General features: G+C 38.6%; 8 protein-coding genes and 1 long non-coding RNA gene across 11 annotated transcripts; 6 read left to right on the top strand and 3 right to left on the bottom strand.

Moving 5' to 3' along the window:
* Positions 1-18715: 18715 nt before the first annotated feature.
* On the top strand, positions 18716-68795 carry PRKX (protein kinase cAMP-dependent X-linked catalytic subunit). The gene is made up of 9 exons (XM_088521842.1): positions 18716-18905; positions 46057-46225; positions 50079-50342; positions 56565-56684; positions 61868-61963; positions 65466-65523; positions 66551-66628; positions 67784-67932; positions 68472-68795. The coding sequence occupies exons 1-8, from the start codon at positions 18716-18718 to the stop codon at positions 67907-67909; spliced, it is 1101 nt and encodes a 366-aa protein (XP_088377968.1). The 3' UTR covers positions 67910-67932; positions 68472-68795.
* A 127798-nt stretch (positions 68796-196593) lies between these two features.
* LOC148595246 (uncharacterized) lies at positions 196594-568482 on the top strand. Its single transcript, XR_015913209.1, has 3 exons — positions 196594-196607; positions 567624-567726; positions 568288-568482. It is a non-coding gene; the product is annotated as an uncharacterized LOC148595246 (long non-coding RNA).
* MXRA5 (matrix remodeling associated 5) lies at positions 214859-238896 on the top strand. The gene is made up of 8 exons (XM_088521856.1): positions 214859-215042; positions 218654-219094; positions 221384-221756; positions 224697-224826; positions 225153-225543; positions 228124-233097; positions 233654-234554; positions 236162-238896. The coding sequence occupies exons 1-8, from the start codon at positions 214859-214861 to the stop codon at positions 238071-238073; spliced, it is 9306 nt and encodes a 3101-aa protein (XP_088377982.1). The 3' UTR covers positions 238074-238896.
* Positions 344553-357127, top strand: LOC104572616 (arylsulfatase D). The gene is made up of 10 exons (XM_088521839.1): positions 344553-344598; positions 347169-347318; positions 347903-348024; positions 349456-349578; positions 352467-352890; positions 353627-353763; positions 354730-354864; positions 355484-355646; positions 355962-356083; positions 356731-357127. The coding sequence occupies exons 1-10, from the start codon at positions 344573-344575 to the stop codon at positions 357099-357101; spliced, it is 1773 nt and encodes a 590-aa protein (XP_088377965.1). The 5' UTR covers positions 344553-344572; the 3' UTR covers positions 357102-357127.
* On the top strand, positions 376479-384416 carry LOC148595247 (arylsulfatase D-like). Its single transcript, XM_088521854.1, is given in 7 exon segments — positions 376479-376569; positions 377432-377553; positions 378789-378911; positions 380542-380965; positions 381897-382033; positions 382247-382381; positions 384202-384416. Coding segments are annotated over 7 exon segments (1242 nt in total). The 5' UTR covers positions 376479-376483.
* On the top strand, positions 390548-410986 carry LOC104572617 (arylsulfatase D). Its single transcript, XM_010219778.2, has 10 exons — positions 390548-390609; positions 391688-391828; positions 392796-392917; positions 393810-393932; positions 395456-395879; positions 396955-397091; positions 398749-398883; positions 402800-402962; positions 403904-404025; positions 410616-410986. Exons 1-10 carry the CDS (start codon positions 390557-390559, stop codon positions 410984-410986), a joined length of 1791 nt encoding a protein of 596 aa, XP_010218080.2. The 5' UTR covers positions 390548-390556.
* GYG2 (glycogenin 2) lies at positions 418310-433429 on the bottom strand. Its single transcript, XM_010219774.2, has 9 exons — positions 433414-433429; positions 427665-427806; positions 426280-426454; positions 424718-424880; positions 424060-424186; positions 422986-423208; positions 422209-422349; positions 420428-420538; positions 418310-418542 (listed from the first exon to the last, which is right to left on the bottom strand). The coding sequence occupies exons 1-9, from the start codon at positions 433418-433420 to the stop codon at positions 418381-418383; spliced, it is 1251 nt and encodes a 416-aa protein (XP_010218076.2). The 5' UTR covers positions 433421-433429; the 3' UTR covers positions 418310-418380.
* XG (Xg glycoprotein (Xg blood group)) lies at positions 438126-452041 on the bottom strand. Its single transcript, XM_088521853.1, has 8 exons — positions 451912-452041; positions 446540-446665; positions 446079-446138; positions 442169-442204; positions 439988-440053; positions 439213-439269; positions 438554-438592; positions 438126-438303 (listed from the first exon to the last, which is right to left on the bottom strand). The coding sequence occupies exons 1-8, from the start codon at positions 452039-452041 to the stop codon at positions 438149-438151; spliced, it is 669 nt and encodes a 222-aa protein (XP_088377979.1). The 3' UTR covers positions 438126-438148.
* CD99 (CD99 molecule (Xg blood group)) lies at positions 461992-490000 on the bottom strand. Of its 3 annotated transcripts, none has more exons than XM_088521846.1 (11): positions 489920-490000; positions 471723-471758; positions 471368-471415; positions 470859-470891; positions 469716-469757; positions 468151-468192; positions 466825-466893; positions 465860-465901; positions 465175-465285; positions 464267-464323; positions 461992-462365 (listed from the first exon to the last, which is right to left on the bottom strand). In XM_088521846.1, exons 1-11 carry the CDS (start codon positions 489978-489980, stop codon positions 462340-462342), a joined length of 567 nt encoding a protein of 188 aa, XP_088377972.1. In that variant the 5' UTR covers positions 489981-490000; the 3' UTR covers positions 461992-462339. The 3 variants fall into 3 exon arrangements, with proteins under 3 accessions (XP_088377972.1, XP_088377973.1, XP_088377974.1); XM_088521847.1 differs by having other exon boundaries at positions 464267-464320; XM_088521848.1 differs by lacking the exon at positions 468151-468192.
* Positions 568483-576716: the final 8234 nt, after the last annotated feature.

Raw genomic sequence — 576716 nt, 5'->3', positions numbered from 1 at the left:
TCCCCCTTTTGTATTTGTGTAATTGGTTGTTTTGATCCCTAAGTGCTTTAATATGCATTTTTCTTTATTGAATTTCATCTTACTGACTTCAGATCATTTCTCCGACTTATTATACTCATTTAAATTCTCATCCTATCCTTCAAACAGCTGCCAACCTGTTCCAGTTCATTGTAATCCCATATTTTCTCAGATGTGTTCCAGAATTATTGAATTGAACCTTTTAAAGTCGGGATTGGATTTCCAGAATTTCCTTTTTGATATTGAATTTGCTTTTAATCTTTGAATCTTGATAGTGCTTAAAATTTAATTTTAAGCACTGGAATACTTCGAGGAACCAGATTTAATTTACTGGAAATTAATCCCTCATTCCCTATTCCTCCTCTCACTTCTTCTCACATCTAATGAAGGGTATGAGGAATGGCCTTCAACAATCCTCTGAGACCCGACCTGTTCTTCAGTGCAACTGATAGCTCATAGATTTCTGTCACTTTAATTCTATATGTAGTTTGCGATAATTTCATCTAGGATACCTTTAACCTACATAGAAATTATTTAATCTCTCTAACCTTATTCAGATCTGAACACCTATTTCCTTCTAAAAATTAATATGTGTGCAGAATTAAACTTCTATATTACAAAAGAAGAGCAGAAGGTGATGAAACTTCTTAGTTATACCAAACATTTCTCATTTTCTCCATTAAGTAATAAGCCTATACTTTCTTTTGTCTTACTATCATTTCTAATACATTTTAAAACCCTTTTACATTTGTTACTAGTCAACATTTTTAGTGCCTTAGGTTTCCAATTTTATCCCTACCTTTCTGCATTATTAATTCATTATCCTTTCCTCTACATTTTGTATGATCTCTTATTATCAAGATCTGCATCTTTCTGATACAGCTGTAATTGCTTTTTAGGCTATAGCAGGATTCGTAAACCCAATACGATGCCCAAGTTTTCAGTCTAGGCTTGGATGAGAGCTAAATGAGGAAAAGAAGCCTAGATGTATCCCCAACCTCAGTGCACTTATTTCTGTTTTCTTGAATTGAGATATTGAGGATGCAATTTGCTGTTGCATCCCTATTCACTTTCACGGAATTCCAGCTTTCTGTCTGGGTAGCTCTCCTTCTTCCCCCTTTATTTCTCGAAGAGATCCTGCCTACTAGCTCCTTGAATATGGTAAATCTGCTTTTCTGAAACATGCTTCTGTTTCTCCTGATCCTTTGCTTCCATCTGCCTAGAATTCCACATACATCAAGATCGCTTACATCAAGGTGTCTCTATCTTTGGATTTTCAGGCCTTCCTGTCCTGCTCATTAGAATCACATCTAAAATACCTAGTACTGTTTAGTCAAATAAAAATACTGCATCCATCTAGATTACTTGATGCTCCTTGTGAAAAGCAAAATTAGTCTTCTTCTAGCACAAAGTTAATTAAAATCATCTATTGCAACCCTACTATTTGGACGCATTATTTACCTACACAAAAATAGCCTCATCCACCTACTCCTCCTATTTGGCAGTTTATAGTAAATCCCTACCATTACAGCTACCTTATTCTTTTGCCCTTTGATCTTCACCCAATTATTCAACTTCACCGCCTCCTCCTGAACTTCAGAGCAGGTATGTGTACATTCTTGATCCACAGTGCAGCAGTTCCCTGTATTTTTCCTTCGGGATGGGTAGAGTTTCAACCTATATTTAAACTAGAAATGAGCATTGCGACTATTTCACATAAACACTGACTATATATCCTGAAGCCTCAAAACTTGTCTGGCTACTTTTTTTTCAGAGAAAACAAAAGATGATCTATTGTAGTGACCTGCATGTGTTCCAGCCCAAGAACAATGCAGACTAAAAGTGCATGTTAGAAGTTGGCTGAGAAGGGTTTCAAGCAGAAGAACATGAAAAAGCAGCATTTTATTAACACAACAAAATGTCGCACAACATAGCCACACAAGTAAACAAGAAAAATCTCTAACAGCCCTATAATTACCATGTAAATTGAGATTAATAATAGCAGAAATACTCATACCATGCTCTTCTAATCAACAAATAGTAGATTACAGGGTAGTTAGCTGGGAATTTATATATGATTATTACGCTCTAGATTACATGGTGGTAATTATGGTAGCAATCTAAACCCATGTTAATGACCATGGAATCATCTGGCCAAAAGCACATAAATTGAAGGTGTAACATGTCCTATAATTGCATATAAGATCAAACGTGTGCAGAAATATATATAAAAAAATCAGTAATCTAACCAAAATAATGAAAAATATCCAAAATATATGTATCAGTTTTCACTGCACTCCACTTTGGGGAAAAAAAATAGAAAACAAACAACAACAATAAAGCAAACAAACAAAAATACTTACTGCCAGAGCAGTAAGATCACATCTGAGCATAGGAGATTGTGGTGAGCTTAATGTTCAGTTAACTGCAGAGAGTAATGTTAGGTGAATCTTGGTCCTTTCAGATGAGAGCACATCCTTAAGAACCTGAATATAATGTGCATTAAGCCTGAAAATGTAAAAATAAAACTTTCAAGAATTTTATAATTAAACCACATTTGTTTTCTAAGGACATCAATAGAATGATTTTCTGAAGGGAACAAATGGCTCAAATGAATCTACCAGCAATGACTCAGCATTAGTGAAACTCAGAACATTAATTTAGGAATTAAATGGGAACTTACCACCTTAAAAGTAGACAGCTTTAAAAACAATTCTCTGATGAAATAACCATAAAGCACTATTTTAGTAATGCTTATTTTTCAACAATGATCATTTATTTCCTGAGAAAAACAGAAGAGTGGATAATTTCTGGTAATAGAAGAGAACATTTGCACAGCCACTGCCCTCTGTGCGCCGTGATATAGCAATGTTCACTTTCTACTGCAATCCAAAACAATAATACTTTTAAAAATCCATAGAGACTGTGGCACGGTCATGACGAGAGGAAGAGAGAGAGCTAAATGGAACAGAGCATATACACAGCAAAATGTAATTAGAAGAATGTGAAAGTTAAATGGTAAAAAGAGTTAAGTGTGGGAGAATTTCTCATTCTCATTCTCTAATTTCTCATTCTCATCTCTTCTAATGAGAAATAATAGGTAAGGAGTGTAGATCATACAGTTCAGCTGCCTAAACCAGCTTGACTTTTAAGTTCTAGTTATAAATGTTTCACCAAGATCAAAAGGCTTGTTCTCAGCTGAAGAATTTGACATAACATCCTTCACTCTCATATTAATAAGGACCTGGGAATGTGCTACAGAACATTCACTGTCCAGCACTGCTCAGCCCTATGCAAGATGCTCAGGAAGTCTTACACAGACTTATACAGAGGCTGAAATCTCCTTATCAATTAGCAGTTTTAATAAATCATGAAAAGAATTTATAGAACTGGGACATACGTCCTTTGATTTGTTTATCTTTCTTTACTCAGGAAAAAAAATACTTCTAAAACTGTAGAACCGACTATTTTTTCTGAAAATCAGACTGGGAGGAGACCTGGCAGGTACCATTCCTACTCCTGCAATACAAAAGACTGAAGGGTCTGCCTCTCTGCTACCATCCACTGTTCTTAAGTCTACACAGAAATGTCACAGGCTTAAAATTTCACAAAGAAGAGAAAAGAGTTACTGAGTATCCCATTTTCTGCAGTTAGTGAGGCAAGGATAAAAAACAGATGTTTTTTCTCATGCTCAAAAAGATTAGCAAGCCTGAGGCTATTTCTCTTTATTTTGTGCTAACGTTTTTAAACCTTCTCTGCAGAGCTTTTCTCCAGGGCCTCTGGCCGGGCAAAGCTTGGCAGTAAAGTGATTTCAGTACTCCTGTAAAGAGCACAGTGTGGCCAGGGGTGGAAATGGATACATTGACCTGTGAGACACAGTTAAAGCAGCAGACTTTATAATGACTTCTACCGTTTACAAGATTCTTTGTCAGCATGTTTCTCCTCTCCAGCTGAATTTTCCTTTCCACATAGTTCCCCCTGTTATTTTATTTAAGAAGCTCGAACAGTAGGGTCACAGCTGCAAGATCCAATAGAGTTAATGGATCCACCTGCTACAACAGGGAGGCATCTTTGCTGCTGCAGCCGTCATCATGCCAGGGTTAGAAAGTCCTGCCAGCGGAGTACTTGCCAGTTACTTCTGTATTTCCAAATTTTGGGAGAGGCTGAGTGAGGCTAGTGACTCTGCTGCACCCTACATTATGCTGTGAAACTTTCCCTTGATTTTATAATCCATATTAGGGAAATGCTGCTGTAGCTGCTACATTTACCTTACTCTCATCTGTCACCAACAGCAGCATCAATCAAGCAATTAATCACAGGGAATTTTTGTCAAACAGATTTCGAAAAGAATGAAGATCTCAGCTGATAAAAGTAAATATATGAGAATAATATGAGAAGAACAGAGAAGCAATACAGATAGCATATCTGCTAAGTAGTTCTTATCCCTTCAAAATAAGTAGAAATGAAATCATCAGGGGTAAATACATTTTAAAGGCACATATGCAAGACACACAAGCAAACAGAAGTAAGGTTTCAAAAGGTGAGATAAACAGCAGAAGACAAGACAATAGTGAGGAAGAATGAATGAAACATGACAGAAAATGTGGAATATTCTACATAAATGAAAAGTACATGGGACAGAGGGCAAGCACATGGACATCTAAACAACAAAAAATACAGAAAGCGCCAAAACAGACTGTTTGTATTCCTGAAATATAAAATAGATGAAAGATTGAAAAAAAATACAGAGAAATGGAAAAGTTAAATGTTTTACTAGGAGGAAGAACAAAACCTAAGAAACACAGGAAAGTGTAGATATCTTTTATGGTACTGTAGAGTCTGGTAGTCAAACTACTATCATAGATTTCACTTATTTTACATTATAAATGGTGAGATGTCATTACACAAGAAAGAAAAGTTTGTTAAAGACAGGAAAAGCAGATACATGAAATAATGGAAGAAAGAATGAAAAAATGTCAAAAATCAGTAAATATAATGGCACTCTAGTAAAAACTACTGAGAAATTCATGTGGCAGCCTGTTCAATGCTGGCAAAAATATGTATCAGAGGAAGATAGTAAAGAAGTACAAATGGTATAAAGTGATCCAAATTGACAAGATCTTGGATGGAATTTGCCTCTGATGAGCGATGGTAGTAATAAGATTACAAGAAGCCAAAGACATTAGAATGTGAAATTTTCAACTTATGGAGTATGTTATCAAGAACTACAGTTTAAGATACAGGTTTCACCATCTTTGTGTATTTTCTGACTATTTCCATTAATTTTGATAGACCAGACTATTTCTCAGGTTAAATAGCAAGACTTACAAGCAAAGGCATATAAAAATGCAAGCCTTTAAAAAAATAGTGGTCTTAGATGCAGCTTTAGACAGTGTGTAGGTTTAGAAAGGAACATAAGAATTGCCAATCTACTACATTCAGTATTAAGCCAATGAAAAGAAATAGTTTGAAAAAATGCATCTCAGAGGTCATCATGGGATGTGTGTTTCTTCAGCTGCAGAACCATTGTACATAGCCACATGCACTAAGCGTTTCCTTTTTCTTGGAGAAATATTTTTGTAGACGTGTGGTGATCCCTATCAAGGTTCCTTCAGTGTGCATTGATGTAGCTGGAAAAAAATATATATCTATTAGATCTATTTTCAGTCTGGTAACTTTGCCAATACAGGCTGGAGTTGGCACGGGTAGTTTTACAGTTGAGGGAGAAAGAGCCTGAGGGAAGAAGAAACGACCAGCTGAGGGCTGTTTAACTTGGCCTAAATCCCATTTTGCTCCAATGACTGAAGTGATAAGGCATCTCTTGGCATTTCCCTTTTGATTTTGTGCAATATTAATCTGTACATTGAAGGTAAAGTCATGGCTTTGCCCACTTTCCGCCTCCCCTTTCCTCCTCCCACCACCACCACCTCTCAGCCAAGAATGACACAGTTAATGACACTAGTTCCAGGTGCACTGGGCCCTGCTTCAGCACCCTGTCCAGTGTGGTTAGCCGTGGTGACCCTTCTTGTCACGTCTCTGACTGAGAGGTAATCCAGTCCTTCAGGGAAAACCAGGGAAACTTTTGCAGAGTATTGAAAATAAAACAGGCAATTCCTCCACATTCCCAGAAACCGAACTCATGATGTTTTGTTCAAAATATGAAGTGAGCTACCTAGAACAAATATACTTGCATTGTTTTAAAAATCTAAATGGTGAAAAAGCACAATTTTAGCAAAGATTTATAAAAGAGCAAAAGACATAGCCTGGCATTTTTTCTTTTCAATGCCTTTGAGAAAATGTGAAGCATAACTGTCATAGAGGCACTCAAGCAACAAATAAAAGTACCCGTAGGAAAAAAAAAGCTTCAAAATTCAAATCAAACATTGCTTAGGGGTCAAACATTTTTCTTCTTAACATAGCAATACACATTCTGACTTTAGCACTTACCTAATTTTCGAGTTTCCTGTGTCAAGTAGGTGAACTGCGCAGAAAATGTCTGATTTTCATTAGAATTAAAATGGATAAAACAGGAATACTGAAATAGATTGAAATAGACTGAGATAGGTGCCAAACTACTTACTTCATGTTTATGTTTACATGCTGCAAAAGCAAAAACTAAAAAAAAAAAGTTACTAATTTCTGGAAGCAACATATGAAATGCTCGTAAAACTTTTGATGTGAACATTTCCTCATTGTCTTATATGAAGATGTGTTGTGTAAGAATAAATAGGTACCAATAGAAATCTTCCTATCATATAGCAAGAGGTCTTCAGGGGCTTTAGAGGCCATAGAGTTTTCCTCATTTTAAAATAGTTCCCTGCTTAAAGTTAAGCAGAGCTGGCTACTTCAATGGGAGCACTTCTTTGAACAGAGTCAGACTTTCATCTCATGACAGGAATGATCTTTTCAGGATATTTATATCATTGCCATTTCTTTTTGAGAGATAGCATAATCATTTCCAATGACAACTAATGGTATTTCTGTATTATGGGAGAACCAAATTCTTTAGATGACAGATGTGCAGACATGTAGAAAATGTAGTAGTTTTTTAGAAGGCCTTACAGTCGATGATAACATGTCTCGTTAGTGAATTATTTGTGCACTGCAGTGTAGGTCTCATTTTTCAATAAATGATTTTTATATTTTCAGTAAACCACATAAATGTGCATTACTAGTATCACATTTCCTTTGCATCAATAGTTCGCTACTGATACTTTTGTTGTACTATGACACTAAAAGTTTAGCATATATTTGAAAAACAATTAATTGAGGTGCTAAGGGAATAGGTGAATGTCAAAGTTTGAGCTTACAGCATACCTGGAATGCAGCAGAATAAAAGAATGCAGCTTTTATTCCTCTCAAACCGTTATCCACACCAAGAAACTGCCAACGTGGCACTTTATTTTTACGAGATATTCATTTTCTGGGTGATTATTTCATGCTTTTAGATTAGCAGAAACCAATTTCACACCCAGTAAAATTAATGCTACATGTAAGAAAAGCATCTGTGTTGAATCTTCATTCTGCTGAATTGGCTTGATTTGGTACAAATGGTTCTTCGACACCTAGGCCTATAACTTAAATGGTTAGACCAAAAGTAGCTTTTCATTTCTGCTTTCACTCCAGTTAGGAAAAATGTTAAAATTAGTTTCAGTGTAGTAAGGGCCTTACTAATATGGGCCTAAGTTTTTGTTAGTTGACAAAGCACTTAAGCCTTTTTTTTTCCATTCTTGCTGATTTCAAATGATTTATAAGCTTAAACAAAAGAACACACCCATCGGCTTTCATGAAAGAAGGCCAGACTGAGAAATACATTTTAAACGGACTTACTTGAGAGAGCTGCAAGTTGTCACATTTGATTCCATTAAAATTCATTAAAGTTTTTATCCTCCTCAAACTCCCCAGATATAGCTAGAATTATATAAATATAATGTAAAAATTGTCAACCTTTGAAACGTTATCAAAAGTTTAAGCTTCTGTGTCAGAAAACTTCAAATGCTTATCAAAGTTATCACATTATGCTCAACATATAACTGATGATTTTTAAGAAATAAAAATAATTTATGTTGTAATGAATAAGACATGTAATACTTCTACAATCACCAAATAAACATTTTGAATGTTTTCAAATTATGTAATGGGAAACACTTCCCACTGAACAGTATCAGAAATAATATAACCATTCTTGCATTGCTTCTCAAATTCCAAAATGCTGTCTTATTTTGCTATCAAACATAAACAATGAATTCATTTTGACAGAACATCAGACTACGTTTTTGAGGAACTAGGCTATCTGTAGTGAAAAGAATATCTATTAAGCTCAGCTGCAGGTCTACTCCACATAACAGAGTAGAACAGGATATGAATAAACCCCAGAAAGCTTTTGGTGGTTCCATCTTCCAAGCGTGCTTTACCTTTATCTCCACTATCTGCATCATATCACTATCATAATATGATATCATAATGATTTCTGCAAATTCAGTTCTTGATTTCTTAGCTATTGAAAACTGCCTGCATGTCTTTGCCCAGATCATCACACACCCTACGTGACATCTGCGGGAGGTGTGGATGAGGCTAGCACACTCAGGAATAATGCTGACATATAAGGGTGCAGTGATCAGTAACTGTCCAGCCAACCTAAGGACCTTGTACTCGCTCAGAGATGCATCACTGGGGAAATACTTGTCATTATCAATACCCTAAAACTTAGACATTTACATTTATAGGGAAGACCTCCACTTCCCTGTCACTGTTCCTTTGTGAAATCCCCTCATCTCCTTTCATAATTTTCTTTTTGAGTTTGCATTGACAAAACGATGGTAATTTTCTTCTTTTTGATATTCCTCAAGTTCTAAATGTTCAGTCAGATTCTAAAAACTGAGGAAATCAGATAATTCATCTCAAGAGGACTTTCTCACTCACCCATTTATTTTAGGAGTTTATGTAACTAAAGCTTGCATGAACTACAGGCAGCACAGATGCTTTGACCAAAAAAAAAAAAAAAAATCTGTGCACCCATGTGCATTCATTGCACATCCCACACTTATGGGACTTAAAATGGACAGTCCTGGCCAGGAAAGTCATATAATTAGTCATGGTACATTCTGATCCAATTTCTCTCTTCAGCAGTTTCTACGGACTGGGCTTCTGGGAAGTCCCCAGTGAAATTGAAATCTGCCATTCCCCACCAGAAGTCCTGAGAGAAGCTGGAAAAAGAAACATTGCCAGTTCACTCCTTTGAGAGGGTGTCTCCAGGGCATGGAGATCCTCTACCGCACTTCTCTGCAGCTCCATCTGGAAGGGCTGTCCTGATTTCCACCATTCTGCTGGCCCTGCATTTTGCTCACATTTTCCAATAGGAACACATTCATCTGTATGTCTCTGCTATTTATAATTTACATTTGTCATTGCTCATATATTATGCTTTTCTATACTGAATTTGGGTACAATTTTAATTGAACTGAAATGTTTTAAAAGTAATTTGGCACAATTTTGTATTCATTTTCAAGTAATAACCTTTTCAGTTCCCTAAATGTCGTTAGAAGATAAAGACCTTGTTTTAAGCAAAGAAACTGTTTGACTGTGTGATGGAAGGGTGTGTAAAAAAAGATGCAGATAAGAAACCCACAGTATATAAACATAAGGAGAGCAGCTTCTTATAACATGAAAGCGGCACCACTGATAAAAGTAGTTAAGGCAGCAAAGTGTCCGAAAAATAACAGTCACAAAAGAGAGTAGCCAAACAAAACCTTATCCCCTTATCTCCACACTTCTAACTAGTTAAGGGCAGCCAGAGTTAAAAACAGAGTTAAAATATTTTTATTTTAAAATATATTTCAATGATTTGTTTACTGATTTTATGTATTACACATAAAAACAGATTATATAATTCTGAGTATCTTTCACGATTTATAACAAGAGAAAGAAGGAAAATAAAACTGTTCAAAATGTAAATGTTTTGATTAAATGCAAAATCTTTTGTAAGTACAGAAAGAAAGTTATTAAGTTTTTTCTCCTATAGTTCTGTCTCTCAAATCCTGTTTTTGTTGTTGTTGTTTGTTTTTTACTATTATTCCATTTCTACCTAATAGGTCAGAGGGACACTCTAGAACATCTGAAAGAAGCATAGCAACAAGAAGTAAATACATTAAAAAAAAAAGTGAGTTCAGACATATCAGGAAAAAAAAAAAAAGATTAGAGATGTATTATGTCATATATACAGAAACATTTTTTGCTATCTCATACCGATCATCGCCTCGGTCTACTGTACCCTTTTATGCATCTCTGCACCAGATCAAAAAGAAAAGCAGCTCAGTGTGACTGCTATGTTCCCTTCTCAAATATGGGGAAAAATGAATAAGCAGAATGTTCAAGGAAAATTGTGGACCAAAATGTTTGCTTTGTGTTTGGCTGCTGAATGGAGCAGATGGGGACTGAGAAATAACAAATCATTGCTGAAAACATAAACTCGCAATTTTCCCAAGAGGAAATGAATGAGAGTGCTCTCTTGCTCTGTGGCCTTCTGATTTGCAGTCAGCTCCATGATCTGAACCAATGGCCCACAGACTTCATGGCAAAATTCCTCTTGGTCTCAACAGCAGGGACCTTAATTTTCACGAGGTTTAAAACAGTGGCTAAACAACGACGTTTTAATATTGGGAATATGTCATTATTAATTAATTAATTGCAGCAGAAAAGCCAAGTAGGTTATGTAGGTTATATCTGATATGAGGTCTCTGCTACCACAGCAATGTTCCTGTGCCTGTGAGGAATAGGTGGGTGGAGAGAGAAAATCATTCATGGCAAAAAAAAAGGAAAAATATGTTGAGAAACTTTCCAGAATAGTGATGTAATCCTTGATAAAATAAATTTGTTAATAGTGCTATACCTGGCCTAAACATCAGTGGCTGTTCTGTGGAAGAACATCTTTCCTGTGAGGGTGACAGAGCCCTGGAACAGGCTGCCCAGAGAGGTTGTGGAGTCTCCTCCTCTGGAGATCTTCCAAACCCACCTGGATGCCACCCTGTGCCACGTGCTCTAGGTGTCCCTGCGTGTGCAGGGGGGTTGGACTAGATGATCTCTAGAGGTCCCTTCCATCCTCTGATTCTCTGATTCTGTGTGTGGGTGATTGATCTGATTGATTGATGATCATGATTGATCTGATTTGATTTCCAAATCTCGAAGCTGACAGATAATGTTTTCATTTATTTTTAGCTGACTTAAAGCACCTCTTCTTTCTCTGTGATATATTTTTTTTCTAATTCAAGCCATCATCTCCTTCATTCTCCTTGGACTTTGCGTTGACAAAAAGAAATTGCATTGACAAAATGTCAGTTGCATGCAGTTTACTGTTTCCTAAAATGCTGGTAACTTCAATTCCAGCTATCAGATTTCAGATTTAATTAAATAATCCTATTTTTTTATCAATCTAAAGTCTGTAAAATTGCATCAGTCTAAAACATGGATAAAAGAATGACTGTGCACGAAACCTTGGCTTTCTTAAAGATTTTCCCTCTGCGGAACTGTGAAAGAGCAGTCCACTTCAGGTGGCCAGAGAAAATATCCATCACTTAACAACAAAGACAGAAGCTGGAAACGAACTCAGCTCAAAGGCCAAAATGTAGCTGATAAATATAACAGTGAGTTATGTAACTAGGTATTTTGCAATATCAATGAACTAATGGTCTACTTACATGTTGTTGGGTTCATCTACATTCATACCTCGGTCTATCCCACATTCACTAACTTCTATTTCTGTTATGCTAGCTATTTTACAGAAGTTGAAACTACAAAAACGATATACAAGGAAAAATAAAGTGCACCAGAAATCGGCTAAATGTGACCACGAAGTGATGAATTTACGTAAAAATTACACTTCCTCGGGGGTGAATGTGAGCAGCTGATACAGTGTATGTGTTTAGACATGATCTAGGGTTTGCATAAATCTGCAAATAATCACATATTAACTTGGTTTGCAAAAATCTGTAAATAATCACATATTAACTTGACATTTCCAGAAAAATACTTTTTTTTGACGTTCATAATGAAAAGGGTGAGATGCTTGAGTATGTTTTTACTGTATATTTGAAAGTAAATTCATTCTCAATTTCTTTACTTGAAAAGTTTTATTTATGTTTTATGCTGACATTCTTAGAAGTACATAAGCACATGTATAACTTTAAGTAAGGTAAACTTTAAGCAGGTAAACTAAACCATGGTCATTAAAACACTGTATTTTGTGACTAGTCCCTTTGCGTTCTAGGAACTTGCTTAATACTAACAGTAATTAAGCAAGTGCTCCAATATTTTGTTAACAAGTCTGCAATGACTCTCATGCGTGGCTGAAATGAACTGTAAACAGAGAAATGAATCACAACTATATTATTCCACAAAATATATATTCCATTTGCTGAGCCAGAGTTTGCAAATAATACATAAAATTTATTTCCTATATAAGATTACAAGCATGAATTCTAAGAAATCTAAAATTTAATACCTAGTAGTGATCAGATTGCAGGAAGTTTTTCTACCTACTTTATCTCATGTTTCTATAACTAAATTAACTGACAGTGAAAAATAAAAGTGTAAATCAGGTCCGTTTTGAACATTAAAGTGGGAAGTATACCACTACGTTTAATGAATTTACAGAATAACACGGAACAGATTAAAAAGAGAACATATTTAAGAGCAGAAGGGATAAAAACATAATTATTATTTCTGGATTCTGCTGAAAATGTCTTTTTTTTGTTTTTGATTCCATCTCACTCTTAAAGATACAGTTACCAGGCATGCAAGCTTTTTGCTTTCCAGAAATAAATGCATACATCTACCCATGCAAAAAAAATATTTACAGTACTTTTGCATAGCATTTGAACAGTTTGAGGGACTGCAGTGTCATCTTCCTTTTCCAGATAAACTGCATAGATCTGCAGATATTTGCCTAAGCTTGCAGCAAGGACAGACCAAATATTGCTTACATGGTTTTAAGTGTGATAGGGCTAAGAGAGTCTGAACCTCTTGCCTGGTGCTTACTTGGGTTAAATATGTCTATATATTTCCTGATAGAGCGAGGCAGATTCTTCCAGAACACAGGAAATCCTGACAACTTAAATGAGCTGCTCCTCTCCTTGTGGTTTAAGACCTGCTTTGATGCCCCTGTGAAGTGATTTGCTCCTCCAGAGCACTGAATGATGTTCTGCATAAAAATCAGTCACAGGAAACACTACTTTGTCTGTAGGCAGTTACCTCTGTAGAGGATTGAGAGTGCTAATTTTTCTTTTGTGGCCAAATGGTGGAGGGAGTAAGCAGAAGAAAGTGAAGGATAAAATTGAGTAGACTTTGGTGGACTAGACTGAGTTGGTGGTCTGACAGATGTAAAGGTCCCTGAGACTAAGGGCATTTCAGAATAGGTTTTCGGAAATTCTCTTCAAGATTTTAGGTTCAGCACCCTCAAAGTTCAACCTAATTTAAACCTGAGTTGCTGCAATCCTAGTAACCCAGGCATTCCCACTCTTTCTAGCTAGCACAAAAGCTTGCATGCTACAATGGTTCCGGGAACTGATCTGGCTAATAGCCTAATCACTTTATTTTACAAATATATCCCTTAACTAATTCCTGAACCGGCTCATCAGGGAGCTGCCCAAATGCTAAATGCAAAAGCCAGGGCGTGGGTGGGACGGCTCAGCTGGGAGAGGGAGGAGGACAGAGTCGCAGCAGTCTGGATTTAGATCAGCTGGAAATGAACCACACCTATGAAGCCTGCCTAACTCGTGACAGGCGGAAAGCCTGGAGATATGATGGGCTCCTGAACCTGGTATCTCTCCTGCTTTGATGCCTACGACTAGAAGAAGATTTTGGCTGTTTCTCCTTCTTCACTTAAGTCCTTACTCGTGGGCATGAACATACCAACATGAAACTAAACAGAATTTGCTCTGTCTGCCCATTAGATTTGCGTGCCTTAGAAAAGACATTACACATAAGTCTCTGTAAGAGTCTTTCAACTTCTTTTTTTTTTTTGAAGTATTATGACTTATATTACCAAAACGGTTTGGCACAGAAACTCTACCTTTTGCTAATTGAGGACTCCTTGATGAGATGGTTTCATTCCCTGAGGTTGGCGTGGTTATTCTTTAGCAGAAGATATGTCTGATTGTTCTGCTTGACAATCCTGAATGTTACGAAACTCATGAAACGTCTGTCATACTACAAAAATCTCCTAAACCTCATACCAATTAATAATTTGGGATTTTATTATTTCTACAATCTCTCTGCAGAAGTATTCACCTCCTGCAAAATCTTGGTAAAATTTGTAATATACCACACACTTATCGGGCATGAATTATACTAATAAGTGTAACTTGTACTGTCCCTCAGACTACTAGAAAGAACTATATGTAATTTCTAAGATTTTTGCAGCATTCCAGAAACCAGTGGATCCACAACCTCATCTCAAGGGCACACTAAAAAAAAAAAAAGAATACAAAATACAGGAAAATATATCTTGCAGCTGCCCTTGGTAATTTCAATGAAGTAGATTGAAAGGAAAGCTCCTCTCATGCAATTAAGATAAAAAAAACTCTGGGTATCCCATTTGCTGTGTGATTGCTGAATGACACTATCTTGGGTGGTCAAAATGAGATGTACTAATATGAATATACAGAAACAGTTATCTAGGGAAAAGAATGACCAGAAAGAAGCCCTGGTATATTGCTGTTCCACTCTGTCTTCCGTCTGAAGAAAAGGCTGTTGTTTGTCTTTGAAATGGTGATCCAGCACACTGGAAAATACCAGTCACCAGTAAATACCAATCACATCTATAATAAACAATATTATTCCTCCAGCATTTTTTTTTCTAAAAAGCAACTGGCCAAAATGTAATTTTGCGAGGGGAGCAGTTTTGCGTGTATGTGAGATATGCTTTGAGAACGTTTCACAGAACGAGTTCCTCAGCAAACGCAGGCAAAGCAACATCTCATTTCCAGATCTCAATCTAGTTTTGGCAGAAGAGAGGCACAAACTTGCTCAGACTGGGCAGGAGCCTAGACACCGTGGTAACAGTGTTTCCGTGTTTGAACTGGATGAGTTAAGGCACTTCCGAAGCCAGGCATCAGCTCAGCAAAACTACAGAATCACAGGTTCGGATGTAGGCACGTGCATTATATTTTTGGTGCTTAAATAATTATTTGGATTTAGTCACGATTTTCACAATTAATTGAATGCTTTTAAAAGTATTAAAAACTATTGTGTTAACATACAAGTGTGATGGTTGATGAGTGGATAGACACATTTGCATAACATAGCATTGCTCATTATGCACACTGTCTGATTTCCATAGTATGGAGGAACTGCTTCAGGTAGGAGGAACAACTTCCCTCTTTTCTTTGTCACAGGCAGGGATTTCTTGTACAGAACAGAGCTTGTTAACTTCACAGAACTTGCATGGGCTTCTTTAGCAAAACAAAACAAATGAAAAGCACATACTGGTACTAATTATCTTTATTAGTTATTCTTCTCCCTAAGATTAGTCCCACATTTTTAAGAACTGAACATATGTGACAAAAGGAGAAGATATGGAACTATTTATTAGTAATAACCATCATTGAAGTACTTATTCACTTCCTCTCTACAGGTCTGGACAGGTTCTCTAAGTTGTTGTAGTAGTTCTACTATGATGGTGATGGTAAAGATAAGTTGTAGCAAGATTTGTGAGGAAATGAACGTATTGATAGGAAGAGGGGAGAAAAAGCAGATAATAATAATAATAAAGCAAGCTCTCAGATAAATGCAAGCCTGTTCAGAACAATGGAAAGATTTTTTTGTTTAGAGGCAGAGAGAAATCTAAATGACTGATTTCCTTCACAGAGAAACAGAAGACCAAGAGCCGAGTTCCTAAATCCATTTAAGCTTGACACAAATGTCACAATGTCGCCTCTAACTAACTGTCATCTCTGCTACCAACAGGTAGGTAGCCAGGTAGAAAAGACTGGAACCCTTTTCCATTAGTTTCTGATGGTTAACCAAAGGTCTCACGAGAGAAAGAGGGAATGGCGAGTAAGGTAGTGACCTCTGATCCAACGAATCACTGCGCTATCCATGTGGTTGCCACACCAGAGAAGGCAGACTGAGGGAAAAGAAATGAAAACCGGTATCTTATTGGCCCCACAAAGTTCTGTGCTTACAGAGGAATATAAGGAACCAAACACTTTTTGCAGCTGCAAGAGAAAAGAAAAACCTACTCAGATCAGAACTATAAATTGTCTACGTTAAGGAAGGCCGAGGATTAATCAAGAAGTACCTGTCACAAAATGATTGCAGATTATGCAAGACTACATACAAGAATACAATGAATTGTTGTAAAGAGTTAAAATGGGGCAAAAGCGAAAGACACTATAGAGAACTGAGCTGTAGACCCTTGTATGAAGTGTGAGCAAACTGGAAAGGTAGCTAAGTTTCATATTTATGACTGCAGCCAAGCAGCAAATACTGCTTCCAAATGTAACATGATTTAGGAATCAACCTCATTCTGAACCTCAATTTCTCCAAGAATAATGGCATTTTATTACAATAAATTTTTACAATATTGTGGAAAATAATCGGCACCTCAAGAGAAGTTCTAAGTAGGTCGTGCAGAAGTGGAAAAGCACCGTAATAATATGTTGACAGTCTAAATATAAACACTACAATTATATTGCTACAGCTACAACTAGCAAATGCCTCGGATGCCACTCTAGCAAGCTAGTTAGCACAGGGCTAACTTTAATCTTAAGAAAAGAGGCATTGAATTCAATGGAGCTAATCTTATCCTTACAAGCCTTCCTAAATCACAGCCTTTTTGAGTATATCCTGTCATATGTGTTGTGTGCTAGGCCATCAACTACTGAAGTGCAGCATTAGACTTTTTAAGAAGTTTTAAGTTCTTCAATACAAGCAATTTAACCACCCAAAAAGCAAAGTTTGTAGCACAAACGGAAACATGACATGAAAATAATCAGCATCTTCTGTAAAATATTTTCTGTCCTCTTTAACATCTGAACAGTGAATAATTTCTTATTTATAATGAAAAAATGATTTCAAGATGATCATATATTGATGCATTCTGATAGATTTAAGTTAAGGTACTCAGTCCTTAATAAAATAATGATCACAATTAGCTTGTACTTCTTCCTCAAAATCATCTCAATTTTCTGGCTAAAAAGTAATAGTTATGTATCTACATAGACTCAATTATTTTTAATGTATGAATGGCACGTTAATTTGATTTTCCAAATTGTTCCAAAGATGTTTCCGCTACTCACGAGAGGTTTATTGGCTTGTTTGTCTTTTCACCAAATGGCAACTGAATTTACAACCTGCTGGAATATTTACAATGTGCAATTTAAGAAACCTTCAAAATATGCCATTTGAAGCATGAATCACAGCAACTCTTGAGCACAACTCACAAAACATAATACAAAAGTAAATAAAATAGGATATTAAAGGAAAACAGAAGTTCAAAATTTGCATTACACTCCCAAGCCTCCACAAGTGAAATTTGAGATTCTATAGCAAAAGCGATATCCTCCTCCTGGATAGGCGATTCTTTCACAGGCTGACAGGAAGCAGAGATGACCGAGCAGTTTTCTGAGTTAGTCATAACCTATCGTGTCAACAAGCCAAAAGATAAAAATGCATAGTCCAGTCACCGAGTATCATGACTATAAATAGGACTGTAAGCATCTCTTAAAACTCAGGAAAGATGTATGTAAATTTGCAAGATACATAATTTATATATTTACACCCATTCCGTGTATGCACACCTCATTATTTCTCACCACTTTTGAATCCACTCCACAGAGCAGCCAACAGGCCTCATATTTCTACACTTTCGTGTTTGATGAAGGCGTGCGGGAGGTGCAGACTGCCACCGGTGTGGCTCCATTTACAGCCCACCTTTAGCGACACCTTCCTTGCTGCAGCACGGCATGGGCGCTGCGCCAGTGTGCAAAACCAGGCCAGAGCAAAGGCACGGAGAGTGTTTCCCTCCCGAGTTTGACACGGGCCCTGCCCGGTGACTTGTCCTGCCCGCCAGTTTTCCCCGTGTTGCTACAGAGACCGCAGCGGCATGGGGTGCTGCATGGGGTGCCCCACGGCCACCGCACCCGGCCACGGGGCGGGAGGGGCACGGGCACCCCCAGCCACCCCGGGAGACGTGGGCCGGCGCCGCGGGCGCCTCCGGGGCCGGGGTCCTGCGGGGGACGGGGCCGGGCCGGGGGCCGCCGCGGCCCCTCGCGCGGTAACGGCCGCCCGCGCGGTAGCGGGGGGCAGCGCCGCGGTAACGTCGGGGCGTCGCGGCCGAGGCGGCGCCCCCGCCGCTCCGCCCCGCCGCGCTCCTCCCCGCAGCAGCGGCCGCAGCGGCGGCGGCGGGCGGGCAGGCCCCGCCTCCCCGGGCCGCGTGTGGCGCCGCGGCGCGGGCTGCGCTCGCCATTGTGTGCGGGCGCGGCGGCTCCCGCGGCGAGCGGCGCCGCGATGCTCGAGGGCTGCGCGCCCGCTCCGAGGCGGCAGCAGGAAGGGGCTGCGGCGCCGCGGCGCGGCCCGCCCGCCTGCTGAGGGCTCGAGCTTCGCGTGGCCGCCGCCGCTCGCGCTCCTCCGGCGCGGCCCAGCCCGGCTCGGCTCGTCCCTCTCCATGCGCTGAGCGGCCGCGGGGCGCCCGCCCGGCTCCATGGACGCCTTCAGCGCCGCCAAGGCCAAGATGGGCGCGAAGAGCGGCGGCGAAGCGGCGGCAGCGGGGCTCCCCGCGCCCCAGCCCCATCCCGCCGCGCCGGCTCCCGGCCCCGCCGGCCCCGGCTCGCCCGCCGCGCCCGAGCCTGCCGCCTACCGGCTCGAGGACCTGGAGACCTTGGCCACCGTGGGTGAGTGCGCGGCGGGAACAAAGGGGCCGCTGCCCCCGCGCCCCCGCTTTGTGCTGCGGCCCCTTCCCTCCCTCCCTCCTTCCCTGCGGGCGCTGCTGGGCGGGGGCCTCGCGGCCGTTAACCGCCGGCAGGTGCCGCCCGCCCCCGGGACCCCCCCGCCCCGCCGAAAGGCGCCGTTGGGGCGGTGGCCGCCGCGGCTCCGCGCGCCGAGTTCGTGCCGTTCAGCGGGGCGGGGGAAGGCAGCGTTTCGGCTCCGCGCTTGTCTTGTTCTTTTTATTACTACTGTAATTTCCACGGCGAGGTCCTTCCGTGGGACTTGGCGTGCGCCCCAGCAGGGCATGAGCTCCTGCCGCGCTCTCGGCGCCGCCCCGCGGTTGCCCCGCGGCCCCCGGAGGTGGCGCGGGAGGCGCCTCGGCGGCTCCTCGGCGCTTGTGCCCTGAGCGACGGGCCGAGGGCGGCCGCTGTCGCCGTCTGTGCGCGCTGTGGAGCCGCGGCGGAGCGGCCGGTCACCGCGCGCGGCCCGTCCGCGGGGCAGCAGTCGCCGCCGCAGCGTCAGCGCCTGCCGCCGTGAGAAGCGCCGTGGTGCGCGCTGGCTGCGCTGCCGAGCGCCGCGCTCAGGCGCAGCTGCAGGGCCAGCCGGCAGGGCAGACGCGCTCCGCGAGAGCAGGTGGGCGTATTTAAAAACCCGCATCCGCGATGCCGCCCTGCGGACTGGTGCAAAGTGGCTTCGCGTAGGATCTCGGTAAAAGGCAAACTTACACCTCAGGCGTACCATCTTCCCCCTCCAGAAAATGCCTGTAGTGTGCAGAGTTGTGAAGTACGTGTGTGTATTTAATAAAACGACAGCTCCAGGGACGTGATGTTCACTGTGTGAACATTAGCTACCCAGTGTAGTACCTATCGGAGCCTTGCACTTGGAAGGGAGCGTGCATGCATAATTGGGAACACTTTTCCCCTTGGCTTGTAGGGTGTCTGTTCAGCCATTCAGATTTTTTTTTTTTTTTTTTACTTTTTTTTTTTATATTTATCTATGAAGTTATTTTTGGATAGATTTATTCCAGCAAGTGCTGTAAACTTCTGTTTCCCTCTGCAAGCTTGCTGTACTTAAGACGTCTCCAGTCTAGACGTTGTGATTTAAAGCCTTTCTTAGTTAAACTGATGGTTTATTTCTTTTGGTGTTCCATATTTTTTTCTTATGCTGTTGGAAGTTCATAAAATATGATTCATAGAGTATCTTGTGAAGTGCATTGCTTTTTAAAATAATGTTTCTCAGTTAAAATGCGAACGGGTCTTTTGCTGAGAAGTTTGGAGGGATCGTTGAAAGGGAGTTTGGAAGCTCCCTGGTCCTGCTTCTCCCCAGCAGTGGTGAATCCTGCTCATGGGATTGCCACTGTTTGCAGTGGACATGAGGGATTAGTCCTTCACATGCAGCTGCAGGAAAATACAATCCTTAAACAAAGGTCTAATTGTCGTGGAAATGTCCTTAAGGAATTGAAGAAATATTTTGGGTTGACACAAGGATTATTTCTGAGCAGTGTAGCTTTTCACAGTGTTCTTTAAGGTGCATTTTAGAGCTTGAGAGGGAGGAAGGTCATCATTCCACAAAGAATTCAAAGAGGAAATTCCTCCTAAGAAAGAGCCTGTTTGGTGTGCTGAGGAAGGGAGGACAAGATAAAGAGTAGACTGTCACCCATTAGGGCACTAACAAACTCCCCCTTTTCTCCCTGTATCCCCCAGTTTGATTTTTCTTTTTATAATTTTCTTTGCTATCTCTTAGTTAACTCCTCTTTGCATCTTTGAAATTGATTGTTGAGTAGAGAGAAACAGAAACAAAACACAGACCTTGAAGGTTGTAAAAATGTGCACAGATGCACACCAACAGCCTAAACAAAGAAGCTGAGGCGCTTTATTGTAAACAGGCTTTAAAATTGATTTATTGTATGCCTCTGCTCCTGTGTAGAAGGCTCTGAGGAGAGAACCGAGCTAGCTCCTCGCTGGAAAGCAGTACGGCTGCCTCAAAGTGATACTGAAACTGAACACATTTATACCTGCCTCTGAGTGGCAGAGTTTGTGCTCTCAAAGATGCAGGGCCTCACTGATGTAGACCTACAGTACATGCAGGTCTGGGCTAGTATCTCTGCAGGCTGTTGGGCAGCTCTGCACGCACCTCCTAATGTGCTACATCATCCTGCTTGCTTAAATATACTGCAACAGTGCAGCATACTCCAGAACACAGATATTTATTTTACCTTGAGAAGCTCATTTTGACTAGGTTTAAACCCTTTAAAATTAATTAAACATAGTTTATTTATATCACACGTACTGGAAGAGTATGTATGTTCACACTTTTTTTTTTTTTTTTTTTTTTTTAGCAAAGTTTTAACTAAATAATACCATAATCCACTTTTCTCACCTCTCTGTATGAGGAGATGAGATTAATGTACTGTCATCAGTTTTACTGCAGCAGTTTAGCCCTGTGTGCGGTTTGACTGCTGTGATAAGAATAGCCATTTTCTTCTGTTGTTCTGGAAAGCTGTGTGCTGCAGCTCAGATTTAGGGATATCTAAAGGGGAGGGGGCTGCCCAGAAATTACAGGGCAGGAAGTCGTGATACTAGGGTATGGGTGTGATAAAGGAGAGAGAAAATACAGCAGCAAGGGTGGTGCTTCAGCCTTCAGGATACATCTCTATACCAGAAACACTGGATCCAGGCTTAGACAGCCAGCACTGGTCTTGGGAACTACCTGCGGAGTTCAGTGCTTGTATAGCCGCAGTACGAGTAATGTTTGAGCTGACTAAATGGTGGTGCTTTAGATGTTTATAATCGCCATTAATGTTCTGAAGCCTCAGAGTGTTTATTCCTTTGTAACCTTTGAAGAGGCAGCACTTTTTTCTCCTCCCCGCCTAATTCATTTAAATGGCTAAAGATTAAGAGGCAGTACTAGCTAGTTTTTAAGGAATTTCATTGTTCTGGTTAGTGAATCTGACAGCTTTTTAGTTATTTGGTCCAAGAGGAGGACCTGAAAATCTAGTTTAGATCTGGTATTCCTCTCTTGAATTTTTGGAGGAATTTAGGTACCTACAAATGAGTCTTATAAAGTGAGCAGGTGAGAAGGCTCTAAACTTTTTTTTTTTTTTTTTTTTTTGACTATGGTCATACTTAAATTTATGTGCCTTCTCTTGGAAGGTGGAATAAAAGCTTGTCGGGTGAAAGAAAAAAAAAAGTTGGAGGTAGCCTCTTTGCATGTAGTAGCTACTGGTTTAGTTCACTGGTTCATCATCTAAGACAATTAAAAACTCCACGATAACCTTACTGCTATGGTGTGGGCTGGATTGAGAGTACTCTGCAGTTGGGAGTTCTGCCTGTTCTGTGAAGGCAGAAAGAGAGCAAAAGGGTGAAGAGTTTTAACATGGTGAGTAGGAGGGCATTTATCCCCCTAGCATGTCCCAAGCTTCCACCTTTGTTTTCTTTGTTTTGTTGCATTTTTTGCCGTTTCGCTAAAAAGAGTATAAGAAGAGACTATAACCAGATAGTGTCCTTATCTTTTATCTATAAAGGGGAAGGCCCTATGAGGTTAGGGGCTGGGGAAGGGGGACAGGATTTTGGTGCATTCTGATCTCGGGCACAAGCTGATCTTCAAGAGGAATAGCATTTCACTGGGAGAACTTCCCGAGAGCTTGAAGATGTGGATTTGAACCTATTGAGATGCATTCTTTTTGCTTGGTGCTCTAAACTAGGAGCTAAGTGTGATAGCTCTGGAGCTATTGAAAGTAACAAGTCTACTTCTGTTTTTGAATTAATTTTCTTTTCAAAGGGAGCTGAACCATAATGGCTTGCTCAGCATGCTCAGTTTCTTCAAACAAGCCAGAAATATCTCTATTGGGTTTAAGCAGTGTTCTGGTGTGCCAAGGTTGCAACAGTTCTGCACATGCATAGAAGCAAAAACTTAAATGTCTTGAGGTTGTGTTTTTTTTTTTTTTTTTTTTTTCCCCCCCAGTGGAATATACCAGCTAAAATTTCATCATCCATCCACCCAAGAGATGTGTTAGCAGGTGCTTCTTGCATCTTACATGCGAGTTTCAGCCTTTTGGAAATCTAGGCTGTGGAAGGGAGAGTTTGTGAATCCCGGTAGGTAGCTCCTGAATTCCAACAACTGTTGGCAATGGCGGTTTAATGAGAGCACCCTTAGTGTTCAGAGTAGTCATAGGGGCTGCAATTGAATGTTTAATTATCCTGAAACAAAGATACTGATTTTAGAGTTACTCTGTAGTGAAGAAGTAATTCGGAGAAACTAGAATAATAAGCACAAGGAAAACAGAAGAGGCTGCTTTCTTTTTGGAGAAGTAAGGTGGGAGAAGAAACCCTTTATTCCCAGATGAGATGTATAGCAATAAGGGAAAAAAAATAGGCCTGTAGGGACAAAAAAGATGACAAACTTACTTCTGTCCTTTCTCCTACTAGAGGTGTTTTCTGCCTCCCCCCCGAGTACTATTAATACCAAAACATACATTATAAATGTAAATCAGGTTTTTTACATTCATTAGATTGATGAAATATTTTAATAGTAAACATCATCTTCATTCGAATAGATTCTTTTAAATGACATTGGAAATGATCCTTTTAAATGACTGTTCCCAGGAAGTGCTTGAAACTAAACAAATGTAGAAAAAAAAAAAAAAGGGCAAACCAATATTTTAATTTCTCTGAGCAGGGGAAGAACTTAAGGTACATGGGAAAAATGAGAAGCAACACAGTTTTATAGACTTTCACTTGTCTTAACATGAACAGAATATGATAACCAAATGCGTTTCTAAATGACATTATGTGAGAGGAACAGTAGGTGCAAAAATGTAGTCCAAAGCTGTAAGAATGAATCTGCTTCTGTACAGGGCGTCACAGTAATATTTTCCCTGCATATAGTCCAAATCAAAAATTCTGCACCAGAATACTGAAGTTCTTTAATAGCTAAGAATGTCTTTTTTTTTTTAATCAGAAATCCTTTTTTTTTTTAAGCTCTTTAGAAGGAGTTTGAATTATTTATGCTTCTTAGCAAGTCTTATTTCGAATTTCACTGTTTAGCATCTTTCCTATTTAAAATATTATTCTGATGAGTCTGCGGGCATTTTTTCCTGCTTGTCATGTATCTTGATATTGAAATGATGAATAATGATCCATAATTTAACTTGGCATCATCCTTAAATAGCAGAAATTTTAGAAGAAAACACTGAATGTTGTGACTGCAGTGGTGGCGCGAATTCACCATTTATATTAGTACATCTTTGAGACTTCAGTCATCATACTAAATATAATACTAAATACTAAATAATACTACTAGTAATAATACTTGGATTTTCTCTCTCCTTCTGTGGAATGTAATTCTTACCTCATTTCTACCTTCCTCAAGATCATACTTGTCCTAAAATAAGTCTCTGCTATTGTACCTGATGTTCTACAGACAAAATGACCGAGAGTGTCAGCTTTATTCTGTTGTTTTTTCTGCAAGCCACTACTGATGCTAACTGAAGCAGCATAATATTTATAATGGAGAGGCAGCAACAGGTCCTCTCCAATTATATTCCTTTAGGCTGGAAAAATTGGTTTGAAGCAAATATGCTCTTACCTTTCAGAAAGAGAGGTCAGAAGGAGGAGAGAGCACATGAAAGAAGTCTGAGTATGTGAAAATTGAAAGTTCACATTTCTGCTTTTCCCTCTTCAATTTAAAACATCAGATGTTGAGGTAAATAGGCTTAGTGTTTGCCTGTTGCCTGTTTCTTTTTCTTTAATCTTGTTTAAGTATCTAAGTGATTGCAGAAGAAACTTCAGAATGCTTTCTCTAATGTTGTAGGCTTGATGGCATGTTATAGAATGAGTATCCTTTGACACTTTGATACTTATCAAGCAAGTCCTATAAATAACTCAGGGAAGCCCCAAAGTGTCTACTCTGATGCAAAGAATTAAAAAATCTGGAATCCAGCTGCTAATGTTATGGAAAAAGGAAACATGGAAATCCCCTTTCCACAAAATGAAGAACGCAACTGTCTTTCCCCTTCTCCCTGTGCACCACTTCCTCCCCCCCCCCCCCCAAAAAAAAAAAAAAAAAAAAAAAGGTTTGCTTAAATATAAGGTACCATTGAAAAAATATTCCATTATTCTACCAGGAACTGGTGTGTATCTGCCCAAAGTAAAAAAGATGGAAAACCTGAGGGTAAAAAAAAAAAAAAAGGTAGATATGAGTTAAATTAGTTTCTTCTCTCCAAGCATCCCTGCAAGGGTGGAAATTGGAATTTAAAATACTGATGATTGGCAACATACTTGAATATGCATGTCTGGACTCTGTCTGGTGGACCAAGAGAGTAGCTTTCTGGAGGTGAATGTCTTGCTCTGTTGGCTTTTACACTGCTGCAAATAAGGGAAATGAACTCAATGTTAAATTACACTTAATCCTGCTTTGGTCCATTTTAAAGGTCATTTATGATATATGAACTTCAGAAGCAGAAAATGTTGGTGGACTTTATGTACCAGGGCTGTTATGAGAAGCATAGACATATATACAGAACAAAGAATGAATTTTCATAACCTGAAAAATGGGGACTTTATCTTTACCCTGTTAGAGCTTGCCTGGGCATAAGCTGTACTTAACTAAATTAGGTTAAACAGTACAGTTCTCCTACTGTTGATGCTTATCAGTGTAAAATGATCTTCGGTCTTAGCTTGTTCTAAATAGGAATAGTTTGACATGGTGTCTTCCCTTGGTAAAGCATAATATACCTCTTCCCACATCTACACAGGTCTTGAGTTATTTTCAGTTATTTCAAAAATAATAAGTAAAATTTTGCTGAGTACTATGTGGTAGTATGCACCAAGGATATTCAGGTATTAAGGAGATATATTTCATTTTAATTCTCAAAATAAGAATATAATTTTGCTTTCCCAAAGGAAACATTTCAAGTGGACGAACAAACCTTTTTATTTTAAAGATGATATACAAGATTCTTTTAGGCTGTGTTCATTGTCTGTGCCTTGCACTAGAGCAGTCGATCACTTTTTTATATATATGTAGATCTATGATCTGTTTATATATATATATATATATATATATAAAATCAGAAGTGATTTGGGGGAGTATTTGAAAAAAATGTTACTTCTGAAACTTTTTTTAAAGGCTTGGAGGGACAGGATTTATATTTGTAATGTAGATTGAGTGCTTTTATGCTGCAACCATTTTTATTCTCAAGAAGTATTTCTGAGGATCATACAAATTCTTCACATTGGAAAGGCAATTTGAACTGGTATTCTGAAACCTGTAAAGTAGCATATTCCTGATTAGGATTAGCTCGAACCCCCTCTCCCCCTCCCCATACATTTTAAGCGCCACAATATTAGGAAACTCTGAATAGGGTGTTTTCACAATCCAGTTTAAGCAATTTAACTGCATCTACATGAGCTGAAACTTTTCCACTGAAAGACTAGATGATAACTGAAGCCGGAAAAACAGTGTTGGAAGCTGTAAGTTCAAGCATAGAAGTATTTTGAAAATGCTCTTCCGGACATACCTGCCGTGTAGGAAATTATAGCTGTCCTCTCTTGGCCTACCTACAGTAAATTTAAGCTGTCCAGTCTGGGCAGCAGTTGTATGGCCAAAGTGTCCTCTTTTTTTTTTTTTTTTTTAATCGGTAAAATAGGCTTGTGCGAGCTGATGGGTAATGCCCATGCCGAGAGATGCGTTAATATCTCTATACATCTTAAAGATAATTTGAGGATGCTTGTAAGAGTTTGTTTGCAGTGCAGCAGTTGTCTTCAGATGTATGCACTTCAAAATTCTTTCTTGGTGCATTTTGACAGCTACCCCATCCAGCCATAAGTTGCAGTTATTTCTGGCTTTTTTTTTTTTCCTGTGAGAACTGTCCATTTCGCTGCCTGCTTTCTTCACTCCAGACCCAACTTGGAGCAGTTGATAGCTGGTCCGTTAATTGATTGACAGAACTTTTGTTCATATGAGTTTTTTAATTTCTTCTCCAGGGAATCAGTTGGTCGGCTTCAATACACCACATCTCAGAGAAGTTACTAGTATGTAAGTTTAGTTATCTATAACTGAAATACATTAACATTAATAGAAAAAAACACATTGTTTCCATGTGCTCTTTCTCTCTCTTCAGCTATTGCAAAGTAATAATAAAAAGTCTAGAGAAATTTGTCATGCACTCTTCTCATTAAACAATTCTAATTTGCTCCTTTATTGCAGATTGTTTAAAATGGAGAAAAAAAAAAGAAAGTAATTGGTCTACTTTTCAGAATATATTTGCTAGCATTATATGTCAGCAGGTTACAGTTTCCAAACAGGCTAGCTTTTATGCAAAAATCCTCTTTGCTATTCTTTCTTTACTGGATATTAAGTGTGAAGACAAACTGCAGCTTTCTCTGTCGCAATGTAAAGCGATATTTGTAGAACTTGCACAACAAATTCTGCAACTTAAAGTAAAAGAATTAGAATATGGAAAAGTCATTGCTTGCTTTTTATCGGTCAGAGCATAGGGCTTCTTAATTGGCTGCCTTTAGCATTTAGCTGTTGTTTATTTCTACGAACTATTAATAAAAAAAATCTGCAACATGTAACAAAACTAGGTTTTTGTTTATTTTTAATTAGGATATGTATGACTCCCTTAGAGGACTCTTTCTGAGCTAGTTTTTCATGGGAGGATGCATACCTGGTATATGTTTACTTAATTCCACTGTTCAGCTTGCAAGAATTCAGGGATGTAATAACTTGTATTTTGCATTTGTGGGACTAAAGAGGAAAGGTTGCTCAAGACAAAAGAAATATTTAATTTAAACTATTACTAACAAGCATAACCCATCTTGCAGTTTTCCTTGTGTGTGCTTGTCATTGTTTTAAGCATATATTAAAAAGGACTAAAGCTGTTGATATAATGGATTGTTTTACTGGGAAAATGTGCCTATTTAGTCATTTGTATCCTGTAATACAAGAGGAGAACATGTACTGCTACTAATGTGTGATCTCCCCATCCCCCCGCATTGTTTTATGTGATTTTTTTTTTTTACAAGGGAGATAATGTTTTGTTACTTTTTTAGGGTGTCCTCTATGCGTGGTTATTTATTTAAGTGTTTTTTCGTTAAAATAAAGCTTGTTGAGCAGCATTCTTGGCATTTGCTTGAGTGTTGTTCTGTTTATATGGGAGAATGTGGGGGCTTTGAGCAATTTGACATGTTTAGAGTAATGACACTGGTGTTACTGTGGAGGTGTAGGGAGCTCCCTGGATTAAAGCAAGATGTCTACCAGTATCACTTTTTATGTCTGTCTGTCAGTAAATTAAATGCTCCAGAATTGTTAAGGTACATGTTGTGAGAGCTGTCCCTGTGTGGACTCTTCAAAACAGGCTGAACTGGTAGAAGATCTTTACTTTGCTGATACGGTAATTAGGATGCACTGTAATAGGTATATGGATGTTAAATATAAAACCGAGATGCATGGATGCTGATTATACAACTTGTGGTGATATAATAGCACACTGCTCTGGCCACCTACCCCAAAATGATGACATATTTCTTGTCTCAGACTTCTCCCTGGCTTGGTATTGTCTTCTTGCACTGCTTTGGGTACAGGAGGTGATAGTCTGTATGGTTTTATCACGTTATGTCCTTCTGGAAATGACTTTAGAGAGTGCATTTTAATATTTTGATTTGTTTCCACAGAGATCAAGGGGTAACTTTGCATCTCTGTCCCTGGAGAACTAACTAACAATGAGCACAGCTGCTGGTCAGTCCATTTCTAAACTGGGATTCTCATTGCCTCTCAGAATTATTTCAGAATGCATTTTGGTGTGCTGAGTATGAGGTCTGATGCCACTGAAATGCTCCAGATTCTTGTGAAGATCTATGAAGACTTCTGCATGGTAGATCTGTTTCAGCAACTTCTTGTCACACCCCTGAGGTGCTGTATATGGAAGTCCCGTTAGATTAATGGCATTTCTCCTCTTTCTTTTTTATTGACAAGTATGACTCTCACCTGGAAAGGGACCATCTATGTAGATTCAGTAATATATTTTGAAATAGTATCATTTGAGATACTTTTTCAAATGAACTGCATTTCTGAAAGCTTGAGTGTTGCAACTTAATTCAAATGTTTATGTATAAAAGCTCCCTGTTAGTAATTTACAGTGAGCAGATGTGATTAATTCAACCTCATTAGGGAAGTTTTTCCTTGCTAAAATTATTTCTGTAGTTTTTCTGTTAGAAAAAGCAGCTGGGAAGAAGCTGTGTGAAAGACAATACGTTCCATAAAACAGAGCCATTGGAAAACAAAGTAACTGAGGAAATCATGAGGGCTATCTAATGCTGAAGTTAATGCCAAATATTGTAATTGAAATGGAACTGTATTTCCTCTGGAAAAATCAAATCCATTTTGGGTGTCAACTGTGTATATTCCCTGATTTGTAAGCTGAGAAGTAGATGGCAAATCGGGGAACAGACACTATGCCTGTGAAAGTTGTCCCTATCAGATTTATCTATTTAAACTTATGTTTATCTTCAAAAACTGAAATACAAATCCTTTTTCTGCTGTAGCTAAATAACATTTTGCAACTGAGGATAGTGCCTTTTTTTTTTTCCTTCCCTCCTTTCCCTGGGAATTTGTGTGATGCATTGTTGTTCCTTTGTATATAAAATATACTATGTTCTTTGTTCTAAATATATAAATGAAAAATGTTTCTAGAATTATCTCATCTCTTATCTGTAACACTTGGTGTTTACTGTAAACCAAAGATTATTTTTATGGAGAGGAAGGTGTTTGACTTCTTTATGTTGTTTATTTTGAAGTTAAGTAGGCCTAAACTTTCAATGCTGCCAGTTGTGGGTTAGCAGACTGTAGCGTGATACAACATTTCTGGCTTGTGAGGCAAATTTGGAATAACGATGGGAAAGTAATCTTCTGGAAATCAATGATAATGCAATTTGAGTAGATCATGTGCATTCTGTGGTATAGTAATATTTGAACTCTGAAATCTGGAATATAGGATGCTTTCCAAAATACCTCTTAAAAGCGTAAAAACATAATCTTTTTCCACACAGAAATTGAGGATAGGATATTCGAGTAACTGGGATGTAATTCTATAAATGTGCAACCTGGCTGACATCAGAGGAGAATTGAGAAACAAGTCCAATGTTGTTTAGCAAGTATTTTTTAAAATATTCTTTTAACATGAAATATGTGTGACTTATTCTTCAGAGGATGTCTATTTTTGGTGAGCTTATTGTATGTGGTAGTATTAAGTAGAGAAGCAAAATTGTGAAATGAGATACTTGAAAAACAGTCTAGTCCCTACTTAGAAACCTGATGTATCAGAGGTTTTTTTTTTTTTTTTTTTTTTTTTTTCCCTGCCCCCTCCCCCCTTTTACTTTGGTGTAGCAATGTTACACCAATGTTACTCCCCTTAACAATCTTATTTTCTGTCAGTACTTGAAGTGAACCTATCTAACTTAAAACTGAAGCAGGATTTTTTTGCATAGTTCTCAGTTTAAATGAATGTGGACTGTGTTTGCTGTTTCTTGTTGCTTTTAAGGATTTTTTAATGTGTACCTTGGTAATAAAAGTCTGAAATAAAAATAATTTTATCTCTCTTTGAATCTTGATGTTAAAAGTTTAATTGCAAGTGACATGCTTTGAAATCATGTATTTAGAGATGAGGGTTCACACTTCTGTATTAAACTTAAATGTTGGTTAGTTTTATTGACTTTGTGTAGTTACTTGTATTTTAGTAAAGTGGTTACTTAGTGAGACTGAGGCTAGCAAACTAGGTGAATAGTTGTCAGGCAGTAACAGAGATTAATGTGTAGGTAAGGCATTATCTTTTTTCAAGATTATTTCCCCTTTTGAAAGTAAAACAGTGTAAATTTGGTGGGAGTAGCATTTAACTCCGGAAATCAAAATTAAACGTGATGGATCTTGAAACAAGAGAGTAAGGTCAAGGGGCTTATACTGTTTTGAGATACTCTTCCCTTTTGTTCCAGTAGGTCCCTTGCCTTTTTAGAGCAAAACAAGTAGAAAAGAAAATGGAACTATGGCTAAGAGCACAAGTGGGCATTCTGAATGAGTATATATAGAGAAATAGATTTTACAAGTGCTTCATTTGGTAGGAATATCTGAACTTGTACTGGTTGATAGTGCAGAATATGGGATGTCAGCAATTTTATGTTAATGCTTCACTCGGAAACCTGCCAGCTGTGGATTCACTGATAGCCAAAGCTGGGCAGTCCTGCATGGAATACTGCCAACTTATCTCTTATAATGAAGTATGTTGATAAATCATTCTCTAATCTTCATGTATTTTGGCATTTAAAGCATTTGTAGGAGGAAAAATGCTCCTTCATATAATCGCTGGATAGAACCTAATTGGTTTTCATTTTTGATAGAGATATTAGATTATTTGAGAACAAATACAACTCTGTTGCTTGACTTCCCTTGGTTCTCTGAAATGTTCTTGAAATAGGCAAATTAGGTAGTGATTGCAGTAACGCAAAAGATTTGGAAATGTTAGGGTACTTAGAGGGGGATGCAGAGAGAAGGGGACAAAATATTATTTGATTGCTTCAGAGGTTCTTCTGTAGCATAATTGCTTTATTTTTATAAACAAGATTAATCCTTTTTTTTTTTTTTTGCTAACTTTTGTTTACTTTGCAATAAAGTACATTTATTTCTAAGCGTGCTTATTTCTTCCAAAGGTTTTGCAGATAGTATATAGATCTCATTGTAAAGATCAAGGAACTCAGTAAATGACTAAAGGACAGTACAGAGAAAAATGTTTTATAGAGCCTACTTAAACATTGACTTACCAATATACAGCTAATGATAGTATTTAACTTTCTCTATTTTGTGTAAATCACTTTTTCTGATATCTCCCTAGGATGTATATATTGGATAGTGCAATGCTCATAGCCTCTTCCATCATGGATGTAGAAAGATTCCTTATAGGTGAAACAATTTCATCAGTCCCTGTCCTGTCTTCTGAGACCATTAATTTGTTCCTAGGAAACAAACTGAAACTCCTGAAACAAACTCCTGTTTGCTACATAGAATTGTAAATACCTCATAGACCAAATAATGCTTCATGCTTGGCATAATTAATCTTTTTTTCATGGGAGAGCTATGCCATTTATCTTTGCTGTAGAAAATTTAGAATGCTTCAGCTTTTGTAAAATGTGTTAAGAGGTAACACCTGTAGCTTTCAGTAATGAATGATTCGGGTTATATCTGAGGCAATGACCCTGTCCACGTAGATAGGTTTTGTGTTCACTTCTGAGTCTTTTATCTGCCTCTGCCTTCTGATTTTAGCACATGGTGCTGGTGCATCATTTCTTTAATACAATCTATAATTCAGTATTTAAGCTTAAAATGATTGTTTTTGAGAATGAGTAATTTGAAATACTTGAAATGTGTTACGTCAACTCTTGCTTACTAAGAGGTCTGCCTACTATCAATGATGCAATGATTCTTGAGAAACTTGAGTCCACAAAGCCTTTGTGCCGTGAGGACTACAGCTCGTGAAGTCAGCTAGCTGTAAGTCAATCTACCCTGTCAGTGTGGTTTTGAATGTGTTATTTACTGCGGTCTGTACTGTGTCCCGTGATCTTGGTTTTAAATATATCGGGCGAGGTTCAGATAATTAATTCTGACAGTTTATGGAAGAAAATTGAAAAGGGCCAAAGTGAGAAGGAGCCATGACAGTGAACAATAAAATAGATTAGGCTGTGTGTGTAAATACACACACTCACACTCAATCTGTGTGTGTTTTATCTCTCTATATGTACATATAGATGGTAGTGTATTCTGTGCTTTAGTTATGTACATGTACAAATATGTATATAAAACTAATGTGCAAGTATGCACATGGATGTATTTAAATATTTCTACAAAATTTGATGTAAGATGTATCAGGGAGGACTTTTCTTCTATAGCTTTGGTGAAACAACATATGGAATGTTTCGCTCTACTTTGGCAAAAACTGTTAAGCTGTCAAAGTTGGTGGTATTCATAGAATAAATAGCAGGGTGAATAAAGGACTTTATAATGTTGCCTGACACATGGTGTTTACTTCTTTATCTTATAGTTTCCACTTTCGTTAGATAATGTGCTTGACTTTTTTATGACTGTAGGATTAAATTATGACCATTAGGATTAAATTCTAGGAAAAAAATTGGCTGGTTTTTAATGCTGCATTTAGGTCCGTGTAACGTCATAAATATCCAACCTGTAAAAGTTAAACTTATGTGTTTATACACACAGAGGGGAAAGGATATAGTTAAGTAACACATGGATTGGTGAGTTTTAGATCTCAAGACCAAGTCCTGTTTGTAGTTGGGAATAGCCAGATATTTTTTACAGTCACAGCTTAAAGATGTGGTTTGGTCTCCCCTCTGCTGACCTCCCCTATCTCCGCCTTCAACTTAGGACAGAGAGCTGATCCTACATATTCAGCCAGTGTGCTTAACTAAACAGTTGTCGTGAAATGCAGTTTTTAAACACCTCAAATGACTTTTCTTTTGTCTGCACACAATTCACCACTGCACCACTTTCTGCTTAGTCGCCATCAGAGGTGTTTTTTTTTTTTTTTTTTTTTTTTTTTTTTTAGAGCAGCTACTAGTAATTAAACGAGATTTTTTTTGCTAGCTTTTTATGTTGATACTTGTTTGGGAAAACATTTATGGCTGGGAAAGTACATCTGTGTTATTGCCTGTTTGTGAATATTTCCCACCTGTGTTTCCAGATCTGTGGATTTTGTAGAGTATCTAATGCTAACTGTATTAAAGTAAGTGCTAAACAAAAGGAAAACCTGTACAGAAATAGTAAACAGACCACAACCATGCTCTAATATAGGCTGAAAAGCTTGTCCTTACTGGTGTAAAATTAAACATATTGTTATAACATAGCCTCTTCAACTCATTTTAGTATTAACTGTAGTGGCCTGTTAACCGCTTGATTTTCTGTCTTCCTCTACAGTTTGTTTTTTGAAAGTTGTGTCTAAGGTCAGGCTTGTTTCATGAAAGGAATTGCCTTTTGGTGGTTTGCGCGTGTTCTTTCATAATGTCTCAAATATTCTCATCTAGGATCATCTTTGTACTTTTAAATAATTGTCGTCATGTACACTCTCCTTTTAAAAGCTTGCTTGATGGTTGTTATGGAATTAATGAATATGCTGTTCATAGGTATAATATTAAAGGGAACTTTCACTGGATAGAGCCTGGCCAAAAATGTGTGCATATGTGCATGTGTAAAGTCAAGCTGGGAAGTTGGTTTCTAGCTGTGGAAGCTTGTGAGAATGCCTTTTTTTTTCTCCTTTTAAGAAACCAGATATTAATATACAAAAGGCATTCCAGTTGTTTTAGTCACACAGGCAGAACTGAAGTTACAAACAAACTGGAATTTCAAATGAGTTTAGATTTATGGTTTTTTTTCAGTACAAAAAAGAAACTATACAATACTAAGTAGTGTGACAAATTTTAGAACACTTTTTCAGCTGCAAGGTCAAAATGTTTACACTAAACATAGAACTGTTACATTAAGATGACATGTCCTTAATAATGCGAAGTACTAGTGGTAAAAATGTCTTCACTCTTTAATTTTATCAGTAAGGAACTTCCTTGGGTTGTTTGGAGATTTTTTTTCTGAAAAGTATTGCTGTTTGATTGCTCTTTAAGAAGAGAATATTGAGAGTAGGTTTTTGATATTTAAAATCTGTATTAGCACATTTCTTCAGTTCCTTGTCATATCATTTATTTGGATACTTAAGACTTTCTGTCATAATAGCTTGTTATGTGGGGAACATTAATAATGTCCATTCTTGTGCTAAACAACAGTGATTTCATCACCTTTCCTTGGAGAATATCACAGTATTTTTTGTATGGTATAGTATGAGTGAATCTAGGAGGGTAATGACACCTGAAGTAAATTCTGGATATGTAATGCATCTTTCTGCAGTCTCTCGAGAATATCTGATGATGCAGTTCTATGAATATAAACAAAGCCTCCCTTTGAGAAATACTTTGTCCCACTTGCAAATTGTCAGTGGTCTTATTAACCCTTAAACAAAATAAATCCATTTCCCGTTAGAGTTCGATTGAACCTTTTTTTAGAATAAGATTCCTCTTGGTTTGTTGTTTGATTTATTTTGTAAAACTTAGCTTAGTCAAGTTCCAGAGGCCTCGACACACCATGCACAGCTTCTAGACAGAAAGAAATTGAGTCATTTTCAAGGAGGGATTATTTTGCTATGTTTAAAACAAGTTATTCATGTACGTTATAATAAGTTGCTCAGTATAGCCTATGAAAATGAGCAGTTATTTTCTATTTTTATCTACAAACAGCTTAAGAAATAAGGTGAAGCATTAAAAATTCTTCTAAAGACCTTCTAAGACTTTTCTGTGCTGCATAAACTTGAATAGCATAATGTAAAATTTTGGTTATGTAGGTAAATGCTACCTAGCAAATTGAATATTGTTTGAGTTATAATTATTTGTAGAAACTGTAGCTCCTCTTTCTTGTTTTTAATGTCCTCTTAGTTAAGTTAGTTAGTCCTCTTTAACGTCGTTATAGTACTATTAAATGTTAGATGAGTTGACTTTTTTAATAGCATATTCATGATACTGGGAAGTTCCTGATGACAGTGTCAAATTGTATTTACCTGATGGTCAAGATTAGAGTTGTGTAGATCACTTAGCGTAGTTCTGCCTACAGATACCTTTGGTGAAAGAGATGAAAGAAAAAAATCAGTGAGATGCTAGCGCTGTAAAAAATAAAAAGGAAAAAATTCACAGGTATTTGCCATTTTATAGAACGAAGTGTGTTCCGTGTAAAGAGGCTTTCACTTGTCTTTTTTTTTTTTTCCTCTCAGTCTTCGACCTGTGTTCTTGAGGAACAGTTGGCTAGTCAATTACTGGGTCAGTTACTACAGGTTTAGTTAGTGTGCAATTTTTTATTTCTTTGCATTGTAAAAAGAGCTTTAAAGATCCTGCCAGGTCTTGCAACAGGTTGTGAATTTTGAGGACATATATTCATTTTATCTTGTTACATCCAACCATAAGGAAGACTAAAGGTTTTCTGCTATAATATTGTACCTTTGAAAAAAGAAAGTAGTCTATTTTCTTATTTTTCAATAATATGATACTTGAGACTGTATCATGAAGAATGAAGTTCCTGATGCTTTGGGGCCTCCTGCTAGTATTCACTGGCCCGTTTTCATCTTCAACAGGAATGTCAGTTGTTCATTTTCTTCATTTTCTTTCACTATTGTGAGTTAATCCCAGATCAGTGGAATTTTAGTAGAAATGAAAAGACTGGAGAAGGGTTAAATTTAAACTTATAAAAAAAAATCTGGGAAAGGTGGATACTGGCTGCCTCTAAACTTTAACCGTACAACTAGCTGGATAGACCTCGGTTCCTGATTTAAAACCAACCTTACCAGTTAATCTCAGTTCTTCTAACTGTTACACATATGGTTAGCTATAAGCAAGTGTGTTTCTGAACCAGGGCCCCCAATACTTCTTTCTGTGGTAATCTCAAGCGTTTTCCTATTCTTTGCCTGTTTAACTAATTCTTGGAATATTCAAGTAAAGAATTAAAAAGTATAAAATGCATTAAAATGAGGTCAGAGTCTCTGATGTGTCCTTATGCAGGGGCCTAGCTGATCTTCAACAAAATTCATTCTTCAATCTTGTACTTCAGAAGCATTTTAAATACACTTTTTCACGCAATGAATAGGTAATCTGTTTTAAAGTTATTTCATAATACATGTTCTGTGTGCTAGACCAACCCCGCTCCTTGATTCCTTCTGCTTTAGCACTGCTTTATTTGAAGATGGAAGTGAAATGTACTCGAAAGGACTGTATTGTAAGGAGTACCAGTCCCTCAAAGGCGTCTGTCCAATGCTGATGGAGGAGGAAATCAGTCAAGTACAAACAATGTGGCTTTTATTGCATTCATCCAGCAATAATAAACCTTTGTACTTTAGTAAGATTTTTTTTTCATTTGCTTTTTAAAAGGACATAGTCAAGGATATTAAGCCTCATACTTTCTTTGCATTATTATGAGTCCGACTTGCATCAGGCTGTTGTTTCTGAAACCTAAGGAAGATTTGCCGCAATTGAGTTTCAAGATTTAACTCAATAAGCAATTATGCTTATTATGTAAAAATATAGCAGTTTGTACAGACACAGGTTTCTGGATGGCAAAGGACAGTGGCTGAGAAGGTGTTAAATAGATGCTGCATTATCCCTGTGTGGCCTCTCAGACTCCAGAGGGAACTGCTTCACTCTTTGGACCCTTGGCTACCAGAGCCTGTAGCTCTGGTATTTTCGGGCTCCAAGTAACTGTAATGAGTAAAATAAATACTTTGTGGATTATTTCGTTCATAAGTGCTGTCCTATTAGTCATCCAAGTGTTCATTTTTACAAGGAAGGAGCATGTTTATGCATGTAGTTGCGTTTTGTATTTTGTTGGCTGTCCAACTTATTTAAAAAAAAATCTTTTTTTTTTTTTTTTTTTTCTGTACATCGTTTTAATTTCTTTCCACAAAGTAGTTCGGCAGCAACATATATTGAACATTAGTGTGTTTATAGCAACTGACACCTCAAAACTACTGAAACAAGCTAATAGGCACCTGGACTGTGGCGTATATTTCAGAGCTTTACAGAGTTCTAAACTTATAGGATTTTAGTGACTGTTCCTTTGTCAAAGGTGCTTGAAAAGATTCAAGTCTGTCCATAACCCAGTGACACAGCATAATGTCTTATTTTTCTGTTTTCATAACACTGTGCCAATAGGTTGTGTTTACTTGATGTTGGAGTTATCGCTTGGTGTAATTCTGTCTTCAGATACCTTTGGTGGTAAAATAGGAAAGAGTGAATGTTATTTGTTTATTTTATCTCACAACTACATGCTACCTTAATTAAAGAAGTTTATTTTTTTTCCAGTAACTTCTATGTCGCAAGATGCCGCACATACAGAGCTTTGCAGCCCATACAACTCTGAGTCTGATAACGTATCTATAATTGAGCAATGCAAGCCTTAAGAATGACAATGATTTACAGTAACGATTTCTGTTGTTTGCATTAGTTTTAGAGTTCTAAAAATACATCCAAGCTAAATAACTGTGGTGAATTTGAGTAAAGCATCTGGCCAAATGTGTTTTGAAAATGCTTCCTGTAAAGAAAGAGAGCGAAGGAGACAATAAAAGTGCAGAGAAATAATGTGAGAAAGCTTTATGCCCTCTTGAGTAAAGATTTGGTTAGGGAGTTAAACCAAGGTACCAAGCAGTTCATTGCAACTTAGTATAGTTACAGTTAGTTATATAGTCTATAGTTGCAGAGAGTTTTACCCTCTATCTTTCTTATTATCCTTTCTAGGGGAATCACTAGTATAAACACTTAGTATTGGAATAGAGCAAGTGGAAAAACAACAGTTTATCACTGATTTGTCTTACTGCACTGCCAGAAATAAACTGAAATTTTTGGTTTTTTTTGTATAAAATTTGAGGTGAATCACTTTTGTCTTAGATTGCTCTGTGATACCAAAGCTCTTGAAAATTTTGAACTTACTAGTAGTTTAAACTCAAGAAGTAGAAGGCAGATATTCACAGTAGCAGCCACAAAATTAAGTTGTATCCTGTAAAGAGAGATCAGGATTCATCATTTGGAGTATATAATATAGTTTTTCTGTCTTTATTAAAATCAAAATCAAGCTTGAAGCCTTAAATCAAAGATTTGATTCCTAGCATGGTACCAAACTACCCTTTTGCTTTTCTTATTCTTTCCACGAGTCTGGTTATTTTGTTGTTTATTCATGCACTATTTTGCTGGTGTGCTGTGTGGTAACAAACTTCTAATTAAGAATAGTAACACTTAGCCTAAACTTTTGTTCATTTGCTTTAAACTTCATTTTAAGGAAGCTGCATCATATTTTTTGTTAACATTATTTTTTATTTAAAATATTTAAAACTTTCTACTCTTCATATATAATAGCTAATATGGTAGAAATAGGAGCTAGGGTAGCTTTGAAAAGTCCTATTTTAAAATATGGTGGAGAAAATCTTCTCATATACACGTCTGTACCTGTCCTTTTCTATATAGATATGAGTTGCAGGTCACAGAGAGCACAGGAAGAGATATAGAAATGCCACTGAGGAATTAAGTCAGCAGGGAAATGTTAGCTTTATAAGAATTGCTCTGAAAACTGTGGGTGTTAGACATGAAGAGATAGGGGTGCACATGTATATCCAGTGTTTTAAGAGCTACTTAGAAATGAATAAGTGCATCTACAAATATCTGGTGAGTTTTCTTCAAAAATCCTTTTTTAAAAATTTTTATTTTATTTTTCTTCCCATCCACTTTGAAATACCAGGGACCAGTACAGAATAGGCATATTTTGGGCGAAGAGAAATCTGACACCCTAATAGTTGCAGTGTCTTTCATATCGACTCAGCAAATTATAAGCCAAAAATAATTTATCTGGAATTTAGAAAGAAACATTCCTCATGAATGTTCTGTTAAGTGGTACCTTCTGGACACCAGGAACCTGTCTCTGAGCTATAAGAAAAACAGGAAGCTTGACTGGATGCATCTTAATTGGCCTCGTGATTCTAATGATCTTAATTTCTAAAGGGTGTAATTCAGCAGGAATTAAATGGGTGGCTCAACCACAGAGCAACACATAACTGCCTGGCATTCTTTTCTGGCATATCAGATCTTGTGGGAAGTTGAATAGAAACTATACCAAATTCTAGGTTGTTAAATAAAGCTTTAGTGGTGTGTTGCTTTAGTCTTCGACTATACCAGGTAAGAAAAAAATGACTCATTTTCAAACTCCTCAGGACCTGGAAACCGCAAAGAGATAGAGAAATTTTACATGACAAGTTGGAGCTAGATCTTTGAGTCCAAATGCTAGACTGTAGTTAGAACATGCATCGCTACTTTCTTTCTAACTGGAATTGGGGTGGGATAAAGAATTAATGATATTGAGATTTCAGATGGAATAAAAGTTTGCCGAGGGTTGTCCAGCATTCAGACTGAAATATTGTGGCAATAATAATTCCAAGATGGGTAGTCTTAAACTATTTAAGTTATTTTAATCAGAGATGTAGGATAGCTGGAGGATCAACAAAAGCTTTGCAAAAAGTACTATACAGCAATTACTACTTGCTTGCAATAGTATGGGATGCACCATTGTATACAGAATGACAGTCATTCTATAAAGTAGTATTCTCTAAATTTGTTTATTTCTTTGGAGTGCTTTTTAGGTTTAGATCAGCACCGTCTAGAGTGGGGGAGAGGTACAAAAGCTGTTGCCTAGGACTTTAATTATTGATCCTCAGCTGTTTTTTGGAATGATGTAAGGATATTGAATTTGAGAAAGCTGAGCTGTAGTCTGCAAGGCTTTTTGAGTTGGTGATGAACTATAGGTTTTAAAAAGTAAAATTAAAAGAGCTTGAACATCGCTACTGTGATACCTAGAATCATCTTCCTTATTCTGCATTGCCTTGCTTGTATGCCAGCTACATCTTCTGTTGTAGACCCCATGTGGATTTACCCGTGTGAGTAAACATGTGGATTTTCCTCTAAACAAAGTGTGAGTTTTTACCTCTCTCAAAGGTAAAATTTTGGTTCCTTTTTGTAACTTTTGCTGAGCTGTTTCTGTATCAAAATTAACTTTTTTGTTCCCCTGCCCCTATATTGCTAGGCTGTTTAAGTTCCATCCCAAAACAGAGTTTAAATGGTGGACACTTAACATTTCATAGGGAGATTGCCATCTGATACAAGTTCAGCTAGTTAATCTCTAATATTAAACAGAATTAAGTCTCTGTTTTGTTTGTAGCTATAAAAAATGCTCGTGTGTGGCACAGTAGGAAGCATTTCTTCTAACTGCAAATAAAAGCAAATACATCTGATACTTTTTGTAGGCATCTGTGGAAGTCGGGGCCACCCCCTGGGGACTCAGAAAGCAACCCTCAGGGTCATGGATCTCACATGACCTAGTTTATTCTTCATTAAAACAGATGGTATCTATCTGAGTCGGGCAAACTTGGTTTCAGGAAAGAGCTGGGGATTAAAAGGATGGGAAGCTGGAGCAGCTGGACTTAATTAATAGGAGCAAATAAAGGGGCAAACTGAGCATTAAATTAGTCACCCGCATTAACAGTAAAAAGGTCACTACATGTCTAGTCATTCAATTATTTTTAGCTGATCAAAAGTTGTAGAATTGTGTATTTTGTTTTTTGTTTTGTTTTCTTGACATCAAAAGTATCTAGAACTGCATCAGTAATGTTCCCACATTCTTTATTCCTTTTTTCCAGGCTTCAAAGAGCAAAATCCTGGAAGCTGGCTTCGGTATTTCGGCATGATGTTAGGCAATCCAGCTTGCTCTGTGTGACTGAGAGAATGCCTTCCTTGCTTTTGATGATAGCTCACCCAAGCAGATTTTTCTGCAGCTTTTGACCTTCTCTTCATCCTTATGTATACTCAGTATGAGAAGGCTATCTAATTGAGAAAGTTGTTGGTATTCCTTTTAAGCTCTGCAACCATACTGAATTCACAAAGGGATCCAAAAAATTCATTATTTCTAGTGCAAACAGATCATACTGGATTAGTGGTTAGCATTTTGCATACTTACTCTGCTTGCCCTTTTGTTTCACAAAATCTTGTATTGTGATTTAGCACAGTTGTGGATAGCTCTGGCACTTGCTTTTGTTCCGGGTGGCCCGGAACCTCCATTTGCTGAATGCCTTAGCAGGGACAAATGAGCTATAAGTCCTCAGACCTTCCAGTAGTGGTGCTTTCCATTAAGATACCCTTTTTTGATGTGCAAATGTTTTTGCTCTGTTAGTCTGGCATTTATGCCTGTCGGGGGCCGTGGTGCTCATTGTTCCCCCTTTGGCAGGGTAGTGCTTAATAGGTCTCAGGCCTCCTCCAGGATGGTGCAAGATCACTGAAGTTCTTTTGAACTAAACAGGAAATGTCACTATGATATTCTGCAAGTCTATTACACCTTATTTCCTTTAATTACGTACAAGATAGGCAAAACCAGAATGCTTCTTATTTTCAGGTAATCCTACTGATCATTTACGTGTATGTCACAGAGGGTCTAATGTAACTGCCTCAAATAGGTGAGCTCTGAGGTGATCGGGGCAAAGCAATGAACAATTTTGTCGTGGAGATAAATAGAAACTGTTCTGTGACCTTAGTGTCCCTTTCCTGGAAGGCAAGAGGCAGTGGTGCTCTGACAGGAGACAACCTAGGAGCCCTCCTGCTTTCTCCCTCGGAGTCTTCTCTCAGTCTTGTGGGAGTGTGGTATCCCTCTTGCATAGTTCACTACTTCAGTTCGTTAGGCTGCTTCACCTGTGGATAGGTGCAAAATTGCAACCTAGTCACGATAATAAGGCACTTGCCTTGCTTTCAGATTTGTGTAAAAAGCAACTAGATTTTTCCATGACAGTGCTAAACAATAACAGGACCTTATGGCAGCTTTCTCTTTGCCCCTCACGGATTTGCAAGAAACAGCATTTTAAATATCTTTTTTTCAGAAATAGAAAAAAGCATAAGTGAAAAATCCAGAACTAAAGTTTAAAGTATGGTATCCTTGTATGCAAACTTTATCTAGTTGTCTGAAGGGAAAGTAGGAAAGTGGGTGTTTAAAAAAAAAAAAAAAAATGCTGAGCAATTAGCCCTGTAAGTACATGTGCAAAAGCATAAATTAAATCACATTTGCATACTTATATACAGCTGTTATTATTTTTCAGTGAGTTTCCCTGGCCCCAATTCTTGTTAATGGCCCCACATAGTTAACATTTTTCTGGGTTGAAAAAGTATGTAGTACCAGCATGATAGTTCTTTGCTTCTCTGTGAGTGAGAGGAGCTTGACTGAACAACTTAAACTGGATAAGTTAAACTTAAGTGTAAATTCCAGAACACAAGTATTATTTTCCTTTGGGGCTTTAAGAGATTGTATTTTTTGCCAAAAGTGAGGGAAGGGTGGGAGTTACATGTCTTGGTACTGTCACTACCTTCTGAGGTAGGCCTAATGCTTTTTCTGAGAAAACTTGAATGAGAGAAAATTGATGTATCAAGAAGTCAGTTGTTCTATTCTTGCAGTATTGAGTTAAAGCGGTTCCGTATTCTTGGAGTTAGGCTGAAGATGCTTGAAAGCAAGCTGCTTGCAATCGCTTAAACAATGAAACTGGTTAGGGAGGTTGTACATTTCTGCCTGTCTGTGTGGTCCTCTATTTTTCCCACAGGCCTTCTAGATTAGATGCTTGCTGCAATTCTGGAATAGCCTGTCAGGCTTTGCAGCTTCTGGCAGAATTTTTCTTTAAAGAGATTGTGTTTCTAAAGTTAGAACTATTAGCAAATCCATGGTAGGAACCTCCTTTGAAAATGGAAGGAGTACATTTGAGGTGGCTTTTTTTTTTTTTTTTTTTTTTAATCTCCGAGTGCCAATGTTTGTCATGCAAGACTAATGGCAGAATGAGAAAGAGTAACCTTTCCAAAAAAAAAAAAAAAAGTCTCTAGGACAGCTAGAGAATTTTTTGAAACATGAGCTCATTAAAGACCTGGGGTCAATTAGATAATGTGGTCACTTCTGACTTGCCTATTTAACTTGTCTGCGAAAGCGCTTTATTCGCACGAGTATCAAAATGCACATAAAAACACCATTTATTTGTGGGGCTGATAAGATTAATGTGCCTGGTTTCATGTTGGGGTGTTAGAAGGTAGTTAATTTTCAAGATAGTTTGCAGTTTCAGTAACCAATATGGCCATAGTTCCTGACAATATCTTTCTTGATAATTAGAACTTAAATTTGAGATCCTAATTCTGAAATAACTGTTCTTTTGTGCTTATTTCTTATGTTTTTTATTATACCTCTTAACCTGAAAGCATGATACTCTGATTATTTTGTTGGTACATTCAGCAGAGGTATAAAAAATCATTTTAACTCTTGAATAGGTGTTGGTTCTTGGCTTTTGTTTGTTTGTAATCAATGCTTTACCACTTAAGCCCACCCCCAGGAAAACAAAGTTGTTTATAGGTATAGTCATGTAGTGCAACTGCATTAAGGGGCTTAATTATGTGCTAAATTTCCCAGGGTAGCTTTTGTGAACATAACAAAAAGCTTCATCTGAGGCAGGTTTACAGTTTTTCCAGTTAAAGAACTGTAGCTTGGGTCTGAGAGTGTAAAAATTACTCTCTTAGAATCTTTAGTGCTTGGTCACAATACTCGGTGATTTTGAGAGCTGTATTGGTAATGTAACTGCAAATTCTACGAGTTAGAAAGTATTTCACTAGTTGAATTTATAACATTTTGCTTTTAGTAAATGTTATGCTTTTAAGCAGTATTGCAAATGGTTGGAAAGAGTTACTGTTAAATATAAGTTTTAAGTATGCAAATACATACAGTGAAAACAGCAACAAAAAAAACCCAAAAATCTTAAGCTTCCTGTTTCCTGAATGTACTAGAGGCAAAGCTCGTATTTCTGTGTGTCAGACTTGCTGTATTGCAGTGTATTTTTTTCCTCTCTCAAAGAAATTCTCACTCCTTCTTTCACATGTATACTCACCTCCTGCTCCTGCAATACGTTTTGGAAAATTGTCTCTTATTAGGTCGATCATAAGCAATCAATTGACCTGCCTGAAACAGGTCTGTTGACTTCCTTTCTCAGACAGAAAGAAAACGTGCAAAGAAGAGTAAAATTGTGAACCTCAGTGTAAGATTTTTACTTCTTTGGAAGGCGTTTCTTGACGAAAGTGGCTTTTAACAGATGTGGAAGTTCTTCTAGATGCCAAACATCCTTTAGAGTGAGACACATTTCTTGCAGAGAATAGACTTAAAAATATCTGGTGTGCTGTTTTAATGAATGAGGGAAAAACAATGAGCTACCACCCAAAGAGTTGAAATGTGTGTTTCTCTTTAAACATATAATATTGTGCTGCAGTAGAGACAGAAGTGTGGTCGAAACACAACAGTGTTATTTTTATTATGAAAAGAAAGCTAATAGTTCAGCTGTGTATAAATGTCTTGAGGCACGGTGCTGTAATGATGGTAACATTGAATAGAGAAATGCAAAATACGTGATTCAGAAAGCCTAATATATTTTTCAATATTTCTTGTTTTCCTTTGATGTTTTTAGTAGTTAAATGGAATACATGCTCTGAAAAAATAGGTGCCCAAAATTCTGTTTCCACATATTACAAAAATGCAGGATTACAAGCAGTCTCTCTCTTTTTTTTTTTTTTCTTTTTTTTCCTATTTTCTATTTTTTCTCCTCTCTCACTTTATCTTACTGAATCATTTTACTTCTCTGTGCACATTTAAGGGAATATTTTTTAACTTGAATATCTACAGACACCTGCAATTCTCAATCATTTAACCTTTGATAGATGAATATTTTGCTTTTCCCTGCCCCATTTTAATATATTCTGTAGTTTTGTGCTATATTACACTTTAAATGATGATATATGTATACTTTAAAAGTAATATGTGGACAATTAAAGTGTTCTTGTTGAATTCAATCTATTACAATTGAATATTAAATTCTTGATCATCTTTTTTTGTTTCCTTATATACATTCTCATTGTATGTGTGTATATAGACGCTCAGTGTTGCTTTTGAATGTGTGTTTCCCTTGCTCTAATTAAAATTAAAAGTGGATTCACAAAGTTTAGCAGAGGCTGTTTCCTTTTCTCTGTTATACTTCAGAGCAGTTTGGATTATAAATTTTACATTTTGGTTCTTTTTGATGTACTTCAGAAAAGCTTTGCTTACTCTTTATATTTTTGTTTTGTTTATATCCTTTATGTAATATCTCGCACCCTTTCTCATTGTGGATACTTTTCATACCTTTCTTCCTGAAGAACTTATTACTTGTAAGGAATGGCAGTGCCACAAAACCCTTACTTTTCCTAAATCATTTTCCGTAAACAAATCCCAAGAAAAAAAATCTATAGAGACAAGTTAAAAAAATACAATATTAATTAGAATAGTGTATAAGTTGTAATATCATGGGTTATAAATTGTTTTTTTTTTTGCTTGTTTGCTTTTTTTAATTTTATTTTAAGAAGGAAGTATGTGGTCAGTTGACACTTCTTCTCAACTTTTCAGGCACCGGCACATTTGGGCGTGTTCATCTGGTGAAGGAAAAAATGGCCAAACGTTACTTTGCACTGAAAGTAATGAGCATTCCAGACGTTATTCGACTGAAGCAAGAACAACATGTGCACAACGAAAAATCGGTCTTGAAGGAGGTCAATCACCCATTTTTGATCCGATTGTAAGTTTTACTTCTTTTTTTTTTTTTAATTCATTTGACTCTTACACAAAGTACAGTAAGACCAAAGTGGCACAGAAATTAATTGCAAGCCCTTATTTACTTAACCAGCATCAAGCATCCAGTTTTCGTTCCACAGTCTAGTTAAAATAGGCTTCAGACTAAAATATTATAGGAGAATCACGTGTTTGAAATCAAGCAATGTAGTTTAAATATTTAAGCAATAATTTATTATGAATCTTTTCTGCTGAAATAATCTACCTCCATTTTCACACAGCAGAAAAGGAATTTTCTTAGAAAAGGGAAAATACTAATGAGGAAATGTTAGAATTAGCTCATTGAAATAAACTCTAGTCATGTTTCTTAGTCTTAGAACAGCAAGAACATAAGTTTTTCTTCAGCCCATGAAAGAGTATTATCTTCAATCTAGATCATTATCTACATTATCTTTATTACCTATATCCTCTGTGAAGTGATAGCAAAATTGCCCTATCAGGCAGGCAATACTTGAGCCTTGAGGAGTGGTAGAGATGTTTAATATTGAAAGAACGATGGAAGATACCACTGTGTTTATAGTCCTATCAAAGAACATAGGGATTTTTTTTAATAGAGTGTTTTAATTTGATCCATTGTTTGTTTGTGTTCAATGCTTTTGTGATCTTTCTTACCTCAGCAACATTAGCCTTTTGAAGTGGGATGCTGGCTTAAAAAAAAGAGGGGGGAGGAGGCGAGCAGTGAGCGTGTGCCTACTCTTTGTTGGAATGTAAGCTTGTTCTTGTTGCATAAATTACTGGTATCTCGAGATTTTGTTGGCTTTCATTAGTCATGTACACTGTAAAGTTTAGGTAGTCAATATGGGTATATTCACTGTAGGTATCTAGAAGAAGTTAGAATTTGTTTTAAATATCTGACCTTTTTCATATGTTTTGCAAACTTTGCTTTCATGGACTCACTAAAAAGGTTGTATTGTGTTAAGTGAGAAGAGCACTTCATAATGTTGCTTTTTTCCTGTATTTGAGGTAAAGTGATATAATCTACTGATGAATGTTAACTGAATGTAGTTCATGAGTGATAGTTTAATATATTGGTAGGTCAATGATTCCAGTGATTCCTTTAATAAGGAGAGAAAGGAGCATCATTACCTGTTCAGATCTCCACCACAGCTCCTTCTGTGTACCTGAGTCTTTTGTGTACCTGAGTGAATAACTAAATGTCTTGATAACTGTGCAGTTAATAACTTCTGTTTATATTTTCTAGCTCATCAATAGAGCGCTATTGACCAAGAGTTCATTTTGCGCTTGCCTACTTTAATCAGTTTTACACAAAATTAGATAAAATTAGTTTCATTAATATACGAGGATAGTGCCGCATCTTCGCAAGGCCTAAAAGGTATGAGCGAAGCGATAGAGGAGGCAAAGGCATAAGAGTCTTCCCAAAGGTGGAAAAAGCCTTATAGACAGTGTTTTCTCCCTGGTACACTTGTTTTTTCCATCGCTGTGATTGTTGGGTTTCAGCAGACAGTCTGAAGTTGCACACCTGGCACAGCATCCGTACGAGGAGTGCTGGGGTATGTGGAGGCGGGTGCAGAAAAGCAGGATAGAAAGCATGCAAGTAATATCAATCTGGTTAGACTGGTTAAAATCTGGACAGAACAGGAGGAACAGGGTGTTTAATTTATATCTAGGTTATATCTGTGTGCATAAGGCTTTTATAAGTCTGTTCAGCAGAAGTGAGAATGGAGAAACCCAAGCCAAGTGCATGGGGCTTGGTGTATGTACAGGCAGCATAAACTAGCATTTATGGACCTGTTGCTGACCATATGACCAATGAAAGTATCTGCCTCTTTCTGACAGTCAAACCCAACATGTCCCGTTCCTCCTACTCCTTTTTTTTTTTTTTTTTTTTTTTTTCTCCCCTTCTTCTCCCAGGACACTTGTGAACTGGAATTAATTGTCAAAAAGGCTGAAAATATTTCTATAATGTATATAGAAGTCTTTGAAGTGTTATTTATGTGGTCTAGTTTTCTGTTTCCAGTTAATGTTGCCACTTTAAACAGAGACAATGTCTTCCTCCAGCTTGTAACACAATGAATATGTGCCACTGCAGCATAATACTCAATTTTTCGAACATTTTATAGTGGAGAATTTTAAAGTGATGCTGCACTTAAAAATAACTTACTTTTAGTTCATCTTCATTGTATTTTGTAAACACTTTTTTCCCTGGCTTTTAATGTTGTATTTGAGAAATGTCCCTCCTGGCTGTAGGGAGGTCCTGGGCCAGTCTTTCTGGGGATAGTGAAGTTATTAATCTACTACTCTTCTATTTTTTTTTTCTTTATTTTATGCTTATGCAATGCCTGATCAGTGGTCTCATAGGTGAACTTTACTGACATTTTCGTGTAAAGTATCATAACTGTCGGAGCAACAGTATGTATGGTATTGTATGTTTAAGATGTTTTCAAGAAAACAAGAAGTATTAAGAATAAATCATGTTGTGTTAGGCATATAAACTATAATATATGATTATATATTATGTGTAAATTATATATATTACATTATATTTATGGTTGGGCTTTCATCTTTCTTTGTTCCTTATGGTTGTAATTTTGCCTAACTTAAAATACTTCTCAGGATTGTTTTTTAAATAGTGAGTAAAGATACAAATAATAGCATTTAATTATGTTCAGGACTCTACAGTGGGGAAGTAGTTTCATAAAAAGCATGGGACAGAAGCCAGGACTATGCTTTCCTTATCATTTGAATCCTATGGGGAGTTGTATTTGATGTCTCCTTTCTATGACACTGCCCTCAGAGCCTGTAGGAGGAAAGAAAATCTTTCTTGAGCATGGGATTGGGAACTCAGTTTGCTGCTTATTTTCTTGAACTCCACAGCTTGATTAAGAACCAGATAATGAAGAAAATATTACAAGTATTTGATCTTTCCATTCTTGTGATAGTCTCTTGACAGTTATTAGGAACTGAAGTGACTTCTGTCCTTGTATAAGAGAAGTTGGAGGGGATGCAGTGTTCTTTATCTGCTGTCATAGTTCTAATGGTAGTTACTCATTTTTAAAAGAATAATGTATGTTCCAGATGCTATCAAATACAGATTTTCCTCTCAACTGTTGGGCTATATTCACGTCTGTGGTATGTGACTTGGTTAATGTGGGTAGCAAGAAAAGCGTTTTAGTTTTGGAGAATGTGGGAAAGAAGGTTCTTGTATACTGTGAGGAGGCTTCTGAAGCCTGCTTGGAATTACTTTGTGTTCCTTAGCTGCTTGGTTTTTTTGTTGTTGTTTTTTCCCTGCAGTCTAGTAATAAATGTAATGCAATAGTATTCCTTAAAGTAGATGTAACAGTCTGGGAATACACTTACCAAGAGGATAACCCCAAGATTCAGAAATCAATACTGCCCTGCTGTCATTTCCTCTTCAAAAAGATCAGTAACAGGGATTGTAGAAGAGCAGTGTAGTTTTACATTTAACTAGTAACTGGTCACTGTAGATTGAGATGATGTGCCTGTGTATTAAGACATAGATAAGCTAGGAGCAAGATAACTCTGTAGTGTCCTCTATTCAAACATATTGTTGTAAATAATCTTCACAAATGCAGGTTCTGCTCCCCTGTCCCCCATCATTTTGACAATATTTAGACGAATAAAAATGTGACATGAGAATTGCCTGGTATTAGCAGGATCCTAAATTATTGAGCGTTTGACAGAGAACAGTCTTACACAATATAAAGCAATCTTTCTAACAGTTAAGTTATTCAGAGAAAGAGAGATCAATTTAGGGAAACTTCTAAAGTAAATCAGAGAGATTACTTGTTTATTTACTAAAACAATGTTTTTTATTACAGATTTTGGACCTACCACGATGAACGTTTTCTATACATGTTAATGGAATATGTCCCAGGAGGAGAACTTTTCAGTTACCTACGCAACATGGGGCGCTTCAACAACAGCACAGGACTGTTTTACTCTACAGAAATAATTTGTGCAATAGAATACCTGCACTCCAAAGAAATAGTTTACAGAGACTTAAAACCTGAAAACATATTGCTGGACAAAGAAGGACATATCAAGCTTACAGATTTTGGATTTGCTAAAAAACTGGTGGATAGGTAAGTTTGGGGGGTTTTTTTAAGCTTTAAGAAACATAATTACAATTGGAAAATACAGTTTGACTTCATAGCTCATCATCTCACCTATGCCCATCATGACTCACACGTCAAATCCTTTAATACACAAGGTAAATGGTGTTTTTACCTGCTGTATTGAAAACAGCTTTACATTGTAGGTACAGCTAGAAGCAATATTAGAGGGAAGTTGTGGTAGAGAATTTTTTTGTGTGAATATTTTTGAGCATTGTTTTTCAGCATTTCTCATATTAGAAAAGTGAATTGAGTAAAGTAAAATGCTCAAATAGTGAGATGTGTGCATCCATATTAACATCCATGACAATGACATCAGTCTCCATACAGATTAAACTAGTGAATTCCTTATAACTGATTGGCTTTTTTCTGAGTTTTTTATATTTTTTTAGAGAGATTTTTTGAAAGGTAGGAGTCATTTTAAAAATAGATTGTGTAGTTTCACGAGCACATTGCTAAAATTAAATCGCAAAATCTAAAAAAAAAGAATCAAAATGCCAGATTCACCAAAAAATAATTTGACTGTGCAACTTGTAGAATACATTGGGGTTTTTGGTTTTACAGGTAATGCAAAGTTTTTCTCCTCTCATTTCTCTCCTCTCTCCATCTGAACTACTCTGCCAGGATTATAATAGATTTGTTTGAAGATACATAAGAACTGTTACTAGCATTGAAAATAAGGAGACCCTCGTCTGACATATTAGACAAAATCTGTGGTGAGGTTGGCATAGTGCTCTGGGGCGGCCTCCAGAGGAAGACGTTATCTGATCACTGTAGTTGGAGCAATATCAGAAGCTTGTCAGTTCTCACTGGAAAGATGCTCATTATCTCCACTTGTCCATTTCACCTTTTTGAAGTTTCTTTGGCTACCATTAAGTACCTGTAAGAAATCCTACAAAAGCAGTCTGAAATGCACATGGATTTGAGGGAGCCACTCCTATTGGATCCTAATACCTGTGTGTTTGATCAAAGTTGATTCCTACTGGGAAGGTTAGGTTTGTAAATGCTGGCAACTTTTTTTAAAAAAAATACATTTTTTATATAATTAGGATGACTTTTTGCAGAAAGAGGCAAAACTATTCTAAGGTATTTTCATACTGATTTTTATGTCTTTCTTTCGAATGTAGATACTGCCACTTAGTGGTTATTAATTTGAAGTTCTGTGCTCTTAAGGCACAACAGGAGTAGCCGTTCATCTTACAAGGGCATCATACAGTTTAAATCAAAGTGCATTTTTTCCATCTGAGAGATATGTCTGTAAAACAAAGTTAATTCAGAGTCATTTTAGGACATACAGCAAGTTCTCTACTATATTTTCTGTGTATTTTTCTTCCATGGGGACATTTGAACCATAGGAGTTAAATACTTCCTACTGAATTGAAGCACAGAATGTGGTACACACTTTAAACTGCTAGCAACTTCAGCTATAAATGTACAAGTGGTTATATAAAATGCAGAACACAAGGTAGAGGAATAAGGATTGCATGCATTTTATCAGTCAGAGCACAGGTTCTGATCTTTTTGGTGACTGCATGGTACTTTCCCTGGTAACAGTAGGTATCTTGACAACCGTGTGTTTTCTCATTGTAATAAGTAGTCAGCAGTTTATCCACTAGTACTCTTTAGTAAGCTGGTTTGTTTTATAGACTTTTTGATCTAAGGTTTGTATTTGATCTAAGATACAGTTGTTCGCATTCGTTTTATGTATGGCATATCGGCACACGTGCACATTATATGTATGTACATGTACTTTCTATATCTGGGTATGTGAATATATTCAGACCATTAGAATTGTGAAAATAAAATGCAAATTAGGTGAATTCTTCAAATGACTCTGAGGAACTTGCTAGTGAAGACTGAAATGGTGTTTTTTCAGGCAGCAGATGTGGCATGTGAAAAAAACTTACTCTACAGAAAGCCTCTGATAGCAAACCACATTCTTGATACATTTTCCATCCTACAAATTAATCTGTAGTTGCTTGAGACTCTGTGCACTTCTCTTCCCCTTGCCCTGTGTGAAAGGCTGGGGGCAAAGTGCTCCATGCCCTAGAGGGGGGAGCTGCCTCATTGCTGGTGTTCCCGCTGTGTGAAGCTGCCCCCTGCCTTCTCACTGGAAATAAAATGCTACATCCCAGGACATCCTGGATCTTAATCTCTTTTTTTTTTTTCTAGAGAAAGAAAAAGGAGAGGAGGTTTTCTTGTCTACTTATTTTCCTCATGAGGGTAAACAGAAAAACTTTTCTCCCTTTTCTGTCATAATTTTTCTCTTGCTTCAACTGCTGCTGCTTTATTCTTTCCACCTCCATATTATCCAACTGAAGACTTAACTTTTTCAATTTCTTGTAAGTACCTTCAACATACAGTAAGTGTGCCATCCCTTTAGGAAAAAAAGGGCAGTGTGAGGAAAAGGTGGAAAAGAGGTGGAGGAAGTAAATGACTGTCATCTGAAGTATATTGAATATATGGAATAACCATATATTCCATACTGCCTTTACATTTTTAGACCTTTCTTTTTTCTATCAAGCACATAGCACTTTTTCAAGTGTAATATATACATCTAAAATGTTTCTACTCCTTCCTACTTCTGTTTTTTTCCCCTTTCTTTTCCCTCTAGAATCTTTTGGAGAAAAGCACAAAGTTCATAGAATTTTACAGTTCTTCTGTACAGATTTTACTCAAAGTCTCTGGAAGTGTAAAGTTATAGAACTGTGATATTTAGAAGAAGGTTATTCTATTCGTGTTTAAATTATTTGGTTTAAAAATTCCAACAAAAAAGTTAAAAATATGAAAGTCTTCTAGATCCTTAAGAATATTTTACTTAGCTTTTTAAGTGATTAATCTTAAGGGTTTTTTGGATATTTCTGCATTGTTGCCTTGTGATTCCTGCTCATGATAATTCTGCACAGCAGACTTCAGAGAAAACAAAATGCAGAAAATCTTGTTTGTAAAGTGTATTGAATGTGAAAGCAAGAATATCCTGCAGAACAAACCTATGTGGGCTGGAACCAAAGCAATCTTCATTGAACATAGTTATGCAGAAATTTTCCAAAGAAGGCTTTAAAAAGGAGATTAGGATCTCAGGATCCTGTTTGAAGCTTGTCAGGTACAGAGGTAAATGCTAAGTACTGTAAAATATTGACATATGCTAATTGCCAAGTCTTTTAATTTATTTAGATGTTTATTATTATTAACAAGTTCTGCAAATATTATTTGATAGCTTATCTTTTTGAACAGTTGGTTCTCTTTTTTTTTTTTTTTTTCATTTCCATGTTAAAATACATATGGTTAAGCTTATCAACAGTTGCTTACTTATATTTCAGCTCTTATCTTAAAAATGCAGAGCAGTGGAATTATTGTAGCAGTTTAAAGGAAACACTCTGTTCTTATTTTTCTACTTTAAAATATACCTTCAGAAGGCTCTTCTAGAGGGTCAGATGATTATACAACAGTCATGAAATAATAATTAAAGTAATTAAGAGAACTTGATCTTTTTATAGACTTTACGTTATGTGCTTTCTTTACTGGTACAGCTAGGAACTTGAGAATATGCTGTCTTTTCCTTAATTTGTAGTTTTCCTTTCAACTGAACAAAAAAGATCTTGTCATTAACTTAGTAATTACATATCACTTTTGTTATGTTGAAGCGGCAAATAATCTTTTGAGTCCTGCAAGTTTTAGTCAAATACTAGACAGATTTTTGATTCAGTTGATTTTGATAAGTGATGAAAGAGTCCAAGGCTCTCTGCCCTTGCTGTGCTAGATTCTAGCTTTTAATGCAGTGGAGCTTGGGGGATAGAAGAACGACTGTTCTGGGGCGGTCCTGAAAAACGTCTGGCTTGTCAGCTGGCGCGAAGGTGCCTGTCTTACCTGCTTTATTTGCCTGGCCCTGCTTTCCAGATACTTCAGTAAAACAGGAAGATATTTCATTTCCAAGAATGTTTTTTTTTTTTTTTTTATTCACAGATTTAGCCATACAGAGAACTGTAGTGTAGCCTCCTAAATTTTATTTGCTTTAAAAGGTAGCAAGACTTTTTTGATACTTTTCTTTTTTTCCTTGATTACCTAGTCATGGTCCAGACAACTGCTAGATGGCAGCAGTGTTTAAAGCAGGGCTGTACATGGGCATTCCCTTGTATGTGCTTGATTTGGAAAATGAGTTCATATTTTCTAGCAATAAAATTATGCCTCCCATTCGTGTGCTGGAAATTGAAGAACTGTTCTTTACACTAATGAACATAATTTCAAAAGCTGTGGAGCATCTGGATGCACAGTGTGTCCATATCATTCAAACAGTTTAGGCCTGACTTTAATGCAGCAAAAGGTAAAGTGCTTCAGCTAAAGAAACTCGGTCATGTGCATCATACATCTTGTAAAGGGCTTGACTAAAGAGCCTCTCTTCCTTGATCTTAAGTATTTCATAAATCAAGGCTGAAACTTAATCTTTTTGATCAAATTCTTTGTTTCCAACAAAACATTTTCCTGAGATTGTGGAATTATTTAATGTGTTAAAAATGCTTTGATAGGCTGAGATGCTATAATATGGGTCTTGAATAGCCATGTCTGTATTGGATACTTGAGAAGAAGAAAATTTGTTCAGTGTTAGGGAAAACTAGAAGGTACTGAAGGGGATTGCAATTCATATTAATTCATTAGTTCAGAACTAAGTTATCAGTGTGATTTGCACTTTGGAGAAGATTCGTATCACACAACTCTGGCAATCTGTTTCTTTTGCAGTAAGTTAGAAATCAGTCGTTTAAACTACATAGAGATCATTAATTTCATTTTTTTTTTTTAATTTCTACCAAAACCTTTCTTAAGTTCCAATTTTTCTTTTTTATTCTGCTTTGTATTTTGTTCTCTCTCTAATCGTTCAGCACTTTTTCAAACTTCCATCCTCTGACTTGCTACCAGGAAAGAGTAATTCTATTTATTAACTGAAAGCACATTTGTGTCTGTAGACTGTGTTTCAAATCAGTCAAGAGAGTGAAGCTAGTCAAATTCAACACTCTTTTGTCAGGTATTTTTACACAGACAAGTTCATATTTTTATAATAACCAGAAACATGGTAGCATAGTATTGATTCACACACAGAATCACATAATGCTTAAGCTTGGAAGAGACCTCTAGAGATCATCTAGTCCAACCCCCCTTTTCTAGCCGGGACATCTAGAGCACAGGGCACAGGGCGGCATCCAGGCAGGTTTCTCCAGAGAAGGAGACTCCACAACCTCTCAGGGCAGCCTGTTCCAGGGCTCTGTCCCCCTCACAGGAAAGCAGTTCTTCCTCACAATGGAGGTGGAACTTCCTGTATTTCAACTTGTACCCATTACCCCTTGCCCTGTCACTGGCCACCACGAAGAAGAGCCTGGCCCCATCCTCCCTACAATCACCCCTTGGGTACTTCAGATGGTCATTTAGATATTTTAAACAGTAACTGCTCATCTTCAATTTGTTTCATAAAGTTATAGAATTTAAAGTATATATTTCAGTTAGCTAGCAATATAATACTTTGATAACCTGGGGTTTATAAAACATAAGATATAAATGAAAGCAAGACATTAGAAGTATGTCAAAAATAAGACATTATAACTTACCTCCTTTGCATTTGCTTATCTACAGTTTGTAAATATTTTAAATAATTAAAAATATAAAATGTTTACCTTTTAATAGATGTTATAAAGAAATCGCCGGATAATATTTCAATGCTATTTAAAAAAACATATTACTTAAATTGAGAAAGGAATCCTGTTCAAGGATTCTGGAATTACTGTTTTTTAAACTCCTACCTTTCCCACACTACCATTTTCATTTTTCTAAATAAAAATCTTTTCTGATGGAGATTCAGGTTTACAATAATCTCGTCTTTCGCTGGAGCCATCGGTAGTAGTTCTTAGACTTTGGGGAAAAGGTCTACAGCTTACAGGGTAAAACCCACTGTTGGCAATGGCAAAGCAATATATAGAATATATGGCCAGATGGGTAGAGCAGCATGCTAGCAGGTAGGAGAATCAGTGTCCTGATCCTGATCATGGCAGCCGTTGTTTCAGAGCTTATATAGATTTGTCTATTTATATATGTAATAAATATGCATAAATAGATGCATCTTCATCAACTTCTCTCCTTCCCCCCTTCTTCCTTATTCTGTGTTTTCATTTTCACTCCAGTCTGGTTTTGTTTCTTCCTCTCTCCCAGGACATGGACGCTCTGTGGTACCCCTGAATACCTTGCGCCAGAGGTCATACAAAGCAAAGGCCACGGAAGAGCTGTGGATTGGTGGGCTCTGGGAATTCTGATATTTGAGATGTTGTCAGGGTAAGTGATAGAAGTATTGACCAGTGTGTCACAGCAATACTGTATCAAAGCTGAGATTAGATTCTTTGCTGCTTCTTTTTATGATACTTTTAAGTAGATAGTTCAAATTTGCTAAGTTAAGTATAATACCGATGCATCTTTTTTCTGACTATCCTTGAAGAAAGGAGTATAGCTGTTTAAAGGGATATATATCACCATCATTACTTTTTCTCTCTTCTTTTTATTAAAGTATATTAGATGGTTATGATTTTCTTATTTATAGCTGCAGTTTTTCTAATATGTTGTGTAAATTTAGTTTTTTAAGTCTAAAGTTTTATATGTGAACCTGTGAGTTTTTGTTTTTACCTTGTAATTCTTTATTTTAAAATAGTCCAAGGTTTAAGTGCCCTATTCTGAAATCAGCGTGATGAAACACATTTGAAATATCTCTCAAACGTTAGTTTTACTACTGTGGAGTAATTTGATGGCAGTATCTTACTAGGAAAAAAAAGCCATTGCCACTGAAGAGAGACTTTCAGGTACTAACATAGTTAGTTAACTGTTTCTGAGTTTAGTTATTAGGGGGATCAAAGTAATTGCTTAAATGTTTCCTTTTAAAAAATCAGACTACTTCTATTAAAATAAGTAATTAGAATAGAGATAACATGAAATATTCTAAAAATAACTGTTTAAATAATTAATATTTGTGTTTTGAACATGTCATAGAATTGTAGAATCATTAAGGTTGGAAAGGACATGAATGCATTGTTTTAAATCTTAGTAAAATCTATTATTATTAAAAAAAAAAAATCAACCTCCCCAAACAAACAAAATTGATTTCCTAAAATACAATCACTATTCTATTTTGCCACTAAAGGTAGCTGCAGTAGAAAATGAACGTCAGCTTAATGCTTTCATAGCTTTCCTAAGAAACAGTAATTTCAATTAGTCAGTAGGGGTTTTAACAATGGTTAGACCTTGCCGCTTTTCAGTACCAGGCCATAGGTATGCTCTGTGCTTCCTCATTTTGCATGTGCACATATGTTTAGATTTCTTTTTTTTCTTCAAGGTCTCTCATTCTACATCTGCATAAAGTAAAGCCAGAACAAAAGCAACCTGGCAGAGATGCGTTCCTTTCTATATGTAATGCCATCAGCTCAGGATAACCTTTGTTACTCTTCTAGCGTTAAAGCAAGCCGCTCAGTGGACGGTCACTGTAGAGATCCCTTCCATAGTGTATATTTATATGCCCACACACTTGTTGTGAAGCAGCACGGATAATAGTCAAGTTTATCCCAGGACAGCATTGCTGCCGGCTGGGTGGTTCTTTCATTTCCAAGAGGCTTGTATATGCATTTGTTTTGAATCCCAAGGCAATTTCTGGACCAAAAACAAACAAACAAAAAACACTAGCAGTTTTGTACTGACCAAGCAGGCTTGGCTGACTGATCTGATAAGATGTGGTGGTGGTTTTTTTTTTTTTTTTTCTTTTGAGCAGCCTTCACTGATCTTTACAGAGGTCAGGCTTCTCCTTTCCTTCACTACTCCCTGAAAGAGTGAATGGCCAGGTTAGTCAAGGGAATCCTCCTTGGAGAGCTGAAGGGAGCCCAGGAGCTTTATATACTCTAAACTTTACGCCAGACATCAGGCAGACTGCAGACAGAAGCATCCAGAATTCTAGTACTAGTTCTAGTATAGAACTAGTATAGAATAGTAGTTCTAGAATTAATTACTTTCCACCTGTACCTGAGCAAATTAACTTTCTGACATACGACTCTGCGGGACCACGGTCTATCAGCTTTTTCTTGGGTCTAAGTGTAAGAGAAAATGGTTCTTTTTTTTTTTTTTTTTCCTTTCTTTCCTGCCTTAAAGAGGTTGATAGGAATCTCTCCACTAGAGCAGCGATGTCAGTATGTTAATTTTGAAAAATATGTTGAGACAAGGAACATCTCTACATAGGAATCAGTGAGATGCAAAGACTGCAGTACACTGAAGTATGATTGGTTTGTATCCTCCGAAAGAGGAAGTCTAGTAAAAAGGGAACAGCAGCAACCAAAGCAGGATCTTTTCTGTCGTGAGGGAAGAAGGTTCAAGTGATGAGATTTGAATCTCCCTCAGTTTAAATTACATTCTTAACCAGTAGAGAGAAGCCACGCATTTCTTAGAAGGCAAGTGAGATATTTGGCTTGATGGAGCCTTTGGATTTGGATTGACAGAGCAGCTATCATCAGCAAGGGGTTTCATAGTGGTGTCTACTACTGTATGATAGATATATCTGTTATATATCTATATGATAGAAGTATGTACATATACTTTTCATAATAGTTATATGCTTTATTCTATTCAAACCTGGGCAGTTTTTAGGCTCTGTTGGCTTTCTTTTGTTTTGGAGGGGGCTGTTTTGTACATATCGTTTTCTTTAAGCAGGCAGGTTACCGCACTTCTATCTCTAGAAGAGAATACACTTCTATCATTTTACTAACTTTATCACTGTTGTTGTTAGTATCACTTGTTTGAAATACTTGGCCTCACCAGCTAAACATGTTGCTTTTTATTTACTATCAAAGCTTCTAATGCAAAAACAAGAGATTTAAGAAAGAGGTAAATTACTTGAATGTGTGCCTAACTCCATGACTAAGTCTTTGTGAAGAAATGACTTATGACATTTGGTAGTTATTTCCTTAGGTAATTATCTGTGAACCCCCAATGCAATCAAAAAGAATAAGGAGTTGTGTTTAAGGAAATGGTCTGTCTAAAAGCAAACAAAATAAAACCATGCTTGCCTGTTCTATTTACTCTCTAACCTATTGGTATCTGTGGAGGTCCATGAAGTTCTAATTTTGCACATACTAAGTTTAAGACAAGGCCCCACTTATGTTCAAGATAAGAAAATATAGGAAGAGGGTGAATAGGGAGAACTTAATAAAAAGAAATCTTATGACAAAAACAGATTAATTATAATAGTCATGAAATTATTCTTCTTAAAAAATGGGGGTGGGGGGGGCTAAGCAGTCAATAGAAAGAGTTCAAAGACTGTTCTGTGGCTCTGATCACTTAGATCCATATTTTTCCCCTCAAAAAAAGGCATTTTTGAGTAACTGCATTAGGTTACAATCTGCCACAGAACAAAATGTACTTATTTAAGGTGTTAAATATGTTAGGTCATACAGTACTGTCATCAGACACATAGCCAAGTAAAAGTTTTTATTTAATGAGGGGGTCTGGATTTGTTTGTTTATTTGTTTGCATATTTTTGCTCTAGTAGTCACATGTGACCTATTTATTGGTCTGTCTGTTTAGGTAGGTAGTTGTTTCTATCTACAGTGTCATAATCTATGAGCTGTGAGTATTCACTTGAGGTTTGGCCACATTTCTTCTGTCTCTTATCTGCAACACCAATGTCAGTGCTGTTGTATACATCAGTTATCAAAAGGAATGGTTTGCAGATGTTGTTCCATACACAGAGACCTTTAGATTCTTTGCAGTTTGTGGGGGAAAAAAGGGCAGCTGTTTGTATTTGCCTTATTGATGGGAACATGTCCTGAAACTCAAAGGTTTTGTCTGTTGAATTATTTGGTAGCTTCCAGGACAAGACCTATGCTATCTTGCAAGTAGGGTCAAGTTTCAGTTTAGTTTGTCAGTAAGATTTCCAAACTGTGAGTTTTGTCTTGTGTGGGGTTTTTTGTTTGTGTTTGTTTGTTTTTAATATTACACATGCAGTCAGCATTATTTAACAGTTGTTCTGAAATTTGGCTTACTCCTTGACTGAATTTTGCAGTATTTTAAAGGAGATGCTAATCTACTTGGCAATCAGATGAATAGCAAAGGACTTAGTTCTTCTGAAAACGCTGATGTAGTGGGACTAGTGCATAGTGTTTGTTTCTTGAGTAAGCTCAAGTGAATAACAAAAAAAAAAAAAAAAAAAGTAGTAATGTGGAACAAACAAGTATTTTTGGGTCAGGCCTTGTTTCTATTGCTAGTGTTTCTCAAAGTTACCAACAGAGTATGTGTGTACACGCAAGTCAGTTCTCTTGGAGGGGGAAAAAAGTCTTTGAAAACTTTAGGGAGACGTGAAAATATTTTAGTTGTCAGAATATAGTAGTAATTTAATGTTATTACTATGGTCGATGATCAAAATCTTTATTCTGTACAAGATTTCGAGACAGAATCATTGTTAAGCAAGGTGCTTTGCTTACATTATGGAAGCCAAGTTGGGACTGAGATTAGTGAATACATAGTTACCCATTGTCCAAAAACTCTTTTCATGGGAACTTCTAGAAAGGGGACTGGGCAAGGGGACATTCTGAAAATTTCTTGGCACAGGATCTACGCTAATTAAACCTACAGTACTGATACACTAGTTACTTAAGGGGCAGAGTGGGAGTGTATTTCATACGCTAATAAAAGAAGCACAACAAAAAAATAGTCTCAGTTGTTACTGCGGATGTAACATAAGAAGCAGTCTGTCAACTGGCTCCTAACTTTATAGAGAACGTTTTAGAATAGTAAGCACAGAATTTTAGTTGAATTCTTAATTTGGTGATCATCTTAAAAATGATGAAACATTAGTCTCGTATCTGCCTCAATATGAAGGAACAGCAGCCATTTGAGAGACTTCTAAGGACTGAAAAATCTGTTGTCTTCAAACCTCTGTAACAAAGCCTACACCTACATTAAAGAAATACAATAAATAACGGAGCTTGATGCTATTTTCCTATGAGGGTCCTTTGATGCTTTGGGTGAAGAAGAGTAAGCAAGTGTAGGCTGCCAGCTACAGGAAAAGATTGAGAATGGTCGTTTTGTTTTGGAAAGTACTCCTTGGGCTTTACCGCTAAAGACTCAAAACTTCTGACTTTGTAATATTGATAGTTTGTTTCACAAATATGTTGTTACTGTTTTAATAAAAGAAATAGTTTTCCTGTAATACTTTAATTTCAATTACATTCTGAATGTACTATGTATAAAAATGTTTTCTGTTTTTGCAATAGCAGCCTCAGTATGGCTTGGTAACTAATGTTATTCTTCAAGTAGTATGTGGTTGACAGTGTTGCCCTACCAAAAAGAATTATGTAGCTCCTGATTTTTGTTGGCACTTAGTGTAGTGTAACACTGCTTCTACGTTGGTGTGGGTTTTTTTTTGTTGTTTTGTTTTTTTTTTTGCACATTCCTTTTCTAACCTCTAAAAATTTGCTGTATTAAAATAGGTTTCCTCCATTTTTTGATGACAATCCGTTTGGTATATATCAGAAGATTCTTGCTGGCAAAATAGATTTCCCAAGGCATTTGGATTTGTATGTGAAGTAAGTTATTGGCTCCCAAAGCTATCTTTTATATTCTACATACCTCCTGAGCACTGTTTTAAAATAATTTTCATAAATAGTTACCAGTTGCTGATTTTCTAGAACGTTGTGTTGAATACATTTTGGTTTACATTTAGTTTCAATGTTCAAGTAATTTTTAAAATGTATTTTCAGGTAGGGATATGGTTATAATATTCTAATCTCTTAATTTCTGCATATTTTTAAATACTAAATGCTTTGTAATGTATAACGCTCATTGATGCCAGGGCGTTGTGGGAGAAGGAAGAGAGGAGAACTACAAGCTGTTAATTCAACATGAATTAACATCAGGAGAGCAGGAAGAGGGCTTAGAGTGTGACAGAAAGATGAGCAGCTCAAAGTAGGTTGTTGTCACTAATCGCCTGTCTAAAATAGTGATAACATGTAAATGTTGGGGTGCCCTTAGTATGTGCACCCCTGTGTGAGTGTGATGTTCGTACTCATCGTTCACAACCAACACTGATCTGGGCTGTGTAGAGGATGCCTGATGCTAGGAAGTTTTCTCATTGTGGTAGTCAGCATGTAGATGTAGATCTTGATATTCAGTCTAGATGTGGTCATCAATGAATAGTAGTCAATATTAATCAACATGGTTGTTACTATAGCACTTTGCTAGGTTTTCTTTATACATCATCCAGATGTTTTTTTCAGTTTGTGTTTGGCAGTTCAGTCCCATTACATGCCTGCCTTTAAAAGAAATCTCAAGGTATTTGGACTAGGTTCTTCACCCTTTACAATGTGTTTTATGTTATCTCATGCACTTGCACGGCTTCAACTTCTTTCTGCAGAGAACTGTTAGCATAATGCATCTCTTACTTCAGCTTTCCTCCTCCTTTTAAAAAAAATGCAGAAATGGATTGTCTTTGACGTCTCTGCACCATTAACTTAAAGCATTTAGTAGGATTGTCTTGTCCTAATAAGCCTGCTTCTCCCCTCTTCCCTTTCCTTTTACTTCCATTCCTTCCATTTGTATCTCAGCAGGGTTGGGAAATATATTGGTTCCTATTTGTCACACACAGGCTATGTCTAAAGTTCTAATGTAATCCATTATTTAGCTGTACTCTGTCTGCTTTTAGACAGCCAGGTTGTTTTTCCCACTGTTACTATTGCACCCTGAGAAAGCTTTTCTGCCAAGATCTTCTACAGAAGCTGTTGGCTGAAAAAATTCTTCTCTCTTACCACCACCACCACCTCCCTGTTTTATTTTTTGAATTTTACCACTTTAGCTTTCTCTTCTATCATATGGCATCGTTGTCATATCTCGTAAGACTTCCTGTAACTTGTTTCTTCTGGCCTAAGCTAGCTTTTTCTCACATTGCTCTCTACTGTGTCCCTTCTGCTTTCATACAGTTTGATAGATGTTTTGTGCATTCTTTTATTCTGTGTATATGGAGTCCTTGGTACAGTTGACCATTAGATCAAATATCTTCTGAAGACCCACTTTTATCATGAAGATGATAATAAGTTAACAGCCTAGTAGTTGTGAAGTAGGGGGCACAGTTTTGCACTGCATCACTTCTGGTAAAACAAAGTATTAATTGATGTTCCACCTGTTTGTTTGGTCACTCATGAGTTTACTAGTTATTCCATTCTGTCACATTTTTCTTTCTTGCTGTGGTAAACTCTTCTTGGCAAAACCAGTTTTGTAAAGTACAAAATGTAATGTCAGTGTTACAGCCTAATGATACTGGTCTGGGAATGCCTTGATGTAGCAACATATCTATTGTAGAGCTTTTTAACATTATCATTTCTAAATTATACTTGTGAAACTCTGTAATAAATAAAAAATTGGTTAGTACTTGATGACACAATGGTTGGTTATTTTACTGAATGCAGCAGGTGTGTTCGTCAGGGATAACAAATGAGTAAGCTTGTCCTATAGCTGTGCAATTCCCAGATGAATTTTTAAAGCAAGCCAAGAATGACCTGTTGCATATTCTCCAGCTGTACAGGAAAAGCAAACTACAGAAATGAATTCTGCTCATATTGTCTGTGAATCCAGTTCTGGGTTTCTGGATTGCTTTTCAGCCCTACTGTCATTGAAAAATTTGATTATAACTATTGTAGTCTTCTCCAGAACAAGTAGTCTTCCCCATAAAGAAATGGGAGATATTTCTCTGAAGGTGACCATAAAAGGATTCAGTCACATGATTTAATCTAATCCAAACACTGATTGGATGGAATAATGAAGAGAGTTTAGAAAATTGCTTTCTGCTTTGACTGCCTTTTTTTTTTTTTTTTTTTTTGCCTTTTATCTGGCAATTGAATATTTTCCAGTTGAGTTTTAGAATTATGCCCCTGCCAAATACAACAGCTTTTCAAACAGTCCAACACATCCTGTCTCAGTTCATATATTCTTATATGTATACCTTTGTGATTTGTAGGGTACATGATGTGATATTTTTTTGGAGGGGGAGAATGGTAGGTGTTACAGTTTGGGGTAAGGAGGAGGCAGATGTGCCCCTTATGCTTGCCTTTCTTCTGTAAATCTGCTTTTTTCTGCCCCCCCCCCCCTTTTTTTTTCTTTTAAAACTTTCTGCATGTTTGAGTTTGAATTTGCCATATTTTTTAGTTCCCTAGAGTTTCATGCAGTACTGTATTTTTTTTTGTGTCCGTTTTAGGCTTTAGAAACTGGAAAGAGAGTTAAGCTTAATTTTTTTCTCTCCTTGGTGGTTTATGTGATGAGAATAAATTGATTTTGCTGCAAGTAAGCAGCAAAATAATCTTTGAAATAGAAAGTAACTACTTACGAAATGTGCAGCCAGATTTTTCTCTTAATCAGTATGTAATGTATTTAACTCAACAATATCTGTGGTGCTCATTAATTTCTACTGGAATTGTTTTGTGCCTGATGTTTCAAGTACTTGGTGATTGCAAATGAAGTTCTCTGTTGCTGAACTCACCTTCATCTTTTAAAATGTTAATATAGCTTCATGTAGAGTTGTTCAATGAACGAGCCTCAAAGGAGGATTTTTGTTTGCAATGAAATGTGAACTTTGTGAGAACTAACTTTAGGAAGATGAGTAGCTTTTAGGTGGTTTCTTTGAATGTTTAAAAATCATAGAACTTAAATATGAATTTTTAAAATAGAAGTGTTTTTATTTTGGTATGCTTTATGGTTAGGTTTTGCAAAATAGGTTTGAGATATTTTGAAATCTGAAAAGTCCAGCAAAATGCTAAGAAAAATATGGTACTGCAAAAGAGACAAGAGAGTTTTTGTCTTCTTTGCAGTGGAGCTTCTTGAAAGAGACTTGGAATAAATCTTCCTATTTCTTTTTAGACCAGGTTACCCCCTTTTTGCACTTTTTGTCATTTACCTATTTTGAAGTATGGAAAAATTGGGGAAATTATATGCAGTATTAGTTAGTCGAAAGGAAGTATGCTCACATTCTGTAACATTTGTATGGTGGCAAATGTAACTTGCTTTTGTTTAACATAACATATAATGTTTTGTTTATTGCAGAGACCTTATTAAGAAGCTTCTTGTGGTTGATAGGACAAGACGATTAGGAAATATGAAGGTCAGTATAAAATGCTGCATGTCATACAGAACAAGGCACAGTGTTGGAAGAAATCTATAGGAAAGATAGAGGAAAAACTCAAAAAGGTTTTGTTAATTTCTCAGCACTTACTTTGCTACCCTTCTAGCACAGTAAGTTAATCCTATATTCATTAACTTGCAGTGATGGTTACAGTATTACAGAAACCCACATTAGCTTTTTAATTCCTCAGGTGTTCAGACTGCCAAAATTTCCATATCACTGGACAGAGTAGGGTAGAGTTTTGGTAGTTTTGTTGATTTGCCTAAAGCACATTGCTGAAGAAGGTAAAGGATGAGCAGCTAGTTGCCCAGGCTCATTGACTGTATTGATACACATGTAGGATCTAGAATTGAGCATTTCTTAGCCATGTTTGACAACATCAGCCCTCGGTTATTCTCCTAATTAGTACAGGAATTGGAAAGCATAGCTGAATAAGAGACATTCTCTAAAACACTGGAGAAAACAGAAGTGAACAGAACTGCAGTGAGTAGATGAACTGTGTACAGCAGCGGTTTGGTTTGCTTTTCTTTGCTTGTCTTAGCTGCTTACCAGATCAATAGCCAAATTGAGAGATTAGAACGCTGCTTTGATTTTATGTTGACCTGATACAAAATTTTCCAAGTTTGTTATGTATTAAATAATTTTAGATCAAATTCATATTTCCATAAAAACTAATCAGTGTTTAACCTACAGTAAGATTTTCTATGGCCAAATGAATATTTCTGTAATTTTTTCTACAGAAAGCCTTTTCTTGATCCTCCTCATATCAAAAGTTGCTTTAAAAAAATTAAATTTCATGAGGATATTATTGCTGGAACTCAGGACATGGTGGGAAGTGACACCATAAAACTTACCGTGTAAAATCTTCTACTGCTTACCACCTGAGAGAAAATATAGGGTTAGATGGAACTTAGTCTGCCTTGATGCCACAGTTTTTGTAATAACATATGTGTTTTGGCATATATGCAGCTTCTTTTAAGAATAATTTTTCTCTTTTTCTTTAAAGAATGGAGCAGATGATGTGAAAAGACATCGATGGTTCAGGTCTATAGACTGGGACGCTGTACCTCAAAGAAAACTCAAGGTATACTCTGCAAAATATTATATAAGCCAATGCAACCAGAAATTATTGTTAAACTGCTGAGGATTTTTTGCTGACTATTTGTGCACATTCCTAATTATATATATAGATACATTTTGCCATTTTATGCAACAGAACTACAATATTTGAACATCTGTTTACATGATGCATTTGTTTTAAACAACTTTAAAAAACTGCTGTCCTTAGCTAACGTGCAGTGGATTTGTGTTGCATAATGCCGGGTTTAATTTGCGGTTCTTAGGATTTTGTAGATAAGTCTCGTGAAGTGATTGTTGTGTTTTTTTTCCCATTAAAAATCTGTGGGAATTATTTACTCTAGACTTAAAATTTTTGTTCCAACTTCAACTTGGATTAATGTTCTAATAAAATGTAAAGCATATGGCAGTAGGAGGAAGAGCGTGAAAGAAAAGGATTTGTGAATGTAATTAGATGAGGTCTGATGTTTGCAAAAGCTACCAATACCACAAGATGCTTATTAAAGTCCCTTGGAAGTGAAACTGTGAAAGTGTGGCATTTGAATGTCAGGTTTTTGAAAGTTCTTTTCATCCTTGTGAAGTCAGAATTTTTGCCTTTGAGCACTTTCTTTCCTGCTTGCATTTGTTGCCAGACTAGGGAAGAGCCTAGAATGTAGCGAGACGCACGCGCAATAGCTGGTTATTGCAACCTCTAAAAACAGTTGGTTTGAGAGAGGTGTGTGGGTTTCTCCCCACTTAGTTACAGAGATTTTACCCACGCTGCTACCAAGAGGACTCACTTTCCTTTAGGAGCAAGGGGCCTAATGCGCTTCGTTTTTTTGCTGTTTGCTTTTTGGCTGAAGGTGAGGGTGGGAGGGAGAAAGGAGAGCAAGTGGCAGACCATGCTATAACAGAGTGTGCTTGGAACTGTAATGAATTCTCTTGCAGATATCTCTTATTTGCATAGCAACTAGAATTAAGAGGACTAAATAAAATAGATATCTGTATTGTAAGTGTCTTTCAGGCTACAGACTTCTCTGGTGCGTTTTATCATCAGTGAAAGCTGTGAATGTTCATAAATATGTATCAGCTTCTAAATAAGTTCTTCACAAGATTTCTTCAATAATATGATGGAAAGTGACTGATGGAGAAACTATATTTTTGTTGTGTTTGTTCCGACTAGCCTCCTATAGTGCCGAAAGTATCCAATGATGGGGATACATCCAATTTTGAAGCTTATCCTGAAGATGACTGGAACAAAACACCTCCAGTACCCCCTAAAGATTTAGAAATTTTCAAGAATTTCTGAATGTGACATCCACACTGGACGAGGTATGGCCAGAAGTTCTCTTCATAACACTTCAGTTCTGTGAGTCAGAGATTTATGCAGAAATTACATATTCTGATTGATAAGACTGGTTAGTGCTTGAGTATAGCTTTTAGAAACGGTGTGAATTAGGTCAGAGTATGAAAACAGCATAAAGTAGAGGAAATGGTTGAAATAATATATTGTTAAATATCGTAAAGTTAGGTCTACTGGATGACAAAATTAATTTATATCCCAGGCTTTTCTTGTTCTACAAGAATCAAGAGCTCTCCATGTACAGGCATTTAAATCTTTCTGTCCTTAAAACTTTTAAGTAGTGTGTTAAAAGCGAAGAGCTGAACTGATTTGACAGATGAGCAAATGCGAATGCTCTTAATTGCAAAATGTTTATATTTAGAATCGAAACTTTAGCTAGAGGAAAAAAAGATCGTCAGAATAATTCTCTACCCTTTATTCTGTCTTTATTTCTTTTTTTAAATTTGACTTATATTTGTCGTTCAAGTTACCTGCTCTACATTGGCTTTTGTGTTCTTTGTTGTATTAGAAGCTGGAAAGAAACTGAAGTGCTAAAGCAAGTCTGAAGTAAAATGAGCTCCTACGTAAATGAAGACTTCTTTGATGTGGATGAGAATGTTACTGCATTCAGATATGCATACTAAATACTTGGAGTTGGAGGCAGACAAAACTCATTTTTAGCTGTAAACATTTGGCATTAGTTTAGGAAGTTATAATATTGATAGCCTGCTCTGTAGTAGGCTCACTAAAATGGAATATTTTAGATTTTTTTTTTTAACTTATGGTTTTGTTTAGTTTCCTGCTATTCCCAGATCCTTTTTGCGCAGTTATCTCAGACTTAATTTTATAAGTTTATACTAAACTTGTGTAATTAAAAGCACAAATTAGTATATATGTATATAATGAATACAGTACAACTAAAGCACAGGAACTGTGCAAAGATGTAAATTTTTGTACTTTGCAGAGTCTATGATTTTTATTTTTCAGATAATGTTTTTCAAGAAGTTCTCTAGGGATAAAAATATTAAAAGGATAAATGAGTTTTTCATCATCTTATATACATTTTATAATTCTTTGTAAAAATAAAAATAATTAAGTTTTAAAAAAGATTTGTACCTAAAATTTCCAATGCCTCACACTTGCAACCGTAGTACTTGAAAGCAGAAAGACAAGGACGTATTTTACTGTTGATTTAAGAAACATCTGACTGGCTAATCTGTGAAGGTCTGTTACAATGATGTCTTTTTACAAACCAGGATTCTGAGAAATGATGTGCTGTCTAAAATGAAATTCCTCATGTAAAGACTCTGAAAACATGTAATTCACTGCATGCTGGTGAAAGGGCTCGAGTAAGTTCCTTGGGTAGATCCTACAGGAGCTGTTCTCTCTGAGCTTACTGTCTTCTCCAAACTTAAAACGCGAGCCCGACATAGCAGCCTCCTGAAGCAGTTGTTGGATGTTTGACTGCTCAATATCAGGGAGAAGACACTGCGTATGTATTAGGCTGCTCAACGTTTAGAAATGTTCTGGAGTCTCTGCTGCCAGGAATTTCATATATACAGAGTTGAAACCTCAGTTGTAAGGAGCCCCTCTTGGATTCTATACTAGCAGCTTTCCATGTGGGGCTCCAGCAAATTGAGTACACTGTATTTAGGAAATATTTGCAATATTGCTTCCTTTTAAGTAGCACCAAATATCACTATGTGTGTATGTATGTATCTATGTATATGAATACATAAAGATGAAGGTAGATTGTATGCAAACCAGGATTTATTTCAGTTTTTTTTTTGTTTGTTTCTTTCATATTGTGATACTCATGCTAATATAGGAGACTGATTTTGAAGTGCTTTGATTTCAAAACACAAATGCATTCTTTTAGATGTTGTGGATTTTGATGACTTTTAGTGAAATTGTTACGTTTAGCCCTAATGTGTTCTTTCAAAAGCTCATGAGTTCATGAGTTTGCTGGACTCCTTCTTTGATTGCTCTATATAAAGCTCAAAATTATATAAGGAGATTGTATAGCTCCACAGACTGTTCTTTTGTTGTTGTTGTTTTAAAACACAATAAGAAATCCAGGCCAAAGATTTTTTTCCCTAAACTAAATTCAACATACCTAAAAAGTAGATATTCTGGTAATAACTAATAAAATTATGATGTCCGTAATCGTCTGACAAAGTTACAACTGAAGTCTCTTGGTAGAAAAGGTGCCTCCATTCTTGTTGCCAAGCTCTAACTAGTACAAAAGTGTAGGACAACAGTAAATGTACTTAGAGTTGCAATTTCTAGGCCATTAGATCTATCTCTATGAAAAAGTACAAATTTGTAAGAGATTGTATAATGGGTTTTGCATAACTGAAACTTCTGTTTCTGTTTGTGTGACAAAATCATGATGTTTCAAAGCTTCTGGAACATCAAAAAGTTATCTTGATAATGTTAAGCAAATGTCACAACTTAATGGGCTGAGCTACCACTCCCTGAAAACTGTATAAGAATATATAATAAAGTACAGGAAACACATAGGGAATGATTACTGTAACATGTCTGATACACTGTATTTATATTCTTAAATATTCCAAGTCAACTAGAAAAAAAATCTGAAGTAAGCAAAAATGCAACTTGCAATGTCTAAAGGGATCACATACAGTTCTACTTTTTAATGTGTAAGCTTACAGTATTTAATGGAATCCGAGTACTGCAAAAACAGTTTTCTTATTTAAAGATATATATACTGCAATAAGCAAGTATCCTAAATATCAAGTTCTTTTTAAAACCTGAACCGTGTTTAAGCCTTCAAAGCTAAATAAATGAAGTTACATTTGAATAAATGTGCCACGTTAGTGGTTAGAAGTTTTGACTGCTTGAACGACAGAAGATAGTGTGTTGTCTTTCTGTTTATGAATCTTATCCATTGCTGGCAGTGGATGCACAGACACTCATCATGATAGAGACTAAAGAAGCAAATAAAATCTTATCAATTATGCTGATCCACTGACTTTACATTGTTTCCACAGCCATGACTACATATACCTAACTACTGACCTCGTCAATATGCTTTCTAGTACAAAACTCCACATTTTTTTAAATTAAAATCCTTAACAGAAAAATGTTTGAAGCATAATTTTAAATGATCAGTTATTTTCTCTACAATGTTGAACTTAATGAGCTGTAATTATCCACCCATTTTATTTATTTGCACAAGTGAGTTTTATTTTAAGTCTTTGCTGGAACTTCATGGACCACTAATGTAGTTCTGCCTCTGTGCTAAATAAGGAGTTCCCAAAAATGCACTAAGGACTCTGGATCTCTCTTTTTTTAATTTTTTTTAAGGTATTCTCTGAAGTTTATTTTATTATGGTTGCTTCTGTTAACATGTATTTTTGCATATAGACTGTTGCATAGGGACTGTTTCCTGTCAGGAGCCCATGGGCCTTTCATATTTCTTCCGCTCTGGTGAACAAGAATGTTAAACATTAAAAAAACAATCTTTATTTTTGAGTTTTATATATATATATATTTTTAATTGCCCGATTTGAGATTTTAAGTGAAAAAATGTGCATTGTAAACACAATTGCCTTGTAACCAAATGGTAAAAATGCTTCATGATTTAAATGGAGAACATGCTGTAGATTTTTCCTGTAAATTAGCTTGATCAATGAATATGTGTGCTGCTGAGCTTTAACTAATGTGATCTTCCACTGTAGAAAAGTCATTGTTAATTGATCAAAATATAGGTACTCAACTATGTTTAAATGGATGAACAGGGATTTTGCAGTTTTGAAAGCAATTTAAGATAGGGCTGTCCTCAGCCCATCTGCTTGCCATTGAGAAGAGATGTGATGCAGTGCTTCCTATGCTATAGAGTTATTTTTCAGCTTTCAGCGACTGTAGCATGATTCCTTTTTGTACTGTACTGTGTACAGACTTCCCATGTTTTGCACTTTTCTATGGCAAACCTGACTGCTTTATAAATACTCTGTGTAGTAAGTAGTGCTAGTGGTAGCAGGCGTTGATGTACTACATAATCCGTTTGATCTGCTAGGCTTCCCAGGTTAACTTGGACTAATGTTATATGTTGCTGGTTGCTTGTTGTAGCTCACATGTATAAGTACTGTTCAAAGTTACAAAGTCAGCCCTCATTGCACAATGAAAATCACTGTGATCTGTATATAAACCCTAGTAAAATTTTATTGCTGTTTAATTTATGTAATATCTGTCAAATCTGGATTCATTTAATAAACCTTTATATCTTTTTAAATGTTTAAACCTAGTTTGCTTCCATTTTTGTTGGGAGGAGGTACAAGTTCTTCGTCCAAAATATTTTGAGTGGGAAATGAGAGCAGTGGGGAAAAAAGACGTTCCTTCTTTTCAGGAGTCAAATCTTTCCAGAAGAAGACACAGTAGTGGAGCGTATTTCAGTAACTGTTGGCACAGGAGATGCAGAAAGTGTGTTTTCCAGTTCATTTCAGGTAGTGCTCTCGTACCTAAGAAGTGTTAACTCGAACCTCTCATTAATGAGCCTGCGGTCATAACTGAGTCAACGTTTTCATGTTTCCATGACCTGAATCACTTTCTTTAAGCTTCATTTCTTTAAGCATCAAAAAACATGCTTACGATGTCAGGCACGCCTAGCTAAACCTTTATTTCATCTCATCAGGAATTTCCAGTCTACATTTATGAAAATGGATGCAACTGTTAAGTTTTAAATTGCTTCTCCCTGGTTAACTACGTCTTATTTCTTGCCCACTGGAGATGTCTACCTTGCAGAGATAATTATGTAGACACATGCTACACAGCATCCATATGGACACTGTGTTCATAGAGTTTGGTCTTGCTTGCTCAAAGTCTTGTTGTTTTGGATATTTTTTGTTTTGTTTTTAATAGAATTTAATACTTGCTTTCTGGCACTCCTATCTAGCTTTTGTGGCATTAATATTTTTCTTTCTCTTGTATACCACTGATACATATGTGCCTCAAAACATTACTAATGGAAAGTGGAGGAACCCTGCAATGAACACTGGAAAGCTTTTAAACATCCTGTAGACATGAATCAAAGGGAAAAAACAGCTCAGTTAAAACACCAAATTTTTAAATGTTGGTGAGCATCCAGAGTGTTTGTACCGAACTTGGTTTGGCAGCTTGTTCTTGCTCCAGCCTCTTGTGATGTCTTAGGGAGGGTGGGTTGTTTTTTTTAACCTGAGTACTGTAACATTTTTTGGCTGCATGCAGCCTTTTTTGGTTAAAATAAGTATTCCATGTATGCTTTCTCAGTAATGAAAGGCGGCAGGTAGCTCTCATTCTTTAATAATTTTTTTTTTTTTTGGGTCTTATGTACCAGCCCCAAACCTCTCAACTCCGTGCTTCCTCTGCTCTTTTTACTGGAAAACATTTAAACATTAAAGCAGTGTGTGACGAGAGCCCTCTGTGAAGCTCCCCACTATTGCTTTCCCTACACACAGTAACTTGGTGGCATCACTTCATTTTGTCCTCAATCTTATCTCTGTTCTGGTTCTTTTTCATGTGGCTGGCTTTATTTCTTTTTAACCTCATAAGTAATTCAGGGTTAGTTCAGTTATGATGTGAAATGGCTAAAAGCCAGTGTTGCTCTCACAATTCTGGTGTTTGTTTGTTTTCTTGACATGGAAAAATTCTGAACTGTGATGATGGAAAACCTCAGCTGTAAGTATGGGTGGAAAGGAGCCTTAAGGATACTTTCTAAGCAGGTTTACAGACTGGTGTGCAAAGGGAGATTTCTGTAATGGGAAGTGTATTGAACCCCTAAGCATGCAGGGTTGTTGTGATATCAGCAACATCACTTCGTCTTAATCTCCCTTGTGTTACCTGTTACCTGGTGGTGTTTGCCTGGGGAAGTTGGGAATTGCTACACCGGTGTGGCTGTTTTGGAGATTTTCTTTTTTTCCTCTGAGCATTTCAATTATTTCCCTACAGGCATTAAGATTTATGGGAAAAAAAAAAAAAAAAGATCAGACATTACTTTGTATATCCGTATCTCTAGCTTGCTGCTGTAAGTGATGTTTGAAGGAACCCGTCTTCCCCCCCAACCTTCAGGGACTGAAAAACCCATTTACTGCAGATTTTACTTGAGGCTTGGTATGCAGAATGTTTAGCACGTAAGTTTACATTCTGTTACCAGAGATTTAAAGAACCTCTTCAACTTACAAGTTTTCCTTAAAGCAAAAGTATACTTGTTAAAGCACACCATTTTAGATAGGCTAATTGTATGTCAAGGGAAGAAAAAAAAAAAAGTGTTTAAAAGAATCTTTTGAATCTTAAGGGCAGCTAATGACGGTCCTACCATTCTTGTAATTACCATGGCAAATGGGGAACTTGTTTAAAAAATAATCTCCTAGTGCCCTTTTCTTCTTCCTTTCTTTGCGAAACAACTGTGTCTGTTGATGTTTTAAAAACATAATGCAGCAATCTCAGTGATTAAAAGACATAGCTGTACTCTATTAATTTAAATCCTTAATTTTTCTTTCGAGAAAGGGATGGAATATAGAGTGTTTCCTTGATACTTTCTGTGATCTGATCTTAACTGCTCAATTAAAAGAAATTTTGAATCAATTTAGGCCCTTCTTCCAACTAGTAAATATTTTTACAAATTAGTTATAATACTTGTTTAAAAGCAAGTGGGGGTCCTAGGTCTTTCGAATATGATGAAACCTTCAAAATGGCACTTTTTTTCACTAGCAAGCCGTTGAGCATTTTTTCTTAAACTTTTTTCTGAGAGTTGATGATTAAATCATTTAGTGAGCAGTTTGTCCTAGGTGAAGCTTCTACCCATTTTAGTTGCACATTTTACAAATAAGGACCACTGGTAAGTTATCTTCTTTCATGTTAATAAAACTGAGCTGGAGATACATACCTAAAGTTTATTCTATATTAATGTGTTCTTTATCCAAGTATATTCAAAGTTATTTTTGTGTTATTGGCCTCTCTCTTACAGCATTTCTGAAGCCCTGAACTGCAGCACTCTCTTGCTGCTGCTGTTTCTGCTATCATCTCCATAAGTCAGACCATTAACTCAACTGATCTATGAGAAACGTTTCCCTGCTGTGATCTGAACTTTGGATCGAAAGCTCTCATTCTACTCGTTCGATGTGAACAGGAGTTTCCAATAATTGACTGTAGTTGAAGTGCTTATATTCTCTTTTTGCAGGTACTTGCTGTTGGAGAGCAAATATAGTTTTATTGTGCTATTAATTAACCCAGGGCTCAAATAGCATCTTTTGAACCCATTTTTAATTCAAGGACCCACAGTCCTTTTGACCCAGATAATGTACAACAAAACGTGATATCAGAAAGAAGGAAAGTTTTGTGGTGGATTATTTAAGTAGTGTTTAGGGTATGAGTTTGTTCTTTGATTTCACTGAGGCCATTGAGAAAGGGGAGTTTGGTTTTGTTTTGTTTTCCCCCCAGGAAGACAGTCGGCATATGTGTGGCTGTTACTCTGGTTTTCTTGCTGACCACTGGATTTGGGATGATGATGGATCTTTTGGATCACGAAAATGTCTGCAAAGTCTGTTTTATAGACGCCACAGATTCTCCCGGTAACTAACTCTTTTAAATATTACAAATATCATTTATACAGCTGGTGATGATTTACATGGAAAAGATGACAGGCTTGAAATTAATACATTAATTTGTTTAAAATTTAAATACTTTAATAAATTGACTTGGCAGCTAATTAAAGAAAAATTGTGAATTCAATTTAAGAATGAGATATTTTAAAATATTAAAACTTTTTATATAAAATATTTTAATATAGGAAGTCGAGTAATGTTACTCGAACAAACAGGAATCAGGAAGGTGGTCTGATTTTAATTCTTCATGCGGGGATTAAAAGTAAGTATTGAATGAAAGGAATAAAAAAGGATATTTGAACTCATTCTCTTCCACCCACTTGTCAAAAGTTATAAAAGAGGAAAAAAATGGTATGGTTTTTCAAACACAAGAAAACGCCTTGCAGCCAGGCTAAAACGTTGCGGGCATTTCTCAAACTGTGATCATGGAGAGTGATCCGTACCTTACCCTCTGTTTTGTACGGGACAAAAAGTCCTAGAGGGCTTGCAGGAAAGAGTCGGCGAGGTGAGGCATGGCAAAGGGGGTCACCCCCCAAAGGGGGTCCTTTAAATGCTTTTTATACAGCTTTAAAGGGCAAGTCTTTGATGGAAGTGTAAAACTTAACTTGTTCGCTTCCTGCCCTCACCCGCCCGTGCAGGGCTTACACAGACAGAAAAGGAGCAGATGAGATAGTGCTATTTTTTAATTTCCGTTCAAAATTATTAACTGTGTAAGTGCAAGATGTGTCATACCATATTTTTTAAGCAAAAAAGCATTAAAATATATTGCAGTAAGTTCTGTTTCGGTACAGTTTTCTTCCTGTGTAAATATTAAGCAAGAAAGATATCACTGGGACACTAAAAATTCCAATACAAGCAACCTGTTCTGGGGTTTGAACAGAGTGGGTGTGTATTTGTAGGTAACAAATTTAACAGCAGATGGGATTCATGGAGTAAGATGGTCTCAAATGAAAAATAAATGATCAGTCTGAGAAACAAAATCCCATTAATCTTATGGTGACATATAATTTACAAAAGACTTTATTCTCATTTCCAAGTATTAAATAAATTTCAGTCTTCAAAGGATTGATTATATTAGTCATTATCATTATCATTAAAAATAAACTAGACTTCCCTTGCCAGTGCCAAAATCACGAACAGTACTAAAAAACACTCTTCTCACAATTATTTAACTTTGTTATGAGTCTGGTTTCTGCCTTTTTTAATTTTGGCTTGACAGCAAAGATAGTGATTGATCTAATAAAGATACAAGTGACTGAATACCTCCTTGCTTCTACTGTTTTCATACACTGAGTGGAGGAGATTTTCTTCTACTACTTAGGATAATTCAGTCCATAACCTCTTTCCTGTGAATCTCTTTTGTTGATCTTGGATTGGTGTAGCTAAAAGCAGATTAAAAGGCAAAAACTGCAAGAAGGTTACAGAAGCAATCATTGACTTTTAGGACACATGTGGTCCAAAATTGTGGGGGTTTTGTTTGTTTGTTTCTGTTTGTTTCTGTTTGTTTTTTTTCTCTGCATAGGGTCATCGCATATGATATACTGAAAGGAACAATACAAACAAACTGAAAATTGGGTTTGAATTACAGTGAAGTTTCATATGTTGACAAAAAGTTGTTATATTTACGGTCTTCTTTTACCTAGTTCCCTTAAAAGACATCCACGGCTCTATTTTTGTGTTATTTGGAGTGCTTGTTTAAGCTTGTTTCCTTGAGGCCCTAAGGGTTATGTTCAGCAGAGTTCACTTCTGCTTCTTTTGTTGAAAGATGTGTGGTCCTTTTTCTTCCCAAATTAATTACAAGAGATAGTAATAAATTGTAGATTGAAACAACAGATTATTGTGAGTCATATTAAAGACTACAAGGAACAAACCAAAGCATATAAGATTGAAAGAAAAAAAAAGAGAGAGAAAAAAAATGTTATGCTAATGTCTTTAGAAAGATTTCTAGTAACTTGATTAAGCTACTAAAGCCCTAAAACAAGACTTTAAAATCTAAGGGTTCAGAATCAGAGAAAAATTCTCCTGTTAGGGTTACATGCTTAATGGGCCCATTGTATTTCAGTGTGAATAGGGGAAGTCAGTAAGTTGGGGAGTATGGAATTAGACTGCAAGAAGAGGGGTCTGGGTAAAGGAATAAATGAAACGGTAGATTCTCTCTAAACTTAGCAAATACAATTGCAAGAATGTGTAATAACACATACGTATTTGTGGTAAGAAGAGGGGAAAGCTGCATAGTGTTTGTCCTATTATCACTGCAGAAGACTTAAAGCAGTGGTCCTTTCATCTAGGTTTGTAACTTTGGAGGCTGGCAAAGGGACTATAAAAGCAAGATCTTTCATGTCCCTTTCCTTTGATACTCTTTTCTTACTTCTATATGAGTAAAAGCAAAACCAACTGAAAAAACTTTGCTAATCCTGAAGAAGTTGATTTAAGGCAGATGCTTCTAGGGATCAGCAGCATACATGAAACGAGGAGCATCTTAGGAACAGGGGAGGAAATGTGCTTGTTCTTGAAAATTTTTAATCTTGAAAATTTTCAATCTGAATCTTATGCTCTGTGCCTTATGGGACATTAAATGCACTCAGGTCAGCAAAAGTCAATATGGGTAAATTCATTTGAGGAGAGAAGGACATAGTTTTGACTTTTCCAAATCATTTTGTTCTTACTCCAAATGAATTTTTTTGAAATTGTCCCCAAAAGTTGTCAAGAAAATAACATATAAAATGCCAAATTAAAAAAAAAAATCCCCTTCTAAAAATCCAAAGCATCTTTACAGATTGAAATTATTTTGGGTGTTAAATTTTCCCTGTCAGCCACTAAATTAATGAATTCATTATTCTCACAACTTTAACTTCAGCAGAGTTGAAGTAATGAGCTAAGGAGTTTGTTCAGTTTCTCAAATATTTCTCAAATCCAGACAGAGACCTGTTTAACTTCTCCGGACTGAACAAAGGTCTGAGGTGGTGAAATGGGCTATACAGCAGATGTCTTGCATGGACACTATAGCTCAGAACAAGCAAGTCCTTCTGTTGCCATCTCTATCAATGGCTTTGTACTTTCCATTTAAGAAATATGATTTTATGTCAGCTAGCTTATGATAATAACAGTGCTACTGCATCCATTTCTATGTGTAGAACCAAGTTTCCAGTAGCTCACATATTTAGCTCAGAAGTGTGTTAAAGGACTATGCACTGAACCTCATTTCTGTGAAGTCTGGTAAGCCCAAGTGGCCTCTCTCTTAAGGGGGAGTGAAATCAGCAGAGGATGAAGCTCTTTGCAGCCTCAGGAGCAGCAGGCTGGCGTGCTGGCAGGTTGCAGTCTGCGCAGAGTTCAAAGAGCTACTGGATGCTGTTCAAAATATGCCTTTGCCAGATAAAGGCAGAAACTCCTTATTCTTTCTTTCTGTGGTGATGTGACAAGCTGGCAAATGATGAAATCTCTTGCAACATTTTTTCTTGCGTTTTCCACCAGATAGAGTTGTATGGGCGATTCATAAATTTTAAGGAGCTGCAGCTAACTTGAGCCTCAAAAGAGAAGGTATCATCACAAGAAAGGAAAAAAAAAATATTAAAAAAGCCCTTCGAGCAATCATGATTGCGAGTCTGATTGTGCTCAACTTACCAGCCAGCTCTTTTGTCTCATGCAGACAGAAATGTAGCATACAGCAAGATCTCTTGGAAGCCAAAAAGTTACCTTGGGCGGGAGAAGCATGCAAGGCAAAAATGGCAGCAGTTACTTGTGTGTTTTCCTGGGTTCTGTGACACAGAGATGTGTGACAGAGCTAACGACTTGTACCCGTCTGCACCCCCTGGGTTTCATGCGAGCACCTCAAATGTGTAACTAAATATTGCTCATGCAGACCTGCTTGTGTCAACAGAGCAATTCATTCCAAGATTTTGGCTTTTACCAACACAGAGAGTACATCTCCTTCTTCCTTAACTGAAAACTGTATCATGGGAATTGGCCTGGATCTAATTGAAAACAGAGAAAGATTGATGCCATTTCCAAGCGATGTCTTTCTTGTGATAGTTCATTGTACTTAGCAATTAGGTTAGTCTAATATATCTATAGTAATATCCTCTATTTCTGATTCCCCCTATTTTGAAATACCATTAAGTGAAAAAGAAAAATATTCCACAAGAAGTCAAAACACATTTGGCTGCTCTGGATCAATGGAGCATGAATTATTCTTGTGGTAACTGGAAGTTCTATAATAGTATATTCCAAATTGTTTTATTTATTTTTGAACAATAGAAAGTCATTCAAGTGTTTCAGCCAGGCTTAATTCCAAGCAGTCCCAAACTTGGAGGTAAATAATTCATTTTGAAATGAAGTACAGGAAAACAAAATAGTTTCCTGTTTGAATTGATGAGAGTTTGAACTCCTTTTTAGTTTACTTGGCAGGCGTTAATCCCCTATGAACTGTCTTTTTAGTTAAGGATCACAGTGTGTCCTCTTCTTATATGAAAACCATGAATTTATAATCCAGCATGTGTTGTAAAAAAGATTTTTTTTCTTTAAAAGTGAGCCACAGCACTGTTAAAAACATTTCAATGACTCAATACTACTGTGCACAGAAGCAATTTCCACTTTGAATTCACTGTGTTTTGAATGTACTATGCTTTGCATTCTAATACTATTAAATACAGCTTCAAAGGATAATATGTAGCCATTAAACACAGGAATGGAGTTTGCACTGGCTTCTGGAGTGGTTGGGTGCTCACCCTCCTTGGGCGTCAGGAATTCCTTTGAGACTTAAGTATGGATTTGGAGGCTCCAGGGTCTCAAGACCTGAGCTACAGTATTTTTTTACTGTAGCCTTGCAAGTCCGCCATGACCAATATATTATAACTGAAGTTACATTCTCTTGTGATATTTATATTTGCAAGTATTAGTGGTTCTGATAATGACAAATACTGTCATTGCAGTCAATGAGTGTGCTACCCATTACTCATGCAATATAGTCAGTATAGTGGGGAGGCAACTAATTCATTTTCAAAATAAAATTTTGTTTTCCATTTGTTTCTGCTGATATTTCCTAAAAGCTCTAGTCTAGAGTTGCAGTCACTGGCTTGCTCAGAGGAAAGCCATTCAAATGCTTAACTGAGTTATCATTAAGTGTTCATTATTAAGATAAATCAAGATAGTTCAAGTGGCCTTTAAGCCTGATCTAATGTTGATACACCCCACTATCCTTTTAGGTAATCTTTGTTCACTGGAGAACAGATTTGTCATCAAATTAGCAGCAATTGCAAACTAACTTTGTATTTGAACAAGCTTGGAAGTATTATTTCTTCTGAAAAGTTCCTAAGCACTTTGTAAAGATAACAAATGTCTTACGTCTGCGAGGCCGTATCTCTACAGCTAGTCATAGTGGAATAACATCATAATGCTCAATCTTCAGTTGAATGAATTAGTGTTCATTTGACTTACAAAATGGGCATCTTGAAGGGGAAAAATATGGTACTTTAACTAGCAGCAAAGACCTAGGAAGAAAGCAAACAAAGAAACTACCTCCAAGAAACAAAAATCCAAACCTATCAAAGAACCTAACTTTCTGGGTTTCACTTTAAGTAGTCTCCCAGAGAAGTAGCTGGGATATAAATTAAGGACAGTGATTCATAAGAATACTTCAACACATGATTTTTCAGACAAGAAAAAACCTTTACTAGTACAGGGAAATATTTCATATTCAGGCCCTATAAAGGTCCATTAAAAAAAAAATAAGTTCTGATTCAACAGACTGGAAATGCATCATTCTCATATATAATGACAGCGCAGTGTTCCAGTAAAGAGCTTGCATAAACCTTTTTCAGTCTGTTTTTTATCCAGCTCAGTACCCTACATACATCAAAGTGGTGGGTTGAAATTTACTTGAAGGCATATAGTATACTGAATTATTACACGTTGTCAAACATTATACTAAAGGAAGCCTGTCAGTATGAGTCTCATATTTCAACATGAAACAAAGGTTTGGTGCTTTCCAAACAGTTATCCCATATCTTTCATGAGCAGTCACGGTTCTGCAGTCAAATTAGTATTTAAAAAATTCTTTGATTATTTTCCCTCTGCAAGCATGTCAGCGTTAATGCAGCGTTGTGCAACTGGTTGCCAGATGAACCAGTGGGCCTTAATGCTTTCCAGTGTTCTCTGCAGTTGTATGCCTTTTGCAGTAACAACATGTAAAAGTATTGGAAGAAAGCAGATTAACTGGTACTGGAAAAGATAAAATTCTGTTTAGGATTCCCATGCAATGCCGTGCAGGGAGGAGTAAAAACACAGGGAGGTCAGAGTGCCTTTAAACTGTTAGTTGACATGGAGCAGTTACTTAGAGCTGTCAGTACCTGCTAACCACAAGCGCATACAGTCCAAAAAGACATTTTAATAGGTGCGCTTGTGGGGAAATCTTGAAGCTATGCAGTTGGAAAACCCACACACCCTTATGTCTCCTCTGTCTTTCAACAGACCATTTCTGTAACAGTAGCATAAATATGGAAGCCAAAATAAGGAGTGGCTTTTTTTTTTCCATTGTATTATAGTAAGATGAGAGTCTGCAAGCACAGACCAAGGGAAAAAAAAAAGACTTGTGGGGTAGAGTCTGTGGTCTGGGGTTTGCACAAAGATGTTAAATAGCAGCCAGAGATAGAAAACAGAACTTTGACAGCTAGCTGGTGGAAGAGAAGAGATCAGAAAGAGCAATGGGGTAGGAATGGGAAGCTGTCACAAGGCCAGAATGAATTAAAAAGGAATGAGGCTGAGAGGAGTTGAGAGGAGAAATTTAATTTGTCTCTTCTTGGATGAAAAAACAACCTATTTAGAAAGGAAAAATACACTTTAAGTGTTTTTATCATCTTGGTCCCTAAGAGTAGGTCTCTTTTTATGGCTTAGGTTGTTCTGCAGAAATCCCCTTCTCCTGAAGAATGCTGGGGAGAGGACAGATTCTTCCCGTTCCACCCAGCCTTACAGGGGTGATCCCGTTCATTTCAGCAGGCAGTTCTGTGCTTGCCCGCTGCTGCAATCAAGCACAGCAAATCTAATTGCTCTGCATGGCACTTCTGTTTTCTTTCTCTCCAAGACAAATATCTGAAATACCTGAACAACAGCTGTAGCAGAGCTGCTTCTCCTCCCCTTTCATTCCTCTCGCTTTTTGTAGATTTTAATTAATACTGTCTCGTGGATACCTTAACATATTACTGTAAGTTAGTGTTTATTTTCTTGGGTAAATAGATAGCTTTGTCTTATTCACAAGTGAGTGGCCACTCACTTTCTTGATGCTAAGTGATATAGGTACAAGGATCTTGGATGGTGCAATGAAAAAGTGTGAAGGATCTCATGGATTTGGAGTCTGATAAGGAGGTTAGGGCACCATCCTGAGTCACAGATTGGATAATACCTTCCTGCCCCTCTACTCAGCCCTGGTGAGGCCACATCTGGAGTACTGTGTCCAGTTCTGGGTCCCACAGTACAAGAGGGATGTGGAGCTGCTGGAGAGAGTCCAGTGCAGGGCTACAAGGAAGATCAGGGGCCTGGAACATCTGTCCTGTGAGGAGCTGGGGGAGGGCTGTCCCTGAGGTCTGAGGGAGCTGGGCCTGTTCAGCCTGGAGAAGAGAAGGCTGAGAGGGGACCTGATCAGTGTCTGTAAGTACCTCAAGGGAGGCAGTGAGGAGGATGGTGCTGGTCTCTTTTCACTGGTGGCCACTGAGAGAACTAGGGGTAATGGCCACAAACTGAAGCACTAAAAGTTCCACATGAACTTAAGGAAAAATTTCTTACCTGTGAGGCTGACGGACCACTGGAACAGGCTGCCCAGAGAGGTTGTGGAGTCTCCTTCTCTGGAGAACTTCAAAACCCGCTTGGACGCAGTCCTGTGCCATGTGCTTTAGGTGACCCTGCGTGTGCAGGGGGGGTTGGATTGGATGACCTCTAGAGGTCCCTTCCAACCTTAAGCTTTCTATGATTCTATGTACAAACACAGTGTATCTCGGAAGCAACGTCCTAACTCCAACATGCTTTCTCAACATCCTAGCTACTGGTTTGTGAACTCACACACATTATAACTTAACTCTCCTTCTGGTCCAGAGTCTGTAGGACAGAAGACCTTAGAAACACTCTGAGTATCTTTGTTTTCTACATTTCTTTCCTTTGTTTCCTGAGGAGCATTAGAGAAATAGTTACTTACAAAATCTTACAGCAAGCAGCAAAATAAAACGCAAGCAGCTCAAATAGTTAACGCTGTGGTGCCAAACCCTAACAGCCTGGCTTATTGCATTTCTCAATCCCGACCAGCCAAAATCCCACTGATCTTGGGAAGAGCCAGTACTCCTCAGAGAGCGAGCTTGTCTGCCTCTCTGCTGTTCCACATTTACCAAATTGCTTGGCAGGGGGGGCGAGACCCTGAGCAAGGAGGATACTAGCACAGAGCCCCTTTCCTCGCTCTCCGTGTATTTTTAATCCAAGCTAAGGACAGACAGCTGTGAGGTCAATATGAACCATAGACTCCAGGGGATATGTTGAATGATTTCTGTGCCCCTGGCATGATTATGAACACAGTGATGAACTATTAGCATTTATATGTAATATAGTCATGTTCCAGCTGCAAGACATAGGAATGTTGCAACTGCTAGAAATGAGGCTGGCCAAAACTGGTTCTATCCCTTATATTTTCTAGCTCTGAGGCTTATACTTGCATTGTATTACAGAGGCTTTGGCCAAACTCCTTTCTTCCCCAAGGAAGCTACACACAATTCCCTTACCCATCGCAAAATCCAAATCAGACTCCTTTCTTCCCCAAGGAAGCTACGCGCAACTCCCTTACCCATCACAAAGTCCAAATCAGACTCACATTTCTGGACAGTGAGCCAGATTTCTGGCCCCAGGCCCAGAAGCTTTGCCTGGCTGAAGAAGCATATAGCAACCTTGAAAATGCCCTAAAAATTAAAGATGAAGAGAGTGAGGAAAATGGCTTTTGCCCATCCTAAATGCTCTCAGAAATAACGGGAGATGGAAGTGCCAGAGTTGACCTGGGCTCCCAATAGTGCCAAGTTTAAAGGAAAGATACCTCTCTTTCTAGTCCTCAAATACCTAATCCATTGATTTAATCTGGTTTTCTCATAGAAGGAGAAATTTAGGGGCTGAAGGCTGAGATCATTCTCTGATAAAGCAAAAACATCTGTTAATCCTGAGTGCTGTCATGTCTGCATCCAGCAGCCAAGAAAACTTCATTTCTGCTCTGCATTATCACTAGGTGATACTTTGATCCGCAGGAAAAGTCTAGGGAAATCAGATTTATAGAGAACAGAGCTTTACTGGTGTGAAATGGAAGAATGGCAGCAAGGTCCCTTGGCATCCCAGGTCCCCTACTTCACTTACTTTGTTATCAAATTAGTTGTGTATGGCAAGCACAGCTCAGAGAGGAAAGAATTTCTGTTAAGTCACTAGCCAGGAAACAGGCCAGCAGAGGATGCAGATGGGAAACTCACATTTATTTTAAATTACAACATTTGGGGTTTTGGGTGTGTTTGATGATGCTGGCTGTTGATTGCATGGAAATTCTACGTGGTGAAAGAGAACATTTGAAATAAAATGAAGATCTCGATTCCTATTAAAAAAAAAGAATAAAGTTATTGTAATCCTATGTATAAGGGTTCAAACTGAGAGCTGGATATCTTGAGCAAATAAAAAAAATCCTAATTTAGAATGTCAGATGACCCTGAAGCAAATGGTAGAATCTGTAAAGATTCAGTAATCAGTATCATATCTTCCTATTCTTGATTATAAGAACCAAAGGCAAATATTTTCTTAAAATGAAGCCTGTTTTGATATTTCTTTTTTTTATATATCTCTCTTCCTGATTTTTTTTTCCTCTAAATGGCGTGAGGTGGTATTAATTTTTCTGGGACTCATGGTCTAGGACATTGATACTTCCCTGAATATCTCTAATCAGAAACATTCGTTATTGATGTCTGCATGTGTAGATATGGTTACCAAGAAAGTAGGCCATGGAGAAAGCATATAATCATTTATTTTGGCTAAGTGCTAGATACATGCTCTGAAAGGAAAACTGAAACATTTTGCAGTGAAGTCTCTGATAACCATCAAATCAGCAGTGAAGTAAGTAGGATTTTCTACCTAGTATTGCTATGGTTACATAATGTTACTCTTTCAAAATTCTTGAAATACATCTGTACAGAAGTGCAAACAACTGTGGATTCGGGAATGCAGAACACAGATATTATTCAGAAGAATAATAATCTGAAAGCTTTCCTTGCAATTTGCTTTAATTATGCAGCTGTGAGAAGCTCTGTAAAACATTTTAAGAATCAGCAAGAGAGAATTTAATTATATCATGCTGACAGTTCTTTTGCTCTCCATGCATAAAGTATTATGTGTTAAAATCCTTGATGTGATTAGTAGGAAATCGAGATTAATGTCTTGAGATACTGTAAGAGAAGTAAATGTGGGCACTGTTGGCTAAAAATGAAGCCTGATAAATTAGACAGCTATAATCCCTTTTTGGGAATGCCTAGGATAACGGAATATGGCACTTGGCTTTGGTAGTGAAAAAAGCCTTATGAAACAAAAACAAGACTCAGATGTTTGATTGTGTAAGGGTGACATCATATAGACATTGTCTTCCCCCATGTATCCTCGCCTCACACATTTTATGCAGACCATACTGCTGGGGGTTAGCTGAAAACAGCTGCATTGCCTCAGATATTCCAGATAGCTGCTTCTCAAAACAATCAGCTGATGAGCAGGGAACTTAGCTGTGACTAAGTCGTTTTTAGGAGATGTTTCATCTATTTGTCTCATTTTCAAAACTTTGCTTCTTTCAGGATCATCAAGTGCTAAATTCATGGAAGACAGCAAATGTTGATATTGATTGCATTATGTATTGTTGTTACTTTGTCCCTAACACATGATTTTACAGTCTAAATATGTGTGGTGGTCTCTTTTCTACTGTGTTAAACACAGACGGGACTGTTCTGTGATCATGGCTCTTGGATGTAAGTCAAGCACAAAATTAATAACAGTGCCACCCACGCAGGAATCTCAGTGTCCCAATATTAAAAATGACTGTCATGAGGGAAAGCTGATGTGCAGAAGGATAAAGTGACTTGGCAAGGGTCACTCAACTGACTATCTAAATTAAGCTTGCCGTGCAAAACTTCTGACCTCCACATGTCCTGACCTCCTTTTTTTCCTCTCCAACTGATCCCTGGGTCATACTGCATGACATAAAAACTCAGTGAAATACTGCATGGCTTCCATTCATATGTGTCTATGTTAAAATTAAATGGAAGAAATAGGGTGGTATTGAGTCACCAAAGACTTTTTGACAGCTATGATAACTTGTGTCAGTCTTTTAAGCATGCATTCCATAATGGTTAAGAACAACCCCTTCGGACATCCTTTCGCCTGTGTCAAAGGCAAGACTAGATTAGGAGATGTGATTCAGACTGCAAAGTCATGAAGACAAATCCACTTACAGACTAATTTAAAACATAACTCAAAAACATGAAGTAAACACAGCTGCTTTTTGTCTCATTTGAAGAAGAGCAATCAAAAACTTGTGGTAATTTCCTGATTTTATCTTTTGACTTTGTATATACTTGAATAGAAATACTATCAGGAACAACATTTAATACAGAATTTTTATTTTTCTTTAACAACAGTTAAGGCACATAGTTTCAGGACTCTTAAAGAGGACTCTTAAAGTTATTTTCTAATTTTCTTTCTTAACATGCTTCTGCCATTGTTTTTTGGCTATACGAAGTACTTCATTAGCTCCCTTATGGCATTCTACCTACAAAATTTTCTGCAAACCACATGAGGAAAATGTATATCATTTGGGGAAAAAAACGAAACTGACCTTACTGTGTTTCCTTGTGAAATGCTGCCAAAATCCATAAAAGTAATGATGATAAATATAAACTCAGAGTTTCTTAGCCAAGATTTTATAATGAAAAAGCATCAGATTCCACAGAGATTGCATTTGGCTGTGTAATTGCTTTGCAGAGACGCTGAAATAGAGCAGGTGGCTGAGAATAGAAATGCTTCGGTTTGCCTCATTTGGGTGTGTGTTTATACAGAGAAGTGCTCTTGATTTGGGTATATAAAAATGCACAAGAGGTCAAAGACACCTCTAGAGTTCGTATGCGAGGGTATAAAACTACAACATATCATAAACTAGAGCAAAAGAGTTTTTTTTTTTTTTTGAAAATATAAAGCTCTAGCCCTAAAACCAGAACATCCTTAGAAAATCCCAAAGTGCAAGAGTAGGTTTAGCCATTTCTATGTTTACCTCCTCAAAAGAACTATTCAGTCATTAAAGTCAACATGGTGATTAATGCATCCACACAAACCACTGCTTCTTTCCAGTATTTGCATGCCAGACATTTAAACCCAAATTAGCTGTTACGTTTGAGATTGTCTGCACAGGAAGAAAACAGGAGTTGTAGGCAGCAACCCACCAGTGACCTATCAGGTTTCACTGAAACTGTTGTGTGGGATTAAGCAGAGAGATTACAAAAAAATAGAATGGAAAATCTATGCATCTTTGTGCCCTGAGGCAATGTCTGATAGCTAATTCAAGCCTTCTTAGACGCATATATGCACTGTGGTATCGTCTGAGAACTGCGATCTTGCTGTCGAGCTGGAGTTCCAGAATTGCCTGGCTTTTGAAAGGCTGCAAGGATTTCTGATGTTAACGGCTCACTTGATAACTGCAGCTTTGATGAGTTCTGCATCATCTTGGTTTCACAGTAAATGTGTAGGTGGGGTGGATATTTCCAGGGGTGACGTCGCTCTGCCGTGTTTAGCAATAATCATGTAGCAGCAGAAAAAACAAAGCTGGGCTCTCCTGCCAGCCCCCTTCCCTTCATGCTGAAGGCAAAGCGCGTTATAAGCACTGCCTGTGCTTCTCACAACCTGGACACAATTTTAAGGATTTTCTTTTTTCACTATCTCACATTTTAGTCGCCCTTCAACCTCATCCCTTACAGTAAATGTTAGATATGAGAAAAAGCTGTGACACGAAGTTACAGCTAGTGGCAAGTCTAGAAATGAAGAACTATCATAGTCCCGGTAAGGGGCTCATTTGTTTTTATCGGTTTTATATTGCCAGGATAGCTTCATCTCCTTTGTTTTCCCTGTTTTCTCATTTATGTTCAACTGTCCTTGTAACTCACGCAGACTCCCACATCTCCTTATTTTCACTGTTTCTCTTTTTGACCATTTTGATGAGTTGTGAAACTGAATCAAAATCAAATGTCTGTCTTGAGGAAATGGCAGATGCTCTTTAATGGATTTTGGTTGTTGACCTCTGGATACGTTCATCAGTTTCCACTGCCTATTTAAAACAAACAGAAACACAACAACACACATCCTCCCCTTCACTCGCTTTTCTTTCTTTTTTTTTTTTTTTTTTAAGGTCATTTGGACTTGAAAGGCTGCAAGAAACTAGCTACAATGCAGGCAACTATAACTTCCATCTGCAACAACAATTTCCAGTAAAAAGTAACACATATTAAGAAGTTTCAATTTTTCATCTGATCACAGCAAAGATGGTGTGAATCAAAATTTTGCTTCTGGGGCTGTTTTGACCAGATCTATTTTCATATCAGAAAATGATAGGAATAGAGAGAAAAAAAATGGCTAGATCAGTCAGCACAACCCTCTTCCAGCATAGACATGTTCCCTACCACACATTTTCTCGTGTAAAGTCTAATTTTGAGTGTGGTTTCTACCACTTCCATACGGTGTCCTTTCATAGTAAAGCTGATCTCATTGTCAGGCAGTTTTTCCATATGTTCAAGTATTTGCTTCTCAGCTCTAACCTATTACTCCTAATAAACTCCCTCATACCATTTTTTAATAACCTCTCTTCTTACTACCTTCAATAATATGCAGATGATTATGTTTCCCTGTGGTCAGAAAGTTAATCAGTTTCCACATGCTGAACACATTAGTGCCTTCCAGGGTTTTCTGTGCAGAAGGACTGCTCTCCACGTCACAAGGATTTTCTGAAAGAGCCCAGTCCGTTACATGTGCAAACAATGGAGAGATGAGTCAGAGCTGCTGGATGTTGCACCAGGAGGGTCAGGGTGCTCTCTAGGGGACAGTAGGCCCAGGGAAGAAGGGAAGCACAGAGAGAGAGAGAGAAAGAAGGAAGGGAATCCATTCCCTTCTAGCACCTGGATGAGTCTGGGCATGGGGTGGCAGGGAAAAGAAATCAGATGCCAATTTCTAACATCACAGGTGTTGAGCACTTTGAAGAAACCACTCTGCACACCTCATCTTCTTCTGGCAGAAGTAGGAATAGTTGGAAGGAGAAAAGAGGGGCTCAGTAATCAGCATATCTGTATTTTATGGCAGAGTTGTCCCTCGTCACCCGTTGCCCTTGATGTTTAGGCTTCCAGCACCTCAAAGAGCTAAGCCTTCTTTACTATTTCATTCTTCTGGAGTGATTAGAATTGTAGACAAGTTTAATCTCATTAAGTTCCCATGCACTTTGCATGTTCTTACCATAAGGGAATTTACATCAAGTACTCATGAGAGTCTTAAAATGCTCCTTCAGCTGCTGTCTTACCTAATAGACATATAACTTCCACTGCCAAACCTATATAGGTACATCTGGTCCTTGACAGCAATAATCAATATGTTTCTGTTTCTGTTGTCAAGGGGACTGGTATTACAGATAGTTTTCTGAGTATTTGGACTAAAGAAGGTTCTGGCGAAAGTAGTAGAGTGTCTCCCAGGCCTCCCATATTTCAGTAGAGAGGACATTTTTCCAAGACTTGATTCAATTTCTTTTTTCTTGTCAAGATTTGAACCAACTTTACCTTCTCCCCACTAGATGTAGCACTGAGAAAAAACCTTTCCTGATCACTAATTAATGCTACTTACACTATATATAAAATGCTTTAATACTCAAGCAAGAGGGAATGGAACCCAGCTTGTCTCATTTTTTAGAAGGTCTTTAAGGTTGTCTTTCCTTATCACTTCCCAAGAAAATACTGTAACCACTGGTCAATTAGATTTCAGGACTTCTACTTCATTTTGCAGAAAATGATTTGTTTCAGGCAGCTAATTCCAAGAATTAGCTCCAAGAAAGAGTTTCTAGAGATGCTGAGGCTGTTCTGTTATTGGGACAAACAGTGATGTTTTTGCACAGCTTTTCAGTGCTGGCATTTATTATCAGGTATCTCGCTATCCAGGCCTCTCCTGCACTTAAGAGCCTGCAGATCAACCTGAGCATTAAATGGGAATGTGCTTTATTCGGGCTATGTATTTGACTTTGCAGCAAGACACAAAAGCTAAAATGAAGAGTATGTTTCATGCCTCCCAAATGAACGTCCTAAGCTACAGAGTCACACTCTCACTCTCTGCCTTCTCCTTCAGCGAATTTTGAATGATTTTATGCACAGCTTCAGTGGGAAGTCTATGGAGGGTTCTCACTTTGGTTAGCTGTGGCAGGTTTTGGGTCTGTGTGCTTCTACAAGTTGGGATTCATTCTGTCCAGAAATGAACAGAGTTTTCTTTCTTTCTTTTCTTCCTCTGTGGGCTGTGTTTAAATAAAGAATTGTGCCTGCACTCAGCTTTAGCAGCAGGTTCTGTTTTTTTAAGATTTTCCTTGCAGTAAAAGGCACTCAAGCACTGGAGAGCAGGATAAAGACACCCTTCTACTTAGTATTTTCCCGTAAATATCTTCTCCCTCAAGGGAGTGGAATTTTATTATTTGTTTTAGAATCTACTTAATTCTCCCCTTGTGCCACAGAGGGAGGCCTCAGTGCTTGGTCCTTTGTGGTGGATAGCAAAGCACCCAAGCACATCCAAACATGGATCCTGGGCATTCCCACTGAGTAGGCTGATTTACCTCAGGGAAACCAGTTTCATTTTTTTCAAGTGTATCAAATCTAGATTTATGTAAGAGAATATACAGAATATAAGCTTTATATCAGTATTCTTTATTTCCTAGTATAAGTGTTTCAAAAAAAAGAAAGCATCTGAGCTAAAACACAGCTTTAGGCCTTTTAATATGCATTTTGACAAATATTTGCTTTCTTGTTCACCAAATATTTTTATTTAAATGCCTATCATCTGTTCTGTGTTTTACATCACCATGACTCCTGGGTACAGACCATGTACTCTTTGTTTTCTGGAAGTTAAGAGCATAATTTTAGACAGTAATTATAGTAAAGGGATACATTAAGAAACATAATCAAGAGATAGTTGAAAAGGAATCTCTAGGTGATTTGTGTTAATACATTTCCATTCATGACATCTCCCTGTGGGTGATTTTTTTTTTGTAGCACAACAAGGAGTAAAATGAAAATAGAGTATAACCACTCACATTGTTTTGAAACATAATATGTGATTTCGAAAGAAACCAGTGTGGAATCACAAAGGAAATGACCTTACCAAAGAAGCTGAAGTATCTCCAGACTTAATCAACCTACTAGCATAATTAGGCCTCGTGTGTATTTTCTGCACTGCATCTTTAATACTGCATGTTAATCCAGAGGCTTTAATGTTAAGCTTAAAGAAATATTGAGCTACAAGTTGACATTAATTGGAGCTTGTCTTATCTGAGAGGACAATAAACTTACCCGTTTCAGGGGTACCGTGTATCAAAGCCTTAAGATAGGATTTAAATGCTCTGAGGGTGGAGGCAAGGTCTGGAAGTTATTCAGTGTAACCTGGGCTTCTTCTTTTCATTTAAGCTGAAGGCTGGGCTGTTCAGTCATGAATGAGAACAATAGTGGCTTTTAAAAGAATACAACTGGGAAGGTTGGCTTTTATTGGCAGTTTGTGTAAGGTCTGTGCTTCCAGATTGCTGTCAGATGCAAGTCTGGAGTGACTGAGGAGCTGGACCAGCTCTTTTGTGTTACATAAATGCAGATTTGGTCTTGCAGTGCGCAGACCATAGTGGCATCCACCCAGCAATAATCGAAGACAGACGGGAAAGAGAAGAGACTCTCCTCTAAAAAGGGCACTATAAAAACTGAATTATAAGCCAGAATGCACAGATTCCTTTTGGCTGCATGGAAAAGCCCACTGTTTCTCTGTTGTTGCAGTAAGGTTTTAATTAAACGTAAGTTCTGGTTATAAATTGCATGGCAGCTGCATCTGGATGGATTCTTAACACTTAAGTAAATGACTCAGAAGTATGGGTTTCCCAAGATTGCAGAAGGAAAATTTGGTATAATATTTTGTCTTGGATGATTTGAAGCTTCTGTAAAACCAAGAATTAAAAAGAAATGTTCAGCAATTCATTGAGTTTTGCTGACCAAAAATAAGGCTAAATCTGTTCAATCATTTAATGTCTTTCTTAATGGAAAGACACAAACGTGTAGGAAGGAACAAATAGTTCCCAGAATAAGGAAGCAAAAATCATTGGCCCAGTCAAAGAACATTCAGATGCACTACAGTAATATCCTGAAAAAAGAAGCCTGGCAGGCAGAATTGATAGTATTTTATTGTTATTTATATCATCATTGCCCCCAAGGGGACCCCATTTTGCTAAAGTTATTCAGGCCAGAGTGCTCGTGACCTGCTCTGCACTCACCTCTTCTTCCAAAATAACATTCTGCAAGTAGGACACCTAAAAACTTGAAATGCAAATTCAGCTAGACTGCTCCATGCCAGGTTTTTTAACAGAAGCCACTGTTATGAAGAAAATATAGTGGAGTAAAATAAAATAGAGAAGCAAAGGTAGTGCAGGGAAAGAAAATCCATCCAGAAAATGTTATTTCTAAACAGAGGGGATATTTAGAGGAAATCATGTGTTCTTTTGTGAATAGAAGGGATATTTAGATGATCTAAATGGGTTATAGGGTATTGTAAATTTTCTCATCTTGTCCTGGGACTTACAACTCAGTATTCAGTAAGCTGTTCTTTCTGGAGATGCTTTTCTCCCAAAGTAGGATTTTTTGTGCAGTAAATGCAGCAGTGGTACCTACGACAGTAATAACCACACCATATTCCAGATATACCTTCCCATCCTCACCACAGATGTGTACTGAACTATCTTTCTTTCTCCTAACATGGCATCTCTACCTCAGCACAAGATTCTGAGGCTCATACTTACCTTGTACCTTTCCTGTAAATGCAGCCATATGATGTTTCATTTTCTGCAAAAAGCAGGAGTATATCGCAGGCCACAAAGGTTCCTTTTGTCCCATTGGGTTGAACACATTAAATAGCATGAAGACATACAAAATACCTGTTCTTTATTGTACATTTTCTAAAATCTTAGCATATGCAGCATATTTGCCAGAGGAGGAGAAAAACCTGTGATTGTACTGCATTTGGTAAACAAAACAGCCTATTAAATGATTTTCTTGTTTCTTCATTTGAAAAACTTCAGATGATACTAAGTCCTCTTATTAATCACGTTTGTTTTCTGAGCAGCGCAGTTCCAAGTCCTGGTTAGACCCTGCTCTGCTGTGTGTCATGTAAACAGTCAATACGAAGATGGCCTCACCCTAGTCTCACCACACAGCCCACATTCATAATGGACAGATGAGCCAGCCTCTTGGAGGAAATGTGTAAACATGGAAAAAACGAAGGGAGAAAACAAATGAAATACACATAGGAGACCGATTCTCCGCAGGCATTAGGTTTGAGCCTTTGTTTGTCATTATTTATTATTCATGGACTCAGTTGTGGGTTGCAGACCAGTAATTTGTTTTGACATTTTTATAATTCGATTCCTGATGTTTGTCTGATCTTGGCTGAATGGAAGTCATGCAATGCATAAAAGCACTAAAAGACAGATCAGGATATCAGGAACAAGAAAAACAGGTCACATATATACCTTATAGCAAGATGTTTTTTGTTTTCTGTTTTTTTATTATTATTTTTTAATCATTGACTTCATTTGATCCTCTACATCTGTGGTCCAGCTACCATGTAGAATTATTTAACTTATTCCATCTTCAAGCTATGGGTGAGAAACAAAGAACCCAGTGTATCTGACACTGCCTAGGTACTTGCACAGGGTTCAGAAAAGCTGGGGTCTGGCTCTGACTGAGGCCTGCCAGCTGTACTGTATTATAAAGCAGTAATGTGTATCTTAGTCCGACCTGTGTGATGCTACTGCAGTATTATCTGTCAGTCATGGTAGTTCACCCATGTTTCCCTACATACGCCACTTAAAAATCCATGCAAAGGACGAATACTATTTTATAGACATTTCACTCTTTTTAAAACACTTTTGAATAAGGCAAAAATTAGAATAGGCTTTCTGACTGTTTAAGTTTTAGAGCATGTGAAGCCATCTGCATCTCATAATCCCACCCACTCCAAAAGAACAAAAGAGGTAATAGTTGCACTATTGTATACTGTTTTCTTTCCACAAAAGTTCTCCTGAGTTTCCTCCTAATCTAGTTTTTATTTCTTTATGCATTGCTGGCTCTAATAATTTGTTTCACACTGTCTCAGAATATACACATTACAGACATTCTGCTTAATTTGTTTAGTAACTCTCACATAATGCTTGCTTTAGGTACTTTTAATATTCTTTGAAAATCCCTGGCATTTCAGACATTATGATATTAAATATTCCCTTGCTTGACTATGCTTTCTGATTATGTGCATTATTTCTTTGAAATTTCCTAAATAAGCATGCAACTGTTCTTTTTGCATCAGTAATTATGGGAATGGATGAAATTGTCAACACAATTAAGAGAAAAAGTGAAGTTTTGATGGCATGGAACTAAAAAAGGAGACTGCCTAGGAAAAACTTCTGTTTAGGACCGTGAAGAAGAAAGGGAGGGGGAAAGATATAAACAAAAAGAGTGATAAAGGATAGATAAATTTAAGTCATTTTATCTTTCAGTAAAATAACAATAAACAACCAATTCATCCTGCCTTGACTCAAGGACTGTTGATGGCTTTAGAAAACATAATTAATATCAATATTCTTTCTTCAATTGCCTTCTTAATAGTGCAATTCTTTGGGAAAAACAAAACAGCAACAACAACAACAAAATTGTAACTCTTTGAGAACTTGTGTGCCTGAAATTTATGTGAGAGCTCCAGCAGGTCTCAGAACTTTCCCTAATATTTTTTCTTTTTTTCTTTTTAATTTTTTTTAAGGAAGTCTGTCATTAGCAAATGTCAAATGACAGTCCTAAGTTAGAGGAAGAAATGAGAAGAGTTAAATATCATAAAAATCTGAGTAAAAAGAGTTAGAAAGAAGGGCTAAAATCCTCCAACTCAGGTTACACTTTTTCCTGAGAATTGTACTTGGACTGAGGCTGTGGCTTCATTGACATGTTTCATAGGCCTGGTTCCCTGCTCCAGGGAATCTCTTGAATGTGTTGATATCGCTATATCTGAACGAAGGACAATTGTCAAGTACTAAACTGAGGAGAAAATTAGGAAATCATAAATGCTTTTGTGAGTAAGTGAACATTTTAACTTTTTACTGAGCACTGAATATGAAGATGCCTCAACTATATTGTTCTTTTTTTGACAGAAACAAAAAGAAACTCACTCTTCTTATGAAAAATATAAATACACTCAAAAAACTTCAGCCTCTGCCACTACAGTTAGGAATGGCTTGTAAGCCAATAAAAATGTAAAAAAATAAAAGTTCCCAATATAGATCAATATTTTATATGAATGTGGTTTTACTGCTTTCCAGTGCTTTAATAATTCAACACTCCCCCCCAGTAATAATGGACTAGGTTAAATCAGCATGGTGGCTCTCTTATATGATGTCAGAATTGCCACTGAGAGCAGTAAAGAACATCATAGTCTCAATGGATTCACTATAAAGGATGTCCTAACGAATTATCCCTCTCAGGTAACTGATTAGCAGATGAACATGGGAATGTAAAGGGGAAAGCAAAGGGAATTAACATATGATGATGTCCCTTGGTGGGATGTTGTTACTATGTTCTTGCATAATTTACATGAAGCCTCTCCAAAGAACTGTCTTTTAGTGGAATGCGATATACTACTCTACCTTTTGATCTCTCTTCCTTTAAATCTTGGAAATGCGAAGAGGAGATCCAAGGCCATAAGCAGAATAATAAATGGAATGAGAACCTCTATAATTCTCAAAATGCAGTGATTTTAATGTCGCTACTTCTGAGGCTTAGGGGGTTTGTTGATTTTCTAATACATTTTTCTGGAGAGTTATTTGAAGACCTTCCCCACAACATCTCTGAATTATTGTCTTGCAGTAGTCTTTCTCTTTTACTTCAAAACACATTCCCAGAAAAAGAAAGAAGCTTCATTACCCACTTGTAGCAGCTTTCTTAATTTTGAAGAAAAAGAAAATTTAAAACCTTTTAAAGGACAAACAAACAAAAAGCAATAATTGCCTTTCCTGTGAATTCAGATAGGAATGCAATTAATTTTTTTTTGAGAAATCAAGTAGGAACACCACACGAATAAGGAAGGAAGGAGGTTGCATCACTCAAGAAAAACTTAGGGAAGCCTAAAGAACATCGCCATTTGAACTCTGGTTGTTGAAATGTATCCATTGATCAGATTCTGTTATTTGAAGTGAGCTGGACTTCATTGAAGATACTGAAATGCTCCCAATTGAAGTCACTCAAAGTTATTGCTTCCTGAAACGTACACTTTTAGGAATGGAAAAAAACGAAGCACAAGCACTATCAAAGTTGATTAGACATGAGAGTTTTCTTCCACCCTCCTGAGGTACTCTGAAGGAAATATCTCGTTAAGACCATCACTATTGGGAAAAGCATAGTCAGGTCTTGATCATTGAGCGGTGGATGTAATAGGGTTTTGATTAACCATACAGGACCCCTTACTTCATATGGCTGCATGAAAACACACAGCCTTGAAAAGAGTGCAGTGTCCCTGTGACATGGGGACTTCCAGGGTCAGGTCAGTTCCAGCTCTGTCCCCATTCTTCTAGGTTTGTTTTGTTTCCTCTTACCTGTGCTTTTGCATTATTCAGGTTAACAGCAACAATTATTAGTTATTAGGATAACTAAGTATGTAGCGACCCCATGGCTTCCTTCCTTTTTCTTGAAAGCCCACCATGTTCTTACAGTACAGGCAGAAACACTGCTCTCCCCCCTGAATATGCCCACTGTCACCTCTGCTGAAGACATTTAAAATGGTGGGATTCAGGTTAGCTGTTCAAAGAAACACATAAATATGGGTGCTCTCTATGTGTAGACATTAAAGTTTCAGCTGCTCTTACTTCATCCACTGTAGTATGGATCAACATTACTGCTAGAGATCAACAGGATCTATATTGGTAACAGATTAAATAAGATTGTGCTGTTTTTATTTTTCATCAAGGAATACTGAACTTTTATACTTAACAAATGTGAGGCTAGGTAGATTTTGTGCAAGCCTTGCCATTTGGTGCTAACGTAGTTTATAATTATTTTTACAAAGACAGATGGTGAATGCGTATAGTCTCATCTTTTACAGTCTATGCCTCTTAGGATTTTTGTTGAGTTTTCTTCAACATTACTTTGGTACTTTGAAGAAGTGCTTTTATTCAAATGATTTGCTACAGTACACTAGAGACAGTTTATTGATTCTGAAAAATTAAGTGGTTTTGTTTGTTTGTTTGTTTTTGTTTTCTTAAGGACCAATATGTCAAAGTATATGGAGGAAGGGATAAAAGATATGGTTGTTGGAGTTTTTCCTTAAATCATTGCTGAAGGAAAGCGGAAGTAAACAAAAATAAATTGAGATCTGAACTTATCACTTCTTCTACCAGCATAAGACCACCAAGACAGTGAGAGAAAGCAGGTATGATTCACAGGCAGCACTACTGAGGGAAATAAATGTAAGGCCAAACTAGAGTATATGACTTGTATTGCTTGGTTTCCCACTAATTCTTCACAGACCAGAATCAAAGCCCTATAAGTCACAGAAGATGATAAGAGACAGAGCCACTGGTTGGAATTCATCCAGGGGACACAGTTATATATAACTGGATTTCAGTAGTAATCCTTTCCTGAAAATTGAGGATATAAAAACAGAAAGGTTTTCCCATTCCAGCACCCTTTTTGCCTTTTGTTTTTTTTGAATGTTTTAGAAATCTAAAGTTACCATCTTTCATTTGTTCTGGGTAGAGGTGTGTGAAGTATTGTATGCGCTATCAGCTGAAATTTTTAAGACATAGTTTAAACTTATATGAAGTATTTTAATAAAAAGATGTTTAGACAGAATTAAAAATGCAGAAGCCAATTTCCTACGGAAGTACGGATCCCAGCCTTGTTTTCCACACTGCTTGGCTGCTCTGCTCTTTTATTTTTATTTTTTTTTAAGTATTTGAACAATGAAATCTTTCACTTCCAAATAAGGGCGCAGATAGTTTTAAGTTATTTTAATATGACATTGTCTTATCCTGCTTGGCATGTGAACTGACTTTTGTTTCTTTTCTCGTAAATAAATGTATCCTGTAAAATGCTTATATAACCTCTTTTCTGTGTTGTTTGTGTTAGTGGGGTTATCTAGGTAGTATCCCAGGAGAAATAAGTAAAAACTGCAGGACACAAAGAGAGATTATTCCAAATAGGCTGATATCTATTATTAATTCACTGAAATGAGATAACTTTTTCAACAAAAAAACTTATAAACTTGATGCATAAATTTGTAAATAAAATTTATTACCTATTCTATGAAGATGGGAATCACAGAATCACAAAACGGTTAAGGTTGGAAGGGACCTCTAGGGATCATCTAGTCCAACACCCCTGCTCCAGCAGGGACACCTAGAGCACAGGGCACAGGGTGGCATCCAGGCAGGTTTGAAAGATCTCCAGAGGAGGAGACTCGACAACCTCTCTGGGCAACCTGTTCCAGGGCTCTGTCACCCTCACAGGGAAGCAGTTCCTCCTCACATGGAGATGGAACTTCCTGTGTTTCAATTTGTACCCATTACCCCTTGCCCTGTCACTGGCCACTACAGAGAAGAGCCTGGCCCCATCCTCCCTATAATCACCCCTCAGATGCTTAAGGTAGCCAAAATAATCGTAATTATTTCTACTTGTTTTCAATGTACAAAATCATATTATAAGTTTCCAGTATACATCTCTGTTTTTATACTCAGCTATATTTTTGATGAAGAAATTATAAACTTCAGGCACCAATAAGAGCTTCAATATCATGCTCAAGATTAAATAGGTCCTGAAAGAAAATGAAAAAAAAAAAAAAAAAAAAAAGGAAGAAGAAAGGAACATTCACCTCAGATGTGGAAACATAGTCACAGTTTCAAGCTGTAACACATTTTATTGGGGCATCATCAGTAGTTCATTGACTCTGACTGTGTCATATATTTTCAGGAAACTAGGCCTATTGTAAAGATGAAAGCAACAACAGGAACATTTCAATACATAAGTGCAGTTGAACTAGCTATCATCTTTGAAAGATCCCGGAGAACGGAAGAGGTGCTGAAGGACTGGAAGAAGGCCAATGTCACGCCTGTCTTCAAAAAAGGCAAGAAGGAGGACCCAGGCAACTACAGGCCAGTCAGCCTCACCTCCGTCCCTGGAAAAGTGGTGGAACTGCTCATGCTGGCCATTGTCTGCAGGCACATGGAGGACAAGAGCTCATGAGTAGTCAGCATGGATTCACCAAGGGGAAATCTTGCTTGACTAACCTGATAGCCTTCTATGGTGGAATGACCGGCTGGATAGATGAGGGGAGAGCGGTGGATGTCGTCTATCTATCTCGACTTCACCAAGGCTTTTGATACCGTCCCTGACAACATCCTCCCAGGCAAGCTCCGGAAGTGTGGGATAGATGAGTGCACAGTGAGGTGGATTAGGAACTGGCTGGATGGCAGGCCCAGAGGGTGGTGATCAGTGGTGCCGAGTCTAGTTGGAGGCCTGTAGCTAGTGGTGTCCCCCAGGGGTCAGTCCTTGGTCCAGTCCTGTTCAATTTATTCATCAATGACCTGGCTGAAGGCACAGAGTGCTCCCTCAGCAAGTTTGCTGATGATACAAAACTGGGAGGAGCAGCTGATACCCCAGAGGGCTGCTCTGCCATCCAGAGGGACCTGGACAGACTGGACAACTGGGCGGTGAAAAACCTCATGCAATTGAACAAGGCCAAGTGCAAGATCCTGCACCTGGGGAGGCCTGATTAGTCTGGAGAAGAGAACGCTGAGAGGAGATTTGATCAACATGTTCAAGTACCTGAGGGGTGAATGTAGGGAGGATGGGCTCAGGCTCTTCTTTGTGATGGCTGGTGACAGGATGAGGGGTAACAGGTGTAAGTTGAAACATGGGAAGTTCCATCTCCATGTGAGGAAGAACAACTTTACTATGAGGGTGACAGAGCTCTGGAACAGGCTGCCCAGAGAGATTGTGGAGTCTCCTTCTCTGGTGATCTTCAAAACCCACTTGGATGCCACCCTGTGCCACGTGCTCTAGGTGACCCTGCGTGTGCAGGGCGGGTTGGATTAGATGACCTCTAGAGGTCCCTTCCAACCTTAAACATTTTTTAACCTGGAAGGAAGTAGACTTTCCTTATCTGTACTGAATGGACTTTGACTTCTTAACTAGCTAACCAAGCAATTCTACTTCGGTACTCTTTTGAAAAGAGATCTCAGAAACCTTTTCATTGGGAAATACCTTGGTTGATTACCAGTTCAGATGGAATGTGAATGCATCAGAATTTTCTTCATAAAAGATATTATTTTCCAGGAATAAGAATTTTTGAAGACTGAAATTTTGTAATAGATTAATTAAAGAAATACCACAGGAATTCCACCCCCACCCATCATAAAAGACCGCAGAGTATCTTATCTAACTAGCTACAGCTGCTAAGATGTTTATCAGTAACCACAGTATTAGGAAGCAGTTTAAACGAAGTTTTAAAGAGATTCTGATTCATTTGCTGTTTGAAAGAAAACATATTTCTGAGAATTCTTGCTATGAATCTATGCAAGAACATAGAAAAACTAAGCACCATTTAATAAAGAATCAGTCAGGTGACTTTTTGTCTAGAAAGAAACATAGAGACAAAATAAGACTAAAAACAATTCAAGAGAAATGGATGAAGAAGATAGATGTGACAGACTTCATCTGTGCTATTTTGAAAGTAAGCTTTGGCTCTCTGGTCACTTAATTGACAGATTGAGATGGATGAGGCAAGCAAAAGAAAAAGAAATTAAAACATTTAAAACATCAAAAGGCTTATTTAAGTTCAGATGCATGCACTACAGATTTTATATATTTGTTGGAATTTATTAAGTTTTTTGAAAAAAAATAGAGAGTGTAGTGAAAGTGGATTATGTGCTATCTCTTGAAACAATGTTAAACAGAAACTGAAGCTTTTGGAAATACCAGAAGCAGCTGGTTTGATCTTAAATTGGAGAGTATAAATTTTCCTGGAAGACTTGAGTTTTCTGATGAATTATCTGTCTGGAAAAGATATCACCACTGACTTAGAAAAGTTAAGTGCTCTTTGTTTTTACAGTTATGGATACTTTCAAATGAAAACTTTGGTTAAATATGGAGGAACGGTAACATCCACTTAGCCAACGACTATGCAAGTCTTGCCAAGCAGCCTGAGCCTTAAAACTTCAGGGACTCCCATTCATATACATAACTGATATATGAAAGTTATGTGCCTACATCAAGTCCCCTTATAAAAACAAGACGAACTCATACAGATTTTTCTCAATAATATTGGCCTGTTGCGACAGTTCTTTCTGTGAGTCATTATTATGCAGCAGGTTAAGTTATCTGGCATTTGTCTGGGAAGTAAGAGAAAGCTCAAGATAGTGAGATGTAAAATTACTGCCTTATTGCTTCATCAATGCTGAGGCCAAAGCAATATTAAATTCAGCACATCTTTCTAGCATTTCTTTCTGTACAAATTTTAAGTGACCAAAACAATCATTCTCTGTTACTTCCCTGAATGTTGCTTTTCTATTTTTACAACTTCATTTTTCCAATTGCTTGTCTAGGAAGACAGTAAGTAGGAGTTAGTAGAAAAATAAAAAGACAAAAATTAAAAGATTGTTTTTTATTTTTCTGAAAAACAGATGACAGAAAAGAAGTCCAAATTGATATGACAGTACATATGGAGTTATAAAAACATGATCTACAAGTATAAAACAGTATATTAAAATGACACTATCATCTTTTTAATTGTTTAAGACTTGAGCTTTTGGTACCTGGCTTCTCCTGTAGTAAGTGAAGACATCACTAACCCCTGAAGCCCAGCAAAGAACTGAATGACTTACTTAGTTTTGTGTTGAAAGGAGTAACCTTAGAGAGGCTTTATTATGGATTCAAAATCTATAAGAAAAAAAAATGAAACAAAAAATCCAGATAGATATACTTTTCCATACATTTTAACTCTGTACTTTCTGTACAACTTTCAGAAGACTGACACAAGATTATGAGGGATCATTTTTTTCTGGGATAAACTAGACATATAGCAATATATGAGATGATAACTTTTTTTCTTTACAAAAAAAAAAGGGCAGGAGAAATCCATTCTTTTCATACAAAAGAATGTATTTTAAGATCTCTTCATATAAGAGAATAGATTTTTAAATCTAATTCTGTCCTATTACTCAATTTCTGAATAGAGGCTTTCTAGATATAAATGTTAGAAATATGTAAACTTAGAAACACCTCAAAAGAAAAAAAAAAGAGAGAGAGAGAGAGAGAAGAAAACACCAGATGCCAGGTGTAAGCAGATGTTACATTGTCTTTTTTGATGCTCTTCTTTGGTTTTAGGACTGAATTCAAACTTAACCATTAAAGAATTAAAGGAGGTTCAGTAAAAATCCTTTTCAGAGTTTACTGGTTCAAATCTCATCAGTAAACAAAGTGATTACTTTTGCAACTTGAGCTATATCTAGAATGAGTATAAAGCAGTTAAGGTAAACCACTAATAGGCAACTGGAATTTAAAGTATCTTTTTTCCCTTTATGACATGTTGGCTTACTGATTTCTTTTCCATGCGAGATTCAACTTTGGAGTTTCTGAACTAAGGAAAATTGCAGCAGCATAAACTATTCATTTATGTATTTCTTGTTTCTCTGTGTTATTTGTGATCTTCATGCCTTTCTCTCTCTCTCCTGCAAGTGTAATTGCACGGTTAACTGTCTCAAAGGCAAGAATGAGTTGTTTGACTTAATCACTGTATTTTAGATCTAAGACTTGTTTATTTGTGAACTTACTAGTTTTCCTTTTTATTGCCTTTCTGCTTCAGGTGCACCTAAACATTTTCACCTCAGCCTCTTGTAGTCAGTTCTAAACAAAACCATTTATTATTTTTACTCAACATCTTTCTGGATGAAGTCTTTTATTTGATGATCTCTTGAAGTCAGACAGAACTAAAACCTAGCAGAGGTCTAGCAAATCAGTATTTTGCAAGATGGTCTTCTGCATAAACTTTTAAGTAGTTCCAGCTGGCTCTTTGACTGTGTCTCTACGGAAAGGCAAAGGAGATGGACAGAGAACAGGCTTGAGATTTCTAGGATTTGTGCATGCTATTGGCGAGCACTTGGCTGTACCTGGATCTCAGATTCCCTGCTGCCTTTCATGCCTTCCAATAGTTATTTTAGCTAGTTCCCATGCTGAACTGCAGACCACGCGAATAACCTCATGATCTTTTGGAGCACTGTATTACAGCTGAAGAGCTTGTAGCTTTGAAGAACAAGTAAGGCAGATATGACGAGAACGAGATAGAAACAGCAGATCTTGCCTGGGGAGAGAGGTGTGAATATTTCTTTAAGTTTTCTACTTGCTTTTATTTTATGATACTTATGGCTGCAAGAGTGCGCACTGAAGATATTTGAGCCTGGCTTCTGGAAAGTGAACAAAGTGTCCTTTCAGTGCCCACAAAGTGGACTTTGATGAACCTGGTTTAAACAACAGGCTTAGTGGAAATCTGCAAAGAAACCTGAGGAATTTCACTTCTTACAGACAGGGGCATCTGTCAGCAAAAGCCAGAATTGTACGAACTCGTGAGTTAAGCAAGATTAAGCCTAGCAGTGCCTGGGTGAGATATATCCTAGAAAAAACAACAAGCTTAGACAGCTGATGTCACTTCTGCAGGAAGGCTTCTGTTCTGATCTCCTGTGTTGTTGTAGGGCCATCAGACATATTTGGCACTTCACACAGAAAGAGACTGTGAAGTAAAACAACAACAACAGGAACGACCAAAAAAACTTTGGCTGAACAGGAATAATTGCCTTACCTTCAAAAAAGCTGCTGTTGCATGGAAATATTTTTGAAATCCACAAAAATATTTCATATTTTTTGTGGTGTTTTTTGGAGAAGAAAAAAAAAAAGTGATTTTCATTGTTCTCAGCCAAACAGTGATAAAAAAGAGATTGTTACTGTGTTACTGTGCGGAGCTGTTGTGTAGCACAAACTGTGGCATATGAGTACCCAGCATTCATGAAGTCATTTTGAACTTTCAGGGTATAATATCTTAAGAGGGTTTTGTTTTCTTTTTTCTTTTCTTTTTAAATAACAGTACTGAGAGAGATTGGAGTAAGAACTGATTCCCTCTAAAGATCAGAAATAAAATTGTTTGAAAAAAATATTTCTTTTATTTTCTCAGTACTAGCACTCAGAAATGTCATATGTGAATAAAACATACAGTTGCTTAGGTTGCATGATGATGAACACATTGTAAAAAAAAAACAACAATTTTTGAGCAATTAAGTTATATTTTAAATCAAGTGTTTTATCCACCAGCATGTTTGAAATCCCAACTGTATACCTTAATTACAACAAAGGTAGATGTTAAATGAATATAAAATCTGCACACATGCAAACTCACATGCACAAACACACACACAGTTATAGATGTATAAATATATATACTTAAATACCTGTGTGTTCTTCCCAGATTGGATTCTAGTCCATTTAAATTAACTAATGACAAAACAGAGTTTCTTCTTAAGTTAAGTTCTAAAATTCCATCTTTAATCTATGGATGCTGGAATGACAATTTCATCAACACAATGCCCTAGAAGACCAGCTGCGATCTTGTCAAAGTGCTTTCCCTAGACTATTATATTTTTGAGGTTTGCTTTTGTGAAAAGTGGTCATTAACTGAGAACTACTGTAATTCACAAAGACTGTTCGCTGCAGACATTGCTGGCCCATGGCAGCAGGTCCTGTGAAACTGGCAGCAAAACAGTTTTCATAACCAGTGAAGCTGACAATGTGCAGTATGAGTTCATTTTACAACTTCAGTAATTGCTAAGGTGACAGATGGGCTCCATGGAGATAGGAATGGGCTCCATGGGAATTTCTGTGATTCAGGGTGGGCAACAGTGTTTGTTGCTCCCAAACCACCATTATTTGTATTACAGATAATTTAACACAGGCTATGATCTGCTGCTGGCTGGGTGGGCCATGGCACACACATACCCGAGACAAAATGTGTGTATTAAAAGTAGTGGAAATAGGATTGCCTTGGGAATGTACCAGGCACCAATTTTCTTACAATACTTGGTAAAGATTGATATATATATATATATATATATATATACACACATATATAAGTATGTATGTATGCTGTGTTGTAATGCAGCATAGGTGCTAATGATACTTGGAGAATATGACAAAGAAATAGCTAATAGAAAATCCCTCTAGAGATATTCCAAATAGGCAAGTTGGCCTGTGCTAGTTTGATTCTCCACTAACACACACCTGGTATAGTCATTATACCACTTGGGAGGAAGTTCACTGTGCTCCCACCGTGATTAAGTAGCTTTTGACACCTCCTGCATGTTCATTTTGCGTCATGGTTCCATTAGGTGGAAGGCAGTGAAGAAACCGGCTTAATGTTTCCATCTACTAGTAGCCTTACAGAAGACGTAACCTGATCCAGTGTTTTCAAGGAAAAAGGAAAATCCTCAGCTAGAATAGATAAACCATCACAATCTTCACTTAGACATTTATCTAAATGTTTTCTTTCATTTAATTGTTTGTTTTCTTCTTTCAAATATTTCAACTTTCTTGGTTGTCATGATTTTAGATGTGGAACAAACAATGGTTATGGGAGTAATGGAAATAATAGTGGGATAATGGGAATAATATTTATGGGAGTAGCTATTTTACAGAGCCTGATCACAGATTTGCCCACAGAAGGTGAGTAAATTGATCAAATGCTTTCTAAAGTTGTACTTTTAAAGCATAAAATAACTATGGAAAATGATTTGCCAAAGCACGCATGGAACTCCTTAGCATTTCAGATTTATGGGTCTGTGCTATTGTAGCAGCAGACACCTATAAGTGGACACTTGCACTGTACAGAACTCATGTGCAAACAGCCACACCCAGACACTTTGGAACGGGCTATTTTCCTAAGCAAGCTCACTAGAAATGATTGAATTTCCATTCAGAGATGCCAGAAACATTTTCCATGTCTCCTAAATACTGTAAAAGAGAGCAGTTTTGAGTTACGTGCCTCAGGATGCAGTAGAAATGTGTTTTCCCAGTAAGTTTCTGGATCTGAGCTTCTATCATATTAATTTCAATCTTTTATTTGGAAGACAAGAAGTTGTTAAAGGTATTAGCAGTGTTAATTTTATGTACAATATGTCTGAAACCTGCCTTCTTGTCTTCCTTAAAAAAAAAAAGGTGTTTTTTTTTTTCTATTTCTAAGTAGCTACATCAGGCACTGTGGTTACAACACTATTTTTTTTGAATGGTGACATAATTTCTCCGTATTTTTTTTTTTTCCTCCAAGTGTTCAAGAGACATTTGCCCGCTCGTGTTCTGGCGAGGTGAAAAGATGAACAGGCTGGTGACAAGAGCAGGGAGGCGGTATACCTGCACACAGGGCTCTGCAGTTTGTCAAGCCCACAGCACACTGCAGCGACCACCTTTTGGGCTATCAGTACGAGAAACAGCTGCTGGTGGGTTAACAACGGCCACCAAAGCCCTTTGGTGTCTCTCTCCCACAGACAAACCCATATACTCACATCTGGAGGATGTACTGGCTTTATATCCACTGTGAAAGATGCAGTCCTCCCACAACTACAAGGAACTACTTTTTCCTCCTTGGAAAATGTTTGTTGTTCCAAGCTGCACGAGTTGCCATTTGTTTCTTTTTTGTTGTTGTTGTTTTTCTAATGGTAGATATCCAGGCATTTGACACTAAAAATCCAAATTCATCCTATTCTTCCAATTTCCTTTTGCATTAAACAAATCCATGCCCTCTTTCTCTTCTTTTGTAAGAGTTTACCAAGCAAAACAGAACAAAACAAAACCAGACAACCCTTTGAAATAATGTGACATAAAATGAACCAATATGAAGCTCACTGCATAAATGAGACTACTCAACCCTCCTTTTATCAGTCTCTGAAGGTAAATGGCAGTCATGCTTCTTTTTCCTATGGCTTTTGAGGAAAAAAAAAAAAAGAAAAGAAGAGAAAGTTGAGACTGTTCTTCAGACAGGGTTGCAACCCTGGGTTGCAAGAGCAAGAGGCAAGGCAATTCCTACATGTGGTGCTTCAGTTAGAAGGATGACAAATACCACCATCTTTGGAAGAAGAAAGATGTCTGCCTGGGTGGGCAATGGAAATACTCTTCATCTGCCTTGTAAAAGCCAAACTGGACAACATATAAATAGCTGCATGTCACTGCAGGGAGGAAAGAACCACAGTTATTCAGGCAGAGGATCCAGCTCTCCCTTTGCTCATTTAATGTCCTAGTTAGGATGCTTGTGCTCTGCCCTGGGCATTGACGACTTTGCAATCAGGATGGCAAAATACCATGGGAAGGTCCATAACCATTAGCAAGTTTGGAAATTAGGATCTTTTTCTGCAGGTGGAATCCTGAAAAAGTGGAAGAGGAGTAGTGACAGCATCTGGATGCCTTCCAAGTTTGGCATTCTACAAATTCAGCAGGCCTATTGGGAGAATTTCTGAGGAGAAACCTAAGGATGCAAAAGGAGAATGGAAAAGCAATGGGTAGCAAACAGTACTGGAGGAATGATTATTTTTACTTCGTCAGCCAGGCAACACAGAAAAGCCATAGGAAAAACTATTTTCAGATCACACAAAGCATATTTTTTAAGTTGTTGTGTAAGCATCATAAATTTAGTATAAAACTTTTTTAAAAGGAAAAATGAAATATTGTAGTTCAAAAATACTGGAAAAGAGTGAAGACTTTTTCATTGATTTTATCTTGAGGAAATCACAGTATTTGCTATTTTCTGACCTAAGATGAACAAGAACTATCTTACACCATCTGAGAGAAAGTGCCTTGCCCTTGCTGCTTTTTTTTTCTGAGAAAGACTGATGAAAAATTGCTGGTAGGATTGAAAAAGAGCATGTTTCTTCTGGAGACTTTTTTTCTATTTTTCCAAAGGTGGTGTTCTCAAAAAAAAAAAAAAAAAAAAAAAAGATTAGACCAAATCACTGATTTTCAACCTTTTCCTCATTGCAGACCTGCAAGCTTTTCTGATGAGGCACTCTGCTTATAAAAGTGAATTTAAGTCCATGCATAACATGCTTTACTTCTCAAGACTATGGATTGCAGTTGAAAAACCACAGGCAAATTCAAATCTTTAAAGGAATATTTAGTGATTCAAACATAAGTGTAAAAAGGCAGCACAAAGAAGTGACAAATCATACCTCAAAGCTAATATGATTTACTTTCAGGCAGATGCTTCCTTTTGAATGAAAGAAAACTTCCACTGGGTAAAGTAAAAATAATACTTGGAGTTTCTCAGAATATTTATATAGAATTTGCCAAGTGCAGGAATTTGTGTGAGCTCTGGAGGATAGGAGAGTGAGAAGAAATAATTACACTTTGGCGAGTGAGCCAGTTAGGAGAAGATCGCCACCAGTCATGGCCTAAAATAACAAGCATGTATTAAAATCTGGAGGAAGTAGTTGATAGTAATAATAACTTTTCCTCAGCAAGCAGAGGTACATCCCACCTGGAAAAGACAAAAGTAAAACCTGTTGTCTGTTTTCTGACTAGCATCAGATCTGGGATGTCTGTAGAGCACAGTCATACGAAACTTGGATGAAGAAATTATTGGAGGTAGCATGCAGCTTTCTGAGATTATTCTGAAATGTATTATCGGACTTTGTAAACCCTAGATAAACTCCTGAGAATGTGAGCTTTTAGAAATATGTTGATTTGCCCATTTTCTGTAGACCAGGTATCACCAAAACAACTGAGAAAGTATTTTGCAACTTAACAAGAGCTGAAAGGAATTCCATATTCCATTCTATTCCATATTCCCTTACATAAGAGGATTGCCCAGTGGATCCACCTAATTTATGTTTGTTGTTTCACAGTTATTTGCAAATTTTAAAATATTATTGGAATAATTCCACTGTGTAATTAAATATTTAGCAATTTCTATGCTGCCACTCTGAAGTTGTGTGAATGGTTATTAGTACTGTAGTACTAGCACAGTAAGCAAAGATGATTTTGCCAGTCAAATATTTTGTATGAAAGTATTTCACACAGACTGTACTAACCCATTTCAGCTATAGCCAGACATCGGTATTTTAGGCAGATGATGGAACTTTCCTGACATACCAAATGTCTGCTGTAGTTGTGAAGCGCTCTGTCAGTTCAGGAAATATCACATAATTTTCAGCATTAATTGGATTTCATCAAGCTGCAGGAAGCAATAAGGAAACTCTTTTAAAACCTAGAAAGCAGGATTCAAGTTTCAATTAGCAATAAGAGTGTTCATCAACAAAATGGTTCTTTTTGGACAAAAATGTTCACAACTCAGTTTGTTCAATTGGTTTGTTCTTCATCATTGTAGTGACCATACAGCTCAGCTATGTTGTTTATTATCTTCTTGGGAATGTCTCAAGAACTTTCCTCAGCTAAAACAAACAAAAAAGGAGCTCTTGCAATGTAGTCTATATGTATACATTCTTCGTGTGGGGATCCCTGACAAAGGGAATATTCAGCATTAGGAGATGAGAGGAAGTGAAGGCAGCTTTCTGCAGCTGCTAATCACCAGTCCTAAACAGCACTAGGTCCAGGCCAAAGCACAGCTTAAGTCATGTCTTCATGGTTATCTCCAGAAAGAACTCACTGCCCAAAAGAGTGATGCAGAAGACTCTGCTTGGTGTCGTTTCCTTTGGAGCAGACAGTCCCCATATACACTCAATACAACTTGTCCTGAGTCTCTTCTCAACTACAAGGCACGGTGCCTTGTAATTCTAAAAGATATATTATTTCAGAATGCATGAAATACACAAGACTAGTATGGCAGACAGAGTGATACAACCAACTTGAAAATGTGATGCCAAGAAAGAAGGTATAACCTAGTTTCTATGAATTTATAGTGCTGGGCACTGCAAGACATGAGGGGAGGTGAATAACCATTTTTGTTGCCTTTACTTTTAACACATTATTTCTATCAGAGAAAGGGAGGAGACAATGGGGGACAATAATAGGCTGAACTGACCTTATTCATGCCCACAAAATCTCTTCCTCTTTCATTCAGGTCATGCTAGATGTCCAAATCCAGGTCATGCTTCCTCATGTAGGCCAGTTGTGCTGTAACATGTCCAGCACTGCTCATCCACCTGAGACAGCATAAAATCCTATTTATTTGGGCTGCCAGAAGGTGTTATAGAGTGGTTTGTGTCATTCAATACTACCAGATTAAAAAGAATGATCAATATTCAGAGAGAGGGAAAAGAGTATCTTTATTCCAGATGAATTATTTGTTGTTAGATTAGGATTACACAATGATGATTGTGATTACAGAGTGATGCATTAAGAAAATATCAATAGTTATTTTTCAGACTATCACAAAAGTAGGAATTTTGTGGGCATTTATTAATATATTCATAGATTATAACTGCCTCTCTCCATAGCGCACATCTGTAGACCTCAAATTCCTGAAAAAGAGTCATTTATTATTGTTAATAATGATTAAATTATTAAGTAGCAACTGAATTAATTGAATACATGGCCTAAGAAGATCTCTTTAGCAGATCAGATGAACTGCTCCCTGGAAGCATCCATTTTTCTCTCTTTATGATTACGGTCCCAGGAGGGTTCCATTCTTCAACATAATTCTTCAAAATAAGCTGCATTTTAAAATAAGGCCTAAATTTGTGCCTTCAAAGACAATCTCTATTTGATCTAGTGAATGAGTTAGTGTAAAATTAATAATCTTGGGACTGGACCGCTTCCAAACCACTAGTAAGCTGTGCTCTTAGCCAAATGACTGTTTCCTGGAAAGTGGTACAGATTCATCAGAAAAGACAGGAAACACTCCCACACTAGAGCAGAGCCTGGGGTTTAGTTCACTCATGTGAGAGCTGAGAAACATCAGTCTGAATCATCTCAGACAGAAGAAGAAATTGACAGTTGGTCTCCTACCTCCTTCTCTAAGGTCCTACATGTTACAGTGTCCAGTTGCAGTAAAAGGTAAAAGGGAGAAATTATGAGCAAAGAGATAGTTTCTGCTGTGTCTTGTAAAAAAAGACCATTTTGGCAAACATGCTCTCTGGAAAAAAAGCATCCCTGTCCAGGTAGGTGAACTAACACCTAGTTTACGGACACTGGCTCAATGTGTATTAGTTACTATTCTACTGTGGAGCATTGCAGGGCTCAGTGACTGTGGGTCTGCCCCAAAACACAACTGTAAAGATCACAAAAATTTGTGATATAAAAAATCTTAAACCTCCTACAAGCTCTAGATGAGGTTCTGCACTTTGCACTTGTGAGCACAGCACTAGCACTCTTCTTCCATTCAGCTACTGCTCTCTATATTACAATTAAACTAAAATGAAGGAATATCACATGGACATTTGCAGAACAGATGCTTTGGAACTAAAAACCTTAGTTATAAACCCAAGCTTCTCATTTTTTATAAGAATGTTCCAAGGGGGTTGAAAGAGTTTGATCCAAGGCTATCTCTGATTTATATATATTTTAAATAGCTAGATCTATATGTATCAACTACATTTTTTTTTGTTATTGGCACCTTTTCTTTCAGAAGATGAATCATGTATGGCACTTAGTTGCAGTTACAAATCTGCATGTTGCAGTTACAGATATACATAGCTAATAAATATCTTTTAGTTTATCACAATATGTTCAAAATAATCCTTCCCATCATGTATATTTAAAAACAAGGCAGCTATTATATTTTTGTCTGAATACTGGAGCCACTAGAGGCCACCATATACCTCCAAAAAAGGAGATATTCTTCCCAAAGGAAAATCCCTAAAACATATTCCACTTGTGCATAACTTATCTCACCTTTCTCATGTAATTTTTTTCACAGAACTTGCGAAGAAAAGTTTTGCTTCCAAATAGGTTACCTTTCCGTATTATTTATCACTGGCACCATAGGAGTACATGTGTAACGTAAATGTTGTTCACAGTCTGAAAGCTGAAAAATGTCTGGATCATTTGACAGCTCCGCTTCAGGAAAGGTACGTTCTCTGTGATATTTTCCCAGATAAAAAATAATTGTGTTCAACATTAGTTTTAAAATTTAAGAAAATAGCACAGGAATATATTTAAGAAAATAGCAAAGTATTTTGTATTTTCAAATAGCTACATTTTGAGACAAGACCATTATCACATGGAACCATTTATACCAAAGCTAGAGTGGAAGCTATAGTGCCTTACAATTCCTTTCATTGGAGTTAGCTTTTCATAAAAGATCTTTAGAAGTTTTGAGGAAAATGTTCTATTCAGTTACTCAGCTAACTACTTACAATACATGTAATTTCTGCAGGAAGTGTGGTAAAAGCTACATTTAGAGAGTTATCTTGTTTCGTTGGCTGCATGTAGTTTTCCACCTACGGCCCTTTTCTTTATCCACACATCCCAGCTGAATAGTAATTGAAAATACATAGCATCCTGTAAGATTGAGTCTTTTGTTAGTATAAGAGACAGGAAAACCCCAAAACTCTGGGGAAAAGAGCTTGTTTTAGCTATTTAGATTTACAATGTATGTATACAGTTAGTTAGATACTTGAGCAGATACTCCATCCATATATGTACTGATGATATAAATGATTTCACCCCCCATATAAATTTTCATAACTTAGTAGGAATCATAGTTATCTTCAGATTTGTTTATGTGCTTAAGATGGGAAATTTCTAATATCCGCTACTAGAATTCAGCTTCCAAATAAAGTCTTCTTTCTTTTTTTTTTTTAAATTGTTTCCCTTTTGGAAATTCTATAGAATATCATATCAGATATAGAATATCATTTTTTTTCTCCTCTGAGTGATTATAATTAGTGCAGTTAATCAGGCATGCTAGAAGTGTTGAAGATATCAGTTCATACCAATATTTATATTTAAAAAATGTGGGTGTTAATCCAAGCATTCACTGGAGTCATAATAAGTCTGAAGTGGGATCTTGCCCTTTTGAAGTTCTACCTTCTATACGTGAAATATTTTTTTTAGCTGTAAGAATCTTCTTTCCTCTGATTATTCCTTGACCACGTATTTAACTAGCTGAACTGCCTCTGCTGCTTTGCAAAACTGCATTTCTGGATCAGTTTAGACACAAAGAAGAGCTTAGTGGTGAAACTAATGATACTGACTGTAATCGTATGATTAATACTTGCATTATGTCTCAGTGTCACGCTACAGGCTTCTCCTTGGACTAACAGTGTGAGACAGTCAAAAAGTGTTAAATTTCATTTTTTATTATTTACTATCTTGTGCTTATTTGAGAACAACATAAAGCATGAATTTACTAAGAAACCTAAAAATCTAATGAATATGAAATCAGTTGTGAAGGCTTTGAAGTCACTAAAGACCTTCTCTATAATACTATGTCCTCATGCTCATAATCAGGCCAAATATAATCATCAAAAATAATGAAAATAAATATTACTTTTGAGTAAAGAGGGTGAGCCATGAGAAAGAGATCAAATGTTCTTGCATATTCTTCATTTTTGGAAAGGTCAAAACCTCAATGTAAGATGATAGCACAAGAATAAAGTATATTAAACTCTTTGCAAGTGGAGTAACCCAAGACAATTACAGACTGGTGAATTCTAGCATAAGATGTTGATTCTGTATTCTGTATGCTGATTAAGACATGGATCATGAGCAGTGGGCTAGCAGAATCCTTTATGATATACTACAGAGTAAAGTCTTCTCTTCAATAGAATGGTAATTATCGCATGGGGTGGTCTGGATTTTCAAAGGGAGCTAGTGGAAATCAGGCATAAAGCTCTTGAGAACATTCTGCTTGATTTAATTATGGCACTCCCTTAAGAGCTGTTGGAAGCATATTGGAAAGTGAATGAATGTAAGGGAAAATTTGAAGTTATGAGGAGAAAAGAGCTCAATGTAGGTCATTCCATTCATGTACTGGAAGTTGTGTTCTCATTCTTCCCTCCCAAGTACACAAGACAGTAACAATTTTGTGGCCATACATGATTTTTTTTCTCCAATTGCTAAACTATAAGAGACAATCAGCCACTCACTCGTAAGCACAGGTTGCTGCTAAATTTCAAGCTGAGCAATATCTCACTGTTCTTTGGAGAGAGTGCGTTAAGTAACAGTTAAGATTCATTTTATGCCTTTCTTGGGAGAAAATCACCTTCCTGAGCATAAAAACATTGTTAATTTACAGGACCATTGGGCATGGTATGTCAAGACACAAGACAATCCAAGACACAGTGGCCAGTTCTAAAACTGATTTTCTTTGTTTTTCACTGGTATTTTTGTTTCCAGTGCAAATGACTTTAATAACATATCTATATCCAACTTCATTTCTTAATGATTGTTGTGAAGTGTGTCAGTATTCATCTTTTAAAGGGATGAAAAATGTCTTATCATTGATTAGCTTTGTAAAATTTGTTTTTCATTTTTGTTTCAAACAAACTTATTCACACAATGTTGTCATTTTATGGCAGCTAATCTTGTTAGAGAATTTGGTGACATTTTGGCAACTGATTTTTTTCCGGGGAAAAATTAGAAGAATCAAAAGATTTCATTTCTGGCCCCTGTACTTCTGCATTTTCCAACCTGCATAGTGCTTCTATGTTTATTCATAATGCTTGTGTTTAAAAAACAGTGATAGTATGATTTTAGAAGTTTTTTAAAGAATATTGAAATTAAAATTGACTAGGGGATTAAGAAGCTCTTGGTTTGTCTTTGTGCAAAGAAAAAAACCATGAAGATTTCAAATGAGGCTAAAGTAGGGCTTCCTCACACTGCCCAGGTCAGGAAATAACTGAAATTTTTCTGACTTACATGTTCTTATTTAGAATTTTCCAAATGGCATCTTCCAGCTCATGATTTTTTGATTCAGTTACCTGCAGTCTGCTTTCTGAGAAGATCTTTTTCTTTGGATTTCACTTTGGATTCCTCCCACATGGGAATGTACAAATTCATAACTTTATGTCATGACTTTAACATGACTTTAACAGAGCTTAAAGTCAACATGGTGTTTATTTTTTCATCTGCAGAAGCTGCTCGCCTTACTTATATTTACCTCTATTACATTGTTTTCCACAACTGTCTTTCATTCTTACTACTCTGCTTTTACTTCTTTCAAGTTTTCTGGATCACTATTATATATTTCTAATTTTTCCTTTTTGGTAATCTATACAGATTTAGTTTAAGAATTAATGTATTGTTTTACTTCTCTGCCTCCAGCAGTGCTTCAGCACAGTGTTTCATGCCCTGGCTTCCCAGGCTGCCCTCTCCCATCTTCCCTTCATGCTGGACCATCAGGGCTGCTCCTGGTAGGCAAGATGACCCCCTGACCCAAGTTCAGCAAGCTGCAACTCCCTTTCGCACAATGTGTGCAAAATATTCCGCTTTCAGGCTTCCCAGAGGAAGTGACTGAATTATAATAATGGAGAGAAGGGAGAAAAAAACACAAGGTATTTCCACCTCTGCATATTTTAGTTGTAAGGAAGGACGTTCCTATATTAATAGGAAAGGATGCTGTGCTATTCTGAGATCTCAAAATAGGAAGAGGATAAACAATTAAATTTTTATTTCCATGTTTATAGATATGGGAGACTGTCTAATGTGCTCCTCTGGTCTGGCAATCTGATTAACAAAACCAACCTTCATTTTGAAGTTTTAAGTTGTATTTTGGGTTACAGTGAAGCATACACAAACCTTTCCTCAGATTCCATTACCTGTTCACTTGATGCTTCATCTCACGTCATACCCAATATCCTTGAAGAAAAAGGTGGTTTTGCCATTACTTCAGCAAAAATAGGTCAGAGCCTCAAGGCTGTTTGCTTGGAGGCTTCCAGTGAAGTTTCAGCCCAGCCATCAGCTTGAAGGCTACCTGTGGCCTGTCTGAAGGACAGCAATGGAGCATCTGGGTCTTCTGCAGAGCCCCTGAGGTGCTCCAGTCTCCGGTTCCCAGGCCTAGGAACTGAGGTACCCAGCTCTAGGCCTGTGTGGGTACAGATCCACAGCACTTAAAGCCACACAACAGGCATAGCTACGTTCTGTATGTACAGGTTAGGCATCAGCACTACCACCAGAGCACACAGCCACACAGCTCCAGTATACTAACAGGTGGAAACAACATGTAGATAGGCTCCATTTTGGGATAAGGCCAACAAGGTAACTATTTTGCTTTACATCTTGTTCTGCAGAGTAGATGCATCTGAGATGTAGGTCAGCTCTTCCATCTCGTTCTGTAAGGTAAAAAGTTCAACATTTTTCTCCTTTTTTCTTTTCATTCTGTCCTGCATAGATCAAAATTTGATTTTTCAGTTAAGTATCATTAATGACAGCCTAGAAACCAGATTTATTCAATTACTGTCAGAGAGGTATGCTATTACTTACACCTACTGTACTGTTAATGGAATAACCAACGTGAAAGAATCTGCTGACAAAAGACCAGCAGCTGGGAATAATCAGATACCACTGTCATATTCAAGCAGTAAGTAACACTACCTCTCCCAGGAGAAATAGGTACTGTGAAGTTATTTGATTCAGGAGAGCTAAAGTGCTTTAGCTTTTTCTATATTAAAAAGAAAGAAAATATAGGGTTCTTTCAAATGTCTACAAATCTCTGAGAAAGTTGTTACGAGATAGACAAGGGTAGGGTATCCTAACATACAAAGTGTGAAGGTAAGACAGCGAGACAAAGTACAAAATAAAGATATTGTAGATTTTTTTTATGTCCATTTGCATGGCTTTTCTTGATTCTAATCTCTTTTCTAGATAAAGTCACCTGCAAATGCATCTAACCAGAAAGGATTATGTTCATCATGATTGTAATGATTGCTTACAATGCCTATTTTATACTAATACATAAACTTATGTTGAAAAAAAAAATACTAAGATATTGCGTAGTGTTATACTAAGATAGTGTCCAATAAATAAGAACAGAAGACAAAAGATATGAGATAGCAAATAGAAAAAAATAGGCAAGTAGAGTTGTAATTACCTACATGTTTACCCATATCTTAATTTTTGGATCTCAAAATGAAGACTTGTTTTGAAGACTACTGGACTAATGCAACTCTGTTTATTGTCTGTCTATAAGGAGCTGTTGAAATGGTGTGATCCTATTTTCCCCTCAGGAAAGAATTGTGATTGCTGTAAATTTTAACTTACAAACAGAATGAAATACGTCCAACTATATACACTGGTCAGTGTCTACTGAAAGATTGCATAAATTATTATCAGATAGTTCACATCAAGTTTTTAATATAACAGTGCCATGGAATTTTTGTCCTCAGTCAAGTAAGTTTGGAACATTGTTAAACTGAATAAGTTTGAGGTTAAATAAAAAGGCATTCCCCCTGCTATTTTTGGTCTAGAGATGATTTTATGCTAATAAATTTTGCAAGTTGCATGTTATATCCAACCAGTGTTTGTTTTCCTTGGGTTAGGGTGACATTTTCTATTAATGCATTTATCAGCCCCAGCTACTAGTGTTAACCAGAAGGTGTACAAATTAGTTAAAGAAGATACATAAGGGCATGTAAATTACTCAGATGGGATCACAACAGGCATTAAATAATATAGAAAGAAGAGAATGAAGGTAATTTATGGAGGAAAGGTTTAGATTCTTCATTTGATCCATGCATGTAGCACATGTTGTGTATTTATATGATTAGCAAGGGTTGCAGTAATCTTAAACTTGCTGCCTTGGTTGTGACACCTACATCGTTACAATTTAATATATTCTCTGTGCTTCTTTAAACAACTCTCCCATTGTTAAGCTTCTCTCCACAGGCTGTAAACAAACTTACAAGACTACACACACTGTGCATTCAGTCTCTACAGATTGTTTTGTGTTTGCCAGAATATGAGCTACTTCCAGTGCACTGGAAGATTTTCCACCCTGGAAAACATTTAACTCTGAGTGCAGAATAAACAGGGTGAGAAAGAAAACCTATAAGCATTGTGAAAATTTCCACTAATAGGATTAAAAGCTCCTTGTAAATCTGACTGGGATGGTAATGATCATTTCATAAAAGACTGCATATCCAAAATTAGGAAAGTTATTTCTTTAATATATGTAACTGATTTGTGGCCTGTATGGAACACCATCCCTTCATATATACAGTAGATAGAAACCTACTGATCACAACAGGAGGAACTCTTCAATAGATGTCATCATCCTCTTTCACATTTAAAATGTCAAGGGTTTTTCCTGATTTCAGTTGCAAATATAACATTAAAGGTTTATGACTAACACCATCTTTCCCAAGCTCCAAAAACTGCAAGCCAGCAAGCAAACATTCTCAGTAACACTGAGAAAATTAAGGTGATATGGAAAACAAAGGAACACGTCCTGACCTATTTTCAGGATACACAACAGAAAGCTTGTCCTACAGCTTTTATTTCATTTGACATGAATGAATCCATCCAAAGCAACAGAACATCCTTCCTACTAATTTTCTATATTTGGTTTGAATAACTCATCCCATAAAAAAATCAACAATGTTAAGTCCTCATATCTGCAAATTTCAATTAGGAAAAGGACAGACATTACAGCTTTATATATGCAAAACAAGGAGAAACAAGTTCAAATGCTGTGGCAGTAGCATAATTGAACAGAATATTGATTTCTTTTCATTTGTGCACCCTGCTGATGAGAATAAATGACATCAGATATCAACTTCAATAGTACACAATGCATATTACAACATTATTACATAATGGAATTTCAAGGAGAACTAAAGAAAATTGTCAGTCAAGAGGCAATATGACTGTGCTCTTATCTGGGGATTGAAAATCCCAAATGGACTTAGTTTCAGGTTGAAAGCCATCATGTAACAAGACTTGAAGCACTAAAGGCTGAAGTGGTACCCGCTGCCCCCTCAAAAAAAAAGAAAAAAAAAAAGTGTGATCCACAGACAAATAGCACTAAAGTTGCCTGAAATCATTAAGCATTTTCCTCTTCAAATTGGCAATTTCCTTGTGGCTGTATTTCTGCTGCTGGAGCTATTCAGGGCTGTCCCAACCCATAGCGCCAGCCCACTATCTACTCCATCCTCCAGCTGAGGAGGCTGGCAGAGAGGCCGGTAATTTTGAGTGCTGCCTGGCTGTCCCAGCAAGCAATGGAGAAAGGGAAGCACTCTTCGTGCTTCAGTGCTATTGCTGTTGACTGCCTTTCTGTTTCCAACACAAGTCTGGATTCCCTCTGTGTTCCTGGAAACCATTCCTCTAATTTCACACCAAATAGTCATTGGACTTAAACAACCAAACACACAAACATTTTTTCATTTTTCTGACTCCCAGGTTTAGACCCTTGGTGCTAATCTATCTGTTCCCTCCCAAGACGTCCAAGACGTGACTTTTTCACTTCTTTGGCTGAGGAGGGGATTGAATCCTGTCCCACCACTTCCTAAGTAAGTAAGTGCTCCCATGAAGGGGCTGTTGTTAGAGTCACAGAGCACCACTTCTTTTAGTTGCTATATCTTGAGGGGAGGGGAAAAAAAGGGAAAGGAAAAAAAAACTTTCCATTTTCATTCTATAGAGCCAGTAGCATGAATCCTATCAGAACCCGAAAGATTTAACTCTGGGTTTTCAGTTCAGAGTGATGACAAAGCCACCTAAAAGCTAGTGGTAGGAATGGGTTATAACTCTAAGAGTTATATAACTAGGAAAATAACAAACAGCTTGATCTGGTTAGACAGAGAGAAAAAGGCAAGAAGAGGCCTACTGATTTTAAGCTCTACAGCTTTGCCGCAAAGTCTTGGAAGAAGATCCTGACCAGAGCTAAAACATATATGTAAACAGTGAGACTTAATAATACAAAGGTTCACAAACAGTGTCTGTTTGTGCTTAGTGACTAGCATCCCAGCAGAAATATAAAATTGGAAAATACTTGCAGAGGTCACATTCTAATTTATCCTTCTTGTTCTTAAGAATTAGCAGTATATATGTCTTATCTGGTTTTAAAGAAATGCAGTAACTGAAACAACACAACCTCCTCACAACTTTTATTCATTTTATTCAACATTCCGTCATTCCTAATGGACGAGCTAAATCTTCCTGTAGCTGAAATCCACGTCATCTTTCTTTTGCCCATGAACCCACTAAACAGATTTTTCCTTACCTTTTTATAGAGTAGTGTGAAATGCTTTTTACTTTCTTGTGGATGAATGTGAAAACATTTTTCCTTTCTTGTGGAGTAATATGATCTCCTCCCTCAATTTCCTGACCTTTAGTTAAAAGCAGGCTCAATGGACACATTTTCTAACCCCTTGATCGGTCTTACTGGTCCTCCTGAGGTGGCGTGTCTAAAACTGAATGCATTATTGCAGCTAAGGCCTTAACAATGCTTCATTAACTGAAGAATTACTTCACTTTTCTCAATTTTATCTATCACTGTATGCTGTGTGCCTGTCTTATAACATCATGACATAGTTGATTTAAGTTAATGCTCCAAAAATATGTCAAGATTATTTTATAAATAACTGCTAACTGTTTTATGGTCTATGTTTCTGCTGTTGTTATTCCTTCATGAGTGTAAAACCTTGTTTTTGATTTAATTGTGCTCTTTCTTTTCAAACAATTTATCTGGTCTGTCAAAATGAAATCCTAACCCTCTCTTAAGGGTAGATTTGTCATGTTACTCTCTCCTAGTATTATTTGTAAATTTTGGAAGGATCTCTGCTCCATCATCTAGATTCCCAAAGATATATCAACTAGAATCAGAACCAAAAATGAGCCATCATGCATGTTCTTCTGTTTTGCTGGATCTGAAGATATTGATATTTTTAGAAGCATGAAATAATTACAGCTTAAACTCTGAAAGGTAGGAAGTGTGAGGAATATTGCATTCCCAAGAAAAGTGAATTCTTTGAAAAGTCAGACATGGTATGGAGCCATACAAGGAGGAAGTTCTCTTAGGAATTCCTCACTGACCTTAAGTTAATGAGAAAACTATGTAGTTGTGGCACTTTGCCAGATTTAATTATCACAAAGCAGATGATAGCAACTGGAATTAAAGAACCAAAACTACAGAAAGGACTTCTGGAAGATCCAGACTTAAGCAAACACGAAGCTTATGTCAGTCAATATTTGTCTGCAAGAATCACTTAGGAGAGACTAGAAATATTGGAACGTAAAAAAGATGTGGGCACACAAGGTTGAGCATTGGAACAGGAAATTGGAAAAAAGATTCTATAAAGTAAAAATAGTTCAAACAGCAAGAATTCACAAAAGCAAAGTGCTTAAGGAACATGTTCAAGCAACATTCAGAATTTGAAAAATGATATAACAATGGCAAGAAATGAAACCACTTTAAAAGAATTTGCCAACTAGAGCAACAGAAGCTGAAACAGAAAAGAGTAAGTGCATGACTGAGGCATACAGGGAAGCACTGCAGCAAAGAAAAACTGCATAGAAAAACTTCTTGTCATTAATTTCCTATTTCTTCAGTTTATTCTATCAAAAGGTTAATTCTATCTTCTAAGCCTGATATCTGGGCTCTCTCTAGGTCAGGGGTAAAAAATAGACATCTCTATAAAGTAGAAGATCAAATAAACTTTAGCCTTACAATCTGTGAAATAGGCAAGTGACAAATAACAATTATTCCTATTAGACATTGTCAGATGACTGTAGAATTAAAAAAACTGTGTAGAAAGGGTGAAGAAATGTGAGTTTTTTTCAAGCATTTGAGTGAAGGAGTAGCAAAAGGTGGAAAAAGGTGCATAGATGTGTTGCTAAAGTGTACAGAGGAAGGTTCAAATGATGGTCAAAGATGTGATGGTCTGCCTAAAGCCTGGAAAAAAAGGTAACCGCAAGCTGAGAGGTGAAGAATTGCACAGTAAGTATCACAATATGTAGTTCACTAGCACTCTTTTCTGAACATCGAGCACTTGTCCCAACTGGAAAAGCTGTACAGTGCAAGCTGGAGCTTTGATAAGTCCCAGGATGGCGGTGCTCATGTCTAGAGACTCTAGCAAGTAGCAGCAAATGAAATAAACTTACAAATGTTCTGGAAGATCAATAAGAATGCACATTCCCCCCAGGAGCTTATGTAATTTCCTATTTGTGATTGCATGGTTGTCATCTATGCAGGAAGTTGCAGGACATGCATAACCCCTAACAGTTCCACCAGCTTGTAAAGCACAAAGCGGATAAACTCAGGTTGTTATACAGAGGGTGACCATCAGGCAGAGAAAGATCAAGACGGCTGATCTCATTGCAAAAAGCTGTTTCAACTTTAAGTCTTGTTTCAACTTTCTCTGTGTTTTTTTTTTTTAAGGAAGTTAAAAATCATATTGGCTGTTCACATAAGTAAACTATACTCTTTGTTTTGGCAAATTGTTCAACATCTAGCCAAAATCTCAATCTAGTTAAAGCTTGCATCAAGCTAACAAGCAGATCTACTGAGTCAGCACCTTAATGTCTGTATGAATTAAGTTTATTTTTTGTATTACACTGCCTAAAATCAATCTAAAATGTCAATTCAGTACACCTAAGCTCTAAAGTTTTCAGAAGTGCCTGCTCAGCTGCTGTGGACCCACCAAGGCTACTAGTGATGCTAAGGGAGTTGTCATAGTTCCATTCTGCAATTTGCCTTACCATTTAATACTAATATAGCTTTTATTGTATGTGAATGCTTTTTGTCTCTGTGTAGTTGAATTTATGCTGCTTATTTTTAAAATTAGGAAATCTTTGTTCTGTTCCAATGTACTGTTCTGGGGATTCCTTTCTAAAACACCAAATGAGTAAAAACAAATACAACAAAATCAGTAGGAGATTCTGCTAGGCTAGTAGAAAGCAATTCACTTGGAAACTGTTGGAAAGTTGTTACTTGTCATTTCTTATTTGATGAAGTGTATGCATGTTGAGGCAGAAAATTGCTCAGAAATCTTTCCATCATTTTAACATGAAATGGCATTGTGCATTTTAACATGTACAGTTTACACAGTATCTTCACAGAGGTGAAGGTAGTAGTCATTTTTCAATCATACATGAAAAGTTTGATGCAGTAGTTTTGGTTGCTTACTTTGGATGACTAATAACTGGAACCATTACACTTAATGCAGAGGAAGCAACATTTACTCCTGATTTGGGTCTTAAATATTATGTCTTTAAGGGCCTCCTTGAGTGATATCTTATTGGTATTGTCTTTTTTTGTTTGTCACAGTTGAAATAAATACACATATGTTGTGGAAAGTTCCTTGATATCAAAATAATTTGTTTAGAAAGTTACAGCATAGGGCTAAGTCATATAGCATTCTTTTTAGTTATGTGCCTCAAATCATATTTTATAAGAAGATTTAGACTGACTTCTAGGGTAATATCTTGCTCTGGTTACAGATGAATTAAAAAATATTTTTTGAAAAGTATTTTAGGAAATTGCATCTGGGCCTTCTTTCCATCCATAGATCTGTAAACTTTGGACTATTTTTTTCCCTCTGGATTTTCTAGGTTTTTTGAAATGAATTCCTCTCTCTCAAAATCTATTATATGTTTATTATACCAGTGTGTTCAAAATCGTGTCTTGACCCACCTTTTGCTGACCTTAGTTCAGCACTGTGACCCCATTTGTTAAATTTTGGCTGCTGTTGCGCATCAGGACCACAACACTGACTAGAAATCTGTTTTTCATTATCTATCCTAAGGGACTACTAATATCCAATTTCAGTGGATTTATACTGTATACTAATGAATTACTTCAAATAACACCATGTGCTAAATGTTAATGAATATTTGAATATAATGAATTTACATATTATATCTTTCCCTTGCTCAAAGTAGAAAAATATGTTTTTTGTTGTTGATGTTCAGGATGGAGCTTATAAAATATATTATGAATTTGTGGTATTACAGAAGAGTCTGAAATGCAAAATATTTATGAGTTATTTTCCTCACTCCAAAAGCTTTATGAGTTAGAGTGCTGTGATAGAAAAGGCCTGAAATGCCTAAATAATTAAGTTACTTGTTATCTGATGAGCTTCTTTTTCAGAGTAATACACAGTCATCTTTAAGGAGGGCCCTGGAAAAGTTTCTTATTTTGCCACTAAAGGCATCCTAGAAACAAAAATAATAATTAAATATTACATTGCACCCACATGACTTGAAGACAAATGCAGGTATTTGTAGGAGAGTGGTGACATTACAGAAAGTTGTGATCTTATTGTGCTTAATCATAATAGCTGGTTTGTCAGGAAACACAACTAACTTTAAAACAGTTACCTGTATTTCTGTTGCAAAGCAGAAATGCGAATCACAGAAAAAAATCTACAAAACCAACAGAAGAAAAAGGAGCTTGTATCCTTGGGAACAGGAATAAACCAACTGAAACTTCACAGAGCTGGAAAAGATTACATAGTAAGTAGAAATCTATTTGCTGTAGTTTATCTCTGAAGACATCTGGTCTTTCTTGTTTAATAAAGTCAGTGCTTTTTGAAACTATACAGCACACGTTCCTTAAGTTATCATTTTTGTTGGTGACTATTATATTAATTGCATATATGATTCAAAATTGGTTTTCTTCAATGGTATTTATCTTCAACATGCAGCATTTGCCATCTTTATGAATTCTTTGCAATCCACAATGACAGTGGTGGTCAGGATAGTTGATGAAGCCTGATATAGGTACATTCTCTTATTATGCCACTTATGCCCCACAGGAGTTGCTTGGGCACTCATGATTCTTCCTCCTGGACTCTGGACCACTAACAGTCATTTTTATTGACTGCCTCTCTCACATTCAGCCAGCATGTTGTGAAATATTCAGCTTGCTATAGCACTGTCTCGTAATACAAGGAGGAGCACCTACCTAATAGGCAAAACTCTCTTAAATAATGTTCAATCATATGATACCTAAATCTACAATCTTAGGGGAAAATTGTTAATATGGGAGAGAATGCAACCATGTGGTGACTGTGCTCACTTTTCTCACTGGTCTTTGTAGAGATGAGAGGTTGCTTCTCCATTTGCAGTCTCTCTCAGCATTTCCATGAGTGACTGGAAGTTGTTTCCTCATAGGACTCATATCTTCCTTTCAGATATTGTTTTGTCCGTAAGCTGGAAGGTATTTCAAAGCTTATCATGAAACAATAAATCCTGTTCAGCATGGATCAACAAGTATTTGTGTATCAGGATTTGGAGTTTTTGGTAGCCCTAACGAAATAAAGTTCTGCAGAGTTTAAACAACTCATCTGCACTTTGAAAGTTCCTGATAATATCATTTATGGGGCCGTCAGTTGATGATATGCACAATACATTGGAAATGGGGTATGCACATCAGTCTAAAAAAGAGGGAGTTGAATAAGGTCCTCCCAACATTTTTTTTTTTTGGCATTCCAGCCTAGAGCTACCTCAAATGAACAGAAACTATAAGGAAAAGACCCTGCAGAGCTCCACAAAGCAAGATCCCATCCTCGGCTTTTATTAGGTAAAGGAAAACTACACAGAAACCAAAATTGCTATTTCCAGTTATCATCCACAAAAGAACTATCTTCCTTCTCAGGAAGACTACAGATCAACATCCATGTTTATACTGAGTGAGATGAAAAACTTTAGGTCTAGCACTACCTTACACCAAAAAGATCTGGGTGGTATGTATTTATCTTTGGATTTGACAAGAGCCAGGTTGGTCCATATGCCAGATTGCATGAATACAGCAGGTGTGTTCATATGGTTTTCATCATTTGAAATCTGAAAATTATTGGGGCTTACCCTTCCTTTGGCATTGACTAATTTGAACTTCTAGCAAATTTTCTTATAAACAGCTTACCTGCAGCTGAGCCCTGAGCAGCACATGCTGGGTTTTAGTTTAATCTGGTGGTGTTATCATAAATTAAACAAAAGGCACTCCTAAACTGAAGTGAATTCATGTAGCAAAACATATAAAAAGTGTAATAAATAAGAATGTGTAAACATGGACAAATTTAAAAATTAAAATGCTTGGAAATATATTATTTTTAATAAAAATAAAGAAAAAAGGCAAATTGCTATTCACAGTGAGCAAAAATAAGGTTTGTACTCTGTCAAAAATCATTTGTGTTTGGTAGCTCTTTTTCAGAAAATGAATACTGTGCTTTTGTTTCTTATTTAATATCCATGCTCATTAATGCTATTCTAGCAGCTCATTGCCAAACAGAACGTTGGCCTTTTAATCACAAAAACAAAACCTAACTAGCCAAAAAAGTATCCTGATTTCCACTGTAACAAAGGCATTGTAGATATCACACGATATTGCTTAGTATTTAGCAGTTCAGAAATTAGAACTACCAAAAAGTATAGCCAAGGGCTGGGCTGGGTTTCATTTTTTTCCCTATTACTTTATGTTTGCTTTTTAAATATCACTCCAGATCATATGAGCAGTGAAGAAACTGCCTTCTTAATTTCATGAGGAGTACTGGGACTTGATTTATTTTTTACACAAATCAGGCAATGCTATATTAAGCTCTACAAGGTCAAATTCTTTAGATGGCAATATGTTAGAATTATAAATCACTGACATATAGGTCACTATATGGAACTGAACGGTTACTCCACATCAGAATATTGAATTTTTATTTATATAATTCTAGAATAAATTGCAATACAGACAAAGGTAATATTAACTTGTAGCAGTAATTTGTACTTGTATTCCCATTTTATCCTGTCATCTTCCCAAAGCTGCAGTAGATTTGAAAAAGGGGACAACAATACAAAGGAGTGCTTTTCCATCAGTGACAACGCACTTTAGCTTAAGCTCTATGGAAAATTTTTATTCTGTGAGGAGTTTAGGCTTTAAAGAGGAAAAATCCATGGAATCTTCTGTAAATTCATAGAATTGCTTTTTGGAAAGTAAGGCAGGAAAAGCAGAAAGCATGCTTATTGTTAACACACTTTCATATTTTGCTTATTTCTACTTAACTACTTATTGACAGATAATGGAGATCCATCAAAATATTTTTTCCATTAACTCCTACAGGTTATACATCAGCAATTAGGTAATGCATGTATTTAGTTTCTTACATATTTTTTAAATTATTACTTGAAACTTTTCATCCCAAAATCTGTGTAGCCTGCCAAGCTGCAACCCTGGTACATGTTTTGTTATGACATAGATCTGTGTCAAAGCAACCACGGTGTTTGCTGATTTGCAGGCACTATGTTTCGATGTTGACTTGGTTACAGTGCGTTGACTCATGTCTTAATTTCTCAAAACCTTAGATGGTCAAATAATACCGTATGTGAACCATTAAAAATGAGTATTGCCAGGCCTTGCTGAAGACGGTGAGCCACTAAAAAAAAAAAAAACTCCTTCAAGATTTTTCCTTCATCTCCAACTAAGTGCTGAAAAACTATATTACAGAGGTGCATCTCTTCATTGACACTAGGAAAAGATCCCCTTTGGCAGAACCGCACTGGGTAATACAGAAGAAGATACTATAAGCCAGGTACACTTCAAATAAGAAAGCTTGAGTCAGACAGGACTGATAGAGTTCGTTAAATCCTGGCAGCCTACCTGCTCAGGAGGAGGATCTCAAGCTTAAATTAGGACAGTGAGAACTGAGATGCATAGCATGTTATGAAACCACAAAGAAGGAACATTAAAAACATATTATTTTTCCAGTAATGGATGAGTTGTAAACGGTTAATATAAAAGAGAAAACAAATTTCACAGATATATTAAATTCCATTTTTGCCTCTTTCCGAGTATTTCTATAAGCCTGTATATTAGCATATAATTAAAATTTAAAAATATGCTTTGGTTGGGAAAAAATGGAATGTGTTGGGCATTCTTTTTGTCTTATTTTTATCATGAGCAAAGAGTTTTTTTTCAGATCTGTACATATCCTTATGCTATGAAAAACCTTAGAACTGAATCTCAGTCTTCTAAGTCTTATATATGAAATACACTACCATCTTTCTTGTTCTATGTCTTGGAAGACTTAGACAAATGGGGAGAATGGAAGGAAGGAGAGAAAAAAGCATTTGAGACACGATTCAGAAAGCTGTTTCCATATCTATCTTGGACTTACGCATCCATGCAAAGTGAATGAAAGATCATTATGCCTAAATACTGTAAGCTCTACGTCATCTACTAATGACGGATTTTGGGCACAGACAATCTATGCCTTATATCCATGATGGCCAGCAAAATCCTAACAGCACTATTCATATCAGACATAGTAATGTGTTCATTGGAGCTATATTGCCCCTGAAATTCCAAAGCAGTATGTCTAAGGCTGTGTGACATTGAAACAGATCTAATGAATTTCGTTGTTCCTCAACTGGTCCATGTGAAACCAGATTTAAAGATCTGATCCTAATTCTCATGGTGATGTCTCAGATCCAGAACATAGCTATTATTTGAACTCTTCCCGTTCATGTTAGGTTAGATCTTCGGTAAGAGAGGTCCACAAAAATTGGAGACCTAATGATCATTGTCTGTGCTTGTACTGAGTTGGATATCCTGTACTGACCTGACCAGTCAGATTCAGATCATGCGCTGACTACATGTCAGGAAAACACCTTGGTATGGGATATCTCTTTGCATTGCCATGTCTTCTTGGTATTTTCTTAGTAGAAAAAGACATCTTTTCCACCAGAGTCCTGCTCTAGGTGCACAGAAGGCAGAGTCTATGTAGACACTGTGTGAATCCAATGATTGTCTTTGCACACTCTGCAATTTGTGATATGTATCTGTACAAGTGACATAATTAGATTAATATTAAAATTGAAACAGGATGATAGACAATACTTTCCTCTCCTATGGGCCAGGGGAGGTGCTGAAAAAAAAAGCAATAGTGAATGAAAATCCTTTCCTGGTAAGACACAAAGCAGTAGGAGGAAATTCTCCATCTAGCTATCATATACGAAGAGGCATTTTCAAATCATGCTTTAAAGCAGAAATAGCAGTGCACTGTAAAGCTCAGGTCCAGAATTTTCTAAAAAGGGAGAAGCAATGGTACTCCAATTCCAAACTATCCCTACCTTTTCCATATGAATTTCTGTGTATTAGGATAATTTATCAAACTCTGTGGAGAACGAAGTTAAGTCTGTTTTTCTTCATTTGGCTTCTGAGTGTTTCTCAAATGGTGATCAAAACAAACTGTATCCTGCCCCTGTGGAAAATACATTTATACTCAAGATATGCAAAACAGGATATGACAAAATTCTGGAGAAAAAGTACAGCACCACTGATACATGAGGTTCTGGTATAAATCATCCCTCAGCTCTGGGATTCATGTTGGAAACAGCTCAGGAAGATGATTTCGTGCTTCTGAACTCTAAAGGAATAAGTAGGAAGGAGAACAAAAAAGCACTGATTTACTGTAAAGAAATGAAGTCATGTATTTGTGCTGAAGGAGTAAAGCCCTCATCAGGATCTGTAATTGCAAAGTACAATTTATTTTGGATTTATATCCAATAAGTGACAGAATTATGATATGAAGTTATTTTATCAGAACCTTCCAATTGGGTCATGTGCTAAAACTTCTTAGTTAATCAGCAAAAAAACTATGCTGTTTTATCTCCTTTTTCCCTTCAGCTGCTGTTTCTTAATATCTTCTGTTTTTTGTTTTTTTTTCTCTTTTAATTAGAGCATTCATTCATGCTTTTTTTGTTAAAGTAGCTTAAAACAGCATTATTTTTATCAAATCAACATTGAGATAAATGGAAGAGGTGTATAAAAATAAAAAAATAGGCAAATGGGACATAAGCTGCCTTTGACGAAACCATCTATGTGAGCTTATTTGTTTTTGATATAATGTATGCAATCCATAGTTCCTAATATGCTTTTCCCTACTCTTTGTAATATTTTATATAAATGCAATAATAAAAAAAGTTTTTCATCCTCTCTGCAATGAAGTATTCCCCACCACACAGAACATGGTAAATGTGACTAAAGTTGAAAGTTGTTTCACTTTGATGAATTAGCAGTGTTCTTAACCACCGGAAGACATCTATCTCAGCCATGCTGTGTAACAAAAAATTATACCATCATCTCCATCTATGTTTTTCAGCAATGTAGAAATCTATAAGTTTATTCTAAAGAGAAAAATGTAATTACCCTGTCTTTAAGGAGAGAGGGGTTAACTCCACAAAAAAGAAAGATCCTAAGAGTTAAACGGGTTAGAGATAAGTTCTTGGAATTGCACCTAAAAACATTCCACATTCTCAAGAGATGTGGTTAGGTGCCCCCAGAATGCCATTTTGAAGAGCTTGATAACAGCTGAGAGCTAACCCAGCTAACCTGACTACAGCTGGGTTTCTGCAGTCTGTCTTTGGACTCAGCTCTCTTTACTTTCGGCTACAACACGCATCTCTTTTTGACTTGTGATGCAGATTGCAGTCATCTACTGAGAGTGGATTTTCTCCTCTATTATATCTGAATTATTAAATAAGGCTGACTTATTTTTCTTAAATTCAGGTGGTGAATGCAAGAAGCTTAGTTATTCTGCTTCATTGCCCTTCTTTGCTTCAACTGTTCCAATCTCAGATTGGAATGCTCCTTCTTCTAGAAAAGTCCCCTTAAGTAAAAATTAGGTAAAAATTCAAGCTTCAAGATTTGTTTTCTGGATTGGATCGAACAGGGGTGACACACTGCTAAAAGCAATCATGACATAGCTCCTTTAATTATAGTGCTTGAGGTCCTGTTTTATGTTCCAGCAACTTTCACCAAATCAAGCACTGAGTAAAGGATCATAGTAATGGTGAAATTTCCTTTCAGGTGCAAAAGGTGCCAATAGTGGTAATTATACATATAATTGATACATTAAAAAAGGTAGGAAAAAACAATACTTTGCAAAAATGTATTAATTAAATAAGTTATAAGGGCCTGTCTTGTCACATAGCCACAATCACTTTATGAAGTTCTAAAATCTACAGTGTCTTATGATTAAACATATTTGCAAGAAAAGCAAGAGGATCCTGAGTACAAATTTTAATGAATTAATTTAAGAAAATATGTTAGCATCCCAAACTGACAAAGGCAGACTTTTCCACATGTTCAGCTTGACAGAAGTTGCTTTTATGGCCTCCTCAGCATTGCCCTCTCTCTTTCCTTGATGTGGGTGATTTCCCTTGCCACCCATTGATTTGGGTGGCAAGAGAACTCTTCTTCCTATCTTTGCATTTTCTTTTCTTATGCAAGACATTCCTTCCTCTGATTCTTGCAGTTTTTATTGATACAAAATCATAAAATGTGCTAAGAGAGCAGCATGCATTAACCCATTTACCCATTGAAATAATTTAATCTATGACACAGACTCCTCCATATGCTGTTCCTTAAAATATAAAATCCTATCCAAGCCATTTTAGAGCACCAATGGCAATGAAGTTAAATCCACACACTGGATGAAGGGAAGCTTATACGTAAAGGATGATATTAAAAACACTGGAAAAGATTCAGAGTAACAGAATGTGCGACTATAAGGCTTTATTACTCCTTTGTCATTAGGACACATAAGCACAGACAGCTGTAAGAGCCTTGCACCTGACGATACACATATTCTTAAAACATTTTTCATGAGCTTCCTCATTTATGGTTAGAAAAGCTGAGCTGAAAGGAGCCTTAGTGACTTTTCCAAATCACATTTTTGAGACAGATCTGTAGAAGCCCCATTTTCTTTATTTTCTTTATTTTTCAGACTTGGTTTGTTGTTATCATCTTTTGTTACTTAAGTCCCTCTTGTATCACAGGGAGACGTATAAATCCTTTCATAGTTTATAAACCAAAAGGAGAATCTTAATTCTTCCAGTCTGATCTCTTACATAAGAGAACAGATAGACAGAGAGACAGACAGACAGAGATAGAGGAAGGAGGAAAGGAAAGAAGGAAGGAAGGAAAAAGAAAGAGCAAGAAAGAACAAATTGTTGAAATTATTGCAGATACAGTGCATTATTTCTGTGGGAAAAAATCCTTTGGGAAAAAAATCTGTATATTCATAGTCAGAACATAAAGTTCTAAGTAAATAAACATATGTTCTAAGTAAATAAACATAATTTCATAGTACAAATGTCAAAAGTTATCTTCAGGGTTATTAAAAACATTTTACATCAGTTTACATCATTCTGGCACTGGTTGTATTCAAACCGATAGTCAGTAATAGAATAAAAGCATGCTACAGAAAAATTGAAATCAATGGACAATATATTTTGTATAGTCTATATTTTTTCTTTATATTAGTGAGAAGAAAATATGGGGAGCATTTTTTGTGTTATTTCAGTCTTTATCTTTAACATACTCTGTGTCTCCTCTTAGTTATTTAATCTTCCACTGTTAAAAGACAGAATGAAACAAATTAACTCATTAGTAAGACATTTAAGATGATTTATGTTCAGATTATGATTGTTAATTTTGGTTTGTAATTACCACTTGCAATTAAATAAGAAAAAAATCCCTTATTGTTTGGAGACTTTAGTTTTCTCTCTGTTTTGCACACCAGTCTTTACACCTTTCCAGCTCTGACTCCTGAGCCCTTGTTTATTCTTCTCAAGCTCCCCAGGGCACCCAGACATCCTGGCACTCTCCCACCCTCTTGGCCAAGCTCTCTCTGCTTTAACGCTTTCTGACCCGGAGTCCCTGCCTCAGCTCAGCTCCTCACATGCACCTTCATCAGACTTCTCAAGGTCAGTAGTGATTGAGCAAAGACTCAAAAACGATCAGAAATGTCCAGTGTGGATGGAAATGCATGAATGTGCAGAAAGAACTTGCTGTGGTGAAAGCTCAGTGCAGTATGGGCAGTTTCTTCCATTATAGGATGGTCTCTGCATCACCAAAAAACTTTCTAAATCCTCAGAGGAGATTTCATACTTATCCTGAGAAAAATGTACTAACCAGATCACTTTGGCAACTAGAGAATGAATAGCTGTTAAAAGTCTTAATTCAGCTCACAGCTGGAAGTCTCAGAACTATTTCTTGGTTTTCAGGTGTGCATATGCATTTCTAGTGGTTTTAGTCTGCAAAAGAGTATATCAATGCAAAAAAAAAAAAAAAGATTTTTGGTGTCAGCGGAAAAATCTAGCTTTCTTGTGAATCTATTCAGATTTTTTGCAAGCATGTGAATGTTTTGCAGATCTTGAATATGGCATGACTAGGGGTATATATTAAATCATGATATGTCAGCAGTCTCCAGCAGTCTTCTGTGTCCTGCTTCTGATTGGGAGGGTTGAGATGGAAGAACAAAAATGGAATCTGACTTCTAGTAATGTCTCTCACCTCAATGGAGGGTAGTATTTGATATACATATATTATATCCCACTTTTCCAGTTGATTCAGAGATATGTAATTTTGCATGTCTGAAAATAAGTTGTTATAAATAATTGAATTGGAAAGCTATGCTGTAGGAAGGAAATGTTCAAAAAGTGATAGAGCAAAATAAAGCAAGAAAACAATGTGATGATAGTAATTAAATTTAAAATAACACTTCTATCATACAATAATCTTGGACCTCCAATCTGATATACAACTGGAGGTTTTTTAAGACAAATGTTAGAGTGACCCAACCTACAGTTTCTTCAGCAAACTTGACAGTATAACAGCATCAGATGTTGAAGTGACAAGAATTGTAGGGTGCAATTTTCGCTAATAAGCATATTAGTGAACACATATAAGCAGCCAGCTTATATGACTACACTTGTCATAGGACCTTGTTATAACACCACAGTTTTAATGAACGTCAACAAATCTGCTCTTCAGTGCAACCCAACCCATCAATGTTAGTGGGAAAACTCTCATTGGCCTCTCTGGATCTGTAGCAGGCTCACACTATTAGGTTTATTGAGTATGTTTTTGCATCTCATTATTTCTAATTATTCACCAAATAGCTTCAGAGAATTCTGTCTACCTCCTCTGATATTGTTGAAAGCATTCATTACTCAAAAGCAAGCTGACTTTATAGGAGCATAACAAGTAATATTTCTATTCTTCAGTTTAAAAAATCCGATTCTAGCATGTTTTCCCTTTCACTAGCCTCAATTTTGCACAATGAGTTTAAATTTGAATATATACTGCAATACAATTTCAGCATTCACTTAAAAAAATGAGTTAACCAGTTATCCAATTTTCTAGACTTCTTATGTTAACTTTTTAATATAAACAAAAGGATGCGCTGCAGAAAATTTCAGCTCCTGGGTAGAGCTGGTATGTTAAATTATTGCATTTCATGCAGCTAGCAGAAGTTCAGTTGGGTAAGTAGGGCTCAATTCTTCAGTTCCCACCAGTGATGTTGAGTTGTCTGAACACCTAAGGTTTCCCTTTAGATCAGTAACTTGAAGGCTGTAAAAACTTTGTTCTTGCTATACTGGTCCTAAAAATCTTGGTACCAAGTAGTCACTCTAAAATGTGCTAGTGTTAGATACCTCTTACCATCTCTTTTCTCTAATACTCATTAACTTTCTTGCTTTTCTATTGAATGGTCTCTGTCACTAAAATCTCCTTAGAATTGCTCTCAGTCAGAATAATTTGGGAAAACAAAACAAAAATAAGTCTGTAACATCCTGTCTGCTTTTAATAGGGAGGGGCCCAGGTAAGAGTGGAGTGATTTCCTGACGGATTAAGGACTGCTTTGGTTACCTACTATATCCTTTGGTGAGACCTAGTCTAGATATCCCAAGTGCTGTGATTCCTCCAAGACCTGAAGTCACAGCTAGCTGCTCTGGAAGATCAGGGTTAGTCAAACACAAGTTATTGTCCTCATAAGAAGATAAAACAGGAAGTATGTGAAGCCCTCAAAGGAAGTCATATTAAGTGATTTAATGATCTGCTCTGAGTTTATGTGGATTTGTAAAAGTGGCCTGAAGGCCAACAGTGCTTTAATTACATTTTTGCCTATAGGTCTGTGTACTCATTAAACTCTGAACTATTTTTTTTTTCCATTTCTGTGCACTTCTCTGGAGCTAGTTAGCTAACTATTGAAATATGTTGTTCTTTTGAGTCCAGGCCTACCGATTCTCCATTACTTTCATCTTTCCTGAAAAGAAATCTTAATGTTCTTTTTATTTTTCTAAAATAACATTAATAATATCTAGAGTATAAAATATCTGTGCTCATCTGTAAATAATTATAATAATTATAGCTACTGGATTAACACTGTTTGAAAATAAAAACAGGAAAAAACAATCTCAGCAAAGTGAAGTTTTGGGGCCGTGCCTAGATAATCACTAATTCTGCCAAGAAAAGATGGAATATTTTGTTTTCAACACAGCAGAGGCCAAGCCAACTATTTTATAAGGTAACTTCACTTTTATGGAGAAATTATTTGAAACAGTGTCTATTTATAAAGAACAGAATAAGAGTTCACTACATCTGTAACAGAGGAATACAGAAAAAGTTTCAAGGAAAAACGTTCTCAGAGTTTTATGATGGGTCTCAGTTGGAGCCCTTTACTATGTACGCCTAGAAATAGCAGGCCCGAAAGAAGCCTATTTTGCCTATGGAGAAATAAAATTCATAAAATTTTAGCAGTCTAAGAACTCATTTTCTGAGAAACATTGCTATCAAATCACTGCCATAAAAGAGGTCAGTTTTCAAAACAAGAATATACTTCAAAAGCAAAAAAGAAAGTAATGGAAGCATAACTATATAACGACATTCTCTTTTATGTGTTCAGGTGTGCACATCTGATTTTGAAAGTGCTGTAGTAGAAAATTTTGGAGTAGATTTTAATCATTTGATTTCGTGCAGTTTCTAGTTTTTATAATTCTTCCACAATATTATACTACTATTTTTTTTTATAGCAGATATGCTTATATTTCCATGATATCAAAATCTTGGTTTTAAAATAGAACAAAGCTGTATTCAACATTTCATACAGCCACCACTGAAACATTATTCTGATTTCAGCAGTTGTAGAAATATCTGTAAGATCAGGCTTATTGTAGTTATTTGTATTTATATCATTTATGAGCATGTGCAGATTGGCAGTCACTGATGCATTGCACACTCAAGTTTTTCTGAAGATTTTCAAAGATTACTAGCAAATTCCTTTGACTAATGATTATTCTCCTGGATCTTAACCAGATATGAAAGAAGTCAAAATGAGCTAATAGATTGGCTATTTGAGCTTTTGCTTGGAGATCAAATTAAATGATTTTAAGCATGCAAATACAGACAGTTTTATTTATGTGTTGGGAATTTAGCAGCCTTGTTGTTGTTGTTATAGTTCAAAAGTTGTAAAACTAAGTTTTTAGTAGTTCCCATAATTACAAAAATAACTAGAGCTTCAAAAACGATAATTTCCTCAGATGTGCATTGTAGGCACAGCTTATGGCAGTTGCACTTTTAGGTTTTCTCTAACACAGAGAACTTCAAAAAAGAGTTAAAAAACACCGCAGAAAGTCTGGAGCTCATTCTGGGGCCTGCACTGTATGGTTGATTTGGTCATATGTGGCTTATGAACTCCTGGGAAAGCTTCTCAGGTTTGCTCCCTGTAGATATATATGACTGCATGCATGGAAACTGCATGCACTCCAAAGATCTCATGAGCTCCAGCAGAGCTCATTGGGTGAGTTTTGCTGTAAGTTCTGCACTGGACATAGCATTAACTGTACCGTGAGTTGTCCTGCTTCTGTCTGTGTCAGCTGCAATTTCAACAAAAATGTTGCCGAGAAAATTTTCCTTTGGTAAGGAATATGGCAGTTAGGTTGTTTTCTCTGTAGGGTGCTTGGGCCAAATAATTTCAGTAGAATCACACTTTGTAGCTACTTTATAACTACTATTTTCCAAAACAATAGCAATGAAGGCTAATTAGGACAGTTTTATAACAGAAGGTTTTTATGGTCCTGTTGAAAGTCCAGAGCAAAGAAGAGAATTTAATTTTCTTTGAACTTTTTATGGCATTCCAGAATGGGATTCCACCAAGTCACCACTTCCTTATTAAATGATTGCTGTGGCTGGCATATACTTTGGCCAGCTCAGATGGTAAAATAATAAACTGTGCCTATTATCTCTTTGTCAAAAGCATGAAAATATGCTTTTTTTTTTTTTTGGTATGTTTGTGACCAATTGTCTCTGATTGGTTTTCATCCTCATGATGCCTAAGCATGATTTTATACCTTTTATAGCTTGACTTTACTATTCTCATGTTAAAAAGCATTAATTTTCTCTGTTTTGACTTTATTTGGTTATTATCTACTCTATCAGAAAAGTTTCTTTTGTTTTTTTTTTTCCTTCTATTTGGTGCTGATTTACACATACATATGAAAGCCATTCTTGAGCTTGTGACTCATGGCATAAAGGCTGCAACTTCAGTGAATAACAGACACAAATATGAATAAGGAAAAAAAGAAGCTTATCCCTTACTGTAAAAGATGACTGTTCAAAAGACCTTAATTCCCAGTCAACATTTATTGACCCCATTTCTGGGAAAGGTTCCACCAAGCTACTCAGATGCTTGGCCTGAGCCATTAGTTTAATTTCCAGCAGTTTTGGTTATCTTCTCTTTGGAAACTTTGAAGCCCTGACAGCTTAATTTTAGAGCTCACTTCTTTTCTCTAATCTTTGTTTAAACAATGTATAAAACAATCCAGTTAGAAGTCCACAGATACTCACATTAGTATTATCTACTTGGATAATGCAACAATAAGAAGCTGCTTGGAATCCTTACTTCACACACAAGACCATCACAAGTTTGCTACCATGGCACATGAGTGAAAAGAAAGCAAGTAACAATGCAGTTAAACACAGTTAAATTTACACCAAATGTCAAAATAATGTATTTTTCCTGTTATTTTTAGGTCTTCTGTGGAACCCTTACCAGATTACTTGGGTTCCTCAACTTGCAAGACTGTTTGCATGTAGACATCACTCAGAGGTACTGCATGCTAATAAGGCAAGTAAAAGCTTATTAAGACATCTCTTTTTTCCATCCATAGTCATCTTGGAGTTTTCCTTCTTATTCAGTATTATTGGAGGAGCGGAGAGGGTCCAAATATGATGCATACATATGTGCCTATATGCACAAGGGGAGGGGAAGATGTGCAATATTTCAATTTTTCTGGTGCCATGCTTTTACAAACAGATGCTTACCATGTTTGCAAAAAGAAATGGAAAAAACAATCACCCATTATGTCTCTCAAACAACTTTAATATATATTTAAAACCATATTCATGCTCACATTTTTTCTATTATAACCATCTCTATTGTACTATTATGAATACACTTTTGTAAGCAATTCTGTTATTATGAGACCATACACACTGAAGAATGAAGTCTTTTGTGTCTAGTGATAGTTCACGAGTGGTTGATATGAGCTTAAGCTATTGAAAGTGTGGCAAACATCTTCCCACATGCCTGAAAACTCATTTGCAGAATTAAACAACGTAAGTTTTTCCTTCCTCTAATAAAGTAGCTTCAAGATATAACACAATTTATTTTCAGAAAGTATTTAGTGGAATCCTTATTTGACTAGTGAAAGTAATTCCACACAGAGAATTTGCAAGGCACACAGATGTTGTGAGACTGTTTCTTTTTGGTATCCAAATTTTTCATGCTAGACTGGAAACTTTCTAGGTACTGTCGCGTTTCTGTAAAAAGTAGGGTATTTTCACCTATGCTGAGTGCATTAAGATTGTGGTTGGTAACCTGCCTTGCATGAATGCTAGCTTCAACTATTACAAAAACTTTCACATTATCAAAGTGCAAATGAACATCAGTAGTAGAATAACTTGTCAGCAGTCATTGAGAAATTGTAGTATGACCATGCATGTCATGGATGTAGAACCATTTGTTCTGCATCTGAAGAATGAAATGCTATTAGTAGCATCAAAGTATCTTTTAATTTCTACTGTTAATATTCCACAGTGAAAGACAGCAGGAAATATTCAACGCATAGTATCATTTCGGAGAGCTGGCTAAGATGTAAGTCAGCTGCATCAGAAATCAATAGGTAAATCAAGAATGGATCATCTGGTAATTTTAAATAGTATCAGTCAAATACAAAAAGTAGTGAATACAGACAAAATACTTTTATGTCTCATGCATTATGAAACAGTCTAATTAATTATGTTCATGCACTGGTGAATAGTCAGATTTCTCAGCTCAAGTTCTTTGTGAAGCCAAGATCATTCCTGTAAATGTGGTCACTGAGTAACAGTTTCAGATGGATAAATCTTATAGGATATCAATAGATGTTGATGTTTACTTGAGATGTTTTTCAAAGGCTAATCACAAATAATTCAATAAATTGTTTTCAAAAACAAAATATAGATATTCTTTTCTTATATTTCTTATTTTTATTTCTTATATTTTATCCCATTCTGAATATTTAGAAGATATTGTTTTGATTACTAATTATGAGCAGAGTGATTCAAAAACTATGCATGAAGTACTGTAAGAAAGACCTGCTAAGAAATCTTTTAATTATCCACAAGAAATCTTTAAATTATGCACTGTGTATTAGTGCTGGGCGGGCATGTGCGTGTGCATCATGCATACCATACACCATGAATATTATGCCATAGTATGATACTAAACCTCCCCAAATGACTGTAGGAAAATTATGGAATTAAACAGGACTAGACTATTTTGTAGCATTTTATACCTTGTTCCATCTTCTTTTGCGCAAGCAAGCACAGCATTTGGCAAACTCACATGGAAACAAAGTTTAAAAATAACTGGTCTTTCTTCCTCACAGAAAAATAGACAGATGACTATTTGGGCCATCTATCAGAGTCTGCATTTTAACCTTTTTAATCAACCTTTTTTTTCTTTACGTAAGTCAGGCTTGTATGATCAGTATATAGATGTGCTTATGTATGGTTCTTATTCCTCATTATTGTTTATTCTTTGAATTCAGTGGTCCATTTCAGTCACATTTGGCCAATTCTTTGGGCATTAATAAAATTTCTGGAATAAACTTCTGTTTGTGCAGAAAGAACACTTTGTGTCTGAACCATAACGGAACTAAATTATTGGTGCTTAAAATCAAGAGTGCCATCAGTATGCTTTAAAGTTAAAAAGAAAATAGAAATTAGAGTTGCAGAAGAGCTGTGGTTTGGAAATTGCATGGATGACCAACATATTCCTGATGTACTTGGATAAAATAAACTGGAAAGATAGAGTGGACCATACTGACGTTAGAAACAAAATGAAGAAACATCTCAGTGTTTAACATCAATTTTGTGTTTATTGAAATTCCAGGATTAAATAGGAAAACTACAGTCAATTTTATGTTTGTTGGTTGCCTTGACGCAGTGGCAACGACAGCTGCATCACACCAAGAGAGATCAAAGGCACTGAAAGCAGAAAATGCTATAGTATAAAGGATGGTAAATTTGTCTAGATGCTATATAAAAAATCAGTAGAGTGAAAAGGAAAAAAAAGAGACCAACAAAAGATACAATCGATTATAATGAACCTTGAAACTAGAAGTCTGCCTTTATTTTGAAGGACTACCATGCTGAGGATGCAAATTCATACTCAAGCTCTCATAATCATACACTCTTTTTGCTATTATTTGTAGTCTGTGTACAATGTTGCACCGATAGTTTAAACAAAGATCTCATCTGCATGAGAAACACAACTGCACAATGTGCTTTTATAATGCACTTGTGGCTGAGTTTTGATTTCAGTAGGGGGAGATTGGATTGTCTCTTTTTTAACATAAAAATATGATTATTTAAATGAGACAGAACTACTGGTTCATTTTTGCAAAATTAAAGAAATTAAAGAATTTTTGATTGGTCAAAGCTTCATTCTATGTTTTTCAAAACTGTTCTTTCCTCTTGGCAAATGTATTCAATATTAGACCTTACTCAAAAAGCACTATATTTGAAAAAGATTGGATAACAGCAGCATGATCTGGTGGAGAATTAGGACAGTTACTCATCCATTAGCTCAGTGAGATGTGTTTTCTTCCAGTGTTATGACCAGTGTCATCCCTCCTTCCCCCTCTCTCTCTCCATTCCTTATTTAATTCCTCCCCTCCTTTCTTCTTTCCTTCCATCCTTCCCCTGTCTTTCCTTCTCTTCACTCTTTTTTTTTTTTAATGGAAAAGTGATAAAAATTAAAATGGTGTGAATGGGTCACTGCTGAAATGCTATAGATGGTTTCACTATTTACACTACATTGATTAATAGAGAGATTGAAGCAAATCAAATAAAAAAAAAAATGAAAGCCAATTTGACAGATAGGGAGAAAAACATGCCAATATTTTGAACATAACTGCAAAAGAAAGCACTTATAGCTAGCATAATTTGCTTAAGGAATCTTTTTCTGTGGTCCTTGAGTCTAAACCAATAGCTGTTTCCTCCCACTTGTGATATGGTTTAGCAAATGTGAGCTTCAGTGTTTTGAGTGAATACCTGATCTTTTATTTGCTTCAATTATGTCTCTTGATTGCCGGAATATTGCAAATATTTTTGCAAATATTGCAAAAAATATAGGTTTTGATATTGTATATTATAGTGATAATTGCACTTTGGATATCAGCACTAGCAGAGGATGATCTATTTCTTTGTTTTCTTCTAAAAGCTAATGTTCCATTTCCTTGAGTAAAATTTATTAAAAATAGACACTGACTTGTTTCAGCGTTTTCCAGTATTGCATGTGAAAGCTGTGAGAGAGTCATCATGCTGCTGTTTTAGGAGTTACTGCCGTTCAGCATTCTTCCTTGACCAACAGGCTGCCTTTGGTTTACATTTCTTAGAAATTTGTCATCATACCAACACACTTCACTCATTTGTCATATCAATATTCCTTTTCCATCCTATCAGTATTCCTTTTCCATCCTTCCATTCATCTATTAAAAAGCTGAAATTAAAGCCATATGGACCTCCTATATATTTTTTTCCACTGTCATAATTGTCACATTCTTCCTTCTGTGTTTTATTCGTTTGTATCTCTTCTCATGATGCTGTATCTTTCCTCTCTTAGGATACTGTACTAGCCACAACAGAAGGAAGAATTGGTAGCTCTCCCAAATTACTAAAATTTGGGTTGAAATACTATGTGGCACCTATACAAAACTGAGGGGTTCTTTCCCTGGAAGCCGACTTCAGTCACGAGCTGTTCCTTGCTTGGATGTGGGGCTTCACTGTGTTTTCAAGCAGGAAAATTCACAGAGCCTTTCATTCTTGGAAATGTAGACTGCGAAGAAATTTTCACCTCCTCCAAACTTCCAGAATAATATATATAAAATAAGTTTCTCATCTAGTTCAAGAATCAATAACATTATGAAGTTCTGTAATTAACCCCCGCCCTGCTTACTGCAACAATAATCTTCCTTTTTTCTCTTTCTTTCTACTGATAAATATCAGTTTCCTGGTTTACATGCACTGTGAAAAAATTTGGGAGCAGCTGTGGGGAGTCCAGTCCAGCAGCAGCTGGATTAGGGAATGAGTTGGCTGGAAACAGCTGTTTCACTCACTTGCGTCCAAATATACTCCCTTGATGTTTTTTAATGTTAAAGTTTAATTTAACAAAGTTGAATAAGATACTTGGCCCAACTGTAACCAGAAATCTGTCTTGAATTTCAAACAAGCATTAGTGAAACATTACGCGGTCCAGAAGCAAAGTGCAGACATGAAAGCCAGAGACATCACCTGTCCCTGGCAGAAAAGACCCCTTTTTGTCTCTGTTATCATTATCACTATTGTAAGAAAGTCTAGACTTGCCTTGTAGTATTAGAAGAAAACAATCTGTAATAATTTGTTGTTGTTGTTGTTGTTGTTTGCTTTAGTGATGGATAAAGATCTTCCCAGGTTTTCAGGGAAGTCACACACAGTCCTGTTCACCAAACTTTCAGGAAGACACTAGTAGTAACAGCTTGGATGAGAAAGAATTCACTGCTGGTGATGTGTGAATACAGTTTAATGTAAGCATTTAATGTTAGCAGTGATAATGTCTCATGGCAAAAATGCTACAAGTTGTCTGTTAAGATATTTTTATAGGCATGATCAGAAAACCCCATGGTGTTTATACTGTCTTGCTATTTATTCTTTCCTAAGGTGTATGAAGATTATCCCTTCATGCAAAATCTAGCCCCCCAGATTAAAAGCAGACAATGTTTCTTGCTGAACTTTCAACAACAAGTGGCCAAGACAGAGTGAAATGATCCTCTGTTGACTACTCAAACAGCAATGGGAAATCAAGCAACAACACTCAAATATAGTCAATTTTTATAGTATGTGTTTAGAAAAATTTTATTATCTTAAAATACTGTTCTTGTTGCCAACATTGGAAATTAACTACTGTATAAATATTTTAGGAGGAGCAAGATGAATATATCTTCCTTGAGAAGAATTTCTCAGCACTTACATTGCATTTTTTATTTTAATAAATAAAGATTGCATTGATTTAATAGCATTCATTAATGGCATTGATTTAAACTATTTGGAGGGTGGAAGATGAAAGCAAAATTAGTGCTATATGTAAACATTATAAAAACTGCTTTATGTCTTGTAAATTGAGTAAAACCATAACACTAATATAGTTTTATTGCCTTTTATTATTTTACGAACTGACAATACGGGAAAAATTTCTATTTTTCTCCACAAACTTCTAAGCCAAATTCCACTTTTCTCAGAAAACAGACCAATCAAACACAGCCTTTCTCTTGAGTATAGAAGTACATATAAAAGTAGTGTTGGAGTACAAAACATTCACTTCCTGGCAAAGATGTGAAATACTCATCCCTCAGACCAAAAGAGGATCACGTGCATTTGCTGTTCTATATTACCAAATAGCAGTTTTGACCAAAATATGACTGTGAAACTAATCATTGAATAGTTATATGCTATGATCTTCAGTCCTAAAAATCATACATGTCTGAGCTACATCTGAGTGTTTCTCAGGTCTTGATCTAGCTGTACAGTCCTCCCTTCTCTACTCCAGCTTCGGGCGAGACCTAGCAGTAATTAAGAGTTTGCACTAAATGCTCTAACATTCATGCAAATAAAACCCGCGAAAATGGTTCAAACAAGAAGCCTTGTAACACTCTCAACTTTTCCTAGTGTTTATAACACACTTGCATTTCAACAAAAAGCTGATACTACAGCACCACGAGCAATAGAAACTTAAAGCTCAGGTCTTTATACTGTTATATAAGAGGAAATGCGTGGACCATTCTCATGTCATATGCATGCCATTACCCTTGCAAAATTAATCGTCTGGTCTACCACATAAGGAAAAATATATTGAGTTTACCAGCCACTGCCATGTTCTGGAACAGGATCTTCCCCTTCTATTCAGTTCATTGATTTACTCTGCTTGGAAGCAGTCTTACGATTTCTGTTCCTTGCCACCCATCGCTTCTTGCAATCATTTCATCACATGCACCTCGTGCATTATTTTAGAGTACAGGTCTGGACTGCCCTGTCATAATACCTCTTTTGAGAGATTGCTGCTGCCTTCCTGTAAATACTACAGAGATGCCTCCTCCCCCAAATTCTTTGGCTCAGTTACAAGGTTCTTAATCCAGAAGAGACACAATCATAAATTAAAAGAGAAATAGTGTTTCAGAACAGTCTCAGTTTCATTTCACTCCTGAGGTAAAAACACACTCAATGAAGAAAGCAGAATTTTGTGCATAATATTCATGTAAATCTAACTGGCCATGAGACAGTGGCCAAGAGTCAAAACTAGAGTCTCAGTTCTAGAGACTTATACCTTGTTCTACATATCAAACACTATTTTTCACATTTTTATGTAAAGAGGGATGGAAATAAGAAAAGATTTTATGATTGTCTCATGTCTTCATTGTCTGGAACTATGAGGTAATTGAACACAAATATTTTTTATCAAATTTCTGGAAAATTGTTTCCCAATACGGTCATTATTTTTTTCTTTCTGAGATAAGACACTGCAACTTTTTAGAAAATTACCCAAGCTGTGGAAGATGCTGCAAGAGATCCAAAAGAGACAGAAGCTATGTAGTGCACAATACACTTTTATCATAAACTGCTTATGTATATCTTTCAGACTACCTTTATTTCAGGATTCAAAATTAATGTTTTCAGCATCACCTCCGGGGAGGGTAGGTGGCAGTAAATCTGTCATTTTATAAAATGAGCACAAATAAAACAAATATTCTAGATGATAGGAGATAGAGGACTTGTATATGCATTTAGTGAATGTTAACTTCCATCATCTTAGGAAGCTCAGAGATTTTTACACTTTTTTTTTTTTTTTATTTCCAACAATGTGGCCCAAATCTGGTACTGCCAAGGATTTATTCCAATGGATTTTTAGCTTAAGAGCTTTTTCTTCACTGATTGTTACAGTCTTCGATTTTCTTCTCTCTTTCTAGTGCTCCCCCGCTGGTCCCATATTGTTTAGTGAATGACTTCTTCCCCCACTCTAAATATAAGCCAGTATTCCTCCACTCTAAATATGAGCTTTTCTGTGTAAGAAAGAGAAGATGCAACTTGAATGAAAGGATGTGAAATGGCTAGGAACATAAGTCATATCAGATTTAATACTGTGTCCTATTCCGGAAATTCCGGAATACTGGAATGTGGTGTTAAAACATATCCTTTACCCAAGTGTCTCCTACAGTGACTCACTGTTAGGGTGCAAAAGTGCATTTATGTGTCTGTAAGCACTGCATATACAGCAGTTCATCCATTCAGGTGAAAAGCTTCAAACCTTTTGTTTTCACTGATTTCCCTTCTGCCCTCTGGGAAAGAAGCTAATGACTTTTTCCCCTTCCATAGTGAAAAGTTGGTTCAGCTCCAGTTAAAATTCGGGGTGGCAAAGTAACTTGCAGAATCAGCAGTTCCAGCAGCCTGCCCGGTGGGTTTTTGCTGAGCTGAAGTATTCTGCTTAAAAAAATAAATCATTGACTGCCACAGAAATGCTAGTGAGTGCTTTATTTGTCAGCTAAGATTCCTTTTTATTGGGTTTTACAAGATACCATGTGCATTTGATAGGGTTATAAATATTAACATTAAAATAAGTGTATTTCTCAGGCAACTTTTTGAACATAAAATATTGAAATTCATTCTGTGCTGTACCTCTAGGCTTGTAAATAACTTGTGCAGTTAGAAACACCATGAAAATGCCCTAAGATGTTTAAGAGATGATAAGAGAGAAAGAAAAAAGAAAAATGCCAATGTGACTGAAGGAAAATTAACCCAGAGTCTTTATAGGAGTACAAATTTACTAGCTTAATACAGAAATAATATATAATGTATTCCAATATGGGAATGATCTTTTGCTCTCAGCTACGCTGTAGGAATAAAGATAAGTTCTCACCTCACTTAGGACCTTATATATCCCATATCAAGTGGAATCCAGAATCCTGAAGGGCATATAAGTAGCAAAAAAATGTAGTGGGAAGACCTGTGATAGATCTATCCTTTAATTCAATGAGTCTAGTTTTCACTTGCCTCACATACTTCAATATTGTAGCCAAGCCCTCTTTCCTACTTATAGTCATTTCCTTTGTGAACATGGGTGGTAAAGGACTACACCACGCTGAGATTGAATGCATTCTTCAATGATTATATCGACTGGCTTTATAACCCTTTTGTGTTGTCAAAACCTCATAAGAAAAACACATAACATGAAGTGAAATATACCATTGCACAGGTGTAAACTCACAAGATTCAAGGAAAGCAGAATCAGGTCAGTTGTAACTAATAAACACTTTCAGGCCAGGAAATCTTGCAGATCATCATGTAACTGCTTAACATGTGGTTCTGCTCTGAAAAGTAACTATAAAATGTATTGTGGCTTTTTATTGCATTTCAGTGATACCATATTAAATTTGCTCAGCTTACAAATAAAAAGCATTTTTTTTAATAGACAGCTTCTCAAGCTGCATGTGAACACTTGAAGTCAATATTCCTTTCTTCTAATGCAGTACCCAAAATGAAGATCATGCAGATCCAACTTTACTTCACAGATACTTTTTTAAACTTACAGATTTCACTTCTCAAGGTATTAAAACATGTAACAGTTTATGAATATGCACTTAAGTGTTTTGAAAAAATTCATCTGACAAATTGTGCACAGTGGTTTCATATTGAATTTCTCATGAACCACTCTGATTATAAACTCTAGTCTAGGTTTTGTTCATGCTGAATTCTTCAGTGTTCTGTCCAGTCCAGTTCTGTAAAAATAGAAGCCAAGCAATTTTATCATTCATTTAAGATGTTATTTCTCATGTAAAATGGTCTTTTTCACTTTAATAATAGTATGTGGAAAATAGATCTTAGTATAGTGGTTAAAAATTTGTAATGAAGAGCACTTAATTATAAGGCTCACTTATTCCCTGGAGGGGCAAAGCTCCCATTGTTTAAGATATTGGTAAATTTGGATATTAGATCTTGTCTGAGTCAGGAGACAGTATGAATAATATATGTTCATGGCAATGGTTTTGCAGTGGTAAGGAAGCAGACCAGGTTTACACATGGGTTATTTCTCTGCTTATGCTTTGCATTGGCATCCTTTTCTGTATTCGAAGTTTGATTGATCTCCTAATTCAGAGGGCATTGCAGCCTCAGAGCCACAAGCGACTGTAATGATTTAACACACACATTCTTTTTGGTTGTCCTGAATTTTGTGCTTTAAAGGCAATCTGTTTCATTATTCATCCATGGTTCTTAGAAGAAGACGGTAATCTAGAGCAGATAAGTTTCTGACAACTGAGAAATTGCTGATTTGTTCTTATGTATACAGCATAATCTGTATATAGCAGACATATAGTGGAATGTCAGTCTAAATCTAAACAGTATTATTATAAATTAGTGAATATTTCTGGTATAATCTCTTTCTTTCTTTTTTTACTTCTTCTTTTTTCCCTTTTAAATACTGTCTGAAGGGTTTGATATTACAATAGGTAAGTGAATGTTGGGCCAGGGGCTCCCCTGGGGCTCCCTGGGGCCTGCATTGGGCAGGAGCTACTGGTGGGGATGGGGCCAGGACAGAGGAGTTTCAGACCATGGGTTGGACTGCGACAGAGCTGGAGCTGAAGATGATGGTGGCCCTGGGCTGGGCTGAGAGAGAGCCAGGGTTGGATAGGGAGGAGTCTAGAGCATGCATGTATATACATATTTATATATACATATAAATGTAGAGATACATGTTTAAATTTAATAAAAAACCTATTAAGTTACTCATTTAACATTAATTGAATATTAATGGGGGATATCTCCATTGAGGTATTCCCATGAAGAGATATCCTCATGAAGTCTAATCTTTGAAAAGAATAAATTAACAATAGCCCAAGTTTCACCAGTGCTGAAGTAGGAACCAATCCAGATGCTTCCCTGAGGATTCACAGTCATCTGAGGAATAGCAGAAAAAGGCTCTATATATAATTAATTCAGGCATTACCTTATTAACACAGATATAAAGATACCAAACCCAAAAGGGGCTCAGATACTGAGTGAAGGTCTAAGCACTGCAATACTTAGAACCCCAAACAAAAACTAAAGCCATAGTTATTCTATGTAGTATGTGTTTACTAGCTGAGGACATGCAAGAAGAGTTGGATCTCATAGGAGGCCTCACCATGTGTTTCATACTGATCTGGATGCTGCAGGGATGTTTCCCCAGGGCCATCACACTCATAGAATCATAGAATATAACCATAGAATGCTTAAGTTTGGAAGGGACCTCAGGAGGTCTTCTAGTCCAACCCCCCTGCACACGCAGGGTCACCTAGAGCACGTGGCACAGGACTGCGTCCAAGCGGGTTTTGAAGATTTCCAGAGAAGTAGACTCCACAACCTCTCTGTGCAGCCTGTTCCAGTGCTCTGTCACCCTCACTGTTAAGAATTTTTTCCTTAAGTTCCTGTGGAACTTTTGATGCTTTGGTTTCTGGCTGTTTCCTCTAGTTCTGTCAGTGGCCACCACTGAAAAGAGGCCAGCCCCATCCTTCTCACCATACTCACTCACCTACCTGCAGTTCTCCAGGAGGAAATCCTCAGGCAAAGAGGGTTCCAGCAGCTCTGGACTTCTCCAGGGCTCAGGGATCTGAACATAATGCAGATTCCTTGAACCACTTGATGTTTACAAATATGTTTAAGGCAGGCAGGTCTTCTCATTTACCAAAGTGGATATACTTCACTTTAAAAACAAAGGCTGCTGTTGTTCTCTTGAGACACTTCCCCTCCTCCCTTATCATAGCAAATTATTTGTAAAAGTTACTTGAATGTGGTGGAATGGATATGAAATCTCCCTCTGACTGAGGTGTAAACTTTCTCCTACTCCCAACTGCCACACTGTGAGTCACCCCATGAGGGAGTTCAGGCGGGCTCTCCGACTTAGTAAATCTGCTGAACAACCCAGCAGAGAAATCAGAAATTACTCATTTGGGAGGACACCAAAGAGTATCAATTCCCTTTGTCCATTAACTGCTTAGCACCAAAGGCATAAATCATCTTTAGAAGAGGGGAACGAGTTCAACTCTCCTCTCTCCAGTAAGTGCCCAATTCATTTATTTCAGATTAAATCCTCCTTGAGCTCTTTATCTCACCTTATCAAGCTTACACTGTTTTCTGCTCTCACAAGTGGAAAGAAGTGCTCTGACCCTAATAGCTTTAAATTGTATTGCAACAGAGGAGTGTGCTCCCTGGATTTTATCTTCTTCAGACAAAAGTTTGAGATGAACTCTGCTGTCACTAAATGTTCTGGGGCTGAGGGAGCAGTGAGGCCAGCAGGACCATGCTCTCCTGTGCTGCACAGCAACATTAGAGAAGCAGGAGCTTCCTCTTCAGTAGTTTTTAGAAGAGATTCATCCATTGCAATAGTCAGGGTATCGTCTAAATAGGCATATCCTGGCTATGCAAACAGGAGAGGCCTTTGAACAGCAGTCTTGTTTTTGGGGATCCTTCCATGAGCCTGGCAGAGAGATATCATCCCAGCTCAGCACTGCCAAACCTGAAGAACTCCTGAATAGACAAAGAAACAAAACTCTGGGTTTTTACGACTTACTTAAGGTAAAAATCAGCAGGCCCTATGGAGCATGTCTACTTTCAGGGTTTGTCAGAACAGATTTTGAGCACTGCAAATTTGGCTTTCAGTGCTGTTTTTAAGCACCTCTGTCTAGTGCTGTGTGCTTGCTAAGAAACTGTAGGCATTCCCATAAAAATGACAAAGAACAGACTCTCTTACGTTTTCTCCAGTTTTCTCCATCAGAGAATGACAGATAAGCACAGCTCCACTGAGCAAGTGAAGGATTCTGATTGTGATTCTCTCACCAACATGAACCATGAAAATAAAAATGGAAGCACAAAAATCAAAATGATTTGGGTTGGTGTACAAAACAGCACTGAAATGGCTAACATCTGTCAAAGTACATAAGCAAAATATAAACCTGTTGTGTGAGAAATGTGCCAATGAGATATAACTCATTATTTCTCACTGATCTGAACACTATCTTGAGAATGCGTATTTCTTATTTCTGATGTAGAAGCAGGTCACATTTATTAACAGATTAGTTCCTTAACCAAATTTGTTATACTAGCAAATTAGGACATGATTATGTTTTACTCTTGCCTATTTATGTTCTTTTTCTACTTCTCACTCTTTTTTTTATTTTATTTTTATTTCAAGGTTGCATAGACTGTGAAATTTTCAATCAATCATAGTTGTTGTGGAGTCCAGAGTATAAAAAGGTCCAGTTAGGATTAAACACATTTCTGGAAGAATCAAAAGCACTGAATGTGACTATGCATGTGCAATAACCATGGGAAGAATTGCTTTCTACTTGTTTCTTATGCTCTTCTCTAATTTAGCCTCTCCTGCTGACAAGATCCTGATCTGGACCCTTAATCTGAGTCGGTATAGCAGTTCTTATAAAGGGGAGTTGTTTATTCAATAGAGGGAAAGGAAACAAAATAGACAGTATTGATCATGGGTGACTTTCGTGTTAACAGTCTTCACTACTGTTTGCTAATTGCCTCCTGATATGAAATGAACTTAGAATTATGATTACAGAATCATAAATCAGAAAATCAGAAAAGTCTCAGCCTTGCTTATGATTTTCATCTTTTTGTACCTGTTCAAAATAAAAGACAATGCAAATTAAAATTATGGTTATTATTAACAAAATAATTATAGAAGGCAATCGCATCTGATGGCTCTTTGTGCTACACAAAGAACAGTTATCCAGTGTCTTGCAGTACTGGAAAGTGTATAGCGTTATTAAGCAGTGAAGATTTTGTTTTCACTAGTGAGGAGCTAGAAGATTTGAACCTCAGATACTGTCCACAGAAAAAAATGTCCTTCTAATCACACCAAGAAGCAGGTGATCAGCACCCCAAAGGCCATTTGTTTGGGAAAGAGGTGGAGACGGGAAGCAGAGAATAGCTGTTTGCCTGGCAGCAGGCTTAAGGCCAGAACAAGTAAACCTTGCAAAGAGGTGTTGTTTTTCCTTCAGCTGTTGTCATGCTTTCTTCTTTTGCTTTCATGGTTCTACATAAAAGGGAAGGAGAAGTAGGTCCCCATGGCTATAATCACTGGCTTACTGCTGGGAGATGATTAGAGGGTAAGTCAAGCTGACTCTGCAATTGGACAAGGGGAATGTGGAAAATTAGTAGCTGTATTTGTTGGCTCACCACAGTAGTTCACATTTCCTCACCTTTTCCTCAGCTTTTTATTTATTTATTTATTTATTTATTTTTAAGCACATGTGTAGTCTTGCAGTAGGAAACAACAGAAGAATATAAAGAAGTGGGTAAAAATATACAATAGGATATTGTCCTAAACAGTGTTCTTTATTTTATGTAGATTTCCCTGAGTTATAATACAACAGGGCTTTAATTTTTAAAACAACCTGTTTTATGTCAACACCACAGGAGTTGAGTTCAGTGCAATGAACCTTTTTCTAGCAAAAACTTCTATTATTTCAAAGAACATGTGTAAAATGCTCCACGTTGCATTTGTTGTTCAGTAGAACGTGTTCTAAATGACAAAGATCTGTAATAGGTACTTTTTAGAAATCATACTTATTTGACTTTATGTGGTGCAAAAATCCAAAGCATAGCAGAATCACCTCTTAAATGCAACCAGCATCGAGATGCATAAAGTAAGATCAAGACCTTTTTTGGGGGATGCACCCATATAGAATTTCCCTATTAGATGTAACTGTCATCTAAATGCTAAAGAATTTAGAAAAGACAGAAGGATAAGGGAAAGACAGAAATTAAGCCAGCTAAGCGATTTTCTCAAAATCAAGTCAACGTCAGAGGTGAAGAGGATCCTAAACCTCAGTCTCCAAGCCCAGCACTCCTCTTTACTACCCATTATTCCTAACTGTGGCTTTTATTTATCCATATACAAATACACTATTACTGGCAGAATTATCTTTATCAGTGAAACAGTTCTGTTTTCATTCCTATTGTACACATCAGAATTGCACACTTGACCATGAGCACCTGATTTCTGTCCAACTTTTTGTTATAACACAAGATTTGTACTCCAAGCACTTGGTGCCACCTAGTCTGAGTTTGATGAAAGAAGACTCTCTTCTATAAACATAAATACTCAGTAACATGTCAAGTCTGTGATTTCAAAAAAACAACAAAACAGAGCTTCCAATAGGTTATGAGAAAATGTTGTTGAGACTTTAACCAACACTAAGATATTTAATCTCTTTGTATATTACAAGTGTCTGAAAAATGTATTTCTTCAAGTTTATCTTTCTTTTCGATCTCCTATTATATTATAATCAAATCCACTATACAAATGTGATATAAAATCTGCAATTATAATGAAATCTTGGAAAACGTTGGAAGTGGTGTTGCCCAGAATGTCTCTGCACAATGTTCAAGTTTTTAGATAATGCAATAGCTGTACACAATAGGCTTTGAAAGGAGAGCTATTGAATGGCTTGGTTTAAATCTACTTTTCTTGGGACAATCTTTCTATAAAAAACAAGATGCAAAAAATACTTCAACCGTCTTTCTTATTTCCTAACAATTCCTCTCTTCTCTTTCTCTCCTTCCTGCATGATTACACCTCGTGTCTTTTTAGGCAAATATTGAAGTGTCAGAGATTTTGTGGTGATAAAATAAAGAAGGAAGTCATCAGGCAAACTGAGCTGGTACTTATAAATTCACTTAATGGCTATTTTACTCTCTAAAAAATGTGGGTTTAGGCATACCCCTAATATCTCTGAATTTGAATAAAATTTTCTGAATGCTGTAAAGTGAAAATTATTTAGGGAAAATGGCTAATCTCATTTTTTTCTTCTTCTCCACAAATTTCTAGATAATGTTTAGTGATTTATATGATAACAACTATTAAGTGATTAGTATTCTGATCTAGAATAACATATGTAATTAAAGACATATACTCAATAAGTATATGAAGTATTCTGGGATGACTTCTCAGTTTCTCTTGCTGATGCTATTCTGCTTAGTACTAAATTCCTAAAAACCTGCTGACCTGAGCAGAAGAATGGTTAGTCTCTCTCTACAAAATCAGAGAATGGTTAAAGTTGGAAGGGATCTCTAGAGTTCATCTAGTCCAAACCCCCTGCTCCAGCAACCCCCTAGAGCACGTGGCATAGGGTGGCATCCAGGTGGATTTGGAAGATCTCCAGAGAAAGAGACTCCACAACCTCTCTGGGCAGCCAGTTCCAGGGCTCTGTCACCCTCACAGGAAAGCAGTGCTTCCTCACATGGAGGTGGAACTTCCTGTGTTTCAAATTGTACCCATTACCCCTTCTCCTGTCACTGGCCACCATCAAGAAGAGTTTGGCCCCATTCTCCCTATATTTTCTCTCCAGGTACTTGTACATGTTGATCAAATCTCCTCTCAGGCTTCTCTTCTCTCAGCTAAACAGGCCCAGCTCACTAAGTCTTTCTTCATAAGATAGATGCTCCAGTGCCTTATCATCTTTGTCGATCTACTCTGGACCCTCTGGAGAAGCCCCATGTCCCTCTTGCACTGGGGAGCCCAGAACTGCACCCACTACTCCAGGTGCAGCCTCACCAGAGCTGAGTAGAGAGGCAGGATCACCTCCCGTGACCCACTGGCAACACTCCTCCTGATGCAGGCCAGGATCCCATCGGCCTTCTTGGCCACGAGGGCACATTGTTCACTCATGGTTAACTTGTTTTCAGCCAGGGCTCCCAAATCCCTCTCCGCAAAGCTGCTTTCCAGCAGCTCAACCCCTAATCTGTACTGGTGCCTGGGGTTATTCCTCCCCAGGTGCAGGACCCTGCACTTGTCCTTGCTGAACCTCATGAGGTTCCTCTCTGCCCAACTCTCCAATCTGTCTAGGTCTCTCTGAATGGCAGCACAGCCCTCAGGAGTGTTGGCCATTCTGTCCAGTTTGGTCTCATCTGCAAACTTGCGGAGGGGGCACTCCGTCCCCTGCAGGACACCACAACTAGATTTGGCCCCATTTATCACGACCCTACATGACCCCTCTACATGAACATTTAAATGCTTTGCCTGTATCTGATCCTTGCCTGAATTCCTTCCAGCTCCTCTGGTTAGTTACTGGGACTACTGGATTTCCTGCTTACTTTTAAAAGCTTAGAATAGGATATTTCAGGAAATCTAATGTCTGCAACATGAAATTTAGCACCTTGAGTCAGGCTTCTGGAACATCAGCTTTCCTCAGGCTGCTTCCTATGAGTTTTCCTAGATTTTTCTCTTCAGAAATTTTAGAATTTGCAGCATCGATCCCAATTCAGAATGGATTTTTTGTTTTTTTTCAAGTCAGAACTACATATAACTAGAAAATCTTCATTATGAAAGATTTTTCCCAAGTTACATGTTACTAGGAAGTGTGAGGATGAGCTATGTTGTAGTATTAACCTATACAGTAGATATTTTATGAATAGTTGAAATTTTGATCAGTGAAATTCTGATCATGGAAGACATTTTAAATTGCATAGCAATATCCATCTGTTTTTACCAAAAGGTGCCAAAGGTAATATGAAGATTTAGAAAATTCCTGTCAGGTTTCAAAAGAAGCATTTCCTTCAAGCTGGAGAAAAGAGATAGGAGGACTTGGGGAAAGTCTTAAAGACTTTTTGCAAAACACAGTACTGCAGAGAAACACTCATTATTTTAAACCCTTGACCTGACCTCAAAAAAAAAAAAAAAAAGATTTAAAAGGAGAGTAAATGCACATGTATTCGAACAGTGCAAAGCAAATTTAAACATCTGTCATGAGAACTGCTCAGGATATAAGTTATTTTTTGATCTTTCTAAGGACATATTGCCAAACAGTCATTATTGCTAAAATGTCAGCGACATTTGTGCCAAGTGTGGGGGAAGTGAAAGGAATGGAGTCTTTTGACTATAGCAATTTTTTTTTCCCCAAAAAATCTGTAAATGAACCAATGTTAACACTTTATTAAAATCTGGAAGACGATGTGGCTCTCCAATTTATCCTAGCTTCAAAGGGAATTTATGGCTATTCAGTACACATAATCTTATATAATCTCATCTGAATAAAAGAGAAAATATTCCATTAAATTAGAAATGCTATTAAATGATTTGAACAGCTTGCTGCATATTTAGCCATAATTGCTTGATCTTGATTTCCTCTCTCTCTCTATCCTCCTCTCTGAAGCAGTAATTTAGTGTTTGTGCAAAAAGAAAGAGAAAGAGGAAAATAATATTATAATTACAGGCAATAATCAGATTTCAGAAAATGGCTAGCTGTCCAGAGTTTATTCAGTGTAGTTATTTAGATATGCAAATAACTTAACCTTTCCATCTTACAGGAGAGACCTGGTGCCAGTATTTTTAAAATATTGCTTACTGGAATGATCTGCTAGTCCTATGCTACTGTACCTCTTCTCTGCTGGTGGTTACCAAGTAATTTGAATATACATTCTCACACATACAAGTAAGTGAACAGTAAAAGGGGGAATGGAGAGGAGTAAAATTGCTGTGTAAGCATTCAGAACTAGACTTTTTCTGTTTTTATTTAGTGACAAGTGAGAATGTGGCTGTCCGATGGCTTTTTTCAGAGCAGTTAGGCGATCCTTGCAGGATGCAGCCAATAGGTCTCTCTGCTGGCTGTAACAGTCATTGAATTGACTTAATGACTGGTATTTACTGTGGAAGTCCCTGGCAAAGGGACTTGAACAAGCAGTAGAAAATCTGACCAGCTTATCTCCAGCACAGTTGCAAGTGAAGTACTTTGTACTTATTTTTATGTTCCTTTTTTTAATAGTGATGCCATGAAGTCTCACAGGCAAATGAAATAAATGTGCAGGAAATAATACTGTATATGCTATCTCCTACGAGCTGATGATCTAAACAGAGAATACACATAGGGAATGCTTAAGTGAAGAAGATGTATCAGTCCTGTTTTACATATAGTCAGAGGAAGGAAAACACAGATTTTTTTTTTAAAGTTGTTCTGGACAAATACTTTATGTCAAAAACAGAATTGAATTCTACACATTAAAAAGCACTCAAAATCACAAGCCAGTATCTTAACTAAAAAAGTTTTTTTTTTCTTTTTCTCTCAAATATGAGTTTACAGGAACATGAGATCAAAATTATCTGCCACCTTACCAAATCCAATCTCTTTCTAATGAGAACAGTCATGACTATACTCATTTCTCCTGCTCCATACTAAAACTACTTCTATTTCTCAGCTTCACCACTTCTCCAGATATTTTCCTCCAGAATCTCATTACTTTGAGTAGGAACTTCTATTTCCCACATTAATATATCTGTTGCAAACTCTCACCTGTTAGTCTTATTAGCAACATTAGCTCTTGTTTTAAGTACTTTTCCACACCTGATCTTTATTGTCCATCCCTCAGTATTTATAAAAAATATTGCACTTTCAGGTCTTGTTTGTTTCAGACAAGAACTTCATTTGACTTTGTAGGTTTTTCCAAAACTTCTTTTGCTGCTCCTCCTTTCTTGCCTGGAATAAAGGTAGACTAGGCCACCTAAGACAAGAGCATTACTTTTAATTTTCATTTTTAAGGTGATTTCTCAGTGGTCGTGATCTATTTTAATACTGCAGATACACAGAGTCCTTAAAAGCATTTGATTAAAAAACAGAGGAATTCATAGCCCAAAAAAAAAAGTTTTAAAAAAGATAATTTGGGGTATGTAACTTTTTTTTTTTTCATAGAATTCTGGAAATCAATCATTTACTAAAACTTCAATGAATCTTATATATGATAGTATATATGATTAGTAAGAATAATTATTAATGATCATGTATTTCAGGAGTGTATAAAAGCACTGTTTATATCACTAGCTGACTGATATTTCAGATTACTTATCTTGTTCCTTGCATCTCTTTTTTCACAGATTTTGTCACAAAATATAGATTCCTGACTAATATTTCTATTAAAGAATGATGATCTGAAAATTCATGTATGTATCCTCTACATTTCCCAATGCGATGGAGGGCAAACTGGCCAGACTCATTCTTTCAGTCTGCCTGTAGGTTTTTGGAGTAAGTTCAGCTTTGCAGCTGTGCAATAAAAAAAAAAAAATCTCAGAAACTTGCTAGTATTAAAAAGAATGGGAGAAAAGATGGAATATAATAAGCAAATGAAGTAGTTGGTTCTAGTATTCATGCCTAGAAAGAACAATGCAAAATGTGTTTCTTCTCCCTCTTTTTCATTGTTTCAAATTAAAAAATGTCACCCCACCCAATTCTCGGCTACATTAGATTAAACAAAGCCTCGCATGATGATGGAACCAATAAACACAAAAGGCCAATGCTGCATTTAAGAGAAGATGAGTTAAGTCATAAACTCCTTCTGCTTTCCATTCTTAGTGCATGACCTAATCTTTTTTTTTTAACCTACATATTTGCATTAAAAGCAGTAAAAAAAAGAGAAAAATCTCAATAATAGCTGTTTGGAAAACATCTTTTGACTCCATGACACTTTCAAGATGCCTGAAACTTAATATCCCACAGGGGATGCTTAGTATAAAGTAAATAAACAATGTCCACTGTCGCTGAGATTTTTTTTTCTGACTAACTAAAGAAGTTGCAAACAGACTAAGGAGAGCAAAGGAAGAAAACAGCATCGAGAAAAGTGCCCCTAATGAGAGAGGGGCAAGTGAGCTGATACTTAGCCAACCTGAGCTACAAATTTAGCTGGGGACAGACCTTAGCAGCATTTCAGAAATCTTGCTGAGTTTTACCAGCGGTGACTTAATGTCAAAGCACTTTGTCTTCAGCTACTCTTGCAGCTACAGAGACTGTGAACTCCAACAGCAGCCCTTCTTACCACCTGTGCACCATACAAATTTCTCCTTGCAAACTGATTCTCGGGTGCTTGGGTGGAATAATTTGAAATGTAACAGGCTAAAGTTTTATTATTATTATTATTATTATTTTCACAGGCCCATTATGCTCTGTGCATCATAACACGATGTCCTTGACAAATGAGGAGAGTACAGCAGGAATTTATGTCTTCCTCTGAACCACAACTGCTAGAGACTTGTCACTAAAATGCATCCATTACACTGCAGAACTTCTGTACTGCCTCGTTCAGAGCAGGAAGCAAAGTTATTCCTGCGCGAGCTTCTCTGCTTGACACATGTCTTGCAGCACAAGAATGAAACATCCAAGTTTCTTTTGCAGAGTGCAATGTGGGAAGCAGATTGCTTTGTAGCAATGTGTGCAGCTTGGCACACCTAAGTTTATATCACATAAACATTTGTTCTTCACAGTCAAATTCATTTTAAGACATCAACATGACTGGTTGAACACATGTTATTGGAAGCATGCATATTATATGCTCAGATTTAAATGATGTTAGTACCTTCTCTTATGTGTTATCATTTTAATTTAAAGCTAAGCTTAGATGATGTTATACAGGTGTTGGGCCTGCTCTTCTTCTATCATTGTCTACATAGCTACCAATACCAACATCAGTTAGAAAATGCTCCTGTGTAGTCTTCCCTGTTCTTTGTCCAGGTGGCCCCTGAGGAACTGTAGCACTCTATTAACTTATTTCCCACTCCACTCCCCATGTAGACCCTCATAAAGTCTTATGTCGAGAGCAGGTTGCCACTATTTCAAAACCTTGCAGAAAAGTGAAAATAATAGAATGGATTCCAGTTTCTGGTTCCAGTTCTGATAGATCCTTTAGCTGAAGCACAAGTGCCCCATAGACCCTAACTCAGAAATGAAATGTTATATACATATATATATATATTCTTCCTTTAAATATAATTAACCATCTGAAAAAAAAGCTGTACTTTTAATATGACACTGAGAATATTAATACAGGCAAAAACAATGAGACTTTTATACCTATAAGTATTTTGAATGCCAGAGGAAACATGAATTTAATTTTAATTGAACTTACTTTGCAAGGACAGTACTTCTTGTTCTCTGTTACCTGCTGTTTCATTGTATGTCTGCTGGAAAGCTTTCAGGATTCATTTTCATTTCAGTCCACGGGTGTCATTTTTCGTTAAGTATGAAACAGACCGTTCCAAGTTTGTGTGAAGCGATAATTTGTCTGACCAACTGGTTTCCACATCTTTGCATTAAAAAAAAATGGAACTAGAGACTTCAATTCTATTTTGGGTTTGACACTTATTTTATAAAACCCAGCAGTACCAATTGGATTTACCAAAAAAGGTTTTCACCTGTTATCAGTAATTCTAGAAAAAGAAAGGGAAAAAAAAAAGAGAGAGAGAGAGAAAACACAAAATAGGGATGAATTACTAAGCAGATGCGGTGTAGGAAGAATGTAAAGTGTTTGGGGCTCTGCCGAGCGCCGGCTTCACAGCTGTTGCTCAGTCTACATGATTGCAGCTGTGATGCCCTCTTCCATGGCCCCTGACCACTGCCATTTATTCAGTCTCTTTGGATTCATGAGCCTTACATTTTGTTTGAACTGGGAGCTCAGACTTGACACGAGAGTCAGCATAGCCACCAATCTCATGGGGGATATGAGCTTGAGCCTTGATTTGTCTGAGGACAAAATTTGACTTGAGTTACCTCTTTCCTTGGCAAGCACTCTGTGTTTATATAAAAGGTGAACACGATTTTGTTCACCAGACACATTTTCAGAAAACAAGAGTGAGCCAAAGTAATGTTAGTATTTAAATTCTTTTGGGGAGGAAAGGCAAAGGGAAAGGAAAGGCCAGGAGAATAGTAACCCCAATTCCTAAACCTAAGAGAGTTCTGCAAATTCAGACATACTCTCTCCAATTCATGTTTAAAACACTTAGTTGCTTCCCTCGTCAGTCATATGGAAGAAGCCATGCCAGATACTAGGCTCTCCCAAAACTGAATGCAGACAGCTAGTTTCCATGCTCATGAGTAGGACACATCAGATTGGAGACTACTAAGGGCTATATTTATCTCAGTTTAAAGGAGAGGTCAAAAATTTGTCAAATGAATCATGGAACCAACAGTGACTTCTAGGTGAATGGCTTCTGTGTAACCCTCTGCAGCATAGGTGTAGACTTCACCAGGATTTAAAACTCATTTTATACCAATCAGATCTCGGTTGTAATCAAGGATATTAATGAATTTGTTTAAAAGTTATTCAGAAAGAAAATCTACTGTTCAAATGAAATACAGCAAACATCCTGGGAAGAGGTTGGATTATTTGCCTCATTATATGAGGAATGTTACTATGGTTCTTTGCATTCAAATTACAACTACTAGCAAGCAGCAGACAGAAAGGAGTCCAGGATGTGATTGTAGCACTCTGAACATAAACATATTCAGCAATTCATGTAAAGCTGTTTGTGATTTAGGATGTAATTATATGAGGAAAAGATATAAAACTGCAACAACATGATTTGTTTGAGGATACACATCTCTGTGTATCTTTCAACACATCGCGTAGTCTTATCAAAGCTGTAGATAATTCTAGCAAAAGGAAACAAGCATTGATGAAATATATTGGTTAAAGTTTTAATGCTTAAAGGTTTGAAGGCTTGAAACATATTTTACTGAGCTAATCTTTCCTCTTTTTATTGCAAATAGTTTTTTCATAGATATATTTCTATTTCATAGAAATAATACTGAATAATTTATCTCATATAATCCTGAAGTTTAGTCCTATCTTATTTATGATCTATTGTTAATTAATGTTAATTAACTGAAAAAAAAATCTATTTACCATGGAAGAAAAACACCAGATCTTTTCTTAGATCATAACCAAAAACAAATCTGATGTTTGTTTTGTCCTAGACCATTAAGAATTCAGTGAACATCTACCCGAACATGATTGTCACTCTGGGGCTATAAGGCAGCTGGGACTTCCAAGGTGGTACTGGTCAGAACAAAGACAGAGCTGTGTGAAGTTTTTACATAGTGTCTGGCTGCATTTTTCTGGATTCAAGCCAGTACTAATATCTGTCCTTACTTTCAGAAATACTAGATTCATGCATAGATTCTCAGACCCTATCTGCTTATTTGACAGGGATAATAGCTTAAACAGGATTTTCTCAGCTTCATCCAAGTTGGGTCAGAGCAGTTAATACTTCCCTTATTGGCTCTTTTCTAGTGATGTATTCCAATTTCTTGTTTTGAGTTTTGTTAATCTAAGCTTGGGTTTCAATCAAATATTGTTTTGTTATAAAGATGTATTTCTTCGTGGTAATGGATTAAATTCCCAAAGAAAACAAGGTTTAAGTATTTAATTTGAGTCAAGCAAAACATAGCTTTGATCCTAGAGTTCCTGCATTACAATCAAACAATGTAGCTATACCATAACAGTGCAAGATAGGAGGAAGAAAATCTCAGCTTGCTATCTTTCCTTCTCAGTGTCACACACCCATCTCTACAAAGTCACATAAGAACACACATGAATATATCTTTATTTTTGTATGAAGTTTCCATCCTGACGTCATTTTCTCTACCCCAGGTCTAGAAAGACTTTCTGTATTGTTTAATGCTGTTCACTAAGATACTAAGTTTCTAAATAAGATGCTAAATTTAGCCAAATAACTTGCTAATTCCTTGAAAAAGAGACAGTTTCATAATTTCAGTCCTACTGTAGATAATTTGGATTGCTAATGTAGCATCATCATTTAAATTCAATCAGCTGTGCATTTCACAATGCACATTCAGTGTTTTGTTCAGGTTCAAAGTTTTCAAACTAAACAGAATTATTATTATTATTACTACTATTATAGCTGTTCCAATGGAGGATGCAAAACAGAACTGTTCATAACATCCTGTTTTCACATACTCAGAACTCCTTGAAATATTTACAATGCAGCCTGAAGCTTTCTGTCCTAATATGATTTTCTTGGAAATGGATAGAAGTTGAAGAACCCATCACATTACTTTTAGTTCTTTTCCCCAAAGAAATCTGGTTAAAAAAAAGGCAGTTAGTTACATGAAGAGCAGAGGCAATGAGGCATGATTTCCTGTTGATTTCTCTTTAGTCTCACAGGATTTGCCTAAACAAAATATGGGTCAGACAGCCAGTCCTTTCTCTGCTGGTTTCATATGCACTCCAAAAGAAAAAAGGAAATCATGTCAGAAAAGAAGTTTTCTCACGTCTAATTAGGTGCAAGCTCCAATTTAATTTTTACCCCTATGTAGGGCATTCATAATAGACTTCCTCTTGTATATTCTCTATGGTATATGTAGCCTTGCAGCGTCATTGAAGTTATTCATTCATACAGTGTTCGCCTTTATCTGAATGCCTACTGGCATTCAGCAATTCAAGGTAGAATACAGTTTCCCAGATTTACAACTAGCTTTTAAATTTTCATCACTGGTAAAGCAATTCATGTTTCTAACATCTGCTGATAGTGACATTTTAGACACCTTTACGTGCTTACCTCTAGATGTTCTTCCAGAAGGAGTCTCCTTCTCTGGAGATCTTCCAAACCTGCCTGGATGCGTCCCTTTGCCACATGCTCTGATTGAGCAGTGGGGTTGGACTTAGATGGTCTCTAGAGGTCCCTTCCAACCTCAACCATACTGTAATTCTGTGTGATTTTTGACATAGGTGTACCATAGGTCCTTAACACAGTTAACAAAGTTTCTTTAACAAAGTTAACAAAGGTCCTTAACAAAGTTTCACATTTCCTGCAGTAAGATGACATCTGTTGCTGATATTAGACATCCCGATCATTCTCATAGTTAGAAGACATTCTCTTCCTAAAGAGAATGTCTTGATACCTACATAGTCATTTGGAAGTAGGGCTCCAGAAGAAAGCTATTCAGACATTTAACCTTATTAACAACAATTTCATCTGAAAGCCTTTAAAAGAAAATTATCACCTTTCATCACTGATCATCTGAAAAGCATAGTCGTATCTTTAGAAGGACTGTTTCCCCTTGTGCCTAAAATTATGGTGTAAAAGGAGACCATTGTCTCTTAGATTAGTAAGACACTAAGTATATGTAAGTATATCGAGGCCTTCTACCTTCATATTTGATTGACATTATAGAAATTACATTTATTTGTAGAGCTTTCAAATATAAACCTTTTTTATATATGAAATAGCTCAGAATATCAAGAAAACACAATTACATAAACACACAGAAGTACCTCATGTGTCACCAATGCCAGTCTATCACAGAAAAGAAATCATGTCTTTTTATCCTTTTCTTTAGACTATTCTTCAGTGAAGAATAAACTATTTAACTTCAGTGTTTCTACTGTGAGTCAGATCTAGACCCTCAGCCCACCCTCAGCAAAAAATTTCAGCTTTAAAGGACTCCTAATGTATATGTACCCATTTTCTCTTTTGCCAACATCGTTCTTTAGCTTAAATAGTTTCCTTTTCTCACTGAAGCATTTACCTCACTGACTTGGTTATTAAGCTAATTGTTTTCAAGCAAAACATGCCAAGTTCTTAGAGATACCTGTCAAGTAGATGCCATTCCCTGGTTTAGCACAATCACTCTGCTCTTTACCCATTTTATTTAAATTAATTTATACCTGAATTTAAATTACTGAAAGCAAGAATGCTTTATTTCACAAAATAATACGAAAAAATACCATCTAAAATATTAGCAATACTTCCCTATTCTTACTAGTATGCATCTTAGATTTCTCCTAGGATCTTTTCAGCTGTTTCTGTGGTCACATGACATTAGTGGTTTGGAACAGTTTTAGGATTGACAAAAGCAGAGATCTTTGCTTTTTTTCCCCAGCAAATAAGTTGCCTACTTATAGTATATTCATCAATAAGTGTTGAAATGATTAAATGACAAATAAATGAACAGTATGGATTCACCTTGGATGGCAATTTTTGAAAACTCAGTTTAACTTTACCATATAGTGAGCCAAAGATATCTCATAAGACTTCCAAGCTAAGGAGGAGTAATCCATAAAAGATGACAGATTCTGAAAAGAAGCTTGAGATGGTTGAGAAGATAAGAATAAATTATTATTTAGAAGATAAGATTTTGTACTTGTATATGGGCTCTACTTGCAAAAATTTCAGTCTATGGCCTTGGTAGACCTTGTGGTTTCTCCTTAACTCTGGATTTATGAAGCACAGCACAGAGCAAAAAAAAATCGTATTACCAGTGCTATATTCAATTAAGCATTTTCACAGGCTATCTGATTTTAGAAGGAGGAATTATACTTAGAAAAAATCAACACATTAATAAGCGCTTCTCTACTTTTTACACATATTTTGACTGTGGATTTTCACTGTCACAGGATTTCTACTGTAGTGCACTTAGAGGAAATAGACAATGCAAAAACCCTGAGGGCAGAGTGAGTATTAAAATCTAATTATTTGGGGACAGCCTGTTTTTAATTGCTTGCTAAGCACTTGGAAGAGGAAAGTGTGGCAGATATTTTCTTTTTAGTTAATGATGTGTTATTAAGACAAGAAAAAATATTTTAAAAATAAGATTTTTTTGCTCTGTTATACCAGAAAAATAAAACAATTGTCCTCATTTATTTCCGGCACCATTAGAACCACAACTAGCTTTACACAACTTTGTGTTTGTTTATGACTTCTGCCAAAAGCACAGAAGTAACTTTAAGCCTAGTCAATTAAAATCACCCACAACTGAAGGTAAAAACCGACTCTGCACTTCAGCCACATGTAACTTGGTGGATGTTAGTGTCATTCCTTTTGCTTGATAACTGTCCTTCTGCCCCCTAACATCTGAAAATCTTTACTCTGTCTGGACAGACCACCTCCATCTAAATAAGAAATGAGATGGGCAAAACTCAGGAAAGATGACAGTGCTGTGCTACCCTCAGCCATACCCATGTGAAGCTTGAATCATGTGGGCCCAAGAAAGTCATGCTCTTGCAGGACTTAGACGTTCATGGCAGTGTCCTGCTTGCATGAGGAGCTGTGAAAACCCACACCCACCAATAAAGAATAAAAGGCAGAAGATCAAGGGGAAAAAGAGAGATGGTGAAGAACACTAAACTTATCTTTCTAAGAAAAAATCTGCCCACCTTAGCTAGTATAACACTAGCTGAAACAATGCTTCTAAGAATCTCTATTTAAAAAAATCTTGTTTTCAGAGAAATGGGATTTTATATTCTCTATAAATATGAATATGAATATAGATAAACATTTCTGCATCCATATCAGTGCTTTCCTTCATAAGTTTCTCCTCCTAACTTAAATGACCAGAAGGATGACAAATTTTGACTGTCTGAGGAAAAGGAAGAAAGTGAAACAACATATTCTTTATAATTCCTTTCTTCATAATCAACTTCATACATTTAGTTAAGAATTAATTGTTTTTGGTTGCATAACACGGAAGCAGTTATTCTCTCCTGAATCACTTCATAAATGATGTTGAAAAGATTTGCAACTGTTTCCTTCACAATATAGCGTGGAGGTGAGCCTAGTAAAATTGAAGGCAGCTACTCTAAATAGTCCTAGTGTTCTTGGAGGTATCATGCTGTCTTTAAATGAGATGTTTAATCTCTAAAATTCAGGGAAGTCTATGGTGCTTGGCACTTCTTTTCACATTCTCAGCTGGATTTCTACTATAGGGATATATTAACTTGTCAGTTAGTCTATTCACTCAGAAGAAGAGTCAGGAAAAATGGTCTGAAAGGAATTACATTTTTCCCTGAGAGAAATACTGACTTTTACATCCATATTACAAGACAGTGAGCAGATATAAATACATTTTCCAAGACTTCTGATAATCAATATCTGTCTAAAGGATAAAGAATATAGTTAAAATTAAGATCCATCTTCACTTACTGGTGATGGGGGAAAAATTAATCTATTATAGTCAATATTTTATCTAATATAACTAATCTATCTAACATAGTATGCCATGACCGTACATATATGAAATATCTAGGATTTACACACCAGAAACATTTACATCAGTTGAAGGTGCTTTGGTGGGCCTATCTTTAAAAAAGTTTTAAATTAGTTTAGACAGAAATACCAAATCTGATATATAGAAAAGAAGAAACAAGTCCCAGAAAAAAAATAATAAATTCACTATCAAAATCATAAATTGCATCCAAAAAGTCTATATGCCAAGGTAATTTAACAGAGTCAAAAGGGTTGCTATAATTGTGACCAGAGAAATATCAACAGTATGAGAAAAACATTGGCCAGTGAAGAGTTTTAGAGTATGTGAAGTACAGTAATTGGACTCAGAAATAAATAAATGCTGTAAAAATAAAAACACGTTGTATATGCATCTGCTGGCCAGCTGTAGTGAGTAAATTAGGGCTTTTATTTGGGGCTGGGGGCAGGGGTATTGCTATAGGATGTTGAGATGAGAGTACTCAAAAGACACCTGCAGCATTGTTGTGGAACACCACACCACCACTGTGGCCAAAGAATGACCTCAGCATAGGACAAACAGCATGTGCAACATTTTTCTGCTCAAGACTATTTTGAACCATATATGTCAGCCTTGAGCAATGGAAGCATTGCTGCAGTCATTTTTAAACGAGGGAGTAACTGTGGTTTCAGAACTGGAACATTCGTTGATACAGTTTTACCTCTTAGTAGGTGCTATATTTTCTCCATTGATCTAAAAAAGGTTTTTGCTTACTATTCATGAAGTGGCAGGACAGGGAGAGTTAATCTCTTCTTCAAGATGAAGGATGTAGGCTATCAAAAAGTCAGAGAACACCAAGGTAACACATCTACCCTGTCAACAGCCCAGAAATGATTTTGCTTAAGTGTTATGATCACACAGCACAGACTGAGGACACTAAGAAGGTTTCAGCCCTCTCATCAGCAAAGTCTGGTGCAACATATTGAACTGGGATATCTGAATATCCATGAGGAGCCCCAATCTGTGAGTATACACTGGCGTCCTGTGCTTTCAGCATTGACCTTACCACATGTAGGAGTCTCTGCTCATGCATCTTCAGCCTTGTAAGTTCTGTGCTGGCTAATTGGGTCCTCCATAAGCCCTAGGCCTGGCTAATCCCTACCACTCCAGATTCAAGGCAAATCAGATCAGGCCTGTGCCCATTTTCTTACCCCACAGACAGTAAAACAGAATTGCCAGAGGCAGGCTTTTGTGTTGTATCGTCATAAGGCTGTGCTGCCTCACCACTCTACAGTTTGGATTGGGACTGCACCAACTGCTGTCTGTATCAGCTGTGGTCGTAGTGTCTCAGCATGACTCGATGAGTCACGCACAGTGTCAGGATGACGTGTTTGTATGGCCTCTGGTCAAGGAGTATGTTCCATTACAGCTATACACTATTTTTGCTGAGTAGCACAGACATCCACTCAACATGCTCTCTATCTGCCTCTGCTGGCAGCCAAATGTTGGGAACAAACTGGGACAACTTCCTCAGCGTGCTGTTCTGCAGGACATCAACAAGACTAAACTGACACTCATGCATCCACAGAGCAAATGGAAAGCAACTGATCAAAATATAATGTGAGAGATCCCAGGGAATACTCCTACATCATAATCCTGTTTTATTTTGAGTTAGAAATTCCAATTTTCAAAGTAGTATATGGTTTCAAAGAAAGCTTCCTCAGAAGATGGAAAATTTGGTAAATTAGCAGTAAAATCTAAGCTCAGAGGCGGAACCCTTTAAAATCAATAGGACAACAAAAAGTTCAGGAGTTAGTCAAGTGACATATGAATCATGTTGCAGAATGTGAGTCAGTTTGTAAATTCAATTACAAGGGCAGCTTTGATAATGATACTTTACTGTCTTGGAAAATGTGAAAAAGAAGAAGACAAAGAAGCAGAAAAAGAGGAAAAAGAAAAAGAAAAAGAAAAAAGAAAAAGAAAGAGAAAAAAAAGATTAGATCCAATAAAGCAAATCATGAAAGAAAAGACAATATTTAGTCTTCTGGAAAAAAAAAAAAAGTTTTGTTGATTTTTTTCCCTCTCTCTGAAGTTAGCTTTAGAAAGTATGCTTTCTGTCTACGTCTTATTTCAAATGAACTTTGTGCTTCAGAAATCTAGCAGCTGAGTCAGGACAAATGGAAAAAAGCACTACACATTGACAGCCTTTACAAACTGCTAAAAATTAATTTGAGTTGGCTCAAAACTTAGCTGGATACATTATTGAGAGCAGTTTTTGAATTATTGGAGCATTTGCAACAGGTCGTGTTTGTTTGTTTTTATTTCAATACTTGATTGAAATAAATAACTAACAGAGCAATGTGCATGGTCAAAGATCCAGAGCAGAGGTAAACTTTATGCTTCATAAATATTAGAAAAATATTGCAGTGTTGGGCTTTGTCTTGTATGATATGTTATATATTTTCTAGTTCTACAAGCAGGAAAGGGAAAGATGATTAATTGCTCATGAATATGACAAGCAAAAAAATGAGAAAAACTTTTAAAGTCTTAGACTTTCACAAATGTGAACCCAATTGAATAGATTTCTATTTTGCTAGTATAAAATAAAACCCTACATAGTTTTCACTAGAATCAAAAACAGTGGAACAAATTTGTGTACAGTTTTGGGTTTAAAAATATGTGGAACAAACAATCTCTTAGCATACTCAAATATATAATCATTGCTATGGAAAACAGGGCAAATGAATCTGGAATTATAAAGTAGCATATGAGGAAAAAGTACAGCTGAGTTAGTAATATCATTCTGGAGAGTCATTTCTTCTGCTAAGAGTTAGTTTTTCTCTCCAATATGTATGTCTGTCAGATTCCCTGAGATTTCCCTAGTGTTTTTGCTTATTTTACTTAACTGTATTGTTGCTCTTCTTCAGGGCCATCTGACCTCATTAAATGCTGTTTTCTGTCTCATAAATCACTTGCAAGAAGAAGAGGGTGAACTGTCTCTGATCTAGTTATTGTTGGCAGTCTTTCAGAAAGCACTCATCTATCCAAGTGGCATCACTGCATTCAGCTACCTCAACCTCCACTTCCCTTCCCCAAAGAAAACAAACATAGATGAGAATAAGAAACAAGCCATGAATTCCATTTGAAATTAAAACTGAATTCAAATAAGGAAATACCAATATTATTTTGCAAAGGAGTTATTTACTGGACACTTTATGCTTAAAAGGTTAATTAGTCACCTATAATCAAGGAGTTGATCTTTAGTCCAATTAAACTTTAGTCCAGCTAAACAACTAAATCAATATTGAGCCAACATAACAATGGTTAGTGTCCTATATATCTTTATACAGACTCTCTGCTCACCTGTGCTAGAGTCTTGATTCAATACACATTTTAGCTTAAGGAAGATAGGAAATCATAGCTTACTTGACCCGAACAAGCAGGATAACAGCTGCTATCAAGGGTAAAAATTGCTTGGCTTAGACTCTAACCAGACATAATGATGAAACTTGACCCAGCAAATGCTCTGGGGTAATATCTGTTTGCCAAAACTCTAACAAAGGATTTTAGGTAAGACAATATCTTCACAGTGGCTGTGAAGTGTTGAGTATTATATGAGCCTGGGATTGTCTAGACACTTTAAAGGAATAGTAAAATCACCTCTAATTGCATCAAAGTAAAACTGGGGGAAGGTGAACAGAAACTTCTGTGGCAAATCAGTGGTTAGGTTCAGAGAGACTGAGTTGCTGTGGTGCTCCTGTGTAATGTTGCAGCAAAAAGCAAAGAGCCGATCTATTCAGCTGCTCCTCAAAAAGACCTTTCTTATGCATGCAGACGAAAGTTGCTAAGTGCTGTTCTCTTTCAGTAAAGCATAGATGATTCCCAGGTTATTGGAGAGTCCTTGTGTCCAGATGGCTTTTAGAGCAGGTGTGACAATGTGTGCTGTAATTTGAAGAAATCAGATCAAATGCAATTGCAGACACGTTTACTGTCTGTTTCCACCAACCTATAGACTTGTGATACTTTGGAAACAAAATAAACCTTTCTAGCGTAGACACAACAAATTAAAAATGTGAAAAAAAATCTTTTGCTTAAGGAAAGGGTAAAAGCTATACTGGCAAAAGTACATTTTTGTTGGTATACCTGCTAGGCCTTTCTGCAGCATGGCTCCATTAGCAAAATATATCACTCAAGTAACAGACTGATGTAAGCCAGAAAATCTCCTAAGTCTAGACCAGTACTTAGCATTAGATTCCAAATACTTCAGGGAGGTGCTATGTGTTCGAATTAAAACCCTAATTGAAGGTGACTAAGTAATAATAATTACAATCATAATGTATCTATCCAGCATGAAAACCATGCATATTTTTTTGCATTGCCATCTCACTACAGCCAGGAAAACTGTCTGTGATATGCCTCCTCTGTGAAAGCTACTTGCAAATTATTTTTAAGAAATGAGCTGAAAGACATTACTGGAATAGCCCCAAAGTTGGAAACTTGGTCAGCCTTTCTTAACCTGTCACTCTAGAAGCACACATTAGGATGATGACGTGTTCATTAACCATGTGTGCAAAAGGTGAACAGAAAGCAGATAGCCAAGTTCTTTGTTCCATCAGGCAGTTCTGTGGAGCAGGGATTTCTGCCAGCAGCTGAAAGTTTTGTCCTTCAAGAATGTCATCCCTTGGTGTACAAGCTTCGCAGATAAAAAATTATTGTGCCTCTCCAGATGTGACCTTCCTTTCTCCACACCCGACAAAGGCAGCTGATAAAAGAACTGGATCACTCTTCCCTGTCATAAATTCCACAGAAAGAGTCTAGGGAAAAGGGAAATTCCATCAGTTTCTTTTCACTGAACTTTGTACAAATTCTTCTTTTCTTGTAGAATGACAGAGAATAAAGGAAAAAGCCAAGAAAAAAAAAAAAAAAAAAAAAACAGCTCAACATTAAGCAGAAGAGAAAAGGAATGAAGAATCTTCATTTTTCTAAATGGTTTTGAGAGGTAGGCCAGTGTTCTTTAAAATACACACACAAATCATCTCCTAAAGATGTAAAATTATTAATGGAAAAGTTTAATTATACAAGAAATTCAACAAGATCATTCAAGTCTGTGTCAGATTAACTGTATGGCAAAAATTATGGAAAATGTCTGCATGAAAAGAAAAATGGTAGAAGTTAGAAAAATGGGAAAAAGTTCTTATATGAATAAAATAATTTTGTTTCCTCCCTAAAAGAATAAATCAGAGTCAGTGTTCTAAACAATTTACAAAAGGATTTAGACAAGGATTTCAACAGAAAGTAACTTAAGTAACATGCTGATTAGAGGAAAACTATTAGAGAGAACATTCAAGATATTCAGGGTGTTTATCTTTTTCTCAAAATATCTCTTTTTCTTTAATAGAAGGAACTAAGTCTATCTCTGCAAATTGTGCAAGTTTTTAACACAGGATTGATTAGCTGACAAATCTAGATTGTGTCATATAAAATAGCTATCTTTCAGAAGAGCCAAATTCATCATAAAAGTACATCTATGAACACAGGTTTAACACTGTTTTAGATGTCAAAAATGAGCAAAGATTTGGGAAGCTACTTGAATGTTTGCAAATGAAAAATACTGATACTGGGGAGATGAGCAGCTTTCCTGACAAGGCACAATATGATCAATAGCTGAACAGTTAAGCTAGATAAATTGAGCTAAAAATAAGACTCATGTTCCTATCAAATTACAGAGAGAAATACCATTAACTCTTTGATCTGGTACTTTGTGATGAGATTAGCTCCTTAATAAATATAGTTTAATTTAACTCCCTGGAGAAATTCATAGTTAGTGTGGGTAGGAGATGTGCCTGGAAGATAGACCTTAGTCTCTGAGGATAGGTCTATGAAAACAATAAAAAAGCACCAAGGACCGTTCTCCAACCCATGCAGTCAACCTCTCTCCCCTTCCAGACTGCGATGGCTGCATTGAAATAACCTAGTAGGACTTGTCCCTGTGCCTGGGGAACACCTTAGCATCCCCTGGTGCACTGTAAACTGGCCAAAGTCACAGTGCGACCATATTCATGCTCACATGCCGTACTCAGGATCACTCTTTGGACCCAAGCAGTGTACCCGTAGACATAGATCATGTTTCTCTCTTTTTGATTCTCTCTTTCCTCCTCTAATAGAGGGAGGTCTCTGAATTGTTCTGCACATTTTCCTATCACTTCCTCCTCTTCTTTTAAACAATATTGATATGTTAGATCTCATGCCTAAAAATATCAGATTTCCTGCATGAATCATGAATAATTTTTTCCTCTCAGTGTGATTAGGTCCATCTTAAAATAGATTTTGTTGATAATTTTGTTTTTGATAATTTGTTTTCTCCTTGAAGATATTTGAGATTGACTAGAGGTTATATTTTTAAACAAATGGAAAATAGGCATTAAACAAGATGATAAGAAGAAGTAGAAGAAGAAATGTAATTTACGTATCTCAAAGGCTGACTTTATAAGTCATTCATTTTATCATCCTGAAATAGTGCTGTTTAAAATGTGAAAACAAATTCACATAGAAACTATTATAGTATATAGAACATACTGCTGAAAACAATTCTTTAAACTGAAGTGAAATTGTGAGGCATTACTACCAGACTTGACAACTCTATTCTTTGTTTTTGTGTACACATATGCATTTATTACTTCAAGCTATATAAAAGATAGGTAGCTGGAAGAGGATATATATAACCTTTCTCTGCTGTGACAAATTTATATTCTTTCTCTAAAATATAGTATATTGGCTATTTATGTTAAACTGTGATTTAGTAGTTTAAAGCTAAAAACTCTCCATTAATTTTTAGAAATACTCAAGTATAGCAGCAGGACAGATACTTTTCTCTTCACTCAGCAACATGAAATGAGAAAACCTTCTTTATAAAAGGCTATGCAGCAAAGAAGACAAAATGAACAATAATTTAACCGATAAATCAAAGTGAATTATTTCTAGCAACATTTGGCCTATTTTCCCACTCTCCAACTCAGAGAAAAGGAACTAAAAGTTTGAATCACAAATAAAATAACCATATAAATTTGTTTTATTTTTTGGATAGTCCTAGGATTAATGTCAACATTTGATAGAGATGCAGACCCACTTGATGCTAGACAAATAGCAGGTAAGTTTGTTAGCAGACCTAGCAAAGAGACATTAGAGAGACATTCAACTTCCAGTCTACCGGAAATTGAAATTGAGCAAATGAAGCTACTCCTCACTAACATTCCTCAGGGTTATTCAATCCCATTGTGGTTGTTCTTAATTTAAGAAAAATTGTTCATTTGAAGGATTTGAAGCAACATAAATTTTCCAGCAAGTCAAATTACAATTACCAGTGTTGATTTTTTTCGTTTATAAAGGGATGTTTAAAAACTGCAGGTGTTTATTAACATTTTCTAAGACTCTAATATCATGGTTTATCTCATGCATTACTGTTTTAGAATATATAATTCAGTCATGGCCAGCTAACCTGTGTTATTAATAAATCAATAAAATAATTCTGAATTGGTTTAAACTAAAAAAAAAAAAAAAGGTTAATACATTGCTTGGTTTTGCTGTTCTTGGGTCCATCAGTTAGGAACTGCTGCTTAGGTCAAGCTTATTGTTAATTAATGGGTTTCATTTTTTCCTTTTCCCACTGGTGTAAAACAGAAATGACAGTTGTGAAGTTAATGGAGTTGCAATTATTTGCATAAGATTAGAATCAGATCCAAAGGTGTTTGGCTTGTGTAAATCCCTCTATAAACTTCTGCCTGATTATTCAGAAATTATTTTAATCTTTACTAGTCTGACTGCGTACAAAGAGAGGAGCAGTAACACGAAGATGAAAAACTGAAACTGATCCTGAAGAATTTGCATAGGGCCAATCTACACAAGCTGTCTCCCTTGTAGAAGCCATAAACGCTTAAGAAACTGCTGGAGAAGATTTTCTTTCCTCTGGGCTACAAAATCATGAATGGGGTTTCAAAGAATAAAGTCAATACAATTTTGTTCACCTGTCAATGCCAATAGTTGCAGTTATGTCAAAGTGAAGCATTTTCTTTGCTGAAAGGCCAGTCTAAAGGTTCTTTGTATTCTCAGAAGTTCCACTAGGGAACACAAGACCAACGATAAGTAGGCCCTTGAGAAGCCACGGTAACACAACTCATTTAGGAGCAAGATGGGTTAAGCTCTTCCAAAGAAAGTCTGGACACATTCTCTTCCAAGACCAGCCCCATGCATCCCGATTTAAAATTGAAAGACTTTCTGAGAGCAGTTACTTGAACCCAAGGCTCATAGAGTTTCCACCAGCAAAGCTTTAGCAAGGAACCAAACCTGCTGATCTGCTTGTGTAGCAATATGCATGTTGACTGCACCTCTTTAACTTCCCTAGGGAGAAGAGGGCACAAATTCCATGTTAGTGAAATAACCATCTGTATTCACAACACTGTCCTGGTTAGAAAAGTATATTGGCTATTGATCTGGCATCATTTCTATGCTTCTTTCTTTTGAGTGTGCATTTGTTTCCTGACTCTCTACCGTGTGAGTGGCAGACTAGAAAGGAATGCACACTTACAATGTATTTGCATAATGTAACCAAAACCTTGCTTTTTGCAACTGTCAGCATTACAAAACATTGCCAGCATAATGCTCTTGTTTTAGCTCAACTAAATGTGTTGCTCAGTTCACCCCTTGCCAATCCCTATCCTCCCTAGAATGAAGGCAATACAGCTCATGCATCTGGCCTGTACCCACAAAGCCATCTAAAACATTTAAATGGAGCTGTAGCAAAAACAAACCCCTAGTTACTTTGATTCTCCCTCATATTCATTGCTGATCCTACATATTTAATCAAAAACAATCTTGCAGCTTCGTTTATTTTTACTATAGTCCTTTGAACATATTCTAAATTAAGGATTGTAAAATACTAAACCTATATGAAATATTTCTACTATGTATAGCAAAGCAAACAGCAAAGGCTAGATTTCTTTTTCTCCATGGGAGAAGCTGTTTGAAAAAAAAATCTTTTTAGAAAAACAGTTTTAATGCTGAACAGCTGCTATCTGTAGGTCAGTACACTTTTCCACTGACTTTTTTTTCCAATAAACATAACTTTCTTGATTAATAAGTGATGGATAGAAGGTCTCATGCCTTGCTGAGACTCAATCCATTTCAAGTGTTAAAAGAAGGTAATAAGTATTGCCCTGGTAAGAAGGTCTTATAATGGCTGTCAACAGGAAAATTAATATGTTGATGGTTGAAGAGGAGGGATATTAAAGAAAAGAAGGCCAGGTTACTCTTGTGACTAATATTCATACACAGCTACTCAGTGTAGATGTGATATAAGTTCAGTTTAGACATATTTTTGCATCAAATTCTGTAATATGACACATGTTCAAATTTAGTCAAAAGGTCAAACCACACTCTGTTACTTAATCTAGATGTGATTGGCACCAACACACTCAGAATTACCCTCTATGATGTATTAAAAACATAGTGACTTGGGTTACAAGAAGATGACTTCCGAGAAGAAGAAAAGACTGAAGAGAAAATGGCACTGCTTTCAGAGACAGCACGATGAAGTGGACCTCAGTGCACTATATGACAGGTTTCTTGTGGTAGCATCAGGTGTAAAGCAGCCCTTAATGAAACCTAGCAGAAAAAAAAAAAAAGGAAAATGACAAAGCTAAGGCACTATAAACAACTTCAAAGAAATTAAAATTACAAAAGCTGAGCTGAAAATAAAGAACAAACTACTTCGTCTGACTCAAGAGATACTTTAATGGGTTACTCTGCATAAAGGATGAAAAGAGATGTTAAAGGCTGAAGACCCTGGGAAGAGAAGCAGATGTCAGTGAAAAGCTCACATACTGGCAAAGATACAGAAAAAAAGATACTGAATAGGACCAATTCTTTCTTTCTTCCAGCAATGGGGGCAAATGGCTGGGGAACCTTATAGCTTCCTTTGTGTAGGCCTGTTATTCTTACCCCGTTATTTATTCTTTACTTTAATTGAAAGAGTAAAGAAAGTCTCTTCTTTATACTTTCTTCTAAATGCTCCATACCTTTGAAGAATAAATAGGCAACAGATTGTTTTGAAGATTTCTTTAGCTGGAAGCTGAGAATAAATACAGCTGAAGGCTCCAGAAGGGATACACCCCAGTACAGGTGCCAAAGCCACATTAGTGTTTTATCACTGACACAGCTTGGTGGAGAGACAGCAGGACTCCAAGGCACACTTCATCTCCAAGCTGTGACAAGGAGGCAAACAGCTGCCTTCTCCTGCTACATTCCCAAGATGGCTTTCTCTTCCCTGAAATAGATTGTTCTACTGGAAACTGCTGGTTTAAAAAGCAAACAATGAAAGCCTCTGGAATTAAGAAACGAGTGTTTTTGAAATGTTATGTTTTTCAAATAATTTTTACACGATCCTTTTATTGGTTTTCCTAATGTTTTCCAGTGACGTTTTGTTTTAAACAAATGTTTTACATTGTTTATCACTCTTAGCAATGACATGTTGCATAAGAATTGTGTTTCAAAAATGATTAAAAGGTTATGAAAATTCTCTCCACAGAAAATGGAAAGATTCTTTTGTATCACTGACTAATTTTCTTTAGTAGGGCTAAGTGCTAGTTGTATTTCTGTATTTTCATGCTTAACCTCACAGGGCTTTTCCCTCTTCCGTAGAAAGGCTGGGAGACAGTGTGAAGACATAGTTCTTTAACAAATGACCTGGAACTTACAGATCTCAGGAGGATTATTGCACCCTGATCCAAATCCCAGTTACTGGGAAAAATCAGCATTGTGAAAATCCTTGTGTTTTGTGCCTTACATAAGTATTTCTTCTTTCTTTCTTCAAACATATCTTTCATAAGATATGTTTGTAATGAAAATTATAGCCTTTGAGTTCAGTTATCCAGCAGTTTGGTAAGGCTACCTTTAGATTAAAGAATCAAGGAAATTTTCTACATGTTTGGTATTCAGCAGTTCCTTTCTTCCTGATTTCCACAAAAAGGAAACAGGAATATAGTACTGCTCGCAATTGCAATATGTTTAATTAGGTATCTGATCTGGATTCCTGTTCTAGGAGGTAGGTATGGAAGTAGTATGTGTTCAGATTAGTGCATTTATAACCATCAAGCCAATACAAATTATTTCTCCTTCATTAAATATCCAAATTATGTCTATTATTCCACTTTGTGCTATTTCTGCAAACATGTGGCTACACCAAATTATTATGTCTATTTAATAAATATCATAAAAACAAAATAATAAATAAGTACATAAAATATATTTGAATAACTATATAATATATAGTTTACATCATAAATATATTTATTTATCCACTTAAAATAATTAAATAAGAATATAATAATAATAAAAATATTGTAATAATAAATAAAGGCTGCCTTTCACTAAAACTATGAAAGGCTTTTGACTGCATTGATTTCTAAGCTAACCTAGAGCCATCTAGGAGGATTTGGAAAATATTCTACTTGAAGAAAAAAATGTGTTTTTTCCAGTTCCTTGTTACTGGCACACACTGTAGTATTAGTACTGCTCCCTGGAATATTAAGGTTTAGAAAGTTATGATTCACTTAGCCCCAGCAGATTTTTGTGTACAGTGCCGAGTTGTAACCTTTTGCTGTGAGGAATTTCCACCACTGCTGCTGTCACTCTTCCACCTCTCCTTTAAAATTTCAAGTTATCGTAGACTTTCTTTGTGACATCAGATATCTCCTGTGTAGTTTGTTTGTTTGTTTTTCTTTCTCTTAATCCAACATAACTTTTCTCATTTTCAGGTGTAAGCAGAAGTACTCTATAGTTGTAAGTATCTATATTTTTCATTAGTCATTGAGATGATGTATTTTGAATTTGCCAACACATTCATCGTATTCCATAAAAGCATCTTCCATAGGTTACTCATTTCTAGAAGAGATAAAAAGAGATGGACAATTTGGTCACTTGTTTGCATGTGAATTTTTTTTTTTTTTTGGTTAGAATTACGAGAGTAACCATCAAGAATCTCCACTGAATATAGCGGTATTAGAATAAGTCCTAACTCAGTATCAAGAGATAGGGAAAAATATGTGCATACTGCAAGTAATAACATGTCGAGCTGATCCCTCATAAGGTTAACATCTATTCTAAGCCAAGGCAATTTTTCTTAAACTATCAGAAGCCAGAAAATTGCTGGGATGAGATTTAAATGTAATAACTGAGCCTTGAGCGGCCATCCCCAAACACATGCATCATTTTCCATTCATCAAAGAGCAAAAACTTTTCCCAAATGTTAAAGCTAAAAGGGCGTGGGCAGAAGAATTGCCAGATAAAACGGGCTCTTTAGCTGCTTTGATTTAGCTATCAGTTTATGGTATAACTTCAAAGGATACATTTTAATGAGCATTTATGTGCTATTTGTTAAGCAGCAGGGTTGTAAAACTCAGGAGCCAGAGTTATGCAACCTGTGTCTGAAGTGATCCCAATGGGAGGGGTAGACACCAAAAAAGAAAGTTCCTACAGCATCAGACCAGTCAGCTCTGGCTTATCACAAACAGCAGCTTCCTGGTAGCTATTTCGCTTTTACGAGCCTACAGCAAGAAGTAAATTGCCTAAAAGTCATTTGAATTAATAAACCTGCAAGTTTTCATTTTGTTTGTAAATCCCACAGCCATCTCACCGCTATCTGACTAGTGTTCATGCAACACAGCCTTTTAAGGTTGCTTTGCAAACACTTCCTCCATTTTTTTCCTTCCTGACTGTTTTGCATGTGGACTATAATGGAGGAATGATAAAAATATATATCCTGGGTCAAGACTTCTGGATGAAACTCCATCAGTCCCGAGTGTTACACTAGGATGGATGAGGTCCTTTATTTTTACATCTGGAAACTAATATTATACTTTAAAAGATGTCTTACAACTCAGTGTACTAAAGAACTCGATATAGTGAGTCTTCTCAAAGCAGAACGAAGAATCAATATTGCCTTGGGAATATCAGTTGAACAGTTCCCGACAGCTGTCTGATCAAGGGTTCTAAGAATTAGCTGCATTAAAGTAGACAAATCTGGACTTAAAGTTTTCATATAAAATTGTTATTAAATGCAAGTGACCTATGAGACTCTGGGTTCTCAGTTCAGGATTTTGTTGTCTCTGAGACAACAATTAAAAAAAAATCCTTTTTGAAAAGTTCTGTTTCTTTTTTTCTCTTCTGCATCCTTGACCACTCAGAGACTTTCACGTTCCTATTTCCTGAGTGTTGTTCTTTATTTTCACTCCCAGCTGGTGAAAAAAGGGATATTTCTTCTGTTATTTCCCTTCTTAAAAGGGAACCCAAAAACTCATACCCAGCTAGTAGCTTCATTTCTTCTCTTTTCGTCTCTTCTTTATTCTCCTGCTTTTTCCCTGTTGACCTAACAACTCTTTTTTTCTCTCTCTCTTTTGCAATTAAATAATGTATTTCTCTATTCTCCCTTCAGTCTTACTCAGAGTTAGCTGCTCATCAGCATTACTCAGACATTGTGCTTTGGCATAGCATATTTCCATTTGCTATGGATTATCATTTATTTTTTCTACCCAGGTTTCTCTATGACCCTGTAGAGCACTGCCAGCACTGTTGAATTTCCTTCCTCATTCTTAGCAATAAACAGCCTTTATCTAAAAGCTAAATATCTAAAATAGACCATCCACCTAGGATTTTTTTATTCTGTACCTCTCTATGTCCATTTGATTTTACCTGTCTTTAACAATTACAGAAGACAGAAGCCTTCCAAAACGTTCCTCTCTCTTAACTGACTATAGAGAAAGCCTACATTTTTGATGATTCCTATCTAAATTAAGCTGAAATGACTACCAATCTAAATCAATATGAGAACATTTCCGACTAATTGGAGTTGAACCATTCATCTGATTGCCACAGAAGAGGTCATATGAAATTTATCTACCTAACTATAGCAAAGAAACTGCATCTATTCATTTGTAGCCTCCTATCCTTGAAAGTAGCGGTTAGTTTTTGTCATGGAAGCACTTTCAGAAACCGCCCAGGCCCAGACAGGTCAGAGATCCCTGAAATACTTTAAGTTGTGGTCTGTGCACATCCTACCCTGTTTGACAGTGAAAATTATCAGTAAGTGGATCAGGAGAAATGTAGAGACTACCATCTATACAAAGATGATTTCTTGAAGAACACAAGGATTGCTGAATTGTTGCTTGCATGCTTTCCAAACAGAGACTCTCAGTACTCAGGAGAAGGGGAACACAGCTTGTTGTGAGGTTGCTAGGTTTTCATTATTTTTTAATACTTTGTCTGATGCAAACCTACTTGAAATACTGGTTGAATTTAAATTGGGTTGGCTGTGAGCACTATAAAGTCATTTGAAATCTGGCTAAATGATTGTGAACTTGGAGCAATGATAAACAGCAGCACCCTGAATTGGAGAGAGGTCTTTAATAAAGATACATCTGCTTCTGTTGATCTTCTTCACTTATGATCCCAAAAGGAAGTGAAGATTAATAAGGCTTGCAGATGATAGTAATTTGCCTGGCATGTGCAGAAAATACCAGATAAAGGTGTACAAACACAAGCAGAAGATAATTACATGGGATCCAATTTGGAAAGATCTAATTATGGGATAAGAGGAAGGAGACATAAGACTTTATATATGTGTGTGTGTGCATGTATCTATAACTATATATAGATATCTAAATATATATATCTTCAATGTGAGGAAAAATGTAGGGAAAGATAATGCTGAGAAAAATCAAAGTGACTTCCAGGATGTCTTACTGAAGGAACAATTTTTTTGCACTAGATGAGCAGAGATATGAAGATAAAATAGTCCCTACCTGCCAGTCTGTACTGGACCTACATTTGTAATGTTCCAGTTTTGAGGAGAACAAAGCTAGAATGAAAAGACAAAGTTCAGGAAGGAGTGGGAAGAAATTTCATGACAACAGATAATTTTGAAAGTCTCTTTTAATCTTCCCTACCTGATGGATGGTGCTAAAAGAAGACATTTACTTTCTTATACTTCTGAAGTATAAAATTAATTATGCTCTTTTACAGTCTGTTCCTTAAGCACGAAGGTGACCATAAGTGATATATTGCCTTCTGATGTGTTTTTTGTAAGGTGGAACCTTGGAAAGATTTGCAAAGTCAGATTAATCCCTCACAACACTGCAAGGTCAGGAAGTCTCTACTGAAGTCTGCTTTTCTTTATTATTACTTTGCTGTGGCATAAAAAGAATCAGCACAATATAGGCTTTCTATTTCTCATAAAATATTCTGCAGTACAGCTTTTACCAATGAGCACTGAATTTTGCTGGCAATTTACTTAAATCACTGACATATCCTTGATTTTATTGGCTAGGTATATTTTTCATAAATAGCAACCACATACATGATCTTAAAGCAAGTCAAAATGACTGTTATACACTTTTATGCTTTTTGTTGCCTCTACAAATCTGTGTTTTATAAATTGGGAGGGAGAAGGGAGGACCTTTTTTAACATTCTGCAATCTTTCCAGAGATCTAAGTTTCCATATGTTGGTAACCATAAAAACAACTTTCCTATAGGTCATTTCTAAAAATTTTTAAGAGGGAAAAAATTGAATGTGACAAACCTGAACCTTTACTGAATTCAATTCTTTTTCTTTCAAAAACATTCACATTTGAAAACAGAAGAGTGTATTTTGGAACAAATCCAAAGATGTCAAAAATAGCAGCAGAAAGAACCCATAGACATTGGCAGAAAATTGTGACTGAATAATTTAAGAAGTACCTAATGACAAGATAAATGAGCAGTAGGATTTTCTAAAGTGCTATTATGAAAAAAAAATCAAAAATATAAAAAGCCTAGGGCTATGAAAGCAATATAATCTTTGTTTCTTCTAAATCTGGCACCTTATTTTTACACAGGCAGATTACTTTCTGGTATGAACTGGCTTAGATCCATTGAAATTTGAATTTTCAAACCTGACCACGCAATTTATATTCACAAAGAAGTCTCTTCACTTGACGGAAGTCCTGACGAACATGTGAACTCAATAGAAGAATACGAGGTTTTTGTTTAGAAATATTTGTTTGTCTGTATTTTCTTTTGTTTTTATTCTTTCTTTTGCTTCCTGAAGGCTCTCTGACTCAAAACATACACACTTAGGTACATTCACACTGCACATTTTTAATTGAGGTCAGAGCCCAGGGGCTGCTGCATTAACCCTCTGTTGATGTTTCCAAACTAGGATGCAGTCAGGCACCCCATTCTGCTAGAAGGTGGCTGGCACCCAGCTGCAACCGCCTGTGAATTGCATGAGCCCACCTCCACTTTTCCAGTGCCAAGGAAAACAGGGAAAATATAATAATAATGTGTGGGCGTGTGCAAGAGTCTCTGCCGAAACCACTGCTAGTGCTTTTCTTCCACTGCCTTTCAGGGCATAGGCAGTAGTCAACCACCTGTGGTTTAAATTAGCTTGTTTTCCACTGTTCTGGAAGAGAACAAAGAAGGGCTCCTGCAGCTTTTTCAGCTGAGGAGCACTGAGCAGAGCACAGGCACAGGCATGGCCATTTCAGCGCGGCTTCCTCCATGCTGCAGGTGGAAGAAATTTCAAGCTCCTCACAAGTTCAGAGGCAGAGTTAGGGAATAGGAAAACATGGACCATTTACTGATCATCAGACCGGGGTTCAAGCTATGACTTAGACATAAGCATGATCAATGGTGTGTATGTATTTTTATGCAGGCAGTATGTACAAGCTGATGTGAGAACTGAAGCAAATTACACATCGGTCTGTCATCACTGATTGGCCAAAACTTGTGATCCAACTTGTACAACACTTAGAAATATTTACAGACATCCTCATAAAATATTTTTCTCACTTTTCTTGTAATTTTGGACATCCTCAGAGGTATTAAATTATAGAAGAGCATTGGTTCTACTCAAGCAAGGAGACCTGACAGCTATATTAGCCTACTCTTTACAGCATTGTTTTTTTATCCTGTTTTGGCACACTATGTTGATTAAGGGGTGGGATCTTGAATAGATTCTTCAGCACATCCTTCTTTGTATGCAGACACCTTGAGGAAGTCTTTGGAAGTCTGTGTACATATGTATGTACGTACAAAGCTCATTTCAGAGCCAGACAATTTAGAATCCTCTTCACTTAAGTTGCAGTTGGGTTAAGCTCACCAATGTGCTGATATATACAGATAGATGATGAAATCCCTATGCAAGTATACATCCTGTCTGAATAACTTAATATTTTAACTGCACTCTACATAAATTCAGCACACAGGTTACTTAATATTTACACATTTAAATTATTTTTGTTTAGACAACACATCTTTATACTGTGCCAATCAAAGCAACTGCCAGCGACAGAGTCACTGTTCCAAGTATGGAATATAGTTTCAGCTGGAAAACAGTTTTAGGATAAAAAGTAATTTTTTTTTATTCTAAATTTTGCGTGTTTTTCTTACACACATCAGTGGTGCCACAAAGAAAAAGAAGTCCTTGAAAAGCAAACACTGGAATTTGTCATTAGGAAAAATGATTTGAGTCATTTCAAAAATATGTCTCAAATGGCTTCTATCCATGTCCACCTAACATGAGTTTCACGTCCTGCTGCTGATTTTATTTTGGCCTTTCTGTCAGCTTGCTCTCTGTGGAAACATGTACGTGTTATAAATTACCAAATGCCTCATCTGAAAACTCCAATAACTATCATCACACTGAAATTTCAAATTTTAAAATTGTTGCAGTGCTAGCCTAATTCTTCTTATTGATATTTTTACTATAGAGAGTTTAAGCAATCCAAAAGAAATCACTGGGCTGAATCTTTTTACATTAGTCATATTCCAGGGCAAAAGGGTGCATAGGTCAGGTGAGACTAACAAAGACATGCTGAAATAAGGTATGTATGCCAGGCACTGTTCTTCCATAGCTTCTCAGAGCTTTTGATCACAAAATAGCTCTTTCTAATTAATGGAAATAATAGAATCATGTCCTTATACATTTTCTGTCAATGTATTACTTATAAAAGTACTAAGTCTATGTATTTTGCAAATTACTGAAGTAGAAATAGCAACTGCCCAAAGAGAACTTTCTTCTCAGGCATGTTCAGATGACAGACAGCTTGGAAATACTACTTCAGCTCAGTGTATGAAGCCTAGACTACTGCAGTAAATCACAAAGAAAAATAGTAACAGAGAAACATCATAAAGCAGGCTAAGGACAGACAGAGGTATTAAGATAGCAGATTCTCTTGTTTTCTTCACTCTTTTTATAAACCTAGAGCAAAATTTTATACAGTAGACACTTTTCTATGTTTTTTTTTCTATTATTCGCTGTTCCTTTCACTTAGGACTGGCTAATGGATAACTGTAGATGAAAAGTTTCATCAGAACAGATTATGGATGAGTGATGGCTTTCGACACCCAGCCTCAGCAAATTTCCCAAGACAGTGTAATGGGGTGATCGGAGCAGGGGTAGTAATCTTTCTTTCCTGTGATAATTTGTATGTGTGAAAAGAGAGAATTCTGTTATTCGGGAATAATTATTATAGCCCTGGAGTTATATTTCACAAATTCCCTTCCTTTGCCTGTTTAAAACATACTTTGCTTATGAAGTATTGTGCCACTCATCTGGATGAATGAGAGTGTATAATAAAAAACTATTATTGTTCCTAGAAAAAGACTTATGTCCTATGCCTGTAATTTCAGTTGGTATTGAATATTTCCTGAACCATGTCATACCCAGGTTATGCCTCAAAACTGTTTTCTGAATCACTGAAAAGTACCAGACTGGAAAAAATTCATTTTTTTAACTGGCCAGCACTGACTTAATTCTTACTCACCAGGAGTCCATCTTGTCTTGATGCAACATCTATTTCCAGTCAAAAGACCACCAAAATTGCTGTTGCCAAGAAATGAAGACCAAATTTCACGGTATTGCATGAATTATTCTTCACCTTACTGTGCAGCATTTAGTGCAGTACATCCTGTTTTTTGTTTACAACACATTACTCTGATTAGTGCACTACTTCATTACATGTTGTGAATTTATTTAAGACTCAGTGGACCTGATTCACTATTTTATTGCCATTGTTTCAGCTACTTCAGCAAAGCAAACCTGCCATAAAGCTACCTTCTTAAATAATTAGTTAAGATATGTCTGTAGGAGTTTTTATATGAGCAAAATGATGGAAAATAGCAAAAGAGTTCTTGACTACAACTGGGCTCAGTTTCAGAGGCAATCTTCTTCCTATGCATTAAGACCTTATATGAATGCCATACAAAAAGGCAGAAAGAGAGAGATACTTCTAAGCCAGTAAGATCACCTGGACGAGGATTTTCTGTGAAATACTTAGTGACATAGCATTGTGACGTAGCATTGGAAGAACATTGTGACATAGCATTGTGATCCTAGTAAAATTCTCAGTGAATAAGAAAACACTTGTTTTGGTGACTATTTATCATCTGAAGGATTTACCTGGAATGTTTTTATTATTTGCAGATAGAAGATTTAATTACATGGAAATTTTGGGTTGTTTGCCTGTTTGTTTTGAGACGAAGAGACTTGCAACTTTTTATTTCTAATATCCAATTTGCACCTTAATTCTTCTCAACACCTTTTCTCCTAGTTCCTCTACAAAATTAGTTGTATTTTGTTGAGAAAACCTGAAATTACACTAAACAAATTCCCTGGGGTAAATATTTTATTCAACACTTTTTATGAGGCCAAGTCTCTCCCAAATGTTTTTGAGTATGTTATTGAAATATTCATAATCACGTTCATGTTTTCAGTTTTTGTTTCCCAGCATGTGAAGCATTGTTCATGCTGTCTCAAATGATGTCCACAGATGTGATTTCAGCACTGCTCTCATTTAGCCCAAGAACTTTGTCGTTCACAGGAAATGTATCCTGAAATTTCAGCCCTGACGTCAATGGGCAATCAAAAACGTATCCAATGTGTAGCTCTGTGAGGTATAATAAAATATAAACAATCTGTATCTACAACTAAGAGTGGGAAATTAGTTCAAAAGAAAAAAAAAAAAAAAAAAAGAATCTCTACTTTTTCCTCTCTTTAAAATACAGGTAACATATGAAAAGGTCTCTTGGAATTCTAAATATGTAATACTGCTGACTGTGTCTATGAAAGCTATCAGCAGCTCGGTGTCTTTTGGGATTTTCTGACATGCTTCATGCAAATGAACATGTGGCAACAACATGAAAGACAGAGCGTGAATTCTAGAGATGCTGTAAAACCACTGATGCACTTGGGCCCACCAAACTGACAGGCAGACTCCAAAGCTATAGGTTTTCATTTAATTAATTAGTTTCCCTTTTCCCCTGAACATAGTTATTGAAATCTCTTTTCTCTCTATGTAGCGAATATATTTTGTTGATGACATTGAGACAGATGGTCATCTGAATATCTACAAAACTGAGAAAATAGAGCAGAATAAAAGTAAATAAAAGTAAAACAAGCATGCTTTGTATGAAAGCAAAACAAGGCTTTTGTATTCACTGAGTATTGGAAATTGAAGAGTTATTCTTACAACTAAGTGAATCCCCATGTACATAAACTTGGCCTAGAAAAATTGTTTTCAGTTCCCAAAGATGCTGGCAAATAGCCACTAGGATTTCTGTCAGTCTTCTGTAGAAAATTCCAGAGAGTTCAATTAGAAGTGACTGCCAATGTCTTCTATGGAGCTAAACGATTACATTGCACCATAATTTTTATCAGCTGAAAGAATGGGACAATGTTGAGGGAACACCAACTATACATGAAGCTTTTAGTAGTGACTGTATATGATTAATTACTTTCCCTAAACACACGTCACCAACATAACTTCCTCATAGAACCAAGAAAGCAATATAACATTACTACTTTTTTCTCTATGTGTGAAAGCTCTTTTTAATCCAGCCTAATTGCACGAACAAATCTCATGCAAAATTGTGCCATTTAAATTATAAGCAGTAGACCACGTGACATTTAATAAAAAGAGATTTTTTTTTCCTTCTCAACAAGTCAACACAAACATTATCAGTTGATTTTAAGAAATATACAAAATTCTGATGATGCATATGTAAGAAAATAAATTGAACCAGTGGGGACAAGTCACACTGCTCAATGTTAGCCAGATGTTTAACATCTTTTCAGAACTGTGACTTTAAAAATTAACTGTATATTTTACTAAAACAAGCTCTTCAGTTTGATTCATCTTTCATTATGTTGGTGATATTCTCTTTGACTAGGGCCTACGTACATTATAAAGGAAAATTACAGCTAGTGGTCAAACATTAAAAGTTCAGAGCTTTTATATTTCTTTCTCTTGGTACCAAGACCTTATAGAAAATTTAATTAATTGACATCTAATTGCATTGGCTTCTAATGACATTTATGTTTTCATTTAAATAAGAGTAACTACTCTGAAAGATGATAGCAGCAAAAGAATAATGTTGTCGAGAAAGTTTTGCCTTTGAGGTTGAATGAAAGGCTGATTTTTTTTAAAGAGGATACTTTAAAACCATTCCTGAGTAGTCAGAAAACCGTAAAGTACCCAGCAATCCAAGTAATATATTAAGCAATTATTTCCAATTGTTTTAGTTATTAGCAGGCTGTATTGAAGTGATTTAAGGTATACTAACTTTATTAATTTCATTTCTACTTGGTTTATTTCTTGGTTTATTACTTTAAATGCCAGCAATCATTTCAATCAAAGAGAATATTCTTTCCTGTTTTTAAGCTAGTATTAATGATGGCACAATCTTGTCACTCAGAATATCAAGTTTCTCAGTGCTGTGGGATGGAAGCTTTCAAAACAGCATGTGAATGAAAATATGTAATTTTCAATAGAACATAAAGAGCCTAAGAACCACATTACAGTGGAGCCAAGATTTTGAAAGTGGAATTAAGCTCCTAAATGACTTGGTGGTTTCTTAATACTGTCTCTGCCACTTTCACTTACTTTCTTGTTCACATTAGAAGTTAATAGAAGGCTTTGGCTCCGGATTATGCAAGGTTTATTGGTTGCAATTCACTATTGCCATAACGGTGTGGGCACAAACTTCAGCTCAGTGGTGTGTTAACTGTATGGAAGATCATGTAAGTGCTTTCAATTTACAAAGAAAACGATACCAGGTACCAGTTATACATCAACAGTTATTAATTAAATTATTACATCACATTAAAGCATTACCTTATTAAAAGTAGTTATATATATATATATATAAAGCATTAAAAAGAATAAAGCTGTAGAAAAGCAACATATCATCTATTAGTTAATTGTTACACTTATGTTGTCATTTTGAGATCTGCTGTTCCTTTCTTTTTTTAAAAAAAATTAACAAGTTCAGAAATATTGGAAAGCTACAATGCAGTATAAGCCTACATCTCTGTGTCTTCATTGTCTCCCAACATTAGTGGTATTGTGACTTAATAACATTGGGTAACATTTAGCCCTCTTATAGTCCATGTTAGACTTCTCCCTTTTGGAGGGATCTCAGAAGAATCTTCTAATATTGCAATTAATTACTCTAAGTTTACACCAAAGGATTTTGTTTTAATCTGTATAAATGGATGTCTGGTATTTTGTTAAAATTAGCTGAGATGGAATAAACCAGGAAGAATTTTGCCTTTGTAAAACTTCAGACATTATGTTTTGTTTTTGTAAGTACAAAACCAGTCCTGGTTTTACATTGCCGGTCCAAAGGAAACAATGTGTAAAGAAGAGTGTTATTATACCAGGAAAAATATTAAACAAAATAATCTTGCTAGAGGATGCAGATTCATTGGAATAGAAGAGTTAATTTATCATAGAGATTCAACTTTCCATAGTGAATGTTGGAGTCATTTTGAATATTCTTCTAATTGAAAGACATATTCTGTTTATTGTCATGGGTAATAACTGAGGTGGAAATTTCAGAAACAGAGGGTACTAAATTTGGGCCAAACTTTGCCCTGGCTTCAAACTGAAAATGGATTTAGAGAAGACCACCATCTGTTTTCTGTTGACTAACCTAAAGAAACTAACCTATCCTCTGGGTAATTATCCTAAAAAAAATAAGTTTTAATAAATTCTTTTCTGAGGAATTTGTGACAAGCATGTCCTAGTCCTCAAATAAGAATTTGAAAAAGGGTAACAACACTTTCAAAAGGCAAAACTATTTCCATATTGTGGCTGGTAATCATTCTAGAGAAACTTTTTTAATGGTCTAAATAAAATTTGTCACTGACTTTTTTTTTTTTTAATTTCACTTGTAATCATAGAATCATAGAATCATAGAATGCTAAAGGTTGGAAGGGACCTCTAGAGGTCATCCAGTCCAACCCCCCTGCACACGCAGGGTCACCTAGAGCACGTGGCACAGAACTGCGTCCAAGCGAGTTTTGAAGATCTCCAGACAAGGAGACTCCACAACCTCTCTGGGCAGCCTGTTCCAGCACTCTGTCACCCTCAATGTGAATAAATGCTTAGGAACTTTTAAAGAGCTATAGGCAGATCGTTTTTTATTCCACTGGTGTTTGTAATCTGTTTCAGAATGAAAAATGAATTCCACCTACAAACTTGAAGTTAATCAGCTGTCTCCCTGCTGGGCATCATAAATGAAAGTACTTTCATATTTAGAAAACAAATCAAAACATGTTTCACATCTGGAGAGTGCAAATACAAAGAAAACAGTCATTAGAGCTAATAATAATCTTCTGGGTAAGAAATTTCTTGATGAGCGTGAGTAAGCTTGAAAGTTCACTATTTCAGAACTCAAAAGAACTAAGTGAGAAATGTGTGGAACCTTTCAATGCCTTCTTTCACTTGACATATTGGGGCACATAGTACTAACTCCTTCCTTCACAGGGCTGAACTTGCAGTTGACACAACACAGAAGGCCGCCAGCTTCATTGTTTTTTTTATTCTAACCTGAAGTTATTCAACAGCCAATCCAACTCACTCAAGGAGGCAGAGCAACCCTAGGAGATGTTCTGACTTAGGAGAAAACACAGCCAACACCCCAATTTCTATTCTCTCTTTCTTTGACACTTCTCCCCCTCCAGCATTATCAGCATCATCAATATGTTCCCTATAAAGGAAGCCAGTTCTGTAACTACAGGATTCCCTCTTCAGTGAGGAACCTCCTGGAGCCACAGTTACTGATGTGTCTTTGCAAAGATCACACAGAGTGATCTTTGGTAAATTTTGAATAATATATACTCACGGATACTTTGTAAAGCTGATGGATCACTAGGACATTCTGGTTCCTCACCCAACAAATCCACATTAAATATTATGTTTCTTACTTAACTTATATTTTCATAAGTACTTATGTTAATTTACATCTGTCTCTGATCTGGACCTGTGTGCCTTTAGCTGGTGGCTAAAAAGAGCATACTACCTTTTTTGCAGCCTTGCACTCTACTCTAAAGTTAATTCAGAGTTGACTAAAAGGAAGTGAGTGTCCTGCCAGTGATATTTTAAGTTTGAGGGTGTTCAGAATTTAAACCTAGACCTGGTTCCAGACTTCATAAATATCTTCTGTCCTCTTAATTGACTAAATCATAATCTTGGATCCAAAAACCCACAACGATTTTGTATTATCCCAAAGATCTTTTACTAAAGCATTATAAAACCAGATCTTGGTATATTTTGGCAAAAAGAATAAAGTGAAAATTCACCAGCGAATAATTTGTTGTGGGATAGAGCAAGCAGGATGCTGGCAGAAAAAGTCTTTAGAAATCCTGACATGCAAAATAGAATTTCTGTAGGAACAGGTGTGTGTGGGTGGAAAACTAGGTCAGACAATTTATTCTACTTCTGTTTACAATCACTACTGACAGGCATATGTCTCCCAGCAGACTGAGGGAGCCATATATTGTTCCTGTATTGGTCTGAGTCTCAGGACTGCTGCAGAATCAGCTATTGTTTCTATCACTTTAAGGTCATGCTTCATTTTTAGGCTTTGTTTCAGCCTTTTTTTTCTTTTTTTTTCAGACATAACTGAAAACACAAGTAAAATAGGAGAATTACAAGCTAGTGATTTCTGCACACTATTCTGCATGGAAAGCATGTGATGCCCTTACCTTTTTTTCCCCTTCCCATGAAGCTTTTATGCTCTTTCTTCTCCAGGGTGATCACCACGTTTGTAAAGAACATCCATATAATTTTCAATTCCTGCTTTTGAGGTTAATTGCCTAACAGCATGAGGGCAGGGAGGGCTGGGTACTTTTTTGTCCAGCGGCCCAGTACACCCTCAGAAAACCTGTGGATGATGCTAAAGTATGAGGAGTCCCTGACCTGCCAAATACTGGCATATATGCATTTTGGTCCTGGGACCGTGATAAACTTGAGGTCTAGGACAATAGAAACCTCATGAAGTTCACCAAGGAGAAGCAGCAAGTTCTGTATCTTGGACAGAATAGGTCCACCTGTCAGTCTAGCCTGGGACTGACTGGCAGAGCAGGACCTGATTTTTTTTGGTGAATGGGAGGTTTAAAACAGGCCCATGTGGTACTCTTACCAGACAGTAATAAAGCAAACCACAGCATTTGGAGAAGCATAGCCAGAAGATCATAGGAAGTTATGATTCTGTTTTTTTTTCAGTACTAGCAAGGCCATGCTTGAAATAATGCATCTCGGTTTTGTGCCTGTAAGTGGAGTGTGAACAAACCAAATAGATTCAAGATGGCCATGAGCAGGCTACCAGGGAGATCAAGGATTCTTCATCTTCAGAGCTCTGGTGAACTCATACAGACACAGCCATAGCTGATTTGATCAGCTATTGGCATTACTACTTCTTTTCATGGAGGTTGCACTTGTTGGCCTCCAAAGGTCCCTTCCTTTCTCTGATTATATGATCCTTTATTTGCTGATTAAGTGTGTGCCTGAGATTCAAGAGCTTCAATGACCTCAGGGTATTTGAGCACTCCTGTCTGTTTTATCTTTTTTTTTTTTTTCCCAATGAAGGGCTGCTAGCTGCTCTCCAAGCCTCCTTCCTGCTGAATTTGGGACAATATGTAATCCATTCGATAAGCACGGACACAGGAGGAGAAGAGAAATCAAGTGACACAGCCAGAGGGCATAAAAACTGAATCACAGTGCTGAGTTTTCACTTCCAAGACTCACTTGATAAAATACAAACACAGAGCCTGGAACAGGAATCTAAACCTATTGACCCATACTGCTACAGTTCAGAGTGTGAAAAATATAATTTAAGAAGTAAGAAACCATCTCTAAAATGCTACTCTGCTCAAGGAGAGCGCTGATGACAGATATATAATCAAATATATAATCAATGGAAGGGATGGTATTCTACATTTATAGGGGAAGATATGCTTTAATAATTTTTAATTGTGTATCTATAAGGATGGTGGATATTAAAAAGAATTTCTATTTGTGACAGATGCTAAGAGAGAGGAAGAGTAATGAATTGCAAAGCTTGACGGAAAGAGACTAAAAGGATTTCTAAGACTGAAGAAAAATTGAGAGGAAAAAAAAGTCCAGAGGAAAGGGGTCAGGGAAAGTAAGACAGAATGTCAGTGAGGAAAGTGAGATGTCCTTGGATCTGACAGATTCTTTGAAAGAGTAATCATTGTTCCTTGCAGAAAGAGAGGATGTGCACAGATAACTTTTTTTGATGGAAGCTAAGGTAGTGAGGCATGAAAAACCTCAAACAACACCCTGCCAGGCAAAATGCTTGACTCAAGCATGGCCGAGGAGAAGCAGCAGAGAATGAAGTTAGTGTTCAGTAATTCTACACGGTCATGAGATTTTTTCCAAAGGTGTTCAGCAGCACAAGAACAGAAGCAGAGAAAGAAAATGTTTGAAGACGAGCCAGCAATGAAGATTAGTGAAACAGACACTGTAAGGGAAGGGATGGGCAAAGAGACATGAGGTGGTGCCAAAGCAGAGCAAAAAAAGCTCCAAAACAACTTGACAAGCAAATCAGTGGAGGAAAGAACAAGAAGCAGAAGACAAACAGAGGCATTTAAGTCCTGGAGCACGCTCAGACACTGCCTGAACACTATTCCAGACCAATGACCTCAGGGTGGGTTCATTCCCCTGCTCAATCAGTCTTTAACTGTTCTGCTAAATCTGCCAGGACAGAGATCTGCTTTATTCTGAGGCACGGGGATGAAAATAGAGGAATACGCAGCAGAAGGTAGTACTCTGAAACTACCAATTTCTTTCATATAAATCACCGAAAGAGAGCTGGATTTGAAATGGCAATTTAAAATATAACTGAAGATCAGATACTGCTGCAACTACCGTGGAGTGTAAACATACTGAAGATATTTGTTAATCATCCTGCCTTGGAACTGCAAGCCCAGTCTCAGGCCCAGAACTCTGTGTTCCTGTAAAAACTAAGTATTGGGGCTAGTATCTCGGTAGTTTGATCATGCCCCCTTTATCCACTCCAGCTCATTAAAACCCCTTTAGCTCTACTTGTACTACACTCATATCAGCGATGTCAGATGCCATTGCCTTAGAGGTAAGATGTTCAGTATCCCATTACCAATCCCATGCATAACAGTACCAATGCATACCATAAAAGTATTAATTTAAAATAAATCATAGAAAAAAATGTTTAAAGATTTTTTCTTGTTTTTCAGTATGCTAATTATGACTACTATTGGCAATAAAAGCTAAACTCTAGAGCTCACCAAAACTTCCAAGCATCTCTCAAAGTTCAAAGCCAGCTTTCCAGAGCCATCTACTGCATATATTCATCTCACCACATTCCACCCAAAAGTGGAATCCAGTCGCTTTACCAAAAATGCTAATTTCAAGTGAAATTTATGTATATTTCTAAATATTAAGTTTTAACTGTCCACAACCACAAATTCCCAGATGGTAAGCAGTTGGGAAGAGGGAAAACTTGCAAGGCATGGAAAAAATGCTCTCTGGCTGAGCCAAAAAAAAATAAAATAAAATAAAAATTAAAGGAGCTGGCTTGCTTTTGCTATACTTCTTCCAAGACATGAAAAGAAGCCAATGAATGGCTGCTTGCCATTTGTCATAATCAACTTCAAATATGCCTCTTCGTTACCTTTTTTCTCATCTACCTTCTTTATTCCTCTTTATCATTGTATCTTCAGGAAAAAAATCTATTGCTTCTAAAGAAATATTATTGCAGAAAGATTTCCCATGGTTTAGTAAGTCATCAGAATATAAGTTTAGACCTAATTCAGGGCTCTGTCACAGAGGTGCAGCTCATACTGACATAAACATGATGGACTTGGTTCCTTTGTTTCAAAGGGACTAAACGCTCTGAACCACATTTAAAGACATTGTAACTGTCAAGTTACTGAAAACCAACTCTCTGCCATCAGTCATTATAATCACCAGTAGTATCAGAACTTCCAACGTTCTGATATGGTAAACTTACAAGACTCCTATAAAATATTTTTATATATTTATTTTAATTTTGATTCTCTTCAGATGCATAAATCTATTCAGGTGTATAAGCATACATGTCTAGAGCCATTCAAGACACCATTAAAAAACCTTACCTGGCCTCCAGGTGCAGTTCTAACAGGGCATTGGTCTCTTATGTATCTCATGTCATATACGCCAGGCCCTTCCGGGTGTCTCAGGTACCCAGTTGGCCTGGTACCCAGATATCTCAGTTGGCACAAGAGCCTTGCTCTCCATGGAGTTTTGAAAGCTATTAAGCTGAGCAGTGGTCAATGTCTTAACTTCCAGTTGCAAAGTCATGATAAGTAGCTATAAAAGATTGCAATCAAAGTCACAAAAAAGAAAAAAATCCTTTCCACCCCCTAGCTTTTATCTATAATATAATACTACAGGAATTTAGCTGTTGGGTGGTGGGAATCTTTTTATGTTTCTTGCAAGAACCCTTTTTTTTCCCGTTATTCCACTATGAAAAGTCAGTCTGATGAGCTCTTAAACAGTGCACTTTTCTTGTTTTAAAAAGGTTGAAATTAGTTAGACCAAAATCAAGCTTGTATAAGTGACACCTGGATCAGACACCTAGAATGTAGCAATGCAGAGCTCCAAAGGTCAAAATCAAAACTACTATATGAAAAAAATACTCCACAAAATTGTGTACAGGAACTTTTTAATAAGTACAATGTTACATGGAAACAGTAAAGGTCCTTCCAGCACTAGCAGCAAATGGATTGAATTCTGCATATGCCATTGTATAAACAGCATAAAGCTCCCTTTTCTCACCCTGTAGGGCAAAGGATATTGGATCTTAAGGTCATATTATCTCTATGCATTGAAAATTTATTACTAGTCCTGGGCCTGGGCCAGACATATATATATATTTTTGGGAAATCATTCATTTGGAAAGAAAAGAAGGAACAATATCCCTTGCAGGCTGAGGTTGTAGGGTTTTTTTTTCCTTTTTTTTTTTTCTTTTAATGAATAGCAGCTGTTCAAGTGTGTTCAGAAGGTAGAACACTGAATAAGCTCCAATACATGGGATTATTGGACAAGGGTCTGGGGACAAGTTAAAAGGGAATTATAAATACATATTTAGGTAACACAGTTCCCATTGTTGTCTGTAAGAGATTACGGCTCAGCATTTCCAAAAATCAGAAGGTGAGGTGCCCACGTATGAATTAGGGGTCAAACCTGAGGAACTGCACACAGTCTAGAGATAAGATAGGTAGCTCCTAAAAAAGTAATATGATTGTGTCAATCTGATCCTTTCTAATAGTAATTCTGGTACCATGACACTGTTCTTATGCATACACCCTTCCTTTGGGAAGGAAAAAGTACTATCAGATAGAAATTAATAGTGATTATGTGCTTACAAAGCTCCCCTTTTTATTCTGAAAAGCCTTCTAAAAATATTGAAGTGACAAGATGATGCCCAGGTTGGTCTAATAAAGCATATGTCACAACCTTCCTTTAAAGTGGAATGCATTCAATTGATGAAGATAACTCTTCTCAATGAATGAAAAGAAAAAAAAAAAGAAAACTGGCAAAGACATCTTATTAAGTCACATTATAGTAACACCAGTGCTCTTTCAAAGAGTTTAACCTAAACCTCTAAGGCAGCCATCTTTGGTGCTAATTATTGACTCCTGTGTACATGCACTAGTACCCTCTACTGGTCAGAAATGTGCCCTGATGCTCAGGAAGTCTGAGGAAACTGAGGCAAACCATTAACAGATACATAAATGATGAATACTTTTTTTTTTTTTTTTACTTTTCTTTCTTTCCCTCTGAATCCAAAGGTCATGGTCTCTATTTCAGCTATATGTGTGACCTCACTTGGTATGGTTTCTATCTATCTTACAGTTCATTAAAATCATATGTAAAAGCACAAGTTGTGGAATCAACAATAACCAGCACTGCTGGAAAAGACATAAAATATTGCACAACTAATTACAGGGAAAATAATTTCAGCATATATATAAAAAGCTCTTTGTTGCTGCAATTTGTTGTGCAGTGTGTGCAGGGAAGTCAGATGTGAACTGATTGGCAATGTCTTTCTTCGTGGGAAGGGAAGCTATATTTATTGTCCAGGGCTCTTAAAATTCCAAAATTCCAAAGCCACATTAATGGTGCTTTGGCAATAGTAAAATCAATTTGAGTTTAATTCCAGCTGAAGTATAAAATAATAGTAACAAAAACAATCCAAACAGAAAAAAAAAATATGGCAAAAGAAAACACAGCATACTCTTATAAGCACTGAATTTCAGAAAAGATAGATGTATCAATAAGCCGTATGAGGAGTTATTGTGCCCTTTGGGATAGTTTGTCAAAGTTGTAGCAAATCATATAATTATTCAATGCCACCAAAACGAAACAAAAACAAACAATATTTTTGATCTAACCTTCCATCTTAAGCATGCCTACTTATATATTTCCAAAAAGTTTCTTATGAAAATAGGTGATGAAAGTTAATTTCAGTAGTTTACTAAAATTACCAGATAAATAAAGCTATTCCAAACAAACGCAGTTTCCCAAGGATGGAAAAAGAAGAGAAGATTATTATCCTGGGACTTAAAAATTTCCATGCCGTTATTTCTGTTTTTACCACGGGATGCTGCACCTTAGTAGTATTTAATAGTTTGATATTGTACGGAGATGCTGCAGTTCTCTATGGCTGGAAGCCTCTAACAGAATGCACTGTGCTTTAGCAAGGGTACACGGAGGATGACACGGCTGGTCAGTGTTAGTGTGCCAGGGAGTTTGGCGGAGTTCATAACCAGAGCTGCAGCACAGGTCACTGAAGCCACCAGGTTCAGCTGGACCTAGTTAGGCTTGAACTCTAAAAAGCTTCTCGTAGTGCTGGGAGAGGCAGTGGCCATGCGTGTAGGCTGTGCTGTTACATTTTTTTTTTAAGTCTTCTTGTTTGGTGTTTATAGACTGTTATTTTGCATAAAGGGAATACATCCAGAAACTTCTCTGTTTATGGTTATTTTTATTGAGCAAAAGTTCTGTAATATACCAAAACCCCTGAAGAGGTTTTCTCTTTCATGCTTAAGCTTGGTTGCCCATGAACTTTCTCTCCCTTTGTTTTCGCACTTGGCCTTGTTACAAAGCTTCACAAACTTTATATACCAAGGAAACCCTTGAACAGTAACAATAAATTAAGAGACCAGACAATTTATTCTGAGTGCTTTTTATTCTAGTTGCAAAACGGGAAGAATATTCTTGCCAAAAGAAGAAAAAAAAGTTTTTTGTTTCTCGTGAAAAATGCTAAATTGTTCTAAGCATCTTTTCTTATCCAACTATAAATGGAAATCATCATAAGCAGTTTTTTTCCATCTAGTTCTCTAAGCAAGTAAGACTTACATAATCACCGTCTGTATGTCCATCTGACCAGCCCCTGCCTTTCTCTCTTCTCCTCCTCTCCCCTTATCTAGTAGATGAAGCTATGTAAGCTGAAGAAAAGCCCTCTTCTCACCTATTTCAGGATCGAGATACATCGAGAGAAGGTATATGAGATACAGAAATTCATGATTTGATCATCTTTTCCCTTTTGTCAACATACTTTAATGATTAGAAATGTTGATTTATTCACAAAATTCTACTCTAAGCTCTACGAAGCAAAGTGGAGATTGAACACAAACCCCTAGTGTCTAGATATAAGGTCGCTGAGCTATCTCTTCTTATCTTTCTTAGATATATTTGAAGGAATACTTTTTTCAGAAGTAAATAACAGACAAAATACAGGTAGAAAGGCATTTGGGAGGGCATTTCGTATAATCATCAATCCAATTGTAAGCCAAACATACTTTCTGGTTTCAAAAGCTATTAGCGATAGATATCGTATTCCATAGCCTGAAGCAATCTATCCTAATATAGATGTTATTTTATTCAAAAAAGAACCGAAGTCTTCTTCATTGACTTCATACAGTTTATAAATAAAAAAAAATGAATTCTGAGTTTTTGTTACTTTTCATATGGAATATCTTATGTCTTCAGTGCTTCTGCTTGGAGAGAGTAAAAACAGAAGTAGGACAAAAAAAACAGGTGACAAACTTTTTAATTCAAATTGGAGCATAAAATATCAGGTAAAAGGAAAGAGGGGAGCAAGAGTGTAGGGGAAATTCCCATACGTTGGAAGAAAAATCCAGGAAAATCTCTCTCAAGTGCTTGAAACTCTATGAGGTGCTGCCATTCTGAGCATTCTTTGTGTGTGAATTATTTGTAATGGCCTGTGTATTTCATAAATGCCTAAGAAAATTGTAATCTTAATTAGATCAAGACTGCAAAATGAGAATCGAGTTGCAGCTATAAATGCAGGGAAACACCTTCAGATACAGATCAGACTGTTGAGATGATTTATTTGACAGGTTATCTAACCTAAGCAAATATTGCTGTGTTACGAAAGTCATTTTTTTAAAAAATAAGGAGTTATTAATTACAGTTACCTTAGGGAAGATACGAGTGATATCATCTTTATACTCCTACACACTCTGCCCTTCTGTGAAAATATTTACACTGCCTGTTTGGTAGTCTTGCTTCACATGATATATGGGTACCATGTTGAAAATCACAGACTTTACACAAAATGTGAAATACCTATATAAATTTATACCTTCACATATGTAGGCATACATGCACATAGGGAGGAAAATAGGGAGAAAAAGAGAATGATGTTAATAACGCAAAAGCATCCAGCAGACAATTCAATGGAAACAACAGAAAATACTTTATACTGAGCTCTGAATAAATATACTCTTTCTTAAATATGAATAAATATTTCAGTTACTAAGATCTTAACTGGCCGTTCTGTATGAATGAATGTCCAGGCCCTGAAGAACAGTAAGAAAATCAAAAAGCCATTAAAGCTATTGTAAGTAAAAATAGTTCAGATTATATACAAGTGCAGTATTCCATTTAAATGCTATGCTATGGTTTGCACCGATCTTGCAAAGCCATATTGCAATGATTGCTTTTATTTTTCAAAGAACGTATTTTATTCACTCCTCATCAGGTAGTGATTTACAGGTGGTTATTTCTCAAAATTGTACCACTTTAGAAGCAATTATTTAGAAAAAAAAATGCTAAAAGGTGAGTCACTATTGCTTCTGGCAGTTATATTTCATCTGCAGGAACCAGCTAGCTAGTTTTAAAATGCAGTTGATCTGTGAATAACATACAATACAGCAGTGAGCTGAGAGACAGAGAATTCTTTTAGTCACATATTTAGGCTTGATCATCCCCTGTTTTAGTTAAGGCTCTAGCTGAAAATGATGATTTTCTTTATAAATTTCATACCAAATTATCCAGCCCAGTGCTGCATGTGTACAGAAACAAAGAACCCCTCAACCTGGTAGTTGCAATAAATTTATAAGTGAACAGCACACAAGGCAAATAAATCTAATAACATTTTTATTAGGTTCATGTGTTTTATGCCAGTTCTGGATAGTCCAAAAATCTTTATTACTTACAAAACGATGGAAAAGGTTGCGCCATGCTTTCTATTATAGGGCCTATTTTCAAGAGTTTATAACAAATTTTAAATGCAGTTTACATTTTGTTTAAATTTTGTTTACAAATTACCCTGTAGTTATGGACTACATATACATATATATACATATATAATAATCTTCAGGGCAAATGATAGGATTATTTTAAGACACTGTAAACGAAGTATCAATAATTTTAAGCACAGTGATTTCTAAGTTTGTACACATTTCCATAAAATGGCCAAAAATCTTCTACATATGATCTTCAATTAACTAAGTAATGATATTTGTACAATCAGCATGCCAAATAATCTGAGAATACTGTATTGCAGGAGGCCCCTGGCCCCTTTCCCTCTAGTTGCGTTAAAAAGCTATAGACCATCTCTGTAATGTGTCCTCTTGTTCAATGGAAATGTACCAAAGGGAATTAAGGTCAGGACTTTGAAAGAAGAGCAAGTAAAAGTGGAAAAAGCAAGTGGGCACATAGAGCATTTTCCTAGAGCTGCATTTTCTGCCTAGGAAAGAGATAAAAATAATACGAATGCTCCATTCTGACCAAGCAGTTTTGTTTGGGGAGTCCTGACTACGTAAAGCTAATTTGGGTCACAAATGCTATAACCTAGGGGGCATTTGCCCAGGCTGCCCAGTATTTCACATGGCTGTATAAACTTGGAAACTCTAACTGTGTTAGCATAATGCCTGAGTTAACATGTGTGCTGACTTTTAAATCCAAGCTACTTACGTTTTGCTTTCCAACAGCATGGGTGGAACAGATGCATAGCTGCCTCCAGCTGCTCATGCAGATAGGCTGTATGTGAAATAAATATACCTCACTGGGGAGGGAAGAAAGCAGAATACACTCTTTGCAGCAGAATGTGGCTGTAGCCAATTTGCTTTAATTGGCAGACCCGCATTTCAAAATAGTCACCTAGCCCAATGGTCACCAGGCCAATACAAATTTGGACGCTATGCTGAGACCAGAAGCCTCAAGACAGCCAGTGCTGCCTCAAGCCCAAAGCCCCGAGACACGATGCCACTAAAACCTGCTTCTCATTAAAACCACACAAAGTCTTGCATGATGCCCACTTCTCATATTCTCAAACAGATTAATGCAAATATTTCCCATTTTTCTTTACTCTGCCAAAAAAAAAAAAGTATCCTGGAGTTGATAAGGCTTAAGATCTGATCCTAACACAACCAATCTGGACTTTCTTCTTAGTCTTACTCTTCCTTCTAGGAAGACATTAGACAGAAATTTCACCACCATGTGCTTAATATAACTGAGTGAGATTAGAGGAATCTGGTGCATTCTGTTTTTCAATTTATTTTCACATTTTGCATTTGACAGTCCCTAGTTTTGCAGGTAATTACTGTCACTCTTATGTGGTGCTCCTTGTACCTAAGTATCAGCTAGAAAAGACATGGCACTAACAGTTGTGACTAAATTAAAAGCAAAGTAAATGGTGTGAACACCACTTCAGTATCTACAAAGGAAGAAGTGGGCAGATTTTCAAGGGTCTATCTAAATATATACCATGCAGCAGAGTAAAGGGGAAGGAGTAGGAGCAGTAGGAAGTGAAGGGGAAGACAGAAGCATGGGGCAAGGGAAGGGAAAAGAAGCAAAGGGGACATAGTCTATTCTTTAATTTTACCTCTATCAGCTATTCTGTTTTTTATTATTTTCCTGATTTCTCTAAAGTCTTCCATTTGTGGCAAATCATAGTATGTAGTTTTGACTCAGGATTGTTTACTATGAGTTTAATAGGGAAAAAGCCCTGATCCAAAGTTCACCAATGTTAGTATAGGCTTTTCCCAAGATTTCAGAAAGAGCGACACAGACTAAGAATAGAACGTCAGTCCTAAGCTACTTTCTCCAGCTTTGAAATCCCCCAATGTTTTAATATTTGGAACTTTTTTTTTAAAGAATCGATCATCTCCATAGCTGAGTTGGCAGTATTTTTGTGCACAGTTTAATTATGTTTATTTCAAACATAACCTTGACATACTTCTTCCCATCGATTTGTTGTAACACCTAAATTATCCAGTTAATTCTCTTCATATGAAATGCATTTCTATAATTGCACTGTATCCAGGAAAAAAAAAAGAAGGCAAATTCCTGACTGTGAATCTTACTTATGCCTGGAGAATTATGTTACTACCTTCACTGTGTACAGGACCAGCTCCTTATATTTTCCTATGTAATTACTGCATTTAAATTGGAAGTGTCTGTAAATGTGGTCTATAAAATTGTTCTGAGGGCATTTCAGGATGTTGTGTCACACTACTGCTTAGAAATTGGTGCAAAAGCTATACTGCAAAAGTAACAATGTCAGGAAATAGTAGCAATGTTTGCCTAATAAAATCCAGATTGTATCCTAAATAACTGCTTTTTCTCTGTGAGATTAGTCTTTCCTCACAAGCAAAATAAAAAAAAACACAAAGTGGCCTAACCGCAGTGCAATTCTTAAGAAAGTTATAACACATGGAGTTCATATATCTTGGAAGAAAGCAGTGTGTAATCCCGCATCCCTGTGTATCCAATCTAGATAATCTAACTCTCTAGCTGATCAAGGAATGACATCATAAATCTGTAAGTCGGTTGTTTGCTTTGTACATAATTAATTTCTAGTTTATTATCTCCTGATACTTGGGTGAAGAAACTATTTTACCAAAAGTGGATTTTAAGCAATTCCACTTACTGTTCTGTTACATTCCTCTATTCCTTTCTGTGGGGTAATTGCTTTTCCTTTCTTTATATCTTCCATTCAGTTCTATGTAGTTACAGAGACCAGTCTCGATCTAAAGTAGGGCATACGGACTAGGACATGCAGAGTGGCAGCTCACTTGTTTAAATGAAAAAGGAGTAGTTTGTTTTGCATATAATAGAGATTTTTGCCACAGGTAGCATCCCATTGCAACTAGACTGCAAGTTTTCATCTGTATGGTTAGATAAAAAGAAGTTTTGAGATTAAAGATACCCATGCCAGTGCCAAACACTTGCTATCTATTGATTTCCAAGCAATTGTCTCCGTGACACTCCATGAAATGGATGCTCGGCACTCCTAGGTTGCATTTAGGAAGAAGCAAGTCCTGGAAATCTCTGAGTTTAATAGTGTGTTGCATGGCTAGCCATTCCCAGACCCGGTTTACTCAAACCACAGCAAGAACTTGATCCAACACTAAGGTGCCAAGGATGTGTACGTCCCTTTCTGCCTGTACCCACCCCCTGGTCACCAGTGCACAAGAACACAACCTGAGTCTGTGCATGAATGTCTGTTTGCACTGTAAATCTTGCAGAGAAGGTCAGTCTGCATCTGAAAAGAAATTTTATAAATTTTACAGCCCAAGTTCTTCTGCTAGCAGAAGTATAAACCATGGAAGAAAGAATTCAAAATTCCAGCACCACATCACCCAACAGGAAACCCTCACAAAGTAGCTACATGACACACGTCAAAAGCTGATTCAGTTCTTCCACAGATTTAAACAAGGTTTAGTAAATACACAGTGATATCCTTGAACTCCATGATTCATCATACTCAGGTTATATTTGGGTTTCATTAAATTTATGGACTATTCATCTTTCCTATGTTGCTATTGCCTTGACCGAAAGCCTTAAATGTTAAAAAACCTCAACTGAACCTTTGACATTTGTCTTTTTCCTCTGTCTCTGTTTGTTTGAAAGGAGCTTCCTCTCCTACGCTTCCCCATTCCCTAATTTCCTCCCCGACAGCATACAGTTCCTAGAAACATGAATATGAACCTAACTGGAAAAAAAAAAATGAGTTAAAGGGAGCTGGCTGGACTGGATCCATCTGATCAATCGAATTACACAGATCTGTATTAAATGCCGAGTTTAATCACTGAGTACATTACATACATGACAGCACTAACAGTAAGCAACAGAAGAGAAAAAAAAAACACATAGGGAAGAGATCATTGAACACATACATCACAAGCATGGTTCTGTTGACAAGCTTAATCTTGCCAATTAGATCTGAACCATGTTTCTTTCTTGAAAGAGGAAAACATTACACAAAACAGAACATGGAAGCTACTCTGTCATAACAGCCACAAAGCCCTACTGAAAATGTAGAGACTGAAGTCGTAATTAAATTTTTGCTGACTTTAATGGGGACAAGATTTCACCAGCAAATCTTCAAGGATCTGTGGGAGTTAAAGGAAAAAAAAAGTGAAAAAACTCAAAACTTCTTGCATTCTAGTAATACATAACAGCACGCAGTGATGCCAGGCAGGTTTGTCTTTCTAAAAGGTAGTGTTTGTTGGATTCTGTAATGAGTACTGTTTAATATAAATGGGATTTACAATGCTTAATCTTAACTAAGGCTTTTTTTAAGGCTAATTTTCCAAATCTTAAACATATTCTTCTGTTTGGTGCCACAAAATATTTATTTTTAATTCATTTTTATAATTCACTTGACAGCATTAAATTCATTCTCCTAAACTGCAAGTTTTGGTTTTAATTTAGGATAGAGAGTCTACTAACAGGGACCCAACAGAGAAGTTTAAACTAAAGCTGACATAACGTGCAAACACTGGTTTTATAACAGCTGAATCATATCTGTTAAGCAAAAGATTGATACTTGAAATCTATCTATCTATCTATCTATCTATCTATCTATCTATCTATCTATCTATCTATCTATATTTCTGTCCCAACTTATTGTAAAGTAGGCTTATATTCCAAGTGGGCTGCCACAAACCTGGAGAACCTGGGAATCCTAATTGCTCTGAGAAGTCCCAGAACCAAAGAGCCTGGCACATTATCAAGAGAACTGCAAGAAGCCAGGAAGTCTGGGAAGATCAGGTCTCTCAAGACTTCCATGTTCTTGGCTCAGAAATATCCCTCCAGGTGGTCTGCTGATGATCCTGAAGTTTGGAGAGGAGGCTCTGCTAAGGAGCCACGGAGGGAGATTTTCATCTATCAGACATGTCTACATTCCTGCAAACAGTTTCAGCGAGTCAGCATTTTCCAATGAAGCAATAGTCCTTTTGTGCATTTCCAGGCTGTTCTGAATGCTTACACTACAACACAAAATCAACCAGACATTCCATGTCCTGCTCTCTATAGCTCTTATCCTGCTTTTCTATGCTCTTCTTTTCATTTCTGGAGTTAAAATCATAATAAAATGCACTCAAGTTGTATATGCTGTTTATTTTGTGTTTTGGTTGTCCACTATCTTTTTTACTGACACTTTAATTTTGCCTTTTTGTCTGAACAAGGCCTATAAACTTGTGCATTTCACCAAGTTTTACTACGTATCCTAAAAATGTCCAAGGTTTCAATGTCCTGTAATATACTACCTTCTTACTGTATCTATCTGGTTTGTATTCACGGTATTGTATTAGACTACCCACTACCCATCATAGTCTGATGATAGTCTAAGAGATGTTGAACCTTGGTTACAATTGGTTACAATTGGCACCTTGGTTACAAATAACACAGAAAAAGCAGAGTTGCTCAATGCCTTCTTTGCTTCGGTGTTTACCAAGGGCAGCCCTTTAGAGCCCCAGGCCCTAGAGACAAGAGAAGAAGCGGGTGGAGAGGAAGACTTGCCCTGGCTAGAGGAAGATTGGGTCAGAGAGCACCTAAGGAAACTCGATACCCAAAAATCCATGGGCCCTGATGGGATGCACCCCAGAGTGCTGCGTGAGCTGGCAGATGTCATAGCTAAGCTGCTCTCCATCATCTTTGAAAGATCCTGGAGAATGGGGGAGGTGCCGAAAGACTGGAAGAAGGCCAATGTCACGCCAGTCTTCAAAAAAGGCAAGAAGGAGGACCCAGGCAACTACAGGCCAGTCAGCCTCACCTCCGTCCCCGGAAAAGTGATGGAACGGCTCATACTGGCCGTTGTCTCTAGGCACATGGAGGACAAGAAGGTGCTCAAGAGTAGTCAGCATGGATTCACCAAGGGGAAATCTTGCCTGACTAACCTGATAGCCTTCTATGATGAAATGACCAGCTGGATAGACGAGGGGAGAGCGGTGGATGTCGTCTATCTCGACTTCACCAACTGGCTGGATGGCAGGGCCCAGAGAGTGGTGATCAGCGGTGCAGAGTCTAGTTGGAGGCCTGTGGCTAGTGGGGTCCCCCAGGGGTCAGTCCTTGGTCCAGTCCTGTTCAATTTATTCATCAATGACCTGGATGAAGGCACAGAGTGCTCCCTCAGCAAGTTTGCTGATGACACGAAACTGGGAGGAGTAGCCGATACCCCAGAGGGCTGTGCTGCCATCCAGAGGGACCTGGACAGACTGGACAACTGGGCGGTGAAAAACCTCATGCAATTCAACAAGGCCAAGTGCAAGGTTCTGCACCTGGGGAGGAATAACCCCAGACACCAGTACAGGCTGGGAACCGACCTTCTGTAGAGCAGCTCTGCAGAGAAAGACCTGGGTGTCATGGTGGATGATAAGTTGACCATGAGGCAGCAGTGTGCCCTCGTGGCCAAGAAGGCCAATGGAATCCTGGGCTGCATTAAGAGGAGCGTCTCCAGCAGGTCGAGGGAGGTGATCCTGCTCCTCTACTCAGCCCTGGTGAGGCCGCATCTGGAGTACTGTGTCCAGTTCTGGGCTCCACAGTACAAGAGGGATGTGGAGCTGCTGGAGAGAGTCCAGCGCAGGGCTACAAGGATGATCAGGGGCCTGGAACATCTGCCCTATGAGGAGAGGCTGAGGGAGCTGGGCCTGTTCAGCCTGGAGAAGAGAAGGCTGAGAGGGGATCTAATCAGTGTATATAAATACCTCAAGGGAGGGAGTGCAGAGGACGGTGCTGGTCTCTTTTCAGTGGTGGCCACTGATAGGACTAGAGGAAATGGCCGGAAACTGAAACATCAAAAATTCCATAGGAACTTAAGGAAAAATTTCTTAACAGTGAGGGTGACAGAGCACTGGAACAGGCTGCCCAGAGAGGTTGTGGAGTCTCCTTCTCTGGAGATCTTCAAAACCCGCTTGGATGCAGTCCTGTGCCACGTGCTCTAGGTGTCCCTGCGTATGCAGGGGGGTTGGACTAGATGATCTCTAGAGGTCCATTCCAACCCTAAGCATTCTATGATTCTATGATTCTATGAACTAAGCTAGCTAGCTAAAAGACCATATTCATTTCTTTGTCTATTCATTGGCCTGGCAAACACCTTGGATATGGGACATCTGTAAAACGGAAATATCAGAAACTTTGTAGAGAGCTTTGAGATTCATGGATGAAAACTAGTATAGAATTCAGCTTCATGATGAAAAACGTAATTATTATTATTTTTAAAATATATAAAAAAATCACTTTTTTAAATAACTACATTATTAGTTTTCATCCTGCGCTTCATGAAAATATCTAGATTCACATTTAGATTTAGATCTATCTAGGAGGTATCTAGATTATTCCTCTGAAATCTAATTATGAATAGTAAATATAGATTCAGCTAGTTAGCTTAAACTGCTTTCCAGCTCTCAAAGCCTCCGCTGGAACATTTTCAAGACTTCACAATTGAAAAAAAAAAAGGATTTGAAAGCTCTGAACTGAAGTAAGGAACATTAATGTGTTAACTAAATAGTTTCCTTCAGTCTCAGATACTTTACTAATTTAGAAAAGGTGGTTTAATACCAACAATATTAGACATTTTAGTCCTATTAAAACAAAGACAGCCATGAATGTAAAACTAGAAAACCATTTATGAAAGAAAAGCTACACTTTCAAACATTAAGCTAAAGCTCCTACTTCAAAACGTTGCGTGCCTGATATCAGAAAGGATGAAGACCGATGAATTTCATAGATCAAAGTGTAACTGAACCTTTGAAAATGGGATTTAGCATTCAGCTGAATACATAACTGAGATTTAAAAGTTTGGGTCAAATTATTTTAATTCATGCTGTCACCATGACACATCTAACTTAACACCATGTATTTTAATGAAAACAGGGTCTAGATGCCCAGCAAACTGCTGTGAGTTTTGACAGCCCTCCAAAGCTCTATCTTTCAGGAAAAAGGCAAAAATCAAGCTTACATAGATGGAATTTTCCCAAAGGCTGATCATGGCTCCCAAATAGTTCTTTCTGACACTGCCGTCTTCATGCTCTGACACCAGATGCACTCGAGCTGATTACCTTTGAGCAATAGTAGATAAAAAATCCAAGTCAACTAAGTCAGAAGTCAGTTAAAGGTCCTCAAGTTGATTTGTTTTTTAATAGGGAGAAATACCAAACAGAATCTTTTGAGACAGACTTTCACTTTTGAAGGAAGATTTTGAGTCTTTTTAAGGTTTATGAATTTTGAAAGTTGTAAGATGTCAGTAAGGATTGCGGCATAAGAGCCTAACTGAAACATAAAAAAAAAAAAGAATTTTTTGTTGTGTCAAGGAGAGACTTAAAACCAGTAAGTTTATTTATCCAATCAGCACATTGTGCAAATACACAAAGCAATTTATGGAAAGCAGTTTTTTATGATGTTTTGCCATTTGCACTATCATCGCTTCTTACCAGGGGCAGGAGCAAGAACTCAACATCTGATAGACAAAATGCCTTTCTGACTATCTACAAAATACATAATTCAGAATAATCAGGATTATCAGATTATCCCAGATCCCTGAAAGACAGTGCATTTTGTTTTGCTGCTTGTCTCAGTCAAACGGATTGGACAGCAGTAATGCCAACTACCCTCACCGCCAAAGCTAAGCAAGAATCTTTGATATAAAGGTCAAAAACCATCAGTTCTTTATCACTATTACCTTAAACATTGTATGAATCAGAAAGGAACAAGTTCTCACGAAAATCTTATAACAACATAAATCTCTTTAGTGTCAGAGATTCTTTATAGGGCCTTTATACCCTGGCAATTATACCAGGGATTTCTATACTTAATAGACATAGTCTATTAAGCGATCTTTCTTCATGGCCCATAGAGTCATTGGGCTTACAGTGAAACCATAGAGTATGTTAGTTCTTGCCTGCCATAGATGTAGCATCTAGTAGAAACATTCAATACAAAGACAAATAGGGCAACAAACGTTGGACAGATACAAACCCACATGACCAGCTGCAAGATTCTGCACTGTAAGATTCAGTTTCCAGAACTTAGATATCTGGGATACCACAGCATAACTCGGTAGCTCCAGCTGTCACTCCAGATGTTTTGGAATTTCCCGTTTGTCAGAGGTAACCAATCCCACACAAATGTCTCTGGGAACCTAGGTAGACTCAATGATGTTAGACCCTCTACTCCTAGACAACAGGTTCAGCATTCTCTACAGTAAGAACACCAGGATTGCAAGGCATAGAGAGGGACCAGCCATCTATAGACCATGCTTGACATAGACATTTCCCAGGCTAATAAAGGACATGCATGCCTAGGTTCTTCTCATTTAACTATAGATGCTACTATTTAACATTTACAGATCTTAGTGACTAAGAGCCATCTAGCCTTCCTTCATAGACAGTGGCAACAAAAAGACACCTTGAGGACCTGATTCCTCTCCCTTTAAGACAGATTTTTAGAACAGCTCCGACTTATGTCAGCAGTCTAGAAGCATCAGCTTCTTTATATTGGCTGCAAAGGAGTCTGGTTGATTAACGTATTCAGATGTAGGCATCGGTGCTATAAATGGCTTAAATTGGACTTCACAAATTCACTCGAATCCCAGTTTTGAGGGGAACTTGAGGCCTAAGAAACTAAAAAGACAGCTGTGTGCACCAACTTTATATAAAGGAAGATATTGCTCAGTCAGTAGTGCAGTTTTCCAATGCAACCATGTACTCCTCTGATACCCAAAACCCTTTAGAAGCACAGTTTTCTGCAAAGTAGGAAGAATAGACAGTGGTCCTTTATCTCCTGCTACTCCTATGAAGTTCCTACTTTCAGAATTGTTAATGAAGGAATTTTGCATTTGCTTTTATTCTATGACATGTGGAATCTTAGACTATGCATCTCTCCAGCCTTTGCCTTTAACAGTGCTGCATTTTGGGCTGATTAACTGCATTTGCCTATTTTGCTGTGCAGAATTGCTTGCTCTCTACATGCAGTGCACTCACAACTGTTTCACCTACTAGTTGTGACCAGAATACATTTTCTTCTAGATGCAAATTCAAGGGCCAAAAAAATCTTGCTGAGCCTCAGAATGGTAGCTTAAACACATTTTTCTATTATTTTGTCAGTTGCTATAGGTGATGAAATGTTGCAATACCAGAAAACTCCTTTCCTCCAGGTGCAACTTAGTGCGTGCCAGGAGGAAGCAGTTCAGCATGCCAAGTGAGCTTCGCCATCTCCCCAACTCACCTTATTCATCTACTGCCATGAAGAGGGACTCTAATTAAACAGATCTACCTTTATTGCCCGTGCAGATAATTCTGGACTCTTGACAAAGAGCCAGTGTAATGTCCCTGGATTGATTAAACTCTCCAATACATAAAGGATCTCGGGTAGAGTATTCAGTGAAATTTTCACACTCCTTGAGTGCCAGGAAAATTGTTCTTCCATGCAATCTTCAAGCAAGTTGACGCAAGAGAAGCCTGTTGGGATTGTCTCAGTTTATCTGCAACGAGCATTAAAAGACAAAAGACAATTCCCCTCCATAGCTGGAATGAACAATTTATAGTCACAATGCAGTTGGTATGTTTAAGGAAGTTGGATTCTCTTGTCTTTGTTTTCATTTGTTTACGTAAGCATTACAAGGCTGCAATTCACCCTTAGTACAAGCTTGTTATGAAGTAACTACATATGTATTATTTAGAAAAAAAGTCAAGTGACCATATCGGTCTTTTATGGCTTTTTTAAGATACAGATGATGCTATCATTCCACATCAGTGTGATAGCTTCCCCTTGCTACTCAACAGTATTTTAAAACATCTGAAAGCATTGATAAAACTTTTTGGGCATACGTGCAAGTTTAAAAAGCCACATTTAAAACAAACTAATAGTAAATGTCCCTTGACTGGGATTTTAGATGCCAAATTATATTCTGGAAGCATTTTTTACAACCAGATTCTGAACTTTGAAATAGGGGTTTATAACAGAAACAATCACAAAAGCAGGGCCAAATCCCTGCATCTGGATTTAATGGGAGCACCATAGGACTTGGATGTTCTGCATGTAAGTCTGTAAAAATAAATGTTAAAAACCTGAATAGCCTAGATCCAGGAGATGTAGAAGTCTATGAAGTATACATTTTTTCCTTGAAGGGGTAATAATAAACAAGAAATATGTGTATTTTTAAGGTTACTATATTTTCATCTTTTTTTTTTCAAAATTAATTTTTACATACATTAAGATGACACTTTAAACTCAAACTCTACCTCTGCAGTTAGATGTAAACCTACTCAGAAAAACGCCCTCTAAATCGACTTGAGGTACACTGTAGGAGAAAGCCTGGACTTTTGCCACATCTGCTTAGTGTATTATTATAATATTATTTAGGCCTTTCTAATGCCATCAGGAAGACAAGGCCTTTACGTGTCTGTGAGGTTGTGTAATGAAGGGGGTGAGAATACTGAATACCTGAACTCAGACTGCTCTTGCAACTGCCACATCTTGCATGCAAACATGTGGATCAGTAAAGTGGGATTAGGAAGCAAAGCGGCCATTCGCTTGCTCTTTGTGCCATGCTCATAGAAATAGTTTATGATCTGTACAAAGTAAATAGATTCTTGTGATGTGTGCTGCAGCAATACACAAACAGCACATTGCTAGGGGCTCTGATTTCCAATATTCTAGTCCACTGGATATTATTTAGCCTTTCATACCATGCAGGCTTACCTAATGCTGACCTAACAAAAAATTTTAAATTTATCAAGATATGGAAAAACATAATCTAAATTAATCTTACTTGCCCTGACACCGTGAATATTAGCAAAAAATATCTAGCTTTTTGCTTACATTCTGTGATGCTATTTACATAGCTCATGTGCAAGACAATTGTATCTGTTCATTCTATGAGGCTATATGTAAGGGAAACAAAAAAACTGTTCATTGCAAAAGACCTGTGGTCTCTAAGAATAACCACTGGTTTGGTCTCATTCAGTTCAGTTCTTGCCAAGGCATTAAGAAGCCCGTGGCCTATAGTAATCGTTATATACAGAGCAGTACATAGCTCATGAGTTCTCAGAGAGTCCTGCTTCAGCGTTTATGCTCATTAATTAGCTGGTGCCAATTACTCAAAACCTAGCTCAGTACGGCAGCACTCAGTGCTGCAGTAGGCAAACTCGGGGACAGCGCTTCTGGGCCTCTACTCTAGGATTTCAGGCTTGCCTTCAAGCATGGTAAATCCAATGATTCTGAAGTGATTCTCTGTTAGCCTTACATACCAAAATATGTGTGCAAGTACACCAAAAGGGATAGGGAAAGGACTTGTTTAAATCAAGGAGAGCATTTGCAAAAGCAGCCAAAATCGGGACCTGGAAAAAAAAATTCTAATTACCAGAGACTTAATATGCTGGAATAGTTCTCCAGTGAAATGAAGAGAGCAAAGAAGTCTAATTAGTTTTGCAAAGGACTTTCACAAATTTATGAAAAGGATCGTATGTCAGGACAGCATGTGCTAATAGGAGGCTGAGTTCAGTGGTGTAAGACTCACATGGGCAATGTGGAGCGCCTGCAGATTGCAGCGCATTTCAGGCATACCTCAGAAGGGTGCGCAGGGCACGGATCTTCAAGGGAAGACTACTAAGCGCTGAGCGTTTGGCTCCGTTTCATTGGCAAAAGCAACCTGTGCGGTTGAGCAGTTGATTGGCAGCCGACTTGCAAGGACAGGATTTGTTCTTCTATTTGAAATGTTGCTCTTCAGCATGACATGAACAACAGTGGTAGGGGAGATTAGGACTGGGGAACTGGAGAAACTTTTTGTGATTTGCGATGCCAAATAATACAGTAAAGCCACAGTCACCCCAGTGAAGTGAAATACCTACAGTGTTTATGGCAGACTGCCATACTTCTTACTTTTTTTCTTTTTTTAATATATAAATATCTTAATAATCTTGAATTTTGGGCTACAGAAAGAAAGCAAATGAAGTAGAGTTCTCACCACCTCTTTTATTTCAATAATAGTGCAATATTTTGTTTTGAAAAGAAGCAATTGTTTTCTTCCTTGGCTAATTCTTTATCTGACAATAAGTGCCTTTGTTATGTACATGTAGATTTAGCAAATAAAATGCCAGACAGCTGTTTCAACCCCCAGCATTATTACCCCCAGATAATATCAGCAATCTGATAGGATTATTTTGTGCCTGGCTTCTTCCTCTTCACACTATTTCACTGGGAAAATAGGAACAGAATGAAAGGGACAAAGAGGGCATAAAAACCAGAGGAAACAAAAGCCACGCACTGTAGACGTATCTCTCCAAATGTATCTCTCCACATGTATCTCTCACTGTAGATGACAATAGATTCCTGCATTCATCCTCCTCATTGTAGCACATTTTTAAATACTTCTACTTGTTAGTACTCTCAGCTGTCACATCATTTACTGCCCTTTCGGTTTGTCATTTGGAGCACAAAGGTAAAGCAGTGCAGCACCTCTCAGTATGACAAGAGGAATGAATTTGACCTCCATGCTTTCATAGAGATCAATATTCAGACGAGCAAGATGCAAGCGGGCTAGACTGAGTTCGTGGAAGGGGCAAAAAGTTTTGTGTAGCTGCATCAGGGTAGATAAACATTTGCTTGGCTTTCACTCCAAGGTCTCTAGATGTGAGTCAGTGCAGAGGTGTGTGCTGTTGTAGCACTACACTCAAGCAAGCAGACTGTGAAAAGGCAGACACAGTACCAAGCTAACAGTGCTACAAAATGCCAGCATCTGCAGTCCTGCTGCAGCCATCCATGCAGAGATGCCCAAAGGTGCTGGAAGAAATGATAAGGTCTGTGCAAGGCTTCGGTGGATCACTAGTAAGACCTGTAAGATCCCTTCCTTCCATTGCCTCTCTCTTCTGCAAACTCAGTGGGTCTTGGACTATAACTGATCTCCCTCCCACCCTGTTCTGCTTCTTACTAAGCACCACTTACTCAAATTAGCCAGTGACCTTGTCAGGCACTACAGTACTGTCAGAATGCAGCAGGGCCAGATGCTCCCTAAGGGGCATGAGCCAGGAGACGAGCATGATAACACATCACGCAGGGCTGGGGCCTTGCAGCCGCGGCACAGGCCTGTAACGCCCAACACAGAAGTTATGGCCAGCTTCACCAGGAGCCCATTGGGCAAGTCCAAGGTCATGGTGGGAAGTGAGCCTGGAGGTTGGGGTCTGCCTCTGCTGCATCCATGGCCCAGAATGGGCACAGCTGTGGCCAGAGGACCAGGACTCCTCTGGCACCGGGGAGGAGGGTGCCTGTGGCCCCAGGCCACGCTGAAATGGGGCTCCTGGGCTCTGCACAGTGGTCAGAAGAGGCCCTGGGAAAAGGAGGTCAGGACCGTTGACGCCTATTGGTGCTGCCAGGGCTGTGACAAATACAAACACATGAAATGTCAAAAACGAACAGAAGAAACACATGCAATGGCACTAAAGTCAGCATACCTTCCCAATAAAAATACCCAAGGTCTAAAGAGAAGTAGAGAACAAGTCATGACAGCACTCCAGTATTATTTCTACAAATTAACAGTTTGTTTTTCTGCATGAGAAATTGAATGCAGTCCATCACCTTTTTTAAAGACACCTAATTTTATTACTGGAATTTAAACAAGGTCCTAATTCATCTGCAATCTGTGGACATTTATTTTCTGTTCTCTGCTAGGTGATACAGAGGAGAGTTAATCTATTACCAGCTCCAGTGGAAGTTACTAAAAAACTGTGTTTTTTTCTTTTTTTTCCCCTGTATTTCAGTTATCTGGGTTCCATCATTCTGTTCCTTGGGAAGCAGCTGGGAAAGGCAAACCATCAGGTACATCCATCAGGAATACAGTGATGTCTGGTCTTCTCTTCTTTGACCTAGAGCAAATAAAACAATTCAGTTTCAAAGAGTCTGTTTTGTTCAAAAAAACCCACAGGCTCAGTGTTTTGCCTCCTTTCTCCGTAAGGCTGCTTAGCAGGAGAAACTAAGAGCCCTGCTCAGTCACTGTGAGAACAATGGTATGGGAGCAGAAGAGGGAAGGCTGAATTTTTAATCCTATCACTTCTATATCCAGGCACTTCTATATGTCAGTGGAAGTTGGGAAAGAAGTAGCTAAGAGATGAAAAAACAATTCCAAACAGGGAGGCCTAAAGGCAAGGTAAAGAGGTGAGTTGTCTGAAGGAGGTTGTAAGAGGAGAGCACTCCGTGCTCACGGAGGGCAGCGACATTACGGAACTGCAGCTACAAGGATAAAAATAGCAGAAAATGTATCTTTCCTCGAAGGTTCAGCGAATAAGGATTAATCGGTGAAGCATGAGGGAAAAAGATACTACCCCCCATGTAAGCGTGGCCACACAATCTTCCTCTTGCAAACTCTCAACCACAAGTTTCCAATAGTCTAAATCACTAAAGAGTAGGGCTTTCAGGAACCAGTGCCATTATCTCTCAGCTTAAAACCAAACAAAAAAAAAAACAAAAACCTTGATACTCAACTTCTCTCTATGTGGTGACACTGGTCTGTACCTATCTATAAGGGAACAAACTTTTATTACAGTTGCTTCTGTTATCTGCAGTCCTAACTCACTGTGGTGCTCAGATTTCTGGCTTTTTGAAAGCCCGCTAACTTCTTCTCATTTACAGTTATCAGTTTCTCTGTCCCTTTTCCTTTATCATTTGTGAGCTTCCATTTCTGCACTACCTTAACACCTGACTGATACATTTGTAAGACTATGACTTAAATGGATACCCCTTATTCTGAAAGTTAGGTTATATTAAAATCTGCATGATGGGAGTAATACTGCAGCTGCCTTCATGGATTCCGTTGCTACAAACGTGGTGATAACTTTCTTAAAATATAAAAGCAGAATTCATTCATGTAAGGGAAAAAGGCCCAAAGCCCCATCCTATTCTACCCTCACTCCACACATACAAACCAGGCTTCTGCAGGCCGCTACTGCCTTGAACTACAAACATCCTACTCACAAACTGCTACTCAACAGCTTGCTGAGCTCCTGCACGACGAACCCCCAGGCAGAAGAGCGTTCGGGCACACACACCTAAAGCTGCTGGGGAGGTCAAATCCTGCCACGTAGCAAAGGACAAAGAGCATCCGGAGGACCAGGTAGAGATCAATGCCTGTACACAGTACAAGGGAAGACAGGCACCTGACCTATCTTTATTCTCCTGTGTAATACAGTCAAAGAAATTGGCCTCAAATCTTAGCCCATCTTTTTGAAGTAAATCCCTTCTCAAATTTCAAACCCCAAGTTTATGGATACTGACATTTCTGAAGCAGTTTACAGCTTTAGGGAAGTGAGAAAAATAAATTTACTTTTTTTTTTTTTTTTTGGTAGCAGGCCACCTGTGAAGTTTTTTCATCCTAGCATTTATTCACAAGTCCTTTGTAAAATTATTGCTCATGACTTCAACTTGTGATTTAGATTCAGCAATATTGACTCTATTTGTACCTTTGTGACCTGCATGATCTGTCACCTATTGCCAGTCAACACAATTATTGTGAAAAAAAATCACAGAAAAAGTCTTCTGAGCAAAAGAAAGTTCCAAAAACAACAAAGCTGAAGTTCAGTGGTATAAACACAGGTCACATCACTGGTGTGCTCAACCTCTCACTGTAACACTGCAACATTGCATGAGAGAAAACTGGTGTCTAATTCAGAGGCACTACGGTAATGACCAGAAAGTGAAAATGAGAGTGATATATTACAAGAAGTGAAAAACAGCATTTTAGGGACTGTTTAAATGAATTCAGATTGAGTAGTAATAATAGTAGAATCACTCTTCACACTACTTTTAGGTTTTTCACTTAAAAACACTTTTTCAAAAGATAATGTCTATTCAGACAAAATAGCTCCTTCCTACTGTCATTACAGTCTATCAGATTAGGTATGGAGATGCCTTTAAACAGACAAAGGGCTCTCTGCTGCTTTATTCAGCCTGAGCTCAGTGAAGTCAGCTTCTTCTTGGCTGTACTTACACTGGCTGTAAACACTGTAATTTTACTGGGGTAGGTCAGGGGGATCAGATGATGCACCAGTAGAGACCAAATACTGCATGTTGTTGAACATCGTGGAAACTTTTTTTTGCGGTGCACTAGAACTCAAAAGAGTTCCACTCTTTGAGCTACTTTTTCAAAACTTGCCCAGCTTTCATTAGCTAAATGGCAAGGTTTTTCAAAACAAGCTCCATGGCTAACAGTGCGGTTATGAGTTCTTTTCCAAAACAATGTTTATGAGTGCATTTGGAAGATGCGACTTGGGCAGATTCAGATGCTGTCAACAGGTTATCCCTAAGCAGTTGCAGCACGATTCTTTTTCTCTTCTCTCACTTTTGATAATCACTCCAGTCACAGGTTCAGGACCAAAAAAATGGTTGATTAATTCAGGTGCTGATTCTGTGTATTTGTGATGGTACAGGCAGTCTTGATAGTACCGACATTCACTCAATTTACCTGACTTGGTGGAACTTTAAAGCTCCAAGACAAAGCTCGAGCGGATTGCAATGTTTTTGGACCATCTGAACAGGTTTCTGTGACTCTTCTGTGTCCTGAAAGGCTGAGTTCTTTGCTTTTCTAGCATAAATGGGGTAACTGCTATACTACCTAGAGAACAGAAAATACCTAAAATCACTGAGTGGAAGCAAATAGATGATGGAGCTGCAAATGGTCTTCCGTGGAAATCTGCGTGTTGCCTTCTCCCCTGGACCAGAATTAAGCTTGTTAATTAAAGAGGGAAATCGAGGAGGTGAGTTTTAACGATTTAATGCTTCCAGTTTTCCCCTAGTGGAACTGAAATCTTCTCCGGTGGATTTTGGAGGCAGCAAGCAATTCATGGCTGATCTACAGAGCATAAACCCAAGCGCATTTAGCTCGGCTGGGTTGCACACCTACCCCGTGCGTGCAAGCGGCGCCGCGGCACATTTCGAGGGGGAAGCTCCCGACCCCGCCGCCGGCTCCACGTCGCGGGCCGAGACGGGGACCGGCCTCCCCTCGCCGCGGCCCCCCCGGCGCCCACCTTCCCCGCCCAGGGGCCGCCCAGGGCGGCGCGGAGCCGCTCCGCCCGCCGCGGCCGTGCAGCGGGAGGCAGGCAGCGAGCGCCGCAGCCGCCCCCGTGCCCATGCGGCGCCCCCCGCCCCGCCTCGCCACTCCGCACGCACCGCACGGCGCCCGGGCTGGGGGCACGCGAAGAAGCGCGAGCGCCCGCAGGAAAGAGCAGTAGGTCGAGGTACTAACGTTGATAGCAATAATAGTAATAATAAAGGACGGCGCGCTGCCCAAGCTCCGCCGCGTCGCCTGCTGGCGGCAGCCACGGAGGCGGACTCCGCACGATGACAGGCGATGAGGAGCCCTAAGCCCGGGCCAGCCGCCCGCCGCCCGCCCGCAGCCGCCCGGCCATGGGGGCGGCGGGCAGCGCCTGCTGAGAGCCCCGCGCCCGCCTGCAGGTAAGCGGCCCTCCGCCGCCTCGGGGGCTGCCCTCGCGCCGCGCAGCGGGGCGGCTTCGCTCGCCGCTTTGTGAGGAGGGAAGCTGGTGCGGGCCGGGGGGGACACGGAGCCGCGGGGGGCGCCCCGGCCGCCAGCCCGCCCTCAGCGCGCTCGCCCTCCCGCAGCCACCGAGGGAAATTCTTCCGTAATGGGAAGCACATGCGAGTTCGGCGGAGAAAAAATAAATACTACTTAAAAAAAGAAAAAAAAAAGAGAGAGAGAAAATCCCCCAGCCCGCCCCTCAGCCGCGGGGGCACGGCGGGAGGGGCAGCACCGCCGGCCGCCTCGCGCAAACCTCCCCGCGAGGGCGGGCGCTCTAGCCCTCAGCGAGGCAGGTCTCCGCGGCCGAGCAGCGCAGCGGCACAGCCGGCCCCGCGCCGCCGGGCGCCCCAAGTAAGTTCGCCCCGTCCTTCCCTTCCCGTCGCGTCGCCCCCGTCCCCTCCGCGCACCTCGCGCGCACCCCCCGCCGCCCGTTGGGAGCCGCTCCCCAACGGCCGCCGCGGAGGGCGCGGCCGCGGCGCACGCCCATTGGCTGCCCGCGGCGCGCGGCGGCGCCGGGCACAGCCAATGGCGGGCGGCCGTTGGGGCCCGCGGCGGCGCCGCGCAGCGCCCGCCCGCCGCGCGGTAGAGGAGCCGCTTGCCGCGCGCCCGGCCTCTCCAAACGCTCCTAATTACTGCTCTGTTATTTCTGTATTTTTATTTTTCATTAGTGTTTTTTAAATTATTATTATACTTAAAAAGAGAGCATTCATTAAAGAGAGCATCAAGGGGAACGGCTTCTGAGTATTCTTAAAACAAATTCAGAGGTATTTTCCCTGTAAAGGGCAGTGGATGTCTCATTAACTCAACCGCAGATATTTGAGAAACCTCTTCAGGCCCGATGAGCCACTCTTTTGATCTGTAATGGTTTGCATATGATGTTAGAAAATAAAAAGTATGCGTCTTATTGCTAGCAGATCTGAGCAAAATTGACTTTTGTACTAAGGCTTAATATGTAATGGAATTAATAAGATCTGGTAGGAATGAAAGCCTTTCCCTGCTTGTCACACTGTTATACAACAGCGGCAGGACTAGTGTTCTGCTACTAATAACAGTTTGCATTCCTGTATGGCTTTAATCTGAGGAGCTCAAAATTCTCCTGGAGCAATAAGAATTTCAGACTCACTCGTCCAGAGTGAGTCTGTGCAGCCTCTAATTGGACATCTGCATAAACGATCATCCTGCTTTTCAGTGGTGATCAGTGCCCGAGGTCAGTGGCAGTTGCACTTTCCTGTCTGTTCCAGCACAGCGTGCTTCTTTGAGAGCCCCTTTGTGTCGAAGAGCCCAGTTTTATACATACAGCTGTGTGTCTGAGTATGAACGTGGGTGTGGAGACATGGCAAGATGAGAAATACAAGAGTTCATGTTTACATTTCCTGTGGGGGTCATGCTCACGCTTCTGATTCAGTGGTGTCTTTTTAGCAGTTCTGATCCTTCTCAGCGCTTGTTTGCCTGTGATTATGATGTGTGTGCCCAGCATCACACAGCTGGTGCATGCCAAGGGGTGACAAAACCCAGGTATATTGGCTGCCAATTCTTCCTTTCAGTCCTATTACCTCCCACCAGTGATACGGCTTCCCACGTAAATGGTGGAGGGGATTCATTCCTCCTCCTAATTTTACCCTCCTGAAAGTGTGTGTCCTGTCTAAACGTTAGGTGCCTAGGCTAGGAGAGCACCTCAGGAGGCTGGTTTGTACCATGTCTAGCTAGTTGAAACACAGACAGTTCCATCTCCATGTGAGGAAGCACTTCTTTACTGTGAGGGTGACAGAGCCCTGGAACAGGCTGCCCAGAGAGGCTGTGGAGTCTCCTTCTCCGGAGATCTTCCAAAGCCGCCTGGATGCCACCCTGTGCCACATGCTCTAGGTGTCCCTGCTGGAGCAGGGGGTTGGACTAGATGATCTCTAGAGGTCCCTTCCAACCTCAACCGTTCTGTGGTTCTGCGATAACCGAGAAAACTCGTGGGTTGGCTGTGGGTTCTCGTTGACTGCAGAGGGAGCCACGGCGTCTCGCTCGCACCGCGAGCTTCCCCTGGAGCTGGCCAACCTCCCGGTGAAGACGAGCGCACAGCGCGCACAGCAGCAGCGCCAAACTCACCACCACGGAGAAGGCAGCGCCGCGTGCTTGTCGATATTAAAAACACCGGTTTTGTCCCTTCTTTTCTCCCCCCACGGACGCAGGATGCGGGCCGCGGCGGCGCTCTCCGCGGTGCTGATGCTGGTGCTGGTGCTGGTGCCGGCGCGGGGCGCGCTCGCCTGCCCGCCGCCCTGCGCCTGCTACGTGCCCGCCGAGGTCCACTGCACCTTCCGCTCCCTGGCCACCGTGCCCGCCGCCATCGACCGGCTCGTGGAGAGGATCAACCTGGGGTGCGTACAGAGAGCCGCCTGTGCGCTTCTCGGGGAGGCTCGCGGAGGTGTTGGGCAGATGGTGCCCAGCTTTGTGTTCTATTATTCTTTCAATAATTTTATTGGAAAAAAAACTACTGTGAGATTTGTACTAAATGTTGCATGTGGTACCTGATATAGAAAAACGTGATAGGAATAGATTCTGTAGCATAGCCAGGTAGCATCTTAGAGCACATTGAGATAATGAGATAAAATTTAGCTATTGCACTGACATAAGAGCTGTTTTTTTTTTTCCCCAAGGAACTTAAGCTGAGTATAAGCAGGCACTTTTTTTAAGACAAATTTTCTTTTTTTAAAAAAAAAAAATCCCTTTTTTTGAGGAGAGAGAGCTCGGACTCCAGCTTACTTTCTTCCACTAGGATATTTCCAGCTTGTCTTCCACTAGGATATTTCCAGCTCGCATCTGTCTGCCAGGCTGAGAAGGCAGGGACAGCTTGTGCATTGCATACCACAAAGTGTGTAGGACCGTTGTAGGACATAGCACGGAAGGAGGGTCTCAGCTCTCTTCTACTTGATGTCAGAGCTGCCTCCTTCTTTGGTATAAACCCCCATGCAAAATTGCCTGTAAACTGTAAATGATCATGTTATGACTGATAATAGTGACTGTACTAGTGATTAAACTAGCTCAGCCTGGAGAAGAAAAGGCTGAGAGGAGACCTGGTCAGCGTCTGTAAGTACCTCAAGGGAGGCAGTGAGAAGGATGGTGCTGGCCTCTTTTCAGTGGTGACCACTGCTAGAACTAGGCGAAACAGCCAGAAACTAAAGCATCAAAAGTTCCATGGGAACTTAGGGAAAAGTTCTTACCAGTGAGGGTGACAGAGCGCTGGAACAGGCTGCCCAGAGAGGTTGTGGAGTCTCCTTCTCTGGAGATCTTCAAAACCCGCTTGGATGCCACCCTGTGCCACGTGCTCTAGGTGACCCTGCGTGTGCAGAGGGACTGAACTGGATGATCCCTAGAGGTCCCTTCCACCTTAAGCATTCTATGATTCTGTGAAACTACTCCTCTGTAGTTTAAACCATCTCTTATTTGTCAGTGCTCTATTCACCTAAAGCCTAATCTTATTCTCAAAATGCAGTTGTAATCAATGTATTTTTATCATAGAAGTCTGAATTCTCCTCCTATTTTGATGTCATCCAAGCAACTCAATGGAGTTATGCGTCAATGGAATGATGCATAATGGTGCAATTCCTTCAGTATGGAATGACTGTCCAATTAGGTCCCCTTTATGACATTCTGTAGTGCGAGGGATGTTCTCAATATTATTTCAGGTCATATGTTATCAGCATAATTATTAATAGTCCCCACTAAGGAGCTGAAATTATATGCACAAAGAAGCCTGAATCAATCTTAGCTAGACACATACAGCACCAAGGAGAGTAATTTCAGCAAGTTCATTTAAAAGTTGTTGCCAGAGAAGCTGCAAAGCAGAGTTGCCAAATTCTGTCCAAAGTGTGTTTGTCTCCAATTGACCTTACATGTCTCGTAGACCTTTGGTAGGAAAATAAAAATATTATAGAATATGCCCAGACATCCATGTCTTTGTTTCCCTCTGGATCACATTTCTTAAATAAATACTCTGTATCTACAAACCGTATCAAACTGCAACCCTCCCAGTTTTTTTCCCATATTGAAAAACATATTATCATTCACTTCTGCTTGCATCATCATGGTGTGCCAAATTATTTCTCTAAATTTCCCTCTGAGACGTTTTCTTCCCCGAGAAGAGACGCTGTTACCTATCCGATGATGCATGTCTTTCACTCTACAAAAAGACCTTTTAACATATTTCCACTTTCAAGCGATTAGGATACAGGTTTAGGATACGTAACTGGTCATACTTTATGAAAATTCTCTATTTAGCAAAGTTCATATGCTCTAGAAGACTACTGCTGAAATAGAGTTTTTAAATAAGATCTCAGATATTAGCACAGTAGAGTTTCAATAGGACTAAACATACAAAAAACAGCCTAAACTTTTACCAGTTATGAACCTTTACGTAGATGACAAGGAAAGGATTCCTCTATATTCAAAGTACTTTAGTGTCTCTGCCATTCTCTGTCTCTCCCCACTTTCTCTTTAGAAGGAAAAGTATTGAAAATGGGGGGGGGGGGGGGGGGCGGAGGGGAGAAGCTTTAAAATTAAATGCTTCATTTAAGGTCTTCATGCCCAGATTAGCTCATACATTTTATTTCGTGTCTGCCTGAGGAAACCCCAAATGTAGAACTAGGCAGCCAATCTTAAAGCTTCCATATTGGCAAATAAAACCTGATTTATTAGGCCAGCAAGTGAAATTGAATTGTTTTCAAAAAAGCAGATATTTCATATTACTTCTCTGACAAAAGTTTCCAGGCTCAAAGTATATTATTGGAAGGTCAGTTCTTGGATTTTGTCGTTAACTGGTATAGCTAATTACACATTATAACAGTAAGCTAGGCAAGTTATGGCTTTCTGTTTCTAGTGCTTTTTGGGACATGTCTATTTTTAATGTTCTCTTTGCAAATCTTTATTCATTTATTGTTAGATGCTGTTTTGGCAACACTGCAGCCCTTCTAGTTTGCCAGGCTCCATAGCATCATTTGTTGGCTGAAGGCCATTAATTTATTACCATTCCATAACCTGAGCTGCATGGAAAAACATACTGACAGCTCTTAGAACTTAAATGCTTATTTATTGCTCTTACTTTTAAATTATGATTAAAATGGCACAAATTGAGTTAAAAGAAATCTTAATGTAAACATGAACTAAGTATGCTTGGCCTTGTAAAAATGTTTCAGTAACTCTTGGCCCTTCAACAATGCACTAAGATCCGTCCATTTTTTCCTGAAAGTTAGACTATACTAGTTTTACATTTGTGGTCCATGACAGTCAGTGCATAAAATGTTGTGATTTTTTTTTTCCAGGTTTAACAGTATACAGTCTATATATGAAAACTCCTTTGCAGGACTCACAAAACTGGAATTGCTCATGATTCATGGAAATGACATTCAGAATATTCCTAATGGTGCTTTGAAAGATCTCGTGTCTCTACAGGTATGCTCAGATATTTCTAAATACCACAAATTACAGCTCCCATGAGTGACAGAAGACAGAAAATAAGTGTTTTATCGATTAAGGTATCTTTTTTTTTTCCCTCAAATATATTGGGAATATGTTATTATACATCCACATCATGCTTGATAATGTCAACTAATATTTAGCAACAATCTCATCTGTGATTTTTCTGTTAAAAAAGCTTGAGAGGAAAACTTCTGCATACTTTCTGTTGAAAAAGCTTGAGAGGAAAACTTCTGCATACTCATTATGATGTTTGGGTTTATATATAAAACCAGCTAATTTCATTTTATTCTCCTTTTTAGGTTTTCAAAATTAGTTACAATAAGTTGAAAGTCATAACAAGCCAAACCCTTCAAGGACTTTCAAGCTTGATGAGACTCCACATGGACCACAACAGAATTGAGTTCATTCATCCAAATGCTTTTAATGGATTAACTTCTCTAAGATTGGTCCATTTGGAAGGAAATCTGCTCCAGCAGCTTCACCCCAGCACATTTTCAACATTTATGGTCCTTGATTATTTCAAACTATCAACAGTAAGACATCTCTACCTGTCTGAAAATGCTATTAGTACCTTGCCTGAAGGGATGTTTCAAGGCATGCCACTGCTGGAAAATCTTTATCTTCATGGAAATCCATGGTCCTGTGACTGCGGTTTAAAGTGGTTCCTTGAATGGAATGAAGTTTCTGCAGGTAAGAGTGAAAATATCAATGCTTCTTCATCTTCTAATTTTCATGTCCTTTCTTTGTTCTTCATATTTGCGTAGCTTTGTAGTTTCTAGAGTTGCAGTGCTTATACAGTGTTTATGTGCACTATCGTGTTCCTTTACCGTCTAAAAAATACATGTATTTAAAAAGTAATGCAAAAAAGGAGTGATTATGTGTCAATAACGACAATTCAGTGTTCAACAACAAAGAATTGGTAATCACATTCAAGATGAAAAAGCTGTTAGTAAGGTTTGTAATTGGTAGTAGGAAGCTGTTAGTGTGCTCTTTTGCCCAACGGTACAGCTTCGGCAAAGGATTGGCAATTACCCTCAGTCAAAAAGCTTGTTAACAAAACACTCTCCTGGGAGGTGAGAGTAATTGATTTGAACATTTTGGGTTAAGGAGGGAATGGAAACCAGGTTTCCAGCTTCCTGGATGAGTCCTCTTTAAGACAGTTAAGTTTAAAGCTATTACGTAATATTTGGGCATCCTTCTTGTATGTCTGTGTTTTTTTTATTGACTGCAACTTTATTTTGTGGGGAAGCCAACTTGTTTTAAATATTCTTAGCAAACACCTACAATCCTGCCAGTTTTTCAGAGGAAGATATATCTTCATTCAGACTTAGATGTGAAATGAATTATCGCAGAGCTAAAGGCAGAGTTCTTTCTGGACATGTGCAGAAGCAAGCTATCGGACAAATAGTGACTTTTATGATGTCTCCAGATCAGTAGTTTACTAATGGGTTTGGGGGATGTCAGTTTTTGCTTTGCAAATCTCGTTCCACCAACACTCCATGTCAGGTAGGTGAGTGCTTACTGCAGTATTAAAAGAGAATTTCATTTAATCGTAACTGCAAATACCTCAGATGGTTCCCGAAGTCATAAAGCTTCTGTAGTGATTTGGAGTCCATGATGATCTTAGAGTACATAATTCATTGCAGTTTTGCGCTTTTAAGAGTGTGTGATTTTTTGATGTATATCATGTGTGTTCCTGATTGAACTGGTAGCTGAAGCATATAAATTTGACTTTAGCTATTTTACATGTTGATATTCTTATATATGCTTCTTGATCCAAATTAGTAGATGTATTAAAGGTTTTTAAGGTGCACTGTAAGTTAGAAGGGCGAAATATTTAATTAATATTCTTTTTCCTTTCACAGTGACGGTTTGCTGTCGTTTTTATTCAATTATGTTCCTCTTCTAAGCTACAACAGTGATTTTTGGATAGAGAAAGAAATTTATCCCCGTCATTTTCACATATGACAATATTTGTATCTTTATACTACTATAATCTTGGCTCCTTTGGAAATTCTGTTGCTCACAATGTGGAGTCATAAAAGTGCTGTTTTAGTGATCACTTAAAAATTCCTTCGACCAGTACAGTAACTGCTGGGTTGATTATGTGCCAGTTCTGTCATGAAAATTGCTTTCCTTGTCTTTGAAACATCGTGTTTCAGTCTGAAAATAATGGACTGGTTCAATTAAAAATTCCATTTCTAAAATCTTTTGATGAAAGTAGATTTGTCAAATGGACATACCATATATTTTTCAATTTAAAAAATGGCTATGCGATTTTGCCAGGTTTTCTTTTCCCCTTCTCCTACCATTTATATATTGTCCGCCTTTATATTGAAAGATCTTTCATTCCTCAGGAGCTATCAAGTGACACTTATATCTAGAAAATCTGTGGCACATTTTATTTACATTGTGTTTCCAAACTAAATTTGTAAGGCAATATTTGACATTACAGTAAGCAGAACAACATAAATAAATACGTCTGTTATTTTGCAGGCAAAAGTCTTTCTGGCATTAATAGGAGAAAGGAGTCAAGGGTATTGCTGCTTGTTGCTTTTTTTAAAAAAATATTTCCTGTTTTAGCACTCCCTCGCTGTTTTAGTTTTTTTATTTTATTACTACAGAGATTGGAAGTATTGTAGAGGTCAGGGGAAAAAAACGTGGCACTTCCATGTTCCACTGCAGGCAAATAGTTTATAAGAACAAGAACTAATCAGCGGATTTTGGCAGCTGCAGTGTTATGTTTTGTGTGTTTTCAGTACAGATGTTAAGATATAAACAGCCTGCTGGAGTGTTAATGAGCATGTCCAGCATTTCTTAGGTAAATGCTGCAGTTTTAAAAAATGAATGGACTCCTGTTCCATTTAAGGCCCACAACTTAGATGGGTAGGTTCTCATTATGCTTTTTTTTTTTTTTTTTCTGACGCAGTGTATATTTCCTGACCTTTTAAACCTTAAAACCACATTAGTTTCTAGGCATTTTCTTCAGAAACAGTGGATCTAATTTTACGAAGGAGCATTCAAACCTATCATTAAAGTTAGAGGAAACTGCTCACCCATTTTGAAAATCAGGTCCATTCAAGTGTGAAAACAAAAAAAATGCCAATTGAAAAACCTTGCAATGCCTTAAATGACAATTTAGAAACCTTGTCATATAGTTCCTGCAGTATAATGTTTTCCCTGTGCAGTCATTTGGCACGCTGAGAGTTCTATAACTCCTGTTATTCTGGTTAATTGGGGAGCTTATCTTTTTTCTTTTTTTTCTTACAGGTATTCTAAAATGCAAAAAGGACAAAGCCTACGAAGGGGGACAGCTCTGTCCTAAGTGCAGCAGCCCGAAACAGCTGCACAAAGAAGATATTCAAAATTTGAAAGATATTTCCTGTAGGAAACCTATCATTCAGTCCTCACTGAGACAGAATAGTAGCACTCAAGAAGAAGATAGTGACAATTACGAGCTCCCTCTGGAAGAGTTTCAGTCTTCTCCATGGAATATTACTTTGAATATGACCGATGAGCATGGCAATGTAGTGCACCTGAACTGTGAAATCAAGAAACCAACAGGCTCTACCAAAATTCAGTGGAGTCAAATCCAGACTCAAGAAATTGATATAAATGCTACAGTTTCACTGGATTTTGAATGTCCAATGAATCGAGAAAACTATGAAAAATTATGGAAACTTATAGCTTATTACAGTGAAGTACCTGTCAAACTAGAGAGGGAACTTATGCTCAGCAAAGAGCCTAAAGTGACCTACAGGTACAGGCAAGGCTCAGATTATGATGCTCTCTACTACACAGGTGTTAAAGCACAAATACTATCTGAACCGTCCTGGATAATGCAACCTCTCATAAATATCCAATTAAACAGACGCCAAAGTACAGGGAAAAAAGTGGTGCTATCTTTTTTTACTGAGTTTTCTCAGATGATTCATACCAAGGACATTAGGCAGCAGAGAAGCTGGGTAATGATAGAGCAAAATGCCAGCACAAGGGTGGCGCAGAGTGTGGTGGAAGGTTCAGACTGTCAGCTGAGCTGCAATGTGAAAGCATCTGAAAGCCCCTTCATTCAGTGGCTCTTTCCAGATGGGACTAAACTGCAGGCACCATTTAATCAAAAAGGCAGTAGGTTTTCCATTCTCAGTAGTGGCCAGCTAATAGTCAAAGGAGTGAGTTACACTGATGCTGGTCTGTATTACTGCATTGCCCAAGTGAGAGATGATGTGGACATCATGGCTTACAGACTGTTAGTACAACCACCATCTATTCAGCCAGCTGATACAGACGTAGTGAGAGTTGAAAAAAATGTTGGAGATCCAATAGTTTTGCCTTGCAGTGCGGCTGCCATTCCTGAGGCACAGTTGAGCTGGATTCTTCCAAACAGCCGTGTGCTTAATGATTTATCAAACTCATCAAAAGGATATATGTTGAACAATGGTACTTTGCTTATTCCAAAAAGCCATGTCAGTGACAGTGGCTATTACAGATGTGTGGCTGTCAATCTGCATGGATCAGATCAGTTTGCTATAAGGGTTATGGTAAACAAAATGGTGTCTGACAGGTCGTTTAGGAGGATAAAACTAAAAAAGCGCCCAAGTTCAAAAAGTTTAGCAAAAACAAGAGTGCGGGTAGTAGAGGATGGAGAGGGATCAGGAGCAGGAGGGGTGGATGATACCTCACAAAAAAAACACCATCTGAAAGACCGGGAAATATCCTTTAAACAAAGAAGTGACAAGGTGCCAGAGACTCAAGTTAAAAAGGGGAGGAAGGGCAGAAGGAAAATGAAGATCTGGAAAGGAACTGATAGAATCCAAGAAAGCAATGTTGCAGAAGGCCGAAGAGTATTTGAATCTCGAAGGAGAATTAATATGGCAAACAAGCAGATTAATCCACAGCATTGGGCTGACATTTTGGCAAAGGTCCGTGGGAAAAATCTTGCTAGAACAACAGCAACAGCCATTGCTTCAACGACGGCCCTGCCACCAGCCATGCAGAGAACAACCCCAGTCCCTCGCCCGGCAGCGAGCCCTCCTCCTGCTTCGGAGGCAGCCGCTGATGTGCTGGATTCTTCTGCTGATGCATCACCTCTGGGTGAAGATGAGCCGCCCTCAGACACCGTTGCCCACAGCACTAAAGCATTTTCAGCCCAATCCATATTAACAAAATCAGAAACAGAACCCTCCGCTGACCGTAGCACTTTGGAAACACCAGCAAGTAAATACCCTGTAGAAACCTCTATATCAGATCCATATTCTACTGCAGTATCTGTGTCTGTATCTGTGCAACCCCAAAGTCAACAGCAACTCGATGTCAAGACTGATTATTCACTTGTAGTCAAAGAAGATATCCATGCTCTCACTGAAGAACCTCTAATTAAACAGTTAGTAACTAACTTCCCTAATATCCCAAGCAGTTTACCCTCAGAAGAAAATGGAGCTACAACTGTACCTTATACATCAGAGGAAAATTCTGCTTTTGCTGAGCTACCACTTGATGCTACTGTCCTAGCTGAATCTCAGGCTCTAGATCTTCATAGCATCATGGAGACAGATGTGAAGATAGATGACGTGGACCGCCTGGGTACAGAGAACATAATGTTCACAACTTCCAAGTTGGACAGGATAATCTCAACAGATTTCAGAGCCACTACTATCATTTCTTCATCTGTTTCTCCATTCGTTACAAAAAGGAGCAATGACATGATACACCAGCACACAGAAGTATCCACAGGCCAGATAAAAACTGCAGAGTTAAATACAAATTATCATGCTGTCACATCCATCAGTGTCCAGAGCAAGAAAGATCCAGAGACAAGAGTAGAACATAGAAACCTACCTGGTCCAAAAACAGATCCTACATTCACTTGGACAAGTACTAATGCTCCTCATACAAAAGCAGATGGGATGCCAGTTGCTTCCATCGGCAAGTTGACCTCTGTGGCTACAACAACAGCTCCCTATAGAACAACGGCATCTTCTAACTTACTTGTTACTCCACATTCTAGAAAAAGGCCTTACGGGAGAAGGAGATTGAGGCCAAACAGAATCCGACAAAGACAAAGACCCCGTCCTGTTTTAACCACAGAGGGAATGCCTGTCATCCCAAGAACATCCGGAGTTGAAGGTATTACAAAAAGTGTCTCTGCAGCTGTTGATGGTGATCGTAAAACTGATGTCAAAATGCATACTAAAGAAAAGGAGCACTTGGAAGTTAGTCCTTTAGAAGTTACTGATCCAATTGTCTTAGAGAAGGTGACCAAAATCAGACAGGAGATCACAACTTCTTTTAGGCCTACTGCTTCTCCATCTGAAACAAAGCCTGTGATAGCTCCTACTGCTCCAGAAACCTTGGCACTTCCAGCCACTGCCCTTGCCACAACCTTATTCTCCTATGTTGAACATAACACAGTTCCTACAACAAAGTCAAATGAACAGCTGAAATCTGAGCAAAATAACGTACCAACATACCATTCATTAGACCATGTGTCTGAAGGAAAAGGCACTAAAGCAGATTATGAAGTTACAGATAGTAAGACAGAACAATCAAGGACGACAGCTTCTCCTGAGCATATGAGCACCTTAATAGTATCTGCAAAAGCTGATTACCCAGAATATAAAGAAGAATCTATTCTTTTTGACTCAGAAGTTGTGGCTAATGACATCACCACTGGAGCTTTCAAGCTGATATATCCCACAATGATAGACTTAAGCATTCCACTTGGGACAACAGAAGTTCTTGAGGACCCTTCAGTTTCACAAGAGCTGCAGAATCCTATAGTACCTTTAAAAACACCAGCAATAACTGAGCAACCTCAGCAACAGGAAATTCTGACTTTGTCCTCCTTTAGCACAACCAAAACGCAAACTTTTCCACTTAGAGAAACCAGTAAAAATGTTGCTATTCCTTCTCAAACTGAGACAAAAATATCTTTCCTGGATAAAACGGAGTCTGTATCACATGCATTTCATCATGATCTCATCATGCAGACAACTGAAAAGCCTCCAACTTCATCTGCTGCCTTTGACCCATTTACAAAACTTGCTACTCTTCCCCCATCCATTTCAAGCACTTCACATCCTTCTGTTTATTATAACAGCAAGGATAGTCATGCCTTCAATCAAGTGAAGTTTCCAGAGACACAGCAAGTTGAAACAGACAGTGGCAGAATGATGGTGAGCTCCAAACAGAATGCGTACCCTACTCCATCCTCTAGCCAAAACAGGATTAACATGCAGTCTAAAGAGGAGCCATTCCAAAAGACGCTTAGTAGCAGATCAAACAATAGTTTATTGCTAAATCCAAACCTTCCCCATTCACCAGCTGGAATGATACCAAGCCTAAACCAAAGACTGCCTGTGGTGCCTCCAAGGCATGTTCCAGCAAGAGGCACAGCGAAGCCTCCTTATATGATAACTCAAGGCTCGTTTCGTTATTTTATAACACACCAGCCGCTTCACTACACAAACAAACCAGAGATAACAGCATATGCTGCACATACTATCCAGGACAAAAAACACACTGCTTCTCAAATAGATGCGACAAGCACGACACCAGCCACTCCGTTTTACAGGACAAATCCACTCATTGCAAGCAAGTTTGGTAATCAAGGTCAGAACAGATACAATATTAATACATTTTTTTTTGGCAGTAACTACCTCCCAGATAACAGAGGTACAGTGGGGAGACAACCAAGTCCAGGGATCCCCTATCATCCCAGTTCCAGAACGGTGTTCCCTCTCAATAGAACAAAGATATTACCTCAGTTAGGAGTGCATCCTAAACCAGTGGTGCCCAGTCAACGAATCCCAGAAGATGCAAATGAGAAGAAAATTGTTCAGGTCTCACCTACCAGGATTACAGTGCAAAAAGCTGCAGCTATTGCAGTGCCTCCATTGCCACACACCACAACCACCACATCACCACTGGAGCCGCTTTTGAAGACTACCAGCTCAGTGTTTCTCTCTCAGCACACGAGGCAACCTATATCCACCACGGTTCAGCCTTTTAAAAGTATCCATAATCACCAGCAAAAAGCTCCATCTGTGCCTTATGTGAGAGGCATAATGCCACACAATTCCACCGTAATCCAATCTCCCAACAATTTCAAAACACTGGGAGAGAAACCTAAAATTACCACGAAAGGATCTCACAGCATATCCATCCTTGCTGAAACAGATGCTTTTATCCCTTGTGAAGCAGTAGGGGAACCCAAACCTTTTCTTACTTGGACAAAAGTCTCTACAGGTAAGACACTTACAAATGTGTTTTTCCGTGCAATTTTAAGGATACAAATACTTGGATTATCACATAGAAAGGCACTACTGTTGCAGGAGTAGTCCAAAACACTGGAATAACTCTGTTAATTTAAAATACTTTTTGTCTATATAATCTATTAGTGGCTAATCATTATAGATAAAAATAATGTTGTGGTATTTTTATAGTAAAAGAAAATGACTAGTATTTAATGCATCTGTTTTTTGTATATCAATTTGTACGTCTGTCTTCTTAAGCAAAAGGTGAAGGAAAATTATGCGAAGTTTTAATGGGAATCCCAAAGAACAAACATTCCCACACTGTGCAAGTTTGCAAGTTAGTATATTAGTTTTGCAATAAAATTAAACACCAATCTGAATAGTGCACAGTAACTGAAGGTATAATATGACTCATTTTAAATAGTAGTTGGTATTAAGTAGTTTTGTTCTAATAAATCTTCTATCAGCCTTTTTCAAAGCAGTGGTGTATGTCTTAAAAGCAAAAACATTGACATTCTGTTCCTTTTTTTCCCTCTCACCTTTCCTAGGTGCTCTAATGACAGCCAACACAAGATTACAAAGGTTTGAAGTCTTGAAAAATGGCACCTTGGTTATCCGAAATGCTCAGCTTCAAGATCGTGGGCAGTATTTGTGCACTGTTCAGAACCTGCATGGCATAGACAAAATGATTATTGTCCTTTCAGTCGTAGCCCACCAGCCTAAAATTCTCCTTTCCCGCTATCGAGATGTCACGGTATATTTTGGAGAGACTGTAGCAATGGAGTGTCAGGCTAGTGGGATTCCAAGCCCACACATTTCATGGATTTTCCCAGATAGGAGGATTTTGCAGAGAGCTACCACCACAGAAAGCAGGGTAATGCTCCATGAAAATCGAACCCTGTCTATCAAGCAAGCGTCCTTTTCAGACCGAGGAGTGTACAAGTGCGTAGCTAGCAACGCCGCAGGAGCTGACAGCGTTGCAGTGAGGCTCCACATTGCAGCCTTGCCCCCCATCATCCAGCAGGATAAACTGGAGAACATTTCCTTGCCCCAGGGTAGCAGTGTTAACATCCACTGCACTGCCAAAGCAGCGCCTTTTCCCAGCATCCGTTGGGTGCTCTTTGACGGCACGCAGATCCGACCGTCCCAGTTTGTCAATGGGAATTTATTTGTTTTCCCCAACGGGACTCTTTACATTCGCAACGTCTCTCCCAAGGACAGTGGGAGCTACGAGTGCGTCGCAGCGAACATGGTGGGAGCTGCCAGGAGAGTAGTGCAGCTCCACGTGAGGAAGCAAGCATCCAACGCCAAGATCACCGGGAGCTCTCCTCAGAAGACCGACGTAACGTACGGCAGCGTCCTGCGTCTGGACTGCAGCGCTTCTGGGGACCCCTGGCCTCGGATATTGTGGAGGCTGCCTTCCAAGAGGATGATTGATTCCTTGCACAGGTAAATTACTGTCACCTGAGGTGCTACAGCTAAGTTGTAGCTTTGATGAACGTAGAGAAAAGGCCATTCATATCTGTACAAGTTTCATTCTTAGCCTTAGTGGGTTTCTCAGTCCTTAAAGGAAGAATTTAAAATGGTACCAAAAGATTCCATACCATAACTTAACATCATTTGCCTGGAAACAATACTGCTTTTGAAAAGGCAGCTTCAGATTTAAAGGATTTAAAGGATTCAGATTTAAAATTGTCACTATATGTTTTGGTTTCTTTTTTCAGACAATCTGTAGCTGTCTGACAGTCCAGTGACAAAAGTTCAAATACACACCATTTGTGCTACTTCCTTCAATAACACCTCTTTTCATAATTAAAAATTCGCATGGCATTGCACAGGTACCTGCTTTTCCCCAAGAGAAATGGGATCATTAATCTCCATTGTACAGGTTATTGTACATTATCCCAGTGGGAATAAATCATCTTATTTTTTCTAAAGTAGCCCGGTCATTTAAATATTGTTGAATAAATAGATGCTATCTTGTAATAAATCATGTTCCATATGGATGCTTAAAAAAAAATCTGCCTAGTGTTTAAGAATAGCAATAGCTATCCTAAGTGTCTGTGCTGAAATTCAATTTCTGCTCTGTACAATAATCATTTGTCACTCTTTGAGCACTTTAGATAAGGAATGTGTTCACATTACTGTGCTCACTTAACAGCAGCTTTCTCAGTAGCTGAACACAGTCATAATTTTTGTCACACAGATAGAAAATATAATTAGGTAACCTGTAGATATCACAAAATCTATAATTTATTTTATACTTCGCTGATAACAACAAAATACGTTTGTCATTTTCTCCCTTGATCTTTATATGGATTGTTCTTCAAATACAACAGTTCTCTAATTTTGAGAAAAATCTGTGAGGCTTTGGAGTAACTGAATTTTTGTCACAGTGTGCCATTTCCATAGCAAAATGGAAAGGAACAGTAGCTTTCTGTCACTCTGAAAAATATTTTCTTCCAGATTTCATGACTAAGGTTTTGAAATCCTGAAATAACTGTGATAAGGTTTTCTAATACTGCTTATTTTTGAGTCAAAATTTTTCGCTGCTTTGAGTTTGTCCTGAATATATAAAATGCAGTACTTGAGGTCAGAGGCAATAGCTAATCGTAGTTTGTTTTAATTAAGGGCCTTGAAGTCTTGAATTAAGGAAAATCTCTCTGTAATTATAGTTTGTATAGGTTTGTGTACAGTAGGTCATTCAGAGATCCAAGGTTTGAATGTTACTAAATACTACAGAATGGTGGAGATTAGACGATACCTCTGGAGATCTATACGTGCAATGTGAATCAGAAGAGTCAAAAATAACACCATTAAAGTCTTTGAAGAGGGCTGCACATTGCTCTGTGGCACATGAGCAGAATTATTTTTCATTTACTTTGGATGGGGAATAGCTTGGACATTTCTGATCATCTAATTATCTAACTGTAGCTAATGGTTAATTTTTGTTCAGTACAGTGGGGTGGTTGTGGTTTTTTTTTTTCAGTTTTCACTGAATAATTAATTCCTAAAACCTGATTTTGCAGTTCATGTCCTGTTTTCTTTCCTCACAGTAGCTTGGAGACTAGAGTCAAAGTGTTCAGCAATGGGACTTTGGTTGTCCACTCAGTCACGGATAAAGATGCAGGAGACTATTTGTGCGTGGCCCGCAATAAAATTGGGGATGACTATGTGGTCCTCAAAGTGAATGTGATGATGAAACCAGCCAAAATAGAGCATAAAAATGAGAAAAACCATAAGGTCAAGTACGGAGGGGACCTGAAAGTTGACTGCGTAGCCACAGGTCTGCCGAATCCCGAGATCTCCTGGGGTCTACCGGATGGCAGCATGATTAATACCTTCATGCAGTCGGACGACAGTGGCAGCCGGACGAAGCGCTACGTCGTCTTCGACAACGGGACCCTGTATTTCAATGACGTCGGGCTGAGAGAGGAAGGGGACTACACGTGCTACGCTGAGAACCAGATCGGGAAGGACGAGATGAAAGTGCGCGTCAAAGTGGTGGCCGAGCCGGCCGCTATCAAGAACAAAACACACGTCGTTATCAACGTGCCCTATGGCGACGTTGTCACCGTCGCATGCGAAGCCAAAGGAGAGCCCACTCCCAAAGTGACCTGGCTCTCCCCCACAAACAGGCCCATTCCTGCCCTATCTGACAAATACCAGGTGTACAGGGATGGAACCCTCCTCATCCAAAAGGCTCAAAGATCTGACAGCGGCAACTACACTTGTGTTGTGCGCAACAGTGCTGGAGAAGATCGGAAAATAGTCTGGATCCAAGTTAACGTTCAGCCTCCCCGAATCAATGGGCATCTCAATGCAATAACATACGTGAGGGAGACTGCCATGAGGGACAGCCGGAAACTTATTGATTGTAAAGCTGAAGGCATCCCAGCTCCGCGGGTCTTGTGGTCTTTTCCAGAGGGGGTAATCCTGCCTGCTCCCTACTACGGGAACAGGATCACTGTGCATCGCAACGGTACGTTGGACATCAAAGGAGTGAGGCAGACGGATGCAGTGCAGCTCATATGCATTGGGCGGAATGAAGGGGGGGAAGCGAGGCTCATCGTGCAGCTCCTCATCGCAGACCACGTGGAGAAGCCTTCCTTCAGAGACCCCGTCAGTGAAAGGATCACTGCTATCGCCGGGCACAGCATCAATCTGAACTGCTCTGTCCAGGGGAACCCTGAGCCCAGCACAAGCTGGATCATCCCCAATGGCACTGAGATCCCCAGCGGCAGCCACCTGCACAGGTTTTACCACAAGAGGGATGGGATTTTGCACATCAGTGGTCTTTCCGCTGGGGACGCTGGGACTTACCGCTGCACGGCCAGAAACGCCGGAGGTTACCTGGAAAGGGTTGTCTTCCTGAAGGTGGGACTCAGGCCAGAAATCAGCAACCAGTACAACAACCTGGTGAGCATCATTAACGGGGAAACTCTGCAGCTCCACTGCATCACCCAGCCGAACCTGCGGGCACAGATCTCCTGGACGCTGCCCAACGGGATGGTCCTGGATGCTCCGCAGGCTGTGGGTCGCTTCTCCCTGCTGGAAAACGGCTCGCTGACAGTGCGCGAGGCTTCGGTGTTTGACAGGGGCTCCTACCTGTGCAAGGCGTCCACAGAGTATGGCACGTCCGTGATGAATGTGCCCGTCATCGTGATAGCCTATCCTCCCCGCATCACCAGTGAGCCAGCACCTGTCATCTACGCCCGCCCTGGAAATTCAGTGAAACTGAACTGCATGGCCATCGGGATTCCCAAGGCAGAAATAACGTGGGAGCTTCCAGACAAATCACATCTGACAACAGGAGCTCAGTCTCGTCTGTATGGAAACAAATTCCTCCACCCCCAGGGGTCATTAGTCATCCAGCAGTCTGCTCAAAGAGATGCGGGCTTCTATAAATGCACTGCTAAAAATATACTAGGCAGCGATTCGAAAACAACCTATGTGCACATATTCTGACACTAAAGCAAGTGCCTTTACCTGGATACTGATGTCCAAGTCACTGCCAAGCGAGTGCAACAAGGAAAGTACTGTTTGCAACAGAGCCAGGAAGGCTGAGGGCAGGAAAAAAAAAGAACACAATGGAATTCATTCTATTTTCATACAAAATGCATTGCTTTTGTACTCAACATGGTAGTACTTTCCTGCAGTAGAAGGAGGCAATAGATGTATTTAAACTGAGGGGGCTAGCTTGTTGGGACAGGTCTCTAAATGGTTAAAACAATGTTTTTTCATGCTATCCAATAGCACTCGAGACCTAAAATACTCTTCTTGTCAATAGTCCAAAGCTACCCCTGTTTTCACAAGCACCTTAAAAATGCCAAAGAAGTATTAACTATAATAAATGAGCTGCAATGATAGAAGTGCTTTAGTATTTTGTTGGAGAGACACAATTTTCTTTATCCCCTGCAGTGCTTTTACATAATCTAGCCTTATAGAGTATGATTACTAACTTTTCTGATCATTTTTCTATCAACTGTTCAAAATCAAAGACTAATTTAGTAAATAAGAGTAATCTATTTTTAATAAAAATAAATTCAGACATTAGTTACCGTAACATATGAACACACCTTTTCCAGTCACTAAGGATGCTTCAGTCAAATTCATGCATTACATATTTTATATATATTTTTAAATCAGACTATGAGACTAGAAAGATTAACAGTGAACTTGGTCTCATTTTATAAATTATTGGTCTTTACAAGACTCTGATACATTACAGTGTTTTATAATGATAAGGTCACTATACTGTACATTTTATAATAAAAAATATTTTCCAGAAGTTCTGTTTACTGTGTTTTTCATTTTGCTTTGAGAAGATAGGTTAGTCCAAACACTAGGTGTATGAAATTACCTGAGAAAACATGTTATACATACTTTTTTGTCTTACTAAACATGATTTTGTAATGAAGAACTTGACACTTTTGTTACATATATTTTAGGATACATTTACAAGTTTAATGATTTTCTTGAAGTCAAAAATGGTTTGCTTGATAGTATCTACATATCTTTATGCAATTTATCAAATACACTGATTAAATCATTACTACAAGAATCTGAATATGCCCATATTTTGAATAAACAGTTACAATAGTTATGAAAAAGTCTACTACCTAGAGATTCTCTGAGATATTCCTGAATTCTTACAGTTCTCACTACTTACACATTTTATGCTCATATTTTAGAAATATGACAAGAAAAAAAAAGCCTCATTTTGACCTCCTCTATTTATTGGTTGAAATGTAAGAGGAAGTAATGCAAAAAGTTATTTTGATGTTTCATTTTGTGAAAAATAAAAGCGTAATGATTTCCTCACCCAAGAAATTTCTGCAGTTTACGAGACTTGGGAAAACTGTATCCTCTCACAGAGAGCATGCTTGTTTTGCTTGAACCGAGCTGCTTGGAGGAGAAAGCATTTGAATAGTACAAGGACACCAAATCAAACCAGGAGGTTGCTGAAAAGAGAGAGGGGCAGGGAACATGTGATACAATATTTTATAAAATGTGTTTTAAAAGATCCAGTGCACGGTAAAAAGTTCTGTTCTTTAACATTATAAACAACCATCAACAATTAGGTCTTTGTTTCTCGTCTTATGTTGTAAGTCCTCGGACCCTACATCAGCAGATCCGTACTCAAGGTCAGGCATGTGTCTAGCTGTCTGGCAGGACTGGTGCTGCTGAGGAGGGCTGTGAATGAAGAAGGGGATCAAGCATCAAAGTTTTAACTCAATCATTCACACACTCTGTTTCTACTAGGGCTGTTTTCCATGAACAGGTCACAGATTTTACGTCTGTAGTTTCTGTACTTCATCGCATTGCTTTTGTAGTAGTTCTTGGAAAATCACAATATAAATTTTAGTAATAATACATCTTTTAAAAGGGTCTGCAGTCGGCATTTTAGCTTTGGAATAGAAATCAGTACTTTTATTTATTTGTTTGTCTAGTCTTCTGTTAACACACACATGAAATTAGAGATATTCTAATGCTGAATGACTTCTATATATCTCCATTAAACAGCAATTTTTTAAGTCAAATAAATATAATTCGAAATCAAATGTTTGCTATTTTGGAATCAAATGAAGCATCTTGCAATGTTTTATTCACCATCCAGAATTTTCACTAATGCCAGAGGTAATCCTAGAAGCACGCGAAATCAAAGATATGTCTCAAAATGTTTTCCTTATTCAGATAAAGACTTACATGCTTGTACAATTCACTGAAAATCAGATTTAACTTTTAAAATATTTTAATTCCCAAGGTGTTTGCCTTTACTTGTTTCATTAAAGCAGGCTATCAGTGAGAGGCCTGTAAGATACAGTTCTCTTCTAAAATAGATGTTAACTAAAGTTTAACAACACACGTTTCACTCAAGCACTGATTCATCATCTATCCCATCTTATTTTTATATTCTGGCCCTCATGTTTGCGTAGACACTGCTTGTCTGGGGTAGCCATCTTGAAGTCCTTTTTCAGAAAGAGAGAAGTTCAGTGGGAAACCAGGTCTGTCTCAGGACTGGGCTTCTTAGGCCTGATGCCACCGAGTCATTTGTCAAATGAAGGCAACCACAGGACGAGGAACTTAAATCATATTTTTTCCTTTATTTCCGTAGTTATCTGCAAGTGTTGTAAATCAATGATAAGTTCTCTTTAAGTGCACAGCACTTCATTAATTGGTTTGCAGAATTCTTCATTCATTTCTCAGACTGAGCAGGAGCCAAGCATTCAAACACAATGGGAACAGGCTCCTTCTCTGATTTTGAGAGGTGCTGGAAAAGAGATTGAGTGCTCTTGATGTAAGAAACTTTCACAGTTTTTACTCGATAAGTCAAAACAAGTCCTGGATAGTTTCTGTGGAAACGAAAACTTGTCATTCCTTACTCTCTGCTTTGAAAACAGAGCTAAAAGGTTTGTCTGACATCTTGTTTGGAGAAGTAGAGTAACAAGATGTTTCATTACAGCTCTGTAGATTACAAATGATCAGAGTTATATATACTTTTTTTTGCTTTGGCCTCCATAAAAAGAGGTTAATTGTGGCTGTATCTATAACACAGCTTACAGTTAAAAAGAAAAAAGGAGGTAGGAACATAGGGCAGAAAAGCAAAGAAACCCAAGTTAAAATACAGATATTCATGTAATCAAAATCTGATAAAATTCCTAATATAATGTATATAAAAATATATATATATCTACAATTCAGTTACACATTTTAGTTATTATCTTCAAAAGCTAGTAAAAGACAAGTGAGGCACAAGAGGGCTAAGAAAATGCTAAAACTAATCAAAGAAATATAAAACAGATTACCTCTGATAACAAGAAAGTGTTTAATTCATTACTAAGCAATCAATCTATGAACATGTGTAAGATAATACAGTGACAAGATGCCACGGCTCTGAAAGTTTCCGCAGCAAATCATATGATATTGTCACATCAATCTAGTCACTTTCTCATAAAGGTAATTGGCCTAGAGTATGAGAAGAAAGAGCTAGCAAGGTATATCTTACATTAGTAGAATTTTTTACATAGTCATACAGTGCAAACTGTAGAAATATGATCTACATTAATCTATTACTAAGTGAGAGGAGAAATGTTTTCAAAATATTTAAAGAGAAGTCATGAACTCACAGGGCGACATCAACTGAAACCATCAAATTTCTTCAGGGAATCAGTACTTTTCAATGTCATGACTGTCTTTCATCTATAATAAACAATGTGGTTAATGTAAAACTGAAAGAGTTTGAAGCAGAAAGGACAGAATTACTAATGATCTTTCTAGATGAGAAAAATGGTTGGAAATCAATGAATTTCATTCAGTAAAGACAACTGCAAGAATTATATTCAAAAGGGAGAAACTGAGTATAGGATAGGAAAAAAAGTAGTGAGGAAGCAGTAGGAAGAGCACAAGTTAATGCGATGCTGTTTGAAACACAGCACTGTCACTTTGAAATCTACTCACAGGTGGGCCGTGTGAAGCATAATAGAAATAATTATTCTCTTTCCAGCCAGGTCAAAATATAAGTAAACTATAAAGAATCCAGACTAGTTCAATAATTTCTTTAGGGAAGGTAACCTATTAGGGAAAATTAAAATAGTTTCTAATTTTTTTTCTATTCTAAACTATTCTAAAATATATATTTTTGACTAAACAAAGTCAAGTATTAAATATGGCAGCTAATCAAAGTTCATTGATGTTAGTTTGAGAAATAAAAGTGTTAACTTACACCAAGTGAGCTGTAGATTAGATAGTAAGACAACTTTGTAAGAATAAACACAGCACAGTATTATTTTCCTTAAGGAGATTGTGAAATTCCCAGCAGCAGCTAAAAACAGTTTAGTCAGATTTGTCAGCAACAGTCAAGGAGCTTGCTCAAGAAGGAGAGTAAATGGAAAAATCTTCTGGTTCCTTCCAGATTTATGTTTCTATTTTTTTTTTTTATGTAGAAGACTTTCAAAATGACTACAGTGAACATTAAACTTTACAGTGGGAAAAGCAAGACTTATTTGCCAATTTTTGTCCGTTTTTTTTTTACCTGTGCAGTCTTCATGTTAATCTGAGACCCGTTTAATACTTGATAGACATGGACTAGTAGAGCTGTTGACTTTGATCACATCCTGACAGTGGAAACCTGGTGGTAGGTTTTCTAGAAACATCTAAGTAGAACAGAAACAGGATTCCTTTGTCATTTAAAGATTTTAAATTACAAAGGCATTTGAATATTTATCTTACCTCTCTTGGATTTTTTTTTTCCTCACAAACAGAAATTATCTTTTCAAGTGTATATTAATACATTCTTCAGTGTAGCTAACTAACAAAAACGTGCCCAAAGCCCATACACACATAGGGGTTGTACCTTCATTCCCTTTCTTTTATTGTTCACAGCTCAGCTATGGTGTATTTTGAATGATGACATGTGGTGTAAGAGAACAATTAACACGTCGTATACCATCCCCCCCAAAAAGAAGTTTCCTGAAAAGGATAAATAATAAGACAGAAGTCATTGTATACAGTGGGGAGGGGGAAAAAAAGAAGAAAGTAGATCACGAATGATTACCTTGTGGCAGAAGCAGTGGTTTGTTAGGGCCGTCGCCATTTCTTGATCTAAAGGTGAAGATTGACTGGTGTACCCAAAAAGCTTGTGCAATTCTTCCAACTATTTCAGCTGACCAAAGAAAAGACGCTGCTTTTCCCTATCGGTCTTTTCTTGACAATTCAAACCAGCAACTTCACCACAGAACAAATAGCTTGCACACACATTAGTACATTTGGTAAATAACATAGCCAGAAGCTCAGCTATCATTAATTGGTATAATCAAATGACTTGGCCTAGCTGAAGGTCCACCCAGAATATTAATGGCGGCATTCATTATGTGAGCCATTGCTTTCTTCTCATTTAGGAGGCTGGCTTTTGTAAGAGATGAAAGAGGCAGCGTGATGGTACTTGAGAATATTCCTGTTCTTTTAAATCTCCAGCCCTCTTTCTTTTTTTCTTCTTGTAGTCAAGCTTTTATTTGCCAGAGAGGTAGACAGAATGGTTGAGGTTGGAAGGGACCTCTAGAGATCATGTTGTGCAACCCCCCTGCTTAAGCAGGGACACCTAGAGCACGTGGCACAGGGTCACATCCAGGCAGGTTTGGAAGATCTCCAGAGAAGGAGACTCCACAGCCTCTCTGGGCAGCCTGTTGCAGTAAAGAAGCTTTTGCTCATACGGAGATGGAACTACTTATGTTTTAATTTGTACCCATTACCCCTTGTCATGTCTCTGGTCACCACTGAAAAGTATTTGGCCCCATCTTCTTTGCATTCTCCCCTCAGGTGTTTGTACATATTGATCAGATCCCCTCTCAGTCTTCCCTTTTCCAGGCTAAACAGGCCCAGCTTTCTTATTCTTTCCTCATAAAACCTCTCATGAGTCTTCCTTTCCCATAGGCAAGCCTACTGTCACTCCTCATATGATGAGCATGATGCATCTTACACCTGAAGCAATGTGACAGGGAAGATGCCATGACATTGGACTACAGCTGTGTACCACCTACTGAGGGCTTCTCTGAATGTGGGGCCTCCATAAAGGGAAATATATGTTGGCAGTAGTACAGTAGTATGGCTTCTTCTGTGCTCCATGGCCCCATTCATCAAGCACAGCTGGCCACAATATCAAAGAATTCCCTCACTGCCCATGTCTGCTGTGCCAGATCACCAAGTGCGAAAGAAGCATAACTGTGTGAAGCCTCCCAGCTGCTGGGGCTGGAGATGGGAGCCAACAGTGCGAGCCTCGACAGGTGTGCGGTCGGAATGGCATGAGCTGGAGAGTCAGACTGTAAACTTAAAGAAATAAGTGATGTTGTTATGCCTAGTTACCTCCTGGGGTGCCCTGTATTACTCAAAACGCACCTGACATCATATGCATGTTCCACAAACAGCTGAATTAACCATACAACATGGGCTTCAGAGTCACCTTTACTCCAAACACATTAAAAGTTATAAAGCATTAAGTCTCTTACTCAAAACATTTTTTTTTCTTGGTTCTACCACCAATTCTCAATGACCTAAGCCACTGTACTCTCTCATACAAACAAGAACCCCTCTGTGCTTTTATGAACTGCTCTGAAAAATGAAAATAATAGAAAAAATAAACAATATTTTCATAGAAGTTTATTTAATAACCTGGAGGTGGGAATTGGAGAGATGCTTGGTAATCAAGGATGAAAAACTGTGTGAATCGTACAGAGTTAGCAAGCAAAAAGTCCTACTGGAGTCAGTAGGAAAGCACTTGGACCCCAAATGTTGTAAAAAAAAATCTTCAAAAGCTTAACAGTTTCTTGACAGATTTTTTTTTTTTTTTAATAGATAGTGTCCAGGAATTGTGAAGGAAATGGCAAGGCTGAATCTTCTTTTGAAATCAAAGGAATTGTGACAGTGATAGAAGATACAGGGCACCATAAGTAAAAAGGTGGTTGAGGTAGAGTAGTATTTTTCTAAAAAGCAAACACCTTGCTGATGTTTCTTCGCACTGTACAGAGTAGGCACTGGCCTCTGTGGTTGTTTTTGAAAATCCTGCTAGCCACTTCCCCTGGCTTTTGTCAAGTCTGCGTCTTTAGTATATTAAAAACCTTGAAAGAGCTGAACCTAAGTGACTTGCTGCATGTAATGTCCATGGTTTTGTAATAACGCTGGTACCTGAACCTGAGCATAACCTTGCTCGGACTACAGTAAAGTTTCCATGACAACCTTAACAATTGCAGTGCTTTTTATAACCAAGGGTACCCATTTGTAAGCCAGGTGTAGGTAGAGTAGTACTGGCCCCGAGTAGTTTGCTCAAAATATGAGGAACAGTCTTATCAAGTGGTCATATTACTATGCTATTTTACAGTGTCCGCAGAGGGTTTGTGCATATAAACAAATGTACATCATTACTAAAGATCAATAACAGTATGTTATCATAATACCTAATACTATAATGTAACCTACAAAATTGAAAGAATTAGTATTTATTTATAATCATGATTAGACCTCACATCTGTAACACAATGTGTTGTGTGTGTGAACATAAATATTGCTCACAATGCAGTCAGGCATGGTGGGGTGAACTGATATATTAGATTACTACTGCCAAATCCCATTTTGCTTTCTCCTGTTCCAAATGGGTATTTCCTCCACCTCCCTTATAACAACCATCTCTTGAGTTCATGGGACTTCTCTCTGAGCCACTTCAGCTCATAAATTTGCTAAAGAGTTAATTAGGGGAAAAAATATATGTATTTTTTGACTAGTTAGTGAGCCGAACAGGATCATCCATGAATGGTAACCAGTGAAAAGGAGGAGATGTCCCATGAGTGAGAAAGAAAGTCAAGGTGAGCTGAAGTGAGGGGAAGACAAAGCTCTTCTTCTGACTGCAGTGAATTGTTAAGCTGGATCTGCCACTTCATCTGATTTTACTCTGTAAAAAAGAAAAAATATATATCTTACATTATGGTGATATTTTTTATATTTATCTGATTTGTTCAAGATGTATAATTGCATATAGATATGTGATGCTCTCATGCAACATATATATGTGTATATTTATAACCCAATATTTATTCTTCTCAATAGCATGAAAGATATGTAGTTTAATAATAGCATGAAAGATATGTAGTTTAATAATAGCATGAAAGATATATAGTTTAATAAGTTGGTAAGAAGTAAGAGCTGGTAAGGAGGAAAACACTCAAACAAATTATCTTTTACAATAGTTTTCATTGTTTACTTGGTTGCACATTCTCCAGACTATAAGCATGGAATGCTTTGAATTGAATTTGTGGCAACTTTTAAGGACTGGAGGAATTTATACAGATTTTTCCCTGCATTCTGGAAGGATTGAAAACTTGCCTTTGCACAGACCATGTCCCAAATCTTCTCATAAACAGGCACAACAAAAGAAACATTAATTGACATCCTAGTCATCCCAATACATTGAACATGCAATTGAACAGCCATGAAGCTAACAATAATGAGAAAAGATGTGTTTCAATGAAATTCATTTCCCCGTTGTTAATGAGTATTTGAGTGCCCTGCAAAATATTATAAAGCCCATACTTACAACAAAGGCCCTCTTGGCCCTATAAACTTATTCTGTGTGTCATGTTATGCCATTATTCACAGTGTTTAGACTCATATACGTTGCCTCTTGCTGTGCTGAGGGCAAGTCATATAAGGGGTTAAATAGAGAGAAGACATGAATCGAGACCTTCATGTGGATACTTCAGCACCAAAATTACCTGCAATAAAACATTTAGGAGACTGAGATTTAAGTTTTCTTTGTTATGATCTTTTTTTGGTATTTTGTAGGCACTTGGGTTATGTGGTGCTAAGGCTTTAAAAAAATGTGTCCTCTTGTAGTTTCTTCTTACAGCATTCAGTTCCATTCTTAAACTGTTGGACAAAGCTTAAGAAAAAAATCAACTTATCCAATTTCGAAAAAAACTATTTTTAGAGTGAAAATAATCCGGTGATTCATACAACATAGGAGATTCCCAGTTCATTAAAAAAAAAAAAAGCAAATAAGAAACAGACTCTTCTTATATAATCACATGTCGAAAATGCCAAAAGCCACTATTAGCTAAGAGTATCCCAAGCCCAACCTTTTTTTGTGTGTTTAACTCCACTTAAAACAAGGCAATTCTTTCAAGTTAATCCATAATATACTCATATTTACTCATAATATACTCACAACACTATAATAAGAAAAATCACTTGGTCATGGTATTTTTACTCGGCAAAGGCTAGTTTGACCCATTCCCAATGGCAATTTTTTTTCATACTGGTTGAAGCCTTTCATCAGCCAAATTCAATTACTGAAGACCAGAGCTATGCTTCTTGATATGATGTGGGTTTCCACCAAATTGAGTAAAGACAAAATTAGTAGCAATTAGACATGTTGAAACAACCCTGAAATCAAAATGTATCCTAGAGTATTTTGTCATAGTGACAATGACCTATCTTACTACACATGTAGAATTCTACTGACGTTCATAAGCCTGCTTATAGAGCAAGGTATTATTCAACATGGATGGAAATGTGAAAATTTGGTCCTAACAGGAGAGCAACAAAGTGACTAAGGTCTGCCTCCCATTCACCAAGATCCAAGTGGATTGTGCCAACCTAATTTTAAAGCTGTTTTCTGAGCCAAAGTGCCACTAGAAAAAAATGATGGATGAGAGAAGCTGTTGCTCATGGCCAGTTTCTCGTAGTCTGAAACCATTAGTGGCTTATTCCAAAATTAATACCATAGCATGCTGCTCAGCAGGGCTAACATATTATGTCCTGCTCTCAGTCTTCATCCAGACCAAATGCCTATGTAGGTATGTCATGATTAACTCATGATAGCAGCTTGGATTATAAAATAAGGGCAACATTCTGCACTCACAATTATTTTCTTTGAATGTGCAGATCTTGGTTCTGTGCACATGTATTTATTTGACTGTCTCTCTTTCTTTAAATACTCTGATGTCTCTGATTTTATACATGTATTTACTCTGTATACATATAGAGAGATGCACATATGTACATATGTTTATATACACTCTGCCTCTTCCGTATGGCTAAATGATTAAGGTACTGTAGAAATCCACAAGAATTCAAAAGAGCAGTTTGTCCGAAATAATTTCACTTGATCAAAAAAAAAAAAAATCTCAAGCTATTTCAGGGAACATTTCTGATTATTTTGTGAATACCTGGTTATTCCAGTTTACTCAGTTGCCTTCCCTGGCAAAGAATTTTCTTCCAGCATATCTTCAAATAGTCTTTCTTTTTTTCCTCTCAACCAGCAAAACATGTTTTGGAAACCAATGGCCCAGCTGCAGAAACTAGAGTGAAGGAGCAAATTTTGCAATGCTTTAATCGTCTCGGGAATAGTCTCAACTGTGCAAGTCTTTTATCTTACATTCTGCCAGCATGATACAAGGAAAAGAAGATGTTGTCAGTAGCACTCTGCTGATCTTACTTTAATGAGATTTACAGTATGTAAAGAAAAGACTTTTTTAAGTCCTAGATTGACTGTCCTTTGCTTAGTAACAATACAAATGAGCTGGGGAGCACCACACTGAAAAGATTAAAGAACCAATGATGTACATTTAAAATATACATTTTTAGATGGTATTATTAACTAATTTATTAAAGATACTGATTATTTAAAAAGTATTTAATTTTTATTAGTTGTCTTCTGAGTTTCACTAAATTTCTCTTAAAAATGCAAAGCTCCTCAACAGGAATTTTCATGGTTGCCAAAATCTATATCTAGCACAGCAAGGCAGAAACACTGTCTGTTGAACTTAAGCATCTTTGGCTGGTGGTGGATATTTACACAGCACTTCCAATTCAACCTTTCCTCCAGCTTTTGTACTAATCTTCAAGGCATGCTGAGAAAGATAACAAGCAAGATAACAGGATACAACAGGCAAGACATGCAGAAGTCATCAAAAGAATTATTGCTGCCATAGGAGGTTGATGGAGAATAGAGGCAAGTGAATAAATACTGCTTTGTTTTATGTTGGTCTAATCCTATTGACTTTGGTGAGATTAAACAGATGAAAAAGGAAAGGAAAGATTTAGGCCTATCGTCTCAAACGATGCATAAACACGGAACACTTTCAAACCTTTACGACAACTCTGCAGTGAAAAAAATTAAGAGGCTGCAGAAACCTAAAGACTCTTAGACACAGGGTGTCAAGATATTTTTTATAGTAGGCTGAGCTCTTTTAAGATCATTATAGTGATGAGACCATCATCCTACTTACGGCTAAAACTAGTAGGAAACATAAAGTGTTCATTATGTTTGGCACCAATTTTTAAATCACAGGACAGTAGCTGGCAGATCTTTCTGAAAGAATAGTACATTAAAAATAAGCACTGAAAATGTTGAAATGAATTATAAGAAAAAGGGAACTGAGAGCACAAGGTCAATAAGACTACCACTGGAATCCATTGGTTTGTTTAAATCAGGTTAAAAGATACAGGTCTTTAACTTTGAAGATTTATCTGCATATCTGGTTCAAAAGAGAACTAGTTGTGTGTTAGTTCAACAAACTGCTTAAACTTGCTGGTGTCTGATAATTTTATTTACATGTCCTCATTATTTTAGAACAATAGTCACCCATTGAATCTTATTTCTATATTAGCAGTTCGAAGAATCTGAATGACTTGAAGTATGAAACTGTCAAATAAATAATCCAGGAACTGCAGCTTTGTTTTCTTTTCTTCTTTTTGCCAAATATGTTATATACATAGTAAGTAGTAAAGTCTAAATTAAAGTTGCCTGAATTTTTCCATTGAAAATCTCCATTTACAGATATTTATAGCTTTGCTAAACCAACTGTTTGGTCTGAAACTTTCCATTAGAAGCCCTTTGCTTCTGATTCTGGGTTTATGGTTTTATTTAGTTTCTTTATAATTCTTAAAGGGTTTTAACTGGAAATGGCTTGGCTGTTTCCAAAACTAAATTTAAGGAAATAATATCTGTTTTGCCAATACGATAAGCAGTTTCCAAGTATTTCATTGAACCATTTAGTGAAAACAATGATATTTGGAAGAGCATCATTCTGGGATCAAAGATCACATGTGTATGTGTTCTGTTTTGCTTTCTATTCTAAGCTGGTTCATTCTCATCCTAAATGATTGGTGTAAGACTAGCAAAAGGAATAGATTGGTTAATATGACTCTCACAAGAAAATGCTCAGTTCTCTGTGATACCCAAAAGAACCTAAATGTAAGTTGTCATATATGCAGATGATCTGTATCTTTCAGGGGAGGCCAGGCCTACTCAGAGAGTCCAACAAAACCTCAAGTTAAATTTTGTAAAGTTTTGATCTGCTTACTATGTATGTCTACATAAATAAATAATCATGGGAGTTCAAGATGAACCCATGTTACTACAGAAGTGTAATCTTTAAATTACCTGATTGAGATGAATATAGTTGTATTCAAAACGTGTTATATTACATTGCTGCTTAAGACGTGACAATATAAGAAAATAAACAAACAAAAACCTCAGTAAGCATAAGGATGAATAAATACCAGAAGACTGTAAACATCCTGAGAGTGTCACATATCTCCTAGGAATTAATATATATATGATTCAATAATTTTACTTATCACTGTTCAGTAAAACAGAATCTAATGTTGGAAGAAGAAATGGATGCTTCAGCTCTTCCAGAAGCATGTCGATTAAACTCCATATTGCTGTCTTTTAAAACTCTGGGCAGATGACGATAAGCCCAAGGAGTTTATTACATTTTTTCAGACATTTCAGAAATAATTATCTTGGCAGAACAGCTCCACTAGATGATGTTTCCTTTCAGGAAAATGCAACCAAATATACAGCAATTTAGTTCTAATCCCTTTTTCCTTCTGCCTGACAAATTTGATTTCCAGTGGGACTGAAGGCTTGGAAATGAAGTGAAACTGCTGGAGTGATCAAATTCCTACTACTTTATAATAAAATGTGCAATTAAAAAAGGAATATATTGACTGTGCCTAGACTTACCTGCAGTGGAAACCAATCTTGGTCTCCTGGTCATCCAGTTCAGACATCTTTCCGAGCATTTCAGGGGTCCTGCAAGCTCATTTCCTCATTACTTTCTACAGAAACTTGACTGTGGAGCACAAAGGTAGCTGACACACCAGTACCTTGGCTAGATATGGATACCGGCTGCTGGCAGGGCATGCATCCAGATCTAGGAATTTGAAAGGTTTAATAATACAAATAAATATGTTCCTTGTCAAACAGACTCACAAGGAAATATTGTTGCTTTAAAAGTGTTCCAGGTTCTTTCTTCTCTTTCAGTCTAAGATAGGGTATGCTTGGCTGACAGGCAAGCACAGTAGGATGGAAAAGATGTGCTTCAAAAGATTTAGTTTGCAAGGTGGTGACTACACCTATACCATACGTTTGGTTTCTCTTTTTTCAAATTTGTCTCCAGAGAAACTTAGTTAGAATTCAGCTGGTGTTCACTTACAGTTTTAAACATGAGAGTAGAAGTAACCTCAAACACTGTGGAGCATTCAGTGTGTAGTGTTCATCTTATAGGGATTCTTTCTTCCAGCATTGGGTAACATAGTCAAAATCAGGGTGTCCATACGTATCTCCTTGTCTTTTATTCTCTCTTTTCACTTTCAGATAATATCACAATGCTTCATATTGTTAATCTAAGTATGAGTTATTAAATAAAATGACTTTTAAAAGGTGTACATCCCGCAACCCAAGATCCTTTCAAATCTCACTTTCTTCAGCACTTGTACTCCAGGAATTAGGGTTTCCTGTGTCCCCCATTAAGTCAAACTACTGCGATGTTGGGATTCCTTATGACATATTTCCACTTTAGATATTCACTTGGATATCTTGGCCACCCATCAATGATTTTTGTTTGAATGGGGCAGATAACTATTGAATTTGAGGTTGCATTCTCACCAATTGCTTTAAAGATATAACAAAAATTATGACAAAAAGGCATATTGCTGACCAGGTTCTTAATGCAGGCAACCTTTTCTTTGTGGCATCCTCTGATACAGTTTAATACTCTTTGGGGTGCTTAAGTGTATTCAACGCATATACCAACACTGAAAAGATGCAAGCCACAGGCAGCCAGAAGCTGAAGTGACATAACTTTGCTCCCAAATTGTGGTCTCATTTGGATACCTAAAACAGCCTTTTGTTTACATTGCATAGCTTCCTGAACATTCATCATCCCAACAGTCCAGCCCTGCTGTCAGCAATTTTTAAGTATTTGTTATTTTACACACTATGGAATCCTCTGTGCTCATCACTCATTTATTTTCCACTGAAAGAATTCTTGGAGCTTTCATTTAAACTTGTTTTGATTTATCCTACTGTATCTGCTGAAACAGACATCATGTTAGGTAGCCAATGTTTTTACTTGCTGCTATAGACATGCTCTTGACATTATATGTCAAAATGATTGGTTTGGTTTTATAAAACTGTTTTTCTTTCCTATTTTCACAATGTAAGAAAGGTTTTTTAATAACAAATATATTGACATTGATACATTTTCTTCTGTTAGGAACCAGAATAGATAGTCACTACAGGATTTAAGATGCTACCACCAAGATACCTCTAAAAGAATCCTTGTTGCAGTTTCCTGTGATTTGTCTTCAGGCTCATTTTATGAAAATTTTTCAGGTTATTGTTCTTGAGAAAAAAATGTTTCAATTATTGACTCAGGCCCTGATCCAGAGAAGTACTTAATCGTTTGCATAACTTTAAGTAGGTGACTAAGAGACCATTGTCAAAGAGGGTACTGACATGCGTAAGTGCTTTGCTGGACTGGGGCCTTAGGCATCTTTCATGTCACCTGCCAGAACTGAGTTTAGCCCACTGGTTGTGATAGCCTTCTGCCTGAACTATCCTTTCCTGTCCCCCTCCTTCAAGCTTTTCTTGGCAGAAAGACAACTTTTTGGTTTTTAGCGCTCAGAGAAGAAAAAGGGATGCACTCCCCAGAACTAAGTTTTTGTATATCAATCTTTTCCCCTGTTCTGTGTCAGTTTTGTTATCATTTTGCTATTTGATCCAATAGTTTTAACAAGTTTGCTTCCTACTACTGCAAAATAAAGAAGCAGATTTGGTATTGCAAATCAGATGTTTTTATTTAAAAGACTGAGCACATATAAAATGAAACCAGGCAAAATAAGAGCCAACATAATTCTTTATGAACTGATACAACTTTTCGTATAAGGGCAGACATTCTCAAACTGCCAAATGGATCTACAGAAGAATTTAGTACAAGTCCTGACTGATATTTTATATGATTTCAGGGCTAGGCTGCAGCTGGGAGGATCAAAAAATTTATACTAAAATCCATATCCAACTAAAGTTTGAGACACTAGCTCTCCCTAATTGACTAAAATTCTGCTTTTAGGTTTACCCACAGAGAAATCAACCTGAACAATGCTATGCAGGTTCAACACAGTCCATCTCAATCCTAATCCCAAAAGGAAGCCTAACATGTTTTCTCTGAAGACAGACGTTCTGACAATTCCACATAAAGTTTTGTTTTGTTATGTTTTTCTTTTTAAAGATGATATTCTAGGATCTCTTCTCCATTCTCGTTCTCCCACTCCTGTTGGACACACAGGATGTCTGTAATTAATAGTTCCACAAAGGAAGCTTGTTGCTTTGCTTGTGGGATGTCACTTCCTTTTTCTTCCTAAAAAAAATAAAAATGAATAATAATAATCAAAACTGTATATTTCAGAAAGTTCTCTAATTCAGATTTTCTTGGGAAAGGTGATCCTGTGTTCCTCTGAAAACTATTCCATTTCAAATTAAGAAAACTAAGTATTTATGAAATCACTGCTAGACGGGATCCAAGTACAATACTATAATCTGTGACCACACTCCATTTATAGTTGGATTTTTGCCCCTGCTGTCTTATGGAAAAGCTCTTCCAGTATCTCACTTCTTTGTTGACTAGATGACTGCTAACCTCTGTTTTAAAACACACTCTTCATCAACTTATATACTATTTTCTCTTTTCAAGATTATCTTTTAAAAAATCTATGTTAAGGATGATTTGAAAATGCAAATTTGTCCATCTTCAGCTCTTTCTTTTGAAAGATCTTAGGCTCAAGTTTTCTTACAGGATCATATCCACAGATGGACCCTCTGTATTCTCCCAGAAGGGTGGACCTGAAATGCCAATTTCCCAGATATAAAGTGCCGAATTTTGCTGGGTCCATCCATGACGGAAATCCTGAAAGCATATTTTTTTCTTTCCATCTAGACAATCACAAATCCTTGTAGCTCAGCAACAGCTCAGTAATACAGACATTCTTGTCTTGGGTGCTACTGGCAGCTATGAGGCTGTTAACAAGCATCAATGATGTAAAGAAGCCACATGATCTAGGGAGCCATTTCATTCGGAAACACCTTTTGCATTAATGTTTCTTGAGTGAAATTTTGCATAACTTATGGTTCACAGGAATCCTAAGAAATGATTAATTAGATACAACCCAAAAAGAAATCAATTTTTGAAGAAAAAAAATCTCCCAAATCAGAAATCCTTTCTTATTCCCAAGTTTATTACTTTTCTCTCACTGATGTTTAATGGCCTAATGCATTTACAGAGAGCAGATTCTGCCTCTTAGTGTTTAATTCACCATACTGAACTAATTAGAGTAAACAAGTCTTCTTTTCTTTCTTCTTTTTTTTATGGCGTTTCTTAGGCTTTTTTTTTTATGCAGTGAGATTCCATTACCTTACTCATCCTGAGAACCTTTAATTTGAGAAATGAGGAAAAATAGGTTTACCTGATTTACTTATCTCTTTATAGAAACTCGGCCTGGTATACTCTCTTTACACTAGCTTTTTCATAAATCACTCTGAAATACATTTTCTCCTTTTGTGCTAGTCTGATTATTCTATCAAAAAAGAATATAAATTATTAAACAAGACTGATCCTAGCACTTATATCAGAAAATTCTGGTCAAACATTTACCTTTTTGATAAAGTCCTTTTTTTCATTTTAGATCTACTTCATAAATGGTGTACTATACACTTACATGTCTATCTTACCTCATAAGTACTATATGAGATAGTATCAGATATTTTGCTAGAGTTTATGGTCTATGGCATTTTTGTTTCCAGTAAACCAAGTGAGTATGTTAGCGTGCGATGACAAGTCTTTAGTAAAAAGTCATTCTGTGTTTAGAAAATATTATGTGCATTATCATATTTCTAATTACGTATTTATTCCGAATCCTTAAAGTTATTCTGGTGGAGGAAAACAGCTTGTTTCGCCCCTTTCTTCCTCCCTGTGCAGCACAGGGTTTGAGGTTGTTCTCTGAGGACACATTTCCACCTTTACCAAGAAGGATGCTCTAACCCATAACTCCAGACACCGCATGCAACACTATGCGATAGCACAACTCCAGACTTATGTGCAGTCATCAGTGAAGGTTATCCAGCCTCCCAACAGAGTTGCACTGAAGCTCACTGCTGCTTTTGAAAGAGGGAAAAAAGGGCATAAAAGACTGTTTCATGCTTTCAAGCATACTCGGTTATTTGAGCCCTTACCTTAGGGTAGCCCTGGCCTGAATAGGTTTAGAATTAATTACAGAGCAGCAGTGAAGCAGTGAAGAACTTCACTTGCATGCTCAGCTGCAGGACCTCTGTACTCCTGGCACCCACACAGTCCCCAAACAGACCATAAACTATTAAACTGCAACCAAACTTCGCAACTTGCATACACTTGGAAAGTGCATCGTGCAAAATGTCTTCAGAGGGACAATTCATTTACTACCTTAATAACACCAAACACTGCTATATTTCTCCCTCAGAAGGAGATATTACACAATCTTTCTCTATTTTCTGTGCACAGGAAAGATCTCTGAATATTACTCTTACAGTTAGCTCACAGATTAATAATTGGACCTAGGTATTTCTTACTTTCCCATTCCCATTTCCTGAAGTAAATGTCCTAACTTCTCTACTAACATCATTAATGAACCTGCTTTCCCTGGGACCTAACACATATGCAGTGAGACTCTGATTCAACGAGTATGTTTGGGTTACACACAAAGCCCTGACACAAAAGTAAGTGTGTCTAGGAGGTCCAAATTTATTCAGGCTAACTTTGCACTCACAGGCTTTAAGCTGGATCACGGATCATCTGCTCACCCACAGTTAGAGCATTGCTTTGCCAAAAACATGCAACCAGCATGAGCTCCTTATCATGTATTCTAGCTGGTTGACAGAATGTTGGCATGTTCTTGCAGCACGATCTGGATCACGTTTGTACTCATGGGTGATGCCAGGGGGTTCACACTGGGAAGCCCAGCCCCATCCATGCAGAAAGAAGCAGCTTCAACAGGAGGGAAGGAGAATTTGCTCCCTGTCCCTCAAATATAATAGCTCAATTCTGTAATCTTCCTAGAGTGGTTTGGCAGATTACATTTTTCTCTCTGTGTTTGTGGGAACCAGAAGATGTTACCTCCCAAAGAAGCACGACAGCAGCAATCAGCAGCTGGAAACAGCTGGCTTTCAGAAACGTCTCTGATCCACTGATGCTGGCTCTGATGAACGTCATTCAAAAGCTGCCTCTGTGATGCTTTTGTCCCCTATTCCTGGATTATTGGCCCTTCTCTATTTTATTAGTGTGTTTTCTCAGAACAAGGAATGTATGGACACAGATGAAATAAGTGAGAACGAGACATAAGTATTCCATGTGCTTTTCCTTCCACTCTGTTCTGTAAGGAAGGCTAGAAAGTTATATCTTTTATGTGCTTAAGCCTCTAATCACAAATGAAGGGTCAAGACGAACCCGGAGTGGAAACAGGATAGAGAGAAGTAATTAAGTTTCACAATAAGAGTGAGACTCAGAAAACTCAGCTGTCTTCATCAGCATCTGTTGGTCATTTGAGGAAAATCACCTAACTGGCTTTGGTACTTCTTTAGATTTGTAACATTCTCTTTATTACACAGAGATCCTAGTCACCTCATTCAGGCCTTCAATTCTGCTGCTCATGTCAAATTCAATTGTGGATGAAGTTCTGGCTGTCTGAAATAGTCATACCAAGAGAAGTAAAATTGTCTGCGGTTGTTCACAGAACTGAAATATATTTAACTTGCTTGACTACTCTACAACAATCACAAATCTTTGATGTATTATTATAAAATAATAACTTTTAATTTGTAGATTTTCTTGTCCTAGAAGCTATATTTTGCTCTGGAAAAATGAGAAAAATAAATCCTTCTCTTTTTTTATTAAAACATTTTGGACAAAAAGCTTTATAGATCTCTGTTTCCAGCATAAGTTGGGCCAAGTTTATATTGCATGTGTGTTTTTCTATTAGAGGAATTTAATTTTTCATATAAGTAAGTGCTTCACGTTTTTGAATTCACTAGATTATTTTTAAACTAATGCAGTGATTAAATAATTGCAGCTGATATAGGTTACACGTTTGTTATGTACAGGCAACTCCCTGCTTCCCTCACCAGAGCTAACAAAGTCACCTCATGTCATCTTTATCAGAGGGCAGAATGTCATACGGTGATGGTCCAGCCTGCTTGCCATCATTTTTATAGGGCCATAGTATAGGCTGCAGGTTTTCAACTGTCAATGTTTCAAGGCTAGATGAGGCACCCAGCACAGGAAAAGTGTTTAAGCAAGTATGAGACAGGCGTCTTCTCTCTTGTCCCTGCCAAGAGTAGTAGAAAACATTTTGTCTGTGTTGAGAGAAATGAGAGAGCAAAAGAGACAGACAGAAAGGCGTCTCAGAGACAATCCCACAAAAGATCATAACTAGCTACCCTGAGACACCCCCTGAAGAGCAGAGACAAAATTCCTTTATTAGTGACCAGAATTTAGATATATACCTCCTCTGTCTTGAGGAGTTTCATTTCTTTCTTGTCACATAGAAGTATGTTTTGTTTTGACCTCAGTGTAAATTTTCACCATCCTTACACACTCCTTTCTCCAAAACTATTGATTAATTCTTTTTCACTTGTTTGTTTGTTTGTTTTGTTAATGCTAAAGATTTTAAAACCTTTCTTAGTCAAATTCTGATCTCCATTATACCCATGCAATCCTTCTTACTCAAAAATATTACCTCATTTTGATTCTGTAAGTAAGTAAGTCAGGTACTACCATTTTACAACCTATTGAGTAATTCTGAAAGCTGGATGGAAAAAGCAATTAAACAATATGGCTCTAAAATACAAGAGAGAAATTATTTTGTTTGAGTCTTTGTTTTGTATACGAATGAACAGTTAATGGAACTGACATGGTGAAAAGCTTTAGCGTGTGGCATGCCAATCAAGTTAGCTCAACTAATCTTGCCCTTTTGTGAGTTATAACAAATTCTGAAGTGAAGCTGTAGTCCCAGGCAGTAGATCAAAAACTGTTATCCAGGCTCCCTGTGGAAATTAGGTTGGATCCAACCCAAGATAAGGCTCCAACTGTGCCTCCTTGTTCCTATCAAACAGGAAACTCAGTTAACCTAACCTAGCTGCAGAACTTTCATAGCTATATATAAAAAGCTTTCTCTTTGCAAAGAGACCAACTTTATTAATCAACCTTGGTAAGATTATATGAGCAATTTTCATGTTGTCTATCAAGTGACTACATCTTCTGCATAGCTGTAGTAATTTATAGAGAAGAAATACCTGAAGTGTAGTATGTGACTTACACGGTCAAGCACTCTGAAACACAGAACAGAGGTAGAGCTATTTTCCTGGCCAGACTAGTTGAGTTCTGGACTTCACTGAATTCTCTACCAGGAGAACAAGAGGAATTTTGTTTTCTCAGGAATGAAAGTAGCCACCAGAGATCAAAAACAACAAGAAAGAACAAGCAGTGGAACAGAATGCACTTCAAAAGGGAGAGTGAACAGAAAGCTCTCCTCTCTCAATGCCAGCCGAATGGTTTGAATTGAAAAGTCCTGTTTTTAATAGAACATTTACAAAACAGAGATCCTCCGTCTAAGTTTCCCTGGACAATCCCAGTTTTGGCCCCTGAGTCCAACCTGCAGGGTGGCAGACGTTTCATCTCCCGCTAGTGTTGTTATGCAATTCTAAAGAGTCAAGTTTTCACGCTAGTACATGTGGTATGTATGTTGTGAAAAAGAGATTAAAGTCTTTATTCACTAAACAACCAGAAAGCTTAAGTGCATTCTTTTGTTCTATCATGTAGATAGTTTGCTCTTAATGTGAGCATTATTACCCTAACATTGTATTAGGTCTCTCAAGGGACCTTCTATTTAAGGACCTGTTTAATTCACTATTTTGAGGGCTATAAAAAAGTGATTACTGCTATGGGTCATGTTTTAAATATACCTGATACCTGATTTAGTTAGTGTGCATGCTGGCAATTGAATTGATTGGACAGAGAAAAGAAAAATAACAACAATAATATATACACTCCACATTCTTTTATGAATAACAACAAAAAAAAGACTTTTAGCAGCTATTTAGGTAATCAAAATTAATGAATAGTTACTCTCTTTGTTGATATGTTTGAACATGCACTTTTGAATATAAGCATGTATCCCCCACAAATGACTGAAGTCCTTGATTATTGCTCTTTAAGTGTCATTCCACCAAATTTGGGCACTTTTCCTCAATTGGAAGAGCAAAATTCTAGTTCCTCCATCCATAGCAAATTTCAGTTGCTTGTTTGTTGGATTTTGGGACAAACCCATGACTTACTTACAAATTTGGAATCCACTGTCTGAAACAAGTTCATAGGAACAAAGTTTTCTCAGATTATTCACAAATGTTACTGAACAATGAAATTCTATGCACAGTTTGATACCACACCCAGCAACTAATTAGTCTGAAATGCTCTTAATATTTTTTACAATGTTTCACCACTTTTAATCCAACACATTGTGTTATTCCTTTGTTATGTATTTCTTTAATCCATGTGTTGTATAAAAATGGTTCATCTAAGAATTTTCCCTCTTTGAGCCATCTTTGTTTTTATTTTTTACTTCTGCCAAGTCTGGATATAAAAATAGCTTGAATTTGGTCAAAACAAATGGAAGGTGGACTAGAGCTCTGATTCTCAGACTAATAGGATAATTCAGGTTGGAAAAGAACCATAGATAGCTGAGCTAGATAGTCTCCTGACTATATTGGTTACTTTTCATTTCATCAAGCCATACGACAAAAGATACAAACATTTCCTGCACTTCATAGAGATAACAGCCTACTAACGTATTTTATAGATTATACCTCCCAAATTAACATTCATCATTTTAAATATATATATATAGTTTGCAAGTTTCTTTAATCAATATCTTGATGGTATCTATGTCAGATCAATTTCTCCCTCACCCACTCCTCTGCCCCTTTATTTTTTAAATAAAAGGTTAATATCAATATGGAAAAATAGCCTCAAGGTTTCCTGCAATGTCAATCAAGTGGTAGATTTATAAAATCTCTATGGAACACATGCTTCATTTCATGTTTCAGGTTATTTTTTATTGTTCCATCTCCTAGAAGATCAATATAAAAATATTAAAGATAAATTATTTCCAAATCATGAATGGCTAATGCAAATATACATAGAACAATGAAATCTCCTTTGCCTGCTCAAAACATCTTTAACATCATTAATTTTTTTTTTTTTATTTTATTTCCAGTATATCCACTTTTGACAGGACAAGTTCAAAACTGAGTAAACTCTCACTTACGTAAAGTGTAATACACAGCTATAGGCATAGCCGCTTGTGGTTATTTTCAGGAGGTTGATAAGACCTTTTGAAAACAATTTCAATCCCTGAAGAGAAATGATGAAATATTTTTATCCATGTTCAACAGCATGTTTCAATTAATTACTTCTGTACTCCTTTTATTATGTATGTTTTTTCAATGAATAAGCATTCATCCAAAGCCCAATACTGGAGAGAAGGTGATTAATAGGGAAATGTATTCCTTTTTCATTCTAGTTTTCTAAGCATGTATAAGGGCCAGATAGGTACTAAAAAGAAGATCCGAAGGGGCAGATCTGAAGCATAATCATATACTGCATACAGCATCTACCATAAAAAAGCACCCAGGCAAGGACTATGTTATGTGCCACGGAAGTAAAACTCTTCAACAACTACCAAGTCACAGAGCAGCATCGAAGCTCAGGTAGGTGACTGTAGCACTGATCATGTCAGTGCACATTCACAAATGATAATTTAAGATTATTGCCATCTTCTCCTCTTCTAGGAGAGTAGATAGGTTAGAAAGCTTTACTTCAAACCAGACACCTCAGCTATTCCTCTCAAGAAAATATATTACTCTGCCAAAAAGGAAGAAATGGTAACTGCTTCATCATTGAGCACGTGGAGATGCCAAGCAACTGCCTCCAAGACCTGGAAATCAGTTGTGAAACCTGCCCGCATGAGCATTGCGCTCTACTGAAAAAGGAAGAGGGGGAAGTGTTATGGCAGAGATGGCAGGCAATGGAGTAAGGAGACCTGTGTTTGAAGAATCCATATGTCTTAATGCGTGCCAAAGTGGTAAAGACAAATTATGTGTGACCACGATGAAAAAGAGACCAGAGATATGCACAAAATGTTCACGCAAGAGATCTGAAACATTCCTGAGCTTATTTTAACTCATATAAGCACTTTTCTACACATCCACAATGATTTTATCAATAATTTTCAACAGTAAAAGAAAAGCAGCACCAGCTTAAGAAGACAAGGATTTTGAGAGTGAATAGGACACTATTCCACCAAACAAAAACAGTGACATTTAAGAAACATGGATTCTTCTCTACTTAATTTACCCAAGCATTTGTGTCTGCAAATTAGCCTGAAAATTTTACAACTCAAAGGGTTTTAGGCGGATAGCGTTTTGGCTTTCCTTGCTTCCAACTGGTCTGGAAATACTGCCAGAAATATCATGGTAGTCTTGTGTTTCTGTTTCTACATTCAGTTTGATCCAGGAAGTACACCAGAAGACTATGAAAAACAGCTCAGTGAGTAGAGGCAGTACATAACATGCAAATGCGGACATGATAATTTTATTTAACATTCATATAAATGCTATCTTTTGAGGGAAGAAAAAATTCTTAATTCTTTTTTTCTCTTTTTGAGAAGATATGTTCAGAGCTAAGTAAAAGGAAATTTATTGTCTTATATAAAAAATGAGGGATCAGATGTGAAAGATAAATGAACACACAAGCATTCAGGAGTGCAAACTACAATTTTGTACTAAGCAGATATCCTGCAAACAATGCTAGAAGTAATGGCAATAGTAATAATAATAATAATACTAAGTTAAAACCTTGCTAAATGGTTTATCTGATTTAAGCCAAACTTATTCCTGTATATGTCTATAAGCAATCAAAGCAGAGATTATTTTTTCCAAAGACTAATAAAGACAATAGCAGAAAAATTCCCACCACAGCCTCTGGGTCAGAACCACTAATTGCTATAGTTTTGACCTGATATGCTAGCTGATTGATAGACTAAAGGCATAGTCATTATTTTCTTTTTTTTTTCCCTTAACTTCAAAAATAAGCCTTCAAAGTAAATGTTCTGTGTAATCAGTTTGCAAGTACTAATCAGATTGTACAGGAAAAAAAAGGTCAATTTCTAGTAAATTTCTTATTTGTGAGGAATTACATATATTACTATATGGTAATAACTGACATGGGAAACCAAATAACTTTTCAGGTTTATTAAAAAAAAAAGTATATATTCCAAGACGGAATAGTTAAACAAAAATTTAAAAGACCACATGCACAAAGCAGAAATATGCATATGTATTCCATTTACATGTCCAGGTATGTACATTCTCTACAAGGGACAGTGTTTTGGCTGTATCTTCTTCACAGATATCCATTACCTGATCCTCAGGTGTTGGATATCAGTCCACTGACTCCTTAATGGAGCTCTACTGCTTCTGTACGAGGTGAGACCAAGCACTGTAAGGCTAACTGTGACATGCAAGTAGATTGTTTAATGACTCTATTGTCAAACCAGTGGACGCATAAAATAAAGTGAAGTTAGTCTGGATCTTCAGCATTCCCTCCAGAGAGGTGTCTGTAAATAGTTACAAAACATCTATTTTAATTCTAAACCAAAGCAAAGCTGTAATTACAAAAAGAGAATGGGAAAATGCTAAAAATGTAATCAAATTGCTGTTCTAGGAGAAGCAGAAGTAACATTCTTTTAAACTAGTCTATAGAACTACACAGTGCATGTCAGTCTTTACTGCCTATACATAAAATAATGGGTGGCAGATGTGAAGCATGTAAACATCTGTAACTAACTTCCCCTTTGTACCAGATGAAGGAACTTAGATACGAGAGAGAGAGAGAGAGAGAGAGAGAAAGGAAATGACCCAGCATTAGATGGGAAAAAGGACTGTTCTCACTCCTAGGAAGACTAGTAGAACTGCCCACTGAGTTAAGGGAAAACAAACAACAAAACACCCTTTCTGATTCTACTAGCCTTCAATGAAGAAATCAAGTTCTAAAATATTCAGTGTTTGGGAGTTAAGGCAAGTGACTTTTAGTTAAATAGTGTGCTACAGATCCAGTGGCCAGCCTACCTCCTCAATGGTTTAGGGCCCAAGATGCACCTAGCACCCAATGCCTACACCCAGTCCATGAACCCCACTTGGTGGTCAGGACATAAAAGTTAGGTCCTGAAAAAGAAAGAGTTTATGTTCTTCAGTATTTTCTTCCTTCTGTGCTGGAGAAAGATTTGAAAACAGCTATGCACAGTGTAAGTAACATGGGCAGCTTTTTTATTGACGTCAAATAGGTGTTATGATGGAATTCATATTAGCAGGTCAGGTAATTAAAGGATTCACATAAAAATGTTATTATATTCCATCTTCTCATTACCTCTTAGGGTAAAACAGTCCTCCAGGGTCATGGGAAAAAATCTAGATATGAACTGCCTTAATGGCCTCAGGGTACTGGTTGAAAATCTATACAATCATGGGGATTTGTACTCTGTTTTCAACTTCAGATAGTCTTAAACTGAAAGTACCATGTTTGTTCTCTATCCAGCAGCAGTAAAACACATCAATAAACAAAAGCTCCATGGATAATCTCAACCATCTCATGTTAATTAACTGCTTTGTTGAATCTTTGAATTGTTTTCTGTACGTTACATGAATAATATTAATTATTTTTTAAAACTAGGTTACTGAATAATAGTCTATTTAAGGTGGATTGTCTGATAAACTTTAACAGAGTCTGCATTTTATTGAGAAAAAAAAACAAAAATTAATTGTCAAAATTACCAGAGTTCTGCTAGACATGAAGAAAAGAGAGTGGGTAAAAGCAGAAAGCTATTGAAAAATGCATTCTAACTTTTCCCTCATCTTCCATCTTTCAAAATCTTGTTCTGTGATAATTGCTGCACAGAGCAATCTCAATAAACTCTCTATATGACCTTCACAAGTGCATAAAATGATCTAGTGGTTAGTACAAGCAGTAGCACTGTGGAAAATCAGTTAGGATTTAAGTTAATCCACAGTATTACAACTTCTTACAATTCTGTACACTGTTCCCAGACTAAGCCTATTATTAGAGTATATCTGGCTTCAAAAAACAGGAAAACATAACATTCCATCAGCTTTTTTCATTATGGAAAACAGCTGAAAGATTATACATACATATATGAAGGGAGGAATGTTCCAATTTTGATGAAGTTTTCGAAAGGTAAAATTTAAATCTTTTTTTTTCAAAATTTCATTTTAGTGAAAAGAAAAAGAGCTCTTTTTCTTTCAGTCTTTTTGTACCAGACTTTTTAATCCACTGGAAAACAGTTATGAAAGGAAATATTTCAAATGTTTGTTCTAATACCAAAATAAGATCTTATGAGTATTTTAAAACTTTCATCGATAAACATTTTTTTAAAATCGATTAAGTAGTGGTGTTAAATGCTTTAATGGATTATTTGAATTTTGTTTTTAACTCACTCTGTTCTGTCCTCCAGATTCAAGAGTCCAGACATTCTACTTTAAAATGAAAGCTCTCATTTCCCTTGAATTTATTAATGCTGACCATTGCAAATTTTACTATATAGAAGTCTAAATGCTGTCATCTTCTGTGTTGAACATCATCTTAGCTTTACTGGGCCATGAATTTACATAAAAGTGTCTCAAAAGGCACTGTTAGCAGCTCTTTTTTTCCAAAACATTTCAGAAAATATGTTCTCTGACCAGACTCACCCCAACCAAATAGCCAAGCACCCATCTTCCTCTCCAGTCAATACTGAGAGTTTCTTCACAGTGGATCGTCACTGTGTTCAATTACCCTGGCAGAAGAATCACAGTGAGACAGGAAAGATTATCAGATTCTTCGCATCTGTGGTTCGACTGGGCATCTAAGTGAGCAGTAAAATTAAATGACTAGAATTTGTTAGGTAGCATGCTAGAGGCAATAGTCTCTGTATTCATTGGATGCAAAGAGGAAAGCATACACCTCGTCCACGTGCAAAAGACAAAATAAATTCATTGTAAGCTATTCTGAATGCACTAACAGTAATACTATATATCATTTGTAAGATATGAAAATCTAGGAGACACTTTGCCATAGTAAAAATAGAGGATTGAGAACTATTTTGCAGAAGAAGAGTATTTTAACAAGCAAGAAAAAAAAAGTGTCTTGGAAAGACCGTAAGACTCCAAATTTATTTTAGGCCCACTGACAGTAAACGAGATGAGAGGGTGAGTAATCAAAACATTTTTGATATTCATATAAAGTGCAGTTAAACAGGGTTATTTATAATAACAAAGAGAACAGCTGTGTTTCCCACATAAGCTGAGAGAAGGAAAAAATTGCACTGCTCAAAGTGCAAAGAGATTTCAGAAAAAATGAAGTTCTACTACACTGATCATGTAGCAAACTCTTGATCATTATTTGTCTTTATGACTTTTTTCTTAGTATTGGCTGTTTTGTTAGTGTTGTTAGTGTTTGATAGTGTTGACAGACTTGTTTGCGTGTGAGTGTTTTTGGCTGTTTGGTTTTACTTTTTATTGTAGGAGGAAGAAGAGGAGAGAAGGTGGAGGAGAGAGATAACAGAATATAGATCTGAATAGCTTAAAATCCTAAGCAGCAAAAAAAGGAGACTAAATTCTGACCATATGTTGGAGATAGCAAACACCTTCCCATCTGCTCTTCCATGTCTGAATGAAGTAGAAATGTGTAATAAAGGAAACATCTGGATTAGAAAATATAATTCCCAAATTAGATCACCACAAATCAGTAGTTAATGAAACACTAGGCTATCCTCAGCCTTGGAACAAATTATTCATTTCCAAATGAAATTGTGGGGTAATCTTTTTCTCATCTGAATGGAATGTTTTGCAACAATTTGTTTTATTTCCATTTATTCCCCTTACTATCTAAATTTTTAGTCCAGATTAAACTAGCCCAGTAAATGAATTTCATAGTACACTTCAGTGAGGTTCACTTGAACAATAATAGAGAATAAGAAAATTCCTGCCCTATTCTTTAGCACTTGGAAACTTTGAAAAGAACAGCACACTGCTTTGCATGAAAGGGAGTATTTCCAGCTAGGAAAAAATGTGTCAGAGCAGCCTTAATTCTCCGAGTTATTTCAAACAAGCACAGTTATTTCAAACAACCTGATTAAACAGAAACAGCAGAGACAGATTAAACAGATTACTGGAGCATCAGTTAAAAAGAAGAAGAAAAAAAAGAGTAACTGACTTAAATGCCACATGTAAAATACATGTAAATAGGTATTTTTCATTACAGTAGTCGCATTGGAACAGGCTCCCCAAGGACGTGGTGGAGCCAGCAGTCCTGACAGTGTTCAAGAAACATGTAGATGAGGCACTTCTTAGGGACGCTGGTCAGCAGGCATGGTGGTAATGGGTTTACTGTTGGACTCAATGATCTTGAAGGTCTTTTCCAAATAAATGATTCTGTAATTCTAGTATTATATATTCTTCATATCAGGTATGCACTTTAGTTGCTGATGATTTTTGAGCTTTTAATTATTCTTGAGTAGAATTTAAAATGTACTGAGAAAAAAAAAAGGTAGAATGCTAATAAATTTTCCATTAACAACAGGATGTCTCACTTTTGTGCATTCTTATAGAAAGATAAATAGTTTTACCACAGAAATCTTGCTATAGAAATGTTAGTCACCTCATCACATTGCATGGGTTTATTTTTGCCTGACTTCAGAGAGTTGCAAAAACTGTTCTAGTATTTATATAATCCAAAACACACCTCAAAAGGATTATGAACCACTCTCCCCTTTGCTTCTAGGGCTGGCGATCAGTAGTGCTCCGGGACCAAGCTCTCTGCCCCTCTAGCCTTAACAGTGAGTGACTGAGAAGAAATTTAAACCTTTAATGTCCAATTTTTTTCTTGATCGGGATCTCGGTTTACAAGAACAGAACCGAAAGAAAAAAAAAAAAAAAAAAAAAGACGATGGCAATCATAAGAGTTACCTTGGGAGGGCATAACTGAGTATTTGAGGGCTGAAGGCTGCTAGAATCTTTACTGAATTAGAGAAATAGTCAGTCTGTCACTGTAACTGAGAAGCTGTCACTTTAAAGACATAGAGGTAAGGCATCTTTTTTTTTTTTTCTGCTAAAACACACGTCATCTCAGATGCTATTGGGATGAAGTAGTTGGTATTAACCTCCGAAGAATTTCATATGTGAATTAATTACTGACACACTGAGGACTTTTGTTTATTTGTTTCTTTTTTAAGAATTGGAAAAGAACCGCAAATTAAATTGTGGCTGGAATGGTAAGAGGCCTTGTAAAAGTCGAGAGAAACATTAATGAGGTAGTTAATCAAGGAAAATACAAAAGGAGACTGTAAACAGCTTTAAAACAATATACACCAATATGTACAAATAGGTACATACACCTTTCCTTCCACTGTGAGTCTTCTATGAATTTTGACCTTGTAAAATCAAGTTTATACTGAGACTTTTTGGAATAAATGAAACACAGCTGATACTGGCTGTGATCTGTGGAATGAATTACTTCATAGTTAATGATTATGACATTAGCTTTTTCATCACATAGATCACAATATTCATGCTTAGTTGTATGTTTACATTATTCTTGTGTAGTAGGTAGAATGGCTTGATGAGAAGTAACATTAATTCCATGAATTAGTTTTTCTTTTCCTGATTTTTCTTTCTCTATCTTTACCCCATCTCTCTCTCTCTCTCCTTTCCTCCTTGCCTCTCTCCCTCTCTCCTTCTCATGCATTAGAAGATCAGCCATCTGATCAAGAGACTTATACTAGAGAAAAGTTCGTTCTTTAAAGAAATTCAGAGGCAGGGAACGTTTAGTGCAGAAGGCAGCTGAACAACAGTTCTTTTTTTGCTCTGAAAAGCCACTTTTGCATATTCTCATGAATATGCACTTGGTGTTTCCAATCAAGATCAAGGAGTGTTTCCTACTGTTTTGGGCTTGCATTAATTATTCTGCACATCTGTTCCTCCTAAACAGAAAGCACAGATGTGAATGCTTGTGCAAAAGGCAAAAGGGGCTGGTCTGCAAGTACTTTTGATGTGTACTTGCCCTACTCATGCAGGTAAAATACTTCTGTTTTCTCCATAACACTTCCTAAGCTAAAGGCAATAGGGCCCATGCTAGTCTGGTTGTCTTCCACCCTCTTGGAACACTGACCTCTGGGCTTCACATTTTTCTTATTACAACTGCATTCTCCAGTGGGTAATAACACAGATTACTTTCACTGAACTGTTACAAGGCCGCTTTCTAATCTCAGCACTGTAGTGAGCTGTGCTGTATATGATAAAAGCCTTCTCATAGCATTGCAATCAAGTCAGAATGACTTGGTACACAAAGGAAATGAGCAGAAACGTATGCCTTATGTAATGGTTTCAATTGTAATTAGTTTTCCATAGATTGGATTTCAGCCACAGTTCCATCATTTTCTCCATTTTGTTGAATCCCTGTTGACATCTCAATAACTTTCTTCCATCATAGACAGACACTTTACCCTGCCTGACTGGTGCAGTGATATTATTAGTTTTCAAGGGAGTTGCTGCATAGAAAAAGTGTGTGTACAGCTGATCACAAAAACAAATAAAAGGAATTTTGCTTCAGAAAACAAAGATGCATCAAAATCAATTTGTGTGCTGCTATATCAGCTAAATTCACCCAGAGGAGATTGAACGTTCAGAGCCAGTGGGGAACATTTTCCAGACCAGCAAGTGGCTTTGCAGCAGCATCACCCTCCTGCAATGAGAGCAGATGGATTTCAGTTCTCTCTTCTGCTTGATCTATACCAGAAACTTCAATTTACCTGAGTTATAAGGCACTGATTACACGACCACAGAAATTTCAAGTATTTTGGGGGTAAATGGATTTCTTACCTCTTTTCTCTTTTCCTACTTTCCTCCTTTCCTCTTCCATCAATTTCTAAAGATTCTTTCTTTTCCCATGTTGAAGATGAATAAAAAAGACATCAACACTGAGACATATTCAGCCTGATGAAGATGACTTCCTGTGCCACGTGCCGTAGGTATCCCTGCTTGAGCAGGGGGGTTGGACTAAAAAATGGTCCATTCCAACCTCAACCATTCTGTGACTCTGTAACACATCTTTTAAAGCAAAAGATCCAACCGTAAAGAGATCTATTTGTCAGCTTTGAAAGGCTAAAGATGTTCCTGCCAAGCATTTGACATGAAAATCTGAGGAAAGAAGATGGACTGATCTGAAACACTCCATATTCAACCCTTCTTTAATTTAAATTTCATTAATTCCATCATAGAGGCCCAAGTCAAAGCTTTAATATCTATGTCAGAAAGGCTGTTGGATCAGCCTCATTCAAGCTTCTTTACACTGTGCTCCACCAGAGGTTGAGCTGGTACCAAACCCAGCATGGTGGAGATCCTGCCACAGGCCCAGGCACAGCAGACTACACCAGACTGCACCGTACTCAAACTCGTTTGCTGACAGGCAGCATCATGTTATTGCAAAGCCATTTTAGGTACCTGAAATAGCTTGAGCACCTTATAGAATGCTTTCCATTATGGAGGTGAGCCATGATCCAAGAGCTTTATTAATTTTGCTTTCATTAAAAAAGAAGAAACATTGAGACTTCAAAGCCATAATGCCATCTGGCCCACAGAGAGAGGTGAAAAAAGAATCTGTTAACAATGTTACAGTTTCCTTGGTACAAAATAAATTGTAAAGAGCATTAGGAATAGACCACCTACACACCAAAATGGTGAATATTTACAGATCAACCAGATATTGCAGTATGACTGTGCTATAGTTTATAGGGGAGTAGCTACTCCTCATCTCTCAGTTAGTGCAATATTTCAACCAATTTTCAGTACTGTAATAAGTTTGATGTGTAAATTGTGTTTTGTGATTTCACATCAGCTCATTCTCAGAAATCTATTTTATTTGGCGATATTCTTGCTTTTTGAAAGCATTGGACAGTATCAGTTTGGCACAATGAAGGGGATGTTATTTTTGGCACAGCTCCTGTTACCAACAACAGGATGAGACACAGCTATGCAGCCAAGGGATTAAACAAATCAATTCCGCTTACGTTTGAATACCAGTCTTTTGTTTAGGATGTTTTCTTACTATTTTCAGTAGTGGAAAAAGCCACCATGTTCTTTTTTTAAGACAAAGAGTTCACAGGTTAGATTATAACCCCAAACCTACAGTAGGACTGCTGACTGTCATAGCTTATGAGATATTACATCATGCAAGATTTAAAGGCTAATAAAAGTCCTGGATTTTAAACTGATGAAAAATGGCTTGTGTATATGGCATGTTCAGAGGGAGCAGTCAGGCTCCTCACTCGTTGCCCTTCCTGTCAGTGTTTCCAGAGCCCACAGAAACAGCACAAAAAGCAAGGTTTTCTTTTCAGATGATCTCTGCCACTGGATTCAGTTGAAAAAAAGCCGTAATAATTCATCAAAGGAGAGGCAGCACCACGGAAAATGAACATCCCCCCTGTCAGATCTTGGGGGGCTTCCCTGTGCCTCTGAGCTGGCTTTCTGTAAGTGCTTCAGTGATGAAGGGAGCAAACAGTGTGAAAGCATCTGAGTCATGAGACCCGACCAGCCTGAAGTGCTCTGATAGCAATCTCACTTCCAGAAGGAAATTTCAGAATTAATTCTTCATGTAGTCTTCCTACGCAAACATCAAGACAGAGATCGCATGTTTATTTTTTTCTTTATGATTTCATTAAATCTGAGTTGTGAATAAAGTATAAAGGGCATCCCTGTAGCTGAAGAAATATTTTACTTTGTGCTCTGGAGTACTTGTTCATTTCCTTTCAGTTAGGTATACAAATTTAAAACACATGTTGCAAAGTCAAAGTAGGTAACTGAGAGATCATTTCATGCTTTTCAACATGAGTAGTGCTAACTGGATCGTGTTGTTTGCTTAAGGTACTACTTAAACCGCTAATATTAGCTGATTTATGACCAATAAAACCCTGTTTGCTTGCATATGAGAGTTATATAATAAAAAAGTGTTTTTTTCCACTGATAACGTCTGAGATGATCCAAAGAAATAAACCTATAAACATAAATATGGTGTCTTATGATTAAAATAAAATCTTTAAAGGCAGAGGCATAACTAATACAGGGTATTGGTTCCCACCATGCCAAGAATGAGTATGTTTATTTCTATCCTCCTCCTTGTTTTCTACTCAGATCTTTTTATTTCATTTTAATATTTTCTTTTTATTTATATATTTTTTTCTAAGTTCTGTCTCTAAATATGATTCAGCACATCTGTCATCTGCATATAAACAAGAAAGTCATCCAAGGGTCTTCCCAAGTTTCAGAGAAGAGTTATCTGATTTTTTGGAACTCACTAGTTCAAGACTAGGAATGTTAAATAGATGGCTTATTAATAGCAAAAATTTACAAATAAGTATACTTAATAATTTATTATATATGTTTTCTTTATACCTTCTTTTAAAATAAATGGCTATTATTATTTTTGTGACTGAAATATGTGTTGAAGATTTGGAAGGCAATAAATCAAAACTAGCAAGAACTCTTTAAGCTTAGGAGGGAGGTCAGGATGTACTGATTGAAACTGATGTCTTGTCAATGTGTCTTTAGTACATTCTAAAGTTAACTGCCCTTCAGATTTTACACGTGTGAGTTATCTCACTGAATGAAGTTGGAATAAACTTTGCAGAATCACAATTTGTATGTGTAAGGCATGTCTTGTCAGGTTGTCAAATATATGCACTTGTGACCAAACGCACATATACATTTTACATTCTCGTAATGCCTATTGCTTCCAGAGAGTTGCTTTGCATCGGTTCAAGCCAACTTTTGATCTTGTTTAGAGTGTTTTATATCAAAAACTCTGCACCTGTTTATTCTGTGTTTGAAGAATGTGGATTACTAGTTTTCTAACAGGGACCGTATTTTCTAACATTTTGAGAATTTCTTATAAGGACAATTGTTCTGTCTACATCTATAAGTAGACTTTGAAATAGAGCAACTGGGAGATATGAAAGATCACAAAATATGGCAAGGATTTTCTTTTTTTTATTATTTTTTGAACTTCGGATGGCTTCCAAGTCATTTCATTTCTCTGTGGTACATAGTAAGTTCAACACAGTCTTCTGTTATAGACAAATGAATCAACAAGAACTTTCAAAAGCTTCTTATTACTTGATTTGGATGGAGAGAGCATTGCTACTTTTAAATTAAAGTAGCTGGAGTTTTCTGGGGGTTTTTTGTTTTGTTTTGTTTTGTTTTGTTTTGTTTTTGTTTTTGTTTTTTAATGAACATTTATCTTGGATATCCCAATATAAAAAACACCTGCAGTCTACTGAGCAGAGTGGAATAAATGTTGTAGAATAAATGTGTCTCTGGTCTCTACATATATATAGACTTCAGTCTGAACTTTTGACTACATTTATTTTACTCTAAACAACTATAATATTAAGATAGAAGTCAATATCAAGGGATGCTAGTAAGTATATTTGGCTTACATGGAAAACAGTTTTCTGGGCCTTACCAAAATATCTAGCTTTTGGTCAAAATAGATATTGGGAAGAAAAGGTTAGGGAGAAAACCTTGGCTTCTAATTTACAATGTTCTTGTCCATCTAATTGGACAAGCTAAACAAAAGCTAAACAAAAAGAATTAAGGTGCCCATAGAGAGGGAAGTGCAAACAATATTTCCTATTGTGAACTTACTGAAAAGATATTTGCTACATTTCCAATCTGATTAAGTCCTTGGAGGTGCTTTAGTTGTTTGTTTTTAAAACAGATGTTGCGTAAACAGCTACATTTATCTTTTTGGACTATTTAGTGTTTTCTAGAGCAGGGAGATATGATAACTTCACTGCTAACACCCTGGAGTCTCTAAGAAATTTTAAATCTAACACATACCTCTGCTAATGTCAAATAAATATTTCAATTACTTGATTGCTTAAATGTGGCCCATGAATCTGCACAGAATGAACACTTCCATTTCTCAAAATGCCATGGAAAATGTTAAGATTCCCAAGTGTGAACATTGTAATCAAATCTATTTGAGAGCTTATTAAAATGTTATTAAAATGTCTCCTATGATTGATCAATGTTCACACTCTTGTAACTGAGTCATATATAAGTAAATAACTTATATACAACTTATTTCCTTTTTCAACAAGTATACAAACAAGTATTTCCAGTACCGAATATTCTTCAGTCTAAAAAATCTATATTTAAAAAAAAGAGTAAACCACAAGTGCAGAGTGTGATTACTAATTCTGTGAAGATAAATGATTTCCATATAAAATAATTCAATTACATAATATGATTTCAAGGCTCAGTGGAGACCTACAATAGTGAAAACTAAACAGAGGCATCAAAACAATTCAAATTTGACAGGTTGGTCACACCTGACACAAAAGCTAAACTGCAAGAGTACCTTGACCTATAAGTTGCTCTATAATCCACTTGATTTGTTTTCTATAAATTAAATTCATTTAAAGAAATGTAATATTTACTCATTTACATAGTTACATTTTAAAGGCTATATATTAAGAAGTTATTTTGAGAGATGGAAAAGATTGCCCACAAAACTTCCCTTCAGCTCAGTCTGCGTTTGATTAAATGGGAAAAACTTAGAAGAAGTAAGGCAGAAATTAGTATGTCACTCTACAATTTCATTGTAAGGCGGATTGTGTACCAACTTTCAAAATTTTAGGGATAAATGTGGCTCTGTTCTGTAATTTATGTACAGACCGTGTTGTTCCGGTGAGTAGGCAATTTCCTGTACAGCTTATATTGCAGTAAATAATAGAGGCTGTTAAGAAAAGCACAGGAAAGAAGGGTCATTCTCTTCCTTTCCTGTGTATTTTCTAGCAGGCCTTACATTGCATCCCAAGACGAGGAAAGACAGGGGGGAAAGACTGGGGGGAACTTGAAGCTTAGTAGAAAATCCTGAGAGACCCATACCTGAATGTTACTTTCCACTGAGCCTACCAAACACAGTTAAAAATGTAAGGACTTGGAAAAGTAAGAACACAGGTCAGATAAGAGATCTCTCTCTCTTTTAGGGAGGAAGACTGTCAGACTGGTCTGTAAAGATGCGTGATGGGGCTGTGTAAAGAATTTGGGCTTACCCTTCTCTGTGCAGTGCGTGGGCAGACAGAGCAGTGAAACGCATACGTACAAATTGTTTGAAAAGCCTTGTATTTTGCCATGCTTTGTTTTAATGAATAAACCTAAGATGCACAGAAAATAGGTATAGGAGGAAATTAAAGAGATCATTTATTCTATTCCTTGCCTGCAAGAAGGGTCATCTGTCGATAATATCATTCTCACCAGTTCCTGTCAAATCTGTTTGTTCATATGTACTTCTACCAGGAAAGACTTTACAAGCTCTCCAGGCAAATTATTCCACAGCATAATCACTGTGAAGGTTTTTCCTCTTGACCCATCTAGTCTCACTTGCTGCGATACAGACCCCTTATTTCTTGCAGGTAGTAGGTATAAAGGTGTCAGGGGAGAGGGTGGTCTTTTGTATTTCCTTTATATGTTGACAACTGTTAGCATGTTCCCCTCTTTTTTTTTTTTTCTTTTTCTTTTTCTTTTTCTTTTTCTTTTTCTTTTTCTTTTTCTTTTTCTTTTTCTTTTTCTTTTTCTTTTTCTTTTTTTTTTTTTTTGTTCCCAGGTAAGCAGTCCCTGTTCAGTGGTCCTCCTGAAGCCCTTCTTTTTCCAAATTCTGATCTTTGTCAGTTATCTGGCCTGTGTCAAATGATTCACATCCGTTATTAATTACAATACCCCAAAAAACACTTAGTGCTCCAGCTGGGACTTCAAGAGCTTTACGTAGACTAGAAGGACCATTTAATGGGTTGTGCAGACAATATGCCTCCTAGTGTGCCTTTTTTTTCTTTTTTTTTTTTTTTTTGCCACATTGTTGGCTTGCATTTAGCTTGCACTCCACAATAAGCCCAAATCCTTTTTGCTATGTAGCTGCTGCTCAGCTAGCCTTTCCCCACCCTTGTTTGTAGAGACGGCTGTTCCTAGTAAATACTTCGGCTGAAGAAGGCAGCCACCAGGTCCCAAGAGATGCTTAGGGACTGCTGTGCAAACCACGATGCACAACAGAAAACCAAGCCTAACTCAAATGTTGAGAAACTCATACTTTTCTGTACTAAGAAAGGCAAAGGTGTGAGACCCAGTGTCTCGAAGGATGTTGCTGCAGACAAGAGAGGGGGCCCAGTGCAGACACCCTGGAACCACACCAGAGCTGGAAACGACTGATGAATTCACAATAGTGAAAGATGCACGGAATTCTCAGTACTGGAAAATTTTATATAATACAGTAGCATGTCAGGATAAAATGGGGATGTGGGCCTCTTGGAAAAGAGATGTAACTCTCGCTTCTCTGGAGCTGCTGTTTTGTCCAAAATTCATTTTCAATTCACTTACTGGTGGCAGATTTACAAGAAAAGGCTAAGGAAGCTGCATCCCTCCTTTTCAAACACACACACGCATACACAGAGTGGCACAGAGCTGGCACAGGACATACTGCAAGTCTACTGCTGCAACTCTATTTGCAGATGCTTCCTATCTGCCTGTGGCCTGTCATCAGTCCTTGCCTTCCCATTAGTTCCTGTGGCTGAAGTTATTGTTTGCTAAATGTGATTCTGATAATCTTCCCTTCACACATAATTAAAAAAGTATTTCATGCATCGTGTCAACTTTTCTAATGATATGCATGGAAAAGAGAGGACTGCATTCAAACAAAAGATGCAGTATCTGTTACCACCATTTAAATTTCATTTCCCTACAGTGTTTTTTCCTCCCTACATCCAGATATAATAGTTTCATATTGAAGCTTGGTTCTCTCTGGAGCAGATAGGCACATGTGAATTCACACGTTACTGAAGAACAGATACAATATGTAATGTATAACAGCATTTTTCAAAACTAAATTAAAGGAGGCATGGAGAAACAATTGTCGCCAAATGGTGAAGGCTGAAACTGGCAATGGAAGAATTATTTTCATGCATTTAAGAGAAAGTGCGGAAGTGATGAAGAGTTTTATAATCTGTTTTATAAAGTACTTGAGAATACCCTTATAACATAAATCTGGCCAGAATAATTACTAGATTCCTTAGCTATTCACAGCAAGTTAAATCTACTTTTTTGCCTGTATGAAGGCAGAGAGAGAGTCATGATTTCTACCCCTTCAGAACGAATGAACTCATTCTCTTCCTCCTCATTCCATCATTCTGCCTTCTCTAAGAAGCTGGGGGGCAACTAAAATGCAAGCATTTTCTGTTTGCATTTCTTTTTCTTGGACTTTGAGACTTCTTGGCCCTTTCTGTCCTACTTTAAATTTGTAATGAGTCTCTGCTAGAGAACAGGTCAGTAATTGGCCCAAGTTCTTTTCTCTGACTTAATCTTCCTGACAGGCACAAGTCCAGTGCCTCATGAAGTTCCTCATTAAGTACATCTGCTCTGTTTTGGTCAGGAGGACCTCATCATATTGATGAAGTAGCCCAGAGGAACTGCTTAGGCATGTCTTTATTACTTACAGCAACATACAAAACCTGCTAATTTTGGCAGCAAAGGACGCAGGCTTTCTAGAGCTCCACACTCACCAAGCAGGTTATAACAGTTCCATGAGCTTTTCAGCCTTCTGCCTGCAGTAACAGTGGTGATAACCAGGTTGATCCATGGCTATGAGGCATCTGAGCACATAATCTGCTTTTTTTACTCTCCTGATGTTGAGTCTCTAAAAGACTACTCTTTCAATGAGTATCCTACAAGACTTTGTAGAACAGCTCTGACTACCAAATGCATGGACAGACTTTTTCATCAGATGTTTGGGACTGCTTTTTTACAGAGGAGCCCCTGTGACTGCAATTATTTCAGAAGACCTGGGCAGCCAGCACCTGGCATATGGCACTGTCAGAGAAATCCTCAGTGGCTGCAGAGACACTGCATCAGACATGTCCTCTCTGACCTGGCAGAAAGTTGTGCGGCACATCCAGGACAACTTATACAATATCAGGGGGTGGAGTGGTCATGTTGCTTTTTCCTTCAGCTAGTTGCTCTAGTGAACATGAGGGACAGAAATCTTGTAGTCTTGATTTCTCTTGCAGAGAGAAATCTTTCTCACCCCTCTGGGAAGGGCCAAAGGTGCAGGTGCAGTTTTTGCTTTTCCAGTGCATAGTTATACTGCTTTCTGAAAAGCAAGCATCATGTTTCAAAGCCTCTTTTTTAAACACTGTATTGGAAAGCAACAGAGGGTGCAGAATCTCAGAGGGATTATAGCAGTTATTTTGCTTGTGGAGATGATATAAATTCACTTTTTTGATTTTCCAGCATCTCTGCAGATTTACTGTGTGTGGGCTGCAATGTATCTAAATGAGACTAAAGGACTAAGCATCAGTGCCTGGGAATGGGGAAAAAGTATTTAATTGTGGTCATAGATCTAATGCGAGACAAAAAGATGTCATTGGTGTCAAGCTGGTAAAATGCTTTTAAGTTACTTTTCTCATCAGGGAACAAGGAGTTTCACAAAACAAATAAATTTATAATCCTAAAGGAGTAAACTGGATTTGTCCAAAGCAGTCACACCACTGGGTCAGCTCTTCTGCACAGCTCTCCTCCTTCATCCTTCCTTGCAGCAGGTTAACACCATTTGAACTCTGCCTGAATTTTTAAAAGCCCATAATAGCAACTCAGTATGTTGTTTACATTTTAATAGAGCTGGATGAAGTAATACTTAATTGAGAGTAAGATATTTCTGAATAAAATCCCCGAGAAATAACAAAGGCCCAGGATGTAGCAAAGCCAAAAGGCAAAAGTAGGTCCTCCTTTTTCATGGCAAAAACTCTCTTTGCTTTGCCTGAATTCAGTTTCTTTCTTTTTCTAGATTTCTCGCCTACCAGTGAAACCTACTGAGCAATGAAACCACTCCAAAAATGAATGTGTTTACTAAAAAGAAACTAGCCAAGAAATCCTGGGGGGAGCTGTAGGATGGCCTCTGCACTAGCTCTGCCCTTCACAATAGGGGATCTACCAAAGGTTTTCATTCTGCTAATGAAACCACAGGTCCATTTCATGTTGGTCACATAAAGAAAAAGGCCCCAAGCAACCTATTTTTTTTTGCATTCACTAAAGAAGGTAGAATTTTTAAGGCATGGCCAAACCGAATATCCCTTGACTACGAAACAAATGGAAGATTTCACAGAATCATTGAATCACAGAACGGCTGAAGTTGGAAGGGACCTCTAGAGATCACCTAGTCCAATCACCCTCCTCAAGCAGGGCACAGGGTGGCATCCAGGGTTTTGAAGATCTCCAGAGAAGGAGACTCCACAACCTCCCTGGGCAGCCTGTTCCAGGGCTCTGTCACATCAACAGTAAAGAAGTTCTTCCTCACAAGAAGAAGGAACTTCCTGTGTTTTAATTTATACCCACAAAGATATACAGATTTACTTGTAGACCTACATTACCTGCATAATACCGAGCTATTTCCAACAAACAGATAAGCAGCAGTTTTCAAAACTTTCCTCTAGGAAGGAAGCAAGTCAGCTTAGTACTAAATTCCAGAAAATTAGCTGATGTGCCGGAGAAAATGTGTGCATCTCCTGCACTAACTGCTAACCTCAAGATCCCACCCTAAAAAGAACCTGCTTTTGTATTTAAAAGTTAACTGAAATGACTAACCATCAGTAAAGTGAAGATGGCTGATCTTTTTCAAGTAAGCAGGGGATCCTAACCTGGAAGACTGTATTTCTTTTTCTGACGTAGGTTTCTCCCTCAACTACTGTTATTACTCCAGACAGTAATTAAAACTCCATTATTTGTAAGTAAAACACACTCAGCAAAAAAAAATAATGATTCATGCCTCAAAGCACCTATGTTTATGATGACAACAATGTTCTTGTGGTTAATAATGAATATTTCACTTTCCCCTACACAAAAGCTAGAAACAATACCACCTGCTTCCCAGAACATATTTTGAGGTTAGGAAGTGTAATTCATTGTGAAATGTTTGGCAAGTGCTTGTTTTTTCTAAGACACAGGGTAGTAGTGAAGCATAAAGTGATACGTAGACTTTTCCTCCAGAGCAAAACAAACATTGCAAAGAAATTATGTAGCACATGTAGCTGTTGCAAAATAAGCAATTGTTATATTTCAGATTTTTTTCAGATATTGAACAATATTGTGTTCTTTAAATGACCCTAGAGTGTTATGGTTACCGAGACCACATTCCTTCACAAGTCATCACTGTGCTTTGTTTTATTAATAATTATACTCCACTGTTCGGTAAGTTACAGTAATGCTGGAAATCTGTGTCTTGCACACTGTCACTGTTAGATCATCAGTTTGACAGTGAAATACCTAAAATCCCAACCCAACTCAGAAATGGTCTTTCAGCGGACATTAAAATTACTTGGTCTTTAACCATGTCTCTGCAGCTTATCAACGGCTAAATTTTCACAGCAGATGTGTCTGCTATTTAAGACTTCTGTTTGCCAAAGTGTTCTTCTGGCTGGGATCATCCCCTTGGGTTCTGTGCTGGAAAAATTGCCAGAAAGAGGGGGATTTATACAACATTTGGATCTTTCTCACAACTTGCTCAGATTTCCTTTTTAGCTTGATCTTCTCTTCTGGATAAAGTCAAGGAAATGACAATGTAGTTAAACAATTATAAAACAAGATATTCACGCAATGCATTTACATAACAAAAAGTACAAATTTTCAAACACCCTAAAAGAAATTATGTTGGGGAGAAATTTGGAAGCAGACATTCTCTTTCATGTTGTTGTCAGCCACTGAACATAGCAATATAGAAAGCAGCTTCTGTAATAATACAGTATGTTTGATTTTTCTTTTTTAATTGAATACTACTGCAAGACCTTCTATATTCTGTGCTAATGTTCCTTCCAAAATATTTCCACATCAATATCCTCTGAATGGTAGCAAAGTGGTTGCAGACCTATGCAAAAGAAAAAGTGATTTGTAGTATATTGCATAGCTAATTCAAAGCTTATTGATGTCAATGAGATTCTTTGCTTTGGCTTCTGTTGGTTTAAGGATCAGACTCAAAAGTACTGCTTGTGAATGTAAAATGTATATTTTAACTAGGAAAGGATGAACTACAAGCAAAATATATATTCAAAAGAGAGAGAGGGGAGAGCAAGGCAAAGACTATTCTTGTCTCCATCCTACAGACTGTGGGGGAATAAATATCCTCAGTATTGGTTTATAAATAACTTCGTTGCCAATCCAAAAATTCTACAAAAAAAAAAAAATTGAAAGACGCAAAGATAAAAACATGAAGAAATCATATACCTTCTAAGGCAATAAACACAGTGAAGTCTTAAACACATGGTACTGTGGTTTTAGGATTTCAGTCCTACGTGCTGTCACTCCCTTTTTGATAATTCCCATGAAGCTAGTAATTTTGGACACATGAAAGCACTTTAGATCCTGGGTGTTTTTGAAACCTGAATTTCCATTGCGTACTTAATTTATCTCAACATTCTTTATTGAAAACAAAAAATAACTGGATTCCACTATCTGTTCAGCTCATCTCAATGATTCTGTTCTTTCTTTGCTTTATCTGGCTCTATTTCCTGAGACCTGTTTCACATTAAATAGAAAACTCCCGCCTTTGGAACAGCTTTTGGAGGGCTTAAAAATTCATTCCAGCAAAGAGTCATTCAAAAGCAGATCCTTATATGTTAATAGGCCAGGCATAAGCAGTCCTGGAGGTTCCTGCAGAGCGTCGACGATAACTTTTTGACGCAGGTTGTGGAGGAGCCGACGAGGAGAGGTGGGCTACTGGACCTCGTGCTATCAAATAGGGAGGGCCTAGTAGGAGATGTTAAGGTGGGGGGTAGCCTCGGCTGCAGTGACCATGAGTCGGTGGAGTTCAGGATTCAACGAGGAGGAGGCAGGGCTGTAAGTAGCCTTGCGACGATGGACTTCAGGAGGGCCAACTTTAGCCTCTTCAGAGACCTCCTCGGTAGAATCCCATGGGCTAGTGCTCTAGAAGGCAGGGGGGCCCAAGAGAGCTGGTTAGTTTTCAAGCGGCACTTCCTCCACGTCCAGCAACAGTGCATCCCTGTGTGTAGGAAGGGAGGCAGAGGGGGCAGGCGACCTGCGTGGATGAGCCAGGAGCTTGTGGCAATGCTCAAGCAGAAGGCAGCGGTATACAGAATGTGGAAAAAAGGACAGGCCCCCTGGGACAAATACAGGAACATAGTCAGGGAGTGCAGAGATGCGACAAGGAAAGCTAAGGCACGTCTGGAAGGCAAGCTGGCAAGGGACGTTAAAAATAACAAAAAAAAAATCTTCAAATACATTAACAGCAAAAGGAAGATCAGGGAGAACGTGGGTCCGCTGGAGGACGGGATGGGCACCTTGGTTACAAATAACACAGAAAAAGCAGAGTTGCTCAATGCCTTCTTTGCTTCGGTGTTTACCAAGGGCAGCCCTTTAGAGCCTCAGGCCCTAGAGGCAAGAGAAGAAGCTGGTGGAGAGGAAGACTTGCCCTGGGTAGAGGAAGATTGGGTCAGAGAGCACCTAAGGAACCTCGATACCCACAAACCCATGGGCCCTGATGGGATGCACCCCAGAGTGCTGCGTGAGCTGGCAGATGTCATAGCTAAGCCGCTCTCCATCATCCTTGAAAGATCCTGGAGAACGGGGGAGGTGCCGGAAGACTGGAAGAAGGCCAATGTCACACCAGTCTTCAAAAAAGGCAAGAAGGAGGACCCAGGCAACTACAGGCCAGTCAGCCTCACCTCCGTCCCCGGAAAAGTGATGGAACGGCTCATACTGGCTGTTTTCTCCAGGCACATGGAGGACAAGAAGGTGCTCAAGAGTAGTCAGCATGGATTCACCAAGGGAAAATCTTGCCTGACTAACCTGATAGCCTTCTATGATGAAATGACCGGCTGGATAGACGAGGGGAGAGCGGTGGATGTCGTCTATCTCGACTTCAGCAAGGCTTTTGACACCGTCCCTCACAACATCCTCCTGGGCAAGCTCCGGAAGTGTGGGATAGATGAGTGGACAGTGAGATGGATTAGGAACTGGCTGGATGGCAGGGCCCAGAGAGCGGTGATCAGCGGTGCAGAGTCTAGTTGGAGGCCTGTGGCTAGTGGGGTCCCCCAGGGGTCAGTCCTTGGTCCAGTCCTGTTCAATTTATTCATCAATGACCTGGATGAAGGCACAGAGTGCTCCCTCAGCAAGTTTGCTGATGATACCAAACTGGGAGGAGTAGCCGATACCCCAGAGGGCTGTGCTGCCATCCAGAGGGACCTGGACAGACTGGACAACTGGGCGGTGAAAAACCTCATGCAATTCAACAAGGCCAAGTGCAAGGTCCTGCACCTGGGGAGGAATAACCCCAGACACCAGTACAGGCTGGGGACCGAGCTTGTGGAGAGCAGCTCTGCGGAGAAAGACCTGGGTGTCATGGTGGACGACAAGTTGACCATGAGGCAGCAGTGTGCCCTCGTGGCCAAAAAGGCCAATGGGATCCTGGGCTGCATTAAGAAGAGCGTCTCCAGCAGGTCGAGGGAGGTGATCCTGCCCCTCTACTCAGCCCTGGTGAGGCCGCATCTGGAGTACTGTGTCCAGTTCTGGGCTCCACAGTACAAGAGGGATGTGGAGCTGCTGGAGAGAGTCCAGCGCAGGGCTACAAGGATGATCGGGGCCTGGAACATCTGCCCTATGAGGAGAGGCTGAGGGAGCTGGGCCTGTTCAGCCTGGAGAAGAGAAGGCTGAGAGGGGATCTAATCAGTGTATATAAATACCTCAAGGGAGGGAGTGCAGAGGACGGGGATGGTCTCTTTTCAGTGGTGGCCACTGATAGGACTAGAGGAAATGGCCGGAAACTGAAACATCAAAAATTCCATAGGAACTTAAGGAAAAATTTCTTAACAGTGAGGGTGACAGAGCACTGGAACAGGCTGCCCAGAGAGGTTGTGGAGTCTCCTTCTCTGGAGATCTTCAAAACCCGCTTGGATGCGGTCCTGCGCCACGTGCTTTAGGTGTCCCTGCGTATGCAGGGGGGTTGGACTAGATGATCTCTGGAGGTCCCTTCCAACCCTAAGCATTCTATGATTCTATGATTCTATGATTCTAATAGACTCCTTCCTCCTCTTAAGAAAAACAGTGGACCATAGTATTGTCTTTTCAGATGAGACCAGTGCTACAGAATTTTGTCTCTGTGGGCATCAGAGAAAAATATAACAAGCAGTCAGCAATGCATAAATCCATTGAGAATTTTCCCTCAGGCCCCAAAGAGTTTACTAACACTTAAAGCTTGATGGTTTTATGTTTTTAAGCCAGCATTGTGGCCCAGAGTTCTGTGGACTGATTATATATTTTGATTTTAAATTGTTGTAGTTCTCAGATTCATTAGAAGTCCCTGACTGTTATAATGCAAGAAAGGATAAAGATACTCGTCACCTGTTCCAGGATGTTTAGTGTGTTTTTCTTCAGTCTCATTTTAGCTATCTATGCTAAAGATCATCTAAGCTGATGAATTGTGAGCTAGATGAACAGATAGGTAGGTGGATCAAAAACTGACTGAATGCCAGACATGTGGTGCAGTCTAGTTGCAGGCCAGTAGATAGTGGTGTCCCTCAGAAATCAATACTGGGTATGATACTGTATAACATCTTCATTTATGTCCTAGCTAATGTGGTAGAGTGCATCCTCAGCAAGTTTTCTATGCTGCAAAACTGTAAGGAGTAGCTGATACCCCAGGGGGCTGTGTTGCCATTCAGAGGGACCTCAACAGGCTGGAGAAATGGGAGCAGAGGAACCTTACAAAGTTCAACAAAGGCAAGTGCCAAACCCTGCACTTAGTGAAGAACAACCCCATGCACCAGCACAAGCACAGGCTTTGCAGTGAAGGACCTGGAGGACCTGGTGGACCACAAGTGATCGTAAGACAGTAATACGACCTTGTGGCCAAGAAGGTCAATGGTATTCTGGAGCACATTAGTGCATTGCCTGTATACCAAGGGAGATGATCCTCCACTCCATTCAGCCACATCTATGTCCGAATCTGGACTTCCCAATACAAGAGAGACATGGAGCTACTGGAGAGAGTCTAGCAGAGGGCCATGAAGATGATCGAGTGGCTGAAGCATCTCTCTTATGAGGAAAGACTGGGAGAGCTGGTACTGTTCAGCCTGCAGAAGAGTGGTGGAAGACCATATCAATGTGTTTAAGCAGGATAAAAAGAGACTGGGAACAGAGTTTTTTTCAGTAGTGCCCAGTAACAGGATGAGAATCAATGGGCACAGACTGAAACACAGTAATTTCTGTCTAAACATGAGGAAAAACTTCTGTACTGTGAGAGTGACCGAGCACTGGCAAAGCTTTCCCAGAGGGGTTGTGGAGTCTCCGTCCTTGGAGATATTTGATAGCCATCTAGACAGACTTCTGGGCAACATGCTCTAGGTGACCTTGCTTGAGCAGAGAGGTTGGACTGGATGATCTCCAGAGTTGCCTTCCAGCCTAAACTTTTCTCCAAATCTTTGAACAGGAAACAGGTCCAATCTATTTGATATTTCTTTGTGAAGAATGCACTTTAGACTTTTACAGTAATTGTCACATGCTTTTGGATCTATGCTGATACTTATAAAAAATGTCATGACTAGAAATGAGAATATTCCACATAGGTAGATATAATTTATTTTATAAAAGGACACTGTAATTTCTTCCATTACACAATCTCATATTTTTCTTAACAGATTTGTCTGTCCTTTTGTTCTATTTTTACCATTAGGCATATGTTAGTGTCAGTCAGCCTGAACATTCCCACAGGTTTCAAAGGTCTTGAGCCACCTCTAGTCTTGTCTGATTGTGAATAATACATGTAACCACTTCACTCTTCCATGAACTTTACCAGTTCTGAAAGGCAAAAAATCAAAAATGTGAAATCAGCTGTAGAATTCTTAAGACACTGTGCTCTTCATTATTTTGTAGTACTTTCCTCATAAGAAAAATACTGGTTAAATAATGCCATATTTCTTCAAATTTTCTAATATTTTGTTCTAATATTTTGTTGGCGAAATGAAGACTGTAACTCCTGTGTGTGATTTAAGGGATAAACAAAAGTGAAAAAAAATGAGATAGATCTGCCAGAAACAAACAAACAAACAAAACAACTAATGTCAAATTAGTGTCAAAACCTCCTCCTCTTCCTGCCTATAGTAAATGCAATGGGAATTCATAAATCATATGGAGAAGGAAACTATATTTTTTTAGTAATTGTAGTCTGAAGTGAACAAGAAATCTCTGTTCAGGATGTCTCTCATGGCAGCACCTTCCAAGGACTTCTCTCAGGGGTAACCTGGAACTACCTTGTTGTGTTTATTTACAAACAAAATATCTGCCTTCTCTTTAAACATGATATTTGCTCAGGTTTAAAAGTTGTAATGTATATCTTCCTAAATGCAGTAATGTCATCATACAACCAATTTATTCAGTTTTATGTATTCAGGTTTTATTCGGGATTATTTATACTTCAAGAGTTGTTGCAGGCAAGTTATCTGTTTACCATCTGATTTACCCAAATTCTCAGTATACAAGGAAAGCCAAACCAACATTAAGATGTACATAGAATGTAACTATATAAAACACAGTGAGTAATACCACCATATGATAAACTGAAACCTTTTCTAACTCTAACCCAAGCCAGGAAGAATGCACCAATCTCGAGAGGACCTTTGACATTGTGATGTTTAATGACTACGCCATGAGGTATTTTTGATATATGTTTCATATATACCCACAAAGAATTTATATTTCTCTTTTTTGTTGTTTAGCTACAGTGTTAGCATAAAGCATAAATATGTGTATATATCCATCCAGAAAATAGCAAACACTTATTACCTGTATCCAAAGTTAAGGTAGGGTCTGGGGGTCACTAGAAAGCGTGTTATCAGAACTAATACTTAAAATGAAGCACCATAATAAATCATCTAGAAAGGTAATATTCAGCATTTATAAAAACTGCATCCAGCTTTCAGTAGTGAATTAAGATTAATTTTGTTCACACACATTTGGAAGAAAAATAGTCTTGATATCTTTCAGGTTTTTATTTTAATATTATCTATATTTAAAGTCAAGAGAAAAACAAAAATTTGATGAGGGCTAAGTTGAAACATATATTTTAATTTTCTGAAATGAATTTTTATTATGAAATGGCCAAAAAATTGTTTTCAGATTTTTTTTTCTTTTTGTAGATCAATTTCTTGTTTTGTTATAAGATACAGGCTGATCTCATTTTTCACGCTTGGGCTGTGAAAATGGTCATATTAAACTGCAGTCAACTTGCATATCAATCTAAATTTTAAACAATCATTCGATTATGCGCTGGCCTACTCGATTTCACCACAATTTGCTTGCTTTCTTGGCAGACACTGCCAGGACAAATTGAAATAACAAAAATGGAGATTGTTTTTGCAATCAAAATTATTACAGTCAGCAATAGAGATTATAATAACACAAATTGCTATGTTTGGCTTTATAGTAGAAAGATCATATCATGGAATGCTGGAAGTTTTCCTTTTGAAGAAAATCTCACTCTTCAGAATAATGTTAGTAATATCTGTAACTTTCTTTCTGATCTTTCATGGTTCCCATCATCCAAGAGTTAATATGATGTCTACCATTTTTATTTTATAAGAAGCACCTAAACATGTCAAATGTTGTAGTTCTGCATAAAAATGAAAAAAAAAAAAAAAAGAGTTATACTTTATTTCCAAGCTCTCATGCTAAGATATGGTAAGGAATAGAGTGAATTTTTTGTTGGTCAAAAATTTTATCCGAAATTAATTAGTTCTGTGAAAAGTTATCTCTACCACAAAACTAAATCATTTATAGTTCGGTAGGTAATACAATGAAGTTCTTTTTATGGTTTACATTTATGCAGCAGATTGAATTATAGCACAGATTTTTTTCCAGCTTTAATATTCACTGATACATTTGTCTCTCTCAAAAGTGAACTCCACAGTTGTCAAGAAAATGCTGCACTTTCAGCAAAGACCTGACTTTCAGAGGTAATAGATCCAGCGAAACACGTAATTCAGTTCCACACAGTACCACACAGTGCTGGTTATGCTTTTTAGTAACGTTGAACTCCCATTCCAAGGAATGTCTGTCAAAAGTCATTGTATTGGAGGTGTGCCTGGAGACACACATTTCTTGACATTTCAGACCACTAGGTATCATGTGCTGAACACAAGACTTGCTTACTCTATTGCCTCCCACCTCAAATCCTCGCTCTATCCATATCTTCCCATTTGTTGGGAGATGCCACTGACATTCTCTTCCTCTTCCTCATGCTGGGACACAGACCATTGCCACCCTGAGTGACTTGACCCACAGCTGTCATGTCAGCTAATGTATGTCCTCGAATGCAAGGACACCCATCTCCATCCCCACGTGTCCATCTGGCCCCACACCTTTGTCACTACCCCCAGAATATTTGTTTCACATGGTAGCTTTTAAGTGGCTTGAGATATTTGCAGTTTCTCCATATATGCTCAAAATTGAGTGTCTTAAGAGTTTAAATATATAAACAGTGGAACAAAATGAGAGGAGGCCAGCAGTCCACTGCATTTCTAATGTATGCACTGCTATTTTTAGCAAGATCAAAATATATGCTCTTCAGGTTAGCAACAAACATTAGTACTTGTTAAGGGGAATAAAAGTGTTGGAATTCTGCTGTGTTTTTAACTATTTTTTTTTTGTCTGGCTCTCTGAAATGTAGTGAGTGATGGAAAATCATAGCAAGCCAATGGCACTGTAACAACTTCCTCTACAGCGATGGGCTTCTGCTTGACATTCTGATTTAAAAACAGTAATATTTTGTAACCAAAACATTGTCTGAAGAGCAAAAACTTCTGTGTAGACATAGAAGAAACTGAAACTTACGGTTTCCTACCTTGGTTTTTACTCCTATGAAACATTCTTCAAAAAAGAAAAAAAACGTAAGAAAAGCAGGACAAATGGCAAAAGAGAAATTATGTGCAAGATTCTGAAGAGTAATTTTATGTTAACGACTGAGCAGAGAAGGACTGGAACAAAAAATCTGGATCTTAGCTAGTAAAAACACAGGTCCAGTTCAAAATCAGTTTCTTTTAAATACAACCATAGTGAGACTGGAATAATGCAAACAAATTCTCCAGTTCTCTCATAGCACCCTTTGATTTTTCTTTTTCATATTTGGATTAAAATAATGTATAAAGAATAGGCTAATATTCGCACTGCTTTTACAAAGACTTTGCTGTGTTCACAAACAAAATAAAATATGATTACAGAGGCAGAAAAGGGGACAGACATGCAGCAAGGCAAGAAAGGCAATCAAAAAGGAAATGTAGAGCAGGAAATATGTCTAAGAACTGCTCATCAGATAACATTAGGAAGTGATCAGGTTTTGACCAACCATAACAAAAATAAATAACACTACTGTGAAGGCTAGTAAAGAAAGTGAACTTAAAAAAAAAAAAAAAAAAAAAAGCTGACAAAAACCTAGCTGTAAAGAGGAGAATCTAATGGACACTGAAACTGGGAGACAAAATAGATGTGCTACACATTGCTTGCTTTAATAAATGGATAAATTTGCCAAGATACTGAATTCCACATTGAAATAATCAGTGAAAAGCTACATGTGATCAACTGCATAGAAAATGTAATACTAAAAATTTGCAGAGAAAATATTCAGTCTAGACTTTGCTGTCATGTAAATCAAACTAGAAAATAATTAAACACTCAAGAACAGCATGGATTTATAAAGAATAAATTTCTAAAGATATACCTTCAATAGCAGATTAAAATCTTCACAAGTTATAAAAGAAAGGTATTTCTGGGCACACAAAAATGAATCCAGTAGAAATGACTCCCAAAAGTTAAACAAGCAAACAGAAAAATAGCTATCTGGTTGGGGTGTCTCCAGCCTGCATGAAAATTTGAGTGGGATATTTTTTATAAGTGTAACTTTGGACCTACACGTCTAATTCTGTATAACATCAGCCTCCAGTGTTTGACTCTTTTATTAGATTTGGCTATTTCATCCAACTCTCAACAACAGCCAGACATTTCTGTATAATATATTTTAATTTTTGCCTTTTTTAAAAACGAATTTCAAGGTGTTTATTACCATTTCCTCTTGCAGCTCTAGGCTCTTACATGGATATACCATTCATGATTGAAACCAAAACACAAGAATATTTTTTGATTCGCATTAAATCACATATTGTGGACATAATAAGAAACTCTTTTTCCAACACAAGCCGTTGCACCTCCTGTGTGCATGTTCCCACTTCTGAACTGATCAACAGCACGTATAGCACATTGTAGAGTCTGAGAGCTTTTCAGTATGAGGCATCCATAAACTCTAAGCCTTAGCTGGCTCGATGAGGGAATTCAGTGAAATTCACTGGAAAGTGCCAAAACGAAGCATGTGTTTTTTGACCTACTTCAAAGAGACAGGGGATCCCAGGAACATGTATTCATCACATGGCAGGGATCCCAGGGGCTACTTGATGAATGAGCTACAAGCAGGTGTTGTGAGGACCCTCTAGTAGCCCCTAACGCAAATCCCATCTCCCTTGTATAAATGCCTTCCCCTTCCCAGGGCTGGGAGCCATGGCTGAGGTAACACACAAAGAACTCCTTTCTCTCTTCTTTTTGGATACTCACTAATCACTTCATGTAAGTGGGTAATTCATAATGACTTTCTTAAGAACTTAATGGAATAAGATGTTAGGTCAGATTTGTGCGGTGTGCATGGAGACATGCACATTGAACAAACTGCTAAATGGCCTGTGCTACTGGCTTTCCTGTTCCCTCTCTGGGGCCATCTCACCACAGCGTGATGGTCCATGGGGGACTTGTGCTCCTTATGCCTTCTGGGAAAGGAGCGAGAATTTTAGGTATAATCCTGTCAACTACTAACAAGGCTTTTATGTATGTATGTTGGCTATGTGGCCAGACAAGAAAATCCAGCTACCCTTGGGTTCTCTGAGCACAGGCAGATAGATAAATCGTATGTATGCAGCAGCAAGGACCAGAGAGATCCATGAAAACTGAACTGCAGGCATGCAGTTTGTTCAGCATGCCTGGACACGACAAAAATTGCAGTAAATATACAGATAGGTGTTGAACATCTTGCTAAGCATTGCAGGATGCTTATCCAAAGCATCCTTCATCTAGCTTGCTCCACATGCATAAGGAATCTGCAGTTGTTTGGGGGCCTGGGGCTGTGTCTGCCCAAATGGGGGTCCATTGCCTATAGTCCATACTCACAGTCCCATGTGTATGGGCCCAAGCAGAATTTGAGAAGAAATCCTTAGGAAAACTGGTTGGAAAGTTTGCTTTGCTGAGTCTTACAAGCCAGATTAATTATTAAGCCTATGCTCAGATTTTTTTTTTCTTTCCTCATTTTACTTTTATGCATTTAGACATTTACATTTATACCAATGTACTGGGCTTACTCTATCCTTCGTATGTTACCTCACCAGTTCTGTGCTCCTCGCCTCTCTATTCCTCCAAGTAGATCCTTTTAGATGTTTCTGTTCCTGCCAGGGCACAGACTGCAAGTAGAGGCAGTTCTGAAAAGGAAATACTGACTCAGCTGAAACTAAGCAAATAGGACTGTTTGTACAAGAGCCCTGAAAAAGCCCATGAACTGCAGACAGCAATGCGAGCTGTTGTTGTAAAGCAGGTTTTTGGGGACAGGGATGGATCAGGAATTCAGTAGTGAACAAGTGTCAGGTACCAAGTCACACTTCTGGCCTAAAGGAGAGAGGGGTTTTCAAACCTTGTGTCAGGAAATGGGGAGGTGTTGAACTTAGGAGGCATGTGTGGTGTCAGCAAGGAAAGTGGTCTTTTCTTCTAGAAGAGCAGCAATCGGGCAACTATACTTTATCAAGGAAGGCATAGGTTGAAAAGACCTATGCTGGTATGGAACAGGAAAGGCATAGAGTGTATTTTTGGAAGAAACAGAGTTAAAAAGTGAAAGAGATCATAAAAAGGGTGAAAATTAAGTTTCCCTCCTGTTTCCCTCCTGATCCATCCCTCCTGATGTTTCTTGTCTTTTATTGAAAAACAAAATGCTTTGAAAACCAATTGGTCCTCTGCTTTTACAATGATCCCTCCCTTCCCTCCGCCACAAAAAAAGTCCAAGGGAATGATTGTTTGGGAATGCTATCTCCATGCCTCTGCTCTTTCATTGTCTTTTATGATCCAGCTGGACTATATCTCCCACGATGTGCAACTGTGACACACCAGGAGGCTCATAAATCCATTAGGTTTGTAACAAGAGAACAAGTGGAGTTCTTGAGCAGCTTTTGTTTTGCAGAACTGCAGGCAAGTATCCTGATGAGTTTTAAGAGATGCTTGATATGCTTTTGGTTATGAACGTGATCTTACAGAATGTTCATGCAGAAAGGAAGGAATTCTCCAATTGCATCCCTTTCTCCTCATTTCTGGACGAAGAATTAATTTCAAGAAAAGAAAGCACAGATAGGAATATGACACTGAATACAACAGAAACAAGGTAATATAAATGTTATTCTGGACTCTGTCAACATGACATATTTTTAAATAGAAATGTGCCACTGAAATATAGATTACTCAAGTCAGATTTAGTTTCATCAGAATCACTACAAGAAAAAAACAGCCTAGAATATCCTGCAAGAGAGAGTGAAAAATTACATTTATTCAGTAAAATTAAGGAAATTTCCTACAAAAATACAATGTTTCCGAACAAGTGGTATTTGTGAAACACAATTCTCTCACAAATGCCAGGGGGATAGCTCAAAATTTACAAAGGTAATATTTTTGAGAATTATCGTTAATGACAACTAACGATTTTTAATTACATTCTGGGCTTCCTGTTAGAAATACTGGTCAGCTTCTTAGCTTTCCTTATTAGCAAACAAACAGATGAAGGTTAGGTTTTTGTTACTTCATTAGTCCATGAGTACTCTTCTGCAAGTGTCCAGCACTTGAAAGAATGTGTCACTGCTAGTGACAGATCAAATCTCAGGTCTGGACTTTACCGAAATAATTGCCTCTAGCTGGAGTCTTTGCACAGAACCACCTCAGACCTGACTTCGAGGAAGTTGGGCATATTTCAGCTAGTGGGCTATAATCCTGCCAAATATTGTCTAATAGCATTGTGCCTGGAATACAATCAAAGTATTTTAAATATGTCCTGTTCTCTTTCTTTTAAGTGTCTTTCTCTGACATGAATCAAAAAGTTATACTAAAAAAAAAAGGAGGAGAAAAGTCATATTACATCCATGAATTTTTGAGCTTGAAAAATGTAAGATCAGTTTGTTAATTGCAGGAGTCTCTTTGGTGGACTGGATTTTTTTTTAAACATCTGTGTCTTAGCATACATAAGTGGCAACATATAATTAAGCTCTTGTTGCTCAATTTGCTGGTTTAGTTACTATATGCTATTGCATGCTAAAAAGAGGTACTAAGAAATTAATTATTTCAAAACTCCTGTCAAAGAAAAGAGGAAAATATTGGTCAAGTATGCTTGACAGGTAAAGGGGAAGTTCAGTATGAATTGTAAATAAGGAAATAGCACAACACAATACTGCCATTGTGTTCTGCTAGCACAGCCAACCAGAATGAGAAAAAAAAATGTACATGGATTAAAGCCTATTTTTTTCACATCCTTTCTTCCGTTTGCAATGCATTTCTGTGGAATTTATATAAGGTTATCCTTTTGAAACCATTTTTTACCATTACATAGGTATTTTTCTCTCTAGATAAAGCTATTTCATTCTGAGTGGCATTTCAACAACCCCTGTGCAGATGTTTTCAGTTTCAAATGGAGCCTGTAGGCTCAAAACTGATTCATTGAAATTTCTTTCACCATAGGAGGGAAATCCCGAAGTGCCTATTGCAGCACTCATTTTACATTCTGTCACTTTATTTTTTATAGTATTTGTACCCCCCTTATAAAATAGTCTCATATTTTAAAATCTTAAACTTTAGTAACAATTCACTCAGTCTGACACATAATTTTTGTTTGTTTGTTTCACAAGCAAACTGGCATACCATGGACCTTTCATGTTATCATCATATAATTTTATCTGAATGGCATTAAACATGGCATAAAATTAATTAAACTTGCTTTGATGCCAGACAAAGTTAATAAAAGCTGTGCCATGATTGGAAGCCACGTTTACTGCATCAGTATTGAAACCTATGATTAGACCATTGTCTCTGTCAAAGTCCTTTTAAAATATTCCTGAAAATGATCCTAGCTCTTCTAATACAGTTATACCAACAATTCGTTACGCAATTAACAATTCAGCTTGGAATTAACAGTAAAAACCAATAGATCTTACTCTGAAATCTTGGTCATTTAACAGTCTCACAACTTTGAAACTACTCTATTCAGCACTAACAGGCCATGCTGGGGCACACATGCACTGATTTGCTGTATGGCATCAAATGCCATACATTTGTTTCTGCATAAGGTCATGTGGTCACCACTGGATTTCCCATTCACTATGTGCATTCTGGGCAATGTTTCTTGATTCCAGCTTCACTGAACTGGAATGAACTCCAAATTTGAGGGATCAAACTTCAGAACACAATCAGAATCCTTCCTCAACCTGGAACGTTCAGGGAAGTCCTATTGTAGGGAGAAAATAAAGCAATGCTTATCTGACTTCAGTGGCAGATGGTTTGGTTTGCCTCCACTCTTAGCCAAAGGCTGGGGGCTTATGCCCTGTGAGGCCTCACAGGTATGCACAATAGAAATTATAATCCACCCCATTTCTAGAGATAAACAATAGACTCTATGCCTTGCACAGTTACTTGAAGTGGATAAGATGAGCTTACAAAGCATTAAAGCGACTGGAAAAAAAATGATTCAATTGTCAATGACCACCCACAGTATGAGGCAATGAAGATGCAGACTTCTCTTAGGGTTAGCACAGCATTTTGGCTGGAAAATCAGGGCCTCAAAGGAAGATTTGAGGAACTCATCTGTCCTTTTCCCAGATGGCCTTTTTCCCTCGGGGCATCTTTGAAGAACGCAGGAAAGCAGTACACTGTATATAGTACACTACCACTATATGAGAGCAGTAGATAAATTCTGCCGTTGTGTTTAGGAGCACATGGCACTTGCTCTCCTCTTGCCTTCTACAGATATTTCATAAATTGACAAGATCAGCATTGCAAAAATGGGTTTGGACATGTCCACAGTGTCAGTAAATAGGATTGTAAATCTGAGTGTAAAAAACACAGAACCAATGCTTTCAAAACATATGCTTCAATTAAAATACAATGACAACAAAGTAAATGTTACTCTTTAGATCACTGTGGCACTCGAAAAATATTTGATCTGAAATATTGGGACACACAGGTTTCACAAGGAACTACCCTGTAGGAATACTCTTCTTAAATCTCAGAGACGTTTTTACAGCTTTTTCTCCAATTGCTGTATTTCAAACACAAATTGTGAGTTAATTTGGGCTTTTATTCTGATTCCTTCATGCAAGCTGAATCCTTCAGCTAATTTCCAGTAACATCTGTGGGGCTGTCCACAGTGTAAAGGCCCTCTTTACATTATGCAGCCTGGACTTCTAACCAAGGCATACTTTTCAACTGTGTTAGTCCTTTATCAGTGCCTTTTAAAGACGTTTCAAATACAACTTGCAGGTCTTTATCAGGTTGTACCTGATACAGTTTTACAGGCAAGGATATTCTGAAACCTCTTACATATTATTATGGAAAGATATGCCCCTTTTTCTTCTGGGTTGACCAAACACTAGCAGCATTTCTGTGAGCTTCACATGATGTTTCACCCAAAGTGTCGATGCCCCAGTTCCCATGACTAGAACCAGCTCAGACATGAGTAACAAACTCCCCAATAGATTTCCAGCCCATCAACTTGCAGAAACAACTGCCTCACCTAGCAGCACCGCATATTTTTGTCCAAACATTACTTTTAAAAAAAGACGACCATGGTAATTTTTGGCAGACAGTACTGCTGTCAGCTGCAGACTGTGGGAGTTTTCAGAGCAAATGCTAGGCAACTTGAGAGATGTACGGCAAAGTTCCCAATAACATTCTGCGTTCCTCCACCATTTTAAGAAAGGAATCCTTCTGTATCTCTCAAAGTTTGAATTAAAACAGTTTTCGTGATTTCATACACATTGGAAAAAATATATTTGAATTTTGGTTCATTTCTATTTCATTCAGAAGTAGATCATAGAAACCACTATCACTTAATGAAACAAAAATCTATGGGCCAGATCGTCTATTCTCTTACCCATTTTAGAACAGGGATCTGATGCATCTGTGTTAAACCAGTCTGTGTTTGTTTCTATGCCTTCACTGGATTCTGGTATAGAACAGAAGGTTGCAGGAAAATCTAACAAGACTGAAGGGAAACATCCCTTCATTGAGTGCATGCAGAGTTACAGCTGTATAAAGACGAGCTTTACACTACTGAGCATTTAGACTGCAGTGTGTGGCTTCAATGCATTGCAAGATCTTGCCAGAAATCTGCAGGCTTGAGGACTATTTAGCCTTCCTGGAATCATAAATGTAGTTTCAGCCTCCACATGAATACCATCAACTATAGCACTGACATCTGTCATTATATTGCAGTTTTATTCAGTCTTGGATAAGTGTTGTTCATGAGCTGACCATCTCTGATATTTTACTTTAATCATTTTCTTAAAGTTTAGCACTGTGAGTTGAGATTTCCTTCTTCAGCTATTCACATTATAAATATGCCCTATAAATGGCACCGCTCCCAACATGGCTGTATGGAAAGACTATAAGTTATGACCAAAAATGTCTTCCAAAACACGAACTTACTAATGGTGTAATATCCATCCTTTCATTCTCTTCTAAGGAAAGAATTAAGGGGTTATTGTCGCATCTAAACAGTACATAGGGTAGTTGTATTCAATTTTGGCTAGATTCATGACCAAAGACAAAAGTTTTTAAATGTTTAATACAAAATTTATAGTTTTTGTTTGCTTGTTTGCAAACCACCAAACCAGAATTTTCAGAGTTTATAGCACAAACATTAACTGTCTTGGTTTTAGATGTCTGTCAGATGAGTTTCTTTTAAGCTCAACTGAATGCTAAAGGGTACAAAGTTGATATAATACAGGAATCTCCAGGTGAGAGTGGGTTTCATTGCTGTTGTTTTGCTAAAAAGGGTGGGTGAAAAGTGCACAATTAGTAACTGTAAATTTCCATAGTTCTTTGATTTGGAACTTGTAATCAAAACAGATGTTTGTAATGATTTATAACAGCAGAAACCCTCATCAGAGATAAACAGAATTCCTGGCTCCTACATATGAGAGATAAATATAGGTGTTCTGTATTGGTTTAATCTTATCTCCAAGTAATAGCACAAAACGAAAATGTCTATATGGCAAGGGAGACAAGATAATTAAATCCATTTGGAAAAAATAAGAGAAAGAAAGAAAGAAAGAAAGAAGAAAGAAAGAAAGAAAGAAAGAAAGAAAGAAAGAAAGAAGAAAGAAAGAAAGAAAGAAAGAAAGAAAGAAAGAAGAAAGAAAGAAAAGAAAGAAAGAAAGAAAGAAAGAAAGAAAGAAAGAAAAGAAAGAAAGAAAGAAAGAAGAAGAAAGAAAGAAAGAAAGAAAGAAAGAAAGAAAGAAAGAAAGAAAGAAAGAAAGAAGAAAGAAAGAAAGAAAGAAAGAAAGAAAGAAAGAAAGAAAGAAAGAAAGAAAGAAAGAAAAAGAAAATCTAATAAAATTTTACTTTGGCGTTAATTTTTGTCCACATTTAGGATTCTTTATACTGCAAACTTTTGGATGAAATAACATATTATTCAGACTGTCAAACTGACCCACATGTGCAGTGTGCTTCTCTCTGGCTGTTAGCACTCTCTTAAACATATATCACACTCTGTATACACCCCAGCAATTTAGCTGATTTGCTGGGAGGGATATGCTTTTTGTAAGGTAAGGTTCAGTTGTTTTTGATTTGTCATGATGTAAGCCTGGAGAAGAAGTGAATTAATCTACAAAGGCAGTGTAGTCCAGCCATTCCCCAGTTTAGCAGTTCACAGTTTAGCACTGCACTAAGGCGAGAAGACGTGTGAAAGTCTGTGGAACCCAGACTTAATGGAGGAAACCTTTATGTATGTCCTCAGGAGAGCTAGAAGACCACTGCCACCCCGGTGCCTTTTGCCACCTTGTACTCACCTTTGGGGGGTATTCATAGATCATAGAATCATTATGGTTGGAAAAGACCTTCAAGGTAATCAAGTCCAACCATAAGCCCATCACACCACACCTGCTCAACCATGTCCCCAGGTGCCTCATCTACATTTCTCCTGAACACTGCCAGGGAGGGTGACTCTACCGCTTCCTTGGGCAACCTATTCTGGTGCTTCACCACTCTTTCCATGTATAAATTTTTCCTAATATCAATCCTGAACTTCCCCTGGCACAACTTGAGGCCATTTCCTCTTGTCCTATTTTTGGTAGTTATTCTGGAGAAAAGATCCACCACGCCACTACAACATTCTTTCAGGTAGTTGCAGAGAGTGATAAGGTCTTCCCTGAGCCCCCTCTTCTCCAGACTAGATAACCCCAGCTACCCAGACCTGATAAGGTCTGTGCTCCAGCCTCTTCCCCAACTTTGTTGCCCTTCTTTGGACATGCTCCAGCACCACAATGTCTTTCCTGTAGTGAGAGGCCCAAAACTGAACACAGTATTCGAGGTGCGGCCTCACCAGCACTGAGTACAGGGGGACAATCACTTCTCTGGTCCTGCTGGCTACACTATTCCCGATACACACCAGGCCAACATTGGCCTTCTTGGCCACGTGGGCACTGCTGGCTCATGTTCAGCCAGCTGAACATTTGTGCCAACAGGGAACACATTTGGGACATTCTGTAGTTGGCATAAGTTTCACAGCCTGCTTTCACCTCTCCCTGACCAGGCAATTCAAGACATTTTTTCTCATGCTGGTCTCACACCTGAGCTTGTTCCTTTCCTTTTTGGTCCTTTCCTAAAAGCAGAGACCATGGTTTTAGAGTCATGTAGATGTCTGAATAGGTACTCTGTACCCAGAGAGGCTTTCATAAGTATTCAACTAATTTTGGTGCCTTGATTTCAGTTCTGAATGTACTGGGGTGACTATTTGCCTCTGTCTAGCTGCTAAATGCCCTTGAAAATCTGCTTCTACATGTGTATTTGCAACCGTTACGTTTGTGTCATTTTTAAAACCATTCTTCAGTGCGTACCCATTATCTATATGCTAGATAAATATTGAAATTATAAATAAATGCCAGAGACGATAAGGAATTCTCCAGGGAAACCTTTCAGTTTTGAATTTGTTTAGGGATTGCTCCAAAAATCTCCCAGTTCAAACCACAGCTCCCAGGATTTCCAGAATGCTCAGTCCCTGGCTCCGTGAAACCTCTCAGGCTGTCTCATCTCCAGTCCAGAGGGTTGCCCCACACAGTGTCCTGAAGCTAAGACATTCCTTCAGTAATGAATCAGCCGGCTGTTTGCAAGGTTTTGATTAAAAAAAAAAAAAAAAAAAGAGCTGTTTTCCAAACTCTTTTTTTTTTTTAAATCCTTTCTGTAGGAACTTGCATAACCTTTGTTTGGGTTAAACTTCAAGCTTTCATCAGCATAGGATTTTATGCTCTAATTGACTATACATAGAATATTTTTCATGGACTATTTCAAAATTAATATTGAAAATCATACAAGTAAATAGGAGGTAAATATTTGATACAGAAAATATATGACTAATAAAAAGGATGTATTTTGTAGCTGCTTTCTCTGGTTCTCATCTGGTTTTAAGCTCTTATTTTGTCTATAGCTTTGATCATTGAATTTTCTTGGTCATATAATAGCTAAAAACTTTTGTTCTTTTTTGTTGTTGTTGTTGTTGTATTTTTTTCAACAGTACTAAGCACTTGCATCTTCCATATCTTCCACACTTCAGTGCTAAAAGTCAGAAAAACATCACTTGGGTTTGATTCCTGAGGAACCACAAAGATCAAAGGCTGTGTGCAGAATAGGCATGTTTCATCTCTGATAAACAGTTGTTTTGAAATGACATTTCATTTTTTTCAGATTTATTTGGTCATAAAGTCAAGTGCAGGATTGTAGATCTTTACTTAATTGCTCTTGCAACTTGCTTTACTTAGGATCTTAAATCAGACACAGACGTCATTCTTTTAATAAAGAGGCTATGGTGATGTTTCCAGAATAATCTGTTATGGAGATCTGCAACTTTTTTCATTATTTGTTTTAGTGTCACTCAGAGAACGAACCTGCATATAAACAAGTCATCCATGCAAATTCCATGCATAGGTGTCATAACTCCGAGGCCTCTGAATCTTCTTATTTGAACAATTCACGGCTCAGACGTCAGACTTGATTGAGCACAGATGTCTATGATATCACTAAGTTCTTTGGAAGGCAGAGTATATTACTGCAGTATTAACATTAAATATGTTTCTGTTTAATATGTGCTCCTGAGACCAAATTCCTTGAGTTGTGTGTGATGCGTTTTGCAGATAAGTACATAGAGTTAATAGAGTTCTGCTAGCAGTTAAAGTCTGACTCAGACACAAAGCCAACAAATGAAATTAATATAATTAGATAATTTGTTGTGGATGCTAATACTTTGCAAGGGTTCAAAAAGAGATCAAACAAATTTCCAGAAGAAGATTCAGTTCAGGAATGTTAACTATAAGACTCAGTAAATCCCTCACAGAGGGAATAATGTTTTCTACTGTGTGTTTCCTGTTTGTATACTCTTTCCTATGCATCTGTTACTATCATTGATATAAACAGGATACATTAGATCACCTTTAGTCTGATCCATTATGGCTGTTTATATGTTCTCATTTACATCTTGCAGAAAGCAAAAGAAATTTGGTTTTTAGCTCCACAAAATTTTTTAAGTAAATAAATCAAGCTTCCAACATAGTGAAAACTACTGAAGGGATCTTAGGAGAGTGTAATACTCAAAATATGATACTACAATGATACTACAATACTAAAACTAAAATCAATAACAAAAGTACTATGGTTTATCAATAATAAAAATGAGGTCCTGATTGCTTATCGATAACATTAACAAAAAGAAAAATGTCACTACTGGAGAGACAAGGTAAATACATATCAGCATCCAATTTGCAAAATCCAAAGAAGTGATTGTTTTGCTTGTTTCTTCTTCATCATCAGTTTTGATGTATGAATGCATTGCATTTAGAACATCTATAACTCTCATATGCCATGTTCAATCACTTGAAATTCAACACTGTCCTGCTCCCAAGGTGTTTGAAAGGTTGCTTTTCCCTGAAGTGAAAATTCAAATGTCACTAAAAAATCAGCACTCGGTTTTATTTAAAGTACTGTCACAGCTCCTCATATATCACCACTTCCTGAATTAGCAACAAAAACAGATCTGGAGTTTCCTGTTAAACTAGCAAAGCAAACATTCTTGAATACTTCTCCTTCCCTTTCCTTCTACTGCTATTACTTGAACAGATGTGAATTGTATTTGGGGACAGCCATATTGCTTACCACAACCTTTGACTACAGTTTACTTTAAATTCCTTCCTTATCTCTCTATTGTTCCTTCTAGCTTCATGCACAGTCTTCTTATAGAAAGAAATGGAAATGTTCATAAAAATGGTTCAATCATTCATTTATAGTCCCTGTGCAATCCAGTAAGTAAGTGGTGAAGTGGTGTGTTTTCATAACACATTTTAACAGATGCATTTAAATCTAAGCACTGTTAAGATTAATTAAAGAGATAGCATGCCAGGACTGTGAGCATATGTTCATGGGTACAAGAGGTAATCATTGTACAAGAGAGTCATTAATTTGCTGTTCTGTTGAATTCACAGAGTTTCCAGAAATATTTAGTGTCCAGAAATTTAAAAATCCAGCTGCAATTTGTCTCTCTTAACTAACCACTTGAGTTTTTAAATTTGATATTCTTCAGAATCAGATCTTTAAGGGCTCTTGAAATATATCCTCAAAAGTCATAATTCTCAAATTGATGCTGCTACATATCTCAGTGACTGCAAAAAAAACCAACAGGTCAGGTCTTCTAACTGCAGATAGGTCTGGAAGAAAAATTCTAGTGCTTGAAAACTGGAAGACCATAAAAATGAAATGAAAATATACTATATTTGGAATCTATGCTTAAAAAAAAAAAAAGCTCATTTTGGGGAAACTTGCCTCATATTCGTGAATGGTTGCGACTTTAAAAATCACACATGTGACTGGATTTTTCAGATTAATATACAGAGTGAAATGAAACTGTGATTTTAGTGTACACCAACATAATATATGTTGTTCAGATAGTAACAGCCATGAAAGTATAAAAATTTTTAAGGCAAACTACAAAGAAGTGCAATGTGCCCTTCCAGAGTGTGAAATCTAATTGCTAAGTACATGCCAAAGGTATGTGGCTCATTACTACTGCTCCCCACTAGATACAGCAATATAGGAGTGTCAATACCTACTATCCTCACAGCTTTGGTTTGTAGTACGGAAGAATTCTGTAATATTCCTATACTTATTACGAAATCATTATTCATACATTAATTAAGTCCTTCTACAGCTTGGATTAGGGGTATAAGACTGTGCATATAGATGCATATATAAATACATATATGTTCTTACAAATATCTTGATGGCATTATGAGGGAGCAATTTTTTCTAAACTTAAAAATAACACATATGTGAGAATGAAACTCCACTCCAATTTTTTATAATGAACTAGCTTTGAATTTTAATTCTGAATGAAAACTATATAAATATGATATTTACAAAATCATTCAACGTTGCTAAGGAAAATACAAGACAGACAACTTTTTGTAAACTAGGGTGGTTGTTGATCGATGATTTAAAATCCTGAATAAAACAACCACAGTTTACTCCACAGAAAATTAGAGAGATTTCAATAGTATATACTTAGGAAACAGAATAATAACGTACTATTTGGTTCTTTTATGTTTTCAAATTTCTTAGCACCACTCTTTTAATAATTCACAATGTGAAATAAATTACATTCTTCAGTGGTTCTCTTTCCTTGAAATAAACACAAACAGATGGGTAGATGTAAGTCAGGAAAAGAGATTAGTCCTATGGAAGACACATTAAGAAGATGTAAGTTATATTGTGCAGTTAGGGTGGAATTCAACTAACTTTAGCCTTTTTATCTACTGTCTACACTGAGGTACAAGGTCAGGAATCTTCTCTCTTAGGATTTGCATCCAATTCAGAGAGGATGAATTGTAGCCCAAAGGAGCATTTCTCTCACCATTCACCACAGAGGAGGACGGATGCCTCACTTCCTTACATCTGAAGTGAAATGAGCCTGTAATTTATTTTTCTCTATATCTAATATATAGAATGAAGCAATTCTAACTAAAACAGGCAGTGCTTATCAGGTATTGAAAAAGCAGCACTTAATATACCAATACTAAAAATAAAAATCAAAGATCTCCTCAATCTATAATTTCCAGTTATCTAGGGCTAGTCAACTAATTAACTATTTCCATGTACTTTAATTTACTTTGGTAGTTCCATAGTCAAAGCTTTGTTGTGGTTTATAGCTCAGAGCAGAGCTTGCTTCTCAGGTGGTAAGAACAAATGTTTCTCATGAAGAAAGTTGAAGAGTTTGGGTAGAGATCGGATTTTCTATGATGCTAGAAGTAATTTATATTCAGTGGGTTAAATTCAAAAGTACTTAATCGTATTTTAAAACATTGCAGTGCTCCATTTGGATGCCTGTTGCCTACGCCTGTTCTGATGGCTGCATTTGAGATCTGTCCTCCTCACTCTACTTAAGTTGCTCCTTCGGTCTGGACAAGCAATGCTGCCTTATGCATAGCCTCTCAAGCTGTCTGTTTACCTCAGGTTAAACTTGGAATAATTGCTCATGACCTGTTCTTAAACTAAAAGTTACCACTTCAGTTTGTGATCCAAAACAGTTTTGTGGGCTGATGTAACTGTTGGTGTCTTTTTTTTTTTTTTTAAATATATCTCTTATTTGAGTCAAAGACATAATTTCATCCTCCCAGGGGATCTTGTTCCCATCCTTAGATAAGTAGAGTATACTTCGTCACTTTGGCAGCACCAGTGTCATATTCTCATCAAAATAAACTGTCTCACTTCTTTATATAAGTAGGTCTTTCTACTGACTTAACTACTAATAGCTTAAGTCTGCCCATTGTAATGGATATTTGGGTTTTATGATCCAGCTAGTCAGTTACTTAAAGGAATTGCAGAAAAGAGGCCTACAGCTTTCATAAGGTTTCCAAATACGTTCACTTTCATTTTAGGCAGTGCAAGAAATAACTCACAACAGTAAGCACTTTCAAAGAGTTCCCTGCTTCTCAGTTGATTGAACAGTGTTTGTGTTTAGATATAAATCCTCTAAGGATCTTTCCTCCATGCTCCACCTTCCTGTGACAGTACGCTTGGTTTTCACATTGGTTTCCCTGTAATTACACTGTACTGTTCTGCTCAGCCTTAATGATGGTTAAGGACTCATGCTCTGGCACATTAAAACTTTCTTGATTTTCAGACTGCTGTTTTTCCCCATACTTCACCATCCTGCTGTATAGGCTGCAGCTACCTTGTATGTAGCTAACACAGGTTGAGTACAAACAATGCAGTCATGTTTGTTTGCTCCTCAGATAACAGGGACCGTATTCCTGTTTCTCTTTGCTTCAAGATGAACGTTTCAGCCACCAAACCAGAAGGCTGCACCTCCTCTTACTTGGTCTTATACACAGCAAGACAGCTGCAGTATGGGAGAATGAAAGTCTCCTCAAATTATTGTTCCTCTGTCTCAGGATAGGGCAAAGGTTGGTGGGTGAAGGCCCTTGCCTTGATTATGGAAGAGGTGCATTTAAATTCTATTAGACAGGGCCCATTTTTTCTACATATTAAACTAAAGCTCTAATTATTAGCTACCACATAAAGTAATGCTCTTCAGTATGTTTTTTTGTTTGATTTGCTTCTGGTCTGATTGGGAAAGAACGTGAATACTGCAGGGGTGGGATCAGGCTAGTACCGAATGCATAGAGAAAGCACCTAAACCAGAGAAGAACAGCACTGAGGACCTGCCCGTGGTAAGTGCTTTTGTTCTCTGTCAGATTTTGTGAATCCCTTTCTTTCTCTACCTTCTTTCCTATCTGTGTAGGGAACCATGCCTAAAGGCAAAGGTACCTAAATACTTTAACGGAGGGCTTGGATTTTGTGGTGAATCATAAAAGATTTTATGATGCCTTAATCCACTTGGGCATTCAGTTCCAGCTGCAAATGCTTCATATGGAAAATGGGTATTAAATACTGAAATTGCTTACTCTAGGTTCAAAAAAGTGTTGCCCCAAAAGCTTAACATCTATGCACATTGAGGACACTGCCATATAGAATCAGTGGCATATGGATCAAATCCTATCATTTTCTATTTTTCTTCTGCATAAATATACCGGTAATGGTATTTCACCCATTATGCTACAAAATATCCCATAAAGTTCAATTAGAAAATTGCTAGTTGGCTGAAAGCTAATGTTGCTATAGTAACATTTCCATTACAAATTAATGTAAAACCTGAGGTTTATGGAAAATTTTCCATTAGCCTGCTTTAAGATTACAGCTGTAAGAAGTCTACGGTTCCCTAAACATACATCTGAAGAAAACCTCATGTTGAATGTCCTAAAACTATTTTTATTATTATTTTAAATAATGTTTTGCATACAAGCTAATAGATGTACAGAAGTCCTTGGGCCAGAGAGTCACTAGAGTGATAGACCTCTTGTGCTTGCTCCACATGGCACTGCCAGGACAGAAATGGCAGAGGTGGTTCACAGCTCTGTCCTTTACATATATGAAAAGCCTGGGAAGTATTATTTATTTCTTGCATACATTGCTTAAAGAGCTGATATCTGCCCTTAAAGTTTTCAGTAATAGAAGCCCGTGGGAGCTTGACCTGTTATGCCGAGATTTCATATTTCTGCTGTCGTAAGAGCCCTCACAGCAGGCACCTTTGCAGGGCAGCCAACAATTACGATTGGCATCGTATTTTTGCAACACTTTGTAGCTGTGCTCAAGGTAGTTGCCATAACCAACATCAAAGTGATGCTAATGATTCTACAAGAAAAGGCAGCCAAAAATCCGAAATATTTTCTAAGCTTACACCAGCAACACTGCAAGGAGACTCTTACAGGTAGAATTAACTTTCTGAAACAAACTTTGCATTTCTTAGCTATTTGAGGTCAAGTAAAGCAATAAGAAAGCCGTACTGGAACTCTCACAAGTATCCCTGAAGAAAAACCTCAAAAAAGAAAAAAAAAAAAAAAAAGCTGAACTTTTCAACTGCTAAGTATTCCTTGCAAATAAAGCTGCCTAATTCTGCCCAGCTGGAAGACACTTACGCAAATGCATCTTTTGTTAATACTGCTCACTAAGCTTTGTTTTTCCAGTGTAGCATTTAACATTAATTAACATTAGAGTTTAAAATACCTACAGTGGAAAGAAGATTAAAAGAAAAGTGTTCCCAGGACTTGCAAAATGTAGCCTTTTAAGGAAATAAAATGACAGAAAGCCTAGCAAGTTTTCTGCATATTTTGTGTAGGTTATATAGTTGGCTTCATCTCCTGTGGGGAGATGCAAGCAGATTTGTTAAGCAGAATCTCTTGGTAGAAGGAACAAGGCTGCTAATTGAGCACAACCTACTCAAATGCAAGGTAAAAAAGCTGCCACCAAAGAATGGAAAGGTAGAAGACACCATGGACTGATGGTGACTTGCTGGCTAGTGCTGCCATAATGTAGAGCTCTTTCAGGCACTGCCAACAGCAGCCAGCTCTTAGACCACAGTGACATTAGTCCCTTCACTCTGCACATGAAATGCCCCATTCCTTTTCCTTGGGAGACAGCTGTAATGTCAAGTGATGCCATGGTTGTCTTGCTATGCCTGCTAGAGGTGCCCCACCATTAGGGACATACGTGGAAGAGCAGTTGGTGGAAAGGGATTAGGGCCCTCTGGAAGTGGCAGAAACAGTCTGAAAAAGGTCCATGGGCAAAGAAGTGTCTGGGAAGTATTCAGTGGCTGGTTTCTAGGAGAGAGAAGAAGAAACTACTTTGTTAATTATGAACAGCACTGGAAATTAAAAACACATTGGGATGAAGTAACTGATTCTGAGGCACATTTTAGATGGATTTCAGTGAAGAACTCAGGAAAAGAAGAAAGCTTAGGAGTGCCACAGGACTGCTCTTACAGGGACTGTGCTTAACCAGTGCTTTAGGATCAGTGTTGTTTAGCTAGTCACCAACGTAGTCCTGGGAGCAGAAAGAAGTTGGATAGCATTTAATAGTATTAGAAAAGCAGTTTGCTTGGGAGATCTTAGACTGGAATAAGAAATGCTTTCTTGGCTACCGGCAGAGAGCAGGGTGGAGGCAGAAGGTTCAGCCTTAAGCACTGGTGATCTGTGGCTGCTGTGTTCCCCAGTGAAATGAAGTCTCATGATGCTGCCTCTGCAGCAGCACATGGCTCCACTTATTAGCTAGGAGGTCGGTGCTCTTAATACAGAGATTTATGCGTGGAAGAGTTTCCCAAAATCAGTAAAATATTCCAGCCATGGACCTGTTTCAAACAGAAAAACTGTGCATGTTGAAAGCTCTAAAAAGGTATGCATTAAAATAATACTTTAGGGCAGAAGGGTGTGTGCTGCTGCAACAAAACCATGGAAAATTGGAGTGCAATGAAGTGACCTTTTAGATGTGAATCTCATCATCCTCTGATTATATTATACATGTAATTTTGATGTCAAACTAAGGAGATCCTCCACTCTTCTTGGCTTAAGCTCTGTTGGGAGAAAAAAGAGAAAGAAAAATTTGAGTCTGTTGTGATCATATGCCAGTCTGGGTTTAATTTGACCAAATTGCTGTATAATTTCAGCATTGCTTCTCCCCTTCCTCTCCTCCCTTTCCATGCTGCATTAGGCTCCCACTTTCACTCAATGCTCTTCTTTTGCTTTCTGTTGGCCCAATTCTATTGAACTCCTGCACTGTCTTTGTCTTCAACTGTTTTGCTACTGATAAATTGGCACCATTCATGACCTCATCCTTTCAAGAGCACATTTCCTCCTTAATTTTTTTTTTTTTTTCAATAAAAGAACATACTTGCCATTTTCTCTTTTTGGTCATCATTATTACTGCTTTTCCGTGATTTCTGCAAAGCTGTGTTCCCAGGTTGCCCTGCTTTACTTCTGTTAGCATGATAAGCATAAGAAGTTAATACAAGAATTGAGTACCATTAGCAGACAAGAGCTTGTCAAGACAGAGTATTCATTCTATCAGTTTCTTTATAATAAGGCTTAGATGGGCAATGGTTTCATTCTAAGAAAAGGAAAAATGAAGAAACAAACAGTAAAGTAACCAAGAGAAAATGTTTGCAAGCTAACATTATTCTCTTACCCACAGAGATGCTAATTAACCCTGTTCTTTCTTCAGAGCAAGCTGAAAAAAAAATATTTTTGTAAAATATAGGCCAGATCAAAAAAAAAGAGATGAAATCAAAAGCTGACATAATTCAAACATTTTTAATGCTTAATAACAACATACAGGTACATGGAACCACCTTCTCTACCTTCGTTTGACAGATAAATAGACAAGGACCTGAGTCTAAACTGCTCATCCAGCTTGATAGATAGTAGATTCCACTCCTGCAGGCTGTTCAGATTCTTGTTTATTATTTCAGATGCATTTCCTCACATTCCTCTTTTTATTTGACATAATGACTTTGTTCTGCTTTGTCTTCTCCACTCTCATAAAGAGATATTGAGCCACTTCAGCTTCCCAGTCCATATTATTCCAATTTAATAACACTAACAATAAATGCACTTTTTACTCAGACACATCTCACCAATCAATGGAACTGGATATACTAGCAATAGCATGCTAGTTAAGTCTGGTTTTGTCTTGCAGCTATTTCATGTAACATGCAGAATGGAGAGATGTTACGCACAAAATATCCATTGCAGTTCGGAACTACTGTCAGGAACTACAGTTAGGAATGACTACTGTCATGACAACTGCCATTGTTTTCCCATAAAATGATGTTAACCATCTGGAATTAATGGATAATGAACAGAAAGCACTTCAGATGAAACAAAAATGTATTTTAAATTACCCACTTTATGTCAGAAAGCACACGGGCGTAGTGAGCTTCTCGATAAAGCTCAATACTGCTTGATAAAGCAGTAATTGCAGCCTTTTAAACTGTGTTTTTATTTCCTTAGCAACTTTAGCTGGCACTACAAGTATGAGAATGTTCTGTTTGTAACACTTTTTCCCAAAGATTTTACTTAAAAGATATGTAGCTCATATCTTCAGTGGTTACTAAAAGTGATCTTATTGAAAATTTCAGCATTTGAAAAATAGCTCTATTACACTTTAAAGTGGATTATCAGTTTATCACAATACGATAGTAATAAGTTTCATTCACTTCACAAGTTTTCAAAGTTCTTAAGTACTCATTATGCAAGTCAGCAAAATTTTTCACCATTAAAGAATGTGTTAGTTTTAGCCATTTCCCATTATTTTGTAACATTTCCCATTACCTTCTAACAAACCATGTAGCACTGGCTGAGGTGTCCGAAATTTTTTGGTCAATGCTAGTTTTGTTTATTTTTTTCCAATTGAGGGAATTGAGTAGATTTCTAAGCAATATAGTAAATAAAATCCTTCTAATTTCCTTGAAAAAATACACATTTATTGAAAAGTTGGACAGTAAAGAAAAATCAAAGTTGGGGTTGTATTGTTAAGATACATGATATCCAATGACAGTAATTTTTTTTTCATTTTTTTTGTGTATTTATACTGAAATGTTTTACTCTAGTACTGTTTGACTGGGATCTTCCATATCCTGATATATTATACTGAGGCAAGAATTGCCTCATTGGCTACTTACACGATTAATTACTCAGGTTCAGATTCCGATTTTTTCCAGATCACCTGATTTGGAAGGGTGGAGGCTTGTGTCAGATTCACATATAAAATATTTTTAGCTCCCCCAGGACAAATTGAAAGACTTTTCCATTCTGATGATGATTTTGATAATCTTGTTTAGAGCTGTCTAGAAAATCAAGGAAAGCAAATTATGATACTTCAAAAATAAATATAACATTATAAAATCTATATACCTGTCATCCAGTCATAGCCTCAATATCTTGAAAAACAGAAAACTTCTTCATTTCTTCTTTAGGTTCTTCTTGTGAGCGATGCCTATACCAAGGATTTAGGAGAGTTTGGAAGTTCATGTTGTACATTAGGACACAAATTTTCATTTACATGGTCGCACAGCATTGGAAGAGAATACCCAAAGTTGATCCCTGGTGATTTTCAAGATTTCATTTGAGAAAGCAATGCCTGACCTCACATAGTGACCTCATGAAGACTGCTAGATCTAGCAGTATGGCTGGTCTAATTGTCCCTCCTTCCAACTAATTCTATGATTCATTGATTTCAGCAAGATGATGAGATGTTCTTGCCCAAAAACCCCTGAAATAAGTTGAAGACACACTTCAATTGTTTGATATTACACAGCAGTTGACACTGATTTTCATGTAGATACAAATTATCATGATTTTGTAGCTTTGTAGAGCATATATGTATGTAAGTTAGTGCAAGAGAAAAAAATGAGGGCTAGAATATTCTTCCTTAAAAAAATGACCCCTTAGGCTTTTAACATCCAGCTTAGTTGATTAAATAAGTACAATATTATGGTCTCTTCTAGTGTTATTTGAAACCCTTCAAGTGAATTTTAATGTTAGCTATTCTGCATTCTTTTTTTGTATTCTACTCAAACATTTGAGTTGAATGAGATTTTCGTAATATTGGCTCATGTAACTGATTACAAGTCCAAGTATACAATAAACATACCAGCAACAGCAGATTAGATCATTCATATGTAGACAATAACAAGGCATTTCAAATCCAATTACAACATATTGCTATAATATAATTCTGATATCATTTACGGGCTTTGAAAAACAATGAGTTTAACAATTTAACCAAAGAGATAGAAAAAACGAAGTGACCCTCATCACAACAGGGCTCTGTTTTGGCACACTTGCTGGCTTCCAGTTTCTTAAACAATTCAGGCTCAGGAAATTATTTTATGACCTAATTTCCCATGATAGAGCTAGTTTTGAGGCTGAGCAGAAAAGGGTTCTGCAGTGGCCTGTGCGTTGCTGACTGCAGACCTGGTGCTCTGCAGCTAATGGGGTCCAGATGGAGCTGACAACAAACAAAATGAGGTGGGTAGGAATGGACTGATTTATAGACCTGCTTTCATTCTTCTTCCACTCCAAAATAAGCAAAATTAAGAAAGGGTTTGAGGATAGCAAATCCACCGGCCTATCAGAGAAATCTCTGCAGCCTACATGGCTTTGAGATCATCAGATGCATTCTTCCTGATACAGCAGGCTAACCTGTATCTGTGCTGTCTTTTCTAGAGACAGTTTTTATTGGATGGTTATCTGGCCTCAGAATAGAAAAGAGTCAAATAAGCTAGATATGAGATTTTAACAAAATGATATAGGTTTTTCAGTCTCACATATATTAGTTTGTTTTGGGGTCCCACAGTTAGTGCAAGGCAAGGATCTCTGAGGATTATTGGCTGAAAAATCTGTTGTAGTAGAAGGCCAGCTTGCTTGTGTGAGCCTGCCCACTCATAAAAACTGCCAATATAAACTTATAATTCCGAGTATGCAATGACTTACTAGATAATACATAGCATGAACTATGTTTCATTTAAAATGAACCCAGTCTGGAGTTTGAAATAAATCTTTCATTCATGTACAAAACTGCTTGCATATCATGTTTTCTTATTGCATTTAAAAAAAAAATTCTCACTGGTGAGTGTAAATCACTTTTTATAGAGTATGCTTTTTCATTTGGCCTTATTAATATTTGTTGTGAAGCCTAGAAGTGATCCAAGTGCAACCTCATGCAGATAAAATTGTTTTATGAGGTAACAACACAGCACGATTGCTTTACTACCCTTCTATTTACAATTTTTTATGCAATTAAATGACATTTTAAAACTGAAGAGGAGGAAAAACGGATAAAAAGCTGTCTTTAGAAGAATCATAAATATGTTCTCATATACCTCCTGACATCCCTTAACTATTCATAATAAATATTATCTTCATTCATACCTCCAAGCTCTATAGAAATGGATATGATTCAGAAATCAACGGCACATTTTATTTAATTCTAGTCTCAAAGGTGGGATTGGGGAAATGATGTCATCAGACTTGCTATCAACAATTCTAGGAATATCCGGGAAAGGACATCTCTGATAATCGCTAAAGCAGGGCACACCATGAGGTAGCTCCCGTTTCACTGCGGTCACGTCCCCCAGCTCGCAGGCAGTGAGTGCGTGTTGTGAAACCTGAGCTTGAGCTGAGGCTGGTTGTCTAATCATTTGCAGAACATGTTGACATTGTAGACAAGAAAGAAGTGCTTGTGAATGCACAGTGGAGTGTCAGCTCCAATGTGCTATCAACATTTAATAAACTTTAATATATAATCTGTTGTTTATGTAAGGTCATGTACTGCATTCATACTGTTTTGTTAAAATTCTTAATTTACCCACAAGCCTTTGTAACAAGAACCAGCCATGGTTTCGTGCACTTTCTCTTAGGAAAATGAATTCCCTGGTGATGAAATACAATGTTTAGGAGGACTGTTGTTACCTGCAAACCAGGCAGCATCCCTTTGTTGGGCATTCCAAGAACGTAAAGGAGATCTGAGGAAAATTTCCTTTCTAAACTTAATGAACAAAATAGTGATTTCATTAAGTAGCAGCTAGTTGAACATTTGTTTTAGAAATGTGCCAAGAGCAAAGAAATGTAAATATAACCCAAGTGTGCTCATGTTGCTGTCCTGTGAAAATCAAATGGTTTCACCATCAAAGGAAAGATAATGAAAGTTTGGTGCAGAAGGAAAGGAAGGGAAAGAAGATGCCATTTCCCAGAGAATCCATGCAGTTACCCTGTTCAGAATTGGGTGATCCAAATCACCCAATTTAGGGTAGCGTCTACACTGTCATTTGCACAAAACAGCAACTTAACTGTGTGCATTGTTACCACTAAAACAGTGTATGAAAGACTCTGGGAGGCAGCCAAGCCAGTGCCAACGGTGACCGCTGCAGTCCCAATAGCCCCAGCCCTGCTGTGCCAACCCCGGCAAGTGGCAGGGAATGTCCTGCAGCCGGGGACAAGGAGGCGAAGGGGACAGGAGCGCAGCTGGGCAGGAGGAGGAAGCTCCAACAGTCCCACCTGAGGAAATGCTGGGAAGCACTGCGTGTTAGCGTTCGTATCAGTTTGGAGGCTAGGGAGCAGTTAGCAACAGGTTGATTAGTGAACCAAAATGCAGTTTTACCAGGCTTTTCCTTGCTTTATTAAGGAGACCCTAAGATATAAAATCACAGCTGCCTCCCAATTTAAATTTACCCCAGATGTTGCTCCTCTTTTTTATTTAATTAAATCTGCAAACCACACTAAACTAAGCATGACTATTTTAATGTAGTAATGTAGTAATGTAGTTTTTTTGTATATATCCCACTCTATCGGAGATCTTTAATGCTTTTTAATCTACATTGACTGCTCATGTATATTAAGGCAGCTGCAGAGTCTGATGATTTCTCTTTGCCTTTCTAAGGGCAGCAGCAGTCAGTGTAACATTTCATTTTGCCCTGAGCTGATTCTGTTTGTGAAACAAACATAAAACAGTATTATTAAGGATGAGTGAGTTGTCAGCTTGTCATGCTCATCAAAACATTTTCATGTCCTTCAGGCTATAAATCTATTGATATTCCTGAATTTTGTGAACCATTGTTTTGGAAGTGATAAATGTCCACTTAATTTTAGTTGGCAAGCAAACTAAACTCCACACAAATGTGTCATCACAACACTGAATTCGTTCTTGACATTAATTTGTATAGATGGCAGGTCACTTGAGGTGGATTTTTTTCTCTTTGGAAAGCAATGCAATTTGTTTTTAATCGGAGACAAAACTTTTAAGGGCTCTTTGCCCATTGAGCTATGGCCATCAGCTAGACACTTTTCCCATGTAAACAAAGTTCACTCTCTCGGTAATTTCTTTTTTCTTTTTCTTGGAAGTGCTTTAGTTCATTTATCATTCATTTTATCAATGAATGCAAATAATGATCATACTTATCTGAAGTGGAGGAAGAGAAGCAAATAAAGATTGAGGGCAAAGGAGTTGTTTTTCAGGAATTTTGAAATTTCAAACAAATTATGTAAAAATGTAAGAACCTGATCAAAGAACATTTTCATTTTTTTTAAAGAGAGTTTTGAGTAAAAGTGCCTTCTATTCTCAGAAGCAGTAAATAAGAAGTTAAAGACAAAACCAACCACTCCTTGCATACCTTTCATACTTTGTTAAACGTAAAGTTATAAAACAGGACCATGCCACGATCCATTTCTTAGAAATGGACTCTAGTGGAAATTAATTCTTTACACATGAAACATAACAAAGAAAACACTGTGCATGAAATAATTCTGGGGGGATCCTGTATAACTCTGAGGATACCAAACATCTCCACACTCATTGAGTTCATACTTCACAGCATTTTCACTTCAAGTACTTTAGACTGGAATCAAAGCTCTTTGGTAATCTCAGCTAATCCACTGAAATCCTAATGAAATCCCAAGTGAAAACCCAACTTGGTGCAAAATCTAAAAAGCGTTGCTGTAAGATTTTTGTTCCACAAAGGAAAGAAATATATTTTCTGTCATATATGCCAAGCTTTCAACTGACAATTCTTGCAGCCTTGACCAAAAAAACAGTTAGAAAATCTTAATTCCACAGTTTCAATAGTTTAAATGATGTCTCTCCAGACATTCAGAATGAGTTCATATAGTGAATGTTTCAGTATTGGCTCAGCATTGGTGACTATCTGATTATAATTATGCGGTCATGTTTGATCAGAACATAGGCTAGATAATAAGCAAATTTTTGGATCCTCTACCCAAACCACACATATATCTTAGGCTCACAAATATCACCCTCTTTTCCTTGTTATACTTTAAAATTCTCCCAACTGGCTCCTTTTCAAGATTCTAAATAAAAATATTTTATCTTTGGATTGTATATGTAATTATGTTCTAATTCTGAATTAAAACCATCTTAATTAGCTGCAAAACTGAAACCATCATCAGTGAAAAGTAACTTATTTTTCCAAGAGCTGAGGTTGTTCCTCACTTCCTTCTGAGCAACTGGGATAACAACAGGCACAGACACGAGGGATATGATACCACTTACTCTGTATAAAGTGTTCAGGCCCTTGCTTGGCTTGACACAAAGGATTCTGTTTTTCATTGTGCTCTCACAGCACAAGGTCAATAAGAAAAAGATTTGAAAAGCCGACTATTTTGTTTTGTCTTCAGAGGTTCAGAAGGCTTTTTTTCCCTGCGTAGTTCCAAAGCCCCCATCATAAGACACTGGACTCCTGCTGAAATCTGTTTAGGTCTGTTTAGGTCAAGTGCAGGAACAGTGCTTGGATGACAAAGTAATAGTGACATTGTTTCTTTCTACTCATGTTATTTTATGTATAGTCCTGCAAGTAGGAAAGTAGCTAGTGTGCCTGAATTCTTGTAGCTTTCCCCAAAAGTTCCTTTTTGACTTAATTTTTGCCACAGCAAGTATCAACACAAATATACTTAGAAAACAGATGAAAAATGTCTTTAAAAAAATCTCAAATTCCATATTATTCTTAACTTTTAAGAAATAACCTGAGACATAGGCAAGTCATTGAACATGTAAAGTGTGAACATTGAAGTATAAAGCAGTCCATTCTTGTTAATACTGTTGAGATCTAAAAATCAACGGATTTTTGAAGGCAGGTGGTTGGAAAATATAATGGGTGAGTGTTTTAAGTCTGATGCTCTGTTTTCATGCATTTTCATTTAATTCATGGAAGTAGGAATCTTGTCCATAGACATCTCAAAGATACAGATGAATTCGTTCCACTGGTGTACTAAATCCAAAATTGCTAATTTATTTTTCATACTAATTATTTTGAGTTTAGTTGTTTCATATCAGAAGTAAATAGTTTGGAGACTGGAATCAGTCAGATCACTATGTTCCCATGATCAAATATTGTAGTACATAGATAATAAAGAAGCAAGTAGTAATTCCTCCTTGATCCTGTATTTGCAAACCAGACCACTGTGAAGTGTAATGGAAAAGAAATTAGAAATTCTGGATCTTGGGTTTCCTGTGCCTGTAAAGACAAACATTATTTTCCTAGGGAAAAAGATGGGACTTGGTTCTTTTTTCCCTAAATGCATTTATTATTCATTTCACCTCTGTGCTCAGTTCTTAGTGGTTTTATAGGTAAATTTTTTTTTTTTGGATTATCCAAGCAAACGTGAATTAGAGTTTCACCAAACTATAGCTCTTTCACTCAATTGGATACTCAGTTGGTGTCCAACACAGCTGTTACATGGTTACTGCAAGACAGCTTTTTATTGTGGTATCATTTTGAGCATAAAGATATTTGTTACAGTATTTTTTTTCCAATGAAATTGTCAGTGTTTTGTTATGATAAGTTCATCATTCACTTCCCCTGAACAAAACTCAGAGCCTCCCTGAGTAGTGAAACCATGCAGATAGGAGGAAATGAAGTTGAGAAAGGAAGTGTAGGCAACTTAGACAAAAAAAAGACATTAACTTTTTCATCATATCCTCATCAACTAGAGGAAATCTCTAATATATCTAACATTTTGGATAAGTTGCTTCTCTATTAGGCTAGCAGTTAAGCTTCAGAAAAATAGCTTTGGAAAAGAAAATGTAATTTACGCCTCACGTACATAAAAACATGTTCAAAATTAGGAAACATCTCTATGTGTCACACTCCACAGTATTAAAACTAGTCTCTTTATAAGGATCCACTAATGATATAATCTGCTCTTTCTGCACAAAAAAGACCCTTTCATAGAATCATAGAATGCTTAAGGTTGGAAGGCACCTCTAGAGGTCATCTAGTCCAACCCCCCTGCAGGGTCACCTAGAGCACGTGGCACAGGACTGCGTCCAAGCGGGTTTGGAAGATCTCCAGAGAGGGATATTCTGCAGTTGCTACATCTACTTTTCTTTCTATCCAATGAACAGAACAAATAATTTCTTAGAACTGTGCTTCTTAGCAACTTTTGTACCTATCAAGACATGCCCTTTTCTAAACATCTAGAGAAATTCACTTATGCTAAGCCACTGTAGTTCCAGACAGTGCAGAAGTATTTCCTCCCCTGCGATCCATGCCTTTCCAGAATATGGGCTTGAATTTTTGTTTTGTTTCTTTTTTTTTTTTTCTAAATTCTAATGCCTGTGCCATTACTGCAGGATTATAAAGATGAATTAAAGTAAACCAAAGATGTAATTGGCTCACAGATCTCCTCCTTCATCTGCTTGATCACAGAAAAATGAAGCAAGCCACGTATACAGTGAGTGCGTGGCGGGTTTTGCAAGAGAATATATAATGTTTATTTCCTACAGAGTAAATGGAGTGAGAACAGCCTTCCAGAGCATCACACCAGCCTCAAACTCTCACAAATAATGGGTCTTTCAGCCACTAAAATAATAATGGCAAAAAAAAATAAAATCAGGTAATTTGCTCTGAAGTGTGATTGCTGAAATCAGGGGAAACGATGATAATTATAGATCGCTACTAGTCTTCCCTTCCAACATCTCTGCCTTTGAGCAGCCTGACCCAAAGGAGACCTGCTTTTAAACTGTACATATCATGTTCTATTAAAGGGTGCTCTGGAGGAGCAGTTCTTGAGAGCCATTGCCAATAAGATAGATCAATGTTCTGGCCAATAAAATGTTGTTGGCATTTGTAAGGAAGGCAGGGTATTTATCAATCAATCAGGCTCACTTCTATCAATAATCTTGGTTAAATTTAAGATTTTACAGTCCATTTTTCATACTTCATAAAATTCATGTTTCCCTTGTCTTGAAACTTTACTCAAAAGAATTTTCTAAGTGCTGCTATGCTCCTACAAGGCTATTTCCAACTGTTAGGCAACAAGCCTATTTTTATGTGTATGACCAAAACAATAACAAAGGTGATTACTTTGAAACCGTAGTGCCGCCTTATGAAAAAACACCTGCTGGATAAGAGATGCCATGAGTCCATCGTTAGGGCACTCAAACCCACAGGATTTATTGCAAGAATCAGGGAGAGGAATGAAGAGTGATGAATGAGAGTAATACAAATCCCTCAGAAGGTTTACAAAAATCTTAACCCTCTGCAAAAAAAAAAGGCACTTCAGAAATAACAGGAAAGAGAAAGTCTTGGCAGAATTTCCATCCAGCTGCCACAGGACTGCCTTATGTTGAAATTAAATGGAGTCATTTATTCTAAACGATAGCATTTAGAGGCTGCGAAAGACCAGCAGAGCATTACAAATAAAATCAACTTAGGTTCTATCTATATTTGCACACCTGGAAAAGGCAGCTCATCTTCACAGGGAAAGACCCAGCAGACGAATAAAGCAGCTGAAACTGTTTCTCTATTCAGATTGCAAGCCTGCTGATAGTTTATTTTTGTAATTTACACATTCCTTAATTTCTATTCGCATCAAGAAAACACTATAAAATTCTGTTGAATAAAATCTGTGCCCTGGCATACCTTGTTTTTCATACCTTGTTTCAGCTGACAGGTAGCCTACAGGCATTAGAAGAGATGGTTGAAAGGTGGGGATACAGCAAGAAAATCTCTTGCATTTCCAGTCCTGAGGTCTTGCAGTATACCTTCATATTCCTCTGCCTTTCAGAAATTGTTCTGGAAGGAGATTATAATGAAAGCTGTAAAACTTGCTCATATCAACAAGCATGTATCTATTTCAGTTATTCGATGTGAATATTTTCTTATAATCCTCACCTTAAAATACCAACTATTTGCAACAGGTTTATACATACATTGTAAATATGTGCTGTGGGTCGCTTCAAGACTGTGATATTCCGTTAGTGCTATATATCCTTCTCATCTTCCCTATAGCATTAGTGCTATATATCCTCCTTCATCTGAAGTATGTGTACCTATCTTTAAAAAGAATGAGGTAAGTGGAAGAAAAATTAATACATGCCAACAACTGTTAATAAAATGAAACTAGTCAAAAGCCACAATGTGACTAAGTCTCTTACTACTAATAAGTATGGGAATAATCAATAGCCTTCTTTTTGGAAAAATCTGTGTGCCAGTGTGCACAGTCACTACAAATCAAGATAAATTATAGGACACAAAGTTAAAATTTAATTATAAAAAAAATGTTTTCTTGGCAATAACAGAGCCACAGATCCAGAATCTTTCATAATGAGTTTCGGTTTAGGTCAAATGACTAGTTATGGAAAAAGACGACTGGCCAGGAGCCTAAAAATGAATTGATTAAATACTTCCAGTGCCCCATTCCAACTTGATTACTCATTTTCTGCTTCTAATTTATCTAATGTCTCCTCTTTATTCCTTTATAATACAGAAATTCCCATAAATTTCCTGAGCATGACAGAAATACAAAATATATTCCTTTGTCCAGAAGCCTCATAGTCAACAAAAGCTTATATAATATTCATTCATGATATTCATTTTTCTTCTGCTCTACAGAAAAGAAATACAGCATTGAAGTAATCTAAGGTGGAATAGGTCAGAGGATTTCTAAATTTCCTTGAAGTGTAAGATGATCATTTACCTTCACTACTGATCTGATCTTTGGCTCTTCCTTTCTACAGGAGTGCAAAAAATAATATAACATCATAGAAAAATAAAGATCAGACTTGCTATCTTGCTATCTTAAAAGCAATAAAAATCAAAAAAAAATAAATCTGCAATGACTTTGATGTATTTTATAGGACAATGTAATCTTACTTTGCCTTATTAGGGGGTGGGAAACAGGTTAATAGGACCAAAAGATAAAGGAATTTGGGTAACCAGTGACTATACTTGTGGTATTACATGAATAAAGGCTTTATCTCAAGAGAAATGGTGATGCTCAACAGGCACTACTTCCCATCAAAACAAAAAAAGATACAGTTACCCCAGAATGGCTGAGATGATAGACAGGTAGATCCTCTATGTTGGTGAAAAGAAAAGGATGGGAAGTAAGCTTGCTATCATCCACGTATAATTCAGTCAGAAAGCTTTAAATGACTTATTATCACATAACTGGTCAGCTTTACCCACCTCTGTTTTAAATTACTAATGTATTTTTAAGCAAACAAATTATTTCAATATAATACTGCACTGGCAGTATCTTAACAGAGCTAGGATTTTGTCGGGTTTTCCATTGTAAAGGTCTATTTTCAGAAGTCTGAGCTATAAATTCGTGGGGAGAAAGAAACCTTCTGGGGCATGAGGGAATAGAATTTGACTTAAAAAAATCTCAGTCCAGGAGAAAATATCTTTTTCTGACCAAATATATATAGAGAGAATGAGTTTAAAGACTGAATACACAGTCAATTATTCTACTGTCTAAGCAGTGTTAACTCCTCCTGTCAAGGAAAAGCAATAGCTTTTAGTGTGATCAATAAGTATGGCTGTTTGGCATATTAAAGGTGTTTTTTATTGTATTTGGGCCTCAGCTTTTTGAGGTAATGGAATCTGGGTTTCCCAGAGAGCTACACTGGGATCTGATCCAACATATTCAGATTCATTAGCAGTGACTTTGTATCCCAAGGTAACTCTTTGGAAGAAAACAAATACATCTGGATTTCACATAGATTGAAATGCAAAGCTGCAAAAGGAAATGCAAAAGTAACTATTTCATTGCCAATGCACTATAGCTGGAGCCTAACCAAAGCCCAAAATGGAGCTGACTGCAACTGGGGGAATTTAAATAGCAACTATACTGTCCACAACACACTACAGTGAAGAGCTCCTTCTTCTTCCTTAAAACAATGCCACAGGTCATGAGATAATAAGAACCATATAGCCATTAGCCATACACAAAAGGTGTGTTTCCTTCCTTTAGAAATAGTTTGAGATATTGTCTTTTTTTTCCCCAGAACCTCAAAGAAGTTGGAGTTAAGCTGTATTCAAATTGCTTTATCAAATTCTGCAAACAACCAAGCAGTGAGTTGCATCCCTGCGAATAAAAGGCCACATAGCAGGCAGCCACCTATAAAATAAAGTCTGCATGTGATGCATGATGATCCAAATCTATAAGTTTTCTGAGCGGATCTCAGAAGAAAAAATTAGTATAATTATTTCTCTTTAATGACTTTGTAAATGTGTGGCCTTGAAAGTTGGCCTCCAAGGGATGCAGTTTCTAGTAATTTTATCATAAATTAGTGGTGATAAAGTAGCCTTTGAATTCTCGGGGGCGGGGGGGGGGACTCCATTTTTTCCTCCGTAGCATTTATTGGCATATCCCTCTGGTAGTCACAGCCTTCACTGGCCTCGTAGCGGGGGTAAAGTGTTTTCATTCGGTGGACATTTCACCAGCACAGAGCCCTGCGGCAGCAGCTGGCGTGCAGGGGCCTGCGGGAGCGAGCGTCCTCCCCGGCCACCCGCACCTCGCGTCCCCGCTCCCCGGGCTCGTTGGGAACACGGACCATGAGCCCCAGCATCCGTACGCGTGGCAGTGCACGAGATCCACGGGCCGGAGCTTGGATCCTGTCCCGCCACTCCGGCGATAATAACCGCATTCCTCAGCGCCGCCTGGCCCCAGTTGCAGCGCACAAGTGCACGGAGGAGGAACGGTAGAGCAAACACAAGGCTAAGCTCTCATTATAAAGTTGGAAACGAGTTGGAAAATGAACATAAATTCTCCTAAAAACGTACAGAGTTTATTTATGAAAATCCCTTTTTGGCTCTGTACCTTTCATTTAGGGTATCTAAGAAATGGCTCAGCTGTTAGACCTGCAGAAACCTCTCACAGCAGACCGCCCCTTTCCTGCTTGCAGCACTGAAACCTTTCAGTTTCTATACTGAAAGTTATCTTTGGAAGGCAGAGACTTAACACCACCCCTTCATGCTATATCTTGTGCAGTCATTCTCCTGATCCACTCCCTCCCCTTTTTTCACTCTAATATGACAGATTATTACTGGTTTCATCTCTACATCCACTGCTCCACCAACCATTTGCCGGCATCAGACAGCAGCGTAGAGGCGTTGGGTTACCTGTTGTCTCATTTTGCCCAAGTGAGCAGATGTGTTCTTTTACCACACATTATACTTCTTTGCATAATACTAATAGGCAGAGTAACTTAGTACTTATTATTATATTAATAATAATTAAATTATTAAAATGCAAATATAGCAAAATTCACTGCCTGTATGCATACTATATAATAGAAAGAAATTCCTGCTGTTTCTTGGGAGTTTATAATCTATTTTTTTCACACATTGGTTTCTTCGTTGCATAAGTGAGCCTTTTATTTTTCATGGGTTTACATGATCCTCAAAGCAGATTCTTAATGCCAAATAATAGGACTTCCCCAATCTAGTAATGAAATAAATGAAGGAGTCATGTCATACAGCATATGCTTTTTTTTTTTTTCTCCTGGAATTGTAGATACTTCACTGGTTATAACGTGTATAGCATTCACTGCACACCCTTGATATATAGCGAAGTGATGATTCTTCTTACCACATGCTTTAATTTCACTTGCATCAGACAATACTAAAGCATGTAAACTGGTAGGAAAAGACAAATAATAACTGTATCAGGTCTCAAAATTAGAGCGTTTCTCTTTGAGCAGGATTTTTTCCTCTTTCTTTAGGACCTAAGGAATGAAGGTTTCATTTTTTTGCTGATGAGATATGATGTCACCTTGCTGAAGGTGAGGAAGTTTTCCACAGCCACAAGAGATTAGTTATTTGCCCCAACAATGTTGTGAGCAGTCACTGCCTTTTTCTGGTAGCACACAGCACTGGCCTCTCTGCATGCAGGAGAGCTTCCTCTCCCTTGGGCCCAGGCTCATCACACCGTTGTCCCAGCCCAGACTTTCAGGGCTTGCCTTTTCTCTGCACTTTTCCAACAGCAACACCATCCTCCAAACAGAGGAGAGTTGACAGCAGGGAGAAATGCTCATTTTTCATACTTTTTGGGAGTAGGGGGACCTCATTTTATTGAACACTAGAAAGACAAAAAAAAAAGGAGGAAGAATGAGGACAATACTGTGTGCCTGAAAAAGTATGAAGTTGAATATTTACAAGTTATTTCAATGAGAATCCACGTGAATCTGCAATTGGCTGTGATTTTTTTCCTGAGGTATCTAATTCTAAAATCATTTTTTTCTACCCAGTAACATATATTTGCTAATTCTGCAGGCATAAATTCCACAGTCATTTTTGCATGTGGCCTTCAATAAAGATACATAAATAGCTCCTTCACATATTTCCAGTGGCAGCTGTCAAATGGTCTCATAGAAAATGAATTTCCTTTTGCTATTCCATGCTGAAGAAATAGGTCACTCTGCAGATGGATGAATCTTCTCCCTTAAGTTTTCGTTACTTTCATTACTTCTGTTTCACTCAGGAGCAGGCCAGAGGTACAATAAAGAAATTAATGTGTTTTTTTGGCTCTAGACAGTATTCACAACTGATCTTGAAGATTTCAGTATGTCAGATTTTTTAACAGCTGTACCTTAATACATCAGCTATGTTCGCATATGAGAATGGAAATAACTTATTGGGTCTTAGAGTTGACTTTCTTGAGCTTATATGTTCCATACAATTCTTGCTATAAATAAAACAATTTATCTCAGTATATATTAAAAAAAGCTAATAGGTCTCATTCTTGCTGAAAGGTTGTTTTATCAACTACCATCCTAAATCCAGTTTTACCCATTTCATTCTTTGGCATCGCTGTCCATAACTCTGACATTCTTTATCTATCATTCAAAAGAGCCACAAAGTGTTGGTCTATGCTGGTCTACAGTATACAGCAACATGGATTACAATGTACTATAATTACACTTAACATTGCATTTAACAAAAAAAAATCTTTTAAAGAGAACCACATTTAACCACATTTTAGGTATGGACTAATATTACTAATTTATGAGCATTTCAATTCTGATGCAAATGTTAAAATCATCTTTCTCCAACTTTCACGGAGCATAGATATCTTTCAAAAAAATGATTGAAAAATATTGTTTTCATGCCAAAGGCAATTTATTTTGTGTTCTTCTATAGTTGCATAGTAATTTTGTAACTTACTATAAAGTATTTGAGATATTTAATATCTTGAATCTGGAGTTGATCATCATCATCTCATATTAAAAAATAGTTATTTTTAAGTGCTTAATGAAAATATCAGCCACTCATGTAGAAACAGTAGAGTACAGCAACTTAAGTACAAAAAGTAGAAAACTGCATACAGAAACTATCCATAAGTTCAAATAATGGATATAAACTCTTTGTCTAGCTACTTAACAATACAAACTGCTTTAATTCCCCATTGAGCATCTCTTTTTTTTTTTTGTAAAATCCTTTTTTGGAACAATTGCATAACACAAAATAGGACAATGGATTTCCCTTAAAGTAGCAAATTACGGATGAGCTAAAATAGCTATAATTCAAATACCATTTTTCATTCTCAAGGATCCCAAGGCTATTTACAAATGTTATATTTGCAGGAAACATTTCATCATCAATTTACATCCTTTGGGAGATAAGGGTGGGTAGGAACGTCACAGAACACGTTGACTTGTAGGAAAACAACACAGCTAACTGAAATTAGAGAAGTGAGTGTGGGAAAACGAAAGAAGTTCTGTCAATACTGCCAGGACTAAAGTGGATCCTGTTTCAAAAACTATCGTGTTATCACAGTGTGCACAAAACTTCTGGAATGCTAGCGAAACGCTAAAGCAAACTGCAGTCACTGTCCTGCATGTCAGCTTTACTCGGTCCAGCTAGAATTATCATTTTTAAAGATTTTCTGGGAAGTCGCACACAGCTTAGACTGCTACCGCTGTTGCACACGTGCAGTCTCAGTACTCGGTCATTTAGTTATCAATCAACGTTCAGGCAGAGAACACACAGCTTGCGAATAAGGCACCAAATTCACCAGAAAGACACCGTCAGAATAGCATGAAACATAGTAAAAGTTATGCATAATTTTCACCCAAAGTTGCTAGCCTACTGTTCTCTAATAGATATTTTTGAATTTTGCTGCTAATGTGCATTTCGCCACAGAAGTTCAGTGCTGTACTTACAGGGTCACGTTGGGATGCTTCATACACTTATGTCCTTCGCTGATGTTTGTGTGGAATTGTTGAGTCCATAGCTAGTACGGAGTTCTTTCATCACCACTTGGGCTTTCCATGGCTTTAGAGAAATAGTAGCACCTCAGCCCTTTCCACATTCCATCACCAGGCTAGCAAGAATGCTCTCTCTCATGAATGGGTCACCTTTTCCCTACTCTGTCCTTACGCTATGGTCCTCAGCAGGTGAAAGCTGGGATATGCATGCCATGAGCCTGCTTTCATTAGTCAGGTGAGTTCTGGAGCTGGTCACAGTGGGGCTGGAGCCAGCACTGGCACCGCTGCAGCATCCTAGGGCAGCGACTGATGGCCCTAGGCTGGGCTGAGATGGGGCTGGGGCTGCTGGGAAGCCCAAGGGGGCCAGGCCAGCAAGGGCTGCCACATTCCCCAGGCCCAGAAAGCAATATATTAATATACTTAAGAGGTGAGCGCATTTCACTGAGGCTCGTTGTTTTAATTAGCATTAGGAAGAGCAGTTCTGCAACTGACAGAAGAATGGACAGCATAAGATTACAGTTTATAGTTGTTATTTTTTTCCATGTAGCCTCAAGCCACTAAGTGAACACATCAAAAGCTGTAAATATATTGTATTTCTGAAATCATGTTTGGTATTGATTTAGAAAAGTGTTTTTTCTGCACATTAAAGGATAGTGTTTTTCAGCTGGTAAGCACCACATTCCCCTGCATTGTAGTCATAAATGGATCAAGTCATGATTTTGCTATGTTTGGGAATATGTTCATTAATATTGTAGTACAATTTTTGAAGCAACTTCCTTAGGGATTCATATTCACGGATTCATAATCACAGATTTACATTGTGGAGTTGTCCCGGCATATGTAATTACACTGGAGGACACACTGGCTGTACTCCAACAGCTCTTGGCCATGTAGACCTTGAGATCAGAGTGAAGTTCTTCTGAAGTTGTAGAGTCACCAGCACCAAGGCTATAGGTCCAGTAAGTCATCTGTGTATTGGTCTCTACTCCTTGCTAATGTAGATGGAGCCTATGTAGCATAAAGGTTAGAATATGAACCAAATTTTGATCTTTATTTTAATGATGCAAAAGATAGAGAAATATGCCCCTGGCTATACTTAATATTCATTATCCTTCAAGAAGTACACAGGGAAATGCAGATTGTATGCAATCTTCCCTCTTAAAAAACATCCTTATACCATGCTATATTCTCCTGCCTGATCATTTCATATAACTGCAGCTTTAAAGAACACAGTTCATGTTGCTTTTTTTTTTTTTTTACCTTTTTATGATCCCCTCTGCATTTACCTTTCAGTACTCCATCTAAAATTCCAGAATTACAAACTAGAAACTGCCAAGTAACGAACATCATTGTACTTTCATCAATAAAGTGGCATGTAAAATTTGGTAGCTAACTTCCTGGAGAAGTTGGGATGAAAGTTTCCTAAGCGCTTTGGCACAGCAGACTAGCTGAGTTAAGAGTTTAGAGTGACATAATACATTTTTCCATGTAAATGCAAGGAAAAAAAAAACACACACACAAAGGAATCTAGGTTTCATCCATGCTGTCACAAAGTCTGGTAAATGCATTAGCTAAGGGCAGTGATTAATTCAGCATTCATGTAAATGAAATGTGCTGTCAGTGTCATTTTCAGTCTTAGTTCCAAGTATAACTTCATCATCAGCTGTTGGTAACATGTCACTTCCTAATTCTGATTAATTCTCATCCATGTACTCAATAGTGCACTAACTACTCAGCATTATCACAATAAAGCTCCTTTTAATGCAAATACACCAGTGTTTTTATAAGACCACCAGAACATTATCCAGTGACAATGTTCTTCTTGTCAGATATGATCTCATGACTAGATTATTTCTGACTGGCTGCCATATGTAACCCTAGGGCATATATGCATTTTTCTTAATGGGTGAATATAAATTCTATTGTATATAGAGAAGCAAAATATGCCTAACAGAGAGGAAAACACATCCTTTGATGGGATTGAGGTAGGAAGAAGAAATGCTGCTCAATTACCATTCTCTCTCGCCTCTCATTTATCTTTCCTGTTTTTTTCATATAATTACATGTGACAGACAAATGAAGCAGATCAGTTCTAGATAACGTGTTTTGCACCATGCAGGTGTGCAGATTGCATGATATTTATAAACAAGAGCTAGGTAAAAGAGAAATACTGTCAAAGAGTATGGAGTGGTGGAAATGCCAGGTGTAACTTTCTTGAAAGTTATATATATGAAAGTTATATACTTGTATATATACAAGTAAGATTGTCCTACAGTGGCCCAAAACCTGCATGATGTTATTTGTCGCCATTAGCTCGTTAGTTATTGTCATTTTCTCTCCACAGCTTATTTCAAGGCAATGTTTAAATCAACTGAACCATTTATGTGATTTTTCAGATAACTAGATCATGGGCTGAGATTGCTGCATAGTATCATTGGTGTGATATACTGCTTTTTTACTGTGGAAAAAAAAAAAAAAGGTGTATGCAAGTGTTGCTGCTTTAAATGTGGCAGAGGAATGGAAGGTTTGTTTTGAAGCTACATAAATGTCACTTTGTCACACTAATGCCAAGGGGACATGCAAAAGCTCCAGAGTACTGATAAATGAGTAAATACTCATAAGATATTTACAGCCAGATGAACAGGCTCAGTCATGTAGCCATAGCTCATTGAAATATGTCTGAGTTTCTGTTTTTGCCTGTTTGGATTTTCTCAAAGAAAATCCTGCATGAAACATTCAGGAAGAAATTCAAGCTGGTCATTAGAAGGTGCAATTTGAGGGAAAGTTGAGGAATTGTTTTGTCTACAGAAAGACAGATTCCTAAGTCAAATTGCAAAATTTGAGTAAATATGGATTAGCATGAGAAATGGATTAGCATAAGAAATACAGAGTCCTTTTGTATGATGTCCCTATGCCAGCACAGTAGATACATAAACTGTGCAGACATTTTAAATTGGCATTTGGTTGATAGGAAGAAAGCCTGTCTCAGTTTCTCTGTACATACAAATGTAGTACTTATAAGTATAATAAATGGAGCATTTAGATTTACAAGCCATGAAAAAAATACATTCCATAAAAAAAGAAAAAAAAAACGTGTTAAGAAAGTCCTAGGCCCTTAGAATTTGGGAATACAACTGTACTGAATGGATCTTGTAAAACCAAAGGCAGAATTGTTCTCACTGAAGTCAGTATATTGTGTTCTTGCATGGCCACTTAAAGCTAATGTTAAAATAATTTTTTCAGAGAAAACTGTTGTAACAGGATTTACAGTTCGTATACAGGCTTACATACGCAGTTATAGAAGCCACTTTAAAGGAAAGATTTGCTATGATTTTTCTACTAGAGTTTATTAAAAGTCATGTATTAATACTAAACAGAGGGCAAAAAGAAATGAAAAATTATACCATCTCTATTTGAAACCAAAATTGCAGCTCCTTATACTAACCTGGAGAATCGATCATAGTGGGGGGGTTATTTTTATGAATGGAGAACAACATACATTCAGTTTTAATAGTGAACATTTTGTATCGGCATGAGAAATATGATATAATTATTTTCTCAGATGTTTGCATTTGACTCAACTGAAAAAAAATACAGTAAGTTGGAGGAACGAAATGAAAACTATTTCAGAAGAACAGCAGTAGTAGCTTTCAAGTGCTCCCTGCTTGGACACAACTTTTGAAGTTATTTAGGCATTATTTTAGTGCTGCCAAGGACAAACAGTCCAAGAAGGTCATTGCTTCTAAAAGGCCAGTTTGGCTTTCTCCTATACTGAACCTGCGAGTTTTATTTTGTAATGAGAAAAGTTTCTGCAAACATTCTTAATAGCACTGGTTCCTAGCATGTGTTACCATCTAGGCTGTCTTGCCTACAATAAACTGCTTGAACATCCTAGGTAACAGCATTTCAGAGACTTTGTCCTTGAATGTTAGTAGGGACCACTAAGATCATCCAGTCTGACCTGTGATGTGTTACAGGCCCTCACATTTCATCCAGTTATTCCTGCATTAATCCCAGCAACATCTATTTGGCTAAAGGTTTTCTTCCAGAAAGGCATCCAAGCTTGAGCTGAACATAGCACGAGATGACTCCATCCCTTCTTCAATAATTCTTTCCTATGTTTGATCACCTCTATAACTGAAAAAATGGTGGCTTCTTTCCAATTTGGAGATGTCTAGATTCTCCTGCCAGCTCCTGGTACTTCTTAAGCCTTTCACCATTATTACATTAGTGACTCAAGTATTCCTCTTCCTAAAGGAACTTAAAAACTCTCCTGGAGCCACCTCTTAGTATAAGCTTTAGTCAAGCCTTTTTAAGCCTGCTAGTGTGAATCGTGTTCCCTGATCTTAAAATTAATTTTATGTACTTCTTCCATTTTTTCCAGAAATGCTTTCTAGAACATAGTCAACAGAAGAACAAAATTCTAGCACTTCACTAGAAAACTGCTACTTTTTTTTGAATGTGTAAATTCAATGATCACATAAGCCTCCCACCACAGAGTCTTATTAGCAGTTCATGTAAAGTTGCTAGTACACTACAATCACGGCCACTTTTTCCGGGATATGTCTCCTGTTCAGGACAGCCCCCCTTTCGTGATACTACTTGTGAATACTCTGCACGTTCAAACCTATTTCATTGAACAGGCTTACTGTACCAAGCAGCCCAGAGTGTACTGTGGGACTGTCTGCTCTTGATCAGTGCTTAGGCTTCCATGGAGAGAAGGTTTTCTGCATTAATCACAGATTCATAGAATCATTATGGTTGGAAAATACCTTCAAGATCATTGACCAAACCATAAACCTATTCACCACCATGCCTGCTAAACCATGTCCTTAAGTCCCTCATCTACACGTTTCTTGAATACTGCTAGGGACTGAGACTCCACCACTTCCCTGGGCTTCACAACTTCTTCGATGTAGAAATTTTTCCTAATATCTGAATGAACCTCCTCTGGCACAACTTGAGGCCATTTCCTCTTGTCCTATCGGCATCACTACATTCTTGGGTTTTTTTGGTAATTTCCCTGGTAGTATCATGACTTACCTCAAAGGTATGGCATTGGGCCAAAGATTCCCTTAGTCACCTATTTTAATACTAGGACAATGCAACGTTCAGTTGGCGACAAACAGAAGGTGTCTTCGCAGAATTATCTCAACTTTGTCTGTCTCACGAAGGCTCACTAGTAACTAAACTTCTTGCTCCTTAAAGAAGCCATAGACTAGCCCTGCCAGAGAGTTATTAATCTTCTAGCAGCTCTCAGTTGCCCAGCAAGCTCAGAAAAAGGCGCCTTTCTTGCCACCACGTCTCTGCAATTCACACAGATCTGCTTGTTGGCTGTAGTACGGAGAATTAGGGATGCCCCATCTAAAGGCCTGACTACAGGAGCAGTGGCAAGCCAAGAACCTAGCACAAGGAAAGGCAGCATTGAAGCAAAGGCCAATATGCACTTACCAAGCTAACCCCTTGAATGGTCTCTATAATGAAAATGTGCCCAAAGCAAGCACAGCAAAGAGTAAATCCTCATGTTTTTTTCCCCTAGGTTCTTTACATTATCAGATTGAGAATCTATAAAACCTTCTACCTTCTTTCCACACAGCCTCTCTCTAATATTCCTTTGCATCATTTCTAGTAGCACTAACACACACAGCAGAGAAAGACGGCTTTCCTCAAACTCTGCTTCGGGTCCAAGTCTGATGTCAATGCAGCTGAGTGGACCCAGTCAGAAGGATAAGCCTCTACAGCAAAATAAGCTGTGGTAGGTTGAAATCCACTTTTCTACTCCAGATTTCCTATGGTTGTAGGTGCTTGGGATGTAGGCACAAAAGTTTAGGTTACCGGTCTTCCCCCTGCCAGGCTTACCAGATGACCTGTGCCAAGAAGTGAGGAATGGATAGGGTTCAGGCCACCGATTTACACACTGGGCCTGTGTCAGTTCCCATTTTATTATTCTTTGCTTCACCCTGAGCTGAAGTGAAGCTGTTGATGTGTATGGCAGGGGGCAGTGAAAGGTAACTGTTTCAAGGAGGAATTCTTTGCAACAGATGTTTTTTAAATAAAGTAGGTTTTTTGCCTCTAATGCTTTTAGCAAACTCTGAGAAAGTGAAAATCTGTCTGAATATATAAAAATTCAGTTTCATGAAAAGATGTGTTTATGTTCTTTTCCTTTGCATATAATTTGGGGGATTTTTTCCCCTGTATTTTCATTACATGAGTGTTTCTATATGGTCTTCTATAACAAGATTCACTGGGTGCTAATATTTCTTGCTTCGGGAATCAGATAGCAGTCAGTGACTTTTTGTAGGTGAAAAAAGTAATTATTCTCTCTACAGGCTTTTTGATCCACAGACAAAGAACAAGTTAATGAAAGAGAACAGAAAAATATCTCCAGATATTATGTCTTATTCAAAGCCAACAAAATTTCCTTGACAGCATAATCAGCAATATCTACTCTTCCTTGCTACCGTAGGCCCTCATATTTGAGATAGGGACATGGAGTCCCTAAATCCTCTAGAGACCATTACTAGAGCAGCCTATGGCAAAACCTGCCAAGGACGAGCACAGTGCTGCAAAACCCCAGTGCTGATTATTCGTTTAGGATACTGCATCAGTGATGTGACAAACAAATGTAAAACAAGGCCTGTGGAATACCTCAAGTCTTTCTTTTGTGATTGATGTGGCATTGCAGAGTCCCTTAGGAAAGAGGAATGACTGAGCCAGAAAGCTAGGTGGAGATTTAAATTTTGCAGAATATAAAATAGCTTAAACTAGAACTAATAGGACATAGACTAATAGGACATAGAACTAATATCCTTTCCCTTGATGAGTGATCAGGAAGATGTATTTGTTGAAATTAAAAGACATGCATTCTTACACAATAAACCTCACCTTGACTCCAGGGATGCCAAGTAAAGCCCAGCGCACCACTGAAGTCCTTAATTAGGACCTAAGAATGCTGTTAGATAGCATCTGAACATAAACTCAGACAGTCTACAACAATTTTTGTTGATCTGACATTGTTTTCAGTAGCAGACAAAATTAAGTTATACTGGAAAGCTGTTCCGAATGGCAAAGGACATATGACTATTCACCATTCATCCATCTTTCATCTGCCATTTAGCATTGAAAAGAAGTTGCCTTATAATTAAAGTCCAGTCTTTAAATTATAGATCCTTTAATTACAGTGCATAAACATTCAGATAAGTTTAATCAAGAAATTGAGCTTAACCTTGAGAAACTGCAATAATGTACTACTCCCTATACCATATTTAACTGTACCACCAGATGATTTTGAACAGCCTAATTGTGTTTTAAACACCTACCTCTTCCCAGATCCTGCACTCTTGCATACAAATAAGTTATCTCAAAGGATTTTAAAGCATCACAACAGTGATGTAGAGATACAGAAGATAAGTGTTCATCAAAACACCTGAGAAAAAAAAGCTTTATGAAAGTAGGTTTATTAAAATGCTTGTATAGATGTTAAGACTATCTAATGCACAGCTAGACTTCAACTCTCCCACATTAAGAGAACTTAATGTCTTGGATTTGGACTCCATACATTGGACTCAATACCTTGGATCAGCCTAACATAAAACAAAACAAAACAGAAACAAACAAACAAAAATACACAAACTTAATATTCAGACTTAAATGAACTCTAGAGTTTGGGTATTCTGGCAGAAAAGTGTTTGCCTGCAGGCAAAGCAAGGTGATTTCATTATTTTCATTCACCTCTTGTCCAAGAGTTACATTGGGTTACCTGCACTCCCTGCTAACACTACTGTTCTGGGAGAGATGGAAGAGCCCCTGAATCCCAAAGCAATAAACCAGAGTTATCTTCTAAATAGATCAAGATCATTTATATTCGTTGGTCAGTGCTGGGTTTCTCTGCCCTCCAGTGGTGAAAACACTCTCAGAAAACAACAAATGAACTCAGAAACAGTTTTTAAAACATCACCAAAATTAAAGGCAGGACATATTCCAGTGTTTGGAAAGTTTTCAGGAAAGACAAAATGACTTTGCATATTGAAATGGGATATCAAAGAATGTGGTAAACCAAAATAACAGGATTGCAGGAACCAGGTGTCCATGTTAACAAAACTCAGCCCAAAAGGACAGGTTCAGCACTCTGTATGCTAGTAATAGAAAATGGGATATCTCTCAAAGAATATTGATCTTCTGCATAGGTAACTGCACATTACTTATTTCTCAGAGTATTTTAGCAGGCAGCCTTAGGTTGCAAGTGTAATGAATACACAACATAGTGTTGGTAGCAGAAGTGGGAAAACTTAAGGTCTGTTCAAAGAACGCATCTTCTAACCAGATAAGTTACTTCTGCAATAGTCCCACAGGTGCAACCCTCTCTTTGAAGCTCCTGTTGTAGTTTAATCCTGTAAAACGTTTAGAAAAAAAACAAGCCTAATTTCTATATGCAAAAACCTAATTTCCTGGAGATTACATACAAACCACAAGAACTGAAATAATTGTCATACAAATTCTGTATACCTGAAATGTGTTATGTTACTTGAAATGTTCAGGAGAACACAAGTAATTTTCTTTTAATCATTTTTCCCTTTTTTTTTTTTTCTCTTTCTTGCTGCTGTTACCATTTTAGATAATATCTGTCTCAAAGAGAAGTAAATACAGTAGGGCTAAGCTTAGTGTTAGTATCAGAGCCTAAATAATGAATAATAAAATGTCCTCATTGTTTTGAAAGTATGAAAGCTGCCAATACATTACAGATCATAGTTATTATGCAAAATCAACAAATGGCTAAAACATGCACATGAAAGTAATTCCAAACACTGCCCATGTAAATATTTTCTTCATTACAGGAAATTGTTTGGCTATGGTAATTAGTATTTTCTGAGATACATTTTTCCATGCTTATTAACAAGCTAGCTAGCTTTATAGCACAATAAATATTGTCCTAATTGTTGTGTCAGGGCCTGTTTCCACTGTTAATATTCTGCTTTTAGTGTTCTTGTGTGCACGTACATATAAATAGACACACACACACACACACACATATATATAAAATAACTCATTCTCAAAAAATGCATAAGAAATATTGGTGAAGTATTTAGTATTGTTGAGATATAATCTCACTAATGTGGAGTCTGTAAAGCGTGGAGGTGAATAGCTACGTCATCCAAGATGCCACCTCTGGTTTTAATGGTGAGGGCAGTTTTCTGGAGGTCTCCAGGAATGAGTAGGAGAATCGCAGCCTCTAGGGCTCATCGCTGAAGCCAGTGTGATGTTTCCATTGAATTTCATGATGTCCTGTGTTTATGACCAACCCTCTAAAATAGTTTGAGCTCCAAACCCCAGCACATCTCTCATTCACCAGGCCCTAGAGACCAAGGTTGAATTTGGCAGCACAGCAGAATTAAAGTACCTGGTATAAGTGAACAATTATGTCTGCTTTTCTGGTTGGGGAACGGTTAAGTTATAAAATTACATGGGGAAACTCTTGGTTTGTTTAATAGTTTGAAATTGGCCAGTGTCTGTAATGCAATACAGGAAGGAAGGAAGTCTGCAGTTTGTGGGAAATCTGATTTGTTTCATTGGTAAACCCAAGTAGGTTAATTACAGGGTAAAATTAAAAATAAAAAGACTTTTAAATGTCTGTAAAAGTCAGTGGCATTAAAAATACAGGGAAATATCACTTGTTTTCTGTAGAAGTATTTTGCCAAATATTAGAGAGTTGGTCATTATAAAAATGAAAGAAAGGAGTTTTAGTCCTGCTTCTGTAAATCTACTTCATACAGCATCAACTATAAAGTTGCTGCCTAATCTTCTGAAATGAGAAGATAAAGGAGGCTTGTGAATTTCAAAGGCATTTTTAATTCTTCAGTAGACATGCTTAGAGAGAACCCCAGATAAAAGTTTCCATTACATTTGTGGGTTTACCCTACAGTAGTGACTTTTCCCTAAGCTACACTGGAAGTAGAATTCAATTCACTATTAAAAAAAAAAGCCTCTACTGTACTTTATTACAAACTGCAGAAAGCCAAAATGGAGGGAATAGGTAGGAAAATCAGACATTAAAATATCAGGTACACATGGGGGAAAGGAATTTAATCTATAAGTACATGTACACACACATATATATATCCCTCCTAACATTTGTGTAAGCTTAGAGATACTACAGTATTTGGATTCCAGATCACAGCGAGGATGTTTTGATATGTTGATGTGCTCATTTCTCCTTACAAATCTACGTATGTTAATGTCAGATATGACAAAAATATGCCTCATATTCACAAGAGGTAAGTGTGAGACCACGTCCGTATTAGGAGCAATTGGATGTCATGTATCAGCAATACTGCACCAGCAAATCATTCCTGATGCAGATCCATTTTGTACTAAACCCTACACTCCTACCAGTGTAGTTTGTTTTAGCCATTTCTTTCCCACAACTGGCTAACAGGCACTTTTCTCAATCTCATCCAACATAGCTATGCTGGGAGAAGTCTGTTGTATACAGCCTTGGCTTAGGAAAGCTACTGATATAAAAACATTTCAGAGCTCTTAATCCATGTATTTGTTCCGTGCAGAGCATTGCAGCAGAACTGTTTCACTGTGGCTTTATTAGGTATTTTCCCACCCTTGATTTCTGGAGCAAAGTTTCATTCCCTGAGAGTGCAAACAGTACCGCTGCCCTAAATCCACACTTCCCCCTTTTCACAACACCAGGGCTATTCTGGTGCTCAACCAGTTGTAACTGGTTGCAAAGGCTAACTCTTGTGAGGACCTATTTTCTGAAGTGGGTCCTCATTTCTGAATGAGAAGTACTGCTTCTCAACTTGAAATACACAAGCATTACAATTAGTAATCTTGCAATCAAATTGTGTCCTGGCTCTTGACTAAGCTCAGAAACTGCAGCTTGTGGCTATTGCCAGAAGGATACTGAAGATAATTTTAAATTGATTTGTGAACTGTAGTAACAGGAAGCAACATTTCCATAAATCTGGAATAGTAATCATTAACAAATGGGTCACATCCAGGGTCACTTTTTGACTTTGCTATAGGAGCCATTTGCAGGCAAATGTGAGTGCTATTCTGTCCCTATAACCCATATGTAATCCATATGTAACACCTGCTTTATGGTGTTATGTATTTCACATTTACATATATTTACATATATGGTATTTATTCACTCCTTGCTTTTTGAGGTCTCTCAAGAACTAGATATTATCCCTTTGTAGATGTTGCCTTACAGATTTCCTTTCTCCGGAGTTTAAATGATCACTTTCTAGTAAACAGAATAATTGACCTGAATATGGAATACTCGATGTCTGTAGGCAAGTTTGTTCACTGGAATTTAATATAATGCCCAACTATTTATGTTTGTTTTTATTCATAGAATCATTACGGTTGGAAAACACCTTCAAGATCATTGAGTCCAGCCATATTAATTGCTACTTCATAAGAAGTGGAAGCTATAGCATACAACACAATCTAAAATGAACTGGAGATGGTGAAGGTCTACGGTTAAGTATATCAGCACAAAGGAATTCCAGACTTAACAACAAGCTTATGGAAAATCTGTACTACCCCATGAATGCCTTTTCCAGTTCTTTCTTTTAGCAATATCAGTCACTTGTGGTTTTCGACTACACTTTCTTACAAATTACCATAGTAGTAAAAATATTTTATAAAATGATCACAATATGTTTTCTAAACAGTCTCTGTCTGTATGAATAGATGTATTTATCTTCAGGATCAGAAAACAATTTAAAACTATATACGACGGATTTTTAATCATCCACTCCTTATCTGGAATAGAACCCCACAGAGAGTATAGCTCCTGATATCTATAAGAACAGCTATAGTGGTGGAAATTTCATAAAATAGCAGAATGTGCAATCAGGTAAAGTCTTCTGATCCTCATGCATATGTGCTTTATTCCAACCTCTTATAGATTTAAGCAGTTTTAAAGGGCATTGTTTTTAAGAACTTGTTACATATATGCCTTGTTTCCATTAGCTATCAAACTTTTGTGTATTTTATAGTTTGTCAGGAAAAAAAAAAAGGTCCATTTTTTTCTTCAAATCTCATTGATCTTACTTGGTTTATTTTAATATTTTCAGTGCAATTTCAGCCGAACAACCTCATCTGCTTACAAAACTCTTCTAAATCCCCTATTTTATTTTTTCCATTTTGCATGGAAAAATAAAAAGAAATATTTGACATAATAGGCACTGCAAAGTCAAGTAGGTACGCATATGGCTTTCACTGCCTTCCTTGCAAAAGAAGGAAGAGAGGCCCTTAGGCCCCCTGCCCACGTTAAACATTTAGCTCGCAGGTCCCCGTAAGCAGTGCACGGCTCCCAGTGCGGTGGACACATGCACGGCCCGTGCAGCCAGGAGAGGTCAATCCCAGGAGCGACAACAGGGTGCTCTGGAAGAGCCAGGTGCCCCTCGGTTAAGTGCTGAACCCAGAAGAAGGCGCCTCTGTGGGACAGCTTAAGGGCTGCCCACTCCTGAGGGGGATGCAGCCAGCGGCAGAGCAAGTACAGGACCCGGAGCAGCAGGACCCCAGTACCCAAAATTAAGAACGCTTTTGTGCAGGCCGGTGCAAGGAGGAGAAGGCAAGTGCAAGGATTCTCACTGAGAATCACCTGCTGACAATTTTATTCAGCTGGACGGGATGGTCATAGCTCCTTTTAATTTCTAACTATTTATAGTAGTATAGGGCTATAAGCTGCCTTGAACAGGGTTGGCATCCATTTCACTTGCAAAAACTGGGATTCCTGAAGGGGGAATTCAGAGTCATGGTTTCTTCTCTTCATACACTTTATCACCAAAATCATAGGAGAAAGATCCAGAACAAAAAGGATCCATTTCTTTAGCTAAGTGCCTATCGCACGGAGCTGAAGAGTTAGATCATCCCTACATATAGGATCTCTACAGATCCATATCTGGTCCCTGCCATTTGTACTAAAGGAAGCAATTATAGTGAGACAGAGCAGGAGGTTGTCTTTCCAAATGGAAACACAGACAAATGGCTTGAGCCTTTGAGAGGTTAGATGGTGTCTAAACAGTCTGACTCATTGTCTAAAACTCTTAAGTCCTCCAAGTCAGGCCCCAACAGAATTTAGATAACGACTGCATTTGACCTACTCTTTTAGTCTAAATCAGCAGTGCACTTCTGAAGAGATCTCCCAGTCATCCCCACTCGGTGCAGTTTAGCTCACATTGAAGAGCAGTCCTGGTGACCACAAGCTTGGTACCCTACTGACAATGTGAGGCTGAAGGAGAGGCTATGGGACCCCTCCTAGGGCTCTGCGACTGCTTTGGGGCATTGGGTCCTTGAAGAACCCGTGCAAGAGATCAAACCCATCACACTATTTTCCATAATTGCATACAGGGTAACTGATCTTCAGAAAGGTATAAAGGTATGAATGAAATGTTCAACGGCAAGAGTTGAAAAGTAAATTGGTCACTAGAGGGAGCCTTTTCACCACCATATCTTAGCATCAAACTGTTACCACTTCAGAACTTCAAACATTTGGATGTTGTGTATGTTATAGAGCTCAGTAGTGCTACTTCCTCCCTTTGGTCTTTTTGAAGAAAATGCAGCTAAAAGAAATGTGTGTACAAACCTATTGCAAAATTTCACATTCATTCTGAGGTTGAGTAATTACAGACTTCAGAAAGATTTCACTACAGAAAATAGGTGGAGCTAGTTAGTAGAGTGGATGAAAACAGAATTAATTTCATGCAGCCCTTCTGATAATTCCCTCTTCACATGGTATCAGTAAGACAACATTGTTTTTTCTCCCTTTCAAACACCAAAATAAACACAAGTTGTCATTGTGAGAGGAATGTCTTCAGACCACACAAATTATCTTCTCCCATTTATCTTCATGACATGTAGCTGGTGGTAATTCCCATTAGCTATATCTCAATGGGCTAAGTTATTTATTTGAGAGTTTATTATGAAAGCTTTTTCCTACTCTCCTTTCAGTGTTTACTGGGGACTATATAAGCAGTCAAATTTCCATTAATTGCTCTTGGCCTATGTAAATGAGTATTCATTTTATTGTCAGTGCAATGAATCTGGTAGTTCATTGTTGTGGCTCTTTTTTTTTTTTTGGCATATCTAACAGCAGAAAAGTCTCACATTACACATCTTTGACAAGGAGAGCAGAATAACTGTTTTTTTTCACATCTGCTGCAACTGCTTTCTGTGATGTGTGGTGTGCTCATGCCTGTGCATGTACCTGTGCACCCAGCTAGTGATCTGGTCTAGTTCTTTCTCTGTTAGGCTGTCTTAAAAAACACTGAACTATAAACATGCACTCAATGTTCTGCTACACTCTAAATTTAGTAAATAAAATGGCAGTTTCTGTTTGTGGTTCTCCATAACACATGCTATACAATTTACAAGAACTCATGGAAAAATATAGGAAGTAGGACAGCTGTGGAGGAGACCCTCTGTGCAAAAGATCCCATGGGAGGCAACTGCATCAGAGGCGATTGCAGCCGAGATAGATAGAAAAATCAAGCACTTTCTGAGGTACTTTCTTTCAATATATATATATAAATACAACAGCAGAGGGCATGAGACAATAAGAAATTCTACATGTGTTAATGAATCCTAAGGTGCTAAAGACCTGGGGAAAGGGAATGGTAAGTTTTCTAGTGGTGTACGGGTCTCTGGGCCTTATAGATTATAATGGATGTTGGGAATAGGGAGGCAAGTGGTGAAGTCGAAAGGAGAGAAAGAAATACAGAGACTCAGCACCTCTCCTGAGGGTGCCAGTTGTCACCACTGCAGCATGGAAATGGCATGATGGAAAGACAGTGGCACTACTGGCGACTCTCCCTCCTCACGCCAGCATCTCCCCAATGTGCCATGGGTGCAGGCCAGTCCCTGACCAGCCCCAGGTCGTGCAGGGTGTCTAGAATAAATGGCTTTGGAAGCACTCCACTGACAAGCCAGCCTGAGCACTGCCATTGCCTCATAACTCGTAGAGATGGGCGCCTTCGTATTTAAAGCAAGAAAGCCCTGGAAATTCTCTGCCAGTAACACAAGGGTATGGTTTGATGTGATCGCATGGTCTTCCAAAACATTGAGTTCAATAGGACTCAAAAAAAAAAAAAAAGAAAAAGAAAAAAGTCAAGAGAGAAAGCATTAGCCAATATACAATATTTATCTGTTCATCTGACTTATGAGTAGAAAGGGTATCGAATTGACTTGGAAGTCAGTAAATGCATACAAAAGGCATATACACACACACAGAGAAAGACACTGTTACTGTGGTGTGGGAACTAATACATGAGCTAATACTTTTAGCTCATTCAAAAATTGCATTTAGGTGAAAGCAACTGTGAAGGATGTTTCTGTCCTTGCCTCATACTCCCACATTGTGCCAGGCACCTGAAGCATTTCTGTATGAGTGAGGTTTTACAATTTTCTCCCCTTTTGTATTCTGACACCTTTTGCAGGAGCTCAGAGGTTATTTTGGCGCTGGGAGCTACATCCTCATGCAAGGCCACATGCAGCCAGAGGCTGGGTGCTGCTATTGCAGTACCTCAGGATGACTTTAAAGAACAGTCAAACCAGCTGTTTGTGTAAAACAGAGATGTTTGGAAGCTGTTCAAAATGAAAGGATCAATATATATTGCAACCTCGTAGTACCCCCCAGGCTCCAAGCTTTTTCATCATTAAGCATCACTATGCCTGCAGATCATGCTCAAACAGCATCCCACTGCTGACACATTGGGTCTGGAGCATCCCTGTCCAGCTACTAACACACTGCCCAAAGTTTGCAGCCAATATCTCCCACGGCCTTTCTCTTCTGGCCTCACATAAAAACAGAGAAAAAGTCAATATGTGCCTGATCACCTCACACCCACACGGATTTCCTGCACTGCTTTCCTTAATTCCTTCAAAATACAACATCGTTAGGAGCACACAGGGGATGGAAAGTGGGCAGATAATTCCTAGTGCTTTTTTTGCCAGCAGCGTGCTGGAAGAAGCAGTTGGATACAGCTGTGTTTAGCTTGTCCTATAGCTTTTATTTCCTGCTTTACAGATGTTTATAGGCATCTTAAATGGTGGTTCTAAGAACCCAGATGCTAGTCTGAAAATGCCGCGATACCGTCAGATGCCTGTGTTAACAAAGTTTGCTGCCAATGAATAAAAATAAGAAATTAGATCAATATCAGAAAGACTTTCTACCCTCTTTCTACACATTTGCTGGTTGCGTAGTAGTTTATCATCTCTGAGTGCATCACTTTTATGTTTTCAAAAATCATAAAGCCCTAAAAGGTTCGTACTTTCAGATACAGGTGGATCTACATACCATACTAAACAACTGTAGTGATTTTCCCAAAACAAAATTAAATATTGTTAAGTCCCATTATGGCGATACAGCAGACATGACTTATCTCAGCAATAAACTAGATATATTAATTGGAACGTGTTGCAGCTCACATAATTTGAAATAAGCCATTCTGCAGAAATTCCACCATCTAACATTTGTCTTCAGTAAAAGTATCAGAGGAGCATAACCTTGAAAGACATGTTAAGCAATAAGAGATAAAATGCAGCCTTGTAAAAAGTTGCAGGATTTTTGCATTTCTGCAAATCTTATGAATCCAGTGTTTTCCAGCACATCCTACCAAAAGAAGCCTCTAAAGGCTGTGCCCAAGGGCAAGGAGTGGGGGCTGACTCGGCCCAGTCAAGCACACACATGCAGTGACAGCATGGGGCCACCCTGTCCCCAGAAGCGCTCAGAAGCCAAGCCCAATGCCTCCTTTTCAAGGGCAAGCAAATTCTGCTTCCTAGACAGCGTTTCCTCCCCGTGCCATAAAACTGCTTTTTCCCGTGTGCAAAGCTGACCAGAGGAGAACTGCAGACGACCAAGGCTCCTGTAAAGCAAAGGTATTCACTCAGTTTCTGTTTCTGCAGACAAGGAATTGCTGCTTCATCAGTACAGCACGTTTCTGTTTCCCTTGCTGGAAATGAGAGGACATTTATTGCAAACTGTAATTTACTTTTTTCTTTCTTTTTTTTTCCTTTCCTTTTTGTTGGTGAGAGTCAGGCTTGCAGGAGGCCCTTTGCTTCCTTTGAGAAAGCCGCAGCAGACTAGAAAGCATTTTCCCCAGGCCTCTAGTGTTGCCTAATCCAAACTGCCTGCATGCATGAATGTTACCCTTGTGCAGGCGGCGGCGACAGGAGGTGCAGCTTAAGGAACACCAGCATAAATCAGACCATCCAGCGGCTCAAAAACGCCAGCTTAACAAGGCTTTCCTGTGGAGAAGCGCGCATGAGCAGAGAGGTCAGAGCAGTTAAGGACTGCCTGCAGAAACAGATGTTGGATGCTGTGCCGGAGCCCCAGTCGTTTTGCTGAAAAGTTTGGAATGGTTTTAAGCTGACGGGCACTCAGCTCGCGCTGGGGTACAAGCGCTGCCATCCATCCTCACTCAGCGGAGAGCAGCTTGACAGCAGGTACCGTATTGCTCCCTTTCTGTGTTTGCAAGTGCACAGGAAAAGTTTGATGGGCATTTGGAAAAGTTTGTTGCTGCCGTAGATAAAAATATCCCAAGGAAGTTTTTAGAACTTTGCAATAACATTGCTAACACAGATGCTGGTGTACAAAGTGAAAGCGGTCAGCTGCAGACAAACTTTTCTCATGAGTCTGGCTTTTATTTTAGCTGTGTCAAGTCTATAAATTAGGAATCTCTGGAAGATACTTTCTGTGACTGCACAGTACCAGATTGAATGGGATCAGCTGAAGGAGTTTTCACTGAGTAGTGCCAAACTTATGGCACATATGGGACCTGTTTGTGTTAAAAGTATATCTAAAAATGTGTGTGTTTTCTCTGGAATTAGGAAAACTGTCTTGAATTTGGATGTCAGTATATTCTGAGCATTTTGATAGAAAAGATAGAATTTTTAAAAAATCACTAAAATATGAAAGCTCTGCTTTCTATACACCACTTGATGATTATATTGGATAATCCTTTTTTGGAAGGAGGATTAATTAGTGGTGGAGTAGAGGAAGATTTTTACTTTGGGCTGAGTTAAATTCAGATAAGAGAGTGGGCTGCCTGGTTGCCCAGTGGCTTAAGTACTGCCAGTGGCTTAAGTACTTTGGGATGAAGGTCCCCAAAAGCGTTCTCCAGACTACCTGTGGCTGAGTGGGGCAAGGGCTTGCTGCTACCCCACGCAAGACCTGCCTTGCAGAGTGGATACTGGGGCTTTCTCTGGTTTCTTGAAGCAACAAGGAAACTCCTCATTTGCAAGCTCCTTTGCCTACGGTGTACTCCCCTTTTCCCCTTGCCTTCCATGAAGAAAGTGGCTTGACAAGGGTAATATCATTCAGCAAGCCGCTTACTGCATAATAAAGGTTGTTTTGTAGCCAGCTGCTGAGGAGACTCAGCCCTGAGTTCCATCCTGCACTTAGTGCTCTTCTATCAAAAACAGGCAGTTAGTGACAAGTAATTGCACCTCATCCTGAATATTTCCAGCTTCATTTATTTCAGCTGTCACTGGGGCATTTCCTACATGTGTGTAAAAGATGTCTGAGGTGTACTCCAGTATCTTTCCTAGACAAACCTGGGATGCAGCAAAGATACAAATCCAGATGCAGGGAACTGAGTGTCCATAGACAATGCTGAGCCAACACTGATGCTTGCAAATACATGTTTATACCTGTGGAACACCTGTATTCACACCTGATGTGAATATCACCTTCCCTCCAGGATTCTAAGCATAGAAATCTTAATTTCTCTATTGAAGCTTATAGCTCAGATGAATAATATGTATTTCGGAGAGTGTAAGAACTGTTAAAAAAATCCAAGTAGCATGAATACATAACACAAATACTTCCTTAGATATTAGATAGATATTAACTAAACTACCAAATGCTACCATTTCTGGAAAACAAAATGTTAAGCCAACACAATTAATAAAATTGAGATATTTGGGATAGCTCCATGTTGTGTTGCCAAGCACTGGATAAATTCAAAGAGTCTATTTGGCCACGGTCATTTGGCCTTTGTCTTAAATCCTTTTAACAGTATTTCTCATCCTGACTGTAAAACAGAAAGTCCCAGAGAATGCTTTGTAGAAAGCTGTTCTGATGTGGGGGGAAAGGTAAAGGAGGAAAAGTCTAAGTTAGAATGTAAGTCTGATAAAAGAGGACACAAATTCAGTGTCCTCTGTGAAAGTCATCCTCCTTGACAGAGGATGACTAGCATTTCTCTCTGTAGAAGATCCCTCTTCTACAAGCCTGAAAGGAAACTTGGCACATTCTGTGAGGAAACAACAAGCTATTATTGCCTCTACAATTACAGAAAAAAATGATGTAGAGGACTGCATTTTGAATAGATCTTCTCTTCCTTTCTGACTGAGTAGCATTTTTCATATAGTGCAGTCATGCAACAAAAGAGAATTATTTTGCTATCTTAAGTGTTTTTTTTCTATATAAATGAGCAAGATTCCTCTAAGAAGTGAAGGTGTCCTATCAATAACAAATAACAATAATGCTTTTACTCTTCTTCATTTAGGGCTTTATCTAGGTCAAATGAAGTAAAGAAGATAGGGACAACATTAAAGGGCTTTTAAGTTTTTTATCCATTCTCATTGTAATGACTAATAGGAAAATTCAAATATGACAATGTTGTTTCACTTGATTTTAGAGGATCTCAAAGCACCAGATGAAGAAATGATCTGGCATCTAACATCTTACTGGTAAGAAAAAAAAAAGTTCATTAATTATGGTTATATCATATTATCTATATTTAATAATGATAGAATACCATATTAAAACAATTTAAAGTATGCTAACAGTATGATTTGTTGATTTTTTTGTTCTCGTTTGTTGTTTTTAAACCTTTCACCACACAATGTCCACAATCTGTGCGAAAAGGATGTCAGAGGAAGTTGCTTATATTCAACAGCTTCCCAAAATAACTTCAAAAAAATTCCCAAACCTTCAAAGCAAACCAGCTGATTTGCGATGTTATCTTTCACACACAGTTTCCCAAATCAGCATGCTCCTGAGAAATTTGGAAAAAAATTAGAAAAGGAGATTTTAAAGTTACAGATTTGACACTTTCCTTTTCATGGAGTATCTTTGAATTAATATCAAAGTTTAACATATCCTGTACCTACTTTTGCTTTGGTATTTAACTCAGCTTTTTGGAACCATACCTGAAACCCTCTTGCACTTGAACAACTTATATACGTCTTAAATAATCCTCCTATTTTCTCCAAGTACCTGTCCAATACCTGTCGTTCCATACACAAAAATACATGAATCTGTGTGTAAGTATTTAGGTCTCTTGCAGAAAATGTATGTTTCTTGAGCTGGATGTTCATATCCAAGGCAAGTAGGCAATCTCTAGCACATCTGGAGGGAATGAGGCAATGCTAGGCTGATAGTGGCAATGCTAGGCTATAGCTCCATAGACCTATAAGGAACCTGAATTCAGTCAGCACCTGTGCCTTGATCTTGAATCATCCCTATTCTAGGTAGAGCTTTTAGACATCCATTTCCCTCTATGCTCTACGTCTAGAGACAAAAGTATGAGTCATAAACTCTGCTCAGGTTCTTAGAAAATGCCCCACAATCAGGGCGTTTATTAGAGCATGCTGGCAGTTGCAAATCCTCTCAAGGAACAGCATCCATAGTCAATTTATTCAAAAGACAAGCCACCAGAGAAGAGTTTATCTTTATATGTAATCATAGTGATTAAAGCACTCACCTAGAAAATAAGAGATGCAGATCTGACATCTGCTGACATCTGAGAGGAATTAAAACATATATTTCCACAGCCTACCTAACAGACCCATCAACCAGGCTGCAAACAGTCATTGGAAGAAAGAAAAGTAAGTAAAAGGAAACTGATGACTGGTTTGGTAAAAAGAATAACAGGTCCATATTTTCCCAAGCAGTTAGCAAAGCTTGTCAACTACACAATGTTTAGCCAGTTTAGTCTGTTAGTCTATCACAAATGACTGCATGACTACAACTCTACTTAAAAAGGCATGTGTATAGCACCTATATTAAGAGAACTGGAGCTCTCCATTTCAAACTAATAAAGTAATTTTTGCAATCTTCCTAAAGTACCTAACCCCTAGACATGGGCAGAAGTGAGAATGGACATTTCCTTTTCACTATAAATAATACCCTGCTAAGTTTGCAGGATATTTCAGTCACCTTTCACCAGTATCACTTCCGCCATTTTTTTCTGCAGATATCCCTGAAAACTTTGTTAGCTAAACATAGATTCCTGGATCTCTCTGTCCGGATGAGACAACTACTTTTTAAATTTTGCAAATTTGAATTTAAGATGCCACCTTAATCTTCCTGGCACTCCATGAAGTAAGTTAAAAAAATTAGTTGCTTCTATAATATACTTCTTATGATAGTCTCAGGAATTATAAGTTGGATCCTAATGTACAGAGCACTTCACTTCACTTAGTCTAACTTTCAAGATCAGGGAACACCTGAAGATGAGATTTTGCCCTGTGTTACAATCCTTACGTTAGCCCTTTAGAATGCCCTTATTAGTTCCAGCTTTACTTAAGGTAGTTCAGATAAACACAGCACAGGAATATTTCTTTAGCCAAATAGAAAAACTTCCCCTTGAAAGCTCTGCAACACATTGGTGCACTGACAAGTACTCTGCTTTATCAGCCACACACCTATCAAGATGGAAATCTTTTCCCTGCCGTGACAAATAAGCAGTCCACTTATCTAAGAATAACTAGAGAGCCCATACGTTCTTAATCTGGTCAGTGTTGACTTTTCTCACTTTTTAACACCTAAAACTTTCCCTGACCCTGGCAGCAGACCCTCCTTCTGAATAGCTTTCAGAGACACGAATAAGTGACTGAAACTCTTGCTCACTTTGGTCCCAAGAAATTTTCACTGTTCCTTATGATGTGTTGCTGCTGTCCGCTAGAAGCATCATACAGTGGAGGGAGAGAGGGTAGTCTAAAATAGTCTCTGTCCTACTGACATATTTAGTCATGATACATGAAGGCAACGGAAATATGCATATCCACAGCAATTTCAAAAAAAAAGAAAGTCTAAAATCTGGAGATTTCATAATGAAGAAAATACGAAGGTGTCATTCTCAATCTGAAATTTTGCAGGGATCTCCACCATAAGCTGACTCACCCAGACAGATACTTTTAAGATGCTGACTGGGTTCTCTAGTGGTTTGCAGTCAAGATCAGTTGGGGCAGTCTTCAGCTACACGCGTCTGGAGTGATGAACAGCCAGAGCAGCAACTTTCCTTCTTCTGTTTCAGGAAATCACTGATCACTCCCCTGGTTTTCTGTCTGCTTCTACAACCACCACAGACACTGCTTTCCATTACCACAAAACCAAACATTGTCCTATTGATGGCTGATGACCTTGGCATAGGAGACATAGGTTGCTATGGGAATGATACTATCAGGTAAGGAAATAGAACATGGTAGTAAACAACGTTTGTTATTTTTTTTAGTGTAAGACTGATATCTTCTGTCAATTCGCAGCCATTTAGCCCACCTTCAAGTTCATTTAATGGAAAAGTAGGGGGCTTTCTAATGCGTGCCTCTAAGAGTAAGTGCACAGTACTGTCAGGATTATCTAAAATGATAGAGGTCAATCCCAGGGTCAGATCTGCTCTCCAGAGCTGTTTTAATTGAGAATATGTTCTTAGTTCTTAGGTATTCCTTAATTGTTGGAAAATGCTGAACACCTGCGCACACCTGAATAGAGGAAAATTATTTCCTCCTTCCACATTTAACTTTTCCTCGTTTAACTCTGTTATGTATTATTTTCCAAGCACTATGTCAAAATTCATTATAAATCACTACAATGAGCTATGTTACTAGGAAAAAAAGAAAAAGTAGGAAAAACAGGAATATAGGGCCTGAAGTACAGAGTCATCTTCAAATAGAAGAGATTTCCCCAAATAAATCTAAGTCTGTTATTCCTCGTCGCTTTCCCCTTGAAAGCCCTCGGAATGACGTCTGATAATGTTGGTTGTGTTTTCAGGACCCCAAATATCGACCGTCTGGCAAAGGAAGGCGTGAAACTGACCCAGCACATTGCGGCGGCTCCGCTTTGCACCCCCAGCAGAGCAGCTTTCCTCACTGGCAGATATCCCCTCCGATCAGGTTGGCCTTGGACAGCCTTTAAACCTAAAAGTAGCCTTTAAAGCAGGAGCTTTACTGCCAGAGGGAAGGATCTCATACAACTGGCCCCAAAGAAAGGAGGGTGTGGAAATAGAAGGGGTAGCGGGGACATGCCGTCCCTCACCAAGTACACGCACGAGGTCCCAGGTACATCTGTGTGTGTGTGGGGCAGTGAGTGGACCTGGGGGGAAGCGAGGAGGAGCAGAACCCGCTCTGCAGAGCAGCTTGCTGCCTTCCAGCTAGCAGCTCCCGTCGTATTTTGGTGCTCAATTGTACAGACTGCAACAAGAACGGAGTTAGTACAAGTTGTTACATTAAAAAAAATCACTCAGAATGTGAATAGCAACACATTTCTGAAACACTGTTTTATAAATTTCTGTAATTGGTGACTCCTTCTCAGATATTAGAAATATCTTTTACCTTGCAGGTAAGACAGGACAGATATAAGCAGAATTACATCCAGCAGAGTGAGTGGTTAACGTGAAAGTTTTTGTTAGCTATGTATAAGAAGTCATTTGTCCTTCAAAATAACGCTTTGGCAGCTGTATTATTTTTCCAGGTTCTATTTTTGAAGAAAAAAATATCCTGTCAAACTGCATTCCTGAGATGAAGAGATAAGAAAAACAAATGACTTTACATGTCTTTAACAGCAACTCTCTGACACTTGTTCTATTGCAAATGATGCTCAGTGACTTCATTCCCAAGGCATTTTGAAGCTGTCACATCATCCTACTTTATTTCTGACAGCTCCCACTGAGGCAGCTGTAAAATGTACACAAGCATTGATACACTCTGTCTCCCACTGTAACAACAGGCTCGGATACATTTAACACTTCCACGGAAGACTGAGATCCTAACCCTAGTTTAGAGACAGATTGTGTTTCACATTGTGTGATTTGGTGGGGTTATACCAGTATATAATGACAAATATGCAAGTATGCCAGTATATAATGACAAATACCATGGTATAAACTACAGGTGGGGAGAAGGGCACTAAATATCTGCTCTGTGTTTTTCAGGAGTCAGATCCCTACCGCATCACCATGCATGGAGGTTTTGAGAGTCTTTTGGATCATAGGGAAGTTGAAGAATTAGGCCAACATAAGGCTGAAACCTCTTCCCTAACATCACAATCACACCAGATCAGTGCAGTCCATACAGCCTGGATGCCACTGGAACACACAAAAGCTTCTATACAGCAGTGCCATTCAAAGATGTATAAATATTATATAACTGAAAGATGTAACTTTCTCATTGTTTTCCAGTGTCATAGATTAATTTACCTGAAGAAACAGCATTAGGATTAAAAAAAAAATGTAGTAATCAACAAAACCAGGAAACAAGGAAATACATCTACTAAAAATTCTACTGGTTATACTCACTAAGTTTTATTATTATTATTATATTTTACAGGCATGGATGCTATAAACAATTACCGTGTTATTTTCTGGAATGGTGGCTCAGGAGGGCTCCCTCCAAATGAAACCACTTTTGCCAAAATATTGCAGCAACAGGGCTACAGCACAGGACTAATAGGTATGGAGAAATTCCTGAAGATGGCCCAGAATTAGTTCACTGAGAGCATTTGGTTTAGTAGGCACCTCGTCATACCTCACTTATAGTGCTTTTCTTTCCTGATCAAAGAATGTCCTGTAAGGAGAAATCCTGAGCAAAAATAATTCCTCTTTAGTGTTTGCTAAAGAGAATAATCTTTACCTTCAACCTGCTTCAAAACATAGCTGTGATTGATTGTTAAAAACATCATAGCCAATATGTTGCTAAAAATATTTATTAAGTGATATTCTACTAAAAGAATATAAAAATTGTTCCAGTGCTACCTTCAAAAAGATCAAATACAGGAGTTCTACTTAAATGTGCATCTTCATGCTTTATACAGTTCAGAAATGGCTCACAAATCATACAAGAGAGAATGGCTGCTATTTTTAAAAAAACAGGTTATAATACCAAATGATTTGGCCATTTAAAAACAGAAACAGCATAATTACTACTTCTTACTAAAAGTGTCGCTATAGCTGGCCTCAAAGCAGCCAACCCCCCCAAAAAAGCCTCCTTCAGAAAGAGCTGTGTTTTACATCATATTTTACAGGACACTCTTTAATACAGCTGTAACTTTCAGTCATGATCCTATGTCAAATAATCATCTTAGTTATGTCAAAAAGTTTCACATCCTGTGAGAAACACAGGCATTCCTGAGCTGACTTTTCAGTGACTCGCCCAATCTCATCTGATCATGTCAAAAGCCAAAATTTATCTCTGAAACTTAAAAACATAAGTTGCACAAATAAGCTGAATTCACTAACAACAGTTTCTGCAGCTACAGGCTTGTATTCAATTGGCATAATATATCTAACATGTAGAGGGCAATACTAAATGAAGCCCTCAAGTTGTTAAAGTTGTGCATTATTAGGCTTTTCCTCTTAGTTTTGCAGTCCAACCAGATTGACGGTTTTGGATAAACTGCACTTTAAGGGATGATGGAAAGCATTGGTGATGAGTGCTGGTAAGAAATGTAAGAACATCTTTACATTTAAGTCAGGAAGCAAGAAATCTTGTACAGTGTCTGCCCAAACCGGCACAGGTGAATGAGCACCGAATTGACTCACCTGGAAGGTTCGTGGTTGTTTTGTTCTGGACACAAGCAATTTATCTGCAAAGTTAAAACAAACCCATTGATTACCAGCTGCTTGATGTGACAAGCAGAATTTCAGTTGGGAAACAATTTGAAGATTCTTTGTAGTCTGAAAGGCAATATTGTATAACATATGCTCTCATAGATTAATTCATCTTAATTATCAACTTCATTTTTCTTAATTGTATATTTAAATTATCCTCTAGACCCGAGTCTTTTGCAGCATGTCAGAAGTCTTTTTTAATATCATCTGGAGATGGTGCTGAAGTGCTACTGAAATCTAAGAAAACTATCTTCACACGTGTTTATGACCTGTACATCTATGTATTGATTACAAGGGTATTTCATTGTATTGGTTGTTCTTAACATGTCAAGTCAAATATGTCAAGAGGCAAAATGAATAGTGGTTTTGACTGTGAGAACTCCATCCACCTAGATTAGAACTTTTATTCTTTTTCTTGATATCCAAGAAGTAGGTTTTTTTTCCTCTGATGTAGATTTATTTTGCTCTCGGTACAATACGCAGAAATGCTGTTGAAATCTACTCAGAGATGACTGCTAGTGTATTTTAGTATATTAGTACTATTAGCAGTATTGTAAGCCAAATGTTTAGGATAATATCTTCCTGTAAATGCACTGATCTTTATTCCACAATAAGAATCGCCAGCAAATCAGTTTTCAAGTAAAAATCAAAAAGTTCAAAAAGCTCATTTCAAGCTATAGACCTGGCATCAAAGGCCTGCACTAGAGCAAAGACCATTGAATGTAGCTAAACTGCATCTCTCTTGTAAGAAAAAATGATTCTAGTAACTTGATTCAGACATTCACCACTACCCCTCTTTAAGCCAGATCAGCCAAATCATTAAGTTTCTTCATAAATACATAAAGAGTCTCTTTGAATAGACTGGAGTATAAGAGCTTTATTTTGATGTGTCCTTTATCACAATCGATGATAATATCATATGTTCATGATAAAGGACAAGCAGTATTGCAAAAGGTTATGAGATGTTCCTTTTGATATATACAGACTTTATGATTTAATAGTAAAGGGCTCCTCATGTCTCTGACTGATAAAATACAAAAAAAAAGGGCAAAAATAGCTATAAAGCAAGGTCTTTTATTCTTCTCTAGTACACAAAAGTGTTACAATTACCAAACTTATATATATAAAAATTGAAGAGAAATCCTAATCCACTCATTCTTTCCTGTGCTTAGATTCTTCTGGATTTGCTGTTTGCCTCGCAAGCCCACTGTTGCACCACAATCTATTTGACTATCCTATTGTGTAGACCATAGGTTCCCTTATCAATCAGGCACTAGCATGTCACTGAGCCCTGGCACTGAGTCTTTGAGTCATGTCACAGCCCTGGCATTAACCTACTGCAAGCTTTCCACCTTTTTCCATTGCACGTTGCAAATAAAGAGACAAAAGAACAATGTTATTTCGCCCTGTACTTACAAAAGGATTTTCTACTCCTATTTCATACCTGGCAGGTCTCCAGATATCATTTATTTATTTATTTATTTACATTTGACCAAAGCTCAAAGTTTTGGGGCATGAATCACCAGGAACTTCAGTGGAAATTTTTATGCTATAGAGGTTTGCTTTCATTAGTCATAAGATGCACCTCATTACATCAGTTCATACTCAAAATATATCTGTACAATGAGGAATTTAGGTAGAAAAAAAAACATATAGTTTTGAGAAATATTTTATAGGGGGGAAAGCTCATTTTAAATTATTTCTTGACATGTTAACAATATGTGTTTTCAGGGAAGTGGCATCAAGGTGTTAACTGTGAATCCTACAATGACCATTGTCATCACCCTTTAAACCACGGGTTTGGTTATTTTTATGGCATGCCTTTTACACTAATAAGTGACTGCGTAACAACAGAACCTCCAGAGATGGACAGAGAATTTCGAAGGAAACTCTGGCTTTACACACAAATGATGGGTCTTGCTACACTCACTTTTGCCCTAGCAAGACTTACAGGCTTGATTCCAGTCAGCTGGAAAACAGTGACCTGCCTTGCTGTGTTTAGTCTCCTATTCTTTGCATCCTGGTTCTCAAGTTATGGATTTATAAGATACTGGAACTGCATTATGATGAGAAACCATGAAGTTACTGAACAGCCAATGGTGACAGAGAGGACTACGTTCCTGATTGTGAGGGAGTCCATTTCATTTATTGGAAGGTAAAGCATATTCCTTTGAACACATTAGTGCTATTTTGTGCATGTCTTTCAACTTTAAAGCAGTCTTTTCTCATAAGAAATCTCTGTATTTTTATAATATTATATAGTATGATATTTCATTATTATGAGTAGTAATTATTAATTATTTATGTTATTAATAATGATATTACAGTAGTCATCTAAAAATTAATTCTGGCTCAAAGAGATATCTTATTCTCAGCCCTGCTAAAACTCATAACACTTACAAAATTTCACATGTTGGATTGAATATTTCTCAGCAATTTTGAGGAATTATGTATTTCTGCCCCCAGTATTGCTGCTTTAAAGGATAGCATCTTATGACAGAAACATGTGTGGGGACAAGGACAGGAGTAGGAGAGAGCTCAAAGCTAGAAGAGGAGAAATAGAGCCATGAGGTTGCCTTATCAAATGGACTGGCACACTGGGACCAGATGGCAGGAAATGAGTCTGCTCCCTTGATTCTGGTAACGCAGTGATGGTTTGCAATAGAAGAAAGTAGAGTGTGAAACCTTCCTAGCTGTGACTCAGGGAAAATGATGGTCATTGTATATAAAACAAAGAATATTTTGTAAGGCATATCATAACCACTAGACATTTTTGAAGTCACTGCTGAAATATTTATGCAAATCATAATACCAATTTCCATGACAGATGACCTCTCTATGTATTGAGGAGATTTTTCCCTAATACCAAAGTGATGATTTCTCTTTTTTAGAAACAAGCACAAGCCATTCCTCCTCTTTCTTTCCTTTTTACACTCCCACACTCCTCTCCTCACCACAGAGAAGTTTCTTGGGAAGAGCAGGCATGGTTTATATGGAGACAATGTAGAGGAGATGGACTGGATGGTGGGTAAGTTGCCATAGCAAACAGCAGTGCCTCTAGCTGTCTAACATCTGGATCCAAATGAATAATAGAAAAGGCAGTTATTGTTAAAAGAACAAGGAAGAGAAATAAAAGCAAGGCAGGAAAGAGGACTAAGCTTGTCACGAATATCCATCATTGTATGAGCACTGTTAGCCTATACTTTTGGCGTTTTCTTTCTCTGGTGTTGGGCCAAATGAGTTTTTCTGTTCATTCATTTTTTTGTGGTCTAGTGTTTACTAAGTTTTAACCACGTCGTCTGGCTCCTGTCAAAGCTGCTCTTCTTTCTAAACACAATATGGACTGGGAACTATTTAGCTTTCCATGATTATTCAAGATCAGGTAATTTCAGCTTCTGATGACTGTGTCTTATCTAAGTAGGATATATCAGAAGGGAATAAAACTGATGATAAGCAAATTAATTCTGGATGTAAACCAGAAGGCTGTTTGTCTGTCAATGCTATATTCAATAGAATACTGAATACTTTCCAGTTCATTCACAATTCCTGGAAATATTCATAACTATTAATCAATGTGCCTCCAGAAATGAGATTCATTATTTCGTAATTTTTTAATTTTTCAGTCTTTTTTATTTTTTTTTTCCTGAAGGGGAAGGAAGGTCATGTCATCCAGTCATGGAGAATGAAGAGTAGCTAACTTTACAAAAGGAATAAGAATCAGGTCCATATCATGTCCGTGAGTGAGGTTCTTGCACTATTCTCTTATAATGCCAACAGTTAAGGAGATATAGCACCTCACAAATTTTCCATGCATTTATAGTCTCTGAAATTACAGGTATAAATCTTGATGCTGCAAAATATTGCATTTAAACACCAAGCAGTCCTTTGTAGGTTGGCTTACACAAGAAACTATATTGACGAATGTTTGCAAGTCAGATGTTAAAAGTTCTGCAAGTTTTTGCTTTTTAATACTCATGCATTCCTGTGATTACAGGCCAAGTTCTAGAAGCACTTGAGAAGGAAGGCTTGAAAAATACTACACTAGTTTACTTTACTTCTGATCATGGTGGATGGCTGGAAAGGCAAGAAGGAAAAAGGCAGCTGGGTGGCTGGAATGGAATATACAGAGGTAAGAACAATGAGGGGACAGGGACAACCCAGGAACAGCTAATTAAGTACTCAGGATGCCTCTAAAGCTTAGATAAGACTGAATGCTCAAGGACTAATAGTGTTTTATAATTTAGAAGGGAATTTATATTATCCTAATTCTGCATTCAAAAATCTAGATATTCTAGATGTTCTTTTTAATCATGCATTCTCAAACTGCCACTTCATTATGAGGCAACTGTTGGCAAGGTAATGTGTAACTTCCTGTGCAATAATTTTATCTGCACCTTATATGTGAACTCTTTCAGGTAGGTTATTTGATTGTAAAAAAGAGAGAACTATCTGGGAAATCATTTCATCTCTGAAATTGTTATCCATACCCAGTTCTAATGGGACAACACTTTTGTCTGTAAACCAGCAAAAGGGAATAAGTGGGTGAGGCCATGTGAGGGCTCTAATGGAGTGAATATAATATTACTGATACTGAGAAGAATGAGCTTCAAGATTAATACCAAACAGGTAAGGAAGGTTAACAAATAACATTAGTCAGTTTATGTCAATGTAGTTTCTATGGACTAGAATTTCTCTTAATTTTTAATGAAAAGTTGATTTTAATGAAAACTTGTTTTTTTTAATGAAAGGTGGAAAAGCTATGGGAGGCTGGGAAGGAGGAATCCGTGTCCCAGGGATATTTAGATGGCCAGGAATGTTACCTGCAAACACAGTTATTGATGAACCTACAAGCCTTATGGACATATATCCTACAGTAGTGCATCTGGCTGGAGGGGCAGTACCCCAGGACAGGTACAAACACTGTAACACTATCTTTACTCCTCTTTACTCCTTTACTCCTTTTTTTTTTTTTTCCTAGATGATGAAAAATGTATTTTGGAAACATGATTTAAAAAAAAAAAAAAAAAAAAAAGCTCAGTAACTTCTTTTCCACTCCTGCCATTTTTCTAGATCTATAAATATCCCCATAGCTCATTTTCCTTTTTTACATTTGAGAGTCAGCATCTACTCATAAATCTTCCTTGTTCAGTGCTGCCACTTCCAACAGAAGGTGTGCATAAAGAATGCAGTAAAGTACAGTCTGGTGAATTCCGTTTTCTCTGTTAGGGTAATTGATGGCCGGGACCTGATGCCTTTGCTGCAAGGAACAGTTCAGCACTCTGAGCATGAATTTCTGTTTCACTACTGCGGTGTTCACCTACACGCAGCGCGGTGGCACCAGAAGGACAGTGAGTACTGAAATCCTTTCCCAAGAACCAGGTTCAACCTATAGCAACTAGATTTGCCTGGCATGGTTATTCTGGGATTGCAGCTTTCCAAGTAGGCTTAAGGTGATAAAGAACTCATTATCCTTTCCTATAATTACATGAGAGAAAGAATTTCCTTAAAGGCCCGTGGCACAAGGTCTAAGGTCTATCATGTTACTTGGGATATTGGGCCTTAAAAGAAGAATTCCGCCGGCTGACAGGTTTTCCCTCCTTATCATGCACACTCCAGTTCTCACGCTCCTCTGAATGCAAGGCCTGGGGAGTCCAGGTCATCCTTGCCTGATGGAGAAGTCCTTGCCTCAGTCCCTTGTGAGAACTGAAGATGTCCTTCTGTACTCAAATAAGGAAAATGCAAAATATTTTTCCATAAGGGAAAAAAAAAAAAAAAAACTGACACTGGAAACTTTGGAGAAGGAGAAAAATAGGACAGAAATCTCATTTTTTTCCTTTTTGGCTTTATTTTGTAATATTTAATTTTGAATGAAAATACTCTAGAAACTAGCAAGTCAAAATGCAAAATCCCAAAAATGAATCTAGAAAAACATTTGATACTGTAGTGCTTGTGATAACCACCAGTATCTTTGCAAACCTTGCTTCTTTCCTGCCAGGTGGAGCCATCTGGAAGGCTCATTATGTGACCCCAGTCTTCCATCCACCTGGGGCTGGAGCTTGTTATGACAGAGGAGTTTGCCCGTGCTTTGGGGAAGGTGTGACCCACCACGACCCTCCACTGCTGTTTGACCTCTCACGAGACCCTTCTGAGGCCAAACCGCTAACAGCCGAGACTGAGCCCTTCTTTGACATTGTTCTAAAGAAGATTGGAAGAGCCGTTGAAGAGCATCGCAGGACACTGACTCCAGTCCCAGAGCAGCTCTCCTTCTACAATAGTATGTGGAAGCCGTGGCTGCAGCCCTGCTGTGGGACATTCCCCTTTTGTTGGTGTGATAAGGAAGGCAATTTGAAACTCGCTGATCTATAAAAGAATGAAATATTAATTCCGCAGAAGTGCTTTTTGATTGAGATTGATTTATGGTGGTGTTGGTGATTTTTTATTTTTATTTTTAAATGGGTCTTATATTTGGGAATTTTTCCATTGGATGGCAGTATGGTAGAAGAAGACACTATATTCTCAATGGCATGTTTAAAGTTCTATCTGATGACAACTGAATGAATAATTCAAGTGCACTAAAATAGGCTAACATCAGATTTGCACCAGTAACAAAGACAAGTAAAATAACTTATCGTCTGCTCTTTGTAAATGTAACATAGAAGCTTTGCTTTGGCTTATGCTCCAAATTTCTAAGTCATTCCACTGCAGTCTCCCTTAATTTTGTCTTTATTGGCGATGTATAAGAAAGACACCCCCTGTAGATACTTTTTGCACACTGGCTTTCCTCTGGCTCCAAAATAATTCCTCCTATAGTTATACACAGGATCTCCAGATTTCCTTTAAGGGTAACTTCATTCCTCCTCAGCAGTGATGATGGCAGCTGGTAAGCCTGGGGCTTCTGGATCAGGAGCAAGTGCCTGAGCAAGGCAATTGCCCTGGAAATCTGGTAAGTCAGATAACATCTGTCAGCCCATCCTGAGAAGGACGAGGTTCCCCTCAGCCAGCCTCTTCCAATGCAAAACAAAAGGGGGAAAGGACTTTTGCTTTCCAAAACTACCACTGCACGCAGCTCTTCCCTGAGCAGCACTAGGAAGGGCATAGTGACATTGTGCTCTGCAGTGTTGCAGAAATGCAAAACTGATAAACAGATCAGTTGTTTTGGCACAAAATTACAACAAGTTCTCTCGCTGCCAGTATCCCAATTATAACTGGTTCTTGCTAGCAAGGGAATCTTTTGGTTCTAGCTAGCTGAACCTTTTGGTTTAGACGAGAGTATTTGAAAAAAAGTCTAGTTATAATTGTGAAAGATAACAAACTTTAATTCACTATCAAAAAAGAAAAGCAGAATAAAGACATTTTGGCATCAGGTTTTATTCTCCCACTTCCCCTGCCTTCCCTCCCTCCCCACCCCAAATTCCATCCTTCTGCAAGTAAAGGAGTTCTGCAAGTAAATAAATTTCTGCAGTTTAAAAGCACAGTTATATTGTAGACTGGCCTCATGCATCTCACAGACTGTTATAATTCATTCACTCAGTCGCTCTTTCACTGTTATCAATAAGAAAGGCCCTCAATTTTACTTCCACTGATGAAGTGAATCCATCACAACATTGGGCATTGGACTGCTGCTTATTTTTCTGCAATGTTAAGACTGAGTGCTTTATTTCTCCTTTGAATTCGAGTGCATTGATTCTTTATTGGCAAGGTTTAAAGATCTTTCCATATCTAATATCCAGTAGTCTTTTTTTTAACATATAATTAATGTAATAAACTGAATATTTTTCTGTTCCCCTCAGTCATTTTCCAAGAGCTTCCATTCTCAAGTCAGTTTATTATCTGGAATTGTACATCATCTCAAGTTTTCAACACCTTTTAAAATATGTGGGTGTACGACCTGTTCATAATATTGCTCCAATTGGTGTTTCACAATACTGTGTTGAAAAATAATTTTCAATCTTTCTCCACTTCATCTTTATGTGATTGAACTAGCCTTTTTTTTCTATAAAAAAAAAAAAAAAAAAAAGATTATCACATCTCATTGGGAAAACATCTGAACTACAATCTATCCCTGCCGTTGGGGTCTGCTCATGAAACTATAGTTATCAGCCCTGCTGTTGCAGAAAGTGCCATGGGATCAACATATAGTCAGAGCCAGTAACTGGACATTTTACATGTCATAGGCATTAATAAAGACTGGCTTCACAAAATCATACCATCTTTCTTCTCCTTTGTGGTAGTCAGTCATGTACTTACAACACACTGTCTTTCCTCTTGCTGTCACGGTCCAGTAGTGGTAGCTGGAGCAACTACCAACTGTTCCAGGCATGGGGAAGCTGACTGAGTATAACAGCATAATCATAACCAAATACAAAACTAGAAGCTAATGATAATGAGTAGCGCAATGAAGGGGTGTAACCACATGTGTAAGAGGCCATTTCTAGTCATTGCTCATCTTCCAGAGGTATCAAACCGCCAGAAAGTTTTATAGGGTAATTTTATTATCACTTGTTTGATAGTCATATTAATTCCTCCGTCTCTTGCAGAAACGGACAAAATGATTTTTCAAGGAAACTCACATAATGCTGATAAAATCTCTGTAAAAAACAAAGGTCTCTTACCATTATTCATTCTCTTTATTACTGCAGTTCTTTGGGTATGTGGAGAGATTCTCATTCTTTCATAAAGCAGGAGGTTTAAAGGACGCATACGCTATAGCTGATGCTTTTTCGCAGCTGGAAGCCCACTAATCTCCTGTAACATTTCATTTTTCCTTACAAATGCTTTGTTCTGTATCTGTTTGTTGATGACAGACACTCATTTATGCAAGAAATTTAAATGGTATTTTTTTTAACATTGAGAACTGTGAAATGTTTTGAAACAGGAAGGCTTTTAAGAGCTTTCTCATTTGTTGTCAGTGTCATAAGTTTAACAAAAGTGCTATTTACCACACAGAAACTTTGGACAAATGATGGAAACAAACCATGAAATTTCTGATTTAGGAGTGTTTGAATGACATTAGTAGCAGCTTATGTCTCTAATGTATTTAGAAAGCATCATACAGAGGGTATTAAAATAGTATGAAATTATGTATGTCTATAAAACCTATTTTAGTCCAGTTATTAGAGAATCTTGCAGGCAGAGAGGATAAATACAGATCTCCATAAAAGATTATTTACTTGGTGCCTGGTAGGCTACATATCTGATTGTCTACACTTCACAAAACTGCTTTTTCCTCTTGAGGGGAATCTGCTGCCTCAGTTGCGCTCTTCAGCCATTCTACAGTACCATTAATACACATAAAATGCTGTCAGGTAGCGTGCCAAATCCTAATTAAACATTTATTTTGAGAAATTTGAAATGAGAGGAGCCATACTTCCCTGATGAACTTGGCATTGCATTGTTATGGGATGAAAATCATCATGTAAGGGTCCTCTTAGCATAATGTGGGAGTGAGTGTTTAATATAACTCTATTTGGGTCTAAATATTTTACATGCATTAAATCTTGGCTGGCTCCAGCATCAGATTCAGAATGACACAGGTTTCCCCACGTTTCCTGCATCATACCTCTCAACCCCCAAACTCTCAGATGGCACTGGAAGCTTATGTTTAGGAAACTACATCGCACACTCCAATATTTTCCAATGTTCCCTTTCTTGTCAATGGAGAGAACGGGTCACTTTGAGGTCATAATTCAGCTCAAGCTAATTCTGAGCTCATTTTTTTTTGTTTAAAATACAATTATTGATTTAATGAAATACTCCATATTTATTTTCATAGTAGAATAGAAATCACACCAGATTTTTTGTTGTTGTAGGTTTTTGTTGTTTTAGGAAAATGGTCAGACATTATTTTCAAAAACTAAGAGTAACAATCTATTGAAAGATATCTTAAAATTTCTTTTCAAACAAGATATTCTGAGGAATTCTGATGTGGTCTTACAAACAGTTCTGTTAGACCCTAAATTATATTTTTTATTTAAAAACCAAAGAAAGTGCATCAAAATAATCCCCCTTGAAGGTGAGTATAATCAAGATCCATTTTCTCATACATTTGGCACTAGCCCAGAAGTCCCTGAGAAAGTTTACCAGCTGTCCAAGAAGTATGTGATTAAAGCGGGTGCTTCCTCATGGTAGACTTTTTCACTTACAGTGAATGTACCATCTCCTGTCCTTATTTCTTTCTTTGCTGTTCTTAACTTCTTCCTGCCAGCAATTTGTTTGAAAGACTTTTCTTCAGAGCTGCATTTAGCTTCGGGTATTCCCCATCTTTTTTGCTTACCAAGTATCTGCTGTAGTAGTGAGAACTGTAGTTTCTCAAGACTGAGCTAGTGTTTTGGTGTTTTCTGTGTTGAGACAGCATTGAAATTTATTTTGTAAATAAAAAGAATAGTTAATAGCTTCTAACATATTATGGTCTGGGCTTTGAAGTTATCCCATTTTGTCACCACTGCTCTTCATTTTCAACTTCTGTAAAGTCTATTTAAATCAGAGAGAACTACATATTTCAGGAGGTCTGGGATTAGAATTTTTACATATTGTTATTTTATTTTTTATTGCCACACCTGATTGATAGGAAAATGAAAATAAGAAAAAGGCTATTCCCCTTTGTTTTACAGGATTCTGAGATATAAAACTTAGAAAGTGCATAGCAATTAACATTACTGCCTCAGGCTCTTTCTCCCCTCTGGATAAAAATTAGTACAGCTGAATTCCGGCTTCTCTCTTCTCTTTGAGGACAGACTTTTTGCTCTTCAGCAGAGGAGTCCCCAAAGACAGACCAAAGCCTTACACCCAGCTTTCTCAGCCTCTGAGGCACTTCAGAGGACATCTACAACCCCACAGGCAGCCCCAGGCAGCTACTGATTTACCAAGGTGCAGCTGGCTTAGTTATACAGCCGATGCTATGAACAGCACAGCTGAACACACTGAGGTCGTCAGAAAGACAACTTAAAGCCATTCTCTACACAACATACATGTTTGGTACTGTGCCTCTTCATGGGTACAAGTCAATAAATACATCTCTTAAGAAGATTGGTGGGTCAACTCTCCTCTCCAAAAAAAGAGTATAATCCCAAAGAAAAATAGCTTCCTTTGAATTGTCAAAAAAATACTTTCCTGGGCAATTTATATCATTTGACTTAAAAGTCACAGTATATTATTCAAAACCAAGATTCCCTGCTGAGTTATAACTTCTATATGCCAGTGGTATAAGCCAGTTCTCACAGTTTGTCATTTTTTCTACTATAAAGCAGAAGCCAAAAACATGTTCAGCTATTAAGCTATGGACACAACAGGAGGAAATCTCTGGCTGATTTTTGTTTTCCTTCCTCATTTAACTTTAATCCAGAAACATGTGTTTCTTTAATTCAGGCCTTAACCACATCTTCAAACATTTGAAGAGTACATAAAGTTTTTGAAGAAGAATTATTTCACCTTCTCGTAAATGTGAAATCCAAATCCCATAAATTATTGTTTTCATGGGAATTTATTTGAGTCTCCCAGAAAAAAAAAACATGGATTTATGTCCAATGAAGGCAGACAGTTAGTGCCTGACAGTGTGATATTGGAAGGAATAATGCAAAGCATCAGATAGGTTGAAGAGTGGATTGAGGCATGAGGTACATTTTGATCTTGGAAGACCAAACTCAGGGACTACAGGTATTCTGAAAATATCTATATTCAAAGCAGTAAGTTCTGCAGAGAGTTCTGCCAAGGCTATTCTGGCACCTAGAACGAGAACTGTTGTACACTTCAGTAGCCACAAATCCCTTCACATTTATTTGCCACCTATGTTTCAGTCTTGAAAGTGCCTGAAAGTTGTGCTGGACACACCAGCTACTGGCTGCATCAGTCACCAGTCAGACACTGATTTAAAGACCAGACACTACTGAGTTTCTGTTGGATAGTGACACACACATGTTCATAGAATCACAGAATGGTTAAGGTTGGAAGGGACCTCTAGAGGTCATCTAGTCCAACCCTCCTGCACACGCAGGGTCACCTAGAGCACGTGGCACAGGACTGCATCTAGGCAGGTTTTGAAGCTCTCTAGAGAAGCAGACTCCACAACCTCTCTGGGCAGCCTGTTCCAGTGCTCTGTCACCCTCACTGTCAAGAATTTTTTCCTTAAGTTCCTGTGGAACTTTTGATGCTTCAGTTTCCAGTTGTTTCCTCTAGTTCTATCAGTGGCCACCACTGAAAAGAGGCCAGCACCATCCTCCTCACTGCCTCCCTTGAGGTACTTATAGACACTGATTAGATCCCCTCTCAGCCTTCTCTTCTCCAGGCTGAACAGGCCCAGCTCCCTCAGCCTCTCCTCATAGGGCAGATGTTCCAGGCCCCTGATCATCCTTGTAGCCCTGCGCTGGACTCTCTCCAGCAGCTCCACATCCCTCTTGTACTGTGGGGCCCAGAACTGGACACAGTACTCTAGATGTGGCCTCATCAGGGCTGAGCAGAGGGGCAGGATCACCTCCCTCGACCTGCTGGAGACGCTCTTCTTAACGCATCCCAGGATCCCATTGGCCTTCTTGGCCACGAGGGCACACTGCTGCCTCATGGTCAACTTGTCCTCCACCATGATGCCCATGTCTTTCTCTGCAGAGCTGCTCTCCAGAAGGTCGGTCCCCAGCCTGTACTGGTGTCTGGGGTTATTCCTCCCCAGGTGCAGGACCTTGCACTTGGCCTTGTTGAATTGCATGAGGTTTTTCATGCCCAGTGCCCCTTCATTCTAGAGCTCTAGCCCATGGGATTCTTCTGAGGAGGTCCCTGAAGAGGCTAAAGTTGGCCCTCCTGAAGTCCATCGTTGCAAGGCTACTTACAGCCCTGCCTCCTCCTCGTTGGATCCTGAACTCCACCAACTCTTGGTCACTGCAGCCGAGGCTACCCCCCACCTTAACATCTCCTACAAGTCCCTCTCTATTTTTTAGCACGAGGTCCAGCAGCCCACCTCTCCTCGTCGGCTCCTCCACAACCTGCTTAAAAAAGTTATCATCAACATACTGCAGGAACCTCCAGGACTGTTTGTGCTTGGCTGTGTTGTCCTTCCAGTTGATGTCAGGGTAGCTGAAGTCCCTCGTGAGAAGCAGGGCCTGTGGCCGTGAGGCTACTTCCAGCTGACTGTAGAAGGTCTCATCAGCTTCCTCATCCTGGTCAGGTGGCCTGTAGCAGACACCCACCACAATGTCTCCCACATTAGCCTGCCCTTTAACCCCTACCCACAAGCTCTCAACTTGCTCATCATCCACCCCCAGGTTGAGCTCCATGCATTCCAGTTGCTCTCTCACATAAAGAGCAACTCCACCACCTCGCCTTCCCAGCCTGTCCTTCCTAAAGAGCTCATAGCCTTCCATAGTAGCGCTCCAGTCGTGTGAGCTATCCCACCACGTCTCTGTGATTCCAATGAGATCATGAGGCTGGGACTGCACACAGATCTCCAGTTCATCCTGCTTATTCCCCATGCTTCATGCATTGGTGTACAGGCATTTCAGGAAAGTAACCGAGCCTGCAGGTTTCCCAGGAGGGGTGGAAGAGGACCCTCCTATCCTCACTTCCCCACTAGCATACTCCCACTGGAAGCCATCTGACCTTGGCTGCGTGGTACTGTTCGCCATGTCTGTGTGACACTCCCCTTCCCCCTTATCGCCTAGTTTAAAGCCCTCCTAACCAAGTTGGCCAGCCTTTTGTCAAAGAGACGTGTGCCCCTCTTGCTGAGATGGATCCCATCATTCCTCACTAGATGGTGGTCATAAAAGAGAGTCTCATGGTCACAGAAGCCAAAACCCTGTTGCCAAGCCCAGCGGCGTAGCCAGTTGTTAATCTGCCATATCCGCCTTCTCCTCCTTGAATCCATTCCCCTCGTTGACAGGATAGAGGAGAACACTACCTGGGCTCCCATACCTTTGACGGCCATTCCTAGGGGCTCCGAAGTCACGCTTGATATCCCTCAGTTTCCCCATGGCATCATTTGTGCCCACGTGAAAGTACGAGTGGGTAATAGTCAGACTCCTGGACAAGCCTTGGGAGCCTCTCTGTAACATCCTTTATTCAGGCCCCTGGCAAGCAGCAGACCTGTCTGGATGAGGGGTCCGGTCTACATACCGGTGCCTCCATGCCCTGCAGCATGGAGTCACCCACAATGATCACCCACCGCTTCTTCCAGGTGCTCCTTTTCTCCTTAGGGGGAACAACCTCATGGCGTGGACCAGACTGCCTTGCTGTAGACAGCCCTCTAGATGGGCCTTGTTCTTGACCTCCTCTAACTGATGCCCAAGTTCCAGGGCCTCGTACCTGTTTGACGTGGTCACTGGTGGAGGTGGATGTTGCTTGAGACTTGCCTAACACACACGCCATCTAATGCAAATGAGTTTGCAACGTCCTTCAGGGAAAATCTCCTAATGAGTCAGAGTAATCACAAGGAAAACTAGAGAAAACTCTACATTATAGACAATGTATTTTTTAATTTAAATACAAAAATGACCATGACAATGGGTGTCATTTTGACTAAGATGTTCTAGCACATAAGATAACTGGAAGTTAATATTTCTCCCATTTTATGGTTTTAGTTTAGTCTCACAGAATGTATAAAACTATTTTAAGATGTCTAGATTAACTTCAGTCACCAGTTACCAGTTTTCTTTGCCAAGCAGTGTAAACTGGTTTATTACTTCTGATTTGTGAAATAGAATAAGAATTGCTTGTTGTTTTAAGAAGGCAACAATGCTTGACCTTGAAAGCAGTGTTCAAATACTTATTACTTCTCAACATTTAGTCATTAAAAATGAACAGGAAGTATTTATACATCACTTAAAAAAGGGGAAGGTCTCTATGAGGCTGTGAGTTAACCTGGTAGCAGCAAGTAATCCAGATAATAAATAAATAACCCAATAAAAGATAAAGGGAGAAAAATTCTCTTCATTACTGCATGAAGTAAGTTTAGCAGACTTTTGACATTTGTAAAAAAACCTTATGCTTTCTGCAAGCTTCTGAAATGCATAGATTGAGCAGAACCTTGTTTTCCTGAATCAAACCATCATTCATGATATAGCAAGGGAAAAGAGGGCAGTGAGTGTTTGTACAAACTAGCACGTTCTCATGAGATACAAACTATACCAGGGAATTGTACTGCTACCAAATTCTACAAACCTAAAGATTATGTTAGTCTGCAGTAACACTATGTTCAACAACTGTGGAATAAGGCTCCATGGAGCAAAGGTCCACTGAAGCTTCAAGACGTGCATCAACCAAATTGTTCACCAAAATGGAACAATCACATAAAAACAAGAAAAGAAAATGTTTAGTCAACAAGACTGATGCTTGAGGCAGAATATTTAAACATGGATTGATAAATACCGATTAAGTAACCTCCAAGGACAAAGTACCCCTGAAAGCAAGGTTTTGCCTTGTGTTATAAGCCTTACACTGGTCCTTCAGACTGTGTAACTCCCAGTTTTACACTGCATGTGATAGCTCAGATATAAGCACATCACAAGAAGCTTTCTTTAGACAAATAAAAATATTTCATTTTGAAAGCTCTGCAGCACTGTCACCCATTGACAGATGCACTGCCCTTGAAACCTCACATCTATCAAGATGGATTTTCTTCCCCACTGCAACAAATACAAATTCCATGGGGAAATAAGTCTAACTGTGGAAGGCAGCAGTAATCTCTGCTGATGTGCAGTTTTCCCCCAAAAAAATAAATAATAAATACATAATAAATAAATTGAGGACTGAAATATGAACAAATCTGAATATTATTTCCTGTAATAGATGACTCCTTTTTAGACACCTGAAGCTCTTAGCCCTGTAGGTAGCACAGTAAATCTACACAGGCTTCTATTCATTCCCCCCAAGCATAATTCCAGGTAAAAAGGATGGTTTACAGGCTTTTTTTTTTTTTTTTTTTTTTTTTTTTTTTTGTGGGCTGTGCATCATAGCTCATAAAAAAGTCAACAGTTTCATAACTACTTTATGAACTCAAATTCCCTCTTTCAAGATAAGCTCTCCAGTCAAACCGAAATCCTCAGAAGCAAAGCTCTGAAAAACCATTATGCCCAATATGCCTTTAACAGAAGCTCCCTAGAGCTTGCTGCTGCAAAGATTTCAGTGCATAAATACTTGCGGGAGCAAAACAGATACTTTCCTCCACTCCCACACTGAGAGGTCCCACTGACAGCAACTACAGATGGCAGTGGGAGCCAGGCATCTGGCCAGTGATTTCTGTGACCAGGCCTTTTGTGTGCTTTTTAAAATACCTGATTTACTAATATCTCATTGCTGTTGAATGGAACAAAATGAAATTCAGCTGAAAGGAAGAAGACAACCATCCTTTGATGAATATTTGACAGTCCTGTTCCCTAATATATTTGTGAATTTTCTACTCCTTGTATCTGGCTTTGTTTTCAAACTTCATTCTAACAATCTGCAGATTGACAGATCAGATAACTCTGAAATTTGCCAACAGACTGTGAAACTCACAGTCTATCATTTTCTTTCTTGGCATTAGTTATTTGGATTTCTTACCTACTTAGCTGCTGAATTTCACAGAACACATAGAAATTTAATATCTTTTTTACTTCGACTCCCCTATAACATTTGTGGGTAAGAGAAAATGTTGATAGAATAGTGAACCTGGCAGGCAGGAGAAATATTGTATCAGTTGCATTTCTATAAGGAATTGGACAACACATGAAAGCAATGAAGGGCTGGTTCTTCAATCTACCTGGCTTTGACATGGACAAAAAGAGATCTAGTAACACTAGCACTGGACAATAAATGTTTAGACGAGCAGTTCATCAGAATTTCCTTCAACTGAAACCACTTCTGCCAAAATATTACAGCAAGAAGACTAACCTCCTTCTTTTAATAGGTACAGATTCACATCAAACAGATGTGAACTACCTAAATACCTTATGTTTATGTATTCAATTGAACAGATCCCTCTGTACAAATAAAATGTTAAATTACCGAATATTGTCGTGAAAGCACATATGCTTTTCTCCTGTCTTGAAAAGATATCCTCAGATTAGACTCTACCAAATTAAATCTATATAACTATGTCAAATTATACCATTTGTAGATTTAGTCCTTCAGGAACAGAAATAGTACATTGAAAGGTTTTCAGAAGCTATATGACACTAGAGAGAAATTTTGGAAACATTCAGTATGTCAAGTATCAATTGATCTGTCCAAATCTCTTTATCTTTGATGGATGCACTACCAATTTAATGCAAGACACTTGCTAAGGCAGATTTTTACTGTTTTGCCACAACACAATATTCATCTAGTTACATTTATATTGGTCATTGCCTGAGATGACATAATTCAAATATGTTCAAGACTGTCTTTCAAGGGCATCCTCCAAACAGGAACAGGAAAATATGACCTTGATGGATTGGCTGTACATGGAAATATCACAATCAGGATTATACAAAAAAGGACTTGCATATCAATTCTCTATAGCACAACACAGAGAAGGGAAGAAATTTGGCTCATCATTTCCAGTAAAATGTCGTATTATAATATTTTCTAACTGACTGAGCAGTTTTATCCTCTCTAAAAAAATAAAACCAATAATATTTTAATCTCTAAGTAAATTATCAGTAATATGATATAAAGGGCAATCTTTGCTGTCATGCTTCACCATCTGCCTTTGATTAGCATTGTTAGCTCATTGATTCTAATCTTTTTCTCTCATCCATACATTTAAGTGTCCTTCATAGGATTCCTTTTATTTTGTTTTGACTTATAACTGACCTTACTAACCTCAGCAGAAGATCTGGATACTTCCAAAAGTCAAACACATTCTGAATCACAACCACTAGCCTATAAGATGGTTACAGAGTTGAGTTTCTTCAAGAATGGGGAGCAGCAGAATATTTAACCCATTAAAAAAAAAAAAGACCGTGTTAGGCAATCAGTTTATCTTTTATCATTCATTGCTAAAATTAATAAAATATTTATAAACTAGCTATTTATATTTATTCACTCCATGAAATCTCATAATTCCTATTTAAAGCTACTTATATCCCCATGATAGATAAAGACATCTTGGCTATCTGGCAGCTTTTCCCACAGCTGCCTGAAAACCCAGGTCCTTTTCTTCCTGAGCTGTTGCCTTATCTGATAGTCATTAATAATGTTGACTATTTTCATAAAGAGGATATTAAGTACATATGTAATCAATCTACATTTACTTCTACCACACTTCAGAGCTCGCATAGTTATTAACAGCCATCTATGTATCTGTAGAGATTTATTCCTGTATCATTCCAAGTTTTTTAAGATTCTAACCTCTTTAATTCACCTTTCAATGGCATCTTTCCAGATAACTGGAGTAAGTCAAAAACATTTTATAACTTGCTTACCACATTTTTTTTTCATTTCTTGAACCTAGCTAAATTCTAAAAGGCCAAAGTGATTCTACTTCACCTTGAAAATGTAGAATCTTCAAAAATCCACTTCTGGTATATGCCTCTCTCTTCAATGTGATCTGGACCATACAGAGGCCTTTCAACTTCTATAGACCTTTATCAAGGAAAATAAAAGAAATGCTAGGGGCTGGTGGATTCTAAGTGGAGAAGGTCATTTTAAAATCATGCTTCTTAACATTTGCAAAAACGTGTATTTTTCAAGAAGCCATCATCAAGGCTGTGAAACCCACAGTGAGCATTGTCATCACTCTTTAGATCATGAATTTGGTAATTTTTATGAAAGGTTTTTTCATTTAGTAAATAGCGCTCAGATAACTAAGCCTTCAGTGTCTGGAGAAAGCCTCCGGCTTTAAATTCAGATGATTTGCCTTGTTAAACTCACTTTTGCTGTAGGTGGAATTACTGGCTTGATTTCACTCATCTGGAAAATGGTGAAGTGCCTTGCTGGGTTTGACATATTCTTTATCTGCTACTTGACAAGTTATGGAGTTGTAAAATATTGGAACAGCATTATGAAGAGAAACCATGAAATAACAGCACAATCTGTGGTGGTGAAAAGGACTTTGTGCTTTTCTCCTGAGGGAAGTAGTACTATATACTTAAAGTATAGTTATTAAAATACATTTCCCTACAAATATGCTTCTGATTCTGGAGTGTCTTTTTTCTCTGTTAAACATCTGAGAAATGAATGATCAGTAAATTAACTGTTCTAAATCAAGATTCAAAAGAAAATTTTACTCTGTATTATTGATAATATTATGTCTTCAGTCCAAAAAAGAAGGTAGCCTTGAGCTTACTGTGATCATCAGCTACTCAAAACCTGAAAATGTTCACATTTCTGCACAAAATTGTCCAGATTACACTTAAGGAAACACTTGTTTTTTTCTCCCTTTTAAAAGACCAAAGCAATTTAAAAGATTGGAGGCAAAGACTAGAGCAGATTGGCTTTCCACAGCCGTAGACGATCTTATGCCAAGTATTTCATGCCCACTTTGATCCTGGGCCCAACAAATTAGTCACATCTGATTGTATTTTACTTGAGCTACTAATCCATGTAAGAAGTAGCTACAAGGAGGCCTTTTGTCTTTTCTTCTCTGTCCAGCACCTGCAGGAAGCACTCAGGATACTTGCCAGTCTTCCCACTTTTGGCTCTACTGCTTAGGGTAAATGCTGAAGTGCCATAAAATAGATCAGCCTTTGGGCTCCAGAAGCTCTGTGTTGAGCGCCTCGCTCGACGTGCACGTTTACACCCAGCTGCTTCAGGCGAGCCAAAAGCCGCAGGCCTGGGACGACTTGTCAGCTAAAAATACAGAATGCCTCCACATGTGATTGGAAGACAAAAGAGAATAGTACGAAAATACAGAAATGCATGATATGGAAAGTAGTAATGAGGGACTGACATTTGACTTCCTCCAGAATTTAATTATTACCATAATGATGGTATGATTAAGAATACTGGTCTACTCTTTAAGAGGAGGCTTAACTTGAAAGAAATAGTATGCATGTAGAGTAAGTTCTTTTTTAAAAAAAAATTAATTTGGAAACAAGTGCAACCATTTTTTTCTACAAACCTTCTCTAAAACAGAGATGTTTCTTGGGGGAAGCAGCAACAGTTTATATGGAGACAAGGCAGAGCAGATGGATTGGATGGTGGTTGAACTGACATAACAAATATGCAAATCTTTACCTATTATCTGGGTCAAAATATACATGCATATATACATATATATATAAAGCTAACTGCTTATAAAAAGATTAGGCAGACAAAAAGGAAAGCATTCCATGAATTATCTGTTAACTTCAATCCGTCTCCTCATGTTTATTTTTTCCTCCTGCTCCATTTCTCCCTTTCTAAAGCCAAATAGAAATTATCATAGAATCATAGAATCGCTAAGGTTGGAAGGGACCTCTAGAGACCATGTAGTCCAACCCCCCTGCACATGCAGGGTCAGCTAGAGCATGTGGCACAGGACTGCGTCCAAGTGGGTTTTGAAGATCTCCAGAGAAGGAGACTCCACAACCTCTCTGGGCAGCCTGTTCCAGGGCTCTGTCACCCTCACTGTCAAGAATTTTTTTCTTAACTTTCTGTGGAACTTTTAGTGTTTTAGTTTGTGGCCATTTCTTCTAGTTCTGTCGGTAGCCACCAGTGAAAAGAGGCCAGCACCATCCTCCTCACTGCCTCCCTTGAGGTACTTATAGACACTGATTAGATCCCCTCTCAGATCCCCCCCTTCTCCAGGCTGAACAGGCCCAGCTCCCTCAGCCTCTCCTCATAGGGCAGATGTTCCAGGCCCCTGATCATCCTTGTAGCCCTGTGCTGGACTCTCTCCAGCAGCTCCACATCCCTCTTCTACTGGGAAGCCCAGAACTGGACACAATACTCCAGATGTGGCCTCACCAGGGCTGAGTAGAGGGGCAGGATCACCTCCCTCGACCTGCTGGAGATGCTCTTCTTAACGCATCCCAGGATCCCATTGGCCTTCTTGGCCATGAGGGCACACTGCTGCCTCATGGTCAACTTGTCATCCACCGTGATGCCCAGATCCTGTGCAGGGCTGCAGCACATTATTATATATAAATTATCAGCACATTCTGTTTCTGTGGTCTACTACTTATCAGATTTTGACTGTGACTGATATTGTTTGCTTAAAGTGCCTCCCAGGCTGCAGTTGGCAGAGGTATGGTGGGCACAGATGCCCTACAGCTAAGCACAGCCAGGAGCAGAGCAGGGGATCTGGACGCACGTGCAGCTCAAGGCCCTGGGGAGTACCAGGGACATCCTGCCTTGCAGCTTCTCCCTGCACGTACCTTCTCGATGTCTTTTTTTTTTTTTAATATGAAGTAACCACACACAGGTTTGGCTATAGTATAGCTATTTGGCTATATATTAATTTATATTATATATTTGGCTAGATTAGTTGTGGCATATTGCATCCTGTTTCTTCATAATGTGACAGGGTCCTGATCGGGAACTGGGCCTCTGAAACTAATACGGATCTCACTTTTCAATCTTTCTCAGCACTGTATCTTTTTGCAGAGCGGAGACTTTTCTTCAGGTTTGGTTTGGAATCCAGGAACCTCCTGCTGCTTCCTGCATTATGCAGTCTTCATGTCATTCTTCGCATGTCTCTGAAAAATTCCTAGAGCATCTGTGAAGCTTTACTATCTAACTGCTCCTTGAGGTATGCAAGCATGCCTTCTCTCCTCAGAGCAAGACTCCTTGTTCTGTGCTGAAGGCTCCTTCCTTATTTTCACTCTCATTTCTTTGTCCCACTCTATGTACATCTACCAGATTAATATATTCACTTGCTTCTTTGGGCAGAAGTTGCTGATTCTTGAAGAAAACAATGCAATCAATACCAGATGAACTATCAAAGCCTGCTGCGAGAACAGTGGTAAGTTAATGGCATGACAAAATATGGTGAGAATTTAGCAGGATGTTCAGAATTGGTACCCAGGCATCTATGGGACACCACCGCATTAATCTGCGTTGATTATAGCCCTCTCCCAGGGCTAATTGACTTGCTGTCTTCATTAGATGTGGCCATCCTGCTTCTCCAACCAGAGCCCAAGGTTTTCCGTGCAGCATGGTGCAGATATATCTTGTAGTCTCACCATCTATGATTTACAGTCTTCCAATCAGTTATCACTAATGCTCTTCCTCTTGGATTTGCTGTTATTTGATACTATATTTTTGCTTTATATATTATATGCTACTGTAGTTTTACTTTACATTTTTTCTTCCCTTTTCATTTAAAACATTTCTTCCTTATCCAGAACTTAAAAATAGTGAGCAGGAAGTCCTCCTTGTGCCAGACAGGATGAAATGATTTTAAAGGAGACTGGCACACACCAATTATTCCGATACAAATGCAAACAGTATTTCTGAAAACCTCGCATTGGAAACATGGATCAGAAAGTCTGAGGTGAAGGAAATGGAGACAGCAAAGCTCCTAGAGAGTGAGTGGGAAGTGAGTAAACATGGGGCTGTTTTGGGGGTTTGTTTCTTTGTGTGTGTGTTTTTTTTTTCTCCTTAAGTTCTTTCTGCTTTTCCTGAGGGAGGAGTTTTTCCTCCTTCCCTTACTCACAGCGTGCACTTTCCTCCCACAGGACTGCAGTTTGCTTTCCCTGCCTTGCCGAGCTCTGCAATGGAGCTCTCGGCCACAAGCCCTGTGCTGTGCTTCCCGCTCCCGCCGCGGAGCAGCGGAGACGGCCGCGGAGCAGGGCTACTCCGCGCAAGGTGCAAAGCTATGGGGAAGGGAGGGCTGGAAGAGGGAACTCAGCGAAATGGTGCTTTCCTCAGTTGCCATCTTGCTTTCAAAGCAAAAATGCGTCTCTGCTTTGTCCTTGCTCACATCTGTCTCCCTCTGCCAACTTCTGGAGCAAAGAGTGACCAGAGCCTCTCCCTTCTGAAGGCTCTGACACACCGGATCAAAAATATCAAAAACAAGGATGGGAGTGGTACAGTAATAAATTATCTCTGTTTTCTCTTCCTATTTAACATTTCAGACTAACCCCTTGGAAGTTTTTGGTGGTGGTGAAAGGCAGGTAGTCTGCTTTCGCTACTATCTTAACATGACTCAATAGTTACATCCCACTTGCTGAGAACACAATGCTGTATTTGTCTAACTCTCCCTTCCAGCCACAAGTCTGTCTCAGCAAAACTGATGAGCTTTTTTGAGGACTTGTGCTTTCTCCCGATGAATTTATACACTAATCAATTTTTTTTCCTTTGCTGATTGAGCTCCTGGTCCATCAATATAAAGCATTTTTTCCCTTTATTGATTTCTTTATGTTGTTTTCAGCCCCCTCTTCAGTTTTTAAACTTAACTTTGAATAGTCAAGCATCGGTGAATAAACAGTGTGGTTTCCTCCAATGTCAAGCTCTTTGAGGTAAAACCATCTCACTAGTCTTTCTTATATCTAAAGAGATATAAGGATTGTCTGAGTCCTTTTTTCTTCCAGCATCGCACCAGCTATTTATGGTGAATTTGTTGTTTGCTATAAGCTTAAATTGCTTTCATAACCATGGCTTAGCAGGAGATGACTGCTCTCCTACCTTGCATAACCATTGCTGCTGTTCCATCTGAGTGAACAGATTTCTTGTCCCTCCCTGCGTGTTTTGATTTGCACTTGGCAGAAGGTAAAGAGTGTTGTTTGAATTGCCCCACCTTTTTTTTCCAAGCAAGCCAGGGTTCAAATGAACCATTTTTCATCACTTTTTTTGTATTTTAAGCCTTTGCTGCTGATCCCATACTTAACCCCATGAAAAATTTTCAATGCCATATTAAAAATTGTGTCACCATTTTTCACTCTTTTTTTTTTCTCCCTCCCTATGAATCTCACATTGTCCCAAGTGGCCTCTCCCTTTGTACAAGTCATTAGAAAAGCAGTCAAAGGTGCCAAACTCTCATATAGTGTTCCCTTCCCCATGATATCATTCACAAAGAGCAGATTTCTTGAACAAAAGGATGCCGTAATCTTCTAATGCTTTATTTCTCTAGGTGTGCGACAAGCACAGCGGTATCACCATAGAAAATAATTCTAAGGCAAGCATAGGAGTCAGAATTTTACAGCTCAGTAGTTTTCCAACATCTGATTGCTCATGCCAATGGTATCTAGCTAGCTCTCAAAGATCATTTTTTGTCAAGAAAGCTATGTGAGTTCTGTTATTTAATAAAACCATAGTAAGTCTTGTACTTAAAAGTTGCATAAATAGCAGCCTGCTACGCAGCATGTTCCAAATGTTCTGCACTTACCTGATTAATTAGACTGACCTTGTAAAATCATTTAGTAGTAATAGCTGCCAAAATAATCCTTAGGACCATCTTAACTATGTATTGATTTAATGCTTAGTGTTTTTAAACAATGAGGTCTGTTTCCCAAGTGGAGTTATCTGGCCATGCCTTTTAAAATCGTCATTTCCGAAACTGCTGAGTAGCTTTCTAGGCATCCTGAAAAGACAGATGTTCAACTTCCTTTCAACCCTGTTGCTTTCAAGGTTTATTAATGTTTAGTAGCTAAACATTCTTGCACTCATGCTCCAGGTATTGCTGAAAGATGACCACTTTGAACTCTGAGCACTGTTGTTTCATAATGTAAAGCTTCGTAGCATCTTAGCATACAGACCTGGTACTATAAGCAGTAGGTTACCTGAGATGGAATTTGTCCTTGACCCTATCTTAACTCTATTTTAGGATTACTGGTGGGATCAGAAAATATCCATCATCCATCTTAGCACCATGAGAAAACAAAGTGCCAGGATGCTGCTGCAGATTCCATGATGCTGTTTCTTTTTCTTTCCCTTTTGTGTATGCAGAGGAAGGGACCAGTAGTCTTCTACTCCATGCAGAAAGATGAATGCCCGAGTAACTGAAATGGGCTGTTGGGGGCTAATTATGTCCAGTGATCTTTAGAGACCTCCCCTAGCTGCTCTTAACTTGCACAAATTAGTGATCTGAAAGCCTTTACTGTAACGGTTCAACTCTGCGTAACTCTTCAGAGATATTATATTTGCAGATAAGAAAGTCTGCCTTACTTAAAAAAAACTAATCTAAGTACAAAAGAGAATTCTCTAAAACGTTCCTAAAGCAAGTTTTCATCAGTCTGCAAATTGCTATTGTAACCTATTGCTAGACTGGGGGGAGGAAAGGGAAAGGTAACTTTGGAACTTCAGGGTTAGGTCTTGAGACTGTTAATGTAGCAATCTTGAAAAAATTATTTGGAAAAGTATGCAGTTTCAAATGTTCTAGACATACTTAGAGAAAAAAAGTGTGACATGTATGTGTATATATATATTAAAAAAAAAAAAGCAATTTTTTGTTTTGCCAGATAGGCTACTGCAGCCTCTCTGACTAGAGACAACTACTTGGAGATCAAGGAAAGGGAACCCAGATAACTCTTCCTACTGAACGTGTGGCTGTGAAATGAAGTTTCCTACTACTTTGCATTATCTGTTTCTGATTTCCTGCCAATGACTCCCATCTCTCTCCATCTTCTTACAAGTCATATGCATAAAAAGTTTCTTTGTTGAATTTCAGGAGACGCCTCCTGCTGGCACTGACTTCCTGTTTATTCTGGAACACATTTGACATGACTTAAGGAAAAAATTCTTAACAGTGAGGGTGACAGAGCCCTGGAACAGGCTGCCCAGAGAGGTTGTGGAGTCTCCTTCTCTCTCCTTCCAAACCCGCTTGGATGCCACCCTGTGCCACGTGCTCTAGGTGACCCTGTGTGTGCAGGGGCGTTGGACTAGGTGATCTCTAGAGGTCCCTTCCAACCCTAAGCATTCTATGATTCTATGATTCTATGATTGCAGCCATGGACTCCAAACACAATATACTTCTGTTTGTGGCTGATGATCTTGGCATTGGAGATATTGGTTGCTATGGGAACAATACCATAAGGTAAAAGAACTCTTGGTACAATACATTTAATGTTATATAACATCTATCCTAGGTAATTAAGCCTAGTCATAAATTAAGAAACATTCTTAATCTCTTAATTCTCTTAATCAAAGACTCTAGTATTGCAGTCATAGTTTCCTCTCCTTCTCACAAATGAATTTTTCACTCTCTTCTTGCATAAGCTAGCTTTAGGCTGTACATCCAGTGTTTTTCCACTTTTAATCCACTTGCTTGTTGCCTCCTCCAATACAGTTCTGCGGGTGGACCCACATGATGATGTTCCTTCAGAAGTAGTGGCTGTGGGGTCAATACGGTTGTGCACAGCAGTGGGTGCTTGGCACTAATATTGGTGGTGAAGACAGGTTGGGAGGCCTCTCACACTCATCATGATGTTGTAGCCCATTCTTCCAGGAAAGTTAAGGACCCATGCAAGCTTAACTGTGCAAAGGTATCACTGTATTATCACATAAATAGTATATGTTATGAACATGGAACAAAAAACTCTTGGTTCCAAGAGCTCTAAATGCCCAGGAAGATTGCCTGGCCCAATGAATGATGCAATACCTGTTGGAAGTATTGGAGTAGAGGAGTACTATCCTTTTCTTGGTAAGTCTTTCAATTTCAGTTTTATTTTCAATCTGAACAGGGCTAGCAGTTTCTAAGTCTCTTTTCAAGGTTGCCAGGTATGTTCTATGGCTGTGTCCCAGAAATGGATTCTCCAGTCGCTACAGCCCAGCAGTCCTAGAGCATGTACACAGAATAGCTTTCTAAGAAGCTGTTCAAAATCTCTAGCTTTTCTTGACAATCTGTTAAAATAAGTTTGATACTACCTTGCTTCTAATAACAGGAGATTGTTGTTTAGGACCCCAAACATTGACCGTCTGGCTAGAGAAGGAGTGAAACTTACCCAGCACATTGCCGCAGCTCCGCTCTGCACTCCAAGCAGAGCAGCTTTTCTCACTGGCAGATACCCCATCAGATCAGGTTGGGCCTGTTTTTAATTTACGGATTTCTTTGTTCTAAAATACGCAATATGTATTGGAACAAAAGATAAAAAGACTGTTTCCCTTGCTTGTGATAGAAAATACTTTATCAGTGGCTCTAACTTTAGGTAAATGACGTCTGAGGAACCACTGCCTCACCAGCTGGCAGACTGTTAACCTTATTTTTTTAGGATGTGGAAGATGTAGATGATACAAATAGATTAGCAGGGAGAAATGACAACATTAAACAACATCTGTTACTTCCTTACTGCAACATAGCATGGTGCTTACTGTTGGAAGTCCTTTTGGCAGTGATGGTTAGAGGTAAGGGGCTGAAACAAGGGTCCCAAATGAAAACAAGTTCAGAGACACTGTTGTGCAGAAAGTCACAAAACTCCGCTGAAAATGAAACATGGGATCCATTCCACACCTATTTAGGCAGCTTTTGGATAATTTTGTAGGTATACTTGTCTCCATAGGAACTATATAGGGAACCTATATGCTTACTGCAGGAAAACTAAGTGCAAAATCAGTGTATATGCTGGGTTAACTGTGTCTCATCTAAACATGTCACTGCTGTAGTCATTACCTCTGGCATGCTAATCTAATGTTAACTGCAACTTCCCTTTGGTTTCCATAATTACAGCTTATACAGAGAAGAGAGTATATGCTTGTGGCTACACCAAAAGTTTGAGGTTTACTCTTGCAGAGAAGGAATTCTATTTTAATTTCTTAGCAACAATGAAATCAAGCCTTTTTGTAAGACTTTAAATATACATAGTGAGGAAGTTTATTTTAGGCATATAACCTTATTACTCTGAGTACATCATAGATTTTAACATATTTGTATTCAATACATCATTATGAGATAGGGAAATGCAACTGTTACCTCTCATTTTAGATGAAGAACAGAGAGACTGAATTATTGCAGTTGCTCAGAAAGGCAGAAAATAAAACTTACTATATACTGTCACCACTGATTTATTCTCAGTTTGATGATAAAACTGGTGTCAAAAAGCATTTGTTTTAAAATATAACTCCTGGCTACCTGATTTAGTTTGATATAGCACTGATAATATGATGTGACTGACTACAAAACAGGTTTGCCTTTACATCTTATAAGGAGCTTCATCAGCTTCAGACGAAGCACCTGACTCAGAGACTGACAAGAGCAGCCCAGTCTCTGCATGCATGAGGGAAAGGCTTGCACACAATGACCCGGGTTATTTTTGTCAGGAATGGCCTCCAGCAATCGGTACCGAGCGCTGCAGTGGAACGCAGGGTCAGGAGGGCTCCCCGCAAATGAAACAACCTTTGCCAGGCTGCTACAGAAACCAGGTTATGCCACTGGACTGACAGGTAAGTGAAAAGGTTTTATTCCACATTTGAAGAATGATCTAGTTGTATGAAGGAAATCTGGGGATTCGCCCCATTCACCCCAAATAGTCCATTACTCATAGATATTAATGTTCTAAAAGATGAAGAGGAAAAATACTCATATTTGCAGGAACCCCAATAATTCTACAGTTTAAAGTGTTCATAACAATATTAATGCCAGTGTAGGGGACCAGACACAGGGGAGATTTAAAAAAAAGACTCATGGTTGTAATGAATGAGCATTTATTTCCCTCAGCCGAAAATCATTAAAGGTTGAGTTTTGTTGCCTTGGCGCAAACAAGAATGTTTGTACCCACAGCAGAGGTTTGTGCTGATAAAGTCAGTGTGGCTCACAAGTGATGTTGTGAGTCCCCAGTGATGCAAAGCCTTGTGACTGCTTCCTCAGATGAAGCCAAGCTGCGAAAGTCTCAAGAAAACACCACCTTCAGCACATCTTTCTGTCTGTAACCTGGGTCACATAGAATCACACAGAATCACAGAATGGTTGAGGTTGGAAGGCACCTCCAGAGATCATCTAGTCCAACCCCCCTGCTCAAGCAGGGACACTCAGAGCACGTGGCACAGGGCGGCATCCAGGCGGGTTTGGAAGATCTCCAGAGAAGGAGGCTCCACAACCTCTCTGGGCAGCCTGTTCCAGGGCTCTGTTACCCTCACAGTAAAGAAGTGCTTCCTCACATGCAGATTGAACTTCCTCTGTTTCAACTTTGATTAGGTTCTTAATTTCAGAGCACAGAGCTGGAGATCTTCAAGATCCATCATTCTTCTGTCAAATATCTTTAAAATCTACTAGCAACATCTCTTTCTTCCCTTCTCTTCAGCATTCATCATTGTACTGCAAAGAACCCCTTCACATAAATCGACTGAGTCAACACTGGCTCCCTTAAAAACAGTGCTTGGGTCAGATGTACCCAATCCACGGCCACCTCCAGTGTTAGGAAACAGACATGGTCATGTTGAGACAAGAACTCATTAAGTGCAGTCTTCCTGACTGAGCTGATAATTACATGGAGATTACCTACTGCAACAAACTTTGGGGTCCTCTGATCCAGCAGGTTTTCCAAGCAGAAAACAGCTTTTGTCTGGTTTATACCTTTTGGTCACCTTCCTATGGAGTAGAGACATGCTTCAGAAATCATCTTCCTTAGTCTGGCAATTAAGATATTTATTAATCTTGGGCAAAAGTTCACTGAATTTGTAGCATTATGATAATTATTATTAATGAAATTGCAAGTCAGGCACTTGAAAGTTAGAAAGTCACTGTATTAAAGCAATCTGCAAATTAGAGTTCCTTCAGTCCTCTAACTGAAAGCCAATGAAACCCTATGCTTACATGATCCTCATCACCTCAGTAGCTGAGCATCTTGCAAACTTATCTGTTTATTGCATGGCAATTGGGGAATCACACATTATGACATTCATCTGATCGGGTATTGAATTTAACCAGAATCCTTGTGCACTGAGGGAATGCTTTGATGCCCTTTATTCACATAGGGAGTGACTTACCTAATTCCTAACAGTTGCTCACAGTGTTACTTTGACTTATTTTGTCTGCATTAACGTTCTAATTTCTCTCACACTTTAAAACCTCCAGGAAAATGGCATCAAGGTGTGAACTGTGAATCCTTCAATGATCACTGCCACCATCCTCTAAACCATGGATTTGACTATTTCTATGGCATGCCTTTCACACTTCTAAACAGCTGTCAGGAAAACAAACCCCCAGAGCTGGATGCAGTCCTTCAAGCTAAGCTTTGACTTTACAGCCAGATCATTGCCCTTGCTGTGTTCACTCTCACTGCTGGAGGACTTACTGGTTTGATTTCCATCAGCTGGAAGATAATTGCCTGTTTTACTTTGGTCGGCTGTATCTTCTTCATTTCTTGGTACTCCAGTTACGGCTTTGTGCAGCACTGGAACTGCATCCTGATGAGGAATCACGATATTACTGAGCAGCCAATGAGGCTGGAGAGGACTGCTTCTCTCATGCTGAAGGAAGCAGTGTCATTTATCAAAAGGTAACTTGTTATCCGTAGTTTTCCTTAAATGGGGCAGGATGTCCTGGGCTCTTCCAGTAGAGTATATTCTCTAGAAACTAGAGCTGAATTTTAATGACTGAAACTTTGAAACTCATACCAGGTATCTAAATATATAATCCCATCTGCTTACCCTTAAGTTGTAACTGTCTTGAATATGAACTTACAGCAAACGTGATGTATTTAACCAAGTGATGCATGATTAGGACACTCACTATATGCTGTAGTCTGTAAATAATACATTTGCTCCAAGATTAACCACCTAAATTATACATTTCACTCTGTAAGACTAATTTGTGCTGTTTCTCATAAACACTATAAAACACCTCGATAGAATGCTGCACATTATATGATTATTCCTGCTAAAAATCTCAAAAACACTTGAAGTTCATTTTCACGGCATTCGAAGAGTTGAAAAGAAAGTTGAGTTAAGATGGTCCATGTTCTAGCCTCGAGTTCCTCTTCTGCCTGCACAGCCTTGGGCAAGTATTTCTGTGTACCAGTTGTCTTTCTCTAAAGCAGGAAATAACTTTTATTTTCTTCAAGACTGTGAAAGCAAATATAGTAAAAACTATTATTGACACCTTTAGAAAGTCTTTATAAACATAACATTTGAGATGACATCCAGTTTCATTTAATTAAAAAGCATCAGAATTGGGCATCTGATTCACTTAAGCACTCTATAAATGCTCTGCCTCTCTACACATTAGAATTTTAAAATAACTAGCCTGACTTGAGGAGTTCTTTCTTTCCTATGTTTTATGCAAAAAGAAATCTTCTAATCACAATCAATGGAGATATGTTGGTTTTGGGTACAGTGGGTACAGTCTAGACCCACTGCAAGAGTCTTCATGAATGAATAGAATTTTAAAAATATATTCCAAGTGTACAACTTTTTTCTTTTTTTTTAAAGAAACAGGCATAGACCATTCCTTCTTTTTGTTTCCTTTCTGCATGTTCATACCCCGCTTTTTACCATGGCGAGATTTCTCAGAAAGAGCAGACATGGTTTATATAGAGATAATGTAGAAGAAATGGACTGGATGGTGGGTATGTGTTTGTCAAGAAACATTTGTTTCAAACATATGCCTGACACAAATACACCCATGTATTCTACAGCGGGAGCCAAGGTGTTTCAAGAAGTCTAAACTGTTAAAAACTTCTCCTAGTGCACAGCAAAAGATTGTTTTTGAAAAATTATAAATGTCTTGATCTTTCTGCTTGCTTAATAGGAACCTTGCTGTCTCTTTTCTTAAATTTAAGGTAAAATTCTGGATGCTCTTGACAAAGAAGGTTTGAAGAATAATACGTTCACAAACTTTGCCTCTGACCACGGAGGAGAGTTGGAGGCTCAGGATGGATCTGCCCAGTTAGGTGGCTGGAGTGGTATCTATAAAGGTAGGAAATACAGCATGACTTCACAGAAGTTTAGAAACAGATATTTAATGAGTATGCCTTGCTCAAGGTGACAGGGCATTGTTTTCTAGATGAAATATGGATCTCATGCCGGGGTGCTTTAATCTTTAAGTCACCTTTCCTTTCAGCAAGACGCAAGCTTTTTTACTCATCTCTATGATAAAGGTACTTTATGGTTTGATACCTATAAGACATTTGTTTTTCTAAAATGAAAGCTACAGAAAAAAAAAGTGCAAGTTTCTGGCATTTATTTAGGTCTTTTTTTTTTCTTCTTTCCACAATAGGGCTTCTTCCTAATTTACTTTATTTTTCTTAATTTATTTTTCTTATTGTATTCCAGAAATTGTACCTGCCCAACTAATCAATATGGAATAGAATATGAAGGGCATATTGTGCCATGACTTGCAGAACCAACCTAGTCTCTCTATATTGTCATATTCTACCCAAAACCAGTGGTTGGCATAAAATTCAATTGTCATTCACACTGGTCTTGTTAGTCAAAAAGGGCTTTCTGCATCTCCCTTCCACTGTGACATGTGTTTTAGCCTGATGGGTAGTGCAGTGACTTTTTCATGGCAAAAGAATAGGTCTCTCTATGGCCTGTCCTCCCACCCACCCTGACAGTCTTGCTTGGTCAGACCACCTCATACGGTGACATGACATGAAGCCCAAGACATGACAAATACAAGAAGTGAGAAGACAAACTTGGGGAAGATTTAGGTCTCAGGACCTTTTATCATTGATGAACCCTCCACTTCTTGCACAGCTTCTGATTATTTTATTTCATAAATCAGGCTTCCTCCAGAACTCACCTCCACTACTCTCCAGTTCATAGTAGAAGTCAAAGACTTGGAATTTTGTCTTCCACAAGGTAGTTGCTAGGCACTGCTAAGCAAAGGAGATTGTTGGCCCTTAAGAAAGGGAAGAGCTTTCACTTAATACAATAGTTCTACTTCTCATTTCCTATTTCCTGGCTTTGCATGAGCAGTGGCTTCTCTTCTCTTTCTGGATGACAAGACTGATGCATCATCCTGGTGGGATCTAGCAATATGTTCTTTGACTTATTGAATACCTTAATTAAAGTTGATTTCTCCATTGGGGGTAAGATAAATACTCTTCATGCACCTAGTATCAAGACGCTTTATTATCTTTGTTAGTAGCAAGTAGAGAAAATGGGCTTTCCTGCCACTTGAAGTAAGGTGTGTATGATGTGATTTTATAGATTCAAATTTTTGCTTCTGAGTTTGGAGACGTTACAATAAGCACTGGTAAAGTCAGGTCTAAATCAGGTCTAAAAATGGAAGAGATACATAAAACAGAGGGAAAACATGAGTGTTAAGTGCACATATTTTGAAGGGAAGCCATGGCTAGAAAGAAAAGCAATAAAATTTTTAAGGTATTTATTAAATCAGTTCCTAAAACTTATTTATGTTTAAAGAGAATTCTTCAATCTGGTGAGCTCTTCCAATTTCCAGTCCCTCTTCTTCTTTTTTTGCTGTGAAGCAGTTCAGAAACACAAGTGAATGCAGGCAGGCCACAAAATGGAAGGCAGCAGCAGATGGCAGTTGCTTTATTGTTGCTGACTACATGCTTTTCAAAGGAAGATTTGCTATTCCTAGATTGCGTTTCAGTCCTTCTGAAGTATGTGAAATCCAGTGCAAAGAGAGTGAAATCTTCCAGATAAACAAGGTATTATTGTGTTTTTTTTTTTTTTCTGTAGATTCAAATGTAACAAGCCAATGAGTTTGTATTTAATTGTGTGATTGCCTTGGAACTGCTATTATTGGTTTATTTCACTGCAGGTGGAAAAGGCATGGGAGGCTGGGAAGGAGGAATCCGTGTGCCAGGAATATTTAGATGTCCAGGAGTGTTATCTGCAGACATAGCTATCGATGAACCTACAAGTCTTACGGACCTTTATCCCACCATAGTTCATCTGGCTGGAGGAACATTACCGCAGGACAGGTATGGAGACAAGAAAACAGACTTGCTCTGGCATCTACTGTCATATCAATGACCGTTATTTTGCTTTTATCATGAGGTAGGTGTTAAAAGCACTGTTTTATTTTCTGTCCTGTTGCAATGATGTACTGCAACAATAGGGAGATACAATAGGCTCTGGTGTTCGTAGGTTCTGGAAAGGTTCTGAAAACTCCAAAGGTGTAAATGTATTTGCTGAGTGCTTGGACTAAAAAGAGTAGGCTACTGGCCACTGGACACCAAAAAGGTCCCTGACTGAAGGACATCCCTATGATAGGTATAGTGATGATGGAGGGGACAGAAATGCAGGTAGGAAATTCAGAATTCTTTTAACTTTTTCTCACTTGCTCAATCCTGTGTAATGGAGGAAAAAATACATGTCATGAGTGAGCTCTGACAACTATGCCCACAGGTGCTTACATGACCAGTGTAGTTGTTGAATTATTTCCGAATCCCCCCTAAAATAAAATTGGGGCCCAATAATATATATATATATTTTGTCTTGGAAACCAAAGTAAAGAAAAGGGATGTTGAACAAATACTTTTTTTCCTTCCATTCTTCGCAACTAAGCATAGGGCTTAGAAGATTCCTGTCTTGTGCGGAAAAGCACTTGAAACTAGATCAGCTTTTCAGATTTGCATCTAAGAGACAACTATAGATCTATATTCCAAAATGTGCCACTCAAGGAATACAACTGGAAAAGTCTGCAGAGAGCTTAGTGTATGGTGCTGAACAGGCAATCATTAAGAAATATTAGACTTTTGCAGAACTCTGAATGCTTGCATATGTGCTCCCAACATCATGGTCATACTCCAGACAAACACAGTGATTCCAGTTTTTATTGCTTTCTCTCCTTCTTTCTTGTTTTTGCAGAAGTACTGTTAAAGTCTGTTGCTTTGCTAATATAAAAATATTGCTGTATAAAACACACTTGAACACCTGAGTCAGAGGGAATCTGATTTAGTGAAGAATATTCTTCAAGTTGTAAAGAGCTTTCAGAACAGATCTGTGGGTAACAATAACGTATCACAGATAAAATAAAGTACAAAATATTGAAGTCCAAAATAACTCTATAACAGATACAACAAGGAGATAAATATTTTGCTCCCCCAAGTGCGGTCTTATTGTGTACTTCTTTGGTAGATAACACATTTACTGAAAAAAAAGAATGCCAATAAAAATGTTTTGGATAAATGACAGTGTTTTAAAGTCAGTTCTAGAAAAATAAGGTTCACTTGAGTGTGTCATTGGAATTAATGCTTAAGAATATTTAGTAGCAGGATACTTAATTTTAAACTACTTACTTACAAACCACTCAGATAAAGGAATCTTGACAACATGAGTACCAAGAAATAGTGGTGTAGCACAAGTCAGATTTTTCTAAGGAGATGTGTGAACTTCTCTGAAATTCCCTGAAATTCACAGTGAAGTTAGAGAGATTTTATGTCTTACCTAAGGACTGTTTTCTGCAGAAGGTAGATGGAGTCAGAAGTTTTTATAAGCATGCTGGTAAGACATTATATAGGAATTGGGGTTTGGAGAAAGTAAAAGGAAACTGATTATTTCTCTCCACCCTCTACAAGTGACTGCAACCCGCACAAACCTTTTACTTGCTCAGGCAGTTCAGAAGTTCCCTCAGAAAGATTCTTACATGCAAGAAGGAATATCTGAATGCCAATATTTGCTTTTAGAAGTCAGATATGTGAGAATAACCAGATAGAGGATGGCAGCATAAAGCACACCGTGATTCAAAATTTAAGTGTTTGCTGGCAGAGAACTCATCTGTAGACAGTAGTGAGTAAACAACAGCTTCCTGTGGTTAGGCACAGTGAAAAACAGGTTATTTAGGGGAAGGAAATACTGCAAGGCTCAAAATTCAGAGAAAAAACAATAATCTCCTTTGTGCTTTGTTATCATAAAGCTGTAACTGTAATAAAAGATTTTGGTTGAAAGTTTAATTCTACTGAAGGCAATAACTGGTCACAGATGTTACCTCTGTATTGCAAGACTAACTCAGCGGTACCAGGACGCAAAGTCCATACTAGTAGAATGCCCCCTCCACTCCCAAATCCTTAGTTTTATTATGAGGGAAAATATATATATATATATATTTAAGGCAGCCCCCAAACAGCATGTGCACATCTTCAGCAGTGATCACATGGTGAGAATGATGGAAGCAGTGTAGAAAAGCTAAAAGACTTCAGTTTTAATTTGAACTGTACACAGACTAATGCTTACAGTGTTAGCAGCTTTTAACCAATCATCTTTCCCAAAGCACAACGTTATTTTCAAGAAATTTTCTTTGCCCAGGAAACATCACAAACGTAATCATACCATGTAAGTTTTAAATAGATTTAAAAGTATTGATAATAGTAGGCAAATTTGACAACATGTCCATGATGAAAATAGTCAAATGCCAGCAAAGTGATCAGCAAAGCCAAATGGGTAAACATGAGCAAAGTGATCAACAAATCAAACTGCCTTCAACTATACTTGCCCCTCCTGCACTTTAAATTGCTACATCTTTCTGTCACACTTACTTCTAAATTCAGCACTTGCCATATTAATATCCAGGACATTCAGAGACCTGAAATATCAACAAATGATCATATATTGTTATTTATAGGCATACATTATTTATAGCATCTCCTTGTGGCACTGAAAATAGAGCAGTGAGGGGGTTTATCCAAGTCTGTGTAGAATTAGCTGCCTGGGAATCTAGGAACGGCAGCAGCCATGTTGTGCCCGGATTTCCAGGCTACTTTGTGCTGGATCAGCCAGGAATTCATGTCAAACTTTAATGCGGCTCCAGTTTGCTTGCTGCTCCTGGCAGAGATCCCAGGCAATTGCTGTGTGAAGCCTGGGGGAAGGGGAAAAACTCGGAGTCCGTCCCACTTCCTGCGAGGGACCTTAGTGGATCCGTGCGGCAAAGCAGACCAAGGAGTGAGAGGAATTTGGGTGCAAGAAGATTAACCGAGAGGAGGGTTTGTTTTCCTTGTTGTTAAAAAGGGGTTGGTCTCTGTTATGATGATGGCTTCCTGTGTCTTAGGGAATTACAGCCTGATGTTTCCTTAGATATCTGTAACTGTGCTGATTTCTAGAGGCAGGTGTTTGCCAGCTTTCATGCTATTTGTTTGTTTGTTTTATTTAATAGATAAGGAAACTGAGCAAGCTCTAGGGCCCAGAACCATGTTTGCCGTGCTCTCATATCAATGTCAGTGAGACCTCTACTCTCAGAACAAACCAGCGCCTGAAAGAAAAAGGTGAATATGCACATTTAAATGTTTTAGTTTTTCTTTTTTACAGGTTGGTATTTCTTCTAGCCCTTCAATAAGAGTAGTGGTCCTAAAATGGTTGCAGTAAATTAGACAGCACTAATTTTCAGCATGTAGTTCAATTTCACATTTCCAAAGTCAGCAGATAGCATGTTCAGTCTATTATTTATTCAGAAGTTTGTAAGGGTAAAAAATGACAAAAACAAAGAACTAACATGTCAGGTTGCTGTAGATATCAAAATGAAGGAAAAGGAAAATTAATCTAGACAAATAAATAAATAAATAAGCACTTGCAGTTCTCCAGTAATACAACTAACAACGATTGGTTTAAAATGTGCCGCGTGCTCTAGGTGTGAGGCTTGAGGAGGAGGGTTGGACTAGACGATCTCTAGAGACCCCTTCCAACCTCAACCCTCCTGTGATTCTGTGATTCCACGATGCCACCACCAAAGGTATTAAGACCCAAGTATCTTTTAGGACCACTTCAACTCCCTGATTCTAAGTTCACAGCTTTCCTATGGGGCTGTACAAAGTCTCTACCTAAATAGCAGTTTAAATACTGTCACCGACATCTGTGCCACTGAGGCTACTAAGAGAAAGCAGAAGAGAGCAGAGTTGCTGTACGGGCTTGGAAAACTTGCGAATGCCTTTAGGAAATCTAGGGATTTCTTAGATGCTCAGATCTGTCTGGTATTTTTGTGCTATTCAGCTTATAGGGGCTGTAATGATCCTCAGTTACCCAGGCTGGAGGGAGGACGTTTTCATTGCAAGAGCCCAGGCTTATTCATTTACCCCCTCCAGTCCTGTTAAACACCGGGCTGCCGGCCAGCTGCCGGGAAGGCAGGGCCAGGAGAAGTTTCCTTGCAGACGAGGGCTGGAGCCACTGCTGGCTCTTCTTCCTCCCAGGCTAATGCCTCTCTGTGCTGGCCTTGTCCATAGCTGTGCACTGCGTGAGGCCTTTAGCTCCTTGGTGCTTCAGCAGGAATTGCTGATAGCCTGTGATTAAGAGGTACCAGTATCGCACAAGTGGTAATAACTCCAAGTAGTCGGTCCTTTGCTTCACACTAATACAGCCTTTTTGTTTGTTTGTTTTTGAATCATGACACTCAGCATCATGTAGTATATGTGCTGGCAAGAAGATCCTTCTTCAAACATAGGCAGTACGTTTGGTGAGAGAGGGTCTCTGCTTCCCCATTAACCTCTGAGTTGGCCAGTGGGCAGGGTGAATAGAATCTCAGCAGTATCTTTCAGAAACCTGCCCATAAAGAGGGGAAAATGACCTAAACCATATGGAAAATACTGCATCTAAGAGAGATAAAGCACATAAGAAGCAGAGGTATGGACAGGAAGTGTAATTTTTGAAGGCATGTCATTTTGGGCACCCAATGTCTGGGCACCCAGACGTTACTTGTAAAAACCAGTGGAGTTGGATATGACGCTTTTTATTCTCTTTTCCTAGTAAGAACAGCATCATTTACAGTTTCTTCTCCATCGGCTCATTCTTTGAAATTCCTACAGCAGAATTATGCCCTGCTCTGCCCAGTTTATTATTCTGCAGACATGAAAAAAACCATAGCATTCTTATATACCATTAAAGATGGAAAAAAAAATCTCTCAGAAAACACTGCTTTTTCCCTTTTGAAAATGTACTCATCTGGGGGGGGAGTCATTGGTCAAGATGGAACCTTTTAGGAATTTTTACTTTCTGTTTGGAAGTGTTTTTTGTTTCTAAATGTGTCTTCTGCAGTTATAAAAATAAAAATTCAAAATGGAAGCAAAAAAAATCCTTGAAAATAAATATGCGAATTAGCCTCATACTATTCCTTAATGGAAGTGAGAATATCCTTGTTCTTGTGCTGGTTTGAAATAGAAAGGAGTATGGGAAAGTAAGAATTTCCCATGGACTGGATATTTAACACTCTGGTCTCTTTCTACATGGAAGAAAATAAAAGGCACCTCTGATTTACTTTGCAGTGTTAAGATAAGCCTGTGCCAGGCCCTGTGGAACCAATTTGTCGTACATTCCTGCATGACTTTTACATCTTCAGTGCCACATTTTCTGCAGATGCCTTAGTGTAAGAGTGTATTTCCAAAACCATTCTGTATCCAGACAGGTTAGTTATACTGGGTAATTCAACAAGCATAGGAAATTGCTTCCACTCATAAAATTGGACTTCCTAGGGAAAAAAATAAATGTTTAGGAACTAAAAGGATTGGCTTTTATAGTCCAGGTTGAATTCGTAGAGTTGGCGGATGGGAACACTGGCCTGACAAACTTGTAAGTGACATTAGGCTTAGAAATTCCTGAGACAGTCATCAGAATGGTCGTAAATTTGCTGGGCAACAACTTGCAACACTGAGACCAAAGTACTTCCTTGAACATACTAGATCTTTTCCAAAGCTAAAAGTTCACATTAGTTTCCAGGTTGGCTTTTCTTGGAGTGCTTTACGATTTCTAAGCTCAGGGTAAGGATTACATTCTCTTCCTGGAACTTAAAAGATAATTTGAGGTAAACCAAAGTTTGAGAAATCCGTTTTATTTATCGTTGCCTACTGTTGGCAACTTAATAGAAACCTTCCTTTCAGTGATCGCCAGCAGTTTTGGGTGTGCGTGGGAGGGAGGGGGCTGGTAATAATTGCCAACCTTAACATTTGTCTAAGACCTTGGGTTCTTTCCTCCCGGTAGCTACATCTCAGCAGGGCGTTGCGCTCCGGGGCGCAGGAATTGCCTCGTGGAGCCCTCGTGGCTCCATCCCTGTCCAGCATGGCCAGCCGCAGGCACGGGCCGTGTGACTGTGGAATTGCAGGGCAGTTAACAGCTGCCTTCACAGGCAAGGGCACCGCCGCCGCCTGGCTCTGATGGCTCTGCTCCCCTTTCCAGCAGAATTCCTGAAACCAGCCATGCACCTGCTACAGGCAAGAGGAAGCCAGGAGGTTTACCAGGGAAAACAGTGGTAAGAAAGGACATTCATCGCGGGTTTTATGAAGTGTTGTGTATAAGAAAATGTTAAAGTGATTTCTCGTTTTAAAAAGCTTAATGAGAATATAAGAGTAGCTCGTAGGGATATATAACTGATGGCCTTTGAAGTCCACTACCCTATTTTTATAAAACAGGGAGGTTTAGCAGTATTTATAATATATAATATAATGGCTTTAATAGGCATTCCTCACTTTGGGGTATCTGTTAAGCTATCTAACACAATCAAGGAAGCACTTTATTATGAATTACTAATCACCCTCTAGAAACCGTTAATAATAAAATACCATTATGTTTATTCCTCTTGAAGAGCTTCTACACCTAAAAAATATACTAATTTGAAAGGGCAGCATTTCTGTCTGCCAAATCTATGAACTCAGCCTGAACTTTAAAAGCCAGTCAGTAGATATAGTCTAGAATATATGTTTTATTTCAAGTGAAGGTCTTCAAGCTGTCCCTAGCAAGCGTCCTGAGCAGCTAAACTGTGTGCTGACATCTTCTTAGGTTCTTCTGGGAAGATGCCCAAGGTTAAGCCCATTGCTGCAGCCTGCAGTTTGTGGTGGCCGCACGGTTGAAGCGCAGATTTCCAGGCGCTGCGGAGAGCCCGGGGCGCAGCACTGGGGGCATTAACGGGGTAGCCCCCGGGCACCCAAATCAGCTGTGCTGACTCGGGAAGTCTTAGCAGGCGAGTGCTGCGCGACACGCAACAGCTCGGCCCCGGGGCACTTCGGGAACCTTGCAAGTATCCAGCCACGCGTTCTGGCAGAAACATCTGCTGAAATCAATGCAAGTCTCAATAAGGAAATGCACACGAGGAGTTATTTCCTGGGTAAATTAAAAAAAAAAAAAAAAAGACTTCTAGAAAGCTCAGGAACTCTTCCATGTATTCAGGAGCTCCATCTGCCGACAGAATTCGGTAGCTCTTTTCATCTTTTTTGAATCCTCATAACACTTGTGGGGTCCTCATAAACACATTGCTAATAAACACAATGTTTAAGATGTTAGAAAACTTACAAATATTTCTCGTAATGTTACTTTTTTCCTTTTAATTTCAGGAGCTGCCTAAAAATTTGGATACTCTTATGTTTTTTTCCAAGAAGCTTTGTATCAAATGCTTCAAAACCCAATATTTTACTGATATTGGCTGATGATCTGGGTATTGGAGATATAGGTTGCTATGGCAATGATACAATAAGGTAAGGATGTATTCAACAAAATAAATTATCTTGGTGAGTTTTAGTGCAAAACATGCTGACAACACTCAGTACTAGAAAATCCATTATTAATTAATGCCTTTGCAACACAAGATATGCAAATTTTGAATTTAGCATGTAAAAAATAAATGTCCTGTAGTAGTTGGTAATAGAATAATAATTTTACAAGCATGCTTGGTGACTTTTTCAGACTTCCAATTTTCATCTTAGTCAGAACGTCGTAAATGTGCACATGAACTATATTTTTCTGGCATGTTTACTTTATAAATTACACCAACACCAAGGGTTGAACTATCAAATCTTAATCTCAGTCCATCATATCCAACAGCAACTCTGCTAGACATGTGATGAAATGACAGCTCAGTCTATCATATATTTATGGTCACTGCAGTTATCAATCTTTATATAAATAAATTTCAGTAAACACTGTGATTGTGTGCATGCACATGTTGAGTTTGCAAAGAGGAATATAAATATTTGTTCTCATTCGTGGCACAGTAAGTTTTATTTTTGAACTTTAAAAATAACAAAGCTTTTTGTCACAGTGTAAATGGTAATGAGACCACTTTTTTTGGAATGCAAAGTATCCTCAATTTATTCTAACCTACCATCATCTTGCAGATTTTGTTGGCCTGCATACATTACTGCAGGACACTGCAGCAGGATGCTGCTTTTATCATCCGCTGCATGAGCATTTGATACAGAACGGACCTGAATTACCTGCTTTTCCTTTGTAGTTACTAACTAAAACACCTTTATCCATGGAAAATTCATTTCTAAGAAAAATCTATGTGTCTTTAAAAATACGTAGCATAAAGCTTTCCTAGGTGAGTTGTAGAAAGGGAGATTTGTAAATATGGGGATGTCCTTAACAAAACTAGAGGCAATGAGTGAGGCACAATGAACACCTGTATGATGAATTTTCCCAGAGACATGATTTTCTGTTTAGGACCCCTAACATTGACAGCCTGGCGAAGGAGGGAGTGAAGCTCACGCATCACCTTGCTGCAGCTGCTGTGTGCACGCCGAGCAGGGCAGCCTTCCTCACGGGCAGGTACCCCGTCAGATCAGGTGCGACTCCCGCTGAGGCTTCGCTGCACTTTGTCCATTGCTATTACAAATACCCTTAGATGAACTTTCTAAAGATTAGTTAATCTGAGGTTTTCACACCTCAGGGACAAGCAAGGATGACTAGATTTATTGGTTGTTTTCTGTGAGAAAAGCCTGACATTAAATACATTTAATGTAGCCATAGAGCAACACAGAGATAGATGACTCTACGGGAAGGTAGAAACATGGCAAGAAGGTAATTGTACAAGCACAGTATATACTGTGGTGGTAGGATTATGTTAAGCAAAGAAAAGCATGGTATTCTGAATATCTTGACAAACACAGTGGAATCTGTCAGACTGTGGAACAGCTGTCAACAAGGATGTTTTAAAACAGATTTACTCCAGCCATTCGAAACCATATTAGAAACCTACAGCCAGTCACTTTTTCAGTAGTCATCAGGGTAGCTCTTCTGGCATGATCCTGACTTGCTAAGGAGTTAGATTTACGGATAATGTAATCTTGAACTGTAAATTTAGGATGTATGTACTGGCTCTTTAAACTTGCTGTTCTATGTAAAACTTCTCATGCTTTTTACAACATATTTCGATAGACCTTTGCTTTTAAGGACAGAGCAGCTTTTAAGGACCTCAGTTGTCTAAACACAGGCATCTTAGTTCTGTTTTAGACACCCTAGACTATGTGAGATATCTGCATTGGGCTAGCAGATACGACAAAAGACTTAGAGGAGACAACTTCTAATGCCAATCAGAATAACCTAGGGTATATAAAATGACTTATAAAAAAGCACTAGACTTAGGAAGCCGAATCCCCTGATTTCATCCATTAGAAAGAATAATCCAAACAAAGATAAAACAGCTTGAATTATTTGTTTGCTGTTTGTCCTCTCTAGGGATGGCACCCAGCACTGAACGGCGTGTTCTCTTTTGGAGTGGGTGTTCTGGTGGGCTCCCGACAAATGAAACCACTTTTGCCAGAATACTGCACCAGCAAGGTTATTCGACAGCACTCGTAGGTATGAGACATAGCAATTTGCCACCTTTTCATTGCTTGTTATTCAGATCAGGCTCTTTCCAAAATCAGTTTTCTTTGTCGATATGTCTAGGATTAACTAACTTGAATTTCTTGTCTGCACAAGTTTCAAAAACAACAAGGTTTCCAGAATCCCATCCAACCCCGCCGTGTCTTGGCAGCATATGTGATAAATCCAAAATGAAGACATACGGAATACACAGACGTACACTGCTAGTATAAAAATGCAATGGGGAAAAAAAAGAAAAAAAGACTTATTTGCTCAGTACAGACTGCTTCAAGAAAGAAGAAAACACAGAGATACTACCTGATCTATTAAAGCCGAAAAAGTATGCCAGCTACCAGACACTATAGTGGTCTTATTTGCTTCTGATAGCTGGATTTTCTGTACTTCTGCATCCTGCTTATTATTACAGTTAAGACTCTAAAAGACCTTCCATTATCTCCAAAAAGCGACTCAGCTAGGCGAGACAAAAAAGCTGAAGGAGTCCCATTCACTGCCATGGATTTGAGATCAGAACCCATACCTGAGAAAGAAAATTTGTGCTAACTCTCTGCTAATTTTGCCTGAATAGCAATTAAAGGATGTGTCTTTCAGGCGCCTCTCATTTTTAAACTCCATGTTGTCAAAGGAGTTAGGTACTTAATTATAATTACTGTGAATTTCACCCTCTGCTGGGGTCCCTTGCAATGAGGTGTAATTTAGTTCTTAAATTATGGATTAAAGTGAGTCTTAGTGATGCTCTGGCTTCACAAAAGCCTATGCAAAGGGGAGAACTTGCCCTAGCTCATGACAGTCTGGTTTAGCTGATGCTGTAAAATAAATCCACATACGCGAGCATGGATGTGGCTAGCAGTCCTCAGAAGTTACTTGTCTGGCTAATAGCCCCCTAAGCCCATGGTTCCAGACTGTACTTTGGTGTCAGGATAATTACATTGCTTTATAGTATGATTTAATTAAGGTTCATTATCAGTATATGACTTGATCACTCCAGTTTTATTGGCTAATTAGAATGGCCTAGTTTTGCTACTTATTTTAAAATAAATATAGAGGTATAAAGCCAATGCGTACACTCTCTTGCTGAAATTTCGTCCTCAATATGAAGGCTGCTTTGAACCGGTGTGTAAATTAGATAATATTTTTGTGCTTAGCTGCTTCTTTTGGCACATAGTATTCCCCTTCTTTCTCCCCTCCTATCCCATCACCATTAATGGAAGACTAGGTCATCATATTAAAATAAAAAACACCAAATATCACAAGCATATTTGTTCCCCTTCAGGAAAGCCTCCAAGCTGGGACATTACCCTATGAGGAGTTTCTTTTTAAATTGAGACGGGTGAGAGAAGCCAGCTGTAGTGGTCAGACAATATCAGCACGTGTGATTGCTACCTGTGAGCCTGTTGCCACTTGCCACCCGCTCCTTCCACAGTGGGAAGCCTGTTACAGTTGCAGGAGCACCCAGCAGGAAAGCCTTTACATCTAGTGTCTTTCTTTCATATTTTCAGGGAAGTGGCATCTTGGTGTGAACTGTGAATCCCGCTACGATCACTGCCACCATCCATTAAATCATGGCTTTGATTATTTTTATGGCATGCCTTCTACCCTGTTGAATGAGTGCCAAGGCACGGAGGAGCCCGAGCTGGCCAAGTCTTTGCAAGATACCTACTGGCTACACACACAGATAATCGTCCTTGCAGTGCTTACGCTTCTGATTGGAAAACTCACCAACTTATTCTCAGTAAAATGGAAAATAATCATATGCCTGTCCATCTGTGGTTTCCTGTATTTCATTTCCTGGTTCTCCAGCTATGGATTCACCAAGTACTGGAACTGTATCCTGATGAGAAACCACGAGATCACTGAACAACCCATGAAGCTAGAAAAAATCACTTCTAATCTGCTCAAGGAGGCAATTTCATTTATTGAAAGGTAAACGACAAAAATCATACTAGTTTTTCATAATTTTTAAGCAATATTGCTGTGTCATACAGCAGTAGGGTGGCAAATGGTGAGCTAGCCACCCACCGTGTTGGCCAGCATCTGTTTGCTGTTTTCACGTGTCCCTCTAGCTGTCAGCATCCAACCACTGCCTTCTGTCTCACGTGCAGTTTGTCAGCAACTCAGGAAAGGGAAGACGATTTTGGTGTCTTCAGGACTCCTTTACCTAACACAAAAGGGTCCTGGCCAAGGACTGGGCCTTCTGCCAGTAGGCACACAAAAATAATCTTGGCTTGATGGATGAACTGTCACATGAAGTGTTGCTCTTTAATATTTTACAAACAGGAGAGTGATACTGAGTTTTGTTCTGTCTTGCCTATTTTCCAGATACATCCTCCCTTTACACAAACATTAATAACATCAACTAGAGTTAAACTAAGTATTTAATTCTCAGTTCAAATTTGTGTCAGATCTGGGCATATCTCAGTTAGGGATTATATGGCATTTCTGTAAGACTTTGTTTCTTATGTAAAATTGAATGTTGGAGAAAAATCTCTTTTCTGTAAAACTTTGAATAGAGATAATTTCAGGTGTCCTGCGATGTCCTGCCCAGCTTCAAGCTGCCATCCTTGAAAGGGTATGTTTCCCTTGTAGGTCCAGTGTTACATCTGCCAGTGCCATGAGGATGTGTCAGACGTTTAGCGACACCCATGTTTAGGTTTAAGCAAATGAATCCTCTTCTCCTTGTCCCTGACAACATAACAGCCTTTTGGCTAAGGACTTCCAAATTTAACATTTAATTCTACACGTGTCCAGTTTAGAACCAGAAAAAATGTATATATTAATTTGGTCTCAACAGAGAACCCAAGTCTTTAAGGTTAATTTTAATTCCCTCTTTCTTCCAAACTCTGAAAAAAATGCAAAGATGGTGAAATCTGAAAATTTTCTTTTATATACAGCTACTGATCATGACTATGTCACTGCTGTCATTTTGAGGAATTTTCTATGATGTGTTTTGAGTAACAGCTTGCAGAGAAATGACTACTATTATTTTCTTTAATTTCAGAAACAAGCATAGACCGTTTCTTCTCTTTGTTTCCCTTTTACATGTTCACACTCCTCTTGTTACCACAGAGAAGTTTTTGGGAAGAAGCAAACATGGCTTATATGGAGATAATGTTGAGGAGATGGACTGGATGGTGGGTGAGTGGCCTTCTCTGGTAAAATTCTTCCTTTATTTGAATATGGAAAAGAGATTAAAGAGATGGTTACAGAAGTCCCTATTTATATTTGATAAAAATCAGTGAACTTGCCGTGGATATACAGCCAGCTCCAAAGATGGCCATTCCATTGCCATCTTTCTTATTTCTTAAAATGAATTGCAGCTTGTTCTTGTGAGGGTTGTTCTCGCTTTCTCTTTTTCAATTAACACAATTCTGTGCTGCATTTTGATAAATTCAGAACAGTGATAAATGCAGTCAAATAACCCAGAATGTGCTTTACCATACTATTAATTGATGTTTGGCATTTCCCCAGCATTTCTGTTAAAAAACATTACCATCATCTAGTTTCAAAAGTTACACCTGGTGTTGCTAATGACTTTACATTAGGCATTGGTTTGTTATTCTTTTTATCAAAGGATAACTTCAGCAGCAGAAAACAAAACTCTGGACTCCTCTCTCAGAGCTAAAAATTCAAACTAAAAGGCTGTAGAATTTCACTTAGTAAGTGAATTAGGTTTAAAAACTTATTTGCCCTTGGAGCCTGGATGTAGACCTGAGCCTTAATTTGTGGTTAGGAAGGAGATAGCTGTTATTTATTGCATTACAAATAGTAAATGAATGACCTGCAACCTAAACATCCACCGCCCAAGATTCTGAAGTACTACTATGTTCTGAACTACTTCTTTCTCCAATACTATGTTTAAAAGAAATGTATCTTGTGAGCAGCCCAATTGCTTGTGATGGACAGCTGGAGAACCCCTGCCACATCTAACCCTAGCAGAGATGTCTTCCTAAGTTTTGGGCGCCAATCAAATTTAGGCTCAAGATGCTCAGAGCAGGGGAGCCAAAGTGCAAGGGCATAAGAAATGGGTAGGCTGAACAGGCTAGATGCTAGTGAGGACAGAAATTTCAGCAATCCCACAGCTACATTCAGGGATCTGTTTCAGAAGCTGGGTGCCTAAGTTCAATTCAAATTCTTTCTTGGGGCAGGTGTCTATTTTTGGGTATTGGTACTAAGTAACTTGACTAAGGAGACACAGGAAGTGTGTAGAGCAGAACATATTAGGCCAATGACCTGATCACCAGCTCATGTTTTTCCCTTGTGCACTTCAGATTTTGCTGTGCCCGCTCTTCCTCACAAGCTGCTCCTAGTGAAGATACTTTTATGCACTGGGTGGTGATGGAGAGCACTGATGGAGAAATCATACTCTGTATAAAGAGTGTGCTGCTAGTGCTAGTGCTGTTTAGTTCGTGGTGAGAACAGAGATGGCAGCCTTCTACAATTCAGGATCTAGACAGCACTATTATTTGTAATTTAAGCACTTCTGAGATGCTTGGGACTACACAATGGAGACAGCTCTGAGAATTGACAGCATAAAGACGACAGGGCCAAGCGTTATGAATAAAGGATCATTAAGTCAGCTTATTTCTAGCTGATTTTAGTTTGTGTTTTTGGTCTTTTAGACTGCACAAGCAATTTGGATCACCTTTAGGTGCTTTCCATTGGGTCCTTATTATTCCCACAATGCATAATTTTTCTCTGTATTGTTCATATCAGAAGAATGGGACCGTCTGTCTATATCTTCTCATTCAAGTCAATGGAAAGACTATCTTACAGTGTTCTACTGTGTCTTTAGGAAGGCTTCTGGATGTTATCAGCAAAAAAGGCTTGAAGAATACCACATTCATTTATTTTGCATCTGATCATGGAGGAGCCTTGGAGGCTCGCAGTGGAAATTCCCAGCTAGGTGGATGGAATGGGATCTATAAAGGTAAGTCCCTTAAAAATAAACTGATATAAAGTATGTCCAGAGAGGCTGTATTCACAAAGCTATATGCTGGCATTACAATCTTCTATTGTGTGGCTAGACCAAGGCTAGACCAGGCAAGACCAAGCTACTCCTGACAGGAGTATTATCTAATTCTTGTAGACTTCCAGTAATTCCCCAACTATATCGCTCTTTATTGTCTATGCTGCTAGAGTATTTTTCCTATATTTAGCCCAGATCTCCTTAAACTGCAGCAAATCTTGCCCTATCCATCGGTCCTGCAGATAACAGATTCTTTTCTCCATGCAATACTTTGTTGTTTCAAGGGGAGTCATTTCTTTCCACACTGGTACTTTCCCTTCTCCTTCATTTTTCTTTAGACTCCAGTGCATGTGTAATGCTTTCTAGCCCAACATTGTTTACAAATACAGTAAGCAGGCTATTTATTCCACAAGCCAAGACTTGAAAATGTAGTATCAGATCCAAGATTGAAGTTTTACTTCACCATTTGGAGTCTTACTTCAAACATCCTTCTCTTTTCATAGTGGAGAATTATTTTTGTCACCACCGGCAGTGATTATAGTCACTGATAACTATTTCCTTGATAAAGTTTTTAAGTTTCCCTATCAATCACACAGATGTTTCATCTAGGCTGTTTCTATAATTTGCTTATGAGTATATTGAAAGTTATATGAAAATGAAGATCTCTGACAGCTCTCTTCCCCTCCCTCCATACGATATGCTGCTTTAACATAGTTACAATCAGTGATTATGTTACTTGACATGCTTTGTTACTCATGTTTATTTCTTTCCAGGTGCTTAAAAATAATAGTGTTATTCATAGCAGAATTTATTCAAGGAGTCTTTTATTCTGTCTTTTTTTTTTCCAAGATAGACATAATTGCTTGCCTTTCTCTAATCTAATACTCTAGGCATCCTGCATAACTTTTCAAACATAACCTCTAACCAATCTTCAATCAGCTAATGCTATAAATGCTGCAAATATTCATCAGGTTTAGGCCATTTGAAAACATCTGCTTCATTCTGTATTATGTTTTATTATACCATTTTGCCCTTAGTCAAGGCTGACATCTTACCCAAAAGCCAATAGTGTTGACTTTGCTGGTTATCTGGTAACAGTTCATCTTTATATCAAAGGCTTGTGCGGAAATATCATTAAACATTTCTGCTTTCTTTCCTGTCTCTGCTTCCCCACTGAATAGAACTAGACATTCTGCATTCTTCCTCATGTTAATTTTCAATTCTGTTTCCCATCACTAGTTGCCTCTCATTTTAGGGCCTTTGATTGGGGCATTTTTCTCCAAAAAAAAACAGTCCCCTAGAAGTTCTAACCTGTTAGTTGTTCAGCTTTGTTGAAGTCTGCCTTCCTGAATTTTCACTGTTTTAATTTTGTTGTTTTCTTCCTTGCTGTCTTTAGCTTTTACTGGTTTCTGTCAACCACGTTGACATTCTCTGTGAATTCTCTCACCATTAAGTGGTTTAGCTCTCTTCTGCTGGCATTCTATACCTTCTTTGTCACGTATTAGGAAATTAAGCTGATCTGGTCTTCCTCATGGAAGAACAAGGAAGAGACACCACCAAAGCTGGTCAGCATCTATCGCTTTGCTCTATCCTCTTTGGATGAACTCCTTTCACCCTTCTCTGTACTTTACTGCACACAGTGAATTCAGGGAGTGCTACTTTCACATGAAAGTGTGCAGCAACACATCACAGGCTGGAGACCAAACCCATGCAATTTTTTATTGCTCCTCATTTGATGAGATTCCTGAAGCTTGACCGAGATCCTCATAATCTATCCCTTTACCTGCCCAGGCTCATGAGAAAACCCTCCAGACTCCCATGCCCAGCATAGCCACCATGATATCTCAGGCAGCTTGGCACTTAATGCCACAATGAAGCCTGAGATGATAGGTAAGTTCCCACCATTTATTTCCCTACAGGAGAAGATTCAGATGTTTTGACGATGCTCAGCATCAAAAGGCTGCTTGTCTGCCTAGGGCTGCTACTTGATGAGCCGCACAAGCAATGTTTGGCACAGCTTAGAATTCCCTGGATCTCACTCACTAACGGTTCTAAATGTCAAATTAACCTTCAGTTCCAGCAATGAAGTTTCCAGACAAGAAAGACCAAAAAGGCTATTAGGTTCATTTGTACAGCTCAGGTTCTAGGGGTATTCACTTCTACTATCCTACAAGTATAACAGTAACAGGAGAGTCCAGATAAGCGAGTTTGATTAGATTATTTCAGTATGACAGGGATATGGTGAAATTATGCCTGCTTAGAAAGAGAGAAATCAAGGAGATATAATACCAGCTTAGAAATAAATAACAGTAAGGCATTCCCATTTATCCTGTCACAGCAGCAGAACACTGTTCTCCTCAAACAGAATTACCAGTCTAAACTAAAAGGCAATGAGCTGAAAATTGATTATATAAAAATAGTTTAATTCCTAAATATCCATAGAACTCACAGCTGTAAGAATCACTCACTGTTAACAGTCAATAAAAATAAACAAAAATGATAAGCCATGCATATGGGTAATGAGAACATTTACTACAAGATAACACCCACGAGACAGTAACCTTTATCATACATAGTACAAAGGTCATTGCCCAAGTGGTCGGGCTGGCTTTATAATCCACCTTGCCACCCTGTCAGCCTTTTACAGCAAGGCCTGGAAACCTTACCTCTCAGCCATAAACTGCCTCCTCTGTAGCAAACACCTGCATTGTCTAGCAGAGCTAACAAGGTCAGTTTAACCTACTGTGCAAGGCTATTTGCTCAATAAACTAGCTTCAAGTTTTGCTTGCCATTTTCCCTACAATGCTTTTCAGCAATGACTTTGCTTCTCTGCCCCGACCGGAGGAGCAACAAGGTAGAGTAAGGGTTATGGAGGTATCATATCTTCATGTTCTGCAGTTCTTGTTTTCAAACTGGACCCTTAACTTTAAAGACAGAGTTCTGTCTTTAAACCACATAGCTGCATTAATATGATCATCCTTGACATTAGGATTATATATACTTACAATAAACGAATGATTCTCATTCTAAAATAATATTCAAAACAATGAATATTCAAGCTGTAAGACAGCCAGTGTGGGCTGGGCTGAATTTAGGAGAAGATCAGAGGAATGCAAAGGAAACCAAGAAAGAAAGACTATTGGATTATCTCAAAATTATGAAGAAACTGAATTGGAAGGTCTTCATCGCTGCAAACTATTCAACGAGCTTTCTCATTTACTTCATGCGTTCTGCTCTCCTTGTTTTTGAATTACCTCAGAGCATTCCTGGGATTATAAACTCCTGGAGGTCCATTAAACATTATCCTAAACTTCTTCACTGCACTCCAGGCCTGCAAATCATTTGTAATGTCCCTGCTACCTCTAATTTTGAACTCCCTCACAGTCAGGCTTGCCATGTTAAGCCTGTCTTCCCAGGAGTCCCAGGTAGGAATGCCGTGTCGTCCATTGACACTGAGTCAGATTTGCTTTTTGTTAATAACAGACCTTTTTTTTTTTTTTTTTTTTCTTTTTCGTGTTCTTAGGCAATAGAGAGATTACTCTCATACATGACATAAAATTGTACAGGTCAGAAAGTCTTCTGATGCATCAGAGGGTGCTGTTGTGCCAGAAGTGCTGCTTAATGATGAGCTGCCACATGTATCACAGAAGAAAGCAGCGTAAAGAGACCAATAATACTGATTCGTAAAGAACTGAGTTTGCACTGTGGTCATTCTATTCCTTGCTCTCCAGGATTTAGTGTGTTTTCATTAGAAGTACTGGAATATGCTGAAAGGCTTAAAACCCTTTATGAGGCAATTACTGTGTGTCTATAATATCTTTCATTTTTAGCTCTCTTTTAGTATTTCTCTTTCTGTTATTTTCCCCTCTCGTAACAGGTGGAAAAGGAATGGGAGGCTGGGAAGGAGGGATCCGTGTGCCAGGAATAATTAGATGGCCAGGAGTTTTGCCTGCAGACATAGCTATCGATGAACCTACAAGCCTTATGGACATTTTCCCAACAGTGATTCAGCTGGCTGGAGGGGCAGTGCCTCAGGACAGGTGCAAAAGTTACTTCATAAACCATATTTGCTCCACTTTCTTGATTTAGCGAGAATACCATGCAGCCTAACATCCACAGGTCAATTTTTGCTTGTTTCTAAACCAGATAGTTCTCTAGCTTCCTTTCTACTTGGCTTTCCCCATCTTGTATGGAAAAGGTTAAGGAAAACAATGTGTTTTTAAAGGTGTCATTTATCCAGAGACAGCTTTCTAATCACTGATATCATTGGATGACTGGATCTTTAGGATGGAATCATTTCCATGTCCATCCTTTTTTTAAGAACTTTTTATTTTATTTTCCTTGGAAAATCCACAGAGATTCACAAGGCTGTTGGATCTTGTTAAATAGGTCATGTCCTTTCTAAGACAAGGAAGTTGGGCATAGGGAAGGGCCAAAACACGACCTGCCTTTGGACCTCTGTAGGGGAGAAGTAGGTTCCTTGCTAGCAAGCAATTTTGAGCATCTGTTAGACTCCTCTAATGAACAAGTGAGAGAAAGGGCCTGTTTGAGTTATGAACAAAAAGCACAAAAGTCCCTGTGTTGTGTAATTAAGCTGCAGGTAATCACTAAGTAAGTGGAATAATTTTTATAAGGCCTGAGCTCAAAGAGCTGTCCGTGATTTCAGGGAGACAAGTTTGAAAGGGTGAACCTTGCCTTCTCTGTGGTTATCACATATTTACTCCCAGGAAAATTACAGTAATGATAACTTATCTCTCCAGGATGTGCATACTGCTGTAAATGCACAAACTGCTAGCACTACTAATCGCTTGTCTCCACCCATCCGCACAATTAAAAGTCGCAGAGTAAATTAGCTAAATAGCAGCTTGTAAATGGCGCTTGAAATCCGAATGCCGCACACGTGGAGGGCGAATACTGCTCACACTCCAACTGCAAACTGAAATTCTTAAAACAGTTGAGTGACTTCCATTCTCTCCACCAGGGTCATTGATGGACGCTCCTTGCTGCCTTTACTGCAAGGCACAGCTCAGCACTCGGAGCACGAGTTCATGTTTCACTACTGTGGTGTGTTTTTGCATGCAGTGCGCTGGCACCAAAAGGACAGTGAGTATAAACATTGTCTTTCCTGCACATCAGAGGGCATGATGTAATGGCCTCTAACTTCCAACAGAGCAACAGTTAAAAAGATGTACATTTGGGGTAAGTTCATAGCCTCAATGTCTTAGCTCTTCTGCAAGATGCAGAAGGGCTGGGGTTTTAGCTAGCCTGCTTTGCCTGAGATGAAGGATTTCACTTTATGGGTAGCATGGAGAAGATTCATATTGTTGTAGTGTATCTATTGTTCTTGCTGTGAAAGTATTTGGTATCAGTTTTAGGGTATGACTAGAAAAAAAAAGGAACAGCACAGAGAGGGTTTTTATTTTAAGCAGAGGTGTATTTTCAACGGTCCCATATTATTTTTGAGTTTTTCAGCTGTGGAATTAGGCAAGCTGACAGCAGCTATAATACTTTGGTTTGCTTTGAACCAGCACTTTCTGCTAATCCTGAATTTTTGCTGATGTTGGTGATGAAGGTGTTCCATTAAGGTAGATTTGAGAATGAGCTAGTGACTCGTAGCTGTGTCCTAATTCCTACCCCATCATGAAGGAAGGTATGGCATGTATATGACAAAACACAAGTGTCTGCAGCTAAACACATTGCTCTATAGATACTGGAAGGAAATAGATGTTTATAGGATGTGATTCACCACTTCCTAATGAAGACATCAGTCACCCCTAAAAGTGCCTGAATCTCTCTTCTGGCTGTGAAGGAAGCTGAGGCTGACCAGATCAGATACAAAAATCTTCCTTGTATGAACTTAATTGAGATGAATTGTCCCTTCTGTGATGGAATGATGTGAGAATATGATTAAAGATGACGAATTAGTGGTGAGGCTGCATTCAGCTGTTTTTCATTCTGCGCAACTGGAGATATGCAGAAGCTGATGAGATTAGGCTATGCCTATCCATCTTCCCATCCTTTAGAGGCTTGAATGAGCCTCTGTAATTTCTATTTTGCTTTGCTTTTCCTGTCTGTGAAGTGAGAGAAGAAATACTGAGTTACCGCAATTAAATAACAGTTACAAAATCATAGGGCATTCTGCCATCTCCAGCTGTTCAGATTTAGCTGTTGTGACACTGACACTAAGTTGTCTGTTTGGAGTACTGCACATGCTGACCTTCTGTGAGATCATCTTAGGCAGCTCAGTGTGGAATCCCTCTTATGTCAAAGTGTTAATTGAGGGAGCTTTCTCATACCACTTGCTGCTTCTTTACGATACTTTCTGATAACCCTGATTAATATTTTCAAGCAAGAATTTACTTGTTTTTCAAATACCTGTTGGATACTGAAGACCACAAAACCTATTTCTACTTCAAAATATTTCAAAACAGATTTCTCTGTTCGCCTACATTCATGCATGCACTCAAATATTTGAAAAGCTCTCCACCATTGTTCTGTCCTTCATGATGGCATATAAATACATGCCAAGGTTGCAACACCAAACTTTTACTCACACAGCCACCTTAACCTTGGGGGCCAGCACCCAAGTCTTGGAAGCACAGGTGGAGTCTGGTCAGCACACACGTTGCTCCTGAGCAGAAAGTCCATGAGCTTTGCCAGGGGAGGGCTGGCAGATATTCCCACTATTTTATAAAACGTGGATAAAAGAGATCCTTGCAACTGCTCCTCCTCTGTCTATTAGCTCAGTGGCCAGGTCTTTGTACTCCTGCAGCCTGCACATGTGTATCTTCTTTGGGTCACACAGCATGTCTGGTGTTAGCACGGGAGTTGGGCAGAGCTACTCACAGGATGGGTGCTCAGCAGAGCCATCACAGCTAAGCAGTCTTGCTTAGCTTGTTGGGCCTTTGCATGGCCCCAACAACATGGCAGTTGGGCATGGAAGGCAGTGATTCCAATGAGGAACTGCATTTGAAGAGCAAAACACTAAAACTTTAGCCATCCTTAGGCATTAGTCACCGCAGGAGTCAAGGGTTCAATCCAGTCCTCTGCATAAGGAGATACAAAATATTCATCGCCTCTAATACACAATGCCTAAATTACTAGGCTATATTACTATTCCTCTGGTGGAAAGTAGGCCTTTCCAGCAATTATAAACTCAGACTCATTGAGCAAATGCCAAAAGTTAACAATTCCTACAGTCAATTCCATTTTGTAGTCCCTTCCCGCCTTGTCTGACAGGACTTAATTCCTATGCAGTCCCTTAGCCAGGTAAAACACAGGAGGAGGAGGAACAGGTCTGAAGCTCTGATTTTTGACTGCCCGGGCCGCCGCCGCCCGCGCTCGCCTCACGCGGCCGCCGTGGAGCGCAGCGGGCACGGGGAGGCGCCGCCAGGGGGCAGCGTGGCGCCGCCAACGGCCGCCGCCAACCGCCCTAACGGCCGCCGCCAACCGCCCTAACGGCCGCCTTGCTCACTCTGCAGGAGGCGGCGGTGCGGCGCGAGCCAGACGTTCGGTGGATATGTCAGATTTTAACCGAAATAAGTAAAGTTGCCGGGGTCTTCGGGTCCGCTTAAAATCCTCGATTTTCAAGCTCCAGCTTTGAAGTTTCTAGGTTTTAAACCAAAGGACAGCAAATTTGTAAGGGAGCTGAGAAAGCTTCCTGTGGAGCGCAGCTCTGCAGAAATCCCAGTTACTGTTTTAAATGTCCATCTATCCCTGTAGACACTGTCTCTCTGCATGTGTGGAGAAAGAAACAAAAAACTACAGTCCAACCCTGGGAGCTGTTAGGGGGATGTGAGAGACTGAGGTTCAGCTATTACAACACAGCTCCAAGCTGGTCCCACTCCACAATGCCAGGAGCTTGAGACTTCCTCACATCTAGCTCCAAGTGAGCTTGTTTGTGTTACCTAAAATACAACAGGAATTGGAAAGTCAAATCTCCTGTAGTGATAAATCCATCACTGTTCTCAGAAATATCTCTTCATTTTTTATATATATAAATATATATGTGCTAGTATAGGAAGAGAGGTGTGCACACATTGAAACACAGGAATTTCCACATGAACATAAGGAAAAATGTCCTCACTGTGAGGGTAACAGAGCACTGGCACACGTTGCCCAGAGGGGCTGTGGAGTCTCCTTCATTGGAGATCTTCAAAAGCTGTTTGGACAGGGCCCTGGGCAACATGCGTGGGTGACCCTGCTTGGCAGAGGGTTTGGAGCAGATGATCTCCAGAGGTCTCATCAGCCTCAACCGTTCTGTGGTACATACTTGCCTAACTGAGTAAGGTTTCTGTTTCTGCGGCCAGAGAGGCTCAAGCAGAACCTTGACTCCTGGCATGAGTTCCTGTTGCAGGAGTTCATGCAGCCATCACACAGACCGCTGCACACTGCATATTGAAGCAGTAGAGGTGGCCAGGGCTCTTCAGGTTGAAGAAATGCTGTTCTTCCCTCCCTGCCCTTCACCTTTTCACTCTTGCTCCCTAGACTATGTAAGGCTTGTGTACATTATAATTTTAGTTTGGATCAGGAGTGTGCTTTTAAAATAAAGCCCTCCTGCTCATACCCCCTTGCTTCTTTGGTTTGCATTGCGGAAGGGTCGTGGAGATCATGACCTTAGTTTCTTTTGGATGAAACTAAACTGTAAAAGAAGTTATAGGATCATATCTGATGTGCTCTAGCCATACAGGTGTGTCCCGTATATGGGACCAAACTAGAGTAAATCCACAGTGACATTCCCCCCAGAAGTATAGAATGGATCAAGCCATCTTGCTGTACAGATCAGTTCCTAATATACCACTCACTCATGCAGACTTAGATACAGAGTGAAGAGATGTGGGGGGCAGGATAGTGCCTGTGTTCCTATGAAACTGTGAGCACAGCTACACTTCAGAGGCTTTTACAATTTTCCTATTAAAAGACAACTGCTGGGGTGGGGGTTGAAAAGAAAACACTAGAGTTGTTCTACATATTTATTACAAATCATAATTCCCCTAATGGAATATGCACTCAGTCAAATAGGCAGGCAGCAAAACAAATCAACCTTCCTAATGCAAGCTACAATGAAAAATACATAATCTATCTTATGATACCCGTATCTTGTATAAACATCAGCTGTTAAATTAAATTAAAATCAGCCTCTCAGTGTGTGGTTAAGTGAAAGATTGGCTAATCAAATGTTACTGTTTGGCTAAACTTTCAGCCTAGACTGAAAGTCTCACCCTTTGTTCTCACTGTCTGTTGCTTTCTACTGGTCAGGCACACTTTTCAGAGGCTGTTTTAGTCTCCTCAGAGTTGTGTTCATTTAAAAGTATATCACATCCACATTACATATTTACTATCTGTGCCTGTCTGTCTGTTGCCATTGTGTGTTGGTGCCATCCTGGCAGGACTCATCAATTAAGCCCTCCACTGAAGCCAGAGGAATCCTTTGTCTTTATGTTAAAGAGGCCTTTCCTCTACTACAACACAAAAAGGCTTATTAGTGACAGTCTGTTTCTTTCTGCTTGTTAAATTGATTGATTGCTACCAGATGGGCTTGAGAGATGTTTGGATTGAAGCAGCAGGTTTTCTTTCCTTTGGACATATTACATTAACATGTTGCCCTAAAACTCGCACACATCCTTCAAATTCTGTCAGAGCTAATTCCGTTCAAGTTTCATACCCTCCCTTTGCATCTTGGAGATTTGGAGATGACTGAAACCCTGCTGGTTCCATCAGTGCTGATATCTACCGCCTTTTTTTTTTTTTTTTTCTCCAATCTCTCTTAAGCCCAGTTGTCTACTCCGTTCACCGACATGGGGTAATTACAAATGGCCTCACTCTATCCTTGAGTATGAACTAACAAGGGCCTAGCTGTCTCCCACTCTGCAACTGCAGTAATTATTTGCAGCTGTGAATAGTGCAAAATGTTGCAAAATCAGAATAACTCTCCCCAGATACTCACTTCTCTGAATTGCTACGTAGTGGATAGAATATGAGGAACTTAGCACAACTGTTACAAGAAAATACTATTTTCCCATGACATTTTTTTTCCCTTCTGAATGCTGATCTTAGGAATTCCTGGATTAAGCTAGAGATAGAAAGGTATTTGCCCACCTCATTTGTCTATTAAATAATCCTCCTGGCTGTACTGCTCTACTACCTATGGCAGAGTAGAGCCACCTAAGCAGAAACATACGTATGACTCACAGGATACTTTTTGTAACTCTCTCACAAGTGCCTGTGTTACACGATCAACAGAGATGAAACCTTGATCTCGTGCTAGGGAAGCCTGCTGTGATAGAGGATGACAAATGCGTGGTAAATCACACGACCTTTAGTGGCAACGCAGAGAAAGGTTGAGGCAGAAGGATGTGGAGCACATCCCAGACAGTGGCAAAGCACACACCCAAACAGAACTAGGAATACCTATTCATAGGAATGTGCGAGTTTATTTTTGAAAATTAAAAAAAAAAAAAAAAAAAAGAAAAAACAGGATGCAGAAGGTGAATTCTGTAAAAGAAAGAGACACACGCAACACTATGCAAAAATAGTTCATAGCTCCACAGGAACCACAGAAGCATAGCTTAGCAGCAAGTGGGAGGCAGTGAGTGGAAATAAATAGATAGCAAATCAGCCTGCCATTGGAGATTTTAAAAGATTATCTGAGCTTCAGAGTTTTGGGTTTCTCTCTACATTTTGGAAGTTTTGTTAATTTTATTTATTAATAAAATATGCCCTGCTGCAGTTACACGACACATAAGAATAAAGCTGCAGACTCCTGGTCACAGAGAACACTCGGGACACAACAGAAGGACAGACAGGTCAGCAGATTCCATTGAAACAAACAGAAAACGCTACGTAGGCCGAACAAAAATCTCAGCTCTTTGCTCTCAGTGTGTTACAGAAATGGCTCCTCAGGGCAACTTCCCCTTTCCTCTTTCAACCCTAATTGCTGCCTTCTCGGTGGACACATTTTCTGCCTCATCTTGGAATAAGTTCAGCGCAGTTCTTTCTAACCAAATAGTGCGGAATGGAGAGGGAAGGAAGGGAAGGAAAAGCTCCTGCTGAACTGCATTCCAATTTAGTCCTAGTGCCTTGTCATTTTTCACCAGCCACCAGGCATTTGGAAACCCACTGTGTCTATGCAGCAGCTTGCTCAAACACAAGATGAAAAGCTGCAGTCTAGCAGTGCTCATCATGTTAATGTACAAACTGTACTCCAGATTTCATTGGCTCTATGGTTTACAATTAATGCTCTGTTTCAAAGCATGCTACCTGAGCGTGGAAATAAGTGGTGATCAGCTCCTGCCCAAGTGCTCTTCTTTTCTCAGGTGTACAGAGCCAAGAGAAGAACCTACAAATCAGGGGAGATATCCTCCATTTTTCCACCCAGGAGGGGCATCACCAGGCGGGTTCCAAATGGGCACCAGAGAGGACCAGAGACTCAGAATATGACACCTAGTACCCAGATAGTGTAGATGGCCCTGTAACTACCCAAAGCCTGGCTAGGCCTGGGCCCTACGACCCATTCTGAATCCCTGTCCTTTTGCCATCTCCCAAAGAGGCCCTTCTCCCAAAGGCAGCAACCACTGCATACACTTGCCCTAGGAACAGCAAAGTAGACATAACTTAAAATACAAAGCAATCTTTTAGGGATCTTCCCTGACTCCTAATGCCACTAAGCTGATAAAATGTGCTTCTTTTGCCAGCTGGCACTGTATGGAAAGCTCATTACACTACTCCTGTATTCCAACCAAAGGACTCTGGAGCCTGTTTCAGAAGAGGGATCTGCCCATGTTTCGGGGATGGTACAACCCACCACAACCCACCTTTGCTGTTTGATCTCTCACAAGACCCTTCGGAGGCCAATCCTCTACCAGCTGACGGCGAGCCCCTGTTTGGCACCGTAATAAGGAGAATGGGGAAAGCCGCCGAAGAGCATCGTAAGACGCTGACTGCCGTCCCACAGCAGCTGTCTCCCCACAACAACGTGTGGAAGCCATGGCTGCAGCCCTGCTGTGGCACCTTCCCATCCTGCTGGTGTGACGAAGAAAGCGGCGGCGCAGAGGATATACTTTAACATCGAAATCAAGGAAGGGCTAGCTCAGAAATAAATAGTTTTCACATTCAAATGACTCCAATCTAAATACAGAAATGTGTTTGAAATTACACTGGAATAAATGAAAGGGACATTTCTGATGCCTTTTGCTCAGCCTTTTCAATAAGCCTGTAGTTAAAAAGACAAATACCTCTCCAGTGCATTCTGCCTGAGGGTCATCTGTATAGTCTGTCCCTCAAGTGCATCATTCTGCACTAAGAGCCGGGACAGTGAACAAGAATTCCTCTCCTTGCTGAGTTTGAATTCCAGTAAATCATTGGATAGCAGATCAGACCTCAAGGTCAATTTATATAGGCGATATGTTTTAAAGGCAACAAGTCTGAGCCTAGGAGGTGATGACACTTCAGATTGTTTCTTTTTACTATAAAAACTGTCATGTATAATGACATTTTTCCATTTGTCCATTTAATTTGGAAACGTATCAAAATACAGCCTCCAAGACATAAATATTGACTAGACGTGGACACCTAGTAATTTACAACAATCTTTTGCCTCATCTATCCACTTCCATATGTGCCTCCTCTACATTTAGTTTCAGAGTAAGGATTCCCAGTAAAATTGAACTGACAAATATGTTTAAAAATTGGGTTACTAAAATTAAAATCTGAAGGTCAGTACCTGAGTGTGTAGCTATTCCAAAAGTGTTAAACCACAGAAATTACTACTGACATACATTTTCCATATTGACTTGAGTCCTCTCACTTGCAGGAGGGCAGAAAATCTAGGCAGATACGACCAGCCGCCTTGGTAAGATTGCTCCTGAGTCTCACAATAAGTGAGATCATTTCAAGAAACTGCAAGTCCCACTTCAGTGATAACATGCCTGCTACACACACAGAAAAAAAAGGGTACATTGTTTTGGAAAACAGCAGTTTGGTTTCACGTGTTAAAAAGAAAATCACTGCACACACTAATCCTTTTATTGTTTTGGTCATACTCTACAACCCACACAAGTGTCAGCAATCTGTGCAGTCATTAGGGAAAGATAGGGAATTAAGATACCTAATCCCTTCTTGCTGCCTTCAGGTTAAACTAAATTCATCTTGCTGTATGTAATCCTAACCATGTCCTTGCAGAGATTCTGTGTCTAATCCCATTTTTAAGCAGAGGTTGCTGTATTTTTTGATTCCAAACAGTGAATGGTGTGCCAGAAACTTGGATTCAAGTTTCGAAGAAGCTGTTCTTTCCAAACGGTGGCTGTTCACTCCTACCACATAACTAAGGGTCACCAGAAGGGCAGCAGGGGAAGGCAGGAGCAGCACAGCAGAGGCATTAGGTGACTTGTTTCCTTGAACAGTAATTTTAAGCAAGCTCCCAATTTACACGCCATATTTGCTATGTCACTTCTCACACCATGTTATCTTGTTCTGAACAGCATAGTTTGTCACCATGACGTAGCACCAAATACAAGTCTCCCAAAACCTCAATGGACACTTGCTTATTTCCTGTACTACCTTTCCTCTGACTAAAAGGCCACCATGCAAATTCTGTGGAAATTATTCCACATAAAGCAAAAGGCTAACATGACAACCAATACAACAGATTAATGTCAAACTTGACAGAAATCTCTAAAAATGCCTTTTTTTTTCCTCCTCACCTGACAGCATTTAAATCTACCACAACATTGCTAAGACTTTGTCAGAAGATGAGACATTTTCTGTGGCTGACGGAGTTTGTAACCAGGACAGCTGCATTTCACTGGTTTCACACAGCAAGGAAGCAGCATGAAAGCATCCAAGCACAGATCCAAACTCCTGGGCTCCTTGGACTGGGAAGCTCAGCACACAAGCAAAAACTCCAAACTCCCTTTGAGCAGGGCGAGTGTTTCCCATCCCTGGTGGAAGCTGGGCGGAGAGCAAGCAACACGCACAGGGCGCACGGGAGGGCTCACGCCAAGTCCCAGCGCACGAGGCTGCCCTCCGGGACACCAGAACTGCAGGAGTGTCCAGATGCAACATGAGGCCCATGGGACATGGGAAGGGCACCTGGGCGCCAAGGGCTTAGCTGCCTAAATAGATTTGAAAGGAAAGTGTCACCCTGTAAAAAAGCAAACGTTAAGCATTTCTGTAACACCTCATTCCCGTGAAAGGCAAGTCTGTTCAGCGGCCCAGAGGCAGTTGCTAAGGCCCCACGTGGGTGTACAGGCTGTCTCGTGACATCCAGGTACAGATGATTTCTCCTTGGCTGGCACCTGCAGAAAGGCGCGTGGGTTGGGGGCTGCAGGACCTGGCTGTGACGTGCAGTGACTGCCACTTGTCAAATCCCTGCTAGAGGCCTCAGCTGGATATCCAGGAAGGGGCTGTCCATGTAGAGGGACACGAAGGGCTCTGGCTTTCATGGAGAGGAAACCAGCAGCTGACCAGGAGAGTGAAGTGATGGGAACCCCCAAATAGGGCAATTTCATTGCAAAACATAACGCCCTCTCCCCCAAAAAACAAACCCAAGCAAACTACTAGGAATATTTTCAGTCCTAAATTCTACTCACCAGCTAAAGCTGGTGTTTTTTTTAATTGAATTTTTGAATTCACACGATTTTTAGCTTTTGAGGAGACAGTGGCATGCAGGAAAAGCAACTGAACTGCTTTGCCTAAGCTGCAAATCCCTGCCATGGGTGGTTGCTGATCTCCTCCTCTTCAGGCACGTTACCCACAGCCTGTTCTGCAGTGCCAGGGATGGTGATTGTCTGGGAATGCCCATTTCCCATAAGCTAGGTGAATCTCACTCTGTGCTTTAGAGTTGTCCTGGGTGCACCCTTCTGCATAAAGTAAAAAACACATAAAAAGCTATTACAAAAATCACCTGCATTTGAACAACAGAAGAAAACCCCTGTCACATTGTTTTCCTTGGCTTCCTTGAGAAATCATCTGTAACAAGCTTTTCCAAAAAAAATACGAAGATAAAAAGCTAAATGATACACTTCCTCCCTCTTTTTTCCTCACGCCTTGTTTCTCCCCTTTGTGAGCAAAACTGACCACCACAAAAAATGCTCTGGCAAGAAAGCGTGAGGCAACTGACGGATCCCTAAGCCAGTTTTAACCATAGGTGAATGTGCCCACACATAGTTAAACGGCCACAGCATAAAGAGGAAAGCAACACCCTCCAACAAATGAAGTTTGCTTCTGTTGAAAGAGCTGTGGCTGAATTGTGCAAGCGTTTGACATTCGTGTCTGAGGAAGCTGATGCCCAGCTGAAGGCTTTGATCATTATTAAATGACATTTAGCAGCTGAGCATGACACTGACTCAACGAGGCAACACGTCCCTCAGCTCTTTTCTGGGACCCGGTGGAACGCCTGTGCACAGACCACAACATCCCGTCTTTTGGGCAAACAAAATAGTTATGTAACAGATAAAAGATACGAGAAAAGTAGTTGGAGCTCAAAATTTATCCAGCCCGATTTTTCTTGGGGATTGACAGCATTTACACAGCTGCTTTCCCACCCCCAAAAAAGGGGGAGCTGGGAAGGTCTCCTTTATTACTTGGCAGTTTGAGGAAGTAAAATCAAAAGCTTTAGCTCAAAGGCAGGCTGGAAGCTTATACACAGACACATGCATATACGTGAACAAATTTGTAAACTGATTCAGTAAGTTGAACTGAATAAAACTGGATTTTAAAAAATATATTTAGTATAATGGTACTTTAGAACATTTCTTTTAAACAAATTTATTTTAAAAACTAGTTTCTTGCTGCTTTACTATATTGTAATTTTTTTCTGTATATCTCCCACCTCCCATATTCATAATATGCCACTGTGTGTCTTTCTGCAATTAGCTTTTATATATACTTTTTAAAAAATTATATATCGTAGATTTTTTTTAAATCAGTTTTGCTGTATTTATGATATGCTGTTGCTATGACCTATTGAAAGTTTACTCCAAGACAGAGGATATTGCTCAAGTGTCACCTTTTCTTAACTTTCTTAACTTTTCAGCACTGAAAACTTATTTATGAGCCAGCCATATTAGGGTGTCCATATTAGGACAATATTTAACCGAAAACATTTTGCAGTCAATTAAAATGTAGAGTATTTCAATTACTATTAATTGACCAATATTTTTTTATGATATTTAATAATTATTTCTGTGCCTTTTATTTCACTTATAGAGCTGATTAATAAAAATTGAAAAATCCCACAACAATAAAAAAATTGTGACAATAGGGAACAAACATATAAATCATTATCTTTAATAACCAGAGCTAAATACTCTCACACAAAGGTGAAATTATTAGAGATGTAAGTTAGAAAAACAGACTTATCTTATTATCAAAGTCGTAGGAACTGAAACAGTTTAGCTTAGCAAACAAGTTCAGACGCATTAAGGAACAAGCAGACATGGTGCAGACTTGTTTCTGTAGACCAAGCATACATTTTCAGAATCATGAAAATGTATAAATTCCCAGCACAAAAGTCAGTGTAGAAAAATAATTGAACTTTTTTTTTCTTTCAAATCCCAGCCATGCAAAAGTAATTAATATGTGCTGACTAAACCGGAGAGACAAAGAAAACTCTTCTGCTTTCCCAGAACATCCGACTGCAAAGGCCATCACATGACACCAGGCAGCAAGCAAAGAGATACTCAAAGAACAGGAGTCGTCTTTTCCTATAGACTAGGAAATTGCACTAACCCACTCGTCTAAAATTGTAAAGAATTTTCTTTGTGGCACACCCACACTATCTCCTGTTTATACACAAGCAGCACCCCACAAAATGTGCTATTGCAAATAAAATTACCCTCTACGTAGCTGGAAGTAACTCTCTTAAGAACATGACAGAAGAAGGGAGAATGAGGTTTCCATTGAAACACCACCTCTTTAAACACAAGAAAAGTCAGAAGTCTGCCCCACATACACGAGCAGCTCGGGGTTTGGCCTTTCAGAATCCTTCTGGTTTTCTCATATTGCCAGGGCTTAAGCAGTGGCAAAACACATTCCTGCACACAACTGGGTTTGCCATATGGGTCTGTGATACTCATTCTGCCCCTGCAGCCTTCTGTCCCACAGCCCCTGACAGCGCAGGGACAAGGGCACGGCTCCACAGGACCTTCCAGCCTTGTGCGTGGGGGAGCTGCACCTCTGAAATTTCTTACCTTTACGCTAAGAATACCTGGGACTACACCATAACTTAATGGGGAAGAAATCCTCATTGAAGTTGTCCTTGAAAGCAATTTCTGGCTTCACAGCAGCATGCTGCCCAAAATACCCTCCCCAAAGCAGCTTGTGGCCCCCAGATGACTCCGAACGAGGTCTGCCGGAACCAAGCACTGCTGCCCAAAGCCCTGCACTTGCAGCGCGGGATTTGTTTGAAAGGATTCCTCCTTCTCACTATCCGGTGACACCGGTGTTGTGCTGGAATCCCCTGGGAGACCATGCTTAGCTATTTCAATGGACTTCTTTACGCAAAGACCTACTGCACACAAACTTGCTTGGGTCTTGAAACTACTGCTACACTTTTCCATAAACCAAACCAACGAATGCCATTCCAATTCAAAATATCTTCTAAAGCTTATAATTATGAATGTTTGTAGCAATAATTTTAACTCATACCTTTTAATTCTGCTCAGCTGGCAGTGCTATTGTCACAAATGCATTTTGGTAAAACTGGAAAGTAACCAGCCAATCAAGAATGCTACTCCCTGGCAAAACAAAACAAAATCGGTCACCCTGCATCATCTGATGGGCACGTTACTTTATATGTCCTTTCCATTTCTCCTTTATTTACATGACTTCAAGGAAATAAAATAGTTCCAGACCTATATATGAGCACAAATAACTTTGGTTAAATCATTAATCTTACTGTACTCCTTTGCAAAACACTTCACATTTCACACACAATATCATTTCACATCTTGGTACTTTCAAGCATATTCCATGACTGCTCCTTTCACTTAAGTATTTCACAACAGCACGTCTATTCTAAACCTTCCAATTAATGATCTCAAGTCAGCAATTTTCTCTCTTAATCTAATTAACATGCCCAGTTAAAACCAGTAATTAGCATAAAAAGTACAGCTGCATGAAGCATTAGTTCACACTGTTGACTGAAGAACAGTCTTTAAGCTGTTTGCGTTATATTAACAACAGTTCTTACGAAAACTAAGAATTTTTCCAGAAGTGCACAAATGATTTCAGTAAGAGACACGGGTATTTGGCTCAGATCCACTGCCACATGCACATGAGGACGCTGCAGCTGTGCAGTGCAGTCTCTGCATAGGGCTGCGTGTGTCTTACAAACACGGGAGGGGGATGCTCTGCTTCCCAGAGAAAGTGAATTATCAAGGGTCCATTTATGATCAGTGGACAACATGAGATGAATCATCTGCTGGACCTTTCTTAAAGCATTTTTTTTCCACTTGTTTTTTAATTTTGCTGAGGTTGGACAAATCTAAACACCCAAATGCACAGACCAATCCCCCATAAATATAATTAATATAATGGAGACTCATCTGTAGATTTTTCTTGAACTACACTCACCAACATACTAGTTCCCAACCAGAGTGGTTCTTCAGAAGATCTCTTCAAGGGCCTCTTTACCAAGGGCCTGCAAGTACCAACTGTGCCTGCAGTCGCACTCCACCTGCCTGCAACACGGTGCCACTCTGCTAAATGAGAGGAGCCCCCTTATGCCCTGCAGTCTGGAGCACTGTAAACAAACACACAGCACCAGAAGGTTTCCACCACAGTGACAGCATTTCTTCCTCCGACTATGCCACTCTGAACATGCAACTAGAACTAACGTATACAAAACCAACAACATCCTGCAGCAATAATGTAACAGGTTGACATACACTACCTATTTTAAGAATTTTAGACCACTCTTAATTGTCCTGGTGCCTGATCAGCTTCCATATGAAACAGGGAGAAGGTCCACTAGTGATCACAGACAAAAAGTCCTCATTTTTCTCAAGTTCTAATTATACTTAAATGAACAAGTTCTGTCCCTGACTGTTAAAATGCCCTCACCCACTTTTCTCTCACATGAAAGTCCACATCATGTTTGCTATGGAATGTTAACTTGGTTTCAGAAAACAAAGAAACAAAAAAACAAAACTTAAAGTTTCTGTAGCATCTTCTGAGTGGTCATGACCATTACTAAAGAACACTGGGGGAACAGACGGGGAGAACGACAAATATGAGACCTTCTGCATTATATTTTAGTAGGCACTACTGGAGAACAATAAGTTCGAGGCACACAAAACAGTTAAAAAACAGTCTGCATCTGTTCGCCTTCTCTCAAAACAAATGATGACTCATATCTACTTCTAACCTTAGTGTCAAACAGACTACAAAGAAAGCCAAATATCCAAGGACTGCAATTATACAAGAGACATGATGGTGGTGTTTATAGTACATTTCGTCTTAATATAAAAATGCATCCAACTTTTTTTTGATATGTTCAAAAGCATCTTTCCCCATATAGTCCATTCGCCCTTCCTCCCATTTTCTCCGTTCGTCTTCTGCACTTGGTTCTTCTGGTTTGAGGTTAATAGACAGCTCTGAAACAGCATATGTAACCTCACTCTGTGGGAAAAACAGGGAGAAAACAGTCATTTGGTTGTTTTCATTTCTGGGCTGTGAAGTTAAACGTACACTGCTGCTTGTTATAGTCCTAATTTAAAATAAATAATTGAATCAAACAAATGAAGAATATTCAAGCATTCTTTCTTATTTTGATATTTTTCCCGTATTTACTACTTAAGATAATACCTTTACACATATCAAACATTTATTTTACTCATCCTAACTCACAGCTTGGCACACCTGGCAACAGACGCAACAAAATTGTCATAGATAGGGCCTATCTGGAATGGAATATCTACTCCAAAGTAGACAGCAGTCATCTAAGACAGTATGTGTGCAAATTCTGTCTTCAACAGGTCTCCACATGAACACAGGAATCTACAGTTTGTGGTGAAACATGTAACTGATCTCCAATGAGATCAGCATTACTTATCAGATATGAATCACATTATCCATATAAATTGACTAACACTATTTATCTGACTGATAACTAGTTTGTTTTTGATGACACCCCAAAATTCTGAATCCGTGTTCAACATCAAGCCTGTGCAGTTTCACAAATGCAAAATAGTAATTAGTTATTCAACCAAATAAAAGGACAACCTTGTCCTTTATGGGGACAGGGCTGGTAAAACAGGGACATCCCAATGGGAATAAGGAAGAAATGTAACAATGTCTAGTGAAAGAGCCACTGAAAGTCTGACTCCAAGAGGGTCAAGATAAAATCACTCATCTCATGTTAAGAACAATGTGTAAATCAGCCTTTCAAGTGAAACTCTCAAAAATTCTTCAGAATATTTTACTCTTCAGAATAGAGCTGAATGGGCACAAATCAATTGTCTCAGCTGCCTAAAAGCCCTGAAGTATCTATGGCACCTGCCAGGTCTGGGCAGTAAGGCCCTTGAGACCTACACCGGCAGATCACCTGATGCCTTCAACACCCAGGCAACTGCATCCTACCATATGGGGGCCTGCTTGGGTCCCGGGCTGTGCCTGACCTGACACATGAAGAAACACTCTGAAGAACTTCAGAATTCCTCCCTATAGATGCACAAAGGGAGCAATAATACTTGATATTATAGTCATGCACTATATATGTGGGTATGTGTGTAAACACTTCAGTATCCCATGTCGATTCCTTCAGTTACCATTAGCATGCCTAATGGTCATCCTTAGGTGTTATGAACATCAGGAGGGGAAACATCACGCCTTTAGCAGAGAAGAGTTTCAGCTAGGACCAATACTCCCCTGACTGCAATGGAACTACAGTTTCACCTGCAGTTTTGCTCCTCAATCTTGAAGTATTTCACCTTAGTGCTTCCCAATGTACCTACAGAAAAGCCTCATGAGAAAAATGGCTATGGTCAGTATTCCACAGGCGCCAGTCCTAGCACTCATGTCACTCTGCCCTCAGACAGATTTAGTGCAAGACCACAGAGCAAGGCTTCGTTGGTTAGGTCTCATGCCTGATGCACCATATTCATGTTCTACTTGCTTGGAAAAATAATTCCAGGTGATTAAAAAAAAAGGGGGGGGAGGAGGAGGGGAGGAAAAGGGGGGAGAAGGAGGAGAAAAAGCTTTGATTATGTTATTGGACATCTAAAATTAACACCATGCACTTATCACTTGGAGGCTGGTGCAGGAAGAACATACTTTCACATTTATACATGTATAGATTGATGCAGTATACATTTATATAGCTAAAAAGAGTTAACAATCAAGAAGGGACCATACCCCAGTACTGGAAGCAGTTAAGAAGCTGCACAGCTAAATTAGTCAAGAAATTATTGATACATTTCATTACAAATACTTGATCTTTCCCAAAATGTTGCTGGTAGCAAAGACATGCATGCAATTATCAGCAAGAGCACAATGCCACATGTACCAGCTCTGAGGTTTCCTGAAATGTTGGATGAAGCATGTGTTGTTCTGAAGATCTGCGAGGCTCGGAGGGTGGAACATCAGAACTGCGCTGTTCAACTTCACATACAGGTTGCTAAAACACAGAAATGGGTGTTTTATTGGGAAATGGGTTTTTCCAAACTTTTTTTACCATGAGATTTCATATAAAACAAAGCAATTTCAGTCTCAGGGTTGGGTAAAGCAGTGGATGGACATCAACATGGCATTGAGTCCAAGCTCCTACTATAACCATCTAGGGTAAGTACCTCCAGAAGGCAGCTCATCCCATCCTAAAACAGGTTCACAAGTGCCTGTCATTCTCCAGTGACTACAGATACTGCCTGGAAAGCCAGTGTGCACAAGATACCTACCTTTCACAAAGCAAACTTAAATGGGAAAACAATCTCACTTTAGGATACTAGCTTGCTCTATAGCTCATGAGTTTTTCCTATGCAGAGGATGAAAACTGAGCAATGCCTTCCAAGAAAGGCAAAGTAGAAAGACTGAAAACTCTTGCTCAAAGTATTTGCTTCTGCTAGTTATCCAGACATAAGTGAACAGGCAGTCTGCATTCTGAAATCTCCTTCACCAAAAAGAAGGCAATTCCATAAAATTCCACTTCTTGTTGTAATAAGTTAAGAGAGAAGAGAATGAGGCTACTCACATCTAATTAATAGGACTTTCAGATAATTATAGCATAGTAAGATGGGTTTAAGAAGTTGAGGAAGTTCAGATTTAAACTACACTATTTTAAGTTAACATTATTATTTTTTGCCCCAAACACATATCTGGAAAATGTGTCCATATTTGTTTGAGCATTCCCAATAATGTCAGATGGATCAGGCAACCAAGATGAAATACCATTTGAAAATAAATTATTCTTAAGATATAAGGTTGGGAGTTTATTTTTGCTATTTTTATTCAGCTATTTTATGTTAGGAAGAAAAAAAAAAAAAAGAAACACTACAGTTTTATTTTATGAAGTAATTATAGTCTGAAGTGCTGAGACAACGAACAGTGTAAAAACTTTATTCATCTTTTGACCTTATTAGAGAGTAAGGCACAAGCTACAAGAGCAGACGATGTTCCAACCATAAACATTATCTTCTCCCAATTCTACCTTGGTATAGCACATACAACATCTAATTGCTCCTGTTTGTAGAAATATCGTGCTACTAAGGTCCATTTACTTCTTGCATAAAATAAAGCGAGTTAGTGCTATAGAAACACCCAAACATACAAAGAGTAATAAGAGAACTAGGATCCCTGCAGTAACTATAAAGTGAATTCTTAGTATGATACTCCTGTGTTGTCCAAATCTGGAAAAACGAGAGGAGCAATTTTCTGAGACAACACTTCTGTAAAAGAAGAATTCTACACGTGGGTAATATAAAGGTTTCTAGTTTTCAGTAGATTAATTCCTAGAGTATTCATATTCAAAAGGTTACTCTTAGTACCTAGTAACTTTCAATAAATAATCTCTTTGCAAAATTCAGGACAAACTTTTTCAACCTTCAGATATATCAAGCATGCACACGTAGAGACAATGTATTTTTCTTAGGCCATTTCTACTGCTTAAAAAAAGAAAATAAAAAAAAGAAAAGCCTATAATTAATTTGAAAAAGATATAATCTCCTGGATCAGAAGTATCATTAACTTTTTATACATATATATACATGAATACGTGTGTGTGTATATATTTAGTACATCAACTTATTTTGTTACTACATAGGTACATCCTCTGAATGGTAGCAACATACTTACTTCTTTGAAAACGAGTTCCTCAGGTGAACATGCTGTGTGGTAAGTTTCGTCTGTCCGCTCTGGAAGTGCAGGCATTTGCAGGGAATTGGCCACAGGAAGACTGACCTTTTTTAGTGTAATTTCAACTCCATTGAATGTGTGCTAGCAAAAACACAAAAGCAAGGACATCTCATCACTGCACAAAAATTGTCATCTTATTTACTGAAAACTGATATACTAAAAGTGTAAAGAAAGTAGTAAATGCTTTAAGATGTAGCTAGATGATGCAAAAGTAATTATATTAGGATACTGTAAGTCTAACTTGCTTGTTGTGACCATAATAAAAAAAAAATAAAAGGTTACAACGCTGTTCTGAAAACAAACCTCACTATATTTCAAGGATCAGTTTTATGGCCTGAATCAGATTAGCTGATACAGTAGACATAACAGACACAATGCTAATTTCCTAGCACGATGATCACCTTCTCTGACCAAACTGCATCTTAATTTGCAGAATTTACAAGGGTGAATTCCCATACAAACTCTTCCTCCTAAAAAGGAGGGATGAAGGAAATACCTGAAATCTCAATGATACTAAAAACCCTTTCTAAACTGTTAGACTACTGTCTAACTACAGTCTACTGTCTACAGACTGTCTACATACTAGACTACAGTCACTACTGTTACTAGTCATCAATAAACATCACGTTTTCTTGTGTGATTCATAACAAATTCAGAACTTGCAGAAATTTTGTTGCTGTGATTTCATCAAATTCCCACTAACTGCTCATTACTTACCCTCCATTCCTCAGACTCTGACTCTTCCACCTTTTGGGTTTTTTCTAGCAAAGGCAGTATACTGGCACTGTAGATGTTCCACCAGAGGGCAAGAAATGACAGCTGATGCAAAGATCCAGAAGTGGTGCCATCCTGCATAACTTTCCTTGTCTGAAGGTTATATTTGTAGTTCCAGGGCTTTGTTGACCCCAAAAAGTGAACAACTTTGGCATCTCTACCAAAACTGTAAAAATTAAACAAACAAGTTTAATTTTAAGTTTAATTTTAATCTTACACACACATTGATGAAGAAACATGTGTACCCTCACTGTGAGAGAATTTTGGCATTTTGACACAGCGACACATTCAGCAGGGGAATGTATTAAAACATACTCATATCTCATTAGTTTAAGCTATTACATTTAGAAGAAACAACATACAGAAAATAAAAGGCCACATTGTCATTTCCTTCTAACTGCTACTTCTAGAAAAAAGAGTTCATAAGGCAAAATGAAAGGTTCGTACAGCCCCATTTCTAGTTTCTTTGTACGCTGTGTTCATAAACCAATAAATAAACTTACAACGCCAGATCAGTTGGTTACCACCATTCCAGTATTTAAAATGACTAATAAATACATCACTTTGTTAACCTTCCACTAAGAGTGTTTTGTGAAACTGGAAGAGTAAATTCATGATACATTAAATCTTTAAAACAACCTGCCTCATAGCAGGAAAGTTTCTTCTGAATGAAGTGTTTGAAGCCCATAAATTAATCAGTATTTAATTGCAAAAACAACCTTAAATTTTAGGAAAGCTTCAGTGTATAAAACAGGGTAGCAACCCAAATATTTCTAAGTCAACTGTCATTTTTGCACTCAGCTCCGGGTTTCTGTGTCTGTCCAGATGCAGATTCCCATTGCATTTCAACTTTCCATTGCATGACTTTTACACAGTAGGCCATTTTTCAGTATTGTAATTTCTAAGCAACAGAATATGCTATTATTCTCTTTCATGAAAAAAAAAGAAAAAAGAAAAAAAAATAGTAACCTGCAGAAGATTACAAAGAAGATTAGAGTCACAGGTGTTTCTACTCACTGATTGAAAGCAGGAACATAGGTGTATACGGCACTGCTGCTTAAGTTATAGACGAAAGGTAAGTGTTTGTCAATATCTGTTGTTGCCCAGTTACTGAAGAAACTATTCAACAAGCCTTGATCACCTCCTGAAGAATAAAATCATAAAACAACATTTCGGTGTTTGCATACATTGAAATTTACCTGAGAATTTCATGCCCAATTATAGGGTGTTCATGGAACAGCCTGAACTGGATGATACAGCCATACAAGCTGGCACATTCCAGCACAGTTTCAGTGCAATGGGAAAGCTATTGGAGAATAAGAACAAGGGAGTAGGAAGCAGGGTTGACTTTTCCCAGAGCAAAGGAGCAAAGACTGGCTTTTTCTCTCCCTCTTTCTTAAATGAGACAGGAAAATGAAAACTTAATGACCAAGATGCAGAAGTCACGTTTCTTCACACTTTTCTGGGAAACACAGTTCACAGCAAGTCAATGGGTGTTAAATACTTCAAGAGAGGGAAGAACCTCCATCTTAAATTTTTTTGTGGGACACAATTTCTTAAAACCCAGAGAACCTTCTCCTTCTACTCCACCACACAGCATGCAAGCTGTGGAGAACTGGCTGACCAAGAGCAAATCTAGTTTCCTGCCCATCACCTCTTATGCCTTGCCCCTTACCATCAAAGCTGCCATGTTCTTCTGCAAACTGGAGCAGAAGGTTGTAGGTTTTTAAAGAAGGTCGGAACACAAATACACCGCTGTTGAAGCAGTCCGGCCAGCCAGAATCAGGAGCTGCTGAAAACTCCTCTCGATCAAACAGTTCATCAACATTGCATAAAACCTTGAAGGCAGCAGAAAGAGGAAAAATTATTACAGCAAATGTCTTTCTAGAACATGTGAGTAGCTAAGTCAGCACTAGTAAAATACATTGATAGCTTAGACAAGTATATGGCCTGTAAAGCAGAAAAAGCAGTGGCAATGCAAAATCTGCTAAGGGTCAAAACCTCTATTTCAAATAAGTCATGGTAGTGATATTTACCGTTTTCCATGATTTCTCTGTCAAAAAGTACAAGTCAAATGAAATTACATTTGTAAGCTTCAGATCTGATCAGCAGATTCCTTTAAATCTTCAACTCTACCAGGAAAACACACACTATCTCCTTGTTTCTTAGCTCAACTTTCCAGACCTACAACAAAGCCCATTATTCTCAGTAACTGCAACGGAGCTCAGTAAAAGCTGTGAATCCAAATAATTTGGGTGAGCAATAGCTTGACTCTAGAAGTAGCAGAAATAAATCATCTCTTCTTACTGGTTTTCAAATGCAAATTAAGCTCAGAGGTTTGCGTTTTAAAAAAGGAAAAAAAAAAAAAAAAAAAAAAAAAGCTTTACAAGGTAATAGAAATTATCAATCAGATTAAAGGCCCAAATGACTTTTCAAGTTGGTGGACAGTTCTGCAATCACCAAAAGTCAGGGCTCATCCATAATGGCTGTCAAAGGAGCTACCACAAAGAGTAAGAGAATAAATCATTTTACTGGGAAGATCATTATTTCATTGTTGGTGTTTTGTTTTTCCCAGGAAGTATTTGCCTTCCTCCTTTGGCTATAATTTAAAGCAGGAAATCACAGACTTGCCATCTTACCCCCGAGGTTTATTAATTTTCTTTCTAAATCAGATATAATTCTACTCAATTACAAATGGTTCCAAAACAAACCACTGAAGTGCAGGGAAAAACTGACATGATTCTCCTTGCAAAAATTACAGCTATTTTTTTTACCTTGTGTCCCCCTGGTATTTCTCTATCTCTATACATATACACACATATATATTTGTGTGTGTGTGTGTGTGTGTGCGTGTGTGCTTTTTTTCATTTTTAAATCTGGCCTGCCCTCCTTATCAGAGTAAGTCCCCAGTAAGGCACAAGTCCATAAAAGATCTACTTTAAGCATTTGTCAGAAGCCAGTTGCATACAGTATGCTTGCAGTATCTTTTGAGGCCAGTCCTGAGGCTACTTGCAAAACTAGATTAGTTTTCATGCAGACAGCAAAACTCTGAGCACTGCCAAAACATGCAGCTGGAGCTTTTGTGTCCTCATGACCCCAAGCAAATCTGGTCACTTCATGTGCCTCTCTATGTCAATGTGTTCACATACAATAGGTTGTCAGACAAGGCAGCATCCCATGCTCTGAGTGGCTCTAAAAGACAGACACAGACACATCCACGGCCACTGCTCTACTCACCAACGTGTCGGCATCCATGAAGACGCATTTGCTGTAATGGGTAAGAGTCCAACAGTGAAGCTTAGTGAAGGTGACACCCAGCTCTGGCCTCTGCACCAGAGCCAGATGGAGCGAGTCAGCGCTGTCAAGAGCTCCCACCTCGATCACTTCATCAAAAACGCTGCGCAGGAGAGACCTACCCGAGCAAGCGGGGCAGAGAAACGGGAGCTTAGGGAGCTTCATCGGAGCTCGCATGGCATGAAAACAGTGACACACAGCACACATTTACTGTACCAATAACAGAGATTAGACAGATTGGCTAGAAAGAGAAACCAGAAGTATAGAGGTCTTGTATACAGTCTGGTCAGTGATAGCTATCAGGACATAATTACCTCTCATTACAGGTGCCTGCACGTCTCAAAAGTGTCAGGTGCTGTATGGAGCAGAAACTAAACGTTATTGTAGCTATTTAGCCTCTTAGAGAAACACTAGCAGAAATTAAAACTGTTTTCATCTTGCACAATTATCCCTAAAGACGAGGAACACACTGTTTCCTGTGCACTGAACAGGACGTTGCCTGCACTGTCAGAACTGTTATTTGCAGCCATTACACCTGAGTAAATAAAACTGCGAAGTTTTATTTTAAAAAAGACAATTTTTAAATAGACAATATGCACTTCATTACTCGTCCAAATTCTCCCAAATGAGACTTCTAAGCAAGACACCCTTCTTCCATCCATACCTTCCATGCAAATTTTACAGGTGATATCAAAGTGGGGCATTTTCATTCAGGGCACAAGAAAAAAAAATATTTGCCATACAAACACAGAAAAATAAAAGTCTGCAACAATTATCTAGATTTATGATGAATTATCAGAATCATGAGATTTTCTTTGTTAGGCTTCGGACACTTGGGAAGAGCAGGAACAGATTTTCAGAAGCACGGTTCAGTAAAACACTCTTTCTGGTGTTTCATCCTTGGTGAAAGAAAGAAAAATACTATAAGGCATAGACACGAAAAATTAATGGCTTTAGAAGAAGTATCCAGACAGGATATATTTCCACCAGTATTACAGCTGAGAAACTGCACTGACCTAATACGTATTTTAAAAATTCTTGAAAAGTTGACTCCTTTACTCAGAGTCACAGCACAAAAGGAAAATATGTTTCTTTAGCCAGTTTTGTTACACTAATTTCATGTAGCATAAAAGAAGATCAAGAGCTCGCACGCTTCCAACACCACTGCAGAACCAAGAGCTCGGGTAGCTGTGCCACCCAGATACTGCTATCCAAGAGGGAATCTGTTGCCATATTTCTGTGAAATCCGACAAAGCCTATTAAAATCCTTCAAGCCACTGCTCATTTTTTTCTGTATTATCAGCCTCCAGGAAGACATGAATTCTTACCTCATCCCACTGGAAACCTCTGGTGTAATCAGTACGGCCAATCTTCTAGATGTCCTATGGTTCCTCAAGGACTGTCCAAGAACCAAAGCTCCTTGACAATAAACATCATCAGTAGCAAGGGTCACAAAGGCTTGATCTGTTACTGAGAGTAAATATTCAGAAGAGTCACTTTACGGATTTTATACAAGCTCTTTTGGCACCTTCCTACAATCTCTCTCCTCCAGCTAACCAACAGGCTACAGCTTATAACAATCTGCAGTTCCTCTGATAAGCTCTTTTCTTTCCTAACCTCCCCCAGAAGACAAAACTGAATAGAAAATCCAATGAGTGCATTTGCAGAATGTACATTGCTTAATTTTGTTATTTTTTTATTTGCCTGATTTTCGTAACAGTAGGTATGAAGTTAATCTTAAACAAATAATCCCTCAAGTCTTATAGCCTAATCATAGTGCCAAATCATAAAAGCAGACTTGTAAATATTTGGATTTTGCATTTAACTAACAACTAAACAAGATTTTCCTGTTTCCACAGTGCCAAAACTGAAAAAAAAAACAGTGGATGTTAAGTGTCAGCCAGAAATGTGCATCTTCCCATGACTTGAGTGACTCAGCCAACTAGGCACAGCTCCTTGTTATACCCTTTTTTGCCCTGGAGTGAGAGAAACTGCCTGAGCAAGTGGCTCCTTACTGACACACTTGGAGAAATTCCTGCTGAGGAAGGAACCCCTGCTAGAAGGCAAAGACCCCTTCTTCAAGGACCTCCAAGAAAAGGGGGACCACTCCTTGGACTCGAGAAACATGGGGAAAAGAAGCTCTGGCAGTGAAGGAAGCAACCTACAGCCCTGTGCAGTAACACACATCGTGCACTTGGTACCGGTATCACGCCTATGTCACCAGAAACCACTTCAAGTCTGTCCTCTGATGTTGTTTTGTCTTCTAGAGAGGTAGAATCTAAAATCTAGTGAGGTGGGTGGTATCTTTCAGACATGTGAAAGCAACACTACAAAATTAACCAAAACAAGTTGGCTGAACCAGACAGACAAGGGGAATTCTGCTGAGCTCTACAGCACATAATGCTGCTTCAGTAAATACCTGCTTTGAACCACTTGTTTAAAATCACCATCATGTTATTAAGGCATTAAATATATATATATATTTCCCCTGTCTCACGGTTTCCAGGCTGCATGACAGCCACTGGGAAAGAATCTCACAGAGCTAGTTGGTCACACAGAACCCAGCAAATGCCCTCACGGCTGCTGCAGGCAGAGGCTGCCAAAACGAGGGAGTCCAGCCCGCGGGCTGAACATCAAGGCACGGCACCAAGGACGGCTATCAGCTCTCAGATACTCAGTATTTTCATAACTTCCTTGCCCTTCAACTCCTAAGCAAAACACAGCTCTGGATACTGCCCCAAGAAAAGGCTGTCCTCCTTCCCAGTGCTTTTTGCTGCTTCCCACTCATCTCCACCCAGGCCCAAATTCCGATCAATCCCAACACCGCACGCGTTTGGGCATCTTAAGACAGATCCCTGCAACTCGGGAGCGTCCCACTAGCATTAACCTCCCCTAAAAACCTGAATCATCTGCCCTAAATTTAAATTAGTTTGCAGATCCCTCAACTAAGCAAACTCCAATAGCATTTTTAACCACAACACCTGCAGGAAGGCAATAAAGTGCAAAGGAGCTTTCAGCGTGGGTGCACCTGAACCTCCTGGAATCGCTGCCCATAACTCACCCAAGCAACTTACGGGTGTTACAGCAACGATGAGTAAGAAAGTGCTTCCATGGATAGCTTGAAAGGGCTGCTGTGCTACTAAACTGCTCCTCCTGCAACTTTTCTAAAGGTTAAATATATAAAAATGAGCATAATTTACAGGGTTGGGGGGGAGAAAATGAAGGTTACTTTAGCAATAAAGTGATTGCTCTCAGTCTCAAGTGATAAAGAAACAAAGACTCAGCAAAGAAAGACACTTCTGTGCTTGGACAGAAACTTCGTCATCCAAAACAAGGTAATAAAACAAGTACTGAGAGGAATGTGAGCGAGTTTAGTACAAAAAGCAAACCATGACATGAGTGGGAGTTTAAAATCCTAAAATACTATTTAAAATAAGAACCATGAGATTAAACACATAATCATCTTATTGCTTCTGCAAATTCTTTTAGCTACAGAAGCTGAATATTTACATTTAAATAATAATTCTAAAAATACACGGGCTACTCATCAAATAGCTTAGCAAGCTGGTATGGCAAATTACCACAGCCTACACACACACAGCCTGCCCCATATTTCTCAGGCCAAAGTTGTGATAAGAAGTCTATAAGAAGTATAAGGAAATGAAGCAATGCACAGTTTCTAAGAAATTTTTGCTAATGTTTCTCAAAGAAAAGAAACCAATTTTCACTTTTGAGAAGCAAATTTGAAATACATACTATGTATGGCCTTCTCAATGGAACAAAACATTATAGAGATAATTAAACAGGTAATAGAACTACTGACTGAAACCATACAGTAGTAAAATATTTTTGGTCCAAAGACAGAAGCATTCTCTTGCTATTTCAGAATCATACCCAGGCATCGCTGACCCATTAAGAAGTGTAAAAATCAACAGACTTCACCACTTGTTCTTTCATCTATTCTGCATTTTCAGGGAAGAAGGGTAGCTTTACTTTCCATGTTCAGAATGACTGTTCTTTGAAACACTGTTCCTATAACCTAGCACTTTATTTTCAAAGCTAGAAATTAAGGACCAGATTTTCATGCAGATTTGTGAAAATAAACCATTTGCCTGAAATTCCCACTAAACTGAAGTCAAGGAGATTTTTGTATTAAATACAGTGACCCTGGAATTCGCTCACTGACTTTAAACTGAAAAAGAAGCAGTATTTGATCTCTTAAATTTGAAGGCCAAGGGTGTTACTCTTTGAAATTCATCTAGAATTTTTTAATTCAACTAGATTTTTTAAACGTCCAATGTTGCTTTTGCATAACTGTCAATTCTTCATGCTGAATGACAATGGGATTTCTCACCCAGTATGATTGGTTTTAATACTTCACACAAATTGTTCTCAAGCTGTGAAACCCTGTAGCTAACATCATTGACTCTGTGAATTATGAGAAATATAAGCTTCTCACTAGAATTGTATTAAACTATCTCACATGAATCTAAAAGTCTCCCGATTTCTCTTGTCTAGATTAGCACACAGCACAAGAAAATACAAAGTTTGAAGTCTGTTAGTTGGTCAGAACAAACCAGGGATTTTCAAGTAAACAACTTGGCTGAATTAATCAGAGCACTCTGTAAAAAGAGACAGCAAAAATAATGTGAATCACCCTTGCAGCCAAGGTGATTTACGTGAAACTAGTTACAGCTTTTTTTTTTTAGTCCAAAATTCCTGGCTTCTCACGTTGCCAACTCATGACCGTTCCTCCTACGAAACTGGCTGAGGTAAAATTCTTTACCAGGCCTGAGAGCCAGTTCTAGGGCAGCATGATGGCCTTACTCAGAGCCTGTGGCAGCTGGGCAGAAAAGAGTGCTGCTCGCTTTGATGTTCCAAAAGAAAAGGAAAAGGCAAAAAGCTTCAACAAAGTGCAGGCTGACAGAGAGGCAAGGAGGTATCCAGTGAGAATCAGGAATGACCCACAGTAATCAGCGCCTAATAAACCATGTGCACCTGACAGCCTCAAGTCTGTCTTTTTGTTGTTTTGTTTTGTCTACTAGACATGGACAGAAATGCGTTTACAAAACTTCCTTCTGATTGCACGAGAACACGTTCAGCCTTTGCCCAGCTGCTGTGTCAAGTCAGGCTTCAGGAGACCAAAACATTTCTAGACTAACAGATAAAATATGACACGTTGCCCGTTCCAAAATTGCCATAGGAGAGCAGAGACTCTCCTGCTGCAACTTTCCTTGCCAGCATTCCCAAACAAGCCCTTGTCAACTTCAGCACCGGGGTATGGGGAGGTGACTCCACAGCTAGCAAGCTGCAGCCGGCTGGCAGCAGCGCTGCCGTGCACGCCGGCCGACACCGCCTCGCTGTTCTCCGAAATGTCTCACTGTTACCACCTGCGGTTCCTTTTTCACCTCCACCGCTTCCTCTGCAGCTGCAGGCACCTTGAGGCAGGCACATCTCAGCTGTGGCTGCCCCAGAGAGTCCCAACGCACCCTCCTGCCATCCCACCAGACACAACAGCTGCACCTCGCAGGGTATTTTGCAACAATTTTATTCCTTCTCCTCCCACACACAGGCCCCCACACACCTTCCCCCAAAAGCACCTTTCAGTGAAGATGGGTTAGTCTATGGCAAGGATGGAGGCAGTTACCAGCTTTCTCACTTCCCTGGCCTAGCGCGACTGTCAGAAGAGTGAGGAATAGAAAGCTCTGTTCCAGGTGATACCCACAACCTTAGAAAGAAGTATAAAGTATTTTGTTTCAGGTAGGCAAAAAGAAAATACAAACAGCTGCATCACAGCATCTTCAGAAAGCATTACACGAGATTTCGGCACAGCAGCAGCTCCTGCCATAGCGATCGGGTCATGGCTGGATATTTGACTTTCGATGTTCCGCTTTCCTCAATCTGGACCCAGTACTAGAAATACATTGCTGATGAACGTTATGTTGGCACAACCAGCACAGTTACACACACCTTTGTAAAAAGGAACACAAACTGACAGTTGATGACAAGTAAAATATTTACCTTGTCTAACCAAGTTCAAAAGAATAATTCTTTATAACTCATTATTAAAGAAAACAATTAATTTTAGTTACTTAACTACTGCAATTATCTTGGAAGGCTATAAAGCGAAGAAGTTTTTCTCATTTTGTGTAGCTTTTATTAATTATCTTTCAATTGATTACAGGAAGGCTGTGCTTCCAGGCCTTGCATTTTTTTCATTCAATAGATAGTAAATGATCTTATGAAAAATAAAATGCACCAATATTCTAAAATACAAACAAGGATAATGCATAGCACCCAAAACCGGTCCTGATGTGGTAATATAATATAGAAGTCTGAAGGAAACAGCAAGACTTGCTCAGGCAGTTCCTGGAAGGCCTGTCTTTGACAGGCCATGGTAGAGGGCTGCACACGGGACGTTAGATGTTTCCAACTTCTCCATCCTCCTGTCAGAAAAAGCCCCGAACAACCTCCTAATTCGGAGATGTCGGGCTATGCACTTCTCTCAGCCCTTGGGCCTGCTGGCGAGCACCAAGCCTGAATTAACACACGCCAGTGACGCCCTTGAAGTGTTCAACAAAACCAACTTTCGGGGGTGGCCGCCCAACTCTCTCCTGAAATTTGAGCACGATTGAAACACGGCACAGCACTTGCACTTGCCCCTACACCGCACCTAAACCGTGTCTTTACGGACAGCTCCAACCCAAATCACCAGCGCTGCTGGCCGATACGCGGGTTCGACGCCGCCTCGCCGAGGCTGTCGCCGCGATGCCTCGCGACCCGTGAGGAGAGCGCGCAGGCAGCGGGGCCGGCCGCTTTACATTTATAAGCAGAAGAGATAAATGAGTTTAGCTCCTTCATCCCAGAGGCCAGATGGTTTAAATCCTAAGCTGGGGCAGCTAATTCCAGCCCAGTACCCGGCGCTAAGACAACACGGAAGCCCCTCGCCCGCGCTGGGACCTCTGTGCCGGGGGAAGAAGGCTCCGCAGAGGCACCCGCGCCGCCGGGGCGGGAAGGGCTGGCTGAGGCCGGCGCGCTGGGAAGGGCCTCGGCGCGGCGGGGCCGCCAGGTACTCACCGGACATGCTGCAGGCCGGCGGGTGCGGGCGCGGCCCCGGGCCGAGCCCTCCTCCCAGCCGAGGGCGGCGCCAGGCGGGTCACCCTGCGGCGCCCGCCGCCTCCCGCTGCCCCGTCCCGCGCGGGCCGCCCCCGCGCCGGGCACCGCCGCCTCCGCCGCCCGCGCAGCGCCCCGCGCGCGGCCGCGCACTGCGGCGCCCCCTGGCGGCACCGCGGCGGCGCCGGCCGTTGCGCCGCTGCTGGCTGCGGTCGCGGCGCGGGGGAAGCGCTTCCCGTGCGCGTTGCCGCCGCCGCTGCCGCCCGCTGGGCGCTGCGCGGGGGCGCCCGGCGGCTCGTCTGATCCGCGGGGGCTTTACTGCGACTAAGGTCTTTATCGGAGATAAAAATAGCCCCGTCGGAGGGCCCGAGGCGGGGCAGTCTCGAAGCAGGGCAGGCCACGGCCAACGGGAAAGAAGGGGCTCGTGGGCTGTGTCTGGTCGCCTTGGCTCTCCCTGGGCCCCACCACCTTCTCTCTTCGGACACCCCCACACGGCCATGTTCAAAACCCCACCAGGCTGGAAAACAAGCTACAGAAAGCTCTCCCGCGCAGTCCTTAAGGAAAATGAAGACATCTTTCATAGTTAAAGTTGCAGAATGTGCTAAGGAGGATTTAGAGAACCAGCACAGTGCCTTCAGCGTGGCTTATGGTGACCGGGGCAAATGGGTTTGCCGCAGCGTGACTCTGCAGCGGGGTTCCGTGTGCTCCGTGTCGGGAGCTGCCGCAAGCCCTGCGGCTGCAGGCGGCCTCCTGGCTGCCCGGACAAGCGCGGACAATATGCGCGCACCTACAAAGAGCAGGTGCTGCCCGGTAATTTCAAAGTGAATGCAGTGAAGCACGTGCAGTTCGGCCACGCAGTCCACTTGGAAGGTGGTTTGAGGCTGGTGTAGTGTAGCAGCGATTTAACGTCACCGCCTTCTGTGAAAGTCACGGCTACTTAGTGGAGGAAAGTGACTTTACACAGAGAACCTGTGAGGGAAATGCTCGTACCGCTCAACCGTTAAACCTTGATTTTTCCACAGTCTGCAGGTGATGCTGCAGCATCCGGGCTGCAGCAGACGACACACTGGGAATATCCTAACAGTCCGTCGGAGAAGAAGATATCATTGCTCTAGTAGTGGCAGTGGAGTTGAACGAAGAAGGGACATAAATGCACTGAAAATAAAACTTCATTAATTCCACACACACACACACACACACACACACAAAAAAAAAAAAATCTCAGAAAATGCTTTAAGCATCTCAGATAGACTGGTCACCTAAGCAATATTCTGTTCTAACAAACAGAATTATTGCTATTGTAGATGCCTTTACTGGCAGGTTTGTTTCAATTAGAGGACTTTTTTATAAAAATTAAAAGCATTATCCTGGTAACAAAACCTATGTCTACATTTGGATGGATTTCTACTATACTTTGTGTGCCACAATTTTTTTAACAGTGTAGACTAGACTTAAAATGGCAAAGACTGTAGTACAGGCTAGGGTTACCATGGTCTAACAACTGGTTTTACCTTCTTTTCCTTCCCCCTCACATTTAAATACTGAGAGCTTCCCTAAATAAACACTCAGTTAGTTAAACAATTGCTGAGAAGTAAACACTGAGAAGTATACCTGCACACAGGTATATTAGGGCTGGGGTTACACTGATGTCCTTAGACCAAGCAGCTTCAGAGGATTAGAAGTCAGCAGGGAGGAGATGGTTGCCCAACTCTCGCAAGCAATTTTTGCTCAAATTCTCCTCAACAAAATCTGCTTTTTGGCTAGTGTTATTAGCACAGACACTTTAAACCAAATAAGACATTGTTTTGAAAATACTGTGAACACATTAAAGTCAGATTCTTAAGCTGTTTTAATTTTTTTCTCTAAAGTCTTCTGTTTGAAGCATTTTTTTTTTCTTTTCTCTAGCAGAATATAGATAAATTTGCATAAAGGGCACCAGCTAGCATATTTCCTAGAAAGTACCAAACAAAACTCAGCGTATCGTAGATAAAACACAGTGTTTATTGAAAATTTTCAAGAGAAAGAAGCAAATTCAGTATTTTTTTTTACTTTTAATCAACTGAACTGACAGCTACAAGACTCTTTTTTTTTTTCCTAAGAAGGATTATCAGATCTTCAGATGGTCCTTTCGCTGCATAGTAGAATAATTTAGCAAACAAACTACATGTGTACTTGGCAAAACATGTACCAATCTGTTACAACTATTAACATAGAAGATTTATTTTTTAAAGAAATATTTTGTATCTTTGAAAGCCAAATTAAAACATGCGTTATCACTCAGAAGTTCAAAGTGATAGCCACAGACATGCTCTTTCCTTTGTGTGTTGTCAGGAGGGTTCCATATTTAAACAAAAACATATTTTCTTAGTTTCAGGATAAAAATAAAGATTATGATAATTTCTCTCCTCAGCAACTGTTTCAAAGAGAATTAGAATATTATTTTATAAGAAGAGCACTTTCCTAGGTCACATCTTTCTCTCAACAATTTAATAAACACAAAATCATGTTTATCTACAGCCAACTTCACTAGTAAGACAAAACATGCTTTGTTTGTAAGATGAATATCAAAGCACAGTGATTTCATTTATATTTAGAAGGATTAGCTAAAATAGTTGTATCACAGAATTATGCCAGTAAGCTCTACTAGTTTTGCTAACTTTCAACGGCATTTAATTCTTTTGCTAGTATCTGGGAAACTGGGTAAAATGCTATTTTTTATTGATAAAAGGATGTCTACATGAGATCATTTATTAGCACTGTTTAGCTAGTCAGGAACAAGAGGAGAAAATGAAACAGCCTTGCTAGAAAAGTTCTCAGTATCAACTATCCCTCTGCTAAAAGATATTTTTGAAATTCAAAAGTTGGTGTGATGTAAATTTTACAAAATAAAATATCAAAGACTAATTCAAAATTATTCCCAAAACTCTGTACCTATTTTTGCTTTACAGAAATTACCTATAATATGATCCTATATTAAAAAAGAACTGCCAGATACTATTAAGTATGAAGACTTCTAGAAGAGGATCTAAGTTTTCAAAAAAAAACAAAATTTACTTCAGGTTCCAGGTCTTGAGAAGACCTAAATGCCATCTTAAAAAAAAAAAAAAAAAAAGAAAGAGTACTCCTCATGTTTTGGGACTTTTTTTAAACAGGTTCTTCGATATGCATATACTTCTCACGCTGTATTTGAAATTAAGAATTAATATATTTTCATCTATAGCTCTATTTTGTAAGAATTCACACATTATATACAAAATAAAGGCACAATTTTTAAATTATGCAGCTTCAACTGTTCCATAAACATTATAGCCAGTACAGATATATACTAAAGAAACCCCAAATGTGTAGCTAGAAATGACAATTGCCTTATTCTTTCTATGAGAAGGATCATATATTTTGGCTAATTATGAAAAGAAATAAAATGTTTAATGACTATAATGATCAGAAACCAAAATCATTAAATTTCACGTACTTATACTTGATTTCTTGGGTTTTTATTATCTAAAATAACTTCTGAATTAAAATACCTATTCCACCTTTATTAATATACATCAGCTAGTGCAATACTATCCACACACCTTTAAGCTCAGCTTTAATCTTCAAGCACATCCTTTACTTCAAGGTGGTAGAGTAACATCAGGTGAAAGAGAATTGCAATGTCTCAGCAAAATGTTCAGAGAAAGATTGATAAACTTTTCTTTATCAGAATGATAAAAACAAAATAGAATACAAGTTTGTCAAGTCTGTGGCTGAATGCTCCTTTTCTGGACCAAGGAAACCACCAGTGTAGAAGAGCAATCTGTAAGGTAACATCGCCAACCAGAGAGGCCCATCATCACTGGGTAACTTGCAGCAGATTACACTGTAGCCCGGCCTAAAAAAATGAAGATTGAAAATTCAGCATTTCTGCTACACATATTCTTAACCAGTTCTTCAATGTATAAACTTTCTGTGTTTTTTCACTCTAGTCCTCTCAAGTATCAAGCAAGACCATCCATTGTGTCTCCGGAGATGAATACATATCATCTCCTGTTATCTCTGTCCCACTCCCCCTGTTGTAGTCCAGCGGGTTACAGCATCACGGACTACAGCCCTTCAGCAGAATTGGGCACGATGCTTCTGTTGTAGAAACACAGGAAAAAGGTGACCCTTCCTGTGTGCACACATGGCCCTTCTTCGTGGGGAGGTGCCTCACCTGGGGCCTCCGCTTTCTGCCTAGCGGCGTTTCTTCCGCTCCGATGTGGGCCATCGCTCCCTGCCCGAGCTGTGCCTGGAGGACACCTGCCGCCAGCCCTGTCCTGAACTGATGTTTGGCTTTCCTGGCTTGCCCTTGGATCTCACTTGTTGCTTAGCTTTTGTTTTGGGATCACCTGGCTTTCCTAGGACATGTTGCCATTAACCCTGCTCATCTGCATGGCCCTCACATTACCCAATACTTCCTTCCCTACTCCTTTCATGAAGTATTTGTCATTTACAGGTGTCTTTTGGGCCTGTTGGAGCTTCCTATGGTTGTCCTAGATAAAGACAGAGAATATTAATTACAAATATCTCTCACAAACCAGTGAGAGACCAGTGAGACCATTTCTGGAAATAAGATTTTCAAAAACCCTCATCGCTGACCTATTTCTGTTCTCACTGGTTTTTGTGTTTTTGTTTTTGTTTTTTTTTTTGTAAAATCCCCCTTTGCTTCAGAAGCGAATCAACTCAAAAATGGGGAAGCTAATTTGTTCTTACCTTGTGGTTTAAAACAAAGCTTCTTGTTCTTGTAAGCTGAGTAGGCTGCTATCGATCCAACAACCAATATTACAAAAGCAGAAATTATAGGTGATGTAACTCCAGCTATTAATCCCGAATCTGAAAAAAAAGAGAGTTTTACCAGAGGCACTGAAATAATAAATAATAAAAATGCGTTTTTGCAAAACTTGTTTTGTGTAACATTGGAATTTCAGATACAGTATTCAACAGAAGACTAGAAATTATGTTATAGCTCGTGTGAAAATGTCTTACAGCATCATTTAGCATATATACTACTATTACAATGCTAAAATCTTCTTACTGTTTAAGATGATCTGAAACAAGGTACAGAATAAATTATTCACTATACCAGTATCTCCTCCATGATTGAAAGGCCGCCCACCTTCACCTGAAATATAGCGTAGAGTTTCATCAAGAAATATTTTTGGCATGTTTTAAGAAGGAAGTCATGCAAAAAGCCAAATTGGTAGCTGCAGCAGAGCTCTATGAGAAAGATTCTAATCCTGACTGACAGCTGCTTTGGTAGGAGGGATAACCTTCCCTCTGTCTGCAACTTCATTCTTTAAGTATAATAATACTGTCTTCTAAGAAAAGGATAATACTCAGGTGTCTACATCAAGCTCATTTCAAAGGAAATGGGAGGCCAATACTGAATTCTTGTTATTGTCTACTATCAGAAAAGCAGATGATTTATCATTAATTTAAGCCAATATCATAGGTTCAGTGCATATATTTTCAGTTATGAGCAGGAGCCCCTTGCTTTGGGACTATCCTAGCTGAATTTAGAAGGATTAATCCTGCAAGATTCTGGCTTAATCCTGCAAAGTGCTTAGGGATAGATTTCAAGTGACTTAAGAGTTTTAGGCTCAAAGCTATGATTTGTGGAGAAAGACAATGCTTTTAAATAAAGTTATCAGTCTTGTACATTTCCTTTACTGACAAACAGATTTCTTCTATAGCAAAACTAGATAGCAGAGAGAAGCTGCAAGGGGAATTGGCAAATACTACCTGAGAGATGTGGTGGTAATGGCTTTCCATCAAGGAGATCTAAGTCATTAAAGCCTCCTGCAAGATAAAAATCAGGATTTCTGTTGCAAAATTATTTGAACAGTGGCACCCCTTCAGCTACCTTGTCCAGTCTCTTTGTAATGTTCTTGGGAGAGGTGAGGGAGTTTTGAAAATGCACCTGGTTCATGGGCAAGGGGGTCCATTCAAATGCACCTGGAAGATGGAGAACTAAAACTGATGCTTCGTGAAGCCATGAGTGCATTCTGAGCGCATGAAGGCATATATATCTGACAATAAATTAAATCTGAGCCCAAGGAGGGGGAAATGTGCAAGCACCCTTCTTGTTAACTGGCCCAGCTGTGTGCATCCACAGAGACACCGGTGGGATGTGTCAGTTCAAGCTCTTAGAAGCACAAATTCATGTAGTATAGATATCTCAAATCCCAACTGCTCCCTCAGAGGGAATTCAACTTGTAGTTCCTAGATGGACCTGTCCATCCTGTCCATCCATGGACCTGTCTGTCCACAGTTGGCCACTACAGTCACAGCAGAAGATGGGGCCCATGCTGGCAGGTAGGGTAGATATGCTTGTTGTTACCAATACTAAAGCTCAGAAAATCTTTCCAAATACTTGCTCAGAAACAGTGATTACAAAAAGGAGAGTGGGAAGGGATGATTAAAATGATTAATAACAAAATAATAAAATAAACTGTTCAAAGTTGCTTATCTGAACTGCTCATCATGTTAAGATTTTCTATAGAGAAAACATCCTTACCAGAATCACCGTGGCTTCCTGGTCGGGGTGGAAGAGGTGGATATAAAGGTTTTCTTGAGATGTCACCTATGAGTAATAAATATTGTTAGATGGTGAAATGGAAAAAACTTAGAACTGTAAATAAAGAACACAATAACCTGAGACACTTGCTGTATTTTTTCCCTACTAAACTAAGGAAAGAACCTAGCCTCTGTTTCAAATGTCTCTAGCCTGATAGGAGCAAATTATTAGATACTAAAGCCTGTTAAAAAACGGGAAGGGAACATTTTCAGAATGAAAACGAGAATGCAATCCACAAGACTGTCCATGAAGAATATTTCTTGTATTTTTGGCAAGTGCTAATATTAATTAATGCTGACATCTGGAAAGAACAGTGTGATACTGTAGGTGGCAGTGGGACAGTGATGCAGAGCCAGCAGAGCCAGTTTGTGTCCTAATCTGGGCAGGAGGCTGGGGCCACTGACAAGCATGGCTCAAAAGTGGAGACTAGTTTCATATAACACTTAATTCATCTAACACACAAGTTAAGTCACGGAAAAAAATTATCACTTTCCTTCACTCTCCTAAAATCTTTCTTTTGCCTATACAACACATGACAGATAAACTTGTATCATGTTTTCCTCTTCTCTAGATGCTAAATGTAATGCTTTTGCTTGTGGCTAACTCTCAGGTTCTGTTTAAACAAAATATTTAAATATATTCTTAAATTTGAGCCTACTGCTGTCAATGGATTTTAGGTACACTCTTGAAAGCTTTGCTGAATCATTCTTTTCCCAATTACTGCTACCTAACAGAAGAAAAGATTTGTTCCATCACAGAACCCTATGTAATTTTCTAAGACCCACCTTGGCACAAAAGCAGAAAACTACAAATGCCATTACTCAGTTCTATTATGAGGATGCAATTACTAAATCCTCTAAACTGAATAGGATATATTCTATGTTACAACTAGTGAAAAACAACATCTTAAGAACATTTCATTAATCCCATTATACGATGTATGAATGCCAATTAAAAGCATGAACTGAAAATAGGGTGAAGAAATAGAACCCAACACCCTCTAATAAAAAGTATACAGTCAAAATATTCAGGAGTGGACCAACTGATATGAACAGGAAGAAGTGACATTATAAACATCGGAAATAAAAACAAAATGGCATTTATAGAAGCTTAGATTAATATGCCATGCAAACACAGGTATCAAATAACACAGGGCAAACTGGAAATGATGGAAGTCCTGGAAATGAAAAAACTATATAAAAGGCATGCTTCTTTAGGAGTGAAGCAGACCGCTGTAACTGATTTTGTAATTCAGTAGTTCTCTACAGCTTTGTAGAGCTGTGAGGTAGTATTTCCTGCGGGTAGCCTTGATTCAAGTGGAATTTTATGCTTTGATCCAAAGGTATCTGTACTTAAATTTATTTCAGTATGCGAGAACCATCCAAAGTACCTCACATCCTTAATACAGCTACCTCCAAAGACCCTAAAGACTCTAACGACATGGTACAAGTATGTCACATGTTTATGCATCCTAGTACAACAGTGTGAGTATGACCTGGATCACATCTGGATCTTACAGTAACACCTGCATGTTATGGCAGGTTGCAAGGGCTTGTGTCTCCAACCTGAGCTGTATCACATCTATCAGTGCTCATCCCTGAACACGTCCTTCTTTTTGGGGTCAGCACAGGTGGAACAAGCTCACGTCTGTCTCTATCCACACTGTTACCTTTGGTTCCTCATCTTAGTCAGATTCATCTTTGGCAGATGAAGAAACAACAAGTTCTCTTCATCCTTCCGCCAGCACCTCCCACCTCGGGGCCAGCAGAGCCGAGCAGCCGAGCACCTACCCCAGGCACGGCCAAGCGGGGCCTGCAATGGCGTCGAAGCGCAGCCGGCCGCTGTGCGTGGGCAAACCCGGCCCCCGACAGCCCCCCATGGCTGGCAAACCGGCACGGCCCGGACCCCTCTCCCTGCTCCGCGTGATGCCCCCGGCAGAGGCCCTGCACGGACATGGACACGGGCAGGAACGCCTCCCACTGCTAAACCCTCCTGCAGGCCTGAAAGGTCGCTCTGCAGGCTGGGCCGACTTCAGGAAAAGGCTACACCAAACACCTCCCTACCAAAAAACAACGACAAAAAATATATATATTATATCTGGGAAAAGAAAAAAATACTCACCGCCACCAAAACCATCTCCTAAATGCAGATCGTTATCTAAAAATGAATAAAAAGAAAAGGCAGAGAAGTACTGGACAATGGTGGAGGAAGTGAAATGCTGATTTTTAATAGTATTAAAAAAAGCTTGATGAGCAACTATTTTTCAGATCGGGCCTGCAAATTCAAATGAAGTATCATACTTTTCTTGAAAACTGTAATAGAAATTAACATTTATCCACAAACAATCGATACATTGTATCATACTTTCCACACAAAATAAGGGATGCATTCTTCTTTAAGTAAACAAATTCAGTATAAATCTAATAGTGCTGTCAAGATCAGTACTTCCTTAATATATGTAAAAAACATACTTTAGCTATGTTAAAATATGAATATGTGTTTATCTGTTTAAAAAATATATTTATTTATTAATACTTATTTTCTGTAAAACTAGTGCATGCATGCTTGGATCAGACAAAACTTGCTGTACTGATAAAACTGAATACCCGTTTGAAAAGCAAATACTGTACTGTGAAGCAATAAACCTAATTAGAGAGACAGAATTACATTAACTTATTTATATAAAGGTCATGGAGACAGGAAAAGTCCAGTTTTCAAGGGACCGTATGTGTGTATCTAAGGTTGGGTGATAATCACAGAATCATATCCCTTTTGTACTGAATAACCAGTTTTTCTTTGGTTGAGCTATAGAGATTTTACAAAATACTTCTAAAAGTCTGCACGTGCATGTTATGCAATAAATCTACAGGCTATTGCCATTCCCCTGGCACTGAACGTGTGTCTCACTGTACCTGAAATGGAATTTTCCATTCCAAAAATCATTTGCCAGTGAGCTGCAACTGTATAAACAAGAGGACCTCCTTCTCCAGCATGCAGGTGTGGACACAAATACATGAGTAATATTTTAGCATGTGTGTGGAATGAGGGTGAGCTCTGAAAGGTTATAGGATGATATGCAGAAATACTTTACATGGATGTGTTAATTCCACATATCACTTTCCTTGCCATTACAAATGTGAAGAAGTAGAATGAATCAAAGAAATTTTGAGACAGCAAAATCCACATATATTTTGAAAACGTGATCATGCTGCAGAAAATGAGACAGATACTTCATTCAAAATATGTTTTAGTGTAACATTGTCAGAACTCTAAAAGTCAGCAGAATATGACTGCTGTGCTAATCCATCCAAATGCACAACCATGCACAAGTCTGCATTCTTGTGTCCTTTCTATCCAGACAGAGCAGGAAGCCGCTTTTGCACAGCATCTAGTCTCATTACATATTTGACATTTGTGTAACTAGCCAAAAATACTTTGATGTCATCAGCAAACTGGCAGGGAAATAATCAAATTCATATTACCTGAGTCACTTTGTTCTTGTCAAGCCAGGTGTTAATCTTGTTTGAGTACGACCAACAGAGAGTTACACTTTAAAAATACCTTTACTTGTCAAGGACTAAAACTATAAGAAGCCATACATTGCTCATTGAGATTGAATTTATTATCAAGATTAAGAATTCAGGTAAGACGCAGGGTTCCATTCTGGAGGATTGGCGTAGGATTGGTTTGTTACAAAAACATTAAGGTTGGTATGAATGAAGTATGAAGGGAAATGTGTGTCTGTAAACACCCGAAGAGACAGCATGGCAAAGGATTAGCAGAATGGATACAGAAGGATACTATTCCTAGAAAACTGTTCTCCACAGTAAAACTGAGGAATGTGCTGTTTATGTCAAAACCAATCTGTGCTCCTAAATGACCACAGCACAGATGGGCTGTCAGGAGAAGAGATGCAGAAGATTCCCAAGGGCCAGGAGGATGGCCACAGGGTTGCAGCATATCGGCTACAGCTCTACTTTTCCTGTTAGCCCACCCAGAAAACAGACTGTGGAGACAGTCTGTGTCCTCCAAACAAGCAAGAACAAACAACAACCTGGCTGAGGGTTCGTGGAGGCTGAAGTATGCAAGACTCAGAGGTAAAGGGCCACCCCATAATAACTGATGATTCCTAAGGGATATAAAAGATCTGTCCATGGAGTAGCTTTCCAAGCAAGTAAAATCAAAGAGGCGTAATGACTTGATAGCTGGCATATATTGCCCCACATTGCACACAAGTGATGCTGACCCAAATGCTTGAGCACATGCCTTGGTGATCATGTGTATGTGAGATGGAGTATATGAGTGAATGAAATCCAGGAGAGAGTGAATGTGAGCCTGCAAAAACAATTTGTTTGCAGATTTTGTAAATCCACATCTCCTTCCACTTCCATTAAATTTTCAATTGAATTTTCAGTTACAATAAATCAGAGATACCTCCAGGAAAACTTCAACCCAGACAGAGGAAATAATGTTCAAAGGATGTGGCTTATACAAAAAATAGCTCCAACTCTACCAAAATCATATCAGCTAGTCTCATTTCTCAATTATATGGGATGAATGGGATATAGATGAAACCCTGAAGTCAAGATGAAGCATCACATAGGTGTTAAGACACACTTTTGTATCATCCCTTTGTATATAGTTTCAATTCAGTCATGGAGTTTTTTTATACTTTTTTGTTTGTTTGTTTCACTTAAATTTCAACTCCCCTTAATCCTGTTTAGTGCTGAAAGGGATTCCAAAATACTCTGAAAAACCTGGAGTGCTTCATTCCCAAGAACTAGCAAAGTTGATACAGGAAGGCTGTGTAATCATCTGAGTGCCACATCTCAAAAAAGATTTGAAAGTCCCCCAAAAATGAAAGTCCTCTCACCTGACTTCAGACAGCTTCTCTGTACACATCGAAATCTGAGCTGGCTTCCCTAGGTTACCTTTAGACATGACTGAGGACAGAGTCTTTTAGGGCATGATTCAGTGAATCTACCTTAAATGCCTCTTTTGGAATGAGAGCAAAACCACATTTGGGAAGAAACAAAACACTCTTATATTGCTGATTTATCTCCCTTGACTTTAAAGGGATCCCAGACATCCAGCTAGGTGAAGACCAGTAGTTTATCAGCAGTTAAAAGAGATGCTTCTAATCCAGGCCAAACAGATTTTGTTTGCGAAATCAAGTGGGAAGGAAGAGTGTAACCATTAGAAGATTTAGTAGCTCCTACACTCACAGAACACTGTCCTGTTTGTTCAGAGTGAGGCAGAGAATCATGTGTAAAATGTAACTGTTTTCATGTTCCAGAAGACCTACTGCAATGTCTATGAACAAAAAGACTGAAAGATGTGGGCTAGTGTCATATGGCATTTTTTTGTTACCCTGAAATTAGTTTCAAGATATTTTGTATGAAAAATGTGTATGTTATTATAAAGTACTCCATCATAAAAACATGTGTGGTTTTGTTGTTATTTTGGGGCAACAGTAGCAAGTGTGTTGATTGAAAATCATCATTTGTCATCCTGCAAAGTACATCTAAAACCTTTCCGTTCTCCTTACTGTTGTCATCTTTGTTGCTTTCTGACACAGACCACTGTAGCAATCAATACGAGATAATATTCAACAAATGCACCGGGAGAATGAAAAGTAACCAAATTTCTTCTAATTCTTTTTCAAGTCTGTTATCAAGAACTATTCATCTCTGTGCTAAGAGAAAGAAAGAAAAAGATATAATGGGGAAAAAGTAGAAGCGACAGTTAAACATTTTTGTACTTTCCAGAGATTTTAATATAGTCTAGGATAGTATTAAGAGAATCTTTAGGAGTAAAATGCCTTCCATGGTCAGTCACTCTCTAAAGCTTAATAGAAAGCAGTGAAGGTAGGTAACTGGTAATTGTTGAAAAATTACTTACTTTACAAGACAAGTTGGTATTCGCACAAATGATCTCAGCTACTGTACCTAGCAAATATGATCAAAAATCTCATGGGAGACAGTTTCTACATACTTGAAATTAGCTATGACTCACTATCTTTATTACTTACTCAGCACCGGCCTTCTTGTTGGTCTTCTGATCACTGTAGGTTTCCTGGTAATTATGTCCTCTGGGAGACACAATGACATACTAAAAACCAATAAAAGCTTAAAAAAATGTTTAACTTATCAAAAGAAGGTATCTGTAAATGTGGAGAGCTGCATTCAGTAAATCTTCATGCACCATGTCAGAAACTAGAGGTGAAGTGGTATATTTTCATAGCTGTGATGTTTTTTGTTTTTTTAACTTGTGTTTATGCCAGAAATGCTGATTTAAAAATAAACCAACCAACAAACCAAAAGCAAACAGCATTTTCCAATCTTTTATAAATGAAAAATATAGCATTTCCTAGTCTTGTATACATTTACTGAGGTACTAGCCTCTTCATGTTCCAGTTCTCAAGAAAAAGGGTTTAAAATTTATTGTTAGGGACAAATGGCATAGCAAAATAAAGATAACAGATTTACTTACCTGGATGATCAAGAGCATCAGCTAAATCAAAATCACGTTGACCTAGTGGAAGGAAACAGAAAATGTCAGTGGCCAAGTTTCCACTACCTCCAGGTCTGAGGGCTCCTGACAAAGCCATAAATCTGGCTACAGGAAAAAATAAAATCCAACCAAAAAGAAACAGCCCAGGAGCAAGTTCTCAGCTGCTATCTCTGCTCCACATAGTCCTAAATGAGCACACAAGATGAGACTCATTCAATTCAATGAAGGAATTTGTTCAAAAAACACAAAGAGAATCTCTTCGTTAATGACACCCATATTCAGCCACTGTGTAGAAGAACATACGTTGTCTATTAGAGTCCAAGAACAAGAAGATCCTGAAATTAGCATTCAACTTACAAACCAGAATCATTAGGTGAAAACTTTTAATATCTTTAATAGCTTTCATATATTAACATCACTCTTTGATAGATTTTCTTAGTCTTCAATATTTCACAGCAAGAAAAGTGACTTTGTATAAATGAGTAAAGTGAAGAGCAGAAAAAAGCTATCAAAGATCCTCCAAAATGAAGGCACCAGGTGTTGTGAATCCCGGTTTGGTACTCTATTCTCTACAGACACTGTCAATCTTAATATGATTCTCAACATTAATTATTATTCTCGAACAACAGTTCTTGTCTGTGCCAAAAAACCTCCTGGAAAATAATAATTAATGCTGGTTCAACACTGTGCGATCCTCAAACGAAAAGCAGAACAGGAATATAAAATGAAAACATTTTGATTCCCATGAAGATTTTCAGGTAAGCCCGTGAACTTAATTATAGCAGTGTCTGACAGAAAAGATATTACATGGCTGGAATGCTAAATAATGATTTCTAAAACAAAGCTGTTCCTATAAAATACTATGAGAAACCCATTTTGGAAGGAAAAAGAATACAACAACATAAGCCTGACATTATCAGAGTAGGAGTTTATTTCTTATTACTTGAGCCAGATCTTGGAATGTCACCTCTTCCCACTAGCTCCTTCCTGTGACCTGGTCACTCAGCCAGCCTGGCTTGGCTCAACAATCTATGGACTGCATCGTTAAATGAGTAATATTCCAAGACCCAGATGAGTACTTCTTTGTATATGAACTCATTAAATAAATAAAAATATATTTCTCTAATGGTTTCCACAGGAGCTATTCCCTGCCCAAGCCCTGGAGACTCCAGCAGTTCTTGCAGGCCTTGTCCATCCTGGTCTCTCCTAGCCCCAGCCCTGGGGCTCTCAGTCGCTGCCCCACAGTGCCACAGCAGCGCTGGCTCCGGCCCCACCATGGACCTGCTCCTGCCTCGCCCTCAGTCCCCTGAACCCCACTCTGACCCAGGCCTGGCCTGGCCTGGCCTGGCCTCAGCCTGGCCCCACAGTTCAGCTGCCAGACGGCTGAATGAACACGTATCGGTGTCCTGAGCCCTGAAGGAGGCTGTCTTATTTAAGCCCTGTTGCTGGATGACTTCAGCAGAGCTCCAACCATTTGTCATCAGAGTGAGACATCAAAACTAATGTTGTAACACCAAAAAGCTTTCAACCAAATCAGCTCCTTAGTTACAGGTTCTAACATGCAGGAACTAATGATACAAAGAGCAGCTCCCTAGGCCCTGTCAGGGAACTGGAAAAATTTACCTTGTGAGTGAACGCTCTGGAAAATTTCTGTGTTTAAAATTTCTTTGAAGTTAAGGAAAGGAAGAAAACAGAACGAGGGAACTAATCAAAGAGATTATGCAATCAAAATGAGATCACACAGATGCTTCCAATTGAATGAAAGCTAAAGCAAAACAGCAGACTGAAACAGTAACTATTTCTCTTCTGGAAATAACTAGATTTTCATCTTGTGTAGTATGTGCTAGTATCTAAAGGGTTGAAAAAGGTAACAGGTGATTTTGAACAGCAAGGGAGAAATAGAAAGTGACTAAAGAAATTCTCAGGCAGAAAAGGCGGGTTGAAACACCTCTGCAGAAGTGATTCAGATGGTTAGGTTTTCTTTCTATTTTTTTTTCTGATGATAAATGAAGTAATAAAAAACAGTAAGTAACAGAATCACTGACTGGGAGTGATAAAGGAATCTGCATTAAAATTTCTATGACCATGCATATAAAACTTGACAGATGGGCAGATTGTATGTGGACATCTGTGTACCAGGATAAATGCTATTCCAATAAACTGAAGAGATTGCTTGGACTTTCATCCTTACTTCCTTGCATAATACTATCAAATGACCTGAAGGAATAAGATTTCATGCAGCAGAATTTTAAAGGCTCATTACCATTTCTGACACTGCACTTAGACATTTCAAGAATCTAATTTGGGAAGATAACACAGGCTTAAATAGCTGAACAGCCTAGATTTCCTCTACAAAATGGAGGGTCTAAAAACAATAATATGTCAGGGAGACTGAGAGAGAATTTAGCTCATTAGGAACTGCAGTCACTCCAGGGAACTCTAAAGAAAAAATGACAACTGAAATAAATCAGAAAAGCTTCTTCACAGAACAGACAACGTGATAGAAATTCATTCTCCATATTAAAAAAAAGCCTTTTTCTTGACCAGCTTCCATAACAGAAACAGCTGGAAATATACAGATGAAAATGAGAAAGAAAGAAATTTAAACAATGAGAAAACAACTGTATTCCTTTGGCATTCATTTTCTTGTGTGGACAAAGTTATGAAGAGATTTAACTATGCAGGAGGCATTATCTCAGAGTTATTGCTGTTATTAGTGCTTTGGGCTAGTATACAAATTCTTGGCATCACTTCTGGCATTTCTTCTGAGACCATCCATGTGTTTATGTAGAAATTTATTGTTGGGTGGTCCAAGATTATTGTAAACAGAGAATCTGAGAAAATGCATATAAGCTTCTGTCTGATACCACAGAAGAGACCTTATCTGCAAATGAGAAAAAGCTACGCTAAGAAAGCAAGCCTTCCAGATGGATGGCTGATATCTAGAAAACAGTTGTTTTAATGATGTTTGTTCTAGTTGTTCAAACACAATGAGTTATAACAATAGCAGAGCTTTTTCTGGCATTGCCAAGCTTATTTGGAATGTAATTCCCTCATCTCCACCAACTCATGCCACTGTGCCAGGAAAAGTTTTAAGTGTACACCAGGCCTCAATCACTCACACTGGGCTTCTCTGTAACAGCCAGACAGCGGAGCATGGACACATGGAGTATGGCTATGAAATGTGACAGACTTTGATGAAGCTGAGCACCAAAACATAGCACCTTAAATTTCAGAGTTACTACATTTATTTTTACGAGAATGATTCTTTCAGGTAGGAAATTTGAGATCAAGTTCTACTTTCACTATTACTCATGCTGTTTAGTGTAATGACTAGTGGCTAGTTCATTTGCTGTAATGCACAGATTGCTAAGATTGCTCTTTATCACAGAAACACCGAGCCAGCCATTAAAAAGTATCCCGGAACAGAAGATACATCCTGCTAAGGTAGCAAGGAGCCCATGGCACCCTTGCCCTACCAAGGCAGTCTCCTGCCAAGCTGCATCCACAGGTGTGTGCACGTGTAATGTTCACCAACTGGTGTTCATATCAGTTGTTTCAAAATGTGACCCAAAAACCCAGTCAACAAAATACCTACACCAATATCTTTTGCATATGGTTGAACATGTCACCCAAATATTAAGAGGATCTACTACTTTAAGTATGCAACTGACTGATCACAGGAAGGTCACCTGTGGTCCCAGCACTTTTCAGGAGGATTTGTAAGGAACAAGATGGGGCTCTGTGTTACCTGTTAGAAAAAGCTTCACAGCAGCCTGTCTGCTGATACCCAGGATCTGTCCCCATTTGCCATCAGTGAAACGACTAACATAAGAGACTTTGAAAATGACTACAGTTAGACACCCTTTTTATTAGCTGCTCAGAAGGCCTCATATTCAGAAGAATATACGTAGCAGCTTTGCATCATGGAGATGTGAGCGCTATAGCTCCAGAGGCATAGACAGTACTAGCAATCTTTTTATAGTAAACATTTTGGTCAATAGACTAAAAAAATTAAACCAAGAGCTGAGGAAGCTCATTCTACTTTGCACATTACCACAAATATCACCAAATGATAGTCATGTCATAGGTCATTATTAAATGAATAACTCAGGCATTTAATATGAATAGTCTGGCATTAAAATACATAAGAAAATGTGTGTTCATATGTAGGCATATACAAACATGCAGATATGTTTTTCTGGGCATATATCTAAAGTTTATAAACATGTATGTGTGTGTTAGATAAATTCTGTTCTTTTGCCATTAATATGATGAAATTAATGGGCCAATGCCATTATTCACAGAAGCTGAACGACCGAGAGGGCCTGTGTTGTTAGCAAATTGGAAATCAAATAACTTAGAGATGGAGGCTTAGAGAATTGTTTTACTCCTATGAATACAATGAGCTTAAAAGATTATGAAGCAGGCAGAGAAACAAGAAATGAGTGACTCACAGACAAGATTAAAAAATTTCTAAAATGGAACAATATGTCACCCAAACTGCTCATGAAATTTCTCTTATATTCTTTTTAGTTGAAGCAGTAAGATAAGTTATTCTTTGTACAGTTCACTTCTGTATATTATACAGAAGTCACGATACATATTTTTCGTAGATTGAGGGAATAACATATATTCTCCCAACATTCAGAACATACCTGTTTACTGGGTCAACTTTAATCAGAAAGTGATTTTTTTTGTTTAAAGGAAATTACTCATGTAAGAAAAATTATGGGTTTATCCACAAAGTGAACACTTTGACAAAACACCAATGGGTGGGCACTTTTCTTTGATGCAGCACTGTCATGATCCATACTTCCTGGTGAGGCCGCTTAGCTTTTTTTTTTTTTTTTTCCCCTATTGTGCCCCTTTCGTTCTGTAAACAGTGATCAGCATTATGATCCCTTGATGAGTGCGCTTGAAAATCTATAATTAAGATCTAAGTTCCAGTCCAGAGACCACAGCATATGGACTTGATTATTAGCTTTGTCCTTTTGCTAAGACACTTGTGTTTATGTTTTGAATTCAGGGGAAATTAAAAGTCTCTCTCACTCATATTAAAACATTTTTTAAATATCTGCAAGTAAGGTGTATTAATAAAAGAGTGTCAGTATTGCTTTAGTCCTGTGCAGCATCAAACATTAAAGAAAATATCTTTTATGGTGTTTACTTTGCTGTGGACAAATAACAGCTGGTCAAACATAGCTCTTCTTTATGGTGTGATATGCCTTGCATGCCTAATATAAAACATATATAATTTTCAACATTTTGCTTCAAAGTGAGCGCTGAAGAAGCTGGTGCGCCCTGTAAAATTACAGGCAGAGCAAAGGATCTGTGTTCTTTAATCGAACCGCACCGCGCGTCTGTGCGCCTGTCCGAAGGGGAAGGCTGAAGCCAAGGCGTTCCCCTCTGCGCCACGAGGCAACGGGGCTCACGGCGCAGCACGGACGGGTCAGGTAGCGCTGGCATCTGTCCACGCATCCGTCCCAAAGCTCCACAGGGGCTTGCGAAGCTGTCAGCCCAGATCAGGCTGAGGTCTGAGGGTATCGGGTTTAATCACAGTCATGCTACATGAAAGCTGTGCAAACAGACCCCAGAGAGAGACCTATGTTAGTGCTTCTACCGAAAGCTGACAGTATGGCAAGGACAGCTGTGTTTGGCTCACTGAATGACCGGTTTCGGCTCAGGTACGAGATGACCAATCCACGCTTCCTGAGCTGGTACTTTAGGGACATGAGAGGGGGCTGAAGATAACACAGTGACATCAGAGATACACCATGCTATTTCACAGAAGATCTTTTAATGTAGCTGCCTTCATCCCAAATTCAATGGTAATGTAAAACCTCAGGAACGTTGTACTGTGACTAACATAAAGTTAAATTTGTACCTCAAATTTCACTGTATAACTACGTTCGTGCCCCGATCTGCAAAACAAGTTACGTTGTCTCTAGACAGGGATCTGGGAAGCTTTGTTGCTTTTAACTCATGGCCATTCCCTGTGTGGAGCGAGTGTCTAGTTCCTCCACCACTGATGTTTTAAGATCTGCCACTTAAGGAGGAACTTCCCTTTAAAGGGCCTACTAATGTTAGTGCCTACTCTAGCCTTTGTTGTTATTTATTCTGGATCATGGTTTCCTTCTGAAAATATGTTACTGCGATTTGCCATCCTCAGTAAATTGCTCAAAAATTCAATAAAGCATTGATGACAGGCAAATACAGCAAAGTTAGGGTGCTACACTTTCATAACCCATTCAGTATTTTTCTTCAGTTGGAGTGTTTTATTTGGCTTCATGACCAGGAGATATTGCATGGGAATTGAATATGGGCTCCTTATAAATACAGATCAGATATTAGCCATGTTTTCTGTTAACATTCAGAGGGTTCAGTTCCCTTGTGCAGAAGTAGGAAGACTGTTAAAGTAGGAGTTAAACAAACAAGGTGATCAAAACAATCTGAATCCCTCTCACATCAGCTATAGAGCACATTGACACAGAGCGGCATCCTTTTATTCATTTTTAATCTTAAAATAATTATGGAATGTATTTGTCTATCTATTACCGTCTGTGTGATGGAAAGTGATTAACAACCCTTGACACAACTCAGGAAAGATGCAAATGAAAAACAGGTAGGCTCCATCATCAGGCTTGCAAAGTGCAAGTGAAGTCTTGCACGGAGAGGCTGAGTAAACACGCTGGCTCTTCCTGAGCTCCGATGTTGCAAAAGCTCTGTTGTTATTCGTATTCCAACTAGTTCAGGTATGCCAATCAAACTGCAATCACACCTTTGGATGACAGCAGTCACATGCCTACGGGAGATAGAAACTCTGATATTCAGAGTGAAATAGGTTTGGGCTCCAGCAACAGAAGACTCATTGCTCAGTATATCCTTGCTGGTATCATGAGCGCTTCAGCACGTACACAGAGACCTCCATACAAAGTGACAGCGAGGAATGCAGCTTGATGAAATAAAAACAGCTCTGTGTTTTTATCTCCCTTTCTGACTTTTAGCCCCAGTGAAACCTACATTTTTCATAAAACTAAGTCACATACTTTCCCAAACACAAACAGGTCTGTAATTTTCTCCCTTTAAAGTTTCTAGATAATTATCAGAAAATACAATTACCATGAGTCAAAATCTCCGTAAGCCTTAGCTGACGGTGGTACATGGTTTACTGGCTAACAACCAATGTTTTAGCTGAATAGCACATAACACATGATGGAGTAAAGTAAATGTATTATCAAAAAGAGCTGCACTGCCTTTGTTACTGACTAAACATATGATCAATCAGTGGGTCTTCAAGAACATGGATAGAGAGCTTATGTCTATAATGAAAGTTTGGGACAGCATTTCTGAGCAGATAGGCCTGGGTGAGAGCCATGCTTGCTTGCCAGCTCTATACAGGAGGGAGACCTCAGTTTGCATTACCTCTCTACTACACACAATGAAAACAGTTATGTGGCCCAAATGTGACCTTCAGCGTGTTTCAGGCAGCTGCACGATCTCAATTACTGGGGAAATAGGAGCTCGCACACCTGACCATCACAGCACACCTGCAGTAGGAGGTGCAGGTGTAGCTGCAGCTGAAGTACTACAGGTGAGGTGGCCTGCAGGAAATTGACCTTTGGCATTAGGGTGGACTTCAGTGAAAGACGTTCTATGAAGTTGTTTAAACACTCAATTTGGGCTGAGTCACTCAGGCAACCGGTTGTTGCAGCTCAGCAGTTGCAGCTTCCTTTGAGAAGAGCCCATCAAGTTAATCTACCCAACTAAGTGAAAATACCCTGATAAAAACGAAACTTGGGATTGTAAAGGAACTGATATGATCTGGCCTGGCTGTGGTGATACAGGGAATTCTAAGAGTCATCACAGATGGTTACAGCTTAGATCAGAATTAAGAATCCACATGAAAAGGAGAACTACGTCATAGGCATTCCCATACTGGCCTTTCGTCAGTATTCCTAAGCCCTTCAACTATCATCTCTTATATAGAAGTGCAAGGGGGTTCCCATGAATGTCTCCTAGATGGTAATGTGATAAAACAACATGGTAAATACTTTGAGGATAAAATTCAGTGGCTGTTGCCTTAAACTAAAGATAATTCATTTTGCTGTTCTAAAATGGATGTAGTTGTTTCCTCAGTCTTAGGACTGTGCCCAAACACTAGAGCAGCACTCAGCAATGACTTGTTCCCCAAAGCAGGGTTTGAGCTGGCTCTAGGTTTGAACCTGCGTAAAGTAAGAATGGTTAAGTTCACTAGCCTTGTAATTAAAGTGATATATTATATGGAAATTGGCTTGCCCACGCTCAGATTATTTGAATAGAAATATTCAGCATAAGATACTTCTTCAAAACAAGAAAGTCTGCATACCAGTAATGAGAGACAGTGTGAATCATCACTGTTTAAAACATAACGCAGTACCTGCCATCATTCTCTGTTGCTCTGTTGTTTCTACCCCGTGTCGCGTGCTAAAGGCATCCAAATAATAGCTCTTTTTTCTTTTTATATGGAATTATGGTAAGAGTTATGGGCAAGTTTATTTATTTATTTATTTATTTTTACTGCCCATTACTGCAAGATCTCATGCAAGGACTCCATTTAAAGTGGGGTAGAACAGAGGAGGAAAAGCAGCAGCAGCTCTTTTGGAGCTACTGGTTACTGACTGATTTTGCCCCGCAGTCAGTCATAGTTCAAAATAATTTACAATAATCATCACATACAAAAAACAAAAGGTTACAAGTCCACAGTATAGCACATTCAGATGAGGACTGTCCTATTTGCTTCGATATCAATAAAAGTTTTTACAGAATGCTTTGCTAAAAGAAAATGAATTTAAACCAAAGGTTCAATGCAAAAAGACTAATTTTCCCCAGCTGCTCTTCATTCTTCAAAAAAACACGTAAAAAATGCTTTGAGTTCTGCATAAATCCTACATAAAAAAAAAAGTATGCCTGAATATGGGTTTTATATATTCAAGATATAGCTGATAAGGTTAATAAATTGGCCCATCAGCCCCAATGTTAAGACATGAATGTCTTTAAACTGCATGAACAATTATTTTTACAATATAACCAATACATCTCAAAATACAATTGAACAAGAAAAGATCTTAAAATGTGAAGTATTTCAGTAAGAATCTCTTTGGAAACTAGAAATACCCCTGGAAGTTTTCATTTTAAACCTTCAATTAAAAATGCTTATATTCGAGTCTAAGCTTGTAAGTGGTTTTAGGGGAGCAAGAGAAAAGGAAAAATGAGAAACAAAAATAAACCATTTCCAGGTAACGTGTGAGCTGTAAGTTAACTTAGTCCCACCATTTAATTAATTCTTCAGTTTCCCTTTTAGCTATTATGGGTGATCATCCAAAAAATATTTATCTTTGCAGAAATAGACACTACAGCAATATTCCTATGAAACAGTAGCAACAACAACAAGAACAGCCATACTTCTAAATAAACAGGCATGTTTCTGAAAGTTTGGGACTTCTGTTGATTTTTTTCTTTTTCATTTTTAACAATCATGTCCTAGAAATTAATCTTAAAACAATGCAAATATCACTTACCCTTTGCATGGACTAGAAGAAATCCAAGGCACAAAAGGATAGTTCTTAATCTCCCCATGGTGTTCTGTGCCGTGCTCCGACTGTGCCGGTTGTTTTCTCCAAGCGATGACGACAGTAGATGTTGCAATCGCAGCGCCGAGGCTTGAGGGGACCCTTTTAAGCGGTGGCTCTATGTGAAGAGTCCACTCACCAGCACACCTGAGCACTGAGGAATCAAAACAGAGAGAAGTCCCTAAAAACCTACTCCTGTTCGTTACAGGACAAAGAGCAAAAGCCAACGGTCAAGCCCTGAGTAGCAATGGAGGTGCCTCCTGCCGTCTAAGGAACCTATTTATCCGCCAGGCAGCTAACACGGAGGGAAGGGGAACCAGCACCAGCACCAATGAGAAGAAGGAAGCCAGTGCTCTCTTAATCCACCTCCTCCCTGAGGGAAAGCCGACCTGTTCTGCATCTTCCCAACACAACAGGGTGTGGTACTGTGTGAGCTAAAATTATCATCAGAGTTGTCTGAAGTGTACTTCAAAAATATTCCATACACCTTCAGTCCACAAAGAGCTGCCCCCTACTCACTTTTTGGATTGGTGATGGACGAAATCCTGTCCAAGTCCTTATCGGTAACTAAAGCAATGAAATTAGGGGGAAGAATCTGCTCTGCAGAGACCTAGGAATTATCTACAGAGGGACAAAAGAAAATCTAGAAAGATAAACTCAAAATACAATGTAAAACTCCTGAACTGCTGTATGCTAAGCTCACTGCTAGATGCCCTTATTCATAAAGTAAATTTTTCCCCTATGACTTTTTCCATTGATCTAAACACATTTTTAAATACAGATATCCACATACATCTTATACAAAGATCTCAGATAGTACCATAGAAAGGAAGAAAAAGAAACTCTGGAAAGTGAACAGCTATCACAGATACATATGTGAACACACATCAACATCACTGATGTGATTGAAACAGTTTTCTCATTGCCTGTCTCTCACAAACACGTGCACATTTGTATGTTGAACTGTATGTTGTCACCATCCTGCTCCAACAAGAATCCCGGCCCACTGCTCCCTCTCACGTGGGCTCTGCTCTCACGTGGCCTAAGCTGCAAATGCTTTTGCCATCACTCTTTTTTGACTAGGGCAGCAAGTTCACTCAGAGCACTGTTATTTGATAGCAGATCCATATACTGCCAATATTGCTGGGTGATCCAACCTGATCTGGAGCAAAGGTGGGCGCTGAGCGCATTCCTGTTGAATTACTCAGAACAGAAGATACAGAGTTTGCATGAGATTCATACCTATGCTAACTACAAGAAAATGCATGCCCCAACCTAACCTGGACTGATAAAAGCAAACAAATAAAAACAAAAGCACAAAAAGTTGCTAAACAAAAGCGATAAATTCAAAGCTGGCATAGGAAAAGTGAGCTGGAAGAGCAGACCCAGGACGAGAGTCAGAATGTCCCAAATACTTATCCAAGTTCTTCTGTTCCAGTGCCTTACAGGAGCATTTTAATATCAGCTCTGCCAAGCAGACGTGCAACTAATCAAACTAATCAAAAATATCAAATAAAGGATACTGAACAGTAAACACAATACCGGGTGTTCCAATCAACTATAAATGATGTTTTTTTCACTCCGAGAAATCATTTAACGATCTTTTCCTATTTAAAAGTAATACAAAACTCTGCCTCCATTCACTTGACATGGCTCATGGCTTGCCTTATTTTTGTACTTTTTCATTCAAGAAAAAAGAAAGGAACAGCAATAGCAAGTGGGTGGAGAGATGGAGACAATATGTCTGTCTGTTAGCTCTACCATATACTTTTATCCCATTTTTTAAATAAGACAAGCTAAAGGAGAACCAGAGGACAGTCACAACTTACCACATTGGTAACCCCATCCTTCTTGCGGGCAGAGAGCAGACATTGCTCTCTTTGGCACAGGTGACCTGCTCTATGAGTCTATCGGAGATCAAAGAACCAAATTATAAACTGCAACTACTTAGGAAAGCCACTAACATCCTAAAATATTAATCTGTGGAAATAAAAAACATAGAAAAATCTTAATTAAAATCTTGAAACATCTGATAATTTGAGACATGTACATAAATGATTCTGATATATCTTGGCCATAGAGTATAGCTGCTACATGCAAGGTACAGCATTTGCTGTAGCTAAAACTTTAATAATTTCACAAAGAGTTGAAGAAATGCATTTTAGTATTTAGTTACTGTGGTTCTTAAGTACTCCTAATGTATTAAATTCTTGTGGTTCCTTAAGTACTCCAAATGTAGGGAATTTAATAAATTATACTTTTATTCCATTCAAATGTTAGTCTTTTTCCTACCTTTAGTCATTTCCTCACTGAAAAACAGGAACTTTTTCATAATCTTCACAAGTGAAAACTACACAGAAGGAAAAAAGGAAAAGGAGATTCTTTCCCCTGGGACCAGACTTTAAATAGTGACCTACAAGAATTATAAGAATTATTCAGAAAATACTCAAATGTATAACTAGGACTGCAATTCGGCCTCTGTGTAAACTGAAAGGTGAGATGAAAAGTGATTTCCTTCACTTTCAGAATTTGGCACAGATCTTGAAATGAGCATGACTAGGAAATGCAATTTTTTTTTTAAAAAAAAGCTAGATTTTATGATTAAAATTGCCCTCTTTTCATCTCCTCACCTTTAGAAATTGTTTTGGATATGTTTGGGAAAGTATTTAAAAAGGACATTCCATTGGAAAACCCTCAGAACATTTTTAAAACAGTCCTTTTACTGATGATCCTAATGAACTAAACTGCAACCTCGAGTCCCTTGTAGATGTTACAGTAATACGATATTTTAGAAGCAGCAGTTCCTGCTTTACTCTTTTTCCCCCTTGTTACTGAAGGATCGTGAATGCCACCAGGAGCAACGCAACACTGATTCTCAAAAAAGTAAGCTAAAGAAAAAATATAACTCAAGATGGTGTGCAAAAACAAGCAGATTTGTGTGCTGCCATCAATTTAAACTCATTTATTTTAATGATGAAGGTACTTTGCAGGAATGAAACTTGTTGTTTGGGCCTGAAACAACAGTATTTTTTCATCCTACGGAGACTGTACTCTCTCATTGAAATCCCACACAGGAACCAGGACTAATTCCCAAATTTTGATCTGAAAAGGACAGAGAACCCATAGGGTCATGATGGACAGCAGCTAATCTGTGGAAGACAGCCAGAAAAATAGTTCAATAAGGTGAGAAAATAAATTGTTGACTGATAATATTCTTTGACTCAGTAAGTGTAGGAGTTAATGAATGAGGATATTTATTTAGGCAATGCAGGAGTCACTTGGCTAGGAAGACACAAGATCAAAGCTTCAAAGGGTAGAGTGGTGCGTCGCGCAGTGATATATTCCAAATAACACTGTGGTAACTGATAAAATAAGCGAACTGCTAGGTGTTACCCACAGATGGCTAACAGTTCGCACACAAAACAGTGGCTCCTCTCTTGTAACAAGAGGCTAGGCTGAGATTTCAAGCCTTTCAGCTTTTCTCTTTATCCCTTTCTCTCTAGGTGGCAGCAGCCCATTTTCCATCCTTCTCCGACCATTCCAGCCTGTGAAGCCATAAAAGGACAAGGCAAGAGGAGAGGGCTGCTGATATCAGCCTTATACTATGCACTCCCTCCAAGCATCCTCTTCAGGCTTGGCTGCTTTGGGGAGAAGGAGGCGGCTGTGCCTAGATTCCACACAGCAATCTGCGTCCATTCGCACTGGAAAAAATCACCAACTTTGTTACTACTGAGTCAGTTTGGTAACCCCTGCAGTGCCATCTGATTGGGGTTTGGTCCTCTCCTATCCGAGGGTGAGTAAATGACACAAGAACGATGGCAAGGGCATCTGCTCATCAAGACACTGGTGACATCTGGATAGGAAACACAAACACCCTTCTCTTCACCCTTTCTGCACATCTTCACCAAACACTCTGTTTCTGCGTGTATTTTCATTTAATTCTGTTACCTGCCATTCACACAGATGTATTCTCCAATGCACTTCATACTGGTAAACCCCTTGTGAAAGCTCTTGTGCCTTGGTAAGACAGACAAGTGATTTGCTGGTTAAGCAGCAAGAATCTCCCTTCGCATTCAGCTTCTCTGGTACAGCCCCCAGCTTATGTATTTCTAGAGCTACTAAGAAGAAAATACTTAAACTTTTTCTTTTTTTTTTTATTTTTAGAAAAAAATCACAATGTCGGTAGGAGGTTTTAGTGAATAATTTTTTGACTTGCAAAAGCTGAAGGAGGATTCAAGAGTCTGGTTAGCTAAAAACTAGTTGAAGCTCCTCCTGTCCTCCCTTTTATCCCTGACAAACATCGGCCTATTTCTGGTCTCTCTGTACTTAGCATTGACATACCTGTTCATTCATATATGTAAACAGAACATCTCGTTTGTTTGTATTTACATATATCAAATGTTTTGTATATAAAACATTTCTCCACCCTTGAACATACTTGCAAGATTTTAACTTTTTTTTTTTTTGCTAAAATAAAAATGGGGAAAAATAGGTTTACAAATTAATTCCATAACAAAAGACTAAAACTGGTGTAAAAATTAGTAGTAAGCCAAGAAACATATATAAGAAATTCTTAAATGAATTATCCTTGACATACATTCATCTTTGAATGTACATGTTCAAAGCTTTGATTTATCCAAATTCATAATGTTTTCTAGGACATTCCATGAAATGTCATCTTTCTCTAGAACTCTCCCAAGAGGCTAAAGCACTTTACTAAGGCGCATAATGTAAAATTGCATGAGAATTAGAAACAGTCACAATGAAAGCCCACAGAACTGGTCATCAGGCTCTTCCTTCCAGACAGCACTAGTTTTTCATTCCAGACTTAGTCCTTTAACTATGATAGGCGCGCAGTTTCCCATGTTTCTGCAGATCCCGGAAACATTTATTTTTTTGTGTGGCTTTCAAGAGGCACAGCAAAGCTCCTAAGTGATTTCAGTTGAGGCTACAACCATAGCTCCTCTCTTCCTCAGGGCAATCCTTCACAAGTCCAAAGTACTCATTGCATGTTTGGTATTTACGCCGCCCAGCCGAGGCCTGTGGAGTGAGGCTGGGTTCTTCCCAGTCTTGGTATCACGCACTTTGGAGTCGTAGCGCTGCTTCTGCCTTCTAAGATGATATTATAAACCTTTTGCATTCAAAGTATCTATCTTCTGCTAAGTTTCTGGTCTGAAGATGCTAATCCCCACTCCCCAGTACTTCATTCACAACTGTTCAGACAATTGCCAAGTATCAATCTTACAAGATGTACAAAATTATTTTTCTAGTTTGTAAACCATTTTTTTCAGCATCTGTTTTACAAGTATTTTTTCCAAGTCTAACCAACTCAGCGCTTGCTAAGCAGGAAGAAGTGCCAGACGGATCTGTGTCTACTAGTCTGGATGTTCTGAATCTGTACCAGACAGATGTAATGAAAAAAAAATGCAAAGACAAAACTCCAAATTTTTGTCTTTTAGATGCTAAAGAACAAAAATTATTTTCCCTAGTGGCTGACCCAGGCAGCTACACAAATTATATCAACAGTAACCCACTGTATCCTATCCATACACAGTGAACTGTATTATCCAACGCATGTGCATTCTTCCCTAGGTAATATTATGCTTTCGGATTTTACAGCATATACCAAGTTGTTCTGGGTTTGTTTTTGATTAAAAAATAAAATAAAAAAAAAGCAAAACACTCTTTACTTTTAAGTAAAGATGCAAGAAAGTCTTGGTACATTCCTTTCATACAGGATATTAAAAAAATGCTTGAGCTTCCTAAAAGCAATGGTATAACAAAACATTAACTACCTACTGTTTTTGGAGAGATCAGGAAAAGTTAAACATACTGACTGCACTTGAGACACACCCCAAGGCCATGGGAGTAAAGGAAAGAATGTAAAGGCACAACATATTTCTGCACTCCTGTCATTAAGGCCAAATATTAGTGTGCAACATCGCTTCACAGGGCTAACCATACAAAAGCACTCGGGTCTTTCAAGCAGCACTCCCACAGGTGCTTCAAAGAAGGACTATCTTCTCATTCATCTTCAGTCTCTTGTTTACATTATACTTTTTGGTTTTCTTTTTTTTTATTTTTTCTTTTCTTTCTTTTTTTTTTAAGGCAGAAAGCAGGCTCTCTATCCAGTTTTAATGGTCTGTTCTTCATCATGTTTTCCTTGATTTAGTTCTCCAGAAGCGTGCGCTGTACTAAAAGGTGAAAAGACATTAAGATAATTACACTAGGTTAGTAAATATTGTAAGACCTCACTCAATACAGTATATATTGACAGAAGAGTAGTATTTGGAACTGTGGGGTTAATTCAGGTAAGCAGAGGCTTAATTCTGCTTAGCAAGTGTCTAGCATAACAAGGGATATTACCTCCCAGAATTCTTGCTCAAATAACTTCATCCTACTAGATCCATCTAGCTATATATACTTGCCATTTGTATAACTCAACATGCAGTTTCAGGGATGCTTCGGCCGTTTTGCAAAAGCAAAAACTAAGCGGAACATCATCTGTATATCCTAAAATATCCCAGCGTAGGTTACCTTCTTGGACTTTCAGGAAGTCCAAGAAAAGTCTACATAAAATCTTAAAAATAAACGCAAGCCTGCTGTGCCATGCCATCTCACCGAGGTTGATGCAAGACAGCTTCAAAACACAAGCTATGTAGCTTCGTTGCTACTGCAAAGTCAGATGTCAGTTCCTGACTCCCAAAACTTACATCAGGATCACACTAATCATAGTTTACACCCATTTCTTGGCTCAAAACATGCTTGTGTCTGCCTGAAAAATGTAGCATAGATATGAAATCTGGGATGCAATACTTCAATATCAACAGGTAGTGAGGAATAATCAGTTATAACATATCAGGTTTGACTTTATTAAAATTAAGTCTGCATCATCTGATTGGGAGTTCTCACGAAAACTGCAGTCAAAAAGTTTCAGCGTAACCTGAATTCAACAAATGTGTTATCTGCCTTTGGTAGAGGCCTTTGCACCTCATGTGCTTGCTTCACTATCACACCGCTGCACTGAGGATAACCTGCCCATCTCCAAGCCCGATTTCAACAGCCTGTGACAAGAAAATGGACGTTCCTTTACAGTTTCATATACTCAAGAACTAAAAAAAAAAAAAAAAAAAAAACACATGAGCTAGATGGAAACTCTTAGTTAAAGACAAATTCCTAAAAGAAATAATTATTTTTGGTTAAATAATTATGTTAAAAACAAAACGAAAAATCAAAATACAAACAAAAAAACTGGTTCTGCTAGTTTTAAATTAAGCCCTAGAAGAATATAGCAGATTTATACTGATGTGGTATTTTAATAGCCAGTATTTCAAAGACTGTCAGAAAACTTCAGCATGAGGCTGCTTTTTTTCTCCCTTTGTTGAGCAATCACAAGGTCTAAAAAGCAAAGTTTTTACCTATTTTGTTTCAGAAATTCTCCAAAGGTATCTATGGCTTTGGTGTTTTAATCAGCTGCTCTACTAGGAAGAACGAGGTTGTTAGCTTTTTTTTTTCCTTCTGCTGTAACAACTGTAAGAGTTGTGATTTGATAATTCTTTCATAAAAGAGTTCTCTGTTGTGAACAGAGAACATGTTAGTGAACTTATTAGCATGTTTTTCTAAGTTCCATCTTCCTTGACTCCAGAAAGTTTCATCGTGGTTCAAACCCTGTTAACTCTTCTCTTAATGTGCATTCTTGCAGAGTTCTGTATGGGTTTATGGCCACGCAGTATCAATTTCCTGCGAGACTCAGCACACACTAATAAAACACCTGACAGTTAACTACAGTTTTGCATCACACTGAATGAGCAGTCTTGTGGTCTTGTCTTTAATAAAACTTGTACAAAGGAAGTTCCTCTTTTCCTTCTCTGAATTCCTGTATTCCAAAGCCTCTTGAGATAATAAACTCATGTGGTCAAAGAAGAAAAGTTACAGAAGAATGCCCGAATAATCAGAACTGAAATCTTGATTCAGTTGACAAATATTTAACAAAAAGATATAGTAAATTTCCTCCAGTGGCTTTAGTGTCAATAAAGTGAACTTAGTAGTATCACCACCAAAAAACATTGCTCTTTCATCTAGATTATTCTCTTACCAGGTGGCTCAGATTGTGCTCCACGATGACTTTCCATATTCACATTCTCCTGATCTGCTGAGAAACAAACACATTTAATATTCAGATTCTCTTTACCACAAAGTTGTTGATTACCCTAGATCATCTAGTAGGAGAGAAGGAATAGAGCTGAAAAAAAAAAAGGGCTACTGAACAAAGTTGAGTTTCCCTTGCATCGCCTACATAATTTTGTCACACATGTTAGCATGCATGTCAGTTTTCAGACACCTAAAATTCACAGATGTCAACGTCTGTCTGGATTTGCTGCTCTATCCTCTCCCTTCTCCAACCACTCAGGAAGACTGGAAAAGCTTACACACAAACAAAGCTCATGTCCTACGTATCAGCCACAGTACTCTCCAAGTTCTCTGATTCAAAACACAGCTTATTTAGGGGGAAAAAAAAAAAGTGGACAGCAGGCAACAGACTGCTGCAGAATAACGATCATTTTGGGATGGACATCCTGGTAGCTGTCATAAGCCGATACACAGGCAATTTTAGAAGACATAAACCCAAGATTTAAAAATACAGAAATGACACATTATTTTCCAGGAATACAGTTTCTAAATCTCAACTTCCATTTTCAAAATGAAAAGTCCTCCTGCAGTCCCTCCTGCTCAGTCTCTGCCAGGAGGTGGTTGTTAATGAACACAGAGACTTAAGTCAGTCTGGTCCCAAAAGTCTACATTTTGGGTCAGACAGTTTTTTTTGTTTGTTTGTTTGTTTTAAGAACTAGTAAAAGAGGCTATTCTGTGTGAATACCAATTCACTATTAAAATGATGTGACTTACAAAGTCAATTTTGAGGTCCCATATAAAATAAAAAAATAAATAATAAAAAAAAAGAGAATAGCTCTATAAAGGTAGAAAGAAATAATTTAGAAATCTTACCGCTTTGTTTGAAACACAGCTTCTTCTTCTGGTAAGCAATGAAGCTAGATACTGCTCCAATTACAGTAGCAGCCACAGCACTTATAATTCCAGCAATGGCTCCCTGAGAAGCTGAAAAGAAGAGGTTTATATTTATTTTTTAGCACTGAAAGTGATGTCAGACTTGAATTGTCTCAGAGTAAAGCTGCTGAATACTTTTAAAGCAAAAAAACAGAAAAAACTTTATCCTATCTTTAAGGATAATGAAAAGTAAAGCCTCTCACTTTATAATCATTTCTTAGCAATGCTTATTGTAAAGTAACTGGAATTTTTCCTTTTGGTTTAGTGTAAGTTACACTAGTAATTAAAACAATGTTACCCTTTTACAGCCAGACCCAGCTTGCAGCATGCTGTGTGCAGTCATTGCACCAGGATCTCTGAGATGTTATCATCAACTCATGTTATCAGACGTGAATTATTTGCAACATGAAGATCTTAAATAGCTCTGAAAGCAGAGCCTGAAGGCAAGAATTCTAGACTGGATAAAATTTAAAAAGCTGAAGCACACTGCCAGCAATAAGCATGCTATTAGAATATTAACAATGCAGACAACCATTTCCAAATCTTGTTCAAAAATTAAAAAGTTTCGAATGTGTTAGTATCTTTAAGACATGTAGACACCATAAACAGAAATCCATGCATTTACCCTCAGATTCTCCACCATTATTCAGATTTGCATCCCTTCGTCCTGCAAAAGGAACAAAAGCTTTAGTTTTTGCATTTCTAAAGAACAGTACTTTCACAACTTTTTGTCATTGGATTATGCAAAAGAAGTCGTCACTTGCTAATGTAAATTTACTAAAAATATATATATAATGGATATAATCACATCCATATGATGCTAAGCTCTCCTGACATTCAAATTTCCTTTTTGGAAGCAGAACTCATACCAACGTCAACTCATCTTTAAGTGCTCGGCACTCCTACAACATGAGGGCAGCACAAGTGTGAAATCTGATTTAATCAAGTTGCCTACTTGTACTAGGAGCAGCACTACTGCTATTACTGCAGGAGCGCACGCAGGGTAACTGACTGCACAGACCAGTACTAACGAGGCTGAATCTGCAGCGAGTCACACCTCACTGTGCTGCACCATACATTTAGACATAGCAGCTTATTCACAATGATGTTGGCAAGCTCTAACACGGTTTTGTATTTCTCACTGCAGGAATATCCTACAGCACTTGTGAGACATGAGATGGAGGCCTCATCCCTCCACACTGAGGGTCCATCCTAAACACATCCAATAAGCAACAGAAAGTACATTGAAAAAGATTCAAAAAGAACACCTGGATCATTTACAAAGCTGTTTTTATGATGAATTTTGAAATAAATATTACTGCATATCTCAACTTAAAAAGCAATCAAAAATCATCCTTGGCATAGCAGTAAAAACCATTGATGGTTCCAGGATCAGCTTTACTTCTTAGTCATCTGTCTTTTTTGGCAGAGACAGAAAACATGTCACTTTTGAACTGCAAACTATGTTCTGATGTTTCATATAGAGGAGCAAAGGTGTTACAAGTTAGACATGTTAACCGGTTCACAATCAAGTTTTTATCAAAAGGTCTGATGATCACAGAATCAATATGATGGTAATACCAATATTACCATCGCTGCCGCCATCATCTCGTCCTCTTGGCAAACTGCCGTCAGATAGATCCAAATCATCAAAGTTGCCTGCAGAAATAAAAATAATATTGCTTTACACGTTCTAACTTCAGTGAAAAGGCATCTCAAGACACATAATGTAAAATTGTCTTTAATCGTTCAGTTGAATCTGTGAGTGTTTTAGGCCCCTGCCATACTCATATTCAACTTTCAAAGCCTCCCACGTCTCTCCAGCTCAGCACTATAGCACGACAGTTTTAGCAGCGTTGCTGGCTTTGGGCTTCCTGAACAACTAAGGAGGGTGGTGTCCAAGAACAGCTTTATACTGTACTAGCACGGGCTTAACAAGCATGAACCTTTGCAGGCTACTTTGCTGAAATAGCCCAGGTCTCATTCTCCTGTTAAAGCAGAGAAAGGACAGGAGCAGAGAACAGCAGCAGAAATGCACTTTGCATTTCTGTTCAGGACTACAGCTGTGAATGTTCCTCCGGAGCCAGGTGTCTGAGTCACAACTCAGAACATGCACAACACAACAGCTAGAGCAGACAGTTTAGCATGCTACAGTGCAGTGGCTGCAGCATTTGCTTGGGAATGGAAAAAGACACAGGTTTAATTCCCTCCTCTGATTTACTGCAGGAAATTGAACCAGTTCCGCTCCTTTTCCACTGGACCTGTCTCATGAGACTTGGAGTTCTCCTCCTTGAATAAAGGGATCTTCAGTTCAAGCAAAGCAATAGCGTTCCAAATACTCTATGAGTTTTATTATACTCTTACATTGTTGAGTTTCATTATTCTATTACACTATTACAAGCACAGAAGCAGCACACTGGGGGAGGCTTTAGCTGGGCAGCATAAGCACCGTATGGAGGCGTCAGAGACCTGAATTCAAGTATCTGCTGCAGAACAAGCAGGAGAAGGCACAAGAAACCAGAACTCGCATTCCAGGAAAGGATTCTAACCACCACATTCCCGGATAATGGCATCATAACTACAGCCCTCTGAATTTGCTTTGTTAGAAGTTAGGCAAAGATAGAGAAGAACTTTAAAGAGCAACAGGCAGGGAAAGATAGGTATCTTAAGCCTACTTTTCCAATAAGAAAAAAGAATCTATTTCTTAGCTTGGAATCTTAAAAAGAAGCTAAAATAACAACTCTTTAAGATATTTTAAGAATATAGCTCATGGGTAGTTTCTTCTTTAGCAAGACTAGCAGAGATGCAGTTTGTAAAGACCAATGTCGTCAATTTTTTGATTTTTTGTTCAAAAACAGACTTCACATGTTTTAGTATCTTTAAGACATGTAGACACCATAAATAGAAATCATTTACCCCCAGGCTTTCCATCACTCTTTGGATCTAAGTCTTTTCGTCCTGCAAAATGAACAAGAGCTTTAGTTCTTACATTTCTAAAGAACAGTGCTTTCACAACTTTTTCTCAATGGGTCATGCAAAACAAGAAGCCACCTGCTAATGAAAATTTATTAAAAAAAAAAAAAAAAAAAAAAACGTAATGGGTATATTTACATCCATATAATGCTAAGTTTTCTGGACCTCAAATTTTCTCTTTTCAAAGCATTGCTCATACTAATGTAAACTTTAGCCTTAAGTGCTCAGCACTCCTACAACATGAGGGCAGCACACATGTGAAGTCTGATTTAATCACGATTCCCACCACCACAGAAAAATACTCAGTGCAGAAGAACTACAAATAAATCCTCGGCTGTATTACCCATGGAACCAATTATCTTGTCCTTAAATCTCAGCCCCATTTACTAACCACCTTTGCAGCTCTCCTAGCAAGTAAGACAGAAGTTCTGTAAATACTGCCCTTTATTGTTGGTATGGAATTTGCTCAACTCTCTCTGAAACAGGAAACTTAGGACTCAGCAGATGCTACCTACTCCTGCTACGTTTCAAGTTTCTGCTCCAAAAGAATATGGAAAAGTGAAAGGAACCTTTCAATTTCAGTAACCTTTGTCCAGGACAAATCTCTCTGAAGAGTCAGTAACTAGCGATACAATTCAATACTAGATCAAGGCCCCAAGCTAACTCTGATCGGGAAACAGTAAAAACGCAGTCGTGTACAGAGCTAACTGACTGCACAGACCCATCCTAATAAAATACCCCACATCACTTAGAAGCCCAAGGATCAGTCCATCATGCAAGACTGGTGAATCTTTGAGGACACACTGGGTGCTCCTCCTAACCACAAGAATTAGCAGAGAGTACATTGAAGAAGATCCAAAAAGAACACCTAGATCATTTACGAAGCTGTTTTATGGTGAATTTTGAGATAAATACCACTTGCTTATCTCAATTTAAAAAGCAATCAAAAATCATCCTTGACATAGCAGGAAAAAAATCATTGACGGTTCCAGGATCAGTTTTTCTTCTTAATCACCTCTCTTTTTGGGCAGAGACAGAAAACATGTTGCTTTTGAACCGCAAACTGATGTTTCAGACAGAGAAACAAAGGTGTTACAAGACCATGCTAACCTGCTCACAACCAAGCTTTTATCAGAAGGTCAATGATCACAGGATCAATACGAAGCACCACCATTATCATTGCTGCCACCACCATCTCGTCCTCCTGGCAAACTGCCAGTATATAGGCCTGACTCATCAGTGTTGTCTGCTTAAATAAAAATAACGTTGCTTCATCATTCAGTGAAAAGACATCTCAGGACACATAATGATGTGAAATTTTCTTTAATGGTTTGGTTGAATCTGTGAGTATTTTAGGTCAGTATCATAACCAGGGCACACTGAACTTTCAAAATCTCTCCCAAAAAAGAAAACTATACATTTACTTTGAAATAGATCAGGAAATCTTAATTGGACTACTAAAGACATACTTCCCTAGTGTGCAGATATTCTTTTTAGGACAGTCTTACCAGTGTCTCCAGGATGTGCAGGTAGATCTTCCTTGGGGTCACCTATAGACAAATAGAGGCAGAAAAAAGTGACCAAAGTTTATACTACTGAGACCAAAAGAACAGCCTTGCAAGCCTATCTGACTTAAAAATGGCACTTTTAAAAACATTTCTATCAGGAATTGATTGCTTGTCAGTTTCCTCTTATAAAACCACTACCACTAACAAACAAACAAACAAACAAACAAACAAACAAGATCCACCCTGTAAAATTATAAAATACGTTTCCCCAAATATCATTTCATTTACCTTGCCATAGAAGAAGAGCTCTTATGAAACCTTTCTGTTTGCTCACAGTCTTTGTTGCACTTTTCAAATTAATTCAGCAGCATCATTTTTCTGTATCTGTATTTTTACCAAGAGCTAACCAATTTAGTGCCTCACTGCTTCTATACACTCGATGTTGCATGGCCTTGCATTCTCCTTGCTCCATCACAAGTCAGATCTGCTCTCCTTAGGCTCCCGGCCTATTCAAGGTAAAAAAGCAGGCACCTCCACAGCACAACTCCATGATCCAAGTTAGGTTTGTCACCCTCTCAAGGACTCTCTCTCTTCACTTACCTTAACCACCTGACTCAACTGTTTCTGAACTAGTCAATTCTGTTTTCAAGAATTTCAGCATTTGGAAAAAGACTGCTTTGAGACAGACAAAACTTCAAAGGATTTCTACAATTTCTGTTGTTCCTTACACCCCTAAGCTGACATACATCAGAAGGAGCACCTTTCCTCAAACTACTTCAAAAAGATTAAGGTTACCTAATGCTTGTAAAATTACTTCCTGGAAAGGCAGTGTTTACTTCAGATTCAAAAACCATTTCCATAAGTAATGGTTTATGGAATTAGTGCCATCTAGTGAAGGTACAGCAATGAAACACTGAAGTGGAAGTAGGACTTGGATATAAATTATGCAAAACATACATACAGCATACATTTGTCATCCAGACCCTTGAAATGAAGGCATATAAACATTAACAAGGTGCAACTATTTCTATCTGCTGTTTGCTACCTTAATTAACTCAATTCTCTTAGTATACTTACCTAATAGAGGACAGACAAGACATTGCACCAAGTACCACAGAACATTATCTAGGAAAGCATACGTACCAGGAAAAAGAGCATCTTCCAGGTTAAAGTCATCTACAAAGAAGAACAACCATAAGTGTAATGTGAGAACTGAAGTAGTTTTAGACTATTTTTTACACAAAATACACCTCATCATGTTTTCACCAAGAAGATTATGGGATGCTCACTAAACAGTAGCCCGTAGAAGAGCATCACAGTGTTGCCAGGGACTATCCACCGATCTTTTGGTGATCATGGATCATCCTCAGGCCCAACTCAACATAAGCAAGCTCAAAACATGAAAACTGAAAGACAAGAGAAGGGATTTTCAAAGGGTCTTTGAGCTAGTGAAATCACAAAGTAACTTTTTGGAAGCACTAGCAGAAGACCTCAAGAGGCAGAAATGTTTTCATCACTACAGAATTCTTCTCCTTTATAGAAATATCACAATTTAATGTGCCAGTAAATTGAAAGATGAAGGCTCTCAAATCTGCATGAATAATTACACTTGATTTTACAGAAAGGGACATTTACAAGCAACTAGAGCTCACCGTCAGCACGTGGTGGCTTCTGGGGTACAGAAGGTTTCTCTGTAGGTCCTGTTAGTTAGGGAAATAAAAGTACAAATACACTGTAAGAAAATACAGGAGGCCAAATTTAACAGCAAGATTTTTTTTTCTCCCACCTAAGAGCAAGTCTCGAGTGTCCCCCAAGACAAACCTCAGTTCTGTGTGGTCAACACTTTGACATACAAATAGTTGAATTGTCCCACTGAGGTTTAAACAAATGGTATGCAGGGAAGGGGTCATGCTAGATCTTGCAATATTCAGAAACGAACAGTCAAACAAGTCAAAAGGGTAGCCACTCCCCCACGCTCCCCAAAATTTGCAAGAGTGTAATACTTGCCCAGAGCATCTTCTAGGTTGAAGTCATCTATGTTACCTATAAAAAATGAAAACAAGACTGCAGTAAGAACACTGTTCTTTGCTGTTTCAAATAAGCATATATTAGGGTCATAAACATGTCTTTGATGTTCTTAGAGGAATGTTTCCTTCTTTGAATGTAACATCATTTCCTTTTCCCCTCACAAAGTTTTAACAGTGGTTAATTACTAGCACAGGTGATGTTGAGTAGGCTCTTTAACTTCCCAAAGGACACGGAAGTGCAGCTATCTCCACCAGGGGTTCTCTACTCCAGGAAGATTTAAGTTTCTTTAAGTTTCCATTTTAGCTCTTGGAAAAAGTAATGTTTTCCCTTATTATGTTAGGTCAACTGGAAGAGCTACCACTGCTCACTCAACCCAATTACAACACAATGACCCAATAAATTCATGATACACCCTGGTTTCATAGCATGAATAGTTACAGCACGGTGACCTCAGCCGCAATGGATTGCAAGCTAAACAGACAACAGCTGCTTGGGATACTTTGGACAGTTCACCATTCCTACTTTCACTGAAGCACAGGGGTAAAACCAGCCATTCTATAAAAAGACACACGAATATACTGCTCTTGATCCAAAGAGGCTGCAAGAATTTCAAACCTACTCAATATCCAGCCAGTCTGATCAAAATTTAATTCTAGACACAGCTATCTTTATATGGAAGATATACACACAAAGCCCTGATGTGTCCAGCTTTTCCTCTAAGAAAGTAACTACCAAAGTAGAATCACAACTAATCAATGTGAAGTCTGAAGAGGAAAACAGAAAAACAACAACAAACCAAACAACAAAAACCACCACCACCACCAACCACAAGCAGAATATTCTTGCCACATACATGACAGGCCCAGCCACGACAAACATAAATCATGAGCCTAATTCCAGGAATGCTGGATGCTCATACACATGGATGATAAAATGTTTCAGCTTAGCTGAGGTCAAAATTGAAATCTCTTTCCTTCTCAGAAAAACTGTACTTCCAAAGCTTGTTTGTTTATTTGTTTTCATTTGTTTTTCCTCCAGAGCACAAACATGAGTAGGATTTTTATTTTATTTTAATATGGATCTAAAGAATGACAAGAAAAAAATATTCCAAGAAAACTTGCAATTTTCTGAAACATCATTCAAATTAGTCTTGAGCCTGAAATCTGGAAGACTAAGCTGCTGCTTAGCCCATGCTGCAACCTTACAACATTTGGATCAACCACTACTTTGCTCACAGCCAGGTGATGAGGCCCAGGCAGTGACTTGCTTCCCATGAAGGCACGGGAACAGGCAGCAGCAATCATGGCCTTATCAAGCTGCATGAGCACAGAATGATTAGGTCATTAGTTAAATATCTTGGGTAGATAGCAAGAAGTCATTCTTATGGGTTTTCTTTGCTGTAAATAGAGACCATCAGCTCTTTTAGATGCTTAGCAAACGGACACTTGTTTCACAGAATGCGAAATATTCACAAGTCATTCAATTGAAACCTCCATCATCTTGCAATGACATCTCAAAAACCCCAGTAAAAAGGGTAGTTGCTAAATCCATAGCTCAATTACCTCTGTTGAAGTTCTCTTCATTTAGGCTATACCAAGTAATTTCCACATTAACAGACAAGAAAAAAAGTTAAACCACTCAGGAGAGGAAAATCTGAAAAAGTATTTATACAGTTGTTCCTCAGATCGGAATTATGGTTTTGTTTTTTTGGTGTTTTTTTTCCCCCTCAAGTTCTCCTCATACATCTTTCTGCCAACACTCCTGCCAGAAGGAATGCCTAAGGCAGGATCTGCTCAGATATGCACTAGTCTAAGGGCAACAGCAGAACCTGTGGAAGAGGCACACTCTGAAAACACGCTACCAGAGCGGCGAGCAGAGGACAGCCCATTGCCATCTGTTCATGCCATCTGCTAACACCATCTGTAGTAAGGTTAAGATACATGATCAGATCAATGAGCTGGCAGGCATGTTTCCTTTCTACAAGGAAGGGAAGAGGAAAGAAACAAGCATACACATTCAGTAACAAGCACGCACATTCAGTATTATGCTTTGCTGGAGCCTAAATTTTATTTGGAACAGAAATGAAGCTATTGCAAGAATGTCTCACTGGCACCATGTTGAGAATCCCCGGTGGTTTCAAGTGCAATAATTTCTCTCAAGAGAAAGAAAGCAATATGAAAAAGTGAACATTCATGACACTGTTATTCTTAGGGATTGTTCTTGCATACAATCTTCCTGCAGAAATCACCCAGGAAGACACTGCTGATTGCTAATTTCACATAAAACCTGCTTTGAGAAAGCAATGCTACTTAATGAAGAAAAAAACCACCCTGTATCATCCAGAACTATTTGACAATCCGCAATCACAACTCTACATTCCAAGCAGCTGATGTCAAGCTTTTCAAAAATATAGTTTTACATCAGTAACGAGAGCAGGAAAAAATCTAACCTGTGAAACTCCTTACAGCAACACGTAGTCTGGAGCACCTGCACTGCATTACAATAACCTATAATCTGGTGAGCTAAAAGCTATTCAAGAGAACCAAGTAACTACGCCAAGTCCTTTGCAGCAACCCGTTATGCTCTCGCAGTATTAGCCTGCTATGGTATTAGTCATAGTTACAAACCACTAAAAAAAGCTGACATGAGCTTTGCATTAGGGGAGTTCCTCCATTGGTCCTAAGTATGGCAACGCACCAAGAAAACAGAGTTGCAATGAATCACCACAAATATAACTGTTACTTGAGCAACTTACCCCTTGAATTTTGTTTTCCCAAAATACTAGTACTATTATACCTGCAATTCCTTTAGCAGCCAACTAATGCGGGTCTTTCCCTCTGCCTAGATGTTCATTTACACCCTTCACCCGCAAAAAAGTTGTTGTTAACGAGGCCTCTAGTCTCCTTAGAATTCACGGGAATTTTGGCAACTGTCTAAGAGGACAGGAATGCTGGCAGCCACAAGAGCATAAACTCTGGGGTAAACAGGCTGAATGCAGCTTCTCTGACTCCCAGGAAGAAAACTGGATTTTATACACCAGTGTCTTGTACTCCTTCTCCTTTGCTGGACTGAAGAGAGAGGTAGAATATTCAACACCTAACCATGATGGATACCAGAGAAAACAGGAAGGTCAATACACACAGTTCTTAATGAAACACTTGAAATAAAGAAGATTTACGGAGATTCAAAGGTTTTGCTCTTCTAAGCTGATCAACACTTGATTCCAAATCTTTTTTTGCCCCATTGGTGTTTGCTACAATAAAAGACTGACAGCTCAACTCGCATCCTGACAGCTATTTTGCAAAATGCCTTCTTATGCAGGCAAAATTAAGAGAAGCAACTTAATGACAAAAATGTGAGCAACAAGTGCTTTAGCTCTTCACACTCTTCTGCAAGAATCGCCCTCTTAAGGTTTTAAATGGAGAAACCGGGATGTGAAGACCACTCACTGTGGGTGGAGGAACGCGCTGGAAACCGGATGAGTCATCTCGGCCAGGGCAGGGGTTTGCAGGCAACATCTCTCCATAGCGGGCAACACGGACGGGATGTTTACTGCCACTGCCAAGCAACTGCTTATAATTAGCTCTGCCTGAAGTTGCACGAAATTAAATCTCACATGGTCGGTTTCAAATCCTCTTCCTCTGTAAGTATTGACCTATCAGTGTTTCAAGTTTAGCTTGACATGCAGAGCAGTAGAAAGCAAAAAGCTTTGAGCAAAGTTCTGTTCAAAAGAATAAAGTCTCTGATTAGATAAAGTAAACATGGTCTGAAAACAAACAGCTCTTAATTGGACAAAAAGCTGATTTCTTTTATTTTTAAACATTCTGAATGTCTTTACTTTTTGCACATCTGAAAAGTACACCAGCATATCTCACTGGAAGAAAAAAAAAAAAAAAAAAAAAAAAAAAAAAGGCAGCAAAGCTTTCAGTGCAACCAATAAAAATATTTATTTCCCCTTCCAAAAGATGTGTAAGACTACTCAAACAACTATCAAATTTGATTTTGTACAATCTCCCAAAAGCCTCACTGAAAAAAAATCACTTTATTTGATCTGGTCTGTATACAGTATATAAAAAGCAGGGCAATTATTCTGTCTACTTTTCCCTTCCAGCCTGGCTGCTAGAAGATAGATTATAGAGAGTCTGCAATTTACTTTAATCTTTTGAATTACTAAGTATTACTTCTGCCCCCAAATGACAGTTTTATTTAATATATTTGATAAACAAGGAAAAAACACTCCCAGGTCACATTTTGATTTAAAGTCAAAAATCTTTCTTTGCTTTTCTCAGTTTCTAGTTATTTCTCTTTGAACTACGTAAAATATACTGCAGTGGAAGGTAGGTCTTGCCAAATCCAGTTTATTACTGCAACACACTATTTCTAGTTGCATAAATATTTTTAGGGAAAGTTTTCTTTAAAACTTTATCATCATGATTATTCTACTCCAACATTTTTGGGTGACTTATTTTAACAGAAAATGACAAAACAAGCCATTAATTGGGAGAGAAATACTTAATTTTAAGCATAGTTTGGGGAATTCTCCTTGTGTAGAAGTTTTCTATGTACTTAACAGCTTTTGTTGCCCATTTGAACAGTGGAAGGTAAAAAAAAAGTACCAAGGGGCTCCAACCATCAACTGGGTGTTCCAAGGACCATTTGAAGCAGAAGCACAGGAAAAGAATATATTTAGCTCTACATCAGCAGAAAGATGGTAAATCACAAAGCTAGGGAACAATCATAAGTAGCAACAATTCAGCCAAATACTGATCTGCTTATCCAGAAAAGAAAATGGGTAAAAGAGAATTGTGAAATAGTTGCAAAAGGCCTAAGGACTCATATTCAGTGTCATAATCACAACATACGCAGTGAATAGTTCTACACCAAAGCTTTCTTACTGCTCATAAATTCTGCATGTCCAGAACCAATGTGACCACTTTCCCTCCAGACAACAGTTCCTATTTTTTTCTTTCCTGGTTACAACCCCACATGGCAAACACTAATCCGGGTATCTGATAGAGCAGCTTTCCTGAGACTCAAATGAATATTCATAACTATCAAGCAGCGAATAACAGAGCTACAAGTCCCAGATCTCCTTAAATTTAAAGGAGCAGCTTGTACAGAGCTCAAACATCTGTCATGTTTCAGGAGGTTATTTCTCACAAAGAGAACCACTCTCAGAAGGTCAAAATATTCAAAATCTCACTGTTCAAGCTCCTGGGCAACCTGCTGGAGCTGACTCTGCTTGGGCAGAGTTGGACTAGACGATCCACAGAGCTGCCTTCCAACCCCAACCTGCGATTGCAACATGAGTCACTTGCAGCTACTGGACTAAGTTCTTTGCTCTAGGAAAACTATGTTACTACAAATAAGATAAATCACTCAATCCCTCTGCAATTCTTACAGAAAAGAATAGAAACACATTACTTTGTCTCACAAAGTTAGTAAGAGAAACCTAAACTACACTAACAGAGGCCATTAGAAAAACATCATAGTATTTGTGGTGATAGAAGCATAGCACGTGTGTCAAGAAATTACAAGGTAATTTTTAAGAGTGCTGGGATAGGACAGGGACAGAGAGTAATATGGTTTTGCAGATTTTTTTTCCCCCTCAATCAACAAGGATAGGAAAATTCTAAAACTTAGAGCACTTTCACGTAAGCACTAAAATCAGACAGCAGCAAGCAAAAAGGTGTGGAGAGATTTGTTTGGTTTTTGCTTATTTCTTCTCAGCTTTGATTTCATGAGGACCGAGTCAAGCTTCAAGACTGCAAATGTTTTTTTAATATGTTTATTGCTATTTCATCTAAGTACTTGACCATACTAAGCATAAGTGATTTACTGAAATGAGTATTTTAATAAAGCATTACAATCTTGTGTAAACACAGAGATTAAGGCAAAATACGAGCAGCTGACAGAAACATGGCTTTATCTACCTTTAGCTGCAGGGTACTCTTGATAAATGCTGCAGATCTTTGATTAAATACCGCTTAACAATCTAGTACTTACTGCCTGTGTGCTGGTACTCCTCCTTGCAAGTGCAAGGTACAATGAAACTTCCAGCTTTCTAGGTATCTGCTCCTAGGTTCTTGGTATTCTTTCTCATAAAAACTCTAAACCACAGACATGTCCCTGGTTAGCAGAAAGTTCCATCTTGCGCCGTATTTACTGGTTTTACAGGTATTTGAAATTGTTTATTCTTCCTTCACACTTTTTAATCTTTTAACAACAGTAGAAAGCAGTTCACACTTTGTGTGTTAATGGCACCAAAGATAAGGTGATGCTGAAACCTAATTTCTGAGAAGATAATCTAATAAAAGTTTAAGCACCATTAGTCCAGCATTGCATTAATTAGGATTAAGAGTTACATCAAAAAGGCCTAAATGACAAAATTCAGGGAGCTGAGGGGAGTGGGGCTCCAGCAGCATCTCCAGGGAATAACTAACAGCAGCTCCCCAAGGCTCTGCTGTTCCCACAGGGACAACAGGACACAGGAGATGGGTGAGGAGTTGAGCTGCTTTTGCCTTCTTTTTCTTTTTGCCTTCTGTTTTTTCTTCTTTTGAGCTGCTGTTGCCTTCTCTTGCTTCTAGAGCAGCACCTTCCTACACTATCCCTGTGGCGAGCAAGGAAGCTCTCCAGCCTGCGCCTCCTCACAGGCCTCAGGTGCAGAGGGCAGTCGCTTTCCCCTCAGGGACACCACAGACCACACACAAGGGGCTGAAGCTCCCACGCTCTCCATGAGCTTCTGCCTTCAGAAGCGAGCTGGGCAGCTGGTCTGGAAGCTCTGAAGCCCTCTTAGGAAACACTGCACTCAAATCTCATCAAGATCAGGTGAGCACTGTGCACTGATCTCCCCTTGGCTACTTTTGAAATTCAGATTGACATGCAGTGGTTAAATACACAACAGATACACATTTTTTTTTCCTAAAGCGAGGAAACCCAATTCCTTAAAGCATGTGTTTCTCACAGTCCTCAGCTCCAAAATTTAACCTGCTCAATAGACCGACTTTTAAGCTTCCACGGAGCTGACAGGCCTCACAGTAACTGCTCTCAGACCCTAGCTATAATTGCTTCCATAACCAGTTGCACACTCACCTCAAGGCTCAATTTATCATGTAAAGGGTGCAAGTCAGTATGTCAGGCCCTTTCTTCCACAGTCAAGAACCACATTACTTCTCAAGGATTTCTGCTTCTCAGACTAGTAAGAGCTTCAATAGGTTTTGGCAAAAACCTTCTCCCATTTGGCTGATGTTTCAAGAACCAGGGAACATCTAACTCTGAAGTGCGTCCTTCAAAACAAAGGGCATCTCACAAGCTGTCAAAACTGTATTTTGAAAAATTGTGGAGTCAGTGCCATGGTGATGCCAGTAAGGTGAGCCTCAGGAGATGAATGTGTGTCCTCTGCCAGTCCCACCAAGTCTGACTTTCAGTGTCCTCACTAGATTCATGAGGTATTAAGACTCACTGAGATAACAACCCACATCACAGCCTCTCGCAAAATTAATAGTTTTGAATAAACTACAAAAATTATGGAGGTTAACCAAAAGGTGGGCTTCAAATTTAAAACTATGAGAACCAAGCAAGCTGCTCTCTCTTCAGTATCAGGTAATTTAATAAAACCATTAGTACTTCTGAAAGTAATTAAAACTGACATCTAGTAACAATGCTACTGTATCATTAAAAGTTTGTAAATAATACTTCTATTGAAATAACAGCATTCTACTCTTTCTTTGCACTGAAAACTATATCTAGATACAATTCCCAGTCAATGCGATGTAATTCCCATATACAGAAAAATGGAGTTTTTGTGATCTCCAGCTTAGATTTCAGAAGTTGCAGGGTTTTTTTTTTTTTTTTCCTCATCTCAGTGTTTATTAAAAAACTTCATACACCTATAGAGTGATGAAGGCAATAGTCTGGTAGCTCCTCTCCACCAAACAAGCTACTGGAGAAGTTCAGCAATCATCATGTAAAGAAGCCAGCCAGGAACTTGTTTGTTGACACCTACTAGCTTATGTAGTGCACCTCTAGCAGGCTCTTGCAGAAACATTAGGAAAGTCTTCACTAAATGATATTAAATTGTAACATATTAAATAGTAACCCAAGGAAGAATTTAGCAGTCAAGTTTTGAAAGCTAGCAGGCAGTCTCAAGAGTTAAAAAGTAGTCAATAATCCTCACTGTGATAAAGAGAGAAGAGTTTAAATTATAATGTATGATGAACAAGTCTCTAAGATGGATCTTACATTCCATTTAGAAATTCCTTTTTTTAAAAAAAAATAAAATTTAGTTAAAATATGCATTTTCTTCACATGAGCTTTGGACAGAGCTAAGGCATAAACAGTCATACTTCAGGAGCAGTACATTGAAATGCTTACTAGCCATAAACGTTAACAGTAGTAATGACTTTGCTTTTCCAGTCTCTGTTTCATTATGGGTCTCAGCCGCAGCTAAAAAGATTTTTCAAGCAATCTGCACACTAAGAAATACCTATCAAAGATTTTGCTGAAAGACAGAGGAGAAAGATTTCATATTTCAGAATTGGAGTGTCTTGTGGTGGGGGGGAGAAAACCAAGCTACTCAAATGAGTCATTGCAAAAAATGACTCAGCCCATAATTTCATCCACCTCTCTGAATCAGTTCTGACACCAGACAGTTTATTTTGTATAACAAAACCTACTACTTGTGCTCAAACTTCATCTTCAAATATCAAAGTGTCTCTATGGCACCAGTGATACATTCTTCCAGCAAATATTTATTATTTAGGATCTAGTCTACGCTATTTTGCATCAATTGACAACAGAGATAGGCCTTGGTGCAATTGTATTCCCTGTTGCACAGAATTTGTTTGCAAACACACAGTACTAGTATCAGCCACGAGATGCGTAATGTGACAACAGCTGGTTTTCCCAGATGAAGGGAAACATCAGAAGAGAAAGCTCATTTCTCTACTTCAACTAATACTGCAATACGTAACACAAATTAGCATTTAAATTTCTGAGGGACACTATACAGGCACACAGTCAACATGCAGGTTTTGGTTACCCAAAACAGGCAGATAAACTAAGCACACAGCAACCACAGAGGTAGAGCAGGCTATTGACCTGGCACATGGTCTTCATCAGAGGAGGATTCTCTCTTCCCCCTTTTAAAAAAAAAAACCTTCACCTATCCATCCTTCACAGTTGTTATCTGAACAACAAGATAAACCCTTCCTTCTGTACTAAGACTACAGTCTCGGGACACAGCAGGTCTGGTGCATTCACATATTTAGTAAAACATATGGAACATGTTCACAAGGAAGCCTTCGGGATGTCAGGTTCAAGTGCACCTTCAGAAGTACTTCCGTTCTGCTATATTTAGCCAAAACACTTATCAAGAACTCTCGGAGTCCATCCTGTGTGTAAAATAGCTTCACCATCTTCATTCTGTTTCTATATTAACTTTTTAATACATATTCGATTTTATATGCCAGTAGTTACACCAGACTTCAGCTTACACCATAAATATACGCATTTTTTAGAACACAGGAAAGCAACAGGAGTGAATAGAAGCGTCCCTAGGACAGGCGACAGCTGCATGATGAAGACTTAAAGCTGTTTCTGCCTAGGGACAGGCCTGGAAGTGGACAGAGTGACAAGGATGCAGTAGCAACATTTGAGGGGAAGGAGTGGAAAAAGTCAGACAAAAGGAGGAAGAAGGAGACAGGCAGAGAGGTTTGGATGCAAAGTCATTGTCAGCTCACTACAGCCACAAGTTTCACAATCACAGCCCTTGCCTGAAGTGTTTTTTGGGGAAGAAAAGTCAGATCCACATCTCAGTTTAATTGACAGTAAAAGAGATGGCCCTTCCAAAAAGCAAGAAGAGCAAAAAGAAAAGCTGGATTTTCTTTTAATGAAAAGTCAGACTGTCAAGTTGCTGGGGAAGACACAAACACGGACAATTCTGATCCAAAGATGTCACGTCTGCAAGACTACTTGCAGCACTCAGGGCAAGGAAGAGTTGCTGAAACACGTAATGAATTTGGGATGCAAGCACAAGATGATTAGCCTCAAGGATGTGTCCAGAAGCAAAGCAGCGGGAAGCCATTTCTGTCATGAAAGAGAGAATGCAAACAGGCATGTGTAGCCAGAGGTGAGGGAAGAAACAAAAGATTGAAAGATAAAGATAGAATACAGAAAAAGGCAACCTTACACAGACTTTTTACATAGGCTTCTCTAAACCCTTCCTCCAAACCTTATCATGATGCTTCATGTTTTCAATCTTAACAAGGACTTGAATGCTCCCACAGCTGTTTTGTCCAACAATAGCATCAGGTCTAATAAAACTGTATCTCAGCCTACACATTCCACCTCACTTATTTTTAACACTCACATCAGTCTACTACTATCGCCACCAGCCCCTCCCCTCTTTACATACAACGAGTATTTTAAGCCAAAGCACTGGGGAGAAACAGGTGATGGTAAATCATATATGTAGAGACTGCAACTCCTTTTTTTCCAAACACACAAGGCCAGGGCATAGTATTTTTGTAGTGGACAATTTAATCTAGTGACACTACCAAAACCGCAGAATATAGTAAGACTTGCTCTTGAGGAAATACCAGCGTTTAACAAATTTCTAACTTATTTATATTTCCTTTAAAATACTGGATTTCTTCACAAACAGAAAAAAATGCAATCAACATTTTGTGTGGTTAAGCAAAAGAAAATCAGCCTACAATTTTACAATTAAAATCTGAGAATATTAATTTTATTCAGGAAAACAATAGGAGTACAATCAAACAGAAGCCCTGTTTTATAAAAAGATTAATTTTCAGACCCCATGCATAATATTTGGCTGACCAAAGAACAACCTCTATTACCAAAAGAAAAAGGATTGTTTCTACCTTGACTAAAACTCTTTGGCTCAAAGTCAAATTAGCCTTGAAGATACTTTACACACACCACTTCTGAATACTCTCTCTTGAAAAATATTCTAATAAGCAAGAGATCCAACAGGAGTCTTACATGACTCCAGCTATAAGAAAGGTAGACTGGAATCAACATCTACAGTTAATTAACAGTTACTTCACTCAATAGCTTTTCATTTTATAAGGGTGCTCCATTTCTTTGATGTTTATAGTATATGTTCACAGCTGACTGAAATCTGCATGAAGAAAATGCAAACGAGATTTGTTATACAGCAAGTATTTTCTGAGACCTGACTTAAATGTAAATTCACTTTCTTTTTAAACGGATTTTAAATGTATTTTTCCCCAACATGTTAAAATGATTTCTGCGTTTGAGATATGAACTCAAAAGGCAAAAACTGCGCCTCTGCAAAAACCTTTATAAACAGACAGCTACACAAGCAACTAGGTTCTTGCAAGTGTCACAGGAATCTGTCTTATGCGTTTTTGGAACTCTTTGTGGAAAATCTTCTGGGCCCTGTTTTTCTGGGAAACCCAGTAACACCAAACATGGAGAATAAAACAGCCTAAAAAGTTTGTGTGCTGCAGAAACTGAAAAATGAACTTACTGGCAGCAGGGAAATCTTTCATAGCCTAGAGTTTGCATACATATAGAAAAGCAAATATTTCTGAGATTTAGTGATTTCTTTTCTTTCTTTTCCCTTTTTCATTCTAATAAAAAACCAAACTAAAAGCTGACCTTATAGTACCAAGGAACCTTCTAAACTCTCACTTCTGCAGTATTATCCCCATGCCCACATATCACTGCTGTTGCTGCTGACGGTTGCTTTTCCAAGGAGACACAGAGATCTCAAATGAGACACCCACGTACCAGGGAAACAACAAGACAGATACAGGGATGTTCATGAATAAAAAAGGAGAGGATATGTCTGAGTAGGATGGAAAGCCCTTTGGAGATCTAGCGCTGCAAGCTAAGGAGAACTGAACACATGGGAGAGCCAGAGCTCAGTGGGATCATAAACTGAAGCACATGCTGTTATGATAACTGATCAGAATCTACTGTACTATGGAGGCCCTGCTGCTGCCAATGCCTCCTGCCCTCCTGCACGGCAGTGATGGATGAGATTCACTGAGTAACTGAGGGAGTAACTGTCCATGGAAGGGAGCGTCAGTTTGAACAAACACAACTGGAAGCCGCTACTTGTTGCCACTGGCCCTGCCATCCTGGGGACCAATTTGCTTCACCACTACAGATGGACGGATGGGACAGGACGGAGGCCTTGGGCTTTTGGAACAGGCAGTATGGCTTGCACAGGAGACAGCCAGCTGCAGGACTCTACAACACTACTGCATGTGCAAAACACTACTGCATGTGCCAAAAGAGCACAAACCCAGGTTTTGTTCCCTCACAAACATCTGCTGGAAGCACTACTGCACTCATCGAGGGGCCACCACTGAAACTCAAAATTTAACCAATTCCCTTGAAAAAACAAGGGAGGAGGTTTCAAACACCTTCACCTTAAAACATTCCTGCTGGCCCCTGCAGAAGCCTAGAGGAGAATTAGGAGCAGACACCAGAGGTTTGAATGCAGTTGCACCCACGCTGGCTGCTGCAGTTTCAGGCTTGCTGCAGCTCTTGCATGAACCCAGAACCAACAAACATGCCTGGTATACAACCGGTACTGCATATACTTCCTTCTCAGTCCCTCTGGCTGAAGACATGAGCTTACCTTCACCTGGAAAGGCCTGGAACTGGCTGCCACGGGGTTGGAAACAGTGCCCTGCCATCTACAATGCCATCGTATGCAAAACTTTAAAGCCACACATCTCCAGAGATCGTTTTCACAATATTGATGACGTGGGGGTTGGAGGAATGACTCTGAAAGAATCACTAAGTAATGGGCCACTGGTAATCATTATCTTTCTCAATGCTGCATTTGCCATTAAATGCTCCAAAGCAAAAGGCACACTCAAGAAACACAGTTTTTAGGAGAGGCAATATGGTTGCAGACATATCTCAACAGCACAAATTACTTTTGCGCAGTGGACGTTGTTTGCCAACGGATCCTATAAAAACACAGCAGGAAACAGGAGCTGGTGAGCTGCTACTCAGGATAAAGGGCCCAGAGGCCCCAGTCAGAACTAGCAGCCTTGGGAATCAGCTGGGGATTCGCACGGGGGTGGCAGCTGCTCTGTTATGTATAAGCAGGCCTCGGGCTGGCCGCTGAGGTGGTGCAGAGATGGCTGGAAGGACGCGACTGCGGAAACTGGCAACCGTAAAGGTAAACTGGGCTAGCAGCAGCAGAGCGGGAAGTAACGCCACAGGTACCCAAAGAAAGATCGACCTCACTGCCTCATGCTGACACATGACAGCGACTCCAGAAACACAGCAGACAGACCAACCCACAAGCATTTGAGGTGGGAGCATGAAGGAGAACTGGTTCTAGCCATGCGGGTCCATGAAGCTGCTGGGCCATCAGGAAGGACTAGCCACACTACAGGGGCAGGGAATCATCTCAGGAAGCCATAATACAAGTCAAGAGGCGATATGATATCTGTGGCATAATATGGCACACCAGAGAGTACGAATGATGAAACAGCATATGTGATGGGAAAAATGGGTATTTGGAGCAGCCTGGTAAGTCGATAGGCCCCGTTCCCTGTGGCAACACTGCAGGTGCTATGTTCTCACACTGCCAGAGCTATCACAAGGGTGGCTACAAGCTGCCTATCTGTTGGGACTACAGAATGCAGCTTAGGCTGGAATCAGGTACAAGGGAAAAACAGAAACTGTCCAAGAATGGGCAGAAGACCATGGAGCAGAGTGGGTGCCTCACACTCTCCGCCACTTCAGCAGCCAGAAAGGTAAAATGGTACAGAGTTTTGTATGACAGGGATGACAGTGACAGCGGGATTTATAAGGGATTTATATCCTGTGCAGTTCTTAAACACGCGTCTTGCAGACGTGAGCCGTGGGATGCATTAGGCAAACACGACAGTTTCAGCAGCAGTGGTGTCCTGCGTGGGAAGAGGCCACAGTGGCAGCCGCAACCAGCTCTGACACCAATGTAAGCAACTTGTCACCCACCAAAACTTCAACCAGTCAGAGCAGCACACAGACTACTCTCACTCGAACATATTGAAGAAGCAGCATCAGCCACTGGGGGCTGGACACAAGTGAGGAGGCACTCTGGGAGCAACAGAAAGAGAGAAGGAGAGAGGCTGTAGAGAAAATATGGGGCTGGAGATTCACTCTTGGAAGGACAGTCTCCACGCCAAAGAAGATCCTTGAGGTACCACAGGCAACCCATGATGGGGCAGGGACACTGAGAGGCAAGGAGTACCATAAGGAAACTAGTAAAAACTAGTAAAAAAGCACAGAAGAGCAGTAGAAAAAAAAAAAATCAAACACCAACCCTAACCTCTCACAGCACCTGCCACACTTTAAGATGAGAGACTGAGACACACTTTCAGAGCAACCTTGATGAAAATCAAGTGAAACTGAGAGAGGCAGGACAAGCATTTGGCTTAAGTCAAGTCTGGGGAAGGGGGAGGAAGGTGTTTGCTTCTGAGTGTTTCTTTCATCATTTATGTTTTCCCATATCTGAATCAGGGATTAGATGGTTGTGTTAACTGGCAGCAAGTCAGAATGGAAGTTCCCCAGGTAAAGATTGCTTTTCTTGTGACAACCTCTCCACATACTTCAGCTAGACTCTGCAGAGCAGAATCCTGTGCCAGAGCACAGAAAAACAGCAAAACTAAAAAAAGATGCTTGCCCCTTTCAAGATGACCTTAAATGATAAGGATTATTACAGCACTTGGCTAACACCATCACCCGATAAAATACAAATTTACTGCAGTGAGAGGGTTCAGCAAAGCCAAGAGTTAAAAACAACCCCTTAGCGCGAGCAAACCTATCACACGTACCACAGCAACATCAGGAAGACACTGAAATTGGTTTTGGCTGGACCGCGGCCAGGCTTGAGCTTGGCTAAGTCATGCTTAGCCCTTGCCAAGTTAGAACACTGCAACTAGAGAAAGCTGTAGCAGTTTGTTGCAGTGATGTCATTTTGATCTAGCAGTGCAGTGGCCATTTTATACAAGAGCACCACATATGAAATCCCAACCATTTCCAGCTAGCGGAAACGGTGGCTGTAACAATATCTCCTGCATTTTGCAAGTTCGCGCTGCCAAGTATGTGCACTAGTTCCACTATAAAAATACTTAAAGAAAACTATATTTTTTTAAAAAAGTCAATTTTAAAAGGCAAGTAATTCTACAACCTTCAAAGCAGAGAACAGTTTTCTGGAGTTCCTGCCCTATCTCCCTATTCCAGCTAAAAGCTGTAACTGTGAGATTACAGGCAGGCTCCTTTAACCACCTCTCATTTAACTAGTAATTTTTCACAGTCCTGACTTGCCTCAACAAAAAATTATCGCCACAGGTGGAATTCTTTCCCTCTACTCATAGCCACTGAATTACAGCAGTTTTAGGAAGCAGGGATCTCTGCCTTCAAAGAGCCTTAGGCTACAGATCTTACAACACAGATACTTCAGTTCCCAAGCAAGTCTTTGCTCACCTCCTACTATTCAACACCACAACTATTTCTAGTGGAAACTGCGCTTCAATCAGCAAACTCTACCCAAGGCTTGAGAGAATACTTAAAAGTGTGTACCCTTGAGCACAAACTCTAGACGTGCAGTAAATAGATGCCTTTTTAAGCCTTGATATTTCTGCAGTACAGGAGGGAAACCTTGAGTTCCGTGGCTATGTGCAAGCTCCAGGCATTTTTGTTTTCCTGCCTGTCATTGTTTGTTTCTTTTCAATTCTGAGGTGCTGAACTCTTCCTATACACTGTACCGAAAACCTAGGACTTAATATTTTTTCATAATAATAAAAACAGATGTCCAAAAGTACGGTTCTGGACATAATAATCACAAAAGCCTGAAAGTTAAGTCCTGGGCTAAACCGGTGTTGTTGCAGATTTAAGGTGCCTGAGCCAATGTGGTGACTCACCCCTGGCCAGGGTGGGAAGGCTCCTTCCCTCTCTCCCCCTCCAAGCCCCATTTCCACTGCAGATGTTCGGCCCGGCCGCTCCCTCGTGCTGCCTCGACACCCCTCCGACACTGCAGCAGAGATTCAACGCACCACATGAGTCATTTGCTGACTTAAGTTGACTCATGTGAGTCCGGTGGGCACCAGCCCAACCACAAAAGGAGAGAAATGGGAAAATCCCGCTCCTTAGCAGGGACCAGCTGCTAGCCCAGCTCAAGCCACAGTGTCCAAACTCACCGCCCTCCTCTGGATTCAGCCCCATGGACACCTAAATCCCAGTTTACCCCAACTTGCTGAGCTCATACCCAGCAGATACTGAAAACAGCAGCTGCAAGGTTAAAACTGCAAGCTCTTCCTTTAGGCAAGCCCAAACAGCAGAGTTTGCCATTGCTCAACAGCGCATTCAGATCCCCCACGACACTCTGCGTGTTGTTTTAACGCAGACACAGTTTTCAAGTGTTTGGGATAATAAAAGTCCATGGCAAGGCCACAGGCACACATGCTTTATCTGCGAGAGCCAGCGGCCCCAGGGAAACTGGATGCCTGCTCAAGCCCAAGCAGTTACACAACAGCTGTGCAGGAAAATCCTTAATTTTCACAGCAACTTGTTGAAATAGATTGCCGACAGCCTTCGAGCAGTGACATATAAGCCTCCAGAGCACGCAGTTCAGATTTTGCCTGTATTTTAACCGAAGACTGAAGCAGCACAAAACTGAAGCTGCCTGAAACCGCCCCACCCTCGCCAGACTGACAGCCTCAGCAGTTCTTGCAGTCTTCCTTTTGTATGAAGAAAAGCATTTTAACTTATTAACTCATCTATTCAGTTCACATTCCGGACATTAGCCACTAGTCAGGTAGGTTAAGCAACTTATTAAAAATCTATCTTTTAAAAATTTAGCATCCTTTTCTTCAGAAGGGCGAACACCAAGATTCAAGGCAGGCTTGGTACACTTTTCCTCCAATGAAGCAGGACATACGGACACAAGGAGTTCACCTCAAAAAACTATAAGCGGTTATCTTAGAAAGCCTAAATTTGCATGACCCCAAATACCTCCCTGTCTTAAGACCATTACACCAAAGGTCTTCATGCCCAAGACTGTGAGGAATGTTTACAGAAAGAGAGGAGCAAATTTTCAAAAATAAGGAGTAATCTGATATCTCAAGTACAGGAGTATGAATCATCTGCCAGATTTCTAGGCAGTTATTGTAAAATTTTACTGTTTTCTCCAGGAGTTCAGATGGCAACCAGCAATTAAGACTGCAGCAAGGCTATAGGAGGGTAACTCGGTTCCAACAGGCTTGAAGGCAAACCATGTTATCTATCTGGCATGGCACAGTTCTCTACACCTCGCTGCAAGGGCGTAGGGACTGGTATATTTTTGGTTTCCTTTCCTCCACAAGGAAGAGAAACACAGTTTTTAATATTTGAAAAGTCACCTTTGCAAAGCACCTGGCAAAAAAAAATACCCTTGGTATAGCATTAAACGTACTTACTAACAAAGAAGCACAAATAAACCAATAAATAAAAAGGCGTTTCCTAGAAATAAAGAGAAAAGTTATGACAAGAAGTTTGCATTGCGTATTCCAAACTCAGGAGCCCAGCCGCAAGCTAATTGCCTGCATAAGCTAATTGTCCTGAATAAGACAATAAATAATAATAATAATAATAAAGCAGTAGTGGGAGCTACTTTTCTTCGAAGGAGGGCTCCCTCCCGAGCCGGCACCTCTCCGCACACCGAACACCAGCCCGCTCTCACACGCACCCCGTTCTCCCCACGGTGGTGGCAAACCGGCCCATTCAAACACGGTGGCGCCCGAGAAGCTCCCGGGAATCCTGCCCGGGCGTTTCACCCTGGAGCTTCCCCGCTCCTGAACGGACTGCAGCTGGCACGGGAAGGGCACTCGCCAGTGAGCAACGGCAGCCCCAAGTTTACCATAACGCCGTTTTCTTTCCCAAAATGGAAGCGGCGCCGGGGCAGCGCTGCGGGCAGGGCAGCCCCCGCCACCAGCGGGGCAGCCCGCGGTCCCCGCGGGGCAGGTGGCAGCGGGGCCGGCACCGCGCGGGACCCTCCTCCTTGCGCCACGGGGAGAACGGGGAGACGCAGCGGAGAAGGCGCCGCGTCGCCACCGAGCACCGGACCGGACCCGACCCGCGCACCCGGGCTCGGCGCTGCCCCCCGGACCCCCCCTGAACCCCTGCCGGGCTCGGCTCACCTGTGGCGCGGGCGAGGAGCGCCAGGAGCGGCAGCAGGAGCAGGAGCGCGCGAGCCGCCATGGCCGTGGCCGTGCCCGCCGCCTCCGTGCTGCCCGCGCGGCCGGGCCCTGCCTCCCTCCCTCCCTCCCCGCTTCCCGCCGCCGCCCCGGGCGCCGCCCGGGCGCCGCCCCGCGGCCTCCGCGCTCGTGGCGGGCGCTGGGCGGCCCCGCGGCGGGGCCGGAGCCGTACGGGGCCTCGCGCGTTGCTTCCCGTTAGTCAGAGGGGTCCGTTCCTCTGCGCTGGCGTCTGTAGGGATTTGCCGCCTGCGAAGGGAAGTCACTGAGTCACTGCCGCCGGCTCGTAAAGCGGTGGCAAGGTTTATTCCTCCTGGGCAGTTCACGGCCAAGTAATTATCAGGTCTAACCTTTGGCAATACGGAGTTTTATTACGGCAAGTATTTATTACGGCCGAGTGTTAAGTTAGGGGAAAACTTTTCCTTTCAAATATCAGGGTTTTGCAGAAATGGTACTGCAGAGCCCGCTGATGACAGCAGACAGTTGTGTCTGACCTTGACCACTGAATAGGTGGCTTTCCCAGTCGTTGATGTTCATGGAATCATTATTAAGCTGTTGTTAGAAGCATCCTTTTTTTTTTTTTTTTTTTTTTTCCTCTGGGCTCCAAGGCCAGAGATGAAGATACAAGATTAAATATGTGCACATGCATTGTGTAGCCCAGCAGTACATATCTATTCATTACTGTTACCTTTTCATTCACAGGAAATTATGAATGTCGCTCAAAGGATTCCTTTAACAGAGTATTTATAACGGCTGCTAATTATCTTCCAAGGAGTTGCTATGTTGACAAAAAGAAAATAATTTCTTCTCCCGATGTGCTGTGCTCTTTATTCTACCACTTTCTAGCACCTGCACTCTTTTCTTCAGGATGACCTGACTACCAAGAAGCTTGTAGATACCTCATTGGAATGACAATGTCAAGTGAGACCTCTGCAGCATCCTGCTTCCGTAGTTGGTCATTGTCAAACACATCTTCAGGGAAGGCAAAAGCAACCCCCGTTAAGGCGAATAGCAGATAATTGCCCTTCTTTTCTTTATCTCCTGCCCTTCATCTCTTGCTCTTTCCTAGTGGCTTCTACTTGGGTTCATCCTTGAGACACCATCATTGTTTGCTAGCACTACCTGCCATATGGCTAGTAAAATGTCTGCGTTGTGAATATCAAATGTTTTTTTTTCAGTTTTACTAGTTTCTTGCTAATAATTTTCTAATGTAAAGATTTCACAGACAACTTGTGAAAATGAGTTTCGCTATTCACAGTAGCTCCCTACTCTAGGTCTGGAATCTTGATTAACCCCCTACACACACAGTTTGTCATTTCATACATAAAGACAGCTTATCTGTAAAAATAAGAATAATTTAGTATATGTAGTGTATTTATTAGTAATTCAGATGGTCATCTGGTTGTGTGAATAATATTCACTGTCTGGGATTTACTTCTTCCAATAATAGTAGCAGTTTTTGCCCTACTTGGCTTCCATTGGTTATCCCAGCACTTATTTCTCTCTGTTTGTCTCCTACCCTTAGCCTTTGCAAACAGCTCAGACAGTTGCTTGATCTGAAGATGCCTTGGAAGGAAAGATGCCTTGGAAGTCACAGGTTATCTCATTTTTAAAGAACAGCATCCTTAAGAGACATGAAAATTGTATATGGTTTGGCCCTATGAAAAGTACAATTTATACAACAACGGTTGTACAAGTACAATAAAAGGTGGAAGTTGTAAATCTGGAAGAAACTACCCAGACTTCAACAAACTGAAAAGATGTGAGCAGCTTGAGGAAAGCTATAAAGATAAATGCTCCTTTCCTCTGTTTCCTCCTATTGCTCTTTTTAAGTAAGATTCTTGTAACCATTTCCTGTCTCTGCTCAACATAACTTCTTGCTCCTTTTGCTTTTGAGCTCTCATTGTTTCCGGAAAAAAACATAACTCATCAGATACGATGAGTGTGAGTATGTGTGTGTATGGAGCAGGTAACCTTGCTGCTCTGCTTGTTACCTAAGGAGAGCTTTTGGGGAAAGAGGGCCACAACCATTAGTTAGAGAAGCAGATGGGCAAGACAGTATTTAGAAAGAAAGAAAGGTGTTGTTCATGTCAATGGTAAAAAGCTTTGAGGCGTACGCCTTACAGTGGCAAAATTTGTAGGAATATGGAAGGGGAAAATAACCCTGGAATTTACTTTGTCTTTTTTTTTTTTTTTTTTGGCTTGTGCTGTTCACCTGGATTTGGCACCTGTGAATTCACCTGTGAATTTGTGTTGTTGTTTTGGGTTGTTTTTTCTTTTTGGGGTTTTTTTTGGATTTTGTTTTGTTTTGAAGAATGAAATATAAAACTTACTACAAACATAGTTAACCTTAATGTATCCTTGGTTGAAGATTATAAAAACTACATCAAGCATCAGTATTATTACCAGCTCTGGGACTATACGCAGGGTTGACTAGAGTCTTAACCAAACCTCAGCATCTCCTATGCTGCTTTTCCTGCCTCCTGCGTGTGTAGTATTTTCTGATGGCTTTTGTTTTTCCCGGTTATGGACATTAACACGCTGCAGCTTGAGGGTCTCTTCTTCCTAAGAAAACAAATTGGATTCCTCTACAGCAGTGCAGTAGAGCTAGATAACAAAGATCTTATAAGGAAAGAGTTTAGCAGGAAATATGGATATACCAGACAACCTCTGCAAAGTCCAGTTGTGCTTTTACTGCACGTCCTGTAGCTATAAACTATTCAAAAATCTTTCCATGATCGAAGTTTAGGATATTTTTTTCTCACAAAATTGGTATGACTTTATAACTCGTTCTTTGCATATTAATCTACACTTGAAGAGCTGATGGGGAAAAAAGCCTACATATGATAGGAGTATTATTCAAGAGTTTAATTTCATAAAAGGACACACAGTTTACTGATTAATGAAATAATCTGTTATTTAAAAAAAAAAAGCACTTCTTTGTCATTATTTTAATGAAAGGGATATTTTGTTCTCTAGGTAAGTGTTTCAAGCAAATAGAGACCTCAGCTACAGCCCTTAACATGTTTTTCCTAAGTCACATGAAATACCAGCTCTATTTTATGTATATATCAGTAGAATATAGGAAGGATATTGAAAAGGATATTGAACAGATTTTCAGCAGTGATACACAGGCTATTTAATCTTATTAATCTGAATATCTGTAAGTATAGACACTCACTGCTAATTCTAAGTGTCTTAAACCTTAGATCTTTAGGAACTAACTGCATTTGCTGTTCCTGCAGCTTTCTGAGCAACCTATTCTTTACTATTTCTCTCTCTTCTCTTAGATGTTCTCTTCTTTAATACTTGCAACTGTAACACACCAGGATAATTGGAAATAGTAGCCTTTTATTATGAGTAGATAATACCTACCCTAATACCTACCCATCATTTAGGGGGTTGACTTTTAAGTAAGAGATGGCTTTCTTAGTGTATTTTAACAGTTCATCTGGAAGATCTAGCAATGCTGGAGTAGAAAGACTTGTTTGCTAGGGTATTTTTAGGCTAGGTGTATTAAATATTTTTATTATTATTATTTTGTATATTTTGAGTTCCTTTTCTGGTGGAACAATTGATTTTTTTCATACTGTGATGTATTAAAACTTCTGTTAGGTTTGCATACTTTATTGATTTATTTCTGTTTCAGTAAACTAGTTTCTTTAGTATGGTCTAGGAAACTGAGCGTTTTTTTATTTTTTTTTTTTTTTTAGCTCTTTATAAGAATTTCTTTTCATGATGTATGGTTAGCAGTGCAGAGCTGTGCATACTTATCAAGTACAATTGCTTTTACAGAGCTCTTTTTGAAGATCCTTATAAGCTGTGCTGTGCCGTTGTGTAGATGTGTCCCAAGAAAGAAATGCAGTTCTTCAGCTGACATGAACTCATACAGTCCTCTTGACTCCTTTAGCAGTATGGCAATTTTATACTAGCTGTTACATTTGTATTTTGTAATTTGTAGTTTTTTGAACTGCTGAGATTCATGTTCCATGATTAACTACATGAAACCTCTGTTTCCTTCTCTATATGTTTCATTGTTAAACTTTATTTTGAATATTTTAATTTTCCTGTGTTTTAATGTACATATTTATTTGACTTACTGAAAAGAAAATCTAGAATAAATTTTCTCTATTTCTGGCAAAGTGAAGTTTGCTGTAATGGAGTGTGTCGTCCTTTTGAAAAACTAGTGACATCCAATATTTTTTTACTTGTAAGAACAAAATAAGTCCATTTTAAGATGATAACTTAATGATGATTTTGTTTGTTCTTTTCCCTGATGTTAAATTCTATTTGTTCCCACTCTTTAAATACAGAAGAATGAATGAGAAAAACTGACTAAACACACCCTTAACAAGGTAAATGCTACACTGAGTTTCTGCTATTTGTTCAAGAAGCTGAATCCTTCTGAAACTGAGTCAATATGATTGGCATACACCAGGGGTGTTTTATTCCATAAAACAGGAACATGTGAGCATATATTTAGTCATTCAAGTACTGTTGTCCTTTCCTGTATTATCTGAATGTATCCTACTTAACATTTCTGTTTGTTTTTATATACATATATATTTATTTTTGCTTCTAAGGAAAAATAACTCATTTTTGCAACTTATTATGTTCACATGAAACAAAGCAAGTTAAAGGGCCTTTTTTTTTCAGCCGCACTGTGTTGATTGTTATATTCCCAATATAGATGTTGCCTAAGAGGTAAAAAAAAAAATGTGAAAGTTTTCTCTTTTCTTTCATACAAGCTTGAATGTGCGTGTCTCATTGTTCTGGAATCGAGCTTCCCAGAAGTTTCTTTCCTGTCAAAATTGAGTGAAGCGGTCATACATCCCATTCCGTGGCAACCCCTTCCTTTCCTTGCCGTGGGAATTCAGCGCTGAGTAATCACTGCTTCTAGCTCACGCTTTCCTTCCCAGCAATCCTGCAGAAACCAGCTGCAGCGCGTGCCACCGTGACCCCTACCAAGGGCACGAAACAGACCGGGTGCCTTGAAGGTGAGTTAATCCAATGCAGAATTGGATGAACTATAAGACCATCATGATTCAGGAATTTCCATGGCCGAGCCAATGAGACAGTTTTGGGTTATGTGCTTTGCTAGAGGCCTAGGTCAGATCAGAAGAGAAAAAGCCAAGGTTTAATGAAAACTACTTTTTCTTCCATGGATTGCTGCCTTCTACATCTCCACCTCTGTTACATAGCACAGATTACATAACTGGCAAATACCATGAAGACAATAAGGGTGTAGCTGAATTCTTGAGAGAGCTTAGCAGATCTCACAAACAGGGTGTAAATTTAGCAGCTGTTTGTGAAGGTATTTTGTTCTTAATGATTTTTGTGTATGCATGCTAGATGCATCACATTAGAGCAAAATCTTTTGAGCTATGCTGATATAATAAAAACATCTCTGTGTTTCTCTTTTAAATCTCCTTGTAGGAATCCTTCATTAAAAAGTTATGGAAAATGCTTCTGGCACTTCACTTGTCCTAGACAAGCATAAGTTATTGGAATTGTATGTAGTAGAATACAAGCAGGAGATGCTCTAGGATACATGCTATAACTCGTACTGCTTGCTGTCTCACTTAGTTTTAAAGCTTTTGAAAGCTTTTTGCCTGCTGCATCAGGCCCAGCAATAGCATCATAGAATCATAGAATGCTTAAGGTTGGAAGGGACCTCCAACCCCCCTGCACATGCAGGGTCACCTAGAGCACGTGGCACAGGACTGCGTCCAAGCGGGTTTTGAAGATCTCCAGAGAAGGAGACTCCACAACGTCTGGGCAGCCTGTTCCAGTGCTCTGTCACCCTCACTGTTAAGAAATTTTTCCTTAAGTTCCTGTGGAGCTTTTGATGCTTCAGTTTCCGGCCATTTCCTCTAGTTCTGTCAGTGGCCACCAGTGAAAAGAGACCATCCCCGTCCTCTGCACTCCCTCCCTTGAGGTATTTATATACACTGATTAGATCCCCTCTCAGCCTTCTCTTCTCCAGGCTGAACAGGCCCAGCTCCCTCAGCCTCTCCTCATAGGGCAGATGTTCCAGGCCCCTGATGATCCTTGTAGCCCTGCGCTGGACTCTCTCCAGCAGCTCCACATCCCTCTTGTACTGTGGAGCCCAGAACTGGACACAATACTCCAGATGCGGCCTCATCAGGGCTGAGTAGAGGGGCAGGATCACCTCCCTCAACCTGCTGGAGATGCTCTTCTTAATGCACCCCAGGATCCCGTTGACCTTCTTGGCCACGAGGGCACACTGCTGCCTCATGGTCAGCTTCTCGTCCACCATATAATAGTTGAAGGACAGTAGTCCCAGACTTTGCATAGTCTGGCTATGGTCTCAATGACCCAAAGAAGCTCAAGTCTCTGAGTCATGGTACCTGTGACATGAGACAGAAACTGTCCGGCCTTGAAAAGACATTGCTATAAAGATAAATAACAACCACAGCATCAAAAACCTTGCAAAATGCTTGCAGTATGGGAGCACTCAACATTAATTTATGTATCTATAGAGTAATAACAGTACTACTTCATGTTAACTATAGCACAAGAAGAAATCAGACCTTCAGTGTCTCATTAACATTTGGGATCTCTTCTGCTGGGAACAAGACGGTTATTACATTTCCAGCTCACTTGAATGCGCTGCAGGCCTCTTACCACCTTCCTTCCCCCAGCTTCATAGCCTGATCCATAAGATAATCCTCTGGTCTGACATACACAGTTTTCAATGTCCTTCTTTACAGGAATGATGTTTGGATCCTCCTTAGAGGTGCATAAATGATCTCCTTTTGCACGCGGAGAACTGAAATCTTAGCTAGTCGTGCATGATCTCAGGAACAAATGAACACCAACGGGCAAGTGTCCTAACCATAGGGCAAATAGGAAGGTGGGTGGGCAACCATTTCCCTTTCAAAAACCTTGCTCAGTTCCAGCAATGGAATAGATTTCCTGGTTTAGGATCTTTCCTGTAGTTTCTTCCCCCGTGTGAGAGCGGATGAGTCTCTTTTTGTGCTCAGTGCTGCCTTTTTCTCACCCTCAAGGCTCCCTGCTCAGCCTATGCAGCTTTTTTTTTTTTCTTTTTCTTTTTCTTTTTTTCTTTTTTTTTTTTTTTTTTTTTTTTTTTTTGCTTTGAATCATCCCCCTGAGATGCTTGGATGTACTCATGCACTTTGCTGGGGCACAAAGTCAATTTCCTGAGTTTGGTTCCTGTAAGACAAATGTTACCTGCTTCCCATGCAGCTCCCAGTCCAGGTCTGGCAGAGCGCGACAGAGGAGAAGTAACTGTCCAAGTGGAGGACAGCAGGAATTTGAGGAGTTCCTGATACTGATGCTATAGTCCAGCTGAGAAAAAATCAAAAGTTTAAATAACTCCCTATCAATTTACAGTGAGTGGGGACATATTTCACAAGCTAGTCAGCTGTGTCATCCTTGGATTTATTTTTTTTTAAGCTGATAATCTAAAGCCAGGGGAAAGAAGGAAGGTTTTTTTTTTCCCTTTTTATTTTTTTTCTGATATACACTAAGAAGGAAAGAATTTTCTCCCAGTTCTCAGAAATGGACTTGATAACCCTAAATAATCCAAGTTCTGTTATGTTATTTCATTTCCTTGAAGGGCATGTTATGAATAAGCATTTGTTTCTTTTCTATGTAATTTTGTTGCTAAAGCATTTTCTTTGTAATCTTGTTGCTATTGCTGGTATCTTTAGGGGCAGGTCTGCACTATAACCCTGAGCGAGTAAAATCACATTTTTGCGTGCTTTTCTTCTAATATTTTTCTCTTATTATTTTGAGGAAAAAATAGAGAACTTGTCTGCAGCTTACTAAAGTAAACCTGTAATAGTCCTGATTGATGAAAGCTTTTTTTGCCTCACAAAATTAAGCATCCTTTTTTTTAAAAAAAAAAAAAAAAAAAAAAAAGAAGTATCATAGAAAGAAGAGACATAGTACGTATGTGAAATACAAATCACAGAGCTGGAACACCCACTTTTCCTGTCTGTCTAGTGTAGGAAATGTTATGTCAGACAGTGCAGTGTTTTCTATTTGAAAATGTTCAATCTGAGTTCATAAAACAGACGGGCATAACTGTACCTGTCTTGGAAATGCTCCCAGTGAATAACTTCTCCATGGAATTTAAAAAATGTGGAAAGCAAGCGTCAGTTGAGGAAAATACCTTGTGCATTTGTCATTCCCACATTCATTCTTTGGTGTCATTGATTTTCACAGTTCATTTTTTTTCCCCTACATGTCCAGAGTGCTATCAATCCGAAACGATAAATGAGATAAATTATCCTTTCTGCTTTTTTTCTGTGATGGAGTGGGGAAGAGAGGGGGATGGGGAGAGGAGGAGGAGTAGAGAAGGATTGGAGTGAGGTCTCAGTTGTCCTGAAAGGGCCAGATTTCCATATCTGGCTGTTGTGATTACCAGTTTCAATATCTCAAAGCTATTACTGCTTGCTTTTCACATTGTTGCTGCACCATCTTTTCACTGAATACTGTCCTGTTTTGTTGCCTTATTTCCTTCTTCTGTATCTGGGGAGCCTGTTTGCTGAGAGCTCTAGCCAGGAGCGAGCAAAGAAATTCACCGTGTCCTTCATTTCAAGCACCCCTTGCTATATATGATAGTGTGGAGGAGCCCACATTGAGATAAGACTCACATGGAGACCATTCCTCCCACTCCATGTAAAGAGATTTTTGTGATGAGCAACCATGAGTCTTTGAGCTGAGAGCACTTCACATTGTTTCAGAGAGTAGGGAAGAGGGAATAAATTCATGAGTATATTTTAAAAAACCCTTTTCATTAAACCATGATGACTCCTGAGAGTAAGATCATCTATTTAGGAAGAGCAGTGACAACTGGTTAAGGAGAGTAAAGGCCCAGATACTACTGGAATATATCTTTGGACATACAAATAGTCTGCAGAAACCTATGTGTGTTTAAATAGTCTGTAAAAATCTATGCGTGTGTTTAAGTTTCTGTGGGAAGCTGAGGCCGAGACTTGGAAGAAGATAAACTACACAGTGGTATCTGATGTGGAGAACAGATCAAAAGAATGAATATATCGATCAAGTCCTTGCATCATTACTGTCTATGCAGCAACTCTCATAGCTCATGCAAAAGCAGGCTTACCCTAATAATTAATATGGTTCGTGGTGCCTCGGTTCCAGTTTTGATGTGGCAGCAAGTGGCAGCCTTCAGCATTTGAAAAGCAGTTAAGAAAGAGGAACTCATCGTATTGAAATGCTTTGATCAAATCTCAGAGGAGAGGTAAAGTTTACGGAGTTGTCTAGGTCATTTTTATTAGATATATTTATTATAAACTATCCCCATTTCTAGTTGACTTTATTTATGGGTATGTCAGAGGTATAGTATGTTTAGAGGTATAAAATTGCAAAAAAATCTAACTTTTTTCTCTCTGCTTATTACCTGCTGACTTCTGTCTTTTGAGTCGCACATACTTGCCTCCTCCTTCCTTTCCCTCCAGATGCATCTGGCTAGCATGAGTTCTAGCAAAGAAAGCTGCACTTAGCCCGTGTGAATATTTTGTGAGTTAGTGGGACTATGTGGGATCAGCTCTCCTTTTATAATCAAACTAGTCTTGTCAAAACTGACACCACCAGAAAATCAGGGTTTCAGGACGTCTTATATCTTTGATATTAAAAAACAGGACAAACAAGCAAGCAGGCAAGCAAACAAACAAACAAAAAAACCCAAGAACACAAAACCTTGATGTTTAGAGATTTTGCTTCACACAAAAGAGGCATCAAGTATCACCTCAAATCAGCCGCTCTCCAGGATAGATCGCCTGCTTCCTCTTTCATGTTACAGGAGGCAGCGCTGAGATGATGCAGGTGCAAGCGCAGCACTTCCTTACTGTCTTACCCTTTTCTGAAATGCCTTCAGGACCACAATATTCTTCTCTGCTGCATTCTTACAGGAATGAACCATAAACTTCAAAAATAATGCTGGGCAGGAGAGAAGGCATCAGGTGTGTGAAGTAGCAGAAAAACATGCATCGGAGCTGACAAGTTCTGTTCTGGCCCAGCGCTTCTGCAGTGAACTTTTTAACTCTACACAATGGGATTTAAAGAAAACATCGGCTCAGCACATCAGTTCTGCTGTTTTATTGTCAGGCTTTAATGGCTAACTTGGCAAAAGCTGAATGTCTTGTTTGTGCTGTTCTTGCCCATGTCTCTGCACTGCTATTTACAAATAACATTTTATGCAACTTTAAATCAAACTCTTGAAGATGCTCACATGATTAGCAGCATTTATTTTAGAAAATGTTTAGAGTATGTTTGCAAAATTAATGGTATTGTAGCCTACTGTTTCCTCAGTTAGCATATTCCCAGTTCCTGTGGGATTTCAGACATATTTTACTTACCATAGTAAATCACAGTGTAGCATAATTGCCTTTTTCCCTGTTAGCAACTTTTCTGCAGTGAGTCCACTTAATAATGATATCAAAGGATTTTACAGGTATAAAAAGTTATAACTTGTACACAGAAATATAAAATTTATAGCCTCTACACACAACTGATCTGATACAGGATTTTTTTTTAATGCAGCTAATAACACTTAGGATCAGAAAAAACAGAAGTTTATGTTTACATTCCTGTGCAAATGCTCTGGCTTATCACAGGGGAAGGTGAAAAACAGCATTTGCTCAGTGTTAGGCAAACGCATCTGGCTTGTTTTACTCAGCAGCATTAGCTTTGGGTGGAGCTGTTTAAGAGCTAAAAAACACTGCCTCAGTTAAGAATTAAAGTGCAGAAGAAAATCATTAACTACACATCCTCAGAGAGTGTATTTTTTCAGAAGCTGAAGCAGGACATGTTTTTTTCAAGGACAGGCAGATGTGTTTGTGTATGAATATGCATTTGAACTCATCATATCTCCATGCCTCTTTTCAAGGGGGAAAAAAAAGCACAAAACCCACACTTATTTGTGTTGCTGTTCCCATAGCTTCAGGAAGGTCTCAGAAATGCCTGCTCTGGCTGGAAAAGTCAAGGGGAATAGCAGAGGACTGAAATCTGCTCTCCGCGGGTCTGAAAGTAGCTGCAATAGCCCTTCTCCAGAAAGGTGCTCTTTGCTAACAAAACCCCAAAACAACTTATTTCCCAGCTGTAATCACTGGTATCAGTGATCCAGCAAGAGAACAGTAAATGCTATATTTAGTTACTTTCTTTGCTAAAATGGAACTACAACTGTCTGTGTTAAAAAGGATGCAACCAAAGGCCTGCTCGGTTACTTCCACTCAGGGGAGAGCGAGGCAAGAGGAGCAGGTCCTGCAGCAGGCCCGGTCCTGAGCACTTGGATCGCAGCGAAGCTACAACATAGGGCCCACCATAGGGCCCTCTCTCCACAGGGCCTTCCTCAGCTCGGCTCTGTGTTTCATTTGAGGCCGTTTCCTGTTTGAGATCTTCGGCGGGTTTCAGCTATTGTAGAGAACAGTCACTTGGGTACGGCACATGCGCCCTGCCAGAAAGGTCTTGTACAAATTACATTCCCCACCCTCAGATAAAGGAAACTGCCAGCAAAGCACACAGAGCAGAGAGGCCGATGACTCATGAAACAGTTTAACGGGATTTTAACAGCGTGGCTAGTTTGAGCTGAGTGTAAAGGAAAAAAAGATGCCACAGACCATCCCTGGTGAATTAAGAAAATGCTGGATCCAGCTGCAGTTATGGTTGTCGTTCATATTTGGAAGTTAATTTCTCTTGGAATTTATCATATCTGCGTTTTTCTTCATGATTTTTCTTTCAGCTTAGCCAATAGCTGAGGGCCAAAAGGAAAGCACACGCACAGACAAAAGCCGTGGGTTATATTTTAATAGGGAACCCTACTGCTTATCGTTACTGCTCTATGTAATTGTCTGGAAAAGGTCAGCACAGTTTGTGCTGCGTTTCCAATTGAAGCTGAAAAACTTTCTTCTTATTATTATTTTTGCAATGGTCTTGTAATCCTTTGACTAAATACAATGTGAAAAGGGAATTGTAGAGCAGAGTGAGGCTATTCCAGCCTCAAGCCATTGCACCTTTATTCTTAAATTGTTATGAAACTAACAAAGCTAGTCCCAAATAGCTGTTGGCTTTTTGTCTAGAGACAAAATATGATCAAATCTTCAGTTGTAAGAGTTGTAAGCTCGGTGGTGGCTGTTTAGTTTGTTTCTCTATCTCTAGAACAAATTCAGTGCTCCAAAATCTATAATTTTCATTTTGCTTTCGTAGCATTTATGCAAATAGTTATCTTCAGCAAGACTTTTTATCTTGATTATGCTTTCCTAATTACTTCTATAGGCTTAGTATAGAACTTGAAGTGTTTGTTTTGCTTTTAATTTTGCACAGTTGTTCAGAGCAGCCGGCTGGTTGTTTAAATACATCTCCGAAGGAAGATAGGACTGAGGGACAGAGTTAGTTGGTCTCTGCTCTCATGAGGAAGATCAGGATGAAAAATCCTGTTTCTCCTTTTTTTTTTGAACTAAAACACACGCTGGAGGAAGGCTCTGAAAGAGATTTGGTTGTGACCACGTGGTCCTTGAGGGGCTGGAGAAACAACCAGCCCTTGTGTGTGATTGAGCAGGCATATCCATGGCTGGCCTGCAGAGCTGAGGCAAGTTTTTGCTTTCTTTAGAAGTGTGGACTGAGAAGTTGCTCTGCTGAAGTGCAATGGTGGAAAGAGGAGGCAAGCATGGTAGGACTCCCCTGATATAGCATTGGCAATGAAACTATTTTCTGAAGTTCTAGTCTGAGGGAAACTTAGAGCAATAGTAATAGAATGGAAACTGAAAACACATTGAGAGATGGCAATGGTGGACAGGGCCATTCTTAGGTTTTCGTAAATCTCACACAATCCCAGAATCTTCTTACAACACAGTAAATTTTACAGAACTTCAAAATACCCCTTCCCAGCATACTGTAATAAGTCCTGTTCAGTCTGTGAAATGTCCAGGGAAGGGAGTTGCAAACATCCCTCATCTCAGCAAGGATTTCACACCCAAAAAAGGTGCTGAAGGGTCTCCTTCAGCGGTTTTAGGAGCAGCCAGTTCAGGCTGCTCCACCTTCTCCGATGAGGTAATTTGGGCTCCACAGCCTTACTGCTCACCTAATCCTTGCTTGGACTTTTTATTCAAGGTCACTAGCCTTTAACTCACATAACTTGACAGATGTAGGAGGGGGTATGAGAGACAGGAGAGCTTGTGAGGCTTTGGGTAAGGGCTGTATTGTCACCCTGTTCTCACTTCTCTGGGGTGAGTGAGTTCTACCTCACTGCCTTGTGGGAGCCACAGATCTTTCCAGACAGGCATGACAGATCTTTACACACACAACCATTCTCATCCATGCCCCATGAGATGGTGGTACACTTTTCAAAAGGAAGTTTCTTCTGAAAAATTAGGTGGAAGAGGACGGGGAGGGGGAGAAAATTGAATACTGTGGGGTCAGAGTGGTTCAGAGAGAATGACAAAGGGTAGAGCTACTAGAACAACTTGGCACCTGGGTACTTGAACTTTTGTCTTGTCTAGCTCATGGCAGAGCATGCAGAGAAAGATTATCTCAGAAAATCAACACAGCTGTGGAAAGGTTTGGCAGCAACTCTTATAACACTTCTGAAGTCTGCTGTGTGACGTGAGATGGGATCTCTGCCCCTCAGAAAGGAGGAATCTTAGTCCAGAATGGCAGATACCCAAGTGTATAAGGGATGTGCAGTAGAGCACTTAGAATAAGGAGAAGAAATCCTTGAGGGGCCGTCTGTTAGCACAAGCCCTGCCAGGGGAACGGCCTGCTCTATACCAAAATGAAAAACCTCCTAGTGAGCAGCACTTTAGCTGACAGCAGTCTGAGTTTATTTAACAGAATGTGATATTGTTTCTCCATAGAAAGTCTGCCACACAACCAGAATTGTGAGGCTATCAATAATGTTGTATAATGTTGTTGTATATGTATATGTAATGTATAATGTTGTTCCTGGGGTGAAGAACTGATTTCTGTGTTTCAAATTATAATAATGTCATGGCACTGAAAAGCTCTTGTTACACTTGCTGTCTGTTTGGAAAAGCAGAGATGTGCACAACAACTGCATAGCTGAATTGCTGTGAAAACATGTATTTAATAAGGAAAGGGATCAATCTCTCAGATCCACTTTACTTGCACAGATTTCTACTTGAACAGATGAAAATGTTTCCATCAGCCAGTCTTCCAGGCTGTGTTTCTATTGTGGGAGCCTGAGAACAATTCCTGTTCTTAACTTGAGATATACTGCTTTGCGTTGAGTCAGGTAAAGCCCAAGTGCACAATGTCTCTATTGGAAACTTAGGTATATGAGGCGGGTCACAGAATTTTCTAGCAGGTTCTATGATGAGGATGACAAGGATCCGAGAAATTGTTCTGTTTTGGTGTGTGTAAAGCACTATATGTAAACACAGTCATCGATACCCAACAACTACAGGCATGGTTATTATCCAAGGAATCCATCCGTGCAAGTAAGGAGAAGGTAATATCCAGGAGACATGATTTTTAATTGCAGCGGCAGCTTTTTGACACACCTTGTGCTGATCTGGCAAAATACTCACTAAGAGCACATCAATGTTACGCTGGCTGTAACATAAGCAAGAGTTTTCATTTATAAAAGTAACATTCTGTCAAACAAGGGAGATGCATGCCAGATTTACTCACATGCCAGAAGTTCTAGGAGAGCCGTCTCTCAGGATTAACCTAGGAGCAAAGTCTTTATATGAATGGGAACTAGGTATTTGTTTATCTTTGTGGGTTTTTTTCTTCTTTCTTTGTAACTGTGTTTTTCCATAAACTAGGTATAATAAAATAGGTTAATTATTCATACTGTGATTGTGTTTTGCAATGAATAAGGTTTCCTAGGAACAGAATACTTGCGTGTTTCATTCAGACAATAATGAGCCTACACATAGGGCAGGCACTATATACAGTACTCTCACTTTGACTTCCCTGAGGTTTCACAGAATCACAAAATGGTTGAGGTTGGAAGTGAACTCTAGAGATCCTCTGGTCCAACCCAACTCCTCAAGCAGGAGCACGCAGCACAGGATTGCACCCAGGCACGTTTTGAAGATCTCCAGAGAAGGCTCTGTCACCCTCACAGTAAAGAAGTTCTTCCTCACATGGAGATGGAACTTCCTGTGTGAAGGTTTGACCTACTGTAATCAGGCATTTGCATGGCAACAGAAGTGCAAAGGACAGGTTAAGATGCACAGCACCAGCATGCTGCACTTGTGTAGAAAAATACCCTTCAGCAGATGTTAGATGGGAGCTAGTTTAGATCATATAGGTATTATAAAGATACTCACATGCCCATGCCAGAAGGTGATAGAATATATAGAGAAAAAAACATAAGAAGGTAAAGTTTTGGTGTTGGCAGGAAAGTGCAGACTAAAGTTTGTCCTGTAGAGTTTTCTTGTGAAAATTGGAGACAAAAAGAGAGGTCTTCATGGAAGGCACAATTACAGGAAGAAGGTTGGTTCCTCTGGTCTTTCTGTGCTAGGCACAGTCACATAATGAACTGCAGAGAGATGTTGGAAGTCAGGTAATGTGTGCCTTAGTGTGCCTGCTAGGTTTGTCCTCTGGTTTGGGCAAGCTGTAAGGAAATATGGGCATATATTACAATTCTCTGTGTCTACGGGAACAAGGCTGAACCCTGCATCAGAAATATTTGGTAGGGAGGATCTGAAATCAGTCATGACTCAAAGTGGCTTTTTGTGTGATGTAAGCAGTTCACTAAGGCAGTACTTCAACTGTCCTAAAACTGCCTGCTGGAGACCAAATGCTGCCTTCTATCAAAAAGATCAAATGCTAAATAAGAAAAAAAAAACACACAGCATGATCAAAATAAATTCCCTCTTAAACTTGGGGACGCGAGGTAAAAATCCGGAAAAGGCAGTCCTGCTGAAAACACTGGGGTGTGAGCGGCAAGTGTTAGTCATCAGTATTTTCTGTGTTCCTGATGCATGTTATGCAGAAGCTGATTGTGCAGAGAGGCCGGATGCATCGTCAGGGAGGGACACGATGTGACACACAGCCACCCAGCTGGGCACGGGACTTGAATTTTCTGTCTGAGCACATCCCAAACTTGCTTCTCTCCCTTCTCCGCCTCCTCCAGAGAGCCTGGCTCGGCAGTCGAGCAGCTCAGAGCATGTGCCCTGCCCAAGGCACCTGCCTTCTCACGTTTGTGCCTGCATGCTCTGGATTTGCTAGAAGACTTCCGTCAAAAGTGGCTGCTCCCAGAATCTTAACCGGTCCTCACTAACATCTGCAGAACAACATAATGCCAAACACTACATTTTGTATTACTGTTTCCTTGGTTGGAGATTTACTCCTTATACAGCTGTATGACTTGTCTCAGTGTGAATCTTCCAGAGGCTGTTAACAAGGAGAGAATGGGAGTACTACATAACTGCTTGATTCTGACTTGCCAGTGGTGAGAGTCACTGCTAAGCTTTTTCTGGGCTGTGATTTATTTATTCTCAGAGGCTAAAACCAAGCTAACTTGAAGTCATGCCCAGTCTGTTTAAGATAGGATACTCAGTGAAGCCCAGGCAAATAAGGCTGGCTCAGAGAGTCTCACCAGGGTTAAGGTGTTCTTTCGTTCCCTCCTGCAGAGCTTACGAGTGACAAAATCCTAGCTCCTATGGCATTCATGGTTTGCAAAACATTTTGACTCTTATCGCCCTTAGCCATCTGCAAATAGTGCTCAATACCTTTCAAAGACCAATGCAGCTGCACTGCTGAAGCCTTCTGTTTCCTTCCTTCTCAGACATTACCCAGATGACAAAATTAATTGGTCATCACCTATTGGCGTGGGGAAAGCACGTTTTGGGGAGAAGGTGGGGAGGAACGAGGGTTAGACAATCACAAGTCCCTTTTAATCTTAAGCATTCTATGACTCTATGATTCTATGATAATGGATTTACAAAAAGGTCATAAATAGCTTCATCCAGGTGCAGAGATGGCAGCGTACAGATGGGATCTGGTGTCCAAGGAGCATCAGTTGCATGATACAACCTTTCCTCTCTCAGACTAGGCTAGTTTTGTGTTTCTACGAAGAGTGTGCAGCACAGTGCACAGAATGCAGAACTGCAGCTCTTCGATAAAATAATATAAGTAACAACTTAGTTTCTTAGTGGCATTAACAGTGTAAAAATGTGGTGCTTGAGGCAAGACCAGGCAATGGACGCATACCTCCACTGAGGTAGAATTGGACAAATCCTCTTTCAGTGAATTGAAAATGTAATATTCAAGCCTTATTATTGCTGGGCCTCCAGCTCTTTTATGCATGTGTGGTTTTCTGTTGGGAAGATATTGTTGAAGCTACTGAAATACTGGACTAAAAGTACATTTTGAAGCTACAGCTTTCTGCAGATTTTCTGTACTGACAGTACTGACTTCAAGCTTTTCTTGTCTCCTCTTCAGGACGAAATTTTCATGATTCAGAGAGATGGGATCTTATATATGGATTTACGTAAATTCCTGTCTTTATCCAACCCTAACCTATGAAATTGTGAAATGTTTCTTTATTTAGTTGTATAAATCATGGGAAATTTAAGTCAAACATCCTGGGACCTGTTTCCTTTTTTCACCTCTTGACAGTGTAGTTGGAGAAAACTAAGACAGTAGTTACCAAATGAGAAGTGGAAAAAGTCTTGCTAAATAAACATCTGTCTGTCTCTTGTTAGCATAGTCCAGCTCACACAGTTGTCTGAAGATCATTTTATTTCTTTCCTTCATGGCAAAGAAGGGTTTTCTCAATTCAAATAAAGCTTTGTGGTTTTAGACATATTTTTAATTTCTGCACAGGAAATTCATTCTAGAGAAAATAACATGGATGACATTTGATAACTAGTTAAGGAAAAAAAAGCAAAATAATCAAATAGAACTAATCCCTTACTTTTTATGTCTTTATATATATATATATACACACACACATATAATTTCCAAAATCCTCCAGGAATGCTAACCAAGTATGATGTGTTTGCTGTTTCTCATAGTCACAATGTTTTTCCCACCAATGTCTTCCCAATGTAGGAAGCCTGGCTGTAGGTGAATGAGAAGAACATTTCAAGCCTGCAGAGTGGAACCTGAGCACAAAACAGCCACAAATACAAACGTGGAGAAGGGACATGGTTGTAGGTTGTGAGCTGTTAGCCTGGAGTGTCAGGTAGGAGGTCCTACCCCCTGACCTGTTTCTATAATTTACATGGAGCGGTCACTGCGTAAAACACAGAATGATGCTTGTGCACAGTCCTTATGCCTGTTCATGAAGCTTGCCTATAAAACAGTAGAAATCTGTGTATTCTGATGGTAAATAGACTAGAATATGAACAAACCCATTGTAAAACTGGAGGAAACACCCAGCCCACGGTGATCCTATTGTTTTATTTGCATGCAAAAAGAAATATTTTTTAAAAATCAATAGCTATTGATTTTTTAGTAACTTTTCTTGGTTACAGAAATCAAATTTCACTTAATTGCATAGTTATAAAATATTGAAAAACCATTACCATTGAAAATATGGTAATGTAGATACACTGTAGATACATATGAAAGAAACAGTTGGCTTTTAGCTACGAGTTAAAAATTTACAGCATGTTCTCCGGATGCAGTAGTAAGTATTCCATAAATATGTACCACAAATGCATTGTTAACATTCGATTAATATGAACGAACAAGACACAATGTTAGTTTGTTCTGTTTAGTGTTGTTGTCCTTGTTCATTTGTGTTGCTTGATTTTCTTAAGGAAAAACAACACACAAAGAGGGTTTCAGCAGTTCAGAGCAACGAAGTAATCCTTGCAGCTAGGAGAACTGTTCTTCTTTCCAGTAAAATACTAATATTTGAATACTTTCACTAGATGAATGACAAATTAGATGTCATTGTGCAAGAATTTCCATATAGATGTAATAAATTTCTCAAGTAAAGCGACCTACTGTTTGACAGATGATGATTTTCAAAAGGATTCACATTGCTGGATTGCTACGTATGACTGAAAGAACGAGAGGAAGATGGGGCCATACCAGATGCTAAATATTAAAAGTTTATTGGAAGGCCCCACAAATCCATCAGTCTCAATCACAGGCTTGCTGCTGCAGGACCAGCTAAGTGGGTTTTGTTTACATTCAATATTGAAGTACTGTAATACTTTGTAATATACCTAACAGCAATTTTGGCTTAAGATATCAAACATATACTCTTTTGCAAATACCTCATCCATTAACTTAGTCATTGCCTTTATCCACAGCTAAACCCTATGACCATTTAACTTTGCATAGCACAGAAATAAGTATTATTCATTAAAGTGGCTGTTTAAGTAACTTTTCATATTAGAAGAACTACTAGTAAAAATACTGAAAGACACCAACATGTTGTCTGAGATTGTGATCTTCTGGTGTGTGTGTGACTTTTTTTTAGGGGGACTTGAGAATTTGAAATAGTTTCCTTGATTTTGAACAGGTGAAGATGTAAAATATTTTCATTAAAGATGATTAGCAAGCACAAAATCTTTCTCATAGCTTCTTGACCCTGCAAGCTGCTCATTCCTGGGTCTTGTGGTTCTGGCAGAGCAATTCTTTAATGTGTCCTTGACTAGGAATTGAAAGTCCCTATCTAGGAAAAAAAAATAAAAAGTGATAATTAGAATTTCTGTGAAGAGAAGGTGGAAAGAAATTCAATTAATGCATTTTATTCTCTCAGATTCTCAGATACTGTTTTGGCACTTGCCATTTAATATGATTGCCAGAGATTTTGAAGTTCTTTTTTTTATATATATCTGGATCTACCTTTCTCTCTATTGCAGGATTTCTTTACTGAGCAGTATGTTGAACATGTAGTAATATCTTTTTATGAAAGCGAACACTATTTTTTTTTTGTTGTATATGAGTAAGGTTTCTTTTCTATTGTCCTCCACAAATAGATGGCAATCTCGAGAGTGCTTCACAGAGGCATTTGATTTGATAATAATTCTACATGGTAAGCATCATCTTTAGAAATAAAACCTGAGGCAATGCTGATAAAGTACAGTCATCTGATCAGTAAAAGGGGCTATTCTTAGTTCTACAGTGCTCAGAGCAAATAGAAAATACTCAAAAAGGTTGCCCTAAAACCAGAGGTCCTTGGTGAGCCATTGTTTCCATTTTCAGCAGAGCTCTGAAAGCCAGTGTCTTCAGGAACTTAACAGTCATTATGAAAATACTTCTAAAAAGGCCTGGTATACTTTAACTTTTAGTATATGACTTCTCTTTTCTATGCAACATACAGTAAAATTGATCAACTGATGTCTTATTGCTTTTCCACTTCACAATGCACAAGCAGTGAGTAGGCAATCTACTCAAAACGTGTCAATACATGGCTGCTTGGAAAAAATGGGGAGTGAAAGTGTATGGTCAGGGTCTTAAGAGTCTTAAAATCCCCTTCTCAAGTTTATAGTGAGGCTAAATCACCACGGAAGTGGGAGATGGTGGTCTTGCATGGTGTTAGGCATTCTTCACAGAATCCTCTTTAGAGGAAATATATGACAGTTCATAGATGCAAAAGAAATTTAGCTGTGGGAGAGTTCAGTGAATAATGCATTCATATTATTCACTTTTGTCACTGACTTCACAAGATTAATGAAATGTCATCTTCCTATTGGCTCACGTTATCTTTCTGAAGCAGATATTTAAAGCAAATTCTAGTAGTTCTTTACAATGCACCCAAGTCATTACTCATGTAGACTAAATAAGAGCAAAGATTGTGCATGTGCGTGTGCGTGCGTGTGTGTGCACGCATGCGTCCACGTGCGCAGTCAGAGGGGAAATGTGGGGAATGATGAGAACACAGCAACAGAGCACAACAGCTTTCCTTAGTGTTTACGAGATGAACACCTTTAGAGTTATAATGACATGTCTGACACTGAAAACACCTCTCATTCTGATCATCAAACTAATGCTGGATTATAAAAAAACGTATAGTACTGGCTTTGAATGATAAGTTTTTTTTTCTTTTTTTCTTTTTTTTTTTTTTTTTGGTATTCTGGACTTAGCTTTTATGCTTCCTGTTTTCAATTCTTTTTCTGAAACTATGCCAGTAAAGAATTACAATTGCAAAAGAAACAAAAGATTCTCCCTTAATCATGTGTTCTAGGAGCTAAAGCTTAAGGCAAAAAAAAAAATCAGGGTTGTTGAATTATTACAAATTATGTGTCCTATTGAAATGCCACTCTAAATGCCATGAGAAGCAGAATCAACAACCCACCACTGAGTTTCTCAGTTCACAGTTGAAATCTAGCAGCTGTTTTAGGGAGAGGTCACAGCTGATCTCAGCTACCACTGTGACGTTTTAAGGAAAGGATCGCTTTGCTTCTTCCAGATACAGTTTAACTGCTTCAGAAAAGATACAGAAGAGAGAAAGGTTGATGAATTACTTTGAAATTTTAAAATGCTGATAATTATTATTTTTTTCTCTTCCAGGAGCTTCAAAGTTTTGCTTGCCATATGCATGTCCAATTTTCAGCACATAACTTTCAGTGATTCATGCCTACCTCCTCTTTGTTATGGCTGTCATTTCTCCCCTTTGTTTACATACACCGCACCCTGAAATTCTTGCTTCTTCCTAAAATAACAGCTGTTCTTTTCCATTAAAATTCTGCATTAAGATCCTGCAAACAGAAGGCATTTGGTCCTCATGCAAGTAATGAAGTAGACATGATACATCTAAGTTTTCAAAGGGATCAATGCTGGGGTTAGCTTCTTAGAATCAAAGCAGAGCAGTAAAATGGAGCCTCTTGGGTTAAAATTTTTGTTGTTGTTGTTGTTGTTATTATTATTATCATCGTCATCATTATTATTTTCAAAGAGCACATGATTTTTTTTTTTGTCTGTAGGAGTCAGGGTGGATAATTAATTTAGACAATTATTATCCTCTGAATCTTCCACAACCATACCTTGTAATTTAAAGGTTTGTCAGTCCGTTGAAGGTTTTTATAAATTCCCATGATTATTATGAATTATTTTATCTCACTGCCAGTAGGCTTTGATGAAGGCTCCTACTGGATCCTAATCAACCAGATGCCATTGACATTGAAAACAACTTTTTATGCCTTACTGAAGTAAAACTTATGTGACTTGGCAAGGTTTCCTTGAGGAGAATTTTCACTAAGAACCAGTTAGTAAATTTGTTAGTAGATGGTAGATTACTTCCTACTCCTATTTATTTACAGACCTATGGCATCTTATCTTGAGCTCTCTATGAAGGACTGTTTCTTCTTCCAAATATTTTCTCTTTTAAGATCTGAATGTCTATGTGGCTTTTTCTGACCTCATTTTATTTTTTCAACTAGAAAACCCCTCCAGATTCATATTACTTCAATTCATAATTCCACAATAATGAGAAGAGAGATGAATGAGTGAAAGATGTGCAAATGTTCCTGCTTTCTCTGTAGCTCTGTCACAGGACCAAAGTGTTACTTAGAGCTCTGTTGCACTGTACTTGCAATTGCCCCATGCATGTTTATATTGAAGAGCTAAGTAACTTCTCAAGGCTCTTCAGTCTGAGTAAAGCACCAGGGTGCATTGGGCAAAGGTGCATCTTCCAGGTGAAAATAGTGCTAATAGTCACTGAGTAATTACTTCTTAATGGTGTCAAGGATGGCTAGGGTGAATTTGGATTTAATCTGGGGGTACTTGGTTTCGATGTAAAAAAAAATATTTTGAGAGATGTTTATGTTTTTTTTTGTTCTGAAAACTAGCCTTGATAAAATCTCAATTTAAGAAGTAAAGTTGATTAACTGCTATAAATTGGATACTGACCAAAAGACACAGCTGTGCCAGAGTTGAAGAGAGAGAGGAAGATCAGAACTTACAATCAATAAACACCAGCTAACAAAAATAAACTTCCATTTTTGAAGTCAACTTTAAAAAAAAAGATTATAATCTGCCAAGTGGCATTAAAAGATAACCTCACAGTAATTTGGAAGTTGCTATCACAAAAGCAGAGTAGCAGAAGAAAGCAGTTAATCTATTCAGACTTCCTGGCTCTGAGGAAAGAAAACACAACTATGTGTTGACCAATACCTTCACTCAGATATATTTCCTTATTTACATTATTTATTGCCAGGAAGGTGGAACGTGTGACCTAATGGCTGAAGTGGGCCCTTCACTTTTTATGTTAAAGAAATCTACTCCAGGAAAGATAAATCTGTGAGGAAAGTTGCCTAATCCTCACAAAAAGGAGAAGGGAAACTGAGCAAAGCTACTTCTCTTCATGCACTGTTCTCCCATTCGTCCGCTCTGGGCAATGCTCCTGCCTTGCTTCTCTGCCTTCTTCAAAACTGTTTGAATTTTCCAGTTTCACCTCGTTCCCTCTGACAGGAAGAGATGGTTAAGCTGAGTCTGAGAGAAAGTCTAGAGAGTTGATTGTGTCTCTGTTTCTTACTAGACCACCTTGTAAGAAAACATTGACTACTGATGAAAACAGAGTCAAATGTCAAATGAATTATTTTAGTTTAAGGATGCTAGTTATTGGTAAATCTCTGTCCTGATCTGCCTTGTTTCATGGCCTTTATAGGAATAATACTGCAGAATGAAGAGGTGGAAAAGTACTTCCTTTAAGTCTTTCCTAGTCCTTTGCTATAGCAGCTTTTTGCAGAAAGTGCAGTAATTTGGCAGTGGGTTCTGTCCTGTCCTTTATATCTCTAATAATTGTAATAAATCTTGGTTATGAAACATAAAAGATGGGGCCAAACTGCAGCAGCTCAGGAGCTGATCCAGGAGCAACTCACATCTCTTTTACGGTAGGGAGAAAACAGTTGACCATGGTACTACACCCTGCTCCAAGTTAAGCCGGTCTGATGTGAGAGCCAGAGCCCCCTGTGTACAAGCCTTTCACTAGACTCTTCTTTTTTAGGTGACTGCTAAGACTGGGCGGCATCCCAAGTGTGGAAGGCATGGGCCTTGGCTCACACAACGGAGAATGATATTTGCGCAACCATATGATGTGGTTGAACTTGACATGGAGCTGCTGTGCTTTGACTTTGTATGCACACTTGGGACATGACAAATCTATAAGATACGGGATATCAGGGAATCAGTACTTCAGTGTCCTCTCCAATGCACCTCTCTGGTGATTGTGAAGTGAGAAAGCAGACCCATGGGGCTAATTTTTGCCCTCTCTTTTCTTCATCTCTTCAAAAGAGATCCTAAAGAAGCACCTCTACTTGTGGTCATACTGTGTACTCAGGTGTTTTCCTGTCTGCCGCTGGACCTTACAACCTGAAGAGATCACCGTTAGAAATGCCATAATTAAATAAATATTAGTAAAAAGAGCTGCGAAAGAATTATACACATACTTTTTATCAGTGAGTGCTTGCTGTGCAGAATGTATGTGTCATCCATTCAGTGAGCCTAGAAGAATGCTTTACTGTGTTGAGGTTATCAGGAAACCACAGCTGGCAATGTTAATTTGTTATGGGAAACAACTTAAAGAATGGTGAAGATAACAGGAACATTCTGCCAAGAAAAAAATCATAAAGCAACCAGTCATTGTGTAAAGGTCACATAACTTGACCATGTATAGAATAGCTTGTAATAACCTGAATAGGCAAAGCTGATGCATAAAACTACAATGAAAATCACTAGCTGTGCAGGCGTTCCTGCTTCAGGACTGGCTATGCAGAACTGCTCCCTTGATATCCTGTATTGCTACATGGATAAATGTTATTATATTAGCATTAAGGGGAACAAACAACTCGTACTTGTGTTTCATCTAGTATCTTACCCCAAGGCTTTGTTGTAATTTGGAGGCAATTGCCCATCCCATGAAGAAACAGAAAAAAAACCTCTGTGTAGATCCAGATAAATTTGCCTTGAGCTGAAGAGGAAAACAGGATGCACAATCAGATGACGTCTTTATTGTCTTTGCATTTATTATCAATGACGATTATAAAGCCTAAACAGTAAACTGTTAATGATGGTTTGTGTAAGGAGTGAAGATATATTGAAAAATAATCATGATTAATTTCTTTTACAGAAAGATATTATATTCCATAGCCCTTGAGGGAAAAGCCATAGCAAGGGAACAGCTGTAAACAGGTCCTTGTACAAATGGTTTTAGTGGCTTGTTTAGGTAAATATCTGGAAGAGTAACAGAGGGAGGAAATAACTCTTGCAATTTTGTATAACAAAATCTTGTTAGGAGAGAAGTCTAAGACAAAATAATGATATTGTTCTATGTCTCATAAATACAAAAGTTATGATTTTCCTAGCATGCATCACAATCCTGTCTAATCTCATCTGCAATGCAGAACCTATAATAAGGGTTTACAGAGCTAGCAGCCAAGCTTGCTGACATGGCACGTTGATACTAGTCCTAACTCTTTGGTGGGCGAGTAATGAGTGGAAGGACGTGGGGTCAGAGCTCCTTACAAGCCCTCTGATGAATGCATATTCCCATAGGAAGCATCGCTTTGGTGTTTTTTTTTTTTTTTTAACAGCTGTTTCATAATATTCAGTTGTAGCAATGAGTTGTGGTTGTGCTGGTCTTTGTGGGGTGAGTGCCGCTGTTGGTTATGGAAACAAGAGCTCTGCTGCATTAACATTAGTTAGGAATGGGCACAAGTCACAGGTGCAAATCAAGATTGATGAGGACTTCTAAAATTATGGTTTAATCCACTCTCCACTGCAAAACTTGGTTCTGGATAGCAGCTGGGATTTAACAATCTCCAAGTTTGTGTATATCTAGACTACAAGGATTACCATGGCTGGAATTCTGCTTCATGTAGCAGGTAAAATAATTACTCATTATTGGTGTGTCCTTTGGTTTACCCTCTTGAATTCACTGAAACAAATGGTTTTGGTGACAAAAAATAAGGAATGATCTCTCCAGGGAATTGAATTACTAAGGGCTATAACGAACAACAGAAATCTTTTGCTAATAATTTTTCCCATCCCCTGACATTCCTTTTGAGAATTCCTGGTTCTTTCTTCTGAATCATGCCAAAATTTAACCCAGCGTAAACCTTATCAAGGGAAGCTGACATCAGCATGCCAAAATTTAACCCAGTGTAAACCTTATCAAGGGAAGCTGACATCAGCATGTCAAAGAGTGTATAAGGTGCTGCTTACCTTTTTTATCTTTTCAGAAACCTTTTTAGGTGGTAGCTGCCCTAACCCAGTTGTAAACATTGCAGATAAAGGAGGAAAAAAAAAAAAAAAAAAAAAAAAAAAAAAAAAAAAAAACAGCTGAAACCCCACTTCCTTCATAATTCAGCTCCTGCTTTCCAAATTGTAACTGGCTGGATGCCCAAAGACTCAAAGTTCTTTCTTTCAAAATTAGCTTTCCTAGCCTTACAAAGGCACTTGCTCCTGACTGATGAGGAAGTTAAAAAAAGAAAAAAATATAGTTTCAGAAGGAGAAAAAATATCTGGGCCACTGTAAACAATATAACTACTATTCTAAGTTTTATCACAGGAAGTTGTTACTAAGTCTATCATCAATCTTTTTCTCTCTCCCTTCTTTTTCCTTAGCTAAGAGTGTCTCTTCTTAATTGCCCTCACAGCTGACAATAAAAGTCAACTCTCTAACTTTCTGTATTCTAATTCTTTTATTCTTATTTTACATCTACTGATGGTTCAAGACAGTGTTATACAGGCAAAAACTGAGGAATAGAAATACTGCAAATCTTAAGAGAACACAGAGAGAGGACCAGAAACTAACCTAGGAGGCCAGTCCTGGATTTAATAAAACAGTTGGTGATTGGGTGATTGTTCCCTGCTCTAACTTTACTCAAGGGGCTAGGGTGCTTACTTGAAGACCGATGTCTATATTTTTTCCCAATCTGAAAGAAGCTGAACCAACATCTCTAACTTGCTGCGCCAATCTCTCACCACTGCACAAGTTGCCAACTTTTGATTTTTTTTTTAATCTTCATATGGACTTCAAATTCCTTATTTCCAGAGACCAGAACTCACAACCGTGTTGCAGACACATAAGTGAAGGCTTTTGCTTCACTCCAGTTCTAGTTCTCCAGTTAATACACTGAACTTTTAAATGACCTCTGCAAAAGCAGTTGAGAGAAACTCTTCTAAGCATATCTATCTCACTGGCTGGGATGCTCTCCTGGGATGGATTGTTGTGTTGAGAAAACTTGATCTTGTGTCCTCTGTAGATCAAGAAAGTAACTCAAGGAAGAAAGAGTTACATTCATTCTCTTCTTTTGAAGAGGCTAACTAATAAGATATTCATCTTCATGTCCTAAATCAGCAAAAGCAATAGAAGAAATTGTGTGGGTCATATCTTATTGGGAATGAATTTCTTGTCAATGAAGAGAGCTCCAGGATAGATGTGGTTTAGTCAGAATCTCTAAGATCACAAACAATGGAGTGGGCTATACATGATAAATATATTTTGTTCTACTGCCATATTGCCACTCACAGTCACTGATGTCCTCTTCCTCTTCTTTGTAAAACATAATTTCCATTGGTCCTTGATGAAAGACAGAAAAGGAGTCAGCTGCTGAGTATGGGCAAGCATATAGATAAGGTGGTAAACTGCCTAAATCAATTTTCAGAGTATTTTATCTAATTTCCCTGTGGAGATATCCAAAGAATTAACTTGCATGAATATTAACAGAACAGCACAACACTGTACACAGAGCTGCACTTTCTTTACACTTTACCTTTTCTGCGTAAAGCCATTTCTCTCTAATAAAAGAAAACGCTCACTTTTAGCAGGTTACAGACAGCTTAAAATTTTGTTTTAATCAGGCTAATATCTGTAGTTAAAGAAGGCAGTGCCTTTTTTGGTCTCATTTGTGTGAATAATAAAGCATATAAAAATACAGTCCCAAAAGTAACCATATGATAGTCATACAGTTGCGTGTACAGCTTTTTAACATCATTTTTTTTTGCCTGGTTTAAATCTGCAGCATGATACAGCCCTTAAAAATTTTGGAGGTCATGGCCAGTGGTCCTTATGTATCATTTTGTGCCCAAGATGAATGGAATTATCTTCCTGTACAGTTATTTAATTCGTTGTCATCATCCCACTGTTTTGTGGGAGGCCTCTTCCATATTTACTATTAGCTTGGAAGATGTAAATGTGTCTTTTTACGTTCCTTGTTACAGGTGCTTCAGAGGACTGAACAAACTTACTGTTGTATGCCAGTGGCAGCAGAGGGTGACATCATATACATTCTTACAAGGAGCAGCTGAGTTACAGAGAAATTAAAAGAAAATAAGGTTTTCTGTGCAGAAATCTGCACAGTCTGGTTTTTCAGGAGCATTTTACATAAGCAATTCAAAAAATATCTTTTGGGTTTCAGTTGTAGATTGCAAGGAGATGAGTTTTAATATATGCTTAAAATTTTTGATAAAATAATTGCAGATATACACATGTCCATTCTATTAAAATACTTCTACAAATAACATTGTAACAGTGCACTGACAGTTCAATGACTCCATTCCACTATGGCATAAAACAGGTATTATTGAAAAACAAATTACACTTTTTCTACCAGATATTTATAGATTTTTTTTCACAGTCACAGATAGAATGAGTTTTCTATCTAATAATCAGACTGTGATCATGAAGCTCTTTGACTCTTATATGCTATCTGTCTCAGAGTCTGTCATGCTGAAGATAGCTTTTTATCTGGGATCTAAGCTGTCTTAGACATAATCAAAATTACTGGCTTTTTAAGAGGCTTTTTGCAATGATGAAGAGTAAAATATGCTGATCAAGTGCAACAGACAGGCTGGGACACTCGACGCTTTTAAACTGGTAGCTTAGTCTTGAAAGCCTATTAACTGACTTGAACAGCTGAGGGTCAGCCATCAGGTCTGGGAAGGTTTATTAGGGTGAAATTGTTCACATTGTCATTTCCATTTTTTTCAGTTGTAGAATTTTTTCTACCTTTATCATTATTGTCTTCCATTTTCCTCCTTGCTCCCCATTTTGACAAAGCCTTTGATGATTCATTTATTCCCTGTTCTCACAAGTGGCAAGTGAAAAACTGCTTGAGTAGCTTCAATGTTTTGAGTGTTATAAGAACCTGTGGCGTTTAAAAGATACTTGGCAATTCCCTGAGAAATTAGAAATACTTTTCTTTGCCAAATGAAAAAAATACGACTGAAAAGTTAATCCCAGAAGAGGCTGCAAGAGAAAGGTTTGAAAACTAAATTTGCTTAAATCATTGGCCTTGAGATTAAGCCTATCAACCAACATAAGAAAGCTCCAGCTGTGCCTCAAAGAAGAACTGCATGTCATTTAAAGTAGGAAATTTTATGTCATTACTGTTACCTTTTATTATAACATAAGCTTTCTTTTGTTTATATAATCAATCTACAATTTACTCATTCTTATGTCTTGCTTTCAACATTTTCCTGTTTTCTGTCCATCCACTGTCCCACATTCTTCCTGCTTCATTTACTTTCTTTCCCTGTATTTTGTCTGACTTCTCATCTTCCAAAAATTTCAGAATATTTTTCCTCTGTTATCTACACACTCTGTACCTAAACTGTAGGACTCATGAACCCTTTCCAGACTCTGATTCTGAGTGCATTTTGTGCCAGTACCCAAAGAGGTACAATAATTGAGTCATTAGACCAAAATAGACCTCATTGTTTTTACATAGCATGGCAAAGAGCAATAATGCACACAGAGTGCTAAAGGTCTTGATTCATAGGCAGAACACTCAAGATTTCTTCAACTTTTTTTTGCAACAGCCAGCCAAAATCCTTGCTGCTCGCTCTGCTGCCTCCTGTAGCTGGGAAGGAAACCTGCCCCTGGTCCTCAAACAGTCTTGGCATCTGTCCTGGTGAGACCTTCTTGGGAGCGAAACCGTAGCCTGGCCTTCCTTACTTCAGTTTGTTCAGAAGCTTGTGTCTTTGTTCATCCGTGCCATTTTGTTCTGGAAATTCATGACAAATCTTCTAGTCCAGGATCATGTATTTTCTAATTATCAAAGAAAGAGCCTTGGTTTGGAGATTTCTTGTTTTGTAGCTGCTTGAGATTGTTCTTGCCTTTGCCAGTAAGTGTGTCTGCTCTACACTGCTGCGGAGAACAACTTGAATCTGTATATAACAGCACTCTAACACGTAGGAAAATAAGAATAAAACGTAAATTATTAAAAAAAGCGCATATGTTTGGTGAGACTGTTGACTCATGAATTTGTGTGACTGGGGATGACAGTGCTCATTACGGAACACTTTAGGGTGTTCCTGTTATTCTACAAAATGTGAGGAAATGGAGAAAAGCACCAGTCACAGCTGGCAGTCCTACTCCTCCTTTGCCTCTCCTTTCTGCCTGATCTTAGTGAGGCTGGGCTAGCAGCATGCCCAGTGCTATTTCTTTTGAGCCTTCACAAAAAAAAAAAAAATGGCAGAAGTTATTATTAAGGGCTTGCTTAGATTTTTCTAGAGGTGGGGGGGTAATACAGTATATCCTATACTGCATTACATATAGAGCAGCTGTAAAAATAATCTCCGTTTTGCATTTATGCAACCCGATAGTGAAAATAGACCTAGAAAGTCTAGGTTTTTGAAGATTTGGCTGTACACACATTGTACCTAGCTATATGCCTTTAATCATTTAAGATTTGCATTTTAGGGGATATATAGGGATCTTACATATTTCCAAGACACCTGTCTGAGGACACATCTGCAGTCTCACACACAGGCTTCAAAGCTACACTCAAAATCAATATGAATAGAGAAATAGGCATTCTCTTTTAATCCCCTGGGCTCGGAATATCTTCTGCTATATCACTTGAGAGCTATAGAAAATGCAGGAGGGGACTCCCCAAAGTGACTCACTCCAGAAGGGAGAGAAACCCCCCAGGGCTTCTGGCAGAATGGCAAAAACAAGAAAATAAGGATGTCTGTCTGTTAATATTGTCTGTCCAAAAAGAAAAAAAAAAAGTGCCTCTACAATAGCAGCAGGAAACTTTCGTTAGTGAGCTGCTTTCCCTCTAGCTCATTAGATTGCAGCAGCAAAACCATAACTCATCAATAAATGTTGCAGCTATGCCAGCAGCAGGATATTATTCAGGAGGGAACATCTCTAAATAAACAAAAAGAACAACAGCAACAAAAAGGAATGATCAGTGATCATCTGATGATGAGCAAAGATTATTCCCAGCTGACCTTGAAAGCAGAACTTGCCAAACAAATCTGGTGTGCTAAGCACTGGAAATATTATTTCTACTTTGTCTTTCTCTTTAATAGCTGCCCAGAAAGGAATAGTAATTTTGTCCTTATTTTACAACAGTTTTGGAGTCACTAATTAGCAAAACGCAGAAAGTCAAATTAGGGGAAGGTTTACTGGTTTGTTTGTATTAACTGCATCCTATAGAGTGCCATCTAGGGGCAAATCAGTAGAGACCTTTTAAGTGTTGAAAACTTTGTATTCTGTTGTTAAAAAATGAAAAGTGATTATATTTCATCTGTATGATACTTCAAGATCTTGCTAGAGATGCTGAGCATACTGTTTGGAGCATATAGAGGAGTTGTAAAACCGTAGGAAGAGTTTGGCAAGCAATACAGAATACAAAGGAACTGGGTTCCGAAAACCATCATTTCCTCACTAGAGCAGACTACCTGCTATTTACAGCTGAAGTCATTCCTGACTGGAATCTGTAATATAACATAACGTACAGCAACTGTTCCTTTGTGTATTTTGAATGAATATGAGGAAAACTGTGTGCTTCAATTTAGCAAGGATTGTGGAATCCCACCCTACAAATACAGCAATTTAATTGATTTGGACAATTAGTTTTATTTATTTCATTCTCTGATAGGACAAAACCCAATTCGTTATTCTTACAAACATATGTAAGAATACATGTGATTCATTATCAAGCACACTAATCTAGATTTTTGTTTTATTAACCTACTTTGATCCTATATTCTAACTTTAAATATTTTTAACAAGTATGATTTTAAAACAACACAGTACATTTCATAATTACAATTCTGCCTAGCATTTTCTTTATGTAAGATCATCTGATTCTGCTTAAATAAATAAGTCTGGTTTCTGAAAATTATGATACACAATGAAATCACTCCTGGAGGTGTTGAAGCAGTTAAGTGTGCTCAGATACTGTGATGAAGTTTAAATTTCTGACATTATTTCATTTCCTAAAACAATTTTGCTAGGGAAAGAAATTGTCCTGATAGAAAAGACTCTTAATTCTGAAATCCTTTAAAGCATCACTGAGAAGGGCCTAGTCCTTTAGGGCTAATTCTAGATGCTAAGCTGCAATGAAGAGAGGTTATCTTTGCCCCTGCGACAAGGAGCTTGAGTATGACAGGAATGGGGATGAGAAGAAAACTGTCCAAGGGTGGAAGTCGTCCATTCTTATTCAATCACTAATATAAAGCTACACTACCACAGACACACACAGACAGAGGTAGTTTATCATCTTTTTATGAGTCTGTGGTTACCCGAACCAGCCTGATCTGGGCCTCTAATACGTTGCAGCTCTACAAGTAAAAAGTTTGTTCCCTCTAGCATTGGTGTCTTGCCTTTTCTTTGCCCATCTCTTTTTGGTCTAACATAATCTCAAACACGTACTTTAGAACTGCTTGTCTTACAAATCATTCCATAAAAAGGTTGATTGTATTAGCATTTGTATTGCCTTTAGCACATGTATTTCCTATTTTATTTGGATTAGTCTTAAAATTCTAAACAGCTCCTAGTCTAATTACACTTCAGTCTTTGGCTAGGGCTCCTAGCTGCTACTAAAGATGTATATGCAGAAAATTTTATGCTGCTTGTGTCTCTGTCTTAGTTATGTTTCTGTTACAATCCTCTTGCTGAAGAGAGCTGCAATAGATCAGTGATGCATTATGTCGTATGACAGAAGAAACTGTTTTCCTTTTTCCTTGAGCTGCACAGTGGCCTTTTTTTACAATATTGATTTAATATTTTATTAATATTTGATACAGTAAGTACTGATTGTGAAATGTTGCAGTTTGAAAACCATAGTGGTAGTGGAGGGGAGGGAAGGAGGTATCAAATCAGTATCAGATTCACAAACACTCTGTGGACCGTAGGTCCGATCGCCTTCCTAGGAGCGAATCGAGTTCCCAAATAGTGTAATCAACTATAAGCTCGACCCTGGCAGTATCGGATTCACGAACAGTCTGTCAACTGTAGGTCCGATCGCCTCCCCCCAAACAAGTAGTCAAGCTCAGAAACAGTAGGATTTATTCAAATGCAACATTTACAAAGCAAGTTTTGGATGTCAGTATAGGAAATTCTCCACTACAGCGTGGGGTTTAATCATCACTCACCCCAGAAGATGGGAGAGGGCTCTTGGTCTCGAGTCTCCTCAGGTGGCATCCTGACGCAAGGGGAGGAAAGGGGGCTCAGCCGTCAACTAACCCAAGAGTTATGATGGTTTCTTCCCCCCAGACTTTTCATCCTGAGTTCACCTTTTATACTTTTCTTTACATTCAGGTGGAGCTTGAGTGACTAGAGTCATACTTGATATTGTTATCGATTGGTGAAAAAGTCTCACTTTCATTTAAAGGTACAGTCAATCGAAAATCTATAGCGCATGCTCAGTGAGGGGTGGTCGTACCTCGGAGGCGGGTAACTTTTGGGATGGAGGTGTGTTTTTGACATTATAAAGAGCAAAGTTCAAGAAAGTTCATCCGAAAGGAGTGATTTGCCACCCTTGCTGGCTCAGCACCGGACATGTTATCATATATCTCCCATTAGGCAGCCACTGTGCGGCTTATCAGCAGCCCAGCACAGGGAGTGCAACAGAGTTTGGCCGCGGAGCCTTCGCTCCGCTCCATCCTCCGTTACTCCCCTTTGCAGCTGCGAGGAGGGCAGATTGTGCTGCCCAGGGAACCGTGGGGGAGCAGAGTCCGTGCATACCAACCATCCTGGAAGTGGCAACTGTGCATCACCCCAAGCAGGCCTCTGTAATGCCAAAACTTCTGTTAGGCCCCAATTTTTCTCTCATTTCCTGCTTTCAAACAATTCTTCCACACTGATGGAAATAAAAATTATGTTAGCAAATATCAATGTAGCTTTGAAATTGAAATGAGTCATTTTTTTCATTCAGTATTCTCTCTCATGAATTCACAAGACCCCTTTTACAAGTCATTTCCTCTTTCTAAATCACATGAATTTCAACAAGAAGATGACTCATAAAAAATGGGCTGGGAACCAGTGATATTTATGGGCATCATGCAGAAACACAAGAATGAGATAGATCTGTTATATTTGGGAGAAAATGAGTTGGTAGAAATAGTGCCTAAATGATTAACAGATAGTTAATCTGTTCATGTTCATTCCATTTATGCCTTTCACATTATTGAGCTGGAAAAGTCAAACAGGTAATGATGTCAGTGGGTGAAATTCCTCCCCCTTTCATCCCTTCTCAAGTCAGTGCCAATATGTATTGATCTCTGTAGGCCTCATTCTCATGCAGTGGCATGTAACACATGCTTCACTTTTGTAAATGCTAAAGTATATGTATTACTAAAGCTCTTAAATGGTAAAGGATTTTATTTTTATTTAGAGTGAAGTAACAGGAGGGAGGGAAATTGTGCTGTGATTTATTTTTTTAGTAGCCCTCTAATACAAGGTTGCCTGCTTCCATTGCCTGATTTTAGAGAGGGAGAGATGTTATTTAGCAAGCAGCATTGTCTGCTGTACCATGTACTAAACTGACAAATAGAAAGAATAGTAGAAATTGCAGTGATAACACACCTTTTTTGCTACAATTTAAAGAAATATAAAAATATGAATAAATCATCCATAATAGCATTTGATTATCTTTTACAGTATTTACATTATAAGGGAAATAAAAGCATAAAGAGCTTTAAAAAGTAACAGTGGGTTTTCCTTTTGTTGTTCAAAATACACTGTATAGAAGACCATGAATATCAACTTTTTTTTTTTTAATAAAGTTTGAATTTCCACACCAGACACATCAGAAATCATTATTTAATATTATTGTTAATATTCTTTAATTCTTAGCTGAGCAGCAAGCATTCTAATTTTTATTTATTTTTTCTTGGAAGCATCCATGCCTGGTGCATCTATGTACGGTTGTGAGACACAGGTAATGTGGCACTAAAGTACAATAAAACAATGTTTTAAACTATAGTATATCATGGAAGAATAGTGCATCTTGCTAAGAACTCTTTTCTGTGAAGTGTTATAAGTTAAAATGATAAGATGGGGTAAGGTATTAGTCAAACACTTGCCTATCATCTTCAATAAATGCTGTAAGAGATGTGAACAAATGAACCAGAGCAAATTCTATGTTGGATGAGAGATTGGTACACAGCCATCACGTCCCTTTCTAATTAGCTCTAACAGTCACTGTGTCTGTACTTCATTTAGCACTTTTTAATTGTAATTTCACTCTAATCTTATTTTTGTTCTTATAGAAAGTCTCATGTTGGTTAAACTTTCCTCCTCCTCTCAGACAGGAGTTATTAACTGCGCTAGGACGTAACCACCAGTCTCACCACGGCAGCTGGTATTCCTGCTATGTGAAAATACAAGTTTTACCCTTTGGCTAGATCTAATTTAGAAGTCTTTGCGTTCCTGATGATTTCCGATCGTTTGGCCTAATTGAATCTAAGTGCTTTTGCATTCAAACTAGAATACCTAGCTGGATTGAAGCTGAAAAACCCTGAAGTACAGCCCCAGAAACACAAGCCCTCCTCTGGGTTGGCAGCTGTCACCTACTGCATCAAAACCACAGCTACCTTCCAGCTGGGACTAAGAAGCAGACTGCAAAATCAGTTTGCTTATGAACCAGAGCTGAATTGCTACAGAATTGAATTACTTCCCAGTAGGGGCTGCATTTCCTCGTGCACATGCAGCAGCTGCTCCACACGGTGCAACTCTGTTATCCAGAGGGGCTTCTCTGCTGCCTGCACAACTGGAGGTGCCATGGGGGTGGTGAGGAGGTGCTGTGTGGCCGGGGAGCCATCACGGCCCCTGGGGATGAGGAGTCCATTGAGTAGGGACGGTCCAGTGCAGATTCAGCCAAAATCGCCTGGCCTTTCTCACCAGGCTCTTCCAGAGATGCTTGCAGGTGTCTTTCTTTCAAATCAACTAAGGCCACTGGTGAAATTCTCTTGGTTTCCATATGAAATTCTCATCTCACAGGCCCCCAGAGTAGAGGAATATTTAGGTTTATATCAGACCTCATCAGCCTTTTTTCAAATTCTGCTGTTCGCTTTGGTGTTCAGTCAGGGGCAAGCAATATTGTCTCCTAACAACAGAAAGGTTGTGGAGTCTCCGTCTTTGGAGATATTCAAACCCACCTGGATGGGACCCTGTGCCACATGCTCTAGGTGCCCCTGCTGGAGCAGGGAGGTTGGACTAGATGATCTCTAGAGGTCCCTTCCAACCTCAGCCATTCTGGGATTCTGGGATATTTGCATCACGTTCCTTGTGAGAAGCCTCCTGTAAGAACACCATACAACTGCATAGCAGCATCTGTTATTCGACTATTAATAATCATACTAGTAACATTGCTTTTGGTAACAAGCACAAATACAGAGCATGAACCCGTGATCTTAGTCCTGATCTAAGAATGGTCAGGTGCCAGTATGAGTATTATCTAATAATCATTTAACTCCTAAAATGATAGCCCTGCAAAACTGGATAGACTTGTCTCTTTCATTTTGAAGACTAAGTCCATGTAAGAGCACTGTTTATGCATCTAGGAGGCTGGAAGAGCTTATGCAATTGCTGTCATACATTCAAAGCAAATCAGACTGTATTAGACTCTAATATTTACATTTCAAAATTTCTAACTTACTGTATTACCTCTCAAAGTAGATTAATACTTGTTATATTATTGTAGTGCAGGAAATTTATTTACAAAAGAAGAGTTAAGGAGAGCTATTCCATCATTTTGACTTTCATCAGGGTGATAAAACACACTCTTGTAATCATCTTAATGGGCTCAATCCTATGCTCCATTAGCGGAAAAATTTTCCATTGAAGTCAGTGCAGATCTTGCTTTTGCAGGAGAATTTTGTATTCTCTTGCATTATCTTATCTTACTATCAGTCAAGTCAGCAGAAGACATGTTTCTGAAGGTAATGGTAGTAAAATGAGATATTCTGTGGTGTTTCATAATGTACTATACCGTCAGGAAAAGAATAATCGATTTCCAGAGTCAAGGAGTTTCACATCAAAGAAAGTATTTGCTTCTGGTAAAGAAATCTGTTGGAGAGGTTTTGAAATTTCATAATCTTTGGAGTACCCTAAGCAAGACGATGGGAAGCACTTTAGACCTCCTTGCCTTATGTGTTTCAAAAATCCACAAGAAGACAAATCACTTAATTCATAAATGACATTGTTTTTTTCCACTTATTTTCAATAGGCACTGAATAAAACATTTCAGTGTTTGAAATTTACTTGCATTTTTAATAATTCCCTCATTGTCTTTCTCAAAAATTTCCCAGAAACTAGTGATACCTTTTGTTCAGAATGAAACAAGATGGTTTATTTGACTAGGTGGCAATATCCTTTTCAATCTTTAATTTGATGTGAAGCAAGACTATCTTCAGTTTCATCCGCAATTATTTCGTTTTTGCTTGACATTTGTTTGCTTTTTCCTACTATGAACACTTTCATATATGCTAAGCAGTGCTCGTGGGTGACATTCTGGTGTGTATTACAGGTCCATTTTGGCATTCAGAGACAGCATGTGACTCCAGTAAAACCTCTCCAGTCTTCATGGGATAGCAGGTAAAACTGTCTTCCCTCTGCTGTGTACAAAAACACCCTTGAAGCTCTCCCTAAAGATATTCACAATGTGCAGTTAAAGAGGGATGTTTCATAATTCTCATCTACTCTTCGGCATATTTCAAAGCTTACAATATTGTCTTTGGATTCAAGCCAGAGAAATAATTTAGCTTCTCATGACAGACAATTTTGTCATCAGCCTAGCTGATCTTCTCCAAATTAGAGAGGAGCCTAAGAAAGCTAATGACTTAGAAGGAATAAAAGAATTAACAGAAGAAATATGTTGAACTAATGTTGCTTCTTATCAGCTTAATCACAAAATTCTTCCAATTATTAATTTATGTAAAATATATATAATATTCATCTGAACATATGCACAATTCAAAACATAAACTGCCTTTTTCATAAATCATTGGCAGAACCAATGGTTTTGTGGTTCATAGTTTGTCATAGATTTTCCTGAATGCTTATAAATTTTATTATGTGATTTTATGAAGCTGGTTGATACAGAATAAATGGGTATGATTACAAGGAAATCTTTGGTTCAGAATTTATTCCTCGGTTTAAAACATGTCATTTGCTTGTAAAGGTTAAACTTCTATATTTTTTTTTCCCTAAAACATGCATTCAGGTGTTGAATGCAAAGATTAAGAATTCAACAATAAAAATTGCTCTTAGATTTTAACATAGTAATATTTTTCACAGAATCCCAGATTAGCTGAGGTTGGAAGAGACCTCTAGAGACCACCTAGTCCAACCCCGTGCTCCAGCAGGGACACCCAGAGCACGTGGCACAGGGCGGGTTTGGAAGATCTCCAGGGAAGGAGACTCCACAACCTCTCTGTGCCTGTTTGAGGGCTCTGTCACCCTCACAGTAAAGAAGTTCTTCCTCACATGGAGGTGGAACTTCCTGTGTTTCAATTTTGCCATGACTGCTGACTGCCAAGAGTTACTCTTTCGCTGCCTTATCCTCCCATAAGTTAATCAGGCAGGAATCGCATGGGGCTGGACAGTAAGGCCACATCTGGACTGTTTACATAAAGCAGACTTAGAGATGCTCCCAGGCCTCACTCAGGTTTTTAATTTTTAAAATGTTCTACAATATGATTTCAGCACAAACCAAACTCTCAACCAATTCCCAGGCCAGGTTCAGGAGTCAGCACAGGTCAAGGATTGCTCCAAACACGCATTCTGCACGTAACCACCTTGTTCTGAAAGTCTAGCAGTCTAATGGGCACAGGCTTGCAGTGCCAGCTGGCTTCTGTGTCAGAGAATGATCCTGAGCATAATTAATTTACTCTTAGAATTTATTAGAAGAAGCTTTAGGAGCTATGGTACAGTTTTAAATAATGTTCCTGTCAATTAATCAAAAACAGGTGAACAACTTCTGCAAAGATGAAGGAAAAAATCTAATCTTTACAACTCAGTTGATTTCACACTTGCATTAACTTGGTCTTTTTTAAGTAACCATCACAACAGTTACTGTTTTTAGATGCTTGGTAAAACAAAAGAAGATAAAAGGCTCAATATACCATAAATCAACTTTTCTTCAAAAATGAACACACACAAAAAATGTACCTTTGAATTTCTATTGCCTCTCATTTCTCAACTGCTATCTGTTTTTGTTGCAGCGCAACCTTAAAAGATTCTGTCACCATCTAAGTGGCAGCTGATGAGAAGCAGCTCAAGGGAAGGAGATTTCTGCAAGGGAAGAGAAGCTATACAGGAAAAAGAATGAAAAACAAAGCACACAACAGGGCAAATCAATTACACTGAAGTATGAGCTATAACAGGAATTGCATGAAATGAGTCTGTATTATCATCTGCTACTTCGACTGTATGCTGTAGGGGATGCTGGTTGGAACATACACAAACATCCCCAAGCTCTTTCTACAGTTTTTAAAAGATACTTCCCTTGGTTAGCCTCTCTGAAAGAAATTGCTTATTTCTAGAAAAGAGTAGCTTTGTTCACAGCACTTTTAGGTCTAAACAAAGGAAGGGGATAAACCTCAATAATCTTTCATTTCAGTGTATCTGGTTTGTGGCTGCACGGTTTCAAAGCAACAGCCCCAGCCCGGCACTGGGAGCTGCTCTCCAGACCATTGCTGGGGTGGGGGGAATCAGGCACTGCCTCTGGTGGGAGGATCAAAACCCTTGCCTGGTTCAGCATCTAGGGAAGCCAATAAGATGACTCGATTTATTTTTGGTGGACATTGAGTCAGCATCTTGATATAGTCAGCTCCACTGACTTCCCCACAAGGGCTCTCTTCACTTAAGGGGAAATTCCATGGGGAGCCAAGATGGGAACTCCTGTGGCTCTTGGGGAACCTGTGGGCTAGGGAAATGGAAGCAGTCAGGCTGTGACCCCTGGTAGGTCCCCCCAGACCATACTGACACTACCAGGGAACTAGGGGAATGAAATAACTGAGGAGTAAATCTCAGCAAATTTTACTTGTCAGCTCTTCCGTCCAGACTTCTTCTCATGGCTTTTTCCCTACCAAACCAAGACTGCTCTACCCCTTGGCTTCTCAGCTATACCAATTCTAAGCCGTGTACCTGAAGCTGTCATGATGTTCTTCCCCATGCATATAGCAGGCTAACATAGGTATCTGGGGTATGATTCATCAGATCAGATATGGACATATGCATCTGAACTAATTGTCTAGACTCCGTTTATCATTTACTGAGAGAGACACTTTTAGCATGTGAGTCATTTAACGCTCAAATTACTCTCTGAAATGAACCGTATGCCAGAAAGTGGCCATTTTCAGCCGTTAATTGTAAAAGCAGTTCAAAAGGAGTTCAGATGTGGTTGTTATACTATGGACATCTTAAGTTAATGAGGTGAAGTCCAGTCATTGCAATTCAATAAGCAATAAACTAATGCAGAAATGAGAATATCCTAGTCCAAAAAGATGTGTTGTAACTTGATTAATCTAACCAGAGCTTTATTAAAAAGGCATAAAACACTACATGTAAACCACTATTTTTTTTAATCAATCAGCTTCATGTTTATGTTTGCAATATATATCCCTCATTCCGTTATCTTTAGTACTCAACCACACTTACAAACTGGATACTAAAATATCTAAGTGACAAGTTACAGACCTGAAGTAAGAGCAGTATTTGTGGGAACAGCCACCAAGACTCCTCTGTTGTTTGCCCACATAACTGTAGGCAAAACCACCTGTATCTAGAGATCAGTGTTTGGTTTTCCTGCAGCTCTCTTCAAAACTTGTATATTACTCTAAGAAGCAGATGACTTCTCCATTCCCAGGGATCAGCTACATGCCCTTGCGAAGGAGAAAGCTCATAGGCCTGTAGCCTTTTCCTTCCTCGCGGCCATCCTGTCTGGGAAGGCTGAGTCAAGCAGACGTTCCCTAAGCAAAAGGGAAGAATCAATCACCAGCAGGAGTATTCTGGGTGACTCCCATCCCTGTACTTTTTTCTTTATTTATTTATTTTAATTTTTCCTTTCTTTCTTCCTTTTTTATTATTTCTTTTTTTTCCCTGCAGCACACAAAAAGTATCAACTGTATTTGTCATTTCCAAGTTTCCTGGAAGGATAAATTATTACAGACACATATAGAAATCCTTCAGATTAGATCATTATTCTTGCACTTGTACAAAGGTACAAAGCACAGGGAGTAAAAAGATTTAATGAGGACATAAGAAATGCTGTGTTAGATAAGGCCAATGGTCCATCCAGAGAGGTATTCTGTCTCTAGTAGCAGCAGGTGGGAACTACATAGGGAAAGCATGTGATCCTGACCCTTTTTTGAAGTCCATTCCTCTCATACATTCCCAGAAGTGACTCATAAATTAGGAAGTTGGAATATACTTCCCTGCCCACTTGCTTGTTGTTCCATGAGTTTGTCTAACCTCTATTTGAACCTGGCTCCACAACCTTCTGTGGCAATAAGGTTTATCTGTGCAAAAAAAAAAAAAAAAAAAAAAAAAAAGAAATACTTTTTTTTTCCTGCCTTAAAACACTCTGGTAGTATTTCAAGCTAGTGCCCTTGTACTAGTATTGAGAGATTGCTCAACAATAGCTCTGACTTCATGATTTTGTAAACTGTATTCACAAACTCACATTCACCTTCAGCTTCCTCCTGCTAAAAATGAAGAATTGCAGACTTTTTAGATGCTGCTGTATCTTCTTATTCCTTTTAGCTGCCCTTCTAACTCTGCTATGTCCACTTCATGATGCAGAGACCCGGAGAGCTCACAGTATTCAATACATGCGCTTGCCAAGGTTTTCTATAGTAGTAAAATGATGCCCTCTGTTTTTCTGTCGATGCCTTTTGTGATATTGCTTGACATTTTGCTGGCTTTTATGGCTGCAGCTGTACACTCCACCGGTGACTTAAGGGAACTTCTAGCAATAAATCCAAGGGCTTGTTCCTGAGTTGTAACTGATAGCTCAAGTTCTGTCTTGCAAACACGCGGTTTAGACTATTTTTCACAAGAAACATTATCTTACTGTTATTGAAGCTCATCACTACATTTTGTCTCACTGTACTTTTCGACTCAGTTTTATGAGCTCTTTCCAGGGTCCCTCAGCATTGGCGTATTTCACTCACTAGAATAGCTTAGTATGACCTAAAAACTTGGACATTTCACTGTGCACTTCCTTTTCCTGGTCACTGATGAAGGTGTTGTAGAGAACTCATCCTAGTGTTGATCCCTGGGGTGCTCCGAAGTTGACTCCACACCTTCAAGTCCTCCTTTCTCCTCCTGCCTTTTGATTACCTTGCAGTCTATAGAAGAACCAGTGTCCTAGCAACTTAGCTGCTATACTCACCTTTGATGCAAAACCTTGTCAAAGCATTTTTGAAGCCTCAAGTATATTATGTGCAGTAGATCCCCTCTATTCCTGTGCTGACACCTTCCTAGTAGCCCAGCTGGTTAGCAGTGCAGGATTTCCCTCCACTGAAGCCATGACAGCTCTTTCCAGAAGACGGGGTTAATCCTCTGGGATCTTGTTCTTCTCTGCCGCCTTGCTAGAAGGGAGGTCAGTTGCTGATGTGCAGTTGTGGATCCCAAACACTCTCATACATGGGATTTACTCCACCAACCCACCAGTGCTGGGGCATGGGGCTCTGGGCAAGGAGTCCCCCAGCCAGCAGCGCTGCAGCTGCGGGGCTCAGCTCATCACAACGCTCAGGTGAAGGGCAGCCAGCCCTGGTGGCTTACTGACACCTAATCTAGCTACGTCCCCTAATGCTGCCTTTGTGTTTGCCTCGGAGGGGCACTCATCTGCTGCAATGAGTGGGCTGGGGGCAGGACTTCTGCTGTCTTCAGCAGGAAACGCGGCAGCAAAGTGGGCACCGAGCTTCTCAGCTATGACCTTATCATCCCCGTGTGTCCTTTTTACATCTGTTGCCAAATCACTCTATCAATTTTCTAGCTCTCTTCCTGCTTTTGATATTTTCAAATTACTTCTTATCAGTGTGAGTATCACAAGTGTGAGGCACTCTTCGTGTCCTTTCTTAGTCCTCATAATTTCCTGCTTTCATTTGACCTGCCACGTTCCTAGGCTTCAGTGCTGTGCAGCAGAAGGCTGCTTCTGCTTTTTAAAATGTTGACACTTTCCCTGTGATGCCCCCCTTACTCTGTGATACCCCCTTACCCCTTACCTTTTATACTGAACTAAGCAGGGTGTTTATTGCAGTGCTTGTTTTCTTTTTGAGGTAGGTTTACCTGGGTTTCTAATACAATATTTGTGGCAACATTGATACAATAACATAACTGCTGTATTTGTTCTGTAATATGTCTATGGTATTTCAAATAAAATAATAATAAAAAAATGTTTTAAACATAAATACATATATGTGTTTCCTATTACTTGTCTGCCAGTCATTCCTTATGACCTTGAATACAGAGTCTACATCTGACTCAGCTGCTCTATCTCTCTGCTGGGAGAAGTTGCCTGCTGGCTGGCATGCCTCTCTCTTCCTTTACTTCTGGAGATACCTGCCAGCTCCCACAGGCCTCTTTCTAGAGTAGCATCCTCCTTTGGCTCAGATTTAGGCTTTGAGGACTAAATTGCTTTTCAGTGCAAAAATGGGGGATTTCTAACCCAATTTGTTGACAATAAAAGCTTGAAATCATCATGTTGGAAACCATAAATGCTTCAAGATCTGTAACTGGTTTAACATAGGAAGCAGGCTTATGATTTTTACAGTGATGCATCACTTTGGAGTAGAGGGAAATAATATTTATTCATTATTTCTGAGCATTTGCAAGCACAATATTGAATGTAGAAATTTATTCTTTGAGACTGCTTTGCCCTCAGATCGGCAATAACGCAACTCTCCCCGTAATTCCTGTGAACAAGAGAAGAATTTGTGAACATATCCTATGCTCTAGGGTACTCCTCTGTGCAGATGTGGACCCTGACCTTGCAAGCTGTATCTTGTACCCATGCTATGTGCTCTTGCAGTTAAATTATCTGAGTGCAAATATCAGGATGCAGAGATAAAACTGGAAAAGAATGTATCTTTCATCTAGTTTATTCTTTGGGAAACTGCCCATAATAGAAAAAATACCTTGCTCAAGCTCTGAGAAATTCTATTAAAATAAAAGAAAGAATTTATAACACAGGGTGCCTATTCATTAATTGCTCTTCACCCTGAAAGTCAGGGGATATCCTTGCTTCTTCACTGCCTGTTGGCAAGACAGACAGGCACGGAAATGAAGGAGAGCCTGAACGGTGGCGGCCTTCCCTTTGCTGCCGTTAGGTGGAGCTCTCAGACAAGAAGAAATGAGTGAAAGGGCAAAAAACCCACAACAACACAGCGGGCATTGCAAGGAATTATAAGCACGGGGCTATTCGGGTATTTTTCTCTGCCGAGAGCTCTGTGAGCTCTGTCCTTTTGATAAGACTTCATTTGTACCCAACTAGAAAGCTCATTAGATGCTTTGAAAACTGCTATTACTCAGCAAGCTGGCTGTACAGCTGGGTTTTCATTAGCTTAACACGTTATTGAGATCGAGCTGCAGGCTTTGGAGGTACCTGGCTGCTACGGCACTGAGGTCAATAGAAGTAACCAGACAGACAGCGAATAGTTCTGGGAAGGAGGAAGCAGAGCACATAAAGAATTCAGGAGCAATACACAAAAGTCGGAATATTCCAGTAGGTGCTTGATTCAGCTCCCACCACGATAAAGGTCCACCGAGAGCAGCAGTGCAGGATCCAGCTGCAGAAGTGGCCATGCAAAAACAACATGGTCATGCAAATAAAAACAGAAAATGTTTGCACTCTGACTCTCTTCCTCTTCCAGGCAGTTTCTGCTCTTGCTCATACTTTTGTATGTATAATTTCTTGCTAACATCTCCCAGGTCCTACAAAAGGGCCCAGTGCAACATACAGTACAAGGAAGAGACAAAATAACGGGTCTTAATTAAGAAAAGCATACTTTTAAGGGTATTGGCTCTTATGCAAATTGCTTATTATTGGGCAATAACTCAGTAATTTCAAATATGTTTGCCGGATGGGTGGTTGCAGTGGACAAATGGGAAAGAGGAGGATGGCATTACGTATGCAACTGGCAGAATTAACAGACATTGTCAAGCTATATGGGCAGGGGAAGAGCCTGAACTAGTTCCTAAAAGACTCAGTGTCTTATTTAAGTGTCAGAAAAGATTGACTTAATTTAATCCCTGTTACTATGATAAAAGCCTGCTAGTTTTATCTTCTCTTTATTTAGATGTTATGCTTTTGTAATATACCATTTCAGTAAAGCTTATCCTCTCTCCTATATTTATACTAGCTACAAAAATCTGATAATTTCGTGAGCACTAGTATGTGATGCTGGAAAGTGCTATTGAATACAGTCTGTTTAGTTCCAGGTTTTCAAACAAAGCTTTCTGTAGACATGTAGAAAATCTGAAAGCCTATTCTTCTTCTATTTTTAGTCTTTTAAAATTTGTATTCCTTCGCACCAGAGCAAACATCATTTAAGCCTTGTGCTATAAGAAATAATATGCAGTAGCTGTGAGACATGAAAGCCAGCAACTTTGTTTTCATGTTGAAATCACTTGGCCTTATTTCTTTATGGACTTTTTTTTTTTTTTTGTATACAACTCTCGATTTGCTGCACTAATGAAAAAAAGGAAACTTGTCCCAGGTGGAACTGATGCACAGCAAGAAGAGAGTATTTCCATAGAGCTGAAGGACTCTTTCCAACATTCGTGTTTCTCTGCTTGGACCAGGATCATGCTGGTCAGTCTGGACTGCTTGCTCTGATTCCAATCGCAGCAGCTGGAGCTTTCCCCAACTCTTTCAGTTGCAGAGGAAACAAAAAGCCAAAGCTTCAGGAACACATCTGAATTTTAGCTTCCTCTCACTTGACTTGAGGATGGTCTTAATGGCTATGGAGTGTGTATACATTTTTTCTTTCAAGTTGTTCTCTGTAACTCTATTCCCCCTATCAGATGATAATATATGTCTGTGATATTGATTTAAGCCATCCTGTGTCATATGTGAGTACTCACAGCCTCTATAGAGGTTACCCTGAGTTATACTATATAATGTAAGGTGTTATCATTAACCCTATTTATGCCTTTAAGCAAAGTGACTTGTTTAGAATTATCAAAGTTTTCTTGTCAGAACACAAAACTGAACCTCGTTCTTGTGCATCTTGGTACCCTAAAGCTTAGAGCTCTATCCAGTGAACTAGGCATCTTCTTCAACATTCACTGACATTACAGAGTAAATGAGGGTAGGTCCAATTTAAGCTTTAAGAAATGGAATGAAAGTTATGGCAGTCTTACTCCATTTGCTGGACTCATTCCTGAGAGGAAGGAGCAGAAGAAGGATAAGGATCATGAAGATCTGAAGCATTTGGTGCTACATGATGAGAAGCCTCTGCTAAAGTCCTGTAGACAGAGAGGATGCACACAGTGAGATATCACAGAAGCATCATTCTAAATTATACTTCTAGTGTATAACATTAAATGTAAGACAAAATGTAAAACTCAAAATGACAAAACTGGAATTTCCCCATAGGGATTTTCAGTTTTTTCAGAGCTAGCCATTTTTTGTTAGAAAATTTTCCAACAGAAAATTCCTGGCTATCCATCATATGCCCACCTAATTCCCATTCCAACTTCCCAGTGTCCTTTCTTCTGCATGGGTGAAAATGTTCTCTTATCCATCGATCAGTATTTAGGTAAAATACAGTGTGGTTAAAAGACAGAAAATCAATCCCAGCTACTTAGATTTCCATGAAGTACAGTTCAATGTGTCAAGCTATTGCGACCAGATTTGTCAAACCCTGGGTGACAAGCTTTGCTGTGAAGCAAAAAAAAATTTTGGACTTGCGCTTGTTTCCCAAAATGCTAGAGAGGAACATGCTCTCATGCCTGGCTCTCGTGCTGCTGCACACTCCATCTGGCCCACACATCCAGGACGGAACAGCCTCTGAAAAGGGAGAGTCTGAGAAGAAAGCCAATGCAAGTGCTTCATGACTCAGGAGGAAAACAGCGTGAACTTTATAAGAAAAAAATATTGGCATTCATACAGCAAAACTCCAGATCTGTTCCTGATACTGCTATACCACTGTTTTTCTTTCATTCACCTGCTTTAGAAGCGGTGCTCTGAAGAGAACACAAATACGTCTCTCCTGACGTCTTGTCTGTCCTTCTGGAAAAGTGCTAAGCACTCGTACCGTGCATCCTCATACGGCTTCTTTCTGAATGCCTCTTTCAGAAAGCACACCCCTACTGCAGCACAGGGCAGCCTATAGCAATGAAGAGGAATAATAACGAAATCCTTAAAGACAAATCAGGCATTCTAAGTGCTATACTTGAATTCAACTTGAATTTCAAGTGCTTCAATAGATCATCAAAAAGGTATTTTCCTCCGGTCTCTCAATTGGTTCTCGGTTGTTATGTAAGGCTACTAGCTATGTGGGAATAAACTCAATTAGCTGAATTCATTTTGCTTCCTAAAACTTTTTTTTTCTTCTCTGAATAAATACAGTCTTCTATTAAGCTTCATTAAGACCTCATCCTGATGATGGCTGCGTGTCCACTACTAAAAGTAAGGTTTTTTTGTGATGCTAGTGGGAAGCAGTGATAAAGAAAGATCCCCATTTGAGCTATCTATTTCACTGAGGAATGACTTGCTCTAAATAGTTGAATCAAAACTTGGTAATGTTGCACCTCTGTTTGCACATCTTTACTCAAACTATGCTTCAAACACAGACTGTCTTTTCCTCTCTATAGGAGAACACTCAAAACAACAGAAATGCTGATCAGGGAGCACAAATACCACCCAGCTACACGGAGCAGAGATGCACTGCCAACACCCTAACAAAGGAATAGGCTTGTACAAGGTACTTACTGTTTTTCTGAGCACAGCTTTTGAGCACAGTGGAATTAATTTTTCTTCATTTGCCAGCTGGACTTTTTCTTGCACAGAGAACAGAGGAGCAAGTCAAATGTAAACATATGACTCTTATAAAATTAAGAATTCTGTAGAAGAAAATATGGATATAATTCAAGGATAACAGCCTTTGACAGTTACCATGTCTGATCTCTCTCAACTCTTCAGAAGAGAAGAATGGAAGACAGAACTAGTTCTCTCACTACAGAATGTCTCTCTCTCTTCTTTTAAACAGACCCACAACGGAGCCTGCTCTTAGCCATATTGATCTCTCCCACACTGTACATTAGCTAACATTTTTTTTTTTTCAGGACGTCTTTCTGCTGCTTAAATGACAGCTTGATTGTTGGAGCCAATTTCCATCAGAACAAAACTGCTTATCAGGTGATGTGGGTAAGTGGGGCTATTAGTCCCCATGGCTGCTGGCTGAAGAAAAATGATTTTAACTTGAATGGGGTCTGTTTGGATGTTAAATATCCAAATCTTTACCTGAGAAGTGGTTCTCTGAACCTAGACGCAAGAACAGAAAGCTTCCCCCCCCATTTCTTCTACTGGATTCTTCTAGTTTGATGTTGAGTAATTCCTTGAAATTTTGCAAAGAGCTCGCCTCTGTTTTTTATTTCCAGTAGAGATTTTTCACTTGAAACATAAGGTATAAGAGGACAGCTTGTACTTCAGGGAGGATAAAAAAAATCCTTAACCCAAGGTATTGGTAGGATGCTCAGGAGCCTGTACATAGAATGAATGAAGTTGTCTCCAAAAAAAAAAAAAAAAGACAAGACAAGACAAGAAAAAAGAGTCAGACCTTATTAATTAATGTATTTCTCTCTCCCTGCACTAAAGGATGAAAGACCGATTAGCATATCTGAAAGGAGTCAGAGAGAAAAGTCTATTTTAAAGACCTCTCCATCTAACCACTGAGCCAAGTAGGAGGGAGAAGGGTCCACCAAAAATTCTCTTTCAAAATCTGACAGAAACATAGCTGAGTTATATTAATTACCTCTAAGGACAGACCTGTGTTTAACACAAGCTCTCCTATGTCTTCTGATCTGAAAGACAAGTATCAGAAGCACTAATGTAGGACTGAGTCAGAGGTACCTCCTTTTCCCCTCCTTTTCCTTAACTGGCTTGCTGAGTTCATTCCATGTTTCCAAATTCCCACGGATAAAATTGGAGAAGAAAAGTGCAGCTGGGGGTCTGTGCAAGTAGCAATTTGAAGAGTACCTTCATTCTCTTAACAGCTTGACTTTCCTTGTCAGGGAAACATATCAGACAAGTCGTGTGTTCCTCCCTCAGCTCACATAACAGGTGGCTGAAATGCAAAAAGGGCTGATTTTCAAGCACATGTGGTATTTAGCAAGGCTATATTCACAACAAAACAGTAACACACTAATATCTACATTTTTCTCCTCCTGGATGGTGGAATTGAGTGAGTTGTCCAAACTCGGGTGGTACATTAGTGATACAGTAGGAATTAGGCTGAAGTTTCCTGAGTTGCAGCCCCACAGTTTAACCACAGGACAATGCAATTTTCTCTCCTTTAGCAACGCTGTGGACCCCTCAGTGGACCAGCGAGACAAGAACAAATCCAGCCCTTATCTAGGGGCAAAATGAAATTCAACCTGGGTAAAGGGGGGACCCAGTCCCTGCCGCCAGGAGCCATGCGCAATTTGTCCCCCTTTCCTGGGATGGGTGCAGTAGGTTTGTGCTGGAGTAGGCCGAATGCAGCCCCCAAAATAACTGCCTGTGCCACAAGCCGAATGCCCAGCAAGATATCCAGGGGGCCTTTGAATAAATGGGATGGCAAAAGGAATTAGCCATTGTCTTTTGCCATCTCCCAAAATAGGAGGGAAGCCTTGTGTCTGTAGCTTCAGCAGAGACAAGGAGAGGACACCTGCTTAATTCTCTGCCCTGACTTGAGCCTTTGATTTGGCAAAGATTCGTTCTTACATCCCTGAGTCACTTTAGTTACCTCATCCTGCTTCTTTTTTTTTTTTTCCCCAAGCAGTCGAACCTGGAAAAAAGAACTCCAGTATCCCAGGAGGATATTACTGATGTAATGCAGCGTGACAACATGCAAGTCCTCTCTGCTTCCTGCATTTGTACTTTCAGGTACTCTATAAAGAAAGTAATTTTTTTCAAAACTGTGTTTTGCTGGGGACTCATTTAATTTGTTGTTCACTATGGCAAATAAGCTCTGCCTCCATGTAACTGACCATTACTTTATATCTGTCCTGGCTGTGAATCTTTCTAAACTGTACTGTTCTGTAAGTACTTATGCTGAACTTCATCTTCTGAATAATGCAGGTAGACTTGAGCTCTTAGAGTTTGAGTTTTCTCATGACTTTAGGACATCCAAAAGATTGATTGGAGGGAGATCCTCTAATTAACACCACTGATGATAACTCAGAACTCATTTTTGGACTCACCCTTTTGAAAGGGAGATTTGTTTGTTTTGCTTGATTCCTCTTTGAGCTGCACATTCATGTCTGCCCAGGCTTTTAAGCTGTGCCCATCATTGCAAAATTTTCCTTAGGAGATCTCTTTTAATTCACAGTGCAGATACTGTCTAGGCAGCAACATGGTTTGGCCTAAAAAGCAATATTTCAGGCCTTACATGTAATCTACAGATTTGTCCAATCTAATTAGTGCCACCTACATCGGCTCTTTTATGATGTAGACATATCCACTCTGAAAATCACTAGAGCTACAAAGTCTGCTGCCAGGCAGCCATTCCATCAATTCCTGGTCACTTTTGGCTTGGAATTGACTTGGAAGACACTCTAGAGGTAGAAAGCTCTGAAACACATTATTAGTCCCTTAAACAATGTATTATTAGCTAAGGCTCCCTCTTTTTTTTTTTTTTTTTTTTTTTTTTGCTAAGTTTACTGCGTTTGTGTTCAGGTAAACTACTGTTTTTGTCGAAGTCAGTGATAAAACCTCCACAATGAAATAAAACACTGAAAAAAATACACACATAAATACACACCTTAAGACAACAGATTGAGAGACAAATACATTTGACAGAGAGATGGACAAATTAATGCGTACCGAGTGCTGTGCAGCACGGCCAGACAACTTGCTGTGCTTTGCATTCACAATTTACACGTACAGTTGCTGTTGGTGTTTCTAGCATGTGCGGTGCTCTAGCGCAGATACGCTCCAGAACAGTTGGCCATGTGCGTTCAGTGGGCATCAGAAACACGGTTCTAACACTTGTCCTCCAAGGCATTGCTGAGCTAGTCTCAAAATCAGCTCATGGAACATGCAGTGAAAGATCACATTTGGAAAGGATCAGGTGGTGTTTGACTCTCTGGGCCTGCATCTCCTCTACTAACGCTGGTGTAGATTGTAAACCGTGTGCTAGATCTCTGAAGTTATGCAGAAACGACTCCCCCCAAAAGAAGGGAATGTCCCTGGATGGATATTTTAGATGGTGAAGGAACACAGAAATGTTATTTATTTCAATCTAAACTGATCAGCCTATGTCTTTGCTGAAAGTGGAAAACAGTGTTTGCACTGTTGCTATTTACAGGTTTACGATGAGAGGATAACTTCAGTATAACAGCTGTGACTCCTCCAAGCATAAGCTTTGTCCATCACTGTAGACCTCTGGTTGTTCCCACTTCAAACACCACATCCCAGTTCTGGGGATTTGTTGCCTTCAGTCCCCCATGGAGAACAAGGATGTGCTGAGTCTCGGTGGGAATTTTCACCATTAGCTGAATTCCGCAGGGACATAAGCTGACCGAGCCAGGGGATATGAAAGCAAACCTGCCTTTCCAACGTGTTATAACTGTTATGATTTGGAGCACCGAATACACACTGCAGCGGGAGTGATGAGTAGCCCAGGGGGAGCTGTGATGATTTCGTACTGGCCAGGGTTGCCTGTGAACTTAACAAGAAACAGCCCGACCTCCTTGCGCCGTCTGTGTTGCATAAGCAGTCTGTGTATTAGAAAGGAGTCTTATTTAGTGCATTTAAAGCTGCACGCTTCTCCATGTGACTTTGGGTCTTTTACACCCATCTTCTGTGCACGTCCTTTGCTGCATAAGTGTGCTGGCTGCAGCTCGTTTTCAGAGAGAACTGAGAAAGACAAAACTAAAAGCTACATGCATTAGTATTGCTCTTTAATTTAATATCAGCTTGCAAGGTGTAAATTAAAATGATTTTTCTGTCACTGTTGTCTCTTTTCACTTGGCAAAGATTGATTTCTTTCTCTCCTACTGCTTACTAATAAGACATCTGAAAACTAAGATGGTTTTTATGTTTACTTCCTTGTTTAAATCAGCTTTCTCAAGTAAGGACAGCTTTGGCAATATACTTGCTGTTTAACTTGTGATTTCTGTGTTGGCTCAGTCACCATCAGTGACAGAACATCAAGCATGGAGAGGCTATATATTTTTAATTACGCAGGGATGCCCTTGTGTATAAGTACATGCAAATTAGATAGGCAGAATTCAAGAAACTGCTCGTGACAGATTGCACGCGTTACACAATCAGTCGCATTTCGGGCATACGAATGACAGTGCATTATTTTGCTTCTCGTGCTGACAAGCGTGGAGGTATCAGACACCCCTGAGCAGGGCGCGATGCCACTGCTGTCGCTGTGTCTGACAGTGCCAGTCTCGGTGCCATTTGCTCGGGTGCTGACAAGCGCGGGAGCGCTGAGGGCTCGAGTGTGGGAGCGGCTGAGCCGCCCGTCTCCTCCGAACGACACCTTCCAGGGAAGGGAATGCCATGTGTCCAGGGAGCCGGCTAGAAAGAAATGTGCTTTTTCTGATGTCTCAAAGAGTTTGACATAGGCACAGAGCCATATGCCTCCAGAATCTAGCACTCCTTTGTAGCGGTTAGGAGAAACCAGGGAGCAAAGTTGCTGCCTGGAGTCCAATCTGGATTTTATGAAGCTGCTGTTTGTACCCAGGTAATACCACAGCTCCAACCAAGAGCTAATTCATTCTAAAGGAAAAAAAAAAAAAAGTTCACAGAAGATCTCACAGCCTAAGGCAAATCATACCAGAAGGAAAAGAAAGGGAATAGGGCCATCTGCATATTGCAGGTGGGGAGATGGAGTACTGAAAGACAAAATGACTGTGGCATTAGTGGCATGGGCTGCACTGTGGACCATTCCTATCGCGTGAAAAAGCAGAGATTTTCCAAAAAGTCAGGTAGTGTGTTCTCCAACATATCCCTTGGGATGTTATCTCATATCCTTTAGACATTTCACTGTGTCAGAAATCTCCTTACTTAACAGCATCACATTTCTCTTTCATATTTTATTTCCATTGCCTCTCCTTAAATCCCCATGTACAGTATTAATAACATTTCTCTTTCCCTCCAAGGTGTTTATATCTTGAATATCTATTTAGCACCTTCTTCCTCTCAAACTCAATTATCCTCTGTTTACCCAGTTTATACGTATTAAAGTTCTAGCCTTGGTTCTCCTTGTTGAAAATACTGCTCTTCTCCTCCAAAGGGAGATGACATCTCAAGGTTTCTTTCACCCTTGTCTTACACGAGCCCATGATCTTCAATTTTTCTGCATTTTCGGTTGTGCTGGGAGCAGAAACCCCCTTCTCTGAAGAGTCACTTGGCTCTGTCCCTAGCACAGACCCATTTACCCCACAGGGGGCAAATCCTGGCATTAAGTCAGGGTCAGCATACACTGTGTGAACGGCTCATGTCCCCCACCGCGCTCTTGGTGGCCGCCTGCCCAGGGAACCGAGCCAAGGGCACCCGCAGCCCGGGCTCAAAGGGTTGCCCTTGGGGCCCTCCTCTCTTCCCTGGGGAAGAGGTGACCTGAGCGTCGAGTCCAGGGAGGATCTGGGCAGATCCGGCTCACGGAAGCCCGGGGTGATCTGACGAGTGCACCAGGGCTGCGGGACATGGCGTTTCATCCCATTGTCGGCTCCCTGGCGTATCCCCGCACGGGCTGCCCTGCGGTGCCCTCCGCGCGGGGAGACACCTCGGGCGCCCTCCACCCGCGGCGCCCGCCCCCCGGTGAAAAGCAGGGCCGGGGCGGGGGAGCCGCCGCGGGGGAGGAGGGAGCCGCGAGCAGCGGGGGCTCCGCGGCGCCGCACAGCGACCAGCGCCGTCCCGGGCGCGCCACGTCCCGCGCACGGCCGCGCTCGGAGGGGCGCTGCGCTGCGCGGCGCGGCGCCCGCCCGCGCCCCATGCGCCGCCGCCGCGCCTAAGTTTGCCCGGGCCGCCGCCGCGGCCGCCGCCTCGGGGCGGGCTCGAAGCGGCGACGGGGGCCGCGCCGCCCATGGCCCCGCGCCCCGCGGCGCCGAGGTGCCCAGGAGCGCCGCCGCGGGGGCCGGCGGGCGGCGGGCGCTGAGCGAGCGAGCGAGCGAGCGCGGGGGGCGGGCGGGCGGGCAGCAGCCCCGGCGCGCGCCGCCGCCCCGGCGCGAGCGGCCGTTGGCGGCCGTTGGCGGCGGCCGTTGGCGGCGGCGGGATCCGTGCGCGCCCGCCCGCGCGCGGCTCCGCACCGAGTAGCGCCTGCTCCGGCAGCGGCGGCGGCCCGCGGGGGGACATGCAGTCGCTCATCTCCCCGGTGACCAAGGCGATTCTGGTGGCTCTGTTCATCTTCGCCATCCTGCTGATCCTCTACGTGATCCTGTGGTACATCTGCCGCGATGTGGATTGCGACCACGGCATCTGAGCGGCGGCGGCGGCGGCGGCGCGGGGCCACGCTCTAGGCGCCGGCTGCGCCCCGCGACCGGCACCGCGAGCGGGACCGCGAGCGGGACCGCGACCGGAGCCGGCGCCGGGGCCGGGCGGGCGACAGCGCCGCGGCTAGAGCCGCCGCGGGGACGGAGGGAAAGGAGAAGGGCGCCGAGAGAGAGGCCGAGCCGGAGGAGCCCGGCGGAGCCCCAGCCTGACCTTCAGAGACCAGGGTGACCCGGTGAGTCCCGCCGGGCGCGACCGGGGCTGCGCGGCTGCCCCTCGCCGCGGGGCACGCGCGGGCGGGCGCGCTCACACGCTCCCACGTACACGCGGAGCGGCGCGGGAGTGCGCGCGTGCCCGCGGGGTGTCCCCTCAAGCGGGAGGACGATGCGGGGTGTCCCCCCGGGAGGGAGAGTGGCGCGGGCACCGCCACTGCTGGGCTCCGCATTGGCGCGCGGCGGAGCGCGGGGCTGGAGCGCGCGGGCGGCGCGGGAGCCGCGCGGGGGGCGCGGGAGCCGCGCGTGTCGCGGCGGGGGCCGGTAGCCGAGGGCTAAGGTAGAGCCCGAGCCACGTCCAAAAACGCTCGTTAAAAAGTGTGTGGTGGACGCGCATGGAGAGCGTGAGTGCGGCGGGACGCTGCGGGGAGCGTATGCGCTCCCCTGCTCCTCTCACACGCACAGAATTTGTCGTTGAATATTTTTGCTGCTACTGTTTCATGTAATCTCATACAATACGCTAAAGCAGACAGATATCAACACGTCGCCTTTAAAGCACCAAGACCCACTGATTGGAAAATGATGCTAAACTCGTGGGCTGCGAGTGTGACTGTCCTTGGCAAAAGAGCACCAGGGAAGCCAAATCCAGCCCAAGAACGGTGTTATCCCTAGGGGGGATGTATCCCGGCTCTGTGGGCTGCAGGTTGGGTCCCCGCTGGGAAACAAGAGAAAAACAGAGCCGGTGCTAGAGGAGGGAAAATAGTGCAAGCAAGTCTTAAGTCAAACTGTGTGATCCGAGGTGATTTGACATTGAGTGTTGGTGACTGAAGGCTCACCTTTGCAACGGGGCTCTATGTTTGAAAGGGATTTGTCTGGGAAGAGCTTCCTTTCCCCTTTCAAGATGTGCTGCTGCTCTGGTTGCGTTTCAGAGGCCTTTGGACCAGACTGGTTGATCAAACATGACATTGCCATTAACGCGCCCTACTAATGTGATTACAGCTGCAGTGACATCAATGTTTACTTGCCCTGCAACTACAGCAGCAATGCATTTGTTTGCTTCTCTTATGCACGCTGAAATGCCTGTTACTCAACAGTTCTGGGCAGCAAAGGAAGAGAGGAGGAGGTAGGGAAAGCTCTTAAAGGCATTTGGAGATGGGGATAGCCCTGTTTTCCCCATGCGCTTAATTATCTTGAAGGAAAAGAATCCTCCTCCCTGAAATGTTTGTGGTTTCACTAGTCAGTAAACTTGTTCCTAGCGGCTAAGCAGCAAAAGCCTCTTCACACTTTGACATGTCAGGTTGTATCACATGTGTCCCTCCAAACAACAGCAGCGTTTACCCTCTGCCTGCATGCCAGCTGGCAGGAAATAGGGCGCAGAGCAGTGGCAGTGGCTTTGCCTTTCCGTGTTCATTACTGAACAGCCAACCGCTATTTAAAATTGCTGGTTACAGAACGGGATGGAATGTGGCAAATTAAAGTGGTTTTCAAGAAACTTTAAATATTGACAGGTTTGTGTGTGTGTGCGATTAAGTCTCTAAAGTGTCAGTATGACTAAATATGTTTTATGGTACCTGTCAAAGCTAACATTAATCAGCTTAATATTTGCAGAAGCTGTGAAATAGTCTATCCAGTTATTGTCTGACCATTAGTTTTTCTGGGTGGCTCATTATTCTTTTGACAATATAGTTTCTAGGAGACAAAATATAGAAAATATATATTTCTTTTTTTCTAACAGCATTTATTCTAACTATATGTATGCATTTGTATGAGCACCAATGTGTTATTTTCATATTAACACAACTGATAAATTAGCAGAGCATTGATTAAGAATATGGTGTTTGATTTCTAGTTGCAAGTCACATTCACTGGCTATGGAAGGTAGTATGTGTGTTCATCATTGTGTATTAACAAATGCAAAATCCTAAAAATACAAAACCCACCTTTCTCATATTGCAATGTCTAATATAAGAAAACAAAATACTGACCTTGCTGAGGGTGCTGGGGAGTTTTGCAGTTGGTTTCAATAGAGTCTGAAAAATATTTACAGTTTTGCATGTGAATTTGAAACAGTAGGAATTTACTGAAGCTAAGAGAAATATTTAAATAGTAGAAAAAGGCAAACTGGTTACAAAATAATACTGAAAAGTGGTACTGGTTACAAAATAATACATGAAAGTGTTATTTGCATGTTTATTTCCTTGTTTGCTCAGAAGCTTGATGCTTGATGATGGTCTTATTTCTAATTAATTAGGTGTTTGTATTTCCACCCCAGCCCAGCAGTTCTCACCAGGCTGCTCTCTTCTAGCACATTCCTACTGTTCTCAAAGGTGGCACCTGAATTCTAATTTTCTGTCTGGTTCTATCTAGTGTGATAGAATCGGATAAATGTGGATCACCTGTAAGTATAATTTGGCATCATGTGGTTTGTAACAGCATGACTAGTGCTTGAAAATGCCTTTATTCAAGGAAGGACAACTTGTTACCATGTTCCTACTTGAGCCAAGAAAAATCTTTACCATATTACAAAAATTGATCATGTCATATGCTGAAAAAGCAAAGACGGCAAAAACAGTTTAGCAGGCTATAAAAGCACCATGCAAACTCTGATACTGGTTAAGTCACTTAGGGCTATGTTCAACATCCTTTACACAGTCCTTATTCAGGCAAACTTGTTGGAAGCTTGTTAAATATTTTCCAGAAGAGGCACATAAACAGATAGTGAACTGTTCAGTTTTGCATATTTCCTAATTCCTGCCCCATAAGAAGGGTTAATAAGGGCCAGTATCTTCAGGATCTGCCTCTGCGCATTGTATAACAATTCCCTAAAACTGGCTAAAAATGTATATGGACGATCCTTCCAACGTAAGAGAGCCTCCTCAGAGACAAAGGGTCAGGCAGGGTCCACAGAAGGTCACAAAAATGCTGCGTAGCTGAAACATCTGCATGTTACAGGAGTCATCGTGCTCAGTTTCCCTGCCAGTGAGTGTAGAGGAGAGGGGCCCCTCGGCTCCTCACACAGGAGGTTCGGATCTGCCCTCCACCAGCCCATTTGCTCAAAGGCTTGGTGCTGGAACGCTTTTCTGAAATGCTGCTGTTTTATGCAAGAGATCACACAAGACGATTTCGTAACAGTTCCTTGTGGCCTTAAAACCTGTGAACTTTCAAATATTTGAAGAACTTGGTATGATTGTATGTTTTTAAGCTACCTGAAGGTGTATTCCCGTAATTGAGATTAATTGTGTTACAATTACAGCCCTGAAACCCGAGCAGAGTCACTTTAAATACCAAATTTTGAGGCAGTGTTAGGGAATATGGTGTCATGAGAAAGTGTGTATTAAATCTCAATGCCATAGCTTATCTTCTTTCTTTGATATAGTATGATCTTGCTCCAGTAATGCTAATAATTCTGGAGTTGTTACAAAGCTCTGAAGTGCAGAATTGTTTGCCCTTCATCTAAAGATCAGATTCTGTAAACTGAAATCACACATCAGTAATGTGCTGCTAGACACTTGTCTAGCTCCCTCTCTCAGAATTTGATATTGAAATGTATGGAAAAGTTACCCTACCATTTCTCAGCAAATGACTTTCCCCCACCCACCCCGTTTTAGTTTGATTCATGAGTGTTTTCTGCTTTTTTTCTAAGCTCCGATCTTCTGAACTGTGACTATTTAGTACATAACGGAGTTTGTAGAAAAACTGCCCAAATTGATTTTCCTGAAGTGGGCTGACAAAATGATGAGTGTGTTGGAAAGCTGCGCACACTTGAGTGTTTGTTGTTCTATATTCAACAATTTTTTAAGGTAAAAAATCCTTAAAATAACTTTTTCCTGATTTTAGTCTGCTGTTTTTAATATGCACACATAATACGGTTTGAACAGTTGCACAGCAGTACCGACTGTTGTTAGAGGCACTCCAGCAGCTTTCAATATTTTGCCCGTATGAAGACATGCAAGCTACAGCTTGGAGAAGTTCATAATACTGGTTGCTATTAAGAATTACATGCTTAATTTGAATGTTTTGGTGCATTACTTCTGAGTAGTAAAGATTTTTGCTGGTGCTTTCATAGGTTACCATTGAACTAATGTAAAAGGGACTCACTCACACCAATAAGGTGACATTCAGAGTTTCTCTGCGGAGCATTTTAGGAATTTGTATCATGGTTGAGAATAAGGTATGAAAAAAATTGGTTGTAAGTAATTAAGAGATAGGAAGGAATGGGAAAGTAAAAGGGAAGGTGGAAGAAGAGTGGCTTCAAAGTATTCAAATTTTAAAAAGTTCAACTAATGTGCAGTAGAACACATGGCACTTTCATTTCCAGTGTATATGCATGCATATGAATATATGTGTTATATATCTATACTAAATCTATGTGATTGAATTAGAAATGTGCATCTCTGAAACCGAGACTCTTTACATGGATGATTTTATTCCTTTAGTCTTGAAACTTGGATTCATTTCACCCGTATACATTTACTTTAAAACAAGATAATACTGCAGATGCTTTCTAGAGGACATTGGGATCAAACAGATATTATTCACTGAAATTTTGAATGAATCATTCTTATGAAGAAATGTATTTTCAATCGAAAAGGTGAATCCAGTTTTCATGTGCTAGAAAAACACAGTAGCAACAAATAGATTTTATATATATATTTTTTCTCTCTTCAAAGAGGTAAAGGCCTCACATGCTAGGGAAAGAAGCTTTTAGGTAATTAATCTATTAAGATCAAGAAATATGTTTGAGAAAAGAACATCTCAGAGGAAAAAAATGTAATATTTTAACTAAAAACAGTAATAGCCAACACCTTCAAACAAAAGTACATCTTTTTGCCTAATGCACATTCTGTACTTTGTGCCTTTATGTGCAAAGGAGGAAGCAAATCTGCTGAAGCTATGCATGCTAAAACCTGCTATGTGATTGTGATACTTCTGTGGTATGATACTTTGTAAGAAAATGAAGAAAAATGAAAAAGAAAATGTTTTGTTTTGAATGGAACATGAGAATGTATGTACTAAGGGCAGGGGGAAAAAACCTTTTATATGGATAGCCCCTCTCACATTTGTTGCATATTGGTGTGCACCTTGGCACAGGAAAACAAAAACATTATTTACTTTTCAGAATCAATTTCAGTGGTAGGTTTTATGTGCTGTGAACCCTATTGCACAAATATTCAACAAATTGATTATTTTATATATACTACAGCAAGAATGAAACAAGGTCTTCATTAAGTGTGGGCTTCAGGGAAAAGATATATGATATAGCTAACTTGCAGGACATGTTATAAAGCTCTTAAGGTACTTCTGAAGATAGCATGCTATCATAATCACCCTTGTGAGATACGAGTATGTACCCAGGATTAAAACTAACTAAGTTTGCAATCAATCTACATTCTAATGACTTGTTTTTATTTCATACTGCAATTCCATTCTGGCAAGTCTAATAGGAACTACAACAAAGTGGGAGGTTAATGAAATCTTGGGATCACTGAAGATAAAAGGAAGACACTCATTGATATATGTTTCTAGTGACTGACATGGAACGAATGAACGGTATTACGAATTAAGAACTAAGGAATACGTGTTTATTCATTGACATGGTGATATAGAAAGATGGCTCAATCCTGCAACTATCAACCCAGCCCTCAGGCTGCTATAGCCTCTGGTTATTCTGGTTAGTTTCTGGTTAGTTTAAGGATTCTTTTTTTTTTTTTTTTTGAACAAACACCAAAACAGTAGGATTGACAGAGGCTTGGCAGTTCCAGTCTGTGAAATGGGACGAAGCAGAATCTCTGTGAAGCAAATTTACAAGGGTGTATGAAAGCATTCCCTGTAAATGCCTAGGAGTCCTCCAGGCATGTCCAGGGAGCTGCTGTGTGACCTCTGTGAAGCAAGTGCCAGTAATGATGATAGCAGTTATGATACCAAGATGTGAGCAGAGTTTTGTTTCTGAACAGCCCCTCGTTACCTTTGAGGGGTCGTTGAAGAGATGGAATGGGAACCTCCGTGGTTGGAGACAACAACAAGAGACAAAAGGCATAAATGAAACACGGGATATAAGGAAAAGCTTTTTCCCCATGAGGACAGATGGGCAGGTTGCCCTGTGAGGTTTTGCCGTTTCCATCCTTGGGGGTTTTCAAGTCCTGTACTGGACACAGCCCTGAGCAGCCTGGCATGACCCCAGAGCTGGCCCTGCTTTGGGAAGGGAACTGGAGACATCCTGAGGTCCTTTCTAACAGTGACTATCCTGTGACTTTATGAAGCATATACTCTTTACAGTCTTTCACTGGAGTGAGCTGTGACTTGCTTGTTCTAATGTACTCTCCTTAGGACCCAGAACTCCCACTTCCTGATCTACTTTCAGTAGTCCTTGCTATCCTTAGATCTTACTCTGCCCTGCAGTTCATAGCAGGTAACTTCTTACTCAACACTTGCATGGTGTGGTCAGGAGCTGAGGTGCTAGAGCACAGTGCGTCTCTGCAGCAGAACAACCACTGCGTTGATGTACACACGGAGAATGAAGGCATCAGGCACCCGAGTAGCCTGGAGGTTGAAGGCTGAAGTCACAAGGCACTTACCTCTGTTTAAATCTCACACCTCGGTGGGGATTCTAGCACACTTCTAGGAGCTGGGAATTAATTCAGTTACACAGCTCCAACTGCAATGCAATTTGCTGGACATACTCTCATACAACATGCTATTTCCCTACTCTTTTCCAATTTCTGTCTTGCTTAGTGTTCTTCTTCAGCTCTGCAAAGTATGTTATGTTAACTGTAATATCCGTGGTGGGAGTCTGTACAATAGGAGGCAGATCCTAGCTTGAATATGAACTGTTTTGAAGAGAGGAACAATCCCATGGGAACTGTCAGCTTCAACATGAAACCTGCCGTCTCATTCCTAGGCAGTTCCCAGTTTATATTTAGATACACAATTGAATACTAGATGGTAGAAAGGTACTTAATGCAAAAGGCTGTTACATTTTATTCCCAGAAAGACAAAACATTCTTTATAGTGATCTGAGTTTTTTCTCTTATATCTGCCTGCTCCACCTAATGCTGTGCAGACATCAGTGATAATAGGAAAGTTCCATAAAATATTAGGTGAAGAAAAATTATTTTGTGCCTAGGAATAAAAAAAGCTTACATATTTGGATCTGTAAACCACTATTTTGGAATTTTCTGAATTGACTTTAACTCATCCCTCAAGTGGACTTAAAAAGCTAGAGAGCATTTAAATTAAAGGTTGAAGAAAAGAGAAACCTTGCTGTTTAGGTGGGCTTGTGAAAGTTCTCTGTCTTCTAAACTAAGTTACATATGAAGCACCAAGCAGCATGATACTACTGTGTTGAATATTATATTCACAAGCTACTTCCTTTTTTATATCATACAGAGCACTAAGTCAATGAACTGTATATACATGGTGTATGTAATGCATTTATACAGGAACATTTATGAGTCTACTGTATTTGGAAACTAAATATTTAATTGTTCCTGTCCCAGGAACAAGATGTTAACATCAAATTCATTTAATATGAGTAAGTATGTTGGAGCTGATATTGATTCAAAGGAAAAGATATGAAAGTTTTGTCAAATAGAATTGCCATGTTGTGCAGCCTTGGGTTTCTTTTGTTTCTGATTTTCCTAATAACATCAGCTAGAAGGCAAAACACGACAGAGAAGGTGCAAACAGTCTCCGAAGACATTGCAAATCCTATTGTGAGTCATTCTCTTTTAATCATATAGGCAAAGTCCTATGGGCATGCAGGGTGATGCATAAATGAAGGGAAAATTTTGCTGTGGAGGAGATGTTCATTTGTTATAAGCAGCTGCCTTCAGTGGAGTGGTGCCAATTTGTATTAGCAAAGGGTTTGCTTCTGAGGAGATATATGTACTAATAAATGGTCAAAGTCAGCAGGCAAGAGCACACAAATATGATAACATCCAGACCCATTTGACTCTTCTGTCCATGCAGTCTATCTTCCTTTTATGACTGGCTTGACAAGGACTGATGTGACAAAAAGACCTTGAAACTAATGGTGTTTATTAATAAGGTATAATGTGTGTACTGTATAAAATGGTGGGAAATTAAAACGCAAACTGCTACCCCATGAGAAAAAAACTCTTCAGTATATGGCTGAGAAGTCTAGCAATGCAGTGTACAACTGCGATTCAAAGATTTTAAAAAAGAAAAGTAAGCCTGCGCAAAAAAATCAGCACTCTGATGAACCTCTGTACGTCTCGAAAAGGAGTCATTCCCGGATAAGCCCAGCAGTATGTGCTCCCACAAGTTTATGAATGTCAGCTAGACAGACTAAACTTATACTCACCATTTGCTGTTGTAAATGATTCAAGAAATAAAGCCGTATTTGTGATAACTGTACAAACGAAAATCCTCTTGGATGAGGTAGAGGACTAATTCTGAATGACAGTGTTCTGGGTGTGGTGAAGTTCACCGCTTTGGTGGCTGAGAAGAGTTTCTGAGAGCATCTCAGTGAGAGCTGGAATGAGACATCAGTATAAGATATATTATATATATATATATTCACACAGTATACACAGTACAGGGATGTGGGGCTTCTAGAGAGGGTCTGGAGTAGAGCCACGAAGATGATTAAGGAATTGAAGCATCTTTTTTATGAGAAAAGACTGAGCAAGCTAGGCCTGTTTAGCCTGGAGAAGAGGAGATTGAGAGGGGATCTTATCAACATGTACAAATAACTGAGGGAAGAATGTAAAGAAGATGGGGTCAAACTCTTCTTGGTGGCAGCCAGCAACAGGACAAGGGATAATGGATACCAGTTGAAACACAGGAAGTTCCATCTCCACGTGAGGAAGCACTTCTTTACTATGAGGGTGACAGAGCCCTGGAACTGGCTGCCCAGAGAGGTTGTGGAGTTTCCTTCTCTGGAGATCTTCAAACCCACCTGGATGCCACCCTGTGCCACGTGCTCTAGGTGTCCCTCCTGGAGCAGGGGGGGTTGGACTCAAGGCACACTACTAACTTAGTAGTTATGTGCCCTAACAACCCACATGTTGTGTAGCATGCGCCAGTAGGGTTAATGAACATTTTACTAAATAACACCTTCCATTTTGAAATACTAACTGAAGGTGCTTCTGAGCTAACTTTATGGATGGGCTGTTTCTCTGACCAAGATTGTGGCCTCAGCTTATGTGTTTGCTTCATTTCCTAATCAGCACCTTTATGCACCTTTACTATTTACACCAGAAGGATTTGTCACCATGAGTTTAAAAGGGATGCGACAAATACATGCATACACACTCATACACATTTATTATACAGAAACATTTAATGATGCAATAAAAATGTTCATTTCTCATTTGACCATTTCCTGTAAATAGACTGCTATTTCCTGGTTTCATGCTTAGTTTTAGTTCGCTGTGCGTTACATGGGCTAGATCAATGCCCCAGATATGAAGCATTAGATCATTTGATTCCCCAGATCAGCTCTTGGTATGTTGAAGTTTATAAGACTTTCCATGGCATTTATATCAGCTTTCAGCAAAGGCGCTGGTAAGAATGGAAGTAACCTGTGTCACAAAGTAACGGCGCTTCTGAGCTATCTTTGTGGATGGGCTGTATCCCTGACCAAGATCGTGGCCTTGACTTATGGGTTTGTTTCATTTCCTGCTCAGCACCTTTTGGCAGGGGAGGAAGCGTGAGGTTTCCCTCTTTCAAGAGAATCCTCAGCTTTCACTAATGCTCTAACCCCCTGGCTGAGGTCCAGTGACCATCTAAAGAAAAGACATACCTGAGAAAGACATCACCTAATGAAAGACACAACACAGCTCTAGGGCATAATTGGAGAGCTGGGCTTGTATCAAATAATGCTCAGATTTGGAAAGTGTCTTGATTTTCAGCTGATCTGGACAACTTCTCTTTTTTTCTTTTTTTCTTTTTTTTTTCTGTTATAAATTTATATATTGTTATATAAACTTTAAATTCTAATACAAAGTATAAAATATGTAACTGTATAAATTTCACTCTAAGTCGCTGTGTACTTATACAGAAGCATAAATCACAAAATGAGGAAATACTAAAGAAAGGAGAAATATTTAATTCTTTTTGGATTGCTTCCTAGGTATATAATTGAAATATAACATTGCTTTGTTATTTATCTAGGAACAAAAAAGAGAGAATAAAAATAAATAATAAACCAAATTTCTTCCACTGGGAAAAGATCTATTCTCTGTTTCACAGTTTACCAAAATACAAAAGTATTTCTACAGACATCTCACAGTAATATAGTAACATCTGTGTATTTAACAATATTGCAAGATCTGTCTTCGTTTTTTTTTTTTTTTTTTTTTTTTTTGTGAGTGGGTGGTTCTTTTTTACACAGAATAAGACCTACTAGAAAAAGTCTAGTCAGTTTGTAGAGAAAATTATTGATTTTCCCGTAAGTTTAAGTGCATTGGTGTGGAAAGCAGGATCTTAAACTTATAATGCTTTTGTTTCAAATGTAAACAGTAGTGGGTTTTGACCAGCCTGCATTTGTGTTTGTTCAGGACCCAGCATCCTGGAAGAAGACTGCTGTTATAACAGGAATAATATCACTATAAAAATATAAATATCACTATATAAAATGTAAATCACAATATAGGAGTAAATCATATCAGGAGCAATATCACAATATAAAATATAAATATCACTATAAAATTAAAAAAAAGACCTGTCAAAACAGGAATATCATTTAGCCACTATCCTGTAAATATTAACATCTACATAGCAACATGGTGTCCAGGGACTTTAAAAAAGGATGAGTATTAGCAGCCCTGTTTTGCAGGAGAGGTGTAAGGAAGGCGAAGGAGGCTGCGATGCTGTAGCTGAGGTCACCAGCAGGACTGTGGAAGATGCAGGCTTAGAAACAGGCTCTGTGAATCTCAGTCCAGGGAGCTGTTCTGCAAACTGTGCTGGAATAAGCTAATGATGTTGGTGATTATTAGTTTTGATCATCTGAGGATGTACTACTAACAGGTTACATATCACTGCACTATCATTTTTATATATATTTTCAAACATTTATAAATAATTCAGACCTCAAGTTGAATGTGGCGCATGAAAGGTATCTTGTCACTTTCCCTTGTCTCTTTACATTAAAGGATCACAGGAGGAGTGCTGACATGTTATAGCCATTAAACAAAACATAACATTTTGAAGTGAATGACATCTGAGTATTATACATTGGTTTATAATGGGAAAGAAGGAGCATTGCTAATAAGTCTGGTTAGAGAACTGACACCCCAAGAACAGTTAGAACAGGATCTTGACACTGGAAACCATTGTTATTTTAGAAAAGGAAAGAACAAAAAGGCAATTATTGACAAAATGAAGGAACATCGCTGGGGAGAGAAGGTAGAGCTCTTCTCTGTGATCATTCCTCTTAAATAATATGTTGTTATTTTAGTGACTTTTTATCCATGTCAGCTTATGCGAAAATAGGAACCACTGCTTTCAGTGAAAGGAAACAGTATTTGAGATTCAGATTGAAAACCAAAGGAAATCCAAACTTCAAATTTTATTTTATTTAAATGTAAAACTAGATTTATTTGCAGATATCTTTGATCTTCAAGCTCTTTCCTTAAATATGGGTACAACAGATGGTGTTTCTGAATTTTTAAAGTTGCCTGAATGAACACATTAAGGGATGGACATAGTGCAGAGAAAGTCTAGAAACATTTCAGAAGGATTCAGAAGGCAGAACTGCCCCATAAATTAAGAAAGCACACAGCAAGCCAATAAGTGGCCGTGGAATGTTGGCAAGAACAAGACAGTTTGTTATTACTGACAGAGTGAAAAAAAAAGTGAGATTATGTGAGGGCAGCTGAACTAATGATTTCCCTTTTTAAACTTGGGGACTTGTGTTACAGAATGAAAAGGCAACTCCTCTGGACTTAAATGAAGGAAGGAATGTAAATGAGACTGCATTAGCATCCTACTAGTGACCAAAAATGCAGTAGCTTCTGTGGCAAGAGATCTGGAAGGTAACATAGGCAATTTAAGGAGGTTTCAATTAATTAAATGGCTTCCTAGGAGAAAATCCTTTTTTTTTTTTTTTTTTTTTTTTTTTTTTTCCTATTTGAATGGAAACTGATGGGATATTCCGTTTAAAATGTCTGTATTATTAATACAGTGTGATGACTTTTTAAAGATATTGTCATAATTTTTAGAACAAAGAAATGTAGATAAAAGATTTGCAGGGAAATTTAGAGGCTGTCCTCAGCCCTCCACTGCCCTCTTTTGCCATGTGCCAAGAAGAGCAGCAATGAGCAGTTACAGGCGCCATCACAGCCCTGGGCACCTCTCTTGCAGGACATCTCCCTTGGAAGTGGCTGGCCCAACAGCGCCATCACAGCCCAACAATTGTCCCTCATGAGTCTTCTCTTTCTATTGTAAAGGGAAGATTACTGCAAATATTGAGTGTTTTACATGACCGAGAACCAAATATTCATAGTTCACTTCTGTAGATATTTTCCTGGATTCTTAAATAAGAAACAAAAAAAATTGTTCAGAAAGTATTGCTAAACAAATAAAAATTACATGAAAAACTACATCGCCTTCCACATACATTCTGCTGGGAAATAATACAGCCTTGCTCGTACTACCACTACCTCTGCAAGCTGTTTTGCAAATGAAAAAATCACCTTACTTGTTTACTTTCTTTCCATGTTGTTGATCAAGAAAAATCATATTTTGAAAATTCTGTGCTGGACCTTCAAAATCCTCTTGTTAGTTAACGGGACACACTCGAATAGTTATATTTTTGTTTATCATTCTATTTTTCACAGTTGGTAATGCCCTCTAGCAGCTTGAAAATTATTTTTCTTTGCCTACCATTTTGACACTGGAATTTATATAGAAAAAAATAGCCTTTGGCCTGCAAAGTTATCTTATTATCTTGCCAAGTTTTTTGTTTGTTTGTTTTGCACTAGCATCATTGACAGTGAAAACACAGTGGCTCGGAATAGTTTTTATCTGTCATGGCTCCTGCAAAGTCTTGAAAGAATAATAATCCGTCATGAACAAACCCATTCATCTCAAATCAGAATTGCCTTCTGGGTAAACTTAGCTCCCCTTATTTCTATTTTGAGTTTCTGTTCTTGTATTTTGCAGGGAATGAGCCTTTTCTGCAGTAGTTATTTGTAAAAAAAAAGTATACAGGGAAACATATAGACACATAAAATGTAGAAAATGTTAGTACTTATATATTTCATGTATTCTATAACACCATTTTAAGTGACAATTATTAGACTATTTCAAGCTGTAGACTTCCAACAGCTAGCCAAGGTTTTCTTTTAATGTGAAGAGGTAGTAATCTGAGGATGTTTAACTTCTGTTATTGTCAATGGCAACAGATTTGTTGACACATAAAGTAGTTGTCATCAAATCTTTTCAATGGTTATTTTCACAAACTGGGGAATAACGGCCTTTTAAAGGTTGATACAGTACTTTGCTGTATTAAAGTTTGGGAGCAGGACAACTGGAAGGAAGAAAATGAGAAGGCTGCTGCGGTGTCAAAAGAGCATTACAGAGCCAGAGAGAGGAGGTGACAAAGCCAGGGAGATTTAGGGTGGACTGTAAGAGCATACAGGAAATTAGAGTGTGAGGCAATTGGACTGCTCAGTCCCGTTCTCAACCCATGGGCTGTGTTGGGATGCACCCACACATGCTGAGGGAGCTGCCTGATGTCAGTGCAAGGCCACTTTTGATTATCTAGAAGGTTATGCCTGCTGGGAGAGATTCCAGAGGGCTGGAAGAAAGCAAATTTTTCTCCTGTCTTCAAGAAAGACAAGAAGAAGTCCAGGGAACTACAGAGCAGTCAGTCTCAGCTGACCCAGGTGGGACTGAAGAACCACTCGGATACTATCTCCAACCACATGAAAGCAATCAGCAGTATTCAGCATGGATTCAGAAATGGGAAATCATGCTTAGCTCACTTGATAGCCTTCAATGCTGGAATGACTGCCTGGGTGGATAGATGGGAGGAGAGAGGTTTGTGTTCTCTGCCTTGATTTCAGGAAGGCTTTTGACACTCTCCCATAACATCCTCGTAGACCAGCCGATGAAGTATGAGCTAGACAAGCAAGCAGTGGGGTGAATTGAAAATGGTCTGAGGTGCTGCTGCTTCCTGAAGTGCAGGTGAAGGCCAGGCACTAGTGGTTTCCCCTGAAGGTTGATAATGGGGTGAATACTTCTTATTTCATTAATGACCTTGGTGTTGGAACCAAGAGCACTCTCAGGAAATTCACGGGTGATACAAAACTGGGATGAATTTCAACTGAGGAGTTGAAACACCAGAAGGCCCCTTCTAAGGGACTTGGACAGGCAGGGGAAATGAGCAGAGAGGACCTGCATGAAGTTCAATAATGGGAAGTGCAGAATCCTGCACCTGGAGAGCTATAACCTCTTGTACCAGTACATGATCAGGGCTGACCAGCTGAAGACCGACTTTGCAGAGAAGGGCCTGGGCCTCCAGGTGGAGAAGTTGTTCATGAGTCAGCAATATGCCCTTCTAGCAGAGAATGCCAATGGTATCCTGGGTTGTACTGCCAGTAGGTTGACTGAGGCAATCCTTCAGCACTGCTCAGGACTGGTGAGGCAACACACGGAGTGCTGAGCTTCCCAGTACAAGGCAGATGTGGAACTATCAGATAAAGTCTGGTAGGAAAGGTCACAAAAATGATTAAGTAACTGAAACATCTCTCACATGAGGAGAGGCTGAGAGAGCTGGGACTGCCCTGCCTGGAGAATAGAAAGGCTTGGGGGAATCTTATCAATGTGTATTCATGTCTGATGGTATTCATAAAGAGGATGAGCAGGATACCCTTCTCAGTGGTACCCAGTGATAGGATGAGAGCCAGTGGGCAAAAAACAGAAACACAGGAAATTCATGAACACTTGGCAACCTGCTCAAGCTGCCATTCTCTGAGCAAGGGGGTTGAACCAGATGATCTCTAGAGTTGCCTTCCAACCACCGCTATTCTGTGATTCTCTTTCCTCTCCAATCTATATTTGGCTCAACTCCACTGAATTTTTGGCCGATGTATCAACATTCCTATGTTCCTCCAGATGTTCCTCCAGCAGGACATAAGGGAGAAAAGGGGGAATCCTGAGGAGCCAGAATTACACCAGGCTAAGGAGTTTAAAGAAGGACGTATAGCTACAGTCCAGCTGAAGCTATATGCGTATGAACAGACAGCAGTTGTAACACAACTGCCTGACAGAGAGTGAGCCACCTGGCAGCTTAATGATAACAAATATGTTGAAGTAATGAACTTCAGAGTATTCATAGCAAGTAATCTGTGTCCAACTTTCCCTTCCCTCAGTTCCAGATATCCACAGATAGTAGATACTGACTTGCACAGTCTTTCTCAAGATTTGTGAAATTCTTCACTTCAATTTCAAAGGTTCTATTTTGTTCTGCCTTTTTTTTGTCTGTTTTAGGAAAAAAAAAAAAACAAGGTAAAAGTCCAGAAAGTTAAATTATAATTTTAGTGTTCTCAAAAAAAAAAAAAATCCTACTTTCTAGGAAAAAAATAAAGCTTTTTCTTTTACTTTGCTGAGGATACAATGTGTGAAGAACTGGAGCATCACAACAAAGCATCAGGGTGGAAAACCTGGAATGGAAGGACTAAGCTGCCATCCTATGGGAAAAAAATAACAGCATCTGATGATAGCGTATTATTGGCTTGGATCACGATGCTGCTGATTGTTTCCACTTTCTACCCTGTGGCTCATGTCTCAGAGCTGCCTCACAGAGCATGAGGGTTTTCTTTGGATAATCTACACACAGGATGCAGTCCAGAAGCCCTCCTAATGTGCCTCATCTATCACATACTAGTGAGGCTGGTTATACACTCATAAAAGTAGGGCTTGCTTCAGCTTTTTCCAAAAGCTTCAACTTGAAAGTGCTTCAAGCTCTAACTAGCTTTGAACTCACTCCAAAGTGTTGCTTAGAACTAATTCCATAATAGATTTTTTTTCCTGTGTTCTGTAAAATTTTCTGCTACAGTGTAACTGTAAAAAGATGCAAAGGGCAGTAGTCATGCATGTTGCATTGAACTTCAAAGGAAACTGGGTGCCAGACAATCTCAGGATATTTCAGATGTTCCAAAATATTAGACAGTAAAAAAAAAAAAAAAAACAGTGACAGGCACCAAGTTATCAAGAATTCTAATATAATTTCTTACTGGGTCTAGCAAAAAGAGCAAAGAAGTCTGGCAGTGGCCATCTATTAACCTAATCTATTAAAAACAGATTCTGTTGTTATTAATTATATTGAGGAACAACAATTATATTATCTATTTATAAAATATAAGTTAAAAAAAAAAGAACTGAAAATGATTGTGAGATCCAAGTGTCTGACAAGCCTGCATGTCAGAATGCCCTACAGGATCAGGTCGATGAACTTCAAGAAGTTGAAACTAGTTGGGAAATAGCTGAAGGGAAACATCTGTATAGATAGATAACTGGATGATACAACTGTATGTAGAGAAGCATTAGGAATTAGAGAGGAAGAATTTTGATGAAATATCTAGAGAGTGATTATAGGGTATACTTTATTTAACTTCTTGTGAGTGGTCTACCTTGTGTACAGGTTCCTTTGGACAGGAACATCCTTGGTCTTATGTTTTCCTGGTCCACGGTGGTGCCTTGTGGTAATAATCATTGGTTAAAAAAAATCCAAGATATATTTTACAAATTTGACTTTGCCCATTTGCATGACAGGTATTGCCGTGCAAGCCTGCATCACCAATAATGTGCCAACAGGTCTGGCTGCTTAGGCTAACAGATCTTACACTTTAGGCTGAAGTTATCCTTTATGGGTACTGCTCTTAGTTGTCCTGGCTCTTCTTTGTTTAATCGTCATTATCAAGATTTCTGTGAGAAAATATTCGCCTTCTCCATGCAAAATTTTATCCTCATCAAAGACATAAACAAGTTCTAATCCTGGTGAAGGCAGTTAACATCTCAAATAATATCTGGATGAAGTTTAGATTGGACAAATGTAAATGTGTCACAGCATTGTATCACTGGGGTAACTAACAAAAATTCTAAGAAGAAAAATTCTAAGAAGAATTCTAAGAAGTTAGAGGAAGGAATTTAACCCTTATTGCTTGGAGAAATCTTTACATACACTGACATTTTATGCCTTATTTCTGTTAGCAATACCAGTATAAATTAAATAAATATGAACTTTGCAAGCTCCTGAAATTTAAGCAGAGTGGAGACAGCTGCTTCCAGGCAATTGATAGCTCAAGCTGGTATAGCAAATTGGACTCTGGAAAGTGAAACATTTACACAGGAAGAACAAATAATAGTTCACTGTACAGGGAGATCTATATCTAAAACAGCTGTTGTCACAGTGTTGAAAATGAATGGAGGACTAAATGGAGGAAAGTTAAAGACTGGAGAACTTTTTTCAAAGGAAATTTGCATGGAAAATTCTTAAGAATACTGGTGGAGATTGTGAGTCTAAAAACAGACACTTAAACTGTCCTCTGCCATAGTCAGCAAAGCAGTCAGAGCCAGGTTCTTCACAGATAGTTTGGTTATTATCCCATGGCAGTAAAAGACAAAGACAAAAGATGCAGTGCCTGAACTGTGCTTCTAATCATGGCACTCATGTATTGCCAGCAGTTCCTTTGTGTTTAAATAAAGGTTTTATACAAAGGAAGACATAATCAGGAAGCTACTACTTTTCAGCTGGGGTATGCTGATAACAGAATCTCCCTACAGATCATAATTGATAAGAGCACAGAAACCAACTTGGGAACAGAAAACAGCAATGACTTAACATTGCTGCATAACCTGACAACCAAAAAGACCCCCGAAGAGCCAATTAGTTCAAAATACTTCCCAAAGAAGTCATAACCATAAACACTACTGGCTGATAAGATGATCATCTGGCATGGAAAAAATAAAGATATTCGAATATCAGCTCATACAAACTGAGTTATAAAGAACCTTGAACAGAAAGAAAAAGAAAGTAATAATAATAATTATAGATATGTTGGGGACTGACTCTGACCAAGACCTCAGAGACTTGGAAATTTCAGTGTCCAGGGTCTACAAGAGGCTGTTCTTTGAAAGTATTATGGAATGGACCTTTGGAGATCATGTGCACAAGCAGGGTTACCTAGAGCACCTTGCTCAGGATTGTGTCCAGGCAGGTTTTGAAGATCTCCAAAGATGGAGACTCCCCAGCATCTCTGGGCAGCCTGTTCCAAGGCTCTGTCACCCTCATTCTTCCTCATATTCAGACAGAACTTACTGTGTTTCAGTTTGTGCCCATTGCCTCTTGTCCTGCCACGGGCCTCCATTGAAAATAACCTGGCCCCATCCTCAACCCTCCCTTAGGATATTTGTACATGCTGATAAGATCCTATCTTAGTCTTCTATTCTCTAGGCTAAACAAGCCCAGCTCTCAGCCTCTCCTCATATGAAGGATGCTCCAGTCCTCAAGTATTGACAGTTCTGCAACAGTGTTTTGGCACTTAAGGATAATGTCTGAAGGATTTCTAGGTCGACTATATCTATTTAGATCTGTATATGAAATAAGAAAATCATATGAAGGATTCAACAACATTAATTTAAATAGTAATTTGTGTAGTCTATCTAAATGATGAGAAAACCAAAATACACTAAACAGGTCATCTGCTTTGGAGGTGCAAAGAACAATCAGAGAGGAGATTTTTCAGACTGTTTCCTTCTCAGAGGATTATATAAAGCAACTGAAAAAAACTACAATATCTGTAATGTTGAGAGCTGACTATGAGTGTATGACAAATTATTCCTTCTTGCCTCTATTTTTGAAAGAAAAGCACACACAGAGAAAAAATAATTATGCTTTAACATAACTTGTATTAAATGAGTCAACAGCTGAATAATAATTTTTCCTTGTCTCCTATTTCTGTGATTCTTTAAAGCAGAGGATACTGGCATTTCTAATCATTTTGTTCCATTGGATTAAGGACCTGTTTGTTTTTTTTTTGTCAAAAAATATCATACCTAACTGATAAGCCTTTTGATTTCTGAGTCCAACAACTAAGTAGTCAGTAATGCTAAAAGTATTATTTACATTGGTATTTTTCTGAAAAGGAGAAAGAAGCACTTTTTAAAATGAAATAGAAAAAAAACTTCTTTAAATGCATATTGCATGAGCATACTGGAAAATAAAGCAAAAGAGTACTAAGTAAATGTAGCCTCTGGTAAAAGACCTAGGTGTATTCTCAAAGCATCTTATAAACAGTAATCAAGTCTCAAATTATATGATTTTACCTATTTTTCCACTGATAGTAATAGGCGCTCATTAGAATTCTTTCTTCACTCTCCCCTCTTCCAATGGCAAAACAATTAAGGACATATTTTGTTTTCAGAGACAAAAAGGTCCCATTGCCTTTAGTGAGAGCTTAATGCACACGTTCTGATGAGAAAATTTGGTCTTAAGTATTGTCCAATTAGAGATCCTTACTCAAAAAAAAGATTTCCATTGCATGGAAGATTTTTTGCGAGTTACCAGTGAGCTGCAGTGATTTTTTTTCATCCAATTAGTAGTTTGCTATTTCCGAAGCCCAGTGATTTAACCAAATATCTAACATTAATTTAAAAAGCCACATGTTATTCCAAGCAGTCTTGTTTTACATATTTTTTGTTTTCTTATTAGCGATGTTAACTGACCAATTAGGAACTAGCTAAAAATTTTCACTTTGAATCTTACATCATGCTAAATGCCCATGAGTGTTGTAGGATTTTCATTAAAAAAAAATCATTTGGTAGGTTGTTGGCCTTGTGATCAGAGACACCCTTTGGCAGTGTAGAGATTGCTGAAGTCAAGGGCTCTCTGTGTGAGCTAACGTCCCATCTTTTCAGTTTTCCTTGGACTGTCCAGCTCTGAGAGTTGATTGATAAAACTGTGACTTCAGGGCAATGTGAGAAATCTCTGAATGTATGCATCAAATTAAAAACTGGACCTGTATGAAAAATAATAAGGCTACAATAATACAAAAATATAATTATATTTGAAATGAACTGAGAAGTCAGTCTATGTGCTGGTGAAAACATGGAAAATTTTAAAGGGCAACTGTACTGTGAGAGTGATATCAGATGTCACGATGTGTTTTATGAGACTCTTATTTTTAAAATCCTCAACTCTGACATTCTAATTACATCTAAATATATCAGCCTCCCAATACTTTCAGGTGAAGTGGTGTCTAATGATCAAGATTTGTAGTAAAAAGTGGCATTTTACTGCACTGGAAGCTTCACAGACCAGAAAGCAGATTAAAAAAATCACAATGTGTTTGTTTACAATTTTTAGGCTAAACACGCTATTCTGAGATGTGTACCTGCTAAAATGTGCTGAAAAAATCATGGTTGCCAAAATCCAACAAGCAAGGCATGATTTAGAGTGGAATCTTTCAACCTTAGACATCTAACTCATATTCGAATATTAGATGTCTAGCAAAGCCATCCCCAGGAGGATGCTTGGGCAATGGAAAAAAGTAGGTGCTTGTGAAAGCCTCCAGAGGGAGATGCTGACCAGCAAACGGTGCGTCTTCTCCTATGGAAACACAAGGGCTCCCTGGAGGCCTCCAGGCCCACCTGCTCCTCTCCACTCATTGCAGAGAATGAGGCCCTCCTGCTTGGAGGATGGCTTTGCTGGGCTCCGAAAGTTTAGTCCCAGCTCAGGCGCTGCTTTAATGCGTGACCTTGAGTCCTTGGGTTTGGCACTCCTGGTTTATTGGAATTGCTTTTTCTTTTTTGCCTTTTTTTTTTCCTGTATTTGTGTATTTGCTGCTTCACATGCTGTTTACAGGGATGTTGACATTTTAATGATGTATCTGGAAATAAGAAAAGTTCTGGGAACAGAAAGGTCTCAGCTCTGTATTCAAGTACTTATGTTTATAGAAACCTTTGAAGAAGATGAGCATCTGAACAAGACTCTTCAGAAAGCAGAGACAATACATGGAAGCCTCTGCAAAAGGAAGGTCTCTACCACCTGAGCAGAATAAAAGAGATATGCTCAGGGGTCTTCTTAGGTGCCTAGTGGTCGTCTTTGTTGGGATTGTGTGGTAGGGAACATCTGCAACTGAGCAGGCATCTGTTATTTTTTAATGCTGCTAAAGACACAAACTATTTGCTGAAGTTCTTCTGGGAAGTAGCAATATCACTGCCTACTTGGTAGTTTGGTAAAATGCTGAAAAATTCACTCTGAGCAGTCGTCTTTTCAGTGCAAGCATGTCCCTGCTAACTATATTCATGGTCCCTGCTAACTATTTTTGTGGTTCCTGCTAACTATATTCACACAGATGAGCTTGTGAAGCTATGGAGACTGATGTTTGCTCCTGTAGAGAGCTGCCTTTATGTGGAAACTTGTCAGACACTAGAATGATTCATCTACTACTTCAGGATAGCTGTTCAGATTTATTTCAAGACAAAATCAAATAGTTCCTTTTGGCATGAAAGACAAGAAAGGCAGGAAGAGAAAGAGAACTGACACCTTGTAGTTAGAAACAGACTTTATCTTATATGCTACTTTATTAAACTAGTGAAGAAAATAGCGTTTTTTATTTCCAAATATTTAGACACTCCAAGTAATACTCAGTCATAGCAACACAGCTTTAGATTAAGCAGGAGCTAGCATTACAGTAGGAAGCTTAGCTAAGTATTTTTAGCTAAGTATTTTTAAAATATTCTTCACCTTAAATGGCAACAAAATCTTTGAAAAAAATCAGTGTGTGTCTCAAAAAATTGACACAGGCATAGTTATGAAGTGGCAGCTGTCTTGCAAATGTGGTGTTGCCTCACCATCCCAAACCACCATGGAGGATGCAAAAGTGGGTTAGAAGGAAGGACAAAATAAAAGACATAAATGCTAATTTTCTCCAGAAGATTCTCATTTCTGTGGTTATTAGAAAGGATAATAATTTGTAACCTCTCCTTTTTTTTATTATTTTTTTAATAGTTGAAAATTATTTTGAAAGTAATCGGCTCAAAGATGTTGTGTGCATGAGAACACAAATACTTTTGCTTCTAAAGCACTCATTTGAAAATTAGTGGCTATAACTAGTAAGTTTGTAGGGAAAGAATAAAAAATGCAAGAAAATCTTATTCTAACACTTCTGTGAAAGTTTTTAGAACCATTTTGCTTTCTCAGTCAGTTGCCGGTGTCCTGTCCTGGCACAAGCCCTTTGCAGGTGGGATGCCAAAGCTGCTGAGAGTCTGGCTGCTTTCAAAGAAAGTGCCAGGCCAGCCTGAACTCGCTGCATGACTGAGGGCCAAATCATGAGCAGTCTGGATCGGGACGTATTAAGACAGAAAAAGTTCACCAGCTCATCAGCTCAGGTTGTTGCGAAACTCTTGTGCCAACCTCTTGCAATGGAAAAAGAAGTATTTTGAATTTATAAACTTGGTGGCAGAAGTTGAGCATCTAATAGAGATGAGAAGCTTCTTTTTTCCCTCCTCATGATTTGGTGTATGATCTACTTTTCCTCCCTACATAGTAGATAAGGAAAAGGGAAACATTTTGGTCTATCCTGCTTGCTGTGTCTGGACAGATCTCCTACTGGGTGCAAAGAGTAAAGTAAAAGCTTTGTTCCTCACATTATATCATTGTGTTGTAGAAAATGCAGGGTGGAGTAGTGTGTAGCTGGTAAGATATCTTCACACTATACAAAACAGATGTGCTACCTCTTGCTTTTCCTGGAGATTTTTTTTGCGTCTCTTAGGGATGACAAGAAGGGTAGTGTAAGAGACTGTTTTGGATTGTATTTGTCTCGACATTGCTGCTGCACCATTTACACTTCTTGACCTTGGCATCCTGTCCCTGGGAAGACCATGATATCAGCTTGAGACCCAAGTAATGACAGTCTCAGCAGGGCCTACCAAGCCATGCTGGCACTCAAGTCAAGTGAAGAGGAGTGCCAGGGCACACGACACATATGACATGAACAACACATACCAGAAAACTTCAAGAAAGTGGGAGGACTCTTCAAGAACTGGGACAATAAAAGGACTGCGCATTCCTCCTTTGTGGTGGCTTCTTTTTCTGAACTCTCCTTCAAGAGATCATCACCTGCACCAAGGTGGAGCCACCAACTGGGCTCGTGGTGGTGGTAACTAATCTTGCTGTGTCTCTCCCACTTGCTTGCTTACCTTTCTTTTTCCCTTCTTCTTCTTCTCTCTGTCCTATCATGATTATGAGAATAGAGCTTACAGAGTTGTACGACATTTGACCCCATTTGTGTCTTAATCTCACTCTTGGGATTGTGTCAAAACCTCCCCTGACAGTGGATCGGTACAGGGAGCTGTAATTCCGTTTCCTCCCAGGCCCACTTCCAAAGACTTCCATGTGAAATTGATGCTGCTAACAATGCTAACAAGTTTAGTCTGTAGCACCTCGGAAATCTATATTTACCCAGCTGAAAGGTACAGGGTATTATTTGCTGTAGGAACTCATCAGCTGCTCAATTCAAAGATCTTGAGAACTGGAGCATAGCACAGAGCACGGTAGGTCTGTAGTAGGTAGATTGTGTTAGGAATTTCCATAGGAGATATTACCAAATGTAATTTGAAAAAAAAAAAAAAAAGTACAATAGCTTTCCACTTGTTGTGTATTCTAGTACATGGTCAAAGTGTGAAAAGAATTTAATATCTCTGTCACTTCATCTGGAAATCTGACATTTCTAAAGCTGATGACAAATGATTTTCCAGGCACATATCTGAGTTTGTTTAAACTGAGAGGTATCTGTTATCTTTCTGAAATGTCAGACTACTTATCTGAACACTATACATACTCCTTTCCTTTAAATAGCATTAAATATGTGAGAGCAGGACACATAGGGTCAAATAAGGATCCGTTTCTGCAATAAACAACTCCCAGGTCATAAATCATCACTTTATATAAGTATCCAAAAAGTTTTCAGCACATTTTTGTCTGACCTTTTAACAAAGGCAGTAATAGTACTTCTGCTTGCTAGGCAACTGATTTTTGCTCATCTCTTGAGAGTTAAAATGAAATAGCTGTGATTCTTTACTGCTGCTCCAGAGGACTGTGGAAAGAAAAAAATACTTAATCAGAATGCATAGCTTCAGGAAACTACCAACGGCTCTTAAGAAAATAAGTGAAAATATTTCAGAATCCCCCACCGTTACAAATGGGACTGCTTGCCAGTCCTGTAGGTTTACCATTCTAATAATAATTTCAAGAGGAGACAAATATGTATCATGACAGGAAAATCAGACTTGCATCCAAAAAGGGCAATTTCAAACAGGAAACAGTGGGAGAATTTCACAGTTCCTTTCAGATAAGAAATGTAAGCCAAAAACAAACACGGAAAGTAAATTAAAATGCCACATAAAGACTCCTGTCAAATTTAGGTTTTTAAAAAAATCCCCCACAAAATGTACCTAAAACTTACTGTGGACGTGTGCTTTCCCTTTGTAACTCTGACAGTGAAAAATCAAAACCAAACACTGTTAATGATTTAGTTACACTGAGTGTAACAACTCTACATGTTTGATAAATATTTGCATTTTGTCTTTATTAAGACAAATTTGCTCAGCTGCCAAAATCATTGTTTTCAATAACAGGAAGAGCAGGCTTCCATTTGACACGCAAGTAAGAGGGGGAAAATGTTTTTTTTTTCTTACATCTGAGCAATAATACAGCATTTCAATCTCAGGTTGGTACAAAATCCTCCCCCATTCCGATTTTCGTGCAGACTTAGCTTGTGCCAGTGCTACATGAGTTTCACAGATGAGCTGCACAGAACTCTGCATCTGTGTTTCTGCCTAGCAGCAAGTGCTCGGTGAAGAACTTTGCAGATCCTGGCTATTTTTGCAAGGACATCCCGTTAACTTGCGCATGTTTTGGGTGTCTTCAGTGCCCAGTTCCCAGATACAGTGTGTTTCCTATTGCTCTCAGCTGGAGAGCTTGACAGGTTGGTTCACGCTGCACAAGCAGACTTTTAGCTGCAGAGGTCTGCATTGCAGTCTGGGGTGTGTTCAGCAACATGGCAGCTGCCACGCAAGGTCATTAGCTACCTGTTTTCCCCTGTCCTGGGAAAGGGCCCTTCAGTGCAGAACTTGCATTTGAACCTAGTTTTGCAGACGGGCAACCGAGTGTGGTGTGTTTCTGGTTTTGCCTAAAACATTTGTCTTACTCAACAAACTGTACAACATTCACGGGCTGAGAGACCTTTAACAGAGAGGAAGTATGGAACAGGAAATCTGTAATCATTTCTCCTTATATGTCAGACTGTGGCCAAATGTAAAGTAACTCTGCTAACATATGAAAAATCATCTGATAATAGGTTGCTGCCAACAAGTCACATCTCAGAGGAGGGATAGTCTCAGTACCATCTTTTTCTTGGTTTTGGTTCCAGAACATGTCTCTGTCTCATGACTGTAATAATACTCAATCATCATGCTATAATTAAGAGCTTTTCATATAATCATCTGTATAACTGATTACTTTGGGCTATACCCTGCTCATGCTGAGCCACCTGGCAAAGTTCCCACTGACATCAGCAGAAGGATTCGATCTTTTCTTAGCTATTTACCAATATTGTTTAACAGTACTACACATATGAGATAGTTCTCAGTGGATATTAATTATTTAGACTCTAATTCTTGCACTGTTAAAATGCCAAATTAGAAACAGCATGTTCTTTTTCAGAATCCTGAGTAATTTTTGCTTCTAAAGAATACAACACAGAAACCAGTTTTAAAGATATGAAAAAGACTTTATCAGAGAGGATGAAAATGTTAGACTTACTTTAAAGGAAAATAGGAAGGAAGGTGAAAGTTGGTTTGTTGTGGACAATGCAGCAACATTCACTTGACAATTAAATGAGTTAAACAATCAAACAAGGAAACTCACTAAAACTTTAAAATGAAATATATTCACAGAAGTATTCCTTATAGTTAAAAAAAAAAGATACTTCAATCTTTTAGACCAAATTTTACCATTAACTGTGATGGCCCCAATATGCCCAGGACATTAGCAGGATGCGTAGGATTGGACATTATAGGAACTTTATAACATGAACTTGATAAGGAAAGTAAGCACTTGGTTTTAAAGGTTAAGAGCTTGTTTTTCAAATTATTGGACAATTAAAATTTATTGTGACTTGAGCGTGAGTTCAGGGTAGGTAGCAGTTTTGAAGAACAGACCTTAATTTCCTGTCATAAGATGCTAAATTTTTCTGTATTGGGCTTTTCTTATTGTTCACAATTTGTACTGGAGGGAGTAGGACTTAAAGGATAGCACTATAGACAAAGATCCCATCTCACTAGAAATAAAATTTGATCATTCCTCCGGAGGCCTTCAACTCTAAAGCCAAGACAGTAATTGGAGACAGTTTATTGAAAAGAGAAGTGAAGGGAAAATTTCCGCAGTGCCAGTGCAGGTGTCTGAATTTGGCAGCTGGTCTTTTGAAATTCTGTGCTTCACCAGCAGGTAGACAGGCTGCTGGAGGTGACAGTGCAGGTGCCTGAATGTTGCATAACAGGACTTCATATCTTTCTTTCTAGGGATTGAAGAGGGGCTAGTCGGACTAGTCTGCTAACGTGCTACATGAACGCACTTGCTGTGGATTGCAGCTCACACTATTGGGCAATAGACCCATCATTGCCAAACCTTATTTCTCTCTTCTTCCTGTGCAGCTTTTGTTGCTATTCCCTGTCAGAACAATCACAGCAGCATATCGTGCACTGGAGGCTGAGTTACAGTGAAGTAGGTGTTGGTGAGACCACCAGCATTCAGAAGGTCTGGTCTCCTAACCACGCAGCTGGGACATCCCCTGTGACTGCACCACAGGACATGTCCCACGCCAGTTCCTGGCTTCCCACCACCTCAAAGCAGAAGAGGGGATTTCACGCATGGGTCAGGAAGTGCAGGAGCACATCTTTACTTCCCTCTTTAAACAGCGACTTTCTGGGTGTACATATGGTGCACCTATATTATCTCACAGAGTGTTCTGCTGAAGGCTTCTATGTACCTATATCATCTTAACCAAATTCCTGATGTTTCATATTTCACAAATGTGTTCAGAAAGGCCTAATCTTCACTAATAATTGCAGGAATATTCCAAATACATGTGGGTTGCATGTGAATTTTTATTACTATGTCTACACTAGTGATAGTGGTGGGCAGCAGAAGTGAACTGCAGATAAAGCAGTTGGTACTGAAGAGCCCCACACGTGCGGGTGTTCCCCAGGGTTTTGATAGCCCATTAGCTGCTTGTGAGGTGTCTCCTCTGGCTTAGCGTGGTCCAGGAGGAACTCTCTGTTCATCCATGGAGGCTGCGCTGCGAAGGCAGGTTTGCTTCGGACAGGGTGGTTCTTCTGACCTGAAATGCCAATGAAGGAGTTTCCCTATCTGTAGTCCCGCATACAAGTGTCCTGGAAATCTGGTTCTACGCACAGCTCTGCTTAGCGAGGCTCCCTGGGATCCTCCGTTAGCTGCTGCACTGAGCCGTTTCTCAAGAGTCAAGACAGTCTAAAGGACAGTACAGGACATAGCGCTACATTCTTTCTAACTCTAGCTCTCTGCTTAAATGCATAGGTCTCTTTGTCCCTCATTTTATCTGTTTATTTGCCTCACTTGGATTTCATGAAGGTTAAATATTCTTTGCACAGTACTTCAGAGATGTACAGCTCTCTATATGACTAGAGTCTGTAAAAAAAGTCAAAATCCTGCAATAAATCTCCTTTGTAATCATACTCCTCTAAAGTAAGAAAGAAGGGAAGGAAGGAAGTGAGAAGAAAAGAGAAACAACCACTTATTCAGGATGTTGTCAAAGAGAAGTGATGAGAAGGGCCAAAACTGAGCCAGTAAAACAATAGCGGATGGAAAAGTTTACTGTCAGCAAATAATTACTTTCAAATTGCAAATATTTCCACAGTGCTGAAAATCTAACTTCCAAATCCTTGTTCTACATCATAATATTCCGCTTTGTCAATTAGTGTTTAATTTTCATATTCCATATCCTCATTTCATGTTGACTGTTTTATCCTACTTCAATACGAAATTAAATATCACAATATGCTCCTGCCAGATGTTACATTTAGTGATATATGTTTGACAGGGTTTTGTTAGTGTCTGTATTTAATACCTAAGAATCACATTTTTTTTGAAAAATTTTACCCCAAGACGAATTTGATTTTTTTAATTCTAACTCCTCTGCAAAACAAATGTCAAAATATTAGCTTTCCAGACATTTCAAATTCTTGTCAGCTGTAATTATAATTATCTTAATTAATTTATCTTCTGAAGCCAAATAAAAAATGGTAGCTAAAATACGCAAACCTACATATTGTAGTCTGCTGATATTCACAGCTTATGTTTTCCATTTGAGCAATGTTCCTTAGTTTAATTTTTATTTTCTTCTTATGTATGACAGTCACACAAGTCACATTTACTCTGAACTAGCTTTCAGTCATTTAAATCTTTTGCTCCATTGTTTCTATCAGACATTATCCTGGTGTTAGTTCCTTAGTACAATGTAAATGTAGTACAATACATTTAAATGTATTTAAAGTCTAGTTTATAAGCTAACATTTGTTTGACCTCTTCCTTTGTTGTTTAGATTATAATTTAAGAAAAAATGACCATTTGCTTTTAAAGAAAAGTATTTATGAAAATTTTAAATTTCTGTAGTAAAAATATCATCTCAAATCCTTCCTTGTACAGAAGACTGCTTTTTATTTAGTATCCCTTCTTTGTGTGAGTACATATAGACATATCCGCATCCCTAGGTAAGAGCTGACAGGATTTAAGGATGAAAAATACATGACATCTGGAAAATTTTTCAGCTTACACATTTACAAAATGATGTAGTTGTACTTGCCAGCTCAGCAACCCAGCTTGGGATATGGAATTGGACCGAGTTTTTTTCCTAGATTCAGTTTTGTTGTACGTAAGGTTCTGCAGACCAGATTGTGCCTTCAGCTGCACCTGCACAACCGCACTGATATTTAAGAGTGCTGTACAAGTGTAATTGTGGATGTCATTTGGCCCGCAGTTCTACGGAATAACATTTTATTTTCTTAGACTCACTTTCCAGAGTAAAACCACAATTTAACTACAGAGAAACCGTAACACTTAAAGAGATATCATCACGAAGCATATCTGAGAGGCAGTGTTTCAGAAATTTACTGATCAAACAGAATAATCTCAATTTGAAGCAAAGAGTGTCTGTAACATTTATATTTGAATTATTTCTACTTTCATTCTTGTAAATCCTGCCTCAGAAATAGGCTGGCCATTCAGAACAGGGAGAGTGCTGAAAAGCACAAGAATTCAGAAGACAGAGAATCCATTCCAAAATCACTGGAGAAGCAAGGCCTCTTTGTTATGATAAATGTAGAAAAATGTATTTGTATTTGAATGTGATTTTGGCTGCTGTTTTGGTTCCCCTTTGTCATTTACTGTTACAATTTCAAAAGGGTGCTTGGTATGTCCAGCCAACCCCCTTTCCCTGTCTTCCATTCTTATATATTCTTCACAGCTTATCTGTTTCTTTTAATTTTGCAGTTAGTACTTTATCCAAAACAAACTGAAGCCTATAGAGGGTTTTTTTGTTGTTGCTGTTGTTGTTTGTTTTTCTATAGACTTGCTTTGAATCTTGTCCTTAATGAGTTATTGGAGAAAATTCGCAGTTTAAGCATTTTATGTAGTATTTATATAGATATTGCTGGCTGTGAATTAGGTGCGACAGAAAGATTGCGGCCTGGCAATAGCGCAGGAACATGCATTTGTGGAGATGCTTTGCAGTGATATGTGTGAGGTGCTCCAAACCTTCTCTCCTTATTGCTTGATCTGGGCTGTATCTGCTGCTGAGGTCTTCTCACACCGGCACACACAAAATGACAAGTAAAGATGAAACTTCATTTTCAGCCTTTAATCTCTATATCCTATAGGGAAAGTGATTTATGATACCACGTTGCTCTATTTGCTCTGCTGTGAGATGAAGAAATGCCTGAGAGTGGGTGTCCATTTTCATCGCTGTTATTTTGATTGGAATTGGGGCATGCAAAGGATACAGAAGACAGTGATGGTGCCTTTCAGAATATAATGAGGTGAAGAAGTGTGCTTTAGGAACTAGCAGATTCTCAGAAAAAAAAAAAGTCTCAGAAAAATGAAATCTCTGCAAGGAAACCAGTGTCTGTTTGTTGACTTTAATTAGTGCATAGCAGTTTTATCATGTAACTTTCAGTGATCGTAATGGTTATATGTATTTTGAGATATACACAAGGGCTTATTTCTTAATATTTGAGTGTTTTAAAGGGGCTTCTGTTACAAATATAAAGGACGCTGAAAAATAGGTAAAGACTTATCGGGTTTTGCAAAGCCAATAAGGATCACAAAATTATAAGGTGAGGGCTTGTTCTAGTTTCTAGACTAACAGAGATATTGCCAGAACTGGCTGGTAGTTTAGTGCTCTATATGCTGATAGTTACACTCCTTCCTCCCCCATCAGCTCCTCTGCAGAATTCCTATAGGAAAATGTAATAGCAAGAGTTCTGGTTTCTTCGTAGAAATTGTCACCAGCAGAAGCCTTACACTTGAAGTGGTAGTAAAAGGCGAAGAAGAAAGGTGAACAAAAGCATTGAAGAGAGTGGATTGATATAAGGAAACAATATAATAAACAACTGGGTGGATTGGGTGCCCTGCTTTTTTTGTGATTTTCAAGCTTTGCCCAGCAGTAAAGGGAAAACTTGTATCTAAAATCAGTCAGTTGAGAGAGTGATTTGTAGGCAAGTGCACAGCAAGTCAATGGAGGGGTCTGAAATGCGCTGCGAACTGGGGAGCTGGGGGAAAGAGGCTGTGGGTGCTATCACTGTCTTCCTTTCTTTTTCCTGCAAAATAAATATACCAAACCTACCATAATTAATGGAAATTTCTGGAGCCAGAATTTCTGGAAGTGATATCAGTGGCTTTTAGTCACTAATAATCTATATTTGTTTTTGGTTAGTGGCTGCAAGTTATCAAGAAATGTATCTTTAGGGCAGTGAAACCTATTCTCTCTCTTGTAATTTTGGAATATATTTCAAGTGAAGTCAGCAGTGTTCCACTGATGCATAACAAGCTTAATTGAAGGTAAAATTATTTCTATTTGCAGCCACAGTGCTAATACTGAAAGAAGAGTAAAGTTCCCCTTTGTGCAAAAGGTCTGAATGCAGCAAAAACATATATCTCTTGAGTACTCAAAATAATTTATTTAGCATAAATGAATGGGTGAACAAATGTCAGGTAAAGGACACAAAACGACCACGTATAAAAATGCCAATTGGTTGGGTATTTCTACTGGAATCACTTTAGCAGCTGTGAGTGGAGCTGCAATGATCAGAGGGAAACTGAGCCTGGAGCACAGCAAACAAACAAACAAAAATCGAACAAGATATTAAATTGCAGCAGCACATGCACAGGTACATAAAATAATGTGGTGATTTTACGCAAGTGAGAAAATAACATCTCTTTTGTGGTAGGTGTAAAAATGTTTTCTTTACTGGTAAAAAGATGAAGTATCACTACTGAACAGCTGTATTCATTTTCACACATGATGAATTTTCAAGATTGTATATGTACATCAAGAATTTGCTTCTGAATATGATAATGATTCATATATTATCTTTTTAGAAGAATTACTGTGCTACAGAATCTGAGTATACACCGTGACTCAGCAGAAATGGGAGAGCAGTAATCAACATGATTTTTCCCCTAGC

The sequence above is a fragment of the Tinamus guttatus genome, unplaced genomic scaffold (genome assembly GCF_059628265.1).
Source record: "Tinamus guttatus ecotype Peru unplaced genomic scaffold, ASM5962826v1 Tinamus_guttatus_pri_ptg000134l, whole genome shotgun sequence".
Classification (NCBI taxonomy): Eukaryota; Metazoa; Chordata; class Aves; order Tinamiformes; family Tinamidae; genus Tinamus; species Tinamus guttatus.
The sequence above is the reverse complement of the archived record's forward strand: the minus strand, read 5'-3'. Positions and strand labels throughout refer to the sequence as shown.

What these genes read in the sequence shown, in the direction of transcription:
- PRKX (XM_088521842.1), top strand. Translation starts at nt 18,716, where the DNA reads ATGGACGCCTTCAGCGCCGCCAAGGCCAAGATGGGCGCGAAGAGCGGC. An exon ending in CATTTGGATTTGTATGTGAA is followed by an intron (nt 61,964 to 65,465) that starts GTAAGTTATTGG and finishes TGTTTATTGCAG; the next exon opens with AGACCTTATTAAGAAGCTTC. An exon ending in TACCTCAAAGAAAACTCAAG is followed by an intron (nt 66,629 to 67,783) that starts GTATACTCTGCA and finishes TGTTCCGACTAG; the next exon opens with CCTCCTATAGTGCCGAAAGT.
- MXRA5 (XM_088521856.1), top strand. Translation starts at nt 214,859, where the DNA reads ATGCAGCAGGGCCAGATGCTCCCTAAGGGGCATGAGCCAGGAGACGAG. An exon ending in AAGATCTCGTGTCTCTACAG is followed by an intron (nt 224,827 to 225,152) that starts GTATGCTCAGAT and finishes TCTCCTTTTTAG; the next exon opens with GTTTTCAAAATTAGTTACAA. An exon ending in ATGATTGATTCCTTGCACAG is followed by an intron (nt 234,555 to 236,161) that starts GTAAATTACTGT and finishes CTTTCCTCACAG; the next exon opens with TAGCTTGGAGACTAGAGTCA.
- LOC104572616 (XM_088521839.1), top strand. Translation starts at nt 344,573, where the DNA reads ATGATCTGGCATCTAACATCTTACTG. An exon ending in TCCATTTCATTTATTGGAAG is followed by an intron (nt 352,891 to 353,626) that starts GTAAAGCATATT and finishes TCTCTTTTTTAG; the next exon opens with AAACAAGCACAAGCCATTCC. An exon ending in GGGGCAGTACCCCAGGACAG is followed by an intron (nt 355,647 to 355,961) that starts GTACAAACACTG and finishes TTTCTCTGTTAG; the next exon opens with GGTAATTGATGGCCGGGACC.
- LOC104572617 (XM_010219778.2), top strand. Translation starts at nt 390,557, where the DNA reads ATGCACCTGCTACAGGCAAGAGGAAGCCAGGAGGTTTACCAGGGAAAA. An exon ending in CAGGTACCCCGTCAGATCAG is followed by an intron (nt 392,918 to 393,809) that starts GTGCGACTCCCG and finishes TGTCCTCTCTAG; the next exon opens with GGATGGCACCCAGCACTGAA. An exon ending in GGGGCAGTGCCTCAGGACAG is followed by an intron (nt 402,963 to 403,903) that starts GTGCAAAAGTTA and finishes TCTCTCCACCAG; the next exon opens with GGTCATTGATGGACGCTCCT.
- GYG2 (XM_010219774.2), bottom strand. An exon ending in GAGGTTTCCAGTGGGATGAG is followed by an intron (nt 426,455 to 427,664) that starts GTAAGAATTCAT and finishes TTGCTCGGGTAG; the next exon opens with GTCTCTCCTGCGCAGCGTTT. An exon ending in TTCAGGAAACCTCAGAGCTG is followed by an intron (nt 418,543 to 420,427) that starts GTACATGTGGCA and finishes TTTTTCCCACAG; the next exon opens with AGTGAGGTTACATATGCTGT.
- XG (XM_088521853.1), bottom strand. Translation starts at nt 452,041, where the DNA reads ATGCGTGGACAGATGCCAGCGCTACCTGACCCGTCCGTGCTGCGCCGT. An exon ending in AACAAGAAGGCCGGTGCTGA is followed by an intron (nt 442,205 to 446,078) that starts GTAAGTAATAAA and finishes ATTCATTTTTAG; the next exon opens with ATAACGATCTGCATTTAGGA. An exon ending in AGGAGATGGTTTTGGTGGCG is followed by an intron (nt 440,054 to 442,168) that starts GTGAGTATTTTT and finishes TATTACTCATAG; the next exon opens with GTGACATCTCAAGAAAACCT.
- CD99 (XM_088521846.1), bottom strand. Translation starts at nt 489,980, where the DNA reads ATGGCGGCTCGCGCGCTCCTGCTCCTGCTGCCGCTCCTGGCGCTCCTC. An exon ending in GGAAGATGCTCTTTTTCCTG is followed by an intron (nt 469,758 to 470,858) that starts GTACGTATGCTT and finishes ATTTGTCTATAG; the next exon opens with GTGACCCCAAGGAAGATCTA. An exon ending in AGATGATGGCGGCAGCGATG is followed by an intron (nt 465,902 to 466,824) that starts GTAATATTGGTA and finishes TTCCTTTTGCAG; the next exon opens with GACGAAGGGATGCAAATCTG.